Source organism: Schistocerca americana, chromosome X (assembly GCF_021461395.2).
Source record: "Schistocerca americana isolate TAMUIC-IGC-003095 chromosome X, iqSchAmer2.1, whole genome shotgun sequence".
NCBI lineage: Eukaryota > Metazoa > Arthropoda > Insecta > Orthoptera > Acrididae > Schistocerca > Schistocerca americana.
The window spans coordinates 905,827,000-906,403,715 of NC_060130.1; the positions used below are offsets into that span (position 1 = coordinate 905,827,000).

General features: G+C 42.1%; 1 protein-coding gene across 10 annotated transcripts; it reads left to right on the forward strand.

Annotated features, from left to right (window-relative positions):
- Window positions 1-222,222: 222,222 nt before the first annotated feature.
- LOC124556579 (protein tipE) lies at window positions 222,223-445,269 on the forward strand. 10 transcript variants are annotated; one of them, XR_006968624.1, is made up of 4 exons: window positions 222,258-222,336; window positions 231,528-232,570; window positions 441,386-441,526; window positions 441,634-445,269. XR_006968624.1 is itself a non-coding variant. In XM_047130542.1 (3 exons), the coding sequence occupies exons 2-3, from the start codon at window positions 231,594-231,596 to the stop codon at window positions 441,447-441,449; spliced, it is 1,041 nt and encodes a 346-aa protein (XP_046986498.1). In that variant the 5' UTR covers window positions 222,223-222,326; window positions 231,520-231,593; the 3' UTR covers window positions 441,450-445,269. The 10 variants fall into 10 exon arrangements, 9 of the variants coding, with proteins under 9 accessions (XP_046986498.1, XP_046986493.1, XP_046986495.1 ...); XM_047130542.1 differs by having other exon boundaries at window positions 222,223-222,326; window positions 231,520-232,570; window positions 441,386-445,269; XM_047130537.1 differs by having other exon boundaries at window positions 441,386-445,269.
- The last annotated feature ends 131,447 nt before the right edge of the window (window positions 445,270-576,716 follow it).

The following is a 576,716-nucleotide window of genomic DNA, read 5'->3' on the forward strand; positions in this document are numbered from 1 at the left end:
AAAATAAAGGGGACACCCAGCACACTAAACCAAAGAGCGAAGACCATAACAACAAGCAAGTGGTACAATCTCACTTACAACAACAAGGTAGCCCATAGAATATGCAACATTTTTAAAAAGACATGGATTAAAAATAGGTTACAGATCAGACAACTCAGTACAGAGAAAAACTAAGAGCAACCAGCACAAACACAGACAAACACAACACATCCGGTGTGTACCAAATGACATGTCAAGACTGCACATCAGTTTATACAGGACACACAAGCAGACAATTTAATAGCAGATACAAAGAACACAGAAGTGCATCAAAAAGTAATAGCTGTCAAACTACATTTGCTGTACACCTTATGGACATGAAACACAGCCCAACGAACAACACTGACTTAAGAATTCTCAAACACAGCGACAGCCCCCCCCCCCCGCCCCCCACCCCCACAAAAACTGATAACAGAAGAAAATTGGCAAATACAAAAAGCCATAATTGAAGGAAAACAAGTAATAAATGAATAAACAGTTCTGTGCAATGGAACTCTGTTCCCTGTCCTCAAAGAACTATCAGACAACACCAACCCATAAACACTCGAAAAACCCATTCCAAAAACAAACACACAATCTTCCACATAGTATTAGTTAATGGTAGGCATAACCATAACATACCCTGTCCTAAATTTTCGAAGTAAATAACTGTTCCACATTAAGTTCTATTGGTAGGCAAACCATAACATACCCAGTCCTAAATTTTCGAAGTAAATAACTGTTCCACATTAAGTTCTATATGACATACAGAGAATCAAATCAATTGCGTTAAATTACATAAAATCTAGGAAATCCAAGGCATCTGGTAACAATGTATAAGTTCTATATGACAAACAGTGAAACAAAAGAACTGCATTAAATTACATAAAATAGAGGAAATCCAAGGCATCTGGTAACAACGAATATATATAAAATTTGGTCTGTTTCTTCAATATGTAAATATTGTCTTATAAACTCAGATTTATATGTGTAAAAGTGGTAAAAACCATTTTTCCTGTTTTCTAGAAGATAATAAGAAACATACTGAGATTCTGAAACTTCAGTGAAACATGTTTCAGAAATTAAAAGAAAAAGACAAACTGTCTTTTCCTCAGGGCAGGCCCTATCCAAAAACAAATCTATTGTTGGGTCAGTTCTGTAAAATGAAAAGCCAGATCTCAACCAGCCATACCTAAACTCATTGCCCCAATCCATCCCACTTAGGCCTCCTTTCATCCCAACAATGCCCTCTGCTCAACCTCCACAGATGAAGACATCATCCAATTCATTACTATCGTCCTCCAAAACATTCGTCGATTCAATGTCCACATACCCATCAACAAATCTCGTTTGCTGCCCATCTCGTCCTCCAATGCAGCACCCAAACCATGTACTCTAACAACCAAGTCTACTTCCTCTTCACCTGCCCTAACACCTCGTCTAAGCTCTGTAATCCTCGCCCACACACACCAATCTTATTCCTTATAATAGCATAATAGCATTACAAAGTCCTATACCACACCATCCACTCCCTTCACACCAATAAACATTTTTAATACATACTCTGTCCACCCTTCAACCCTATCTCACCATCTGAACCTCCACCTATAGCCTCAAATGCACAAGTAACCGACTCCCCCTGGCAAGAGGCAGTGTTGTGATTGGCCACTTCAAGAATGCACTCTTTCAGACATAGTTCTTCTACAATACTCTCACCGAAAATGTTATTTATACAGTCGTATTCTAAACACTAACCATTACCTCTGCCACCATCTACATCTGATCTAATCACCCCATCCCCTCTGACTTTTTCACTCATGTAGGCAATATCTTTTCTACTTACATTATTGCTGTGATCTATGCCTTCATAGTAGGTACATCACAGAATCCCAGTGGTGGCGTTTGATTACCGTCTCTCTGCAAGGTGACATGGTTCCCATACCACACCACACCTGTCCTGAAACCAAAACCACCCCAAATTTGGTCCTGACATCTGCCAAACATCCAAGAGTCACACAAAATAACTCCCGCACCAACTGGAATGCCTACTGTGATCCATAGAAACTCAGATTGTGAGCCACCGCCTCACCTTAAGAAACCTGAAGATATCCCTCACGTCACATCCTTCCTGTGGCAGACCTTGTCTGATGCTACATCCAACCACATTCCTACCAAGACCATATATCCATTCCACACTCTCCTTATGTACATTACTCCTCCTCCAAGAATACCACTGATTGTACTGCTCCTTCTTGTGAACTTGTGACTGGGATACACTCACATGCCACTGGCAAATACAGACACATTAGTAATTTAAAAACGCTAGGACTGACGACAGACATAAACCAGACTCAACACTACACCCCCCATAAACTCTTCCAATTACAGGAAAGCGTTCCATCGACTCACTGGCAATAGCCCCATTCCTCCACAACAACCATTCCTTACCTGACAACCAGAGCAAAGATGACCACTTATTACCCTATCTCTCTGACACCTTCTTCATTCCTAATGGCCGCATTTTGATTACTTCCTATTCCCTACCATCCATGACCACATGAACATCACTCTCCCACCCCTTGCTCCTAGATTCCAGTACTTGGACAACATACCACGAATCCAATTACATACACCAATCACAGCACATGACATAAAACAAGCACCCCATAAAAAACACAACACTTACCACTGTCACGACTGCATTATCTATCAAACTCCCAAAGAATGCCTGCTCTCCTTTCTGGTCACCCTTCACACAAGTATCCTCTCCACAGGTTACTATCCTCAACCATGGAAGACCTCCAAAATCCCACTTTTCCGCAAATTGCAGATACCCCCTCCTACCAGTCATCGGCCTCAACTCATTGTTTAGCAAGGCCTTCGAATCCATCATCTCCCAATGCATCCAGCAACACCTGAACCAACATCACCTCCTCCCTGCTTACCAGTGGGGTTTCTGTCCCTGAGATGAGCTCCTGTGCCTCACTCATCTCCTGTCCCACCAGCTCAACTAATTTAAATCAGCTACTTTTGTCTCCCTCGACCTCTTGAAAGCATATGACTGTGTCTAGAATTCCAGTTTCCTCTTTAAACTCTCTACTACTCATAAAATGCTCACCCCTCGTCATCCACATCGAACGCCTCCACATCTCGTATACTGTCCACAACCTAGATTCCAATAACTCCATTGTCACCCCTCAGATCACCAGCCCTGGTATACTGCCGTGCGTTTACAAACACATCCCATCGTCCTTACACCTACACACACTCCATATACTATACCAACGAAACCCTCTTCCAAACAATGAGAGCTATTCTAGTATTTATCCCACCTACCAACTTTCATTCTTCCCATCTGTCCCACTCTACAACAGAGGTCCTTTCTCCCATTCCCTCTCCATGCATCCCCATCCGTTTCCTCTTGTTCCCTTACCCTACCTACACACCCTCCTCTCCCTCTGTTTTCTCACCTTCTGTATTCTCATTATTCACCCGAGCACCTATCTTCTTCTCCATAAATTTCCTACCTAACTAACCCCTATATATGCTACCCACACCCCTCAACCCTTTAAAACATATTCTCTTCACCTGAAATACTTCTCATCCAGTGCAGGTATTCAGATTGTAGATGAAAGTGTAGTGGTTCAGTGTTTCTGTCTCTGAATAATTTCATCATTTTACGAAGTGTTTTTAAACTGTATGTATGTCGTTTTTTAGTTGTTCATTTTTGACTTTTAATTTAAAATAGAAAAACAGCCCTAATGTTTTCTCTCATTCTTGTTAAATTTTTTAAAGCCTTGGCTGGAGAACGGAATACTGTACCGCTGAGAACCCAGCCCTGCCCATATGGAGCGATGGGATGAAATAACAATAAAGGAAAAAAGTCCGATCCATATGCACCGCTTCCCTCGCCCACTGCCGTACTCCTCAGAAAATCCAGTGATCCCTCGAAATCTACCCCAAGTAGGTTACTTTCTGGTGTAACGAATGGCTCCTTTAGAATAACCCTTCCAAAACCTAGGCAATAATTATAGCACTCACAACACGCATCTTCCGTCCCCATGATTTTTACCTTGATGCGGAATGTTTCATATCACGCCTATGTAATTTGAACATTAGCAAGCAGATGGCTTCATTCATGAATTATGGTTCTAGCATTACAGATGTACAGACTAAACCAACAGCAATTGTAAGTAGTTTTGGCTGTGGCCAAAAGGAGTTAACATCTTGCAGACTTAAATCACACGCAGTTAAACGGCTATATTTTGGAAACAAAGGTATATCTTTTGTGATTATTACGATGTCTCTTAATTGTTGCTGATTTTGTAAGTTTAATTATTAGTGCGAATGATGGTATGAATGGAAATTGATATAATAAACGAATACTGTTATGTTTCTTAACTGAATCTACGTTAGCGTGAGAACTGTGTACATATAGAGTGTCAATCGTATTCCAAGGGAAATTTGTAAAATGCAACTAGCCGTTTTGTGCTACCGGGAAACAAGAAACATCTTAATCGTTCGGTTATTTAAAGAGGGAGTTATTTCTACGTTTGTGGATTTTCCAATTTTCTTCATTTGATAAATTGCTCATAAATAATCTTAAGTTGTTATTGGTCAACTGTAAAAGGCGCGGGACTGCGCGCTGTAATTCAGATATCAGGTTAGCTATGATGTTCCTCAATCGATCAGAGGACAGTATATTCGCGCCTATTTTGTGGGCGAAAGGATTGCTTTGTTAAGTCTAGACTAAGTTTGGAACTCAGCCTTCACCATGTTTGGACGAGTGTATTTGGGGCTCTGAACGGAAGCGATAATTTTGAGGAATATTATGGTTCAAATGGCTCTGAGCACTATGGGACTTGACTTCTGAGGTCATCAGTCCCCTAGAACTTAGAACGACTTAAACCTAACTAACCTAAGGACATCACACACATCCATGGCCGAGGCAGGATTCGAACCTGCGACCGTAGCGGTCACGCAGTTCCAGACTGTAGCGCCTAGAACCGCTCGGCCACGGAATATTATGTGCTAAGCTTGACGTTAGAGTGCCACCGCGTGAACGCGACCCAATTAAAAGAGAGGGACACAAGAAATTCCGATTTTTACACGTAATCTGTAACTTCTGAACTTACTAAAATCCACGTGGCATGTTACACGAGTCGTGATCACAGACTTAACATTCGTAGTGGTTAATTTGTTTAATATTTGAGCGAACATTCTCTCACAGATAATGTTTTTTGGAAACCTTCCTGATATCAAGTTTCGTTCGATACCATTAGCTGGCTACAACTGATTGTGATAGCATGTGGGCATCGAAACAGTAATTTAAGATTAACACAGAGCTCGTGGCGTTTTGTGTAAAAACAGTAACAATATATCGAAGTTTTCACTCACAAACTATTTTCTTTTAACATCTCAGTTAACCTGGTACTACGAAAACATTTGATGCAACTGGTAGAGATGTGTAGTGCGGCTAGTTTCCATTACAGCTTTCTCTAACTGATCAACATTATTCATTTTCTAACAGGTCAGATTTGTGGAGAGGACTGCAGAAAAAGAAATCACCGCAAAGTGGGTGGACATTTCTGTAGGTAGAACATTTTAACAGTGCCATTCCACATTGTCGCTGTCTTGGGTGTCTCTCCAGAGATAGCTGCTCCATCCAGGGTTGGTCGGAGCTCTGAATGCTTTGGTCCTCTTTCTCCAACTTTCTAAAGGTTGTGGTGTGAAAGACAGTATAGAACAGTGCACGATAAATTGAAAAACGATATCGATTCCAAATAGACTGGACCTTTACGACGGGAAACGGATGGCAGTCGGCATCGAGACAACGAAAGGAGCAGCGTACAATTGGACAAGGCAGTGACAAGTGTTGCAGCTTACAGCTAGCGCAGCAGAGCAGCGCTGACGAACGCAGCGAATGAGGAACCTTAAACTTTTGTAGCTGAAGGCTGAGATTCGACCCACAGAAACGACAGCACGCGACCACAGGAGACAACTAGGAATAAGTGGGGAATATTCTATTTATTGTGTGCTGGTGTCAAAAGACTTGCAAGGATGGGAGAGAGTGACAGTTCTGTAACTATGAGAGGAAGTTATGAGGTTCAGTTTAATGTGAGTTCCAGTTTGACAAGCACTCCTGAACAATAACAGGTACATGATTCACTAAATAATGATGCCTTGGTTGATGCTATAGGTTACTCTCCTCTATACCTCATCAAATTCCCGCACTTCCTCACCCACATCGAATACCGCCACATTCTATACTATCCAGAAACTATATTGCATTAACTCCACTGTCTCCCTGTCAGTCATCACCCCTGGTACGCTGCTGAGCCTACACATGCACATCTCTCTGTCCCTACACACACTCCAAATTCCATCCCAACGCAACTTTGACCAACATCCTCTACCAGACAATGAGGTCCATTCCAATATTTATACCTCCTATCAACTTTAACTCTTCCCCACCTATCCCACACCACATCAGGGTTCTCCTCTCCCTAACGCTCTCCATAAATCCTTATAGCTCCACTCTTGTTACCACTACCCTACCTATACACCTAACCCCTCCCCAGTCCCTATCTTTCCCAACTTCTTTCATCCTTCTCTCCACCTCAACACCTACTCACATCTCCACAGTTTCCCTCCTCCTCAACTCTATGAAACATATTCTCTCCTGCCAAAATACTTTTTCTCCCAGTGCACGTCCATCAGATTTTAAGTGAAAGTGCAGTTCTTAAGCAACTTTTTCTTTTCTTTCTTCCCTCCAAAGATTTCATTATATTGTAAGGTGTTTTTAAAATGTATATATTTTCGTTTTTTTATACGACTGTCCTTGATTTTTGAATTTAAAATACACTCTTATCGAAAATTAAAACAACAAAACACTGTTTCCCCGTCCTGTGTCTAGTTCACGGAATAAGCATACAGACTGTCAACAGATATCTGTAAGATCGCGTTCTGCACGGAATACAGCGTTCCGGTCAACGAACAAATAAGTGAGAGAATCGTAACATCTAACGAAAGTGCAGACATAAATAACACTACATTCCTCTTTGAAGTCTACAAAATACTAAGAGACAAAGACACAAAGGGCAAGAAAATAGTGAATATTGCTAAAGACACTATCACAAAGAGAAGTATAAATAGAATAAAGAATAACGACAACATGTATGGACCAAGAGCAATAATCACTGCCCTTACATTTTTATGTAATTATGTAAAGAACTCGGTAAAGAACTCGGTAAAGATTCCGAAGACGGATTTATTCTGGATGATATCAACGATGCAGCAGAACTTTTGGAAGTTCACATTATGGTTGTTTCAGTGGCGCACTTCAATAAAGTGATGCACTCATGGAATTAAAGAAAACACACTGTATTTGTACTTGCATAACGGTCACTATATTGTCATTAATAACATGAAGGGCTTTCTTGGTAGTTCATATTACTGTGCAAAGTGCGATTTACCCTATGATCACAAAGACATACACACATGCAAAAAAGATGTTTGCCCTATGTGCTTAGAGCAAAACCATGAAGAGAAACAGCCACCTATTTATTCCAAAAAATGCAACAGATATTGTTTTGGCAATGAATGTGCAAAAAATAATCAAAAAGTATGTGGTGCAACTTATAAGTGTAAAAAGTGCAAAAGATATGTAAGAGAAGTAATAAACACGCATGTGGCTTCGTTAAGAGTATGAATTGCCGCCAAATTGTGAATAAAAAAGGGCATAATTGTTTCATGCTTAAGATAAGAATGCGCGGCGGATATTGTACTGAATGTGTCATAGGAGTTTTAATTTCAAATTTTAACGTTAAATATAGTGTACACTGAATAGGACAACTGTAAGTAGATTATTATATTTAAATAATGATACAGCATGTCACATAATTAGTACGAATTGTTAAAATCAGAAATATGAAACAGCTGTGTCCATACCCTTTTACTCAGATATCAGCTACGTGCATTATTTGGAAGAAACTCGAAGTACAAATCAGTCCATATTAGTATGACACAAATTCTCAAAAAATGGTCTGCATTTCTGTATTTTTCACCCAAATATGGTATTACTGATAAAAAATTTTTTTTCTAAGTACTCTTTGCTCTTCAATTCCGTTGAATATTAGACTTACAGTGTCAGAAACTTCCACTCCCTTTTTTGGAATATTTTTTCCAAGTTTATAACTCGCTGAAGCCATATTTAACTTCTGTGACTGTGACTTCTTTCTGGGGGGCCTACCATCATTACCTTTGAGATCTGCAACTTTTTTTGTTGTTACTAAGGAATCGACAGCGGACAGAATATTGACGAAATTTTTTTCACTTAAGTCAAGGACTTCCAGTTTGTTAGCAAATCTATCAGGTCTTACAATATCATGCAGGTCTTCAGGTACAAATTCCTTGCACAGCCTCTTCCTCTTGTCAATCAGCGTGAAGTCCCTAACAAACACTAAGTATCAATCGCCGGATACTAAGAACTTTTGGCGAGTGATGTCAGAAACTCCAAGCGACACAAGATAAATAAAAAATAATATCATCATCCTCTTTTATTGAAATCAGCTATTGGTACTTATCACACATCTTGGCAAACAGGTAAGCAACAATGCAACGGCTCCATCTTGTGATGAAAGTATGAACTAAACTATCCACTATGTCACATAACATGTCTTGTGTGCACTGACAATGTTACATAGATCGGTTGTAATGTAAAACTAATTTTTTTAAAAAAATACTGCATTGCAGGTTTTCCGATTACACTCTTCTTCAACTGAAAACTTTATTCATACTAATATCATAACTGCGAAAGAAACTCTGTTAATTCACGACTAACCCTCTGAACTGATTTCAATGAAATTTGATATAGAGATACCTTGAACCCTGAGGAAGAACAAAGGATACTTTAGAAAGTATTTAGTACAAAATAATTATTAGTTTGAAGAAGGTTACGCGAATTATGCAAAATATTTAGTTTTTGAAAAATCTATTTACTCTTTGAATTTTGATTTTTATCATATGATGAAAATGGTTTAATTTGTTGATACGTAATACCCAAAGTGAGGAATTCAATGCTTACGCAATCTTCAGTGTGTTTAATCCATTATTCCACATTTTGCACTGCGTTCGGGTTGGGACTCTGGAAAAACCAGTTCATTTCAGGAATGATGTCCACAAACGATTGTCTCACATAAGCTGCTTTATGATGGAGTATTGTCATGCTGATAGAAGCAATCATCATCTCCAAACCGCTCCTCTTCTGTATGCAGTACACAATGCTGTAAACTGTGTTCATACACTTCCGCATTTAGCGTTTTCTTAAGCGAAATAAGTGGAACGCACCATAGCCATGGAAACCCATACCGTAACACCACCTCCTCTGTACTTCACTGTTGGCTCTACACATGGTGGCAGGTAACGGTCTCCAGATATTCGCAAAACCCAAACCCATACATCCGAATACCACAGAGTATTGCGTGATTTCTCACTCCAAATCACTCATTTCTCGTCACCAACCATCCAGTGGCATCGCACTTTACATGAAGTCTGCCTGATCTTGGTTTAACTGTGTTTGTTTCTCCCACTTCACAATCAAGTAAGTAAATGTCAAATTGGGAGTAGTTAAAATATTGTTCTGTGCCTTTGGTAACTATGGACGGAACCTCTACAACTAAACAAATGCACTGTTTCAATTTTACAAAATGTTGTTCCAGTCATCTAGCTTTACAATGTGAGACATGTTTCTCTATAATATACAAAAATCGCCACCTAGCAAGCCCTGTGAACATAATTTGGTCTTTCGTAAGTTATGACTCCCTTCGGCCCACCGAATGGGCAGAGAGTACAACGGTGTAGTGAAGAGATTCCGAGCCGCCATTTGCTGCCGTTTTATAGGGCTTAATTCACATCTAACACAGCTGGCAAATTTTTTCAGGAATCCGGCATTTTACTCCATTTTTGGCCTTTCAGGTCGATTCTTTTTTTGTTTAATAGGGAATGTACATCCAGTCGACATGTAATTGAAAAATGTTTTTGTAGAATTCGACTTGAATGATTCAGAGACATCTACATCTACATTCATACTCCGCAAGCCACCTGACGGTATGTGACGGAGCGTACCTTGAGTGCCTCTATCGGTTCTCCCTTCTATTCCAGTCTCGTATTGTTCGTGGAAAGAAGGATTGTCAGTATGCCTCTGTGTGGGCTCTAATCTCTCTGATTTTATCCTCATGGTCTCTTCGCGAGATATACGTAAGAGGGGGCAATATACTGCTTGACTCCTCGGTGAAGGTATGTTCTCGAAACTTCAACAAAAGCCCGTACCGAGCTACTGAGCGTCTCTCCTGCAGAGTTTTCCACTGAAGTTTATCTATCATCTCCGAAACGCTTTTGCGACTACTAAATGATCCTGTAACGAAGCGCGCTGCTCTCCGTTGGATCTTCTCTATCTCTTCTATCAACCCTCGTACTGTAACCTACTTCCTTTGTTTTCGGATTGCATTTCCTTAGGATTCTTCCAATGAATCTCAGTCTCGCATCTGCTTTACCGACGATCAACCTTATATGATCATTCCATTTTATATCACTCTTAATGCCTACCCCCAGATAATTTATGGAATTAACTGCTTCCAGTTGCTAACCTGCTATATTGTAGCTAAATGATAAGGGATCTTTCTTTCTATGTATTCGCAGCACATTACACTTGTCTACATTTAGATTCAATTGCCATTTCCTGCACCATGCGTCAATTCGCTGCAGATGCTCCTGCATTTCAGTACAATTTTCCATTGTTACAACCTCTCGATATACCACAGCATCATCCGCAAAAAGCCTCAGTGAACTTCCGATGTCATCCACAAGGTCATTTATTTATATTGTGAATAGCAACGGTCCTACGACACTCCCCTGCGGCACACCTGAAACTACTCTTACTTCGGAAGAATTCTCTCCATTGAGAATGACATGCTGCGTTCTGTTATCTAGGAACTCTTCAATCCAATCACACAATTGGTCTGATAGTCCATATGCTCTTACTTTGTTCATTTAACGACTGTGGGGAACTGTATCGAACGCCTTGCAGAAGTCAAGAAACACAGCGTCTACCTGGGAACCCGTGTCTTTGGCCCTCTGAGTCTCGTGGACGAATAGCGCGAGCTGGGTTTCACACGATCGTCTTTTTCGAAACCCATGCTGATTCCTACAGAGTAGATTTATAGTCTCCAGAAAAGTCATTATACTCTAACATAATACGTGTTCCAAAATTCTACAACTGATCGACGTTAGAGAGATAGGTCTATAGTTCTGCACATCTGTTCGACGTCCCTTCTTGAAAACGGGGATGACCTGTGCCCTTTTCCAATCCTTTGGAACGCTACGCTCTTCTAGAGACCTACGGTACACCGCTGCAAGAAGGGGGGCAAGTTCCTTCGCGTACTCTGTGTAAAATCGAACTGGTATCCCATCAGGTCCAGCGGCGTTTCCTCTTTTGAGCGATTTTAATTGTTTCTCTATCCCTCTATCGCCTATTTCGATATCTACCATTTTGTCATCTGTGCGACAATCTAGATAAATCACAACATACCTACATCTACATGGACTAATGGTTATTTGAACGTCACTCTTCGAAAGTTTTATTCCAGTGTCTCAAATACTTTGTTATGTCGCTCAGTGCCCTTGTAAGTAGGCTGTTTATGTTTTCTTATTGGCAACGTTACGTAGCGCTCTGTATGAGAATCACTGGCTGTGCTGTGTGCAGTCTGTGGCTAGTTTGCATTGTTGTAATACTCGCCATTGTAGTGTTGGGCAGCTGGCTGTGAACAGCGCGTAGCGTTGCGCAGTTGGAGGTGAGCCGCCAGCAGTGGTGGATATGGGGAAAGAGATGGCGGAGTTTTGAAATTTGTCATGAACTGCTATATATGACTATTAAGGTAAATACATTGTTTGTTCTCTATTAAAATCTTTCATTTTTAACTATGCCTATCAGTAGTTAGTGCCTTCAGTAGTTTGAATCTTTTATTTAGCTGGCAGTAGTGGCGCTCGCTTTATTGCAGTAGCTCGAGTAAGCAAGATTTTTGTGAGGTAAGTGATTTGTGAAACGTATAGGTTAATGTTAGTCAGGGCCATTCTTTTGTAAGGATTTTTGAAAAAAAGATTGCGTTGCGCTAAAAATATTGTGTGTCAAGATAAGCACAGTCTCGTATATAATTCTTCAAAAGGGGACGTTTCACCCTTATATAACATATCTACTTATCTCTTTCAGAGTAGCGATGAAAGAGATTCTAACTCGCTGATGAAATCTTGATGTGACGACTTACTTCAAGAGGGTAATGTGGTTTCTAGAAAAATGTCAGCCCATCGCATCTATATGTTCCTTAATTAACATCGCAAATGATCTTACTGTTAAGGCATGATTACTTATCCTTCTTTCAACAGGCGCTGCTGGGACTTGTGGGGAAACTTTATAGCTTCACCGAGGTACCTGAGTAGGCACTGCTGTTTGACAACGATGTGTAGGTGGCACTAGCCATTTCCGCAACACTTAACCACCCGTTTACACACATCCTCTGTCGCCAGTCCCACGCGCTATTAGGCTGCCACGAAACTCGTGGCCAGACCTACGCTCCATTTAACCACGTTTACGTGAATCTCGCGGTAGGGTAACATCCGCAAGATCTGTTACGCTGCTTTTTCCCATGGTTCTCTGCAGTTTACGAGGGTCACATCTGAAAACTTCCTGTAGGTGCAACATACCTGAAATGAGTTTCTTTACTGTTTTCTTGTATTGAATCATTTGCTGATTTTTCATAGATTATTTAATGTGAAAATAGTATTTGGCTGCGCTATTTAAAATCCGTTTCAACAGCTAGTAATATTTTGGAAATGAACTACAGTCGAAAGGTATGAACACTAATCCCAGAGCTAATCATCAGTTCTAATATCTTCAACTCATTTCGCAATACTAAACAGAAAAATGTAATCACAGTCTCCAAGCCTTCGATAACTAGAACAACAAAACAGAGGGGAGAATATCAACAACGTACCGCTGTGCCGTAATTGTGCCGCGGATGGCAACCAAAGGGATCCTAGTATGAAAAGGAATGCCACTCCAGGTCACTACTCCTGGCTGTCGGGCGGAATGGCTGGTGACAGTCAGGTTGGTATCCCATCGGTCTCTGGGGTGTCTACAGACACGTCTGCCTTCGTCATTGGGGCTCAGCTCGAAGCGGGAATCATCACTGATGACAATTCTACTCCTCTCAATGAGATTCCAGATCGAAAGCGTCTCTGGAGATACAAAGATAAATGTCGCCCACCATACGGGCCGACAGCCAGGAGAGGTGGTCTAGCGTTTCACCTGGGGATTTTGACGATCTATCGCGCCAAATGAACAAAACTTTGCACGATATCCCTCAGGAGAACTTCCAACAACTATGTCAATCAATGCCTAGCCGAATAAAGGCCGGAGGTGGACCGACTTGACGGCTGCGGTGGCCAAGCGTTTCTAGGCGCTTCCGTCCGGAACCGCGCGACTTCTACGGTCGCAGGTTCGAATCCTGCCTCGGGCATTGATGTGTGTGATGTCCTTAGGTTAGTTAGGTTTAAGTAGTTCTAAGATCTAGGGGACTGATGACCTCAGATGTTAAGTCCCATAGTGCTCAGAGCCATTTGAACCATTTTTTTGGACCGACTTATTATTGAGTTGCTCAATTTGTGAAGCTCTTTCTTTTGAATAAATTACCTAATTTTTCTGAAACTGTTGTCATTCATTCTAATTGCCAATTGCTAACAACAGTTGCCAGCAGGTGACATGGCGCATTGTCATTCATAAAAATTCCATCGTCGTTTGGGAACATGAAGTCTATTAATGGCTGCGAAAGGTCTCCAAGGTGCCAAATATAACCATTTCCTGTTAATGATAGGTTCAGTTGGACCAGAGATCCCATTCCACTCCATGTAAACACACTCCATGCCATTATGGAGTGACCACCAGCTTGCACAGAGCCTTGTTGACAATTTGGACCCAAGGCTTAATCGGGTCTGCGCCACACTCGAACCCTACCATCAGCTCTTAATAACTGAAATCTGCACTCAGTTGACCTGGCCACGGTTTTCCAGTCGTCCAGACTCCAACCGATGTGGCCACGAGCCCAGGAGAGGCGCTGCAGGCGAAATCGTGCTGCTGGCAAAGGCACTCGTGTCGCTCGTCTGCTGTCACACCTCATTAACGCCAAATTTCGTCGCATTCTCATAATGCGTAAGTCCCACATTGATTTCTGCGTTTATTTCTCGCAGTGTTGCTTGTCTGTTAGCACTGACAATTCAACGCAAACGTTGCTGCTCTCGGTCATTATGTGAAGGCCGTTGGCCACTGCATTGTCCTTGGTGAGTTGTAATGCCTGAAATTTGGTCTTGTCGGTACACTCTTGCCACTGTGAATTTCGGAATACTGAATTCCCTAACGATTTCCAAAATAGAAAGTCCCATGCGTCTAGCTCCAACTACCATTCCGCATTCAACGTCTGTTAATTCGTGTGGCCATAACCACGTCGGAAAGCTTTTCACATGAATCACAGGAGTACAAGTGATAGTTCCACCAATGCACTTCCCTTTTATACCGTGTGTGCGCGATAGTCCCACCATCAGTATCCGTGCATATCGCTATCCTAAGACATGTCACCTTAGTGCAGCCTGTATCATTCGCTATGGAATATTAGCACGAGTGTATAACATTTGCACAAGTAGTTAAAAGCAGTGTTCGCTTAGCCAAAGTAATTAACTAATTAGTAACGTGTACAGAATGAGATTTTCACTCTGCAGCGGAGAGTGCGCTGATATGAAACTTCCTGGCAGATTAAAACTGTGTGCCCGACCGAGACTCGAACTCGGGACCGGAAGGCAAAGGTCCCGAGTTCGAGTCTCGGTCGGGCACACAGTTTTAATCTGCCAGGAAGTTTCATATCAGCGCACACTCCGCTGCAGAGTGAAAATCTCATTCTGGAAACGTCCCCCAGGCTGTGGCTAAGCCATGTCTCCGCAATATCCTTTCTTTCAGGAGTGCTAGTTCTGCAAGGTTCGCAGGAGAGCTTCTGTAAAGTTTGGAAGGTAGGAGACGAGATACTGGCAGAAGTAAAGCTGTGAGGACCGGGCGTGAGTCGTGCTTCGGTAGCTCAGATAGTAGAGCACTTGCCCGCAAGGCAAATGTCCCGAGTTCGAGTCTCAGTCGGGCATACAGTTTTAATCTGCCAGGAAGTTTCGTTTTAGTAACGTGTAGTTATCGAATATGTAGTTAAATAATACTCCGCGAGTCTTCAGAAACACAGAATGGATTCAACTATTGCTTTAATGCTCATGTTGCTTGTCGTAACCAACAGATGGCTGCACCGATAAAACATTCAGACTTGGATTGCCGTGCCATTGTATTAGGTACAACAGACGGAATGCTTGTCATATGTCACAATATTCCAAAATGTCTATAAATGTGCATCAGAAACACATGGAAAGTGCATTGTTTGCACCGAGTATCACAGTGCTTAGATCAAGTGTCATGACGTTATTTTCCACACATATTCGTCAAGTTGGTTTCCAAAAACTGACTGTGAACTGTGCAGCATACTGTTTCCACGAATAAACAAACGTTGTTTAAGAAAAATAAGAGACAATTGACATTTAAAATTAGACCTAAAAGATATAAACTAACCTGACCAGGCCGGCCGGGGTGGCCGAATGGTTCTAGGCTCTACAGTCTGGAACCGCGCGACCGCTACGGTCGCAGGTTCGAATCCTGCCTCGGACATGGATGTGTGTGATGTCCTTAGGTTAGTTAGGTTTAAGTAGTTCTAAGTTCTAGGGGACTGATGACCTCAGAAGTTAAGTCCCATAGTGCTCAGAGCCATTTGAACCATAACCTGACCAGGATAAAACTACTAAGGCAACTCACGTATATAAATGGGTACTTTGAATGTAATTAACGTTTTCCAACACCAAGGGCAAAGATAATGTCTCACCAAAAAAATACAATCGGTGATAAAGATCAGCAAGTATTACAAATTATTGTAACTAGTCGAGGTTAAACCTGAAGCATACTTTACCAGACGCAGCCTTCAGTACAACTCCCAGGAACTACTTAAACTCCATCTACAACCAGCCAATCATTTTAATTCCGGGACATGGGACTGGATTGATGGTGTTACCTGGGTGACCGCCGATTCTGCATATAAGAAGGCCTCGGGACGTCAGATATCTAAATTCTCTCATCTCTCTGACAAACCATCGCTGGAGGCCCCACGCAAGACGGTCATCAATCTCACGGACATTGAGCTGACTGGGGATGCAGTTTCTGTTCTGGAGAAGGGTCTAATTTTGTTCCCACACCTAGGTTTACGCCGGTAGCGGACATCGTCAGTGCAATTGAACAGGTTGCTGCGCGACTACCACCTGACGCAGCTGAAGAAGTACGCCGGGAAACTGGCCGTGCTCTGACGAGAACTAAATCGATCAAGTCGAATATTACCAGCAGTGAGATGGCAGCCATTCGAGACCAATTGTTGTCTTACCGGCTGACAAACGCAATGCTACGTTTTTTCTTTCCCATAAGAACTACATTGAGAAGATGCAGAGCCTGCTAAATGGCGAATCTTACATGAAGATCAACGCTGACCACACAAAGAAGGTGGGGAATAAGACTACGGCTCTTGTCAAGGACGCTGATTTACCAGAAGTTGTCGCCAAGAAATTGACACCTCAACGACCTGTACCGCCAAGACTTTATGGACTCCTTAAAGTCCACAAAGAAGGGGTGCCGTTACGTCCAATTGTCAGCAACATTAGGGCACCTACATATTTGCTGGCCAAATACCTGGCAGAATTACTAACCCCTTATGTGGGTAAATACGCTCATCACGTTCGTAATTCTGTGGATTCCGTAAAACGTCCCGACAACTTCCAGCTGAAAGACTCTGATGTCCTGGCGAGTTTTGACGCTGTTCCATTATGCACCAGGGTGCCTCTTGCACAGAAATTTGACGAGAAGACGACCGACCTTGTCAGGCACGTTCTGACCTCCACGTATTTTTGCTTTAATGGAGAATACTATGAACAAACAGAAGTAGTCGCAATGGGGAGCCCACTCTCGCTTGTGGTCGCAAATTTCTATATTCGAGGAGGAAGCTTTTGCGCCATCCGAATGGAAACCTACTTTTTTCTCCGTTATGTGGATGACTCGTTCGTGATCTGGCCCCATGGAAGGGATAAGCTCCTAGACTTCCTCACACACCTTAACTCCATACATCTGAACATCAAATTCAGTATGGAGACCGAAGCAGAAGGAAGATTACCATTCCTGGACGTCATAGTCAAAAGAAGAGCGGATGGCACCCTGGGCCACGGGGTATACAGGAAGTAAACGCACACCGACCTGTATTTGCATGCGGATAGCTGCCACCATCCTTCGCAGAGGAATGGGGTGCTAAAAACACTGGTGCACAGGGCGCGCACCATCTCTGAAGCAGAGAATCTGCCCCATGAGTTGGAACATCTGAAGACTGTATTCCGGAAAAACGGGTACTCGGAATGGCAGATCAGACGCGCTCTCCGCCCCACCTCTACAGTACTGCGTGTGGAGTCGGAAGAGGTCACGGAGGTAGAGATAGCCACTGCCTATATACTGTATACTGGCGCACTATCGGGGAAAATAGGAAGAATATTGAGGAAACACCGAGTAGGAACTTTCGCCCACCCAATAAAACACGAGCATTATTGGGAAGTGTCAAAGACGATCTCGGTTTGCGGATGGCCGGCATATACGTGTCAGTATGCGAAGACTTATATTGGAAAGACAGTGCGCACCATCGAAGATCTTGACCGAGAACTTGAGAGGCACACTTGTCGTAGGTACCCCAACAAGTCGGCTGTTGCAGAGCACTGTTTCCCCGGAAATCACGAAATGGACTACCAACATCCCATGGTCTTGGCACAGACACCTAATTATTGGCACAGCGTCGTTAGAGACGCTATCGAAATTCGTACCAGGGACGTACTCATCAACCGAGATTGTGGCTACAGCCTCAGAAAGGCATGGGAACCAGCATTGAGTCTAATTAAAAAGACGCTCAGCAAAGAAAACGAACGGGTGACCAGGGCGGCTGAAGCAATTACACCGACGCCACTACAGACGCCGACGCCAGCGTCTTACTGACCGCGGATGCGCGGCCGCGGGCGCGAACTGCGTAGAGAACTCCTCACAGGGGGAAGGGATTTAAGATGACCGCCCGCTCTCAGGAGCTCAGTTCGCCAGCGCACCTGACGATGGCGACATGTCTGATCGCCGAAATATTGTGCCCGTTGGACATTATGGACCGGCAGTACACTCGTGGACTGTTCGAGCATGAAGCAAACTGCTTCAGTCGAAACTACAGCTCTCTGAAACGCATACAGATTATACTTCCTATGTGACTTTTCAGGACTTCCCGTCGGATGTGTTACAAATACACTTCTCGGGTTTGCCGCCGGATAGTATTTTGTAAATCCCACAATATTTCATCGATGCAGCTGCTCGATATCTTCAGGTGATGGTAGTTGCTGCTGTCACCGTTGGAGCAAAATAAATTTGTATTTTTGCTAAAAATATGTAAGATTTTGCACACTTTACAAGCACAGCGTACTTTCAGATTAAATATTCCACTGTTAAAATGCATGCAGCTTGCATACTGGCTCTACTATAAAAACTATTAGGGTAAGCAGCAATCGTTAACGATGTTGCTGTACCACACTACTCAAGCTCTATGAACCTTCAGATTCAACGCTTCCATAACTTGTGTTTATAATCTATCAAAATACACACAGCTCGGTTTTTGTCAACATGAAGTTCATCTAGAGCATCACTGCAGATCTAACTTACAGCCTTAACAGTTAGCAAAGTAAACAACGACTACAGCACAGTTCGCCATACAGCTTGGATTGCATTTAGCATAGCAGTATATTAGAATGCCTGCCACCGTCACAGTACAAACCGTTGTCACCTCCAAGTTTCACACAGTGGAAACCTGAGGGGGAAAACAGTATCCCGTACCTATATTTGTTGCCTGATTAAAGGCAGTAGGCTTTAGGCATTGGGCGGTAGTTTTTAGGCATTTCGTGTTCAGCGCTGGGTATTAGGCTTTTGGTGTTCTGCACATCCCTCAGTCCCAGGTTCAGCTCTAGAGGAACTGGCTTCATGACCCATTATGGGCATTTTTGCTGTTATATTGTCAGTGACCTGCAGCCCTTGTGGCGTCACATCAAGTCCATGACCTTGAATGCATGACAACTTCAAGATGGTGGATAATTTCGAAATTTAAAGCTGCAGGTGGGCGAAATTGCACTTCAACAAAAGGAAATTATCAGCTAGCTGGCACATCGTTGCACATAAACACTATCAGCTTCTGGTGTTAGATTACTATTTAAGTTTCAGTAGCTGACTTTCATTACTATTCTACAATTCTTTTCTGCTCTACCATTATCTGCCAGTAAGTGAGCTGTGTGTATTTTAATGAGTTATTCAGACAATTTAGATGTGGAAATATTTAATTTTCAAGATCCAAAATGTAGGGAGTTAGATCAAACTATGAACGTTTACGATAGCTGTTTAGCCTAAACGTTTTATCAGTAGTGCCAATATGCAAGCCATGTGTATGTTTTACATCTTGTAGAATAATTAAATTACGATAATAGTGTCATGCGTGTTTTCTGCTCGAAATCTTTCAGAGTTTGAGAGATAATACAATTTTATATTGCTACAGTGTTCAGAGTTTCGAGATCTGTGATCAATTTCGTGTATTATGCTAAGGAACCTGCATGCGTTTTGTACTTGAAGACGTTTATTGTTTTAATAAATACGTTTATTGTTTTAATAAATAATTTTATTTTGATACAGACATTTTATTTTCTAGATGCTGAGCTTCTGTCTCTATCTTGTTCCACTATTATGTTTATCTCTGTTATTTCCGAAACCTTCGTCTATGGTCATGTTTTGATGTACGTGAACAAAGCAGAAGTTTTCCTTTTGTATTACAAAATTATGTAGTTTAAGTGATGTACTCAGAAAATATCATTAAAAAATCTTCTTTCCTCCTTTCTAAAATTGTGTTTCGCCAGTTCATTTGTCATTTGACTATGTTGGCCATGAGCCTGGTGTTTTTAAATCACATATGTTTATTAGTGGTGGTGGTGGTGGTTAGTGTTTAACGTCCCGTCGACAACGAGGTCATTGGAGACGGAGCGCAAGCTCGGGTTAGGGAAGGATTGGGAAGGAAATCGGCCGTGCCCTTTCAAAGGAACCATCCCGGCATTTGCCTGAAACGATTTAGGGAAATCACGGAAAACCTAAATCAGGATGGCTGGAGACGGGATTGAACCGTCGTCCTCCCGAATGCGAGTCCAGTGTGCTAACCACTGCGCCACCTCGCTCGGTATGTTTATTAGATTCTGGTGATATTTAGTAGCTGATTCTGGGAAACTCACTTTTAGACAGGCCTGACACCATAATTATCACTGGGAAATATTATTTCCTTCGTAAAAGTTTGTCTTTGGTCAGGACCTCGATCATGACTCATTAAAATGCAAATAAAAAGCATAATTAGGTTCTTAATAACATGATTATATTTTAGAGTGCAGAACATGATATTTTATCTTTGCCCACCACCCCTCAAAAAAAAAAAAAAAAAAAAAAAAAGATAAAATTTAGCTGACCTGTATTTTCTGCAGTTAGATGCCTCGCCAGATTACTTTCGATCTTTTAGGGCTAAGTTGTAATGTCAACCGTTGGTTTAGTATTTTATTCGTAACTGTTTAGGCATGGAAATAGCACCGGAGATACTTTAGAGTTCACTATTACGTTTTGCACATCAATTTGACGGATTTTTGGGTATATGTAGAAAATAAAATTGTGATACTTGACATAAACATTACGCTTTTTACGTTGCTGGCGTATTTCTGCAAATATTTTAGACTTGAGAAGGACATTGCGACACTTGACAAGCATTATAGATGTGGAAAATATTTAATTTGAGGCTCTGTTCTGACTTAAACCAAGTATGGTACTTAGACTGAACAACGAATGCCGCTACCTATTGACGATGACAAGCAACACGCGCATAAAGGAGCAGATGATTTGATTTCGCGTTTTTGAAGTTTTGAGGAACAGTATTTAAAATAAAATTCATCTTCAAAAACTACATATTACTAATTCATTAATTATACTGCATAAGCAAACATTGGTTTTTAAGTATTTATGGAGTTGCATTCTGCTAGTTAGTGTTTGTATAGCAGCTTCCACTCTTAATTTTGTGACTTTGGTGATTAGTATCGCCTTTAGTGCCGTCTAAAGCACACCAGAGCTGCTTTCTGTTTTCTTGCATATATTTTTGTACGTATCGTAGTTTTAGTAATGTAGATTTACACAGCCTGCAGCGCTACAGTCGAGTGGTTTGAACATTTACAGCAACCAGCTGGTAGCCCCAGTTCGTTGTCTGACAGTGTCCTGTGCAGTTTCGTTCAGTGAGTAAGTGTTTGTACAGCAGCTTGAGATTTTCGTCTCATCAACGTGACAGTAAGTTAACTTTCCCCCTTTTTTTGAGGGGTGGGGGCGGCTATTTGGACTTTTCAGTTACTGCTCACTTCTTGTTCATATTTTTGATATCCTATTTACCTTTTTCCCAGTGCGTTATGTATAGGGACTGTGCTTGTTGTGAGCGGACACAAGGATAATTGGCTGCTGTCCATAAGCAGCTGGAGACAGCGTTTGCAACGCTCGATAGGCTTCTGGCTACTGCTCAAATCTGCGGCGATATCAGGGCGCCGCTGATGAGTCCAGCGACACCCCTGGTGCCGCTGGAATCCTCTGGTGACCTACTTGTCGCTGCGTCTCCTGATTTGCAGCATCTGACCGGTTCGTCTTAACTGGACAGTGAAGCAGACAGTGGTGGGTTCACGTGTCACTGGGCAGAAGGCGAAAGAGATAACAGGCCAAACGGCTGGCTCTTTAGGCTTTAGCAGCAGCTATAAGGTGAGAGCCAGTGTTGATCATACTCCTGAGCCAACACGGGATGCGTCGCTTGATGGACCAGCAGCCGATTCTCCTGTACATTGTGGACAAGTGTAGAGGGCGGGTATGCTAGTCAGTGGAAGCTCCAACGTTAGGAGGGCAATGGAGCCCCTCAAGGAAACAGCATGAAGGGCGGGAAAGAAAACCAGTATGCACTTGGTACGTTTTCTGGGGGAAGGCTCTTCCGGTGGCTATCGAGCGCACTAGGTGCAATCGGTTTCAAACTGGGGTCTGTGTCCGTTGTGTTTTCCTTTGGGCGAATGGCTGATTACGTGGAGGCAACTACCAACCCACATGGGGTGCAGGGGCAAAGATGACTATTTGTAGCATCGTACCCAGGATCGATCACGGTCTTCTGGTTTGTAGCACAGTGGAAGGTATAAACCAGAGGTTCAGACGACTCTGAAACGATGTCGGATGCGAATTTCTCGACCTCCGCGACTGGGAAGAGAATTGTAGGACTACTCTTACAAGTCAGGTGTCCACTACACGCAAGTAGCGGCTACTAAGTTACCGTAGTAAGTGTGGCGTGCACATGGGTGTTGTTTAGGTTACAGAAGCCTTTACCTCCTCTCCCCCTCCTTGGGATCAGAGACGAATCGTCTGCCAAAATCGAAGTTACATCAGCCACAATTTATTTATTTATTTACACGTCAAGTTCCGTAGGACCAAATTGAGGAGCAAATCTCCAAGGTCATGGAACGCGTCAGTACATGAAATTACAACATAAAAGTAATGACAGATAAAATAAAATGTTTATGAACCCGAAAAAAGTCAGCCCATAAGTTTAAATAAACTCAATCAACAATACAATAAGAATCAGCTTAATTTTTCAAGGAACTCGTCGACAGAATAGAAGGAATAACCAATGAGAAAACTCTTCAGTTTCGATTTGAAAGTGCGTGGATTACTGCTAAGATTTTTGAATTCGAGTGGTAGCTTATTGAAAATGGATGCAGCAGTATACTGCACACCCTTTTGCACAAGAGTTAAGGAAGTCCGATCCAAATGCAGGTTTGATTTCTGCCGAGTATTAACCGAGTGAAAGCTGCTTATTCTTGAGAATAAGCTAATATTGTTAACAAGAAATGACAGTAAGGAATATATATATTGACAGGCCAATGTCGAAATACCCAGACTTATGAACAGGAGTCGACAAGAGGTTCGTGAACTTACATCACTTATTGCCCGAGCCGTTCGTTTCTGAGCCAAAAATATTCTTTTAGAATGGGAAGAGTTACCCCAAAATATAATACCATATGACATAAGCGAATGAAAATAAGCAAAGTAGACTAATTTTCGTGTAGAACGATCACTCACTTCTGACACCGTTCTAATCGTAAAAATGGTAGTATTAAGTCTTTGAACAAGGTCCAGGACGTGCGCTTTCCACGACAGCTTACTATCTATCTGAACACCTAGAAAATTGAACTGTTCAGTTTCACTAATCATATGCCCTTTCTGTGAAATTAAAACGTCAGGTTTTGTTGAATTGTGTGTTAGAAACTGTAAAAACTGAGTCTTACTGTGATCCAGCGTTCGTTTATTTTCTACAAGCCATGAACTTAGGTCATGTACTACACTATTTAAATCAGAGTCAATGTTGCACACAGGATCCTTTACTACCAAGCTAGTGTCATCAGCAAACAGAAATATTTTAGAGTTACCTGTAATACTAGAGGGCATATCATTTACATAAATAAGGAACAGGAGTGGCCCCAACACTGATCCCTGGGGCACTCTCCATTTGACAGTACCCCACTCAGACCACACATCACAGCCGTTATCAACATTGTGAATAATGACGTTTTGCTGCCTGTTCTTAAAGTAAGAGGTGAATCAATTGTGGGCTACTCCCCATATTCCGTAATGGTCCAACTTCTGGAGCAATATTTTGTGATCAACACCATCAAATGCCTTAGTTATATCAAAAATATGCCAAGCGTTCGAAACCTTTTGTTTAACCCATCCAGTACCTCACAGAGAAAAGAGAATTAGCATTTTCGGTTGTTAAACGACTTCTAAAGCCGAACTGTACATTTGATAGCAAATCGTGTGATATAAAATGTTCACAGCCTTTTCGATAACTTTTGCAAATACTGATGGAATAGAAATAGGTCTAAAATTATCTACATCATCCCTTTCTCCCTTTTTATAAAGTGGCTTTACTACTGAGTACTTTAATCGCTCAGGAAACTGACCATTCCTAAAGGAAAAATTACAAATATGGCTAAATACAGGGCTAACGTGTGCAGCACTGTACTTTAATATTCTGCTAGACACTCCATCATAACCATGAGAGTCCTTAGTCTTCAGTGTTTTAATTATTGACTCAATCTTCCTTTTGTCTGTATCACAAAGGAATATTTCAGACATCAGTCTCGGAAAGGCATTTGCCAAGAATGTTATATGATTTCCTGTAGAAACTAAATTTTTATTTAATTCACCAGCAATGCTCAGAAAATGATTGTTAAATACTGTACGGTAACAGAAATATTTTTACTGCGAACTGACTTTATGTCGTCGACCTTGTGCTGCTGCCGGCCGAAGTGGCCGTGCGGTTAAAGGCGCTGCAGTCTGGAACCGCAAGACCGCTACGGTCGCAGGTTCGAATCCTGCCTCGGGCATGGATGTTTGTGATGTACTTAGGATAGTTAGGTTTAACTAGTTCTAAGTTCTCGGGGACTAATGACCTCAGCAGTTGAGTCCCATAGTGCTCAGAGCCATTTGAGCCTTGTGCTACTGACCAGACACTCCTTTCACAACTGACCATATGTTTTTAATTTTATCCTGTGAATTAGCTATTCTATTTGCATAGTAAATACTCTTTGCCTTCCTATTAACAGTTTTAAGCACCTTACAATACTGTTTTTAATGAGCTACTGTAACTTGATTGTGACTACTTCTAACATTTTGATATAATTCCCGCTTTGTTCTACAAGATATTCTTATCCCACTAGTCAGCCACCCAGGCTGCCTATTACTGCTAGTACCCCGTTTAGAACGTTCTAATGGGAAGCAACTCTCCAAGAGCATGAGAAATGTGTTATGGAAAGCATTGTATTTATCATCTATGTTATCGGCACTATAAACATCCTGCCACTCTTGTTCCTTGACAGGGTTTAAAAAACTCCCTATTGCTGTTAGATTAACTTTCCTACATAGTTTGTAATTAAATGTGACATTGGCTTGAGTACAAAAAACCTTATAGTGTTAAAATTTGTGCATCATAGTCTGAAAGTCCATTCAAGCTTTTACTAACAGACTGCCCATCTAGTAATGAAGAATGAATAAAAATATTGTCTATGGGTGTGCTACAGTTCCCCTGCACCCTGGCTGGAAAAAAACACTGTCTGGATCAGATCATATGAATTTATGAGATCTGCCAACATCCTTTTTCTTGCACCATCATATACTAAATTTATATTGAAGTCACCACATATAGCTAATTTGTGGTACTTCCTACAAAGTGAATCAAGAATTCTCTCTAACTTGTGCAGAAATGCTCTGAAGTCGGAGTAGGGGATCTATAAACAACAACAATTAGAAGTTTAGTTCCACTGAATTCAACTGCCCCTGCACAACATTCAAATGTCTGTTCAGTGGAGTGTCGTGATACGTCTATGGACTCAAATGGAATACTGTTTTTTACGTACATAGCCACTCCCCCACCCCGCAAGGAACTCCTAGAGAATGATCTCATAGGCTGTTCGTCTTGCAGATCGGATATAAAAAAGTTTAATATGATATTAATAAATTGCAGGAGTATCCCAGAAAAGGTCCCAGAATGAGTATTGCTAATTGAATGCTATAATGCTCAGATAGTATTAGGAACAGAAAGTTGGTTGAAACCAGAAGTGAATAACGATAACTTCAGACTGTACTATTTATCGTAAGGATAGGTTGGTCGCCAATGAAGTCGGCGTATTTATTTCGGTAAAGAATTCGATAACGTCTAGCGACGTTATCATGCTTTCCGAATTTCAACCAACCTGAGTGTCGTCAAGTATCAAAGGTCAGTCAGAAATGGTAATCGGATGCTTTTATAAACGGTCTGGGTCAGGATCCGTACTGATAGAGCGCTTCAGAGAGAACTTGTAGAATATCGTTAGTAGTCTTCCTGGTCATTTCGTTGTAATAGAGGGTGATTTCAACTTCTCAGGTAAAGATTAAGAGTGTCATACTATCAAAAGTGGTGCAAACAGGGATTTGTGTGACATTATTCTGAATGCCTTGTCCACTACTTCGGGCAGATAATTAGAGAACCAAGTCGTGAAGGTAACGTCTTTGACCTCCTGGCAATAAAGAGACCTGAACTTATCGAAACAGTTAATTTATATGAAGGTATCAGTGATAATAAGGCTGTGATAGCGATTATGACCACGAGGTTCACAAGGAATGTTAAGAAAGGTAGGAAAATACTTTTGCTTAGCAGGAGTGACACGATACAAATTGCAGAGTATCTGAGTGGTCAGAGTCAATTAATCTGTACTGAGGACGAAAATGTGGAACATAAATGAATAAAAATTAAAAGCAATATTCAATATGCCTTGCACAAGTATGTTCCGAACAAGGTGTTAAGGGATGGGAAAGAACCACTGCGGTTTAGTAACTGCGTTGTAAAACTACCACGTAAACAAAGAGAGCTTTACCACAATTCAAGAGATGTCAGATCCTACGTGACAAACGAAAGCTGCACGAAGCGAAAATGAGCGTAAGGAGGGCAATGAGAGAAGCATTCAATGACTTTAGAGTGAAATCTCGTCAGCCGATTTGAGTAAAAACCATAAGAGATTTTAGTCTTAAATAAAATCTTCCATTCACTCAGTGAGCATACTGGCACAGAAACTGAAGATAACAGAGAAAAAGTAAAGTACTGCATTCGGTCCTCCGAAAACGTTTCATCATGGTTGATCATCCGAACGTCGAAATGCCAGATATTGACATAACCGATCACGGAGCTGACAAGCAACTACAATTACTTAGTAGCGGAAAGACATCAGGACCTGATGAGATACCTACAAGATTCTACAAAGATTATGCGACACAACACAACTCTCTCCCCTTCTAGCAGCTATAATTACGGGAGTGATGAGAGAACTGGTGCAGTTTTGATATCAAATTGATATGAAGTTATTATGAAAATCATTAATCGATGAATTAATTACCCCCACCCTCTGACGACTTCATGGGTTTTCCCCAGCCTGCATGTGCGTCCTTTCACCCTCCCTTTCCCCTCAAATCCTCTACCCTCCCTCCCCCCACCATGCCCCACAACCTCCCACCCCTGGAAATGGCAGGAAACTCCCTCAGTCTTGGGTTGAGCTGCCTGACTATGAGGACCTCACGACAGTAGGTTAATATAGCATGCATAAGACACTTTTTAAACAATTTTCAGGGATATTGTTTATTTAAAGAATTGGTATGTTTATTTATAAAACCACAATACACCTCTTGTTTGAATCAGTCTGTAGAGACTCCTATGCCCCCCAAAATGGACGTCTTGTGACTCTCTTTCTTTAGGGAACTTCCTATGAATGGAGCATTCTGATTGCTTCTTACTGAATTTACTGGCCAAACTGCTGCTGCCAGTGTGAGAGTTCTTTCCGCCACATTCTGCAGACAGACAAATTACGAGAATTTCAGCGGCAAACTATTTTGTACAGATCGGAAAATATACGGCAGTCATATTGCACTGCAGTTTAACCCTGTAAAAGCGGTCTACAGATCATGAAATATGGAAACTATCGCCAAAGACACTTCGTCAGTTACACTGCTCTGCTAATGTCGAGGAAAATTTGAATTTTTCCATGTGAAACTGACATGCAACAAGGCAATGTTACAACAAAAGATTGTAAGACCATACCATATCATTGTAGTAAACAATCCGTATCCTGGAGCATACAAAATCATCACTTCTGCATCCTGCATATAGCTATCGTCCACCAGACACTCATACATATATTGCGAAGACAGACAGATCCCAAAAAAACATAAGCACATTCACTGTATAGTCGCAGCACTAGATATTCTCCGCGATGTAATCCACCGCGGCCAGCGAACACGAGGCAACTACCCCTCCACACACTGGCTTGGTGTGCGATGAGAGCGCCCTCCGCAGACAGCGGCTACTCTCCGAACTCGTGTACAATGGCTGGGCTGGCACAAAGGCGTCCGTCAACGGTACTGTTTCCAGTCTGGCCTGCTTCCTGCCGTAGTCTCTGCATTGAGTTGCGATCATCTCCAGTCTCTGGGACTACAAGGATATTTACTTTCTAAGCACTGTTGACAAGAAATGCTTCCTCAATCACGAATTAATTTTTCGATCTCGAAACTGATATCGGCTGTAATGTCCAAGTTCACATGCAAAACAGGAGGTTTTCATGACACGTTCATGCTGAAATCATCGAGTAGCATATGAAAATTTGCGGCTTTCATATATTTTCAAATGGTTTACCAGAATATCATGCCATTTATGCGACTGTTCTCGATGTGAACCACTTACCAGTGTGCTTCCGATAGCTTGCACAATATAATTCGCCGCGCGGGGTAGCCGCATGGTCTAGGGCGCCTAGCCATGATTCACGCGGCTCCCCCTGTCGGAGGTTCGAGTCCACCCTCGATCATGTTTGTGTGTGTGTGTGTGTGTGTGTGTGTGTGTGTGTGTGTGTGTGTGCTGTCCTTAGCGTAAGTTAGTTTAAGTCAGAGTAAGTAGTGTGTAAGCCTAGGGCCGGCCGGAGTGGCCGTGCGGTTCTAGGCGCTACAGTCTGGAACCGAGCGACCGCTACGGTCGCAGGTTCGAATCCTGCCTAGGGCATGGATGTATGTGATGTCCTTAGGTTAGTTAGGTTTAATTAGTTCTAAGTTCTAGACGATTGATGACCTGAGAAGTTAAGTCGCATAGTGCTCAGAGCCATTTTAACCATTTGTAAGCCTAGGGACCGATGACCTCAGCAGTTTGGTCCCATAGGAACTTACCACCAAAAGTATAATTCCGAATATAAAGAGTGTAAATTGTATCTCTAGGAAGGACATCATGTTGGATGTGCTGCAAACCATTCAGCAACTAGAAAATTATCTCCTGTGCGAAGATCTTTACGTGAAAACTCGAAAACAGAGGAAAATTTTATGCCACTCGTACTTTTAACAAATACCAATATTAATGATATAACAGATTCCAGACCGCAACACATCATAATCGATGTTCTTTCAACCAAATAAGAACGGGAAATGTGTAGAATGGCAATACAAGCAGTCAACTGGTCGATTTTCATGGATGGGATTAATTGTACAGAGGAAACACTCGCCATAGGGAATATTCTCAAATGTATACATAAAAATCGGAGAATACTTACAACACGCATTGTCACAAAGGCTGCCCAATACATTCTGGGTATTAGAATGCTATTTATCCACCTAGAGAGCGAGACAGTTAGGTCAACTGCATGCTTGTACCCCGCCTGTCCAGTTCGGGCGGTTCAGCAACTGCTCGTACCTTAAGCCAGAAATATCAGTTTGTTCTGGCCACCGGCTACCTCCACCATGGGCCCCACACGCTTAATGGTGTCCTCCAAGGAAACCAACCACATATTTATCACAGTAATTGCAACTAATTATTACGATTGCAGCCCAAATCTGATGACACTTGAGTCGGCCGCTGTGGCCGAGCGGTTCTAGGCGCTTCAGTCTGGAACCGCGCGATCGCTACGGTCGCAGGTTCGAATCCTGCCTCCGGCGTGGATGTGTGTGATGTCCTTAGGTTTAAGTAGTTCTAAGTTCTAGGGGACTGATGACCTCAGTGACACAGGATGACTTTCAAAAAATGGTTCAAATGGCTCTGAGCACTATGGGACTTAACATCTGAGGTCATCAGTCCCCTAGAACTTAGAACTACTTAAACCTAACTAACCTAAGGACATCACACACATCTATGCCCGAGGCAGGATTCGAACCTGCGACGTAGCGGTCGCGCGGTTCCAGACTGAAGCGTCTAGAACCACTCGGCCACTTCGGCCGGTGAAGACTTTTTGTTACTTGATTTTTATTATTGACAACACAGTAAGAATGGTATCAACAAAAATTTGTTTTATCAACCACTCCTGGTTGTACGTAAGTAGAACTTCATAATTACAATTTTTTCTGATCTATACTATTTTCATATACCATACTTAGGAAATACACTGAAGAGCCAGAGAAACTGGTACAGCTACCTAAGTAGTAGGGTAATGGCGTTTGTAGGGCAATTTTTTATATCAAATTGATATGTAAATTAATTAAATTGATCAATTAATCACCCTCGCTCCCGTCCACTCCCGACCACCCGCGCCACCGTCCGCACCGAGATGACATCACATGTTCATTCCAGCTGCACGTGTGTCCCAGCCCCCTCCTCTCCCTCTTCCCTCCCCACGCCCTTCCACCAACCTACCCTATTGGTGGGAATTTCGATTTTTGGTGGGAATTTCTTTGTCCAAGGGCTGTGCTGACCTCTGACCCAACCCCATTCCCCAACACCCTTTCCCCCGGAAATGGCGGGAGATTAAAATTGGCAGTTCCCTTTCTGGGATTCAAACACTGGTCCTCCTGCACAGAAAGCCCAATTACACCGCCTAGCACAATTAAACCTCCAGAGGCACTTGAAACTGACAGGAAATTAAAAATGGCTGTACCCATTCTGGGACTCAAACCCTGATTCTACTGGATGGAAAGCCCAAGTGCACCCCCAACACATGGAAACTGTCCAGATGTGGGAGAGGAAGGTTAGGTTAGTGTACTTTATTTATTTTGGTCAGGAAACTGACACCAAGATCGATCCTAATTACATAATTGATCACAAAGATCGGGCTTAATTTCACAATCACACGCATAGTGCTACACAAGGATGGCAAAAAATCGCAATACAACTCAAAAACTGAAGGTACCATACAACTAGTGTTATTTCGCAATACCACTCGAAACTAACAACAGACATTTTCGAAGTGTACCCTACAGTTACAAGCTGGCGAGAAAAAGGCTGGGGTATTCTTTTTGGTGGGAAAAACGTTCAACTAACGAAATGCTGGTGTAGGACAGAGAGGAGTTAAAAAAAACATCCTGTAGCCCAGATAATCGAAGCCAATACACGCTACCACAACTGAAGGAAAAAAATTGCATCACAGTTCTAATTACACTTTGAAATTGTCATGAAGAAACCAGCACTCGTAATGAACAGGTCACAATGCAGCACACGTACTGGGGAAAATTGTCGTCCTAAAAAGACTGCAGAGGAGGCGGTAGTTGAATGTGCGTTCTCCTCGATAGGCGTCCACAAAAGCAAGGCCCCCCTCCCCCCACCCTCCACCCCTCCCTCTCTCCTTCCACCCCTCCCTCCCTCCTATCACCTACAGGGGGGACACATGCTCCTTCAAAAGGTCAGCTGCTCCGAAGACCGTCTTACAGCGTGGGAAGGCCGCTGTCCGCCCTTTGCTGTCACCCTCAGCGGCAGGTGGCCGCACTCATCTTTCCACCATCTAGCCGCCGCCTTATGGCGACGGTCCTAGACAACACAAAAGGGAAGTTAAGTAGCATGTATTGAATAGGACTGGGGAGAAGAAAAGTTTGTGGCACAACTTGACTAGAAGAAGGGATCGGTTGGTAGGACACGTTCTGATGCATCAAGGGATCACCAATTTAGTACTGGAGGGCAGCGTGGAGGATAAAAATCGTAGAGGGAGACCAGGAGATGAATACATTAAACAGATTCAGGAGGATGTAGGTTGCAGTAGGTTCTGGGAGATGAAGAAGCTTGCACAGGATAGAGTAGCATGGAGAGCTGCATCAAACCAGTCTCAGGACTGAAGACCACAACAACAACAACAACAACAACCTATCCCATCCAGAGGACGCCCCAGATGACTATTTCAAAAGTCGCACCCTTTGCTGTTTTTCTGCCGACCCGCGTACGGCTGCAGACCCCAACGGGCCCTCGCAATATGCGGAATGCCTTTGATATGGTGCCCTTTAGCACAAAAGGGAAATTTACAGGCATAACCTCGCCCATCTGGAGAATGGCCCAGATCAGCACTCGGCTATCCACCATCTGGCCGCCGCTTTAAGGCGACGCTCCTATGCCAACACAGTAGCGTGTGTACTCAACTAAACGATAGGAGATAAAAGAATGGCCGCCTCAAGTTCATCTAAAATATAGCGACAGAGCCCCCACACGCCGACCCCCTGGACAAAGAGCGGCTGTGTCCGGTGACCACCACAGCAGACGCCCCCCCCCCCCCCCCAATCTCGCCTGCAGCAGCCCACCGTTCGGTAATGGAGAACAATTGTATTTGACGTCAATGTATCTATAAACAAGAATCTAGTAAAAAAAGGAAAACACATTTGCGACCATAATAAATGTGCTCCATTGTGTTTTAGTTTTATGAGCTAAAGCGGTATAGTTTTTGCGGTAGACTGCGGTTGCATCTCATTGTATTGTGACGTCCAGCGAAGTGTAGTGCCACCGATCACAAATGATCAGCTGAGACATATCTACCCTGCGTAAAATCAGGAAAAAAAAAATTGACTGTTTTGATGCGAGAACTACCTATCACCGCAGAATGTCCTCGTTCTTTCGAAACCGTCATCAGAGTGAAAAAAAGCGAGAATTTAAACTCTAAAGAAAAAAAATCTATATTAAGAAAATTCTTCCAGCTTGTTGAACAAATTATACGACCTGAGAGCGTCTCCCGCTTTCAATGTCTGTAAATAAACATTTCAGACAATCTTTCACGCCATTGGCACATATGTCGAAAAAAACACTGTTATTTTACGTTTGACAACAAGAAGCTATAATTCAAGAGAACGTAGCTGTTTCGTATACTATGACAGGGCCCCTTTTACCAGTGCGATGTTATATCATACTGACGTTTACGAAACAAATGGTGAGAGCCTTTCTCGCCCTGTGTAGATGGGAGATTGAAATTTCGTTAAAAGATATCGCCAAAACGAAGAAAAAGAAACCCTTGTCAAGAATCATTCCGCGATGCCTTAGTCACCTCTTCCACCCGCCAGACAGCACGTCTACATCTACATCTAAATCCATACTCCGCAAGCCACCTGACCGTGTGTGGCGCAGGGTACCTTGAGTACCTCTATCGGTTCTCCCTTCTATTCCAGTCTCGTATTGTTCGTGGAAACAGAGATTGTCGGTATGCCTGTGTGTGGGCTCTAACCTCTCCGATTTTATCCTCATGGTCCCTTCGCCAGATATACGTAGGAGGGACCAATATTCTACTTGACTCCACGGTGAAGGTATGTTCTCGAAACTTCAACAAAAGCCCGTACCGAGCTACTGAGCGTCTCTCTTGCACAGTCTTCCACTGGAGTTTATCTATCATCTCCGTAACGCTTTCGCGATTACTAAATGATCCTGTAACAAAGCGCGCTGCTCTCCGTTGGATCTTCTCTATCTCTTCTATCAACCCTATCTGGTACTGATCCCACACCGGTAAGCAGTATTCAAGCAGTGGGCGAACATGTGTACTGTAACCTACTTCCTTTGTTTTCGGACTGCATTTCCTTAGGATTCCTCCAATGAATCTTAGGCTGGCATCTGCTTTACCGACGATCAACTTTATATGATTTTAAACCACTCCTAATGCGTACTCCCGGATAATTTATTTAACTAATTGCTTCCAGTTGCTGACCTGCTATATTGTAGCTAAATGATAAGGGCTCTTTCTTTCTATGTATTCGCAGCACATTACACTTGTCTACGTTTAGATTCAATTGCCATTCCCTGCACCATGCGTCAATTCGCTGCAGATCCTCCTGCATTTCAGTACAATTTTCCATTGTTACAACCTCTCGACATACGACAGCATCATCCGCAAAAAGCCTCAGTGAACTTCCGATGCCATCCACAAGGTCATTTATGTATATTGTCAATAGCAACGGTCCTACGACACTCCCCTGCGGCACACCTGAAACTATTCTTACTTCGGAAGAATTCTCTCCATTGAGGATGACATGCTGCGTTCTGTTATCTAGGAACTCTTCAATCCAATCACACAATTGGTCTGATAGTCCATATGCTCTTACTTTGTTCGTTTAACGACTGTGGGGAACTGAATCGAACGCCTTGCGGAAGTCAAGAAACACGGCAACTACCTGGGAACCCGTGTCTATGGCCCTCTGAGTCTAGTGGACGAATAACGCGAGCTGGGTTTCACACGATCGTCTTTTTCGAAGCCCATGCTGATTCCTACAGAGTAGATTTATATTCTCCAGAAAAGTCATTATACTCGAACATAATACGTGTTCCAAAATTCTACAACTGATAGACGTTAGAGATACAGGTCTATAGTTTTGCACATCTGTTCGACGTCTCTTCTTGAAAACGGGGATGACGTGTGCCCTTTTCCAACCCTTTGGAACGCTACGCCCTTCTAGAGACCTACGGTACACCGCTGCAAGAAGGGTGGCAAGTTCCTTCGCGTACTCTGTGTAAAATCGAACTGGTATCCCATCAGGTCCAGCGGCCTTTCCTCTTTTGAGCGATTTTAATTGTTTCTCTATCCCTCTGTCGTCTATTTCGATATCTACCATTTTGTCATCTGTGCGACAATCTAGAGAAGGAACTAGAGTGCAGTCTTCCTCAGTGAAACAGCTCTGGAAAAAGACATTTAGTATTTCAGCCTTTAGTCTGTCATCCTCTGTTTCAGTACCATTTTGGTCACAGAGTGTCTGGACATTTTGTTTTGATCCACCTACCACATTGATATCAGTTTGATAGGCTAATTAATTAAATTTATCATGGGAGTCATTTTGCATGGCGAATAATTTTTTTTCAGCAATCGGATTACACTCACCAGCTAGGACAATTGGGAATCCATTGGGGAACGCGATGTTCCTTTCAAGGAACACTATTGAGAAATGACATTTTTAGCTGCCCACAGACGGATTCTATAGCCCACAACATACATTTCGCATAAGAACTGTGTTATTAAAGCACGATCATAACACCTATGTTACCGTCACCCTGCATAAAAAGCGTTATTGAGTCACCAGACATACACACGAGTCGCTGATAGTGTTATGCTTTCAGGTAGAAATGCTGTCTGCAATTTGGAATCAAGACTATCCATTCTACCATGTATGCAAGTAGTAACTTGTAGAGACGTCTTTTAATGGTTACAGCCACTGGTGAATCATATTTGTGACTCTCTCATATCTCGAAATGAGTCACCCTTTTTTTTTCGAACCTATCTGCGAAGGATCTCATACACCAAGAACTCCAGCACTATTTTTAGACAGTCCTTCTGCATCTTGTAACTGCTCCTAAGTCTCTGCCCCACCCTCCCTTCAGTGTGATCGTCCTGGTCTAAGTCTGACCTATATGGAAGTCGGAGAGCGATATATCTAAGACCTCCTGCAGCCTGTGGGGAAACAGGACGAGCTGAGTTAATGTGACAGGAGCACGTTTTGACCACTAGGTGGAAATGGGAACATGGTGTCATAGCTCCGCCAACCATGTACAGTGTGTAAGGCCCGCTACAAGCGAAGCTAGTAGAAGAGATAGTACGAGCAGTTACGGTGGTGTTTCTTGTTGGAAAAATTAGGAAGACTACACATCATAGATAGCATGGAGGAAGGATGAAGATTTTGCGACACATCTTCAAACTACATGCAGGTAGTCTAAAGGAGATCTGTGTCTCTCAGGGTGCATTCATGTCTGTCACCCAAACGTATGTGGCGAACCTATTAAATATACAGGCACTGGTTCATTGGAGCAGGTGGTTCGTGATCAAAGTTGCTTCCACAGACTGGTGTAAAGTTGTAGGATCACCATATCCCACAGACTATCAATCACACGAAAGGCTTCCTGTACTGCTGCTCCATAAGCAGTTTAACACATTGTTTTTTTCGGTTGTAACACACCCAATCAGTGTACACCGCCATACACTTTGTTCTGTCTACCATGACTTAGAGACCCGTATCTGCTGCTACTAAACCAACATTAACACGTTTCGATCCTCTGGCTCTCACAGAAAACTGAACATCGCATATAAACTGTACAGCTACCACACCACAGGCTGACAGAAATAAAACACAGACACGATGTTTATCATCGACAAAAATGTGAAAGACATCGCAACATATGGAAACTGGAAGAGTTTGCGGTCCTCCGTTTCGAAAAGCACTGTTCCTCCGTTTTGCAGTCATGTACATGATTACTGTTCCAGTGTTGACCATTGCCAAGAGATGATGCTCACGACATGCGTGAGGTAGCACAACTAAAAAGAGGTACTGTTGTCTGATCGGTCAAAAAAATAAAAAAAGACATGTGTAGGGTATCGCAGCATATGGAAATAGGATGAGTCTGTAGCAATGAGGAATGCTTCCAAACAACTGTATTAAGGTGATGAACTCTACACTTAATCCCATGTTCTACAGTGACAAGTAGCAGATATCCAGTGTTCCTTGAAGGTTCGCTCCATCTTAACAGAGTGGTGTCAGTCAATCATTATGTGGTAATCAACAGCATACCAAGAGGAATGTCGGGACTGGAAAGACGCCATTGATATGAAGCGATGTACTGTAATACACACCGTAGTTGATAGGGAGATCAATTTTAGCAATTTTATCCAGAAGTCGAAGAGAGCAATATCCACCACATTCTGCAACCCATGTAGAAAAGAGTGAGCTGCGTTAATGCTACATGAGCGTGTTTTGACCACTCGGTAGAAGTAGGAACATGTCGTTGCTCCGCCACCCATGTACAGTGTGTAAGGTCAGCATCGAATGAAGCCTGCTCCTGCAACACGATGACAGTACGAACAGTTACGGTGGTGTTTCTCGCTTGGAAAATTAGGATGACTCAACATCGAAGCAGATTCACATTCCTCAAGATCCATTCACGTCTATCACCCAAACATGCTATCGTCATTATTCTGTACCATACAGCAGAGAAAAGTTACGAACTATAAAAGCTCTGTTAATTTCATCTCTTTCCTCCAATATATCGAAAACGAATACCCTCTACATGCCGGCATCGAGCATATGCAGCGATCCTATCAAATTACAGGTATTCATCCATTGGAGCAGGTGGCCAGTGATCGACGTCACTTGAACAGACCGCTGTAAAGTTTCATTGCCTGTACTGTACGAGAATCTTCTCCCACAAGCTACCAGTCGCAGGAGAGGGACCCTGTTTCATTGTCTGTACACTGACATACATTCTTTTTTTTTTTTTTTTTCGCCACGGCTTCGACGTCTGCGTCAGATTCTAAACTGACATTAACATGTTTGGTCCACTGACTCCCACAGGAAACTAGACATCGCACGGTGTAAATCACATTATTTGGTAATCAACAGTGTACCTGGACTGTTGGGATGGAAGAGATACCGTCGATGTACTGTAATAATGTGCATCATAGTTGATAGTGCGATCAATTTTAGCAATTCTACAACAATTTCAATACCGACCAATGTTGCGGCAGCATGTTTACCAATTTCTGTATCATCGCTAAACAGCCCTTCCACTACTTTGCGAGTACCATCGCGAATGTAGGTAGATGTCTGTGCAGTATGTTCTTTTATTGTTAATTCTCGAACATATACACCAAAATATACCAGACAGCCATATCTCTAGCAACTCGATCATAGTGCGTAACTTATGATCTTTCTCTATGTGGATGAGAGTCACAGGGCATTGTCGTATTCTGAGGATAAAGTTAGAGGCCGAAAGATCTCCTCGCATTGTCTTTGACCAACGCTCCCTGCAGCTGACTAGAAGTAGACCACTACATTCCACGTTTCGTGTAGGAACAGTGCGAACCGAGGCTTTAACTGCTGTCCCGCGCCCATCCAAGAGCACAAGATTTCTCCAGATGCGCGAATGTCGAGGAGGTTAGCACCCCTTATCGGTCTACAGTAAATATGAAACTGTTGTGGTGATATAACAGACGGTTAAGAACAAGAAATAGGTGGTTTTTATGGATGATGGAACTCCAGATGGACGGAGTTTGCTACATTTTACGTAAATCAACTGCGCTAGCAATTCTAAAGTATTGTTCTAGCGTCTGGGGTCATTACCAAGATTGTATTGGTAAGAGAGACACATAAACACATGCACTCCTAAGGCTAAAATGGTCTGCAATTAAAACACGCTATAACGTTAGATCGTTGCGGTTTCCGAACTATTAGTCTTATGGAATGCAACACTGTTACTATCCCAATGTGAGAAATATATTTCCAGCGCATGACACAAATTCTCCTTGCAGGTTTCTCTACGATAAACTATGGTGATAAACTGTAAAATGAAAAACTACTTCCTTAAAACATTGATTCCTTATGATACACGTACGATGAAGCTTTCCAGAGGTGTTTAGCCCCCACTATTCACATCCGATGACGGTTCAGAAATTATACTATGCTCACATCAGTTATATATGAAACGATCTTTCGTAACGGAGAATGTCTCTTACAAGGAAAGAGACAAACGCATAGCAGCGGTGTTTGACACGTGAAATTACACGTCATATCGCCACTAATTCCATAAACAGGACATCTGTCAAGCAGATGTATACGTGGGGACTGTAGTACCTCACAAACACTTGTCGCTAACTTAGAATCACCGTAGTTACGAAACTGAAGACTCGATTTTATGCCCAAGATGCGGCAGTGCCTCGCATAAATCTTCGTTCGTCTAGAGGAAAATGTCGAAACAGGATGGAAGTCCTCTGATGACCGAGAGGGTTGCTGTTAACGATCTCAAGTAGACAGTTCTCTGAGACATACACAGAACACGCAGTTGTATGCGAGTCGAACTCAGGTTATGTCACACAACTGATGCACCTAGACAAAACAACGGAAAAATGGTCAAATAACCTACAGCGACATGTCCCTCTCTCTCTAGAGTACATCATCAGTCTACCATTAAATCCTACCTCATTACAACTCAGTCTCACCCTGTCACTCCATCCACTCTCTGTCATTCTTTAACGCATATGCAAGTAAGTTTAGGGGCAGATAGTTCTCTCTTCTCCAGGAAAGCATCAAAGACAGCAGTCAACTCTATCATTTCACTATTACCTAATAGACATACAGTAAAATGTTGCCTCGAGAAAAAATAAAAGATTGTATCCCAGGTTCGCACTCATTCCATGTTCCAAAATTGCTTGTAAATGTAGTACGACACCTAGCGCAAATGCACTATTTTTCTGGTCGGGCGGTGTAGTGCAGCACTGTACTCGCATGCAACCAGTTACCTCCAACCGCATATTCTACAGTTGCAGCACGTTTGCTCTGTTTTATCTATGTCTGTGTCTATACATGTGTTGCAGAAGGTTCCCACGGTGTGCTCTTCCCGCCGGTGGATTCAACTTCGAACACAGAACGTATGTAACGCGTGATTGGTCCACCTTTGAGCCCTGTCCCAAATGTGACGTGTTGTGGATCCGAATACCAACATCGCTCCGGTTATAATGATCAGCGGATCCACACTCGACCACTAACTCAGGTGTACTGTGAGACCTGGGAGCCATCCGCGACACAGATTAGATTAGATTAGTTTTTCGTTCCATAGATTCGTGCTGAGGAGATCCTCGTGGATGTGGAACATGTCAATTTTTTTAAGCTGAAATAACAATACTAATAGTATGAATATATACAATACATCATTTGTTTCTATTAAAAAAGTCGTCAATGGAGTAGAATGAGTTGGCCACTAGTAAGTCTTTCAGGCTCCTTTTAAAATGATCTTTATTTGTAACTAAATTTTTTATGTTTGCTGGCAAATGATTGAAGATGAGTATTCCTGAGTAGTGGACCCCTTTCTGAACTAAAGTAAGTGCTTTTAAGTCCTTGTGCAGATCATTTTTTTACTGGTATTGTGTGTATGAACTGATCTGTTTGTTGGAAAAAGAGATATATCATTTAAGACAAATTTCATTAAGGAGTAAATACATTGAGAGGCAGTAGATAGTATACCCAGCTCTTTGAAGAGGTTTCTACAGGAGGCCCGTGAATGTACTCCACAAATAATACGTATTACACGCTTTTGGACTCTGAAAACTTTTGTTTGACTTGAAGAGTTACCCCAAAATATTATACCATATGACATTATGGAATGAAAGTAGGCAAAGTATGCAAGCTTTTTAATTATTATGTCGCCTATGTCTGCTAACACTCGAATTGCAAATACAGATTTGTTAAGGCGTTTCTGCAGTTCTGTGGTGTGCTCCTCCCAACTGAATTTATTATCAAGTTGTAATCCCAGGAATTTAAGACTGTCAACCTCTTCTATCTGCTCTTCTTCATACTTTATGCATATGCTGGGTCGAAACCTCTTACAGGTTCTGAATTGCATATAGTGAGTCTTTTCGAAGTTTAATGTCAGTGAGTTGGCTTTAAACCATTTATTAATATCCATGAAAATGTCATTAGCAGAGCTTTCTAGAACTACACTCGACGTAGTATTTATTGCAATACTTGTGTATGTAATTTCTTCTCATTCTGATGATGACTGATGACTTAATTCACTAGTCCCTTGCACTGACACCCTTTGTTTCCTGTTAGCGAGGTATGACTTGAACCATTTTGCAACACTGCCTGTGACACCATAGAATTTCAATTTATTTAAAAGGATGTTGTGGTTCACACAGTCGAATGCCTTTGACAAATCACAGAAAATACCTGCTGCTTGTAACTTGTTATTTAATGAACTAAGTACATTTTCACTGTAGGTGTATATAGCCTTCTCGATATCAGAACCCTTCAGAAATGCAAACTGTGTTCTTGATAATATGTTATTTGTGGTCAGATGGTTGAGAATCTGCCTGTACATTACTTTTTCTAAAATTTTTGAGAATACTGGCAAAAGTGAAATCGGTCTGTAGTTTGATGGTATCTCTTTATCCCCTTTCTTGAATAGAGGTTTAACATCTGCATATTTTAGCCAGTCAGGAAATGTCCCAGTTATAATTGACTGGTTACACAAGTAACTTAGAATTATACTAAACTCACAAGAACATGCCTTAATTAACTTTGTTGATATTTCATCGTGACCACTAGAATGCATGCACAATAGATGCTAGAAATCGGAAAGAAAAAGAATTCAGAGGACGCGAAATCAGAGAAGGACATAATATGCATTCCGTAGGAAATGAATACTCTTGTTTAACTTCTGATCTCTTCATAGCTTTGTTTATCGCCATCGCAAAGTCATTAAGACGTTGCGCCATGCGCTGAGGAGCTCGCACATTACCACCGTCGCCTTCTGCCGTTCCGCGCGGCAGCCAGCCCCCTTGCATCAACTAGCTGCTTGCCAGCCTGGCGGCATTCGAGACAGATGCGTTGCGCCTCCTGGGACACGCCTACCTGACGCCCCCCGACCAGCTGCAAGCCTTTTATCATGAAAGCTGTCACACCACGCGAGCTCTTAACTCTCAGGCGGCCTAACGACACAACCGCAACACGTGCGCCAGATGGCTACGTGTCCGGCGTTCTACTGGGTTAGCGTCTTCCCCAACAGCTCTGTCCTAAGGGAAAGTCAGACTCTCCACCTGTCTCAGATTGAACAAAGAGTGTTTTTCCAAAGCTGGCAGCTGCATCCAATTTTTCCATCCACTTGCCGGCGAAAACAGGGTGTTTTCGGAAAGGGGCCTCTGCTTGTTTCCCAGAATTTTTTTTGTCTCCCACAGCAACTACCGCCCCGGTAGCTGAGTGGTCAGCGTGACAGACTGTCAATCCTAAGGGCCCAGGTTCGATTCCCGGCTGGGTCGGAAATTTTCTCCGCTCAGGGACTGGGTGTTGTGTTGTCCTAATCATCATCATTTCATCCCCATCGACGGGCAGGTCGCCGAAGTGGCGTCAAATCGAAAGACCTGCACCAGGCGAACGGTCTACCCGACGGGAGGCCCTAGCCACACGACATTTCCTATTTTACCTGCACCAACAAGAAAAAGAACGCAAAGTTAGTGTCTTCCACCACAGCTCTGTCCTAAGGAAAACATCGACATATATTTCGAGGGTTTCAGCTGGCATTGGGCGTGTCAGACAATCCATCTGTCTCAGAATGAACAAAGCTAAGACAGTCAATGATTTTTTTCCTGATTTTACGCAGGGTGGGCATGTCTCTGCTGACCATTTGTGATCGGTGGTGGTACACTTTGCTGGACGTCACAAAATAACGAGATGTGGCGGCAGTCGAACGTAAAAACTATACCGCTTTAGCTCATAAAACTAAAAGAAAACGGACTTCACCTATTTTTGTGGAAAGAGGACATTTATCATGGTCGAAAACGTGTTTTACTTTCTTTAATAGATGCTTGATTATAGACGCATTGACGTCAAATACGATTGTTCTCCATCACCGAACAGCAGGCTGCTGCACGCGAGTGGGTGAGGGGGCGCGTCTGCTGTGGTGGTCGCCAGACACAGCCGCTCTCTGTCCAGGGGGTCGGCGTGTGGAGGCTCTGTCGCTATATTTTAGATGAACAAGTTGCACTTGAGGCGTCCGTCCTTTTATCTCCTTTTGTTTAGTTGACTATACATGCTACTGTGTTTTGATATAGGAGCGTCGCCTTAAGGCGGCGTCCAGATGGTTGAAACCCAAGTGCTGGTCTGGACCGTTCTCCCGATGGGTGGGGCTATGCCTGTAAATTTCGCTTTTATGCTAATGGGCGCCACATCAAAGGCATGCCGCATATCGTGAGGACCCATTGGGGTCTGCAGCCGTACACGGGTCAGCAGAAAAACAGCAAAGGGTGCGACTTTTGAAATAGCTGTCTGGAGGGTCCTCTGGATGGGCTGGGTTATGCTACTTAATTTCCCTTTTGTGTTGTCTACGACCGCCGCCTTAAGGCGGGCAGGTAACGGAAATCCAGGTGTGGCCAGCGACCACAGAGGGTGGCAGCAAAGGGCAAACAGCAGCCTTCCCGTGCCACGAGGCGGTCAGCAGAGCAGGTGGATGGAGGGAAGGAAAGGTGAAGGGAGAGAGGAAGGGGACCTCGATTTTCAGCAGTTTGTGGACGCCTATCTAGGAGAACGCACCTTCAACTACCGCCTCCTCTGCATTCTCTTAGGACGACGATTTTCCCCCGTACATGTGCTGCGTTATGAACCATTCATTACGAGTGATGTTTTTTCATGACAATTTCGAAGAGTAATTACAAGTGTGACGCATTTTTTTTTTCTATCATTTGTGGCAGAGTTATTCGCCTCGATTACCTGGGCTGCAGGATGGTTTTTGAGCAGACATTTGTAGCGAACTCTGACGTCAAACAACGATAGATCTGTATGCTTACAGGTAATGCACTTTTTAAAGTCCTCTCTGTCCAATACCAGAATCTCATCAGTTAAACGTCTTTCCTGCCAAAAAGAATAAAGATAGTGTCTTACACCCCAGCCTTTTTCCCACCAGCATGTAGGTGTAGGGTAGAGTTTGAATGTATCTGTCGCTAGCTTCAAGTGGTGTTGTGAAATAACACCAGTTGTATGGTATCATCAGTTTTTGAGTTGTATTGCGATTTTATGCCATCCTTGTGTAGCACTATGCGTATGGTTGTGTGATTAAATCCGACCAAAATAAATAAAGTACACTAACCTAACCTTCCTCTCCCACATCTGGACAGTTTCCATGTGTTGGGGGTGCACTTGGGCTTTCTATCTTTTAGAATCAGGGTTCAAGCCCCAGAAAGGGCAAAGCCATTTTTAATTTCCTGTCAATTCCAAGTGCCTCTAGTGGTTTAATTGTGTTTGGGGGTGCAGTTGGTCTTTCAGCCCAGGAGGACCAGGGTTCGAGTCTGGGAAAGGGAACTGCCAATTTTAATTTCCCGCCAATTTCTCAGTGAGAGGTGGGGTGGGATGTCAGCACAGTTCCGGGTCAAAGAAATTCCGAGAAAAATTCGAAATTCCCGCCGTTATTCGAAATTCCCTCTAAAATTCGAAATTCTCACCAATAGGGTAGGTTGGCGGGAAGGAGGTGGGAAGGGCAGGAGAGGAGGGGGCTGGGGCACACGTGCAGCTGAGAAAAATACGTGACGTCATCTGGGGGAAGGGGTGGGCGTGGTTGGAGGTGATTGATTGATCAACTTAATTAATTTGCACATCAATTTGATATCAAAATTGCGCTACAAATGCCCTTACTCTACTATTTGCTTAATATAGTGTAGATTTCTCTTATTTTATTACGCTGACATTTCTTCCTATGTAGGTGGGCACCTACAAAATATTTATAGACAGATTAACTGCACCTCTGCTTTGCGCTTCCCAGTGGAGTATCAATGTAGATGTAGACATGCCTCAATTTTATGAACTGTGACTTTTCTTGTCTAACGGAAAAGTAAACGTCATATGATTACATGGTTTATAAGCCACTCTCGTCACAAAATCGTAGACTTCTTGTCACACCAATTCATTGACACTCAGACCTTTCTGCCGTGGTTAAGGACCGGAAGTTCCTACTAACTACGGCCTCTCTGAGGACATGTCTTTACCGCGATACCGAACACATCTGATTGTCGGAAATACGAGGACATTCAGAAAAGTGATGCCTCCAGATTTTATAGGTAAAAACTCTTAAGGCTTTTTATGTAAAAAAAAACATTACCAACATTCTACGTCTTCATTCATGTTTACAGATTTATTTCTCATCATAGTGACCCTAGCGACGAACACATTCCTTCCAACGAGAGACAAGTTTGTTGATACCTTCACTTTAGAATGTTTGACATTTTTAACAGAGCCACAACCTCACCTCTGCTCGCAGCGTTTCATCACTATCAAAGTGAAGTCCTCGAAGGAGCTCTTTAAGTTCTAGAAACACTGAAAATTGGATGGAGCCAAGTTGGGACTGTATGGAGGATGATCGATAATAGTCAAACCAACGTGTCTGATTCTTGCAGATGTCGTAGCGCTCGGGTGTGGTCTGGCATTGCCATGTTGAAGGAGAGGATGCTCCATAACTGGACGAACTCTTCGAATTCGAAACTCGATTACAGCACGCGCTTTCTCAAGCACGGACATAGTTACGTTGCACACCACCGTGTTACACGTTACAATTCGGAACCCTCCAGCGGCAAAGGACTGCAAATATGTAGACATGAAAAATAAAACGTTCATAACATTTATATTACTTAAAAAGCTTGAAGAGTTATCATGTACAAAATTCGAAGGCATTACTTTTCAGCATGCTCTGGTAAGAATGAGCTAAAAGGTAAAGAAACGAATAACCTAAATCTGTTTGACTCTTTTGTGGCTTTCAACAGAATGAAAAAAGTTGGGCTCAAAAATACGATTGTGCCCTACCAGATATTAAGAATAACCGTCCATCATTTTGAAGAGCTAAGAATTCCTTGAATATTAGTTACGCTCTATTTTCAGAATCTTCAGTTTGCTTTGAAAACTGAGTAATTGTCATATACAACGGATACTAAAATCAATGCCTTTGTATTACACTCTCATTAGCAATATGTAACACTGTCATGAGGCTCTTATTGCTTTTCGGGATAAATATATTTCATTAGACCTAGAAGAAGAAGATGATGATAATGATTTTGGTTTGTGGGACGCTCAACGTCGTGGTTATCAGCTCCCGTACAAATTCCCAATCTTATCACTATCTAGTCTCGCCAGATTCCTGAATGATGATGAAATGATGAGGACAACACAAACACCCACTCCCCGGACGGAGAAAACCCCAACACGGCTGGGAATCGAACCCAGGACCCCGTGATCTAGAGGCAGCAACGCTAACCACTAAACCCCCAGCTGCGGACTAGGAGACCTAGAAGAGATGCTTTGCATTGCATTCGTAGTGGCTGCTCCGGAGATTGTCATTGTTTGCTTGTCATTGTAGAATATTCATTCGCTCCGTGACACAGTCAGACGTATCCTTTCCCACGCACTTCACAATGGCTTACAGAGTATAGAAGTAGACATGGATATGTCAGAATTTTATGAATTATGACTTTTCCTGCCTAACGGAAAAGTTTACATGGATTATAAGCCCCTTTCGTCTCAAAATCGTATGCTTCTCATCGCAAAGATTTACTGACACTCTGCTCTTCCTTCTCTTGTTAGGGACTGTGTACCGGTATATTCATAACATAAACTTGTGTAAAAGAAATTGGGATATTTATTACTCACTCCAACTTACGTATGTTCTTGAACTGACGAGAAGTATTGCTTGCATATTCTTAAAGTGTCGCTGTAAGTAAGCGACGTTCTGTTCCCGCGTAGGTGCTGCACAGACACAAGCAGCGCGGGAAGACCACCAAGAAGCCGTAAACTGAATGAAATGACCTGCCGCTTCCGCTAGAGATAAGATAAAGCTTTAGCCGCTCGTGAGAGGTTAATGAAAGGCAACGCTGTTGTGCTTGCAGTTGCGGGAATTTTATTTCTGTGATAGCGTCCTCAAGCGTTAAGAAGAAGCACATTAAATTCTAAGTTTCACGTCTTGTTTTTTTCCTGAATGTACTCCGTTCAAACCGAAAAGTCAAATCTGAAAAATAATAACTGCAGCATATTCATTAAACGAATAAATAAACAACCACTGGAAATGTGTACCACCGGACGAGGTGGAGCAGTGATATCACAAGAAGACATACAGACAACATGCTCTTTTGTCGAAAACTGACATTCTGAGCCCGTGGCTATGTACAAAGTATACGTTGACTGAAAGACGTGCACTTCATTCACCATTCAGTGCTCGCATTTCATATTTCTAATCCACGCGTTCTGGTATTCGGTAAACTAATGTTGTTGTTGTGGTCTTCAGTCCTGAGACTGGTTTGATGCAGCTCTCCGTGCTACCCTATCCTGTGCAAGTTTCTTCATCTCCCAGTACCTACTGCAACCTACATCCTTCTGAATCTGCTTAGTGTATTCATCTCTTGGTCTCCCTCTACGATTTTTACACTCCAATGCTAAATTTATGATCCCTTGATGCCTCAGAACGTGTCCTACCAACCGGTCCCTTCTCCTCGTCAAGTTGTGCCACAAACTCCTCTTCTCCCCAATTCTATTCAGTACGTCTTCATTAGTTATGTGATCTACCCATCTAATCTTCAGCATTCTTCTGTAGCACCACATTTCTAAAGCATCTGTTCTCTTCCTGCCCAAACTATTTATCGTCCATGTTTCACTTCCATACATGGCTACACTCCATACAAATACTTTCAGAAACGACTTCCTGACAGTTAAATCTATACTCGATGTTAACAAATTTCTCTTCTTCAGAAACGCTTTCCTTGCCATTGCCAGTCTACATTTTATATCCTCTCTACTTCGACCATAATCAGTTATTTTGCTCCCCAAATAACAAAACTCCTTTACTACTTTAAGTGTCTCATTTCCTAATCTAATTCCCTCAGCATCACGCGACTTAATTCGACTACATTCCATTATCCTCGTTTTGCGTTTGTTGATGTTCATCTAATATCCTCCTTTCAAGACAATGTCCATTCCATTCAACTGCTCTTCCAAGTCCTTTATCTGTCTCTGACAGAATTACAATGTCATCGGCGAACCTCAAAGTTTTAATTTCTTCTCCATGGATTTTAATACCTACTCCGAATTTTTCTTTTGTTTCCTTTACTGCTTGCTCAATATACAGATTGAATAACATTGGGGAGAGGCTACAACCCTGTCTCACTCCCTTCCCACCACTGCTTCCCTTTCACGTCCCTCGACTCTTATAACGGCCATCTGGTTTCTGTATAAATTGTAAATAGCCTTTCGCTCCCTGTATTTACCCCTGCCACCTTTAGAATTTGGAAGAGAGTATTCCAGTCAACATTGTCAAAAGCTTTCTCTAAGTCTACAAATGCTAGAAACGTAGGTTTGCCTTTCCTTAATTTTTCTTCTAAGATAAGTCGTAAGGTCAGTATTGCCTCACGTGTTCCAATATTTCTACGGAATACAAACTGATCTTCCCCGAGGTCCGCTTCTACCAGTCTTTCCATTCGTCTGTACCGAATACGCGTTAGTATTTTGCAGCTGTGACTTATTAAACTATTGTTCGGTAATTTTCACATCTGTCAACACCTGCTTTCTTTGGGATTGGGATTATTATTTTCTTCTTGAAGTCTGAGGGTACTTCGCCTGTCTCATACACCTTGCTCACCAGATGGTAGAGTTTTGTCAGGACTGGCTCTCCCAAGGCCGTCAGTAGTTCTAATGGAATGTTGTCTACTCCCGGAGCCTTGTTTCGGCTCAGGTCTTTCAATGCTCTGTCAAACTCTTCACGCAGTATCGCATCTCCCATTTCATCTTCATCTACATTCTCTTCCATTTCTATAATATTGTCCTCGAGTACATCGCCCTTGTATAGACCCTCTATATACTCCTTCCATCTTTCTGCTTTCCCTTCTTTGGTTAGAACTGGGTTTTCATCTGAGCTCTTGATATTCATGCAAGTGGTTCTCTTTTCTCCAAAGGTCTCTCTAATTTTCCTGTAGGCAGTATCTATCTTACCCCTAGTGAGATAAGCCTCTACATCCTTACATTTGTCCTCTAGCCATCCATGCTTAGCCATTTTGCACTTCCTGCCGATCTCATTTTTGAGACGTTTGTGACCCTTTTTGCCTGCTTCATTTACTGCATTTTTATATTTTCTCCTTTCATCAATTAAATTCAATATTTCACCTGTTACCCAAGGTTTTCTACTAGCTCTCGTCTTTTTACCTACTTGATCCTCTGCTGCCTTCACTACTTCATCCCTCAGAGCTACCCATTCTTCTTCTACTGTATTTCTTTCCCCCACTGCTGTCAATTGTTCCCTTATGCTCTCCCTGAATCTCTGCACAACCTCTGGTTTAGTCAGCTTGTCCAGGTCCCATCTCCTTAAATTCCCACATTTTTGCAGTTTCTTCAATTTTAATCTGCAGTTCATAACCAATAGATTGTGGTCAGAGTCCACATCCACCCCTGGAAATGTCTTACAATTTAAAACCTTGTTCCTAAATCTCTGTCTTACCATTATATAATCTATCTGATACCTTTTAATGTCTCCGGGATTTTTCCATGTATACAACCTTCTTTTATGATTCTCGAACCAAGTGTTAGCTATGATTAAGTTATGCTCTGTGCATAATTCTACCAGACGGCTTCCTCTTTCATTTCTTAGCCCCAATCCATATTCACCTACTATGTTTCCTTCTCTCCCTTTTCCTACACTCGCATTCCAGTCACCCATGACTATTAAATTTTCGTCTCCCTTCACTATCTGAAAAATTTCTTTTATCTCATCATACATTTCATCAATTTCTTCATCACCTGCAGAGCTGGTTGGCATATAAACTTGTACTACTGTAGTAGGCGTGGGCTTCGTGTCTATCTTGGCCACAATAATGCGTTCAATATGTTGTTTGTAGTAGCTTACCCGCACGCCTATTTTTTATCCATTAGTATACCTACTCCTGCATTACCTCTATTTGATTTTGTATTTATAACCCTGTATTCACCTGACCAAAAGTCTTGTTCCTCCTGCCACCGAACTTCACTAATTGCCACTATATCTAACTTTAACCTATCCATTTCCCTTTTTAAATTTTCTAACCTACCTGCTCGATTAAGGGATCTGACATTCCACGCTTCGATTCGTAGAACGCCAGTTTTCTTTCTCCTGATAACAACGTCCTCTTGAATAGTCCCCGCCCGGAGATCCGAATGGGGGACTATTTTACCTCCGGAATATTTTACCCAAGTGGACGCCATCATCATTTAACCATACAGTAAAGCTGCATGCCCTCGGGAAAAATTACGGCTGTAGTTTCCCCTTGCTTTCAGCCGTTCGCAGTACCAGCACAGCAAGACCGTTTTGGTTATTGTTACAAGGCCAGATCAGCCAATCATCCAGACTGTTGCCCCTGCAACTACTGAAAAGGCTGCTGCCCCTCTTCAGGAACCATACGTTTGTCTGGCCTCTCAACAGATACCCCTCCGTTGTGGTGGCACCTACGGTACGGCCATCTGTATCGCTGAGGCACGCAAGCCTCCCCACCAACGGCAAGGTCCATGGTTCATGGGGGGGGGGGGGGGGGGGGGGGGTGGCAAACTAATAATTCAGATAATATTAATAATTTCTATGGGTTGCCTGATTTATTTGACGATTTCTACAGCTTGTCTCACACTGATCTGTGAGAGGAGCTTGGCGCCAGGAATTTTCTTTATTTATGGGCGAGGGCAGCAGTCTTCCTAGCAGCCATGATGGCTCCTCTTTTCCTATCCTTTTTCCGATCGCCAGGGTAGCACGTGGTGGCGTTTGAAAGTTCAGTAGTGGCTAAAGTTTCTCCTGCTCTCAGTTCCCCAACCTGCCTTACCAACCTTGTAACTGATATTTCTTCTCAACTTTAACGTCGCGAGGTCGCCTCCCTGTGAAATTCCGGTCCTATGATTGGCCAGTTCAGGTGCGCGCCCGTTTTTCGCGGGCGGGCGCCAACCAGGAGATGAAGTTCGGTAAGCATGAGCGCCGACGTGCACTGTAGATTCGCGCCCTGCGGCCCAGAGGGAACCTTATAGGTCATTGTACTGCTGTGCGCTCCTTGAATTACGGTTTATGCAATGTTTTCCGTGTTATAAGACTGTAGGGTTTCCCTTATACAGTCGGGCATAATGTGCGAGACGTGTTGGTTAGTCACTAAAGCTTGCAGTACGGCACTAAAGTGCATACAATCATGCTCACTTTTCCACTTCGTCCGACAGTAGCTCTTTCAGTTCTCCTGTGTAAAATTCGACCCAGAATTTATGTCTTCCTAACTTGAAAACTTGTGCCCTTTGTCCTACGCCACGTGGTGAGTGTCTGGCGCCCCTTCATGCTTCATTAACGTAGTCGGACCGCGAGTCAAAGTTATATGAATAGTTTCGCGTCTTGCTGGTTGTATTCCTTTAGTACAGGAGGCTACCTAGCGATTCACCCACAGTAGCATCCTTCTTAGTCTTTGGATGATTCGTGGTGGTGGTCGTTGCATGCCTGCAACCCCTTCCTTTAGTAAATTGGATCGTCCCTAAAATTCCTTGTCTCCTGCTATCGTGGTTTATTATGAACGAGCGTTGGGGCAAGCTGCTGAACTCAATTCTTTCTTCCCCCACCCCCATTTGATTGTATAATTGTTCAGTATTCAACTGTTAAATAAATGAGTCCTTTAATCTGTACATCCTCCCTTTCATTGCGTGAAACCATCCTTAGTGTCACAGTAGAATAATGAAGAACTATAACGGTTTCTACAAGGTCGTGCTGGTCTCGCGCCATTAATGATAGGATCAAGATTCAATATCGCGCGCCTGGCACGACCATTGCACGCATGGCACCGATAATAGTAATAATAATTTTCAATTATCCCCCATTGATAAACTGGGAAGTGTTCACGGCTCAGTGTGAGTACGTGAGCACTAAATCCACTTGATGTGGTGGAAGTAGTGGCCTCTGTCTTACCTTGCTGGTTAAAAAAAAATATCAAAAATTACAGCCCCTACACAGAGGGATAGTAACCTGTAAAATAAAACGAGCCACCGCTTTTATGACTCTTACAGAGAAGATAACAGCAACCAGCCACTTTTTATAATTCTATTCCTTTATTTAAATAGCGTCGTTTCCGGTTTCGAACCGATAGGTTCATCTTCAGACGGCTCGTTCACGTTAAGATTTGTTTGACATTAGCTTTCACTTTTTGTTGTCCCAAATGATGAAATTTTCTTTGGGGTGGTGGCACCCTACAACCAAAATAAGATGTGAGACAATGTCTGTTTAACACTAATTGTGCCTCGCAACGATTTTAAACGATGCAAACAAATTATTAAACTGAAGATGTTTTCAACATAGGCAAGCACGTCCGACGTTACCTGAATGACACCATTCCAGGACGTTAGACTGGAAGAGGAGGAGCAGAAGATGAACGTCGCCTGTTGCCTTCCAGGTTTCCAGACCTCACAGGTTGTGACTTCTACCTGTGGGGTTACGTAAAAGACCGCGTTTTTATCCCAGCTATGCCTGACACAGCTGAAAGTGTGCGACATCTCATAGTTGAATCTGTGAATTCGATACCGAGAGACCAGCTGCTTCGTGTGTGGCAGGAAATGAGCCGACGTTTTGATATTTTTCGTGGAACTCATGGTGCTCGCATTGAATGCACAAAAATTTTAAATGTTCTCTTTCAAGGAACGTTGGAATTGTGTTTCTATCATTTGTAGTTTGAAAGCAATAAATGTTTGAAATCTGTTCCTTTTCTTGTTCAAAAAATGTCTGTGAAATCCTATGGGATTTAACTGCTAAGGTCATCAGTCCCTAAGCTTACACACTACTTAACCTAAATTATCCTAAGGAGAAACACACACACCCATGCCCGAGGGAGGACTCGACACTCGCCGGGACCAGCCGCACAGTCCGTGACTGCAGCGCCCTAGACCGCTCGGCTAATCCCGCACGGCTCCTTTTCTTGAATATACCTTTTATTCATATGGAGTATGGAGGACGAAACAAAAATAGAGAAAAAAGAAACACATACATGTTCATGGAAAAAACAATGGATCATACCGCCTTTAAAAAACCGTATTGCGTCTACATTTACGACTGCGTCTAAAACATGTCTTGCGTCGCAACAGAAATATGAGAAAGTGTGCGACATGAATACTTTGAAACAAGAAAGCAGACGTCATAAACATTCAGCTCAGCCATAACACACCGTGCAGAGTGTAGCGTTGATGGAATACTGGACTCGTACTCAGGGGGACTGTGGTTCAATTTCCTGTTAAGACCTCCAGAGCTAAGTTTTCCATGATGCTCTTTGAAAGTACATGGGCGCTTACTTCACAACCTTTCCCTACACTGCGCTTGTGTTCCGTCTATAACGACCTCTTAATCGATAGTACATTAAACGCTAACTTATCTTCCGTCCTTGCTTCCTTCCTGCAGGCGCAACACAATTAGATAGGGCATAGAGACTTTATCTTCTGCGGCCCCACTCGAACGAAAAAAAAAACTAGTATCACTTCACAACCCAAATTATTGAAAACCGTATCTCTGGTTATCTACGAGAGTTTGTATGCGGAGTACGACAGACTGACTGCACTTTTTATGTCCAAGTTGATATTTTTCAATTACTGGACTGACACGGGCAATCACATTCACTGGGAACTGAGATCTCGAAATCTCATTCGACATTTTTCTGTGGGGGCCCATCACAATTTTAACGTGCGAATTTTCAGTCACGATCGAAAAAGGTCTCTTTAATAGCTATAATTTCTGGCTACTTGTGCAATAAAGAGTAATTCTGGAAAGCCACAGGCAAAATTTGAAACAGCAGTAAACTGCATGTTGCAAGATTGGTGGCTGCAGTTTTGAACAGTTGCGCTAAGTTGTACACTGTGTGTTTGAAAAAGCACAATACGATATTTATGGTTGATATATAAACTACACACTCAAGACTCGTCAAATGTTCTGAGAAAGTGACTTGTGTGATTTCTGGCTCTGATGAGTTTAAAGCGGACATGAGCTTAAAGGCCATACGTTTTGGCATTTCATTACGGAGATTTCACTAAAAGTTGTGTGTTCACGTGTCTACTGCTGACGATGTCGCTGTAATAGATCTAAAAAATTAATTGATGGCGATGGCGTTGTTCTAAAGAGTACAATGCGAACTGATTTTCGCACTAACTTGCCAGTTACTTTAGAAAGTTTCTATTGCAGCTCAGCTACAGAGGTGAGTTGCAGAACGGTCTGTTGAAAGGCGATGTGATCAGACTTCGTGGGCGTCCAGAAGTCAAGAAATCGTTGATAGCAAGAAGTGCTATGCGACGTCGCTTATAGTAATGGAAACAACGTCGTCGTTCCTCTGTGGAGCAGTGAAAGGAGGTGGTCAAGAATGATGAGTACACTAAGTGGCGTGAGATTCAGTTGGGGGCTCGTTGATGTGCAAAATGTCTTATGATCCAAGTTTTCATTCGCGACGGTGCAGGCAGTATGGTGCTCTGCGCATCTTTAACTCCAGTAAGATGAACATAGATATTACCGGAAACATATTGGCTTGTGGAATACTTTCAACGCTAGGGCGACAGTTTTGGACTGGATCTTGCCGGTATAAGCTTAATAACTCCCTCTTCAACAAAGTCAGTATTACTGCATCGTAACTGTAAGAAAAATCTCGTAAATTTGTTTCACTACCATGCTCAAAGTTACAACCTGGGTGCTATCGAATACATTGTTAGTTATCTAGAATTTCGTTTGCGTGCTAATTAACTTCGCCCATAACGTGGTGTCAGGAACCGTGATAATATCTTCATGGCATCATAACTTATTAAGAAACCATCTTCGTAGGCTAAGTGCAGTAACTGTGCTTGAAACGAAAAGCAATGATACTTCGATCACATATTCGACATATAATGAATCCATGTTATAGTTCTTTAAGTAAATTAAAGTGATTACACCAGGGACAACAACGCTTTTTGTTGTGGAGAATAAAGCCTCTAACGTAACCATATCGGTATATTCGTTTCTGCTACCACCCTTCCCACGGCCAATCATGTTGCGTTTTTGAAAAGATGTTGAAACTAACGACAGTAGTTACAAATGACATGTATATCAGTCGTAAGCAATCTAAATTTTAAGTTCGTAACAGTGACTACACTACTGGCCATTAAAATTGTTACACTAAGAAGAAATGCAGATGATAAACGGGTTTTCATTGGACAAATATATTATACTACAACTGACATTTGATTAGATTTTCACGCAATTTGGGTGCATAGATCCTGAGAAATCAGTACCGAGAACAACTACCTCTGGCCGTAATAACGGCCTTGATACGCCTGGGCATTGAGTCAAACAGAACTTGGATGGCGCGTACAGGTACAGCTGCCCATGCAGCTTCAACACGATACCACAGTTCATCAAGAGTAGTGACTGACGTATTGTGACGAGCCAGTTGCTCGGCCACCATTGACCAGACGTTTTCAGTTGGTGAGATATCTGGAGAATGTGCTGGCCAGGACAGCAGTCGAACATTTTCTGTATCCAGAAAGGCCCGTACAGGACCTGCAACATGCGGTCGTTCATTATCCTGCTGAAATGTAGGGTTTCGCAGGGATCGAATGAAGGGTAATGCCACAGATCGTAACATACCTGAAATGTAACGTTCACTGTTCAAAATACCGTCAGTGCGAACAAGAGGTGACCGAGACATGTAACCAATTGCACCCCATACCATCACGCCGGGTGATACGCCAGTATGGCTATGACGAATACACGCTTCCAATGTGCGTTTACAGCGATGTCGCCAAACACGGATGCGACCAACCTGATGCTGTAAACAGAATCTGGATTCATCCGAAAAAAATGACGTTTTGCCATTCGTTCACCCAGGTTCGTTGTTGAGTACACCATCGCAGGCGCTCCTGTCTGTGAGGCAGCGTCAAGGGTAACCGCAGCCATGGTCTCCAAGCTGATAGTCCATGCTGCTGCAAACGTCGTGGAACTGTTCGTGCAGATGGTTGTTGTCTTGTAAACGTCCCCATCTGTTGACTCAGGGATCGAGACGTGCCTGCTTGATCCGTTACAGCCATGCGGATAAGATGCCTGTCATCTCGACTGCTAGTGATACGAGGCCGTTGGGATCCAGCACGGCGTTCCGTATTACCCTCCTGAACACACCGATTCCATATTCTGCTAACAGTCATTGGATCTCGACCAACGCGAGCAGCAATGTCGCGATACGATAAACCACAATCGCGATAGGCTACAATCCGACCTTTATCAAAGTTGGAAACGTGATGGTACGCATTTCTCCTCCTTACACGCGGCATCACAACAACGTTTCACAGGGCAATGCCGGTCAACTGCTGTTTGTGTATGAGAAATCGGTTGGAAACTTTCCTCATGTCAGCACGTTGTAGGTGTCGCCACCGGCGCCAAACTTGTGTGAATGCTCTGAAAAGCTGATCATTTGCATATCACAGCATCTTCTTCCTGTCTGTTAAATTTCGCGTCTGTAGCACGTCATCTTCGTGGTGTAGCAATTTTAATGGCCATAGTGTATATCTGCATTATCAGTTACGAAAGCAACAACACCAAACGCTTCTGAGGATTTTTTAACTGGAGTTTGTACTACTGTGAATGGTCTCTTACAGAAATAGCCGTAATATCACTCTTGAACTCAAGGGAAGTAATCTGCACAACAGGACGTGTGGACTTAATAGCAATCCGATCCACGGTTGTGACTCTAAGGCGAATCACGTCTGTGGGACGTGGATTATGCGAAACTCGACGATGGGAGTACCCTATCAGAGCTTGAGGAATGCCAGTTAGCTGCAAAGATTCCAATGAGTTCTCTGACACTTAGTCGGAAATGTTATTCGTGCTTTAGCTACAAAGGAGGCGTACAAGGCTACATAAATATGTTACAGTAGCATTCTCACTTTAATGGATATTCAGAGTGGTATGCGTTCTTCATTTGTTGCATTCATTTTTTGTGGACGTAGAATCATTTCAGGTACAAATGTCAATTAGATACTACTGTCAGAAGGGCATAACATACTTCAACCAAACGGTAGTTCCTAATTTACGAAAACGTACATTCATTTGGAGCGCCTACTGGGCAACGCATGATAGGTTATAAAAGCCCAAATTCTGTCCTCCTCTTTCTAATTATCAATACCATATCACTGTAGAGAGCAGTATTTATGTCTTCACCAAACATACAAACTAAATTTTTTCTGTCCTAGGTTCTCTAAAATGAATTAAATTCTAACACATTATGTTTAGTCTTATTACTGTTATTGTTTTTATTTTCTTTCTGGAATTTCTTAGTTTCGTGCTTTTATTCTTCTATTTTCTCTTTTAATAAACTCTGTGTATTGTCTGATGTATTCTATGACACTGTGTAAAATAAATGAAAAAAATAAGGCTTCCCAAATGCGATCATGACGCCTGAATTCATCTTAATGACAGCTGTGACTTCTGCCTAATCCTCCAGTGACGATGAATACTTATAACCGTCGACTACCTGACGCTCGTGACTTAACTTTAACTGCAGCAACTGTATGAATTACCGTCGCCAGTTGCACTTTTATCGTAAGAAATGCTAAATAGAAAGTATTAATTAGCCATATCATTGTGGTTTTCTAGGGGAACTAATACCCAACCATGGAAGGAAATACGACATACTTTAATTTAACTTATTGATTTTACCGCTAGATTGTCCAGTTCCACTTAATCTAATTCCTGTCTTCCTTCATCGAATACTCCAAATAATATTCTACTGGACCGTTATTTTAAAACACATAGCCACATCATACGTCTGTATTAGATCCATATTTTCTACAATTGAAATATTCTGTTATCTCCTCGCAGTTCTAGCGGACTCCATGATATAGGTGTTGCGTAGGAATTCCTTCATAGTTGTAGAAAACGACAGAATTACCTACGTAGGTGTATGATAACTGAAAATGTGAAAAAAACGAGATGTCCGAAACGTCAAAACCGATGAGTTGTCTGTAGCTGGTTTCAAATCTATTGACAAGCAATTGAAGAGAAATCTCGTAAATACTTCTTGCTTTGGATCGAAATCGATAGACTGACAACAATTTTTTGACCATAGACCGTACTTAAAGATACAAATTCTACTAAGTCGATAATTTACCCCGGATACTATAAACGAATACGTTGAAGAAATACCTCTCTTCCGTTTGCGGCGCCTTGCCGCTCAGCTTCCCTGGACCGTCGCCGTCGAATGCCCGCGCAGATCTGCTCTGAATCACAGCCTCCAGATACTCCAGATCTTGCTGGTGTCTAAAGTTCACAGGAGAAAGACTCTTGCTGATTGGTTAGCGGAGTCGTGGAACCAAAGCCCACGTCCTATTGGCCGTTCTTTTCCCATTCCACCCGTCCGCGTAGGCGCACTAGCGCAGCTCAAGGCCAGTGGCAGACCTGGAAGTTATATCCGCTGCAAAATCTGTCGCCTGCGTCCATTTCATGCCTTCTGCTTACCAAGCTTGCGATGCCCACCGTCCACATCTCACCCCAAATCGGTTTATAGGCTGTCATGTTGGTTGTGATTTCTGTAGGGGTTTTCTTACTGCAGCATGCAAAACAATGACCTATCGCAACAACACCTGCCCCATAAATCTTAATGCTCAAAAACAGGAATTGTATGTATGCCACCACTCTGAAAGCAATCACATTTGTTTTCGCACGCTGGTCGCTTTTTAAATTACTTACCGCCCTTTTTTTTAATATTCATAATAAATTTTCTTTTCTAGCCTCTCTTCAGTTGGCGTTAAACAATGACTCCTCCATATAATGAACTGCTACGTCGTAAAGAAAATTTAATTAACTTGACCTTTGACACGGATAGGACAGGTACTGCGTTTAAACTCTCTTTTGATTTTTTGCCTACATACATAGATATTTTAAAATTTTAACCTGTCTAATATAAAAATCTATGAAAAAATTTGCCTGTAGATCAATATATTTTCTTCGTGACTGCTGTAAGGAGAGAATGGGTTAGGTACAGGATGAGCTGGTGGTCGGAGGTTTTCGTTTCTCCACTTCTCAGAGAACGCCAGACAAAGTCGGAGAAAACTGCTACAACTCTGTCTCTCGTGGCAGCTAAAGTACTCACAGTCGCCATAAAATTTCCTGGAAACACTTTCAGAATGAAAAGATTGAACAACAGTGGCAGTATAATATCTTTTGACTAACAAACTGGTCGCCTAGAGAACGTCTTTAACACACAAGCTGACGACAAAATATTGCGCGTCGCTCGGACCGTGATAGCAGATTCGCCCAGTATTGTTAATTTGCGGAGAAATCACTAAGCACTGGATTGCTAAACACACTAATCTTTTTATGAAGATCCGGGGATCCAACGTCGAATAGAAGTTCGTAGACGATATTTACCTTCTTTTTCACAAGATAATTTTTTTTATTCTTGATAATTGCGATTACAAGTTGTATCTCCTCTGCACTTAAAATTGCGTCTATATGCGAACTACGTATCTGAACCTCCAAAAAACACCGTCCAATAGGCATTCCCCATCTCCAAAATTACAAAAGGCATAGATGCTCTTTTTCACAGCAAAGAGCGTTGTTGTCTCAATTACAGTAGCGCTTCTTCGCAGGTAGTCGCAACCGGAATATTACAATAATATTAGTTAAGAGCTCCGCTGCGTTATTAAATGGTTCAAATGGCTCTGAGCACTATGGGACTCAACTGCTGAGGTCATTAGTCCCCTAGAACTTAGAACTAGTTAAACCTAACTAACCTAAGGACATCACACACATCCATGCCCGAGGCAGGATTCGAACCTGCGACCGTAGCGGTCTCGCGGTTCCAGACTGCAGCGCCAGAACCGCGCGGCCACTTCGGCCGGCTGCGTTATTAAGATTTAGTCAGTCTTGCACACGCAAATTCAATAAATAAAGCATCCTTTTCACTTCTCATAACAGATATGACGCAAATAACATAAGCACATTACTGTATACCATAGAACCGTTAGTTCATATTACTGTATTTTAATTATTTTACGTGCTGTTAATATTCAAGTAAATAAGTTAGAAAACGTCCAGCTTCGATGATTCGTTTTACTGGGTAATATTCAGAGCAGGGCCTCTCCGGGATTGCTGTGAGACACACACTCCTCCTCCCACCGACGCAACTGTACCAGTTTAAACGTTCCAGAGATGGCTGAGATTCTAAGAATAGTAACATTGGCTAGTACTCGCATTCAGAATACAGAAATGCTTTGTTAGAAGTTGAATGCAAATTTTCTGTTCCAGACCGGTTCTGTCCCATTGTTGTGTCTTCCATTATTCTCTGCGCGACTGGCGGCAGTAAACCGAATGAAACGACCCGCTGTTTCCGCTGGCCCTGAGATAAGTGTGTGTGTGTGTGTGTGTGTGCGCGCGCGCGTGTGTGTGTGTGTGTGTGTGTGTGAGGACGGGGGGGGGGGGGGGGTGAGAGAGGGGGAGGAACATGTGGTAAGATATGAAAAAAGGTTAACGCTGCATCTTCAGGTCTACAGACAACGACGAAAAGGAACAAACGAAGATGCAAGTATTTCATCGTGATGCTACTGAATAGCTCTGCTTCGACACGATTCCGGGAATCAAACCGGAAGAACAAGAATATGAAAAATGTGCATTTTAAAAAACGAAGAAATCATAATTGAAAATATCTGTATATTAATTTAACCACGTGTCACAAACAATGGTATAATAACTACACTACTGGCCATCAAAATTGCTACACCACGAAGATGGTGACCATGGCTGCGGTTACCCTTGAGGCTGCATCACAGACAGGAGCGCCTGCGATGGTGTACTCAACGACGAACCTGGGTGCACGAATGGTAAAACGTAATTTTTTTGGATGAATCCAGGTTCTGTTTACAGCATCATGATGGTGGCATCCGCATTTGACGACATCGCGGTGAACGCACATTGGAAGCGTGTATTCGTCATCGCCATACTGGTGTTATCACCCGGCGTGATGGTTTGGGATGCCATTGGTTACACATCTCGGTCACCTCTTGTTCGCACTGACGGCACTTTGAACAGTGGACGTTACATTTCAGATGTGTTAAGACCCGTGGCTCTACCCTTTCGATCACTGCGAAACCCTACATTTCAGCAGGATAATGCACGACCGCATGTTGCAGGTCCTGAACGGGCCTTTCTGGATACCGAAAATGTTCGACTGCTGACCTGGCCAGCACATTCTCCAGTCTCTCACCAATTGAAACCGTCTGGTCAATGGGGCCGAGCAACTGGCTCGTCACAATACGCCAGTCACTACTCTTGATGAACTGTGGTATCGTGTTGAAGCTGCATGGACAGCTGTACCTGTGCACGCCATCCAAGTTCTGTTTGACTCAATGCCCAGTCGTATCAAGGCCGTTATTACGGCCAGAGGTGGTTGTTCTGGGCACTGATTTCTCAGGATCTATGCACCCAAATTGGGTGAAAATGTAATCACATGTCAGTTCTAGTATAATATATTTGTCTAATGAATACCCGTTTATCATCTGCATTTCTTCTTGGTGTAGCAATTTTAATGGCCAGTAGTGTATATAGTTTATTACTTTGGCTTAGCAAGGAAGCCACAGTCCCCTTGTTTCATTGGTACTGGTTGTCTGCATGAGCTCTGTGTACTTAATTTTTTATAAGTGTTGTTAGCATAGTAACGCTTTCCTACACTTATGGAAAGAGTTGGAGTAGTCAGCATGAAGCATTATACTCTGTCTCGATTCGAGGATTTTAGAGCGTGTTGAGTTTTAAGGAATGAGTGAAAGAGGGAATAATAAACTGAACAAATATGGTGATGGTACACATACCTTCAAGTATCCACATTTAGGTTACAGGAGCGAAGTTGATACATTTTAAATGTATGTTAGGTCAGATGTATTCTACAAGAGCGCTGAAGCGGACAGTCACACTTGTAATCTGTGGCATTCAAAACAGCTTTTCGTCGCAAAATCTTTCTTTTATTTTACGGCCGGTTTAGCGTGAAAGATCTGTTTTATAAATTCTGAAGTCGCTGACTTGCGCTTTGGCGGCGTTGCCCCTGAAAACGTTTGTTTAGTTCATCGCAGGTCATAGTTATATCTTGTGAATGGTGAGACCGCAGGTTACAGAGGGCTCCACCTTCTCTTTGAAAAGTGGATACAGGGTTCGAAGCCTCTGGGAAACGTTGCTGCGTATTTGTCGTACTTGTTGCTGCCACGTCAGTGTTCTGTCTATCGTCACGCCGAGGTACATCGCGGCCGTGGACTTCTGGATGACTTCTCCGAAGAGGCTGACCCCTGGGACATGTGGCTTATGGCCCTTGATGTGAATTACCGCCTGGCTCTTGTTGACGCTGACTCAAACAATTCGATGCCATTCTTCTGGCATTGGCATGCATCCTGCAGTCGCTGGTTGGGAGCCTGGGGCTATCTACTTTTTATAACTATGGCTGTGTCGTCTGCATAGGCAGCTCTCACGACTATTGGCATCTATTACAGGTCTGTGGTATACAGGGTGGTCCATTAATAGTGACCGGGCCAAATATCTCACAAAATAAGCATCAAACGAAAAAACTACGAAGAACGAAACTCGTCTAGCTTGAAGGAGGAAACCAGATGGTGCTATGGTTGGCCCGATAGATGGCACTGCCATAGGCCAAACGGATATCAACTGCGTTTTTTAAAAATAGGAACCCCCATTTTTATTACATATTCGTGCAGTAAGTAAAGAAATATGAATGTTTAATTGGACCACTTTTTCGCTTTGTGATACACGGCGCTGTAATAGTCACAAACGTATAAGTACGTGGTACCACGTAACATTCTGCTTCGTGATACATTACCCGTATTAAAATGGAGCGTTTACCAATTCCGGGAAAGGTCGATATCGTGTTGATGTATAGCTATTGTGATCAAAATGCCCAACGGGCGTGTGCTATGACGTTATTTAAGGAAACAGGAAGTGTTCAGCCACATGTGAAACGTCACCCACGGCCTTCAACAAATGATGAAGCCCAAGTAGGTGTTTTAGCTGCTGTCGCGGCTAATCCGCACATCAGTAGCAGACAAATTGCGCGAGAATCGGGAATCTCAAAACGTCGGTGTTGAGAATGCTACATCAACATCGATTGCACCCGTACCATATTTCTATGCACCAGGAATTGCATGGCGACGACTTTGAACGTCGTGTACAGTTCTGCCACTGGGCACAAGAGAAATTGCGGGCCGGTGACATATTTTTTGCACGCGTTCTATTTAGCGACGAAGCGTCATTCACCAACAGCGGTAACGTAAACCGGCATAATATGCACTATTGGACAACGGAAAATCCACGATGGCTGCGACAAGTGAAACATCGGCGACCTTGGCGAGTTAATGTACGGCGCGACATTATGGGAGGAAGGATAATTGGCCCCCATTTTATCGATGGCAATCTAAGTGGTGCAATGTATGCTGATTTCCTACGTAATGTTCTACCGATGTTACTACAAGATGTTTCACTGTATGTCAGAATGGTGATGCACTTCCAACATGATGGATGTCCGGCACATAGCTCGCGTGCGGTCGAAACGGTATTGAATAGCATGTTTCATAACAGGTGGATTGGTCGTCGAAGCATCATACAATGGCCCGCACGTTCACCGGATCTGACGTCCCCGGGTTTCTTTCTGTGGGGAAAGTTGAAGGATATTTGCTATCATGATCCAGCGACAACGCCTGACAACATGCGTCAGCGCATTGTCAATGCATCTGCGAACATTACGGAAGGCGAACTACTCGCTGTTGAGAGGAATGTCGTTACACGTATTGCCAGATTCACTGAGGTTGACGGACATCATTTTGAGCATTTATTGCATTAATGTGGTATTTACAGGTAATCACGCTGCAACAGCATGCGTCCTCAGAAATGATAAGTTGACAAAGGTACATGTATCACATTGGAACAACCGAAATAAAATGGTCAAATGTCCCTACGTTCTGTAGTTTAATTTAAAAAATCTACCCGTTACCAACTGTTCGTCTAAAATTGTGAGCCATATGTTTGTGACTTACAGCGGCATCTATCACAAAGCGAAAAAAGTGGTCTAACTAAAACATTCATATTTCTTTACGTACTACACGAATATGTAATATAAAATGGGGGTTCCTATTTTTTAAAAAAAGCAGTTGATATCCGTTTGGCCTATGGCAGCGCCATCTAGCGGGCCAACCATAGCGCCATCTGGTTTCCCCCTTCAAGCTAGACAAGTTTCGTTCTTTGTAATTTTTTCGTTTGACGCTTATTTCGTGAGATATTTGGCCTGGTCACGATCAATGGACCTCCCTGTATACTGAATGAGGGACTGGACCCAGCACAGATCCTTGTGATACTCTGGCTTGATGGCTCGCAGTGCCCATGTGCCTTCACCGACTCTAACGATGAACGTTCGCTGTTGGAGGTAGGCTGCTATGAGTTAGACGTAAGACGAGGAGAATCCTAGCACGTAGAGCTTATAAATAAGCCCTATGTGATAGATGCTATCGGAGACACGAGACGAGTCCAGGAAGACTGCCTACAGAACTATTTGCAGTTGAATGCTAGGATCGCTTCCTCCACAACACGAAGTAATTACTGTTCTTCTATTGGTTGGAAAATTACCGCAAAAACTTTACAAAACGCGTTCACGTTATACTCCGGTGTGTAGATTCCTTCTGGCGTCTGTAACGGTGGGAGACGAGGGCGGTTTTTCTCGGAGCAGTGGACACCATCCCATGTAGAAGCATCAGACTGCATGGTGGCGAGATTGTCTTGCCATCTCTTGTTTCGATGTTCTGTGATTGTAGTCTTAACTTGGTGTCTTAGAGGGTTGGTCCTCCTTTTTTGCAGTGGGTCCTTGGTATGTCGCCAGTCCTTGTTGATCCTATTCGTCTCCAGCATCCAGGAAAGACGTCAAGTGGTAGCGATGGGGCTGCACGTTCGTTGAAGCTTCGTGGCGTCGTGGCGATGTTGAGGAAATCAGGCAGTCAATTATGCAAGCGCTGAGGCTCTCAGCAGCATCTTCTATGTCGGAGAGTTTGTCTTCTTGATGTTCTTATAGACGGCTTGCAATATCCGTTCTGAACTTGCTCCAATCGGTTGTCTTGACGTTGAGATGATTAAATCCTTTGCAGATCGCAATGTCTAGGACACATGGCTGGCCCCCGTTCTGCAGGAAGATCGTCGGTTCTGCCGATCCGCAGACGTTTGCATGCCCCTTTTCAGCTGCTTGGAGAAAGTGGCGTCTATTGATGGGTTGCTGTTCTGGTGTTCCAGACTATACGTTTGGCACTGAAGTCTCCTGCCACAAACAGTTTATCTGGACGTCTGTGCAGTGTCTGTGCGCTTCTAGGTCAGGATAATTTCTTGGCGACCGTATGCTGCCATGGGCGGCATGGTCCCTTGTGTTGTTTCAACCTTCGTAGATGTTGACTCCATAGTGCAGAGAGGTAGTGCGTAATGTCGAAGTGAACCTCAGACGTATGCTGACGTACCACCTCCAGCTGCAGTCCGTAGTTTCTGTGCCCTACGTGATTTCCCACGTTTGCCCGCACGGCAGGCTTCAGGTGGATTCCAGCCGTTGCACTCCAGCAGGTGACGAAAAATGCCATTGGTATTCCACGTCCCTACGGTGATCTCTTCTGAGCGTCTACTTCTGGAGATAAACGGTCGTCATCTGCTTGCAGATTGCAGCTAGACTGCTGCTGAGGGTGCCTTGACGGTGGCGGCGACTGTGTGTGGTTAATTCTCTACGATGGTGTTTATTTCCTTGAAGGTCTGCACTATCACTACCAACGCCATAGCAATGTCAGGCTGTTCCGGAGGTGTCTGCTGGGTTCGATTTCTGTTCTTTTCTGCTGGATAGTTCCATGATTTACCGAATGGGTTACAAATATGTATTTCTACCCCTGCTCACATAGTAGAATAACGGGTATACGGTTAGCAACTTTTAATCAGGTTAAAACAAGATGGTAGCATTCAGATGAAACAAGAAGGAAATTAATCAATAATTAAACGTCTTATAAACGAAAGAAATCATACTTAACTGACTATAACTGGAATCACGAGAATAAATTACAACGGCAAGATCAGCCGCATAGATAGTATCAAAGCAAGTCGCTAGATCGCAGAGTGATCGACAGATCAAGCTGTAACGCACATTGCTTGAGCCCTGTTCAAATGCAGCACTAGTATCACAAAAACGATAAAAAGATATAAAATTCTGACTCTGCACATCGGATCCTTTATGATTATCACAGTGTTATTACGTTTTTACATATTTTAATGGTGCCTATGATGGCTTCAAGTATTTTGTTTACTAGTTTAGAAACACAGGTATGTTAAATTTTAGCTGTTTCTCAGGTCACGTATTTTAACTCAAATATCAACACTGTTGTATACTAGCACTATTGTATACTAGCTATCAATGATAAACTATTCAGTCTTTTTGTCTTTTCTAGATGCATCTGCTCATGATCTCAAGGATGTGAACCAGTCATTAAGCATAGGAATAAATTTCTGATCGGTGACTGTTCTCAATTCACAAATTTTCAAACATTGGGTCGCTGTATACAGCACTCTTCATCTAATCGGTGGTGCATGTTTATATGAAAATTGAGACTGCCGGCAAACGAATGGATTCTTTTACAAGGTTGTAATTCCCAATAACGGTTTAGTTGGAAAACGGTGAGCCATATTTTAGGAATAGCATTCCAGTGTGCGCCATGTACAAACTTTTAAACTATGCTAAAATGTAATTCATGCTATATTTGTTTGAGAATATTGTAGACAAGGAAGACAGAAGCGAGAAGCACACCATTTTTATGATGAGTATTAATACCTGCCTAATACACATAATGAGTCTGTGCGGCACGTTAGCGATGGGCAGTTGTCATTCCTTCGTAGATTTGGAAAATTAGTGAGAATTGGTGGCTACATGTCAGAGCATATTTGTAAAGTCTCCATATCAAAAGTTCGGCATCTAAAGATTTACTGAAAAATGACTAGGTGGCCCATTCCTATTGGACACTGTGATAAATAAACACTGGTTAATGTAATAGAGGAGGAAGAAAATGAGCCCATCACACGCGTAGAAATACAGTCTGGTAGTATGGCAGCCTAGGAAACAGAAAGGGATACTGCTGTTTGATAATCTGAGATGTGGAGAACAGATCTTATGTGGTACTCATAAACGAGTGTCAGTATGTTGAATTCCTTGAGCATCCCACTAAGCAAGTTTCGGCCGGCCGAAGTGGCCGTGCGGTTAAAGGCGCTGCAGTCTGGAACCGCAAGACCGCTACGGTCGCAGGTTCGAATCCTGCCTCGGGCATGGATGTTTGTAATGTTCTTAGGTTAGTTAGGTTTAACTAGTTCTCAGTTCTAGGGGACTAATGACCTCAGCAGTTGAGTCCCATAGTGCTCAGAGCCAAGTTTCGGTACTAACAAGCAACAGCTTCCTTAGTAGGTTATCAAGTGCTTGCCACCCTTTGAGGAGAAGCTTAAGTATACTGGGATCGGTAAGACGAAGTACAGACGTCCATAAACCTGCTCCTTCATTTTTAGTTGCATGCATATTTTATAAATACAGGGTGACAATTATTGAACTATATGAAACAAAACATAAATTAGTTACAAATTATGGCGTGCATACACTTTATTCAACATATAAACGTCACTGCAGATATTCTGATTTAGATTATGACATGTTCGATATGGCTACCATCATTGGCGATGATGTGGCGCAGACGAATAGCGAAATTCTGCAAGACCCGCTGAAGTGGCGAAACATCGATGCTGTCAGTGACCTCCAGATTGGCTGTCTTCCACTCAGCAATGGTTATGGAGTACACCTTGTCTTTAATATAGCCCCACAAAAAGGAGTTGCATGTGTTTAGATCCGGAGAATATGGCGGTCAATCGAGGCCCATGCAAGTGACCTCTGGGTACTCCAGAGTCAGAATGCGGTACCCAAAGTGCTTCTCCAGGACATCAGCACTCTCCTGCTACGATGGGCCCGAGCTCTGTCTTACATGAACTACATCTAGTCGAAATCAGCGTCACTTTCGATAATGGGGATGATATCATCTTTCAAAACGTTCACGTACCGTTCGGTAGTCAAATGATGAATACTACTTGAAAGACACATTCCGAGATACAGAAAAATTTGGTCAGCCATGCACAGAGGGCGACGTGATAGCAAATTACTTGCCTCTCTATGAAACCAAATACTAGATGGACACTGAGTTTTAGGGCGACTAAAATACATTGATAATAAATTCCTATTTGTTTCCATAGTTACGGCAGGCAGCGTTACTATTTTCATAACACTTTACTCCAACTGTACAACGCCATTCCCTCAGATCCAGACAACTGCGTAGCAGACGTCTGAGCCATATATAGAAAGACCTTAATCTTTATGAAGCGACTCGTCGTTTCCGCAGGCGTTAAGATAAGATCCGGTGGCAGCGCGCAGAAGGTTACAGGTCAGCGCTGCTGCAGCTCAACTGCAGGCCTCCAGGTCTGCGACATCTTTCGAAACTGCTTCAGTAAGGACATGCTCCACACAAAGCCTCGCGAAATAGATAAGAAAACGTACAGTTGAAGGCGTTCTTTTCTCCAGAATACGTTATTGCGTTTTCATGAGCTCTTCTGTTATCAGCGGCCTCTTTCTTCATAAACGCAGTGTTAAGATTTTAGAAACTCATGGCTCCACGTGTGTGGCATCACGTTTTTGCGTATATGCTGCAGCATAAAGGAATGTCTGGCGGGAGACAGTTATCTTAATGAAACGACTTGCCGCTTCCGGAGCCATTAAGATAAGGATGCGGCTGCGCGAAGAACGTTAAAACAAGAATAGCGATGCCGCGTCTCCACGTGTGCGGAACATTTTGAAAGAAAAGCAGCACCGCCTCTCGTTATCCTGACGGCTCTGAACATCACTGCTCGGAAACGGCTCAAGGAATGAAACTTCAAGAATAAGTAATTCTAAAAATAAGCATTTTCAAACAATGAAGACTTCACTACTGAAAATATATTTCAGTAGTGTTGTATCGGAACGATACAAACGTCAAAGCAATGCAGTAACATGATTTACATGCACAATGTCTTTCTTCTCTTTATACCGTTACGGGGTATCTGTTACTTACAAGAAGAACTATGATAGACGGAAATAGAAGAACTGTATGTATTTTATTGTATCAAATGTTATTAGCGCAGCTATCTTTTCTAACAGAATGAAAAGAAATAATGGAATCAGAGTGAAGCGTTTTACTCTGCGCCGATCCGAGAATTGTATAGCTTCTTCTATTACCATGAACTACTGAAATGAGGAATAAAACACAATAGAAATGTGATAAAATAGATAATTTTCTGTTTTGGTTTTAGATGACAGGAGTGAAGTGGATCTGTTTTCAATCTCTACTAAATTCGGCAGATTCTAGAAGGGCGTTGATGTAAACAGTAAATACTTGAAACGTATAGTTATCTGAAAAAATACTGCTAGGACAAAAATCAAATTTTCCTCCAAGTCTTAGTGAATCGGTATATTGTGTAAACGGTCAGTTTTTTTAGAGTTATATTTAGGGATAATCTTAAATTTCACCTAAATCTAAAAAGTTTTCTGCAGAGTCTACATCCAAAGTTATCGATTTATTAATTAAATGATTTTTTCTGAATTTCTTACAAAAGATCACATACTACGGAAATAATGCACAATTTATTATAAGAGATGCAACTTCCAAGTGTTCGTACCGGGTTTGTTTTCAGGTTTTTCGGAAGTGGTAGTGATACGGACGTCTATAATTCGTCAACTGTAGACTGTCGCAGGGATATATATGTCTCTGGTAAGATGTAAGATATAATGACCAGTTGAATGTAAATTCTCCGGACATCCCGAGTACTTGCGCCCTGAAACCTCATCCTTCATTTCTAGTTTTGCTATCTCTTCGATAGATTTAAAAGATTTATAGACGAACACGTGTAGAAACTATGATAAAACAGTAAACTATTAGCACGTGATTAAACATATAATTGGTCACAAGCGAAAATGCTTCCTATGGGAAAGAAAGTATTCTTGGGCCAACCGAGAAAATCCAAAATCACGCAACGCCAAGCGACTTAAGTCTCGAGCTGGTAAAGTCATGTCCATAGGACTGTGAAGAGTAAGTAAAACGAGAGTTCAGGAGCAACAAGGTCAGTTGAAGGTCACAAGGAGGTGAACACCCTAGCTGAACACGTAAAATCTCCCCACAGGTTTTTCCAAATTAGCATATTTATCAGTCTTCACCATTTTTCGTTTTACATACTCTGTTACTGATTTTCATAAACGCGCATGTTCCTATCAGATTTTTCATACTTATTCATTATTTTGTGATTTTTAACGTCTCAGCTCTTCTTAATGCATTCATGATTTGCGACCACAGAACAGCTGATTTCGTTTAAGAGTTCTACTTCGTATTTTTTTTTAAGCATTTGCCTCTTCACGAACTTCAAGAACTTTCCCAACACGTGTCTATTTGAGAAGCAAAGGGCACTCGTATGCCCCTATAAAGAGACATGTTAGCAGTTATAACACAGATAAAAGGATAGTTTGTCATAGACTTCATGTTCTATCGCGGCAAAAGACTCACAATGTACTCATGATGTCAGATATCAGGTTGTAGACACTGACACTGACCCAGGAAGACGAATGCATTAAAACAGGGTAGCATAGTGTGTCCTACATTTTTCACACTCAGAACCATTTTCACGCATCGAGAAAAATTATTTATTTATGAGTTAGAATGTATTCATATAACTGAGCGTGCATGACGTACGCTCAACACGACCTCCGCTAGTAAAAGCTTAACGGTCCGTCGATCATTTCTGATTCTGGAGAGTGTATTATGCGGCACTGGCATAAGTAACTCCGCAGCGTGCCGTCTGATAGCTCCGTGACGGAATGTTGAGGAGCCCTGTCCTGTCATTTAATTCGCAGAACATCATTTTAATGCCGTTGATATTGTTTCTCTAAACTTCTTGTTGCTCTAAGACCTTTACATTTTTATGAAGGGCCATATTAAAAAAAAATTAAACGAAGTTAAATCGGAATAACAGTATTATCTTCTGCTGTACAGCCGGCCGGAGTGGCCGTGCGGTTCTAGGCGCTACAGTCTGGAGCCGAGCGACCGCTACGGTCGCAGGTTCGAATCCTGCCTCGGGCATGGATGTGTGTGATGTCCTTAGGTTAGTTAGGTTTAATTAGTTCTAAGTTCTAGGCGACTGATGACCTCAGAAGTTAAGTCGCTTAGTGTTCAGGGCCATTTGAACCATTTTTTTCTGCTGTACAACTGCCAGGATGATAATTATCATTTTGTTGCAGGACCGTCATACAAATATTTTGTCGTAGATTACGCTTGAAAACTTGTCACGTTGCAATTCGAACAAAAGGAAACTTCTGATCTTATTTCATACGATATGTACGCTGCCTTACAAAAAATAAAAAAATAAAAAAGAGGAACTAAATGAAACTTCAAAAGCTGCGAGCGTATGTGGCACTATTCCAGTGATTACAAATTCCAGTAAAATTTACACAGAGCTTAGCAGTATGAGCACACTTATCAGTAAGGTGTTCCATCTCCTCTGCCCCAAATGTATGTACTGATTCGGTTAGTACGAATTTCATAAAGCCATTGTTTCCTCTCCTAAAGCAAGTTAGCCCATAACTGTTGTAACTGAGCCGGCCGGTGTGACCGTGCGGTTCTAGGCGCGACAGTCTGAAACCGCGTGACCGCTACGGTCACAGGTTCGAATCCTGCCTCGGGCATGGATGTGTGTGATGTCCTTAGGTTAGTTAGGTTTAAGTAATTCTAAGTTCTAGGGGACTGATGACCACAGATGTTAAGTCCCATAGTGTTCAAAGCCATTTGAACCATTTTTTGTTGTAATTGATCCTTGATATTCTGGATACTGCCACTGGAACGAAATTGACTTCCGAGCTGGTCCCACACGTGTCCTATCGAGGACTGATCTGGGGATCTTGCTGGTCGCAGGAGTACCTCAGCATTATGCAGACAGTTCATAGAGACACGTTCCATGTGCGGATGGGCACTGTTCTGTTGAGAAATGGCACCACGATACTGAGAGATAACAGCTGAGGAAGCTACCGTGGCGTACCACTGTACCGTCCAAGTTCCCTCAGTGAATAGCATCTGCGACCTGAAGTCATACCCGATGGCTCCCCACACCATGACTCCACGAGCAACATGGCCGTGCCTCTGCACAATACTGTAAGTATTGCCTGACACAACGTCACCACCATATTAGTCGGCGGTAGTCGTACGGTGCAGCGCAAAACCACGATCACCACTGAACACAATTCGACGCCATTTGTCAACACTCCATGCTTCCCAGTCGCGACACCTTCATTGCAGAAACAGCCATTAATGTTGCGGTATTAAGAGCAGTCCATGCGTGGATGCGACGTTAGCTCCCTGGTACGACTGTTGCCAGCCTCCAACTAATGGGGTGGGATGATTATGAATGTTGCAGGGTAGGGAACCCATTACTTCTTCTCGGATCTCATGCTGTTTGCGCTGCTTATATACCCTACCCGGCCTGGTAACAATAATGAAACAAACAAGACTACTGTACTCTGGTGACCGTTCTACCTGTCACAGAGAATTGAGACGCTAACCAGTTACGTACACTATGTGATAAAAAGTATCCGGACACCCCCAAAAACATACGCTTTTCGTATTAGGTGTATTGTGCTGCCACCTACTGTCAGGTACTCCATATCACCGACCTCAGTAGTCATTAGACATCGTGAGAAAGCAGGATGGGGCGCTCCGCAGAACTCACGGACTTCGAACGTGGTCGGGTGACTGGGTGTCACTTGTGTCATACGTCTGTACGCCAGATTTCCACACTCCTAAACATCCCTAGGTCCATTGTTTCCGATATGATAGTGAAGTGGAAACGTGAAGGGACAGGTACAGCACAAAAGCGTGCAGGCTGACCTCGTCTGTTGACTGATAGATGGTTCAAATGGCTCTGAGCACTATGGGACTTAACTTCGGAGGTGATCAGTCCCCTAGAACTTAGAACTACTTAAACCTAACTAACCTAAGGACATCACACACATCCATGCCCGAAGCAGGATTCGAACCTGAGACCGGAGCGGTCGCGCGGTTCCAGACCGTAGCGCCTAGAACCGCACGGCCACCCCGGCCGGCTGACTGACATAGACCGCCGAAATTAGAAGAGGGTTGTAATGTGTAAAAGTCAGGCATCAATCCAGACCATCACAAAGTAATCCCAACCTGCATCAGGATCCACTGCAAGTACTATGACAGTTAGGCGGGAGGTGAGGGAACAGATTTCATGGTCGAGCGGCTGCTCATAAGCCACACATCACGCCGGTAAATGCCAAACGACGCCTCGCTTGCTGTAAGGAGCGTAAACATTAGACGACTGAACAGTGGAAAAACGTTGTGTGGAGTAACGAATCACGGTACACAATGTGGCGATCCGATGCCAGGATGTTGGTATGCCGAACGCACGGTGAACGTCATGTGCGTGTGTAGTGCCAACAGTAAAATTCGGAGGCGGTGGTGTTATGGTGTGGTCGTGTTTTTCATGGAGGGGCTTGTTGTTTTGCGTGGCACTATCACAGTACAAAAAATGGTTCAAATGGCTCTGAGCACTATGGGACTCAACTGCTGAGGTCATTAGTCCCCTAGAACTTAGAACTAGTTAAACCTAACTAACCTAAGGACATCACAAACATCCATGCCCGAGGCGGGATTCGAACCTGCGACCGTAGCTGTCTTGCGGTTCCAGACTGCAGCGCCTTTAACCGCACGGCCACTTCGGCCGGCTATCACAGTACAGGCCTACACTGATGTTTTAAGGACCTTTTTGCTTCCCACTGTTGAAGAGCAGTTCGGGAATGGCGATTGCATCTTTCAATACGATCGAGCACCTGTTCATAATGCGCGGCCTGTGGCGGAGTTGTTACACGCCAATAACATCCCTGTAATGGGCTTGCCTGCACAGAGTCCTGATCTGAATACTTTAGTAGACCTTTGGGATATTTTGGAACGCCCACTTCGTGCCAGGCCTCAGCGACCGACATCAATACCTGTCCTCAGCGCAGCACTCCTTGAAGAGTTTGCCATTTCCCAAGAAACGTGATTGAACGTATGCCTGCGAGAGTGGAATCTGTCATCAAGGCTAAGGGTGCGCCAACACCATATTGAATTCCAGCATTACCGATGGAGGGCGCCACGAACTTGTAAGTCATTTTCATCAAGTGTCCAGGTACTTTTGATTACATAGTGTAGCAGCCCATGGCATGTACGCGTGCGAAGACACACTGACTTCCGACGATGTCTTATGGGTGCTTAACATGTTTTGTCAGGACAGCATGAATACAAACAGCACTGCCAAAATTTTGGAGGGTATTCCAGGATGTTTTCTGAGTATTTTGATGTTACGGAGTAATTACATTTCTTCTGAATCCTTACCCCCATTTATTTTAGTTTCTGTATTGCACTGTAAATATAAGCACAATAACGCAGATGTCGAATGTGCGCCCTGTGTGTCATGTTTCGAAACAAACGTGTTCCATTCTGTCAGCGTACTTGCTGTTGACATCAGTAATGCCCACTTTGATCTTCGCCCTCAAGCTTGCTGTAAGTATTGTTCGATTCTGTCTCGGGTTTGTTTTTTCCGGCAGTGTTAGTTATACGTTCACTGTGATAAACATCAGTAGCGTATGGATAGGTTTAGTGATGAAATTTTGGCCGATACACGCCTCGTGTATGGATTCAGTGGAACACCAGAACAACGGCTCTATGCTGAACTATTCACAAAGTGTAGGCAACCATGTCACAGTACTTTTGCGTCTGAGGGTTGTTGCATTACTCTATCTTTCGTGATGTAAGTTTTGAAAATTCCACGTTACAGGTTATTTAACTTTCATCGAAGTTTTTCACAGAAAAAAGGGTGATTGCGGTAACGAATCGAGTACGTCAGAATTATATCATTACTCTGTAACGAGCCACCGGAGGCCAGGAGCCCTTTATACCAAAATACTCGTTGTTGTTGTTGTTGTCTTCAGTCCTGAGACTGGTTTGATGCAGCTCTCCATGCTACTCTACCTTGTGCAAGCTTCTTCATCTCCCAGTACCTACTGCAACCTACATCCTTCTGAATCTGCTTAGTGTATTCCTCTCTTGGTCTCCCTCTACGATTTTTACCCTCCACGCTGCCCTTCAACGCTAAATTTGTGATCCCTCGATGCCTCAGAAGATGTCCTACCAACCGGTCCCTTCTTCTTGTCAAGTTGTGCGACAAACTACTCTTCTCCCCAATTATATTCAACACCTCGTCATTAGTTATGTGATCTAACCATCTAATCTTCAGCATTCTTCTGTAGCACCACATTTCGAAAGCTTCTATTCTCTTTTTGTCCAAACTATTTATCGTCCATGTTTCAATTCCATACATGGCTACACTTCATACAAATACTTTCAGAAACGACTTCCTGACACTTAAATCTATACTCGATGTTAACAAATTTCTCTTCTTCAGAAACGCTTTCCTTGCCATTGCCAGTCTACATTTTATATCCTCTCTACTTCGACCATCATCAGTTATTTTGCTCCCCAAATAACAAAACTCCTTTACTACTTTAAGTGTCTCATTTCCTAATCTAATTCCCTCAGCATCACCCGACTTAATTCGACTACATTCCATTATCCTCGTCTTGCTTTTGTTGATGTTCATCTTATATCCTCCTTTCAAGACAATGTCCATTCCGTTCAACTGCTCTTCCAAGTCCTTTGCTGTCTCTGACAGAATTACAATGTCATCGGCGAATCTCAAAGTTTTTATTTCTTCTCCATGGACTTTAATACCTACTCCGAATTTTTCTTTTGTTTCCTTTACTGCTTGCTCAATATACAGATTGAATAACATCGGGGACAGGCTACAACCCTGTCTCACTCCCTTCCCAACCACTGCTTCCCTTTCATGCCCCTCGACTCTTTATAACTGCCACCTGGTTTCTGTACAAATTGTAAATAGCCTTTCGCTCCCTGTATTTTACCCCTGCCACCTTTAGAATTTGGAAGAGAGTATTCCAGTCAACGTTGTCAAAAGCTTTCTCTAAGTCTACAAATGCTAGAAATGTAGGTTTACTTTTCCTTAATCTATTTTCTAAGATAAGTCGTAGGGTCAGTATTGCCTCACGTATTCCAACATTTCTGCGGAATCCAAACTGATCCTCGCCAAGGTCGGCTTCTACCAGTTTTTCCATTCGTCTGTAAAGAATTCGCGTTAGTATTTTGCAGCTGTGACTTATTAAACTGATAGTTCGGTAATTTTCCCATCTGTCAACACCTGCTTTCTTTGGGATTGGAACTATTATATTCTTCTTGAAGTCTGAGGGTATTTCACCTGTCTCATACATCTTCCTCACCAGATGGTAGAGTTTTGTTAGTATTGGCTCTCCCAAGGCCGTCAGTAGTTCCAATGGAATGTTGTCTACTCCCGGGGCCTTGTTTCGACTAATGTCTTTCAGTGCTCTGTCAAACTCTTGACGCAGTATTGTATCTCCCATTTCATCTTCATCTACATCCTCTTCCATTTCTATATACTCCTTCCACCTTTCTGCTTTCTCTTCTTTACTTAGAACTAGGTTTCCATCTGAGCTCTTGATACTCATACAAGTGGCTGTCTTTTCTTCAAAGGTCTCTTTAATTTTCCTTTAGGCAGTATCTATCTTACCCCTAGTGAAATAAGCCTCTACATCCTTACATTTGTCCTCTAGCCATCCCTGCTTAGCCATTTTGCACTTCCTGTCGATCTCATTTTTGAGACATTTGTATTCCTTATTGCTTGCTTCATTTACTGCGTTTTTATATTTTCTCCTTTTGTAAGTAGGCTGTTTATGTTTTCTTATTGGCAACGTTACGTAGCGCTCAATATGAAAATCACTGGCTGTGCTGTGTGCAGTCTGTGGCTAGTTTGCATTGTTGTCTGCCATTGTAGTGTTGGGCAGCGGCAGCTGGATGTGAACAGCGCGTAGCGTTGCGCAGTTGGAGGTGAGCCGCCAGCAGTGGTGGATGTGGGGAGAGAGATGGCGGAGTTTTGAAATTTGTCATGAACTGCTATATTTGTATATGATGATATCAAGGTAAATACATTGTTTGTTCTCTATTAATATCTTTCATTTGCTAACTATCCCTATCAGTAGTTAGTGCCTTCCATAGTTTGAATCTTTTACTTAGCTGGCAGTAGTGGCGCTCGCTGTATTGCAGTAGCTTGAGCAGCGAAGATTTTCGTGAGGTAAGTGATTTGTGAAAGGTATAGATTAATGTTAGTCAGGGCCATTCTTTTGCAGGGATCTTTGATAGTCAGATTGCGTTGCGCTAACAAAATATTGTGTGTCAGTTTAAGCACAGTCGTGTATAATTGTTAAAAGGGGACGTTACATATGTCGACCCTTAGCCTAGGATACCTCACTGGAATCTTCTGATTTTTTCTTGTAGTTTGTGTATTTAGTGTAGCTTTTGTTTATTGCTAGCGCGTAGTTGTAGAGAGAATCTCCTTTGTAGTTGTAGCCTTTCATTGTTGTACAGTAAAACACTTGTGGCATGCATATAGATTTGCACCAAGTATTTCGCAGCTGTAATTAACTGGATATTATTTTCAGTGTTATGTTAATGTGTTCTCTTATTTTTGCTCTTCAAATTGTGTTTTTCTGTGTTGTCGTGTGAAATACTGTGGCAATAATGGCGTGTGAAAAACGTAATACTAGGCTCCAAAGTAAACTGAGAAATGACAGTGAAAATGAAAGCAGTGTGTTAGCGCCACCGAGTAATGAATTAACTGATGTTCAAAGTAGTAATTTGGTAATTGTGCATAGGGAAATGGAGCGGGCGGCAAACAATGGCGTGGACAGTGAAACAATTAGTGAAGAGGGAAGCATTATCGATCGATCGGTCGGCAATAGCTCGCCTCAGGAAGCCGAAATGACAGAACACAATATTGCAAATACTGCAGACTCAGGTTTTGGGTTCTCACCGTTTTCTCAAATGAGTCAAGACACATTTTCCGCTTTTCAAAATGTGAATGTTGCCGGTGCAACTTCACTGCCGAAAAGCACTGAGGAACATGTTTCAGACACCAGTGCATTGTTATTACAATTAATGCAACAAATGGGACAAAAGCTTGAAAAGTTAGACACAATGGAACAACACCAGAGACAAACACAGCAACAGTTAGACACAGTGGAACAAAATCTCAAAAAGTTAGACACAATGGAACAAAATCAGAGACAAACACAGCAAAAGCTTCAAAAGTTAGACACAATGGAACAAAATCTTAAAAAGTTAGACTTATTGGAGCAAACTCTTGAACGAACACGTGAGGATTTAACTGCTGAGTTACATCACATTGAATCGAAATGTCAAAAAGTCTGTAATGACGTAAAAACACAAATTTGTGAGCATTTCCAACCTATTTTTTCGCGTCATGAAAATGCACTACAGAATCACGAAGCAGCCATAAAAGAACTGCAAACTATTGTTCATGAAAATCATGAGACCTTGCAAGCAAAATTTGACTCAGTTGCATCTACCGATACGGTTATGCAACTTGCAAAAACTCAGGAAAACTTAAAGGTCACAGTAGACACGATTGCAACACAAATGGACACTCTGAAACTTGGTTCAGAAAAACATAGAGAGGAAATGATTTCACTATCGGATAAAGTAGCCGAACTTTCAGATCAGTTCACTAACTTATCTACAAAGGTAGATGATGATCTGAATGACACAACACCTGTAGCCTTCATGGACACTGAAGAGTATGAACAAATTAGAAAATTCAAACAAAATCAAAATCAAATCAATACACAGTACAAAAGAGAAATCCGGGAAGTGCAAGATCAGTTGGCACAAGTAGTACAAGAATTACGTATTTCAGAGGACACTCGCGCCCCAATACGGGAAGAGGGACATACAAATACGGAACAGACACAAAATAACAACACAGGGCACTTCGGAAATTGTGAAAGAAGTTGGCAAGGTACGCCGAATTTTGAGATGGAACCGCCGAAACGACGTAACAATGACCGACATGCGACTTGCCGACATGATGATTTTGACTATAAGCTGTTCATTACTACACGTAAATTCAAAACATTTAAGAATTCTGGCAACGACATTCATCCACAAGCATGGCTCCATCAATTCTCTCATTGTTTTCCTCCCAACTGGTCGTTAGAACACAGATTAGAATTCATGTGTGGCTATTTAGAGAATGAACCAGCTGTAAGAATGCGATCGGTCATTCACGATTGCCACAGTGAAGGAGAATTTTACCATGCCTTCCTCTCAGCATATTGGTCTCAAGCTACACAAGACCGTGTAAAACATAACATCATAATGATGAAACACTTCGAACAATCTGAATTTTCCAGTCTTGTGAAATATTTTGAAGACATGTTGCACAAGAATCAATACCTGTCAAACCCATACAGCCCCTCAGAACTCATCCGCATTTGCTTAATCAAAATGCCTAAACATTTACGACATATTATTTTAGCAGGACGTTGCAAAGACGACATTGAAGCTTTTCAGGGACTGTTACAAGAATTAGAAATTGACACTGACAATCGCGGAACGCGAAACCAGGAACACAACAATTACAGGTCACATCCGTCGCAAATCCGCGATGAAAGAAATAATAACTGGACGCGACAAGGCTATTCTCACAACACAAATCGTGACCGAAACAGACACCACCCGTATGACAACCGCTGGCAGAAAAATAGTTACAGAGAAAGATCGCATTTCCGTAGAAATGAATATGACAGAGATAACCATAGAAATAGACAATATGGTAACCAGAACTATTATTGTCAAGGGAGGCAGAATAATTTCAGACGCAACAGTTCAGCACGCAGTTACGACTCAGGGAGAAATTCTCCACCACATGACCGACAAACAAGAAATTATGTAAACTACCGACAAAACGACAGACGTGAATTTCATCAGAACTGGCGGGATTCTAACAGAGCTGGGCCCTCTCGGCAAGGCGAATTCGTAGAAGTTAGGTCTCCTAATCCCAATAACAACGCGCGCCAACAAAGAGACAGACAATGACTCGCGCCGCAGGCACCCACGTGCGCCGGCTGGCTCAGAAAAAAATAACAAAGACGCTAGCCTTGAGAAAAGATTTAGCGTTCCTTACCGACGTATAAAACATGACAATTGCTTTTCAGTTGAAAGTCTGCGTACTAGGAAGAGTAAAGGATTACACCACATTTCTCATGTAAAACCATTTATTGACAGATAATCTGCCTTTTAACTTTGTCTTTGCCATAAAACGTTTCACTTCACGTTACTAGTATGCTTTAGAAACTGTTACCATGCAACAATGTTTAAAGTTAAATATCCAGTCAAGAACCAAGACAACTTATTCAAACAGAAATTACGAATGCATTGTTATTGCGAACAGATGACACAGCGGTTAGTTCATGTGACAGCTACACGATTTTATCACGACGCTACTAATGAGTGACAATTTACAATGTTGCTTTTGCGGTGTATCTGTTTTATATCTGCACAGTTTTTCTGAATTCTTCTAGGAAGAAAAACATGTTTTAGTAGTAACTTTTGTGGTATAGCAACAATGAGACAGCCTTTTCCGTAGCACAACAATACGTTACAGCACAGTACTTTCCTCATCACGGCAATAAGCGTAATAACTAAGACATTTATACGCAAAGCATTTCACTTTTGTGTATTATGAGGTAAGTACATGGACTTCTGCAGAACTTAGCTTTCGGAGGACGATAACTACGACACTTCCACAGAGATTATGTTGCAACAAGACGCACATTTAGCGCTACAGGACACGCATTTGAGTGATTAATTTTGTACTTAAAACATTTATTTTTAAAGATATTTGGAGTACAATGATACAAAGGTTTTCTGTGATACATTTCATTCCATTGCTGTAATCTGTAACACCTGAGGGTATAATTGCATAAGTCCTCAGGGGGGTACACGCTTACTTTGTGTACCATGTGTGTGGCAACCACAAGGAACCCTAGCTAATATGGTATTTGCTTATACAACTTTACACATCGGTACCATATTTCTCTAACACACAAATTACACAGCTATTTGATCATGTAACTGAGAGAGACAAACATTTATTTTACTATATCAGTGACAGATGTTTACGTAATTACACAGTTGGATAACTTCACACTTACGAAATTGTATTTTGTCTGTACTTTGAGAAATGCTCACATTTTTCGGAACCATTGTGATACTATGAGAGCTTTGAACGATGTATTTGGTATGGATTCATGATTTTTAAAGTACGTTTGAGGCAGATGACACTTTTGACATGAGCAGAGAATTTTTTTTAATTATTGGAGGAAGTTACGACGATTTTGAGATTTGACTGAAGTGTTATGATGTTATTATTACGACGACGATGTGTATTATGTTGTTGAGGAATGTTTATTATGCTACGTATTTCTCACGATGAAATATTGAAGAAGTGTCGACGAATATGTATATGTATAATGAGGTAAGGAATAATGAGTAGTGTTTAGGGACTCTGATTTATGAAAAGGATGTTGGAAACCAAGAAACGTACTTTAAGATTTATGAAATGTGTGACTGTATCACAATGCTGACCAATATTTTTTTTTGGACACTTATATTTATAGGATTTTGTTTCTACAGATTTGCAACGCTAATTCTTGACCTGTGAAATGTTTTTATATGAGACTGCCACGGTAGCAGAAACTGCTGTCGTAAATATTTCCGTACGAAAGTTAAGTGACCACCTGCACGTAATGCGTCGCGGGCACCCAGCTGTGTCAGACGCCTGGAGAAAAAGCCATTATTGCGAGCCCTTTTCAGCGGCACAGGTAGAACAAAAAAAAAGGGGAGGCCATTATCCTCGGAAATATTCTTACATCTGCAAACCTGATAATGACAAGTGTCTTTCTACGAGAATTGAGAGCTACTGACTTACGAAATGCCACATGACTATTGAATGATATTTTTATGCTTTGCTTTTCGTAGTTGCTTATTTCATTTGACATCTGTTTTCCAGCTGTGTTGCAGCATTGCTTTTATAAAATAAAATGCATTTGCTAATGTGAACACTTTCTGTCAACAGATCTATTAAATAATTATTTTATGACCCACATTCTTCGATAAAGGAGCTCTTGGAAAGGAAAGAACAATAAGAAGGAACTAGTACCAGTAACTGCATCTATAATTTTCTTTTCAAGTACTTGGTAATTTCTTTTGTAGAATAATTTGTGGTGCACCACTTTAATTACTTAGACATTAAGATGTGATTATACATTTCCCTTGTCTGCATTGTTGTTTAGTGTAATATTTTTTCTGCTTGCGCTATGTCATGTTTAGGTATAAGTTGCTGCTGTTTGCCAGGCATAGTGTTATTGAATTTGACTTTTGCTCATTTATGCTGCTAGCTTTGCCAATTTGCATTTTTTGCATTGCTGTTTGTGTTGATTTGTTATGTGATGCTGCATTGCCTCGTCCCTTAGTTTAGCATCTGAGCTCAGTAGATTTAAGTTAGCTTAAGAGGGGGTAGCCTCTAAGAGAATGAGTTGCGATGAATTGGAAGAAATGCATTGAGAAAACAGGTTTAGGTAGGATTTTCTTGGAAATAAATGTTGAGGTAAGAAATGTGTGAACATATAAATACAGAAAGCATGCTTCGATAGAATTTTTTTGGTGGAAACAAAGGATGAAATAAGAGGAAAGATATATGAAGTTTTGGGTTGGACTGCAGTACCAAATGTTACACTGAAAACGAACCCTACCCTTTCCTATTGGTGTTATCCCACTATGTGTTTGTGTGCCCTTGTGTAGTTGTTTTCTTCCTGTCTCTGTGTAGTTTCATAGAATTTTTTCCTCTTTTAATATTAAGCTACATTCACTATGATGAGGAATACTGTTATCCTCCAATATAATTGGCATTAATAATATGTTATTTACTTTGTAAAGATATTTGACATTATTCATTCTGTTTAAATGCTCATGTGTGAAGTTGATGTTTCGCAAGTTATTCTGATCTTCTATGTATGTACTCATGTCATAATTCCTGTAACACTGACGTATATGTCTATTTCTATTGTTTTGTAAAGCCTGTACTGCAAATGTTATCTATATTGTTATGTTTTTAATGATGTATTTTGTACCTTTATTGTATTCTTATGTTATAAAATTGTAATTGTCACCAGTTCATGATATTATTAACTTGTTAGTTACATTTCACTGCACACGTTTCTGTTGGTCATAGTATATGGACAATATGTGAGAAGTTGGGACTGTTAGTGTTTGCATGTGTGTTAATGATTCAGCAAGGGACTGGATAACAGCATTGCTGGTTCTAAGGACAATTCCAGAAACTTTGTGAGTGCACAATTTGTGGTTTATGGATTTGCTATATTCTCCGCAAGACTCTTTGATGGTGAATGTGCACCTGCACAATCGCAACAGATGGTTGCTGGCCATCTCTACAAGGACTACAGTGGGTCTGCACCTCTGGTGGCCCACCAATACCATTATCTCTACAAGGACTGCAGTGGGTCTGCACCTCTGGTGGCCCACCAATACCGTAATCTCTACCAGGACTACAGTGGGTCTGCTCTGTGATGACCTACCTACCAATATTCTTCAAAACTTCGAATGACACTGCTGTGGGTTTGCTCCATTGTGGCCCATTACCTGTCTGCATGTCGAGTCAGCACTGTCTTTGCGTTGGAAGGACAACACTACTTCTTCAAGACTGCATGGAAATCCACTACTTCTGTGTGCAATTTCTTTTACTAATGAGACTTTGTGAAAAAAAACCTGTAATTACTATTATGATGGATGATCTGGACTATCTTTATGGACTGTGAGAAAATTTTAGCTTCTGACCAACATTGTATCAATAAGTGTGTGCATTTGATTTCTTTGTTATTGTAATTATGAAAAATTTTATCAAATCATTATTGGCCACTGCCCAAAAATATTTTGTAAAAATTTTTTTGTGGGGAGCATGGGGGCTATGTAAGTAGGCTGTTTATGTTTTCTTATTGGCAACGTTACGTAGCGCTCAATATGAAAATCACTGGCTGTGCTGTGTGCAGTCTGTGGCTAGTTTGCATTGTTGTCTGCCATTGTAGTGTTGGGCAGCGGCAGCTGGATGTGAACAGCGCGTAGCGTTGCGCAGTTGGAGGTGAGCCGCCAGCAGTGGTGGATGTGGGGAGAGAGATGGCGGAGTTTTGAAATTTGTCATGAACTGCTATATTTGTATATGATGATATCAAGGTAAATACATTGTTTGTTCTCTATTAATATCTTTCATTTGCTAACTATCCCTATCAGTAGTTAGTGCCTTCCATAGTTTGAATCTTTTATTTAGCTGGCAGTAGTGGCGCTCGCTGTATTGCAGTAGCTTGAGCAGCGAAGATTTTTGTGAGATAAGTGATTTGTGAAAGGTATAGATTAATGTTAGTCAGGGCCATTCTTTTGCAGGGATCTTTGATAGTCAGATTGCGTTGCGCTAACAAAATATTGTGTGTCAGTTTAAGCACAGTCACGTAGAATTGTTCAAAGGGGACGTTTCACTTTCATCAATTAAATTCAATATTTCTTCTGTTACCTAAGAATTTCTACTAGCCCTCGTCTTTTTACCTACTTGATCCTCTGCTCCTTTCACTACTTCATCCCTCAGAGCTACCCATTCTTCTTCTACTGTATTTCTTTCCCCCACTGCTGTCAATTGTTCCCTTATGCTCTCCCTGAAACTCTGTACAACCTCTGGTTTAGTCAGTTTATCCAGGTCCCATCTCCTTAAATTCCCACATTTTTGTAGTTTCTTCAGTTTTAATCTACAGGTCATAACCATTAGATTGTGGTCAGAGTCCACATCTGCCCCTGGAAATGTCTTACAATTTAATACTTGGTTCCTAAATGTCTGTCTTACCATCATATAATCTGTCTGATACCTTTTAGTATCTCCAGGATTCTTCCATGTATACAACCTTCTTTTATGATTCTTGAACCAAGTGTTAGCTATGAATAATTGGGCTCTGTACAAAATTCTACCAGGCGGCTTCCTCTTTCATTTCTTCCCCCCAATTCATATTCACCTACTACGTTTCCTTCTCTCCCTTTCCCTACTACCGAATTCCAGTCACCCATGACTATTAAATTTTCTTCTCCCTTCACTATCTGAATAATTTATTTTATTTCATCATACATTTCTTCAATTTCTTCGTCATCTGCGGAGCTAGTTGGCATATAAACTTGTACTACTGTAGTAGGCGTGATCTTCGTGTCTATCTTGGCCACAATAATGCGTTCACTATGTTGTTTGCAGTAGCTTACACCCACTCCTATTTCTTTATTCATTATTAAACCTACTCCTGCATTACCCCTATTTGATTTTGTATTTATAACCCTGTATTCGCCTTACCAAAAGTCTTGTTCCTCCTACCGCCGAACTTCACTAATTCCCACTATATCTAACTTTAACCTATCCATTTCCCTTTTTAAATTTTCTAACCTACCTGCTCGATTAAGGGATCTGACATTCCACGCTCCGATCCGCAGAACGCCAGTTTTCTTTCTCCTGATAACGACGTCCTCCTGAGTAGTCCCCGCCCGGAGATCCGAATGGGGGACTATTTTACCTCCGGAATATTTTACCCAAGAGGACGCCATCATCATTTAACCATACAGTAAAGCTGCATGCCCTCGGGAAAAATTACGGCCGTAGTTTCCCCTTGCTTTCAGCCGTTGGCAGTACCAGCACAGCAAGGCCGTTTTGGTTAGTGTTACAAGGCCAGATCAGTCAATCATCCAGACTGTTGCCCCTGCAACTACTGAAAAGGCTGCTGCCCCTCTTCCGGAACCTTACGTTTGTCTGGCCTCTCAACAGATACCCCTCCGTTGTGGTTGCACCTACGGTACGGCCATCTGTATCGCTGAGGCACGCAACCCTCCCCACCAACGCAAGGTCCATGGTTCATGGTTAACAACTTCCGAAATTTGGTCACACGCTTAAGTGACTGATCTCACGGTATATATTTCTGGCGCCGTCCTATTCGTATAGTGTTGTAGCAGGTTAGTAGTAAAGAATTCTGTTCAGATAAAAATCCATTCGCATGAATTGTCCGTTTAGTAACATCAAAAGTTCTGTAATGAAATGCCCCTCCTATGAAACACTACAAAAGACTTTCGTATTGGAGAAGACAAGCTGTTGCACTCTGCTATACATATGATGAAAGTTGCTCACATGGGACGTGCACCAGTTCTAACGGCTTAAGCAAAATATTTTTTTTAAGATACCAATGCATCTGTTCCAACATCTACCAAGTTAACTTATACGTAAAACTCTACATTTGTGTACAATCGAGGTTTGAATGTTAACGAACCTAATGGCTACAGAAGCAGACAGCTGTGATCAGCAGAAACATAATTGTCATAAATGTAGTATCAGTTGGCAAAAAGCTAAATATTTTCTTGAAACAGTATATATTAACACACGCGTTTCTTAAGGAGTCATAGTTCCCTAAACAAAAGTTGTTATGTAGTCGTATATTCTTAATTCGTTGTCAATCGTAGGACGAATGTGAAGTTTCAGCAAGGTTCTTAAAATACAGAAGAGTCGAAAAGCTGCTGGCAAAGATCTGGATAATGTGTTCGTTGTGGCTCTTGGTACTGGACAACAGCAGTGCGTACTCACCGAAAATGATGTAGCACGCCCACGTGTCGCCTTTGTCCAGTGTGCACGCTGTAGTATTGAGCTGCTTTTTAATCACGTCATTGATACTCCACATCTGCAAAAAGTTCAACAAGTAAACTAGGAGAGTATTTGTGTTTTATCGAACTGATAGAACGTTGGTATGATACAACCTCAGTCACGTACTGTATTTTTTCTTGCGGACTATTGACTTAGATGTCGCGAATAACAGAAAAACCTGACACCACAGCAGCTTTTACAATCAAAAATAAGACTCTTTAAGGCCAGGTTCTCATTGAAATTAGCAAAAAATAGGCGAAGTTTGGAATTTTTTTTTTTTGAGACAATGAAACGACATACAAGTGTTGTGTTTAGGGATTAATGACGGATCATACTTTGAAATTTATTCTAGATTTTCAATACAAAAAGAAGCAAACAGAATGGCGCCCGTAACTGTCGTTTGATCAAGGGCCTGCGAGCTTGAAGTACGCTAACTGCGTCCAGTGTAGTCCTCAGGAGCTACCTGAAATCCGCTCGATACTACATTCAATTTATGGGAGCTCATACGTTATCACAACGGAATAACCTTAAATTTAATGATATGGTGTTAACTCGAACTTTGAGTTCTTTTTTTTTGGTGAGGGGGGGGGGGAGTGGTGGGGGGTGGTTGTTTCACTCTTTATGGATTTACAAAAACGCTAATATTAACAAATTGCTCATAAAAAGTATGATTACTTCTAGAGAGTCAAGGGTAGAAGTTAATAGTTTGAACCATTTTTATTTTATGCTGTAAGCAGTTTTGAAAAATGGTTTCTCGAGAAAAACCTGTTTAAAGTTTGGTGAAAACTTTTATGTGTATTATTACTTCAATTGGCATGAAAACTACGTCATCACATATTTTTTATGTCGCTGAACACAAATCTGAAGTAGACTTTCAGAATTCAAAATATCTAATCCAACACGGCGGACCAAAAATTACGTTTTGATCAATTTTGACCAAAACAAGTGTTTTCTTTACTTACATTTAGTCTGCAGTTCCAGGGCAGTATATCAATACTTTCTCTAACTCGAATTGTTCCTGGAGTCCAATTCCCTCGTTCTTCTTGGCGAGAAAATCCGATATCGCTTAGCTGGATATGCTGCTTTCGGCAGCCCGCACACGTTGTTCGTCAACTATTTCGGCGTATATGTTTGCATGCATACTGAAATATAAACCATTTTGTGAAGTTGCACTACGGCACGACAAGTTTTCTACCTGAACCGGGCTTCTCCGGCTAAGAACGTCCCACGGTGGCCGCTAGACTGCTTCAGACAACGGGCTGTAGAAACTTTTGTCACACACGGACAAAGAAACCTTTTCTTCCCAACATGCCAGACAAATATACCTTTAAAAAACTGCAATAAAAAATCGAATTAATGGCCATTTTGAATGTGAAACTGGCCTTATGTAATGTATGTGATAACATATGCAGCTGGCTGCTAAAACTGTGACACCTGGAAGAACAGCAACTAACGAAATTTTACTTATTATGAGTATTATTTATAATAGAATGAATAAATATTTAAATTTGTAGGTGATTCGGCGGAGCACAGGGTGTGATATTCCGTACAAGAACTACCACCCTTGGCAGAAACGACGGCTCTACGCCGACTGGGCAAACTGTCGAACTGAACTTGGGGGTCTCTCGCCAAGCCATGACTACATGTTTCCAGTGGGCGAGGGATCGAGGAAATATTCTGGCCAGGGCAACAGTCGAATACCCTCTCTATCGTGACCGATCAGGGCAGCACGGCCAACACTCTGCCTTGCATTACCATGTTGAACGATAACGTCACGGAGCTGTGTAAATAGGCCACAACAGACGGTGCTAACAAGTCGGAAATGTAATACTTCTTGTCCAAATTACCGATTAGGCAAACCATAGGTGATTATATTGTAGAATCATTGCCACTCCGTACCATCACGCCATGTGCTGGGTCAGTATGACGTTGACGAATGCAATCTAGCAACGTTCGTTCACGTTGGAAGCTCCACAAGGGAACGCCGCCTATCGTGATGCTGTACGCAAAACCAGGCCTAGTGATTTTGTTAGATGTAGCACTGATTGATTATCGTGTGGCTTGCTTGGATGGGGGACTCCGAAACGTAGTCTCAGCTGCTTAATTGGAAAGGGTTTTCTTTCCTTTGCTCTCAATGGCATATTTCTTCACGTAATGTATGACTTGTGTGTTAATTATATCTGTAGCGTGGAGGTGGCTGTAATACGGTGTGCAGTGAGATGTCATACTTATGAAGTATCGACATGGGAGAAGGGACAGGATCAAATCCATTGCGGTTGCACTGTACTCCTAATGGGTGCGATCGCGTTCAGTGGGGTTGCTGGACCACGATATCGTTACAGAAAGGCTGAATTACCCGGGGGTTAAGCAGTGTCAAAAACTGTGAAGAAAGTAGTCCTCTTGTTCATCGCACTGCTCGTCGCATTGCTGCATCGCACTTTGTGGGAATCGACGCCCCAAGGGAAGCAGTTGTTTCATTGACTCCTTTTATGCAACCGCCGAGGCTTTTTCGTGTCGGGCGGCCCGAAGTGGCCGAGCGGTTCTAGGCGCTACAGTCTGGAACCACGCGCTCGCTACGGTCGCAGGTTCGAATCCTGCCTCGGGCATGGATGTATGTGATGTCCTTAGGTTAGTTAGGTTTAAGTAGTTCTAAGTTCTAGGGGACTGATGATCTCAGCAGTTAAGTCCCATAGTACTCAGAGCCATTTGAATCTTTTTTTTTTTTCGTGTCGGTTCTGAGCGTGTTTGTGTCTAAAATGTTTCCCTCGGCTACTCATACAAAAGCAGCGTCATTTCAACGCTGGTCGTCACGGTTCTGACCCCCATCATGAAGGCGCCAAAAGAAGCGGTGAAAGTGGGTAAGAGGGGATGCGACGACCTTCCCATAGTGAGACACATCCACGGTGGTGTTGGGCAGAATTTTGGTGAAGTTTGGTTCCAATGTGACATCATTAACCCACCTTACTTCTGAACTCTAGCCTTACTGAGAAAGGTTGGAGGCGCCTTTCAGCCAAATTTCGAACTTCGACGTCCCAGTTGGAAACAGTTACCGGGTTTCGAAAAAGTGGTCTTTTGCTTGTATTTCGCAGTGTCCATGTGTACTCGTATCAGTCATAATATATTTAATTTTTTTCTTCTACCTGTTTCATCGTTTTAAACAGCAACCATGATGCGGTTTTATGTGAATTAATACGATGTATGTACTAAGTGTACTAGTTTTGGGGGTAAACTGCGACACTGTATCCAGCGCTCACATGATTCTTTTGTGTCCTATTACTCGGTATACAACATTATGTCACATTTTTTAATGTTTCACGCTGGTAGTTTCCCTCGAAATATATTTTATACAGTTTGTCATCTGCATACAACAAAACGTTTCAGTTACTGGTATTTTCGTCATGTTAATCGATGTACTAGATACACTAAAGTGACAAAAGTCATGGGATACCTCCTAATACCGTGTTGGACGTCCTTTTGCCCGGTGCAGTGCAGCAGTTTGACGTGGCGTGGACTCAACAAGTTTTTGGAATTCCCCTGCAGAAATATTGAGTCTTGCTCCCTCTATAGCCGTCCATAACTGCGAATGTGTTGCCGGTACAGAATTTTGTACGCGAACTGACCTCTCTATTACCTCCCATAAATTTTCTATGAGATTCATATCGGGAGATCTGGATGGCCAAATCGTTCGATAGAATTGTTCAAAATGTTCTTCAGACCAAGCGCTAACAACTGTGGCCAGGTAAAACGGCGTATTGCCAGCCATATAAATTGCTTCATTGTTTGGGAACATGAAGTCCACGAAAGGCTGCAAATGGTGATTAGATTAGATTAGATTAGTTTTTCGTTCCATAGATCCGTGCTGAGGAGATCCTCGTGGGTGTGGAACATATCAATTTTTTTTTTAAAGCTGAAATAACAATACCAATTGTATGAATATATACAATACATCATTTGTTTCTATTAAAAATTTCGTCAATGGAGTAGACGGAGTTGGCCACTAGTAAGTCTTTCAGGCTCCTTTTAAACTGATTTTTATTTGTAACTAAATTTTTTATGTTTGCTGGCAAATTATTGAGATAAGTGTTCCTGAGTAGTGGCCCCTTTCTGAACTAAAGTAAGTGCTTTTAAGTCCTTGTGCAGATCATTTTTGTTCCTGGTATTGTATGTATGAACTGAGCTGTTTGTTGGAAAAAGAGATATATTATTTAAGACAAATTTCATTAAGGAGTAAATATACTGAGAGGCAGTAGTTAGTATACCCAGTTCTTTGAAGAGGTTTCTACAGGATGTCCGTGAATTTACTCCACAAATAATACGTATTACACGCTTTTGGACTCTGAAAACTTTTGTTTGACTTGAAGAGTTACCCCAAAATATTATACCATATGACATTATGGAATGAAAGTAGGCAAAGTATGCAAGCTTTTTCATTTTTATGTTGCCTATGCCTGCTAACACTCGAATTGCAAATACTCATTTGTTAAGGCGTTTCTGCAGTTCTGTGGTGTGCTCGTTCCAACTGAATTTATTATCAAGTTGTAATCCCAGGAATTTAAGACTGTCAACCTCTTCTATCTGCTCTTCTTCATACTTTGTGCATATGCTGGGTGGAAACATCTTTCTAGAACTACACTCGAGATACTATTTATTGCAATACTTGTGTCATCTGCAAACAAAACGAACTCTGCTTCTGGCAGCGTAACTGATGAGAGATCATTAATATACACAAGAAAAAGCAGTGGCCCTAAGATGAATCCTTGTGGGACACCACATGTAATTTCTTCCCATTCTGATGATGACTGATGACTTAATTCACTAGTCCCTTGCACTGACACCCTTTGTTTCCTGTTAGCGAGGTATGACTTGAACCATTTTGCAGCACTGCCCGTGACTCCATAGAATTCTAATTTATTTGAAAGGATGTTGTGGTTCGCACAATCGAATTCCTTTGACAAATCACAGAAAATACCTGCTGCTTGTAACTTGTTATGAATGAATTAAGTACATTTTCACTGTAGGTGTAAATAGCCTTTTCGATATCAGAACCCTTCAGAAATCCAAACTGTGTTCTTGATAATATGTTATTTATGTTTAGATGGTTGAGAAGCTGCCTGTACATTACTTTTTCTAAAATTTTTGAGAATGCTGGCATAAGTGAAATCGGTCTGTAGTTTGATGGTATCCCTTTATCCCCTTTCTTGAATAGAGGTTTAACATCTGCATTTTTTAGCCAGTCAGGAAATGTCCCAGTTATAATTGACTGGTTACACAAGTAGCTTAGAATTGTACTAAACTCACAAGAACATGCCTTAGTTAACTTTGTTGATATTTCATTGTAACCACTAGAATGCTTTCTTTTTAAAGATTTTATTATGGAAGTTATTTCTTTTGGTGAAGTGAGTGACATATTTATGTACCTGAAGCTATTTGTAAAGGCTAGTTTCAGATATTCAAGGGCATTATTTACTGATCCTGACAATCCCATTCTATCAGTAACGGATATAAAGTACTTGTTAAATAGATTTGCCACACTATGTCCATCGGTTACTAATGTGTCATCTACCCTTAGTGCTATTTGCTCCTGTTCCATTCTGGTTCTACCAGTCTCCTCTTTGACTATATCCCATATTGTTTTTATTTTGCTCCCTGACATTGCTATCTTCTTCTCGTAGTTCATTTGTTTAGATGTCTGAATTACTTTTTTTAATATTTTACAGTATTCCTTGTATTTAACTAAATCATCAGCATTGGAGCTATTCTTGGTCGACAGATACATTTCCCTTTTTGTCTTACAGAAAATATTTATTCCTTGTGTAATCCATGGTTTTATTACAGACTTCTGTTTAATTTGAGTAACTTTTAGAGGAAAACAGTTTTCAAACATGGTACTGACATTGTTCATGAATGTGTTATCTTTTTCATTCATGTCATGAGCACTATAAACATCTTTCCAGTTCGTATCTTTGAGCAGTTTTGTAAAACATTCAATTTTTGGTTGACTGAATACTCTCCTGAACTCAGATTTAGCAGTCTTGATAATCTGATTAGAATTTACATCTAAAACAAGGAGCTGCATGTCATGATCTGATAGTCGATTTATAACAGGTTTTATGATATGATTTTGTTTCTTTGATTTGTCTATAAAAATGTTATCAATGGCTGTCCTTGAGGATTTAGTGATCCAAGAAACCCAACATAACCATTTCCACTCAATGATCGGCTCACTTGGGCCAGTGGACCCAGTCCATTCCACTTAAACACAGCTCACACCATTATGGAGCCACCACCACCTTGAACGGTGTCTTGACAACTTGGGTCTGCGCCACACTCCAACACTACCATCAGCTCTTACCAATGAAATCGGGGCTCATATGACAAGGTCACGGTTTTCCAGTCGTCTAGGGTCCAACCGATATGGCCACATCTGCATATGTGCATATAGCTGCCCCATTACTTCTGTCACCTGAGTGTAAGTTAAACAACCTACTTAGTTCACTACCGCTGTTTTAACTATTACACATGCAGTTTTATTTACCACGAATACATGAAGTTTCTCTAGTCATTAGGTATGTTATTGTCCAGTTACAGAGAGTTACGTGAAACCTACAGTGTATTGTCGACAGGAAATGTGTTTTACGAGCTGCTCGTCCAGGCTGTGAAGGCCCAATGGATGTCTACCGGCCGCCGTGTCATGCTCTGCCTTGTGGCCTCATGCGGAGGCAGTATAGTGGTCAGCACATCGCTCTCCCGGCCGTTTGGCAGACATTCCAGTCCGTAGAACCGCTATTGTTCGGTCAAGTAGCTCCTCAGTTGGTATCCCGAGGATGAGTACGACCCATACCAGTCCCTACCAAGGAAAAACTCCTTGGCTCCACCGGGAATCGAACCCTTGTCCTCCGCATGGCAGCCACTCAGTTACGGAGGCGGACAAATGTGTTATATTTCTGCCTAGGCCTGAATGATGCGAATGATCGTAGTCATTATAAAGTTCACGAGGCCTTGCGACAGGAAAACATACAAGTAATAGTACAGATTGGTACAGAGTCGGTACGATTTGCTGTGAATGAATCATTCAGATGGAAATGGATCTTTTGGGTAAGGTGAAACGTACCTTGAATCACTACAGCCAACCGGGGTGCTGAAGAACTAAGTTTTCTCGTTCGCTCGTCATCTGAACGAAGAACGTGACGTTATAAGGTTGGTTGACAGGCTAAACATAGTGCTGGAATTGAAACTGCCATGAAAAACGTCCAAGAGAAATAATATATCATGACTGGTTCACCACATATTCTAATTCGAACCACGATGAAAATCTTTAGGAACAGATCGAACAACGCGCCAAATGTCAGAGGCAGAACCTACAGAGAATGATCCGCTATTGGGGTGGAGGTGACCTTTTTGTGTGTGCTTTAGCGAATCTCTACATAGTGAGGCTCCAAAGATAGGAAACAGCATACCTCTCCAGCCAGTGAGAAATTCTCTTGAGAGCTGAGGTTCGAAACGTTGGAAACGCTAGTAGAAACAAAAGGGGACACAGCATTTCGAAAGAAGGCAGATGCACGAAAGAAATATCTGTCAAATGAAAGATCGATACAGAATGCCATTAAGGTAACATTTTTGACAAGTGTATCTAGCAACACAATGAGGACCTTATCCAAGAGAAACAAATGCTGTAATTACAATTTCATTGTTAGGAGTGTAAACCTCAGATGAAAAGTCGAACATAAGAACAAACCCAGAGGGGTTGTATTAAGTGCCACAGGAGGAAAGAAAGAGGAATATTGTTTACTCCTGTTGTGGAGTGATTGGCTTCTATTCCCGATGTCAGACATTGTGACCCCTACTTTTGCCGAGAGAAACTCCAGTCTGAAAGGTCATGTGCAAAACTTCTGCTATAGGTCACTGAAGTCCTCGGTCGTGAGCATAAGTAATGACTATCAGTGAGGGTTTCTGAAGCTAGAAGTGCTTACCACGTCTTAAGATAGAGTATGCAGGGGCAATTTTTGCATCTCTCAACCTCAGCTCTGTCAGATGCCTATTACAGTGGTTGTGCTTTTTTTTCCTTTATTGGACTTCGATTTCCCCCGAAAGGGGCGGGCGGGCTGACAGCAGCTTAGAATGCTGCTCTTCAGCCTAAAAAATTTTTAAAACATAAGAAGATAAGAAACAATAAAAACAGGCGATAAAACGGTGACGTAAAATGTAAAAAGGCGGAAAGTTGTGGAAAGTTAAAACATAAAGCTAATCGTGGGTGATGATAATAAAATGCATAGGAAGCAGACAGGGAAAAAGCAGACAGACAATTAAAAAACCACAGCGACAGTCTGCACTCTGTTCGTAAGAGATATAAAAAAAAAAAAATCACACCCTGCGACAGCATGATGTCCGTTCACAACACTTCAGAAAAGATGCACAACACTTAACAATCACTAGGATCACTGCACTAAAAGGTCAGCATGAAGATGACACTCCACAGGCAAGGGCAGATCGGAGGGGGGACCTGGACAGAGGAGGGGGAAGAAAAAGGGGGGAGGAGAGGGAAAACCGAAAGGCAGGGAGGGTGGAACGACGAAGGGAGAGGACTCAGAATGGGGGAACAGGGTAGACAATAGAGGGAATGGGGAAAGGCAGAGGAAGGAAAACACAAAAGGACTCAGGGAAGAGAAGGGAGGCAGAGAGGGGGTAAGTGGGGAAAAACAGGATGGAGGGGGGAGAGGGGGAGGGGGAGGGGGAGCCTGGGAAAAGGACAAAGGAAAGGAGGGGGTGAGGATCAGAGTTGATAGGAGGGATAAATGGAGGGAGAGAGGGCATCATCTGCATCATCTGAGAGGGGGAGTTGACGGAAGCCACCTTGGGAAAGGAGATGAAGGATGTAGAGATGGAGGGTAGGGGGGACACAACAGTGAAGGGATGGCAGAGGGCATGGGTTGGAGAGGAGAGGAGCAACCAGGGGATGAGGGGGAGGTGTAGAGTATGCGGATATGTTCGAGGAATAGGTTCAAAATGGTTCAAATGGCTCTGAGCACTATGGGACTTAACTTCTGAGGTCATCAGTCCCCTAGAACTATGAACTACTTAAACCTAACTAACCTAAGGACATGACGCACATCCATGCCTGAGGCAGGATTCGAACCTGCGACCATAGCAGTCGCACAACTCCAGACTGTAGCACCTAGAACCGCTCGGCCACTCCAGCCGGCCGAGGAATAGGAGCTGATGGAGGAAAGCAATGAGGTCGTTGAGAATCTGCGTGGGGGACGGGAGATGTATACAGAAGGTGAGGCGGAGTGCATGGCACTTGAGGATCTGGAGAGACTTATAGAATTGGGGGGGGGGGGGGTGGATATCCAGGCAGGACTGGCATAACAGAGGATGGGAAGGATTAAGGATTTGTAGGTGTGGAGGATGGTAGAGGGGTGCAACCCCCATGTCCGGCGAGAGAGGAGTTTGAGGAGTCAGAGGCGGTTGTGGGCTTTGGATTGGATGGAGCGGAGGTGAGCGATCCAGGTGAGGTGACGGTCAATGGTGACGCCAAGGTAGGTGAGGGTGGGGGAGAGGTGGACAGGAGGGTCGCAGATGGTAAGGGAGAAATCCAGGAGCTGGAAGGAGCGAGTGGTACGACTTACAATGGTTGCCTGGGTCTTGGAAGGACTGATTTTCAGGATCCACTGGTTACACAATGCGGCAGAAAGGTCAAGGTGATTCTGGAGAAGGCGTTGGGACCGTTGGAGGCTAGGAGCGAGGGCATGAATGCAGTGTCATCGGCATACTGCAGGAGGTGTACTGGAGGTGGGGGGGGGGGGGGGTTGGGGCATACCTACCGTGTACAGGAGGTAGAGGAGAGGGGAGAGGACAGAGCCCTGGGCCACACCTGCAAAAGGGTTGAAGGTGTGGGTATCGGCATTATGGATGGTAACGTAGGAGAGGCGGCGGGAGAGGAAGGAGGCCATTAGACGGATGTAGTTGACAGGAAGGGCGTAGGTTTGGAGTTTAAACAGGAGACTTGGATGCCAGACACAGTCGTAGGCCTTTGGTTGGTTGTGCGTTCTGTATGTGGTTTCTTTATATTAGCCTGCAAAACGATTACATACAGTCGCAATGCTTTTCCTATAAGCATTGTAGAAACTGTCCTGTCAATTTAGGTTCTCAGAATGATAATTACAAACGCACCTACTCTTTCAAAAGAATCGTATATGTTTTTCCACTCTGACTGTTCATAGTCCATTGAAAGTCTAATTTCTACACTTCTTAATTAATATGCTGCTTGCTTTCTCGTCATAACACGTTCCACAACGACGCCCTCTATCAATTTTGCGACTGATTCAGTATTAAACCAATCACACTATGTATAAGTCTTTGCGACACAAATTAAATGTAAAATAACTGCTTGAAGAGCTGCTAAATGCCGCCGTACGAGTACAACTCCATTACGGAACCGGCCTAACAAAAGTGGAAAGAACGCTTCATAGGCTCTATAGTCGTAGAAACTGTATTACAGTCATTTGAAGTACCTTCATTATTCAATCAAAAAGTTTGCACAACCTTCTGCTGCAACACTACTCAATAGCGTATAGTATTCCTACGTAAGATACAGATATTCTTTATTAGAACTTCGTAAATTTTCTGTTCTAATTCTTAACCATAGAAACACTTTCCGTCGTGCACTTGCAGTGCTTCGCGGAATGAATAAGTGGGCGTTGCTGTGAAATGCATTTTCTCCAGAGAGGACTGTTCTGTTTTCATCAGCTCGTTAATTTTTAGTAGTCACATAATGTTTGAACTGTGTGTTAGGATTTACGAAACATATGCCTCCCAGTGTATGGCGTCACGTTTTTGCGTACGTGCCACAGTGACAGCGGGAGACACTTAACTAAATGTAATGATGCGCCGTTTCCGTAGACGTTAAGATAACATGGAAGCGGCGAGTGGAAGGTTAAAAAGAGGTCAACGCTACTGCGTCTGTACGTCTGTAGCAAACACTAAAAAGGCATAATGGTAAAAATGACCTACACGTCTCGCGTCCTGATATTTCTGCTCCGAAACGAGTCCCGGGATCAATGCAGAAGAACATGCTATTAAAAGATACATAAAACTTCAAAGAACGACGAAACACTTACTAAAAATAAGTACAGGTAAAATTATATACATGTTACCAGCCATAGTGTTATATTGGAGTGATTTATACGTCATCATAAGGAAGTGCTCTGTATTCGAAAGTAAGTATTATTTTTTTGTTATTACATCGCTCCTCGTTATCTGTGTAAGGGAAGAACCTGGAATGGTTGCAAAACAATCAGGAAAGAGGGTTTTATATATTTCATTTTACGAAATATTGTTACCGTAGCTTTCAGATGTGTTAATGTGAAGCATTCCATTCTGCTTCGGTTCGGAAATTGTAGTGGAGGCTGCATTCTCAAGAGCTACTGAAAGAGGGGCTAAATTAGGTGAAGAAAATAATACATTCACGTTATTCTCTTTTAGACGACAGAAGTGAAGGAATACTTTTTAAATGGCTGTCAAATCAGGCAGATTTTGAAAGTGGGCTCACATGGACAGGCAAGCTTGTATACTCAAAACTGAGACTTCTGGCAGATCAGATAACGTTTCTTTCAAGGTCATTGCCTTGTAAAAACGTAACATATTCGAACACTTCGTATAAAGTGCCATTAGGAATAAGTTTCACAGGCAGTCCAAAAATACATTGCCAGAGACTTAGTCTGCAGTTTTTGTTGTGTGGCTATGTTTTAGTCAGGTAAAATTATATGAGGAAATATAAATGATCTCCGAGGAAAAAACGTGTTTTGAAAATCTACTAAAAAAATATTTTGTTAGCATTTAAATACACACGTGACCCGTTAGGGTGAAAATGGTTCATATTAAAAAGGATCACTCCGTGGTGTAGTCAGTAAGTCGCAGTCACAAGTGTAATGAAATACCTGCACCTCAATGTCTCAGCGTTTCTATCCCTTCTAGCGAGATGATGTTTGTACGTTTTTGAAGAATAAGTGAAGCAAGAGATCATTAACAACCACCTCCGATGAAGATTTTATATACAGGGTGCAACAAAAATGTACAGCACAAATTGCAAGGCACATTTCTCACACGAAGACAAAAAAGTATGTTGTATGAACATGGGTCTGGAGACGCTTTTTTTCCATGTAACAACTCATTTTCTCCAGCTCATTCACCATGGGAAACACACAAGAACAGAACATTAGAATCATGGGGAACAAGAACTCCAGGTGACTTCTTGTAACGTTGTGCACCGTCAGTTTTTTGTTTTACATGTCCCCGTTGCCGTGCGAAGTGCGCCATTGCTTTTTTACAGGTAACATCAACAGTTCCAGCTATCAGATCGACCATGGCAAGCACACAGGTTACTACGTAGAGTTAATCATAGACTTGGCTCGTGCAGTGGTAGTGTACACAAATGCACAGATGGCATATGTCCATTTGATGTACGGAATAGCTGACGCGAATGGCGCACGCGTTCAACGTGTGTACCCGGAAAGGTTTCCAGGACGAAGGTGCCCCGACGAGAAAACGTTTGAAGCCATTGATCGTCGTCTTAGGGAACATGGGCCATTTAAGCCCTGATTCTCACGACCGCGCGCGCGCGGGGGGGAGGGGGAGGGGGAAGGGGGGCTAGGAGCTAGAAAGAGGAGGACACCGCCACGGGAGGCGGAAATTCTTCATGCAGTTGACGACGACCCTAGTATCAATACAAGACATGTAGCTGCAACACTGAATGAATGTTGACCACATGACGCGAGTGTTACACGAGGACCAGCTGTATCCATGTCATCTACAGTGTGTGCAGGCACCTATCAGCAGCTGATTTTCCTGCATGGGTGCTCTTCTGCGAATGGTTTATTCAACAAAGCTTCAGTCCCAATTTTAGTGCAACGGTACTGTTCACAGATGAAGCGTCGTTTCACCGAGATCAGACTGTAAACTTTCACAATCGGCATTTATGGGCAGACGTCAGTCACACGCCACTACTGAAGCAAGTCATCATCAAAGATTTTGTGTCAGTGTTTGGACCGGCATTGTTGGTGATTAGGGCCTCACTTTCTTCCACCCAGACTCAACGGACAAAGCTATCCAAAATTCATAGAGAATGTTCTACCTGATGTGTTGGCAGCTGTGCCATTAGCTGTGCGAAAAAACATGTACTTCATGCATGCTGGAGCATCTCCTCCTTTAAGTGTTAATGCCCATCGGCTTCTAAATAAAAGATTCAGTGACAGATGGACGGGTAATCATGGACTAATGGCATGGCTCTATGAACCTAAGCCAACTGGATTACTATTTGCGATGGAATTTGTAAGATATTCAGTATGGAACCTAAGTAAAAAATGTTCAAAGTCTCCATGCCTGTATTATTGAAGGCTGCAAAACCATAAGCAGCAGTAGAACAAAGTTCTTCTGGCCCATTTTGTTAGTACGGATTGACTACAACAGAGCAGGTATGAACTCAGAGGCAAACCTATTGTTCTCCTTTGATTGACAAGTCGTTAACCTATTGTTCTCCTTTGATTGACAGGTCCTTAACCTATTGTTCTGCTAAAAGGATCCTTCCTTTTGATTGACAGGTACCTAACCTATTGATTTCCTCTGATTGAGAGGGTACTTAACCTATTATTCTGCTAAAAGGATCCTTCCTTTTCATTGACTGGTCCATAATCTATTGTTCCCCCACCCCCTCCCCCTCCCTCTTCCAGCACCACCCCTCCCGCCCCTCAGGAAGCCCACCCCCCTCGCTGCTACAGGTACACTTTCAGGTCTGAGTTAATGGAATACCCCCACTCACTCTTATCAATTTGATTGACTACTTAATTAAGTTGATTAATAAATGTACCTCTCCTACTCTGGTAAACCCCTCCCCTCCCACACTCCCTCCCGAAAATTGGCTGCTTCGTGGTGGAGAGGAAGGATCTCATGACAGTAAATTCAAGGGCATTTGGTTTATTTATAAAAATTCTGTTTGCGGGCATTGGATTTCTGTTGCCTATCATTCTCTGCTGTTTGGAGAGATGTAGGTCTTGTAAAAAGTCATTACACCGATCGCTTTTCTTTTTTTTCTTCCGATGGTGCAAGAAATACCGTCATGATAGATAGTGTCGGAAGTTCCATGCTGCTTTTCGCGGATGATGCTGTAGTATACAGAGAAGTTGCAGCATTAAAAAATTGCAGCGAAATGCAGGAACATCTTCAGCGGATTGGCACTTAATGCATGGAGTGGCAACTGACCCTTAACATAGACAAATGTAATGTACTGCGAATACATAGAAAGAAGGATACTTTATTGTATGATTATATGATAGCGGAACAAACACTGGTAGCAGTTACTTCTGTGAAATATCAGGGAGTATGCGTGCGGAACGATTTGAAGTGGAATGATCATATAAAATTAATTGTTGGTAAGGCGGGTGCCAGGTTGAGAGTCATTGGGAGAGTCCTTAGAAAATGTAGTCCATCAACAAAGCAGGTGGCTTACAAAACAATCGTTCGACCTATACTTGAGTATTGCTCATCAGTGTGGGACCCGTACCAGGTCCGGTTGACAGAGGAGATAGAGAAGATCCAAAGAAGAGCGGCGCGTTTCGTCACAGGGTATTTGGTAAGCGTGATAGCGTTACGGAGATGTTTAGCAAACTCAAGTGGCAGGCTCTGGAAGAGAGGAGCTCTGCATCGCGGTGTAGCTTGCTGTCCAGGTTTCGAGAGGGTGCGTTTCTGGATGAGGTATCGAATATATTGCTTCCCCCTACTTATACCTCCCGAGGAGATCACGAATGCAAAATTAGAGAGATTCGAGCGGGCATGGAGGCTTTCCGGCAGTCGTTCTTCCGACGAACCATACGCGACTGGAACAGGAGTGGGAGGTAATGACAGTGGCACGTAAAGTGCCCTCCTCCACACACCGTTGTGTGGCTTGCGGAGTATAAATGTAGATGTACATGAAGCTCCTATGATACGTAATTACACCGGTAAATCTTTCGATCGCGAAGCACGTACGGACATGCCCGAAAGAACAGAAACCATATCCTTACAAGTATAATGCTTGGAAAGACATCACCGATGCAGGTTGGTGTACTGTAACCAACTTCACTGTCGATAGGACAACAAGGAAAATGCGAGGGTACACTTAAGGGTGCCGATGATAGGACGTATTGTTATCGCCGTAATGCCTGTCCTGTTTGTGCTCTATACCAGGTCCGGTTGAACACTTACGTTGCTTTATTGTGCACCTGTTTGCGAAATTAATCTATCACCACTTACGTTCGGATTTACTCCTCAGTGCATTGACCACATACGATGTTGAACATGGAAACGATGGAAATATAATACCCTCTCGTCCTACTCTTGTGGCATTTTCTGAGATATTTTGGTTTTGGTTCACAAGATAAGCTCCTGACGCTTCATAAACCTGTAGCACCAACCAACTCCACGCTTAAAGTCTGTTAAGTCCCACAGTAGCGCTACCTTACGAGCGTGTATTTGAATCACTTTTTGCACTAATTCCAATCCGATTTTGACGGTGTCCTTGAATCCATTTCAATACGTCGTCTTCTAGTTTTGGCCATTTTGTATTCAGTCCTCTAACTGCACATTTAGACTTCTACTTTTTTTTCAGTTCTTTTTTGCTAGCCCATATATGGCCATTTTTAAGACTGGCGGCAAATTTAAATCAAACACTGGACATTTTTGTATTAACTTCGAGTATAAGACGCACCTGAATTTTGGAGCCAATTTTTCGAAGAAAAAATTGCGCCTTTTAGTCCGTAAAATATGGTATGCTGAGAACTGACATAAACGTATGGCGTCACTGTTTTCACACAGCACTGACATACGACGTTGGCACTAGGCGGGTAGCAGGATCTGGACAGCTCGTTCGGTGGAAAGGGGGCGGGGCCCCTCCTATCAACGGCTGCGTCCGCTGCCTCTCGACGTGAGCGTTGTCACGTCCATCAACCCTCTCAATTTGCATGTTTCCGAGGCGTTGTAGGCCTTTATTGTCCATGTTCTATGCCGCCTCAAGGTTGTCACAGGGACAAGGATGGCAGATTCTCATCCGTTGCACCCAGCTTCATTTGTGAGGTACTGCACGTTTTACACCACCAGGGACCGACAGGGCAGTTGGCTCTATACAGGGGTGTAAATAACTCGGGAAGGGCGTCCAAATCCCCCTCCCCCAGCTCCATGAGGTTTTTTTTTAAAGTGAATCTACATGTTTAAAGTTGCTCACGTTAAAATTTGGCAGTTACACTATGTGATAAAAATTATCCGGATACCCCCAAAAACATTCATTCTTCACATTATCAGCATTGAGATGCCACCTACTGCCAGGTACTCCATATTAGCGACCTCAGTAATCATTAGACATCGTGAGAGAGCAGAATGGGGCGCTCCGCAGAACTCACGGATTTCGAATGTGGTCAAGTGATTGAGTGTCACTTGTGTCATACGTTTGTACGCGAGATTTCCACACTGCTAAGCATCCCTAGGTCCACTGTTTCCTATGTGATAATGAAGTGGAAACGTGAAGGGACACGTACAGCACAAAAGCGTAAAGGCCGACATCGTCTGTTGGCTGACAGAGACCGCCGATAGCTGCAGAGGGTCGTAAAGGTGGACATTTATCCAGAGCATCACACAGGAATTCCAAACTGCATCAGGATCCACTCCAAGAACTATGACAGTTAGGCGGGAGGTGAGAAAACTTGGATGTCATGGTCAAGCGGCTGCTCATGAGCCAGACATCACACCAGTAAATGCCAAACGACGCCTCGCTTGGTGTAAGGAGCGTAAACATTAGACGACTGAACAGTGGAAAAACGGTGTGTGGAGTGGCAAATCATGGTACACAATGTGGCGATCGGATGGCAGGGTGTGGGTATGGAGAATGCCCGGTGAACGTCATCTGCCAGTGTGCGTGTTGCCAACAGTAAAATTCGGCGGCGGTGTTTTTCGTGGAGGGGGCTTGCACCTCTTATTGTTTTGCGTGGCACTATCACAGCACAAGCGTACATTGCTGTTTTAAGCACCTTCTTGCTTCCCACTGTTGAAGAGAAATTCGAGGATGGCGACTGCATCTTTCAACACAATCGAGCACCTGTTCATAATGCACGGCCTGTGGCGGAGTGGTTACACGACAATAACATACCTGTAAAGTACTGGCCTGCACAGAGTCATGACCTGCATCCTATAGAACATCTTTGAGATGTCTTATATTGCCGACTTCATGCCAGGCCTCACCGACCGACATCGATACCTCTCCTCAGTGCAGCACTCCATGAAGAATGGGCTGCCATTTCCCAAGAAACCTTCCAGCACCTGATTGAACGTATGCCTGCGAGAGTTGTAGATGTCATCAAGGCTAAGGGTGGGACAACACCATATTGAATTCCAGCATTCCCAATGGTGGGCCCCACGAACTTGTAAGTCATTTTCAGCGAGGTGTCCTGATGCTTTTGATCACATAGTGTATTAGTTGTAATGAATACAAGATTAAATTATGACTGGTGAACACTTACAGTGACTGCTAAATTGCAAAGTTTGGCAGCAACGAGAAGTGGCGCGATACTAAATTGAGCTCTGCCTCCCTACTTGTTATCACTACATGTCGGTGCACTTGGTGTCGTCTTCTGGTGTTTACGATTGCAACCATCTTCAGTGATCTAACAGCTGTAGCGCTACAGCAGCGCGGAAAACTCGTGTTGTGTTTCAGCTGAAAAATAAGCAACGAGTATGCCTCAACATGGAAAACTCTACTATATGATTTCACATAACCGTGTTACTTCGGTGTGTAATTTATACCTTAGCTGTTCATTATCTACGAGCTGACATGCCTGAAGTTGCACCATTTTATAGGAGACAGACAACATTCCCCCTCTTACGTCCCTCCTTAACGTGTCAACAAAGTTCTCCTCCCTGTTTTTTCTTTACGTCATGCCCCAATGAGGTCGAAGCTTTAATTTTGCCCCGCAGCTAATAACGAATTCTATCGATATCTGTAGAGAGGAACTATTGCGTCTGTGATTACTAAAACTTGAAATAAAAGAAACATAGTCGAAAAAACACAGTGGTTACAGAAAACTTGAGGACTTTTAATGGTTTAGACCTTAGAGTGTCTCTGAGTTTCATTCGTAGTGATGAAACAATGATATACGTAATACATAAGTTAGACCTATTTCCAATGGCGTAACGACACGCTCTGGCTATGTTCTCCGGTCGCTGAGCAATGACTGAATGTGTGTTTCTTTATATGAGGGTTAAACGACGTATAGAGTCTGTGGAAGTTTTAAAACGCTTCGTCACGCTGATAGCAAGAAGAGAGTTGCAATACTTAGCGTGACTGAGAATGTGTTGTTTGTCCAGCTCACCTGAAGTGATATTTCAGGGTGAGTTTTTTCATTTATATTTTGGAAGAATGAAGTGTTATTAAATAATTGTGTTTTTTATTCCCGCTAACCCTACATGAAATACAAGTAACTCTTGTATCATCCATTCAATATTAAGGTTAGGGAGTTACCACTTAAAGACACCATAAATAGTTTGTTTCTAGTGGCCTTTTAAATGCATTAAAAACAAAGGTAATGCTCCCTAAGGCAGACCTGTAAGGGAAAAATGTAAGCTCAGAAATCAACACATTCTTTGAGAGAAGCTATTTAAGCAGATGAAGATACTACAGAAGAATTGGAAATTCTGAGATCTGATGCTATAAAAAATTTCTAGGCTGTTTTTGAGAGGGCAACTGAAATTTTCAATAGCCGGACATTTCAGTCTTGGTTTCCGGATGGTTAAGATACAAAACAACGAACCAAACTACCTGATGCGAGAGCGGTCTTTATTCCATTTTTAGATTGTTTTGTAACACAGTTAAATTTTACAGAACAAAAGAAAGTACTCTCTGGATTTTCTTCACTGTTCTCGATCTCAGCCAGTGAAGTAATCTTAAACAGTGAAGAAAGAAAAGAGTTGAAGGCCTTAATTGAACTCTACATTGAAGATACGACATGTGGTGTCGAAGACGTTCTTGCTAAATTACATTTATGGAGAAAGAAATCTTTGAAAGAATATTCCAGACCTTCGTGAGCTATGGAAACATTGTAATTATACAACAAAGACAGATATCCAAATATCTACAACCAGAAGACATTGGGCACACTTCCTGTGTTTACAGCCACAGCAGAGAGGTCATCTGCACTTTAAAGATAATCAAGACATAACTGCGAAAAAATAGAGGACAGGCAAGTTTTGAAGTATATTGCCTCACATTACATCATATAGCAAATATTAGATTATCATTTATTAATATTTACAAGTTCTAAAAATAAATAATATATGCTACTGTATAGGTTGAATTGAGCTGATAATTATGTTTTATCCTTTCAGAGAAGACTAAATGGATCTCTTGTCCATTCATCGTTCAGTATTTTTTATACCACTGGAGGCGATAGACACACTCTCCAAAGGATACTGTAGAAGAAACTGGATATGTCATTGTATAGAAGAGGGTTGTTATATCCTGGTACCTTTTTTTTACTTTTATCTTTTTAATCCGGAATTTGTTTATTTATTCGTCTGCAGAACAACATACTTTTTATAGATGTCATCAATACTTCGCACAATGCTTCTTATATTTAGTCTTAAAACACTAGACCTCAGGCTGACTAATTATTTGTCCCTGTTTTGAGATGCGTGACTTGTTCAGTAAAGTGCTTTCTTTCCAGATCAACTATGCTCAGCAAGAAAACTTTTGGATTGAATTGTCACATAACATGCAGTTCATAGACGCTAAATACGTACGATTTACGTTAGTATCAGTACGTATCGGTATTTTCCTACTACAGTGTTATCACTTCCATTTATTTTTATCTGTGACTGTTCAATTCCGTCACGGTACCGAGCCGTTTTGAACATCTGCCGAACGGTTGTGGGTACACACGCTTGCCGCAATTACTGAGGGGGCCCTCCGGGGCCGGTGAAATTGAAAGAGAGAGCAGACAGAGCCAGTGGAAGAGAAAGAGAGGGGAGACAGTGAGAGTGAGAGAGAGAAAGTGGTAGTGAAAGAGAAAGAGAGATGGATGAAGACAACAGCAGTGGGAGCCAAAGAATGAGGAGATATTGATGGCCAATGAAAGACAGTGGCAGTGACAGAGAAAGAGCGATGGATGGAGACAGAAGCAACAGGAACAAAAGAAAGGTAAGACAATGTAAATGAAAAACACAGATGAGGGGCCTGGACCCTCTCAGATCGGCAAACTTTAACACGTAGGTATAGGGGAGGGAGTATTTGGAACCGAAATTTTTAACATGTCGTTCTGTAAATATAAGGTGGAAGACAGTGACAGTGAGAAAGAAAGACAGAATGAGACAGCGTAACAGAGAGAGGTGACAATACCAGTGGGATATACTGTAAATAAATGGGACGAAAGGAGACATTGGGAGAGAAACATATATGGACAGTTCAGTGAAGTGAGAGTGCTGAGTATGAAGCCTTAATTACAAAGAGAGATTGGGTGAAAGGATTTACAAAAAATAGAATGTTCTGTGTTAATAGAGCCGAAAGTTTTGGTGAGGAAGGTGGAATGAGGATTGATGTAGCTGGTTCCCCACTTTTCTGTCAGTCATTTAAAGAGGAATATTTTCGCCTCTTTTGTGCTCCGACAGGAGCATATTTCCGCTAGTTGTATTTTTGGCATTGGTTTTTTTTTTCTAATCCCGTCTCTGATTAACTGGTAGCCATCCTTATTCCTAATGTTTTGCATATTAAGTATTTTTGGTGGCTTTATTTCGACTATACTGTGTTTCTTAAAAACGCTGGTGATTACTGTTTGAGGAATTTCCTTTATTTCTTTAAGGGCCTAACTGAATTTGAAATAATAATGTACATTATTTAATTTTTGTAAAAAGACAAATGTAAACGTCGCCATACATCTCAGATTTCCCGGGTATTTTAATTGTGGCATTCGCAACTGGCCACTGTAACAACTCAGTTTGACAAATTTCTGTATAAGTAATAATGTTCTGAGTTTTCTTTTAATGTCCGTGTTTTGAGGTCATTATCAAATGGTTCTGAGCACTATGGGACTTAACATCTGTGGTCATCAGTCCCCTAGAACTTAGGACTACTTAAACCTAACTAACCTAAGGACACCACACACATCCATGCCCGAGGCAGGATTCGAACCTGCGACCGCAGCAGTCGCGCGGTTCCGGACTGAGCACCTAGAACCGCGAGGCCGCCGCGGCCGGCTGGTCATTATCAGCTGTGTATAGTACTGTATAGCTAACTGTGAGAGGAGTCTCTTGATTTTGATTTGTACGTAAGATTTATGCGATTAACAAAAATATTTCCTGTATGCTGCTGCTCTGCTCTAAACCCGGGACTACCATTCACCACCACAGCAACAGAATTTTCAGTAGACGCAACCTGTGTTCCAATTCTAAAAGTTGAAATAGTTTATAACAGTTCAGCTGATATTTTGCGGTACTGATCTGAATAAACATCTTGCGCTCGAACAGAAATGAAGCCTCCCCACCCCTCACCCGTTCAGAACAAGAAACGTATCTATACCTCTGCCTCTGTTAATTGAATGTAGATCAGGCAGCCAAGCAATTTCAAGGTAAAGGAATTAGCGACACCGGAGGGCCGCAACTCGGCGCTTTCCAGCAAAAACAGCGCTATGTGGAAGTGGAGATACCAGGCGTGGTGTTCCGTCTAATGCTTTCGACACCGTTGCTCACAAGCGTCTTCTAACCAAACTGCGTGCCTACGGAATATTGTCTCAGTTGTGCGACTAGATTCGTGATTTCCTGTCAGAAAGGTCACAGTTCGTGGGAATAGACGGAAAGTAATCGAGTAAAATAGAAGTAATATCCGGCATTCCCCAAGGAACTGTCACAGGCCTTCTATTGCTCCTGATATACGTATATTAACGACATAGGAGACAATCTAGTAACCCTCTTAGACTGTTTGCAGATGATGCTGTCATTTACCGTCTTGTAAAGTCACCAGATGACCAAACCCAATTGCAAAATGGTTTAGATAAGATATCTGTATGGTTCGAAAAGTGGCAGTTGACCCTGAATAAAGAAAAGTGTGAAGTTATTCACATGAGTACTAAAAGAAATCCGCTAAATATCGATTACGCGATAAGTCACACAAATCTGAAATTCATCTAAATACTTAGGGATTACAATTACAAATAACCTAAATTGGAACAATCACGTAGATAATGTTGTGGGTAGAGCAAACCAAAGACTGCGATCATTGGCAGACCACTTGGAAGGTGCAATATGCCTACTAAAGAGACTGCTTACACCTCGTCTTTCCGCTCTATGCTGGAGTATTGCTGTGCGGTGTGGGATCCGCATCAGGTGGGACTGACGGATGACATGGAAAAAGTTCAAAGAAGGGCAGCTCGTTTTTTATCACGAAATAGGGGAGACAGTGCCACAGACATGATACGTGAATTGGAGTAGCAATCATTAAAACAGAGGCGTTTTTCGTTGCGACGGGATCTTCTCATGAAATTTCTATCACTAGTTTTCTCCTCCGATTGCGAAAACATTCTATTGGCACCCACCTACATAGAGAGAAATGATCATCACGATAAAATAAGAGAAGTCAGGGCTCGTATAGAAATATTTAGTGCTCGTTTTTCCCGCGCGCCGTTCGAGGGTGGAACGGTAGAGAAACAGCTTGAAAGTGGTTCATTGAACGCTCTGCCAGGCACTTTACTGTGAATAGTAGAGGAATGACGTCGTTGTAGATGTAGATGTAGATATATTAAACCTTTATGTAGTTAATCCGTTGACTCAGGATATTAATGTCGTGGCCAACAACTCAGGTACCTCATGAACATGAGCAAGCTCATATATTAATGTTCACGCTGCGCTAGATTGACTGATGAATAGTTGGCAGGGCGAAGATGCCCGTGTGCTGATTCTTCTGGCTCGTCTGTTTCACTTGGCTTGGCGCGTGACGTAGCGGCAAACAGGTTGTGGACAGCCTCAGTCGGTCGCTGGGGCAAGATAGGCTGTCTCTGTGTTGACAACTGCCGGGACGCGAGACTTCGCACCCTGTAGCGCCACCCCTACGTAGACCGGTTTGGGCCCCAGTGGAGGGGGAGACTCCGTTCACCCTCCCTCCCAGCCACGCGGGTAGCCTATTCATATGGTCGCAGCGCCACGTCTCCACGTATCGCCGCGTGCCGCCTCTGCTTGCCCCTTCAGGTCGCTTGATCGCATACACCACGGCAAATGCGCTATTGCGATCGCGGGCGCCCGTGAGTGCTCGGTTGCTGTCAGGCAGCAGCTCTCCCTGCACCTCTCGCGCGTTTGTTACCGATGAGCGCGCGGCTTGGCGCGCCTGCTTACTTCTTGTCGTTAGCGTTGACGGTGTCGAAGTCTCTTTGTAGTTCCCAGCAGGACAAAATTAGTGAGTGGAAAATGGCTGAGGAGGAGTTATGATCCCCACAACGAAACTTGCTCGAATCCCTACGCATCAATCCATAATGGGACGAGAATCACTTTTATATTGAAATACAAATCGGCACTCAGTTTGTTTGTAATGCTATTTTAACGGCATGGAAGAAGTAGAGTGTTAAGCGACGTTCTGAACTTCTTCATGACAAAATTCGTTATCACTTTGCCTACTGAGGAAGGGAAACACACCAACAGAAGTCAGTAGCCAGGGTAGAGCATACCAAGTTTTTGAATGCACGTATAATGCGATTCTTAATTGAAAAATTCATATTCTGCAGCTCCTAAGGCGACTAGGTTCAGCAACTTTTGTATTCATAATAACTGCTAATTTTGAGGATATAGAAATTAGCAAGCTAACATACTTTGCATACTTTCACTCTCTCATGTCATACGGAATATTTTGGGGTAACTCAACACTTAGGCAAAAAGTATCCACTGCTCAAAAGAAACTGGTTAAAATAATGTATTGGACTCATACTCGCGCATCTTGTAGGCATCTGTTTACAAGGTTAGGAATTATTACAACAGCCTGACACTACATTTACTCAGTAATGAAATTTGTTCTCACCAACATGGACCAGTTTAAAAACAACAGTGACATTAATGATTATAATACCTGAAGAAGGATAGACTTACACTATCCTCTACTTAACCTGCCTTTGACAGAGAAAGGGATAAAATATGCTGCTGCAAAACTTTTCGATAAATTACCAGATGAACTAAAATGTCTGACAGACAGCAGTAATAGTTTCAAAAATAAATTGAAATCATATCTCCTTGACAACTCCTTCTATACCACAGATAAAGTCTTGAATAGGAATAAATAAATGTATAGGTATAATATATGCATTTTGAGCCATTTAAGGTAATGGGGTAGGTAATAAAAACTTTAAGCTTTTTTTAAAAAAAAGTTGATTAATGTGTGCATTTCTTATGCACTTAACATGTTTCACATCATAACGGTTTCCGTAGGACTGAGCAATAGAGACTAACTACCTAATGTGTGCGGTAGCGTTCTCGTTTCCCACGCCCGGGTTCCCGGGTTCGATTCCCGGCGGGGTCAGGGATTTTCTCTGCCTCGTGATGGCTGGGTGTTGTGTGATGTCCTTAGGTTAGTTAGGTTTAAATAGTTCTAAGTTCTAGGGGACTGATGACCATAGCTGTTAAGTCCCGTAGTGCTCAGAGCCATTTGAACCACTTTTTTAAACTAACGTGGTTTTGTCCTCGATTTTGCCTCTTGCTTGTAACGTATCTACAGAAAGGAACCATGTCATCCACAATGATGGTGCAATGAGTGTGAGCTACCACATAGCTCTTGAAATAGCCAGAACAGAGCGTCCCTTCAGAATTGGAGAGCTTGTTAAAGAGTGTTTTGTTGTTGTCGCAACGATTTCGTGTCCAGAGACTCTTCCGGTTTTGGTTCACAGAGAACAGTTTGCAGGCGCATCGAAGAAGTGGCAAAAGACGTGGAAATGCTGCTGAAAGATGAGACAACACTTTGTTTGCCCTCCTTGGCTTTGGATGAAAGCATGGATGTAACAGATGTTACTCAGATTGCTGTATGAGGGAGAGGTGTTGACGCTGTTTCACCTCGATGGAGGAACTCCTTGAAGTGTCAATTTGTTATATAGGCGTAATTACGGCCGACGACATATTTACTTGTTTAGGAAACATTACTGACAAAATGACCTGTGTTGGGAAAAACTTTCGTTGATTGTAACAGATGAAACTGCTGCAATGATTAATCAAGAGCTTGATGTTGTTGTTATGATAAGGAAAATCGTAAGAACAGAACTTAGCACTTCTCAGCAAGATTACATGCATCAATTTAAAAGATGTTTAATAGAAAAGCATGCGTTCTTTGGTTATTACTTTGTCTGTGTTCCTTGTGACCAGGAAATCTGCTATTTTTATTCTCTTTTCTTTGATCCCTGTATAGCCCTCCCTCCTTTACCTCCCACCCCCATTCCACCTCGCCCCATTCTCTGCGAAACTGAACGACAGAATTTGGGACGTTTACTGCTGTTTGCCAATGTTCTCAAACTAAGCAATGTATTGCTTTGCCTCGCTTCATGCTCCTTACGACATTAAGCAATGAAAAGGTTAATCTTTATTTCTTTCTTTGTCGCTGTATTGTGCTTTTATCGAACTGCAGACGGTCAGCCGCTTTTCTGTCGTCTGTTAGTGTCGTATTACCGTATGTACCTGACTTTTAGGTTTTCGAAGGAAGCTGGAACGATATATTTGCACTCAGAAGAAAGTGGAACGTGAAGTGAACCTGGTCGCAAGGAAAAAAATGAAAACTAAATTTCAGTCGCTGACAAATATGGGAAAACAACTCGACCCACGGTGTCTGCGGGCAGCCTCGCGGGCAGTTCACGCCCCCAACCAGGGGCGTCCGCTGGTTTATGTCTCAGTAGGGGCAAAACATTTTCATATATATAGGCAGATTTTATGTTTCTAAACCGTATGCCATCAATAAATTGTTTTATTAACATTAATAATTGTTTAAGCGCTTAAAAACAAATTTTAATATTTATTTTTGATAATGATTACTGCCCCCCAAGAACCATGGACCTTGCCGTTGGTGGGGAGGCTTGCGTGCCTCGGCGATACAGATAGTCGTACCGTAGGTGCAACCACAACGAAGGGGTATCTGTTGAGAGGCCAGACAAACGTGTGGTTCCTGAAGAGGGGCAGCAGCCTTTTCAGTAGTTGCAGGGGCAACAGTCTGGATGATTGACTGATCTGACGTTGTAACACTAACCAAAACGGCCTTCCTGTGCTGGTACTGCCAACGGCTGAAAGCAAGGGGAAACTACAGCCGTAATTTTTCCTGAGGGCATGCAGCTTTCCTGTATGGTTAAATGATGATGGCGTCCTCTTGGGTAAAATATTCTGGAGGTAAAATAGTCCCCCATTCGGATCTCCGGGATGGGACTACACAAGAGGACGTCATTACCAGGAGAAAGAAAACTGGCGTTCTACGGATCGGAGCGTGGAATGTCAGCTCCCTTAATCGAGCAGGTAGGTTGGAAAATTTAAAAAGGGAATATGGATAGGTTAAAGTAAGATATAGTAGGAATTAGTGAAGTTCAGTGGCAGGAGGAACAAGACTTTTGGTCAGGCGAATACAGATTTATAAATACAAAATCAAATATGGGTAATGCAGGAGTCGCTTTAATAATGGCTCAAATGGCTCTGAGCACTATGGGACTCAACTGCTGTGGTCATAAGTCCCCTAGAACTTAGAACTACTTAAACCTAACTAACCTAAGGACAGCACACAACACCCAGCCATCACGAGGCAGAGAAAATCCCTGACCCCGCCGGGAATCGAACCCGGGAACCCGGGCGTGGGAAGCGAGAACGCTACCGCACGACCACGAGATGCGGGCGCTTTAATAATGAATAAAAAAAATAAGATTGCAGATAAGCTACTACAGACAGCATAGTGAACGCCTTATTGTGGCGAAGAGAGACACGAAGCCCACGCCTACTACAGTAGTACAAGTTTATAAGAAAACTAGCTCTGCAGATGACGAAGAAATTGACGAAATGTATGATGAAATAAAAGAAATAATTCAGATAGTGAAGGGAGAAGAAAATTTAATAGTCATGAGGGGCTGGAATTCGGTAGTAGGAAAAGGGAGAGAAGGAAACGTAGTAGGTGAATATGGATTGGGGGTAAGAAATGAAAGAGGAAGCCGCCTGGTAGAACTATGCACAGAGCATAACTTAATCATAGCTAACACTTGGTTCAAGAATCATGAAAGAAGGCTGTATACATGGAAGAAGCCTGGAGATACTGACAGGTGTCAGATAGATTATATAATGGTAAGACAGAGATTTAGGAGCCACATTTTAAATTGTAAGACATTTCCAGGGGTAGATGTGGACTCTGACCACAATCTACTGGTTATGAACTGTAGATTAAAACTGAAGAAACTGCAAAAAGGTGGGAATTTAAAGAGATGGGACCTGGATAAACTGACTAAACCAGAGTTTGTACAGAGTTTCAGGGAGAGCATAAGGGAACAATTGAAAGGAATGGGGGAAAGAGATACCGTAGAAGAAGCATGGGTATCTTTGAGAGATGAAGTAGTGCAGGGAGCAGAGGATCAAGTAGGTAAAAAGACGAGGGCTAGTAATAATCCTTGGGTAACAGAACAAATATTGAATTTAATTGATGAAAGCAGAAAATTTAGAAATGCAGTAAATGAAGCAGGCAAAATTGAATAGAAACGTCTCAAAAATGAGATCGACAGGAAGTGCAAAATGGCTAAGCAGGAATGGCTAGAGGACAAATGCAAGGATGTAGAGGCTTATCTCACTAGGGGTAAGATAGATACTGCCTACAGGAAAATTAAAGAGACCTTTGGAGAAAAGAAAAACACTTGTTTGGATATCAAGAGCTCAGATGGAAACCCAGCACTAAGCAAAGATGGGAAAGCCGAAAGGTAGAAGGAGTATGTAGAGGGTCTATACAAGGGCGATGTACTTGAGGACAATATTATGGAAATGGAAGAGGATGTAGATGAAGGTAAAATGGGAGATACGATACTGCGTGAAGAGTTTGACAGAGTACTGAAAGACATGAGTCGAAACAAGGCCCCGGGAGTAGACAACATTCCATTGGAAATACTGACGGCCATGGGAGAGCCAGTCCTGACAAAACTCTACCATCTGGTGAGCAAGATGTATGAGACAGGCGAAATACCCTCAGACTTCAAGAAGAATATAATAATTCCAATCCCAAAGAAAGCAGATGCTGGCAGATGTGAAAATTACCGAACAATCAGTTTAATAAGTCACGGATGCAAAATACTAACGCGAATTCTTTACAGACGAATGGAAAAACTGGTAGATAGCCAACCTCGGGGAAGATCAGTTTGGATTCCGTAGAAATATTGGAACACGTGAGGCAACACTGACCCTACGACTTATCTTAGAAGCTAGATTCAGGAAAGGCAAACCTGTGTTTCTGGCATTTGTAGACTTAGACAAAGCTTTTGACAATGTTGACTGGAATACTCTCTTTCAAATTCTGAAGGTGGCAGGGGTAAAATAGAGGGAGCGAAAGGCTATTTTCAATTTGTATAGTAACCAGATGGCAGTTATAAGAGTCGAGGGACATGAAAGGGAAGCAATGGTTGGGAAGGGAGTGAGACAGGGTTGTAGCCTCTCCCCGATGTTATTCAATCTACAATTTTAGTAAACATTTTTGGAATACAGTGATCAATAGGTTATTATATTTTGACTAAAGTTCAGTCTTGATCACATCATTTATGTTTCAATGCTACGAAGTCAACTGATCAGCAGCTGATCGTAGCAGCTGAGGAGAGCTCCGCCTACCATCCTAAGGGAGCCATGGGTCTGATGATGGTTATGCAAAAATAACCGAAACCGGTTACCGACGTCATTGAAACATAAATGGTGTGATCAAGACTGAACTTTAGTCAAAATATGTTATTCAATCTGTATACTGAGCAAGCAGTGAAGGAAACAAAAAAAAATTCGGAGTAGGTATTAAAATCCATGGAGAAGAAATAAAAACTTTGAGGTTCGCCGATGACAGAGACAGCAAAGGACTTGGAAGAGTAGTTGAACGGAATGGATAGTGTCTTGAAAGGAGGATATAAGATGAACATCAACAAAAGCAAAACGAGGATAATGGAATGTAGTCGAATTAAGTCGCATGATGCTGAGGGAATTAGATTAGGAAATGAGACACTTAAAGTAGTAAAGGACTTTTGCTATTTGGGGAGCAAAATAAATGATGATAGTCGAAGTAGAAAGGATATAAAATGTAGACTGGCAATGGCAAGGAAAGCGTTTCTGAAGAAGAGAAATTTGTTAACATCGAGTATAGATTTAAGAGTCAGGAAGTCGTTTCTGAAAGTATTTGTATGGAGTGTAGCCATGTATGGAAGTGAAACATGGACGATAACTAGTTTGGACAAGAAGAGAATAGAAGCTTTCGAAATGTGGTGCTACAGAAGAATGCTGAAGATTAGCTGGGTAGATCATATAACTAATGAGGAGGTATTGAACAGAATTGGAGAGAAGAGAAATTTGTGGCACAACTAGACTAGAAGAAGGGATCGGTTGGTAGGACATGTTCTGACGCATCAAGGGATCACCAATTTAGTATTGGAGGGTAGCGTGGAGGGTAAAAATCGTAGAGGGAGACCAAGAGATGAATACACTAAACAGATACAGAAGGATATAGGTTGCACTAGGTACTGGGAGATGAAGAAGCCTGCACAGGATAGAGTAGCATGGAGAGCTGTATCAAACCAATCTCAGGACTGAAGACCACAACAACAACAACAACAACAATGTTTACTGCCCACGCAGTGGACGGCCTTACACACAACTGTGTAATGTTACTCATATTCACTTACATTACAGTCAAAGCTTCTTTAATGCACTTAAAAATAGTGCTGTGCAGCTACGTAGTGTAGTAACTAAGAGCTATTGTTTTTATCTGATACAGCTCTACATTGGAGTAGGCCTGCGCTCTGTAATATGCTTACTGAATTACTATTGTTCACTGAAGGGCATTTATAGCTTCAAAGTAAGCCAGATGTTTTCCCCTTCATGCAATTTAGTAATTCTGATTAATTGTTATCTGCTCATCATTTTCTCCTGTTAGTTTGTGGAATACACTTTTAGTACCACGCCAGAGTTCTAAACATAAAAAACTAACAATGTAACTATAGTAAATTCTTCATTTGTGCGGCCATATTATCAATAGTTACCTTACAATTCCTGAGGCTATTTTCGTTCAGTCGTTACAACTGGAAGAAAATGCGTGTTTTTTTCATCAGACAAGTTTCGCTTTATTAAGATAAAGCATAGTCAGTGGTCTGTAATGAAAGATACTTGCAATTTCATTTGTTTTCAAGATGTAAAAACAGTTTGTTAACAGTATATTGGTTTTTACTTACTGATTTCTGCTTGGTTTCTCGCCTACATCGGAAAATGGCGTCTGCTCGCACATAGCATACACCACATAGCTGACAGCATTCCCCGATTTAGGCGAGAAACCAAACAGAAATCACCGCAAGTAAAAACCAACATATTGTTAACAAAGTGTTTTTCGATCTTAAAAACAAATCAAATTGTAAATATATTTGATTACAGACCACTGATGATGCTTTACATCAATAAAGCGAAACGCGCCTGGTGGAAGAAAACACGCATTTTGTTGTAGTTGTAACGACAGAACGAAAATAGCTTCAGGAACTATAGTAAAACCTGTTTTTACATTCGATGACTGTACATTTTTCCGCCATTTCCGTTATGTTCGGTTGGTCCTGTCGTAGGCTTTTTCTCTTGAACTGTTTTTCTGCTATTAAAAATTTGATATGGATAGCGTTTCTCACATTTTGCGCTTTTGAACCACTCTCAAAAGATTCAACATCGATTTTCATATTGAGTTATATGGAAATTACATAGAGTTCCCACTCACGCAAAACTGTTGAATAACGCAAAACATGAAATTATACAGTTTGTTCCAGATTAATTTCCAGTTGGAGCGCGAGCAGAGGAGGAAGAGGAGGAGCGAGAGGGGGAATGTTGTCTTGTTTGCCTTAGAATGCTGACATCTCAGGCCAGAACACGTTTCGTACGGATCAGCAGCTTTGGTATAAATTACACACGGAAGTTATGAGGATCAGCGAAAGCGTATTGTGGAGACTTTCGCATTAATCTCTTTAGTGCTGAGATACGTGTGTGTACATCAGGTCTTTGCTGTGTAGTCAAGACGGGAGACATTTTTTTCTGAACTGACTTGTGTCGCGATCATTCGTAGGTGTAACGTTACGTTGTACACAATCGTACAATTCAAGTCTCACTTCGGAGTAACGTCTCTTGCAATGACTGCACTGCAAAGACCTCATGTGCACATCTGTGTACCTCGAGACTGAAGACAACTCAAGACATTACGTTGATTATTTCGCAGTTGACACATGTTAACAGACTAAGACTTAGCCTCGGTACTATGGTGTCACAACCGTTACATCGCTGTTCAGAGAGTAAAATCTAAGTTTACTGTTACTATGTCGCCCAATGAAAAGGAGAAGGGTCATCCAATTAATTTAAGAAGAGGGGAGGCTGGAGCTCTCTACACGTTGTTTGAAGAGGATGATGACAAGATATCTTTCAGTTATTTCAAATGTCGATGACTTCCTTGGCAGACTCCTCCTTTTGAGACCACAGTAAAAAAATGGAACAAATAAGTAATTAAGTCAGGAATGGCCTAAAATTTAAAGATCCTGTGCCACTACACAGTGTAAGGACTTTCACACCTAGTACATAAAAGCGAAAAAGGATGTATTGAGTAAAATAACTGTACTCTCTTTCGTTCAGCACATTAAAGTCGGTACGAATTCTCAGGCAAACTTCACCCAAATCTTTCCTGGTAGCGTCTCAGCCCTGAATTCTCCGAGCATTTTACCGCACCAAACAGTCCTTTCTTGAATTAATGAAATCAAATTTCGTTATTTGCATCTAGGTTACTAATGTTTACTGTAGAAAGAAGTAGATAACGGCAGTTACTGTGCACACTCACGGATACTCAACTCACACTAAACAAAATAGCTCTCGGCGGTAGAAAAACCGCCGCGTGTGGGTGTAAGCGTGCATTTGGTCACACGCGCCGCTACTTGGCCTATTCTCTTTTCCGCTGAGTGGAAGCTCTAACTTCAGTGCACAACTGTTGGAACAGCAGCGACGTTCAATTGAGAGCTGGTCAAAAGTCCGCCCTGTGTCCAACGGGCCTACGTGGTTTCGCGTAAAGTGGGACCAATTGCGAAACACCGTTGTTCGGTACGTTCAGTGAAGCTTTCACTGCAATGAATATAAATCATTACCTATGATGGTTCAAATGGCTCTCAGTACTATGGGACTTAACATCTATCATTACCTATGAATAACACGCAAAATAGAAATAAAAATGTCTTCAGATTCAGAAAAATGGTTCAAATGGCTCTGAGCACTATGGGACTTAACATCTCAGGTCATCAGTCCTCTAGAACTTAGAACTACTTAAACCTAACTAACCTAAGGACATCACACACATCCATGCCCGAGGCAGGATTCGAACCTGCGACCGTAGCGGTCGCGCGGTTCCAGACTGTAGCGCTTAGAACCGCTTGGTCACCTCGGCTGGCAGATGCAGAAAAAAAATTAGCGAATGGAAACATTTCACCTGCCGCTGAGTTATGCGTAATTCGTCGATCGCCATTGCTAACCTAGTGGCATCGAAAATGTTGGTTACTGTACCTCTCATTTGATGCCTAACTAGGGTAATCGGTACTTGGTTAGAATGTTTTATGATTTTAAATAAAAAAGTATAATTGCTGTAAGAAAGTGTACCCTTTGCGTTTTATATCACTGAGAACTTTGTCAGATAGTGCACTGAGAAACGAGAAAGTGCAAGTCATAATATCTTACGTCATGTCACATGTAAAATATATGAAAGAGAGGACTACTTGCAAAAGTTATTGTGGATATCGGCTTGTCCATTGGTCTGCAACGGAAAACACGTGGCTTCTAGATCCCTATAGCTTCCCAGAATGATTACACATTTATTTATCTGAATGAACATCAATATGCATATAACAATTTACTATTATAAAAGAAAATATATTTAAGACGATTTGCAATATGCAATTTGCTATACTGGAATCGTGATGGAATTGGAGAATCTTGAATTAAATCTCAACAATTATCATGAACCAACACATGTGGTTTATTCACATTCAAACTGTCACGATATTAAAGACCATAAACACACACCCAAATTAAAACAAGACTGGTTCCCACTAATAACTTATCTTAGAACAACTAGTAAGCGGGAGAGGAATATACTATCATTTAAATAACGGTTTCTGTAGACAAGCAGCGAGAATACTACGAACATTGCTCGATTTCTGGGACAAGTAGCGTATATAAGAATCGTGCATTCAGACACCCATTCATAAAATCATTCAGTATAAACACCATATTGTAGTGCTACGACATGCAGTTCTACAACACGTTGTCAGAAAGGCAGTGCACATCACCAGTAACAAAGGTCTAAATTAGAAAAATTGTCACCTCACAGAAAACCGGGGCTTTGATCATCTGCTACTATTGGATATGATTAAATAACTACTACTAAAGACGGCTTTATTCCATTGTTTATTCACAGGAAATTATTATTCACAGGACAAATGGCTGAACATCAGTGTACTAACACCAGGAAAACCAATTCAAATCCTGATAGAGAAGGTACAGTAACTCGCGTGGAACGATTGATTTGAATAAGCAAAGCCATTTCCAGTGATTTACACGCTATTCGAAGAACTTTGGACCATGCTATACGTTATCCACCAACCGCAAAAAGACACGTGGATTCAGAATTCTTAAATCCAGTAACACAAAAATGGCTATCAATAGCGAACTCGCGTGAAGAGCATTGATTCACGAATATTAGTCTACGAAACTGAGAAATGGTTTCTGACAATACTCATTGCCAAAATATCCACTTACATTGTATAGTCGGTACACGTGGCCCCAATGGACCTTGCACAAAGCAATCATGCGAGTGAACGAAAAATAGTTCTAAATGTCTGACTTGCACGTATCAGAACCTTGAAACATCACTAGAAATATATTCACTAAATGAAAACCGATTAGCAGACTAAAAACGATATACGTTAAGAATTTGAACATGTAAGTAATAGAAAACCTAACGTGGATCATGTCCACGTCTGTCTCACTTGATACCTAGCGCGCAAAGGCCTCTCCAACCGTCTTCGGTTCCACATCCTCTCGTTGCTGTGGAGGGGGAGCTTACTGTGCCCTTACTGACTTCGTGAAAACACAGTTTGCCTACATTCCGAACGAGTTGTGCAGGTAACCTCTCTGTCCAAGCACTAATATTATAGTAACTGCAAACCTGCATTAGTAGACACGCTACCCACCACCCAAAGAAAGGAACTCAAACTGATTTTAGAATACTTCATTTCCCCAGATAAACAGGAGGTTGAAAGTAGGAACGAACGTTTATTCACTCTATGACTCATAGATTCATTCAAATTGACTTACATAAAAGATGGAGAGGAATAGGAGTAACGCTGAAACACATTGACACACTTCTACTTCCTCGAGGTCTGCTGCAGATACCACAACGTAGCGAGCGGTACGAATGACAAAAATGGTTCAAATGGCTCTGAGCACTATGGGACTTAACATCTATGGTCATTAGTCCCCTAGAACTTAGAACTAATTAAACCTAACTAACCTAAGGACATCACACAACACCGAGTCATCACGAGGCAGAGAAAATCCCTGACCCCTCCGGGAATCGAACCCGGGAACCCGGGTGCGGGAAGCGAGAACGCTACCACACGACCACGAGCTGCGGACGGTACGAATGACAGACATATCAGCTACTGTGAAAGGGATCTAATGGAATCCTTTCATAGTCCCCTTCCTCGAGAAAAAAACTGTGCCAGGAATAGCTTTCAAATGGAGAGCTCTTCCTGAGCTTATTTCTCTAAAAATAAATCACGTATTTACATAAAATCGCAAGCTTCTGGGATTTGAGGATTGAAGAACATAGTCGAGGTGCTTTATAACAGTAGAATGTTATTACTAGCCGTGACTATGTGTGCGAAGAACTAGAATTTGTTGACATTTTTAATCACTATTTCAAAGTTAACCTTAAAGTGGCCATAAATAATCTTACACCCTTTTCTTTGAAGGAAGGATATAAATTAATTAACATAATAAATTCACTGACATTAGAGTATGCACAGGCTTCACTGACTGGAAACGCTGTCCTTTTTCAGTTACTTGAGTGAAGTTCATTTAAGAAAAAAATTGTATGTGAAGAAATCAAAGAATTATATAAACTGTCCTTTGAGTGATTAAAATGACATTTAACTTGACTTTATACACACCCAGTAAGAACAGTTAAAGTTCATGAGTATCTCTCATTGAAGTACTCAGGGTAGGAAAGTCAACACGTCATACGTCAACGTCTGCAGCTATGAGGGAACTCCTGATCGCGCCAGAGAATTGAGCATTATGAGAAGGGTGTCTCAACTGTATGAATTAGTAAGTAACTAATAAAGAGCTGTATCTTTACGAGGACCCCCCTCTGCTGTTGTCCACATCCCCCACTTATACAGAGAACCTAGCCACCCTTCAACAGCCTACTGCTTTCGCCTTGACACTACATAAAAATTCAATGTGATGCTGCAAATTATTTTGACTGATTGCCATTGAAAGGTCTCTGTTGGATTCTTTTCATGTTAATTTCTTAAATATGTTGTCATTTACGGCATACATTCCACTTCTAAATTTACTGTAGTGTTCCTGACTCTATCTGGGAGGAGACTGAACAGTGGAACGTGTTACTTTTACACATAAACAAGAACGATCTGTCACACTACTACACTTTAAAACACTGTTTATATGTAATTCATGTCACACAGTCCCATACACAACCTACATCTGCTTTCTTTTATATACTGTATATGATAAGATACTGTCATCCCCCTTCCCTTCTGTGTGAGAGGATGAATGAGCAAATGTATTTCTAGTTGCATGCTTGATGGTAGCAGACAAGCCTGTCTGCTAGAGAACAGTAGGACCAATGTCGGAACAGGTAGCTACGCTTTCTAAAAGCCGAGAGGTTTCTATTCTTAGTATGGTCCTGTCTGTCCCTTGTTATGTTGGTATAGGAAGCTGCCTCTCTGGTCACTTCCGTTTGTGTCTATTAAGCACGCTCGGTTGGGGCCCAGGTCAGTCCGTCCACGGCGAGCGTCTGAAGTGGTAAGATCTCTGGCTAAGCGCGTGTCTGCTAAGCCCGTAGGACAATGGATATCTTAAGATCAGCCTAACTGAAAATTTAATCACCTTTATTTCAGGTTTAGCTCTAAAATATCTAATGTTATCTTACATTGCAACGCAGTGTAATTCGAGTGTGAAGTTCAGAATATCTTCCGGTAGTTGCTTTGTCACTACTTTGTGAGTAAAGTGGAACCACATGTTGATCAGTAACTCTAACGAAGATCATCAATCTTAAATGTGAATGTGCGTGAGATTATAACGTCTCGTCTTGACAATATTTTTCAATATAGCAACTTTTCTTTATGTTCAACCCACGTGGAGTGTACTTTGTGAGACCAGTACCACGTGCTTATACAATTGTTTGACCCATCAGGTTAATAGTAAGACGATAGTAACCAGTTTGAGGTTTTTCTTTTGTAAATTGCGTTTCGATGTAATTTATTTTAACTATCAAAATTATTGTGGAGTTAAACTCTTTGTGTAAACCAAGTTGACCACGTGAAGCATGTGGTATAAGCATCAAAGTAGCCGTCAGCTATTTTTTTGGGAAGATTTCACAGAGAGTTAGTATGAATTTAAATTGTCTTTATATATATATATATATATATGTATATATCACTGGTTATCGTAAGATGAGTACTAAAAGATTATAATTAATGTTAGTCTGGTTGGGAATTTGGTAAGCTAGACTGGACACCTGGTGAAACAGTTGCGCGGTAATGCAAGGTTAACTTCCTCAAATAGCTCACAGCTTTTAACCCACTTTGATGGTCTTGAATATCAGCACCGCTTTCAGAACAAATTAATGCAACAACATTACACCATATATAAATGCTACTATGTTAAATTTGAGGTGAGGGACTTAACGGATAACACATCGTCCATAGTTAGCTCTGCCTCTTCTTCTTTACATACAAATCAACACTTTGTCATACTCATTAGTCCAAGTTACCGACGAAGTTTATCAACAAAATATTTGCAGTTACCTTCCAAAAACGATAACACATGATAAGACAGGTTGAAAACCTTCTACTTATGTTTCAAATCTAGACTTGAATAAAAAAAAGGGGCAGGTATTGTTAATCAGAACGTTCGGCGACTGAAGTCATGGACGGCCGCAATCTGTTATTAATGGCGCGCGCCCGAAAAATGCAAGTACGAAGTCTAGCGTTCGGTTAATTCGGAACGCCGGTACTTTCCTATGAGCCTCTGAAACCCCGGTGGATTCCAGTGTGCAGGTGGACCTATTTGCTGGTCTGCCAAACCAATTTGACTCTGTGCCACGACTATGCGTGACGGAATAAGTCAAATGTTTAGACGTCTGACTCAGGACAAATAAGTACACCCACGCATCACTCATTGTGTGCGCGATGCTAGAAGCAGTACCTCTGATGGTTGAGAAGGTGACTGGCACAGGCTCTAAGTGGCTCTCTAGCAAAGGACACAAGTCTCACCATTTAGGTAGAGACCTGCAGTTCTTTACTAGCGAAGCGCCAGTAAAAGAGTGAGCTCTTCGCTTTCTGTCCACTTCCTCCTCAGCTCGGTAGCAAAGCACATTTTCATCTTAGACTTCCCCCACTTTAACACGAGCCAATCGGAAGGTGGAGCCCGGCATTCGAAGCTGGGAGAGGGGCCTTTGCTCTGCACACACTGATTTTACCAATCAGTGGCTTTAAAGTTAATTTCGAGAAAAGGAAAAGAGATTCAGCTTCGGGGACTCTTTCCCACGCGTTTGCCGTGTCTTTTGCTAACAACATGACCAGGATAGAACCACATCCATCCACAAAAGTTTGTTATCTGCCCTGTTGCGTCCATTTCAAAGTTTCTAAAGAATGGCCATAACCTCGCTAAAAGCCTCATGCTTCCACCAATATGTTTTGTAACAGAGTTTGGACTCCTGGGCACCAGTGCCCCTGTTCCACAGAATTTCGCAGAACGCTCAAAGTTGTTTTGTCGGCATCCTGCCTAACAAGGGCCCATCCACTGCTTTATTGCTGGTCTTCAATGCGCTGGCCGTTGCAGGGGCGACTTCTCGGCGCTAGTCAGTCTACCTGGACGCAGCTGCCTCCCAACTGGCGCCAACCAATGTGCCTGCACAATGAGACTGCAGAACTCAGCCGTCCGGAAATGTCTACCCCAGGTTCTGCAGAACAAACGCGTTTCCCTCGGCCCACCATCGCCGTGTGCTTTTACTGCAGTCGTTTAACTCGGCACCCTGTTCCTTTGAACACAGATAAAGGTTACCGTTATTCCTTCCCTACAGCATGCAAGCAAGAGTATTAACTACTGCTCACCATTTCATTATCATGTATGAAGTCAAAATCGCAATAAAGATCATATTCCCTAAGAACATGAAGCGGCATAACACCGAGTCAGAAATGAGAGTGCCCTGCAATCTCTCACAACCATCCCGTTCCTCTCAAATTTATACATGGGGAGTGTCCCAGTTTAATAGGTTAGTGTGACATGGAACAGAATAAATTGACACTTTAGTTGGGTCATTATCAAAGAATTAAACATGAACCAATCTTTGTACACCATAAATCCCAGCACAGTGTTATACCCTGTCTTTACCACATTCAACCAGGGGCCATCCATTCCCTCTCCATTGCATGCCCACAAAATTAAATGAGAAATAAAATGTGATGGGCGTACCATCAGGTCATATTCTTGAAGATCAAGATGTAAATAACAATTACTAAACGGTTACAGGGCCATGCAGGCATTTACCTACTCATTCATCCTGAAATTGGGCCAGAGAAGGTTATTCCCTAACCTGAATGTAATATTGTGGTCTTGAGAGTTCTCAGCCCCATGGAAAAATTACTACCGCTGCTCAATTATACTCATGGCTGCATTCATTTCATGACAGAACATTGATTACAAATGCTCTCACATTTATCCAAAAAGAAACTATTACTAGGTTTAATTTTGCAAGATATCTGTGCATCTTATTTCTCTAAAATGTGTAAGTCTGTCCCTTAAATGCAAAGATATAAGTGTCAACACAACAAAACAACATATGATTGTCATAAAATAAGTGAATCTTTACACTAAACGAAAAAAATACTACATGAGTCCATAAAGAAAAAATAAAACTTGATTGTAAAAAATAGAGAATACATGTAATCTTGTAAAATGAAAATGGCAAGGCATGTAAAAGAAACATACATAAAGCAATAATCAGAACAAAGCTTCCTACAAATCCCTTCTCAAAGGTCTTTATGGAGTACATTTTTTTAAGTTTATAATTGTCAGACGAAAACACCACACTACACATGTCATGTAACAGTTTGGTTGTGGCAGTTATGTGGGATGAGTTTGCCAAGGTGGGTTACAGCTTTTTCTCGGCATGTACAGTACAGGCAGCACTTCCAGTGTAGCAGGACCTTGTCTCTGGCAGCAATCATTGGCATCTAGTTTACTGACCATCTTGGATGACGTGGTGGTCGGCAATGTGTTGCCGCTGCTAAAGATGTTCAAGGGAAGACCCATGCAGCATATGGTTTGAGGTGAATGACCTCCAGCCATGGCCATCAACCATGTCTCCAGACACATAATACCCCCAGTCAGCGGTCCCCAAGAGCGCCCCGCAGGCCCCAGCCTCGGACTTCCATTCATCGGCAGGTCCCTCAGGACCTTGAAGTGGCAGCAGCAGCGAAAGTGCCCCAGCGTCGGCCACACCAGCCCCTGTTGACAGTTGGAGGCGCGAAGGGGCTTGACCTCTCCTGACCCCCATTCATACAGCCGATGACGTCACGTCGACCAGCTGCCCTGCAGCCAGTAAGTCGGTCACCGCCTGCAGCGTCTCCCCTGCTCACAGGGCTGGCATATGGCCTTGACCGTCTTGTCTGAGTGGCGGCCCAGCTGCTACAGTCGCTCCGGTGTCAGCAATCTCTCCAAAACGCCTGACACGTCGCCATCAACTCATCCGCTAATAGCCTGCACAATCCTTACAAGGAAACCCAGTGCCGTGTTTTTACAAATACCTTTACAGCAAAAAAACAGTGAAATATACTGAATGATTACTCCAAGAATAAAAACAATAAAAGGGTTTACAGTTCTTAAAAAAATATAATCCACTTCTACTACAGAAATAATTTGATATTATTACAGCAATCATTTAAAATGATTAATTTTCTTTATAATTTTAAGTAGTGGTGAGGTTTTGTACTGTATGATAGTGTAGTGTTAATTTCTCACACCCTTACATGCACTTAAAGTACTAAGCTGGCTTAGACTACACATTCACCTCAGTCTTCTCATTCCATCTAAGCATACTACTTATTCCTGCAACGCAACTACTATAAAAGTTATGAGATATGCAGACTACTATACTCCCATTTTGTTGTCGTTATGGTGGCACCAACGCTGGTGTATGACGTGAAACTCGATGAGAACCGGCGTCACCAATCTGCTCGCTGTTCTAAGTGGGATAAAAAAAACGCGAAATTCTCTTTTTGCTGCAACTGACACAAAATTTTCTCAGGTTGGTGTACACATTCTTTTTTCACTCCAGCAACTGAAACAAACATAAAAAGCACAAGGTATTAGCGACATTTGACTGCAAAGCTACATATCTTCCGTTCTTCTCTTTCTCACAAATTGATGGTGTGCCTCGCTCACTTTGCAAAAACATACCAAATTGACTCGCACATTCCGTGCTCACGCCACATAGTACAAACTATCGCCCAAGATCAACCACTCAGGCGCTCGTGAATTACTCACGAAAGCCTACACGAATATCATCGCACAATAGTGCGGAAACCCACATACGGAAACCACAAGCGAATAACCACAGTGAACAACAACCGCATTAGACGCGATAGCTCATCTGTGTAACCACACTCGAATAAAATATCCAATTCGCAAGGAACATCGCAGCAAAGGTGACATCCACAGACAAAAAACACACCACAAATACATCGCGCCACTGGCGATAACAATAATCACCCCGCAACAAATACACATTGCACTTGGCACTAGTCTCAAACCCACAGCGAAACACACAAGAACGTCAACAAGCCTTTTGTGTGGACAATGCACGAACATCCTGTAAAATACCTCCAAGAATCTCGCAAACTAATCTCAACGACGCCCCTCTCACATACAATACTAGGAATTATATACCGGATCGTACAAGGGCGTGTACTGCGATGCACGCACAATAAACAGAAGAAACATGATTGTAGCTGATCTCTGAGATGTTACGAGAAGAATTCCGTCCCCAATATTCGTGTACTTGTTTCGTACTCGAAGATATAAAATTCTATCGTTGTTGTGACACCTGATACTGTCGTTCTGTGCAAACTGCAAAACTGCCAAACTGCCATGAGAACATATTAACTCGCGCGAAATAGGACTCAAATAAACAACGAAATTTCTGTCGTGAAATCGGCACATTTCTACGTCCAACAACTGTAATTTATTCATCTCTGGGATGACCAACTGCACGTCTATACACTTGATACATGTTACGAAGAAATACTTGTACAGTGATATTCTAGCAATGCCAACTCTTACGACTAGCAGTAATGGGAGACGTTCCTATGCTAATTACCATGGTGAATCCAAAAAAGATCTAAAGAAATGATTCTTATTTTTAAAATTATTATAACTAAACAAACTTATGCTACAATCTTATGTTCGGCTGTCACCGACCATTAAACTATCTGTGGCTTGTTCAGAAGGTCAGTGGCGTTCTTTAGCATTTCCTCACTCCCCTCGACCTGGGTTCGGTCCCCGAATCTCAATTTCCTCAATCAGAACTCAATTCCCGTTTCCCCCATTGTTCAACTGCGCCCATCTTCTGTTGTCATTGAAAACAGAGCCATGGTTTCGCCATCCGTTGTTTTGTGGTCCGTAGCCTTCATTCCTCCTTTCATTCCACCCTCTGTTGCGTAGTACATAATTATTGCGGTTCCCATTTCCGTAAGGCGCTCCATTCCGTGCATTTCCGTTCCTTTTATTGTAATGGTTATATTGTGGACGCGACACAGGGCCTGCGACGTATCTGTCAGACTTTCCTCTGTGTCCTCTGAATTTCGAATTTTCGGACTTGTAAGAAGTGTTGAAAATCAAATGGCGTTTCATCGACAACTTCCGCTCTTCGGAAAATATTAGACTTTTGTAGGTCCTCGTTCGACATCCCCTCATTTGTGCTCCCTCCTCGGCTTCGAGAAAATGCGACGTTCATCTCACCACATCCTCTGCTTGCTGCTAACGGTGTAGTTATCCGCACCGACTGAATTTGTTTCAGGTGCTATTGCGTTCGCGCTTGGCCGCATTTGAATTTGTTTCCTTAGCGCCTCCTCCAATTTCTTCTCCATGCACGTGTTGATTGCTTCCTATTGCGCATTGAATGAAAGGAGAGTCCGGACCTCTTCGGTCTCGCTCACTGGAGCTGCAGTTGTTACCTCCGCACCGGTCCCTAATTTGCGCAGCTCACATTCTAATTTGTTCATGGCCGCTGACTCGTCATTGCGCCGCTTTTCGACGCATTCAACCTTCTTGCTCAAACTGATCACCGCCTCTCGTCCTTGCAATCCTATGCGTTTACTCATTTTCGATGCTTCAGCTGCTATTCGTCTGGCGACACTTGCTACTTTCTGGGCGTTCTCACCTGAGCACCGATATTTTTGATGTCCGTACTCGTCTCGTTATCATCTAGTACTAACTCATTAATTTTCTCCTCCATTCCTTCTAGTCTATTAATCTTTTCCTCCGTACCCCTTAGTCTATGAAGCTTCTTGTCTACTCCCATTAAAAATGCCTCTAGATTGAAGTCCTCTTCATTTGCCTCAGAATAGTGGTCATACATGATTTCTGCGGTGTTGTGTCCGCATCATTGGGTTCTGACACCTGCCTGTCTTCTCTGTCCGGATTGCTAATAAACACATACCTCGATATGTTTTGATACGCTCATATCTTCTATGACACGCGATCTGACACTGCCTGTCCCCTCAAGAAAAGCCATATCGATTTCGTCTCCTTGATTTCCTTGTTATGCGACTCCGTTGTTGCTAACACCGTTCAACAGCAACGCCTTCCTACGTTCAAACTGTGCCTCAACCGTTTTGTTGCGCTCTTCCTCCATGGCGTATGCTTTTTTTTCCGCTCCCAGTCTATTTGTCTAGCCCTACTTCTCGGAGCCGGCCGAAGTGGCCGTGCGGTTAAAGGCGCTGCAGTCTGGAACAGCAAGACCGCTACGGTCGCAGGTTCGAATCCTGCCTCGGGCATGGATGTTTGTGATGTCCTTAGGTTAGTTAGGTTTAACTAGTTCTAAGTTCTAGGGGACTAATGACCTCAGCAGTTGAGTCCCATAGTGCTCAGAGCCATTTGAACCTACTTCTCGTTACCATTCAAATTCTCTATCAACAACAACTTTGATTATCCGTGCAACACGTGAAAAACCGTATTATCTAACTCACATGATATACGCAGTACAATACAGTGACAAAAGTACACGCGATTCAGAATCAAAAACAACTAAATACAGAGCAAATATTGAGAGGCACCCGCATGCCTTGCTCATACTGTGGCATCAAGCAGTCAGGCCTGCAAGATGAGTGGTCTGCCAAGCGAGTGGATTCATTTTTTATTTATCAAGTAACATGAACTCTAGTACTCACAATTAAGTTAAAAGTCATTCTCCTGCTTGGATATTGCGTAACGGAAACGCACATCTGACTATTAGTAATTTACACAACTCTGATTGTTCACTACGCACTGGCAATACCACATTTTCGTTCTTATTCAACGGCTTTGATCAACGCGTGGCTATTGCACTGCATATGAATGGCACACACGTTATAAATTCTGGGTATCATGGCCACACACTATTCGAAGGCAAAGGCCACCAATCTTTTTCTTTTCACTATCTTATTTATTCCGATAAATTCTAGAACCTAAACACACAAAGTCTATAACCTACAACAATAACACATGAGAAATTCCGCCCAGTGGGCATGGCTTTACATTGGTGACTCTTATGGTCTCGTAATTATTTAACGCTACAGTGCACTTTCTGGATAGGCTGGTGGATCTTTTGCTATATCTCACACTTCGACTCTCACAACCATCATCACGAAACTTTCCTCCAGACCGAGCGGTACAAAAGGAATATGCATAACCCACTACCTCTGAAACTACACTGCTACTCTCCCATGCAAACCACACATACTTAAATCACATGACATACACCACACTGCAACATGGAATACAACACAAGGAATAGTCACAACATTTTCACTTTCAGCTTTCCCACTTCAATTAGTATTTATCCCAGTTTCACACGACACTGCCCCACTTCGTAATTTTTCTTTCCTACTATGAACTCTGGAGGATATATGCACGTCTTCCTGTGCAATGCAAGTCAAGTGGCGTTGCTGGATAGACGGCTGACTCACCTTGCTTCTCTCTCAGAGTATTATAGTTTGAATCAAGCGTCACACGGAAACATAACACGCAAAGTAATATTAAGAACATATTCATAACACACGCGAGTCCTCAACTGATACCAAGGACGAGTATTTCTCTTTATCCTTTGTCTCATACACAGATTGAGACTCACACAGTACTCACCACGTGGAAGGACTCGTCTCTAATTTCAAGTCCTGCACACGCCATTTCTTAAATATTTCCAACTTATAGTACACACGCTAGTAATTCAGCCAAACTTAAGCGCTCAAAGCTCAGGTAAATTTCATCTCTTTGGTCCCACCAAAGGTGACCCAAGTACCGTCTCAAAGATGATCATATATTCACATTCACTATCTGCGCTTAGCAGACGACCATACATTCATTCATTTCACAGATCTCACCAAACTGGATGTAGGGATTTATTTTGTGGGAGTGCACATGTGATCAATTAAATAAATAAATTGTCATTCTTTCCCACACTGGTATCCGGCTTCGCTGTATTAATTGAAATTGAGTTATTATTAGAAAAAATATGTTGTTCTGACAAGAATAACGAATAATGTTGTACCTATTTTCAATGTCGGGCGGTACTGTACCCTTTCAATATAATAGTAAACACCACAAAATAATACGACAGTGCCGTTAGCAACGATGGGAAATTGGTCAACAAATAACACAGAAGTCGCTGACACAAATGCACTATAAATAAAACAAATAAATACATAAGCAACACAATCAGAGCATTAAATATCTACAGTATACTAATGAACCATATTTTTCTTAAGAGTATGCACCTATTCGGCAAGTACGCAAACTGACAGCATCACAGAAGTGCCAAGGACCAAGATCCTGACAGCGGTTCGCCAATTGAAAGCCTTCTACTAACATTTCTAATCTAGACTTTAATAATAAAATGAGAAGGTACTGTTAATTAGAACTCAGGGAGAAGTTGTGATCTAATGACAATAGATTTATTCATCCTTAACATCAGAAGACAACAAAAAATGACTAAAGAAACGTCATACAAACATTTTTATATGACAAACGTTTTCAATATCATAGGTTCTATGGTGGACAAAGTGATCAGCTAGGGATCGACACACAACACTAACCGGAACACTAATCACTTTATCTGACTTCATACACGTGAATCCGGGTTATGGCACAAAACTACGCCACCATAAAACATCTATATTCTACCAAACTCAGCTCGCCCTTCTATCACTTGATACCCTGCGAACCATGGATGACGGGCAACAGATTCCGTATTGCTAGTTTTCCGAAAAGCATTTGACATTGTGCCCCATTGCAGACTGTTAAAATAGGTACGAGCATATGCAGTACGTTTCGAGATACGTGAGTGGCTCGAAGACTTCTTAAATAACTGAACCCAGTACGATATTCTCGATGGCGTGAGTTCATCAGAGGTAAGGGTATCGTCAGGAGTACCCAGGGAAGTGCCATAGGACCGCTGTTATTGTCTAGATACATAAATGACTTGGCGGATGCGATGAGCAGCAACCTGCAGCTCTTTGCTGATAATGTTGGGATGTATGGGATGGTGTTGTCGTTGAGTGACTGTAGGAGAAATCAAGATGACTTAGAAAAAGAATTTACTAATTGGTGTGATGAATGACAGCTAGCTCTAAATGTAGAAAAATCTAAGTTAACGCAGATGAATAAGAAAAACAAACTGGTGTTGTTCGAATACAGGACGAGTAGTGTGCTACTTGACAGAAAATACGTAAGTGTAACAAAGCAAAGTGATATGAAAGGTAACGAGCATGTAAGAATTGAAGTTGGGGAGCGAATGGTCGACTCCAGTGTATTGGAAGAATTTTAGGAAATTGTGATTCATCTGCAAAGGATTCTGAAGTACAGAGAGACTGTTAGGAATCCGCAAGAGGTCGGATTAATCAGTGGAGTGTTGTCCATGATGCATACTACCTTTAATTCGCCGCGACGAACTCCCACAGTTTGCGAAAAAGGGGCCGCATCGAGTGGCGTCCCTGTCGAATACCTTACTAGAGACTCTGTTGCCCACTGAAGGCCGCACAACACTCGTGTGAAATTTCGGTTACCCGAAAACTATTATTTCAGTTGTCTGACTTGCTTGCCTCTTTCACCCGTTAAGAGGAGTATCAATTAATAAATTGCACACAGAATGAGAGGCGTACAGTCAGGTAGGATATTTATAGGCCACCTAAAATTCTTCTGCGTCGGCTAAGAGAAGTGTATTGGAATCTAGTCTTCACTTCTTCGTGTTTCTTCTTTTTACTATGTTTGTGTTCTTACTCTTCTGTTCTTCATGTCACTTCTTTCGGTTGATATAAATATTGTATTTTGGATAAGGATATCAGTAATTGTGGACAGGTAGGTTATCTGTTTGGTGACATTATACATGGAACTTGAGTCATTGTGTGTGTCTCAGATTCCTCAGAAGTCAGTGCCAGGTGACTGACTGCTACAAATTATGATGTGTATCAGTCTCTGTCTGGCAGAGAACAGCAGAAGAGAAAGCAAATAGAGTTCACAGTTCCGTACAACTATCAGCAGTTGCGCTGTAGGATTAACTGACTGTATCGTGTGTACAATTTGCTTACCTCATCTCCATCGTCTAATACTACAGTGAAGACATTAGTGGCCTTTTAAGCAGCCACCTTGACCTGACCCAGCAGGTCTGCCGCAGATTGCTGCATAACACCTGCTCAATCGCCTTCTGCCACTCGAAGTCTTCTGGTAGCCGCATTTGAATAGGCCTTTGTTTGCCCATGACCGCGAGATGGCTTTGGCTTACTGACGGCATCCCTTGCTTCCGGTTTTCTCTGCAGCTGTGCCGTTAGCCTCCCGTTCCATCTGCCCATCACGTTTTTGCTTCCAGTGTGTCTCGCAAAAGTTTCTTTTTATGAAATCTGTACTCACTATTACATACAATTAGTTTCCGATTTATACAAATACTATACGATACATAACACAAAATCATTGACATGTTTCTGTTATGAAATATAATTTTTTTAAGACGCACTCACCAGTGAGGTCATTTATCTTTACATTTATTATTGTTCTAGTTGTACAATCAGCCAAGACATCCACTTATTTACTCTTATTATTCTGATCAAATTTTCATGTACAAAGTTAATGTTAATTGTAAAAGAACATATTCCTCAACCTATGTAATTTAATTGTTAAATATCTGTTGGAACCTGTATACCTATGAAAAAATACACATGTTGTTGTTGTTGTTGTTGTGGTCTTCAGTCCTGAGACTGGTTTGATGCAGCTCTCCATGTTACTCTATCCTGTGCAAGCTTCTTCATCTCCCAGTACCTACTGCAACCTACATCCTTCTGAATCTGCTTAGTGTATTCATCTCTTGGTCTCCCTCTACGATTTTTACCCTCCACGCTGCCCTCCAATGCTAAATTTGTGATCCCTTGATGCCTCAAAACATGTCCTACCAACCGATCCCTTCTTCTAGTCAAGTTGTGCCACAAACTTCTCTTCTCCCCAATCCTATTCAATACCTCCTCATTAGTTACGTGATCTACCCACCTAATCTTCAGCATTCTTCTGTAGCACCACATTTCGAAAGCTTCTATTCTCTTCTTGTCCAAACTGGTTATCGTCCATGTTTCACTTCCATACATGGCTACACTCCATACAAATACTTTCAGAAACGACTTCCTGACACTTAAATCTATACTAGATGTTAACAAATTTCTCTTCTTCAGAAACGCTTTCCTTGCCATTGCCAGTCTACGTTTTATATCCTCTCTACTTCGACCATCATCAGTTATTTTGCTCCCTAAATAGCAAAACTCCTTTACTACTTTAAGTGTCTCATTTCCTAATCTAATCCCCTCAGCATCACTCGATTTAATTTGACTACATTCCATTATCCTCGTTTTGCTTTTGTTGATGTTCATCTTATATCCTCCTTTCAAGACACTATCCATTCCGTTCAACTGCTCTTCCAAGTCCTTTGCTGTCTCTGACAGAATTACAATGTCATCGGCGAACCTCAAAGTTTTTACTTCTTCTCCATGAATTTTAATACCTACTCCGAATTTTTCTTTTGTTTCCTTTACTGCTTGCTCAATATACAGATTGAATAACATCGGGGAGAGGCTACAACCCTGTCTCACTCCTTTCCCAACCACTGCTTCCCTTTCATGCCCCTCGACTCTTATAACTGCCATCTGGTTTCTGTACAAATTGTAAATAGCCTTTCGCTCCCTGTATTTTACCCCTGCCACCTTCAGAATTTGAAAGAGAGTATTCCAGTTAACGTTGTCAAAGGCTTTCTCTAAATCTACAAATGCTAGAAACGTAGGTTTGCCTTTTCTTAATCTTTCTTCTGAGATAAGTCGTAAGGTTAGTATTGCCTCACGTGTTCCAACATTTCTACGGAATCCAAACTGATCTTCCCCGAGGTCCGCTTCTACCAGTTTTTCCATTCGTCTGTAAAGAATTCGCGTTAGTATTTTGCAGCTGTGACTTATTAAACTGATAGTTCGGTAATTTTCACATCTGTCAACACCTGCTTTCTTTGGGATTGGAATTATTATATTCTTCTTGAAGTCTGTGGGTATTTCGCCTGTCTCATACATCTTGCTCACCAGATGGTAGAGTTTTGTCATGACTGCCTCCGAACTTCACTAATTCCCACTATATCTAACTTTAACCTATCCATTTCCCTTTTTAAATTTTCTAACCTACCTGCCCGATTAAGGGATCTGACATTCCACGCTCCGATCCGTAGAACGCCAGTTTTCTTTCTCCTGATAACGACGTCCTCTTGAGTAGTCCCCGCCCGGAGATCCGAATAACAGTAGGATTATGATCATCATCAGACCCCAATGTTAATAACTGCAAATACTACTTGTTAAACTACTGGCCAGTAGGATGTTTATACTAAACTACAACCCTATTCAGAGTAGTACACTGTAGTTGGGTATCACAACATCGTCCGATCTCATGGCTCTTGGTTTCATCGTGGATGTCGTCATGAACATCTGTGCACAATAAAGTGCACGTCTGCACAAAACATACGCAAATGAATGATTAGACGGGCCCCTTCTTCATTTTATACTTCAGCGTGCTTCCTGTGGCCAATCATAAACTACATAGCAAGTATAGTACGAAATTATTGATACTTTCTTTAATCATACTGTCACGTACCTTCTTTCATGTTTTTACTCAGTAATACCTTCTCTGTCACTGTCTTTTTTCTGGACCTGCTACTACAACGTTTATCTGTCGTTAACTCTTCCTTTTATGTTAATAAAGTTACATTTTATTTTACTAGTGGTACCTGCAAGTGCAAAGATTTTAGTACATAATATAAAATCATTGCTCACCAATTTGACTGCCATGCCCTTATGTATTACCCACGATGTCATGTGCTTTGAACGTATAGCATTTCTTACGTTCCTTTATTAATTTTTACATGTCTATATCCCCTTATTACACTTCCATTTCATGTCGCTATAACACTCAAACAATATTTCGGTGCGCTCATACGGTATTCCGCAGAACGGTCTACCATGTACACAATTACTCCGTGTCTCTGAACGGCATAAATACAACACTTCCATAAACAAATAACAGTGCGCGCTCACGTGGCCACGTACAGCAGGCCACCTTGTGAACTCTCGTTTCTCTGAATGGAGACAAATCATACTTGGACGACACACCTGCGTGTCACTGCAAACCACAACTAGCAAGTCATTCGTTTGTGACCCCATTGCTAAACATGGAAAATAGACACTAATTTCTCGAAGAAATTCTAAAATCTTTTCCAAATGCAGACATTCTCTGCTAATACGTTTCTCATCAACTGGGTAATAAACTTACCTATGCACAAAACTTTACAACACTTTATTTTTATTTACGTATTTATTTATTTATTTTTTTAGTACCACACATTTCTCACTTTTTCTTTATTCCTTCATAGAAAGATAGCACATCTTAGACTCCAGACCCCATTTAAACTGTATGCTCAGCCTGCTGTGCACAAAGTTATAGCATAAAAAAGACATATCCTAATTTTCTCACTCTAGACATCGTGCCCTTTTATGCACTGTAGTACTTCTTGTAACATGATAATAGCACAGAAAATATTGATAAATCTACAGATCCCTTCAGTGCTATAACTTAATTTAATTGCTAACTATATGCAATATACTTTACTTTCGCCATACAAACTCACTTTAATTGTTCCTACTTTTTCTATAAATGGCTTGAGATGGCTCTCATGATGCAGTCCCAAAGATTTTCGTGGTGTCGCAACCAACTATTTGAACCACATTTGCGTGCGCTAGTCTTCTTATACGTACAGGGCCGCTGTATCTCTTGAAGAACTTTTAACATAGCTTCATTTGTTTATTGGACAACCTATAAGACTTAACTAAGACTTTTTGTCCAGCTACGAATTCCCTTACGTTCGCCTTTTGGTCTGCACATACCTTGCGCTTCTCTCCAGTGACACGAATATTGCGCAAAGCCTCCTCCACTATGGCTTTATGTTGTCAGAGCGTCCTTTGAGGAAAATCGATCAGTCCCTGAATTTTATCTGGAGTATCCCTATTCTTCAGAACCATCATAGGTGGCATCAATGTAGTACTGTGGTGGAGTTCGTTTATCACATCGTGAAAATCTTTAAGAAGTACATCCCAGCTAGCATGATTCTTTCCACAGTATAGTCTACATAAATTACCCAAATCTTTCATCGTTCTCTCCGCGGGGTTCAAATTCGGATGAAATCTACGAATAAATGTGGGCTTTATTTTATACATTCTTAGTGTTCTTTTCCATACCTCAGATTTGTATTGAGGTCCATTATCTGAGATAATACAATTTACAGTTCCTACTTGGTTTATGAAGTCTCTGCACAAGGCTCTTTTTAGTGTTGTCAACGTCACAAATATGGATGTCAGCTCTAACACTAATCATATATATTGGTGGCCCCTCGGTGTGTTGGGTAATGGTCCCATTAAATCCGTCTCTGTCATATGCCTTAGTTTCTCAGGAAAAATTGGGTATAATGGAGCCTGGGATCCTACAGTAACGGATTTCGCCTTTTGGCAGTTTTTACAGACAGATTTCTGTACGTTTCTCCGTGTTTTTAAAATAGCAGACACTCTTCATTTTCATAAAACATTTTCGTGCATGAAATTTGCGTAACTTAGATGTGAATACCATATTATCTTATTTATTAACTCATTTGGTATGTACACCACTCACAACGAATCGTTAACGTTTGGGCTATAAAACAGAATCCCTTTTCTCAATAGGTAGTGCTGTGTTATGTGGGCTTGACTAGATCTGGGTCCTAGTTCTCCTTGCCGCAGTGGCAACACTGGTTCCCGTCGGATCACCGAAGTTAAGTGCTGTCGGGCTGGGCTAGCACTTGGATGGGTGACCATCCGGTCTGCCGAGCGCTGTTGGGAAGTGGGGTGCTCTCAGCCCTTGTGACGAAAACTGAGGAGCTGCTTGATTGAGAAGTAGTGGCTCCGATCTCAGAAACTGACGTACGGCCGGGAGAGCGGTGTGCTGACCACATGCCCCTCCATATCCGCATTCAGTGACGCCTGTGGTCTGAGGATGACACGGCGGCCAATCGGTACCTTTGGGCCTTCATGGCCTGTTCGGGAGGAGGAGAGGGTCCTTGTCCTGCTCATTCTGGATATTCCGCATCGTTACAGTGATGAAGTTTTGAAATGCAACCCTTTTGAGGTAGAACAACGAAAAGTGCTCCTGATCTAATGCTCCAGGCGTCTCTTCTGTTATACCAACAGGTGAGCGGGACAGAGCGTAAGCCCATCTGCGGACCCGGGGGCTAGAATAGGCCTGAGGTATTCCTGCGTGTCGTAAGAGGCGACTAAAAGGAGTCTCACACAATTCGGCCTTTATATGATAGTCCCGTGTAGGGTTTGACCTCTATTTTTCAAAATTTTCCCGAAGAGCGAGCCAACTGGGGAAGGGCGCCTTACATGGTGCATCGTGTCCATTGTGCATTGAGATCTTTAGCCCACTTTCTCGTCGTGGCGTTTCAGTCCCGCTCATACGCCGACAAGGACCGTGGAATTCTTTGCACTTCATATCCAGCACGGTAGCCAGACCGTTGTGCTGGGGCCGCAATGTACCCTGTTGGTTGCAGCCCCCTGACCACACAGGGATCGCCTGCGCCGTTAACTCCTCACGTATGCCAAGGAGTAGATGCCGGTCACCATTTGACTTTGTAAGTAATCACTGTACATGAACACACGAAATCTCTAATTTCAACTTTCACATGTCGCTGTTCCCTTACATTCCCCGATGGGGTTGTCACTGGAACAGTAGGACGGTAACTTGATCGAAAATGTGTTTTGGAGGAACATTTGGGAGCTTTTTGTGGTTGCATCTTGGTGTAGACTGACCGCTGATTTGTGATGACAGTGATCAGGTCTGCCTCTTGTGGCGTACCTCCAGTTGTCTCCATGACCCATCTCGCCTCGTTCGCCAACCAGCAAGTCTCTAGAGGAACAGAAGATTCCAAATGATTGGAAAAGAGCACAGGTAGTTCCAGTTTTCAAGAAGGGTCGTCGAGCAGATGCGCAAAACTATAGGCCTATATCTCTGACATCGATCTGTTGTAGAATATTAGAACATGTTTTTTGCTCGCGTATCATGTCATTTCTGGAAACCCAGAATCTACTATGTAGGAATCAACATGGATTCCGGAAACAGCGATCGTGTGAGACCCAACTCGCTTTGTTTGTTCATGAGACCCAGAAACTATTAGATACAGGCTCCCAGGTAGATGCCATTTTCCTTTGCTTCCGGAAGGCGTTCGATTCAGTTCCACACTGTCGCCTGATAAACAAAGTAAGAGCCTACGGAATATCTGACCAGCTGTGTGGCTAGATTGAAGAGTTTTTAGCAAACAGAACACAGCATGTTGTTCTCAATGGAGAGACGTCTACAGACGTTAAAGTAACCTCTGGCGTGCCACAGGGGAGTGTTACGCGACCATCGCTTTTCACAATATATATAAATGACCTAGTAGATAGTGTCGGAAGTTCCATGCGGCTTTTCGCGGATGATGCTGTAGTATACAGAGAAGTTGCAGCATTATAAAATTGCAGCGAAATGCCGGAAGATCTGCAGCGGATAGGAATTTGGTGCAGGGAGTGGCAACTGATCCTTAACATAGACAAAAGCAATGTATTGCGAATACATAGAAAGAATGATCTTTTATTGTATGATTATATGATAGCGGAACAAACACTGGAAGCAGTTACTTCTGTAAAATACCTGGGAGTATGCGTACGGAACGATTTGAAGTGGAATGATCATATAAAATTAATTGTTGGTAAGGTGGGTGCCAGGTTGGGATTCATTGGGAGAGTCCTTAGAAAATGTAGTCCATCAACAAAGGAGGTCGCTTACAAAACACTGGTTCGACCTATACTTATTGCTCATCAGTGTGGGATCCGTACCAGATCGGGTTGACGGAGGAGATAGATAAGATCCAAAGAAGAGCGGCGCGTTTCGTCACAGGGTCATTTGGTAAGCGTGATAGCGTTACGGAGATGATTAGCAAACACAAATGACAGACTCTGCAGGAGAGGCGCTCTGCATCGCGGTGTAACTTGCTGTCCAGGTTTCGCGAGGGTGCGTTTCTGGATGAGGTATCGAATATATTGGTTCCCCCTGCTTATACCTCCCGAGGAAATCACGAATGTAAAATTAGAGTGATTCGAGCGCGCAGGGAGGCTTTCCGGCAGTCGTTCTTCCGGCGAACCATACGCGACTGGAACTGGAAAGGGAGGTAATGACAGTGGTACGTAAAGTGCCCTCTCCCACACACCGTTGGGTGGCTTGCGGAGTATAAATGTAGATGTAGATGTAGGTGTAGATAGTAATAAGTCGGAATGATGCGTAAGACATCGGGAACATGTGGCAATGTCAGCCGCTGTGTTATCTACCCAGTAGTGCACATTAGAGACACACGGAAGTCTACTTCTTCCCTTCGTCAGATAAGAGTTCTCCATTAATGGCGGAATGGCCCATCCTTATACTTAATACTGGCATCATACACTGAGGTGATAAGTCATGCGATAGCCTTATGCATATACACAGATGGCTGTAGTATCGTGTACATGAAGTACAAAACCGCAGTTCATTGGTGGAGCTGTCATTTGTACTCAGGTCATTCATATGAAAAGGATTCATACGTGGTTAAGGCGCACGACGGTAATTAACAAACTTTGAACGCGGAATGGTAGTTGGAACTAGAGGCATGGGACATTCCATTTCGGAAATCGTTAGAGAATTCCACAGTGTCAAGAGTATGCTGGGAATACCCAGTTTCAGGCATTACCTCTCACCACGGACAACGCAGTGTCGGACGGCCTTTACTTAACGACCGCGAGCAGCGACATTTGCGTAGAATTATCATTGCCAACGAACAAGCAACACTGCGTAAAACAGCCGCAGAAATCAATGTGGAACGTACGACGAACATATCCGTTAGGACAGTACCACAAAATTTGGCTTTAATTGCCTATGGCAGCAGACGACCAATGTGAGTGCCTTTACTAACAGCACACCATCGCCTACAGCTCCTCTCCCTGAGCTCGTGACCATGTCCGTTGGACCCTAGACGACTGGAGACCTGTGGTCTGGTGAGATGAGTCCCGATTTCAGTCTGTAAGAACTGATAGTAGAGTTAGAGTGTGGCGCAAACCCACGAAGCCATGGACCAGGTTGTCAACAAGGCACTGCGCTGGCTCCTGAATAGTGTGGTCTATATTTACATGGAATGCACTGGGCCCTCGGTTATGTTCGGCTGCTTGGAGATCATATGCCGCCATTCGTGGACTTCATGTTCCCAAACAACGACCATCCACATCACCAGACATGAAGTCCATCTAAAATTTATGGGACACAAGCGAGAGTTCAGTTCGTGCACAAAATCCTGCACCAGCAACACCTACGCAATTATGAATGGCTATAGAGGCAATATGGCTCAATATTTACGCAGGGGGCTTCCAACGATTTGTTGAGTCCATGTCACGACGAGTTGATGCACTACGTTGGGCAAAAGAAGGTCCGACACGATAGTAAGAGGTATCCCATGACTTTTGTCACCTCAGTGTAATACAGTTACTGCCTCTTCTTATGAGACAGCAAATACCCCTTGAGTCCTGCCTAGAGCTGACTGGTTTTCATCTCTACCTTTCTTGTTTTTATGCAAATGCAAAATGAGGTGCATAGCATCGGCCTGAGTCGTGCACACACAACTATGGGTCTTAATGTGTTCAAAAGTGTGTGAAATTGGGACTTAACTGCTAAGGTCATCAGTCCCTAAGCTTACACACTACTTAAATTATCCCAAGGACAAACACACACACCCATGCCCGAGGGAGGACTCGAACCTCCGCCGGGACCAGCCGGGATCTTAATGAAGTGCTGTTCCAGCTAATAGGTTGTCACCCATCTCAGTGAGTGTCCATAGACAAGCGCTGCAGCCAACGTCTCTAGATCGTCGTGTTCTTGTTACCATCGTCAGTTGTAGAGTTGTAATACTACTGTAGGTTACTGTGGAGTATCATAAGTAAGCGTAGACTACAGTAGCTTTCCTAGTATCCTTGGACAGCTAAGATTTTAACCGCATTACATGTACAGTGCCGGTGTTGCATACCTACCAGGCGCTACATCATTTCGAACGCTTTGGTTGTGTATGCGATCAGTGTCTCAGTAGATTCCCCTAGAAGCCGAATTCAGTGAACAGTCTAGAAACTGAGTGAGGATATATGTACGGCTGCATAGCCTATGGAACATTTTTTCACATAGTTATCCTTCTATCTGATATTAAAAAATAAACGGTATCTGTAGCTAACTGAACTGTCAATGTTTAATTCATGTTTTATTCGAAAATTTTTGAATACTAACTTGAAACATAGGGATGTTGTGTCAAAAATCAAAAAATCCACACAGATTTATCACACAGCGTTATAAAACGCAATTTCCTTAAAAAAATTAAAAGATTTGCAAAACAAAAACATACGAAACATTGCTTCAACATTTCATTGAGCTTGTACGAAATATATTTCTATTACTCATAAACAACTTTCTCACTTATCAATAACAGCAGGTAATTCTTGCATTTGATGATGACGAAGAACGTTCCACTGAGTACAAAATAACAACATACAGATTTATTATGTTTGTTCATGTAAACTGTACTTGCATCAAATGTCACTGCTTTCGTTATATAAAAGCTCAGTCATGCAATCAGCTAATTTTTATCACTGATAAAATATATTTTATATTTTTATGCATATAAAATACACAGTGGACTAACACTGGGCGATGTGCGGTTCTAATTAATAAACAAACAAAACACAAAGAGAAGTCATCAGCTCCCAGTTTCTCTTGCATACATTCATTTAAGTTCCCTCCCCTACCAGTGTTACCAATGTTACCGGTAATTTACTACGTCATTTATGTACTTTACCAAAACTACCAATAACTGGCTTTGTTAGAGTGCAACTCTAATCAGGCGCCACGTTCACGTCAACGGCGCCGCTGTTTGCGAGGGTGAAAGATTTCCATTACGAAAGGAGGCGGAGGCCCGCCTTTCCCCCAGTGAGTGTGACGTCAGCAGAGGAGCGGCTGAGGGCTCGCCTCATTGTGTCACCGGCCTCAGCTGGACTGCCCGTGGAGACCGCCCGCGGCTGTCACAGCTGTCGGCGAGTAACTGTCTGCAGTCCACACAGGCCCGCGTGAGGTTGGGTCGACTCACGCTAACGGCCGCCCCAGGAGAGAGAAAGAGAAAAATGAATTCTCGAGTCGCCCAAATGCTTCCCTCGCATCAACTGGACACTCTCAAGATACCAAAAAACAATCCCAGTAAACACATACATAAACACACAAAAATATATACTTCCCTAAACTGATTCTCCCCAGGGTAGTTTTATATAATAATTGGGGTTTCTGATACAGTTCACGGAAATAATTGCTTATTTACATGGGAAACAAAGGCACAATAATTATGAGAATTCCCTATACATTTGTACAGGAAGTGGGAATCTATACATTATCTACACTGACGAAAAAAATCGCAACACCTAAAATTATTAATGTACAGTAACGAAATTTCGGGAATACGTTTGTCTAGGTAACGTATGTAAGTGATTAACATTGCAAGATCGCAGGTTAACGTAAGCACGTGATACTCCATTGCAAATGTGAAACATTAGTAAACGCTGTAACCACTAGAATATTGAAAGCAAGCATGCAAACGTGTGTATATCGTGTTGTACAAGTGCCGGATGTTAGTTTGTGGGATGGAGTTCCATGCCTGTTGCAGCTGGCGGTCGATACATGGACAGTTAATGCCGGTGGTGGGTAACGCTTGAGTTGTCCTCCGATGATTTTCCATATGTGCTCAAATGGAGACAGAGCTTGTGATCGCCATGTCAAGCCAACATGCCGATGCTCTGTGCAGTATGTTGGGTTACAACAGCGGTATGTGGGCGAGCGTTATCGTGTTAGAAAACACACTCAGGAATGCTGTTCCCGAACGGTAGCACGACAGGTCGAATCACCAGATTCACGTACAATTTTGCAGTAAGGGTGCGCGGAATAACCACGAGAATGCTCCTGCTCTCATATGAAATCGCACCCCCAGTGTAGGTGCAGTGTGTCTAGCACGCAAACAGGTTGGTTTCAGCCGGCCGGAGAGGCCGAGCGGTTCTAGGCGCTACAGTCTGGAACCGCGCGACCGCTACGGTCGCAGGTTCGAATCCTGCCTTGGGCATGGATGTGTGTGATGTCCTTAGGTTAGTTAGGTTTAAGTAGTTCTAAGTTCTAGGGGACTGATGACCTCAGAAGTTAAGTCCCATAGTGCTCAGAGCCAGGTTGGTTTCAGGCCCTGAACGGGCCTCCTCCTAACCAACACTCGGCAATCACTGGCAATGAAGCAGAACCAGCTTTCATCAGAAAACACAACAGATCTGCATCCAGACCACCAGTAAGCTCTCGCGTGACAGTACGGAAGTAGAAAATGTGGTTTGCGGTCAGTGGTATGCATGCTACAGGGCATCTGGCTCGGAGCCATCCGTGAAGTAACCGATTTGTAACAGTTCGTTGTGTCACAGTGATGTCATCTGCAACTCAAATTTCTGCAGTAGATGCAGCATGATGCGCCACACCCAAAGGCCGAACACAGTGGTCTTCCCTCTCGGTACTGCCCTATCGCCTTCCGGAGCCCGGCCTTCTTGCGACCATACAGTCTCATGACCAAAAAAATGGTTTAAATGGCTCTGAGCAATATGGGACTTAACTTCTGAGGTCATCAGTATCCTAGAACTAAGTACTACTTAAACCTAACTAACCTAAGGACATCACACACATCCATGTCCGAGACAGGATTCGAACCTGCGACCGTAGCGGTCGCTCGGCTCCAGACTGTAGCGCCTAGAACCGCACGGCCACGCTGGCCGGCTCTCATGGCCACCATTGCCAGCAATCATGTACAGTGGCTACATTCCTGCCAAATCTTTCTGCAGTATCACAGAAGAAACATTCAGCTTCTCGTAGCCCTATTACACGCCCTCTTTCAAACTCAATGAGGTGCTGATAATGGCGTTTTTGTCGCCGTAAAGGCATCGTTGACTAACATCTACTCACCACGTCCAGTCTCAAAGATAACAGATGCTCACGACATTCATAGTGCGTATTTAAAGCAAAAACATGATTTGCATTCTTATAGTGGTGCTACTAGCGCCACTCTTATGCGACTAGTGCGGAATTTGAATAGATACAATCTTTCAGATGTATAAACAAGCCTATCAACTTTCATTTCTGTCACACAACTCCATTTGGTAATACAATTCTTTTCCGTCAGTGCATTTACATGAGGGACACCAGAAAAAATGCCACAAATCAGCCACTTAAAGTGCATTCATGTCTCACGTGACCCTGTAATTATACTTTTGTTATTCCACAACAGTCTGTACACTATACAGCATGCATGGCTTATCATCACCTTGTCGTATCATTCCCCCAACTACAGATTAAACAGTCGCCTACTTTTAGTTTTATCGAACTTTTATCGTTACTTTTTGCACGAAGAACTCATCTGTGGACAAACAGACCCCGAACAAGAAAATATTATCGTAATAAAAATAAAATAAACTGTATGCAAACTGTTTTCTTCCATTGAAGTTTTACTCCCTCTTCATGCCGTCGTTTCTCTTCGTAGTCATTTTTCATCATTTCCTCGTTTGATGATGTACTATTCTTTTTGCTATCATCTTTTGTTATTCACTTAATTCGTTGTCATTACGTTCCCTTTAGTTTCCTGTAACTTAGAAATCACTTTAGCATATACCCTTAATCTACTAAGCAAGGAAAAACTCTCCGGTACACACCTCATTCTTATACTAACACTTCAAACATAAGACAAATGTATGTACACACATCAAAAAAAGTTTTGCATCACCTCGGTTCCCAGAGCTCCCGAAGATAGACGTTGGATACTGTATCACAGACACAGTCCATTTTACTGATGTCACTAAATCCGCCCAAAGATCTAAGCAACCATGCATGAGCAGTGCCTATTAGACGGAGGGGGTCCGACAGCCGATCAGTTGCAGTCATTCCACCAGGAAAGAGGTACACGGCTCGTATTGTCTGTAGTTCAGACATGCCTAGACGGTCAATACCGCGGTTCGATCGCGTCCGCATTGTTACTTTGTGCCAGGAAGGGATTCCAACAAGGCAAGTGTCCAGGCGTCGCGGAGTGAAGCAAAGCGATGCTGTTCGGACATGGAGGAGTTATATAGAGACAGGAACTGTCGATGACATGCCTCGCTCAGGCCGCCCAAGGGCTACTACTGCAGTGGATGACCGCTACCTACGGATTATGGCTCGGAGGAAACCTGACAGCAACGCCACAATGTTGAATAATGCTTTTCGTACAGCCACAAGACGTCATGTAACGACTCAAACTGTGCGCAATAGGCTGCATGATGCGAAACTTCACTCCAAACGTCCATGCCGAGGTCCATCTTTGCAACCACGACACCATGCAGCGCGATACAGATGGGTCCAACAACTTGCCGAATGGACCGCTCAGGATTGGCATCACGTTATCTTCACCAATGAGTGTCGCATAAGCCTTCAACCAGACAATCGTAGGAGGCGCGTTTGGAGGTAACTCGGTCAGGCTGAACGCCTTAGACACACTGTCCAACGAGTGCAGCAAGGTGCTGCTGTTTTGGGGTGGCATTATGTGGGGCCGACGTACGGCGCTGGTGGTCATGGAAGGCGCCGTAAAGCCGTCGGCACACGGACCGTGCTGTCGAACGTTAACGTCGAGCGTGCCAAGTTCAACGTGCTGCTGAACGCTCAGGAATGCGACTTGTGCATACGGTACTTGGGCCCCAACGTGGTATACGCGATAGCAATGCACTCCAGCGGCAGTTGACGGATGTTTCTAGATCATAAATCACACTGTTTACTCAACAGGTGCGCATGAAATTCACACGTTAGCTCTATTAAAAAGCACATTTCCTCCACTGTTCATATCCTAGTCACGTTGTTCTATATGTAATATACACAAATAGAAACTTCAATATCGATGTACCTGTTTTAAGACAAAAAGGAAAGTACCATGTCCAATCAATAAGGACACAGGTTTATAAAAGTTCCATTACCAACAGTGCGACACAAATTTGCAATAGTTCTCCACATAAGATTAACACTATTTCATCGTTGCTACCTCTTTGTTGGCGTGCGTCGTTACTGGGATTAGGAGACCTAACTTCTACAAATTCACCTTGCCGAGAGGGCCCAGCCCTGTTTGACCCCGCCAGTTCTGATGAAATTCAGGTCTGTCGTTATGATTATATCGTCTGTCGTCATTTCGGTAGTTCTTGTAGTTTCTTTCTTGTCGGTTAAGTGGTGGAGAATTTCTCCCTGAATTATCACTGCATGGTGGGCCGTTGCGTCTGAAGTTATTCTGTCTCCCATGATAATAATAGTTCTGGTTGCCATATTGTCTGTTTCTATAATTGTCTCTGTCATATTCATTACTACGGAAATGCGATCTTTCTCTGTAACTATTACTCTGCCAGTGGTTGTCATATGGGTGCTGTCTGTTTTGTTCACTATTTGCGTGGTAAGAATAGCCTTGTCGTGTCCAGTTATTACTTCTTTCACCGCACAATTGTGACGGATGTGACCTGTAATTGTTGTGTTCCTGTTTTCGCGTTCGGCGATTGTCAGTGTCAATTTCCAATTCTTGTAACAGTCCCTGAAAAGCTTCAATGTCGTCTTTGCAACGTCCTGCCATAATAATATGTCGTAAATGTTCAGGCAATTTGATTAAGCAAATCCGGATGAGTTCTGAGGGGCTGTATGGGTTTGACAGGTGCTGATTCTTGTGCAACATGTCTTCAAAATATTTCACAAGACTGGAAAATTCAGATTGTTTGAAATGTTTCATCATTATGATGCTATGTTTTACTCGGTCTTATGTGGTTTGAGACCAATATGCTGAGAGAAAGGCATGGTAAAATTCTCCTTCACTGTGGCAATCGTGAATGACCGATCGCATTCTTACAGCTGGTTCATTCTGTAATTAGCCACACTTAAATTCTAATCTGTGCTCTAATGACCAGTTGGGAGGAAAACAATTAGAGAATTGATGAAGCCACGCTTGTGGATGAATGTCGTTGCCGGAATTCTTAAATGTTTTGAATTTACGTGTAGTAATAAACAGCTTATACACTCCTGGAAATTGAAATAAGAACACCGTGAATTCATTGTCCCAGGAAGGGGAAACTTTATTGACACATTCCTGGGGTCAGATACATCACATGATGACACTGACAGAACCACAGGCACATAGACACAGGTAACAGAGCATGCACAATGTCGGCACTAGTACAGTGTATATCCACCTTTCGCAGCAATGCGGGCTGCTATTCTCCCATGGAGACGATCGTAGAGATGCTGGATGTAGTCCTGTGGAACGGCTTGCCATGCCATTTCCACCTGGCGCCTCAGTTGGACCAGCGTTCGTGCTGGACGTGCAGACCGCGTGAGACGACGCTTCATCCAGTCCCAAACATGCTCAATGGGGGACAGATCCGGAGATCTTGCTGGCCAGGGTAGTTGACTTACACCTTCTAGAGCACGTTGGGTGGCACGGGATACATGCGGACGTGCATTGTCCTGTTGGAACAGCAAGTTCCCTTGTCGGTCTAGGAATGGTTCGATGACGGTTTGGATGTACCGTGCACTATTCAGTGTCCCCTCGACGATCACCAGTGGTGTACGGCCAGTGTAGGAGATTGCTCCCCACACCATGATGCCGGGTGTTGGCCCTGTGTGCCTCGGTCGTATGCAGTCCTGATTGTGGCGCTCACCTGCACGGCGCCAAACACGCATACGACCATCATTGGCACCAAGGCAGAAGCGACTCTCATCGCTGAAGACGACACGTCTCCATTCGTCCCTCCATTCACGCCTGTCGCGACACCACTGGAGGCAGGCTGCACGATGTTGGGGCGTGAGCGGAAGACGGTCTAACGGTGTGCGGAACCGTAGCCCAGCTTCATGGAGACGGTTGCGAATGGTCCTCGCCGATACCCCAGGAGCAACAGTGTCCCTAATTTGCTGGGAAGTGGCGGTGCGGTCCCCTACGGCACTGCGTAGGATCCTACGATCTTGGCATGCATCCGTGCGTCGCTGCGGTCCGGTCCCAGGTCGACGGGCACGTGCACCTTCCGCCGACCACTGGCGACAACATCGATGTACTGTGGAGACCTCACGCCCCACGTGTTGAGCAATTCGGCGGTACGTCCACCTGGCCTCCCGCATGCCCACTATACGCCCTCGCTCAAAGTCCGTCAGCTGCACATACGGTTCACGTCCACGCTGTCGCGGCATGCTACCAGTGTTAAAGACTGCGATGGAGCTCCGTATGCCACGGCAAACTGGCTGACACTGACGGCGGCGGTGCACAAATGCTGCGCAGCTAGCGCCATTCGACGGCCAACACCGCGGTTCCTGGTGTGTCCGCTGTGCCGTGCGTGTGATCATTGCTTGTACAGCCCTCTCGCAGTGTCCGGAGCAAGTATGGTGGGTCTGACACACCGGTGTCAATGTGTTCTTTTTTCCATTTCCAGGAGTGTAGTCAAAATCATCATGTCGGCGAGTCGAATGTCGGTAATTGTTACGTCGTTTCGGCGGTTCCATCTCAAAATTCGGTGAACCTTGCCTATTTCTTTCATAATTTCCGAAGTGCCCTGTGTTATTATTTTGTGACTGTTCCGTATTTCTATGTCCCTCTTCCCGTATTGGAGCACGAGTGTCCTCTGAAATATGTAATTCTTGTATTACCTGTGTCAACTGACCTTGTACTTCCCGGATTTCTCTTTGGTGTTGCGTATTAATTTGATTCTGATTTTGTTTGAATTTCCTAATTTGTTCATACTCTTCTGTGTCAGTGAAGGCTACAGGTCTTGTGTCATTCAGATCATCATCCACCTTTGTAGATAAGTTAGTGAACTGATCCAAAAGTTCGGCTACTTTCTCCGATAGTGAACTTATTTCCTCAGTGTGTTTTTCTTAACCACGTTTCAGAGTGTCCATTTGTGTTGAAATCGTATCTACTGTGTCCTTTAAGTTTTCCTGAGTTTTTGCAAGTTGCATAACCGAATCGGTAGATGCAACTGAGTCAATCTTAGCTTGCAAGGTCTCATGATTTTCATGAACAATAGTTTGCAGTTCTTTTATGGCTGCTTCGTGATTCTGTAATGCATTTTCATGCCGCGAAAAAATAAGTTGGAAATGCTCACAAATTTGTGTTTTTACGTCATTACAGACTTTTTGACATTTCGATTCGATTTTATGTAACTCAGTAGTTAAATCTTCACGTGTTTGTTCAAGCGTGGTGTCTAACCTTTGAAGATTTTGTTCCATTGTGTCTAACGTTTGAAGATTTTGTTCCATTGTGTCTAACTTTTGAAGCTTTTGCTGTGTTGTCCCATTTGTTGTATTAATTGTAGTAACAATGCACTGGTGTCTGAAACATGTTCCTCAGTGCTTTTCGGCAGTGAATTTGCACCGGCAACATTCACATTTTGACAAGCAGAAAATGTGTCTTGACTTATTTGAGAAAACGGTGAGGACCCAAAACCTGAATCTACAGTATTTGCGAGATTGTGTCCTGTCATTTCGGATTCCTGAGGCGAGCTGTTGCCGACCGATCGATCGATAATGCTTCCCTGTTCAGTAATTGTTTCACTGTCTACGCCATTATTTGCCGCCCGCTCCATTTCCCTATGCAGAATTACCAAATTACCACTCTGAATGTCAGTTAATTCATTACACAGTGGTGCTGATAAGCTACGCTCGTCGTCACTATTATTTCTCAGTTTCCTTTGGAGCCTAGTGTTACGTTTTTCACACTCCATTATTGTCACAATATTTCACACGATAACACAGAAAAGCACAATTTGAAGAGCAAAATAAGAAAACACATTAACATAGCACTGAAAATAATATCTCGTTAATTGCTAGTGCAGCTGCGAAATACTTGGTGCAGATCTACATGTATGCCAGAACTGTTTTACTGTACAACAATGACAAACTACAAAGGAAATTCTCTCTATAATTACGCGCTAGCAATAAACAATAGCTACACTAATTACACAAACTACAAGGAAGAAATCAGAAGATTCCAGTGAGGTATCCTCGGCTAAGGGTCGACATATGAAACGTCCCCTTGGAAAAATTATTGAATTACTGTGCTGATAAATCTCTTACATTATTTGATTTTCAAATAGCTGAGCAAAACTGAACGTACTCAGACATTTCGCTCTTTACCTATTCTGATCAACACTAAACTGACACACAATATTTTTTAGCGCAACGCAATCTGACTTTCAATAATCCCTACAGAAGAATGGCCCTGACTAACATTAACCTATACCTTTCACAAATCACTTACCTCACAAAAATCTTCGTTACTCGAACTACTGCAATACAGCGAGCGCCACAACTCCCAGCTAAATAAAAGATTCAAACTACTGAAGGCACGAACTACTGATAGGCATAGTTAGCAAATGAAAGATTTTGATAGAGAACAAACAATGTATTTACCTTAATAGTGTTCAAAAGTCATAATATATATAGCAGTTCATGACATCCATTCTTACAAATGTACTGTTTCTGATGGACACACGTCCAGATCATCCGCTCTCAAAAATCCGCCATCTCACTTCCCCACATCCACCACTGCTGGCGGCTCACCTCCAACTGCGCAACGCTACGCGCTGTTAACAGCCAACTGCCCAACACTACAATAGCAAAGAACAATGCAAACCAGCCACAGACTGCACACAGCACAGCCAGTGATTTTCATATAGAGCGCTACGTGGCGTTACCAATAAAAATACCTAAACAGCCTACTTACGCATTTTTCTCCAACTGCGGGAGCTGTTGCGCACGCGCACGCGCACACTTGGTCTGACGTAAGGGATACTCGAATTTGTATTTTGAGTTTTACTCCCTTCACATTGAAACTTTCTGTGGCGCGATGGTAACTGCACGTCCACACCTGTAGTCGAGTAATCCGTCATATTTCCGTCTCTATCATGGTCAGCATACTTTGATGCTGGTGACATACTTCACTGTTCATCTCTTTCCTTCAATAAACACATTACAAACTGGCCTTCCTCTGAAAATCAAGACCCATTAATGTCCCTTCATTCCCTAGTGCATAAAACCCAACATATCATCGAAGTCTATGCGAAATAGCGGGTTTGTTCATTCGTCGGTGTTGCACCTTGCTTCCTCATTCCGTCGAACAGTCGGAATACTTCTGCGCTCCCGTTTAACCTATAAAATCCTAAGCATCGGCAACGTTACACTTATTTCGGGCAGGCATTACAAAGCATTCATTACGCACTTCGCTTACTTAAGCATAGTCTTTTGATTTCAGGCGCTAGCAACATCAATTCCATTCACAATAAAATCTTCAGTAACGGCCACGATCCTCTTATTTCAGTCAGGCGAATCAGTCATACTTCCTCACAAATAGTTCCAATGGCTCTAAGCACTATGGGACTTAACATCTGAGGTCATCAGTCCCCTAGACGTAGAACTAGTTAAACCTAACTAACCTAAAGACATCGCACACATCCATGCCCGATGCATGATTCGAACCTGCGACCGTAGCAACAGCGCGGTTCCGGACTGAAGCACCTACAGTCGCTCGTCCACAGCGGCCGGCTACTTCATCACATACAGCAACATGTAGACCAAGTACAGGTCCTATGTAGCCCTTCTGGGTTACTGCTCAACTACATTCATTAACCAGTGATTCGAAAGATAATCTCACAACAACCTCTGCATGAACATTAACAAGCTCGAATAGCTCGATCGTTAGAACATTAACATAGCCATCAGAAACACAATGCCATCCTCACTAAGAGGGAATCAAAAAAACCTGAAATCACCCTGTCATTCTCACCAAGATGTAATCAATAAAAAACAAAAAAACTCACATCGAATAACGGCCTCGTAGAATCATGATTCACTACCTCTACAGTCCACGGAAATACGACATAAAAAAAAACTCAGTGTAAAAGACTACCTCATCAGATATTTCCTGAATTAGCGATGAGCCTTGAAACTAATCATATAACGCATTCTTCAGAAAACAAAACTTCTGAAACATTCTAAACACTCCCATAGACACATTTCTACTTACAGGACGAAAAACTTCACATTTTCATACCAATCATATCGATAATAAAAGATTTCCATTCCCGGCGGGGTCAGGGCTTTTCTCTGCCTCGTGATGACTGGGTGTTGTGTGATGTCCTTAGGTTAGTTAGGTTTAAGTAGTTCTAAGTTCTGGGGGACTGATGACCATAGATGTTAAGTCCCATAGTGCTCAGAGCCTAAAAGATTTCCACTCACACATATAGAACAGAATAAGAATGGGAAACAGTCGATAAATAAGGTACGAAATATATACTGTTTCAGCTAGGATACCCCACGTTTGCCAAGAACGTGACATGTACAGAGGCATATGCCCTTTAAGGTTTCTTTCAGAGATAATTTCATAACAGTTTCGCGTCAAGTATACGAACAATTCAAGAAACCTCACACATCTTGATATCGCTCACAATCTGAATAGGAAAACAGTAAAGAAACATAAATTGAAATGTGCACTGTTTCAGCTAGGGACCCTAGGCTTGCCATGCCCATGATATAAGTGACATGTATAGCCCTTTGAGGGTTTCATTATCGCCACAAAATAAGCGAAAAGAAAATCACACTCTCTCTGCTTGAGAGCAGTTAATACTTAGATCGTCGCACCTACTTGGGCCACACTTGAATAAAAGGAAAAAACAAGCGACAAATGCAGGGACTTCCTGGCTACATTCATAAGTACATCAACACTCTTTCCTAAATAAGAAACACCTAAAAAAAATTTAAGTGCACCTTGTCAGTAATTTTCACTCTCATCTCTGTCAGACCACATCAACATTCCACACACACAACTTATTCGAGCAAAATAATACGCAATATCATCCCTTGCATCTATTCCACTTACAATTACATCTATTGAAGCTTTCACAAATAAAACACTACCTAGAGAATTACTTAACTTAACCGACAAAGCAGGATTGTCACAGAATTATTTACACGATCAATACAGTACCATTTATTTTTTAAAAACGTCATTCATTATTAACCCTAATCGTGAAGTGTGCCGTGTACATAGCCCACTGTATGCATACACTTTAATGCAATCGCAGAAACTAAAACAAACTATGTAAAACATACAAGATATGAGAAAAATATTTACATTTATCGTGGCTTGTTACACGTAGTTATGTTCTCACATTCAGGCTTAATTTCTTTAACAAACAAATGTCCTTAGACTTATTCGTCGTCGTCATCCTCGCACTTACCTGCGCCCCCACTGTTATTAATCACAACCAATTCGTACATGGTTCAAATCCGAATTAACTCGTCAGGTCTGTACGGATTGTACAGAAACTGATTCTTCTGAACCATATATCCAAAGAATCTCGTCGGACTCGTGTATCCTTACCGGTAGTAATTCGGTAACGTTATGTACTTAGCATTAACATTACATGTACTTAGAATTAACATCATGTACTTAGCATTATGTACTTAGCACGTTCTTGCGCAGATTCGGACCAGTACACCGATAAGAACGCCTTGTAAGCTTTCTATTGTAACAAGACTTTAATAAAAATGGGAAGGTACTGTTAATCAGAACTCAGGGAGAAGTTGTGATCTAAATGACAATAGGTTTATTCATCCTTAATATCACAAGACACAAAAATGAATAAAGAAACGTCACACAAACATTTTCATTTGACAAACGCTTTCACTAATATGGGGTCTATGGTGGACAAAGTGGTCAGCTTGGGATTGACACACGACACTGACCAGAGCACTGATTTCGAACACATGAATCCGGGGTATGGCACAAAAACTACCCCACAATCAAGCATCTATACTCTACTATTCCAAAAAGAAAAATATGTTTCGAAGGATCAGGGTGCTGAGAAACATATATTGGAGCCCTACGCCGTAGCAGCGAATACTTTACCCTCCTGGTGGTCAGGGCGGCACACCACCAACCGTTCGGCGACTGACGTCATGGACGGCCACAATCTGTTATTAAGGGCGCGCGCTCGAAAAATGCAAGTACACTGCCTCGCGTTCGGTTAATTCGGAACGCAGGTACTTTCCTATTAGCCCCTGAAACCCCGGTGGATTCCAGTGTGCAGGAGGACCTGTTTGCTGATCTGCCAAACCAATCTGACTCCTTCCCACGACTATGCGTGACGGAATATGTCAAATGTTTAGACGGCCGCCTCAAGACAAGTAAGTACACCCACGCATTAATCATTGTGCGCGTGATGCTCGAAGCAGTACCTTTGACGGTTCAGAAGTTGACTGGCACAGGCTGTAAGTGGCACACTAGCAAAGGACAGAAGTCTCACATTTTAGGTAGAGACCTGCAGTTCTTTACTAGCCAAGTGACAGTACAAGAGTGACCACTTCTCTTTCTTTCCACTTTCCTCGCCAGCACATTTACATCTTAGACTTCTCCCACTTTAGCACAAGCCAATCACGAGCTGGAGCACGGCATTCGAAGCTGGGAGAGCGCCCCTTGCTCTTCATACACCGACTTAACCAATCAGAGACCTTAAAGCTAATTGCGAGAAAAGGAAAAAAGATTCAGCTTCGCAGCCTCTTTCCCACGCGTTTAAGCCGTGTCTTTTGCTAACAACATGACCAGGATGGAACCACAGCCCTCCATAAAATGATCGTTATCTCCCCTGTTGCGTCCATTTCGAAGTTTCCAAAGAATGGCCATAAACTAGCTGAAAGCCTCGTGCCTTCACAAATATGTTTTGTAACAGAGTCTGGACGTCTGGGCGCCAGTGACATGTCCCATGGGAATTCGCAGAACGCTCACAGTTGTCTCGTCGGCTTCCTCTTCCTGCCTGACAAGGGCCCATCCTCTGCTTTATTGCCGGTCCACAATGCACTGCCCATTGCAGCGGCGACTTCTCGGCACTAGTCAATCTATCTGGATGCGACTGGCGACCGAACGGCGCCATCCAAACGTATCTGCACAATGAGACTGCTGAACTCAGCCATCCGCAAATGTTTTCCCCCAAGTTCTGCAGAAAAAACGCGCTTCACTCGGCACACAGCCGCCATACACTTTTACTACAGCCATTTAAATCGGCACGCTATTCCTTTGAACGCAGGGGGATGTTTCCAGAATGAGATTTTCACTCTGCAGCGGAGTGTGCGCTGATATGAATTTAATATGCCAGGATGTTTCATATCAGCGCACACTCCGCTGCAGAGTGAAAATCTCATTCTGGAAACATCCCCTAGGCTGTGGCTAAGCCGTGTCTCCGCAATATCCTTTCTTTCAGGAGTGCTAGTTCTGCAAGGTTCGCAGGAGAGCTTCTGTAAAGTTTGGAAGGTAGGAGACGAGGTACTGGCAGAAGTACAGCTGTGAGTGCCGGGCGTGAGTCGTGCTTCGGTGGCTCAGTTGGTGGAGCACTTGCCCGCGAAAGGCAAGGGTGTCGAGTTCGAGTCTCGGTCGGGCACACAGTTTTAATCTGCCAGATAGTTTCATACTGCTGGTTGCTTTTAGTTTTCACGCATTTGGGTATCAACGAAGTCAGAATTACGTGAATCCTCTGGCATAGCTCCGCTATCCATCGTTGTACAATCGCTAGTTCCCCAACAACTCGCTTTATCTTGTCTACCAGACAAGAAAGCGGCTTCCTGTGCGCTCTTTATATTCTCGAATCTGAAATGTATATTCGCTAAGGCATCTACTTCGTAGTCATACGGGTTGCGCATTTCTGTGTCTCCGATCCTTCCCCCAGATTACCCTTCAGTCGCCTTGAAGTACTCTTCGAATTGTTACGTAACACCATTTCAGACGAACTATTCCTGCGCAAGCAAAAAATTACAGCGCTAATACCCACAAACAAAATTTACTGACACACACCACTCGATTTCACTACAGTTATACCAGCTAAAATCACAGTACACGCAAAATTTCACGAAAAAAAAAAAATCACAAGACATCAAAATTTATCATCAACGGAACACATCAAGCTATCAACCAACGCAATATTCAAGCAACGATAAGAGAAAAGAAAAACCATGTAAACCTGATAAGAGTTTTGTTGTGTATATAGTTCCGCGTAGTCAGCGCGTACACAACTTTCCCACTAGAGCGCGCCCCGCTAAGCACAACAGCGCAGGCGCAGCGCTCGTCCGTATCCGCACTACGAGATGGCGCTGTCTTAGAGACGGACCAAATTCTGCTTCCGCCGATCCGCGTATTAATATGTAACACAGCCAATGAGATTGCTGCTAACGTAGAACCTTTTCTCCTCGCGGATCACAGTCGCGCAGTGATACCTGAACGCTCGAGGTATTATAACGAGTGTACAGACCTCCGATTAGTCAGTCTGCATCAGTCTGCATTAGTCTGTAGTCAAGTTTCAGTCTGCACCTAATAAGATCATCATATTCCTGTACATAGCCATGATGAGAAATGTATAGACACTTTGTCAAGTATCAGAGAGATGTGAGAATAAGATTAACATACTAAGACCAAAGGAACTTCAGATTGTCAATTGTAAACAGCATCCAGAATAAAGTTAAGTAAAGTTTATGATTGTTATTATTTTAATAAATGTGTGTGAAAATTAATCAAGTTCTGTTTAAAGTTGGTCACCGTCAATCTGCTACTCTAAGCGTGCAAGTGGCATTTCTATCGTCTGACCTAACGGCAGAAGATAAACACGCCACAATAAGACCACGAGACATATTGCTGACACTCGCCTACTTCGTTAGAGCGACAAGTCTAATAATCTGATGGTGTGTGTACCGAAGGTCTTACAGTACGCACACCACAAGTTTAAATCATCAGGCACTTTATTCTGAAATAACGCGCTAATTCTCGTGGTGCCACCTGACTAATCGAGGGCTATTCGGAAAGTAAGGCCTGATAGGTCGCGAAATGGTAACAACAGTGAAAATCCGATGAAGCTTTGCGCAGATGAGTTGGGCAGTATCTCTAGTACCCCTCATTTCATCTCTGATCACACAATGAGCAATCAAAGATGGCTAGAACAATAATGACTCCAGCTAAGTATGGGTGCTCGTTGCGAGGTTGCCCCTGATCCATGCAACCCCTCGTAACGTATGTCATGCATTTTCTTCTTCGTGACAATTTTTGGCCGCATACTGTAGGGGCAATGTGGACGCTCATGCAGCGCTTTCGATGGGACGTATTTGATTAGTCACCGTACTGGCCGGACTTGGTTCCCTCTGATGTTCGTCTCTACTCACATGAACCGCTGGCTATGAAGACAACACTTTGGCACAGACAACGAACTGCAGACCAGCGTAGAGAAGTGGCGGAAAGTACAGGCGGCTGCCTTGTATGACGAAGGTATTGGAAAGTTGACATAACTCTATGATAAATGTCTAAGTCGGAGAGGGGACTATGTAGAGAAGCAGTTAGAAAGTGTAGCAAACTGTTGTAAGGAAAACATTTTTGATTTTCACTGTGGTTCCCATTTCGCGGCCGATCGGACCTTAGTTTCCGAATAGCTCTCGTACTTAGTGTGGTGTCACCGCCAGACACCACACTTGCTAGGTGGTAGCCTTTAAATCTGCCGCGATCCGCTAGTATACGTCGGACCCGCGTGTCGCCACTATCAGTGATTGCAGACCGAGCGCCGCCACACGGCAGGTCTAGTCTAGAGAGACTCCCTAGCACTCGCCCCAGTTGTACAGCCGACTTTGCTAGCGATGGTTCACTGTCTACATACGCTTTCATTTTCAGAGACGACAGTTTAGCATAGCCTTCAGCTACGTCATTTGCTACGACCTAGCAAGGCGCCATATTCAGTACTATGAATGTATCCTGAACAAATAATATTGTGACTCGAGTACCGTCAAGAGTGACTTCATCATTAATGGATTAAAGTTAAGTATCAATCTAATTACGTCCGCTTTCTGAATTCTCATTCCTTGTCATGTTCCAGACCTCACGTCAGTATAGTTCTTCCCTCTTCACGCCAACCTGCGTGAGCTAAAACGCGTGCATTTCGGCCTTCTCTAACAACACGGTGTTGGCTCTTCAGCCAACACTACACTTAGCAGAAAATTGGCATTGATACGCAAATCCTGAGACAGGGTTCAACAAATAAAAGGAAACTACTATTATTCTGGGGCACTATATGGGGATGAACCAAGCGAGCTGTTGCTGTTTCACTTTTTTCTTAATTATTCAATGTAAGGATCACCTGATGCGTGAGCATCAACAACAAAAACAGAAAATAAAGCCTAAAATCTGTAGGTTGATCGAAAGCTATCTGCAGTTTTAGAGGAGAAGTTTTGCATCATTTAATCTCCGTAAGAAAAACAATGTGCTCCACGTGTATATATGGCTGATAGCCTTGGGTAATCAGTATTGAACTGACATGGTGTTTATTATGTACTGAAATGATACTCATAGGAATTCAGTTAAAAACACATTTATTTTGTAAACATTTGCACACAACGGACAAACTAAACGTTGCGACGTCTTCGTTAAAAACATCAGTTGAAATACGATGAAGTTCCAAGTTACCTCAATTACAGTTAATACGTATTAATGGTGGGTCCGCAACTTATTGGGAAACATCGTGTAACAGAGGCGTCATTTCCAAAGATCGCAACTGAATATGCTTTACGTGACTTCTCAGAAACAGTTACGTTACTCGTGGACCTAGGGAGGGGTTAGGCAGGTACCAGAATTAATGCATGCACCGGACAAATTAACGAAAAAGTCAATGGTCAGGTGAAATTCACTGTAGCCAAAATGCGAAGAATTTAAGTGCAAATTTAAAACCCATGATTTCGGTTATGAAAGAAGCTCTAACTTGATCTCAAAGATCCTAAATTTCACTCGACCAAAATCCTAGCACAGCAGCAAGAACACTCACCATTTTAGCTGCAGTCTCGGATCCCGAAAGAATGGTCAACAGCTCTCCATCGATCCCTCAAACGGGAAGCCGTTATACCTCTCTCCAGAACAGCCTCAGCCTTCCTCTTCCACTCTCCGAAACCGAAAACAGAAAGCACTTCTTACTCCTCGCTTCTCTAATTCCAGCGTCTCAACAAACCCAATTTCTTCCAAAACTCGTGACAGCCAAGCATGGCTAGAAAAACGGAAAATTTTCCACAAAAGAGTGCCCTCCTCTCGTGTTGCCAGCGCCAGAGCCAAGTACGTCACATATCGGTGAACAACGAAAGCTCTTGTCTTAGCCGTAGCCTATAAGGAATGAGCAAATGCTTGCTTTTTCCCCACCATCCCGAATACTTCTCGAAGGCATCTCAAGTCTTCCCATGGTTTTAGGCAAACACCCAAGCCTTCAGTACGTCTGCAGGGGGTATACCTTCCAGCTTAATCAGCAAACTCGCTACTTTCTCCTGGCACCACTATGTCGTGAGTGGACGTAAAAAGGATATTATTTTGTAGCTGTCTTCTGGGCCTGAAGCCAGGCAGTGTGCGGTGGGCATTTACCCACCGCCGACCAGCGGTGTGTCGTCCGCGATGCATATCGCCTTTACACTGAGGTGACATAATCATGGGACAGCAATAGGCACGTAATTCGCATGGAGGTAGTACCGCTTACACAGGGTGCATAATCGCACTGCATTTGCAGAGCTGTCAAATGGTTCAAATGGCTCTGAGCACTATGGGACTTAATATCTGAGGTCATCAGTCCCCTAGAACTTAAAACTACATAAGCCTAACTAACCTAAGGACATCACACACATCTATTCCCGAGGCAGGATTTGAACCTGCGACCGTAGCGGTCGCGCGGTTCCAGACTGAAGCGCCTAGAAGCTCTCGGCCACACCGGCCGGCCACAGCTTTCATTTGAACTCGGGTAATACATGTGAAAATGTTTCAGAAGTGACCATGGCGGCACGACGGGAATTGACACACTATGAACACGGAATGGTAGTTAGGGCTAGACGCATGGGACATTCCATTTCGTAAATCATTAGGGAATTCAATATTCCAAGATCCCCAATGTCAATGGTCTGCTAAGAATACCAAATTTTAGGCATTAACTCTCAACACGGACAACGTAGTGTCCGACGACCGAGACCAGCGGCGTTTGCGTTGAGTTGTCAGTGCTAACAGACAAGCAACACTGCGTAAAATAGCCGCAGAAATGAATGTGGGACGTACGGCTAACATATCCGTTAGGACAGTGCAGCGAAACCTGGTGTTAATTGGCTATGGCAGCAGACGACCGACGCGAGTACCTTTGCTAACAGCGTGACATCGCCTGCAGTGCCTCTCCTGGGCTCATGACTATATCGGTGGGACCCTAGACGACTGGAAAATCGTGACCTCGTCAGATGAGCCCAGATTTCAGTTGGTAAGAGTTGATCGTAGGTTTCGGGTGTGGTGTAGACACCTCGGAGTCATGGACCCAACTTGTCATCAAGGCATTGTGCAAGATTGTGGTGGCTCAATAATAGTGTGGGCTGTGTTTACCTGGAATGGATTGGATCCTCTGACCCAATGAACGAATCATTGACTGAAAATGGTTATGTTCGGCTACTTGACGACGATTTGCAACCATTCATGGACTTTATGTTCCCAAACAACTTTGGAATTTTTATGGATGACTATGCCAAACGCCACTGGGCCTAGATCGTTCGGGACTGGTTTGAACATTCTCGACAATTCGAGCGAATGATTTGGTCTCCTCTCGAACATATGAGACATAATGGAGAGGTCAGTTCGGGCACAAAATCCTGCACAGGTAACACTTTCGCAATTATGGACAGCTACAGATGCAGCGTGGCAGAATGTTTCTCTAGGAGACTTCCAACAACTTTTTGAGCCCATGCCGCGTAAGATGCTGGTCTACGCCGGCCAAAAGGAGGTCCACACGATATCACGTGATATCCCATGACTTTTGTTCCCTCACTGTAATTCGCCGTGATGAAGTCCCACAGTTTCTGGAAAGGCGGCTGCACCGAGCGTTGTCCCTGTCGAATACTTCACTGGAGGCTCTGCTGCCCACAGAAGACGTAAGGTGTCACCTAGCTGGACGGTCGCGTGACACTCGTGTAAAATTTCGGCCTTCCGAACATTACCGCTTAAGAACGAAAACTATTGTTTCAATTACTACTGACTTGCTTGCCCCCCTTCACCTGTTATTTGTCTATCTAGAAACAATAAAAGGATCTAATTACGGGGTAATCATAATTGTTTCTGCTACATTCACACTGATGTTACTGCTACAAACCAATCGTAACTGATACTTAATCACAGCTGGCGGGTACCTCAGTCAAAGTGCATTTACTAAGACACACGCCAGCATCTTCCCACGTTCTTTTATTTAATTTACCTCTTTGTCGTTTGGCGTCAACATGGTTATCCATATTTGGTGGATTAGGGCAGGAATGAGGAGTGCGGACCCAGATTATCATTGACATGTCAAGCCCAAAGAAAACAATGGCTGGCGATGTCTGCAAACAAATAACAAGTGGCAAAGGCCAATGAGCAATTGAGAAAAAGCAAATGAGTATGAGAGGGATCCTGTAGATTTCTTGAAAATGTCACAAAATGGCGACGCTGCGGTAGTTCTCCCAGGGCATTTTGAATTTGAGGCGATCTGCGGCACGTACTATAACCGGTCCAGTTTGAATCTGGCAAAAAGAAAAGAAGTCTATATGATCTACATAAGTGCAGCTAGTGATCCACGCAGGGGATACATGAAATAATGAGTTTTGTTTGATTGGCGAGTGTTTCAATAAAACTGTCCAGTTTTCATCAAAAAAGGACAGTCGTTTGTTAATAAATATTGTTTAAATTTCTAAGATGCTAATCCAGGCAGGTGTAAAATGAATGTCCGCAACGGAAAACACTGACCCCGAAGATGAAGATTTGGACCTGTCTGACGATCCCTTGAAGCAGATCTTAGGATCTCTTTGTTGTGATATTATCTCCTCATTCTTGCTCTTTAACATATAAATTACAACATGAACATAAATTAATGATTAAGGGAACTAATAACTACAAAATGATAAATGCTGTTTATGCTTATACATTTATTGTAGATTAAAAAACCTTTATATATTAGAGATGTCCAACGGACATAGATACAAATGAATTTCCTAACTAATATGATTCATAAATTGCCCAAATCTGCCCCTTACTATGGCTACGCGATTTAATATAAATAACGCGAGATGACTGACATCATGTACGTACCAAACACTAGGAGACGCTACTTTCAAAGGTGATCTACAGTGGTGTGCAACCTCAGTGGAAACAAAATTTACGTGATCACAGCTGTTTACCTTTATAGCCCTAATAAGGCGAAGCAATTAGCAATATCACCGTACGTACTGCATCCGGTGCGTCTGAGTGATGGTTCTCGTACACATCTGCGACTATGGAACAACTCCAGCCACAAAATATAAAAAACTCATTCAAACACTAGGACGGCAAATGGTTCAAATGGCTCTGAGCACTATGGGACTTAACTTCTGTGGTCATCTGTCCACTAGAACTTAGAAATACTTAAACCTAACTAACCTAAGGTCATCACACACATCCATGCCCGAGGCAGGATTCGAACCTGCGACCGTAGCGATCGCGCGGTTCCAGACTGTAGCGCCTAGAACCGCTCGGCCACTACGGCCGGCACTAGGACGGCAGAAGATGATCCTCTGACTAGTATAATCTAATACTGTCTTCTCCTCTCTGTGTTCTATAGACGAGAAACGCGAACTCACAACCACAAGGACGGAGTCCAGGTAACGTCTCAACGTGAGTATAGGCAGAAGAACTGCTCTCAATCACTGAATGTTGCGAACTCAACGACGACTCCCTACACACAGGCGAAGTCCAAAATCGTATAAGTTCGCAACAGTGCAATGCCTAACCGTTCCATCTATAAAATCTCCTGAGAGCAAAGACAGCAAGTCCGTCTGTACCAGCAGAAGCTCTTTCTCTCCACTGCTGGCTTCCCAGCGAAGGTCAGCTCCCCTCCATCGTAACTGCAAAAGGCGAATCATATTCTCGAAACCACAGAATGTTCTCCCTCTCTACAGAGTCTTCTGAATGCCAACCAACCATATTTTAGTCTTTTGTCGTCCAGTTCAGAAAGTTTGCAAGGAAATACCTATACCCGTTAATTTCTCAGAGTAAAAATCTTCAGAAATAACCCTGTCTGCGTGATGTCAGAGGTAACGCTTTCTTGTTCCTCTCTGCTCTGTCCAAGATTTTCAGAATTTCCCGTTATCCTTCCGGTCTAGCAACAATACTGGCCAGCCGCCACTCTATTGTGCTTCAGTGCTCAGGTGCCTCGACCGTCCGTCTAGGGCAGGGCTTAACAACTGGCCGGTTTTGAGCACGAGTACTCGCGTCTGCTCAGGCACGTGCTCGCGAGCAGGTGCAAGGTGGAGGAGTAGGGAGGGTGGGGAGGGAGGGGAAATGCGCGCGCACGTTTGAATAGGGCCGCAGCGTGCCTATTGAATTCGCGCCGACTGTGTAACGTTTAAAGTATTACGATCAGCTCTTAACAGTCACTTCGCTGGTTAAGAATCATGTGAAGTCGCCGTTGTGTAACCCCAACCATGCTTTCGCAGTTCAACCCCCATTGGGAGGAATTGTATCTGTTTACAGAAAAAGATGGTGTTGCAAAATGTTTAGTATGTCACAAAACGCTGAATTCTTTTACGAAATTTAATTTGCAGCGACATTATATGTCGTACTACGCGAAAGACTACGGACGTGGAAAATGTGATTGACCAAATCGTGCACAGGAAGTTATTAAACTTAAAAGGAAGCTATCCGAAGAAGATCTGGACGACGAAGAAAAATCAACTGAGGCAGCTCTCAGAGTGGGTTACAAAATTGCTTTGCTTTTACCAAAATCCCTGCGCCCCTTAACTGATGGCGATTTAATAAAAGAATGTTTGGTAGTTGCAGCGGAACATTTGTGTCCATCTCAAGTTGAACAGTTTCGTATTGTGCCATTATCTAACATGACCATTATGCGTCGCATACAGGACATGGCAGACGACGTCCAGAGCCAACTTGCAAATATCTGTAAAGATTTTATGGCATATTCTCTAGCTCTGGACGAAAGTGTTGATATCACTGGAACAGCGCAGCTCGCCATATTTATTAGAGGTGTTAATAGAGATCTTCAGGTGAGGGATGAGCTCCTCGATGTAGTAGCCACGAAGAACACTACAACCGGAGTTGATATTTCAAGTAGTGTTGAAGAAAGTGTTGAAAATATAGGACTGTCGTGGAATTCTTTAGTTTCAGTGTCTACAGATGGTTGAGGCATACACTAAGCTAACAAAATTATGTCGCACGTGTACATTCTCCTTTGTTTCATTTGTCGCAGTAATAATTCGTGAGTGATATCCCTGCAGGTGGCCGCGGATTTACATCGACTGGCGGCAGCTGTTATGTACCCCACGTGACTCTCCCCACTCTCCGCTCTGGTCCGGTAGTGGGGGTAGCGTGCTCGCGCTGCTCCGTGCTCGCGCCTTGCTGCTCACAGCTTGCTCCGCGAGCACGTATGTTGCGAAGCCCTGGTCTAGGGCTACTTCTTGTGTTAAGCAGGGCCGACACAGCTGTGCGGGCTTTTCCACCCTACGCCTGAGTTCTGCCTGCCGTTTCATTTACACTGGCGTTCCAACCTCTACTAGTACAAGCAATCATTCATTACGCCATTTTGATTATAAAGACACTCCATCACTTTTCACGCAATAAGCGTTAACAACTACTTACAAGGCGTACGTGACAATGTCAGTCTTCTTTAAATATTCGTATATACTAGTACAACCTATCAAATGATTATCAGTCGTAGAGCGACCCTGACGGAAGCCACCCTGACATGGAACCAGTAGGCCACGTGACTCCAGGACCCAACCTATCAAATGATACCTAATTCCGGTTGTAAACCACGGCAAAGTATGTAGATTAGTGCTTGTGAGGTGCGGAATTATAGCCACCTTGCAAATTAACTTATCAAAAATAACCTACGTGGTTCACTTTGAAATGTCATTTCGAAGTTGTCATTAAATTTTCAAGTAAAATGATTGAATATTGTTGGAGTTCTCTTGTGTGCGATTTTGGAGACTCATATTCCGAGAAAAACGTGTTTGAAGTTTTGAAATGTGTTATCAACACGAATAAGTGTAAATTCTACACTTAGAAAACTCAGCATTAACCTGTTATCCGAGAACGGCCTGTCTAGTGATGCCGTTGCGACCGAAATCGTATCCACTAGTTTGTCATAGAAAGATTGAAATATCGGCCGGGGCAATTCCATGAACGTAAAAGATGGACGTTCATGTAGTCTTTGGAAAGCTGACCACAGATTCTGCTGTTGCGTGCATACACAAACTCTGAGCCTGATATACGAGTATTAGAAATGCGAGTGGTAGCGAGGGAACTGTTTTAGTTGACGGACGCTGTGTTGCATAGGGAGAAGCCACATCAGGAGAGGTCGCAGCCTGTGTGCTAGTAGCGCCAGAGGTGGTTTTGGTATTAAGCGAGGACTTTTGGCAATTTGCCTTTTTGCTGTACATCGTTACTCGCTTGTGCACTGGAGGAATTGTTTCAGATTTGTGTGTGCGTACATTGAAAGTGATATTCACGTCTTTGTTGTGACCAGATACGTGATTATTGATTATGGGCATTGTGGAACACTTGAAGTTTTTGCAAATCAAATTGTACAACGAAAAGAAAGGTGTGAGTGAAGTTTGTCAGTGTATGAATCTTCAGTTTTCAGAATATAGTAAATTAAAAGTTCCTATTGATTCATTTCATTTTTGACACTGCTTAACGCTTCTTGACTAACCTACTCCTGATAACATATTTCTATAAAAATAAAAAAAAATGGTTCAAATGGCTCTGAGCACTATGCGACTTAACATCTATGGTCATCAGTCCCCTAGAACTTAGAACTACTTAAACCTAACTAACCTAAGGACAGCACACAACACCCAGCCATCACGAGGCAGAGAAAATCCCTAACTCCGCCGGGAATCGAACCCGGGAACCCGGGCGTGGGAAGCGAGAACGCTACCGCACGACCACGAGATGCGGGCTATAAAAATAAAACAAAAGAATAGTTGCATCAGTAATTGTGACCATGCAATGCACTCTGAATCGATCGCACTATTTCCTTTGAATAACTAGGGTTGCCCAGAAAGTAATGCACCACTTTTTTTTCCTCAGCCGAAAACAATGCTACTTGAAGTCTTCTGAGTGAGCGCGCTAACTTTCCGTCACTTCCGACAGATAACGTAGCTGCAAGACAGTTACAAAATGGCGTCTGTAGGTGATGTACGTTGCAAGCAATGTGCTGCAATTGAATTTCTCACTGCAGGGAAAGAAACTGTGGGGAATATTCAAAAACGCTTGTGCTAAGTCTATGGAGCATCGGCTGTCGACAAAGTACAGTTGGTCGCTGGGCACGGAGTGTGAGGTCATCAGAAGGTGGTTCGGCGGAGCTCCACCATTTGCAGCGGTCGGGGACACCATCCACGGCTGTCACACCTGACGTATTGCAGCGAGCTGATGTCAATCGCGAGGACAGACGCATTACGACTCGGCATATCGCGCTGCATCTGTCAATCAGCAAAAGAAGTGTGGATGCAATTATCCGCACTCTTGGATATTCAAAAGTGTGTACAAGAGGGGTCCCGCGGTGTCTAACGGTGAATCACAAATCGCACAGAAAAAACATTTGTCTTGGCTTGTTGCAACTTTTGAAGCTGAGGGGGAGGCCTTCTTGTCCCGAATTGTGACAGGAGATGAAACCTGGGTTCAGCATTTTGAGCCCGGAACAAAACGACAGTCGATGGAATGGCGCCATTCTCATTCCCCACAGAAGAAAAAATTCAAAGCAACTGTTTCCGCCGGTAAGGCCATGATCATCGTGTTCTGGAACTGTGAAGGTGTGATTCTCATTGATGTGGTGCCAAGAAGCAGTATTGATAATTCAGAAGCATATGTCAACACATTAACAAAACTGAAGACACACTTCCGACGACTTCGGCGCCACAGCAACCCAGAAGATGGTTTACCGCCACACGATAGTGCTCGGTCCCACTCAAGTCTGAGGACAGCTGAACAAATCGCAAAACAGCGTTGGACTGTGTTACCCCATCCACCCTTCAGCCTTGACCTAGTCCCTTTAGACTTCCACTTGTTTTGGCCGTTAAAGGATGCCATTCGTGGAAGACATTTTGAGGACGATGAGGAAGTGATTCACACAGTGAAGCACGTCACCAGGACAAGGATTGGTACCGACAGGGCATACATGCCCTTGTTTCGCGCTGGAGGAAGGCCATAGAACGGGATGGAGGTTACGTGGAAAACTAGGGTGTGTAGATAAAACACCATTCTTTCGTGTAATTCTCATTATGTTCAATAAATAATTGTTGAAGAAAAAAAAAGCGGTGCATTAGTTTCTGGGCAACCTTCGTACGTTAGCACATTGCTGGATGCAATATATTTATGCAGTTGCAGCAGCAACACGAGGTAAGTTGCCTCTTGCGCACAGGAGCACTGCAGTATAATTGTTAGGAGACGTTAGAGGATATTTTTAAAATCTCAGTCAGATACTAGAGAACTGATTTTCCATGATTTATAGGAAGAGTAATTATTTCTGGTTTTATTCTCTATCAGAATACTGACATGTCCTATAGTAGGAGATTCCAGAACATGTTTGAATACTTACAAGTCGGAATAAGGGTTTTCATAATACAAGTTGTACGGCTTCATATCTGATTTTATGATAACGACGCCAGGCGCTGTGGCCGAGCGGTTCTAGGCACTTCAGTCCGGAACCGCGCTGCTGGTACGGTCGCAGGTTCGAATCCTGCCTCGGGCAAGGACGTGTGTGATGTACTTAGGTTGGTTAGGTTTAAGTAGTTCTAAGTCTAGCGGACTGATGACCTCTGATGTTAAGCCCCATATGATAACGACGATAAAGTTTCACAAGATAGCCTTGCAATTTTTAAATAAAAAGTATAGGTAACGATAATATTGTCAGAGCTAGAGCCTTACACATTTCTGTACGTCTTTCACCAGGCTAATAACAATTACAATTTTTGATAAAATAAAACTATGAAAGGCACAAAATTTTACAATTCCGTTCAGCTCTACTCCAAGTAAGGGCATTGCTAGAACGATTCGACGGTTGATTTCATATGCGTTCCGTATTAACTTGCTACTTGGACAAATAATAAGTCTAGGACTGCTGTCTGCACTGCACGTTTCACGTACTGAGAAATTACAGAGAAAACGGCGAAAATTTACAATCCTATAACCTAACCCGCAATTCACATCAAAATCCTGGTCACTGTGTTTCAGTTTCTTAACAGAGGCACTGACTCCCTCCGAGCTGCTCTGTCTCGTACCTATTCTTTGGACGCTTTGATGACATGCTGCTTCGACGCCGCGTTGGATACGATGTTTTCGTACCTTTTCTGCACGAGTACACTTTCTTACCATTCCTTCTGCCTTGAAAGACAAAACTGTAAACTATAAGACCACAAATAAACTATCAACGGTCAATACTGCACACAAAAATCAAGATTCCAAGAGAAAGAATTGTCTTTTCGTACACGTGCTGACGCCAAGCTAACGCAATATTGCTCGGAATGCTTCGAACTACACCTTGACATTACACGGGGCACCGAGTTGGCGCAGGTGGGTCGTTTCGGTTCACCCGAAGCACTAGAGGAGCAGCTCGGAATTCCATAGAATAATTTAAATTTTTTGCGTTATATTTTAGAAGATTCAAAGCATTTTTAAGACAATACAAATGGTTTCTTGAAAATTCTACAATGGTTTTACCCCTTAGTCGATAAGTTTCCATTTCACATGCACTTGTACTAACTAGGCCCGTGTGGAGTTTGCTGGTCTCCCATCGGGCGCCTCCCCAGGTGGCGGATAGGGGAATGCTCACCAGATATGGTGGGTACCGGGGAAATAAAATACCCGGGGTGGACCAAAACTAGCAACTGCTGCCTTGTAGTATGATATTGGCTTATCAAAGGCTGAAGGAAGAAAACCTTGAGTAAAAATTACCTGGTCCTCCGGGTTGGGGGTTGTGCAGTGGGCCAGCTCCTCACTCACATAAAAACATAAAAATGCTAAAAAACCTAATAATATGCCTCGGAAAAATTGGAACTTTGGACGACGAACTGGCGATGAGAAACGGAAAATTATGTTTGGATGCTGGAATGTGCAAGGTATTTCCACTAAAATAAATTTACTACCTGCAGAACTTGACATATTTAACATGGATGTTGTCGTACTCTCTGAAACAATGAAGAAAGACCAAGGAGAAGAAGAACTGGATAATTATGTACATATCTGGAGTGGGGTATCAAAAGCAGTAAGAGCCAAAGCAGGAGTCTCCATTATGATAAAGAAATCATGGAAAGAAAGAATCACAAATTGGACATTCATCAATCAACGTATTATATAACTGCTGAAATGACATTATTTGCTAGGGAAGTTGTGATTATTGGCGTATATGCACCCACGAACGACACAAAAGATAAGGAGAAAGATACATTTTGGGACACCCTCAGGGACACTATTGAAAAAATCCCAAGAAGAAAGGAACTGATTATCATGGGAGATCTGAATGGAAGGGTAGGAATTAGAGAATCTTGTAGAATAGTAGGAAAACATGGAGAGGACGAATATAATGACAATGGGGAACGATTGATTGCAATTTGTGAACAATTTGCTCTAAAAATTACCAACACATTTTTCAAACATAAGGACATTCATAAATACACTTGGCAACAGAACACCAAAGAAGTTCTTTCTATAATAGATTATATTATCATTAGGCAAACAAGTAGTTTCAAAGCAGTAGACGTCAGATCTTATAGAGGAGCCCAGTGTGGATCAGACCACTATCTAGTTAAAATGAAGTCTTTCTGGGCATGGAAGAATGCAAGGAGTGATACAAGTAACATAAATAAAACAAACCAGACTGAGAAAGATGAAAATTTACCTTTTAATATTGACAGCCTACAAGACGAAAGTATCAGAACACTCTTTGCGGCCAGGATGGAAAGGAAACTGGTTGAATCATTTGAAGGAAGTACAGAGGAAATTTATGACTATATAAAAGCTAATGTGAAAATCATAGCAACGGAGGTGTTGGGTAAAAAAGATAGCTACCACAACCGTGCAGCAGAGTGGTAGTCAGAGGAACTAGAGGTCCTCGTTAGAGAAAAACGAAATGCGTTCCTTCAGTGGTTGAATGATAAATCAGAAGAAACAAGATCAATGTACAAGGAAAAGAAGAATGAAGTGATGAAAAAAATAAGGATGGCAAAAAATGAAGCATGGGAAAGAACATGTGCCCAGGTGAATAGCAAATTAGGATTTGGGAGAGCAGAAGAAGCATGGTCAGTATTGAAAGGGCTTCGACAGGATACAAAAAGCAAAACTAATCTCCAACTGATAACACAAAAGGAATGGGAAGAATATTTCCAAAAATTATTAAATGAGGACAGAGAAGAATATCTAGAAGAAGGAACAGGGGAAGATAAAGGACATGAAGATGATGAGATTCAGATTTTAGAAAGTGAAGTACTTCAGGCGTTGAGAACAGGAAAGAATGGTAAATCACCGGGACCAGGCAATATCAATCTGGAGTGTCTGAAATATGGTGGTGACAAAATTGTGAAACTAATAACACAGTTCTTCAACAAAATGATACATGGAGATTCAATACCCAACGAGATGAAGCTAGGTTACATTAATACAATATTTAAGAAAGGGGATCGCAAAATTTGTTCAAACTATCGAGGAATTTGTGTTACGAACACATTAATGAGAATTTTTGCGAAAGTAATTAAAAACAAACTGGAACAAAATTTTAGAACCCAAGAAGAACAATGTGGATTCACGGCTGGGAGATCATGTGTAGACCATATTTTCACATTACGACAGATTTTGGAGAAACATAGGGAAAAATCAAAAAATATAGGATTAATTTTCATAGATCTAGAAAAAGCGTATGATACTGTTCCAAGAAAATTACTTTGGAGAGCACTACATATGGCAAACATAAACCCTCCCTTGATTAAAATAATACAACAGATGTATAAAGATAACATTTGCTAAGTGAAAGTTGGTGATAAACTTTCACAGAAATTTAGAACAAGCAAAGGCCTTTTACAAGGCTGTCCCATGTCACCACCATTATTTAAAATCTATATAGATATTAGCCTTAGAACATGGTCTCGTAAATGTAATAGTATGGGATTAGAAATAAGAGATGGAGTCTACCTACATCATTTATTATTTGCTGATGATCAAGTAGTCGTAGCACAGGATGGGGAGGATGCTAACTATATGTGCAATCAACTAGCAGTAGCATACAAAACTTGGGGTTTGAAGATTAATTACCAAAAAACAGAATACTTGACTAATTATTCAGATGAGCTATACATTGAAGGAAAGAAAATCAAAAAGATAAACACTTTCTGTTATTTAGGATCCATTTTAGAAATCGAGGGAAAATCAGAGTCAGAAATCAATAAAAGAATTAGTAGCGGACGGAGGGTCATTGGGATGCTTAACTCAGTCTTATGGAGCAGGAATGTAATGAGCAGAACTAAAAAACTAATATACAAATCCATATTAGAGTGTGGTTCTGTATGGAACGGAGACCTGGACAATTAACATGAAGCACATTAAAAAATTACAAACTCTAGAGATGGACTTTTGGAGAAGATCGGCAAGAATCTCCAGGAAGAAAAGATAAGGAACACCGAAGTAATAAGGAGAATGGAAATAAAAGAAAGAATATATGACGTAATGGATAGGAAGAAATTACAGTGGTACGGGCATGTACGACGAATGGAGAAAACCAGAATACCAAAATTGATACTGGAGTGGGAACCGGAGGGGAGAAGAAGAGGACGACCCATGACCACCTGGCTCCAAAATGTACAGCACACAATGAGGAGAATGGGCGCAGAGGAAGAAGACACACAAGATCGAAACACCTGGAGAAATATTTTGAGATTATAGTTTAAGAACGTTTATTGTTTGTATTGTAATTTCCAAGTAAATTATTGTGTTGGAGATAAGCCTCTGTAATGAGGAAAAGCTCAAAATAATAATAAATAATAACTAACTAGGGCAATACTTGATAGGGGACTCAGTGGCGGCTCGTAACCACACATTCGTAAACATGCTGCACACGGCTCGTAACCACACATTCACAAACATCCTCCGCACGGCTCGTTTTCGGGCTCATCTTTACTGGATCGTTTTTTCTTGTGTTACCGTATACTTTCATCCGTAGAAGATGCTAACTGTGGTGCACCCTGTACGTAAATTTTGCACTCAGGTACTTCTAGTGTCCCTCGCGGTTTGGCCTTAAAGCAATCCTGGAAGCCCTGCCACACGTCGTAATGCATTCGCCGCAGCACCGTAGCCACCGCTGGAGATGAAAAAGCACGTTGGCGCAGCCCACTGATAACGCGCAGATGGCCTGCGCCTTTTCGTTTTGGTTCTTCTAGGGGAGAGCGGCGGTACTTTGACACAGGTTTTTCCACTGTTTCTCACAACTCCAGAAATGTAGCTGCGAACAACAAGAAATTAATTACGTAACCTTATTTTTGCGGGGCTGTGATCAAGCATCGTGACCACCCTCGTAGTTCTATGACGTAACGTTGGTCGATCCTACAGAGTCTAAAGAGCTTGTTTGGACTTCGTCTCCATGGATTACGTTAACTAAGAGCGTTATATTCTTTGTGAAATTCAGCTTGTTACAATATTTATCTGGGTACAATTTCTATAACAAGTAGTCGTAATAAAAATTACATTGCAGCAACACCCCACGTGCAGACTTCACAACCCGTGAGGAGGCCGACACAGCGGCGAGCTAAATTTCCTCATGTGTCCGTACGTGACGGAAAATGGGCCCTGTCACAATAAAGTTGGTTAAAGCCACTCTAAATACAAGCCGTTCAGAGCCTAGCGGTATCTTGACTTCGACTACTACCAGCGCTAACAAAGGGACCGCACGATCTTCTCGTCGCGGATTTAATTCGCATTAACACAGTGTGTAGTGTGCCACTAGGACTTCAACTTATCGCACCGCAGCACACACGGCAAAATGACCACTTTAGGCGGCCAAAAATCGATTTTCACACTTACAGATTAGGTCTAAAGGTCCTTATATTCTTCACCTCAGGTAACTGGTCAATCGCACTGCTGTAAAATATCCTTAGTTATGTTGATAATAAATGCGTGTGAGGGTCTGACAGGCAAGTTGCATTCGAAACTCGAAAGTATTATAACGTGAATTTTTTGATCATCTCATACAAAAATCTCAATATTTATCATGGAAGTGGAAGCCACAGGTGTGTTTATTAAATAGACAACGTTACAATTATTTTTTTTACCCTTGTTAATAGTAAATGACGATTTTATAAAAAATATTTTTCCTTAGACTTTCAAAAAAAGTTCCGCTTAGTACCGCTTTCTGTCCTAAATATTTACACTTGTGCATTTGTTGAGTATTAGTATTGTAAATTCTAGGAACTCAAACCAACGCATTGTGACACCAGACTCTTTCCTTTACAGGTAGGCGGAGTGGACCAAGTCACTCGGAATTAAGTATGAGGAAAATAGATCTAGGAGAACTTTTACAAACAATCACAGTCTAAGTGTATAGAACGATTAACGACTCACATATTGGATAAATTTAGTGAATGTCAAAAGACAATGTATGTAAAATTAAGTCAATTTTAAAAGTGTTTGTCTCAAAATTGCTACAAAAGTGGAAAAAATCCAATTAGAATATGGAAAGATTTACCAAATCCAATTCAGAATGGTTAAAAAACGACTTGGTCTTGCCAGCTCTAAGCACTACAACCACAAACGAAGATTTACACGTGAAAAAACTCAGAGGAAGACCTGCAAAATCTTTTGAAGAGAGCTCTCAACGATCAGAAGGGAGAATAGTGCAACTAATTATTCCTGAGTCAACCCCAGAGCTTTTGTGTACTGCTGCTGAAAGCAGCCTTAATAAGAGTGGAAAAAGAACAGCTGCACAAGTAGTAAACTTAGCCCCAATCACAAGCCCTCGCAGATACAAACGTATGAAACACATTCACGAAAAGCCATCATATTCGGTTATGAAGCCTTACTCACCCGAAGAACCCTTAGCGCTCATTATTGACTCTGACATGGGAAAAGAAGATTATATTCATTGACAAAAAGGGGCAAAATCTCGAGGCGCGAACATCTGTCCACCTTATAATGTCATAGCACAAACAAAGAAGCAATGTTACCCGAGTAACATAACAATCACGGAGACCGAAGTGCAAATTGCAGTTCAAGATATTTTTGACCATGTACAGCAGGATGTACTTCTGTTACACCACGATCACACTGCAAACTCAGCGATTGAAGTTATCTACAAGTGGGTCCTTGACGGTAGTGGTGGACATTCCATTTACAAACAATGTGTTGCCAACAACTCACCGTATGGAGATCTCAACATAATTCTATGTACTATAGTTCCATCGCAAATGTCAGAGGTCACAACGAATGGTAAACAGATTTTCTGACAAAACCCGAGTCCTTCTTCGTCGAGATATAATCGCATCATTCGCCTGCAGATTGAAAAGGAGACAAAGGAATCAGTAAAGCTCCATTACGAAGTAACTGAGGAACAAATATCAAGTTTGCAGCCTATTGAGGTGACCCTTGGGGATAAATCTTACACATTTAAACATCGTGCTGTATGTACAATGATGGACGGAAAAACGTGTAATGTGCTCACAGACACTTCGTCAACACAAGCGTGTAATGTGTGCAAGGCAACACCCAAAGATCTCAACAACCTTGACTTACTTTTGCAGAAACAATATTCTACGACTAGTTCATTTAAGTTTGAGATATCTGTTTTACACTCATACCTTAGATGTTACGAGTACTTGTTACATATACCATATAAATTGGAACTGAAGCAGTGGCAAGCAAGAGGCAAAGAAGCCAAAGAAAACATAAAAAGAAGAAATAACCACTAAATTCTATCGTGAAATGGGATTAGTGGTAGATCAGCCTATGCAAGAAGGAGGTAACACCAATGACGGGAATACAGCAAGAAAATGTTTTGCAGAGCCCACGAAATCTGCGACTATAGCAGGTCTAGAACCCGAAATTATACAAAGATTTGCAAACATCCTAAGCGTTTTGTCTTGCGGATTTAATGTTAATTACAGTAATTTTAAAAATTATTGCCTCGAAACAGCAAAAATCTGTTTAGAAACGTACAAGTGGTACAAAATGATTGCATCTGTGCACAAGCTGCTAATAGATGGTGCAGACATAGTAAAGGAACTACTTTTGCCTGTGTGGCTTTTTTCAGAAGATGTCTTGGAATCTAGTCAGAAAGAATATTAAGGTTTAAGACTTTTCCATGCAAGGAAAACTTCAAGAATACATACCAATGCGGATATTGTCCACTGGATGCTGATAGCATCAGATCCTATCATTGCGTCCAAGAGGAGGAGGCTCATTAAAAAAAGAAAACCCTTTCCTAAGGAGGTACTGTTAATGTTAGAAGAACCTGTTGTGAAAATGCTTGAAGATAATGGTGACGAAGAAATAATGGATGATGATGATGATGATGATGATGATGATGACGATGACGACGACGACGACGACGACGACGACGGAACAATGGATGATTATGATGAGAGATACTAACTGTCTTACTGTCTGTAAACTTTAAGTAAAATATACTAATTTGGTTTTCATTCTACTTTTTTCATTTTTACTACCTATAAATCACCTTTTTGGGTTGGTAGGTACTTTCAGAATCTTGGCAAGTCCGAATACACATCAACCCTAAGGCCAGAAGCCTTTCTAAGTATAAAAGCACATATTATTTGACATATTTGAATGTTGGCCGCCTAAAGTGGTCATTTTGCCGTGTGTGCGCCGCAAGAACAGTGACACAATTCAAAAATGCAGCACTTGAGAAAAATCGATTTAAAGAATTCTACAAAATTGAAATAGTAAATTTTAAGTAAGTATTTTTGGCAGTAAATTCGATTATATTGTACAGAACAGTAATATGGGCATGTAGTTCTGTTCTCGTCGAATGTGAGGTCTTATCAGATAATAATTAATTATGTCTCCGGGTTGTCACTTTTCTTCCTTTTCTAAAACTTTCTTGTTTGTGTTATGACCCCTCTTGTGATACTTTTGCCACTTTCCCACCCAAAATAATAGTTTTCTTTTAATTAATGTAATATAATACGACATTCTAAATTAGTACTTAAAATAGAATACAAAATAAAAAACAAATTATAAATGTTTTATTAGAATAACACAAAATTATAATTTATGAAAATTAATACAATTTGATAAGAAACATCAATTCGGTCCAATTTAAAGAACACACTGTACGAAAGCATAGAATCAGGAATGGGCTTATGTAATATAGGAATACCTTTCACCGAGAAAAGGGATTCAATATGAACTTCCTTTATAGCAGAAAGTTTCATTTTTTTTCCTTGTACGCTCCAACGCACGAAATTTCGTAATATTTACAACAGTTTTAATATCCAAAACAACGTCTGCTTCTTCAGACATGCATGCATGGCTGAGGAACATTGTAACGTAAGCTCCAGACACTGTACAAACAGAGAAATTTTAATTATAAATACATACACACATACGCACACAGGTACGTATCCAGTGGTCACAGGCCATGTCGACCACGCGCTGTTTCTCCCAGTACCATCGCTGAAGCGACACTGTTTTTCCGAGGCGAATCGTGAACAGCCTACAACAAAACTGACACAACTGCCCTAAAGTGGACAAACTGCGACATTGAGATCTGACGTTCTTCGTGCACACTGGGGCACATCACACGTATTTTTCAGTGACACAAACTAAAAATTGCCGTTTTTCTATATCTGTCAATTTTCTTGCCGGTGTGCGATACGTGAACAGGAAGACGCAACTCTCGACCGTTTTCGAAAAAATCTAGTTTGAAAATTTGAGGCGCGTTTATATTCTTCTGTGATCGCTAGTATTTAAGGAGTCCATAGCTAAGCGAATAAGCGCTTGGTTTCGTAAGCGTGAGGTCTCTGGATCGAACATTTCTGCTGGTATGCTTCGATCTGTGTGACGACCAAGAACCGTTTATGATTTTAAGCTAAGGCTTTTTATTTTTTTTCAGTACACACATGAGATAATTCGGCGTTCATTATATCTGCTGTATGTCACAATAACTATTGCTTTTCGTGTTTCCACGGTCAGTATTATCCTATTTCGTGCAGTGCCCCGTAGGTTACATACACACATCAAAAAAAGTTTTGCATCACCCCGGTTCCCTGAACTCCTGAAGATAGACGTTAACTGTGGATATTGTATCACAGACACAGTCCCTTTGGACTGTTCAGAGACTTTGACTGTCACAGAGATGAGCAGCGCCTATTAGACGGAGGGATCCGACAGCCAATCAGTTCCAGTCATTCCAACAGGAAGGAGGTACACGGCGCGGGTTGTCTGTAGTTCAACCATGCCTCGACGGTCAATACCGGGGTTCGATCGTATCCGCATTGTTACTTTGTGCCAGGAAGGGCTCTCAACAAGGGAAGTTGTAAGTAGGCTGTTTATGTTTTCTCTATGTAAGTAGGCTGTTTATGTTTTCTTATTGGCAACGTTACGTAGCGCTCAATATGAAAATCACTGGCTGTGCTGTGTGCAGTCTGTGGCTGCTTTGCATTGTTGTAATACTCGCCATTGTAGTGTTAGGCAGCTGGCTGTGAACAGCGCGTAGCGTTGCGCAGTTGGAGGTGAGCCGCCAGCAGTGGCGGATGCGGGGAGAGAGATGGCGGAGTTTTGAAATTTGTCATGAACTGCTATATTTATATATGATGATATCAAGGTAAATACATTGTTTGTTCTCTATTAATATCTTTCATTTGCTAACTATCCCTATCAGTAGTTAGTGCCTTCCATAGTTTGAATCTTTTATTTAGCTGGCAGTAGTGGCGCTCGCTGTATTGCAGTAGCTTGAGCAGCGAAGATTTTTGTGAGGTAAGTGATTTGTAAAAGGTATAGTTTACTGTTAGTCAGGGCCCATTCTTTTGTAGGGATTATTGAAAGTCAGATTGCGTTGCGCTAACAAAATATTGTGTGTCAGTTTGAGCACAGTCACTTGTATAAATTTTTCTAAAGGGGATGTTTCAAAGTGTCCAGGCGTCTCGGAGAGAACCAAAGCGATGTTGTTTGGACATGGAGGAGATACAGAGAGACAGGAACTGTTGATGACATGCCTCGCTCAGGCCGCCCAAGGGCTACTACTGCAGTGGATGAACGCTACCTACGGATTATGGCTTGGAGAAACTCTGACAGCAACGCCACCATATTGAATAATGCTTTTCGTACAGCCACAGGATGTCGTGTTACTACTCAAACTGGGCGCAATACGCTGCATGATGCGCAACGTCACTCCCGACGTCCATGGCGAGGTCCATATTTGCAACCACGACACCATGCAGCGCGGTACAGATGGGTCCAGAAACATGCCGAATGCACTGCTCAGGATTGGCATCACGTTCTCTTCACCGATGAGCGTCGCATATGTCTTCAACCAGACAATCGTCGGAGACGTGTTTGGAGTCAACCTGGTCAGGCTGAACGCCTTAGACACACTGCCCAGCGAGTGCAGCAAGGTGGAGGAGGTTCCCTGTTGCTTTCGGGTGGCATTATGTGGTGCCGACGTACGCCTCTGGTGCTCATGGAAGGCGCCGTAACAGCTGTATGATACGTGAATACAATTCTCCTGCAACGTACGGGTATATAATGAATATGAAACGTCTTGTTTCATTACTGCTACCTGGCCTCAGTTGTGTTTCAGTGCGCGAATATACCCCCAGTATCTTTTGCAAAGAATTAATATGATAATATATTTTATTAATAAACCTCTTATTCTATTAGTAGTTTGTTACCTACAGAAATGATAATACTTTGATTATGGTCTGTTATTGAATCTTACATTTACTCATTAGAAACAGGATGAGCAATATTTCTAACCTAAAACATTACAGTCAAATGAATTCCCTAAACTAACTATCCTACCATTGGCACAATGGAGACTCTATCCCTAATCGCCCCTTTCCACAATTTACGTAGGTTAAAACTGGCCACGCAAGTGGTTTTGCTGAAGTTCCACCTAGACGGACACAGAATCAGAGAGCTCAAGCAAATAGCTAGTGGAACGCGTACGCAATTTCAGTTACAGTGCCTTAATTTGCCAGCTGTTTGCTCTAATACCACCATAATTCAGCACGTAGATTACAACAGTCGTCGCAGGCACCAGCGTGATGTCGCCTTTCCCCTGTAAGAGCTCTTGTGGAGCAGACCCTCTGCGTCCGCCTAGTACCACCGCCGATACCAGAGTCCCGATCTTCTTGCCGCCAAACTGTGCCATTCCTCGCACATGTATACCTACGCTTTTCGGCCAATCAGTATTCTAAAATTTCGCGCGAATCTCCCACCTTTCATGGGCGCGCCGTATTTGCTTCCTATTAGCCGCAACGGCGGGAAACAGTCTCTCTGTCTCGCACATAGCCCTCTCTGTCTTCTTCCACCTGTGAGGTCTCAGGCTCCCCCAATAGCCCCTGTGATCACAAGTGCCACTCAACCGACAAAGCAGCGGCCGTGTGAAGCACCGCCCATCTACCGGCCACCTCGCTTCTTCGACATCACAAACAACTCTTTCCTGTGTCCGTCCAAACCACCTTCCCAATGATAATATGTACGGTTCTGAAATCTTACGTACCAGTATTAACCTTGATATGTTGATACTAGTATCGTTCTGTCAAATGACCATCTCTATCCGCGTGGTATTTGTCATATATTATTTTCTGAATAAATATCATGTAAGGTGCTAAAATCTGCCACCTTACATAACATACCGCTTAGCAAACAAATTTCGACTTGAATCTGGCGAATACTGGTAGTATTGTCTGATCAGGCTCGAAATTACTCTATTTTTATTTTATTTATTTTTACTGACTTCCATTGTGCCAATCTACCACATTCATCCAGATTTGCATGGAGACTACCTCCAAAAGATTCTACATTCAAAAATTTAAACCGTGGTCATCAATTACTTGTCTACTGGTCACCTTTTGATAGAACATCTTGTTCTGTGACTCGTCATGGATACATGTCTATCCAGATGACCCAGAGCAATAAAGTATCAAAAATATTTAAAACATATCAGACTAATAGTAAACAATGTAGCTGTCTGTCTGTACTGCAATGGTAGTCCCCCACCGACATATGTGAGGCATCAGACGTACCTCATACATAACAGCTCCCACACTCATTCACTTAGCTTAATACCTATGACTACTTATTAACTGTCGCCATCCACCCTTAAATTTATTATTTTGATATTGAATGTGACTCAAAACTTAAACTTTACACCCAAACAGTATCACTTCAGTTAAATTAAAACAATGATTCTATGGTGATCTGCATACCTTTTCTGGAGCGGTATTAAATCGTCAAACAAGCAACATCACCAGCTGGTAACAACTTTACATGGCATTTTCTTACGTGATGTGCATTTACGTTTGTTGAATGATTGAAAAGGTGTTACGTGGATTAAAAGAGTATCACCAGCAAACATCCTAAACAGAGCACATTTGCGCTACCAGTATTATCTGCAAGAATATGGGCTTCTACTAGCCAACATTTAAATCTAATATCTGTATCGAAACATAAAATAAAAGTAGTTTACATGAACTGAATGGAACATTAAACAAAAGTATAAGGAAACACCAAAATACAGCCAACATTTTGCACAAGATTTGAAATTATATGAAAATGGTAACATGTAAAACAAAAAAACATCTGTGATGAGACATTAAGAAATTATGTGAAAATGTTCCCATGTAAAACAAAATATGTTTGACAAGACATTACAAATCCCAAATGTAAATCACTCTTGTCCAAAAACATGTGTAAAAACATTATGGAAACACCTTTGGAAATAACCCTACAAAACGTCAGAATTAATAGAAATTATAACATGATAATGGCAACTAGTGCCCAAAACAAGACAAACTTGTGGAAACATATAATTCGTATGGTAAACTAAAAACACAAATATTACCCTAAAACATCAAAATTAATAGTGAACTTCTGCAATGTGCGACATATGCCCAAACTTTATAACAGGGTAATGGCAATTAGTGCCCCAAACATCAATACTAATCGTGAACTTTTGTTATGGCAACATGTGTTACGCTTTATAACAGAGTAATGGTAACGTGCTCAAAACATAAAAATTAAACGTCTCACTGCTTAAGAAAATATATTTAGTAAAAGTACGAAAAGACACAAGGTGAGGACCCTCCATTCCGTCACATTCATACACAGATGTTAATGTGTTAGTGGTATCTACCATGCAAGTCATGCACACAAACTACTAGTTAGTCCTGTTCTAAGAAAAATGTAAACTTCCTTTTACAACACTCTTGCTGTCTAATGTGCAGCTACTCCAATGGTCAGAACAGCTGTCTCCACTGCTTCCTCTGCTTATACGAATTACACTGTTATGTACTTTTTTCCTGTGAAATGAATTTGTTTAAACATTAGTTGTCGAATTGGTGATGGATTACATACATAAAGATATGTCCTCGAAATTTCTAATTATCCCCACGATTAGTGCACCTGACTATACAGTTTTGCCATTCACAAATAATTCTTCCTCTCCCGTCTAATGTCCTGTGACCTTGCATTCTTCTGTCGCTTCCGCGCAATGCGTCAAGCCCTCCTGCACACCTTCTTAGAACATCGTGGTTGTCTTTACCGGGTCTTGGCATTGAGGCAAACCGTAACCTCGCTCCTGCTTCTGCAAAGACCCACCTACTTCCATTGAGCTACCTTATGCCGGGTCTTGGCAGTGAAGGTACCCTTTATGATAATAAATAAATAAACACAAGTCGCTGACTTGCCCAAGGCACACCAAACATCTTTGTTGACTATTCAGTAGCCCGAATTCTTCGTAGTTCTGCAAAACCGTATTTGTCAAGGCGTACCATGCATATAAAAAGAGAGAGGGAGAGAGGGAGAGAGAGAGAGAGAGAGAGAGAGAGAGAGAAAACTACGTAACCCAGTGTGCCCACACAAAACAAAAATATGAATTTACTCTTCAAAAACAAAATTATTCAGTTCATAGTTTACCCTAAACAACAATGATATACACTGAAAATTTTTTGTGATATGTTAACTCAAACAAAATCCTGACTTGCGCATCTGTACACTTACATTTCACATTTACCTAGAATTACATGTATCTTAATACTAAAAGAGAAAATAACTAACTTATTAACTACTACACATTTATTCTACGTAAATCTTTAAGTAGGTGACATGACGTACACCAAGAGATTTTCCGGCCTGCAGGCTTTCTAGCTGAACAGAATCTGCATGGGCGATCCTACATACACGTACTGGTCCATAGTAGGCCGTAAAGAATTTATGACACAGTCTTTTCTGACGGTTAGACAGACGGTGGGATTTCACGAGGACTTTCTAACCTATCTGAAATTCCCTGAGTGTTGCCTTTTTCTCTGCTTGTTCTTTGCGTCTCTGTCCTGTTATTTTTATATTCTGGAGCACCTGGGGAACTGTTTCCTTGTGCCTAAGTCTGGGTCTTGGTGGGAAGTCTACAATGCCACGTATTAATTCCAGAGGGTGCTTGTTGTTCAGCACTGTGACCGGAGGGTAATCTGTCGAGCCATGTGGCAACTCATTGATTACGTCTTGTAAGTCTCACATGTACACATTCCAGGTCGCGTGTTTCTTAGCACAACACACTCTGCAAAGAGCCCCCAGGTCCTTCATACCGCTCTCACTTGGATTGGAACTAGGATGGTATCTGCTGATGTATATCGGTCTGATGTTGTACTGTTGCAATGTGTCCTGCCTCTTCTGGGAACGGTATTGGGGACCATTATCTGACAAGATTCTTTCGACGCGCCCCACTTGCTTCAAGAAGTCCCGACGCAATGCGTTGCTGATGGACGTACCTGTTGCCTTTTTTAGAGGTGTCAGCGTCACAAACTTGGCCGTCAACTCAAGTACAACCACAGTGTATATATACCCTCGTGATGTTCTAGACAGGGGTCCCATGAGATCTGACACTGCTATTTCCCACAATTTGGAGGGAACAACATTGGCGCCTGCATGAGTACCGTTAGTATTTTTGCTCTTTCACAGTGTTTGCAAATGTCCAGTATTTTGCGTATTCTCCTCTCCATGTTTCGAAAATAACACAGGTTCTTCAACTTCAAGAAGCACTTTTTCGGGACAAAGTGAGCACTACTGAGGTGCGTGTAACAGGTTACTTTGTTTACAATGTCATCTGGCACACACACTACTCAGACAGAGCTATTCACGCTATGCCTGTAGAAAAGCACTCATTTCCTGAGAAGGTAATGATGCCTGAGCTGCGACTGTGTCCTATCTCCATATTTTTCTTTCACAAAAAATGGTTTAAATGGCTCTGAGCACTAGGGGACTCAACAACTGTGGTCATCAGTCCCCTAGAACGTAGAACTACTTAAACCTAACTAACCTAAGGACATCACGCACATCCATGCCCTAGGCAGGATTCGAATCTGCGACCGTAGCGGTCACGCGGTTCCAGACTGAATTTCTTTCACACTGAGGAGTTTTGGGTCTTCATTTTGTTCCGCCTGTATATTCCTCATTGATGCTATAATAAAGTTTTCGAATGCCACCTTTTTGATATAATAAATGGAGAAGAGTTCTTCCTCAGCATCTCTACCCTTTCGATTCGTAGCTTCGATGGGAGATCGAGACAGAGCTTCAGCGATGATGTCTGTGGGGCCGGGGACGTAGATCTTTGTGAGGTCATACTCCTGGAGTGTGGAAATCCGCTGTCCCAGTCTCCCTGTCGTCAACTTCGCCATCACTAGAAACTCAAGACCTTATGGACTGTGTACACTCGCGTCTTTCGCCCAAATAAAAAATATCTATATTTCTGGAATGCGCAGACCACTGCCAGAGCTTCTAGTTCTGTTACGGGATAGTTTCGTTCGCACTTCGAGAGCTCTCTGCTTCCGAAGGCGATGGTTTTGTGTGTCATTCTCCCATTCTCCATGTATTCCTGAAAGATGGCAACACCGAGACCTATTTGTGAGCTGTCTGTGGCCATGCAGAAGTCTTCCGACAGGTTCGGGTGTGACAAGATCTGGGCCGCAACCAAAGCTGCCTTTAAACTGAGAAATTCTCGGTCCACTATCTCGTCCCACACAAATGGCGTTTCCTTGTTGGTCATGGAACATAGTTTTGGGGTGGCTAATTGTTCTATAAAAAGGAACTTTTTACAAAAATTGACCATTCCCAAAAATCGGCGGAGCTTTTTTCTAATCTGGGGTATCCCGAATTCCGCTATGGCCGCCAACTTTTCTGGGTCTGGTGATATTCCATCACCTGAAATTATATGCCCCAAGAAAAGTACCTGATTGGCCCTTATACTAGACTTTGTGATATTAACTGTTTCCCCATGTGCTCTCATCTTGTCTAGCAGTGCACCAAGTACTTCGTTGTGCCTACTCCAATTGCGTTCTCCTATCAAAACGTCATCCACATAGCAAGTTATCTGTTCCCGAAGATTATCATCCAAAATCGTTCCCAGACCGCGAATAAACGCTGCAAAAAAATGGCTCTCAGCACTATGGGACTTAACATCTGTGGTCATCAGTCCCCTAGAACTTAGAACTACTTAAACCTAACTAACCAAAGAACATCACACACATCCATGCCCGAAGCAGGATTCGAACCTGCAGTCGCGCGGTTCCGGACTGAGCGCCTAGAACCGCGAGACCACCGCGGCCGGCTAAACGCTGCAGAGGATGCATTTAGGCCGAATGGTAATCGTTTGAATTGGAAACATCGTCCGAACGCAATGAAGGCTGTGTACTTCCGACACTCCGGCGCCAACTCAATTTGCCAGAAAGTGCTCCGAAGGTCGATGGATGTGAGTACTGAAACGCCATGGAAACGCTGCAGTAGCTCCTCCAGTTTATCTGGCCGGTCAGTTTCCTCTACAATGATTGTGTTTATCTGGCGTGAGTCGAGGACTAGGCGGCTACTCCTATCTCGCGCATCTAAGACCCGCATCGGGCTATTATAAGTTGATGTATATTCTGTTGTACCATCCTCTATAATGTTCTGGAATTCCAGCTGTTCTTTTTCTCGGTACGCCAGGGGAATAGCCGAAATGGTTAGTGTTCTTTTACCTGGAACCGGTACTGAAATCCTTTGAGGGACCCAGGTTTCGGTAGAAATACCTCGGCGTTGCGCCTGAGTATTTCCTCTAATTCTGCCCTATCTCTCTCGCCTATTTGAGTTAACTTATGCAATTTTTCATCAATGGCATGATGGACTTCACACACCGGTGTATCAGCCTGGGTATTGATACTTAACCCTCGGTTGTAGCGTGAATGTTGGTCATTTAGTTCATTATCCTGATTCTCTACTCTTAAACAGTGGTTCGGAGCTTGACCTCTGGCGACTCCCTCGTCAAACCGGGTACGGATATCCCCACATTTTCCTAATACAATGGTACCAGGACCCATATCCACTACTGCCTTTTGAGCCGTAAGAAAATCCATTCCTAGGAGGACGCCTGTAGTCAAGTTGGGCACGACAAAAAGATTTGCCACGATAGGGTTACCCTGGCACATGAATTCTAATCTTATCTGACGCGTTATTTTCGTGCTTCTGCCAGAGATCCCCCCCCCTCCCCCCCTCGAATTCTCGTCCTCTGAATTTTTAGCGTTGGTGCATTTGTTCACGCACCACATGACTTATATAGTTGCTCTGAGATAGCGGACAGCTGACTACCACTATCCAGAATCCCATTGACTTTAACATCCCCAATTATTATGTCTACCATGGGGTATAAATCATGGTTTTGTTTGATTTCCGCTTTTTCCATAAGTAGGTCATCTACATCATCATAATCTAGCATTCCAATGTGACTATTACCGATTTGGTATCCGGGAGGAGGTGTAGTCCATCTGTTGTCAGTCTTTGTCAATTATGCGTGCTGTTCGGTTGTTACACTCGCTCAGAGTGTGGCGGGCGGATCTCAATAACCTGTCCGTCCTCTTGTGCTTGGTACGGTAAACAGTTGTACTGGAATTGGTTCCCGTGTCCATGGTTACCGCTCCAATTTCTGTCCTGCACATTTTGGCTATTAAACCTATTATTCCGGTACTGGTTATTGTCTCTACAGTTACCGTTCCAATTGCCGTTTTGCCCGTTTTGTCTGCTGAACATTTGGCCATTATACTTTTGTCGATTATCATTACCGCGCCAGTTATTTGGCCCCCAGTTCCGATTATTTACCGGATTACCGTTACTACTATTCTGCTGATTCTTACCTTGCGAATGCTCGCCGCTGTTCGCTTTTTGCTTAAGCTTGATCTCTGTTTGCTCTTGCGTTATCACGAATTCTGCTTCTCGTAATATCGCTCGAAAACCCTCAATGTCATCTCCGCATTTTCCTACAAGGACATGTTGGTACGCTGGAGGCAGCTTCACAAAACACAGTCGGATTATTTCCCCGTAAGGCATATCTAAATAGTGATTTTTCTTAACCATTTGGTCAAAGAATTTTATTGCGCTATTAAAGCCTGACCCTTCCACGTCTTTTTGCATCATTAGTTCGTGCTTGATCCTGTACTGTGTTACTCTCGACCAGTACCGATTCAAGACTGCATTACGGAATTCATCATACGTTTTGCACGACTGTGCTGTCTTTCTCATCGTTTCTGTGACCGTCCCGTCTAGGTGTGCGCATACGAAATCTATTTTTTATTGTTCCGGTCAATACGGTGGTATTGCTTCTGTGAACTGCACTAGGAAGCGACGAGAATGGAGCGTATTTCCTTCCTCTCTGAATGAAAGAATTTTCGAATTGCAAGATACTGCTCATGATTGATTACCGTCTCCAACTCTATCCGTTCGCGGCTAATCTACATCTACATCTACATCCATACTCTGCAAGCCACCTGACGATGCGTGGCGGAGGGTACCTTGAGTACCTCTGTCGCTTCTCCCCTCTGTTCCAGTCTCGTATTGTTCGTGGAAAGAAAGATTGTCGGTATGCCTCTGTGTGGGCTCTAATCTCTCTGATTTTATCCTCATGGTCTCTTCGCGAGATGTACGTAGGAGGGAGCAATATACTGCTTGACTCATCGGTGAAGGTATGTTCTCGAAACTTCAACAAAAGCCCGTACCGAGCTACTGAGCGTCTCTCCTGAAAAGTCATCCACTGGAGTTTATCTATCATCTCCATAATGCTTTCGCGATTACCAAATGATCCTGTCACGAAGCGCGCTGCTCTCCGTTGGATCTTCTCTATCTCTTTTATCAACCCTATCTGGTACGGATCCCACACTGGTGATCAATATTCAAGCAGCGGGTGAACAAGTGTACTGTAACCTACTTCCTATGTTTTCGGATTGCATTTCCTTAGGATTCTTCCAATGAATCTCAGTCTCGCATCTGCTTTACCGACGATCAACTTTATATGATCATTCCATTTTAAATCACTCCTAATGCCTACTCCCAGATAATTTATGGAATTAACTGTTTCCAGTTGCTGACCTGCTATATTGTAGCTAAATGATAAAGGATCTTTCTTTCTATGTATTCGCAGCGCATTACACTTGTCTACATTGAGATTCAATTGCCATTCCCTGCACCATGCGTCAATTCGTTGCAGATCCTCCTGCATTTCAGTACAATTTTCCATTGTTACAACCTCTAGATATACCACAGCATCATCCGCAAAAAGCCTCAGTGAACTTCCGATGTTATCCACAAGGTCATTTATGTATATTGTGAATAGCAACGGTCTTACGACACTCCCCTGCGGCACACCTGAAATCACTCTTAATTTGGAAGACTTCTCTCTATTGAGAATGACATGCTGCGTTCTGTTATCTAGGAACTCTTCAATCTAATCACACAATTGGTCTGATAGCCCATATGCTCTTACTTTGTTCATTAAACGATTGTGGGGAACTGTATCGAACGCCTTGCGAAAGTCAAGAAACACGGCATCTACCTGTGAACCCGTGTCTATGGCCCTCTGAGTCTGGACGAATAGCGCGAGCTGGGTTTCACACGACCGTCTTTTTCAAAACCCATGCTGATTCCTACAGAGTAGATTTCTAGTCTCCAGAAAAGTCATTATACTCGAACATAATACGTGTTCCAAAATTCTACAAGTGATCGACGTTAGAGATATAGGTCTATAGTTCTGCACATCTGTTCGACGTCCCTTCTTGAAAACGGGGATGACCTGCGCCCTTTTCCAATCCTTCGCTCTTCTAGAGACCTACGGTACACGGCTGCAAGAAGGGACACAAGTTCCTTCGCGTACTCTGTGTAATCGGGTGTGACGAGGTCACACGTGTTAACGTCGGAGTCTGAACGTCGCAGTGGTATGCAGTTGGAAACTGATTGCATCACTGGCTCTATATTTATTTCAGTTGTTTGCCTGCTTCCCGTGCAAGGTAAGGTGTTTTGTGATGTAGATTCTGTCCAATGCGGTACTCACATCTGTCGCGTCATTCCTTCGCACTGCCTACCGTATGTGTGCATGTGTACGGATTCTTGCTACCTGCTTCCGGCCACCTGTACTGACATTTGTCTTGACCTTGTTTCGCCGCCTAGCTCCGTTATTACGCGTGTTGACTGTTGACACCTCTCTCCCTGTTCTGCGACTCAACGTCAGCATTAGTGTCGGGCCTGTCCTCCCCTTGTTCTTGCGCCTCTGCCCTCGAGCCGATAGACGCGTCATTTCTATCTAAGAGAAGGCGCAGCCTACCCTCTAAACTTCTTTTTATTTCTTTATACTTTTCTTGCTGATTTTCGGCAGACATTTCCGAAGAATGTGTCTTTTCCTCTTCTAACTTCCTGATACGTGTATGCATTCTGTTGAGTACTCTTTTGCCTGCTTCGGCAGTCGTGAGTGTCTCCGTCCTAGTTTCTTGTGCAATCTGCTTTGCACTCCGCGCAACTATTTTGGCTTCTTGCGCTCGTTTTGGCACTTTCGCAACCTCCGTTTTCATTTCTTCACGGTAACTTTTCATTTGGCTTTCAATTCTATCTATCTTTTTTTGCAAGTCCGAACGTGTTTTTGCTATCTCATTTCGTGACTGGCTGATTTCCGCTTGTAATCCAGTGCGTGTTTTATCTAATTTGTTGTGAGTTTTAGTTATTTCAGCTTGTAATTCAGTGCGTGTTTTATCTACTTTCTTCCCTAGTTCCGTTTTCATGTCATTTGGACGACTTAAAATGCGCGCTAACACACTATTCTGATCCGTGTTGCGGCCATTTCTCGTCCCATCTAAATTAAGAGGTGAGAAAAGCCCTTCTCTCAGTTCCCGTCGGTCGTTTTCTGATACAGTGCGTCTGTATATGCCCTCAGGACTAGTACATTCCGATAGACTGAAAAGGGCTGTTTATGGACGACGTCAGTCACCAACCACTCTGAGGGTTCTACGCCGAATCGCTGTTGAGGAGTGGGACAATGTGGACCAACAATGCCTTGATGAACTTGTGGATAGTATGCCACGACGAATACAGGCATGCATCACTGCAAGAGAACGTGCTACTGGGTATTAGAGGTACCGGTGTGTACAGCAATCTGGACCACCACCTCTGAAGGTCTCGCTGTATGGTGGTACAACATGCAATGTATGGTTTTCATGAGCAATAAAAAGGGCAAAAACGATGTTTATGTTGATGTATATTCCAATTTTCTGTACAGGTTCCGGAACTTTCGGAAACGATGAGAGCAAAACTTTTTTTGATGTGTATATCATATTTGTAGCAAGTGTAAATAGAATAATATAAACAAAATGACTATACTGATTTAATGGAAAGTTCTGGTGTATTCCTTTTTATTTCCTTTCTTCTCAAGAAATTTTTTTCTTCTTTTTTGAGGATAAAGATTAGAAAAATAACAAATGCCTCATTAAATATTGATGATATGCACAGTCACAATAAGTTTATTGTTAGAATTACGTGGAAATGAGGAAAAAGGTACTGGTAGCAAGATTCAGTCCAAGTACCTGGTGTTTATGAAACTACGTGCTTACTTGTTCTGCCGCGGACATCTTGTATATAAGTACGCCTAAAATTTTCAAAATCGAGTTTTCTCGAAAACGGTTGAGAGTTGCGTCTTTCTGTTTACATACGTTTCAGTTCTAGCCGTTCACTGCACACCATGTCAATATGAATCAAATCTGTGAAGGGAATTTCCTACTATTCCTTTTTAAGGCTTATTCCACGCATGTCACCCGTTCCATGTGGGCCAATTAGCTTTGTCTGCACACACCATCCTGGTTTAGAAACCATCCTGGAAATTAATGGTATCCGCAACCCTAACACTATTAAAGATAGGAACAATTTATCTTTGGAATAATACCACTGATCTCGTTCCAGATACTAGATCCATGACCATGGGATCCTATCAATATAGAATGTTCAAGCACAGCTAAAATTCAAGCGTGCTAGCGCTGTGATATCAAACAGTGGTGGTCGTTCAAGTATAGATATGTTCGCTCTTGACAGAAACGCTCAGCAACAATAGCGTGGGGCAATAGTGCTGCGGAGCGCTGTAATTGTCCACCTGGGAGCAAAATCTTGACTGAATCTAAAAATTATCTTGAGTATCTGATCTAAAGCTCATTTCCACACGAGAACGCAATAATTCTTCTAGCGACACTCTTTTATGGTAATTAAACAAAAGAGAGAGAGAGAGAGAGAGAGAGAGAGAGAGAGAAATATTTCATGTAGAAGAGAGAGAGAGAGAGAGAGAGAGAGAGAGAGAGAGTGGGGAGGGGGGAGGGGGGACGTGAAGGAGGAGTGAAACATCTGTATGTAGACACAAATGGAACAAAGTAAAGTGGTATTCAATCAGAAGGGTTGGTTTGAAAACCATAGTATGTTGATAGATACACATCTCGTCTTTCTCTGATCTACCTACTCAGCCGGTTGTAGCAGACCTATAGCGTATTCACAGAGATAGTGAAATTTCTCTGTCCTCTTGATTTATCCCTGTTCCAGTGATTGTACCTTGTCATCCTATTTGAAGTGGGTTAAGCACTCGTTTCCATTTAGTGAAACTTTAAATCTTCCATTGGCTGTTTACTTACCCAAATAATAGACTTAGATTGTTGCTGGTTGCAGAAAGTCGCCAAATACACCCTACATGTCCCAAAGGATTGTTGCCATAACTTTCTTCGTAGATACCATACTTTTGGGCTTCTTACACTGAGGAGTCCGCCCCCTTACCTATTCAGGTAACTGATCTGAATTACCGTTGTTTCCAGAAAGTCAACCATCAGTACTATATCGTCTGTAGTAGCCCAATAGTCTACTATCCCGGCTTATCTCAATTGGATTTCGATTTAGACATTCAAACTAGCTAGTTTCCTGCACCATTGCCTTACTCTTATTTCAAGGAAATAATTGTACATAAATTGGGAGACCACTCACCTTAAGTGATCCCTGTTTTCGCCTCAAATCCCTTCAGAGAGGTTCCATCAAAATTTTACACCAGTGTATATACTATTCTACATATGACCGTTTTGTTGTCTAGACAAAATTTTTTAGAGATTTTACCAAGATCTCGTAGTCCCTTACTAACCTATTATTATTATTATTATTATTATTACACTAACGGAAAAAAATCGCAACCCATAGAAGAAGTGTGCGACATAAACGAAAGTTGGTTGACGTGTTTCTACATCTGAAAGATGATGCCTATTGAAAATTCGCACCAGCCGCATAACAGAGGCGCTGGTAGGACCATTACGAGAATGCAAATCAGGTTTGCTTTAAATACACTCTGTGACGCTCGTGAATATTTGTTATCTTTGAGACTGGACGTGGTGAGTTGATGTTATTCAAGAATGCCTTCCTTTAAGGCGAAAAAGACGTCATTATCAGCAACTCGCTGCGTTTCGTGTTCGGCGAGTGGTCCTGTTGCATGGTACTGTGTCTGCAGGAGCAATCTGAGCAGCTGCTTGCACGACAGTGACTAACGAACTGTTACAGAACGGTTACTTCCAGGTCAGCTCAGAGCCAGACGCTCTGTAGCGTGCATTCCACAGAACCCAAACCACCACCATTTCAGTGGAGTCAAGCGAGAGCTCGTTGGAGGGCAGGGTGACTGTCTATTATGTTTCCTAATCAAAGCCGGTTCTGCCTCGGTGCCAGTGGTGGTCGTGTGTTGGCTAGAAGGGGACCGGGTGAACCCCTGCAACCAGATTGTCTACAGTCTAGGCACACTGCACCTACGTCTGGTGTTAAGGTCTGGGATACGATTTCGTATTACAGCAGGAGCACCCTCCTCGTTAACCCACGCACCATGACTGCAAATCTGTACGTCAGTCTGATGATGCGACCTGTTGTGCTGCTATTCATGAACAGCATTCCAGGGGGCGTTTTCCAGCAGGATATCTCTCATCCACACCGCGCGGAGTGGCCGCGCGGTTTGAGGCGCCATTTCACGGACTGCGCAGCCCCTCCCGTCGGAGTTTCGAGTTCTCCCTCGGGCATGGGTATGTGTGTTGTTCTTAGCATATGTTAGCTTAAACTAGTGTAAGTAGTGTGTAAGTCTAGGGACCGATGACCTCAGCAGTTTTGTCCCTTAGGAATTCACACACACACACACACACACACATATCTCTCGTCCACATAACAGTCGTTGTAACCCAACATGCATGTTATACAGAGTGTCGACATGTTGCCTTGACCTACTCGATCACTAGATCTGTCTCCAATAGAGCACATATTAGACATCATCGGACGAACAACTCCAGCGTCATCCACAACCAACATTAACCGTCCGTGTATTGACTAACCAAGTGCAACAGGTTCAAAATGGCTCTGAGCACTATGGGACTTAACTTCCGAGGCCATCAGTGCCCTAGAACTTAGAACTACTTAAACCTAACTAACCTAAGGACATCACACACATCCATGCCCGTGTCAGGATTCGAACCTGCGACCGTAGCTGTCGCGCGGTTCCATACTGTAGCGCATAGAACCGCTCGGCCACCACGGCCGGCAGTGCAACAGGCATCGAACTCCATCCCACGAACTGACGTCCGGAGCCTGTACAGCATAATGCATGCACATTTGTATGCTTGCAATCAACATTCTGTCGGCCGAACAGGTTATTAATGTACCAGCATTTCCCATTTTCAATGGCTTATCTGGTTCGTACATTAACCCGCGCAATGTTAATCACTTAAATATGTTACCTATTCAACTGTATTCCTGTAAGTTCATTACTCTACATTAATTATTTTTTGGAGATGCGATTTTCTCCGGCAGTGTATTGTTAGCAGTATTTTCCATTCGAAAAGTAAATATAAGATGAAGTTTCTTTATGTAATTATTGCTTCAGTCACCAAAACGCCGTTATTATTGTTATAACAGTAATACTACTGTTTTGTTGCAGTTCGAACTATTGATGTAAAGATTGCATAATACGTAATTGTAATTTTTAATCATTTCTGAATGGTAATCAACAAAAAGGAGACTCAAGGATTGCTGACGCACTCGTATACCAATGGGGACCATGTACAATAGTACAACAGTAGTTTTGATGGAGATTTGTTTACAGGTTGTGTAGGTATGGGAAACTTCGAGCTTTACGAGCTACTCACTAATCCTTCATTAGGTAAAACTACAGGAGGGAATCTATGGTGAAAGTTATTTAGTTAGTTGTTGTTGTGGTGTCACCGCCAGACACCACACTTGCTAGGTGGTAGCCTTTAAATCGGCCGCGGTCCATTAGTATACGCCGGACCCGCGTGTCGCCACTATCAGTGATAGCAGACCGAGCGCCACCACACGGCAGGTCTAGAGAGACGTCCTGGCACTCGCCCAAGTTGTACAGCCGACGTTCATAGCAATGGTTCACTGACAAATACGCTCTCATTTGCCGAAACGATAGTTAGCATAGCCTTCAGCTACATTTGCTACGACCTAGCAAGGCGCCGTATTCAATTGATATTTATTATGTGAAGCACGTATCATCAAGAGAGATGTTCTACAATTGTGGATTAAAGTTAAGTATTACATCATCTACGTACTTTATTTGCAATTCTCAAGATATTGTCCTGTTCCAGACCTCACGCCAGTCAGCGTGTAATTAAACGCGTGCATTTCGGCCTTCTCTAGAAAAACAGTGTTGGCTCTTCTGCCAACACTACAGTTGTTTTGTTTCTTTAGTTACTGTTGACACACAGATTGCATTGGGAACAAAATTCAGTATTCAAAGAACTGATCCATCATTAAAAATGAGAGAAATTGTTAACGTGAATCAAAAATGGTTAGTTCCCACGGTATGAGTCTGTCAGTCGTAATATCTCCGTTGAATCGTCTACACTGCCACATATAGTCACCTAGTCACTCAATGGTGTATGAACGGAGGTGCTTCGCACCGATGATAGTCACTCACTGCACTATTCTGTTTGCGTACACTTGTTGAATTTCTCAGTTTCGTCTAACATAAGAACGATAAAGGGCATCCGAACAGCCACTTCCCTTGTGCAGTGCACGTGTGATACATTGAAACAGCTGTGGCAACCACCGCCAATCTTATTCCAGTCTCTGGTTTAGATTATTCACTCAGCTGCAGCCCTGACAAGGGAACCTCCCCATCGCACCCCCCTCAGATTTAGTTATAAGTTGGCACAGTGGATAGGCCTTGATAAACTGAACACAGATCAATTGAGAAAACAGGAAGAAGTTGTGTGGAACTGTGAAAAAATAAGCAAAATATACAAACTGAGTAGTCCATGGGCCACATAAGCAACATCATGGAATAGTTGTGATTAGAAGCGCCGTGGTCCCGTGGTAGCGTGAGCAGCTGCTGCACGAGAGATCCTTGGTTCAAGTCTTCCCTCGACTGAAAATTTTACTTTCTTTATTTTTGCATAGTTATTATCCGTCCGTTCGTTGACATCTCTGTTCACTGTAATAAGTTTAGTGTCTGTGTTTTGCGACCGCACAGCAAAACCGTGCGATTAGTAGACGAAAGGACGTGCCTCTCCAATGGGAACAGAAAACATTTGATCGTAAGGTCATAGGTCAACCGATTCCTCCACAGGAAAACACATCTGATATATTCTATACGACACTGGTGACGGCATGTGCGTCACATGACAGGAATATGTTGTCGACCCACCTAACTTGTATACTTGGCGAATGGGTAAAAAGATTCTTCTACCTTGCCCGATTTAGGTTTTCTTGTGGATGTGATAATCACTCCAAAAAAAGTGATGAAAACATAACGGACGGGCGATTAATAATTGTCTGAAAACATAAGAGTTTGTCACATAAACGGAAAATAAAAAATTAAAATTTACACTCGATGGAAGATTTGAACCTAGGACCTTTCGTTCCGCAGCTGCTCACGTTACCACGAGACCACGGCGCTCCTGCGTTCCTCTTGTCCATATTGTTGCTTATCTTTCCTTGAACTACTCAGTTTGTATATTTTGCTTACTTTTTCACAGTTCTATACAACTTCTTCCTGTTTTCTCAATTGATCTGTGTTCAGTTTTTCAAGGCCTATCCACTGTGCCAACTTATAACTAAATCTGAGGGGGGTGTGATGGGGAGGTTCCCTTGTGAGAACCCTATCATTCATAGCGACGATGCTTCAAATTGACAGCTGCCCTGTGACCCCAAGAGTGAGATTATCTGTATTCGACACAACCGCCAGTGTCCAGAAGGAACCAAGCATAGCCCTAGATCAGTGGTCGTCAGGCGGCGCAAGCCAAGTATTAGTGCGGCCCATTTTGCCAATGTTATATTAGAAACGAAAACAAAAAAATGAACTGTGTTTGTAGTGTAATATAAAAAAATTCATTTCCATGTATTCGTGAAGACATCTTTGAAATTATGAAACAGTCGTAAAAGAGCGCAGACTACTTCTATACGTTGGGCGCAGCTGGTTCGCGTGTCTACAACAGCATTTTGTAAAAGTCTCTGTGGCAACGTCTCTTCTTAGCTCTATAGATGGCTATTGTTTTCACCTGCAGCCGTTAACGCTTCGCATTTGAAAGCTGCCAGGTGCCAGGGATTTTCTTAAGTTGACTCCACTGTAGGAGCGGTTTGGTAATAAAGAATAAATGTATTAAAACTTCATGCGTGATGTTGCATTCTTCCACGCTTCTCATTTTTTTTATGACGTCATATCTTCTGAACGATGATAGACAGGTGGTTCTTACCCCCAAAGCGACTGTTGCCTGACAGTACGTGATATATGCACCAGGTTTGGTTGATATTGGTCCAGTGATTTAGGAGGGGATGTGGAACATATTCACATACATCCATTTTTATAATATGTATGGCTATGCATCTAGCGACTAGTAGATGAATACAAAAACATTAAATATCGTGTTCATTAACAAAAATACCTACAGAGACAGCAGTATGTTAAGATGAGCGTAATTGTAATTGACATTGGTGAATTCGACCGTGAACTAAGTAAAGTTGGCCGCTTACCTAAGAGCTAAGGGGTAAGTAACGCGACCACAACTAGGATTAGAGGGGTGTGAGAGGAGGAATGTTTCATTGTTAATCTTCTGACAACTGAAGGTCATGTGCGATTCGTATCGATCACGTGCTGTGGTAATAATTTCCAACGGAAGTAACATGGGCTCGTGAATACAGGTACGGCCATCTTCAAATGAGGTAAATATTTGCAGGCAAGAATATGAAATTAAATTAAGGCTGTCGAAATAAAATGCAATGAGAAGGAAACTCTCATCCAAAACATTTCGTAAAGCTGTGAGATTGTTATTACTATTAATCGCCGGCCGCTGTGGCATAGTGGTTCTAGGCGCTTCAGTCCGGAACCGCTACGGTCGCAGGTTCGAATCCTGCCTCGGGCATGGATGTGTGTGATGTCCTTAGATTAGTTAGGTTTAAGTAGCTCTAAGTTCTAGGGGACTCATGACCTTAGATGTTAAGTCCCATAGTGCTCAGAGTCATGTTATTAATCCATAAATCATCCGCTCACTCAGACAACACAATATTCATCATGCAGTTACAACGTCACAGGTTTGGGGTCATTGAGGGTGGAAGAAATCTGAAAACAGAACAGTCGACACTAAGTGTTCCGATTAGTACAGAATTTGACGATCAGCACTTGGGGCCGGCGACAACTTATCGCGCCCTTGCTCTAGATGGTCGTTTGGGTGCTCGTAACGTGCACATTTATGCAGGTTATCAATTAATAATTAGTTCGGTACATATGTGAGCCGAGTTAACGCTCTTGAACTACAAAGTCTGAAGACCACTGTCCTCGGTGATTAAAGGGAGTCGAGGTAAGTGATTTGCCGCCGGTTGCAACAAGTACTATCATTACATCTACCGTACTCTGAATTCTACGAAGGTCCACAAATCTTCGACTCGGAGAAAAGCAAAGTGATTTTAATTTTGAAGCAGAATTTCGATGATATTTTTAAATAAGGAATTATCTCCCCCAAAATTCAGGATGATTAGGGTCGACGACGAAATCATTAGACACTCAGTAAAAGGTCAGACTGGACAACGACGAGACAAGACGTGTCCTTTTCAAGGGAACCATCCTGGCTTTCATCCTAATCGATTTACAGGAATCACGAAAACCCTGAATCACGATGAGCAGATGAGGATTTAAAACTTGCTACTACCAAACACGAGTCTGGGGCCTTAACATTGCGTCACATCACTCAGTCCCTACCGCTGATATTACCTTTATTTGCGATGCTTCCAGTATAGGATGACACACTTTAATAAATTCTCTTCCAAGACATCCCAGTTTCACAGACAACAGGCTGTGATTGTTATCCTGTTAACTGTAGTACAATTGCTGAAAAATTTAGCTGTCTCATTTTTAGGACATGGGTGTGAGAGCTGACAGTACAGAATGACGTGACGTGATAGTTGATAATTCTATCTCGTGTCCGCCGGCCGAAGTGGCCGTGCGGTTAAAGGCGCTGCAGTCTGGAACCGCAAGACCGCTACGGTCGCAGGTTCGAATCCTGCCTCGGGCATGGATGTTTGTGATGTCCTTAGGTTAGTTAGGTTTAACTAGTTCTAAGTTCTAGGGGACTAATAACCTCAGCAGTTGAGTCCCATAGTGCTCAGAGCCATTTGAACCATTTTTTCTATCTCGTGTTAGCAGCTGAATAATGTTTATGAACGTGTACGACATTTATTACAAAAACCTAAAAGTTTAAATGTAAAAAACCTTTTATTCCATTTTAGGCGTATAAAATAGTGATCTTTTTAAATTGTGCACAATTCGAAGATGACTATTTTATACTGCATGCTGGGTCACTCCTTTGTAACGCAGCCTATGGAACAGCTGACAATTCTTCTACCATTGCATATACTGCGCTCACTATAAAACCTGCTGCACAATTGCAAATGATGGGCATGTAATGCAAGTTTTACTAAGGCACCTGGCAATTTTCCTTGTTGATTACCGTCATCTTGCGATATTTTGGTCTACAACGTGGCTCGCTCATGATGATATTTTCAACTACATACTGTCATAATCTTGTTGGCCCACAATACGAATGTATTTCATTGCATGACTACAGTTAGTGATGCTGTTTGTCAACGCATGTGCACCGCTTTCTTTACGATCGGAACGATCTGAAGAAGATTGTAGAAAGCAACCGAAACTAGTCATTGTGCTGTAAACGTATACTGAAAAAAAAATTTTACATTTCTTCAATTTTTTAAATTAATTACACAGCGTTCCTGGCTTGACAGTTGTCACCAGAAACATTATGAAGAATTTGGGACTGAAAATTCAGGTTAGGTACGATTAATCAACAGGAACGTTTTTCGGCTAGTGCATAGGACTGCTCGGCGGGTGGCCTACACAGTAATTTCAGTTGCGCTTGTGCTTGTCGCAGCATACGCATCACTAATCATTGTCTCACAAGTCTTAAGTGTAGAAAGTATTGTTATGACGAAAAGTGAATAGCATCTTGGGATAATTTTTAGGGGCAAGGACGACATAAATATTTATCCCCTGTGTTTTTGTAGACCAGAATCCACTTACTCTCCAACGTAATCCTTCTTTAGGACATTCACTTTGTCCAACACTTTCAGTGAGTAGTACGTCCCGGTAGTGTGATTGAAGAAAGTCGGTCAAGTATCCATCTTCAGGTGCCACCTCTGTTTTAAGGGGGCAAAACATGTTCCAGGTACAAAAGGTTTAATGGTGCTGAAAATGGTCAGTATGGTTGATGTACCGACAGTTAGTCCCTAAATTTTCCACTTGCCAAACGGCCTTTGTGGGCAGCTGCATTGTACTGCAGATAGACTACATCTTGCATTTTGCAATCATGTAATTATTTATGCAGCCAGTCCGGCACAATAGCGTAATATTCCATAATTACAATTTTACCCTTAGCAGGGAAATAAACCCGTGTCGGATCCGACAAAATATTGACCATAACCTCTGCGGTAGAGTAAATCAGTTTCACTTTCTTATGGTGAAGAGACACCCTCTTGGACCCATTGCTTGAGTACCCTGCAGCGTGGTGAGCAACATCTGAAGAGGGTGTAAGGATGTTGCAGGCTAGGTTGTGCTAAAAAATAATTGTTAAGAAAAAATACGATACGTTGAGCCGTTTGACAGTTAATTACACTGAAGTTAGCCATCAGGCCGTCGAGTGCTCAAGTTCAAGCGGTCGGCCAGGTGCAACTGGTGTCAGTTGTACTGATAGCGTAGGCGATAGCGCACGAGACTGCTCAGTCTTTGGCCCGAGTTCCGTCCTTACTACTGTCCCATCTACAATTTTTGTATCACCCTCTTGTTCAGTTTTAGGAAATCCAACGAAGCACACGTTTGGCGACGCCGTCATCGTGGGGTCGCTTGAATTTGCGCGCACAACGCCCTGATCAGCTAACTTCGATGATAATTAACTCGGAAACGGCACAACGTATCGACTTTTTTCTTAACAATTATTTCTCAGCACAACCTGCCCTGCATCACCTTTACAGGCTTTTCAGACTGTTTATGACCATCTTGTATATCTATATCTGCCTCTACATAGATATTCCGCAAGCCACAATGCTGTGCATAGTGGAGGGCACCTTGTACTATTAATTTTCATTCCCTTTCCCGTTCGACTCGCAAATGGAACGAGGGAAAACGACTATCTATACGGCTCCATACGAATCCTATTTTCCCTTGCATTAAATATATTCGCAGTTGCGAATACGGTCAACCATCAGCTGTATAACGAATGGCGACAACGGACATTTGTGCCAGACTGGGACTCGAACCCGGATTTCAGACTTGGCCCGAGCGGTCGCTTTACCATTTGGCTATCCGAGCACGACTCTTAGCCAGATCAAAAGTTCCACATGTCGTCAACAATGTGTCTTCACCCTGTACTCGTACATCCATTACGTATATTCCCGTGCAGGGGAGACATTTTACTTGAATGTCGCTTGCCCGGTGTCGCCGGATAAATACGATATTGCAGTGCCTGTGTTAGGAGTTGCGGTCCTTACGCGAAATGTTCCGACACTGACAATGTTGAGTGTTTACGGAAAAAGTTCAAGGCAATCGTACAATGCGTTTTAGACAGGCACGTGCCGAGTAAAACTGTGAGGGACGGGAAAAACCCACCGTGGTACAACAACAAAGTTAGGAAACTACTGCGAAAGCAAAGAGAGCTTCACTCTAAGTTTAAACGCAGCCAAAACCTCTCAGACAAACAGAAGCTAAACGATGTCAAAGTTAGCGTAATGAGGGCTATGCGTGAAGCGTTCAGTGAATTCGAAAGTAAAATTCTATGTACCGACTTGACAGAAAATCCTTGGAAGTTCTGGTCTTACGTTAAATCAGTAAGTGGCTCGAAACAGCATATCCAGACACTCCGGGATGATGATGGCATTGAAACAGAGGATGACACGCGTAAAGCTGAAATACTAAACACCTTTTTCCAAAGCTGTTTCACAGAGGAAGACCGCACTGCAGTTCCTTCTCTAAATCCTCGCACAAACGAAAAAATGGCTGACATCGAAATAAGTGTCCAAGGAATAGAAAAGCAACTGAAATCACTCAACTGAGGAAAGTCCACTGGACCTGACGGGATACCAATTCGATTCTACACAGAGTACGCGAAAGAACTTGCCCCCCTTCTAACAGCCGTGTACCGCAAGTCTCTAGAGGAACGGAAGGTTCCAAATGATTGGAAAAGAGCACAGGTAGTCCCAGTCTTCAAGAAGGGTCGTCGAGCAGATGCGCAAAACTATAGACCTATATCTCTGACGTCGATCTGTTGTAGAATTTTAGAACATGGTCTTTGCTCGAGTATCATGTCGATTTTGGAAACCCAGAATCTACTATGTAGGAATCAACATGGATTCCGGAAACAGCGATCGTGTGAGACCCAACTCGCTTTATTTGTTCATGAGACCCAGAAAATATTAGATACAGGCTCCCAGGTAGATGCTATTTTTCTTGACTTCCGGAAGGCGTTCGATACAGTTCCGCACTGTCGCCTGATAAACAAAGTAAGAGCCTACGGAATATCAGACCAGCTGTGTGGCTGGATTGAAGAGTTTTTAGCAAACAGAACACAGCATGTTGTTATCAATGCAGAGACGTCTACAGACGTTAAAGTAACCTCTGGCGTGCCACAGGGGAGTGTTATGGGACCATTGCTTTTCACAATATACACTCCTGGAAATGGAAAAAAGAACACATTGACACCGGTGTGTCAGACCCACCATACTTGCTCCGGACACTGCGAGAGGGCTGTACAAGCAATGATCACACGCACGGCACAGCGGACACACCAGGTGCGGTGTTGGCCGTCGAATGGCGCTAGCTGCGCAGCATTTGTGCACCGCCGCCGTCAGTGTCAGCCAGTTTGCCGTGGCATACGGAGCTCCATCGCAGTCTTTAACACTGGTAGCATGCCGCGACAGCGTGGACGTGAACCGTATGTGCAGTTGACGGACTTTGAGCGAGGGCGTATAGTGGGCATGCGGGAGGCCGGGTGGACGTACCGCCGAATTGCTCAACACGTGGGGCGTGAGGTCTCCACAGTACATCGATGTTGTCGCCAGTGGTCGGCGGAAGGTGCACGTGCCCGTCGACCTGGGACCGGACCGCAGCGACGCACGGATGCACGCCAAGACCGTAGGATCCTACGCAGTGCCGTAGGGGACCGCACCGCCACTTCCCAGCAAATTAGGGACACTGTTGCTCCTGGGGTATCGGCGAGGACCATTCGCAACCGTCTCCATGAAGCTGGGCTACGGTCCCGCACACCGTTAGGCCGTCTTCCGCTCACGCCCCAACATCGTGCAGCCCGCCTCCAGTGGTGTCGCGACAGGCGTGAATGGAGGGACGAATGGAGACGTGTCGTCTTCAGCGATGAGAGTCGCTTCTGCCTTGGTGCCAATGATGGTCGTATGCGTGTTTGGCGCCGTGCAGGTGAGCGCCACAATCAGGACTGCATACGACCGAAGCACACAGGGCCAACACCCGGCATCATGGTGTGGGGAGCGATCTCCTACACTGGCCGTACACCACTGGTGATCGTCGAGGGGACACTGAATAGTGCACGGTACATCCAAACCGTCATCGAACCCATCGTTCTACCATTCCTAGACCGGCAAGGGAACTTGCTGTTCCAACAGGACAATGCACGTCCGCATGTATCCCGTGCCACCCAACGTGCTCTAGAAGGTGTAAGTCAACTACCCTGGCCAGCAAGATCTCCGGATCTGTCCCCCATTGAGCATGTTTGGGACTGGATGAAGCGTCGTCTCACGCGGTCTGCACGTCCAGCACGAACGCTGGTCCAACTGAGGCGCCAGGTGGAAATGGCATGGCAAGCCGTTCCACAGGACTACATCCAGCATCTCTACGATCGTCTCCATGGGAGAATAGCAGCCTGCATTGCTGCGAAAGGTGGATATACACTGTACTAGTGCCGACATTGTGCATGCTCTGTTGCCTGTGTCTATGTGCCTGTGGTTCTGTCAGTGTGATCATGTGATGTATCTGACCCCAGGAATGTGTCAATAAAGTTTCCCCTTCCTGGGACAATGAATTCACGGTGTTCTTATTTCAATTTCCAGGAGTGTATATAAATGACCTAGTAGATAGTGTCGGAAGTTCCATGCGGCTTTTCGCGGATGATGCTGTAGTATACAGAGAAGTTGCAGCATTAGAAAATTGTAGCGAAATGCAGGAAGATCTGCAGCGGATAGGCACTTGGTGCAGGGAGTGGCAACTGACCCTTAACATAGACAAATGTAATGTATTGCGAATACATAGAAAGAAGGATCCTTTATTGTATGATTATATGATAGCGGAACAAACACTGGTAGCAGTTACGTCTGTAAAATATCTGGGAGTATGCGTGCAGAACGATTTGAAGTGGAATGATCATATAAAATTAATTGTTGGTAAGGCGGGTACCAGGTTGAGATTCATTGGGAGAGTCCTTAGAAAATGTAGTCCATCAACAAAGGAGGTGGCTTACAAAACACTCGTTCGACCTGTACTTGAGTATTGCTCATCAGTGTGGGATCCGTACCAGATCGGGTTGACGGAGGAGATAGAGAAGATCCAAAGAAGAGCGGCGCGTTTCGTCACAGGGTTATTTGGTAACCGTGACAGCGTTACGGAGATGTTTAACAAACTCAAGTGGCGGACTCTGCAACAGAGGCGCTCTGCATCGCGGTGTAGCTTGCTCGCCAGGTTTCGAGAGGGTGCGTTTCTGGATGAGGTATCGAATATATTGCTTCCCCCTACTTATACCTCCCGAGGAGATCACGAATGTAAAATTAGAGAGATTAGAGCGCGCACGGAGGCTTTCAGACAGTCGTTCTTCCTGCGAACCATACGCGACTGGAACAGGAAAGGGAGGTAATGACAATGGCACGTAAAGTGCCCTCCGCCACACACCGTTGGGTGGCTTGCGGAGTATAAATGTAGATGTAGATGTAGAAATGCACGTTGGCGACAATTGAATCATTCAGTAGTCATCCGCAAATCCCGCTTCTCTAAAGTTTCTGAACATTATTATTTCGTTTGTGGTGTGAGATAACGAATGGGCGTATAAAATCAGTTGGGTTGATTTTAAAACGGATAGAACATATTATTTGCATTTTTGTGAATATTCAACAAATGTGGCACATATTTTGAAATACGTGTTCTCCTACGTAATTCTTTATGTAGCATTACTTACAATGTAACTAGGGCGTCAGCTATTTCGTATATCTATTTTATCACCGATCATCCAATACCATATTGTGCAATTTGCAAATGTATTTATTTGAAGTTGCAGTTTTGGAACATCTTTCACGTGATCGCCATCAAAAGAGGTAAAGCGGGTTTTATTTCAGTTTCCTATTTATTAGTTGCTGAAAGTGAAAGATGAGACTCTTCATAAATCTCCACAAACTTCATATGATATTCCATTAGCCATAAATTGACGGAAATAAATACTCTTTCTGTGTAACGACATTGTGGTTTATCCGTTAGAACCAAACGTACACACGACGAGTAGTTTAAAGAAATTCTGCAGACCAAGTTGATACGTAGTAGTTACCATATTGCTAGTCTAAAATTACGTGCGGGTCTAGTTATCTCCAGAACTAATGTTACATCATTTACTCACATCTCATCAAGAGTGACAGCAAACATTGCACTAACTGCACAAACTGCACGTCCTTTCGGATGCGACCTAGACCACGATGATACCCCTGCCATGCAGTTACGTTCTTTGTTCGTTCCCAAACGTCTGTCTCAGACACTGAGTCTGCATGTCGCCATAATGAGGAAGAACGTTAATATCGTACTCATCTCTGTGTCAGAGAGAGAAATTTTCATCTTGCCGTCATAGACGCAACAAGGTTCTGTCATCCATTGGTTCATACACAAATTGCAGTTCGATATAATTATATTGAGACAGTTTTACATCTGAGTAAGTGAACTTGGTTTTTTAAGTAAATGGACTCTCCATGCAGAAAGAGCTAAACAATAATTAGAAACGGAGGATAACAAAGCAAAACTCATGGCACAACTTCATATGCGGTCAACATCAGGTTGAACATTGGAAGAATTCAAATTAAAAAGTCGGACAAGTGCTAGTAGGACTCGCGCTCTGAGGATTTCGTACAAACTTGACATATCTTGGCCGATTTGCCCGTTCGTACAAACTTCATATATATATATATATATATATATATATATATATATATATAGGGTGTTTCAAAAATGGACGGTATATTTGAAACGGCAATAAAAACTAAACGAGCAGCGATAGAAATACACCGTTTGTTGCAATATGCTTGGGACAACAGTACATTTTCAGGCAGACAAACCTTCGAAATTACAGTAGTTACAATTTTCAACAACAGATGGCGCTGCGGTCTGGGAAACTCTATAGTACGATATTTTCCACATATCCACCATGTGTAGCAATAATATGGCGTAGTCTCTGAATGAAATTACCCGAAACCTTTGACAACGTGTCTGGCGGAATGGCTTCACATGCAGATGAGATGTACTGCTTCGGCTGTTCAATTGTTTCTGGATTCTGGCAGTACACCTGGTCTTTCAAGTGTCCCCACAGAAAGAAGTCACAGGGGTTCATGTCTGGCGAATAGGGAGGCCAATCCACGCCGCCTCCTGTATGTTTCGGATAGCCCAAAGCAATCACACGATCTTCGAAATATTCATTCAGGAAATTAAAGACGTCGGCCGTGCGATGTGGCCGAGCACCATCTTGCATAAACCACGAGGTGTTCGCAGTGTCGTCTAAGGCAGTTTGTACCGCCACAAATTCACGAAGAATGTCCAGATAGCGTGATGCAGTAATCGTTTCGGATCTGAAAAATGGGCCAATGATTCCTTTGGAAGAAATGGCGGCCCAGACCAGTACTTTTTGAGGATGCAGGGACGATGGGACTACAACATGGGGCTTTTCGGTTCCCCATATGCGCCAGTTCTGTTTATTGACGAAGCCGTCCAGGTAAAAATAAGCTTCGTCAGTAAACCAAATGCTGCCCACATGCATATCGCCGTCATCAATCCTGTGCACTATATCGTTAGCGAATGTCTCTGGTGCAGCAATGGTAGCGGCGCTGAGGGGTTGCCGCGTTTGAATTTTGTATGGATAGAGGTGTAAACTCTGGCGCATGAGACGATACGTGGACGTTGGCGTCATTTGGACCGCAGCTGCAACACGGCGAACGGAAACCCGAGGCAGCTGTTGGATCACCTGCTGCACTAGCTGCGCATTGCCCTCTGTGGTTGCCGTACGCGGTCGCCCTACCTTTCCAGCACGTTCATCCGTCACATTCCCAGTCCGTTGAAATTTTTCAAACAGATCCTTTATTGTATCGCTTTTCGGTCCTTTGGTTACATTAAACCTCCGTTGAAAACTTCGTCTTGTTGCAACAACACTGTGTTCTAGGCGGTGGAATTCCAACACCAGAAAAATCCTCTGTTCTAAGGAATAAACCATGTTGTCTACAGCACACTTGCACGTTGTGAACAGCACACGCTTACAGCAGAAAGACGACGTACAGAATGGCGCACCCACAGACTGCGTTGTCTTCTATATCTTTCACATCACTTGCAGCGCCATCTGTTGTTGAAAATTGTAACTACTGTAATTTCGAAAGTTTGTCCGCCTGAAAATGTACTGTTGTCCCAAGCATATTGCAACAAACGGTGTATTTCTATCGCTGCTCGTTTAGTTTTTATTGCCGTTTCAAATATACCGGTCATTTTTGAAACACCCTGTATATATATATATATATATATATATATATATATATATATATATATATATATATATATTGTTGTTGTGGTCTTCAGTCCTGAGACTGGTTTCATGCAGCTCTCCATGCTACTCTATCCTGTGCAAGCTTCTTCATCTCCCAGTACCTACTGCAACCTACATCCTTTTGTATCTGCTTAGTGTATTCATCTCTTGGTCTCCCTCTACGATTTTTACCCTCCACGCTGCCCTCCAATACTAAATTGGTGATCCCTTGATGCCTCAGAACATGTCCTACCAACCGATCCCATCTTCTGGTCAAGTTGTGCCACAAACTTCTCTTCTCCCCAATCCTATTCAATACTTCCTCATTAGTTATGTGATCTACCCATCTAATCTTCAGCATTCTTCTGTAGCACCACATTTCGAAAGCTTCTATTCTCTTCTTGTCCAAACTATTTACCGTCCATGTTTCACTTCCATACATGGCTACACTCCATACGAATACTTTCAGAAATGACTTCCTGACACTTAAATCAATACTGGATGTTAACAAATTTCTCTTCTTCAGAAATGCTTTCCTTGCCATTGCCAGCCTACATTTTATATCCTCTGTACTTCGACCATCATCAGTTATTTTGCTACCCAAATAGCAAAACTCCTTTACTACTTTAAGTGCCTCATTTCCTAATCTAATTCCCTCAGCATCACCCGACTTAATTAGACTACATTCCATTATCCTTGTTTTGCTTTTGTTGATGTTCATCTTATATCCTCCTTTCAAGACACTGTCCATTCCATTCAACTGCTCTTCCAAGTCCTTTGCTGTCTCTGACAGAATTACAATGTCATCGGCGAACCTCAAAGTTTTTATTTCTTCTCCATGAATTTTAATACCTACTCCGAATTTTTCTTTTGTTTCCTTTACTGCTTGCTCAATATACAGATTGAACAACATCGGGGAGAGGCTACAACCCTGTCTTACTCCCTTCCCAACCACTGCTTCCCTTTCAAGTCCCTCGACTCTTATAACTGCCATCTGGTTTCTGTACAAATTGTAAATAGCCTTTCGCTCCCTGTATTTTACCCCTGCCACCTTTAGAATTTGAAAGAGAGTATTCCAGTCAACATTGTCAAAAGCTTTCTCTAAGTCTACAAATGCTAGAAATGTGGGTTTGCCTTTCCTTAATCTTTCTTCTAAGATAAGTCGTAAGGTCAGTATTGCCTCACGTGTTCCAGTGTTTCTACGGAATCCAAACTGATCTTCCCCGAGGTTGGCTTCTACTAGTTTTTCCATTCGTCTGTAAAGAATTCGTGTTAGTATTTTGCAGCTGTGACTTATTAAGCTGTTAGTTCGGTAATTTTCACATCTGTCAACACCTGCTTTCTTTGGGATTGGAATTATTATATTCTTCTTGAAGTCTGAGGGTATTTCGCCTGTTTCATACATCTTGCTCACCAGATGGTAGAGTTTTGTCAGGACTGGCTCTCCCACGGCCGTCAGTAGTTCCAATGGAATATTGTCTACTCCGGGGGCCTTGTTTCGACTCAGGTCTTTCAGTGCTCTGTCAAACTCTTCACGCAGTATCTTATCTCCCATTTCGTCTTCATCTACATGCTCTTCCATTTCCATAATATTGTCCTCAAGTACATCGCCCTCGTATAAGCCCTCTATATACTCCTTCCACCTTTCTGCCTTCCCTTCTTTGCTTAGAACTGGGTTGCCATCTGAACTCTTGATATTCATACAAGTGGTTCTCTTCTCTCCAAAGGGCTCTTTAATTTTCCTGTAGGCAGTATCTATCTTACCCCTAGAGAGACAAGCCTCTACATCCTTACATTTGTCCTCTAGCCATCCCTGCTTAGCCATTTTGCACTTCCTGTCGAACTCTTCACGCAGTATCATATCTCCCATTTCATCTTCATCTACATCCTCTTCCATTTCCATAATATTGTCCTCAAGTACATCGCCCTTGTATAGACCCTCTATATACTCCTTCCACCTTTCTGCTTTCCCTTCTTTGCTTAGAACTGGGTTTCCATCTGAGCTCTTGATATTCATACAAGTCGTTCTCTTATCTCCAAAGGTCTCTTTAATTTTCCTGTAGGCAGTATCTATCTTACCCCTAGTGAGATAGGCCTCTACATCCTTACATTTGTCCTCTAGCCATCCCTGCTTAGCCATTTTGCACTTCCTGTCGATCTCATTTTTGAGACGTTTGTATTCCTTTTTGCCTGTTTCACTTACTGCATTTTTATATTTTCTCCTTTCATCAACTAAATTCAATATTTCTTCTGTTACCCAAGGATTTCTACTAGCCCTCGTCTTTTTACCTACTTGATCCTCTGCTGCCTTCACTACTTCATCCCTCAAAGCTACCCATTCTTCTTCTACTGTATTTATTTCCCCCATTCCTGTCAATTGCTCCCTTATGCTCTCCCTGAATCTCTGTACAACCTCTGGTTCTTTTAGTTTATCCAGGTCCCATCTCCTTAAATTCCCACCTTTTTGCAGTTTCTTCAGTTTTAATCTACAGGTCATAACCAATAGATTGTGGTCAGAGTCCACATCTGCCCCTGGAAATGTCTTACAATTTAAAACCTGGTTCCTAAATCTCTGTCTTACCATTATATAATCTATCTGATACCTTTTAGTATCTCCAGGGTTCTTCCATGTATACAACCTTCTTTCATGATTCTTAAACCAAGTGTTAGTTATGATTATGTTGTGCTCTGTGCAAAATTCGACCAGGCGGCTTCCTCTTTCATTTCTGTCCCCCAATCCATATTCACCTACTATGTTTCCTTCTCTCCCTTTTCCTACACTCGAATTCCAGTCACCCATGACTATTAAATTTTCGTCCCCCTTCACAATCTGAATAATTTCTTTTATTTCATCATACATTTCTTCAATTTCTTCGTCATCTGCAGAGCTAGTCGGCATATAAACTTATACTACTGTAGTAGGTGTGGGCTTCGTATCTATCTTGGCCACAATAATGCGTTCACTATGCTGTTTGTAGTAGCTTACCCGCATTCCTATTTTCCTATTCATTATTAAACCTACTCCTGCATTACCCCTATTTGATTTTGTGTTTATAACCCTGTAGTCACCTGACCAGAAGTCTTGTTCCTCCTGCCACCGAACTTCACTAATTCCCACTATATCCAACTTCAACCTATCCATTTCCCTTTTTAAATTTTCTAACCTTCCTGCCCGATTAAGGGATCTGACATTCCACGCTCCGATCCGTAGAACGCCAGTTTTCTTTCGCCTGATAACGACATCCTCTTGAGTAGTCCCCGCCCGGAGATCCGAATGGGGGACTATTTTACCTCCGGAATATTTTACCCAAGAGGACGCCATCATCATGTAATCATACAGTAAAGCTGCATGCCCTCGGGAAAAATTACGGCTGTAGTTTCCCCTTGCTTTCAGCCGTTCGCAGTACCAGCACAGCAAGGCCGTTTTGGTTATTGTTACAAGGCCAGATCAGTCAATCATCCAGACTGTTGCCCTTGCAACTACTGAAAAGGCTGCTGCCCCTCTTCAGGAACCACACGTTTGTCTGGCCTCTCAACAGATACCCCTCCGTCGTGGTTGCACCTACGGTACGGCTATCTGTATCGCTGAGGCACGCAAGCCTCCCCACCAACGGCAAGGTCCATGGTTCATGGGGGATATATATATATATATATATATATATATATATATATATATATATATATATATATATATAACGTGTGTTACAAAAAGGTACGACCAAACTTTCAGGAAACATTCCTCACACACTTTTATTTTATTTAAAGATTGGTTTCTAGTATTTCCTAAAATTAATCCACAGGTCTGATGATGGTTATGTAAAAATAACCGAAACCGGTTACCTATGTCATTGAAACATAAATGGTGTGATTAACACTGAACTTTAGTCAAAATATAATAATCTATTGATCACTGTATTCCAAAAATGTTTACCAAAAAAGTCTAATAACAAATGAAAAAAATATTTTTTCGCGTTATAATTACAAATTAACAATTTTCGGTTTTTTCCCCTACTTGTACTGTAAAACCTTGCTTCTTTCCTAATTTCATGATTGTAGGTTTTGATGGGTGAATTTGCAAGTAGCAAAATATGTGACGTAAATGACTGTATCTTTTAACTGTACTGACTAAGAGGGTTAAATTTTTTACACCGCCAAGGGACTATAGAGCTTCGTATGTGACATAAATTTGAACCCAATACGTCTGCCCGTTCCTGATAAATACTGGCCTTAATAAATGGACAGGCCGAAAAAAAAAACAATTACAAGTTAACAATCTTCCTTATTTGTACTGTGAGACCTTGCTGCTTGTCGACTTCCATGATTCTAGGTCAACTGGAAGTACTCTATAGGTTTTGATGAGTTAGTTTGCGAGTACCAAAATATATGACGTAAATGGCCATATCTTTTGACTGAATTGACTTACGCTTAAATTTTTTTACACCGCCACGGGACCGTAGACCGCAATACGTGATACAAATTTTAACTTGATATGTCTACCCCTTCCTGAGAAAAAGCATTCCTAACAGTCGGATAGACAGATAGATGGACAAACATACAGACAACAAAGTGATCTTATAAGGGTTCCGTTTTTACCAGCTGAGGTGCGGAACCATAAAAGTACCGAGTGCATTGTGAGTTTTACCTTCCTAAAAAAATATAAAAATAAAAAAGCCTCTACATCAACATGGACACTCTCCAAAGGATTGTGAAATGCATGACAGAGGGTAATCCCTATTTCACCACCTCATACACCTTCTTCTCGTCCCATTGGCGTATGGAGCGCGAGAAGGATGACTGCTTAAACGTCTCTCTGCACGCTATACATAGTCTTATCTTGTTTTCGCGATCCCAACGGGAGCTATGGGTAAGGAGCTATAATATATCTAAGTAGATTGTCACGGGACAGTTTGCGTCGATCTTCAAGCGTCTTTAAGTTCACGTTAGTCAGTTCTCCCATGGGTCAAATAAACCTGCGAGCGAAACTTCCTGGCAGATTAAAACTGTGTACCGAACCGGAACTCTAACCTGTGACCTCCGCCTTTCACGGGCAAGTGCTCTTCCGACTGAGCTATCCAAACATGACTCACGACCCCTTGTTATAGCTTGACTTCCTGCAGCACCTCTCGCCTGCGAAAGGCAAAGATCCCAGATTCGATTCCCGCCACAGCTCACAATTTTGATTTGCCAGGACGTTCCAAATCAACGACACTACGCTACAGAGTGAAATTTCATTCTGCAAACTGTGACTACCCGCGCTGCTCTACTTAGTACACACTCAATACCTCCATTCAGGCTTGTTTCCTATGGGTCCAACGCATTTGAGCAATTTTCTAGGACAGGTAGCACAATTGTTTTTCAAGCAATCTGATTACATTTTCGTAGTGTCCTGCAAATGAATCGCCGTCTGCTTACTGCATTACCTAGGTCCGAGCTATGTGATCGTTCCATTTTACGAGGGCGTTCAATAAGTAATGCAACAATTTTTTCTTTGCCAGTTTCGCTTGAAGAAATGCGGAATTTGTTGGGGGATATCGTGGAATATTCCCGCTTCAGCGCCTATAGTTTCATGAAGTTCAGACTGGTGGCACCGTTATACACAACCTTCAAAATGGCATCTGTAATGGAGGTGCGTTCCAAGCGGAAAGCTGTGATGGAGTTTCTTATAGCGGAACACCAGAGCATCGTAGATATTCATAGACGCTTTCAGAATGCCTTCGGAGACCTGGCAGTGAACAAAAGCACGGTGAGTTGTTGGGCGAGGCGTCTGCCATCATCGCAACAAGGTCGCGCAAACATGCCCTACCTCCCGCGTGCCTGCAGGACGCATACAGCTGTGACTCTTGCGGTGTTGGAACGTGCGAACACTCTCACTCAAGGTGATCAACGGATCACAGTCAAACACCTCACTGCTTAGCTGGACACCTCTGTTGGTAGTGCTGACACACTCGTCCACCAGTTGGGGTTCTCGAAGATGTGTATCCGCTAGATTTCTCATTGCCGAACAGAAGACCTTAGAGAGCAACGAAGGAAATCTGTGTGGAACTACTGCGCGTTACGGGGCTGATCGTGACATTTTTTGTCGAACACCGTCAGAGGCGATGAAACTATTACTTCGAAAGGGAAAGAAAACGGCAACCTATGGAGTGGCAAGACACCACCTCTCCTCCGAAAAAAAAGTTCAAAGCCGCATCCTCAATTATGGCGCAGGTCGGTGTGCGGACATTTGCCACGCCGGACATTTACTACCATTTTACCTGCTCCGAAGGGTTGGGTCCCTTGTCTCCCCCTCCTCCTCCTCATCGCTGTCGTGCAGTAAAGGTACTTACTGAGCCTTTCCGCTGGTTTACTTAACATAGGACCAGAATCTATTTGGATTTTCCGCCACATTTCTAGAGAGACTGTCGTTGTGGAAACTATTAAATGCATCTCTCATTGAAATCCGCACCAAATTTCGAGCCTCAGTAAAACTTCGCCAATCTTGGAGATTTTGCGTTCGTCTAAACTATACGTGCCTTTTTCGGTGCTCCTGCAGCAGCTTTCTGTCGTGTTTTGTGTACCACGGGGGAGCAGTTCCGTCTCTTATTAATATATTTGGTATGAATCTCTCGAGAGCTGTTGATACTATTTCATTGAACTGAAGCCACATATGGTCTTCACTTAGATAGTTTGGAAGGATTGGAGACTGTCTCTTAGAAAGACGTCAAGCGAATTTTTAGGTGCTTCTATAAGTAGATATATTTCGCTTTTACTTTTGGTGAATTTCTTTGTTATGGGATTGAGCCTCGCTCGACTGTGTGTTCACTAATCCCTGTGTCCGTCGTGATGCTCAGGATTATTTGTGGCTAAGAGGTCAAGTGTGTTTTCGTAACCATTTACAATTTGAATGGCCTCGTGAACTAATTGTTCAAAATAATTTTTAAAAAAAGCATTTAGAACAATTACGGAAGTTGTTTTCTATCTACAATAGGGTCTGAAAATGTATTTTTGTCAACATACGGAAGGTAGATTGAAGTCACTGCCAACTATAATTGTATGAGTAGCGTACCTATTTGTGATGAGACTAAAGTTTTCTTTGAACTGTTCAGCAACTGTTTCATCTGATACCGGGGGTCGGTAAAAGGAGCCAGTTATTAATTTATTCCGGCTGTCGAATATAACCTCTGCCCATACTAAGTCACAGGAACTATCTGCTTCAATGTCGCTTGTGAGCTCAAACACACATTACATTATTTTTCCTTAAGTTGTGCTTCTTCTTTCATTGTGGTGCAAATCATTACAATTACGGCTTTTCCCTCCAAAACCTAGGATGCTTTCTCTGTGACCCTGTAAATACCAGAGCTTCACAATGTAGAACAACAACGTACGTTACAAGCATAGCATTCTGTATTACTTCATTTCCTTATTTCTAACATTATAAAATTGTGCGTCGACTTTAGATGACATGTCAATCATAGATGTTCTTATCTCTATTTAGTGAACCTGCTTTCAGTCATGTTTTGAACATTGTCCCGCTACACTTTATTAACTAATGGTTCGCCGCAAGGGATATCGGATTTTAGAGAGTAAATTAATATGGAGTATGTCGTTCTTCTTTTCAAACATTCACATTCCCACTTCTTCTTTCCTTATTGTCTTTTGGGCATGCAGTTGTATTAATTAAAGCAGGCACAAATGCAGTGATCAAAAAGAAATGATTAGCGTACATTCGCATTCACTTTACAATGTTCCTTTCTTGTAGCTCCCCTACCGATGGACTGTTTCTATCGTGATCTGTAAGCGTGAAAGGAAGCTACCATACAGACAGAGGGATCTATATTTATACTTGGCAGAACTAATTACATACTGACATAATCGTCGGTATTGCTTACGTTTCCCAAAAGTTATAAATATTTCGATTTCGGAAAAGAATCTCTGTATTTCGCCAAGATGTCGAAGAAGAAGGTCCCTTACGTACTGGTTGTATCGAGCAAGATGTGGAGACGGCGGTTTGAAAGCCGGCAGAAGTAGTACGAGGAAGGGCATCTCTTACCTGAGGGATCGCTACCTGGCGAAGGGGCAAGTGTGGCAAATGTCCGGCTTGGCAAATGTCCGGCGTGGCAGATGTCCGGCATTCGCAGGTCTTCTGGGTAGCTGAAGGGGTTATTTTGTTTGATGCCCTCTCTCATGGTGCAACTATCAACTCTGAAGTGTATTGTGCTACCCTCAGGAAATTGAAAAAACGACTTCAACGCGTTCGTCGCCACAGAAATACAAACGAAATTCTCCTTCTCCATGACAACGCACGGCCTCACACAAGTGTGAGCACCCGCGAAGAGCACATAGAATCTCATTGGGCTGTTCTTCCTCATCCAACCTCCAGCCTGGAATTGGCACCTTCCGATTTCCACCTGTCTGGTCCAATAAAGGATGCACTCCGTGGAAAGCAGTACGTGAATGATAGGGAGTTTACTGATCTTGTAAGACTTTGGCTCTGACATCGACCAATAGAGTGGCACCATAAGGGCATACAGGTCCTCCCGGTATGGTGGCGGAGGCCGTCCCATTGAACAGAAGTTCTGATGAAAAACAGGGTTTTGTAGCCAAAACAGCAGGGAATAGTATGGTTCAAAAATGGCTCTGAGCACTATGGGACTCAACTGCTGAGGTCATTAGTCCCCTAGAACTTAGAACTAGTTAAACCTAACTAACCTAAGGACATCACAAACATCCATGCCCGAGGCAGGATTCGAACCTGCGACCGTAGCGGTCTTGCGGTTCCAGACTGCAGCGCCTTTAACCGCACGGCCACTTCGGCCGGCTGGAATAGTATGGTGTATTGGAATCCTGAATAAAACCAACCTCCATCTTGAAAAAGTGTTGCATTACTTATTGAACGCTACTCGTATATCTCTGTTTCATATGCCTAATATTTTCGCAATCCATCCAGGTTGGCACTGAGGAAGCTATTCTGTTCGAGATATCTCATTATGCTTCCGATTTTTCGCAGTCCATCCTGGTTGGCACTAAGGGGGGGCATTCTGTTACAGATATCTCATCCCGTTTCTGATTGTATTTAGTCACCCTTATTATTAGCTATAGCATTACGAATTTGGAGTCAACCTCAGTAGCCGAGCCATCAATATATCTGATTGCCATGCAAAGGACCTACCCTTAATTTCAGTTCCTGTGTGATCTCCGAGGTTCCGGACACTAAGTTTGATGTTACTTACAGCTTTTACGTGTGAGTAGAATGTCTTTGGGGATTGTGAAATGTGTTTTTATGAGATTTTGCTATTGTAGTCTCTGAAGGCTGCAAGCTTAGTACTTCTGACAGCCAAACGTCTTTTAACAGCTCTTTATCTATAGCACTATACACTTCTTTGCAGTACTCGCCGTCCCTGCAGAAGTTTCTTTACAAAGACTATGTGGCATGGAGAGTCCCTCCCGTAACGGACTGTTATGTGCTAAGCAATACCGACGATTATGTCAGTATGTAATTAGTTCTGCCAAGTATAAATATAGATCCCTCTGTCTGTATGGTAGCTTCCTTCCACGCTTACTGATCACGATAGAAACAGTCCATCGGTAGGGGAGCTGCAAGAAAGGAACGTTGTAAAGTGAATGCTGTGCATGGTCAACTTCAGCCACAGTTCCTGTTCAGAGCTGAGTGTTTCAAGTTCCTCACTGAGATATGACATTACTGTCTCTTTAAGTAGCTTCCTGAACGCATAAATCGTTCTACTTGCTTTAGCTGTCCCTTGCACTTTGGTAATCATTGTTGCTATAACTGTCTTACGGTAACTAAAAGTAGTTTAAATGCGGATATCCTCAAAGAGATCAGATATATTTGTTGCCGTTATGTTCAATACGTTTGCGTAATGAATGGGCTTCTGATCTATCTGTTCGAGGTAGTTTTCAGAAAAGGGATTTAGTACTGTTTCGCACCATGTCTTGTCACGTCCACCATTTACAAAGCTTTAATTATCCCATTTGACTGTGAGATGATTAAAATTCTCCAATAATGACAGTATGATTTTGGAGCATGTGTACTAGTGATCTGAAGTTTTCTCTAAGGTTTTCGGTTACACCTTGGGGGTGAGTCTGCTGGTCTATAGAAATATACAATTATACCGTCAGTTTATGCCCACAATTCATTGTCTATCTTGCCGAAACAATCTTGTAAGCGACTTACATTTCTACCCCGACAGATCTGAGTTTCATGTCTAATGCGACAAGTACGCTGAGAAAACCTGGGACATCACACCACATCCACTTCTCATTTGTATAACCTTTTAATAAACATTTAGACTTACCCCAAAAATCTCACAGTTATCACTTTCTGGTTGTAGCCAGTCTTCTCTGCCTAGTATTATGCGAGCTGCACTGCTTTCTAAGAGCGTTTCAAAATCTTATCATTTTGTTGCCAAGTTTCCGACACTTGGTCACTAGGATTTTAATATTCACGCCCGTGTGGAGCATTTCTACGGATCGTATACTAACATTTTGCTATCTCCTAGTTATTATTAAGTCGACTGGATGGAGTGTCTTCTGATCTCAGAAAACCACAGTGCATCTTTCACGTAGCTTGATAACGGCCTCTGATGTTTAGTTTGTAGAGAATCATCCGATAACGTGGTTTGAGTTATATAGAGCACACCATTCAAACCATTGACATGTGCTGCTCAGAATATACCTCGTTCAGTCCAACAGGTCCGCAGTTTCCGGCTGTGTTATATCTCTGATCCATGAAATGTATCATAGAAGCACAGAAATAATATTCTTCAAGCTTCTGGAAAGTAATAATTAGATAAGTGATCGACAGTCGGTTATTAGGATAAATTATCCACCATGACACCAGTTTCCATTCACATAACACGAGAAATCCGCTGAACATGGAGATGTGATTGTGGCATCAGTTACAGTTGTAGTCAGAATAGCCTACTCTGCCGGCCGCTGTGGAAGAGCGCTTCTAAGCGCTTCAGTGCGGAACCACGCTGCTGCTACGGTTGCGGGTTCGAATCCTGCCTCAGACATGGATGTGTGTGATGTCCTTAGGGTAGTTAGGTTTAAGTAGTTCTATTCTAGGGGACTGACGACCTCAGATGTTAAGTCCCATAGTGCTTAGAGCCATTTGAAGCCTACTCTGTAAGCAACATGCTGAGATATTTCTGTGGTGCGGTACTTGAAATGGATAAAAATGCATTTCTGACATTAATCCCATTAAAATTATCTTTAAATTTATGAATACATGGAAATAAATATCTGTAGCACATCTATCTGTTGGTACATCTTAATTAACTATCAAAATTATAGCTAGAAATGTGTGTGTAGGTTTTTACGATTCATTCATATTTTTATCACAAATAATAACATATTACTTCATATTATAACTTTATAAATATTTCTGTTTACAAACAGATACGTTCATTTTTCACTCCTGCATTTTGACTGCTTCCTTTCCTATAAATGATTTATGCTTGTAAATTTATTATTAGACAGATATTAGATCTGATAATTCATTTATATAAGATAAAGTGAGTCCTAAGATAACTGCTTTGTTTGCCACCTTTAAAACACTTATTTGTTTATGTAACAATCATTTTCATATTTATCTGTCCTTTTGACTAATATTAAACCAGTGTAACGTATTACAAATCTATGGGGATTTGGCTATTCAGTTTTCAAACGTACTTCCTTAAGTTGAGATGAGTTTGAAAGTGAATGTTTATTTTTCATAATCTGATGGGAAAGTGAATACAACATATTCCAAATCATAAACTTAGTTTTCAATACTTTCCCTTTGGTAGCAGTCCATATGACCATTTCAGTGAAATAATCATATACAAATGTCACAGTGCATATTTGCATTTCACACTGGTTAAGATAAATTACTTATATTTGTCAGCAGATATTTATGTAGCAGCACTTCCATAGAAATATTTTGTATCTTTGTTGATGTACCATCCTTACTTCATGGTAACCCTACTGGGTATTCTTGACAGTTCCAGGACAGCATTAAATGGAAACCTTAATAATTAAATCCTTCTACTGTCTTTTGGATAGCGCTTTTACTATCTCAGTCTTCATCTAGGAATCACTGCTTCCCCAGGGCTTTAGCTCTTATGTAAAGACATACATTATCATATCAACATCCTGTAAATGTGTAATTGCGAATTTTGTTGGTTTCATTTGTATATGATAACTGAATAAGGTATCTGTCATATATTGATATTACTATGTAAACAAGCACCCTTGCTTTCTGACGTTACTTTAATAAGCCCAAACATGCTGAATATCTACCAATAACCAATTATCCTACTAACTGATATGTGATACATATAGGTTGGTTATTTTGTGGGGGTTGACGGGACCAGACCACAAAGGCCATCAGTCCCTGATACATATAGGACAACTCCTCTTATTTTCACAGTCATGGTTTATGGATGAAACAATAGTCATTTACAAAGTAATGAGTTTCCTTGTTGCTGCCTACATGCAATTTTATCATCATTCAGAACTGACACATTTATCATCAGTTTATAGAGGAACCAATCAAAACTAAGATATGAATTGGTCTGATAGTAAAGTTAGTAATAAGTAGCTCTAATTCTATAGCAATAATTTAACATTATTAGGTGATTAATAAATTTATACATAATTTACTAAAGCGTAATTTGTGTTTGAAACAGTCCGAAAATGCACTACGGGAAAATTGTTGCTTTCTAAATGACTCTGAGCACTATGGGGCTTAACTTCTGAGGTCATCAGTCCCCTAGAACTTAGAACTACTTAAACCTAACCAACCTAAACACAGCACACACATCCATGCCCGAGGCAGGATTCGAACCTGCGACCGTAGCACCCGCGCGGTTCCAGACTGTAGCGCCTAGAACCGCTCGGCCACCTCGGCCGGCTGTGTTGCTTTCTAATTGTACATTCCAGTAAACATAATATCGATTCTTAATATCTGTACAAAGTAATTGGTTAATTCTACGTACTTGTGGAAATACCCTCGTAGCTACCTGCTTCACTTCGCTGCGTGAAAATAAACATTTTACGAGCCACCCTTTGACGAAGTGATCCATCGATCGCATCTGGCGCCTCACTGGCTTTGACGGTCTTCCACCAGCCCATCCGCTACTCCGTATAAGCCCGGGCGCTAGTGTACATAAAAGAAAAGAGGCGGTCCACGAGCAGCCCGAAGAGCCATTTAAGAGTAATAGGCTTAGGAGGAGCAGCGAGTGAAGGATACCTGACATCGCGGCTTTCTTGCAAAAAGAGGTTAAGTGCAGAGGCAGCAGATCGATGGTGTTGTGGGACGATCGGCTGAGCCGTACCGAGCCGGTCGTGAGGGGAGCGGTGGCGGCGAGGCGGTCCGTGCCGTGCCGAGCCGGCGGCGTGGCGCAGCTGTGGCGCTGCCGGCAGCGCCGTGGCGGCGGCGGCGCATTCGCCCCGCAAACCGCCAGCTTGCCGTGGCTCTCAGTCGCGCCTGCTCCCTCTGTAACTACTGGTTTGTTCTCTTCTGTGTTGTGTGCCAGTGTACTCACAACATCTCTGTCCTACACGTAATTACAGTTATCAGTGGTTGAGTATAACAGTCGTACAGGCCTACTACTATTTTCTCTCTCTCTTACGTAGCCTCCGACAGAATGCTTCTTTAAACATTTTACTACAGTATTGCCATAATCTTTTCTTACGTTGTAAATATGTTTCTCCAGTTTATTCAGACAGTTTCGTGATGCAGCTTTACGAGGTAACGGAAGTCGTTGGGTGCAGCCCACAAGCGATGAAGTACTTTAGTCAATATACCTACTACATTCCCTTTGTAGCAACCGCAGTAAAAACTACCACTCGCTCTTTTAAAACCAAGCTATAACTATGCGTGCATGATAGGATTACACCCCCTGCATTGCACCGCTTCATTTGAAATATATTTGCTTGAATGATCATTAGTAATGTACGGCTCCCTGTGTGCTGCAAGCTGCAGTAGATAATACGGAACGAAAATTTGTAACACCAGCAGAGGGACGCACGGAAAGAACTCGTGCAGAATTATAACTTTATGCCAGTAACATTGAAGTAAAAAAGGAAATGAGAAAAATGTATTCGGTTTTTTCGAATAGGCGAGCTATTCTCTACTGAAATGTCGACAGTCTGAGGGATCATTTACTGTTGCTGTCTAGAGTCCAATTTCTGTCCATCGATTTTGGCTAGCAATTCTTGGTTTACCATAAAAGTATAAATAAGGATTTAGCACCACCATTTTTTGAAGACCGAAAAAACATTACCTACATTTGAAAAAGCATGAATATAATTAAGCTTGCTTTGCATCTATTAATATGAGAATGTAAATATAATACAAAACTAATCAGCGCCTGTTTACTATCGTCTGTAGTCAGCTACATTATTTTTCTATATCTGCAATAGCACACTGTACTACTTGGTGACTAGGTAATGCAATTTTCTACAAATAACGCTTTATCGTCAGTGAACAGTTATTGTCACTGATTTTGTTACACAGCACTGTTATACATTAAAGATTTTGCTGTAAGCTTATACTACACTAAATATAATTACATCACACCAAAAAACCTTAGGGAGGCCAGCAGTAGATGTATTTCGTAAAGGCTTACCGTTGAACTTTCTTCTTACTCTTTAATTGGCTGCCCTGTAATCGTCTAGAACAACTATTATGGGAATGCACAAATGATCCCCTTGTGATTTAAATAAATAACTGTTTCTTATCCTCATTAATTGAGTCCCATAGTGCTCAGAGCCATTTGAACCAATATCAATATCACACACAATTTCAGCACCAATAACCTACAGATATGTAGCGTATTAAGATTTCTGACTACTCCATATCTGTATGTTATAACATGCACCTCACCATCAATCAGTTCAGTGTACAGAATGTAAATGCTACTATAATGGATGTTAGTTATATTACGATTAAACACTACACAAATTTCACACTCTGTTAACAAAGTGCTATGCTTGGTTTGGTTTTCTTAAATAAAGATTATATCATTAGTTTTTTGGGCAATTTAGAATACTGCAATTCTCGTATTACTGCAAAATTAACCTTAGGTGCATGTTACTGTAGTCACTATTTTACGAGTAAGTAACCTATAGAAACTAAACCATCAAACTTTCTTTCTTTGTACCTGTGTGTTAGGAAACACACAAAGTTGTGTCCTTGCACTTAACTTAGTTCTTTTTTCTCTTCTTTTATTTCTTTATTGCCTTGCACTCTATTCTATTGCACAGCGTATTATTTTGTTGTTTTCTTATTCGCCTTTCCTACACTTATCATATGCCACTTCTAGATGATATTTTTTTGTTATTTTATAAGTACCGCTACTTATCATTCTGTGGCCCATATATGAAAAAAATTATTTTCATTTGTGACAAAATGTCTAATGGAGATAATTTTTGTGCTGTGCATATGTCTTAGATGTTCATTCTGTTGGCGTTTGTATGTCAAAGACTAGTTCAGGAAGCACATAAAACTGTAATTTTACAGAAATTAGCTTCAAATACGGGTACTTAGGACTTCTTACTTGTGTCCTGCTATAGACGGTGTAATAAACAGAAACGATAAGAGACAAAGGAAGAACGTCGCCTACTATGTACGACACACGTGATGTCATCTCAGTCACAGACATCCGCAGATCATGGTCCAATATATGAGCTTATAGTGTGTTTTTTTAATTGTAGAACTGAAACTGAGTTTCTCAAACTTAATTAGTGGAGACTGTGTGAAATTAAGAGGTTAATTCTAAATTGCGTGGGTCCGACAAAACTTGTGCTAACCCTGAATAAATTTGAAATGTGAGCAACTGCCTTATGACCACTTTCAACATATGGGCTTATCAGTACTTGTGAATCTCAAGTTCCTTGTCTCTAATTTCAATGTCATACTACAGTCTCATCTCCACCAAAACACAATAACTTATCAGTTTTATATGTGTAAGGCTGAATTGAGAGAAGAATTGAGACCTCTCAAAACACAAAACACCATTTTCCCCTTTGGTCGCCGGAATGCGATGTTTATAAGAATCTGTTTTGTTTCTTCCTGTTAAATTCGAACTAAGAAAATTACATGTTATGAATATGTTCCTTAAAATAATGGCTAACTCTACTAAGTGAGCACAAAAAGCCTTTTAATGCTGATAACTAGCAGCAGGAAACGAACACATAAAGATGTCTAAAAATATGTGCAAATGGTCTGATTCGTTTTTTCTTCTCTGTTTCCTGACTGATGAAATGTAATTGTAACGTTTCAGTAAACAAAAACTCTTGTCACATTGTGCTGCAGCTTCTTTGAAGTCAGAGTAATCTTCTACAGTCAATGGAATTATCCTTATTCGCAGCAATCCCTGTTTTCTTTTTTGCACACATGATTATAGTTCTTTCAACTGAGTAGATCTTAGCTACGAGTAATTGGCTGTACTACATCGATGCTAATTTACATCTAAAATGAATTAATTACCTCACTATTTGTTGTGTTGTAAAACACTTTTCATAGTTAAAATATTGTCTCTCGAGGCCTCTGCCATTTTTGATGTGTTCCTTCCATGTCTAACTAACTTTACGTTTTGTGAACTCAATTAATTTATCAAGATACTTTTAAAAAGATACATTCACCAAGCATAAAATTTACTGGTCAGTGCCAAAGTAAGTACATTGTGAAGATAAATATAAACTATTGTTTCCAAAACTTAATTCAATGAATAATTTTATTACAGTTTTTCTAATATTGCTGTGATAGGTTCGGATGAGATTGTAATGTTGTCATCAGCTCGAAGATTGGTTTGAATAGTAGACTGCTTCACTAGGCATGGTCTTGCTGGAGGTGGTATGCGTTGCCTTCCCCCCGACGTTCGAGCTGACTTTTCCACCAATTTATGTCGGACCTATAGTTTAACGTAGGCTCCAAACCACGGCTGAAACCGCAAACCCATCCCGAAAATAAACTTTCAATCTTTATGTTCATTTGATTGCACTTTTCGAAGTATATTTTGGAAAATAAATGACTTTACACGATCAAACCCAGATTATTTTTTCCTCTTCATCTACGGCGTATATCATAATAACAATTAATTTTCTGCATTCTTGGTCACTATGTTTAAAGTGCATTAATATCTGTCTGACTACGTCGTCACTTGTTGGTTAAAGGTAACGGATGAAAATTTGTCTTCTTTTTTCGAAAGGGGAAATTAGTATTAAGTAAGAAAGCATGTTCTAATGAGTATCTGGTGTGAAGTGTCCCCATACTTTTGTCCATGTCGGAAATGACACTTCCTTTTCCACTCCGCCTCATGAATGGAAGATGGATTATACAGTGTGAACGAAACTTACTTCACCTCCATTGTGTTCGTGGAGCAGTCTGCAGAACTTCACATTAGTAAGTGTGAAGCCACTTCCCATCGTCACAGACGCAGGAAGCACGTGCTCTCTACTGGACGTTTCCATTCAGCAAAATGGAAGCTGAATTCGTCACGCTAATAATCACCTATCCACAGTGGCTCTAATTCTTACACCTTAAAGCTGGTAACTCATTTAGTGATCGGTTTTTCCAAAAGGAAAATATTAATTTGTAACGAGTGGCAGGAAGTTAATGAAAACTAGCTATAGCTGTTTACGTAGACTCAAATACGTTCCGTAAGTAGCGAAAAGGTTTATCCAAATTGTTTTCTGTCCTTTACTAAATGGTAAAGTAAATTCCATCTGCAGAGTGCCATTGCGACAGTTTTCTTTCTCGCGCCTTTGTGATCGCATATTCACCTTAAGTAGTGGCTTACAGGCAATCTCTTATGAACTGGAAATTCATAATGCTTTTTAATCGTTTTGTATCGTTTCAATGTCTGTATGTAACTTTTCTCTCAGGCGCGTAAAAAGGAACAGAATTTTAATAAATTTTTTCGGAGAAATTGCTCCTGTGATAAATTAATTTTATACATTAGTTTAACGATCGTTGGATTCAACTATTTAACGGTTTTGCAGAGATGAAATTGGTGGAGTAATTTTAAACATTTTGTTTCAGCCGGCTGGTGTGGCCGAGCGGTTCTAGGCGCTTCAGTCTGGAACCGCACGACCGCTACGGTCGCAGGTTCGAATCCTGCCTCGGGCATGGATGTGTGTGATGTCCTTAGGTTAGTTAGGTTTAAGTAGTTCTAAGTTCTAGGGGACTGATGACCTCAGAAGTGAAGTCCCATAGTGCTCAGAGCCATTTGAACCACTTTGTTTCATGAGGAACTTAATATGTTTAGAGCGCACGTAAATTCTAAGTCTGCGAATGCACCTTGCTGGCAGCTGCATCATGTCAAGCTACGGGTCTCTTTGTTTGATTCCTCTGCGAGCCTCCACGTGTCGTGCGCAATCTCAAGTGATCTCACAGATGTTGTAGGACAAAGTCAAGCTGCCTTCAGTGTTTTAACGCGATGATTGGGAAAGAGCTGTTCGTAGATGCGTTGAACGATCCATAAATTAAGTTTCTGTAGCTGCATTAGTAACTTGTGTGCCTAGACGACTTAAACGTGACTGTAGAACAAGGACATTGGATATGCATGGTATTACAGTTCAAGAACAAAAAAAATATAATTCATACATACAGACATTTACGTACTTACAGGTCTAGTTTGACAAGGATGGAGATGAACCACCCCGACATTTGGCGAAGTAATTTAGAGAAACCACTGAAAACCAAAATCAGAACTGTTGGATTGGACGGACTACTACGCTAGTCTGTTACAAGATGTTAAAAACTTTGTTCTTTTTGTCTTTAGTTTACGATATTGTTTTGTTTACGCAGTCTTGCAAAGAAGCAATGTAAAAAGCTAGTGCTACTTTGCTGAATCATTCATTTGTGGTTAGAGTGGACTTGCGTACCTTAATTACGACACATGAATCATAAATATACATACGTTAAAGTCATTAATTAATTATAAACAGATTAACCGAACATCCATTAAATTATCAGTAAAATATAGTCGCAAAAAGTCTTTTGTATTCATATGTAACAAATTTATAAAATATTTCAGAAGTGTCATGAATCTTCCCAGAGTAGCAGATACAATACATTTACAGTCAGGGCATATACGATCGAATCTCTTTTTAACTACAAATTACTGCAAAGGCATAATGAGGAGTCAATGGATGTATATTTTTATTAACCGTCTTTCGTCTGTGATTCTAATCTCCTTCATCAATCGCTCGAACGTACTGATGTCGAACTAACAGTATGAAATTTTCGTTTAGGGGCATCCAGCCATATGCAATAAATAAATACAAGAATAATGCAACTTTTTTCAACCTGGTTTTGGATTACTATGGTTACAATTCCTCTGTTATAGTCATAGACGTGACCTACAAAAAAGTCGTTAAGCTTGAGTGTATCTCACAAAGTCAAGTTGCGCGAATAAACGACTGAGACACGTAACCGCTAATAGCTATGTCCCACTATTCTCCAGTTCCACAGAACTATCGAAACGACGTATGTAACGGTTCCTTCAAAAAAGTCACAGCTTATTTCTTTCTTCATTTTGAGTTAGAGGAACAAGTGGAGTGGTTATAATTCAACTGCATGTTGACCTAAAGAAAGATGATCATCTATCGAAAAAAGAAAGCAGCCATCAATATCATAATGCTGTAATTGATTTGTCCCTCTTCCTCTCGCATTCTTCTGGCATTTAAGAAGGCTTAATCAGCCAACTATTGAAACACCTACAGTTCAACACAGAAGTAAAATCACGTTAGAACTTATTTATTGGGCCAACCATGTTATACCTGAGCTGTGGAATTTATTCCGATACTGAAATTGCACTGCAATCGATATCGGAATCGTATGATTCTATCTTGAGTCCCCTGTAAAGACAAAGCAAAGCTCTGTGTTCTGACGCAGACGGGCCAGTCAGAACCAACCGACCGCCGTACCATCCTCTGACAATGGCATTATTCGGACGGATGCGGTATGGAGGAGCGTTGTGTCAGCACATATTTCTTCCAGAATTTCTGTGTGTGTGTGTGTGTGTGTGTGTGTGTGTGTGTGTGTGTGTGTGTTTTCCCCTTCGAGTCATACTTCTCATTCAAGTAGCTGCTCAGCTGGCATCAAGAGGCTGCGTGCGTCCTGTTCTCCACTTCTCCCACCGAGGAAAAATCCCTGGCAGAAGCAGGAATTAAACCCGGGTTCTCCGCGTAATAACCAGTCACTCTGACTACTGACCTACGGAATCAGTAAAGGACGCTTTGCGAAATCGGAATACGCAAGATAACACTCTCTCAAGAAATCAGAAAAGATGAAAACATTCACACATTCTGGGACAGAGACCGGCATGTTCTGGAATCATCACCAGGCTCCATAACTTGTGTCCCCCTTGACCCCACTACGATCAGTTCAGCTGGTGGTGATATGGTACATAAAAAATACATACATCCGCAAACAGGCCCAGAGGACCGCTCTAAGCCGACACCGAACGAAATGGACTCGCATTCGGGAGGACAACGGTTCAAAGCCACGTCCGGTCATCCAGATTTAGGTTTTCTGTGGCAAATGCCGGGATACTTCCTTTGATAGGGCGCGGCCTTTTTCCTTCCCCATCCTCAATCCAAGCTTGTGCTCCGTCTCTAATGGCCTCGATGTCGACGGAACGTTCAACCCAATCTTACTTCCTTCCTTCTTCGTACCCGACTGACCGCTGTGTCATCCTCTGCCGTGTGGTGTCATTCAGATGCGGTATGTACGAGCATGGTGTCTGCCTAGTGACTGCACATTGCTCTTCCTAGCGTTGTAGGCTTTACAAACCTTGAAGCCGCTACTTTCCATTCAGGTAGCTTGTCAGCTGACCTCACAAGGCTGATTTGACCCCTTTCCCGTCCTCCTACTAAGGAAAAATCCCTGGCAGTTCCGGGAATTTAGCCCACCTTCTTCGCATAGCAGTCAGACGCGCTGACCGCTTTGCTATGAAAGCGGTCTGATCCTGGTACATGCTGGCGTTTGTTTAATGCTAGATTACTAACCTCCCTCAAGTTTACGACTGCAGTTGTTATCAATTTGTGGTTCCCGCCATTTGTTAGTATAGAGTGCAAAACCGGACATTTTGTACTTATTTTGTATGTGACATACCGTTGGAGATCTTATACCTGAAATTAACTACCGCACGAACTATAAATTATGACTTCCTGCGAATAAAATATGGTGTTGTAAAATACGATAGTTTAGTAACAACGTAACATTTCCCCTCTTCAGTGTTCTAAGGTTAAAGTCATGCACGTATTCCTCTTTACCGGTTTCTTGCGCTAGAACTCACACGCGGATACTTGGTATCACGAAGCGTCCCTTACGAGTGACTCAAGATGGAATCTTACATCTCAGAAATCAATTAGAGTAAAATTTCAATAACAGAATAAATAACATAGCTGAATGTACGTGGCTGGCTCAGTTGTAAAGTGCCAAACTACAGATCCAAACCTCTCGGGTTCTATCCCCAGTCAGTCTTAGGATTTTTATCTGTCAAGTTGCTTCATGGCTCAGAGTCTATATTAAACTGTAAATGACTGGGTATATCAGTTCAAAGGTCAGAGGGAGGCAACAGCAATAGGGCCATGCCTAGGAAAGCAATGTGGATGGCAAATTTACCTTTTGTTTAGCTGAACTGAAAATCTATTTAGCATGGCACAAACTGACAACACCGTGTGATATTCCTTCGTTGATGGAACCAACAAATACTTCACAACTTGTTTTGTACCGTATATAGGTACAACTATTTCCGCAAGGTGAAGTCACAAGTACCACAAAATAACTCAAAATTTATCTGAAAAGAAAACCTGAAATTTTTGTGAAGGCTCCGAAACCCAAGGTCCTCGGCGGTACTTTTGGGGCAGCCACCACAAATCGTATAAAGCGTGGGTAGTGACCAGGATGTAGCTATGTCTGTTGGCCGAAAAATAATTAATGACAAGAATTGCGCCAGCTACAATGAAGAGATAACTTATCTTTATTTCTGACGAAACGTGTACCAGCAATACAAGTCCAAGTAATATCCAAGAGTATCCGTGTACTGAGCCTAGTCGAATACAATAGCAAATATCACACTGCAATGGCTCCGCTATAAACTCCACGAAAGGCTAGCGATAGACAATCGACGATAGACTGTCCGTCTCGGGGCCAGCGCTCCTCGTTATATGCAAAAGGCAGAGGGCGCTGCGGACCCGAGCTCAGCCATGGCGCGACCTCTTCCGTCGGCGGTAACGCCCTGAGACGCCGACGGCCCGACAGGAACTGTGGCCAGCGATGTCACGGTCAGGGCGCGCGTGCCCGAGTTGGTTGGGTCCGTGGATACAACAGAAATCTCTGATCAAGCACATTGATTCCCACTCATCCAGCACCAGATAATCGAGGAAATACTAAAAATGTACAGTTATACTCACGGAAGCATTTCTTAGTCACAAATCTAGAGACGTATGCCTCATATAGTCATTCAAATGGTTCAAATGGCTCTGAGCACTACGGGACTTAACAGCTATGGTCATCAGTCCCCTAGAACGACACAGAATTATGCCTCATTTAAGCATTATCCGATACGGAAGTACATCAGATATCGATTAATGTAAGAGTTACTAATATGCGCAGCACGTCGAATTCGTGTACGGGCCACAGAGTAGTGTGTACGAGATTGTGAATGTGGTGTAGTGTGGCAGGCATGGAGGAGCGGTGATCGCTGAGGGCGCGGCGATGCGGGAGCCGTGACTTCTACTACCACTGCCATGGCGGAGGAACCCGAGGTCATCCCACCGACATTCTTGCAGAAACTGCTGTTTTACACCACTGCGTTCTTCATCCTCCTCGGGACTTTCAGCCTCTTCGCCTTCCTCTTCCTCGTGCCTTTCGTGATCGATCCGGCCTTCACCACAATCTTCATGGAGTTCGACACGAACCCGGCGTGGTGTCAGACGGTCGACACGCTAAAGCAACAAGGTGTGTCCAACTGCACCTGGAGTTCGTGCCGCGAGGGCTGCACCAAGGAGGTGTACGAGTGCACGCAGATCCGGGTAAACTACAAACTGAGACCATCCGAAGAGGAAGAGGGAGGCGAGGAAAGGAAGGCCGAGGAGGACGGAGACGCGCGGGTGGAGCGCGCGCTGCGCGATTACGAGTACTTCGAGCCGCAGAAGGAGGAGGACGACGAGGCCGACTTCTCCGGCGACGAGGACCAGCCGCTCGAGCCGCGCACGGGGCTCATGGGCAACGACTCCGAGTGGTACTTCACCTTCGCCAAGCTGTTCCCCAACGTCAAGGGCTGCGGCTACCCGCCGATGCTCAACTGCACCATCTTCGTCGGACTGTACGAGACGCCCGGGACCAACTTCTCGTGCTACTACAGCAAGGTCGACCCCGGGCTCGTCATCAGCGACCTCGACATGCACCAGGTGTACATGAACCTGGTGTACGCCATGGCAATCCCCATACCTTCCTTCATAATATCCGTCATCTACCTGACGTTCGCTTACTTCGTCATCTACAACGAAGAGCCGGAGGAAGCGCTGGTGGACGGAGGTGGCGACGCGGACGTGGACGGCGAGGGCGGCACGGCGACGCCGCTGCCCCCGGCGCTGACGCCCGCCAGCGACGCCTTCCGGGAAGACCTGGCCAGCTTCGGCCACCAGCTCAAGGTCGCCATGGCCGACGAGCTCAGCCGCGAGAGCGTGCCCGACGTCGTCGCCAACTCCACATCCGTCCCCGGGTGAGTCTACACACTTCTACAACTTTTTGGGGGCCCTACGACGCCGTGTATTTTTCATCACTAATTATAGTATGTAAGGGTTATTAATCTTTTTTTGGTGAACTCAAATTATAAATCGCAGCTAATGACAGTTTTACTTGCACGGTCCAGTCGCATTGATGTGACCACCTGTTAGAAGTCTAAATAACCACCTTTTGCAGTGCGGACGTGCAGGAAGAGGGCTATGGAAGGTACTTAGTGGGATGTGGAGCCACGCCAACTCCAATGCCGTGGCCAGCTGCAGTATGGTTCACTGTTACGGATCCTTAACGCAAACAACCCAACTGAGGTAGTCCGACAGATTCTCACTTCGGTTTTAATCCGGAAAAGAGGCGGGGGGAGGGAGGGAGTGAGGCGTTTAGTGAGCAGGCCAGTAATCATGCTGGTGCTCTTTGAACCATGAACATATACTGTGACACTTTTCATTGTAATACAGTTAGATGCTACCTTGCTGAGGAATAACAAACTGCATACACATCTACATCTACGTGATTACTCTGCTATTCACAATAAAGTGCCTGGCAGAAGGTTCAATGAACTACCTTCATGCTGTCTCTCTACCGTTCCACTCTCGAACAGTACGCGGGGAAAACGAGCACTTAAATTCTTCTTTGCGGGCCCTGATTTCTTTTATTTTGTCGTGATGATCATTTCTCCCTACGTAGGTGGGTGCCAACAGAATGTTTTCGCAATCGGAGGAGAAAAGTGGTGATTGAAGTTTCATGAAAAGATCCCGTCGCAACGAAAAGTACCTTTGTTTTAATGATTGCCACTCCAGTTCACGTATCATGTCTGTGACACTGTTGTTGTTGTTGTTGTTGTTGTTGTGGTCTTCAGTCCTGAGACTCGTTTGATGCAGCTCTCCACGCTACTCTATCCTGTGCAAGCTTCTTCATCTCACAGTACCTACCGTAGCCTACATCCTTCTGAATCTGCTTAGTGTATTCATCTCTTGGTCTCCCTGTACGACTTTTACCCTCCACGCCGCCCTCCAGTACTAAATTGGTGATCCCTTGCTGCCTCAGAACATGTCCTACCAAGCGATCCCTTCTTCTAGTCAAGTTCTGCCACAAACTCCTCTTCTCCCCAGTTCAATACCTCCTCATTAGTTATGTGATCTACCCATCTAATCTTCGGCATTCTTCTGTAGCACCACATTTCGAAAGCTTCTATTCTCTTCTTGTCTAAACTATTTATCGTCCATGTTTCACTTCCGTACATGGCTACACTCCATACAAATACTTTCAGAAAGGACTTCCTGACACTTAAATCTAGACTCGATGTTAACAAATTTCTCTTCTTCAGAAACGCTTTCCTTGCCATTGCCAGTCTACATTTTATATCCTCTCTACTTCGATCATCATCAGTTATTTTGCTCCTCACTACTCCTTTACTACTTTAAGTGTCTCATTTCCTAATCTAATTCCCTCAGCGTCACCCGACTTAATTAGACTACATTCCATTATCCTCGTTTTGTTTTTGTTGATGTTCATCTTATACCCTCCTTTCAAGACACTGTCCATTCCGTTCAACTCGTTCAACTGTTCTTCCAAGTCCTTTGCTGTCTCTGACAGAATTACAATGTCATCGGCGAACCTCAACGTTTTTATTTCTTCTCCATGGATTTTAATACCTACTCCAAACTTTTCTTTTCTTTCCTTTACTGCTTGCCTGATATACAGATTGAATAACATCGGAGAGAGGCTACAACCCTATCTCACTCCCTTCCCAACGACTGCTTCCCTTTCATGTCCCTCGACTCTTATAACTGCCTTCTGGTTTCTGTACAAATTGTAAATAGCTTTTCGCTCCCTGTATTTTGCCCCTGCTACCTTCAGAATTTGAAAGAGAGTATTCCAGTCAACATTGTCAAAAGCTTTCCCTAAGTCTGCAAATGCTAGGAACGTCGGTTTGCCTTTCCTTAGTCTATTTTCTGAGATACGTCGTAGCGTCAGTATTGCCTCACGTGATCCAACATTTCTACGGTATCCAAACTGATTTTCCCCGAGGTCGGCTTCTACCAGTTTTTCTATTCGTCTGTAAAGAAGTCGCGTTAATATTTTGCAGCTGTGACTTATTAAACTGATAGTTTGGTAATTTTCACATCTGTCAACACCTGCTTTCATTGGGATTGGAATTATTATATTCTTCTTGAAGTCTAAGGGAATTTCGCCTGTCTCATACATCTTGCTCACCAGATGGTAGAGTTTTGTCAGGACTGGCTCTCCCAAGGCTGTCAGTAGTTCTAATGGAATGTTGTCTACTCCCTGGGGCTTGTTTCGACTTAGGTCTTTCAGTGCTCTGTCAAACTCCTCACGCAGTATCACATCTCCCATTTCATCTTCATCTACATCCTCTTCCATTTCCATAATATCGTCCTCAAGAACATCACCCCTGTATAGACCCTCTATATACTCCTTCCACCTGTTAGAAGTCGAAATAACCACCTTTTGCAGTGCGGACGTGCAAGAAGAGGGTTATGGAAGGTACTTAGTGGGATGTGGAGCCACGCCAGCCGTGACCAGCTGCAGTAAGGTTCATTGTTAAGAATCCTTAACGCAAACAGCCCAATTGAGGCAGTCTGACAGATTCTCACTTGGGTTTTAATCCGGAAAAGGGGACGGGGGAGGGAGGTGGTGGTGGTGGTTAGTGTTTAACGTCCCGTCGACAACGAGGTCATTAGAGACGGAGCGCAAGCTCGGGTTAGGGAAGGATTGGGAAGGAAATCGGCCGTGCCATTTCAAAGGAACCATCTCGGCATTCGCCTGAGACGATTTAGGGAAATCACGGAAAACCTAAATCAGGATGGCCGGAGACGGGATTGAACCGTCGTCCTCCCGAATGCGAGTCCAGTGTGCTAACCACTGCGCCACCTCGCTCGGTCAGGGGGGAGGGAGGGGGGAGGCATTTGGTGAGCAGGCCAGTAATCATGCTGGTGCTCTTTGAACCATGAACATATACTTTGAGACCGGCCGGTGTGGCCGAGCGGTTCTGGGCGCTTCACTCTGGAACCGCGCGACCGCTACGGTCGCAGGTTCGAATCCTGCATCGGGTATGGATGTGTGTGATGTCCTTAGGTTAGTTAGGTTTAAGTAGTTCTAAGTTCTAGGGGACTTATGACCTCAGAAGTGGAGTCCTATAGTGCTCAGAGCCATTTGAACCAATATACTGTGAGTTGTGTGACAAGTTTCATTGTCCTACAGGTAGATGCCATCTTGCTGAGGAATATCAAACTGCATATACATCTACATCCACGTGATTACTCTGCTACTCACAACAAAGTACCTGGCAGAGGGTTCAATGAACTACCTTCATGCTGTCTCTCTACCGTTCCACTCTCGAACGGTACTCGGGAAAAACCAGCACTTAAATTGTTGTGTGCAAGCCCTGATTTCTCTTATTTTATCGTGATGATCATTTCTCTCTACGTAGGTGGGTGCCAACAGAATATTTTCGCGATTGAAGGAGAAAACTGGTGATTGAAATTTAATGAGAAGATCTCGTTGCAACGAAAATCACCTTTGTTTTAATGATTGCCACTCCAATTCACGTATCATGTCTGTGACACTATCTCCCCTTTTTTGCGATAATACAAAACGAGCTGCCCTTCTTCGTACTTTTCCGATGTCATCCGTCACTCCTACCTAATGCGGATCCCACAAAAATGGCTCTGAGCACTATGGGACTCAATATCTGACGTCATGAGTCCCCTAGAACTTAGATCTACTTAAATCTAACTAACCTAACGACATCACACACATCCATGCCCGAGGCAGGATTCGAACCTGCGGCCGCAGCGGTCACGCTGTTCCAGACTGAAGCGCCTAAAACCCCTCGGCGACACTGGCCGGCGCGGATCCCACACTGCACAGCAGTACTCCAGAATAGGGCGGACAAGTGTGGTGTAAGCAGTCTCTTTGGTAGACCTGTTGCACCTTCTAAGTGTTCAGCCAATGAATCGCAGTCTTTGGTTTGCTCTACCCACAGTATTATCTATGTGCTCGATCGAATTTAGGTTATTTGTAATTGGAATCCATAAGTATTTAGCTGAATTAACAGCCCTCAGATTTGTGTGAGTTATCGCGTAAATAAAATGTAGCTGATTTTTTTTTTTTTTTTTTTGGTACTCATGTGAATAACTTCACACTTTTCTTTATTCAGGGTCAATTGCCACTTTTCGCACCATGCAGATATCTAATCTAAATCATTTTGCAAGTAGTTTTGATCATCTGATGACTTTACAAGACGGTAAATGACAGCATCATCTGGAAACAATCTAACACAGCTACTCAGATAGTCTCCTATGTCGTTAACATAGATCAGGAATAATAGAGGGCCTATAACGCTTCTTTGGGGAACGCCGGATATTACCTGTTTTACTCGATGACTTCCCGTCTATTACTACGAACTGTGACCTTTCGGACAGGGGTGAACATTCTCCTCAAGGATAGATACATACTTGTGTTGATCCATTGCGCCTTCCAGAATGACGAGTTCATCCAGGAAATGCCACGAAAACATTCCCCAGATCATAACGCCCCTTCCGATGACTGTTGCGTGACTGTACATGCCAGAGACCATCTTTTCAATGGAGCATAGAACGTGATTCATCTAAAAAGTCGACCTGGCGTCATTCTGTGGATGTCCTGTTGCGGTATTGGCATGTGTAAATTCCAGTGTTCGCCGCCATAGACTACAGTCAGCAAGGGTGCATCAACCAGGCGGGTAGCATTCGTCTCACGCTAGGTGAGGAGAGCCCTACGTCATAGTGACGTAGGCACGCGTCATCATGAGTTTCACGAGTTGTCCTATCGGCTGTTGTGTGCATTCTGTATATATCGACTGTTGCGTGCGTCTTGAATCTGCATTGTTATTTGTTTATGTGCTTTCATTGTCCTATTGTCCGGTGTTGCTAGCGTGTGCGTCGTTCTGAATATGTTCTCTAACGGTGATGAGAGAACTTTCGAGCAGATCCATGAAGATAGTCTGAAAGATTTCCCTATCTTTCTTAGTTGATTTACAACACGAAGGCAAAATTACATGGAACTAGATGGTTTAATGTTTCTAGCAACATTCGGAATTATCTTCAGAACCACTTAAGTTTCTCAGTTTAACGTTTCCGCCCACATGAGTTATGTACAATTCATTGGATTTTATAAAAATACGAAACACTTTAATTTCTTCCTATTTCACGTTTTTATACACGTGATTTATTCAATATTAATCGGATTGAAAACGTGACTAGACACTTTTTTAACTTTCGTTATGGTTATGATTCCTTCATACAGATATTCGTTACGTTCACGAAACACACAATAACACCCTACATTCTTTGGATTACAGCTTAATAATTAATTACTTCACTTTTCTGTCCAGACGATTTATGCACGATTCATCGGATTTAAAAAGAATGACAAGCTTTTTTCGCTTTCGTTATGGCTCCTTCGCTCAGACATTAATTATGTTCATGAAATACACAATAACGTCGCAGACTGTTGGGATTACATTTAACAATTCATTCAGCTGGGATGAGCATATCACACAACTCCTGCCACTTCGTTTGTACACATGTATTTACATTTAGCTTTGACGTTATCGGTACAACTGCAAAGATCGATATCCGTACTCATTTGGTCGATTTAGGTTATTTACGTCACGATGACGTAGCGTTACGTCATTACGACGTAGGGTCTAAGGGTGCATCAACCAGGCGCCTGCTACTCAGGTCCATATGAAGCAACGTTCTCCGAACAGTCGTTGAGGAAACATTGTTAGTAGCCCCTTCGTTCATCAGGATGGTGAGATCCTTAACAGCTGCTTGTCTATTCGCCTGTGCACATCTCCTAGCCATCGTTGACCCCTGACATATATTGCCCGTGGTGAACCACAGTTGTTCAGTGCCATTTTTCCATGCGCGGCGTACTTTAAACACTACGGCACGCGATCAGTTCACATACTTAGCCGTTTCGGAAATGCTTACACCGTTGGCCCAAAAGCCAATGATCATGCCCTAATGGACATCAGATAAATTGTTCCGTTTACGCATTACGACAACGACTGCGTTTTTTTCCTCGTCCCTCCTACACGTTTTATATTCCCCCAGCTGTTAGTGGCGCTGTCTGCCGTCTGTGACTGGTTATTGCACGTTGACATCGAACTTAGGTGGCGATCATATTAATGTGACTAAACAGTGTAAAAGAGATGCTGTCAAATCTCGTTGTGTACTCTTTCCCGGTACTTTTAAAGTAGTGTGTCTAAAGACGCTTGCTGGTGAAATTCACGCCGGCTGATTTGAGCGAGGAATTAAAATGGCAGAAATGGTTAACTCAGTCACAACATAGTGGGAAATGGGGAAAAGTTAGGATATTCAGAGTGATTGCGTGATGATGTTAAAAACTTTCATGGATGATGCATATGGGTAGATGTATGAACTGTAGGTACCTGACCCTGGTTCGGAAACGACCGAGTGGAAAGATATAAGCGAAAATCGTTCTGATACCTCTGACACTGGAATACAGGGTATGTCGCTTAGATCCGGACAAATGAAACTCTTTTTATAAAACATATTTATTAAAATGAAATATAAATGATAATGAAAATTCTTTTACATATAAGTAGTGGTATCTTTCACGAGTAACATTACTCGGACTGATGACCTCAGATGTTAAGTCCCATAGTGCTCAGAGCCATAACATTACTCGATGCAACGCACTTCAGCCGCAATGACTGCCTCCAATCTTGTCCTGAAGCGATCGCACGCACTCTTCAGAACAGCGCTGTCCATATTCGCGAAGCCGGCCGAAGTGGCCGTGCGGTTAAAGGCGCTGCAGTCTGGAACCGCAAGACAGCTACGGTCGCAGGCTCGGGCATGGATGTTTGTGATGTCCTTAGGTTAGTTAGGTTTAAATAGTTCTAAGTTCTAGGGGACTAATGACCTCAGCAGTTGAGTCCCATAGTGCTCAGAGCCATTTGAACCATATTCGCGAATGCTACTTCGATAGCGGTGCGTAGAAATGTGACATTAGGGTGCCTCGTCTTATTGGTAACGCATTGCACTACGCTGCAAACATAGTCATCGACGGGGTTCAAATCCAGGCAATTCGCGGCCAGAACTCCTTTGACCAGAACATGTCAACGTTATCCGAGAGCCAGTTTTGTACTAAATGGATCGTATGACGTCCTCCTCTACCATCTCACGCACTCTTCGCTCGCTTCCATGCAATACTGACGCCATTTTCCTCAGAGACTGTTCCGGGTTCTCCCAAATCAGCGCTGAGCCTTTCGATGGCTGCCTCAGTTTGTGACACGCGTTTCCTCGAATGAGGTTTCCTCGCCGGGTTAGCGGAACGTTCCCCAGACTTCTCCGAAACATTACACTTGACCACAATATCGTAAACAGTTGATCTCGGGCACCCGAAGACTCGAACTATTTCAGTGGACGAACGACCAGCGCTAGAACTTCCGATAATCGCGGCTCTGCAGCTGTACTCCGCACTTGTCCGTCATTTTCAGGTCTGACTGTTTACTAGATGCCTATGGCTTTCAAGAACACCAGTTGCGACCTCCGGCGGAACTACGATATGGCGGGAAATTGAAATTTGTCCGGATTTAAGCTCCGCACCCTGTACATATAGCAGTACTCTTGTTTCTAAGAGTGAGGGGTACGTAACTTTCGGAATTGGTAGTGTGGATCAAAAGAAGAAAGAAATGTGTGGTAAACATGTTCTCTGAAACACATATCTTAAAAGTTGTTGGCACTTGTTGAGTACAACAGATTAACAGCAGCGAAGGTGAACAAGTGCTCACAGCCCTTAATGTATGCATTTTAGAGTCAATATCTGCTGGACGTTGTAACTTACGGTCAACAACACCTCCTACAAATACGGAAACCAAAGAGCTTGCAGTAGAAGAGATGTGTTTCGCAGAATCGAGGTCGAACAAATGCTCATAGCTCCTAAAGTTTGTATTTTAGAGCCTGTGTCTACTACACATTTTATTTATTGTTTTGGTCCATACAGCCACCTCCGAAAGTTTCCTACTCTACAATCTTAGCAACAACTATACATTTTGACTCGTTCGTTTCTCGACAAGGGTCCCTTACCTCAGAGTGATACATTTACCCTTCTTCATCATCCCTAAAAGCTTGTAATATTATCACGGAATCACTCTGTATATGAAGAGTGAAAATTGAAAACGTTCTACGTGACATTTTTTTCACAAAATGCGTTTTTAGTGGTATTATGATCTCGGTACTCTGTTGCATGTCCCAAGCCTTGATCTAGGTGTCAAATCATGGAGAAACTGTTTAAAACATGCGTTGGTAAATGCCGCATGGTCTTTGTGCCAGGTAGTGCTTCTCTCTGGAAGTCCAAAATTTGAAGATATGAGAAATGGTTTTTGTTGATTACAGTTCTACTAGTTAAAAACCTACTGCTCTATTTCTGTACTCGTATTATTACAAATAAAACATAGTGTCTCAGCTTCACTGGCTCTTTGAACAAAATCTTTCTTATTGCCACTTACACCCGGTCGGTTCCCTGGCATGGCGTTTAGGACGTTCTTAATAAAATATTTATTTTCTAATTCCCCCCATGAACCATGGACCTTGCCGTTGGTAGGGAGGCTTGCGTGTCTCAGCGATACAGATAGCCGTACCGTAGGTGCAACCACAACGGAGGGGTATCTGTTAAGAGGCCAGACAAACGTGTGATTCCTGAAGAGGGGCAGCAGCCTTTTCAGTAGTTGCAGGGGCAACAGTCTGGATGATTGACTGACCTGGCCTTGTAACACTAACCAAAACGGCCTTGCTGTGCTGATACTGCGAACGGCTGAAAGCAAGGGGAATCTACAGCCGTAATTTTTCCCTAGGGCATGCAGCTTTCCTGATGGTTAAATGATGATGGCGTCCTCCTGGGTAAAATATTCCGGAGGTAAAATAGTCCCCCATTCGGATCTCCGGGCGGGGACTACTCAAGAGGATGTCATTATCAGGAGAAAGAAAACTGGCGTTCTACGGATCGGAGAGTGGAATGTCAGATCCCTTAATCGGGCAGGTAGGTTAGAAAATTTAAAAACGGAAATGGATAGGTTAAAGTTAGATATAGTGGGAAGTAGTGAAGTTCGGTGGCAGGAGGAACAAGACTTCTGGTCAGGCGACTACAGGGTTATAAACACAAAATCAAATAGGGGTAATGCAAGAGTAGGTTTAATAATGAATATGAAAATAGGAATGCGGGTAAGCTACTACAAACACCATAGTGAACGCATTATTGTGGCCAAGGTAGATACAAAGCCCACGCCTACGACAGTAGTACAAGTTTATATGCCGACTAGCTCTGCAGATGATGAAGAAATTGAAGAAATGTATGATGAAATAAAAGAAATAATTCAGATGGTGAAGGGAGACGAAAATTTAATAGTCATGGGTGACTGGAATTCGTCAGTAGGAAAAGGGAGAGAAGGAAACGTAGTAGGTGAATATGGATTGGGGCTAAGAAATGGAAGAGGAAGCCGCCTGGTAGAATTATGCACAGAGCATAACTTAATCATAGCTAACAATTGGTTCAAGAATCATGAAAGAAGGCTGTATACATGGAAGAAGCCTGGAGATACTGGAAGGTATCAGATAGATTATATAATGGTAAGACAGAGATTTAGGAACCAGGTTTTAAATTGTAAGACATTTCCAGGGGCAGATGTGGACTCTGACCACAATCTGTTGGTTATGAACTGTAGATTAAAACTGAAGAAACTACAAAAAGGTGGTAATTTAAGGAGATGGGACCTGTATAAACTGACTAAACCAGAGGTTGTACGGAGTTTCAGGGAGAGCATAAGGGAACAATTGACAAAAATGGGGGAAAGAAAGACAGTAGAAGAAGAATGGGTAGCTTTGAGGGATGAAGTAGTGAAGGCAGCAGAGGATCAAGTAGGTAAAAAGACGAGGGCTAGTAGAAATCCTTGGGTAACAGAAGAAATATTGAATTTAATTGATGAAAGGAGAAAATATAAAAATGCAGTAAATGAAGCAGGCAAAAAGGAATACAAACGTCTCAAAAATGAGATCGACAGGAAGTGCAAAATGGCTAAGCAGGGATGGCTTGAGGACAAATGTAAGGATGTTGAGGCTTATCTCACTAGGGATAAGATAGATACTGCCTACAGGAAAATTAAAGAGACCTTTGGAGAAAAGAGAACGACTTGTATGAATATCAAGAGCTCAGATGGAAACCCAGTTGTAAGCAAAGAAGGGAAAGCAGAAAGGTGGAAAGAGTATACAGAGGGTCTATACAAGGGCGATGTACTTGAGGACAATATTATGGAAATGGAAGAGGATGTAGATGAAGATGAAATGGGAGATATGATACTGCGTGTAGAGTTTGACAGAGCACTGAAAGACCTGAGTCGAAACAAGGCCCCGGGAGTAAACAACATTCCATTAGAACTACTGACAGCCTTGGGAGAGCCAGTAGTGACAAAACTCTACCATCTGGTGAGCAAGATGTATGAGACAGGCGAAATTCCCTTAGACTTCAAGAAGAATATAATAATTCCAATCCCAAAGAAAGCAGGTGTTGACAGATGTGAAAATTACCAAACTATCAATTTAATAAGTCACGGCTGCAAAATACTAACGCGAATTCTTTACAGACGAATGGAAAAACTAGTAGAAGCCGACCTCTGGGAAGATCAGTTTGGATTCCGTAGAAATATCAGAATACGTGAGGCAATACTGACCCTACGACTTATCTTAGAAGCTAGATTAAGGAAAGGCAAACCTACGTTTCTAGCATTTGTAGACTTAGAGAAAGCTTTTGACAATGTTGACTGGAATACTCCCTTTCAAATTCTGAAGGTGGCAGGGGTAAAATACAGGGAGCGAAAAGCTATTTACAATTTGTACAGAAACCAGATGGCAGTTATAAGAGTCGAGGGACATCAAAGGGTTCAAATGGTTCAAATGGCTCTGAGCACTATGGGACTTAACATCTGTGGTCATCAGTCCCCTAGAACTTAGAACTACTTAAACCTAACTAACCTAAGGACATAACACAACACCCAGTCATCACGAGGCAGAGAAAATCCCTGACCCCGCGGGAATCGAACCCGGGAACCCGGGCGCGGGAAGCGAGAACGCTACCACACGACCACGAGCTGCGGACGACATCAAAGGGAAGCAGCGGTTGGGAAGTGAGTGAGACAGGGTTGTAGCCTCTCCCCGATGTTATTCAATCTGTATATTGAGCAAGCAGTGAAGGAATCAAAAGAAAAATTCGGAGTAGGTATTAAAATCCATGGAGAAGAAATTAAAACTTTGAGGTTCGCCGATGACATTGTAATTCTGTCAGAGACAGCAAAGGACTTGGAAGAGGAGCTGAACGGAATTGACAGTGTCTTGAAAGGAGGGTATAAGATGAACATCAACAAAAACAAAACGAGGATAATGGAATGTAGTCTAATTAAGTCGGGTGATGCTGAGGGAATTAGATTAGGAAATGAGACACTTAAAGTAGTAAAGGAGTTTTGCTATTTGGGGAGCAAAATAACTGATGATGGTCGAAGTAGAGAGGATATAAAATGTAGACTGGCAATGGCAAGGAAAGCATTTCTGAAGAAGAGAAATTTGTTAACATCGAGTATAGATTTAAATGTCAGGAAGTAGTTCCTGAAAGTATTTGTATGGAGTGTAGCCATGTATGGAAGTGAAACATGGACGATAAATAGTTTGGACAAGAAGAGAATAAAAGCTTTTGAAATGTGGTGCTACAGAATAATGCTGAAGATTAGATGGGTAGATCACATAACTAAAGAGGAAGTACTGAATAGGATTGGGGAGAAGAGAAGGGATCGGTTGGTAGGACATGTTCTGAGGCATCAAGGGATCACCAATTTGGTATTGGAGGGCAGCGTGGAGAGTAAAAATCGTAGAGGGAGACCAAGAGATGAATACACCAAACAGATACAGAAGGATGTAGGTTGCAGTAGGTACTTGGAGATGAAGAAGCTTGCACAGGATAGAGTGGCATAGATAGCTGCATCAAACCTGTCTCAGGACTGAAGACCACAACAACAACATTTTCTAATTTCTCCTATTACATTTTGCGGTGATGCGATGAGAAGCATAAGGCTGTGGCATCAGAATACCTTCTCAATTTTTTAGGTACAAACAGAGGTATATTTGGTTACAATGTGAGTATAAAGAGACAGTTGTTTAGCAGAAGGAAAGTCACAGTTTACCGTCTAGCCAATATTGAGATCATTAGATACACAGTGCGAGCTCAGTTCTACAGGTAGATGGCAAGGCAGCGTACCGAATAAGACGTGCTAACACTTACTTTTAAGTTATTTCCAGAATCCATGGATAACCTAGTTCAGCGTGTAAGTACCGTGCTGCTACCGAATAGGAGTTCAGCACGTTGACACACCGGCAACTTGTTTGGTAGTTGGGTAATGGGATCATTAACACTGTTGATTCGGGTTTACCTGCTGGCCCAAATGTCTCTGTTGCAAAATGTGTACGACATGAAAAATGAGGGCAGTACCTTTTGTTCTCGAATTTTCCATAAAACCCATCTCGTTTAACACTAGTGTTAATACAGTTTGCTTTCTGGTATTCTGTCCATCTTCATAATTTCAATTACCCTTTCGTGCTTTATAGCTTATCGATGGGACGATCTTTCATTCCGGACGACGATTGCTTTAGAACTTCTGCACTGTACGTTTCTTGTTTCGTCAAGTGGCAATTGCTTGTGTTCTGTCTCTCGCAGTCAAGTATAGAATAACGTTTTCATTTGTTTTTCCACCTTCTGTTTCATACAAGATTATAGCGTATGTTGGTTCCGTTGTCAGTCGAGCGATAGTGATTGTACACCTCAATACAAATTCTAATATATTTTTGTCTACGTCATCTTTAAACGGAAGGTAAGACGCCAACTGCAGAATCGTATCACGCAGGATCTATAACAAGGGAACTTTAATATTTATGGAATATTCCGTCGGTACTTGGACAAACATAGACATATTAAAAACTTAAACGCACAGTATTGATATTCCTGAATAATATTTATTTAATAGTTCGTTATCAACCGGCTTTCGGCTTTCTAAGCAATACTCAGATGACTTGATACTAAACAAATACTCTGCACAATATCAGCCAGCGTTCATAGCTGTACAGAAATTGTATTTCGAAGATGTGTGACGTTTTACGACCGTATATAGATACAAAAACACAAGCATAATTATATTCACAAAGAAAGTCTGAAAAAATAATTCTTATATAACTTTTACCCAAGGATTAAAAGTATGGGAATGTATAAGCCACAAACGTTGTACAAGTGAGTAATGCTACACGGAAAAACTGGTGAATTTGATGCAAAAGCCAAAAAACCTGAGGGAAGGGGGGGGGGAGAAAGTAATCAACTTAATGTGGGCAGTGAACAGCTATAACAAGCATATTATGTAATGGTGAGGAAAATATTAAATGGATGCTGCCACTTTAGTAAGAGTGAATAATGAAACTGTATTTGGTCATTAAGTACCAGGTCAAGATACTTTGATTCGTATTCATTAATAGTCAGAATTTTGAGGATGGTAGATTTCTGTCTTCAGTTCCTCCATGAAGAACATCAAATTTAATATCATAAGAATGACATTCATTCAGAGCGTGTTAAATATAGGTGGAATCTTTCTTTCTCAGTCTGCAGTTCCCTCATGCTCAGTAAGTCTAGTAGTTAAGCCCTACTTGATTGATCTACATATAATTTGCCACACAGATTGTAGGAAATCCTTTGAGTTCCACTCTGTTCTGAAGATAGAATCTTGTCTTTAATCTTGAACATAATATGGGCAACACTACTCTTAGTATAAAAAGCTGGTGTACGCAGGCTGAACATTAATAAAACCGACAAACTGCAAGGACGGAAATGGAGGAAAAGGTGTCCTCTGAAGATGTGTCCGGAAATGCATCGTTGCCCCAGTAGATGGCGCTGGCGAACGTGCCTTGTGTTTCTCGTGTGTCGCAGGCTGTGCGCTTAACGAAGCGTACTGTAAGCAGCAGAACGATCCGGTATTCATGTCGGGAACAAGCCGAGGTAGTGTCTGTGTAAGGCCAATTAGATGGAAACGCTCGAGAGGTAGCACGGCTTTACCAAAACCAGTACCCTCACAGACACCAACCAAATCACACAACATTTCCATTCTTGGGCTTTTGCGTGATCATGGGTGCTTTCAGACAGACGAACGAGCAGGGAGACGTACACCAGATACCAGATTTGGCGGACCGGGTTCTACAAGACACTGAGACGAACCCCAGTACAAACTCCAGCTACGTGGCCCGCCACCATGATGTTAGCCAAAGTACGACTATTTGTATCCTGCATGACACCCGCTACTAGCCCTATCACCTACACTCCCATGGAGGACACTCTGAACATCTGTTATGACGTGGATGTGATGCAGCCTGTACTGTGTTCCGGGACGATTTGTTGTCGTTATACACAACTCGATAGCTGGGAACTGGCAGGTATTACTGCGACATTAGAAAGCAACAGCACTTATTTAATACAGGTAGTAAGTAGCTTCTACAGACATATTCTGAACTTGTGCTACGTCTACATACATCCTCCGCAAACCACAGTATGGTGCATGGCGGAGAGAATTTTGTAGCACTACTACTCGTCTCCTTTCTTGTCCCATTGCCAAACGGAACGAGAGAGAAACGTCTGTCAATGTGCCTCTATACGATCCCTTATTTATCTTATCTTTGTGGTCGTGGTGCTGGCGGCAATAAAGTCGTTCTGCAGTCAGCTGAAAAATCCGGTTTTCGAAATTTTCTCAATAGTGTTTCGCTAGAAGAACATCGTCTCCCCCTCAGGGATTCCCATTTGAGTTCACCAAGCATCTTCATAATACTAGCATGTTCATCAGACCTACCGGTAACAAATCTAACAGCACGCGTCTGAACTGCTTCGATGTCTTCCATTAATCCGACCTGGTGGCGATCCCACGCCTCCGAGCAGTTTCAAGAACGGGTCGTCCTAGTGTTCTACTTTCCCAACGCTCTCCTGATAAACCAGTGACGACCATTCGCCTTTCCCAACACAACCTTTGCGTGCTCGTTCCATTTCATATCACTGTGCAATGTTACGCTTCGATATTTAATCGACCTGACGTTTTCAAGTAGCACACTACTAATTCTATACTCGAACATTACGGGATTGTTGATCCTACTCATCTGTATTAAACTACAATTTTCTGCATTCATTACACCAACTAGAAATTTTGTCTTAGTCATCTCCTATCCTCCTAGAGTCACACAAGGAAGACACCTTGCCATACGCCACAGCGTTATCAGCAAACAAACACAGGTTTCTGCTCATCCTGTTCATCAGATAGCTCATGTATACAAAGAATAAGAGCGATTCTGTCACACTTCCCTGGGGCACTCTCGGTGATACCCTTGTGTCCGAAAAACAATCGTCGCCGAGGGCAACTTACAGGATGACAAACTGCCTATTGGCTACTTTCTGTCTCGGGTTCTTCGGCCGACGTTCATCTAATGATTTTACTGACGTTTTGCCAGCACGAGTGGCTGGCATTGTCAAAGCTTCACCCTCCCTTGCCAGTAGAGGGTGAAGCTTTGACAATGCCAGCCACTCGTGCTGGCGAAACGTCAGTAAAATCATTAGATGAACGTCGGCCGAAGAACCCGAGACAGAAGCCAATAGGCAGTTTGTCAAAAAGTGGCCACGAGAGCCTTAACAATTTTGAGCGTACTGGATGCTGTTACTTAAGAAATTTTCGATGTACTCACATTCTGTACAATCTGATCTTCTTTAACATTATGCAGTGGGGCACCGTGACAAACGTTTTCCGGAAATCTAGGAATATGGAATCTGCCTGTTGCCCTTCATCCATCGTCCGCAGGATGTTAAGTGAGAAAAGGGCAAGTTCAGTTTCGCACGAGCGATGCTTTCAAAATCCAAGCTGATATTTGTACAGAAGCTTCGTACATATCTTGGTTGAGATAACACGTTCCCTATGCTGTTCATGGTAGCTTACCAGCATTCCTGTTGTCCTATTCGTTATTAGACCTACTCCTGTAATACCCCTTTTTGATTTTGTATTTTTAACCACACACTCTCCTGTCACCGAACTTAACTAATTCCCAACCAACCACTTTCCCTTTTTAAACCCCCTTAACTACATGCCTGCTTAAGAGATCTAACATTTCAACTTTGTGACCCTTAGAATACCAGTTCTGGTTTTCCTGAGGCCGCTGTCCTCCTCGACAGTCTCGCCACGAAGGTCCAAAGGGTGTCAGTTTACCTGTGCAATATTTTACCGAAGAGCATGACGTCATCGTTTAACCATACAGTAGAGCTTCATACCCTGAGGAAAAATAACAGCTTTAGTTTCGCCTTGCGTTGGGCCGTTCACAGTACCAGCACAGCCCTTCCATGCTGGCTAGCGTTACAATGCCAGATCAGTAAATCATCGAGACTGCTGCCCCTGTAGCTACTGAAAAGCCTCCTGTTCCTCTTTAGAAACGACATGTTTGCGTGGTCACTGCGTAGATACCCCTCCTCTGTGGTTGTACTTGCGATACGGCTGTCTATAACGTTGAGGTACGCAAGCCTCGGCAAGATTCGTATTGCATAGGGGGGCCGGCCCGTTCATTTTACTGAATGAAAATTACCATAATGTGATTAAGTGAACTTAAAGTAGCCTTGCCGAAAGTACAAGGAGTTTTCTAGGAGAAATGTATTAAAACAGTGTTTGAAAAACGTGGTTCTGTATGTGAAATACTCTCCTAAACGCAATTTAATGTCGTGCTCCAAACATAACCGTCCTGAATTATTTCACAATATGAATGCTGATGTTCTTTTTACAGTAGATCATGTTTGCAACTAGAAATCTTGTAAGCGAGTAAATAGACTGGGATGTCAGTGGAGGGCCCACAAGCTCGCTGAAGAGAAATCTGCGCTGTGGAACAGCACCACATATGGACATGGTTCCTCGCTTTTGGAATCAAAAGTATTCTTTGTACCACAACTGATTTGTCCCAGAATATTCTAATTACGTAGTGGTTCCGCGACTTCATCTAAAAGAAAATCTTGAACAAATAGACAAGATGGAAAGAATATTATGGGATAAAATACAGACTGACTGACTTTCATTTTTAGAGTGGAGTGATGGTGGTGTCGGTAAGCACAACGACATTTTTCGTTTCTTATTTCCTCCGGGCGTTTTCCATGTTGACGGGTCACCCGCTGCAAGTGATCAGCTTTTCTGGGGTTTTAGAGGCCTGCTAAGTTTGCGTTTTTTTTTCTTTTTGTATACACTTTTCGCTTCCTAAGACAAATAATAGGCGAGAGCAAATCACAAACTCATACATAGCACACAAACGCACCAACAAGAATGGGGAATATATCAGACATTACTATCAAAATCTTAACTTAAAAATAATATCAACGCAGTTCCAAAAGCCAAGACGAAAACTCACAACGTGGAGAACGGACAAAAACATATGGGAAGAATTCCAAATAGATCACATAATCATAACAAACAAAAATACAAGAGAAATTCCGAACGTGAGAACAAGGAAGGGATTCTTAGTGTCCGACTGTTACTTGCTACAAGTATAGATTAGGCCAATCCCAAGACCAGAAAGACAACACAGAACAAAATTATAAAACCAGACCCAGACGATAAACAAAGACAAACTATTCAAGAAATTAATCAAAATACAACAAAAAATTGGGCAGACCTCGCAAAGGCAATTCACAATGGAATGCGTTGGGATCAATTTCCTGGAAAACGCAAACATGGGTGGTGGAACGTAGCTTGTGACCATGCCACTGAACGTAGAATCCTGGCATGGAAGAAGTTTAGCAGTGACAGAAAAACATAAACACGGAAGGATTTCAACAAAATCCAGAAGCAGTCCTCAAAAGATATTAGAAGATCTAAACAGACATATGGCAAAAGTAAACTAAATAAAATCGAGGACGACTTTAAGAGAAATAATACGAGAAATTTCTGCAGAATATTCAGCGAAAATGTGAAAGGTTATCAGCCCCCAAATACCTGCTCCAAAAGAACAGCCGGATCTCTGGAAGCAAATACTAAGAAGACGACAAAATTCTTAAAAAAAATACGTTGTTGAATTCCTCAACTGCGAGAATCCTAGAGAAAAATTATACTTCACGAAAACAATACCAAACCCAGATTCGAAGCCGCCTAGTATCACGGAGGTAGAGGAGATCATAATACAACTAAAGACCAACAGAACCCCACGTCTGAGGTATGGAAACTAAAGACCAAAATATCACAAAGAAAATTCATAATGTTCTCACAGAAATGTGGAGCACAGATAAAATTGCAAAGGAGTGGAAATGTGCGTTGTTCACCCACTCCACAAAATGAGCGACGAGACAGCCCCTAATAATTACAGACGTATCTCATTATTACTGGTCACCTACAAAATTCTGTCCAAGGCATTACTCAACAGACTACAAACAAAAGCTGATACAAAGGTAGGTGAACACTAAGCAGACTTCAGAAGAGGGAGATCCGGTACTGAACAGATTTGGAACCTGCGAATGCTCCTGCAGGTCAGACAGACAAGTAACATTGTAGTCACATTCGTGGACTTTAAGAAGGCCTGCGACTCAATAGACCAACAGACTCTCTTTGACACACTGGAAGAATACGGAACAGACAGAAAAACTAGGACACTTATAAACAGACACGTACAGACACCACATACAAAACAAAATTTGTGGGAGAAATCTCAGACCCATTCGAGATACATACAGGGCTCAGATAGGTTGATCTGTCACCGCTTTTATTGTTGTTGTTTTTGGGGGAAGAGACCAGATAGCGAGGTCGTCGGTCTCATCGGATTAGGGAAGGAAGAGGAAGGAAGTCGGCCGTGCCCTTTCAAAGGAACCATCCCGGCATTTGCCTGGAGCGATTTAGGGAAATCACGGATAACCTGAATCAGGATGGCCGGACGCGGGATTGAACCGTCGTCCTCCCGAATGCGAGTCACCTCGCTCGATCCCGCTTTTATTCAACATGGTCTTAGACAAAATTATCAAACAATGAGAAGAAAATGTAAAAGGGATTCAGTTAAGAGAAACATATGCAAGCAATAAAATCATAAACAAAGTAATAATAGTGGTGCCACTATGATGATACAAATCAGGTTTACTTTACATGCACGCTGTGACGATCGTGAGCGTTAGTTACCTTTTGAGATTGGGCGTTGTGAGTTGAGGTTAGTCAAGAATGCCTTTAGGGCAACAAAGGCGCCATTACCAGCACTTCACTGAGTTTGTACGAGGCCTCGAGAAGGTGAATGTTCCTTCCGCGATACTGCAGAGAGACTTGGCAGGAGTGTAGTCACCGTATATGACTGCTGACAGAGGGGTTCACGAGAACGTACGGTCGCAAAAAGGCCGGGCTTTGGACTGCCACGTGGCACTACCATCATGTTCGGCGTATGGCTCTGTCGTATCGTGCCACATCTACAGCAGCTATTTGAGCTGCAGCTGACAGCGCAGTGATACAACCAACTGTTGCAAATCGTTTACTTTAAAGACAGCACTGGGCCAGACGCCCCGTAGCGGGCATTCCACTGACCCAAAACCACCGCCATGTGCGACCAGTAGTGTCAAGCGAGAGCTCATTGGAGGGCAGGGTGGAGCGCTGGTGTGTTTTCTGATGCAAACTGGTTCTGTCTCGGTGCCAGTGATGACTGTGTTAGATAGAAGGAGGCCACATGAGGACCTATACCCAGCCTATCTGCGTGCTTGACACACTCGACCTGTACCTGGAGTTATGGTCTGAGGCGAGATTCCATATGGCAGCAGAAGCAGTCTCGTGGTTATTCCACGCATCATGAGTGTAAAATGGTACGTCAGTCTGGTGATTCGACCTGTTGCGCTGCTATTCATGAGGAGCATTCCAGAGGGTCTTTTTCGACAGGATAACTCTCGCCCACATTCCGCTATCGCAACCTAACGTGTTCTACACAGTGTTGACATGTTACCTTGGCCAGCTGTATCACTAGATCTGTCTCCGATCGAACACATGTGGGACATCATCGGACGAAAACTCCAGCGTCATCCACAACCAGTATTGACCGACAATGTGCGACACTCTTGCAATTCCATCTCACAAACTTACATCCGGCACTTTAACAGCACAATGCACGCACGTTTGCATGCTTGCATTGAACGTGTTAGTAGTTACACCGGTTATTAATGTACCAGCATTACACAATTGCAATGGCTTATCTCGCAACCTTTGATCTGGCAATGTTAATCACTTAAATATTTACCTAGACAAAAATATTCCCGAAATTTCGTTACACTACATTACTTATTTCTTGTCTTCGCAATTTTTTCCGTCAGTGTATTTTTTTTTCTTTTTTTTTTTTTTGGTCATCAGTCTACTGACTGGTTTGATGCGGCCCGCCACGGATTCCTTTCCTGTGCTAACCTCTTCATCTCAGAGTAGCACTTGCAACCTACGTCCTCAATTATTTGCTTGACGTATTCCAATCTCTGTCTTTCTCTACAGTTTTTGCCCTCTACAGCTCCCTCTAGTACCATGGAAGTCATTCCCTTATGTCTTAGCAAGTGTCCTATCATCCTGTCCCTTCTCCTTATCAGTGTTTTCCACATATTCCTTTCCTCTCCGATTCTGCGTAGAACCTCCTCATTCCTTACCTTATCAGTCCACCTAATTTTCAACATTCGTCTATAGCACCACATCTCAAATGCTTCGATTCTCTTCTGTTCCGGTTTTCCCACAGTGCATGTTTCACTACCATACAGTGCTGTACTCCAGACGTACATCCTCAGAAATTTCTTCCTCAAATTAAGGCCGGTATTTGATATTAGTAGATTTCTCTTGGCCAGAAGTGCCTTTTTTGCCATAGCGAGTCTGCTTTTGATGTCCTCGTTCCTCCGTCCGTCATTGGTTATTTTACTGCCTAGGTAGCAGAATTCCTTAACTTCATTGACTTCGTGACCATCAATCCCGATCTTAAGTTTCTCGCTGTTCTCATTTCTACTACTTCTCATTACCTTCGTCTTTCTCCGATTTACTCTCAAACCATACTGTGTACTCATTAGACTGTTCATTCCGTTCAGCAGATCATTTAATTCTTCTTCACTTTCACTCAGGATAGCAATGTCATCAGCGAATCGTATCATTGATATCCTTTCACCTTGTATTTTAATTCCACTCCTGAACCTTTCTTTTATTTCCATCATTGCTTCCTCGATGTACAGATTGAAGAGTAGGGGCGAAAGGCTACAGCCTAGTCTTACACCCTTCTTAATACGAGGACTTCGTTCTTGATCGTCCACTCTTATTATTCCCTCTTGGTTGTTGTACATATTGTATATGACCCGTCTCTCCCTATAGCTTACCCCTACTTTTTTCAGAATCTCGAACAGCTTGCACCATTTTATATTGTCGAACGCTTTTTCCAGGTCGACAAATCCTATGAAAGTGTCTTGATTTTTCTTTAGCCTTGCTTCCATTATTAGCCGTAACGTCAGAATTGCCTCTCTCGTCCCTTTACTTTTCCTAAAGCCTAACTGATCGTCACCTAGCGCATTCTCAATTTTCTTTTCCATTCTTCTGTATATTATTCTTGTAAGCAGCTTCGATGCATGAGCTGTTAAGCTGATTGTGCGATAATTCTCGCACTTGTCAGCTCTTGCCGTCTTCGGAATTGTGTGGATGATGCTTTTCCGAAAGTCAGATGGTGTATCGCCAGACTCATATATTCTACACACCAACGTGAATAGTCGTTTTGTTGCCACTTCCCCCAATGATTTTAGATATTCTGATGGAATGTTATCTATCCCTTCTGCCTTATTTGATCGTAAGTCCTCCAAAGCTCTTTTAAATTCCGATTCTAATACTGGAACCCCTTTCTCTTCTAAATCGACTCCTGTTTCTTCTTCTATCACATCAGACAAATATTCACCCTCATAGGGGCTTTCAATGTATTCTTTCCACCTATCTGCTCTCTCCTCTGCATTTAACAGTGGAATTCCCGTTGCACTCTTAATGTTACCACCGTAGCTTTTAATGTCACCAAAGGTTGTTTTGACTTTCCTGTATGCTGAGTCTGTCCTTCCGACAATCATATCTTTTTCGATGTCTTCACATTTTTCCTGCAGCCATTTCGTCTTAGCTTCCCAGCACTTCCTATTTATTTCATTCCTCAGCGACTTGTATTTCTGTATTCCTGATTTTCCCGGAACATGTTTGTACTTCCTCCTTTCATCAATCAACTGAAGTATATCTCCTTCTGTTACCCATGGTTTCTTCGCAGCTATCATCTTTGTACCTATGTTTTCCTTCCCAACTTCTGTGATGTATTAGTCACCCCATAAAAGCGCACACTGGTCGCTTTGGAGGCCTGTAGTTGGTGTACAACTGCTACCAGGCCGTCAAGTGAACCTCCACCGCTGACATAAGTGATGAAAGTCAAGCGGTGCCTGTGTGTCAGTCGGTCAGTCGCACTAAGACGTGAGGACGTGAGAGAAGGGCAGAAGGAAAGTATTGTGTATGGACGTACCCATGATCACACCGTAAATAAATTTACTCGATTTGTTGGTGTGTCATCGCGAACTGTCCAACGTGTCTGCAAGGGATGGTGTGCACTCGCTGACCGACAGGGTCTGGAAACGACTGTCACGCTTTGTCAATTGAAACAGGTTTTTCATCAGACAGGTACTGCAGCCGTCAGTAAATGCAGATCCGTCTCAACCACTTTCCGTGCAGACGTTGAGAAAGGAGCTGCATACGATAGGCATTTGAGTCGGGTACCTTGCTAAAGGTCGTTGCTCACAATGGCACGTACAGCTGCACTCCACCAATGGGCCAAAAAACACAAACTGAACAGTCACTGACTGGAGCGTGTAGTATAATTCTAAGAGTGACGACGACGATTTGCAAGTGATGCAATTCTTGGGGTACATCGACGGCCCAATAAGGAGTTTAACCCGCAGTGGCTCAGGTCGGAGGCGGTTCTGTGACGTTTTGGGGTGTTTCCCGTATCATGATTTGAGCCCAATCAGTCACGTTACCGTGAACGTGAACGAGGATGTTTATTTCAACATTCTCAGTGACCCAGTGTCACATTTTTTGGCATATATTGAGGATGACAATACTGCAGACGATCCTGTCTTCGAAGATGACAACAGCTGTGTTTACAGAGCTTCATGCATACGTTTCTGATTCGTCGAACACTCAGGTACCCTGTAGTATATCAACGGGCGCGCTAAAACAATCGAACTGAATCACATAGCAAATGTCTGGAATAATTTTGAACAGGGGGTGAAACGGAGTACTCACCATCTCCATAAGTTGGTAGCTCTACAGATATAATCTTAAATGAATGCCTTCAGCTGGGTATGGCATACTTGAAAAAGTCGTGGATCCTCTTCATCACAGAGTTTAGGCCATTATCGAAGATTCAGGCAGTGTTACCCGGTAACAACGTGATATCTCCTGTTGCGCTCATGTAGAGATTTTTCATTGCCAGAGTCGCTGAATACGAACACATCACTGGACTTTCAGAAATATCCTGTTACTGGTATATCCTAGTACTTGAAATTCCCACTTGCTGTGTGTGCCAAGACGAACCGGCAATTTATAAGGAAACATCTCAGTTTTACAGTTCTTATTTGAATTTTGAGACGTGCTTGGTTGAAATGTTCGTAGAATAAAAAACTGGATTCGTTATTTCAAAAAATGTGTACTCTTATACCTTGCGTAACACAGTGCTAAAGAGGTTTTAACAAGCTTGCGCATATCGTCCCATTTATGAAATGTCCAACTTGGTTTCCTCTAGATAGTAATCCATAAATTCAACTCAGCTTCTTTGTTTGCTAACTTTTTTCAGTGCATACCAGCTCGAAAGTCAGTGCTTCTGAAGCAGGGTATTGGAGTGCAAATATTCTTTCATGTACTTTTTACAACGACAAGACTTCCAAAAAATAAAAAAATGCGTCTTAGTCATTCTTTTCTGAACAGCTGTCATCAGTAAATTCTGTCTCTGACGACATAATTCCCACCAAACATCCGTACTCTTGCGGGAATACAGTTAAGCTGCGATCAAATGGATTAATGGATAGAGGGCGCTCTTCTGTATCGTGCGGCATATGGTGGTTTAGGTACGACGGTTTACGAGCATGGATAGCTGAGGCGGTTAAACCGACCGTTCGCGTAAAACGGGAAATCTGGATTCGACTCCCAGTCCTGCACAAATTTTCATCTCTCGCCGCTGGATTCGTTCATTGACCCACTGGAGCTAAGTGTCTGATGTTTCTTTCGTTAGGATAATGCGCTAGTACCGGTAAGAGTCAGTAATAACACACTTTAAGGTCTAAGATTCGAAACTGAAGTCTGAATATTGAACCTTATGTTCAACACCATATTTGAAAATGTATCAGAACGTTTCCTCGAGGTAGATACCTATAAAAAAAATTTCCTTTACCTGTAGATCGTTTGCGACACATTACTCAATGCCTTAACGTATGCTTCCGTTAACATTCTGCGTCACTGAAGGCTTCAAAATGTTAAACATCGAACTACTGTGTAATGATATAACTCGTACTTAAACTGCGTTTAGCTGTACTACTTAGAGATTCAGTTTCACACTGTATTCCGAATGAAATTTCGATTTGTGTCTGCGAATTGTCATACTTGTCTAACCTTTTATTCTGAAAGAATTCCCACATTTTGTTCCCGATGACCTAACAAGAGCTGTACAGGGTGTGAAAGCATAGTTATTTTTTATTCCATTACAGCAGAAACATAGGGAGTGGACAAAAATATTAAAAACACCAGAAAACAACACATTTCCATGCCTAATACGATATAGGAAACCCGTTGGCATTCGAAACAGCTCCCAATCGTCTCGGAATGGATAAATACAGGTCGTGTATGGTTTTTAAAAGAATCATGTGCTATTTTTCTTGCAAAATAGTGGATAGTTCAGGCCACGATGGTAGAGGTGGATAGTGATCACGTACCCTCCTCTCCAAAGTAGACCACGAAGGCTCAATAATATTGAGATCTGGTGACTGCAGTGACAAAGGGCGCTGCGACACTGCATCCTCGTGCTCACAAAACCAGTACTGAACGATGCGGGTTGTGTGAACAGAGGCGCTGTCATCTTGGAACACGGCATCACCACTGAGGAACAAACATTAAATCATATGATGGACCAGATCAGCCAAATTGGTCGCATAATCCGTGGCAAGACTGCTACCTTGAAGAGCAACCACGAGAATAATGAGATATGGCTGCCCAAATCGTCACCGAATCCTTCCCACGTTTCACTCTTGGGACGTAAACTCAGCTAGAAGTTGGAAACAGTGAGAAACAAGACTCATCCAACCAAATGATATTCTTCCATTGCTCCGTAGTCCAGGTTTTAATGGCTTCTGCGCCACGTTTCCCTGTTGCGGGCATTTGCATCACTGATGAGTGATTTTCGAATTCCAGCCAGCCCTGCTAATTCCCTGCTTTTGGAGCTCGTTCGTGCTGAATTGGAGCTGACAGAGCTCGCGAGTGTGGCAACCAGTTCTGCAGTGACTTTTGCAGCTGTCTTACTCAAATTTTTTGTCACACTCCTCTTCAGTGACCGTCTGTCAAGATCACTCAATAAACACTTTATTCCGCGTTGTGACTTATTGGATGATATTTTTCCGTTTTCCCTGCATGCGGTATAAATCTTAGATATGGTGCTTCTAGAAACAGCGTACACTTCGGCTACCTTGTTTGCGGTAGCATCAACCGTACGAGCACCAACAATTTCTCTACCTTCGAAGTCTCTTTGCTCCTACACTGTTCTGGCCACGACTGACACTTCCAACGTACTGAGGGCATTACACAGGTGCCGTTCGTGATCAAATACAGCAGTGCAACCTGCATTTTTCGCCGGCATCTGCGTTTGCATCAAGCATGCGTTTCTCGCGGTGTTCCCATATTTTTGTCCAACCCCTGTACCTTTAAAATGTATGAAGTGGTGGAAAAAAATCTGTCTAATAATTCGCATTACTTTAATTTCACACCGCGCTCCTGTTTTCACATGATGTAGAGTTTCTTGATGAGGATTTTCACAACTCCCAAGTCGACTGGTCTGCTAATTCATTGCCGGCCGCTGTGGCCGAGCGGTCCTAGGCGCTTCAGTCCGGAACGGCGCTGCTACTACGGTCGCAGGTTCGAATCCTGCCTCGGGCATGGACGTGAGTGATGTCCTTAGGTTAATAAGGTTTAAGTAGTTCTAAGTCTAGGGGACTGATGACCTCAGATGTTAAGTCCCATAGTGCTTAGAGCCATTTCAACCATTTTTGCTAATTCAATTGCCCTGATAAATGCAGCCGCTCTTCTTCATAAAAACAGAGCATAGCAGAGTCAATCCCTCTCTCTCACGCAAGGACAGCAATAGCCAGTTGCAGTACTGACGTCGAGCAAGAATATCTCAATCGATGAGTCGATGCACTACTGTTTCTTTGTAAGGCTTCAGTTTTGCTTTGTGCTCAGTCCTGTGAGTGGACGCTGCTGCTAAATGGCACAACGATTTTCTTGGATTTCCTTTCAGATCCACACATAACTCACCTAGTTGGGCTACAACGGACAATCAGTCTCCCAGAGTCTAAGGAACGGGTCGGGCTGCAACGGCAGTGGGGGCCTAGTTCTCCCGTGTTAGTAATCGCGCTACACCGACACATCTCTTGCGTCGTACGTGAAACTTCCTGTACAAAGGTATGCAGGTGAACTGTAACGTATCTTCTTCTTCTCGAAACACTGTAAGAGATGCTGGATTTGTTGCATAGAAAACTATCCTGATGGAAAGCGCCATGTCCGTTGTGGATGACATCCACCGTGAGAAACGTTTCATATGGTATTATGGAACAACCAAATGCACAACGGTGGTCCCGACATCCACTGGAGCAACATGGAGCGAGGGACTTTGAAACCTAAACCACGTGTGCCTTTGTCGGTTAGTCAACAGATTTGCACGTTTTCTGGTTAGAGCACGGACTGAGTCGCGTGGTGAATGATTTTTTCTGCTTCCCCCCCTTTCATGGTACCTTCTGAGAATTATTAAGTCCAAAATAAATACATCCCTCTGCAGCGGAATTGTATTTGGAATGAAACGTTTTGATAGATCAAAACTAGGAACAGTGGCGGTAACTGAACTGTGACCCTGAGATAAAACCAAAAAACGATTCCGACACATAGCACGAACATGTCCCCATTGCAGTTGTTTTTTCTGACACAGACGAGCTGGCCGAGTGACCATCACGCTGATTATGACACCAGACTCGCATCTGGGGCAAGTGGCGTTCAAATCCTAGTCCGGCGACTCAGACTTCTTTAGACAGGTTAAGAGAAATGGCGTTATATTTTCTGTGAAAAAGATATCGTACATATCCTTTCCCATCCTAGTTCTATCCTGGTATTTGACCACTAATTTTCCATATTTATTCCTTCTACAGTACGAGCAAATCGTCAAAGCGCACTTTCTACCATGAGTGGTCTAACACTATATTGTCTGCTAGAGTCTTCGTCGTCATTCTTCGGGTTTCCCCATTTTGCTGATTACTGAAAGCTGTGAACCGTGATGGCTGCTCTCGATAACTACGTCATTGCAAGCTATTCTTTGCCAAAAACTTCTGAATCAGAAGCTTTGTTATTTCTCCAAGGAAGAGGAGCACCAATGTAGTAGCTGAGTAGTGTGCAACATTATGCAGAATATTACCACAATCTGTACTTCCTTCTTTTCCCATTTTTGTCTTCTCGGATAGCCCAACTAAAGACCGCGTGCCAGTTTCAATTCCTTATTCGTTGTTATTTTCTTCCAGTACTCTTTCACCTTCCTCATTTTATATTTTGTAAATTATGCTGTCATTTCATGCGATTAAAATTTTGTTGTAATAACACATTAATTCTTTCACAAGAATTGTCTGTCTTCCTTGACTTCAATTACATCATTAAGTTTGTATTCAGTATGGGAATGCAGTTAACAAAATGCAGTCCTTTTTTATTTAATTATAATGGTTGAGAAAGGCAGAATTAAAGGAAAAACGTAAGGCGCGTGACCTAAGAAGACCCATGGTCTACTCTAGGAATCTGTTCTTCGCGGGTTGATAAGTAAGATCAGGAGAAGCTGCTCACATGTGGCAAGAAAAATTCATAGGCCTCAGAAGAATCCTCGGTGAACGGTAGAGATAAATATCAGCATTATGCCTGTTCCACTGTATAAAAATGTAGTTTATTTCTAATTAATGGTTATCTTCAGGAAAGGCACGGTCTTAATCATTAATTAAAATTTATGATGGCTTTTCTCTCTACTGATTAGCGATTTAATCAGAGCTTCCTACAGTGCTGATGAGGATGGATAAGATTTAACGCCCCATTGACGACGAGATCATAAGAGACAGGGTACAAACTCAAACCGGAGAAGTATTGGGAACGAATTCAGTCGAGGCCGTTTCAAAGGAACCGTTCAGGTATTTGCCTTAATCGACGCAAACTGTATCCGGCCTTTAAGCGAGCATGAGCACATATATTCGGTACACTGTGTATGATATTTTATACAATTATTGTTTTACTTTTGATATCTGCATCTACATACATACTCCCCCAAGCCACCGAACGGGTGCGTGGCGGAGGGTACAGTGTACCACTACTAGCCATTTCTTTTCCTGTTCCACTCGCAAATAGACTGAGGGAAAAACGACTGTCTATATGCCTCCGTATGAAACCTAGTTTCTCGTATCTTATCTTTATCGCCCTTACGTGCACTGTATGTTGGCAGCAGTAGAATCATTCGGCAATCAGCATCAAATGCCGGTTCTCTAAATTTTCTCAATAATGTTCCCTGAAAAGAATGTCGCCTTCCCTCCAGGGATTCCCATTTCAGTTCCCGAAACATCTCTGTAACAATTAACGTGTTGTTCGAACCTACCGGTATCAAATCTAGCAACCCGGCTCTGAATTGCTTCGATGTCCTCCTTCAATCCGGCCTGGTACGGATCCAAAACACTCCAGTAGTATTCAAGAATAGGCAGCACCGGTGTCCTATGTGCGGTCTCCTTTACAGATGACCCACACTTTTCTAAAATTCTACCAATTAACCAAAGTCGACCATTCACCTTTCCTATCACAGTACTCACATGCTCGTTTCATTTCATACCCCATTGCAATGTTACGCCCAGATATTTAAACGACTTGACTGTGTCAAGCAGGACATCACTAACGCTGTAACTGAACATTACAGGTTTGTTTCTCCCACTCATTCGCATTAACTTACATTTTCCCGCATTTAGAGCTAACTGCCATTCATTACAACAACTAGAAATTTTGTCTATGTCATCTTGTATTTTCCTACAGTCACTCAACTTCGACACCTCACCGTATACCTAGGCATCGTCAGGAAACAACCAAAGATTGCTGTCCATTCCGTCCGCCAAATCATTTATGTATATAGAGAACAATAGCGCTCCTATCATACTTGCCTGGGGCATTCCTGACGATACCCTTGTCTCTGTTGAACACTCGCCGTCGAGGACAACTTACTGGGTTATATTACTTAAGAAATCTTCAAGCGACTCACATATCTGTGAACATATTCCATATATTCATAGCTTCGTTAACAGCCTGCAGTGGGACACCGTGTCAAATGATTTCGGGAAATCTAGGATTGTGAAATCTGCCTGTTGTGTTCATCCATAGTTCGCAGTGTATCATGTGAGAAAAGGGCAAGCTGTGTTTCGCACGAGCGATGCATTCTAAAACCATGCTGATTCGTGAACATAAACTTCTTAGCCCCAAGAAAATTTATTATATTAGAACTGAAAACATGTTCAAGGATTCTGCAGCAAATCGAAGTTTGGGGATATTGGTCTGTAATTTTGCAGGTCCGTTCTTTTACACTTCTTATACACAAGAGTCACCTGCGTTTTTTTCCCGTCGTTTGGGACTTTGTACTGGGCGAGAGGTTCGTAATAAATGCAAGCTAGGTAAGGGACCACTGCCGTAGAGTACTCTTTGTAAAATCGAATTGGGATTTCATCCGGACCTGGTGACTTACTTGCTTTCAAATCTTTCTGTTGTTTCTCTACGCCAGGTATGTTTGTTACTATGTCGTCCATACGGGAGTCTATTCGGTGGTCAAATGACGGTATATCTAGATGATTCTCCAGTTTGAATGATTTCTTGAACCTGAAATTTAAAACTTCGGCTTTCGTTCTGCTATCTTCAACTGCCACAACTGACTGCTCAACAAGGAACTGAATTGAAGCCTTAGACCCGCTTAGCGATGTTATATAGGACCGGAATTTTCTCGCGTTCTCTGCCAGATCTTTCGTTAAGGTATAATGGTGGTAGTAGCTGTATGCGTCGCGCATAGATCTTTTCACAGACGCACGAATGTCTATCAGGCTTTTCTTGTCGTCATTTGTGTGTTCTCTTTTCAACCGAGAGTGGAACAGCCTGTCCTTCCTAGGCATCTTCCGAATTTCGTTATTAAACCATGGTGGGTCTTTTCCATCTACTTACTGGGCACAACTCTCCAGACCACGATTTACAATCTGCTTTAACTTTGCCCATAATCTCTTCATGCCCATCTACTGGAACTAAGTGGCGTCAGTTCACTCTTTAAATGAGACGCTAACAACTGTGTATCTGCTGTATCTAGCGGAATCGCCCTCTTAGCCTTCTTGACTGACTTATTAACTTCCGTAACCATAATTGCTATAATGACAACACGATCGCTAATCCCCGTTTCTATACTAACATTGTCTAGAAGATCCGGTCTTTTTGTAGATATAAGGTATAAGAGATTTCCATTGTGTGTGGGCTGCCGAGCTAGCTGCTCAAGACAATTTTCAGACAATGAATCCATAGACATCGCAGTCTATACTTGGTAGGTTAAAGGTTAAAGTCCCTCCAACTAGTACTGCATGATCTGGGTATTTACGCGGTACTGTCTGTATACTTTCTCTGAATGACTGTAGAACTGTCACAGTGGAATCGGGCGCCCGGTAAAAACATCCAACAATTAACTTGGTTTCATCTGGACCTGTTATGCGCGACCAGATTACTACATGTCACACTCAAATTCAAAAATGTTCAAATGTGTGTGAAATCTTATGGGACTTAACTGCTAAGGTCATCAGTCCCTAAGCTTACACACTACTTAACCTAAATTATCCTAAGGACAAACACACACACCCATGCCCGAGGGAGGACTCGAACCTCCGCCGGGACCAGTCGCGCACACTGAACTTCAAATGGATCAAATGGCTCTGATCACTATGGGACCTAACATCTGAGGTCATCAGTCCCCTAGAACGTAGAACTACTTAAACCTAACTAACCTAAGGACATCACACACATCCATACCCGAGGCAGGATTCGGACCTGCGACCGTAGCAGTCGCGCGGTTCCGGGCTGAGCGCCTAGAACCGCTCGGCTCACTAAACTTCGACCTCAATAGAGCCAACCCTTTTATGAACTGCAATGAACACTCTCTCGCCCCCTCCCCCCGAGGCCACTAATCTGTCTTTCCGTGCCGGCCGTTGTGGCCGAGCGGTTCTAGGCGCTACAGTCTGGAAGCGCACGACCGCTACGGTCGCAGGTTCAAATCCTGCCTCGGGCATGGATGTGTGTGATGTCCTTAGGTTAGTTAGGTTTAAGTAGTTCTAAGTTATAGGGGACTGATGACCTCAGAAGTTAAGTCAAATAGTGCTCAGAGCCATTTGAACCATTTTTTGTCTTTCCGTTATACGTTCCTCGACGTGCTAAATATTTCAGAACTTTCCACTTCGAGTTTCAACCAGCTATCGGTTCCACGAGTAGTTCGAACGCGAGAGCTTTCCTGCAGGGCAGTAAATTCGGGAAATTTGTTACGAATACTTCGACAGTTCGCTGATAAAATTTTGACAGTTGAAGTGTCTTTACTCTGAAAGCGGTCTGACTTCCCTTGCTGCGTATGGACCGGCGGATGTTCATCAGAGTACCTCAAACTACCGTCTAACCTATAAAACCCTCCTGTGCACTCCGCAAGTACTCCGATACCCGAGTAGCTGCTTCCTTCGTGTAGTGCACCACTATCAATGGGAGTCCTACAAATCCCCACCCGATAACGCAGGTCTAGAAATCTGTAGCTAAGACCGTCACAGAGTCGACGAAACCGTTAGTTGAACCCCTAAACTCTGTTCCAAACCAAAGGACCCCGATCAACTCTAGCAGTTTTCACCACCTCCGCCAGACCCCTACATAAACAGTTTATGGCCTCAGAACCCATGCGACAGACTTCGTTGGTGCCGCTGTGAGCCACAACTTACAGACGACTGCACCCTTCACTTCGATAGCCGCAGGCAAGGCCGGCTCTACATCTTGGATGAGTTCCCCTGGCAGACACCCGAGGCGCACATGGGGCTCTCTTTCCAGCCCTGAACGCTATTTGTCTAAGGAGCTCCATACCACGTCTAACACTGGAGCTCCCGATAACTAGTAAACCCCTCGTCTTGTGTGCCTGCCGATACACTATGCCATGCATAGTCTTGGAATGTTTTTTTGTTGTTGTTGTGGTCTTCAGTCCTGAGACTGGTTTGATGCAGCTCTCCATGCTACTCTATTCTGTGCAAGCTTCTTCATCTCCCAGTACTTACTGCAACCTACATCCTTCTGAATCTGCTTAGTGTATTCATCTCTTGGTCTCCCTCTACGATTTTTACCCTCCACGCTGCCACCCAATGCTAAATTTGTGATCCCTTGATGCCTCAGATCATGTCCTACCAACCGGTCCCTTCTTCTTGTCGAGTTGTGACACAAATTCCTCTTCTCCCCGATTCTATTCAATACCTCCTCATTAGTTACGTGATCTACCCATCTAATCTTCAGCATTCTTCTGTAGCACCACATTTCGAAAGCTTATATTCTCTTCTTGTCCAAACTATTTATCGTCCATGTTTCACTTCCATACATGGCTACACTCCATACAAATACTTTCAGAAACGACTTCCTGACACTTAAATCAATACTCGATGTTAACAAATTTCTCTTCTTCAGAAACGCTGTCCTTGCCATTGCCAGTCTACATTTTATATCCTCTCTACTTCGACCATCATCAGTTATTTTGCTCCCCAAATAGCAAAACTCCTTTATTACTGTAAGTGTCTCATTTCCTAATCTAATTCCCTCAGCATCACCCGACTTAATTCGACTACATTCCATTTCCTCGTTTTTCTTTTGTTGGTGTTCACCTTATATCCTCCTTTCAAGACACTGCCCATTCCGTTCAACTGTTCTTCCAAGTCCTTTGCTGTCTCTGACAGAATTACAATGTCATCGGCGAACCTCAAAGTTTTAATTTCTTCTCCATGGATTTTAATAGCTACTACTGTACACGTGAACAAGACATCTTGAAGTGTAGAGCATAAGATCCAAAGATGGCAACATAGTTTGCCGGAAACGCTTATCTGAATAAATGGTCTACAAGAGCGATCCCGTGACATTTTGAAGTTTTTTACCTCTGTTTCCATTAACCTTTTCTGTTTCCGATCTGTAGCGGCGAGCACTCTGTGAGAATTATATGACAGGTGTATTTTCGATTCCGGCAGGCAAGTCATCTTTGATCCCAATGGAGGATTCCTTTAGCCTAAAAAAAACCCCACGTGCACGCCACATATACTCCGCTACCCTAGTAGCCGCTTCCTGCGTGTAGTGCACACCTGACCTATTAAGGGGAACCCCATAAGAATATGTTAAAGAACTCTGCAGCAAACTGATGTCCAGAATACAGTGTGTAATTTTGTGGGACCGTTCTTATAACTTTCTTATCAACAGAAATTACCTTTCTTCTTGTGGCCTGGGACTTTTCACGGGCTGAGATAATAGCGATAAATTCAAGTAAGTGAGGTGGTGTATGTAAGTAGCAGTAAAGACATCAGCAGAATTTAGGCAGCTGAGATGAAGTTTATCCATAGCATTGTCGGAAAAATACGGTGGGATAGAATCCGAAATGTGGAAAACAGACTCAAGTTGTACGACTTCAGGACAAAATAACCTCGCATCAGCTGGTGTGGTATGTGTATATGTGACACATGGTTATTAACAGGCTACCATTAGTAGTGTATGATTTAAAACTCAGAGATAAAAGACCAAGAGGTAGACCCACACTCAGGTACAGTGATATGGGGAAGTTGGTTCAAATGGCTCTGAGCACTATGGGACTCAACATCTTAGGTCATAAGTCCCCTAGAACTTAGAACTACTTAAACCTAACTAACCTAAGGACATCACACACACCCATGCCCGAGGCAGGATTCGAACCTGCGACCGGAGCAGTCCCGCGGTTCCGGACTGCAGCGCCAGGACCGCATGGGGAAGTCAGACACCGAGCAGAGAGGACATACCTCTAATATCATTCATGAGGTAGAGAAGTTTAACGACCCAGGTTGATGGAGAAGATATGTATGTCGATACATCGAAAAAGTTCCGACGACACGGGATCATAATGTTGAGTACCTGCCATAATCGGAAAGTGGTTGTTAAATACTGTACACTTATCTGACTTCTCAGTAACAAAACGTAGTAAGCATTTTTACTACGTACTGACTTTATATAATCGAAAATGGTTCAAACGGCTCTAAGCACTATGGGACTTAACATCTGAGGTCATCAGTCCCCGAGAACTTAGAACTACTTAAACCTAAAAAACCTAAGGACATCACACACATCCATGCCCGAGGCAGGATTCGAACCTGCGACCGTAGCAGGAGCGTGGTTCCGGACTGAAGCGCCTAGAACCACTTGGCCACAGCTTATACCATCGACCTTGTACTGTTTCCCAGATACTGTATTCACGACTGTCGATATGGTTTTAATATTATCCTGAGATTTAGCTATTCTATTTGCATACGACATGCTTTTATCTTCCTAAAAACATTTTTAAGCAGCTTACTGTTCTTCGTTTTTGTAATGGGCTACTGTAGCTCGATTGTCTAACGCTTTGATGTAATTTCCATTTTTTTCTACATTGTAACCGCATCGCATTCCTCAACCACCCTGGTTGCTTCGTAGTGACAGTACCGTGTTTCAAACGTTCTAATGGAAAGCAACTTTCAAAGAACGCTAGAAATACGTTGAGAAAAGCATTATAAGTACCGTCAATGTTGTCAATATTATAAGCATCCTGCGGCCCTTGTTCTTTAATGAGGTAAAAAAAGTATCTGTTGCCACTGAATTAACATTTATAAGCACACTGTCCAGTCAAAAGCCTGAATAACCACCTTTTTCAGCCCGGATCGCTGCAAGAAGTGCAGTTGGAGGGTTAGTGAGGTTCTGGAAGGTACCGCCAGAGAAGCGTAGCCACGCCGACTCTAGTGCCATGGCTCGTGCGCTACGTTTCTGGCTTGAAGATCCATAGCGTGAACAGCCCGATCGAGATGGCCCACAGATTCCCTATTGGCTTTAAATCCAGGGAGTTTGGTGGCCGGGAGTGTACGATACACTCATCCTGGTGCTTCTCCAACCACGCACGTACAGTACGAGTGGTGTGACGTGTTGAACTGTCCTGTTGAAGATGTCATCGTGCTGTGGAAACACAAACGGCATATGTGGACATGGTCCCCGAGGATAATGCATACATCTGTTGATCCACTGTGGCTTCCAGAATGACGAGCTCACCCAGGAAATGCGACGAAACATTTATCAGATCATAACGCTCCCTTCTCCGGCCGGGAACCTTCCGATGGCTGTTGCAGTAAGTTTGCTTTCAGACTTTCACGCCGTAGGTTTACATGCCAACGCCCCTCCGCCTGATGTAGCATAAAACGTGATTCATCTGAAAATGCCACCTGTGTCCTCTCAGTGGGCGTCCGATGAATAGCAGTGAGCATGAGTGCATGAACTAAGCGATTGCTTCGGCGGCCCATACGCAGCAACGTTCGCTGAACGGTCGTTGATGAGACACTGTTGGTAGCCCCGCGCACATTTATACAGCCGTCGTTCGCCCCTCTCATCTATGACTCGTGGTGCAACACAACTGTCTCGTCGCTGGTTTTGGGCAGCGCCATTTTGCCATGCACGGTATGCTTTAAAGACGGCGGCACGCGAACAGTTTACAAACTTAACCGTTTGGGAAATGCTACCACTCTTGGCCCGAAAGCCAATAATCAGGCCCTTTTGGACGTCACATAAATTGGTCCGTTTCCACATTACGACGACTGCACTGTTTTCCACGTCCCCCCCCCCCCCCCTCCCCGACACGCTTTATATAGTGACTGGTTGCTGCACGTCGACGGCGAACATAGCCGGTGGTCACGTTAATGTGACTGGGCGGTGTACTTTACAATTATATTTTACATGTGTAAGAGCACAAATTCCTTTCTAGTTTTAAAATTTGTTTATCGTGATCTGAAAGGCCATTAACAGTTTTACTAACGAAATGCCCTTCTATTAATGAAGAGTGAACGAAGTTGTTGTCTATAGTTGTGCTACTGTTCTGCACTCTGGCTGGAAAGAATACACTCTGCTTCGGATTATATCAACTTAGGAGATCCCTCAACAGTCCTTTCCTTGCACAGTCATCTATAAAATTAATTTTGAAGCCACCACATACAACTAATTGTTTGTACTTTCTATAAAGTAATCAAGAACTGCCTCTTTGCTTGAACAGAAACGTCATGAAGTAAGAGTTAGGTGACCAATAGATAACTATAACTAAAATGAAATTGACGACTTCTGTTCAGGTGTGAGATACCTGTAGGAACACTCTTCTTTCCTATGTCGCGTTTTACGTCATATAGAACTGATCGCTGATACATTCTACGGGCGGATTTCAACCGCTTACGTTTAAAATACGGAATAGTGTCACAAGGTAACTGACATTACCGTTCTGGGGGTGGGAGGTAGCTAGACGTCCCTCCAATTTTCCTTCTGTACACCTATTAGAGGGTGAAACAACTGTCGCTCGGCAGCTCAGTGAGCATTTGAATGACGGTATCACGGAATTTAGTTTAGTTTAGCGTTACTGTTTCCTCAGGACTTGTACAAAGTTATGTGTACACTGTGGTGATGCTTCTCACTTTTAAAAGCCTTGCTGGCAATACGTTTTTCAGAAACACGTGGAATGTGACTCCAGAGTTATACAAGTACAGTGTGTGTCTACGTTCTTAATACTTCATGTAGATGTTAGCGTGATTCACGTATAAACTATCCTGTCCTGGTACTGTCCTTACTAATCTAAATAACTATCATTTGTACACCCATAGAGCCCCAAGATTCTACTGATCTTACTCTGTCACAAATGAACCCCTGACTTTGAGCTAATGTTCTGGACGAAATTCCAAACCTTTCCGCAGTGCCTCATTAAGTGAGGACATGTGACACTGTTGGTGGTGATTTGTTCGTCGGATGGGGATTTTAATCTCGAAGGGCCCCTTAGTGCTATCCGAGAGGCGTAGGCTATGTGTCGGTACCGGATTTTACCCTCTTTCTTAATTATCCAACACAAACATGGTACCACTTCACACAGTGACCTCCCCTTATTAGATAAACTTAAACACACAAGCCTCACATTCCGCAAAAGAAAAATACCATTGTGCCCGAAAGACAGAAAATTTTTTCCAGTTAGGCTGCTTAACCTGCCCTTCTGGGTCTTCCAGCCATCCCATTCAACAATGCAAAAAGACTTTCTTTTTTACAAGTGAACTCACTGTCCCCGCGCAACAATATATCATATGAATGCTACGTGTCGTGCGGAACCATCACTCTACTACAAACTCTCAAAGAAACCAATGTCTGTGTTTTGTAAATAAAAACGGCCTTTTCTTGCTGCAAAGTGGTTTATTTATCCCAGACGCGTTTCGCCTTTTACTTTAAAGCATCTTCAGTCGGATCTAGAACGATACAGTTTTGTTTTGATATTTGTAGATTATCAAACAGTTCATGCCTCGTTTCTTACGTAAATAAGTGATTACTTATAGTTTTTCGCGTTTTTGGTTGGCATCTGCATTTCCTCTCATCTACGATAAGAAGAACTGTAAGTAATCACTTATTTACATAAAAGCCAGACTTGAACTGTTTTATAATCTACAAATATCACACATCAAAATAAAACTGTATCATTCTAGATCCCTCTGAAGATGCATTAAATTGAAAGGTGAAACGCGTCTAGGACAAATAAAATACAATGCCGCAGGAAAAGGTGGTTTTTATTTACAAAACAAATATTTCAGCGCTTACTGCGGATGATAGCCACACAAACAAACTTGAAAGCATTATCACTTGGAATATGTTTTCAGTATACCATTTCTGTGGCACCTGATTTTTTTTAACGTAACCCGTCTCTTAATGCGTTCATTCTATCTTCTGTGTCATTACGTCTGAAGCACACATGAACACATTCCGGAACTGTTTTTCTTAATTGAGATATTTCAATCTTGGCAAAGGCAGTGTACTAGTAGCACATTCCAAATAATAAATTATTACCGCGGCACCTATACCTTCAGCATGACAAAACAATGAAGTCGTTGTCATTAATGGTCATAGGGCACTTAAAAAGGAGAGGATAGGACGAGGTGAATCAGTAACTACGGAAAGTGTAATACAATTTTAACAATATTTGTTTTGTTTTTATTCTCATTTTCTTTTCTTCGCCAATGTCCTCTAAGATGACGAAAAAGAATATGCACAAATGCAGGACGAATTCCGATAGCGTTCTACGCTGCAGATCTCTGGATTTAGATGGTGCCCAGCCAGGCGGCAGTTACGTAATTACAAGTAATGGCCCTCCCGCTCCAACTGCGTCTTCGATCCAGACAGGAAGCGAGAGCTGACTCCTCATTCACCTAATGGAGGACGAGTTCCAAGTTCTCCGCTGGCATAGCACAGCGCTTTGTTTTTAGGTTTTTGTGTAACAGACAGTGAATACTCGATGTCTACTGGTTACAGGGATACAATCGTTGGTAGATTTCCGACACTAACAATAAAATAATTGATTCCAGACAGTTCATTGTTTCAGTACGATTAAGGCTATCATGCTGCACCTATGTGGGGGTCCTCAGAGGCATAATGTTGCGCTCCTTTGCAGCTATCTTCCCACACACGGGTACAGCGCCTTTTTCTTCCTCGGTGTTTGTGCCGCAAAGTAGCGGGGTCCGCTCACTTGGCTCTCTGTCTCCACGTGATACGATCATGCGCTTGGTCAGGGCGGAGACCCGCTGTGTTGGGGTCTGTATGGAGGGTATCTAGTCACCGTTGCCTCGCTGTCCCAACAGATGTTTTGCATTGAATTTCAACGAAAACTCGCGTTTTGCTATTGTAGTTAAGTGTCCATACCACCGTAGACGACTTACCCTCATCTTCTCAACGATAGGATGACGATGATGTTTGGTTTGTGGGGCGCTCAACAGCGCTGTCATCTGTGCTCGTACAAAGTCCCAATTTTTACACGGCCCTATTTTTGACAATCCAATCTAGCCACTGTCACAAATGATGATGATGAAATGATGAGGACAACACAAACACCCAGTCCCCGGGCAGCGAAAAATCCCCAACCCGGTCAACGATAGGAGTGACTCCATATCGCCTGCGACTTTTATCACTGATCACATGAAAAGGAAGTGTCAGGCGAGATGTCCACAGAAGCATTTTGGTTTCCATTACAGCAAGTGATTACTCTGCTTCTTTTGTTGTGGGCCAACATCCTGCACTATACAAGCTGACTGGGCGGGTTGCAGTGCGGTAGATTTTCGACTTGTGTCGGTCCGGGATCTTCTCATTACACAACAGTCGTTGCTCGCCATTTAAGCCATGCATTGCTCAAACGGTATGGATTTCAGGAACGAGTTAGCCATCGGTAGCGAAATACTTGGAGAGGTTTGCCTTTGTCAAGTCTATACCGTCGATCTCGATTGTGTCCGTATTATTGGCATCTGTTGACAACTGTTTTGTTTTCTTTACATAGCGAACAATTGCGTAATGTTCAAGGCGGATCTTCCATATTGGGCTTTTCGCTGAAAGTCTTTCTTGTCTTCGGTAGCCAGTACAACATCGTCAGCACTCAACAAGGACCAAGGTGGTAATTTCTGAAGATCTCTGGTAACCGTGTCTATTATTAACAGAAACAGGAAAGTCATTTGATACTCCAGCAGCAGAATTTACTCAACGTTTATGGTTGTGGTAGAGCAGTCGGACCCGTTCAATTAATTCTTCAGGTATTTTATGCTCTTGGAGAGCAAACCATGTTAGATTCCGTGGTACTCGATCAAAAGATTCTTCCATATTCAGTAAAGCGAAGTTTAGATGCGTAGACTTCTTACAGTGTTTCTCAATAAACGAGTGAGTTGCCTGCAGTAGCGTCAGTGGTCCCACAGTCTTCTACAAAGCCACACTGGGAACTTTCAACCGGACTCCCCTTCTGCTTCCAAACTGGGCATGTAGTGCTCACTCTCCATTCCTTTGGTATCTTCTTGAGCGAATCTGTCAGCCATTCAGCAATATTCCAGTGCCTTTATCTCCACAGTTCTGCTAGCAGATCATCTCGCTACCTCGCCTTCCCAAGTTCTGTATCCCCTATGACTTCTAGAACTTCAGGCTTGATGATCGACGTGATGAGTTCTTGAAAGAGTGCCAACTATGTACAGGAGAGAATGTGGGAACTTTTCATTGGATATTCCTCCAGAGTATCGTCGCCAGTGTTCAGCTGCCTTCTTCAGTCAACGATAAGTTTAGTTTCTTCGTAACTGATGCCAAAGAATTTCTCTATGTCTGCCATAGCCCTATACCACTCCTTCGCTTGTGATAGATATCATGCTCACCATTTAGTGTGTCAAGCCTTGCATAGATCTTACTGTAATTGGCTGATTTAGTTGCTGCAACAGCCTTCTTTGCATCACGTCAAGCATCATAGTAAGCGTTCAGCTTTCGATGTTAAAAGTGAGTTTTGGGTTTTATACCGAAGTTCACTTCGTCTTGCAACAAGGAATTTTGGTAGCTGAGTGCTAACTGTCCACATAAAACGTGCTTAACATCATTTATTCAGCCCTGAGTGCCAAACCGTCTGAAATTCCATGAATTTTAATTGATTATTAGTTCTAGTCTCTATCCTAAAGTGAAAACTGTGTAACGGTATTTTAATTAGTGAACTCCAGAACTACCAATCAAGGTCCATACTTTGTTAAACATATTAAATAATTTCCCTCACATGATACAGGAAGTTAAGGATTTCGGGGTATGGGAAGACATGCTGGCGCGCACTTTGGGGCGAAGTTTAACTAACTACGTAGCTGCATTATTAACATTTGTTGCACAGAACGAGCGTACTCTTTCCATTTACATGGAACACACATCAAAATACTAAACCTGTGGTTCAACTAACGCACCGATTATTTGTCAGCAAAGGGTTGGGTGAATAACGAAAACGCAACGTGGACGCGCAATTACTCACACACAAAGCCAGCTCGTGGCTTATAGTGAAAATAATCATGACAATCAGCGGGGCGTACGTTATATGATGTGCTTCATGACAGATCAGACGATGAATCTGGTTCCATCGGAGAGTACTGAAATAATTTCTCGCGAGAATTCCGTGGTGCTCCTAAAGATGGAGTTGCATCGTCACGGTGACACCTAAGTCGAAATCTATCCAATTCCCATCCATAGAGTAGCAACTGCTAGCTGCAACTGGTCTCTTCCTCGTCCCGGTAAGTTTTCTCTACAACTTGGATCGCCTCGTCTCTGCGCCCAGACAGCGTCAAAATTTGGTGTGGGAATATTGACCAATCCCCAAACTGCTTCTGTTCGAAAAAGCAGGCGTTTTTCTTCCAATCAAACGACAGGAAAAATAACGTCCGCTTTTCTCGGCCTAATTTTTTTTTTCATTCCGTTCAACGACTGGAATTTTGAAAACCGCGTCCCAAGCCTCAGATTCGAAAATAGCCAAGAAATTCATCGCCTGGAGACGCGCGGCCGTGTCTGGCGGCACAGTGCCGCGCCTAAATGACGTCCTCGGCAAGGGAAATATGTGCGTGTAAAATACGAGCAAATGCAAGCAGAGAAAAGATACTCTGTCGAACTTGATAAGGCAAAACCATCAAAATTGTAAGAGACGCGGACTGATTGACGCGGTTCAATGTTTTCGAAGCAAGGAACTTTTGATAGTACTCCTCGTTCACTCTCTCTTTGATGCTAAGACCTCCTGTCCACAACCACGTCTGGCGATCTATTTTACGGCTCCCCAGAGCTAACTTTTATTCCGGTTCCTAAATGTTGACATGTAGCCAGGCTGACGTGACAAGGGTTTTAATCAGCCCACCTCTCACACATGTACGTCACATTTTCAACCTACGGGCCTAGTCCTTGCTGATCCACCATCTAACTACAGGATGTAGCTCGCCTGTTGTATAGCGAGAGGTATTTCATTTTCCTCCAGCCACCCATATCTGAGAGGCAACTTCTATCGACAACATAGGGACGTGCCCTCTAGGGGTTACAGGCTCCTCCAGGGGACATTACATTTCGCAATAACTTAATTAGAGACACTTACCTGGTAGCAATTAACCCACATCCTTAAAAGAGATCACTAACTAAAGCTAGAATGTTAGTGCTCGACACAAAGATAGCCAGTTTGAATATTGGTGGTCGAAGAAATTTTCATCATTGATATAATTGGCAAGAGGAAAAGAGGTGGTGACTTCACGTTCGTGATCAGCTGGCCACGTTCCACAGTGCTGGGTTACACCTCAAACCTATTCGCAGCGTCTTACAGAGTAAACGTTTTTAAGCTTAGTGCCCGCCTAAGTGTTATGTGGGAGAAGCATATTACGCAGCAGTTTTCATTCTTTTCCTTGCGTCTCATAGTGATAAACAGCAGAAACACTGAGCTACGCTTCCCTCTTTACTCGTTAATTCCAGCTTCAGTGAACAGTTACACTTAACATACAACAAAACTACGCGAAGGAAAGGTCTTAATGTGCTCAAAGAAAAAAAATTGTCCCCAGGCTGCTGAAATTAACCTCGGGGCGTCCCGGCCAACATTTCTATACGACTTGTTCATTTTTATAGCATATAGCGCCTACTTCCGTCGTTTTAATAAGACTACTGATCCTATACTTCGTTTCCAATGTATACGGGACGCGTTGACGACCAATACCTGTGAAGATGTCATCGCCATCGGGAAAGGCATTGAGCGTGAAGAAGTCCAGGTGATTCCCAATAATGTTCACCTAATCACAGCTGTCACGGTGCATTCGAATACTACCGCAGGTTGCATGAAAACCCTGGTGAATGTCCCCCACAGCGTAATATTGTACTATTTCCTCCAGCCTGCTTCCGTGGTGCATTGCATGTTACAGACAACCGTTTGCCTATACGGCGGCATATCTGGGCACGACTACCGACGTGAGATTCGTCCTTAATTATAAGGTTTATAATTTAAACAGCAACCGACCACTTGTCCATTTTCGATGATCCCGTGTCCCTATAATCGTAATTCACCATGTCATTGGGACAACATCTACATCTGCATGGATACCCTGCAAATCACATTAAATGCCTGGCAGAGAGTTCATCGAATCACCTTCACAATTCTCTATTATTCCAATCTCGTATAACGCGCGGAAAAAATGAAAACCTATATCTTTCCGTACGAGGTCTGATTTCCCTTATTTTACCGTGGTGATCGTACCTTCCTGTGTAGGTCGGAGACAAAAAAATATTTTCGCATTCGGAGGAGAAAGTTGGTGACTGGAATTTCGTGAGAGGATTCCGTCGCAACGAAAAACGCCCAAATCGTGTATCATTTCTGTAACATTCTCTCCCATATTTTGCGATAATACAAACCGTGCTGCCTTTCTTTGAACTTTTTCGATGCACTCCGTCAGTCCTATGTGGTAAGGATCCCACGCCGCACAGCAGTACTCTAAAAGAAGACGGACAAGCGTAGTGTAGGCAGTCTCCTTAGTAGGTCTGTTACATTTTCTAAGTGTCCTGCCAATAAAACGCAGTCTTTGGTTAGCCTTCCCCACAACATTTTCTATGTGTTCGTTCCAATTTAAGTTATTTATAATTGTAATACCTAGGTATTTAGTTGAATTTATGGCTTTTAGATCAGACTGATTTATCGTGTAACCGAAGTTTAACGAGTTCCTTTTAGCACTCATGTGGATGACCTCACACTTTTCGTTATTTAGGGTCAACTGCCACTTTCCGCACCATTCAGATATCTTTTCTAAATCGTTTTGCAATTTGTTTTGATCATGTGATGACTTTATTTGTCGATAAACGACAGCGTCATCTGCAAACAACCGAATACGGCTGCTCAGATTGTCTCCCAAATCGTTTATATAGATAAGAAACAGCAAAGGGCCTATAACACTACCTTGGGGAAAACCAGAAATCACTTCTGTTTTAGTCGATGACTTTCCGTCAATTACTACATGGTAACACCTTGGAGACGTCTGTTGTGTAGCCACATATTCTACAACGTCCGCTGAACGCTGTGATCCGAAACACTTGTACTGCACTGTACTCTGTCGTCAGATCCGTCACAAATCGCCGACAGTCCAGGTTTACAAACTGCACGGTCCTCCAACCTATTCGTTGTTTGATGAAGCGTAGACTTCCAACACCTTGCCACCCTCTTGTAGTTTCACCGTCGTTCAGTCGCTTTCCATAGACGCTCACGATAGTAGCACGGGAACAGCCAGCCAGCTCTGCCGTTTCCGAGATGCTCGTTCCCAGACAATGGTCATAACAATCTGCCCTTTGTCAAAGTCGCTTTTGCCACTGTGGCCCGTATCGCCCCCATTAGTCTCTGCTCCGCTTATATACACGCGTCAACAAAAGTTTTGCATCACACTTTTATTTCGAAATTCGTGGCACTAAAAACAAAAACTGTCTCTGAGGCATGCGTATACATTCATTTTCAAATTATCCAGATCACCAGATAGAAAAAAAAACATTGTGTAACGACAGAATCGTCTGTTTCCCATGGGTAGTTTTTCACAACACACCCGAGCAACGCCAGTACGTGGTGGAACGTCCCACACCTTCAATGAAGTCTTGAATCAATCATGGTACACCATAGATGAGATCGTTAGCGAAACCTCGTCCGGATTGTCCCACCCTTTAATGGCGATTCTGCGAAAGCTGCGTAGAGTACGTAGTAGCTGTCGAAGTTCAAGAACAGCTCTATCCTGTCGATCCCACACTTGTTCGGTTGGGTTAATGTCCAGGGAACAGGCATAATGGTGATCCTAGAATCATGAAGGAACGTGTTCACGAGAACAGAACGATGAGCACGTAAGTATTCAGCCATCAAGATGAAATTGTCACCAAAATCTAGGCTACAGGGACTTACTATTGGTTGATGTATCTCGTCTCTGTACCGTAGAGTAGTGAGATTGCCCTGAGCGACCAAGAGAGGTGTATGGTAACCATGTAATGCGACCCCAACACATGACCACACCACCACCTTGATGCGCATGTTAGACACAATGTTGAAGGCGTTCGATAGAACCGGGTTGTCTCCAAATACGTTGTCTGCGATTATCAGTGCACAAACAGAGCCGAGTTTCCCTCGTAAACATCACACGACGCCAATCCTGATGCGACCATTTTGCAAGATTTCTTACCTTTCTGTAACCGTGTCCACAGCGCTGTGGTATACGGTGTGGTGCTCGCCATGGTCGTCGGGAATGGAGATCCTCAGCGCGCAGTCGTCTCCTAACAGTTTGATACGACACAAGACGTCCTGTAGCCTCTTCGAACGCCAAATTCAAGTTCTCATGCACGCAACTTACAGTTTCCTTGACTCAGAACTGGTAGATATCGATCATCCTGTGCACTTTTCGCACTCGGACGACCTGTGCGGTGTAAGTCATCGGCACTATCTGAAAATTCAGCCCGATTCCACGTCCATACCACATCATTTTGACTCCAGCGCACTTGTCGAGTAGCCGGCCGGTGTGGCCGAGCGGTTCTAGGTGCTTCAGTCTGGAACCGCGCGACCGCTACGGTCGCGGGTTCGAATCCTGCCTCGGGCATGGATGTGTGTGATGTCCTTAGGTTAGTTAGGTTTAAGTAGTTCTAGGGGACTGATGACCTCAGATGTTAAGTCCCATAGTGCTCAGAGCCATTTGAACCATTTTTGAACTTGTTGAGTAACTTCCTAATTGACATGCCTTATGCCTGCAACGAAATGATGTGCGCATGATCGCTGGTTGTGATTGTTCATGTTGGCGTGATGTTTCGAGTGTGGCGTTCTAGCCATAGAGAGCGCTTAATGGTAACTGTGTCTATGTTTATAAACAACGTAAGGTGTGATCTTCCGATCGGTACAGCAACTGTCACAATATAAATGCATGTACACAGCATATCAGGGTGACGCGAAAGCTTTGTTGATATGTGTGTTTTCCTTACCGCGTCATGTGGCCAAAACCTTCAACCGCTTAGGATTCTCTTTCTTTTTTACTTTCTTCATTGGCACGTGAGTGTTGTCTTAAATACACAGTGGACTTCGATATGAGACACTACACAACATACTTCGTTTTCAGGTGAACAAGAAAAGCGTCATGTCTCGCAAAAAAATTGTTTTTTATTATTCATTGGGCACTTTCTAACTGTAGTATTCCCGCCAGAGGATATCGATATGGTCGCAGATGAGCTGGCGTGAGTCTCGCGGGAGAGAGGTGCGGCAAGTCAATGCCTGTCACTTGTTACCAAGGACCCCGTAAGTGGTCTACGGTGAACAACGGACAAATTGAATAGCGGCTGTTTTGGTGGTAAACTCTCGCGTGAAATCTCCTGTTGCTTGCGTCTTAGGATCTTTAACGTTCTATAAAATACGTCAATTCCAGTGGTTCACAGAAGATAGATCAAACAGTACCATCTTTCAGACTTCTGCAATTTACATAGCCCGCAAAGAAACATCTTCCCTGAAAGGTTCCAAATATAGAAAATGATTTTCAGTCGGTCCGAAACATTCCTTCCGACAGCATTTAACCATTTTTCTAAAACCTGTGGTTTGGAAACAGGAAACCTAGAAAAAAAATGCATGTTCACTATGTTGATATCACGTTGTAGATACTTTTATCAGACAAGAGCATTAAGATAGAAAACACCTAAAAATTTCCGCGTAGCTATGGAAGGTAATATTGCCTCCTTTCTCGAATTTATTTGTGCAGTTAAACGCTGCGTCACTCTTCTTCTTTTTCCTTCACGTATACTGGAATCTGTGTCCAGTACAACTGAGACTAATAAATACTATATATGCTCCGATAAATATATAATATTTGTCCTTACAAGCCACGATACACTTCTACTCACGCAGTCCGGAACCTCGCGACTGCTACGGTCGCAGGTTCGAATCCTGCCTCGGGCATGGATGTGTGTGATGTCCTTAGGTTAGTTAGGTTTAAGTAGTTCTAAGTTCTAGGGGACTGATGACCACAGATGTTAAGTCCCATAGTGCTCAGAGCCATTTGAATCATTTTGAACTTCTACTCAACAAACTCCTACCACTACAACGGCATCAAGCCGAAGCTTCAAAATGTCCCCCCGTCCAACCGCCCCCCGTCAGACTGACTCCCATGTCGAAATTCTTTACTTCCAGGGTTCATCTCCCCGGTTTTGGTATCGACCCAACGTCAACTAGTATAGTTAGTTAACATTCGTGCCGTCTGTGACGGTTTCGCACAGTTCTCACGCCCTGTGCAGGTATAGCGCCAACGATGACTTTAAATATTCATTACATTCTCTTTCGTACGCACAACGCAATTAGAACAAGTACCGTGATAAACAATAACATTTTGATCGAATTCAGTCCTTGACTGGAAGAAAATTGGTGTCAGTCGATACCCTGCCGCAAACGGTATTCAAAAGATCGGCGATCCTAGGGTTATCAACACCGGAAAATGCACAAATTAAATATAATTAAATGAACAACTCTTCCGTACACTTAACATCTGCCGCACACAAAAATTACAAAGCACAGTGGAATGTAGCGACAACACAAAATACTTCAAAACGCTTTAAAGAAAGGAAGTACTGTCAATGAAGACACAACATAAATTAAGGGTGAAGCTTTAAATTCCAAGTTACACTATTAAGTTAACGCCCAGCAATTCCTGCCTTCGTATCTTCATTCAAGTAGTTTCTAAAACATTACCAAGTCTCAGTAACACACTTAGTAACTCATTGCTTTGCCTGTAAAATAATAACAGTAACAAAGAACTACAGATAAGGCAGTCCTTTACCGAGCACAGATTTTTACTCCCATTTGTATACTAACTACAAAGAATTTCCCTCATCATTGCAGCTTGAGTTACTCAGACGGCGCGTCTTCGCTCTCCGCCACTCCAGATATTACTCCCAGCCCCTTCCTTCGCACAACGCACTATCTCTCGTCGCACTCCACAATCGCCAGTCCATCCTCGGGTAGCCAACGTCAAAACTGACTGACTTTGCTCCCTTCCACCTCCGGTCCACGATACTCATTTTCGGCCTCTTCACTGTTTTGATTAGTTGTCTCATAAACAGCCATAGATACGTGCTCAAGTTGATCACTCGGCTTCCTTCTACACCGCCGCCTTGCTTGCGCCTCCTAAGTGAATTTCCCGGTACAGCTGTCGCCTGAAAAACACAAATACTACCTTTAAGAGGCAAGTAACACTTTGCAGTTTCTGATACACAGCCGTTCGCTGTTTGCAAATAACCTCGGAACAATTCTTGCGGTCAAGTTAGCAGGTTCGCCGCATTCCTCCTTAAATCGAAGAATGATCGATATGGAGTATACCGATCTGCTCAGGTTAAAGCCTCACTAATTCTCCCGTCACAATATCATCTTCTAAAGCCTCTTTTTACACGATCGACTTCTTTTCTCAGTTGACTACTCGAGAAAAGTGCGTCTATGCAGCAACCCCGGCGTTTTATTCCTATACTGAGTCTTGTCTGTTTTGTGAGGTCAATTTCGTTTACACGTCAGTGCCAAAATAGCGAGTGTGTTTGAAAGCTGTCTGTTGCGCAGTTTGGCATCTGAGCGATGAAAGTGAGGTTATGAAGGACTATCCTTTTTACGGAAAAATAGTATATAGTAATAAACTGTAGGAACAATCAATGAATAATAGGGTTTATTGATGACCAAAGCAGAATTCACAGTGAAAGGTCTTGTCAGAGGGTGTGTGGTAATTAACTTCTCTACACTCCTGAGACCCAAAGAATAGGAACAATGTCATCCAAACAAGGAAAAAAAGGTAAATTAGTTGCAAACTATGGCGTGCACAAACTTTATTCACCATGCAAATGTCACTACAGATATTCGGATTTAGGTTATGACATGCTCGACGTACCTGCCATCATTGACGATGATGTGGCGCAGACGAATAGCGAAATTCTGCCTGACCAGCTGAAGTATCGGAACATCGAGGCTGTCGATGACCTCCTGAATGGCTGTTTTCAGCTCAACAATGGTTTTGGGATTATTGCTGTACACCTTGTCTTTAATATAGCCCCACAAAAAGGAGTCGCATGTGTTCAGATACGGAGAATATGGCGGCCAATCGAGGCCCATGCCAGTGGCCTCTGGGTACCTCAGAGCCAGAATACGGTCCCTAGTGCTCCTCCAGGACATCAAACGCTGTCCTGCTGCGATGTGGTCGAGCTCCGTCTTGTAAGAACCACATCTTGTCGAAATCAGGGTCACTTTGGATAATAATGGGGATGAAATCATCTTCCAAAACCTTCATGTACTGTTCAGTAGTCACCATGCCATTCCGTGACTGGGCACTGCACGCCACGCAGTCACCCGTTGAGGGCGAAGAGACTTCTCGATCGTGAAATGCGTATTTTCAGTCCCTCAGATGCGCCAGTTTTGCTTATTGACGAAACCATCCAGATGGAAGTGGGCTTCGTCGCTAAACCAAACATGCATGCACATAGTAATTCTCATCACACCCCGCAGCCAACCGTGCTGTTTGAACGTCCTAACGCAAACCGTTCAGAAGCTATGACGATTTTATTTCATATAGTTCAATAAATGTCACTCTGTACTTCGTCTCTCTTGTAGAACACTGGTATTAAAAAAAACTTTTCAAGTTGCCACGAAAGCAAAGCATGCAGCATAATAAAGTTTATGAAGACACGAACGCACAAAAACTATTTCTAAAATAGGAGTGAGCTCGACCAGAATAGGTTACAACTTCCGATGTAAGCAGACGGCGCCATAGTCCCTTGTCCCTGCGCATGTGTAGCATATAGCATATTCGGAAATTTACAACTTCACACTCGACACAATCTGTAAATCACTGACGTCATAGACATGGTTAGTTGCTGATTTACACGCAGGTACGAAAGGCGCACGCATTTCGAGTAGTCGCTCGTGTAAAACGGACTTAAGACCAGCAAATGTGTGCTGAGTGTTTATCAACGTTTTAAGCTGCGTAACCTATGACCTCAGAAACTGTTGTAATGAAGCGTTACGGAAAAAAGTGTTCGTATACTCTGTCAGATGATTGCAAGTTATTAGCATGGATAAATATGAGCAACTGACCCGAAAGAAATTAAGAGGTTCGCTTCAACAAACGCAAACATGCAGTAGTCTTTGACTACACGAGTGACGATCAAACGTTGAGTCGAGTAACCACACAACGGAAATTGAAGCAACCGTAATAATTACGTGATAAAAATATCCAGAGCGCTTCGTTAACAGTAATTTGCTTGGTAATTAAGAAATTACTTAGCTTCCCTTGGCCGAAAATGGAAATTACCATAAAAATCACGTTTAAACTTGCTGGTTTGCCAGCGTAAGAGTCGACAAAGTTGTATCAGAATTTTGAAAGTGATAGTTGCTGAATAAAACTAGTTATCAGGACTCACTATTCTCTTAATTAAACTTATTGTGTTAGTTTCACTCAGTAAAGCAGTTATGCCCTAACTGCAATAATCGAAGGGGGCTGTGACACGCACTAAAAGGCATGCACGTTACCATATATCAAACGGAAATGACCACATTCTCAAATGAGTTATATTTATCGGAACATAAAGTAATGCTGCAGCTGCAGCGACACAGTTTTCCTTTACCAGAGAAATAATGAACTGACGGGTCGAGAGATTGATCACATGAAGTTGATTGATTAACCCTTGTTACGAAAATGTATTTTGATTAATGGACTGGAGTGTCATAGTTGATGTTTCCTCTCTGCGATGCGAGCGCAATGTTATTACCTGGAGCCTACACTTTTGTGGCTGTTCACCGTCCTATATGTCTATAGAATATAATTCGTCCCTTGCCAATACAATACTATCTCTGTATAACATGACACTATAGGAATGAACGTCATTTCACTAGTAACAGTTCTACATCTACATGACAATTCTATAATTCACACTTAACTGCCAGAAAGAGGGTTCATCGAACCATTTTCACACCTTGTCTTAACCATCCCACTCTCGAACAGGGCGTGGGAAAACTGAACATCTTTTGCGCGAGCTCCGTTTTCTCTTACTTTAATGCGATGATAATTTCTTCCTATGTAGATTGGCGTCAATAAAATATTTTCACATTCAGAGGAGACAGTTGGTGAATCAAATTTCGTGAAAAGATCTCGCTGCAACGATATATAACTTCGTATTAATTATTCCCACCCCAACCCGCTTATCATATCCGCAACACTCTTTCCCTTATTTCGCGGTAATGCAAAAAGAAAGCCCTCCTTTGAACGTTTTCGATGTCAATCCTGTGCGGTAAGGAGGAGCAGAAGACGGTCAGACGTAGTGTAGGCAGTATCTATAGTAGGCCTGTTGCATCTTCTAAGTGTATTGCCATTAAAACGCAGGCTTTGGTTTTCCTTCCCCACAACATTATCTATATGACCGTTGCTATCTAAGTTATTTGTAACTAATAACAAAAGGAGGGTCAGCATAGGTCGCTGAAGTATAAATCTTATTTCTGTTGCAAATCGATTTCAATCACTGCGTGACCATAATCAGTGCTAGTATTAAAGCCATACAGACTCATAAATACAAAAATGGTTCAAATGGCTCTGAGCACTATGGGACTTAAAATCTGAGGTCATCAGTCCCCTAGAACTTAGAACTACTTAAACCTAACTAACCTAACGACATCACACACATCCATGCGCGAGGCAGGATTCTAACCTGCACCGTAGCGGTCGCGCGGTTCCAGACTGAAGCGCCTAGAACCGCCCGCTCGGCCACAACGGCCGGCTCATAAATTCAAGCTGTAAAATTGCAATATCTGCACATAGCAATGAAGAATGCTTGTCAGACCGCAGGTGCAAATGCATTTATATTGGAACTAATGATGTCAAAAATTCAAATGGCTCCAAGCACTATGAGACTTAACATCTGAGGTCATCAGTCCCCTAGACTTAGAACTGCGTAAACCTAACTAACCTAAGGACATCACACACATCCATGCCCGAGTCAGGATTCGAACCTGCGCCGTAGCAGAAGCGCGGTTCCGGACTGAAGCGCCTAGAACAGCTCGGCCACAGCGTCCGGCCCAGTGATGTCAATTCACTGTCTAAGTGGGACACTTACATCTGTCCATCTGCTCTTTCTAGCGTAAATACTCTCCTAGCCTTCTTGATTGATTTATTAATTTTTGTGACCAAAGTGGCTATGGTGATATCATGGTCGCTAACCCCTGTCTCCATACTGACCCCGTCCATTAGGTCATGCCTGTTTGTAGCTACAAGGTCTAAAATAGTTTCGTTGCATGCTTTCTGTTAAAGTAGCTGCTCAAGACAGTTTTCAGTACACGTGTTCAAAAGAACTTCGCAGTACTGTTTGTCTGTAGCTCCCGCAATGTTTCCATAGACGTCTCAGTCTATACTCGGTAAATTAAACTCATCTCTAACTGATATTCTATGAGCTGGGTATTTACACACTACTGTCATTATGCGAATGCATCTAAAACCGCCAGAGCGGGATCAAGTGGCCGGAAAAAATGTCCAGTAATTAATTTGATTACACCTAAACCTGTTATACGCGAGCAAATAACTTCACTGTAGCACTTGAATTCGGCCTCAGTACAGACAATATTTTAACTGTACTGAACACTCCTCCTCCCATAGCGTCTAATCTGCCTTCCCGATACACGTTCCGTGACTATTTACATTTCTCAGAGCTTTCTATTTCGGGTTACAGCCAGCTCTCGGCCCCAGGAATAATAGGAGTGCGAGAACTTTCCTGAAGGGCAGTAAATTCGTGCACTTTGTTACCAATACTTCGAGAATATACTGATAAAATTTTGATAGTCGAAGTGTCTTTACTCTGAAAATGGTCTGATTTCGCTATCTGCGAGTCGTGTGGCGAGGACCAACGATAGTAAAAGAAACATGTAATGACAATGAAATACAAGTAAGAACAATAGACAAACAAGAGCAACATGATACTTCCGGATTATCTAAGAGAGAAAATATAGTCTGCTGTACATGAAAACAAAACGAGAAAATCTGAGAAACAAATGCCACTTTATGAGAACTAGTCATGAACAAGCTCCGCTCTTGGATTCATAAAGGCTGAACCTTACGGCGTCCTCTTCCACCAGCAGCACACGAGAAATGTATTGAACAAAGCTCTTCACACAAGTTCAAAAATGGTTCAAATGGCTCTGAGCACTTTGCGACTTAACTTCTGAGGTCATCAGTCGCCTAGAACTTAGAACTAATTAAACCTAATTAACCTAAGGACATCACACACATCCATGCCCGAGGCAGGATTCGAACCTGCGACCGTAGCGGTAGCCCGGTTCCAGACTGTAGCGCCTAGAGCCGCACGGCCACTCCGGCCGGCTCACACAAGTACCACACGGATTATCGTAGTGGTGAAACGCCCAATCCAGTGTTTGTGGAACGTCGCGAGAGGTGGGGAACATTTGGTGGAATACATTTCAAAAATTGTTCAAATGTGTGTGAAATCTTAAGGGACTTAACTGCTAAGGTCATCAGTCCCTAAGCCTACACACTACTTAAACTAAATTATCCTAAGGACAAACACACACACACACACCCATGCCCGAGGGAGGACTCGAACCTCCGCCGGGACCAGCCGCACAGCCCATGACTGCAGCCCCCCCGACCGCTCGGCTAACCCCTCGCGGCTGGAATACATTTGGTAAGGCAGTATTACAGCAGGGAACTTGAGGCGTCACATCCACGAGTGTTGTGGCTTGCTAGACTATGGAGAGGGGTTGTTGTCGTATTGCCTTGGACTGACCGACGTTGATCCAAGCGCAGTATTGCTTGAGTTTCTGCTGTCGGCTGTACGTCTGGATAAGGCTGGCCGTTGGTGAGTGAGGTTACACCGGCCGCTCTGAGGGTCCATGGTCTGACCCATCATCGACCGGCGCCAGACGCGCCACCGCCAAAACAAAGCGCCCAGGTGGTGGCGACCGCATACGGTCCTATGTTTGGCCACGTGCAGCTGCCCTTTTGCTCAGGATGCTTGGCCCCAATGGTAATGTGTCCGGCTGTGTTGACACCTGGAGGTGCATGACCCTACTCTGCTGTTTCGCCATCTCGTTGCCGCGTCAGATGACCCGCACTGTGCCATAGTCGAAGCCGCTTGCGCGTGTGCCATCATCGTGTCAACATCCCTCCGTACATGTTTACAAATACCAAATTTCAACTTACGCTACGAAGTCTAACGAGTAATACAGGAAACCTAAAAATGTTCCCAAAAACTCAGAAAAAGAAAGATCTTACGCCAATTGGCAGTGATTTCTCTTACTACTTTACATGAAACTGTAACTGATATTCTGAAGTTCAAAAGTTAAGGAGCAAAAATTAACTAAAAGTGGAGCACCATGGTTCTTACTTGTGCACTTAAATGGGAAATCAAAGGTTGACACTGATGTTTTCATTGTGTTACTTATTTAAAATGAATGCTGTACAGCATTAATAATGAGAAAATAATCGTACAAATTTTGAAAGCATATTTAAGTATTAGCTAGTAGATTTGTACAAAAGGACATCATACGACAAAATCTTGACAAGAACGTACAGAGACAGGTGAATCCTCATTCATCCCTCATCAGTGTAAGTCAGGTTAACTCCTGGTTAGCGTTTATTTCATGCTTCAAGCAGCCCACGGAGCATCCCACGCTACACAAATTACTGACTAGACATGCAAATACACCAGCAATGTACGCTGCTGATCGTGTGCATTATCAGTACCATGCCATTCCCTGCCGACATCGATGGGGCGATACTTATACTCCCTGGCTAAATATTATTTCGAGCGCTCTCTGCTTGCATGCCATCAAAACAAACTAACGTCTTCTACGTGCTCATCCTGATTCTCAAGGTGTCATCGCCTATTACATCTGCATTATGGTGCCTCTGTAACACAACTTTTTACAAATGCGCAGAGCGCACGAGCACATGACAATTTAATACCAAATTCAAGTGGAAAAACATACAAGCACATGATAAGCTATACATGGTCCCCATGAAACGAAGATATGGAGATAGAGAGAAGAAAAATAAAAAAAAACTTCACTAGTCTCTAAAAAGACGGGAGAGAACGTCCGTACAGCTAAACAACGTACATCCTATGTGTGCGCACTCTAAAGAGGGAGCAAGAGTGTGTGTGTGTGTGTGTGTGTGTGTGTGTGTGTGTGTGTGTGTGTGAGAATGAGAGAGAGAGAGAGAGAGAGAGAGAGAGAGAGAGAGCGAGAGAGGAAAAGGGGAAAAGGGAAGCTTGTGCATTAGACAAGGAAAGAAACCTGAAACAGAAGATAACGTTCCGTAGATGTACCTCCTGTCATTTGTGTTTTTTTTCGGTTATGTCATCCATCTTCCTGGTCTTGCTGGTGTTATTCCTAGGCTTCTGCATGGTTTAATTAAGAGGCTGTCATTCTTACCTCCTGAAACTTCATGGCCATTTCTACTCGAATGCTTTCTTCAAGCAGACATCAGTGGAACAGAAATTTTCCTTGGAACAGACGTCGTTGGAACAGAACTTTATTCGGTGGGAATAAAATGCTTACCGTACACTGTCAGCACGACAGTGATTATCACAACAAAACACACGTACCAAGACCTTACGCTTAATCAAGCAAGGGGAAAAAGCAGTGGTAGCCGCCCATCTCATACACTGTACAGTGAGATCATTCCGCCTTGGAACGAGCACAGCCGTTTATCCCGTAAACGGATCCCTAAATCTTCACCCAAAAACTTGACAGATCAGACGCTTCTCTAGAGTGAACATTTCTAGTCGAATGCTTCCTTCGAGCAGACGTCGGTGGATCAGAATCTTTGCTTGGAGCAGACATCTCTGGAACAGAAGTTCATTCGGTGGGAATAAAATGCTTCCCGTGCACTGTCAGTACGACAGTGATTATCACAACAAAACACATGTAGCAAGACCTTAAGCTTAATCAAGGGGAAAAAGCAGTAGTAGCCGCCCATCTCATAACCAGTACAGTGAGATCATTCCGCCCTGGAACGCGCACAGCCGTTTATCCCGTAAACGGATCCCTAAATCTTCACCCAAAAACTTGACAGTTCACTTCTCTAGAGTGAACAGCACTTCGTTACATAACAAAGCACAGCGTATTGTGACGCAGACCTACCTAGATTATCTTCCGTCAATGCAGTCGTACTGCATAAGGTTGTGGACATAGAAATTAATTCAGAAAACGCTGCATCATAATATCCATATCCATCCTTGTCAGCGTTTCATCCACATTTGATGGAGTCGCGAAAAGAATCCAACCATCTTCATTCCCTCTTTGCAGAACTTCTACGCTCATATACAATATTTTGCTGCGTTATTGATTGCTCTGCAGGGGGAAGTATCTTCGCGTTGATCCACTATAAAAACCAAAATTATGAGGCCTTTCTCCCGCAGGACTACCGTAAAAATAGGCCATAGAATGTAACGCACGGGAGACTCCCATTATCACTCACGTACATTTCGTTGCCAGAATATTAAGTGAAGCCTCCTAGTACATACCTCATACTGCGAGGTACACACCATTACAGTAAAAACTGAAGGCCCAACGGTACCGACCGACTGCCGTGTCATCCTCAGCCTATAGACGTCACTGGATGCTGATACGGAGGGGCATTTGGTCAGCACACTGCTCTCCCAGCCCTTGTCAGTTTTCGTGACTGGAGCTACTACTTCTCAATCAAGTAGCTGCTCAACTGGCCTCACAAAGGTTCAGTACACCCTGCGTGCCCAACAGCACTCGGCAGACCCAGACGGTCACCCATCCAAATTCTAGCCAAGTCCCACAGCGCTTAATTTCGGTGATCTAACGGGAACTGGTGGTACCTCACAGGGACAAGATACCAGAAAAAAGATCAGTTATGCGAGGAAATAGCCCTTGAGAACAATTTACAAAAGTGTCTAGCAAGACAAAATCATTGTAGGAACCCCAAGAGACAGAACAACAATAAATATATGGACAGTCCAAAGACAGATCAAATGAATTATTGCGACAAGATCCCATAAGCATTTCCCCTCACAAAAAAACAACTAATTACAAGCAGAGACATTTGTCTGTGCTTTGTCACTGCCCTGTATCCTAGCCCAAAAAGGTTACCCCTGTCTACCACGTCTTCATGGTCACGAACATCTTCGCAGTTGAATTCCATGGATTCGTCTGTAGAGACCAGTCCCGTGGCCGACTCTTGTAATTGTAAGTTATTTCATGTTTGTGACTGATTACGTCGTAGGTCGGGTGATCGTTCTTCCACTATTTGAGCGAATGTCTTTGGTTGTGGTTGTCCTGAATCCTGTCTCTCCAATTTTTCTGGTTGTTCCATTTCTCCAATTGTGCCTGTCGGGCTGGTTAGCGTGATAGGGCTGCCTTGCCCATGACCGCCCTCTCTCGTCCCTGATTTCGACGAAATGTCGTTGTCTAACAATGGGTTGTTTGTTGTTCCGCAGTGGGTTGTCATTGCCGAAATTAGAGTTGGTATGCTTAAGGTCTTGGAGCGCGTTTTGAACGTTTCTTTGTTATCCCTAAAGCGCTCAAATAGTGCTTGTTGGTACGTCTGTGGAAGTTTGCTTCAACAAATCCAGTTAAGATCTTTTGGTGTAAATGGACAGTCCAATAATTGTCTTTTCTGAGACTTTTCTTAAAGTGTTTTATGGGACTGTGCATTCCGGAGTTAAGGAAATTTCATCCTTGCCTGCCTCCCTTGAGACTAGTAGATCACAAGGGACTTTGTACTGAGTTCGCCATATGTCTGGCAGTTTTGTGCGACCGACCGCATTCTCGTTGCTGCATCGCTTTCAAAACAACTGCAGCCAAAATGGATTTGAACACGTACTGGCCATGATAGGGGTAGAGAATGAGCAAACTGTTCGTCCCAGGCTTTCAGGTGAAGGTTCAAGTTATTCTCTCTGCATACCTGAAATTTCCTCAGCTTGAGAAGGTAGGTGTGATCAAAGGATTGTTCTTCCATTGGATGTGTTACTTCCGCGAACGCTGCTGAAAGTGTGCGCCACACATAATGCGTGCTGGCTCACTTTCTACACTGGGTAATGCCCTGTTTTGAACACTGCTGATCGTAGCGTTTAAACAAGCTCGAGTGTTACCGTTAGGCGCGGTTGCGCTATTCTCGGCACAGAGCGCTTGCGACAAATTGCGTTACAGATTTGCATGTTCCGGCATGAGCGCCTCCTCAGTTCGTTTGTGTACCATGTTAACGCTCTACTGTGTTCCTATAAATAATTTAACAGATCGTGCACTTCTTGTGACTTTGTGATTGGGTCAGGAGACGTCCTATCGGAACCCGTTTACATGTTTCGTGCAGCTCTGGACACTTGGCACTGTATTTCCGTTGGAATTTCTTTTCATGCTGCCTCGACCGTTTCTATTTCCTTGATAGCGTCCGGTATTTCTTTTATTTCATCGGACATTTGCGTGATACGCTGTTTATGGCTGGAAAGAGTATCTGCAGCTACTTTGTTCTGCAGTTTTGGTTATTCAGTAGCGGCTTCGGTGATCCTCTTGTGTTCCTTAATCTCCGCTGTATTCTTATTTAAATGCTGTTTCTGCACAGCTACACTTGTTTCAATTTCGTCATCTATCGCCCTTGCGTTTTCCTTAATTTTGGCCTCTGTTTTCTTCGTGTGTTCCTTGAGTAGGGCGACATACGCTTTTTCACGTCCTTTGTTTATATCCTACTGTTTTTGTTCTCGTTCGCCACTTTCTCTACGATCCGCTTCAATGTTTGCTTTTTGTCTGAGAGCAGCTGAAATAGCTTACCGAAATCAAACTCCCCAATGTGTGGACTAAAATCTTGAGTGGCCGAATCTTTGGGGTGAGCTCAATTGATATTCTACGTCTTCAGTACCGTGTACTCTATTGTTTTCACCCACTTTACCGTATGCGTGCGATCTTCCATCGTCAACCACTCTATCACGTTGTTCCCTGTTGGCATTATCTGTGGCACACTGGGACTGCTCTTGATCCACAAGGTAATTGACTGTCTCAGCGCGGCTTTCCCCCTGAGACTGCAAGTTGATCGATTTCACTGTCACAGCACCGACCTCCTGTTCCGCATCGACATGATGTAGCGCCGTTGTCTGCTCCATCGCGGCTAGATTGCCCGCCTGGCTCCTAGCTCTCATGCGGTATTACATTTGGAATTTTGTGGTGACTTCCTACGGGACGAAATAGCTGAGGTCATCGGTCCCTAGGCTTACACACTACTTAATCTAACCTAAACTATCTTACACTGACAACACACACACACACACACACACACACACACACACACACACAAACACACACATGCCAGAGGGAGGACTCGAACCTCCGACGGAGGGAGCTTTGCGAACCGTGACAAGGCGCCTAAGACATCGCCGCTACCCCGCGTGGCTCGGTATTGTAGCACCTGCCTGGGCCTACGACGGACGTTGTCAAGGAGAATACCTGCACCTTGTTCCTAATGAAGCCGAAAGAATGTCGCAACCCTATGGGCGGCAACACATGCTGTCAGGGAACACACAATCTTAAAATCGCTCTGCGCTTAACTCTAATAAGAAATCATGAAAAGAAGAGGAAGAAAAATTTTGACTCGAACTAGTAGTGGTGTGCTCTGTTGTACCCAAATTGAGTATGTTTCACATAAGCAATGAGAGAGAGAGAGAGAGAGAGAGAGAGAGAGAGAGAGAGAGAAGAAAATTAGAGGTCTGACTACATCACAGAGAAGCATGTCCGTTATCGTATCCTCTCACTAAGAACTGACAAGGGGCGGCAATTATGCCAGAAGTCGGTGTTGATAGAGTCGAAGTATCTCTTGCAAGAATTCTCAAACGGTATGCAAATGGTCAAGGCTTGCAGTTTTCCGACCACAGAGCATGAATAATGACAAAATTACCCCACGAAACAAGAGCACATACGAGAAGGTTCAACTGTGAAACGCCAACTAAGTATCTTGCATTTTGCAGTCGCCTTGTCAACCTGTTTATGATTCGAGAATTCGGGCATTCAGTTATCGGTAATCTTATTCATTACGAAATAAAAGGGGTTTGATCTAATAAATAGTTGAATTTTATTCACGAATTTCAAACAGAAGGAAAACTCATGAACAGCAGTGAATTTAAATGACTACAAATGTGATTTCCATAGACAAATTTATGTATGATTAATTATAACAAAAGGACCGTCACCAGTATCTTACTGGAAAGTTTGATTGAAATACTGACCAAAAATAATTTCTAGGCACACAATTCCTGATCTCGACCGTGATGTAAAATAGGGTAGAGACTGCATTAATACCAACAATGCAATAAACTGAGGTGACAATGTCGTAGGATACCTCCTAATATCTTGTCGTACCTCCTTTTTCCCCGTGAAGTGCATCAGCGGGACGTGGCATGGACTAAACAAGTTGCTGCAAGCCTCTGCACAAATATTTAGCCGTGCTGCCTCTACAACCATCCATAATTGTGAAAGTGTTGTCAGGGTAGGATTTTGTGCACGAACGGGCCTCTCGATTATGTCCCATAAATGATCGATGGGGTTCATATCGGGCGAACTGGGTGGCTAAATCGTTCGTTCGAATGAGGACCCAGTCCATTGCATGTAAACACAGCCCACACCAGTAGGTAACCACCACCAGCTTGCAGAATGCCTTGCTGACAACCTGGGTCCATGGTTTCGTGGGGTCTGCGCCGCCCTCGAACCCTACCATCAGCTCTTACCAACTGAAATCGAGACTCATCTGACCAGGCCAAGTTTTGCCAGTCGTCTAGGGTCCAACCGACATGGTCAAGAATGCAAGAGAGGCGCTGCAGGCGATGTCGTCCTGTTAGCAAAGGCACTCGCGTCGGTCGTCTGCTGCCATAGCCCATTAGCGCTGAATTTCGACGCTCTGTCCTAACGGATACGTTTGTCCTACGTCCCACATTCACTTCTGCAGTTATTTCACGCAGTGTTGCTTGTCTGTTAACACTAACAACTCTACGCAAGCTCCGCTGCTCTCGGTCGTTAACTGGAGGCCGTTGGCCACTACGTTGTCCGCGGTGAGAGGTAACGCCTGAAATATGGTATCGTCGACACACTTTTAACACTGTGGATTTCGGAATATTGAATTTCCTAAAAATTACCGAAATGTAATGTCCCACGCGGTTAGCTCCAGTTACCATTCCGCTTCAAAGTCTTAATTCCCGTCGTGCAGCCATAATCCCGTCTGAAACATTTTCAAATGATTCACCTGAATACAAATGACAATTCCACCAATGAACTGCCGTTTTGTACATTCTGTACGTGATTCTACCGCCATCTGTAAATGTGCGTATCGCTTTCCCATGATAACCTAAATGTGAACAGGAAACGATTTGAAATAGAAAGTGCACATGGAAATTACTGTCGTGCCGTAAGTTTACAACTGATAGTGTGACGCGATAATTAAGACATGAATGGTTAAGTTGCGGACAAGAAGAATTATGAACAAAGTTGAACTGATTTAGTAGGAAGCAGCTGCGCGACATCTCGACCACCACAACTTTAAACTGTATTTAAAGTTGTGGTCAGAGGTTAAACCTCCCTTTCTTTTGCATGGCACATGCCCTGAAAGGTCATAACTACAACGCAAGTGCTGCCCTACCGTATCTGTTGTGATCGAAGCGACTGCATGGGCATCTCATCGCTGTCTTTCCCAGAAAACCGGTGCGAATGAGAAATCACAGTCGCAGCAGAAATAAATCCAACACTGTCAGTGACTAGGCATAAGGCCTAAGTCCAAAAACTAACGTCGAACACGAGCGAAAATACTCCCGGTACTGCTACAAAAATTCCTCTAATGGTTCTAATGGCTCTGAGCACTATGGGACTTAACATCTGTGGTCATCAGTCCCCTAGAACTTACAACTAGTTAAACCTAACTAACCTAAGGACAGCACACACATCCATCCCCGAGGCAGGATTCGAACCTGCGACCGTAGCAGTCGCGCGGTTCCGGACTGAGCGCCTAGAACCGCTAGACCACCGCGGCCGGCAAAAAAATTCCTCCTCGTTTCCTCTACACATCTGAACCACACGTCTCGTTCAGGAAACAGCCAGTGAGCAAAAAGGGCTTAACTGAACAGCCAGTCGGAAGCATGGAAATTTGTTAGGACACCACCAAGTCGAGCTGCGTATCACCGCCAGTGAAAGTGGTTGAACATCTTCTGTGAGAAACCCCCGCTCGGCTCGTTTCTAAGAAGAATGTTTGTAATGGTTCCCCACATCGTTCTCACGCACTATGGCTGGGAGAGTTCTAGAGCTCACAAGAAGCAAAATATCCAGAGCAGCAAGACAGCACTCGAGGCGGACAAAGGGAAACCCCTGCGTGGAAACATCCAGAGTCGGTAGTCCAAGAGATGTTATCGTGTCCAGGGCCCAACAGAGTGGCACAGGCGAATGGGTCGCCGGCCGAGGTCTATTGGGTTGCTCATTGATCGCCAGCAACTAGTGCTCTCCGGTCCCATTCTCGGGACGACCCGGTTCGCTGTTTCTATGCTGTGCAGCTCCGCTCCAAGAGGAACTTTCTCCTCTGGACTAACATGCACTCAGCAGTAGACACTGACGGAAAAAAAAAATCGCAAAACCAAAAAACAGGCCGAGCGGTTCTAGGCGCTTCAGTATGGAACCGCGCGACCACTCCGGTCGCAGGTTCGAATCCTGCCTCGGGCATGGATGTGTGTGATGTCCTTAGGTTAGTTAGGTTTAAGTAGTTCTAAGTTCTAGGGGACAAATGACCTCAGATGTTAAGTCCCATAGTGCTCAGAGCCATTTGAACTATTTTGAGCCAAAAAACAATTAACCTACAGTAATGAAATTTTGGGAATACATTTGTCTCGGTGAGATATTTAAGTGATTAACATTGCGAGATAAACCATTGCAAATGTGAAATGCTGATACAGTAATAACTGGTGTAACCGCCATACTGTTGAAAGCAAGCATGCAAACCAGCACACTTGTGTTGTACAGGTGCCGAATGTCAGTTTGTGGGATGGAGTTCCATGCCTGTTGCACTTGGTCGGTCAACACAGGTACAGTTAATGTTGTTTGTAAATGACGCTGGAGTTGTCATCCAATGATGTCCCATATGTGCTAGAATGGAGACATATCTGGTTATCGAGCAGCTCGAGGCAACATGTCGATACTCTGTGGAGCATGTTGGATTACAACATCGGTATCTAGGCGGGCGTTATCCTGCTGGAAAACACCCCCTGGAATGCTGTTCATGAATGCCAGGATAACAGGTTCGAATCACCAGACTGACGTACAGATTTGCAATCCTGGTGCGTGGGATAACCACGTAAATGCTCCTGCTGTCATATGAAATCGCACTCCAGACAATAAACTCCCCGCAGGTCCAGTGTATCTAGCTCGCAGACAGGCTGGCTGCAGGCCCTCAACTGGCCTTCTTCTAACCGCCACAAGCGGCCACCACTGGCACCGATGCAGAACCAGATTTCATCAGAAAGCACAACAGATCTCCACCCTACCCTACAAAGAGCTCTCGATTGACACCACTGAAGCCGCAAATAGCGGTTTGGGGTCGGTGGAATGCACGTTACAGGACGTCTGACTCGTAACTGTTCTTGAACTAACCGATTGCTCACAGTTCGTTGTGTCACTGAAGCTGCAGATGCAGAATGATGCACCAGAGCCATACGCCGAACACGACGGTCTTCTGCCCTCTCGGTATTTCCACGTGACCGCGTCCGATGCCTGGTCTTCTTGCGCCCGTACATACTCGTGACCACCGTTGCCAGCAATCATGTACAGTAGCTACATTCCTGCCCAGTTCAAATGGTTCAAATGGCTCTGAGCACTATGGGACTAAACATCTGAGGTCTTCAGTCCCGCCGGCTGGTGTGGCCGAGCAGTTCTAGGCGCTACAGTCTGGAACCACGCGACCGCTACGGTCGCAGGTTCGAATCCTGCCTCGGGTATGGATGTGTGTGATGTCCTTAGGTTAGTTAGGTTTAAGTAGTTCTAAGTTCTAGGGGACTGATGACCTCAGCAGTTAAGTCCCATAGTGCTCAGAGCCATTTGAACCATTTTTTTTCTTCAGTCCCCTAGACTTAAACCCACTTAAACCTAACTAACCTAAGGACATCACACACATCCATGCCCGAGGCAGGACTCGAACCTGCGACCGTAGCAGCAGCGCCACCGGCCGGCGGCTGCCAAGTCTTTCTGCAATACAGCAGAAGGAACAAACAGCTTCACGTAGCCGTATTATTACACTACCTCGTTCAAACTCAGTGAGGTGTTGATAATGCCGTCTTTATCGACTTAAGGGAATTCTTCACTAACATCTGTTCACCACGTCAAATCGCAGACGTAAGTAACTCTCACGGCTGTCACAACGTGTATTTAACTCTTATGCGACTGATGCGAAATTTAAATAGACATCATCCTACCAACTTCTGTTTATGTCGCACATCTTGTCAAAAAAATGGTTCAAATGGCTCTGAGCACTATGGGACTTAACTTCTCAGGTCATCAGTCCCCTAGAACTTAGAACTACTTAAACTTACCTAACTAACCTAAGGACATCACACACATCCATGCCCGAGGCAGGATTCGAACCTGCGACCGTAGCGGTCGCGCGGTTCCAGACTGTAGCGCCTAGAACCGCTTGACCACTCCGGCCGGCCCACAACTTCTCCTTGGCGTTGCGATTTCTCTGTCCGTCAGTGTATAAGATCATATTATGTATGCTTAATAAGATACCGATTGATTATCCCTCACATTCCACCCATTGCACTTGCGCTCCAACCAGTCTCGTCACCGATTCACAAATTATCTGAGAGAATAAGTTGTGGGAAATATGCAAAGTGTAAATTACTTAATCGCATGTGCAAAACAAGGGATATATGTGAAGACAAGTTTCAAACAGGCCGCCGCTTCACACTAAATTAAATATCTCATTTCCTAATCTAATTCCCCAAGCATCAGCTGATCTTATAAACTCTTTTATAGACGCTGTCCATTCAGTTTATCTGCTTTTCAAGTCCTTTACGGCTTCTGACAGCATTAAAATGTCACCTGCAGACATCAGAATTTTATTCTTCTTTGGGTTCCCTTACCTCGACTTGAAAGGTAAAGTGTGTGGTGCACAGCTGATGACTGGGCTGTGACTGTAGGTGGAATACAACCTTTCCTCGCTGCGGCACTAGGATGAGGAGGGCGGCGGCTCTATCGCCCCGGCCACCTTTTAACCCAGGGAAGGATCCTCGTACTCATATGATAGCATGGTGAGTGGACCTGGGGCGTACTGGAAGGACTTGCGAGGATTAATCCCCGCCACTGTTAGGGACTCAACCAGAAACATCTAGGACCAGAGTCTTGCGTCCTTTTCACTAGACCACGTACACCCACTTGGGTTAACAAAAACTACAACTCAATATGTGTGTCTTTTTTCCTTTTTTATTGTCAAAGAACATAGCTTACAGCAGTGACATGACGCAGTTGTACGACTACCATCATTCTCATAGACACTAGTTCCGGTATCGCACAATTATAATAACAACAATAGTAACTGCAATTTGACTGGGAAGTAACAGAAAGAAAGCTGTTCAGTAGATATATGAAAGTGTGGTCGTGTAGTGGCGCTCTCCGGTTTCCAGCGGGCGGCGGCCAGTGACTGTGTGATATCGCAAGTAGCCATTCAGGCTGTCGGCCAGACGTCTGAGTGGAGTGGGACTCGAGTGCTGTCAAGGCGCGCCAGAGTGTCATCGATTCAGGCGACGAGAGTGGAACTCGACGCTCTTGTCTACTCCGCTGTTCAACTGCTACAGTGGAAATGAACTTTGGCCTGCCTAAAGAGTTCCTCGCGTTGCGGTGATTTCTCAGAGGCGTCTATCCTTACAGTGAGCATTACGTTCCTCACATTATACAGGGTGGTCGGAAATTCCCGTTACAGACTTCTAGGACTTGTAGAGGGGAGTGAGTACATCGTATTTTAAACAGGAAGCCATGTCCGGAAACGTCATCCAACTAGACTACAGAGCGTCAAAGTTATAAGCGCAGGTGTCTGTAAATTTACGTATACACGGGGTGATTCCCTGATGATGTTATAGTCTTTCCAGGATGATGGAGAACGATGAATTTATTAATTTGAAGTAAGGATCCCTGTACCGGAAACGAACGAGTCGAAAGTTATAAACGAAATCCGTTCTGATACCTCTGACAGTTGAATACATGTACCGGTTTTTGTGTTGCGAAGAGTGTAGGGTTGGTAACTTTCAATGGTGGTAGTGTGGACAAAAACGAGAAAAAATGTCCAATAAACGTGGGCTCTAAAGTGCGTACCTTAGCAGCTATGAACACTTGCTCAGTAGAGGAGATGTGTTTCACATTAGCGAAGATGAACGAATGGTCATAGCTCCTCAGGTATGCAATTTAGAGCCCACGTTTATTGGGCATTTTTTCTCGTTTTTGTCCACACTACCACCACTGAAAGTTACTAGCCCTACACTCTTCGCAACACAAGAATCGCTACATGTATTCAGTTGTCAGAGGTATCAGAACGGTTTTTGCTGATAACTTTCGACTCGCTCGTTTCCGGTACGGGGATCCTTACTTCAAATTAATACAAGTATCGTTCTCCTTCATCCTAGAAATTCTATAACATCATCAGGGAATCACCCCGTGTATACGTACATTTACTGACGTCTGCGCCTATAACTCTGACGCTCTGTAGTCTCGTTGGATGACGTTTCCGGACATGGGTTCTTATTCAAAATACGATGTACTCACTCCCCTCTACAAGTCCTAGAACTCTGTGATGGGAATTTCCGACCACACTGTACACTGCATGCCAAAAAAAGTGAAGCATCCAAGTACATGGTCGGGTGTCAGTATAACTTCTTACACGTACACACTATCGGCGGGTATATAAATGAGTAGACTTGCAGTTCTCTGTAAGTGGTAGAATGGCCATCAGAGTGCATTAGTGTTGTTCGTGTCCATTGTTGTTACCAGACCTGGTAGGGTATATAAGGGGACGCGAACTGCGTCAGATGTTGAGTGATCACTGTCAAGAACATGGAGATGCCTCTTAGTCACGTGACAGCGTTATTAGCACTTGACAGAGTTTGATAGGGATCTCAATGTGAGTCTCTATTTGGCCGGCTGTTCGAATCGTGAAATATCCACATTTGTGAGGAATTCAGGTGTGATAGTGATCCGATGTTTCGCTGCATGGGAATATGAGGGCAGGCACATTAGTCGTCAAGGTTCTGTTCGACCACGTCTGACCACCACAGCGGTGGATCGCCGCATTGTGCACCAAGCACATCGCAACCCTTTAATACGAGGGTTGTCCAGAAAGTAAGGTCCGATCGGTCGCGAAATGGAAACCACGGTGAAAACCAGACACGTTTTATTTGCAACAGTTAGGTACACCTTCCACCTACTTCTCTACATAGTCGCCGCTTCAACTTCGAGTTTTTTTCGTAGTATTGTATCAACTTCCCAATATCCTCGTCATGGAAAGCAGCCGCCTGTAGTTTCGGCCAGTTATCTGCACTGGTCTGCAGCTCGTTTTCTGTGGAAAAAATTTGTCTTCATAGCCAGCGGTTCTTGTGAGCAGAGATGAGACTCAGGGGGAGCCAATTACGGACTGTACTGTGGGTGATCAAACACTTCTCATCGGAAACGCTGCAGGAGCGTCTTCATTGCCCCTGCAGCGTGCGGCCGAGAATTGGCATGAAGAAGGAACTGCTCGACAGTTGTGTTATGTAGGCTGCATGCCACAGGAGAAATCTCTAACCAGGCACTCATACTTGGCGGGGGGCGCTATTCCCTACGCATCTTTACGTGCTCACTGTTCACTCAAAACTGAAAAGAACAAGTAATGGTCGCCCTGATACACTTTGTGTCATCCCCGCACAATTTGTCCGAGAGTAGCATAGCCGGACTAGGGAATTACCGTCCCATGTTTAGGCTGCTCTTAACACCACAACACTACCGGCTTCGTTTGAAGTGGTACCATGACCGGGAACCATAGACTGTTGATGAATAGCGTCGCTTTGTGTTGAGTGATGAATCACGGTTCTGCATTGCCCCAGATGACCATCGTTGGCGAATATGTTGGTTACCTGGGGAGAGGTCCCATGCTTCCAATGTTTTGGGGAGGCATATCCGAAGTGCCACCATCGAAGCGGATTAAAGAAGAAGAGAAAGACAATGTAGAAAAACTGTTAAGCCTCAGATTTGGAGAAATTTGGAGAGAAAATAATGTACGTATGTTCTTCACCGAGATTATCAGCCTTCCATGCAACGAACGTATTGCACGAGACATTATTTGTCATTGTTTAGAAGATAATCCTATTGTTGGAAAAATGTTGTGAACGCTATTGTTGGAAATGAAGCACATTTATGTTTTTGTCTCTATTTCTGACATTGAAACGCTTTATTGATAATTAGAAAGTAAACTTTCGAAAATCAAAATGTATCTACCAGTTCTACGTTACTGAAAACTGATCAGAGTGCATTATGCCCAGAATAGCTTACATCAAAAGGCTTATTGTCCAACGGAACACATCAAACTGTATTTTTTACATCACAAAAGTCCTCATCTTTTGAAAGTAAAACAAAAATTTATTTTGCAATGAACATATTTTTATAACAAGCCCTACTTGAGTATCATATATAAAATTCGAAAAAATTAATAAAATACTTTTTGTGGTACAAGTTTTTCGCTTCTCCTGAAAATTGTACTTTCTGCGACATTACGCGTTTTTAAAAGTTTCTCCTCTGTCGTGATGACGGATAGTGAGTCATGGCTGGGTAGCAGCGTCCTATCGCGCGTTTCCCGAGTAGGACAAGATTCCAGGATCGAATCCAACCCCGATACATTGCTTTAATCTGTCAGCACGTTCCCAGTTGTAACGATGTTAGTATCACAGAACTGGGACTACACCATTGATCCCTGAAGTAAGTTGCGGGAAGGTACGACACATAGCTGATGAATACACTACGTACTTTGGGTTAGAGCGTCTTTAAGTCTCCAAATTAGGGGTAACAGCCTAGCAAGGAGTGCTCTGTAGGGTTTGGAAAGTTGGACACAAATACCGGAAAACTGAAGCTATATGGCAGGACGCAAGATGCCCATACCGAACATCTGAAGCCGCATAACAATCTCGAAACTACCAAATACTACATACAAGGCGTAAACACAACTCTCATAGTGGTGAAGCATTGTAAGATATACTACCAATGAATAAAGTAGACGAACGTGTTCAGATGAGTCATCATTCAAGTGATTCATACTGAGATAATTTCCAACAATTTCGGGAAGTAGTAACAGATCTTCAGGAAACACACGTCAAGAATTAAATCATACAGTATGAAATACACTGAAGTGCCGAACAAACTGGTATGGGAATGCGTATTCAAATACAGAGATATGTAACAAGCAGAATGGGACGCAGCATCTCAGAGGTAGCGATGAAGTAGGGATTTCCCCGTACGACCGTTTCAAGAGTGCACCGTGTGTCAGGAATCGGGTGAAACATCAAATCGCAGACATCGTGCGGCCGGAAAAAGAGCCTGCAAGAACGGGACAAAACGACGACTGAAGAGAGTCGTTCAGCGTGACAGAAGTGCAAGCCTTCCGCAAATTGCTGCAGATTTCAGTGTTGTGACATCAACAAGTGTCAGCATGCGAACCATTCAACGAAACATCATCGATATGGGCTTTCAGAGCGAAGGCCCACTCGTGCACCCTTGATGACTGCACAAAACTTTACGCCTCGCTTGGGCCCGTTAACACCGACACTGGATTGCTGATAACTGGAAACATGTTGCCTGGTCGGACGAGTCTCGTTTCAGAGTATATCGAGCGGATGGACGTGTACAGGTATGGAGACAAACTCATGAATCCATGAACCCTGCATGTCATCAGGGGACTGGTCAAATTGGTGGAAGCTCTGTAATGGTGTGGGGAGTGTGCATTTGGACTAAATAGGGTACCCCTAATGCGTCTAGATACGACTCTGACAGGTGACACGTACGTAAGCATCCTGTCTGGTTACCTGAATCCATTCATGTCCACTGTGCATTCCGACGAACTTGGGCAATTCCAGCAGGACAATGCGACACCCCAAATGTCCAGAATTGCTGCAGAGTGGCTCCAGGAGCACTCGTCTGAGTTTCAACACTCCTACTAGCCACCAAACTCTCCAGACATGAGCATTATTGAGCATATCTGGAATGCTTTGCTTCATGCTGTTCAGAAGATGTCTCCACCTCCTCGTACTCTTACTGATTTATGGACAGCCCTGCGGGATTCGTGGTATAAGTTCCCTCCAGCACTACTTCAGACATTAATCAAGTCCATGCCACGTCGTGTTGCAGCACTTCTGCGTGCTCGCTGGGGCCCTACACGATATTAGGCACGTGTAACAATTTCTTTTGCTCTTTAGTGTTCATTCAGACTCTAATTTCCAATCATCGATATGCAGGAGAACCAAGGACTAGATCTGATAAAATCTGGGACAAACAACGTAGTAGCTGCTTCAGCAAGAACATAAAGGCCTTCTGGGGGAATGAGAAATGACTCATGTCAACTAAATAAGTTCATTTGGTCACCGCACTTAGAAAAATTGACGTAAGAAAGTGGTACTTACTGAAGTATACATTCACGGCTATGAAGATCGCAACACCTACAAAAATTGAACCAATGAACTGAATATTTGTGTACACATTGTTTCCAAGTAGTTTACCTGTCAGTCTTCCAATTTTCTTTCAGTGAAGCAAAATGTTGACTTCCTAATGGTAATCATGTGGTTCTGTGGCTACCCTTCATGGAGGAATTCTGGTCAAAGGTTTGTGCGTACTTTAGATTTCCATCTTTTCATATGGCTAACAAAGGGTTTCGAACTAATGCGTTTTCTCTCCAAGATTAAAACATTATTTCGCATAAACTCGGATGGCTTAACACTTCCTCTTTTGCGTCCAGTTACCTAATGCTAAAATTATCAAGCAAGTTTAAGAGAAGAACTGTGGAAATTTCCTTCCCCATCATTCCTGACAGAAGAATGGGTGACGGCGGATTCAGGATTCCAGTGGAAGAAAATCACAACTTCTTTCTAAGACAGATGCCAGCTATGCCACAAGCGCAGGATTCTTAAGCATCAGATTAGTCGTGATCTGGAAGGCGTACCAGCACGTCAGTAGACGGAATTACACCAGACTTTACGAATATTGCAACACCAAGTCGAATATACACTGATGAGCTGAAACATAATGACCACTGCCCACCGCGAGACTGAATGACTCCTGGTGGTGTTACAGGCACGTGAAGCGCTAAGAAGAGGACAATAGCGGGACAGTGACGAATGGGCATTGTTCTAGTGAAGATACGGGCCGCAAATGGGGAAATCCACTGATATAAGTACACTACTGGCCTTTAAAGTTGCTACACCACGAAGATGACGTGATACAGACGCGAAATTTAACCGACAGGAAAAAGATGCTGTGAGATGCAAATGATTAGCTTTTCATAGCATTCACACAAGGTTGGTGGCGGTGGTGACACCTACAACGTGCTGACATGAGGAAAGTTTCCAACCGATTTCTCATACACAAACAGCAGTTGACCGGCGTTGCCTGGTGAAACGTGGTTGTGATGCCTCGTGTACGGAGGAGAAATGCGTACCATCACGTTTCCGATTGCGTTATACCGTATCATGACACTGCTGCTCGCGTTGGTGGAGATCCAATGACTGTTAGCAGAATATGGAATCGGTGGGTTCACGAGGGTAAGACGGAACGCCGTGCTGGATCCCAACGGCCTCGTATCACTAGCAGTCGAGATGACAGGCATCTTATCCGCATGGCTGTAACGGATCGTGCAGCCATGCTTCGATACCTGAGTCAACAGATGGGGACGTCTGCAAGACAACAACCATCTGCACGAACAGTTCGACGGCGTTTGCAGCAGCGTGGACTATCAACTCGGAGACCATGGCTGCGGTTACCCTTGACGCTGCATCACAGTCGGGAGAGCCTGCGATGGTGTACTCAACGACGAACCTGGGTGCACGAATGGCAAAACGTCATTTTTTCGGATGAATCCAGATTCTATTTATAGCATCATGATGGTCGCATCCGTGTTTGGCGACATCGCGGTGAACGCACATTGGAAACGTGTATTCGTCATCGCATACTGCAGTATCACCCGGCGTGATGGTATGGGGTGACATTGGTTACACGTCTCGGTCACCTCTTGTGTTCGCATTGACGGCACTTTGAACAGTGGACGTTGCATTTCAGGTGTGTTACGACCCGTGGCTCTACCCTTCAGTCGATCCCTGCGAAACCCTGTATTTCAGCTGGACAATGCACGACCGTATGTTGCAGGTATGGGTCTTTCTGAATACAGAAAATGTTCGACTGCTGCCCTGGCCAGCACATTCTCCAGATCTCTCACCAACTGAAAACGTCTGGTCAATGGTGGCCGAGCAACTGGCTCATCACAATACGCCAGTCAGTACTTTTGATGAACTGTGGTATCGTGTTGAAGCAGCATGGGCAGCTGTACCTGTACACGCCTTCCAAGCTTTGTTTGACTCAATGTCCAGGCGTATCAAGGCCGTTATTACGGCCAGAGGTGTTTGTTCTGGGTACTGATTTCTCAGGATCTATGCACCCAAATTGCGTGAAAATGTAATCACATGTCAGTTGTAGTATAATACATTTGTCCAATGAATACCCGTTTGTCAACTGCATTTCTTCTTGGTGTGGCAATTTTAATGGCTAGTAGTGTAGCTTTAACAAAGAACGGATTGTTATTGCTTCGTGTCTGGGAAGGAGCATATCAGAAACGGTGAAGATGGTCGGCTGTTCCCGTGATACTGTCGTGACAATCTGTGGAAATTGACTGAAGGCTGGTTTTACCACGACTAGGCGACAAGATGTTGGACGTCCATGCATCATCACAAACTGTCGAGGTCGAAGGCTTTCCCGCTATGTTAAGCAGGATAGGCAGCTATCTATGGCAGATCTGACAGAATACAATGCTGGCGCACATTGTGGTCACTGGGCACCGCGGCAGACGCCGCCTACGTGTTTCCATGTTGATCCAGCAATATCGTCAGTTACGATTGTAGTCGGCAGGGGATATCGATACTGGACCACGTACCAATGGAGATGTGTAATTTGGTGTGATGAATCGCGTTTCTTGTTACACCAGGTCGATGGTCGTGTCCGGATACGCCGTCATCCAGGTGAACGGCTACTCGGAACATTCACCTCGTCATGGAATCACGCGATTGGGGGACAGAGTTATGTTGTGGTAGATATTTACCTGGGCTCCCATGGGACCTATGGTAGTAATCGGAGGCACCATGACAGCTGTGGAGTACGTGAACATTATTTGGACCACCTGCATGCCTTCATGCTTGATGTCTCTCCCGACAGCGATGGCACCTTCCAGCTGGATAACTGTCCTTGTCACAAGGCCAAAATCGTGCAAAAATGTTTTAAGGAGCATTATAATGAACTCTTGTTGTCTCGGCCACCAAATACTCCATCTGAACCAGATGGAACACATGTGACAGCTGTCGGACGCCAACTTCGAGCCCACATACCACCGACCCGTAATTTTCGGGGAATGCCTGACCTCGCCTAGACATCCGGTGCCACACATCTCAGGAATACTACCGAGGACTTTTAGAATCCACGACACGCAGAATAGCTGCTGTATTGCTTTCCAAAGTTGGTCCCACATGCTGGTAAACAGGTGCTAATGTGTTTTTTTTTTTTCATGTAAGTATGGGCACAGACCTATGTATGATCTGTTAGTTTGAGAATATGGTATGGTGTGAAGAAATATGAGCTGCACACGTAGCTCCTCAACGTCGAAGCACAGAAATGAATGGTACCAGGATCCTGCGTATCCCCTAAGCCATAATGGTTTAAAAGCACCTTGGATGTTTTTTGGAAATAACAGTGAGGAGGAAAATTCCAATAAGCCACATTATTTCTCATGAATGATTTATCTCTCTGTAAACAGTTTCGGCCGTAAATCCATCATCAGACGGCAGCGAGATCTTCGTGTACATGTTTTGGGCTTTATGTCTGATGGGCGATATCGAGGTTGAACGTGCGGGCGAGGGAAGCAGTGGTACTTGTCGTTCTTTGAAAAAAAGTCTCCCATGTACCTCGCCACATACGGTTAGGCAATGTCCTACTGAAATACGGCTAGTATAGTTGCCTGAAGGAGAGACAACACTTGCAATTGAGATCGCACATTATATCCAGTGGTAAACCAATCCGTAACACATTTCTTTTGTCAGCGAAACCAATGAGCAGTATCATACTTCGATGACCATACTTCGATCAACAGCACATATGTAGCACGACTGTGTCATAGTTTTAAACGAGACTCGTCTGAAAACACCATACATCGTAACTAAGAAAGTGATTGACAACATTCAAGTGCTCTTATTGTGCGACACATCTGCGTTTCCTGCACCAGTATAGGGCACGTGCCTCTAGCCCTCCTCAAAGCAGACGGCCACGTAGCCAGGTCCACGCCTGCTGCAGTCCTGCAGCGTCAAGCTGACGCTGTGGACATTGTTGCACGTTCTGTTTACAATCACGTGGTTGCATTGCGTATTCCTGTAACAGTTCCTTCCTGCGTGCGACCCCAGACTTGAATCGCTGTTGTAGCAGCATGCACTGCAAGAGCCACAAAGTCACTGTACGACAAGCGCACTTATTGGAAACTGATCACCTTCCTCTCGTTTAGTGTATCTGTCTTGAGACCGGTTTCAACTGGAGGCTCTCCATCGTGTCCTGTTCAGAGTATCTTCCTTCATCGGTTTGTATGTTCGTCCTCTTCTAATGTCATCTGTCATTCCAATTCTCTTCCTATCTCTTCCTCTCATTCTTTTCACTTTTTCCTCTCTCATTCTTTGATGCGAACAATTTCTACACAGTACATATCCCAGCCAATTTTTTTTCCTGTTTTGGCCACCTAATTATTTACATTACTTCTTCATTCTTCAGCCTGTCAGTCCACTTCACGGTAAGCATTGCTCTACATTGCCAAATTTCAAAACTTTCTAAATATCTTTCTTCTTTTTTAGCTAATTAATTCTTTATTATTTTCTGCAAGCACGGGAACAGAGCTTCAAATTCCATTATGATAATTTTCTGACGATGCTTCCAAGAATCATTTCCTTTCTGAGACAGTGTCTATAAAATTCGAGCGAAATGTTTGGAAGAAAACTTAGATTCTTCACACTGTACTTAAGGCAAATTGTGTCTAAATAAAGAATTATCTGATTTATGTATCTCATCTTGAGCATTCTTGTGTAAGAACCTCATTCTCTCCTTGACTGTACGCTTTATCGTACATATTTCACTTGCGTATAAGGGTATACTCAATACAAATACATTCAGATACATTTTACTAATAATTAAATTTAAATTAGATGCTAACACATTACTCTTATTCAGAAATATTTTTCTTGCTATTACAAGTATACTTTATATATCCTCTCTCCTTTGGCCATCACCACTTATTTTGCTTCTCAAATAGCACACCTCGCCTACTACTTTTAGTGTCTAGTTTACTAATTTCATTCCGTCAGCATTATTTGATCTTTTTACTACATTCCATTACCCTTGTTCATCTTATAAGCTCTTTTTAAGATGCTATCCATTCCGTTTAAATGATCTTCCAAGCTCTTTGCAATCTCTGACAGCATTACGTCTTCGGCAAACCTCAAAGCTTTTGTTTCCTGTCTATTAAGTATGTAAGATCTCCGCCCCCCCCCCCCTGACCTCTCCGTTATTTTAATAATTTCCTCTAGTTCTTCCAAGCTGTCTGTTTTATGTTACACAAGCGGACTAAAGTTCAGTTCGACAGCTGAAAGGGGGATAATTTTTAGCTGATTCCAAATAATTATCAGTAACGAGAACGGGCGGCCAACATAAAGACTGGATATTGAAACACCGTCTTTTTATTATTCGAGAAACTAATATCGTACTTATATTCCCTGTCTGCTTTAGATCTTTCATACTAACAAGCACTTTCACACGAGCTTTTTATTTATTTCACAGAGGTAACCATTGCCGCTATAATCCGAGTAATTAGGCATTCGCTCCACCGTTCTGTTCTGTCTTATTACGTCGCTCGCTACTGCCAAACTGCCTTCCCGCGCCCTATATACCGGCGGGCGCCTAAACTGTGCTTCTGTAATCATGAAGGTTCCCCGAATCAGCAGCTCTACGTCTACGAGGGAGTGGTGTGTAAAGGGTAAGTCGATACTGAAACAGCATCGTCTGTACCGTTACAAGAGTAATTCCCTTTCCGAATTTCTCATGGTTTCCTTTACTGCTTGCTAAGTGTACAGATTAAATATAATCGGGGATAGACTAAAACTTTATCACACGCCCTTCTCAATTCCTGCCTCGCTTTCATGTCTTTTCAATGTTATAACTGCAGTCTGGTTTCTGTACAAGCTGTATATGATCTTCCTACCCTTGCATTTCATCCTTGCTACCTACAGAATTTCAAAGAGCTCATTTCTAGCAGTATTGATGCTCTCAGCATCCTCTCCCTCTTCAACAAATCCAGTCTTATCATCTTAATTTCCTACCTCTTTTTGCAATTTATTTAGCTTCAAACTGCATTTCACAACTAATAAATTGTGGTTAGAGTCCACATCTGCTATGGAAAAACTTTGCAGTTTAAAATCAGGTTGCTATCTCTGGCTTTCCGTTACATAATCGGCCCCAAACCTTCTGGTATATCCAGGTCTTTTCCACATATACACATTTCTTTCATGCTCAAAATGAGGCCGACTGACGTCGTCAACAACCGTCGCTATTTTAATAGGCAACCACCCTGTCATTTTCAAGGCGAAACCTGCAGCAAGTAAGCCCTGTGGAACTGAATTTAAAACCTCGGTTTGGAGAGCGATTCCAGAAAGATAACACACACACACACACACACACACACACACACACACACACACACACACACACACGCACTAGCACCAACATCGTCAGTGAAAATTATTAGACAACAGGTGAGGTAGGATCAACTCTGTCCCTCTGTTTTTTGACAAGGGAGGGAGCAGGATTCCATGCAGAATTTACGCAAAAACCTCCCTCTCTATTTGCAACTTTACTTGCTAATTTAATCTCAATCACCTCCTTAAAAACACTATCCCAATAGCTGGAAGTGCTTGCCAGAATCTATGTGTAAGATGACCTGTGTCAAGACAATGTTCTGCAATAGCCAATTTGCTCGGCTGTTATAAGCGTATGTCGCTTATGCTCAGTGCACCGGTCTTCCAGTTACAGTTGCACTTGTGCATTTCATATATTGGTCAGACTATCAGGACCGCAAAGAACCGGCGTACTGAGCAGAAACGTCATACTCGATTGCAACAGCCGAGCAAATCGGTTATTGCAGAGCAATGCCTTGGCAGTGCCCATCCTATGGAATACAAAAACACGGAGATTCTAGTACGCACGTCCAGCTATTGGCATAGTGTTATTATGGAAGCAGTTGAGATTAAATTGACAAGTAAGCCTGCAAATGGAGATGGAGGTTTTTACATATACTACTGGCCATTAAAATTGCTACACCAAGAAGAAATGCAGATGATAAACGGGTATTCATTGCACAAATATATTATACTACAACTGACATGTGATTACATTTTCACGCAATTTGGGTGCATAGATCCTGAGAAATCAGTACCCAGAACAACCACCTCCGGCCGTAATAACAGCCTTGATACACCTCGACATTGAGTCAGAGTTTGGATGGCGTGTACAGGTACAGCTGCCCATGCAGCTTCAACACGATGCCACAGTTCATCAAGAGTAGTGACTGGCGTATTGTGACGAGCCAGTTGCTCGGCCACCATTCACCAGACTTTTTCAGTTGGGGAGAGATCTGGAGAATGTGCTGGCCAGGGCAGCAGCCTTCCCGTTACATTTCATTCCCCCAGTCCACATTCTCCAATCATTTTTCGTTCTTTCTTTTTCCTACCATCGAATTTCAGTCCCCCATTACAGTTAATTTTTCATCTCCCTGAACATAGTGAATAATTATTTTATTTCAAATTACATTTATTCAAGCTTCCTCATCAATTGCGGAGCTAGTACGCATTTTCTGTATCCAGAAAGGCCCGTACAGGACCTGCAACATGCGATCGTGCATTATACTGCTGAAATGTAGGGTTTCAATGTCACCCCATACCATCACACCGGGTGATACGCCAGTATGGCGATGACGAATACACGTTTCCAATGTGCGTTCACCACGATGTCGCCAAACACGGATGCGACCATCATGATGCTGTAAATAGAACCTGGATTCATCAGAAAAAATTACGTTTTGCCATTCCTGCACCCAGGTTCGTCGTTGAGTACACCATCGCAGGCTCTCCCGCCTGTGATGCAGCGTCAAGGGTAACTGCAGCCATGGTCTCCGAGCTGATAGTCCATGCTGGTGCAAACGTCGTCGAACTGTTCGTGCAGATGGTTGTTGTCTTGCAAACGTCCCCATCTGTTGACTCAGGGATCGAGACGTGACTGCACGATCCGTTACAGCCATGCGGATAAGATGCCTGTCATCTCGACTGCTAGCGATACGAGGCCGTTGGGATCCAGCACGGCTTTCCATATTACCCTCCTGAACCCACCGATTCCATATTCTGCTAACAGTAATTGGATCTCGACCAACGCGAGCAGCAACGTCGCGATACGATAAACCGCAATCGCGATAGGCTGCAATCGGACCTTTATCAAAGTCGGAAACGTAATGGTACGCATTTCCCCTCCTTACACGAGGCATCACAGCAACGTTTCACCAGGTAACGCCGGTCAACTGCTGTTTGTGTATGAGAAATCGGTTGGAAACTTTCCTAATGTCAGCACGTTGTAGGTGTCGCTTCCGGCACCAACCTTGTGTGAATGCTCTGAAAAGCTAATCATTTGCATATCACAGCATCTTCTTCCTGTGGGTTAAAGTTCGGGTCTGTAACGCGTCATCTTCATGGTGTAGCAATTTTAATGGCCAGTAGTGTATATTACACGTGGAATTCTGTTCTCTCCTCACTCGTTGTTTAGTAATTTTCGCTGTCGATAACTTCTGGTGTCGGTCATCTTTAGTTTTGTCCTGGCGGTAGTGTTTTACAGGATTTGTGTGTGTGTGTGTGTTTGCTCTGCAAACCGAGATTTTAAATTCAGTTGCACAGTGCTTACTTGTTGCAGTTTTTTTGAAATGGCAGGTGGGTTGGCGGTCGACGACGTCACGCGGCTGCGTTCCCGTAAGTTATTTGAACACTGTCGGGATAGACTCAGGTCTCACATTCTTTCATGATAGTTACCAAGTGTTAGGAATAATAAAATTATATTATGCGCAAGTTCTACCAGGAGCCTTCCCGTTACATTTCTTTCCCCCAGTCCATATTCTCCAATCATTTTTCGTTCTTTCTTTTTCCTACCATCGAATTTCAGTCCCCCATTACAGCTAATTTTTCATCTCCCTGAACATACTGAATAATTATTTTATTTCAACATTCATTTCTTCAAGCTTCCTCATCATCTGCGGAGCTAGTAGGCATATATACACTCCTGGAAATTGAAATAAGAACACCGTGAATTCATTGTCCCAGGAAGGGGAAACTTTATTGACACATTCCTGGGGTCAGATACATCACATGATCACACTGACAGAACCACAGGCACATAGACACAGGCAACAGAGCATGCACAATGTCGGCACTAGTACAGTGTATATCCACCTTTCGCAGCAATGCAGGCTGCTATTCTCCCATGGAGACGATCGTAGAGATGCTGGATGTAGTCCTGTGGAACGGCTTGCCATGCCATTTCCACCTGGCGCCTCAGTTGGACCAGCGTTCGTGCTGGACGTGCAGACCGCGTGAGACGACGCTTCATCCAGTCCCAAACATGCTCAATGGGGGACAGATCCGGAGATCTTGCTGGCCAGGGTAGTTGACTTACATCTTCTAGAGCACGTTGGGTGGCACGGGATACATGCGGACGTGCATTGTCCTGTTGGAACAGCAAGTTCCCTTGCCGGTCTAGGAATGGTAGAACGATGGGTTCGATGACGGTTTGGATGTACCGTGCACTATTCAGTGTCCCCTCGACGATCACCAGTGGTGTACGGCCAGTGTAGATCGCTCCCCACACCATGATGCCGGGTATTGGCCCTGTGTGCCTCGGTCGTATGCAGTCCTGATTGTGGCGCTCACCTGCACGGCGCCAAACACGCATACGACCATCATTGGCACCAAGGCAGAAGCGACTCTCATCGCTGAGGACGACACGTCTCCATTCGTTCATCCATTCACGCCTGTCGCGACACGACTGGAGGCGGGCTGCACGATGTTGGGGCGTGAGCGGAAGACGGCCTAACGGTGTGCGGGACCGTAGCCCAGGTTCATGGAGACGGTTGCGAATGGTCCTCGCCGATACCCCAGGAGCAACAGTGTCCCTAATTTGCTGGGAAGTGGCGGTGCGGTCCCCTACGGCACTGCGTAGGATCCTACGGTCTTGGCGTGCATCCGTGCGTCGCTGCGGTCCGGTCCCTGGTCGACGGGCACGTGCACCTTCCGCCGACCACTGGCGACAACATCGATGTACTGTGGAGACCTCACGCCCCACGTGTTGAGCAATTCGGCGGTACGTCCTCCCGACCTCCCGCATGCCCACTATACGCCCTCGCTCAAAGTCCGTCAACTGCACATACGGTTCACGTCCACGCTGTCGCGGCATACTACCAGTGTTAAAGACTGCGATGGAGCTCCGTATGCCACGGCAAACTGGCTGACACTGACGGCGGCGGTGCACAAATGCTGCGCAGCTAGCGCCGTTCGACGGCCAACACCGCGGTTCCTGGTGTGTCCGCTGTGCCGTGCGTGTGATCATTGCTTGTACAGCCCTCTCGCAGTGTCCGGAGCAAGTATGGTGAGTCTGACACACCGGTTTCAATGTGTTCTTTTTTCCATTTCCAGGAGTGTACTTGTAATACTGAGGTGGGGTGTGCCTCTTGTAGCCTCTTTGGCTAGCCTGTCGGCAAGTTCATTTCCTGGGATTCCGACGTGTCCTGGGCTCTATACGAAGACCACTGACCGTCCATGTTGTTCGAGGATGTAAACGGACTCTTGGATGGCCATTACCAAACGATGTCGAGGATAGTATTGGGGTCCCGGCTGAGGTTCGAGTCCTCCCTCGGGCATGTGTGTCTGTCCTTAGGATAATTTAGGGTAAGTAGAGCGTAAGCTAAGGGACTGATGACCTTAGCAGTTGAGTCCCATAAGATTCACACACATTTGAACCTTTTTTTTTTTAAGTATTGGTCGAGAACTTGTAGGGCGCTCAACAAGTCGTTGTAAATGAGAGAACTTGTAAGGCGCTCAGTGAGTCGCTACAAATGTGGAAGGACTCCCTGCAGTGAAAACTCTGCAGCCATTTGGCAATGAGCGCTGTTCAATGTGTCCTACATGAGCATAAGCGAACCAAACATGACCACCAACCATCGACCCATCCATGTAAACAACCTCTGAACCCTGGGACGCGTCAAGAATAGGGAGAAACATTTTCTTGGAAATTTGTGGTAAGGACTATGGAACCAACTTGCCGATGTCATCGGTCCCTAGGCTTGAGCACTACTTAATCTAACTTAAACTAACTTACGCTGAGGACAACACACACCCATGCCCGAGGGAGGACTCGAACCTCCGAAGCCGCGCGAATCGTGACAAGACGCCCAAGACCGGACGGCTATCCCGCGCGGCAGAGAGAAACAGGCGGAGGAGGGCCACAGGATGAACTGAGTCTTTTGGGGCTTGTGATAGGTCCAGACAAAACTGTGGTCGAGGTATACGTCATGGAGGTGTACGTGAGTAGACCCGTAGGAGAGGTGTTAGAGGGAAAGACTCGAGTTCAGTGCGAAGGGACTGGAGAAGAAGTCCAATTGTAATCCCCGATCTGGGCCACCGTTACGGGAGATGGATCGCCGTGTTAGGGAAAATGAGAAGGTAATTCGGATGTTTAGGCGAGCTGCCAGTCATATAAAAGAAAATATATCTGTTTCACTGTCGCTGATTAACTTTCAAACTGTAATTTTCAATAAACATATTAGTTTCTTTTCCGAGATTTGGGATCCAGACTATGTTCTCAAAGAAAGGCACGTGGTAGGTCAGGCACATGCGAATTTACCTTTATTTCATTGAAAAAGAACGGTATAGTTTGTGGTCATCACCCAATACCGCACAGGTGTCAGTGAGTGCCGAATATTTTGCTCATTTGTACCGAATCAGACTTTGACTTCTCCTTGTGAATAGATATCCGCCATGCATACACTTGACATGCTACAGTATTGATGATGTGCTAGTTTTTAATTTTGTAGAGATCTTCTCTCTCTTTCTTATGACCTTGTCGCTTCCTTACGGACATTATGCAAATTGCTACGAGGCATTATCTAAACCTTTGGCAGATTACTTTTAGGCTAGTAGATTGATTTAGGACAATATGGTTACAGAAGTTGAGAAACACCTTAAAATTTCTGTGGAAGGGTGGTGCTAATAATCTGCTTACAGGTCCTGTGAGTTCAGCTGCTTGTTACAGACATACGTTATTCTAATGGATCCAAGTATATTGTTGGTTAATCTAAGTGTTTCCAAAACACCATCGTGATTTCAAATTTCTTGAACAGGCAGTTGGAGAACAAGGTACGTAGCATGCTGTTGTTCACACTCCTTGTACACCCCGCCAGGCCTGGTAACAACGCTAAACACGAACAACAGTAATGCACTCTGGCGTCCGTTCTACCCGTCAACTGAGAACTGCAATTCTAATCATTTACATACCCGCTGATAGTGTGTATTGCACGAAGTTACATTAACATCCGACCTCGTCTTCCAGCTGCTTCACTTTTTTGTCAGGCAGTGTAAATCACTTCACACAGCTCGAAACTTAAACGTTATAATTGTTACTATTTAAAAAAGTATTTTAAGGTAACTGACTCGATTTGGCCTCGAAACAATAAGTGCCATTTTTTCTTACTTTCCAAACTTTGTAGATCTTTGTGTCTTACATTAAATTAATGATGTCTCTGTGCAATATAATGTTACGAATAGCTCCAAAAGGTAAACTGTAATAATTTATATGTGCGCTAATTTACTATGTGCGTAATGCTACTCACTTAACATAAGGAAAAACATACTGAACGAGTCAACTTCGTTTCATTTTGGTGTCAGTGAGAGCCAAATCGTTTGCTCATTTGCATCGACACAGACTTTGACATCTTCAAAATTTTCCGGGGCTGCCGACATTGCAGACACTGCATTAAACAATGCGCGCATGTGTCCACTTGCATCTCCACTTGCAGTATTGGTAGCGATGTGTCGAAATTAGTTGCGCTTACTTCCCTAAGTTCACTTATCTTCCTACACGACGTGCATGTTTATAGCAAGTAACAAGATAAAAGAACCCATCGATAACGCATGAAGTGTGATTAATATTTTCTGTCATGCTTCACAGAGTAGAATCGAATAAATTTGCTTGTAATTTCGGGTTTGCACTAACGTTTTACAGTAAATGGGCTCTGTAGTTTCCCGGCCTTTATAATATAATCCAAACAAAAAATGAACTGCAGCTTGTTTTTTAGTGAATCCTCCACTTTATCTCTGACGCAGCACTGATAAAGGATCTAGATATTCTCCTTAGTGAACGTCGTATAAGACTCCTAGTTCGTCATTCTTTTTTACCAATTAAGAGTTATAGCCAAAAAATGTCCTCTGGGGCAATTCAGTTATTAAAGGATAAACGGTGTGTCTACATGCATTACTTCTAATATGATTGTACGGAACTTCCTCCCTGCCATGTGATACCTCCAGAAAGCAGTGATCGATCCGAGAAGCACCTAGCAAGTATTTATATTTAATTATTCCAGTGTACCAAATATTTATTGATGGTGACGCAGCGTAACTTAAAATATAATCAGCAGGTTTCTGGACAAAACTGTATGTTATGGAAAGATTTGTTGAACTTCAGGCAAATTTTTCCTTTGCCTGTAGATGGAAACCCATTTCTTGGGCCACTGTTTGCCGCGTTCGTCATTGTGAAATCACCATCCATCCAAAAATTTTGGTCTTTCATTAATATAATTTCCCGACTCGACAGAATTTTCATTTTATAAGCTATCCGACTTTAAGCGTTTCGGCTTAAGCTACTGTCAGGATTCATCAGATAGAAAATAACTAAGCAGGAGTACATTCTTTATTTGTGTGGTCATAGTATTCGTAGTTGCCTTGCATTGTTGAAACATTCTGAAATATGTGTTTGCAACTAATAAAAATGGCAAAATAAATACACAATTTTCGTTGTTTCAGAGACGAATTTTAAATACGTTTAATAAATTAGAAGAAATTTAATATTATCCGACTGATTTTGTGGTGGCTTATGCCGACAAGAGTAATGTTGTATAGTAAGATGTTTCATTTTGTGAGACAAAAAATAAAACGTAAAATTTTTGCAGACTCTGCTTACGCCCCGAGTCTCAGTGATGTAAAAAATGTATACGCCAAATTTCAATAAGATTGGATAATGTTTAGAGGTCTTTTATCAGTTTTGTAAACGTAGGCAAAGAATACGATTTCTCAGTGTTAATTACTTTTATTGGGAACATAGAAATCATAAACTTAAAATAATATTGAAAGTAGACACCAAGACAAGTAGGTATAATGATAAGCAAAACATGTGTTATGTTAACTAACTTTGAGCAATGCAATCCCTTCTTTTGCTCGCTTGCTGACGACTTTCCTATGATGCTCGGCTACCCTCAACGAGAATAAATTGTTGTTATTGTTCATCCCTGACCTACTCATTAAACTTTTTTATCAGAGAAATTCCTCTTTCTGCGTTATCATTTGCCACCCTAGGAGCGTTCACATGGCTTCTCAGAGAATCACTGTAGTATTCTGTCGGTTCAAAGACCGCCTTTGTTTTACTCGTAAAAAATGGCTCATTTCAGTTTCTTTTGATTTACATGTTTGGTTTCTAAATATTTAGTCATATTTTCATTAACAGCCTGAATATGTTTCAAAGAAGCCAATCCCACGTTTGTTTTTGACAGATACCAAAGGTGTGTCTTAGCAACTGTGAGAACTTTTTTTGACGCCTGCGTCTGGGTAAATGCTCGGGAGCTGTAGTATATCCACATTATTCTTTGGAGCCCATGAATTTACAGTTACTTCATGCCAAACCCGAACATTATGTGGCGGAAAAAATATGCAACTAAAAGTACTTGTTCCTTTGAAGAGAGCCGAGCTTCTAAAAACTAATCACTAGCCACCTTTTCTAGGAGCGAAATTGCTCTTTTGGTTCCCATTTTAAAGTTCCATTACCAGAAAAATATGAAGGAAATACATGAGAAACCCATTAGTGCAAAACACTTCAATCTTTGAAATTTCATTACTTTAAGATAAAATTGATCAATGACTGCAACCTCTAAATATTATGCAAATTTCTTGAAATTTGGCATATATATCTTTTACATCACTGACGAGGGATCATTCACAAGTGTCAATAAACGATATCGATAAACTTGGCGGGTGTGTAGAGGGGCAAAGTAATACATTAAGCACCGAGCGAGGTGGCGCAGTGGTTAGCACACTGGACTCGCATTCGGGAGGGCGACGGTTCAATCCCGCGTCCGGCCATACTGATTTAGGTTTTCCATGATTTCCCTAAGTCGTTCCAGACAAATGCCGGGATGGTTCCTCCAAAAGGGCACGGCCGACGTTCTTTCTCATCCTTCCCTAATCCGGTGAGACCGATGACCTCGCTGTCTGGTCTCCTCCCCCAACCAATCCAACCACCCCCAATCCAATTCATTAAGTATTTTTTTTGCATCCAGTTTCAATTTTAAGGGGTAAAACACACCCCAAAAGATAGTTTGGCATATTAGCTTCGGAAGGAATCTCTTCTAAACGGTGATATACAAAAAATGTTTCTCTTATAAAAGTTTATATGTAATTAACGTTCTTGAAAACTGAATAATCGAATTTTGTAATAACCTGAAATTTTGCAAAATGCCCGTCCACTGTTAATTAATTTTGAAAAATGAAAACTCTTTTTTAAAACTTAAATTAAAGAAACTTTCAAGCCACATACATCCATGTGTAATAAGGCTGGTTTCTGACATAGCAGTTGTGGAAAATAAGCTGTACACAATGTCCATTTCAACATACCTAATTACAATATCTAAACAGTCATTATTAATCCAATTATTTATTTTACTTATATTCGCTTTTAATTCTCTTTGAGGAATATTCAACCATTTAGTGAAGAGGAAAATTTTAAGTGCATATATTGCCTTTGCCATCCACACGGGGTATTTTGCAAAATTTCAAATAATTACAAAATTAGGGTATACAGTTTTCAAGAATGCTAATTATGTGTCAATTGTTATATGAGAAACATTTTTATAGATAATGATTTCGAAGATATTCCTTCCAAACCAGATATGCCAAATTACTTTTCAGGGTATATTTTACACCTTAAATGGGAAACTTTGCAGAAACAAGAAAATACGTATGGCATTATTTTGCTCACTCTGCACACCCGCCAAGTTTAATCGAGATCGTTTATTGGCACCTGGGAATGTTTCCTTGTGAGACTCGGTGCTTAAGCAAACTGCTGTGTTCGGATGAGGGCTGAGTTGGCATCCCTTCGCTCACAGCTGCAGGCGGCGCTGACTTCAGTTGCGCAGCTTGAGGCTGTTGCCAATGGGCACCACTGTGGGGAGCCGGACTTGGGTATCACAGGGATATCAACCTCGTCCCGTCTGTCCCCAGATCGGTCTGCCGCTGTGGTTGCCCCAGTTGCTGCCCGCAGTGGGGCTGATCCCTCGCCTGTGGTTGATTGGGAGGTCGTTCCAAGGTGTGGCAGGCAGCGAAAGACGTCCCCGGAGGCTGATCAGAAAGCCTCCCTGGTGCGTCTGACAAACAGGTTTCAGGTACTGTCTCTGGCTCAGACAGATGCAGCTGCCTGCCCTGTTTCAGAGGATGATTCTCAGCCTTCAAGGTCTGGGAAATCACAGCGGGTGGGCTTATTGGTAGTTGGGAGCTCCAATGTTAGGCATGTAATAGGGCCCCTTAGGGATATGCCTGCTAAGGAGGGGAAGAAATCCAGTGTGCACTCAGTGTTCATTCTGTGTGGAGTCATTCCTCGCTTTGGATCTGAGAAATTCTCTCTGGATTCCAGCGGCTATCTGATTTGGTGAAGGCTGCCGGTCTTGCTTACGAGATGAAGGCAGAGCTCACCATCTGCAGCACCGTTGACAGAACCGACTGCGGGCATTTGGTGCAGAGCCGGGTGGAGGGTCTGAATCAGAAGCTCAGACGGTTTTGCGACTAGGTTGGCTGCAGATTCCTTGACTTGCGCCATAGGGTGGTGGGGTTTCGGGTTCCGCTGAATAGGTCAGGAGTTCACTACACTCAGCTGGCGGCTACACGGGTAGCGGAGGCTGTGTGGCGTGGACTGGGCGGTTTTTTAGGTTAGAAGGCCTCGGGAAAGTACGGGGTGGGCTGCAATCTCAAAGGGTGCATGGCAAATACAAGACGTGCTTGGATCAAGGAACAGTCGGAATTGTAGTTGTAAATCGTTGTAGTTGTGCTGGGGAAGTCCCTGAGCTTCAAGCGCTAATAGAAAACACAGAAGCTGAAATCGTTATAGGTACAGAAAGCTGGCTAAAGCCTGAAATAAGTTCTGCAGAAATTTTTACGAAGTCTCAGGTGGTGTTCAGGAAAGATAGATTAGGCAGAATTGGTGGTGGAGTGTTTGCGTCTGTCAGTAGTGGTTTATCTCGCAGTGAAGTCGAAGTAGATACTCCGTGCGAATTGGTATGGGTGGAGGTTATACTTAACAGCCGAACTAAGTTAATAATTGGCTCCTTCTACCGACACCCAGACTCCGAGGATATAGCTGCTGAACAGTTCAGAGAAAATTTGAGTCTCGTAAGAAATAAATACCCCACTCATACGGTCATAGTTGGTGGGGACTTCAACCTTCCCTCGATATGTTGGCAAAAATACTTGTTCAAAACCGGTGGTAGGAAGAAAACATCTTCCGAGATTCTCCTAAATGCTTTCTCCGTACATTATTTCGAGCAGTTAGTCCATGAACCCACGCGAATTGTAAATGGTTGCGAAAACACACTTGACCTCTTAACCACAAACAATCCAGAGCTAATAGAGAGCATCATGACTTATACAGGGATTAGTGATCACAAGGTCGTTGTAGCTAGGCTCAATACCGTTTCTTTCAAATCCCCCAGAAACAAACGCAAAATAATTTTATTTAAAAAAGCAGATAAAGTGTCACTAGAAGCCTCCCTAAGAGACAACCTCCATTCCTCCCGAACTTCCTATGCAAATGTAGACGAGATCTGGCTCAAATTCAAAGATATAGTAGCAACAGCAATTGAGAGATTCATACCTCATAAATTGGTAAGAGATGGAACTGATCCCCCATGGTACACAAAACAGGTCCGAGCGCTGTTGCAGAGGCAACGGAAAAAGCATGCGAAGTTCAGAAGAACGCGAAATCCCGAAGATTGGCTAAAATTTACAGACGCGCGAAATTTGGCACGGACTTCAATGCGAGATGCCTTTAATAGGTTCCACAACGAAACATTGTCTCGAAATTTGGTACAAAATCCGAAGAAATTCTGGTCGTATGTAAAGTACACAAGCGGCAAGGCACAGTCAATACCTTCGCTGCGCTGTGCCTATTGTACTGTTACCGACGACTGTGCCGCTAAAGCGGAGTTATTGAACGCAGTTTTCCGAAATTCCTTCACCAGGGAAGACGAATGGAATATTCCAGAATTTGAAACACGAACAGCTGCTAGCATGAGTTTCTTAGAAGTAGATACCTTAGGGGTTGCGAAGCAACTCAAATCGCTTGATACGGGCAAGTCTTTAGGTCCAGATTGTATACCGATAAGGTTCCTTTCAGATTACGCTGATACAATAGCTCCCTACTTAGCAATCATATACAACCGCTCGCTCACCGATAGATCTGTACCTACAGATTGGAAAATTGCACAGGTCGCACCAGTGTTTAAGAAGGGTAGTAGGAGTAATCCATCGAACTACAGACCTATATCATTGGCGTCGGTTTGCAGTAGGGTTTTGGAGCATATACTGTATTCAAACATTATAAATCACCTCGAAGGGAACGATCTATTGATACGTAATCAGCGTGGTTTCAGAAAACATCGTTTTTGTGCAACGCAGCTAGCTCTTTATTCGCACGAAGTAATGGCCGCTATCGACAGGGGATCTCGAGTTGATTCCGTATTTCTAGATTTCCGGAAATCTTTTGACACCGTTCCTCACAAGCGACTTCTAATCAATCTGCGGGCTTATGGGGTATCGTCTCAGTTGTGCGACTGGATTCGTGATTTCCTGTCAGGAAGGTCGCAGTTCATAGTAATAGACGGCAAATCATCGAGTAAAACTGAAGTGATATCAGGTGTTCCCCAGGGAAGCGTCCTGGGACCTCTGCTGTTCGTGATCTATGTAAATGACCTGGGTGACAATCTGAGCAGTTCTCTTAGGTTGTTCGCAGATGATGCTGTAATTTACCGTCTAGTAAGGTCATCCGAAGACCAGTATCAGTTGCAAAGCGATTTAGAAAAGATTGCTGTATGGTGTGGCAGGTGGCAGTTGACGCTAAATAACGAAAAGTGTGAGGTGATCCACATGAGTTCCAAAAGAAATCCGTTGGAATTCGATTACTCGATAAATAGTACAATTCTCAAGGCTGTCAATTCAACTAAGTACCTGGGTGTAAAAATTACGAACAACTTGAGTTGGAAAGACCACATATACAATATTGTGGGGAAGGCGAGCGAAAGGTTGCGTTTCATTGGCAGGACACTTAGAAGATGCAACAAGTCCATTAAAGAGACAGCTTACACTACACTCGTTCGTCCTCTGTTAGAATATTGCTGCGCGGTGTGGGATCCTTACCAGGTGGGGTTGACGGAGGACATCGAAAGGGTGCAAAAAAGGGCAGCTCGTTTTGTATTATCACGTAATAGGGGAGAGAGTGTGGCAGATATGATACGCGAGTTGGGATGGAAGTCATTAAAGCAAAGACGTTTTTCGTCGCGGCGAGGTCTATTTACGAAATTTCAGTCACCAACTTTCTCTTCCGAATGCGAAAATATTTTGTTGAGACCCACCTAATAGGTAGGAATGATCATCAAAATAAAATAAGATAAATCAGAGCTCGAACAGAAAGGTTTAGGTGTTCGTTTTTCCCGCGCTCTGTTCGGGAGTGGAATGGTAGGGAGATAGTATGATTGTGGTTCGATGAACCCTCTGCCAAGCACTTAAATGTGAATTGCAGAGTAATCATGTAGATATGAAAATCTTTGGGAAAATGAAACATGCTATTGCATAGTTCAATAAAATAAAAAATGCGATCAACACGGAAAATTCTGTTAATTAGTGCTATTATGATCATGGACTCATGTACTAATTTTACCCCATTTATTGACAAATTTTGTTCGTTAGATTTTCAGATACATGCCAGTTGCATAGCCTTATACATTACACATAGTGAAAGACGGCAGCAAGGCTAGGTCCAGCAGCTCCCAAAACAGCAACTCTGCACACAGAAAATTATTGAACACGACAGGACAGCGGCGTCAGACTGAACAGCAGTCTGAACTATTGAACACGGCTCTCCAGTGGCGTCAGACTGTTAAATCGAGCTATTTCTGGCGGATGTCTGGCACACTGGTTAATTATAAATGTTTTATCGAACGAATGCCACCTCCGGCGACAGCGCTGATGCACGGTAGTGCAGTACGCTCAATCTGCCAGGCGGTCTCTTCGATTCCCTGTGGTGCCACAAGTTTCCAGCATATTTATTTGGTCGGCAAGGGAAGGGAGGTAGTAGTGTAAAAGATTATTCCATAATGCCTTTAAATCCCAAATATTTTCATAGAGTCTCATGAAGTGAAGGCTTGTCTTTTTATCGAGATCATTCATCGGATAAGGACGCTAAGCAGGGTGACCACGTTGATGATACTATAGCGGAATATGCTGTGTACTACACCATGCATTTCACATCCTTGCGTTGGATAATCCGTAATACAAGGTTTATCAAATTAATAGGAAAGTCTGACGTGGCTGAAAAGTATGATAATAGAAGCAAGAACGTTCTAGTAAACATGAGTCCACCAACAAACCTATATTAACAGGAATATCTTTTGCATCTTCTATAGTATACTTCCACCCGCGACGTTTTCGTTGTTCATTATGATACATCCTGTATAAACATAACGCTTCGTACAGAAGCACTTCCCATCATTCTATTCTAATCCACAACAAGTTAATAATACAGCTTTCCTGCGTTAGCTGTCATGACACTCATCCACACGGTACAGATACGCACTTGGCACTTTGCAAGAGGTTGGAGGCAGGAAACATCAAATGACCGCGACCAGGACTGTGCGCAGGATAGCACATTGTCCTCAAAGCTCGTTGAGAAGTATGAGAGTCACTGTGACTTTTGATTTACAGCGTAGGGGTGCTGCGTAAAAATTGGGTTGCAATATGGTGGAACAATGCTCTTTACGTGTGCGTGTGACTTTTCTACGCTCTTTGAAACGAGTGACGGGGAGATTTTCCTGGGAAAAGCCAAAAAATTTACTTTCCGGGTCAGGGCAAAAACCCTAGTTCTAACATATTTCGTTTGCCGACTTCTCGAACTTTCAACAATGGCAAGAAGGATACGTGTGGACAACTTACGCAGCTTCCAGAGACGAAGCAGTCACAATAAGAAGAAGTCGACAGAACCTTCTGAGGAGAAAAACAGTCCTTTCGTCTTACAAAAGCGGATAGGCTTACTTGTTACTAGAGTATGAATGTACACATCAGCTTCTGTATAACAAATAGTATACTCCGATGTTTCCTCTGTTTTATCTCAAGCACTTCTTTTTATTGTTACAATATTCCTTAATGTACTCTTCCATCTTTCTAGGCGGAATAACAGTTTATTTAAAAGTGGAATTTGTAGTAGGGCACTGACAGTAATGTATTCCAGTCTGTAACATTATTGATTTTAGAGCAACGAGGTACATGAGTTTGGCACAAATAGTTTACACTAAATGGGCAGCACTCTCTAAACATACACTTCTACTTGTCGTAATAAATAACACGTGAAACCATATTTTGATACTATTGATCTGGCTTGCACTCTTCGTTCCAGTTCATCCCTATGATGTTAGATGTGCATTGAACAAATCAGTCCACTAAATCCATATGCGCTTCATATTTCTTTGAGGTTTTAATCATTATCATGCCGATATAAAATGTGCGATTAAAAACTTTTGGTACGATGTGGGATGGGCACTATTGTCACGAAAGGTTTCAAAAACACCTGCAGTCATTAAATCATTGGGCAAAAGTAATGGTCCGAGCCCATACCAAGGAAAAAAAAGTCCCACACTGTAATATTAGTCCATATAATTTCACACTTACCACAACACACTGACCATTCACCACGGCCATACACGCTCATTACAGATCATATACTGCGACTCATCACTGCTGAACTCAGCAGTGACGACGAATAAAACGTTTTTATACCTGAATCAAAAATGGCGACGTTGTTTGCTTCACTTCAAATAATACTGAACAATCATTCGTGTTGCTAATTTCGTGCAGCAGCATAGTCATGGAAATTGAGAACTGCCGCATCTCAGCCGATCATTCTACCACTGACTTCCCTACTGCCAACTTAACTCTTCTGTAATATACTGGAGTACAAAACTTAGGGACTAAAGTAACTTTCGCATGATGTGTTACTGCCAAGTAACAAACCTCAGTAAAATTTGGAGCGTCCGTAGAAACAACTGTCACAGCATAGTACACAACGTAACTGAAAGAAATATGCAGTGAAATGGAAAGATGGTTCAAATGGCTCTAAGCACTATGGGACTTAACATCTGAGGTCATCAGTCCTCTAGACTTAGAACAACTTAAACCTAACTAACCTAAGGACACCACACACAACCATGCCCGAGGCAGGATTCGAACCCGCGACCGTAGCAGCAGCGCGGTTCCGGACTAAAGCACGTAGAACCGCTCGGCCACAGGGACCGGTGAGATGGAAAGAAATGACACTTTTATTCAAACACAATAATTACACTGAAATCACCGCGCAACGTACTTCCATGCTGCTCTTGAGGTTGGTAAGAAGTTCTTATGCTGGGGAGTTCCATTCCTTCACTCGCGAAATTGGCAACTGCTGGATGGTCGTTGGTGCATGTGGACGTGCTGCAATACAGTACATCTCCCCAACGCATTCCGTACATTCTTAATGGGATAGGCAAGCCAGTCCATTCGCTGAATATCCTCTCTTTCCAAGAGTTCTTCCATATGCGCAGTTCAATGTTGTCGCGCATTGTCATCCATAAAAATGTAATCAGGGCCGAATCCTCCCCTGTAAAGACGCGGTTAGAGAAGGAGTACAGTGTCACAATGACACTGACCGCTGAATGTGCCGTGGTCGAAGGTTTAGAGGGCAGTAAGTCCATGCAACATTACGCTTCCTCACACCATAACACCTGCACCACCAAAACGATTATTTTCAAGAATGATCCTAGATGTATTACGTGTCCCCATCTCTCGTCACATAAGGGTACGTCCAGCATTGTCAAACATAATCGTTTTGTTGAGCCAGATGTTACGGTACGAAGAGTCATCATGTTGTGTGGATGTACTGACCTCCAAATCTTCCTGTACACTCACCAGTGAACATTACTGTGACATTATGTTCCTTCCCAAGGGCATCGAGTGGGGCATTCGCCACTGACTTCACTTCAATTGGTGACAGTGTGTGCGACCGCATCGAACAGCACAGGTGGAGGAGGAAGAGGAGGAGGAGGAGGACAAAGAAGAGGAGAAGCAGCTCTTGGAGAGAGAGAGAGGACATTCGGCCAGTGGCTTGGCCTGCACGTGTTGGATGTGTTCGGGAGGTCTGCAGAACGTCCACATCCACCGAAGACCATCCAGAAATAGGCAATCTCGCAGGTGGAGAAAAGGATCGCCCTAGCACAAGAACTCCTTACCAACCTTGAGAGCAGCATGGAAGCACGTTGCAGAGCGTGGATTCCGTCCGTGGTGATCACGCACCATATTGAAGACCACGTCCCTCCATTTTTAATGTCCAGTGGACAATTCTAGAAAAATGTCAACGAGGTATGTTACTTGGCATGCGAAAGTTATTTTCGTCCTTACATTTTACACACCAGCGTAACTAATAAGGCTGTCTCAATTGTTTTCCACATTCTTGCAAAAAATGGCTCTGAGTACTACGGGACTTAACAAAATGGTTCAAATGGCACTGAGCACATCTGAGGTCATCAGTCCCCTAGAACTTAGAACGCCTTAAACCTAACTAACCTAAGGACATCACACACATCCATGCCCCAGGCAGGATTCGAACCTGCAACCGTAGCAGTCTCGTGGTTCAGGACTGAAGCGCCTAGAACCGCTCGGCCACCGCGGCCGGCTGGGACTTAACATCTGAGGTCATCAGTCCCCTAGAACTTGGAACTACTTAAACCTAACTAACCTAAGGACATCACAAACACACATGCCCGAGGCAGGATTCGAACCTGCGACCGAAACAGTCGCGCGGTTCCAGACTGAAACGCCTAGAACCGCTCGGCCACCACGGCCGGCCACAGTCTTGCAGCAAAATAGAAAAACACCTCACTCGACATACAAAATCATAGTCTGTCTTCCAGGATGAATTTTTCTCTCTGCAGCCGAGTGTGCACTGATATGAAACTTCATGACAGATTAAAACTGTGTGCTGGACCTGGTCTCGAACCCAGCACCTTCGCGTTCAGCGGGCAAGTGCTCTACGAACTCAGTAGTGCAGTTGGTACAGCACTTGCCTGCGAAAGGCAAAAGTCTTGGGTTCGAGTACCGGTCCCGCATACAGTTTTAATCCGCCACGAAGTTTCATACTCCAGCCGTTTTTATAAGGCGCTTAGCTACAGGATTTGATCGAAAATGAAATTCCTTCTCTGTTAAATAGCCAGGTTTGTAACCTGGAGTTAGTGTGGACAGTTAAGAACCTTTGCTGTCCACAAATTTAATTTAGCTCATTTAATACGTATGTTTTCCTATTTTAACTTATTACGCCCGACTTATGAGTGATTTTTATTACCGGCTGGAGAACAACAGTCATTTCTCCGGCATAACTGACAATTCATGTAAAGGCGCATGGGAAACGAAGGCATGTTGTGAAATAACGGGCGCTTAATGTTGGCGAGTACTACTGTACAACAGGGGCAAGTGAATTGGACATATATTACGTGCCGTAAGGAAGAATTGTTTCAAACTCAATGACGCCGTATAAGGCACGCTCATTACCTGCGAAACTCTCGCAGTGAATGGTATACTGTCTCGCGTGCCATCAGGAGTTAATGAAGTTGCCTCTCTTGAAGGCGTCAAAGCTGTCCCGTAATAGAACTGAGCCCAAGTTATTTGTCTAAGCGCTGCTACGAAGGCGTTAAGTATGGTAGACATCGTGTTACACTATTTCACCGTCTTCATATCTGTCATGGCATGAGTTACTTACATGTAAACAATGCAGTAAGTCGTAATTACTATTTATAAAATCGGACTATAATGACAATCGGATGATTTCTGAGACATTTTAACTTCAACCTGTTCTGCTTTGTGACAATATAATTAATTAAACAATAAGAGATTGTGATGGCGCCTCTGTGAGAGTAGTGTAAGTCATGAAGGGCATCTCAAAGTCTCCCCATTTTACTGGAATAACTGAATCTAACAAGGGGAGGCCGCCAATTGCGAAATTCAGATTCGATTCATACTGCGCATAATAAAAGCTCACGGCCAGAGGTGTAATGTGGCAAAGCACCAAGATGCACTTCTCAGCCGTTGTCGAGAAAATCGACAGTTAAAATAAGCCGTTGAGGTGAAATGCCCTCTACGGTTAATAATTTTACACAGCGTCGTGGCGCAGCGGTAAGCGCTCGTGTTTGTAATCGGAAGGTCGCCGGATCGAATCTCGCGCCATGCAACATTTTTTTTATTATTAGTTTTTCGTAATTCACACACACACACACATATATATATATATATATATATATATATATATATATATATATATATATAAACTATTATTGAATTGCTTATGCATTTTGGTGAAGGCGGATCGCTCTCCAATTGTACCGCCTCCATTTTTCCGTTTGTTTAACAGGGTGTACCAAAGCTCTCACGTCCGCACTGATTTTCGACGATGATATAAGTCGTGCTAGGGACCGCATCTACCTTCTTTCGAAGTTAGCAGCCAACTACGCTTTCATGCGGCGGCTCGTTTCGGCCCATTCAACATCTGTCCTTCAAGTGTAACGAGCGAGAAACGGAGGTTATATTTCATACCTGCCACAGCAAATTTGTGTTCGTGCGGTTTCTATTCTAATTCGAACGTTTGACTTACGCTATACGTATTCGTTTCGGAATATCGTTTCTACGTCTTCCGTTAACTATACGTGGTTAACATTATGAAGACAACTAATAACATTTGTGAAATACAACTTTGTTTGCGGAAAACATAATGATGTTCGAAGTCGCCAGTTTTTCCACGACAAACGACCTTCAACAACTTATTATATGCATAATTGTTGCAACTGATTGCCGCGAATTATATATATATATATATATATATATATATATATATATATATATATATATATGTGTGTGTGTGTGTGTGTGTGTGTGTGTGTGTGTGTGTGTGTGTGTAGACACATTTGAATAACAAAAAACAAATACTAAAAAAAAAAAATTGCATGGCGCGAGATTCGATCCGGCGACCTTCGGATTACGAACCCGAGCGCTTACCGCTGCGCCACGACGCTGTCGATAGTCATTAATCGTTGAGAGTATTTCATCACAACGGTTTATTTTAACTGTCGATTTTCTCGACAACGGCTGAGAAGTGCATCTTGGTGCTTTGCCACATTACACCTCTGGCCATGAGCTTTTATCATGCGCAGTATGAATTGAATCTGAATTTCACAATTGGCGGCCTCCCCTTGTAAGGCAGGTAGCAGTTGTGATGATGCATCTGTTGTCCTGTTTATTGATTCTTCGTTACTTCTTGGCAGAGCAATTTCATATACAAGGTTGAAAAACAAAACAAATAGTGTTTTTGTTCTGCTAATATTTATTTACTTTGAACTGGTTTTCGGCTTATTGGGCCACCGTCAAGAAACAACAGACTAGCATCCACAAGAGACATTAGTGTGTAGTAAACCAAACATTAGATACAACACCGTACGGTCGTTTGCGGAAAACACATGTATATGAATGAATGGAAGATTTTGTTCGACAGATAGACCGCAACTATGTTTCAGAAAGATTCTGGTCGATTGTTCGTATGGATAAAGGGTAGTAACAGGTACTGTCACAGAAACATAATGGAAAGAGAGCGGTCTGGTCATGGAGAAGATCGGTTACGAGGACCGGTCATGTTGGATGACGGTTACGTTAACACCCACAGGTTTAGAGATGAAATATCGGAATCATATGGGAAATTTGACAGTTGTGAAGTTCACCCAGACTTCCTTGTTACGGACCATAATGCCCGTCTGTATCGAGCTGTTCCAGTTGATGAATCCCTCGCACGTTACCATATTCCTAGCAATGGGTGTCAAACGGAGGCTCTGAACCTGTGTAGGCAACTGTCAAGAGCCATGCTGTTCGCCATAGCATGTCTGTTGCCAGCAATGACTCTTGCACAGCTCCATACAGCCCTGTATCGTGAATGGGGTTGCCATTTCTGTAAAACTCATCATAGATTCTGCTAAAATAGATTTTGTGATACACAATTTGTTCTGTTCGCACATGAGCTACAGAATGCTGTAGACAACTGCACATAGGTTGATGCCGTCCTCGTCGCCTTATGGAACGCGTTCCATTCAGTCCCTCACTCTCGATTAGTCAACATAATACGACTATCCGCCCACATTTGTGACTGGGTTCAGGACTTCTTAGCAGACAGATCTCAGCATGTTGTTCTGAGCGCGACAATATCGACTGATGTAAAAGTAATTTTGGGAATATCCCAGGGAACTACTAAAGGACCGTTACTGTTTACAATATAAAAGAGCTAGTGGACAACGTCGGAAGGTCTGCGAGGCGTTTGGTCGGCGATGCTGTTGTCTATAGGAAGGTTGTAACTCCAGAAAACTGAAGCGAAATGCAGGAGGACTTGCAGCGTATCGACAAAATGTGAAGACGCTGGTAGTTGACCCGGAGCATGAGTAAATGTAAGGTGCGGCGCATAAATTGACGGAGAGATACATTACTGTGAGATTATGCTATTGTCCATAAATCGCTGGAAGAGGTAACAACTATGAAATATACAGCAGTTAACTTTCCATGGTGTGACCTAAATTGGAATGACAATTGTTCTACGAAAATTATTTTATCCATTGTGGTTAGAGAACACTGCAGCTGTTTTCGTAAATTACACTGTAGGAAATATTACAACCACCACAAGGTTTTTTGTTATATTTTAGGACTCAAATGTAAAACTTGCAAAGAAATCAACGCTACCATTTGACGGTAGGCCCAGAGCCGAAACTAGTAATGGTACAACAAAATCATTTTAAAAAAAAGTTCTTGCTACCTGCAGTGTTTCCTACAGTGTAAGTTCTAAGAGAAGCAGATACCAGGCTGAGATTCGTTGAAAAGATGTTAAAGACATGAAAATGTGGCGTACAGACCACGCTTTCGCCGGATTCTTGACTATTGTTCATCACTCTGCGACCCTTATCACTTAATATACGAGATAATGAAGATCCAGCGATGGACGACACGTTTCTTCTAGGATCATTTAAAAGCGTGCTAATGTAACGGAGATGTTCAACGAGCTCAAGTGGTAAACTTCACAACAGAGAGCTGTGAACCACGGAGAGGTTTAATATTGAAATTCCCTGAGCATACGTTCCAAGAAGAGACGGACGATATATTAAGTTTCTCATGTAATGACTACATAGATAAAATCAAAAAATTAGACTACATACGATGGCCTCCAAACTGTCGTTGTTCCCAAACACCACTCTCGAGAGGAAAACGTAACGAGAGAAATAATAATGAAACCATAATCATCCTTCGTCGTATACTGTTATATCAACTGCTTTCTTCCTATGGAAGATGTTTTCGGTTTTGTTACTTTTTTAAATTTATATTTTCAATTTCAGAAAGTTCCTAATTATGTCTTCAGACACATTATGTCGAAAGCCATGTAAATTTAGATTGTTTTGTAGCTCTTGTAGTATTCGTTCCAGGCAAACGCTGTTACTTGATTATATCTACACGATATATTTACACACGAGTTTTTTCTTATTTTTTTTGAGAAACATGCAGATAGCTTACGTTTATGTAGTCTACGTGTGTGCAGCATATACAGGGAGTTTCGACTAAGCACTTCACCTCAAATATTTCAGAAACGATTTAAGATATCGAGATGCTGTTTCCACCGAAATGAACTGCAAGAAAGTCTTCACTCAACAACACATAGTCTCGTGTCACAGGTATTTAATTACAGAGATACCGGTATTAACACTGCCTTATAAAACTGAAGGATGGTTATTTCTGCTACTAGCATCTCATATCGCAAAGAGAGGAATTCAACAGAGTTTCTCGTTTTGAATTCTGATAAGTAGTTTCACAGAAATTGCAAACGTTTAGGACTTACAAATACATAATTCTGTAGTGTAGTGTGTACTGTTTGAAACTACACTGCCGGACAAAAAAAGTGAAGCACCCAGAATCCATGTGCGGATGTCAACGTTGCTTCTTACACGGACACGTCATCGGCGGGTACGTAAATGATTACGGTTCCAATCCTCTGTGACAGATAGAACGGACACGAGACTCTATTTGTGTTGTCCGTGTTTACTATTTTTACCAGGCCTGGTTGGGTATATAAGGGGCGTGAACAGCTTCAGATGTTGAGTGATCACTGAAAATACGCAGATGGCGCGTACTCGTCTGAGACAGCGTCATCAGCACCTGATAGAGTTTGAAAGATACCTCATTGTGGATCTATTTGGGCGGCTGGTCGAATCGTGCAATATCCAGGTTTGTGTGGCATTCCGCTGTGACAGTGACCCAGTGTTGTACTGTAACGGAACGTTGGGGCAGGCATACTCATTGTCGAGGTTTCGAACGACCACATCTGACTACCACAACGGAGGATCGCAGTATTGTGCATCTTCGCCAACCATCCGACAACAAATAATGGACTGCCTGCAATATTCTGTCATGCCGCACCGTTGGTCGGAGACTAATAGCAGCACGCCTGCGGAGTTATCGTCCCATGCGTAGATTTCTGGTAACAGCACAACACAAACTGCTTCGCTTGGAATAGTGTCGCGGTAAGGAAACTGCTGATGCAGGACGTCGTAATATGTTGAGCGATGAATCGCGGTCCGCACTACATCTACATCTACATCTACATTGATACTCCGCAAGCCACCCAACGGTGTGTGGCGGAGGGCACTTTACGTGCCACTGTCATTACCCCCTTTCCTGTTCCAGTCGCGTATGGTTCGCGGGAAGAACGACTGTCTGAAAGCCTCCGTGCGCGCTCTAATCTCTCTAATTTTACATTCGTGATCTCCTCGGGAAGTATAAGTGGGGGGAAGCAATATATTCGATACCTCATCCAGAAACGCACCCTCTCGAAACCTGGCGAGCAAGCTACACCGCGATGCAGAGCGCCTCTCTTGCAGAGTCTGCCACTTGAGTTTATTAAACATCTCCGTAACGCTATCACGGTTACCAAATAACCCAGTGACGAAACGCGCCGCTCTTCTTTGGATCTTCTCTATCTCCTCCGTCAACCCGACCTGGTACGGATCCCACACTGATGAGCAATACTCAAGTATAGGTCGAACGAGTGTTTTGTAAGCCACCTCCTTTGTTGATGGACTACATTTTCTAAGCACTCTCCCAATGAATCTCAACCTGGTACCCGCCTTACCAACAATTAGTTTTATATGATCATTCCACTTCAAATCGTTCCGTACGCATACTCCCAGATATTTTACAGAAGTAACTGCTACCAGTGTTTGTTCCGCTGTCATATAATCATACAGTAAAGGATCCTTCTTTCTATGTATTCGCAATACATTACATTTGTCTATGTTAAGGGTCAGTTGCCACTCCCTGCACCAAGTGCCTATCCGCTGCAGATCTTCCTGTATTTCGCTACAATTTTCTAATGCAGCAACTTCTCTGTATACTACAGCATCATCCGCGAAAAGCCGCATGGAACTTCCGACACTATCTACTAAGTCATTTATATATATTGTGAAAAGCAATGGTCCCATAACACTCCCCTGTGGCACGCCAGAGGTTACTTTAACGTCTGTAGACGTCTCTCCATTGATAACAACATGCTGTGTTCTGTTTGCTAAAAACTCTTCAATCCAGCCACACAGCTGGTCTGATATTCCGTAGGCTCTTACTTTGTTTATCAGGCGACAGTGCGGAACTGTATCGAACGCCTTCCGGAAGTCAAGAAAAATAGCATCTACCTGGGAGCCTGTATCTAATATTTTCTGGGTCTCATGAACAAATAAGGCGAGTTGGGTCTCACACGATCGCTGTTTCCGGAATCCATGTTGATTCCTACATAGTAGATTCTGGGTTTCCAGAAATGACATGATACGCGAGCAAAAAACATGTTCTAAAATTCTACAAGAGATCGACGTAAGAGATATAGGTCTATAGTTTTGCGCATCTGCTCGACGACCCTTCTTGAAGACTGGGACTATCTGTGCTCTTTTCCAATCATTTGGAACCCTCCGTTCCTCTAGAGACTTGCGGTACACGGCTGTTAGAAGGGGGGCAAGTTCTTTCGCGTACTCTGTGTAGAATCGAATTGGTATCCCGTCAGGTCCAGTGGACTTTCCTCTATTGAGTGATTCCAGTTGCTTTTCTATTCCTTGGACACTTATTTCGATGTCAGCCATTTTTTCGTTTGTGCGAGGATTTAGAGAAGGAACTGCAGTGCGGTCTTCCTCTGTGAAACAGCTTTGGAAAAAGGTGTTTAGTATTTCAGCTTTACGCGTGTCATCCTCTGTTTCAATGCCATCATCATCCCGTAGTGTCTGGATATGCTGTTTCGAGCCACTTACTGATTTAACGTAAGACCAGAACTTCCTAGGATTTTCTGTCAAGTCGGTACATAGAATTTTACTTTCGAATTCAATGAACGCTTCACGCATAGCCCTCCTTACGCTAACTTTGACATCGTTTAGCTTCAGTTTGTCTGAGAAGTTTTGGCTGCGTTTAAACTTGGAGTGGAGCTCTCTTTGCTTTCGCAGTAGTTTCCTAACTTTGTTGTTGTACCACGGTGGGTTTTTCCCGTCCCTCACAGTTTTACTCGGCACGTACCTGTCTAAAACGCATTTTACGATTGTCTTGAACTTTTTCCATAAACACTCAACATTGTCAGTGTCGGAACAGAAATTTTCGTTTTGATCTGTTAGGTAGTCTGAAATCTGCCTTCTATTACTCTTGCTAAACAGATAAACCTTCCTCCCTTTTTTTATATTCCTATTAACTTCCATATTCAGGGATGCTGCAACGGCCTTATGATCACTGATTCCCTGTTCTGTACATACAGATTCGAAAAGTTCGGGTCTGTTTGTTATCAGTAGGTCCAAGATGTTATCTCCACGAGTCGGTTCTCTGTTTAATTGCTCGAGGTAATTTTCGGATAGTGCACTCAGTATAATGTCACTCGATGCTCTGTCCCTACCACCCGTCCTAAACATCTGAGTGTCCCAGTCTATATCTGGTAAATTGAAATCACCACCTAAGACTATAACATGCTGAGAAAATTTATGTGAAATGTATTCCAAATTTTCTCTCAGTTGTTCTGCCACTAATGCTGCTGAGTCGGGAGGTCGGTAAAAGGAGCCAATTATTAACCTAGTTCGGTTGTTTAGTGTAACCTCCACCCATAATAATTCACGGGAACTATCCACTTCTACTTCACTACAGGATAAACTACTACTAACAGCGATGAACAGTCCACCACCGGTTGCATGCAATCTATCCTTTCTAAACACTCTGTGTACCTTTGTAAAAATTTCGGCAGAATTTATCTCTGGCTTAAGCCAGCTTTCTGTACCTATAACGATTTCAGCTTCGGTGCTTTCTATCAGCGCTTGAAGTTCCGGTACTTTACCAACGCAGCTTCGACAGTTGACAATTACAATACCGATTGCTGCTTGGTCCCCGCATGTCCTGACTTTGCCCCGCACCCGTTGAGGCTGTTGCCCTTTCTGTACTTGCCCAAGGCCATCTAACCTAAAAAACCGCCCAGCCCACGCCACACAACCCCTGCTACCCGTGTAGCCGCTTGTTGCGTGTAGTGGACTCCTGACCTATCCAGCGGAACCCGAAACCCCACCACCCTATGGCGCAAGTCGAGGAATCTGCAGCCCACACGGTCGCAGAACCGTCTCAGCCTCTGATTCAGACCCTCCACTCGGCTCTGTACCAAAGGTCCGCAGTCAGTCCTGTCGACGATGCTGCAGATGGTGAGCTCTGCTTTCATCCCGCTAGCGAGACTGGCAGTCTTCACCAAATCAGATAGCCGCCGGAAGCCAGAGAGGATTTCCTCCGATCCATAGCGACACACATCATTGGTGCCGACATGAGCGACCTCCTGCAGATGGGTGCACCCTGTACCCTTCATGGCATCCGGAAGGACCCTTTCCACATCTGGAATGACTCCCCCCGGTATGCACACGGAGTGCACATTGGTTTTCTTCCCCTCTCTTGCTGCCATTTCCCTAAGGGGCCCCATTACGCGCCTGACGTTGGAGCTCCCAACTACCAGTAAGCCCACCCTCTGCGACTGCCCGGATCTTGCAGACTGAGGGGCAACCTCTGGAACAGGACAAGCAGCCATGTCAGGCCGAAGATCAGTATCAGCCTGAGACAGAGCCTGAAACCGGTTCGTCAGACAAACTGGAGAGGCTTTCCGTTCAGCCCTCCGGAATGTCTTTCGCCCCCTGCCACACCTTGAAACGACCTCCCACTCTACCACAGGTGAGGGATCAGCCTCAATGCGGGCAGTATCCCGGGCAACCACAGTCGTAGTCCGATCAGGGGATGCGTGGGACGAGCTGGCCGTCCCCGACAAACCCCCATCCCGACCCCCACAGTGATGCCCATTGGCAACAGCCTCAAGCTGTGTGACCGAAGCCAACACTGCCTGAAGCTGGGAGCGAAGGGATGCCAACTCAGCCTGCATCCGAACACAGCAGTTGCAGTCCCTATCCATGCTAAAAACTGTTTTGCTAAGAACGTCTGAACTAATCTACAGAGAGCGCAAACAAATCGACAAAATTTAAACGGTTATTAAAATACAAGATTGCCTAGTAAATGCAGTAATGCTGCTACTTGCGCACTGCTGACACTGCTCGGCGGCGGAAGGAGACAACCAGTAGAAACTGTCGCCGCTTGCGGGCGTACATTATCTGTGAAAGCCCAGGATGGCTTGCCATGGAGGGCAACAAAATGGGGCGTAGAATATCGTCGACATACCTCTGCGCTGTAAGATTGCCTCGGATGACAACCAAAGTGGTCCCGCTATGCAATGGAATTGCACCCGAGACCATCACTCTTGGTTATCGGGCCGTATAGCGGGCGACATTCAGATTGGTGCCTCATCACTGACCGGGGCGTGTCCAGAGACGTCTTCGTTGGTCATCGGGGCTTTCGAAGTGGCTCTCATCACTGAAGGCAATTCCACTCCAGTCATGGAGATTCCAGACCTAATGTGCCCGTCGCCCCTGCAAATGGACTTTTTGCTGTACAGACCGCTTCCTTCTTGACGCTGTTTTCGTCCATTCTTCACCAATTCTTGCCACCTACCAACATCGTCGAATAGTGGCATCGCTCCTATTCAAACGTCGAGCGATGTGCCAATTGCGCTTCTTGCTCCTTTGAGCTCAACTACCCTGCAAAACATAGTTAGTGTTCAACTGAGTATACGGAATGAAACCCGTGAAGACTTGGTGTTCTGGTACAGACATGTTACCTGTTTACTATCCTTGCCATCTATGCGACGAACCTGCGCCATATACTTATCCATCAACCACCAAAGTTTACAGTTTTGCATTTTCCCTCGATAGCTGCACGAATATCAATTTTTTACAAGTTTTCACAAATACTTCTTGGTGCGCCGCGTTTTCTCTCTACCTCTCTCTCTCTCTCTCTGTCTCTTTTCTCACAGCGTGTTTAATAATACCTTTCCTTTAGATAAAGAAGCTAATCTTCCGAGAAGATTGTAGATTGCAAAAAGGCATTAACCTCGAAGGCGATTTAATTTCACTTTCCCAGAGGATTTTTAGTTTAAAGTAAATATCTGACTTCTAAAAACATTTTAATTGGTCAAGACATTTTGTTTCTGAGAAACTTAAGTTTTGAAAAAAATAAATGTTATTTTCCTAAGAGAATTTCAATTAATTATGATTTTCAACATTGTTTTCCAGAATACACAAGCTTTTAAAATACACTACTGGCCATTAAAAGTGCTACACCATGAAGATGACGTGCTACAAGACGCGAAATTTAGCCGTCAGGAAGAAGATGCTGTGATATGCAAATGATTAGCTTTTCAGAGCATTCACACAAGGTTCGCGGCGGTGGAAACACCTACAACGTGCTGACATGAGGAAAGTTTCCAACCGATTTCTCATACACAAACAGCAGTTGACCGGCGTTGCCCGGTGAAACGTTGTTGTGATGCCTCGTGTAAGGAGGAGAAATGCGTACCATCACGTTTCCGACTTTGATAAAGGTCGGATTGCAGCCTATCACGATTGCGGTTTATCGTATCGCGACATTGCTGCTCGCGTTGGTCGAGATCCAATGACTGTTAGCGGAATACGGAATCGATGGATTCAGGAGGGTAATACGGGAGACCGTGCTGGATCCCAACGGCCTCGTATCACTAGCAGTCGAGATGACAGGCATATTATCCGCATGGCTGTAACGGATCGTGCAGCCACGTCTCGATCCCTGAGTCAACAGATGGGGGACATTTGCAAGACAACAGCCATCTGCACGAACAGTTCGACGACGTTTGCAGCAGCATGGACTATCAGCTCAGAGACCATGGCTGCGGTTACAGGAGCGCCTGCGATGGTGTACTCAACGACGAACCTGGCTACACGATTGGCAATTCGTCATTTTTTCTGATGAATCCAGGTTCTGTTTACAGCATCATGATGGTCGCATCCGTGTGTGGCGACATCGCGGTGAACGCACATTGGAAGCTTGTATTCGTCATCGCCATACTGGCGTATCACCCGGCTTGATGGTATGAGGTGTCAGTGGTTACACGTGTCGGTCACCTCTTGTTCGCATTGACGGCACTTTGAACAGTGGACGTTACATTTCAGATGTGTTACGACCCGTGGCTCTACCCTTCATTCGATCCCTGCCAAACCCTGCATTTCAGCAGGATAATGCGCGACCGCGTGTTGCAGGTCCTGTAGGGCCTTTCTGGATACAGAAAATGTTCGACTGTTGCGCTGACCAGCACATTCTCCAGATCTCTCATCAATTGAAAAAGTCTGGTCAATGATGGCCGAGCAACTGGCTCGTCACAATACGCCAATCATTACTCTTGATGAACTGTGGTATACTTTTGAAGCTGCTTGGGCAGCTGTACCTGCACACGACATCCAAGTTCTGTTTTACTCAATGCCCAGGCGTATCAAGGCCGTTATTACGGCCAGAGGTGGTTGTTCTGGGTACTAATTTCTCAGGATCTATGCACCCAAATTGCCTGAAAATGTAATCACGTGTCAGTTCTAGTGTAATATATTTGTAGAATGAATACCCGTTTATCATCTCCATTTCTTCTTGGTGTAGCAATTTTAATGGCCAACAGTCTATGTCATTGAAAATCCGTAGTAAACAATTTGTTCACCCACGTGCTAATGCCAAGGATCATGGTTTGAATCCAGGGTGGGCACATAGTTTGAATCTATTAAGATTTATCTGCATCAATCATTCAACCGATTTCAGCATTGTGCGGAAATTCACTTTATCATACAGGTCTATCGCGCCAGGCTGATGACGTACTCCAGCTCAACGCAGTTGAGTGAGTCTAACTACAAATTCTGAATTATAGAGAAAAGTTTACTTTGAAGCTGATGAAGGTTGACCGATACACGAACTGGAAGGCAAAGGACTTGGCATCTAATGATGATTCACCAGTTAACTGCAGAAACAGCTGTCTTGGTATTTCTGCCAGAACCTTGAAAGGAAGGCCAAGGTCAGAAATTGTATGGATTTGTACTATAGGAAACTGGGGTATAGAAATAATTAAATAATAACTTGACACGAACAAAAATTTACGTTAATTTAAGTATGAGATACGCGCTTGTATCGTTATGTAAATAAATTAATAAATGATTCATCGACGTACTAAAATCAGGTTGTCTATTTCTTTTACTTCGGAATCTGTAATACATAACTGCAAGTAAGTTTTCTCTGTTTCCCACATTCTACGCATGACTCTCTCAGAATTTGTAATTTCCTCATCCCTTCGATCGTTTCCGGTAACTTCTGTTGAAAATCGTTAAGGAGGTTTCAACGATTTATTCAACTGTTCTGAAAACTTATAGGTCTACGCTATGGGTAATGCATTTCTGTTAGCAGCTGGACTTTTTTCATTCAGGCGATGATGGAAGTTTTTGAAAGACCGTTCTTTTGATCGATACAGATTCTCATTATGTCTATTCAGATGAAATGGTTTGCCGTTTGAGTGACTAGTAGGAAGGGGCCACCACACTCCGTCAAATGGCTTCCGGAGTACGGATTTAGAAGTAGATATAATGAAATGGATTTATGGAATCTATAAAAATAGCTCATATTATAATTCATACTTTCCGCGTGACTATTCCATGTTCTGAAATTATCTTCCACGAATTACGTAATGGACTGTGGGGAAATGCATGTATCGAGGCTTCCGTGAGCAGGACAGGAAAGCACCCACAGGGGATTCCCCTGCCCTCTAACCTACCCTCTGGGTCGTTCGGACAACCGAAGCAGCCAATCCTTTTACTTAACAAAATGGAGACACGATAAGTTCACGAGTATAATCTTCCCATTTGAAAAGTAAATTTATCAAATGGCCTGAATTCACCAGAAAGAAGCAAGCTTTGTACCATGCTTTGAAACTACGGAGACAAACAACCCGTGTAATTTTCGAACTAATTTATCAGCTTCGCCAAACGTTCCAACGCTATTTGTGTCACTCGAAATATTGAATCCATAAATGGAATTGGTTATACAAAATGCTACGACTAAGGTGACAAATTTTTTAAAAAGAAAATATGAGAGATACTTATATTCTTGACAAAAAATAAGGGAGATTTAGAGGACGGCGAAATTTCACCAAAAATCAAAGCAGTATTTGTAAAAGATAACTATTTAATTACATATCGCAAATACTTACATAATTTTGCAACAGATTTTGCCTCAGTCAGTTTTTTATATCATTTTTAACAAATTAAAATAATTCACTACATGAATAAGTAAAATTCGTGTCAACTTGCATTTCTGATTTGATTAGGTTTGTACTACTTCTATTCCTTACATCTGCCCACTTATTATTCATAAGAGACTGGCTTTGAGGATTTTTCCATTCTCATCACTTAATAGTTTCATGACTGAATGGGGCTTCACCTAATTTATATTGGCACCATCAGCACAGTATAATGATATATTACTGACATTACAATTATTTCACGTCAGTGAGGGTTTTATTTTTTATTTTTTTCTTACAACATAATGGACATCCATTGCAGTTTCACCTGCCTATTCTACGAAATCCGACAATTTGTTTTGGATTCCACTAAAGGGATCAAAATGTCGTATTACAATTGGAAAGACTGTCGCTGTGGCCGAGCGGTTCTAGGCACTTCAGTCTGGAACCGCGCGACCGCTGTGGTCGCAGGTTCGAATCCTGCCTTGGGCATGGATGTATGTGATGTCCTTAGGTTAGTTAGGTTTAAGTAGTTCTAAGTTCTAGGGGACTGATGACCTCAGATGTTAAGTCCCATAGTACTCACAGCCATTTGAACCATTTGAACAACTGGAAACATTTTTCTGGTTAGGTGATTGGAGGCATCTGTGTCTTAAGAAAAGAACATGCTACCCTTTCTGGAGTAATTTGAAACTACCAACAAATCGTTCACACTTCTTGGGGCCAATACGTTCATTATGATCATTTCAGCTTTCGTTCGTCCGCAACATATATCTATTGACACATTAAACTCACTGAATACGTTTTTTGGAAGTTTGACCGCACCGTCCTGTGTTGTACTGAGTGGTACACTTATGAACATTCACCAGCAATGGTTTTCGCGTCGTCGTTTGTTCGGCCTTTGCTCATGTGAAGAGAGCTGAAGAAAGTAGTTATCTTGGATGAAGTAGTGACATCATTTGCTTTGCTTGTGTGACCTACAAGCAAATACAAGAAGCTAACTCAGAAAATTGCCAATTGCTAATTACTACGACCAGTAAGGAATATATTTTTTTAGAATACATAGTAATTTACTACCTACAGAATTCATGTGCTGTACACAATTGTTCTACCGTGCGATGCTAAACTAACGTTGCAGATTGAGCAGTTTGGTTTATAAGAATTTGAGCGTGCTGGTCTAATCCAGGAATGTAAAGTTTCCCACTTCGAAGACATGTACACATATACATTGTTTTCCGTTTTGGTGGAGTTTTAGCTTCGTCCTCGCTGCCCACCGTAAAATCTTGAACAATGATTCACAGATATGTACAAATACGGGAGACCTCGGGAAATACGGTTGGTCACCTTAGCTACGACATAGACTCTAAGTCAGATAAAATTTTGAGTTGTGCTATATGAACACCTCAGTTGCCTACGGCAATAGTTTATGCAAGGTTAAATGTATGTACAGTTTTCTTATTATCTTGAGGCAAACTACAAACATAGTGCAAGAACTTTATTATTTTTGTATGTTCTAGGTTTCGGGTTGTGAACCCATTTTCCAGTAAAAAACTAATTCCAGAGATGATAAAACACATGTCAACTTCTTCATCCATTATTTCTCGACTTGAACTATAAAACTTACCTCTATTGACTATTGTCACACAGTTAGATTTCTGTTGTATAACCTTATGACGTCCTTGGGGGCAGCACATATTCTGAATATGAATAAACATGCACTGCAGTAGAGCTGTGTGCATAACAATGGATTTTGTGCGATTGCTTATTTGTGACTGAATGCACTAAGGTTCCCCACCTATGTAGCAGTTGCAACATAATGTAAAAGTGCCGAATAATTTAATTGTGTGTGTTTTTTAATTTCTAATATTTCTAACTGAGTGTGCTTCGCACCCTTTTCGTCTATGTATCGGACTTCTACATCTGTTCCCGCAATATTCGTACATAGGCGTCGGCACATAACAATCTCCCCTTTGCCCTTTGTCAAAATCAGTGGATTTCCTCATGTGCGGCCCGTATCGTCGCTGGAATGATTCCCCATTCGTCCCTGCTCCGATTATGCAGGGTGTCCCAAAAAAACAAAAACAAAAAATGCCAATAGACTTTGGGGACGTGTTCCTTACACGAAAAGAAGCCTAGTAAGCAAGGGCTCTAGAAGAGTATACCTTAAGAGTTATGAGCAACTGTTCACCTTCGATACTACGAAACGCCGGCCGAAGTGGCCGTGCGGTTAAAGGCGCTGCAGTCTGGAACCGCAGGACCGCTACGGTCGCAGGTTCGAATCCTGCCTCGGGCATGGATGTTTGTGATGTCCTTAGGTTAGTTAGGTTTAACTAGTTCTAAGTTCTAGGGGACTAATGACCTCAGCAGTTGAGTCCCATAGTGCTCAGAGCCATTTGAACCATTTGATACTACGAAACACATCTCGTCTATTGCAAGCTTTTTGCTTTTCATATTGTGGGAGGAGGAAATATGGACGAAAATAAGAAAAAAATGTCTAGCATACATGGCCTCTAAAATGTATGAGCACTTGTTCAATAGAAGAGATGTGTTTCACACTTGCGAAGATGAACAAGTTCTCATAGCTCTTGAAGTACGCATTTTAGACCACATGTTTATTAGACATTTTTCTCTTGATTTAGTCAATACATCGTCCCCCCAAAATATGGAAAGCAAAGGCCTTGCAGTAGAAGAGATCTGCTTCATAGCATCGAAGATGAACAAGTGCTCGTACCTTTTTAAGGTATGCGTTTTACAGCCCATGTTTACTAGGTATTTTTTACTTATTTCTGTATAAGGAACCTGTCGGTGTTTTTTTGGGGAACCCTGTGTGTTTCCCTTGCCGCGCCTCGTGCTCGTAACGTCGCCAGGCGGTATGCAGTCGCGAGGTGGGCATTGGCCATAGTGTTGTCGCTCATTTGTGTATACGGCTCACAATGTTAATAAAAAATTTCATCAAAATGGTGGATAATTAGAATGCTGTCAACATTTTCCTCAGTTAAAGATAACATTTGCCACAAGTGATTCGTACGACAGCACTCTCTTCGTGAAGTGTTATAAACCAAGAAACTCTATGTATATTTCTCAATCGTAAATATCATAATTAAATATGCATACGTATTGTTGTAATGATTCAGGGGCCGCTAGTAACAAATTAGACTTGCAAATCATACATTGTTTTAATATCGATTTCGTCACAAAAGCCGAGATGTCACAGTAATTATGACACTGGCTTCATTCTATGGAAGAGATTTTTTCAGATCTTCGGTGAAGCTACCTGGTGAAGTAATTTCATAAAAGTTCTTCAGCAGAATACTGGAACGATTCCTTCAACGGAACCACATCTAAGTACTTCCCCTGTTCTTCGCCAAATGAGCTAGTGCACCGTTTGAAATAACTTCGATGTCGACGGAAGATTAACCGTTCTTCCTTCGATGAGTAATACATGAGCACTCCAGAAATCACTGCACTGATTGTAGCTGAGGCTACCAATTCAGGAAAACTACACGAGACGAACGACTGTAGTTACTTCTCAGTATAGTCAAATTCTGTAAAAGATATAACATCGACGTACTTACGAGAGAGGTAAATGAGAGCAAGTAATATATTTCTTGCATCATCTTGGAATATAGGTTCTCGGAATTTTAGGCGTAATCCTTTTCGTGCCACATAACACCTTTCTATCCGCATAAGCCTGGAGAGTTTATGAATATTTACCATGATCTACAGACAAGAAATATTGGTCGAATTTGGGTTTTCGTTTGCTTCCGGGTAGTGTCGTATTAAATCTCTTGCGTTTTAAGCAACCGCAGTTAAATTAAATCTAGTAACTGTCCAAAGAAGTTACTGCAGTGCGTAGAACGTAAAAAAAAAATACTTAGAAACTCTAACTACAACTTGGAGACCTCTTTATTGTAATGACAAAACTGAATGCCCGCATTTGCGTGATAGGAAAAAAAGGCTGTTGCGACACGAAGCAGCCAAGTCAGGGAGTCATGGCATATCGCGTGTCTTCCGCTCGTTGCCCACTCTAAAATATCAGGGAATACTGGCCGCAAGTTACCTGTGCAATGATGCCACACTTAGACTTGCAGCACGAGAATCTTTTTTACCTCTGCAGCCAAAAATTCGTCTGCGACGAATATTCCACAGCACCGAGAAACAGTAAGTGATCTTCACTGTTGTCTTGCACTGCAGGATGTGACCGGAATCCTTCATCACGTACTCCTTTCGTTAATTACACAACAGAGAATTACACTAGTAAGCAAAACTACTGGAATACCATGAAGAAATCATCAGGAGAACACGTAATTGTTCCCATGCTCGATACGTGGTTGAAAGCCTCCAGGTAAACCCATTAATATTCTTGTTGTATGATGTCAGGCTGTCTAACTGCAGCTAAAATGCATCGACATTCATCTAAATCTTCGTGGATTGTCTGCAGTTTACCCTTAAGCCCCTGGCAAAGGGTTCTTCGAACCATTTCAGACTATTCCTCTACCTTTCTACTCTTTAACAGAGCATGGGACGAAGGAACACTTAAATCTTTCCTGTACGAACTCTGATTTCTCTCGTTCTATTATGATGATAATTTCTCCATATACAGGTTGGCAACAACAAAATATTTACACTAGTTTGTTTGTGTGGCCATCATTCTCAGCAAGCATAGAAATACTCGTTTCTTGAATAAAAACCTCCTTTTCTTGCTGCAATGTATTTTATTCCTTCCAGACGCATTTCGCCTTTCACTTTAAGGCATCGTCAGTGGAATAATTCTTCGCATTTTTGTTTGGCGTCTGTGTCACATGGTGGAAGTCGCACTATAACTTCACTTGCGACACAGAAGCACGTTTTCATGTTATGAACTTTTTTATTCACAATTACGTGTCGTAAGTGAAGTTATAGTGCGATCTTCACCATGTGACTACATGAGAGGAAACGTAGATGCCAACCAAAAACGCGAAGAACTATACCACTGACGATGCCTTGAAGTAAAAGACGAAACTCGTCTGGGAGAAATAAAACACATTGCAGCAAGAAAAGGTGGTTTTTATTTGCAAAACAAATATTTTCACATTCAGTGGAGAAAGTTGATGATTGAAATTTCGCGGAAAGAGCTCGTCGAAACGAAAAAATCCTTTGTTTTAATGATTTTCATCCCAACTCGCTTATCAAACCCGGGACACTCTCTCCCGTTTCGCGATAATACAAAAAGAGCTGTCCTTCTTTGAATCTGAACAGTTAAGTTGTTCGTAATTATAATTCTTAGGTATTTAGTCGAATTGAGAGCCTCCAAATTTGTGTGATTTACCGTGAAATTTAACGGATGATTTTTTGTACTCGTTTGGATGACGTCACACTTTTCCTAACTGAGTGAAAATTGCCACTTTTCGCACCATTGAGATATCGTGTCTAAGACATTTTGCAATTGGTTTTCATCTCTTGATGACTTTAGTAGACGGTACGTGACGACAGTATCTGCAAACAATCTATGAGTGCTGCTCAGATTATCTACTAAATCGTTTATGTAGATTTGGAACAGCAGTGGGCCTATAACATTTGCCTGGGGAACGCAGGATATCACTTCTGTTTTACTCGATGTTTTTCCGCCGATTACGGACTGTGACCTTTCTGAGACATGGATCCAGTCGGACAAGTGAAGCGATGCTCCATGGGCACGCAATTTGATTAGAAATCCCTGTCGATAACACTCAGTATTTCGTACGAATAAAGAACTAGTGTTGTTTCATAAGAACGATATTTTATGAATCCATGCTGAATCGTGATCATAAAGCGATTACTGCATCGACGATTTCAGCCGTAAATAGAAATATTAAAAACGGTAGGAAGATTTTTCTGTTTAGCAAAAGTGACAAAAAGCAGATTACAGAGTACCTGACGGCTCAACACAAAAGTTTTGTCTCAAGTACAGATAGTGTTGAGGATCAGTGGACAAAGTTCAAAACCATCGTACAATATGCGTTAGATGAGTATGTGCCAAGTAAGATCGTAAGAGATGGAAAAGAGCCACCGTGGTACAACAGCCGAGTTAGAAAACTGCTGCGGAAGCAAAGGGAACTTCACAGCAAACATAAACATAGCCAAAGCCTTGCAGACAAACAAAAATTACGCGAAGCGAAATGTAGTGTGATGAGGCTTATGCGAGAGGCGTTCAATGAATTCGAAAGTAAAGTCCTATGTACTGACTTGGCAGAAAATCCTAAGAAATTTTGGTCTTATGTCAAAGCGGTAGGTGGATCAAAACAAAATGTCCAGACACTCTGTGACCAAAATGGTACTGAAACAGAGGATGACAGACTAAAGGCCGAAATACTAAATGTCTTTTTCCAAAGCTGTTTCACAGAGGAAGACTGCACTGTAGTTCCTTCTCTAGATTGTCGTACAGATGGCAAAATAGTAGATATCGAAATAGACGACAGAGGGATAGAGAAACAATTAAAATCGTTCAAAAAAGGAAAGGCCGCTGGACCTGATGGGATACCAGTTCGATTTTACACAGAGTTCGTGAAGGAACTTGCCCCCTCCTTGCAGCGGTGTACCGTAGGTCTCTAGAAGAGCGTAGCGTTCCAAAGGATTGGAAAAGGGCACAGGTCATCCCCGTTTTCAAGAAGGGACGTCGAACAGATGTGAAGAACTATAGACCTATACCTCTAACGTCTATCAATTGTGGAATTTTGGAACACGTATTATGTTCGAGTATAATGACTTTTCTGAAGACTAGAAATCTACTCTGTAGGAATCAGCATGGGTTTCGAAAAAGACGGTCGTGTGAAACCCAGCTCGCGCTATTCGTCCAGGCTCAGAGGGCCATAGACACGGGTTCACAGGTAGATGCCGTGTTTCTTGACTTCCGCAAGGCGTTCGATACAGTTCCCCACAGTCGTTTAATGAACGAAGTAAGAGCATATGGACTATCAGACCAATTGTGTGATTGGATTGAAGAGTTCCTAGGTAACAGAACGCAGCATGTCATTCTCAATGGAGATAAGTCTTCCGAAGTAAGAGTGATTTCAGGTGTGCCGCAGGGGAGTGTCATAGGACAGTTGCTATTCACAATATACATAAATGACCTTATGGATGACATCGGAAGTTCACTGAGGATTTTTGCAGATAATGCTGTGGTGTATCGAGAGGTTGTAACAATGGAAAATTGTACTGAAATGCAGGAGGATCTGCAGCGAATTGACGCATGGTGCAGGGAATGGCAATTGAATCTCAATGTAGACAAGTGTAATGTGCTGCGAATACATAGAAAGACAGATCCCTTATCATTTAGCTACAAAATAGCAGGTCAGCAACTGGAAGCAGCTAATTCCATAAATTATCTGGGAGTACGCATTAGGAGTGATTTAAAGTGGAATGATCATATAAAGTTGATCGTTGGTAAAGCAGATGCCACACTGAGATTCACTGGAAGAATCCTAAGGAAATGCAATCCGAAAACAAAGGAAGTAGGTTACAGTACGCTTGTTCGCCCACTGCTTGAATACTGCTCAGCAGTGTGGGATCCGTACCAGATAGGGTTGATAGAAGAGATAGAGAAGATCCAACGGAGAGCAGCGCGCTTTGTTACAGGATCATTTAGTAATCGCGAAAGCGTTACGGAGATGATAGATAAACTCCGGTGGAGGACTCTGCAGGAGAGACGCTCAGTAGCTCGCTACGGGCTTTTGTTAAAGTTTCGAGAACATACCTTCACCGAAGAGTCAAGCAGTATATTGCTCCCTCCTACGTATATCTCGCGAAGAGACCACGAGGATAAAATCAGAGAGATTAGAGCCCACACAGAAGCATACCGACAATCTTTCTTTCCACGAACAATACGAGACTGTAATAGAAAGGAGAACCGATAGAGGTACTCAAGGTACCCTTCGCCACGCACCGTCAGGTGGCTCGCGGAGTATGGATGTAGATGTAGATGTAGATGTAGACTGTGTCAATAGGCCGTTACCATCGAGGTAATTCATAATTTTCGAGCACAGTATATGTTCCAAAATTCTATTGGAAATCGGCGTCAGTAATTCAGTGGATTAATCCTATTTGCTTACTTCAATATTAGCGTGACCTGTGAAACTTTCCAGTCTTTTGGTACGGATTTTTTGTCGACCGAGCGGTTGTATATGATCGCTAAGTGTGGGGCTATTGTACCGGCATACTCTGAAAGGAACCTTATTTGTATGTTATCCGGACTGGGAGACTTGCCTTTACTATGTGCTTTAAACTGCTTCGATACACTAAGGATATCTAATTCTAAGTTATTCGTGTTGACAGTTGTTCCCGATTGGAATTCTGAAATATTTACTTCGTCTCCTCTGATGAATGAATTTCGAAAAACTCTTATACTCGCCGGTTCTAGGCGCGTTAGTCCGGAACCGCGCGACCGCTACGGCCGCAGGTTCGAATCCTGCCTCGGGCATGGATGTGTGTGACTTCCTTAGGTTAGTTAGGTTTAAGTAGTTCTAAGTTCTAGGCGGCTGATAACCTCAGATGTTAAGTCCCATAGTGCTCAGAGCCATTTGAACCATTTGTTATACTCGTAGCAGCGATGATGTTTTAATTATCATGTTGAAAACCTCAAGCTGCGACCTTCAAAACTAGTGATGGTGCTAGCCCTCCTCTACATATTCACCGTTCAAAAGAGACATTTTTCCCCAAGATGAATGTATAGCGGATACCTTCGTTGTAGAAGTCAGCATTTTGGTTGTTCAGGAAGTGTTTCACTTAAAAAAAAAAAAAAAACACCTCTAGGTCATTCTCCAAATGTCTGCCACACGATGGTCTTCATCCAAGGTAAGAGGAGGAGGTCACTGGTTGCCATCTTAGGAGAATACGGATGTGAGACAAAATTTTATACATAGTCGTCCGTAGGGGGAGTGGAGAGAGTGGAGAGTTGGAGGGTGGGCGGGGGGGGGGGGGGGGGGAGGGTGGCTAGGGGGGGTGCATTTGCCCCCTTACGAAATCTAGATACAGGCTTTTTATTTATTACAATATCTTCAACAATTTCCAGCAGTTATTGTTAGCCACTCTGCTAAACCGTTGACTGCAGAACCGCTATTTTCTCTCCACGAATTGAGACCTTTTCGATCTCCTGTGGGTGGAACCTAGCGCCACGTGCAGTCCGACGACTGCTGCAATCCAGTTGGCATGGCTGCACAATAATGTGACAAACGTCAGACAAGGACTCAATTGGTTCAGTTCTTGAAGGTATGTTCTACCGGCCAATCTGAGGGTGATTCTGAGAGATCTCCCATCATCATCTGATCTTATAATTACCCTAGGCTAGACTTTACGAGACTAACAAACAAAAAATAACTTTCAAAAGACATTTTGCTCAACATAAGCTACGCTAGCTAACATTAAAAGATAGGCAGCATGAAAATAATGGAATAAATCCACTAACGTGATCAAACGTAAAGTTATGTCTGCCAAGAAAGTATTGTGGATATCATCAAAGTTAAATAGCCCTGTTACGAAGCTTATTACCAATTTCTCCACTTCGAGGATAATTAATTTCCAATTTTTGTTTGTTATTCTTGTTGATATCCAACAGGATTTGCACAGCCGTTCTGACTTAGCATATTTTTAATTCTCAGTTTCCGCATTAATAAGGTTTTTGCTAATATACTCCAATTTTGTTTCATAACTCGTTGGATACCCTGGTTGCAATCGTATGAGGAGGTCATTTGAAGTAATAAAATTGTGTGCTTCTTGTCAAATTTAGTTATTGGGGCACGTACCTTTTCAGAGACTGGGAATTTTAGAGCTTTTCTCTCCCAAAGAAGGAGCATGTGTGACTGTGTCCTGCCCAGAATGAGCGAGACATTGTCTTGGAACCAAAACGCACACCCTTAGACAGCTTCCCGCGACACTTTGCTTCACAGGCTCCCGAAACATCGTCAGCAAACTCTGGTTGTCTGCTCTTGTGACGCGTTGCACTTACGAGCATAATCTGTTAGCTCTGAACCACAGCAGTCCCACACTAAGCATCCCATCGCCAGACGATGACTTGGACTGCACCCTTTTAGGTGGTGGTGAATCCACATGTTCCCACTGCTTGCTGTGTTTCTTCGTCTCGCGGTCGTAGTGTTATACCCAGCATTCGTCCATGGTGATTAGGTGGCCAAAGACGTCAGCTGGATTCGCCTGACACAATTGCGACATTTTAGCTGCTGACACGGTTTGGCGAGGTTTTTCAGTGGGTGTGAGCAGCCCGACGGTTGGCTTCCTTTGACACGTACAAAATGTCACGCAAGGTGTTGAAAACTTATCCATGAGTGGTGTTCAATTTTTTCAATATCGTCTTGATTGTGATACACCAGTCTTCGAACACCAGCACCTCCACCTCTTGCGATTACCGCTTCTGAATTGACAGATCGTCTGCCACTTCGCCCTTCGTCATTCAGACTTGTTTGGCCGCACTTTATAAAAGTCTGCGCCTCTGTGCGTGTGGTTGCTTCACACTTTCGTTTTTTCCCCTTCAAGCGAGGAAAGCGTATATTGTTGTGGTCTTCAGTCCAGCGACTGATTTGATGCAGCTCTCCATGCTACTCTAGCCTGCGCAAGCTCCTTCTTCTCCAAGTAACTACTTCAACCTACATCCTTCTGAATCTGTTTAGTGTATTCCTCTCTTCGCCTCCCTCTACGATTTTTACCCTCCACGCTGCCCTCCAATATTAAATTGGTGACCCCTTAATGCCTCAGAACATGTCCTACCAACCGATCCCTTCTTCTAGGGAAGTTGTGCCAGAAATTCCTCTTCTCCCCAGTTCTATTCAGTACTTCCTCATTCGTTACTACCCATCTACCCATCTAATCTTCAGTATTCATTTGTAGCATCACATTTCGAAAGCCTCTATTCTCTTCTTGTCTAAACTATTTGCCGTCCATGTTTCATTTCCGTACATGCTTACATTCCATACAAATACTTTCAAAAAAGTCTTCCTGACACTTAAATCTATACTCGATGTTAACAAATTTCTCTTCTTCAGAAACGCTTTCCTTTCCATTGCCAGTCTACGTTTTATATTCTCTCTACTTCGATCATCATCAGTTATTTTGCTCCCCAAATAGCAAAACTCATCTACTACTTTAAGTGTCTCATTTCCTAGTCTAATTCCCTCAGCATCACCTGTTTTAATTCGACTATATTCCATTATCCTCGTTTTGCTTTTGTTGATGTTCATCTTATATTCTCCTATCAAAACACTGTCCATTCCGTTCAACTGCTCTTCCAGGTCCTTTGCTGTCTCTGACAGAATTGCATGTCATCGGCAAACCTCAAAGTTTTTATTTCTTCTCCGTGGATTTTAATTCCTACTCCAAATTTTTCTTGTGTTTCCTTCACTGCTTGCTCAATATACAGGTTGAATAACATCGGGGATAAGCTACAACCCTGTCTCACTCTCTTCCCAACCACTGCTTCCCTTCCATGCCCCTCAACGCTTCTAACTGCCATCTGGTTCAAAAATGGTTCAAATGGCTGGGAGCACTATGGGACTTAACATCTGTGGTCATCAGTCCCCTAGAACTTAGGACTACTTAAACCTAACTAACCTAAGGACATCACACACATCCATTCCCGAGGCAGGATTCGAGCCTGCGACCGTAGCAGTCGCGCGGTTCCGGACTGAGCGCCTAGAAGCGCTCGGCCACCGCATCGGCTGCCATCTAGTTTCTGTACAAATTGTAAATAGCCTTTCGCTCCCTGTATTTTGCCCCTGCCACCTTCAGAATTTGAAAGAGAGTATCCCAGTCAACATTGTCAAAAGCTTTCTCTAAGTTTACAAGCACCAGACTTTTGTTGTCTTATAGAGGCGTTGCCGACCGCAGAGCCGTATTCTACCTGTTTACATTTCTTTGTATCTGAATTCGGATGCCTATACCAGTTTCTTTGGCGCTTCAGTATATGAAGCTGCAAGTAAACAAAAAATCATTACGTAAATTTTTTGAGGTGATATTGAAAACCTTGTAACTAGCCCTTTTAAACATGTTTTCTATCAGAACGAATGAAACAGAGACAGCTGAATGGTTTAGAAGTCGGCGTGAGTCTACAAACCAGGCATCTAAATCTACATCATACTGAGCAAGCCACGTAAAGGTGTGTGGTGGAGGGTATTTTATGTCCCGGAAAGTGCTCTCTCGAAATTTCAATAGTAAATCTGTCCGTGTTGCACTACGTCTCTCTTGTAACGTCTGCCAGTGGAGTTTATTGAGCAGTTTCGTAACTCTCTCGTGCCGACTAAACGATCCCGTGACGAAACGCACCGCTCTCCGTTTGATCTTCTCTATCTCTTCGATCAGTCCTATTTGGTAAGGATCCCAGATATGTGAACAATACTCAAGAATTGGCCGAACAAGCGCCTTATAAGACACTTCATTCGTGGATGAGTTACATTTCCTTAATATTCTTCTTATGAATCTGAGTCTGGCATCACCTTTTCCCACTACTTGTTTTGTATGGTCATTCCACTTAAGATTGCTTTAAACGGTTATCCCTAGATATTTTACGGCAGTTACTGTTTCCAGCGGTTTGTCACCAATAGTTTAGTTATACAGTAATGGATTTCTTTTCCTATGTATGCGCAATATGTTACATTTATTTACGTCCACGGTCAACTGCCAGAGCCTGCACCATTCATTAATTCTCTGGAGCTCATATTGCAAATAGTTATTATCTTGTGGCCTTCCTACTTTGTCATAGACCCGCTAACAGGGAGGGTCAGTGTAACACAGAACACAATAATCATCACTGCAATAGATGTAAGAAAGTTAATGACAGTTAATTTCTGCCGAAATCTAAAGCGTTATACACGAAGCAACCGCCACATATCCTTATCAGCAAATGCAAAGGACTCCCGTTTCAACATACGTAGAGAGTTCAGTATAAGAACTACCCGTCTAGACGGAGTTGGACTCGGTTTTGACGTTAGCGATGCTACCAACAGGCCACTAACTACAAGAATGATAGCACGACGCCTCTAAGAGTGGTGCGAACAGTGTCTCAAGTGGATAGTGTCGACGTGGAAGAAGGCTGTATGAGTGCTGAATGACTGCAAGCAATGAGGTGTTCACATTGATTTGTGTTGATGTGGAAGACACCAAGCGAATGCTGTTTGTCATACTATGTTGGGGCGAACGTGGAACTCGTTAAATGTGGTCGTTGGTCTGGGGCTGTTCTCCCTGCTTACAGACGGCATTATTAGGTTTGAGAAAGAGCAAACTGAGAAAACGAGTTTATGGAAAAGTTTTCGAACTGACTCTGATAATAACTACCAGGATTCTCACCGGAACCACTCATGCTAAACGAAGCTTTATGAGATTGCTATGAAAACTGCTTTCCAAATGTCCAAGGATACTCTGGCAATGGGAGAGGGACTCATAGGCGCTGTGCAAAAAAACTGCACCAAGTCTGTACAATCATCTGGAACATCTATAACAAGAAATGCCGTTCTACAAAGAAACACTTCGCACTATCAGACACACGTTATTCCGTAAGAACCCTAAAATGCCCATCAGTGGCAGTTCCATCAACAAAATAGAAGGACTGGTATTGAGGAAAATGTTCACGCTCTTTGTCCAACGCTAAAAGGAACTGTAGTCTCTGACTGACCGGTTTTTTTTCCTTACGTGGGAAGGAGATCTAAAACTTACGGAGATTCAAAACGAAATAACAACTCACAATTAACCACGAAAATTTTCACGTCATAAAAGGGACCAGGAATACCAACGTACGGTGGCTGGCTGGCACCCACAATGATCTCATGGACGTCGTTGTTAACTTAATGACAACTACGCGGACTACATACAGGTAGAAGAAGATTGACTCTCCTGAGTTTGCGTCCAAACAACTGGCAGAAGAAAATATGAACCCAAAAACGAATGAACAAGTGAAAGGCGACATACTAGTAGTGAGAGAACGAAGAAGTATTGGAAGGATAGCAAGAAACAAGGATATTAATTAATATATTAATTAATATAATACTAACGGGCGAAACGAAATAATAGTTATAAAAATAATAATAATATAACGCTTTGACCAATAGCATATATTACTGAAGCGCGCCGGCCGCGGTGGTCTAGCGGTTCTAGGCGCTCAGTCCGGAACCGCGCGACTGCTACGGTCGCAGGTTTGAATCCTGCCTCGGGCATGGATGTGTGTGATGTCCTTAGGTTAATTAGGTTTAAGTAGTTCTAAGTTCTAGGGGACTGATGACCACAGATGTTAAGTCCCATAGTGCTCAGAGCCATTTGAACCATTTTTGAACTGAAGCGCAGCAACAACAGTTCACAGTGGTTCAAGATTGAAACGCATCAGAATTTAGAAGTACACCTTCCGCACAAGTTAAAAGCTACACATCTCGTAGCCGCAGTTCACAGTCACGTAAAATTTTTTAATGACGTCATGGTCGCCTTTGACTGTAAAATTATTTATTTATAACACAGTCTCAGGACTGAAGACCACAACAACAACAACACCCACTGGTGTACTTTGCGTCGTGTGGCCATTATCATGTGGCATACTTCAAAACTATGCTTCAGCACAGGTGAGAACCTTAAAAAAATGTCTAATATTAATACTGTAAATGACGTAGTGACATCCATATGCTACGAATTTATTGTTACCGTTGTTATCATTTTTTACGTTACTCATTTGAAACCGCAATTCGTGTACGCTGTCTAAATGACAATTACACAGTGTACATGAGGCGTGGTTTGATGTTATTTGTGTAAAAGATTATAACAATGGTAACATTAGATACCCAACGTATAAATGTGACGCCAACATGTATACATGTCAGATATTTTTTTAAATAAATAAATAAATAATTTTCAATTTAAAGGCGACCATGATGTCATCTAAAAGATAGTGTAGTAACAAAAAGCGTGGGTAGCGTCTTTTGTACAAAAAAAAAGTTATATTTGGTAGCATAGTGAATGACCAATTGTGATAGAAACAAATGATTAACGAAATTCAATACTGCAACAAAAATCAATAGTTTGTGGAGGTACCTGAAAGAAAGTACTGCAGGCGGGTCTATGAGGCGTTTGGTGTGTGTGTTCAAATGGCTCTGAGCACTATGGGACTTAACTGCTGAGGTCATCAGTCCCCTAGAACTTAGAACTACTTAAACCTACCTAACCTAAGGACATAACACACATCCATGCCCGAGGCAGGATTCGAACCTGCGACCGTAGCGGTCGCGCGGTTCCAGACTGCAGCGCCTAGAACCGTTCGGTCACTCCGTGTGTGTGTGTGTGTGTGTGTGTGTGTGTGTGTGTGTGTGTGTGTGTGTGTGTCAGATTTAATTTTGCCACGTGGATTCTAATCAGTTAAGTATTCCAGAGATACTTACTAAAGACGATATTAACAATTCAGTTGTCATGTGATAATAAGTGGTCAGATTCAGTCTGCGACATGTCTGGTAAACAGGCGGATAGAAGAAGTTACTATATGCAAAGAAGACGTGGATAATCTAACCTATGATGCAAGTTGAAGTCTTCGTGAATGAAATACGAAGACTGAAGCAACAAAATTATGCAATACTATATTATATTACAGTGTTGGTTGAGACGTTGCCTACCGCTTAAGTCGGCAATGGCTGGACGTGTTTCTTTATTCACATTAACTATGTGTGGTGTGCATACTGTAAGACCTTCAGTACACACACCATCAGATTATTTGACTTGTCGCTCTAACGAAGTAGGCGAGTGTCAGCAATATGTCTCGTGGTCTTATCCTGGCGTGTTTATCTTCTGCCGTTAGGTCAGACATAGAAATGCCACTTGCACACTTAGAGTAGCAGATTGACGGTGACCAACTTTAAACAGAACTTGATTAATTTTCACACACATTTATTAAAATAATAAAAAGCATACATTACGTAACTTGATTCTGGATGCTGTTTACAATTGACAATCTGAAGTTCCTTTCGTCTTGGTACGTTAATCTTATTCTCACATATCTCTAATACTTGACAAAGTGTCTATACATTTATCTTCATGGCTATGTACAGGAATATGATAATCTTCTTAGGTGCAGACTGAAACTTGACTATAGACTGGTACAGACTAATGCAGACTGGTACAGACAAATGCAGACTAATGCAGACTGACTAATCGGAGGTCTGTACACTCGTTATAATACCTCGCGCGTTCGGATATCACTGCGCGAGTGTGATCCACGAGGAGAAAAGGTTCTACGTTAGCAGCAATCTCAGTGGCTGCGTTACATATTCATACGCGTATCGGCGGAAGCAGAATTTGGTCCGTCTCTAAGGCAGCACCATCTCGTATTGCGGAGACGGACGAGCGCTGCGCCTGCACTGTTGTGCTTAGCGGGGCCCGCTCTAGTGGGAAAATTGTGCACACGCTGACTACGCGGATATATGTACACAACACTATGAAGAGTTGGCTTCATTACGCATCATTGTACCGTTTAGATGCCTGTGATGCGTGCGTGTGGAGAAAAGTGTCATGTTTGAGTTTCTGATGACAATGAGAGAAAATGAAGAAAGTAAAACTCAGTACCAGCTCTGCCCAAGGCAGTGATTTCCCACTAATCGAGGTACTCGCAACATACCGACCTCGGCGAAGCAGTCTCTCATTCGACAAGTACCTACGATCCGACCGCTATCAAATGCACTCATTTAGGGCGCCTTGTCGAGCTGACAGCCAGAACAAGGCTTGAAGACATTACAGTCACGTGACAAGCCCAACTATTCCATTCCCGCGGTGACAAGAAATGGACATTCGGGCACCCGATGCACAAGCGAGCGGATCGGAGATTGCGCGCGGCCGAGGCAGCCGCCTCGGACTCCCAGGGGTCGGTTTATGGCCGTCTGGCGGCGCCTGCCTCACCAGCGGCCCCATCGACGTCCGTCAACGACGTCCTTGGCCATGGAGGAAGGAAATTCGGCGACGACGACCCAGGCAACAGACAAGGCATGTTCTGGAATGGCGCGAACGCACAACAACGGAGAGCCTAGGCTCCGGCAGCGGCCTCCATATCAGCGATCGATGTCTGGAACCCGCCACAGCTCTACGGAAAGGACAGTCACTCTAGGAACACACACTCCACTATCTATCAACATTACACCGACTGAAGACCACCGAGAACTGCCATAACAAACGACGATCGAAGAAGGCAAGACCAACTGCTGCGTGATAATGCCGCTAGACGCGACGAAAGCATGCCAAGACACTACGAAAATGGTTCAAATGGCTCTAAGCACTATGGGACTTAACATCTGAGGTTATCAGTCCCCTAGACTTAAAACTACTTAAACCTAACTAACCTAAGGACATCACACACATCAATGCCCGAGGCAGGATTCGAACCTGCGACTGCAGCAGCCGCGTGGTTCCGGACTGAAGCGCCTAGAACAGCTCGATCACAGCGGACGGCCAAGACACCACGCCAGTGACTGTTCTGACTCTGACCACTCAGCAATACCAACCACCGAATCTGATTCGGAACTTCTTCATCCATCGGGCAATGCCGAAGACGAAGGATCTAAAACTGTCCGAAACAAACGAACCGGTCGAAAGACGAACTCGCAAGACATCTATCATGCCACCAAGCGGCAAATTCCACTGCCAGTCTCCAACCAATTCGCCCCCTTGCAAGTACAGGGTGAACTTATGGAAGTGACGCCTCAACCAGGAACGGAAGATGCACGACAGCCTTCAACCTCTGCCGCAATATAGCCTCCTAATCTTCCATCGACGAAAATTCCTCTAGTAACCATACAGCACATGGGCAAATATCTTCCACTAAACTCCGATCTGTGGAGACGTGTGGCTGTACCAATTAAGGCCATCCATAAATGGGATCCGATTAAGTACCCCTTCGAAAAGATGGTGAACCAACGAACAGCACTGCAGTTCTTCCAGAACGCAAGAATTCCGTTCTACACACCATCCTCTAAGTGAGAAGATGCTCAAAGTCGCCGGCCGCGGAGGCCGAGTGGTTCTAGGAGCTTCAGTCCGGAACCGCGCGAGTGCTACGGTCGCAGGTTCGAATCCTGCCTCGTGCATGGATGTGTGTGATGTCCTTAGGTTAGTTAGGTTTAAGTAGTTCTAAGTTCTACGGGACTGATGACCTCAGATGTTAAGTCGCATAGTACTCAGAGCCATTTTTTTGCTCAAGGTCGTCATCGGCCGAAATTACGCTAGACCAAGATGAGACTGGTTTGCATGCCATTGGTTTTACACAAGCTGTGATGCAACAATAGAAGACAAGGGACGCAAAGACAAATAGATTAACGCCAACCAGTCTACTGTGCATCACTCCCTTCTGTCCCAACGAATGACTTGATTTACGACATCCGTCATGTCGTTCACACTAAAGTGAAAGCGGAAACATACAAATCTAAGGAGGGTCCTCCACAATGTAAACGTTGCCAGCGCTATTCCCGTACTGCAAATTACTGTTCACTTCTTATCAAGTGTGTCGCATGTGGAGGTCACCACCAAGTACAGAATTGTACGAAATTTCCAACTCAAAAACCAACATGCGCAAATTGCGGCGAAGAAGACGCAGCCACTAGGAGAGTCTGTAGCACGTTTCATTAAGCTTTGCGCACCTACACGACCCAAGGCCAAACCGCACAGGTACGAGAACAGCAACTGGCGAAAACAACTCCACCACCTTCATGAACGGTACAATGGACTTCCCAGGACTTCCCAACCGCCAGGCTCCGTCAGCCTCCTCAACGAGACAGTCGGTGTGGCAACGAGGACGACGACCACCAACGGTAGCTTCACAAGAACAGTCCTCCTTCCACTATAGCGAACTTTTGAAGACTTTCTCAAGCATTTCTGACTTTCTCTCTAATTTACAACAACGGAGCATCTTTGCCACAATTACGACTACTTTGAAATAAAAGCACCAGGCATTATCTCCAAACTGATGGCGCTCTTCGAAAGAGCCATGGCACCGTTTGCACCGACCCATAGACTCACCATGTTAAGGGACCTTTCACTTTGTATATTTAATGCCAATGGAGTTTCAGATAAGAAGACTGAGTTGGAAGAATGTATCCTATTTCATCGTATAGACACTATGTTTGTTACTGAAACACACCTCCGTTCCACATAAAGTTACGTTGCGTGACATGGCCTGTTATAGGACAGACGATGCAACGGTACAGCCGTATTTATCAAGAATTCCATCACGCATTCACCGATTAATCTCCCAGCACTGGAAATCCTTGAAGCCACCTCCAACACCATTTCTACTACCTATGGCCACATCACGCTCATCTCCATGTACCTCATCCTTAACAGGCAATTCGTTGAAGAGGACTTCCTGGCGATATATGAACGATTTGATAAAATCTTGGTGTGTGGTGATCTCAATGCAAAGCATTTCACATGACACTCTCGATGCAACAACCCACTGGGTGAGAGACTATTCTTTGGAGGTATGAATTAAACAACGCCTTCAGTCACAACTTTTTCGTGTATTATTAACTACACGATGCATCGTCAGGTGTAATTTGCACTTAATACATGTTTTATTTCTTCTCCTGAATGAGGTGAAACGCATTTTGCTGTCACGAAAAGGTTTAATGTTACGTTATGAATTTCGTAAGTCGAACGCTGAAAATATGTGCAAAATAGTGGAAAATGAAAAGTGTAAACTTACCACATAATCCAAGGAAAGAATTTTTAACGTTTTAGTACCGGTAAACATTCTTTTCTCTGTCGTTTTAGTACATGTCACTTTATTCAAGATGTACATTTGCACAAGCATGTTTATAAACGGTTCACAGATGTTTTTTGCATGGTGTTGTCAAAGATGAATTTATTCGTAGTACTAAGGATATAACTATTAAATAGTTATATCTGCTAAGTTCTACAACAGTCATGTAATACTTCTTCGAATATTCTTTAGGTTGGTCAGCCTTAATGGATCCCGTCGTAACAGAAAGCACTCTACTATTTTTTCGGAAGCGCTTATTCACTGTCACTCTTCAAGTCTCGACGTATTCGCTTAATACTTTGCCAAATAACAAAGATAGGTATGGTTTTTGCTGAAGTTAACCTACGCAGATTCCTTCTTACTTGTGAATAGTCTCTCTGTCTTCGCCCGCGATTTGCGTAAGATTTTTTTTTTTTTCACTTAGTTCGTTCGTGCTTCTCGACCTCCTGGAAATCTTGTGCCATTCTGCTTTCCGAATGTTCCAAATATCATGCTGAGGGAGAGGATGTTACATATGTGGACGAACTCTTCGAATTCGATACTCGATTACAGTACGCTGTTTCTCATGCACCGATGTAGTTACGTTAACACTGCCATGTTACACACTACAATTCAGAATCATTTGCAGTACAGAGCTGCAACTGTCTAGACATGAAGAGAAAAGCACGTGGAATGTTAATAACGTCTGTTTTATTTAAAAATCTTTAAGAATTTTCAAATAAAAGAGTTATAGGTGTTACTTTTTGCACGTTCTCGAAGATATTCAAATGGTTCAAATGGCTCTGAGCACTATGGGACTTAACATCTGTGGTCATCAGTCCCCTAGAACTTAGAACTACTTAAAACTAAATAACCTAAGGACATCACACACATCCATGCCCGAGGCAGGATTCGAACCTGCGACCGTAGCAGTCGCGCGGTTCCGGACTGCGCGCCTCGAAGATATTGAATCATTCAAGCCATCTATATTAGTTTGGAATCCCTGAAGCCTGTCGGACTGTGTTGCTTGCAGATTGCTTCTTATTGCAACTGCACGGTCACTTTTCGGCAGTACAAGTCTTTGTACATATTATCTTGTGCTGAATGTTATCATTCCCTGTGCAGTTCTCTTTTGCGTCGCTATCTTCTCTTTCCGACACTTGTGTGCTCGTTCTCTCTTCAAATGGTAGAGGTGTGCTACCATTCACATATTCGTGATACCAGACATTATGTCTGGTGAAGCTGTTAATTTACAATGGACATCATTGTGCCTTTCATTTTGGTGTACTATACGGATGTATCGAAGAAGTAGATGTTCTCGGCCAAAGAAACACCGTGTTGGGGGTATTGCTCAGCCGCGCGGGATTAGCCGAGCGGTCTCAGGCGCTGCAGTCATGGACTGTGCGGCTGATCCCGGCGGAGGTTCGAGTCCTCCCTCGGGCATGGGTGTGTGTGTTTGTCCTTAGGATAATTTAGGTTAAGTGGTGTGTAAGCTTAGGGATTGCTGACCTTAGCAGTTAAGTCCCATAAGATTTCACACACATTTGGACATTTTGGTATTGCCAAGTTCCCATTGAGGTTATCAGTATATATTGAGGGAGATCAATTTAGAGATGGGTTGCTGATATGTCATGCCTTTTAACACCATGCATAATGAAATTTTTGTCTTTCGTAGATTCTCTCTAAAATTGGACTGCTGATCTTCTGAGCAGTGAACCCAAGTAGACGCAGACGCTTTGTTCCATATTCGTTAGTGCCGTACAGTGAGAATGGCTGGATCAAAAATTGGAACTGTAGACTCATATATTCTCCTTTTAAACACACGCTCCATCGTGATGACGTGTGTTAGCGTTCTACCTGAAAATCTACATCTACATCTACATTTATACTCCGCAAGCCACCCAACGGTGTGTGGCGGAGGGCACTTTACGTGCCACTGTCATTAGCTCCCTTTCCTGTTCCAGTCGCGTATGGTTCGCGGGAAGAACGACTGTCTGAAAGCCTCCGTGCGCGCTCTAATCTCTCTAATTTTACATTCGTGATCTCCTCGGGAGGTATAAGTAGGGGGAAGGAATATATTCGATACCTCATCCAGAAACGCACCCTCTCGAAACCTGGCGAGCAAGCTACACCGCGATGCAGAGCGCCTCTCTTGCAGAGTCTGCCACTTGAGTTTGTTAAACATCTCCGTAACGCTATCACGGTTACCAAATAACCCTGTGACGAAACGCGCCGGTCTTCTTTGGATCTTCTCTATCTCCTCCGTCAACCCGATCTGGTAGGGATCCCACACTGATGAGCAATACTCAAGTATAGGTCGAACGAGTGTTTTGTAAGCCACCTGCTTTGTTGATGGACTACATTTTCTAAGGACTCTCCCAATGAATCTCAACCTGGTACCCGCCTTACCAACAATTAATTTTATATGATCATTCCACTTCAAATCGTTCCGCACGCATACTCCCAGATATTTTACAGAAGTAACTGCTACCAGTGTTTGTTCCGCTATCATATAATCATACAATAAAGGATCCTTCTTTCTATGTATTCGCAATACATTACATTTGTCTATGTTAAGGGACAGTTGCCACTCCCTGCACCAAGTGCCTGTCCGCTGCAGATCTTCCTGCATTTCGCTACAATTTTCTAATGCTGCAACTTCTCTGTATACTACAGCATCATCCGCGAAAAGCCGCATGGAACTTCCGACACTATCTACTAGGTCATTTATATATATTGTGAAAAGCAATGGTCCCATAACACTCCCCTGTGGCACGCCAGAGGTTACTTTAACGTCTGTTAACAACATGCTGTGTTCTGTTTGCTAAAAACTCTTCAATCCAGCCACACAGCTGGTCTGATATTCCGTAGGCTCTTACTTTGTTTATCAGGCGACAGTGCGGAACTGTATCGAACGCCTTCCGGAAGTCAAGAAAAATAGCATCTACCTGGGAGCCTGTATCTAATATTTTCTGGGTCTCATGAACAAATAAAGCGAGTTGGGTCTCACACGATCGCTGTTTCCGGAATCCATGTTGATTCCTACATAGTAGATTCTGGGTTTCCAAAAACGACATGATACTCGAGCAAAAATCCCGGTGGCTCTGGTATAACAGTAGCAGAATACTAAAAGCACCAAATTTTTAATACATAAGAAGTAAGCGGTCAGATCTCTGCATGTTATATGATTAACTGAAACATCCAAGTGTTTTCTTAGGCCTGATACTATCGGAAGCTGGTTCAAATGTCTCTGAGCACTATGGGACTTAACTTCTAAGGTCATCAGTCCCGTAGAACTTAGAACTACTTAAACGTTACTAACCTAAGGCCGTCACACACATCCATGCCCGAGGCAGGATTCGAACCTGCGACCGTAGCGGTCGCGCGGTTCAAGACTGTAGCGCCTAGAACCGCTCGGCCACCTCGGCCGGCGCTATCGGAAGCCTGTGGACCAATTTATCTATCCAATTACAGTGAAAACAATAGTCAAACATGTAAACCCAACTACAGCATATTGTAACATTTTTATGTACATAGTTGTTTGACACTGTAAAACTGTCATTAAGAGGAAAGAAGAGGTATATGATAGAGCTGTATTCGAACTCAGAAAATTTGGATTTGTAACCCGACACTTTTCTGAGGAGATACTAAGCTACCAGTTCTGCACGCATACATCATTCGTTCATTCCTCACTCAAAGAGCTGTGGCTTCGTCTTTTGCAAAATGATTACAACCATTCCTAGACAAGGAGAAAACTATTCTTCGGTATTTACGGTAAAGTACTACGTGAACGTGATTGCAGGCTTTCTCGGCGTATTTCATTGATAAAATCTTCTCGGGTGATGAACTCAGTGGCGTCTTGTAGCAACTTTTCTATGAGTTTATTACCCATCATCTTCATGTCAAAGCCGGCCGGGGTGGCCGAGCGGTTCTGGGCGTTACAGTCTGGAACCGCGCGACAGCTATGGTCGCAGGTTCGAGTCCTGCCTCGAGCATGGATGTGTGTGATGTCCTTAGGTTAGTTAGGTTTAAGTAGTTCTAAGTTCTAGGGGACTGATGACCTCAGAAGTTAAGTCCCATAGTGCTCAGAGCCATTTGAACCATTTCATGTCAAAGATGGATACGAAACTCATCGAAACGTTGTGACAATACTACACCACCACTCAGCTGATCATGCAAGAAGATTTTATGAAATACCACGTGTATTATGGGACACAAGATATGTGTAGGGTTTATTTTAAGGGGCCAGTGGTTGCACTAAGAAGTGTTCTGAATGCGTTAGGAAGTGTAAATTTTACGTTCAGTGTCTTTGTTTAGGTAAAAGTGAAGTTGGCTGGTTTGTCTTCAAAAAAGTCAGTGCATCACACAAGATTCATATTACATCGACGTCAAAAACTAATTAGGACGGTGACCTAGCTCCAAGCTCTCACGAAATAAATTAAAACAAAAACGAGGCAAACGCTTTCACAAGGCTTGGAGTCAAGCAATGTTGGGTGAGTGCCGTCGAGTTCACGAGGGCGCCACGATGTGTTGGCTCGCACGCCCCCGCGTCTCGCTGACGATCAATAGACAGTCCCACACAGCTCTGGCGTCCCCTCTGCAGTGAACACTTACTCATTAGTTCAACAGCTGTTAGTCATGAATGGGAAAAGCGTTTGGGGTTGCTGCATGAAAGCGTATTTTTTGAGACAGCTGTGGTTTACTACTCTTTAGGTAACATGTGGCTGTAGACTTACAGCAAAAGAGAAACAAACAATCAGCTATTGGAGTGGATTGTGTGTGGAGACATGAGTGAGAATATCAAATGGAGGAAATTATAACTGCAGCAAGTGAAGCGCAAGATTAGTGATAAAGTTCCAGAACTAAAGTCAGTAAGACGTAACTTGACAGAAGAAAATAATACAAATATTCCAGAAGTTCACGGCCCCCACTGAGTGCTGGAAATCACAACAGACAAGCCAAGTAGCCTCTAGCATAGAAACTTAAACTGCTCCTGACAAATCAGTGTCTAATAACCTTATAGAGGTCTCAACGGTTACACTGTCTTCTTCATGGTGTTCAACACAACACTGTGACTGTACCATAAATTTTGCTAAGAAGCGTTAATACAGTAATGAGTTAAGAAGTGTGAGCTATAGACTTTTTTAGGCCCTCTGACTACTTCAGTCGTGAAAATCTGCGGCTCTTTCGTTGGATCGCATAAATGCAGGGAAATTATCGAGTTGACAATAAAACATACAAAAAAGCTTAAGGGAATCGAAGACAGTAGACTAACTACAGAGAACGAAACACATGAACAGAAATAGCACTACAAAATAACTTTTATCTTCTTTAACACAAATAAAATCCGTATCCATTTAGTAAAATATAATCCAGTTTTCGCCACGCTTACGAACGCTACCCCAGTACAGGAAACGTAGTAAAGCTGTGGTGCGTTTCTCTCCAGTGTGCGATCGAAAGCTCTGCTGTTCACTTCTCTTTTACTACGGTCCTCTCTACTCTAGAATGCCTCAGCACTTTCCAGCCAATCACATTCGTCTAACAAACATGGAGCTGTTCCAAGTTTTATCTTTGTGTCTGTCGGATGGCAGCTCTCTGCCCATCCCTGCTCTCGTTCGCCCATTTTACAGCACCTTCAATCTCACGTTGGCCGCACACACTCGGCAACCGCCACTTTCCTGTCTGACCAGTCTCTCTTTCCTCCCCCAGTGCTCTTCCCTCCTCATTCAGCAATCACCTTTTTCCCACTCCCTATCGGAAAACAACCTGACTGGTTGTTTCTAAACTTCTAAACTGTTAATACAATGTTGTAGGATTTATGGACACGTTCTCCTTCTCTGTAAAACTTTGAAGATCAACAGCCTTCGCCTACCCCCCTGCAATTCCCTTGTCTACGTTCGCTCGTCTGCGGGATTTTCACAGTGGCGATAAAATTCACATGCTATAGTACCCATGGCGCCTATTATCGTGTTAGAGTTGCCAGGAAGAGCTAAGCAACTAAACTAATATTACTTTAATATCCGTAACTCTCAGCTTATCTGAGAGTTCCTGTGAATATTCCTAAAACAGCAGCCAATGCATGAAACGTGCGTACCAACTCGTTTCCGCTTCTCGTCAAGTGTGTACTTCTGAATTCCTGAGGTAGAAGTTGCTTCGTCTCACATAATTATATCACAACTAAAGTATTACATGTGATCGGTGTTTAATGACTTCGACATTGACGGCACGTTTAACTCTAAACATCCTTTTTTCTTTCCCTTTTTCCGGTCACACAGGAAGGACGGCTGCTAGATCTATGTGTACGCCATCTCGCTGTAACCGTAATCTGTTACTGCTATTATGCTGTTGCACGCATGCTCTGAGATTGCAATTTGGTCGTGCCCCCTAAGTATCGTTATTTTCAAAAAATATTAATGCAGTCACAAGTTGTTACCCGTCAGAGTCATCAGATGCACTTTTTTTCGGATTTTCTCGACATTCAGTTTTGTTTTTGTCGTCCACTGAAAGACTGTTTATTGAGTCTCTACGTACAGTATCCAGTGGTAACGAAATTCTCATTATAAACAAAATTTTGGGATTGCATTGTTTCCAGGTGCGACGGGATAGGTTACTGTGCGGCGATTCACTGTCTTCTCAACCTCTTCACAGTGCGTGGTAATGCAGCGATACTAAACTGCTGTTTGTAATACTATCTTTGGTATGCGTTTTCGCATGATAACCGATAAATATTCTTAAACTGGATATCGCTCCAGAGTAATTTGATACCGCTCTGTCAACTGATCACAAAAATGTACAATTTAGACAACATTTCGTTTAGTATGAGAACCGAAACGACGCTTCCCATTGACACCTAAGCATATTTTTTTAGGTTGACTCTCCCTCCTCCCACTTCCCAAACGAAAACAGAAGTCCATTACTTGGTGGAGAAATACATCCTTGGTAGAGGCAGGCGACCATTCACATTTGGCGCTATTTTGAAATACAAAAAGGTCTTGATCGCATGATTCTTTATTAATCGTTACGTGTTTCAAAATTTCATTATCAGACTGAAGATTTAAACTAAACTTTAGTAAAAATCTCACGAAAATAAGCACATAGACTGAATATCATAGAGATCTAATTTCATATAGGTATATCTGACAGTGCCGATGTCTATTCGAAGAGAACTAGCGCATAACTCTTCGAATAGACAATGGCACTGTCAAATATGCCTATATGAGATGAGATCTGTATTACGTTCAGTCGATGTGCTCACTTTCGTCAGCTTTGTACTTAAGTTTGATTTAAATCTTGAATCTGATGACGAAATTTTGAAGCATGTAACGCTTAATAAAGAACTGTGCAATCAGGACCTTTCCATATTTCAATGTTGTGCGAAACCAAAACTGAAAATACCTTTAGAGAATCTGAAAACCGGCACTGGACGATTCTTTCGGTACATACAGGGCATTACCAGTTCCTATTACACGCTTCTAGAGGTTATCGAGGGGACCTGTATACAGGGTGTTACAAAAAGGTACGGCCAAACTTTCAGGAAACATTCCTCACACACACAAAGAAAGAAAATATGTTATGTGGACATGTGTCCGGAAACGCTTACTTCCCATTTTAGAGCTCATTTTATTACTTCTCTTCAAATCACATTAATCATGGAATGGAAACACACAGCAACAGAACGTACCTGCGTGACATCAAACACTTTGTTACAGGAAATGTTCAAAATGTCCTCCGTTAGCGAGGATACAGGCATCCACCCTATGTCGCACGGAATCCCTGATGCGCTGATGCAGCCCTGGAGAATGGCCTATTGTATCACAGCCGTCCACAATACGAGCACGAAGAGTCTCTACATTTGGTACAGCGGTTGCGTAGACAAGAGCTTTCAAATGCCCCCATAAATGAAAGTCAAGAGGGTTGAGGTCAGGAGAGCGTGGAGGCCATGGAATTGATCCGCCTCTACCAATCCATCGGTCACCGAATCTGTTGTTGAGAAGCGTACGAACACTTCGACTGAAATGTGCAGGAGCTCCATCGTGCATAAACCACATGTTGTGTCGTACTTGTAAAGGCACATGTTCTAGCAGCACAGGTAGAGTATCCCGTATGAAATCGTGATAACGTGCTTCATTGAGCGTAGGTGGAAGAACATGGGGCCCAATCGAGACATCACCGACAATGCCTGCCAAAATGTTCACAGAAAGTCTGTGTTGATGACGTGATTGCACAATTGCGTGCGGATTCTCGTCAGTCCACACATGTTGATTGTGAAAATTTACAATTTGATCACGTCGGAATGAAGCCTCATCCGTAATGAGAACATTTGCACTGAAATGAGGATTGACACATTGTCGGATGAACCATTCGCAGAAGTGTACCCGTGGAGGCCAATCAGCTGCTGATAGTGCCTGCACACGCTGTACATGGTACGGAAACAACTGGTTCTCCCGTAGCACTGTCCATACAGTGACGTGGTCAACGTTACCTTGTACAGCAGCAACTTCTCTGACGCTGACATTAAGGTTATCGTCAACTGCACGAAGAATTGCCTCGTCCATTGCAGGTGTCCTCGTCGTTCTAGGTCTTCCCCAGTCGCGAGTCATAGGCTGGAATGTTCCGTGCTCCCTAAGAAGCCGATCAATTGCGTAGAACGTCTTCCTGTCGGGACACCTTCGTTCTGGAAATCTGTCTCGATACAAACGTACCGCGCCACGGCTATTGCCCCGTGCTAATCCATACATCAAATGGGCATCTGCGAACTCCGCATTTGTAAACATTGCACTGACTGCAAAACCACGTTCGTGATGAACACTAACCTGTAGATGTTACGTACTGATGTGCTTGATGCTAGTACTGTAGAGCAATGAGTCGCATGTCAACACAAGCACCGAAGTCAACATTACCTTCCTTCAATTCGGCCAACTGGAGGTGAATCGAGGAAGTACAGTACATACTGGCGAAACTAAAATGAGCTCTAACATGGAAATTAAGCGTTTCCGGACACATGTCCACATAACATATTTTCTTTATTTGTGTGTGAGGAATGTTTCCTGAAAGTTTGGCCGTACCTTTTTGTAACACCCTGTATAATGCTTTACATGGGAATAAACGGTCGATAACGGTCCGTTTCTGTTGTGTAAGGAAAAGAAAATCATCTCCCTTTTCTACTGCGTCGGAATTAATGACATTGCTGTACGTCATATGATCACGATCTAACCATGGTGCACTAACATATTTTTTAGACCCCATCCGAGACAAACTCGACACAGCTTTTAGGAAAAGGGTAGGTCGAGGCAGAAAATTTGCTTGGTCCTCAAGAGATCTGTATTTACATTTGTTTCTTGTTGGAGAAAACTAGCAGTCTTGTTTACGAAACCTATGTTCAAATGGCCACGGAGGCGGCAGAAAACAAGTACCTTGAGAACGTTGCCCGAATTACCTCAGAGAAAGGATTACTTTTCGTATTATGAATTACAGTCACGTTTCTGGGGTCATGAACAAAAGTAATCAGGTTTGACTTGCATTTTATTGAATTCAGCTAACATCAGTAAGTTCGAATCATTTGACAATACGCAAGATGATATTCTGATATAAATCCGCATATAAAGTGAAAAAATCCGGTGGAAACCTGAAAGAACTATGCTTGTACTTCCGTCAGTGTTTGGTTACATTATGTAACATGGTACCGTACACCAGTAGCATGTTTTGTAGATCATCACGTCAAAATGCCTATATTAGCGCGAGAGGTGAAAAGTGAGTTTATTTAATTATGTTCTTATATATGTTGCTATGCAGAACTTTATTGAAAATGTTCCATCTAGAATTTCTAGAAGTATTTAATATGAGTTGTAGAATACCCTATATATTATTTTTATAGGGACATGAAAAATCTCATGGAAAGTGCAACAATGGTGTTGAAAAATTTCCAATTTCAAAGTTACAATTCGTATGAGAAAAGATTCATTCAGCATAAAATCCGAAATTATCTTCAGTAAGATGATTTTGAGTTACTGATAATTTTCAGCGAAATAATGAAAGCAGCTTGTTGACATACTGCAATCCACTGTCAATCACATTTTCAATACTATCAGCACAGTTATTAATATCAGTTGATACATCGTACTTTGTCTCTTTTACGAGCTTAGATTAACGTACTTCGAAATAATTTTGCCTAAAATTGCTAAAAAACTACATTAAACAATTTCAATCTGCACATTTAATCCCGAATCTATTTGAAGGATATTCATAGTTACTCGTATGTGTGCCAAAATTCATTAATTCGTTTGATACAAATAAATGCTATGTTATGTTGGAGAACAAGTTCTAATCGTTTTGTCCTTATGAGGTAGCACTTCGCGAAGTACGCAACAAAAATCGTATCGCTACAGCAAAACTGGATTCAAAATTTCAGTTACACCTTCGTACCGTGCCGACTAGAGGGTGAACAGAAAAGTGTGGGACACGTGGGCTGAGAGAGGGAATCGAATTAACCAATTTATTATAGGAGATTTAATTTTTGACGTCTAACTACAGTGCAGCGTTATCTTCTATGGAGAGAAATGGTTCAAATGGCTCTGAGCACTATGGGACTTAACATCTGAGGTCATCAGTTCCCTAGAACTTAGAACTACTTAAACCTAACTAACCTACGGACATCACACACGTCCATGCCCGAGGCAGAATTCGAACCTGCAACCGTAGCGGTCGCGCGGTTCCAGACTGAAGCGCCTAGAACCGCCCGGCCACAGCGGTCGGTTTCTATGGAGAGAGTCGAGGATGTGTTACTGCAGTCGTAAAATGTCTTTCGATTTCGGGATAGTATTACAATTACAATCTGTGTGTACTAAATGAACCGACGACGAGCAATACTCAAGAAACGGACGCATAAGGGTTTTTTTATCCGCTAAGCCACTTGTTCCGTGGATTAATTGCATTTTCTTAAGGGCTTTCCAAGGAAATTCAGCCTGGCATCAGCTTTTCCTGCAAGTACAAGGGTTTGTCGAAAAGTAATGCCTCCAAAATGTGTATGTTGTTTTCATTATCGGTTGCGGTATCACATGTCATGCGTATTACTCGGTCGTCTTTCCCGATTCGCGACGAATGTTGGCGTGTAACACGACGGTGCGTAACGAATCTATGTCGGTGACTGAGAAACAGCGTGCTGCAATCGAGTTTCTAACTGTAGAAAACGTACCTCCAATTGAAACCCATAGAATAATGAAAGCTGTGTACTTTGAGACTGTTTCGACATCAGTAATGTCCAACATTGGGTTGTTCGTGCTCCTAATGACGGAAATGGTGGTGTTAACCTCAACGTATGTGACAGAGCTCGTAGTATGTCAACCAGCGAGACCTGTTGTAATCGGATTGATGAACTCATCAGAGACAATCGAGGCATCCACCCTGCGCGCAGTTTTCTATCACAATTCTGCAATGATAGTATGTACGCTCTCTCGTGATATGCCACACTTACCCAATAGCTGTGTCTGTGTCAACCAACGACTGTCTCAGAGGAGTTCATCAACTCAATTCCGATGATTCTTGTCGCTTGCGGTAGTCTAACAACCCTACCACAACAAAGGCCAAAAATTAATTATGATTGTAGTGTTGCTCACGCTGCTAAATATTGCATTTTCGGGCAACAGCAAAGTTATATTATGTGGCAGGTGTCATTAGAGCACAGTTAATAAAGTCATTTCTTGAAATAACGGATAAACTAGGCACTCATCTTTTCGTGTTTCGCCGGCCGAAGTGGCCGTGCGGTTAAAGGTGCTACAGTCTGGAACCGCAAGACCGCTACGGTCGCAGGTTCGAATCCTGCCTCGGGCATGGATGTATGTGATGTCCTTAGATTAGTTAGGTTTAACTAGTTCTAAGTTCTAGGGGACTAATGACCTCAGCAGTTGAGTCCCATAGTGCTCAGAGCCATTTTTTTTCGTGTTTCCCACGCTGGTCTCGTTGTGAATTCATGGCTCAATCGTGGAAAATCTAGGTAGTGATGATTCCAAGCTCGGATGCAAAGAGGCCTAGGTGTTATTCTGCGATATTCAAAAGTTTTATAGATGTGTTTCATAAACCATTCTTGAAGATTAAACTTTTGCAAGTTAGGACAATGGTGATGTAAAAAAGTAATCAGCACTCCGAATGTAAGTTACACTTCTTTTTTTAATTACTTTTGTTGCAGTTTCACGTAACTTGTTCCAAAACATCACTTCACAATATAAAACATACTTGAAAATATCTTCCTCACTGTTTAAGTTCACATTTGATAAATTGACTACAATTTGCGTCTTTTTAACATGACGACCAAAGCCTGACTCCCTAATAACCGCTCACGTGCCCAAAAATCAGAGTTACAAGTACGTCAAAGATCATAGTGACAAAAGAAAGAATACACATAAGAATAATATCATTGCAATATATACATATCGATGTATCGAAGTACCTTTACACTAATGAAACCAAATCTGAATGTTGTCACAGAAATATGCTAACTATTTTACAGAAACACAGTAGAATATTGCTGGTATCGAGAGGTTGAGATGAGGTGCCGTAATGGTTACGTAACTGAAGTAGCATTACAGTAGGCACCTGTCCACTTCGAGCTTTGCCACACACGTTGAGCTCAGCACCATCGTTTCCTTCATTACGAACACGCACCAATCAAAGTCGCACATTACTCATGTCGATACTATCATCATCGTACCCAGCTTACATTCTTCTATAGATTTCAATTGGAGGCACGTTTTCTGCTATTAGAAACTCGATTACAGTATGCTGTTTCTCACGCACCGACGTAGTTTCTATGACGTCTAGGAAGCCTGCATACTCGGGTAACCAGATAAACATTCAAACAAATCGTATAAATGAGTTTTATTACAAAAAGAAAATTACAACACTTAACTTAGCAATTACACACATGTGTCGCAAGCAAAGGGCGACATACAAAATAATATATCTTCTTCAGTAGAAACAATACCAAGTCTGTGCTACATAGAGTGTACAAGCGAAGTGACGCTGCTATTGAACTTGCTAATCTTGAAGCTGCTGTTCAGCTGGGCCGTCACCAGTCGGTCGCGGCGCTTATGTCCTCTTGACATAGGGGCCGCTGCTGTCGCGTTGTTGTCCTGAAGGGAGGTTCTCTCAATGTGTGACTGGCTGACTCTTTCTCACAACCTTCTCTTCTCTGTCGTTCCCGACTGGCGTGATGGCGCTTGACTTCACGCCGTAAAAGTTTCGTTACACACCCATACGTTACACGCTACAATTCGGAGCCCTTTAGCAGGAGAGGGTTGCCACTTGCGTCAAAGAAGCGGAAAAATAGACTGAGTAATAAACATGACATGTAATACCTCAACCGATATTGAGAACAGAATAAAAAAATTCGGAGGCATTACTTTTCAGCACGCCATCGTAGTTTTATGTGATCATTCCACTTTAAGTTGCTCCTGATGGTTACTCCTCTGTGTTTTGCGGTTATTATAGTTTCCAGTCATGTATCGAAAATAACGTAATCGAACAGTGATGGGACTCCATTGGGGTGAACTGCCAGTCCTTATCCAATCGACCATTCGCTGCAGCTCTTCCTGCATTTTGCTTCAGTCTTTTGGCGTTGCAACCATGCTAGGTACAACAGCACAGGTCGTGAACAGCCTGCAGATTCTGACGACATCCTCTAGATCAGGGGTAGTAAACTTTCTTATAACTACCGCCCACTTTTGTAGCTCTGACAGCAATAAAATTTATTAACAACCCACTCACTGGTTTCACAGTAATGCTGGTTTATAAAGAAGGGAAGTAACTTTACTTTATAAAATTTATAAAGTAGAGTAACAACAAGTTAAAGCATATAATAATAATTACTTATAAAATACTTGTTTGGAAGAATACATGGAACCATTAAGTCCGGTGATGATACATTTATGTAAGCAAATTATTAATGAGTGCCCTGCCAAACAAAATATTGGATATCTGCTTCAAACTTTTGTTAGGGACACACATACATCTCTTTCGCAAATATTCAGGTGGTCTCTTTCTTTGGCCATAGTATGACTAACACTAAAGCCTGACTCCACGAGATGTGATCTAGGGAAAGGTATCAATAAACTGGGTATCATTGTCCACATATTTGGACAATAGACTTATTTCTTTAAATTTTTCTATAGTTTATCATATCCACCACTATCGAATTTATCTTTACTTTCTCCATCATGTCTCATTTCTAACAGCTTTTCTTGGCAAGTTGTATTTGCCTATTCAGTATTTGCGGTAAAAGGGTTTTTCATCCGTTCATAGATCTTCAAGTTATTTTTCCATTTCCGGTTTAAGTTTACTGAGGTGGTTACTTAATCTGTCAATATCCTCTGGCACTACATCATCCTTTATGTATGATAATTCACAGAAGTTATAAAATTCTCTTTTTAGTAAATTATAACGAAGTAGTTCAAGTATGTCAATAAAAAATGACACAATACTTTCACAACCTATAAGACTCTATTAACTGCTTGAAACTGCAAACTGACATCATTAAATCTCTTGGAAATATCTGACAAATAAAAGACATCATTCTTTACTGTTTTTAACTGTTGACACAGATTGGTCTCACTTTCCAAAACTTGTATGACAGTAGCATACAATCCTCCAGGGCTGCGCGCTTTGACAGTCACCGAACTTCTGTATGTAAAACTAACCTAATAAAAAGCAATGTATTGTTTTCAAAAAAATTAGGTTCATATGCCATCAATAACGCAATGTTATCTGCAATGGCTGAACTCGTCCATTTGCGTGGAAAATGAAGATTTTTTAATCTTACAGTTTTTTCGACATTAACTGCCATTTCTTCAATTCGTCTCTTTAATATGTTGTTGCTTACAGGTAATGTTTTTAAAATTTCATGTATATTATGATGCATTACTGTTCAGACGAATTCTTTTACAGAGGACATTATTACAGTTTCTCCAATTTCTAATTAACTGTGAAATGCGGTAAGAGGCAATTAATCCATCTTCATTCACTGCATGTTGTTCCTTAAATGGTGCAACGATTGTTGAAGGATTTTGAACCTTTTTGTGTTTTTCCTGAAAACATTCACTCGGATTATCCTTATCATATGTTCTTACAATTGACTTGGCTTCATTGTCTCATTGGCTAATGTCTTATGACACAATAAACACGCTAGATGGTGTTGTTTACAAAAGATTCTATGAAACCCATCTTCAGACACTCTGGCAAATCGCCACGAACATATTTCTTTTTTTTTTTTTTTTTTTTTTTTTTTAAACATTGGCTCACAATATTTCACAATATTTTCTTTGAAGCTTAGGCCTATGCTCACTCTCATAAATCTTCAAAAAAAATGGCTCTGAGCGCTATGGGACTTAACATCTGCGGTCATCAGTCCCCTAGAACTTAGAACTACTTAAAGCTAACTAACCTAAGGACAACACACACATACATGCCCGAGGCAGGATTCGAACCTGCGACCGTAGCGGTCGCGCGGTTCTGGACTGAAGCGCCTAGAACCGCTCGGTCACAGCGGCCGGCCATAAATCTTCGTAGCGATCAGTGCAACAGCAAACAAAAGAGATTGAACCGTGCATCGTCGTGTGTGCTTACCTCTCGCGCGTCGTGGATTGTGTTGGGGATGGGATTGACGCCAGCTACCAGTTCTACTTGTCTATTACAGCTGCTGGGTGATGTGGGGGGAGATGGGAGATGCACGAGTTGTTCTGAGTCGAGGCTCTTTTGTTTGCGTTCGTATTATAGCCCCATTTAGTTTCACTTACGTAAGATGAACCAAATTTATGCGTGAGAAATACAAATAACATATTTTTTGAAGCTTAAATTGTCACAGGGAATTTTGTGAAAACCCAAAGAAAATATTTTTAAAGCCCCTACTGTCCATCGTGAAAGTTGAAACGCCCACTAGCGGTCAGTAGCGACGAGGTTGGCTGCTACTGTTCTTCATCTTTCCTATGCAGAGTGTCCAGTTTATTTTGACCACTTCAAATAACGTTTTGCCCAGAAGCACAATAACATGCATTATTGGTTCAGCAAAAATGAACGATGGCTTAGAGAGATGACACATCAGCGGCAATGGAGAGTTAGTATCTGCTGTGGGACACTTGGTATTATAATTATTGAGCCTTATTTCGGAAATGGTAAAATAAACGGCAGGACGTATGCCAGATTTCTCACACGACTTCTTCCTCGTCTTCTGGTAAAGTGCCACTAAGAAGCAGAATGCTTATTTGGTACCAACGCAATGAATGTCCTGCAAATAATTCCTTGCGTGCACGCCGTGTTCTGATTCGAAGGTATCCTACCAGATAGATTGGTCATGGATTGGTCTACTTGGTCTCTAAACTTAACTTCCCTGGAATTCTTTCTTTGGGGGTGCATAAAAGGTGTTGTCCATCGAGATATTGCAAGAGACTCTTGTGACATTATCCTGACTGCCTTGTCCGAGAATTACTTCGAGCAGATAGTTAGAGAACCAACTCGTGAAGCTAACGTTTTAGACCTCATAGCAACAAATAGACCGGAACTTTTCGACTCCGTGAATGTAGAAGAGGGTATCAGTGATCATAAGTCAGTGGTTGCATCAATGACTACAAGTGTAATAAGAAATGCCAAGAAAGGAAGGAAAATATATTTGCTTAACAAGAGTGATAGGGCACAAATCGCAGAATATCTGAGTGACCACCATCAAACGTTCATTTCTGAGGAAGAGGATGTGGAACAAAAATGGAAAAAATTCAGAAACATCGTCCAGTACGCCTTAGATAAGTTCGTACCGACTAAGGTCCAAAGCGAGGGGAAAGATCCACCGTGGTATAACAATCATGTACGAAAGGTACTACGGAAACAAAGAAAGCTTCATCATAGGTTTAAGAGTAGTCGAATCATAGCTGATAAGGAAAAGCTGAACGAAGCGAAAAAGAGCGTAAAGAGAGCAATGAGAGAAGCATTCAACGAATTCGAACATAAAACATTGGCAAACAATCTAAACAAGAACCCTAAAAAGTTTTGGTCATATGTAAAATCGGTAAGCGGATCTAAATCCCCTATTCAGTCACTCGTTGACCACGATGGCACCGAAACAGAGGACGACCGAAGAAAGGCAGAAATACTGAATTCAGTGTTCCGAAACTGTTTCACTGCGGAAAATCGTAACACGGTCCCTGACTTCAGCCGTCGCACGGACGCCAAAATGGAAAATATTGAAATAAACGATATCGGAATTGAAAAACAACTGCTATCACTTAGTAGCGGAAAAGCATCCGGACCAGACGAGATACCCTTAAGATTCTACAGTGATTATGCTAAAGAACTTGCCCCCTTTCTATCAGCAATTTATCGTAGATCGCTGGAAGAACGTAAAGTACCTAGCGACTGGAAGAAAGCGCAGGTCGTTCCCATTTTCAAGAAGGGTCATAAATCAGATGCGAATAATTATAGGCCTATTTCGCTTACGTCAATCTGCTGTAGAATAATGGAACATGTTTTGTGTTCTCGTATTATGACGTTCTTAGATAATACAAATCTCCTTCATCATAACCAACATGGATTCCGCAAACAGAGATCATGTGAAACTCAGCTCGCCCTATTTGCCCAAGAAATTCACAGTGCCGTAGACACTGGCGAGCAGATTGATGCCGTATTCCTGGACTTCAGGAAGGCATTTGATACGGTTCCGCACTTACGTTTAGTGAAAAAAATACGAGCTTACGGAATATCGGACCAGGTTTGTGATTGGATTCAGGATTTCCTAGAAGAAAGAACGCAACATGTCATTCTTAACGGTTCAAAATCTGCAGATGTAGAGGTAATTTCGGGAGTACCGCAGGGAAGCGTGATAGGACCTTTATTGTTTACAATATACATAAATGACTTAGTTGACAACATCGGTAGCTCCGTGAGGCTATTTGCAGATGACACGGTTGTCTACAAGAAAGTAGCAACATCAGAAGACTCGTACGTACTCCAGGAGGACCTGCAGAGGATTAATGCATGGTGCGACAGCTGGCAGCTTTCCCTAAACGTAGATAAATGTAATATAATGCGCATACATAGGGGCAGAAATCCATTCCAGTACGATTATGCCATAGGTGGAAAATCATTGGAAGCGGTAACGACCGTAAAATACTTAGGAGTTACTATCCGGAGCGATCTGAAGTGGAATGATCACATAAAACAAATAGTGGGAAAAGCAGGCGCCAGGTTGAGATTCATAGGAAGAATTCTAAGAAAATGTGACTCATCGACGAAAGAAGTAGCTTACAAAACGCTTGTTCGTCCAATTCTTGAGTATTGCTCATCAGTATGGGACCCTTACCAGGTTGGATTAATAGAAGAGATAGACATGATCCAGCGAAAAGCAGCGCGATTCGTCATGGGGACATTTAGTCAGCGCGAGAGCGTTACGGAGATGCTGAACAAGCTCCAGTGGCGGACACTTCAAGAAAGGCGTTACGCAATACGGAGAGGTTTATTATCGAAATTACGAGAGAGCACATTCCGGGAAGAGATGGGCAACATATTACTACCGCCCACATATATCTCGCGTAATGATCACAACGAAAAGATCCGAGAAATTAGAGCAAATACGGAGACTTACAAGCAGTCGTTCTTCCCACGCACAATTCGTGAATGGAACAGGGAAGGGGGGATCAGATAGTGGTACAATAAGTACCCTCCGCCACACACCGTAAGGTGGCTCGCGGAGTATAGATGTAGATGTAGATATTGCAACAATTCGATAGAACGGGCAGGACCGTATCGTGCTTACTTGTAATTCATTCCAGCAGGCAAGGCTGGAAGCAACTCTGAATTCTTTCATCCAATTCGTGGACCAATGTATCGCTGTCGATGGTCACCACTTTAAATAGTTTCGAATGTTATATTCCTTACTGCACCCACAGTACTAGCCCCATTTCTGTTTATTATTTAGAGGAATTTGTGATTACATGAAAACGTGATACGTTTTTGAACTTTTTTTGAGGAGAGGAAGTTTGCTAGCGAATAAAGATTATATGATGATATTTAAAAAAGGCGTATTGCTGTAACGAACAAAGTTACAAGAAAGTTAATCATACTAGTTACAGTCCTGTAGCTGACTAACATATGCTTGAGAGATTTTTTTATTTTACTTCCGATCAACAAGGACAAAAAGTTATTTGATATGATCAACATAAATGGAACACCGTATATATTGTAGGCAATAAGATCCTTATAATATTCTCTTGGAGTACTCGTGGAATTACTGTTACATCTGTTCATTTCATCCTTTTCAGAGCGACGTGATGAGTTACATCTGCTAGGCGAGTCCTAATCCAGTGACAATTCACAGCACGGAACTTTGCGTAAGTGAAGGAACCAGAGCGTCGTCGATAACGGCGTTCTGAATCTCGTGAACGAACAGAGCCAGCTGAGTTTTGTAAGATTCTGTTTGCAGAATCCATAATGACTTTTATGAAAATTTTCGTTTACCAAGAAGGTCATAATACAAGAGTATAAAACGTTTTCCATAATTCTACAACATGTTGACGTCAGTGATATATGCCTTTAATTGTGTCCATCTGTCTGACAATCCTTTTCGAGAAAGGGGAGTAATCTGCGCTTTTTTTCCCCAAACGCTTGGTGCTCTTCGTTGCTCCAGAAAACTACGACAAGCTGCTGTTAGGAGGAAACAAGTTCTCTTCGCATAATCTGTGTACAATCTACATCTACATCTACATCTACATTGATACTCCGCAAGCCACCGAACGGTGTGTGGCGGAGGGCACTTTACGTGCCACTGTCATTACCTCCCTTTCCTGTTCCAGTCGCGTATGGTTCGCGGGAAGAACGACTGTCTGAAAGCCTCCGTGCGCGCTCTAATCTCTCTAATTTTACATTCGTGATCTCCTCGGGAAGTATAAGAAGGGGGAAGCAATATATTCGATACCTCATCCAGAAACGCACCCTCTCGAAACCTGGCGAGCAAGCTACACCGCGATGCAGAGCGCCTCTCTTGCAGAGTCTGCCACTTGAGTTTATTAAACATCTCCGTAACGCTATCACGGTTACCAAATAACCCAGTGACGAAACGCGCCGCTCTTCTTTGGATCTTCTCTATCTCCTCCGTCAACCCGACCTGGTACGGATCCCACACTGATGAGCAATACTCAAGTATAGGTCGAACGAGTGTTTTGTAAGCCACCTCCTTTGTTGATGGACTACATTTTCTAAGCACTCTCCCAATGAATCTCAACCTGGTACCCGCCTTACCAACAATTAGTTTTATATGATCATTCCACTTCAAATCGTTCCGTACGCATACTCCCAGATATTTTACAGAAGTAACTGCTACCAGTGTTTGTTCCGCTATCATATAATCATACAATAAAGGATCCTTCTTTCTATGTATTCGCAATACATTACATTTGTCTATGTTAAGGGTCAGTTGCCACTCCCTGCACCAAGTGCCTATCCGCTGCAGATCTTCCTGTATTTCGCTACAATTTTCTAATGCAGCAACATCTCTGTATACTACAGCATCATCCGCGAAAAGCCGCATGGAACTTCCGACACTATCTACTAAGTCATTTATATATATTGTGAAAAGCAATGGTCCCATAACACTCCCCTGTGGCACGCCAGAGGTTACTTTAACGTCTGTAGACGTCTCTCCATTGATAACAACATGCTGTGTTCTCAATGGAGAGACGTCTACAGACGTTAAAGTAACCTCTGGCGTGCCACAGGGGAGTGTTATGGGACCATTGCTTTTCACAATATATATAAATGACTTAGTAGATAGTGTCGGAAGTTCCATGCGGCTTTTCGCGGATGATGCTGTAGTATACAGCGGGTATCGTCACAGATCCAGTTGCCTTTCTCCTGTTGAACGATTTTAGTTGATTTCTTATTCCGCCATCACTTATCTCCGTATCTGCCGTTCGTACGATGATTGAACGCAGGACTAATACGACGCAGTATTACGTCATACTCACTGTAATCTTCCATTTCACTGCCATTATGGTCACTGAGCGACTGAGTAAATAACTTCTGACCACTTACCAATTTTTACGTAAGAGAAAACTACTTGGTTGAAATGAATGGCTCTGAGCACTATGGGACTTAACATCTGAGGTCATCAGTCCCCTAGAACTTAGAACTACTTAAACCTATCTAACCTAAGGACATCACACACGTCCATGCCCGAGGCAGGATTCGAACCTGCGACCGTAGAGGTCTCGCGGTTCCAGACTGAAGCGCCTAGAACCGCTCGGCCACTTCGGCCGACAGAAAACTACTTTGGATTTTTGGTCAGCTCGGTTGCCAGAATTTTGCTTTCACATTCACTGAACGCTTCTCGCACTGCTCTCCTGACGCTCATTTTGGCTTATTTCAGCTTTTGTTTCTTAACATGGTTGTTATTCCGCTTGAATATGTGACTTACTATTTCTTACTCGTTCGGTATTTACATAGGCAATCATCACATTAAATGCTTAGCGCCATGTATTAACTAGAATATTCTTATAGCTTTGTCCTGAATTACAATAATCTTTACAAATGTTCTTATAATTCTGCACTACGTTACAAATATTCTTTAGTCACTCTATGGCAGAGTCGGAGAGTCTGTGTATGTTCTTCAGTTCAGCATCGCAGCCATGCACTTCACACTCACTAAACTGGCTCATTGATTGGATTTCAGCGCACTCACATTCAGGACTATATGATAGGCCCTGTTCGTTCAAAAGGTATAGATTGAAGTCTGTTTGTAGGTGCGAGGTCTTGATGTATAGCGAGTTCTGGTGTTCCTACGATTTTTCAGTATGCTTTTGTAGCTAACTGTAATCGCCCAATTTCGGGAGACACCGTGTTTACTAGGACCAGGATCCAGACACATGGACAGGCCCTGAGTGTTCCAGAAATCTTCCGCATTGTCTCCTTCAGTTGGACGTCGACTTTAGTTTACACCTTTCATCCAGACTGGTGTACAATATTCTGCTACGCTACAGACAGGGGCTAGCGCTGAAGTCCTCAATTCCCTCGCTCAACAACCCTCCGTCTTTCCAGCCAGTTTCGACAGGATAGCATTGCGGGACACAAGTTTCTAAATTATGATAAGGATTGAGTCCAGAATATTGGTAAAGTTACTGGAGGTTGTTATTCCGCTTAGGCTGTAAAAAAAGAATCTGTGTTGTTTATATATCACGATTGCAATTCAGACATTTTGTCATCATCAGGTGGTCTGGAAGCAATCATCCCCCACAAAAAGTTTTCAAATTAGACCATGAAATGGAAATGAGCGTTTGGCGTCATTGGCCGGGAGGCCCCTTGTGGGGCAGGTCCGGCCGCCTTGGTGCAGGTCTTATTACATTTGACGCCACATTGGGCGACGTGCGCGCCGGTTGGGGATGAAATGATGATGAAGACAACACAACACCCAGTCCCTGAGCGGAGAAAATCCTCGACCCAAACGGAAATCGAACCCGGGCCCGTAGGACGGCAATCCGTCACGCTGACCACGCAGCTATCGCGGCGGACAAATTAGACCATTAAGAAAACCAAGAATGTAGTATTGCTTACGTGGCGCAATGATACCCGCTTAACAACGTAGAGCTTCATGTTGTTAAGTGGATACCATTGCCCCATGTAAGTAATTGTACATTCTTATTTTTCTTCGTGGTCTACTTTGTAAACTTCGTGTGATTTTTTTCGTGGAGACTGATTGCTTCCGGACCACATGATGAGGACAAAATGTTGAAATTGCAATCGTGATTTATAAAGAATAAAGATTTTTGGAACAGTCTAAACGGAATGACAGATTTCAGTAACTTTAGTTTCCGTTTTGTATCTTCTAAATGTGAACTATACGTCGGAGTGCGATCGAATTACAATCCCTAGTATTGTGGCCTGATGCCTTGGCCATCCATAGGGAGCAGCAGTTTCATATTTGTATCTCTGTTGTTAAGGTCCATTATGGTGCCGTTTGTTTTCTTACGGTTTAAATGTAGATTACACTTGGAGTAGTAGGTGTTCAATACTTTCGGCATTTTGTCGAATTTTTGCTTTGATATGCGATGAGCAGGTCGTCCGCGTTCGCAAATTTACGTGAATTGGAGTCTGGCATGTCAGCATTCAGAATGTGCTCCTGCTGACGAGTCTGATGAATTATTTTCGGGAAATAAGCAGAGGAATATGTTCGTTTCGGAGCTATGTTTTGACAAGTTCTTGTCTCACGCTCACGTACCGAGTCGCTCCTCTCATTCCCTGGAGTCAGTCGAGGCTGGCCAATCGCTGCGCACGGGAGTTCCAGATGGTGGGGGTAGAGGCTGTGGGTGAGTGACCGCGCGTCGGGCTTCCAGGCCGCCCATCTGTTGCTCTACACATGGAACGCTCCTGGCGAATTGTTGATATTAGTTTGTCCAAAGTGGAGCTGAGATGGAAACTGGTTTCTATTTTCTAGATGTCTATAGCTTCCTCAATTACGGAATCTAAGAAATCCCTGGACCGACTTAACACCATTGTTTCTTCAAAGTTGAGCGTATGTCTCCCCATTTGTGATGCTCTGCTCTGCGAGCGTTGACTTCTCTGTGTGACCGAGGCGGTCTTCCCTGGAGTGTTCTGCACATCTGCACGAGGTGCAGCGTTGCGTTTGGCCTGTGTATTGGTGGCCACACTGACACATTAAGACATAAGCACCAGGTGTTTCTATTCTAGTCTTAAGGGATCTTTTTTGGGCACAGTATGATCTTAAGTTCGCATCCTAGGCGGCGAACCACCTTCAAGCTAGCTTGTCCAGGACGTCTTTTCCTTTTTCTTCCAGCTATTTGTCCTGAGAGCGAGTTTTATTTGCGCCTCCGAGTAGCCGTTCCTGCGAGAAGTTCCACGTTCATGTAAAGGAGTGTAAAAGTTGTATGGCATTGTTGGATGGGGCATCCCTCGGGATGTCGCATACCATTATCACAGACAGCACAGTGTAATGCATTTTGTAAGATTCGTACACGCTGTTGACCAGCGCCTAAACAAGATGTTCAGTTTAATTTCTATCTCGGTGGGTCTCAGTTTCTGGTCTACTGCGTCGAACAAGCCATCACCATTTCCACTTAGTCTATCCTTTCAACAAATATTTCGTTTTACCCCAATTTACCACTGCTGTCAATGTCGGGTTTTTGTCACATTTCTGTATCTAGTATTATGTGAGCTCCACAACGTTTTTAACTGTGCATCGCACTCTGGGAATTTGTTGCAAGTGGTTTGGTAGTTCATTGCTAGGATTTTAATAGTCTCATATCTAAGAGGAATTCGTTAATCACACACAAATACTTTGGGGTCTCCAGCAGCTATCATTATCTGGACTAGATTGCCAGTCGTCTAATCTGAAAAGGACATCATTTAAATGGTCATTAATTTCTCAACACTGTGGCGCATGTCTTCAAAGTTGCAGAATAGCTTGTCGCAGACATTTCGAAGTCTCTGATTCCAATTTTCCACTGTACTCGGAATCTGTGGGCCACGAACAGTATTGGGAAAATGCTACCAGTTGCTGGAATGATACATGTTTGACTCAGAGCCCAAATGACAGGCATCGTTCCTTCCAACGTGCGCCACCGTTTGTAGCTGGTTGCAGTCTCTTCTCTCAATAGCTTCACCGATAGCCTCTACATCTACATCTACATCTACATCTACATGACAACACTGCAACTCACACTGAAGTACCTGGCAGAGATTCAATCAACCACTTTCACACTATTTCTCTACCGTTCCACTCTCTAGCAGCTCGCCGGAAGAACGAACACTTAAATCTCTGCGTGCAAGCCATGATTTCTCTTATTTTATTATGATGATCATTCCTCCCTATGTAGGATGGCGCCAACAAAATATTTTCGCATTCAGAGGGGAAAGTTAGACATTGAAATTTCGTGAAAATATCTTCAACATGTTCACAGGAGGCCTACAGGCTAACACAAAGAGTCTTCAGGGTGATCACTCGTATCTCACTTGCGTTTGTTTCCCTGTGACACTGGACACAGCAGGTTTCCCTGTTGGCGAAATGTGTCACACTGGCTCAATTTAAGTTTCAATAGGACGCAACACATCTGAGTTGTTGTAAGGGGATGAATGTAGTACCTTGATATCTCCCAGGTTTCTGCTTCCTTGTACAGGACCTCTAGACCTACAAGTGACTTACCACTCGGAGTCAAATAGACGAGTAGTGATAGGTCCTTCAGTATACTTCAGTTACAGTGCTTTTTCCTATTCATTTGCGATTTAATTAAATACCGAATTGAAACGGATCTGTATGGGATCATCACCTCATTGGATTCCTGTTTTAATTTTCATCGTTTCGTCCGCCTGCTTAGGTGGGTGGTAAAGTGCACGCCTTCCATGCAAGCGGGCCTAGGTTCGATTCCCAGTCGGGTTGGAGATTTTCTCTGCTCGGGGACTGGGTGTTGTGTTATCATCATTTCATCCTCATCACCAGCGCGCAAGTCGCCCAATGTGATGGCGATTGAAAGAAGACTTGGAGGCCGACCATCCCCGGATGGGCCTCCCGGCCAACGATGCCATACGCTCATTTCATTTTTTTCATCGTTTCGTAATTTCGTTTAAAAACTTGTTTCTTGATGTACTAACTGAGAGTATTTGTTCAACAAATGTTCTGTTTTTTCTTCTATCTCTAACATTTTTAATGTGAGGAATATCTTATTTCTGTCTACAGCATCGTAATGATTTTTAATAACGGAAGATAACGCTTATGTTTAGGTTATACGCTGTTCTAATAATAAGATATGTTTGTTAGTTGAATGTCTCTCCCATACAAAATCTGCCTTACCTGAACTCGGCTTGTTTTCCATGGATTGTGTGTTCTTCCTGTTTTCCTGTCACGTTCAAAAGTGCTTCTGAAAGAATTTTTTAGTTCAGGAAGCTGCCATTATACCTGCCGGCCTTCTTTTGTATAGGTGGGATGATGGGCTGGTAATTTTGTGTAAGCTCTTACCTGTCATCTTCTACATCTTGCCTAGTATCCTATCACACTGTTCTTCAGGAGCAAAATATTTTACTAATTGCAGTGTTGTTTTTGCTTCTGAAAATGGGTCCTCCTTTTTTATTGTATGAAGTGTATTCGTGTATCGTTTTATTTCTGGATGTTTTTCTTTCTAATCTCCACAAATATATTTGTTCCGAAGTTTTCGTGTGTTCCACACTCTAAGTATATATTTCACTGCTACTTCACGTGCAACGGTCTGCAATATGCATATTCTTCTTCTTTGGCCATCTTACCGATTCTTTCACGTTATCTGAAAAATGTTTTATCAATTACAGGAACATTTTTATATTTTGACTTCGATCGATTGAGGTAAAACTTGGTTTTACTCTCTGATACAGAGTGGTCTCATTCTATGTTGATCCATTTCTTACTCTTCTGTTTATGATATATCTACAGCTTTGTCTGGTGTCGAACGATGCATCTAATCTGACCATAAATTTGCATTTAGGCAGCGTTGGGTTTACATTCGCGTTAGATTTACGTCCCCTTTGGAAATTTTCGGCAAAAATGTTACAGTAGTTTCAAACAAAATTGTCTGCGAAGTTTATAAGCCTTTCACCATTTTTGTTTGTGTGCTGGGAAACCACCTACGAAAGCTTTGGGTTTCACTGCTCTGCCAGTTTGTGTATTTAAGTCTGCTGCAAGTAATTTCAAACATCGCTTGTGTGTGTGTTATGCCTTATGTTCCAAGATTTCTCGGAATTACTTAACTTTTTCTAGCTTTCCTTATGACGCTGATGATGGCTGCATGTGCTCTGATGATAGCTTAATCTGTATTTTTTATTTGTCTGAGAGAAATAATATCCATTGTGTTGGAGTCGCAATATTTACAGGTGTTCGTGGGGGTATGTGTGTGTGTGTGTGTGTGTGTGTGTGTGTGTGTGTGTGTGTGTGTGTGTGTCACTGCAGGCCGCATAGAGCATTGTAGCGTTTTGTTTAACTTAGTTTTCAGGTTTTCTTTGATAAATCATAGCGTGCATTCCTGTCCATGTTTCTGGCTCCCTGTGTTGAAATCTTACTGATATGTTCGTTAACTGTTTTAATCTGGAAATTTTCAAGAGAGCATTGGTGTTTAGAAGTCACTGCAGATTTAAGAAACTCCAGTTCTTCCTTACATAATGGTCTGAGCGCTCCAGACTCCGATGATGCAGTTCTACCACTGCTTGCAGTAAACAAAGACTGAATATTCCCTGGAATATACCGTAGTTTGCCTACCACCACTCGTTAGGTTGAACTTTTTTGGATAGCGACTTTAACACCCTTGGTGGGATGTTACATTTGTGATACTGTCCATAGATGGTTCTTAACCGACCACCTAATATGTGAACAGACACAATTTGTAGTATGTTCTACAGTAATAGTAACTACAGATCTTCCCTTTACGAAATGTTTGTTGCCCTGTCCTCCACCTGCGAAGTTAGGGTATGATAAAGGTTGCGTCAGATGGATCCAGACTTTTTAACGAACTTTTTACTGCTCATCCGATTCCATCATTCGCGAGTGGGACAAACACTTATGATGGTTGGAGCAGAGTTTTTTCGTAACCTTATTAATGCGCATTTTCTGCTCTACAACTTCTCTTACCAGCTGAAATAACAAGTCACTTTTATTAATCTTCACACCATGCCTTTTTGAGGGTTTTATCGATATTTTCAGATTGATTTATTTAAATTAAAAGACATAAACGATTTGTTCATACGAAATACGACCTTACTGGGAAACGTAAGGGAAGATTTTTCGGCGAAATAAATAAAAAATATTTTCATACACGGCCCAAAGTTGTGTGGATGCTTTCATTGCATACGTAAGCAGAAAAAATGAATCATATTTTTGGTTTCAGGTTGGACATGTAGAATATTGACGTCTGTGTTATCAACATTATATTTTGTTACTTTATTCATGGCCGTAAATTTCAGCAACTGTAGTACAATTTTTTTCAGTGTAAATTTCGGTCGTGAGTTGCAAATAAATTTTATTATGCTTTTCCGGTTTTGACAAATTAATTGACATCTGCCAAACCTATGCTAAGCTACTGAAGATGACAAATTAATTTACCGGAACCGGTAAGGCATAATAAAATTTATTTGCAACTGATGACTGAAATTTACCCTGAAAAAAATTATATTTTGTTTCAAGCAAGTGAGTAACTTCTTCAAATGTGTGCTTTTTTTCTCAGTCCTATCTCATGTTCTTTAAACCTAATATGAAATTATCCACCTCTTTGTATTTTAAACACACTTACATGGTTTCACGACCAGACTTGTGTGCAAGAGGAAGGATATCCTGTTACCTTTGCGTTTTAGATCATTTTCAGTCTAGTGTGAAGTATTTCAAAGAAAATTAATTGTGGAGAAGATTTTATACGTAATATGTGTGCGTTCTTTGTGCTATATTAGTCTGGACAAGGTTGAGTTTTTCAGTGTGTTTACTGTGGAACTGTTGTAGCCATTTTCAGTCAATGTCTGTTTCATTATTTCCAGCTCCTTACTAAAATTCTCTTCACATAATGGTGACTGGGCTGTTCTGTATACCTTCTATCACATTCTCACAGTTTGTGTGCTGTGATGTAATAAGAAGAGTTGTGGATGACTGTGTCTGTAATAGGGGGTTTCTGATAAAGTTCAAATCAATGTACATTATCCTTTATCATGGTAAACATTATATAGCTGGCTAGCCCACAATATAAAAATGAAAGGGAATATAACCTTCATAAGCCATTTTTTCATAAATATTTCATACCAGATCGTAAGTATCATACAACACAAAGGCATTCACACATCTTTCACTACAGAACACAAACTTGCTTAGACGTTTCATCAGGTCAGCATCACAACAGCCGTACTGAACCACGCAGGTTCATGCAAAATTGAATGTTTAAAATTGGACTGCTTCTACATTCATCAGACAGGCAGATCATTTAATATTACATTCAAAGAATGTATGTCAACACTGAGAAAGAGTAGCTATTCATTGGATATCGAAGCTCTCTGACTGGGAAACCTGATTGCATGTTAAATGACAAAATATCGGTATGTATTAAACCAAATAAAAAGGAACTGATTCCACGTTAAATGATAGAAATATGAATATGTACGACAGTATTATTTTTGTTTTAGATGCTGTTTAAATTATTAATGGACAAAAAGACACAAACACGCCACTTTCCTCCTTCATACTAAGCTGATGTATTTCCAAACATACATCTTTCAAGTTCTACTTACGGTAAAAACACAAGAGATACACCTGTACATCACCATTTTGTATCGCCTGTCAGCTTATTTGTAAAGTCTTGTGCGTATATTATTTATAGAAAAAAATTATAGAAGAAATTTCTTAATATACATCGTCTAATAATTTGTTATAATATGGCCACTTCTCCACTATAATTAAGTATGTTCACCCATTAGAATCCTCACAACCAGTATCCAACATTTGGAATCACAGCTTTGCAATATGTTAGCATTTATGAAACTTCGTTTCCAGTCTAACACACAACAGCCCATCTAAGCTCTCTCAGTCTCTGCGCGCAAGCACACACACACACACACACACACACACACACACACACACATACGCAGAGAGGGGGGGAGAGAGAGAGAGATGATGACAAAATAGATTGATATTTGTCGCTATTATATGAAACGCTCATTGTAATCGTTAGATCTTATCACACAGTCACCCCTTTTTTCAGTTCATATGAAGTGTGTGTAATGTAAATATGATTCAGGAAAGCAGCCTGTGACCATTGAAAGTTATTTTGATTTCCATTGTTACTTACCTATGCAATCAAGGCATCCACATAACCTTGAGCCATGTACTGTGATATTTTTCTGCCTCCACAGCCAGACACTGCCACAAGTTACCTAAAAAGATTGTCTGTCAAATCGCGTCTCTCTTATCAATGTAAATTAATCCACTTGATATTGGAGGTATAGTCTTCTGAAACTCGTTGTGGAAATATGGTTCAAAATGGCTCTGAGCACTATGGGACTTAACATCTGTGGTCATCAGTCCCCTAAAACTTAGAACTACTTAAACCTAACTAACCTAAGGACATCACACACATCCACGCCCGAGGCAGGATTCGAACCTGCGACCGTAGCGGTCACGCGGTTCCAGACTGAAGCGCCTAGAACCGCATGGCCACACCGGCCGGCCTGTGGAAATATGGATAAAACCGAATGGCCACTGTTATCTGTGTATATACATAAAAGTCACCGTCAGATGTAATTTAGAATGTTCGCGGTTAAAAGGTTTCGTACATTACTAGTCATCTCCAAATTTGCTTTTGCGCTCATATGATGTCATGAAATTCTTCGACGTTTTTCTTTTCTTTCGGCCTAATTTCTCGTCGACAGCTAATACAATGGATGAAATGATGTTCTGGTCGACCTACCTCCTCCAAAGAGCATATGATCTGCAACCACCTCCATAATCACGCGGACTTTTCTAGGAATAAAAGAACAGAGTGACGGACATAAGTCACCGGGGCCTAATGGAGCTATGCGAGCCTCCACAGCACAAGTCACCTGCTTAACATTAATCATACTTCACTGTGATAGCCCCACACGTAGAGCACATGGCAGCATGTAGTGAAAAGACACAGTGCGAAATAATCATTCCTCGTCAGTTTACCAAGCGGCATTTTAGTGTACGCCGTGGTTAGGAACATTCTATATTCGCTCATTTCTCACACATAGTGTAGTATTTAATAAATTTAGTCATGTTACATCATTGAGACAGGCACAAATAAAACCGATAAAACCGATGAATGAAATTTCCTGGCAGATTAAAACTGCGTGCCACACCGGGACTCGAACCTGGTCACATATTCATTCTAGAAAATCTATGAATGCTGTAAATCCATTTGAGTGTGTATGCCGATTTCATATTTGTGAAGTACATTCGACACGAAAGAAGGAAACTACCTCACAGTTCGTCTAGATATAGGTCAGTTTTGTAAAGGTCAACATAACTGAAAGGAACACCATATAGACAATACTCTACTGTACCAAACATTTTGAGATATAAAATGTGTCTGATAAATCAGCTTAAATACGATGCACTCAAATTTTTTCGCCAGTACATTGTGCATTTCACTGCATTAAGTAACCCATTCGGTTTATTAGTTTTCTTAACTTCCAGTAATGTCTCTACGCACCTCAGCGTACACTGAGGTGACAAAAGTCATGGGATATCCCCTAATACCGTGTCAGATCTCCTTTTGCCCCACGTAGTGCAGCAACTTGAGGCGGTATGGACTCAACAAATCGTCGGAAGTCTCCTGCAGAATTACTGAGCCATGTTGCCTCTATAGCCGTTCATAATTGCGAAAGTGTTGCCGGTGCAGCATTGTGTGCATGAACTGACCTCTCGATTATGTCTCATAAATTTTCGATGGGATCCATGTCGGACGATCTACGTGGCCAAATGAATCGCCCGAACTGTCCAGAATGTTCTTCCAACCGGTTGCGAACAACCGTGGTCCGTTGTCATGGCGCATTGTGATCCATAAAAGTTCCACCGCTGTCTGGGAACATGAAGTCCATCAATGGCTGCAAATGTTCGCAAAGTAGCCGAACATAGCCATTTCGAGTCAATGATCGGTTCAGTTGGAACAGAGGACCCAGTCCATTCCACGTAAACACAGCCCACGCCATTGTTGAGCCACCACCAGCTTGCACAGTGTCTTGTTGACAACTTGGGTCCGTTGCTTCGCGGGATCTACGCCACACTATAACCCTACAGTCAGCTCTTACTAGTTGAAACTGGGAGTCGTCTGACCAGATCACAGTTTTCCAGTCGCGCCGGCCTGGGTGGCCGAGCGGTTCTAGGCGCTACAGTCTGGAACCGCGCGACCGCTACGGTCGCAGGTTCGACTCCTGCCTCGGGCATGGGTGTGTGTGATGTCCTTAGGTTAGTTAGGTTTAAGTAGTTCTAAGTTCTAGGGGACTGATGATCTCAGAAGTTAAGTCCCATGGTGCTCAGAGCCATTTTTTCCAGTCGTCTAGGGTCCAACCGATGTGGTGGCTAGTCAAGGAGAGGCACTGGAGCCGACATCGTGTTTTTAGCAAAGGCATTCGCGTCATAGCTCATTAACGCACAATTTCGCCGTCCTGTCCTAACGGAGACGTTCTTCGGACGTCCTACATTGATTTCTGCGATTATTTCACGCAGTGTTGCTTGTCTGTTAGCTCTGACAACTTTACGAAAACACCGCTGGCCTTGGTCGCTGAGTGAAGGCCGTTGGCCAGTGCGTTGTCAATGGTGAGAGATAATGCCTGAAATGTGGTATTCTCGGCACACTCTTGACGCTGTAGATCTCGGAATATTGAATTCCCTAACGATTTCCGGAAAGGAATATCCCATGCGTATAGCTCCATCTACCATTCCGCATTCAAAGTCTGTTAATTCCCCTGGTGCTTCCGTAATCACGTCGGAAACCTTTTCACATGAATCACTTGAGCATAAATGACATGTCTGCCAGTGTACTGCCCTTTCATACCTTGTGTACGCAATACTACCGCTATCTGTATATGCGCATATTACTATCACTACAATTTACATCAACTGTGGCTGTACATGCCTCCGTAGCCGGGTGATATGTCCGTCGTATTGGGACGTTAAGCTTAGGTGGTCCCCTTGGTGCTATTTTAGAGGGGTAGGCAACATGCCCGTAACACTACATTGTACATGCAGCCATTTACGTACAAGCTTGTTTATGTTGTGTAAATTGGGGCTAGTGCGAGTCAATAAGAGTGGTTGCAGACTGTCAGTATACCACTTCACGAGAGGGTGTACGCAACCATTTCAGAGCTACATTACTTGGATGCACGATTAGAGGAAAAGGCTTTATTCCACCTCCCACTGTGTTAGACGGCCTAAGTCCTAGCCTATCTTTCTTACTCAGTGCTCTCAAAACATCACGGTGAATATATATATATATATATATATATATATAACAGCATCACATGGGGCCGGAGCGAGAGTCTAAATGCAACAACGATTCGAATAAAATCGTATTAGCGTGTAATTATGCGTCACACTGTAAAATAGAACAATGTATGGAAAATAGAGCCGACGTTTCGACCCATTCGCAGTGGCTTTCTTTGGGCTTACAAGTCTACCAGTCATAGAATTGGCTTACTTGATCGTAATGTGATAATAATGTATTTGACGTCATTGGCCAGTCATCCAGTTCTCTTTTGCGGTCTGTTTATTCGCCTGCACTTGTTTCTTGAAAAGCTATAGCCTAGTGAGCATGCGGACAATTTTAACTGTTCTTGATAAATGAGAGCAGGAAAACAGACTGCTGATCCGCTATTGTCTCGTTTTATAATGATTTGACATTTCAGTCGCGTGGTGTTATGTCCTGTATGGTTTTAGTCAACCTGACATTGGCACCGAAAATCGGGAATTTATACAGCAGGAATTCCAGAAATAAGAAGACAAAATCTCGTGCACCGATCTTCTGCTTGCCTTTGAGGTTTCTGGTTTTGGTTTGGAGATACTGTTGCATGGTACGGAATGATATGTTCTATTCTCGAAGTTGAGAAAGCCATTGGACTAGTTTACCCCGATTCTGTGCAACTTGTTTATTTTTTGCACTCTTTTATAGAATCCCCCAACATATACAACGTGTTTTACTGCTGCAGATACAAATTAAATGGGCCAATACAAGACAGTGAAACAAGCAAATAATCCTACTAAACAAGGTTCGGAAATGAATGATTTTCCCCATGGACGTATTATGCCTTAGTACGTACATACATGAGTACATCCCTGAGGATACACATTGCAGATATGCATTTAAGGACAAATATATTATAACAAGTGTTCCACATGTCCAGTAAGGCGTGTCTAGCGCCATTGTTAAATACAGATTCTAGCTTTTTCTCTGCCTCTCTCTCTCTGTCTTTCTCTCTCTCACTCTCCCTCTCTCTCTCTCTCTCTCTCTCTCTCTCTCTCTCTCTCTCTCTCACACACACACACACACACACACACAGAGAGAGAGAGAGAGAGAGAGAGAGAGAGAGAGAGAGAGAGAGAGAGAGAGAGAGGGAGAGAGAGTTGGTGGGTGGATCTGTTTCGTATGCGCAACTGTGTAGCTGTTGTTGTCATCTTGCTATCTTGTCACCGCCAAACCTGCTGCTAGGAAATTATTAAACAAATAATACAATAAAAGTTGATTCTAAGCACATCCTGGCCCACTTACTTCGACACTCTAGTGAGTGTAAAATGACCCTCGTCAACTGGTATGATAAAGGTAGCCACAAATTTTACAACGCGTGCTCTCTTGTCATGTAAGTTATGTCTTCTAATCGATTATCGTACATGTTAAAAGTCCCTTGCGTGTTCCGAAATCATTGACAATGATCCGCAGTTCGTTCCCGGAGTTCGTCGACACTGTCAGCCGGTCTGGAATGCAACAAAGTTTTTAAATGTCCCCAAATAAAAACATCCAACGGCTTCAAACGGGGTGACCTGTGGGGCCTTGGTATTGGCGTGTCACGACCGATACAATTATTGTCGAGGCGCTATTTAACAGTACTTAGCTATCCGGATTGATAATTGAATCAAACGAGAGAAGTTTATCGCTTTTGTATAGTAATGTAATTTACGCCTCACTTGCGGTGTTTCGAAATAAACGTAGTCTTAAAAGACATTGTCGTTGTAACATTGGAGTGAGTGCACTTGTGCATACGTCGTACAGGGGGAACCGTTGGTTTCCGGACCTACATTTATAGGGTTGTGTGCTTCTGTCATTGCCCGCTACTCGCCTCTTTCGTTTGCACACACCGTGTAAGAAAACACAGGAAAAGTCACATTCTGACATACCTTTGTGCCAAAGTTCTTATCATGCAATACTATTTTTACACCTGATTCTAACCACATCCTGGCCCACTTACTTCGACATCCTAGTGAGTGTAAAATGGCCCTCGTCAACTGACATGCTCGCCTCTTTCGTTTGTTCACACCGTGTAGGAAAACACAGGAAAAGTCACTTTCAGACATACCTTTGTGCCAAAGTTCTTATCATGCAATACTATTTTTACACCTGATTCTAAGCACATCCTGGCCCACTTACTTCGACATCCTAGTGAGTGTAAAATGGCCCTCGTCAACTGACATGATGAAGGTAGCCATAAATTTTACAATTCGTGCTCTCTCGTCATGTAAGTTATGTAATCGAACTCGCAGAGAAATTCTAATTAATGTTCCATTAATTTCTCATTAAAAAATTCGATTCTTGAAACTAGTGGGCAAAGTCTAAGAAAGCCGCCAGAACTTTTGTGGGGAAAAAGTCGAGAGGAAATCGCTTCGGCAACACTTAGCTCGGTCACGTGCTTCATGTGAGATGATAATACTACCCTTAGCTGTTACGTGGTTTCTACTCGTTATTCATGCTCGGCGCGTGAACCACATTTCACATCTCACATTTACTCAACATCAAGACAAATTTTTCCACAGCAGATATCACTATTCGGTGACACTGTTGCGTTCCATCGGGTTAATTTACTGTAATGCGAATACATGGCTAGCACCTTTATTAAATCCAGATGATAGCTTTTTCTCTGCTTTAATGTCTGTAGCTGAGAGTGTCATTTTTTCGCAGCAGATAAAACAATGTAGCTGGCATGACATCTGTGCCACTTTGTTCTGTGGTTAACAGTGCATACGTTGTCACCTGCATTAGTCTCATGTTAGACACCTCTCGGTTAAGGCATACCCGCAACGATGAGTGGAGTAGTGTTGCAGCCCTGAAGAAGGCCTTTGCGTGTAAGTCCAAACATCGACTACTGTTTCGAATGTTTTGTTTTCTTTTATAGTGTGATGAATTGTACTAGCGTTAACTGTTTCACATACATCAAAAAACGTTTTGCATCACCCCGGTTCCCTGAACTCCTGAAGATAGACGTTGACTGTGGACATTGTATGACAGATACAGTCCCTTTGACTGTTCACAGATGTCACTAACCCCCCCCCCCCCCCCCCCAAGATGTAAAAAAACCATGAATGAGCAGCACCTATCAGATGGACAGGGTCCGACAGCCGATCAGTTCCAGCCATTCCACCAGGAAGGAGGTACACGCCTCGTGTTGTCTGTAATTCAATCATGCCTAGACGGTCAATACCGTGGTTCGATCGCGTCAGCATTGTTTCTTTGTGCCAGCAAGGGCTCTCACCAGGCGTCTCGGAGTGAACCAAAGCGATGTTGTTCGGATATGGAGGAGATACAGAGAGACAACTTGAGGCGGTATGGACTCAACAAATCGTCGGAAGTCTCCTGCAGAATTACTGAGCCATGTTGCCTCTATAGCCGTCCATAATTGCGAAAGTGTTGATGACATGCCTCGCTCAGGCCGCCCAAGGGCTACTACTGCAGTTGATGACCGCTACATACGGATTATGACTCAGGGGAACCCTGACAGGAACGCCACCATGTTGAACAACGCTTTTCGTGCAGCCACAGAACGTCGTGGTATGACACAAACTGTGCGCAATAGGCTGCATGATGCGCAACTTCACTCCCGACGTCCATGGCGAGGTCCATCTTTGCAACCACGACACCATGCAACGCGGTACAGATGGGCCCAACAACATACCGAATGGACCGCTCAGGATTGGCATCACGTCCTCTTCACCGATGTGTGTCGCATGTGCCTTCAACCAGACAATCGTCGGAGACGTGTTTGGAGGCAACCCGGTCAGGCTGAACGCCTTAGACACACTGACCAGCGAGTGCAGCAAGGTGGAGGTTCCCTGCTGTTTCAGGGTGGCATTATGTGGGACCGAAGTACACCGTTGGTGGTCATGGAAGGCACCGTAACGGCTGTACAATACGTGAATGCCATCCTCCGACCGGTAATGCAACCATATCGGCAGCATATTGGCGACGCATTCGTCTTCATGGACAATTCGCGCCCCCACTGTGCCCATGTTGTGAATGACTTCCTTCAGGGTAACGACATCGCTCGACTAGAGTGGCCAGGATGTTGTCCAGACATGAACCCTATCGACAATGCCTGGGACAGATTGAAAAGGGCTGTTTATGGACGACGTGACCCACCAACCACTCGGAGGGATCTACGCCGAATCGTCGTTGAGGAGTGGGACAATCTGGACCAACACTGCCTTGAGGATAGTATGCCACGACGACTACAGGAATGCATCAATGCAAGAGGATGTGCTACTGGGTATTAGCAATCTTGACCACCACCACTGAAGGTCTCGCTGTATGGTGGTACAACATGCAATGTGTGGTTTTCATGAGCGACAAAAAGGGCGGAAATGATGTTTATGTTAATCTCTATTCCAGTTTTCTGTACAGATTCCGGAACTCTCGGAACCGAGATGATGCTAAATTTTTTTTGATGTGTGTATTCTTCAGATCACTGACATCCTCTTAGCGGTAACACTTGAACAGAACTAGGCTCAATGTCTGCATTACTAGAATATACTTCACGTATCTGTATCATAAAGTATTCGATTAATAATCACGTGAGATCTTCCAAGTAGGAATCCGTGGTTGTCTTTCTTATGTAGGTCTAGCGCTCTTAGCTGTTCCTTTATACGTTCTCATAAATCCAAAACTAGTAGCCTTTCTTCCGATGATCTTTTATGACGTCAATCGGAAATAAACGAAAAAAGTTACAATGCTGTGCTGGACGATTCGTGTTAGGATGTATCGTTGTTCAAATCAGCATCCGGCTGATTTAGATGCCCCTTGGTATCTCTAAAGCACTTTATGTAGAAAATCAGCTGGTAATTCTGTCTGCTTCTACTGAGTCTGCCCTCTGCCCCTAATGAACTCACCGAGCGAAGCGGCGCAGTGGTAAGAACCTGGTCTGGCACACGGGAGGATAGTGCTTCGAATCTTAGTCTGGCCATCCAGATTTAGGCTTTCTGTGGTTTCTCTCAACCACTGAAGGAAAATATTGCGAAGATTCCTTTGGAAATGAAATGACTGATTTCCTGACCCCTGCTTCCTCAACCCGAGCTTACGCCCCGTCTCTAGTGACCTCGTTGTCGACTGTACGTTCCCTTCATTTTCCACTTTTCCTTTAGAGAACTCGACATGAAAGTGACGTCAAGCACTTTGCTCAGGAAAGCGTACTACGTTATCTCTTGATGAATACGAGTAGCCTGCAATTCCAGATGCAATTCGATGTCAGTTAGGGGAGAGCCAGCCAAAGCGACCATGGTGGGAAAAGTGGCTGGCTGTTGGGGCCCCGGGGACTATGAGGGGCTGGCATCGCGGGGAAAATGCCTTAACTTACTCTCTCTGGAGGGCCCAGTCACAACATGACGTCTAACCTGTTTGCTGTGTCGCACCTCAGAGTTATAATAAATTTTGTGGCTTTTAGTTATTCTGATGCCTGTTTGTGTATTTATTATGGAGAGGGACTGTGACTGACGTCTTTTTAATGAAATTATGTTGAAAGTGTATTTTCTTGACTCCGTAATCCTACTTTAGTTATTGAAAGTTCGGTCATGTTATCAGAGGGTATACAGCTTTCGTTTAAAAAGCGTCAATGCGACAAAGTGGCATCTGGCCGCTTTGTGTAAAAGAGGGGGGGGGGGGGGAGGGGGGGGAGTAAAAGCAGCGCCCGAAAGAAGGGCTCAGAAGTGAAGAAGCGGAAAATAACGAAAGACAAGAAAAAGAAAATAAAAGAGGAACGACGGAAATCGACAAAGAGGAAGGCAGTAAAAAGAAGAGTGCGAAAAGCAGGAATCCGAAACCTAGAAGAGCTCTTTTTGAGGACAAGATGGAGACACAGAGTGCATGTACTGTGAATAAAAATTTTCGTATTCAAAGCCAGAAGATCAGTGGATTAAAATACAAATATGTGCTTCCTCGGCCGGCCGAAGTGGCCGTGCGGTTAAAGGCGCTGCAGTCTGGAACCGCAAGACCGCTACGGTCGCAGGTTCGAATCCTGCCTCGGGCATGGATGTTTGTGATGTCCTTAGGTTAGTTAGGTTTAACTAGTTCTAAGTTCTAGGGGACTAATGACCTCAGCAGTTGAGTCCCATAGTGCTCAGAGCCATTTGAACCATTTTTGTGCTTCCTCTGAGCTCACTAACTCTGTACAGGAGTTGAGGAACTCAGTTTGACCTTTGTTTGTGAAACGTGAAAAAAATTTAATTCGAATCATGTTTCACAACAAAAATATGCAAAACAGTTTTTTATCCCTCATTTATTAGTTTAAAATTAAGTGGTCGTTTAGCTCACTCATTTAAGGCAAAGTGGCCATGTTGCCACTTTGTGAAAATTGAATTGTTTCAAGCACTTTATTTGACCCTAAGGTGATTAAATTGCTCCATATCATACCTCGATAGCTGTAGATTATAAACGCTCATTTCCATCTATTGCCACTCAGCTTAGAAAATAGAAATACCTTAGCTGGCCACTTTGTCCGACTCTCTCCTATGTACCTACAGAACCATACGAATTTACGTAAATACTGGTCCGTTTATTTATCCCTGCCTCTCGTCCACAGGCAAAGACTGTACATTAACACAGAACACTTACAAACAGTGACACATTTAACTGCGAGATACGATCAAATAGAATTCCGCATGAGATCAGTCAAATTCAACATTACCCGAGTTTGCGACCAGAACTCTGGAAGATACACCCTTATGAACACTGCTTTCCGTTGTTTTTGTATGGTGCCGGAAAATGTCCCTTTCTGTCCCATACACACGCTGCACACAGAAAATTTAAGCGTTTACTTCAAAGTTACACGATGAAATGAGCTATTACACACGTGTATTTTAGGGTAAAGACGATGTAATCTTTGCTTGTCGTCGACAGAAAACACACAATAAACCTCTCAACAATTTAGTTGTAGTTAATAATTAACGAGTTACAGTGATTCAAAAAAGAGCTACAATGTTTTTCTCCTCCCGATTGTGGCCTAGTGGAAAGGTCTTGAGTCTAAGGGTAGTGTGGTGGACTAAATACAAGAAACTAAAAACTTGTATGCGCGCAGCATAAGCAACCGTGTCCGCGTAGCATAAATAATTAATTTTTTGAAGTTTGCTATTATGTACAACAACTCCCCTCTTACAGACGGGGAGCTACTAATGAACTACACTCATGCACTCGCACTTCTCGCACACAATGTTGTAAGGCATTGGATAGACGTAACCAGGACGATTCGGTTTCTTCAAACTTCCTGAGGGCTTTTAATGATACTGAAGTCTAATTAAGTGAAAAGTGTTAGCATGGGATATCTAATTAGAACTGCGAGTGAATTGAAAATATCTTGAAGACAAAGCACGTAATCTAGGATGAAGATACATCTAAAGACACTGCAGTAATACGTGGAGTACCCGAAGGAAGATAACTGGCCCATAACTGTTCTTATTATACGGCAATGATGATGTGAATAGTATTAGTTGAAATCTCGAACTTTCCTCGTATGATGCATTTATCTGCCGGCCGCAGTGGCCGAACGGTTCTAGGCGCTTCAGTCTGGAACCGCGCGATCGCTACGGTCGCAGGTTCGAATCCTCCCTCGGGCATGGATATGTGTGATGTCCTTAGGTTAGTTAGGTTTAAGTAGTTCTAAGTTCTAGGGGGCTGATGACCTCAGATGTTCAGTACCATAGTGCTCAGAGCCATTTGAACCATTTGCATTTATCTATAAGAAAACTCGGTCGGAGTGAAATTGCAGCAACATATCTAGGCTAAATATTAGGCTTTTATAAACGTTGGCAACTAAATGGCTATGAAGTAGCCTTAGTCTACACAATTAATGAGACACGAAACATGTGTGTAACGCAGTCTGGAATACTGCTCAAGTGAGCGGAGATAACAGAAGACATCAAGCTTGTACAAAGGCTGACGATACGAATGGTGACAGGTATTTTTGATCTGCGGTAAACATTAACATAAATGACGATATATTTAACTGGCAAACACTGAAGAAAGATGTTTTGTGCGTTATAAAAATTTATTTAAAAATTTCAAGAACCGTCTTTAAGGACGGGAACTGCAAGTATTCCTCGGCACTCTACATTTCGATTCCGCACAGCTGTGAAGGTAAAGTTAGACTTATAAGGCACATAGGCAGTCACTCTTCCTATGTTTCACCAGAGATGGAACAGCAGGAAACGTAGCAACTGACACAGCAAAAGGTACCCCGTTCCACACATTCGCAGAGCATATCTAACGATATAAATGTGTCGAATATTTACTTACTTAAACTAATAACTTACAAGATTAATTTATTCGTTACTGATCAATTCGTTTCTCTTATGTTTAGTAAAAATAGCTCTGTGAGAATAGTTTATGCTTGGCTCCTCCAAATTACTTGCTGTTTATTTTTGAACGAAGGAATATTAGAAGCTAACATATCGTCGATGATAATGTCATAAGCTCGGAGTAGGGAAGGTTAGGAAAGAAATCGGCGATATTGTTTTCAAAGAACCTACCCAGGAGCTCCCTTAAGCGATTTAAAATTTAAATCTGGTTTGCCAGGCGGGGATTGGAACCTTGTTCCTCCAGATCTGGCGTCCTTACCGTCGCTCTATTTACTTTTGACGCGTGGTTCTATTGCAATCCCATCGTGGTAGCTCGGACCCTTAATTTGTAGGTAGCAGTCATCTGCTGTTGTTGATCGTGGGCAGTCATTAAGAGGCAGATCTTCACTGTTTTGTGCCTTACGGTTGTAGTTAAATGTTCGAATCACGTTGTAGTTGTGTGCACCGGTCTGGCCAGTAACATCGCGTGCTGACATTCCTTCCTGCCGACAAGAGACAACAGGCGCGCTGTCTAAGCTTGAAATGACCCTTTGAGATACGCTGCAGACTGAACAGTTTAGACAGACCACATCGTCCCGTTCATGATGCATTCCACTGAACTGCGCTGACAGTCAGGTTTTACTTTTATCTCGGTTACGCAGGTGTGTATGTAGTGTTCAAAAGAGTATTGAAGCCGGTTTATCAGATTTTTAAAAACGCTATCCACGTCGTGAGGATGGACAAAATATTTTTTTCAGTTTATTTATTGTCCCCTGATGCAATTAGTATTTTGCTCTACTGAATTAATCCACTCCTGAAATAAGAACAGACGTTCAGAAGGATTTTCTTGAGCTATGTCGTTTAAACAAAGCTAAACTTAGTTGATTTATTGCTGAAGTTGAGCGTATTAAGACACAATGACATAAATAAGCATACAAGAATGTAACATCGTAAATAATTTGCACAGTTTTCTTCACTTTTGGACGTGTTTATTTTCTCCGTCTCAAAAGCGCTGCGTGCAGTTTCCATACGATTGCTTTCTTTTATTACTACACAGACACTGTAAATTCCAACTATAACATACACATGTACCAGAGTACTCAAAAAATGTCAAGAATAACGTAAGAGAGAAATAATCAGCAACAGCAGTAAAATCAACATTTATTAATTCGGCGAATGATGGACTGTGGGGAAAGTAGAAAATAAGAGAATCGAAGAGTTTGGGATATGGTGATATACCTTATGTGATAAACAGTACCTGTATACCTATTAATGGATATAAATATGAGGTTGTGTAACCTTCGCGTTTAAGATGGAGCGAACTCTGCTGGGATCGCTTTCACTGAGCTGTCTGAATGTCTGTAGAAAAGTGGTAGCCCATTCTTCCTCAACAACCGAAACCAGATAAGGCAGTGACGTTGGCCGCTGGAATCTGGAGCGAGTCTTGACATTATAACTCATCTCAAAGGCGTTCCATTAGTTCAGGTCGAAACTCTGGGTAGGCCAGACCATTTCAGGAACATTGTTGTCTACAAACCATTGCCTCATAGACGACAATGTGCACTGCAAGCTGTTACAAACAACCATCGTCCCCAAACTGTTTCTCTACTTCGCGCACTACACAATGCCGTATAGTGTGATCATATCCTTTCACATTTAATGTTTTCTTAAGCGCAACCGACTCGGTTGTGAGCTCTGCAAGATCCGTGAGCTATTTTACATTAACGTGACAAACCCTAATTCCAGGGCTATATTTTATTTTTGACACATGGATCTATGCCGACAATTGTAAAAACGGCGATGGTACATTAGTCCCTACTAATGTAAAATTGTTACCCTCTGAAGAAGACAAATTTATATTTGTCGAAACCTAGGTAAAGAATTTCTTTATCCATTGCAACTGGTCGGCTGTTTATAATTTTATTATTGTGTAAAACTCTGAAGTAAATCATGCCAGAACTTTTCGAGCATTTTGGTAACTACGTTTCCTGTTTGCATATTACATCTGTATTTATGTATCATATATACTTAAAAGTATATATAATCTATGTCTGTCCGAATGCTCATTAGAGTATCACGTATAGTTTTGGAATAAATCGTAGAACTGTTCCAGATTTTTATAACACATTTCCCTTTTATATATTACATAGGAGTATATACACTACTGGCCATTAAAATTGCTACACCACAATGATGACGTGCTACAGACGCGAAATTTAACCGACAGGAAGAAGATGCTGTGATATGCAAATGATTAGCACCGAACGAGGTGGCGCAGTGGTTAGCACACTGGACTCGCATTCGGGAGGACGACGGTTCAATCCCACGTCCGGCCAGCCTGATTTACGTTTTCCGTGATTTCCCTAAATCGCTCCAGGCAAATGCCGGGATAGTTCCTTTGAAAGGGCACGGCCGACTTCCTTCCCCATCCTTCCCTAATCCGATGAGACCAATGACCTCGCTGTTTGGTCTCTTCCCCCAAACAACCAAACCCCCAAATGATTAACTTTTCAGGGCATTCACACAAGGTTGGCGCCGGTGGCGATACCTACAACGTGCTGACATGAGGAAAGTTTCCAATCGATTTCTCATACACAAACAGCAGTTCACCGGCGTTGCCTGGTGAAACGTTGTTGTGATGCCTCGTGCAAGGAGGAGAAATGCGTACCATCACGTATCCGACTTTGATAAAGGTCGGATTGTAGCCTATCGCGATAGCAGTTTATCGTATCGCGACACTACTGCTCGCGTTGGTCCAGATCCAATGACTGTTAGCAGATTATGGAATCGGTGTGTTCAGGATGGTAATACGGAACGCCGTGCTGGATCCCAACGGCCTCGTATCACTAGCAGGCATTTTGTCCGCATGGCTGTAACGGATCGTGCAGCCACGTCTCGATCCCTGCGACAACAGATGGGGCCGTTTGCAACACAACAACCATCTGCCGAACAGTTCGACGACGTTTGCAGCAGCATGGACTATCAGCTCGGAGACCATGGCTGTGGTTACCCTTGACGCTGCATCACAGACAGGAGCGCCAGCGATGGTGTGCTCAACGACGAACCTGGGTGCACGAATGGCAAAACGTCATTTTTTCGGATGGATCCAGGTTCTTTTTACAGCATCATGATGGTCGCATCCGTGTTTGGCGACATCGTGGTGAGGTCACATTGGAAGCGTGTATTCGTCATCGCCATACTGGCGTATGACCTGGCGTGAAGGTATGGGGTGCCATTGGTTACACGTCTTGTTCGCATTGACGGCATTTTGAACAGTGGTCGTTACATTTCAGATGTGTTACGACCCGTGGCTCTATCCTTCATTCGATCCCTGCGAAACCCTACATTTCAGCACGATAATGCACTACCGCATGTTGCAAATCCTGTACGAGCCTTACTGGATACAGAAAATGTTCGACTGCTGCCCTGGCCAGCACATTCTCCAGATCTCTCACCAACTGAAAACGTCTGGTTAATGGAGGCCGAGCAATTGGCTCGTCACAATACGCCAGTCACTACTCTTGATGAACTGTCGTACTGTGTTAAAGCTGCATGGGCAACTGTACCTGTACACGCCATCCAAGCTCTGTTTGACTCAATGTCCAGTGGTATCAAGGCCGTTATTACGGCCAGAGGTGGTTGTTCTGGGTACTGATTTCTCAGGATCTATGCACCCAAATTTCGTAAAAATGTAATGACATGACAGTTCTAGTATAATATATTTGTCCAATGAATACCCGTTTATCATCTGCATTTCTTCCTGGTGTAGCAATTTTAATCGCCAGTCGTGTACTTGTATACCAAGTATATTAAAGTGGTTCAAGTGGCTCTGAGCACTATGGGCCTTAACATCTGTGGTCATCAGTCCCCTAGAACTTAGAACTACTTAAACCTAACTAACCTAAGGACATCACACACATCCATGCCCGAGGCAGGATTCGAACCTGCGACCGTAGCAGTCGCGCGGCTCCTGACTGAGCGCCTAGAACCGCTAGACCACCGCGGCCGGCACCAAGTATATTAAAAATATATTTAGCCTATGTCTTTCCGAACGTTTGTTAGAGTATCGTGCAAAAATATAAAGTTAATTGGTCAACTGCTTTTCGATTTTTGTGGCAAGAACAACAAACAACGACTTGTCTATATACAAGGTGAGTGACGAACTATTGCCACCTAGAATAACTCGGAAAGTATGATAGTAGCTGAAACGTTTGTGGGACAAAAATCCAACGTCATATTATGTCCCCCGTTGTCCCATGCAACTTTTGTCCCACAAACTTTTCAGCTCCTATCATACTTTCAGAGTTATTCTTGGTGACAATAGTTAGTGACTAACCCTGTATATTAGTACAGATACAGACTGGACACTACATTCACATCTCCGAACATACTTGCGTTGTATTGCAGTGGAATCGGAGCGGGGCTGATTATTGTGGACGGCTGTCATTTTACAACAATGACGGAATATTCTGTACTACCGATGCAATAGATGCGACTGTAGAGTAATTGAGGTTTGAGCGTCATTTTCATCCACGAATCACATGGGTCTGTGTTCCCATCTACTTCCGTCTATCAGTGCTACTTTGATCAGCTCAAAGGACCATTGAGAGAAAAAAATGAAAACATATACCACATCTCACATGAGTTTATTTATTTCTTTTCAGACTAAGAAAATATCCTTCTTTCCTCCGCAGGAATTCGTGAACTTAATAAGACGTCGTAGTTTGGCATTATATACAACGTTGAAATACAATAATGTTTTAGGTCAATTTAACTAATAAAATAAATCGTGTCTCAGACTTCCATTTAACATACCCACGCACTTTTTTTAATACAGTGACAGCTTTTCCGCATTTTTCTTCGCGCTAACTTTTGATCAAGTTTCCACACTGCTTCATTCGCTTGCTGTTGACGTTCGCTTGCATTCTTTCATCACGAAAGTATCAAGAACTATATGTTTCATAAATTGGTGGTTTTATGTACAAATAAATATCCATTGTGGATTCTGTTGTTAAAATATCGCACTGGGACTTTGTTGCCTGTGTTATTTTCTGTACGTCTGCGCCTGTTAAATTATGTATAGTGTCTTGGCCTTCTCAATGCGTTCTACATCTTCGACTACTTCTATCAGCCTGTTAATTCGTCTACTGCTTCTCAAATTTCACTCTTCACTGCTTTGGTTGTTATAGAATCTTCAAACTATTTTTTTATTTGTAATGTTTCTACTTTTGCATTTGTCAGTGGTTACAAATAACAAATATTCTTCTCTTGTGTCGAATATCTTCCCCCTCTAAAATGAGTCATGGCCTTCGTCATAAAAAGATCCAACAAACTTATGTGGACGGGTATTGATCCTTTCGCGTGTTAGGTCGTCGTCGTGGCAACAAAAAACGTCCTTGCTGACATGCGACACGCTATACCCACGTCCCGAACATGTGAATACGTTACTAACATATCTGATGGGTTGTAAAATGATTAGATTTTTATTTCCGTTCTGTTCCAGTTTGACAGAATTTTATTGATCTATTGTCACTACTTTTACGCCGGTAGAGCATTTTTTTTATTATTTCTTCCGCCTGATGATACATTCTCACAGCCACATATAGTCCGACTTCGTATTCAAATGACTTCATCTTCTTTATACATAAAACTTCAGCCCGTGTGTGTTTGTGCTCGCGAGACTCGAAAAGAGGTCGGTCGACTGACTTGAAATTTTGAAACAACGTTCCACTCGAATATGCACATGTTTTATATACTTCCTTTTAAATAAATGTAATATATAAATAAATAAATAATATTGTTATCAATCAATCTCAAAAAGTACTTGAGCCATTTACTGCAAATTTTTTCACGTCACTCTAATAAATGTTTGGACGAATGTAAGATATGTGTTTTTAATTTACATAATACGCAAATATATACATAAAATATATAACAGTGAAATTGTGAGCAAAAATCTCAATGAATTCTTGACCGATTTATTTCAACTTTTAAAGGTTACTGATTTAAGCATTCAGATTGCCACAAACTGCATTTTTTTAAAACGATAATGTTCACTTTTTATGTTAACACTGACTGCGAGAAAGAAAATGCTCTGCTGTGAAAATGTGCGATTTTGTTTCCTCTGTTGCAGACAGTTTTAGCTACGATAGTGGAGCATTTAAACCATTAAACAGATTGTTTCTCCGATATACACTGAAGAGCCAAAGAAACTAGTACACCTGCCTAATATTGTATAGGGCCCCCGCGAGCACGAAGAAGTGCCGCAACACGACGTGGCATGGACTCGAATAATGTCTGAAGTACTGCTGGAGGGAACTGACACCATGCATCCTGCAGGGCTGTACATAGATCCATAAGACTACGAGTGGCTGAAGATCTCTTCTGAACAGTACGTTGCAAAGTATCCGGTATACGCTCAATAATGTTCATGTCTGGGGAGTTTGGTGAGTGGCGGAAGTGTTTAAATCCAGAAGAGTGTTCCTCGACCCACTCTGTCCAATTCTGGACGTGTGGGGCGTCGCATTGTGTTCCTCGAATTTCCCAAGTCTGTCGGAAGGCACAATGAACATGATTGGATGCAGGTCATCAGACAGGGTGCTTACGCACGTGTCACCTGCCAGAATCATGTATAGACGTATCAGGACCTAACATCACTCCAACTTCACACGCCCCACGCCATTACAGCGCCTCCACCAGCTTCAACAGTCCGCTACTGACATGCGGGGTCCATGGATTCATGAGGTTATCTCCATACCCGACACGTCCATCCACTCGATACTATTTGAAACGAGACTCATCGGACCAGGCAATATGTTTCCAGTTATCAGCTGTCCAACGTCGGTTCAAAAATGGTTCTAATGGCTCTGAGCACTATGGGACTTAACTTGTAAGGTCATCAGTGCCCTAGAACTTAGAACTACTTAAACCAAACTAACCTAAGGACATCACACACATCCATGCCCGAGGCAGGATTCGAACCTGCGACCGTAGCGGTCGCAGGGTTCCAGACTGAAGCGCCTAGAACCGCTCGGTCACTCCGGCCGGCTGTCAACGTCGATGTTGACGGGCCAAAGCGAGGCGTAAAGCTTTGTGTCGTGTAATCATCAAGGCTACATGTGTGGGCCTTCGGCTCCAAAAGCCCATATCGATTATGTTTGATTGAATGGTTCGCACGCTGACACTTCTTGATGCCCCAGGACTGAATTCTGCAGCAATTTGCGGAAAGGTTGCACTTCTGTCACGTTGATCGATTCTCTTCAGTCGTCGTTGGTCCCGCTCTTGCAGGATCTTTTATCGGTCGCAGCGATGTCGGAGATTTGATGTTTTACCGGATTCCTGATATTCACAGTACACCCGTGAAATGGTCGTACGGGAAAATCCGCACTTCATCGCTACTTCGACGATGCTCGTGTGCCCAGTATAATAGGACGTTCAGACTCACTTAAATCCATCGTAGCAGCAGTAACCGCTCTACAAACTCTGCCAGCCACTTGTTGTTTTATATAGGCGTTGCCGACGACAGCGCCGTATTCTGCCTGTTTACATATCTCTGTAGTTGAATACGCATGCATATACCAGTTTCTTTGGCTCATCAGTGTATGTTCTATCTCATTACATATATTTTTAAACCCAAGCTGTACAGCCAACGCTGTGCTGCTTTGTTTTCTTCCTCACAGACGGTTCTAACAGAAAAGAGGAAAACTGCATTTGTGGCTTATCGGCTTATCATTGCAAAACTGCTGTAAAATCTGAATATGCAATAGCAATAAACGAGACTCAAGGTGAAAGGGGGGTGGAAGAGGAAAGGGACAGAGGGGTGGGAGGAAATGAATTAGAGTGGAAAGGGAGAGGTGGACAGAGAGAGGGAGCACAAGTGGATGGTGACAGAGAGGAGGAGAAGGAGATGGACAGAGAGAGGGGGAGGAAATGAGGGACAGAGAGAGGGGGGAGATGAGGAACAGAGAGAGAGGAGGAAGGAGGAGAAGATGAAAAGATGGACAGAGAGAAGGGCAGGAGATGAGGGACAGAGAGAGAAGAGGAAGGAGGAGAAGATGAAAAGAGGCAGGGTGAAGGAGATGAGCGACAGAGAGACGAGGAAGGAGAAGAAGATGGACTGAGAGAGGGTGGGGGAGATGAGGGACAGAGAGAGGAGGAAGGAGGAGGAGATGTGCAGAGAGAGGGGGGGAGGAGACGAGGGACAGAGAGAGGAGCAAGGAGGATAAGATGGACACAGAGAGGGGGGGAGGAGATGATGGGCGGGGAGAGGGGGGAGGAGGAGGAAATGGACAGCGATAAGGGGGAGAAGGGGATTAGGACCTATATCCAATTCCCAAACGCATTAGAAATGTGTGCTTTCTCTTTATCTTATTTCCCATTTAATCAGACTGAGACAGAGCAACGCGTGGCCAGGTACAGCTAGTACATAATAATAAATTCACTTATGAACGTTACTTTAACAAATTGCTATCATTACAGGAAACAAACGTTAGACAAGTCAGCCGGCCGCTGTGGCCGAGCGGTTGTAGGCGCTTCAGTGTGAAACCGTGCGACCGCTACCGTCGCAGGTTCGAATCTTGCCTCGAGCATGGATGTGTGTGATGTTCTTAGGTTAGTTAGGTTTAAGTAGTTCTAAGTTCTAGGGGCCTGATGACCTCAAATGCTAAGTCCCATAGTGTTCAGAGCCATTTGAACCATTAGACAAGTCACTTGTTTTTAGGTAAATGATACTAAAGCCAGTTACAGTCATACTTGTATGTCTTCATCTACATTCCTACCCTACAAGTCACTGTGAAGATCATGGCAGAAGTTGCTTCCCTTGTACCAGTTCTTAAGGCTTCTTCCCGTTTCATTCGCGTTTGGTGTGCGGAAAGAATGGCTGTTTAAGTGGCTCTGTATCCGCTATATTTAACATAATCTTGTTCTCATGATCCCAACGGGAGCGATATTTAGGGAATTGTACTATATTCCTACAGTCGACATATAAATCCGGTTCTTGAAACTTTGTAAGTAGGTTCTCTCGGGATAGTTTGCATTTATCTTCAAGTATCTGCCAATTTCTTCAGCATCTCTGTGAGCATCTCCCACTGGTCAAACAAACCTGTCACCGTTCGTGCTATCCTTCACTGTAAACGTTGAATATTCCGTATTAATCCTATTTCCTGCGGTTCCCACCCACGTGAGCAATGTTGTGGGGTGTTTCGGACGAATGACTTGTAAGCAGTCTCCTCTGTAGACTGATTTTATCAATGAAAAGAATTCCGCCACTTGTTTTATCTACGACTGAGCCTATGTGATAGTCCCATTTCATATCCCGACAAATTGTTATACTCTGGCATCTGTATGGGTTCATAGTTTTCAGTTATGCTTTGCTGACTCTGTAGTCATGTGCTCCCATAAAAACAAGTTGTCAAGCTTAGTACCACTCTGTTATCGATATACGATTGAATATTTGTGCAGCTTTTCTCATACAGTACTTCATTATAGATAAATGTACCAATTGCGGAAAGTCTGAGGTTACTATTAATATTGTCTGTAATATCGTTAATACACAACGTGAACAGGAAGGGTCCGAACACCCATCCGAGGGGCATACCTGAAGCTAAATTTAAGTTTACCATATTATACGGAATGTTATGAGGGCTGAGACTGTATTGTAAATTTATGAAATAAGTTCTACTGTTTCAGCCACTTTTTACGAATATTTGATTAGCACGACGCGTTTCGGCAGCATGCTGCCATCATCAGATGCATTCCAGTTACAAGTACTTTACATTAATCTGAAGTGTGATTAGGTTCACTTTCTGTGTGTTCCAATGAGGTTATGTGTCTAAATACAACCATTTTTGTTGGAAATTTAGTTGCCTGGCACACAGAGGACAGTAACCAACACATCGCTGCTCAACAGTTTCGCCACATAATGTCACAGGCACACACGGCTAATGAACCTAATCAAACTTCAGACTAATTTAATGAACATGCAACAGGAATGCACCAGATAATGGCAGAATGCTGCCGAAACGCGTCGTACCAATTAAATATTAATTAAAAGTTCCTGAAACACAAGAAATTATTTCATAAACAATCGAAGCTACTTCTACGCCGGCACCGACTCTCCATAGAAAATAACATGCTACGTCCTCTTCAATCTAATTACAAATTTCGTTTGATACACCACACGATCGTACTTTTGATTATAAGGGTAAATGTAGTACTGAGTCAAATTCTTTTTGGAAATCAAGAAATACTGCATCTACCTGACTACCTTCATCCATAACTTTCAGAATGTCATGTGAGAGTTTGAACTGTAGTTTCGTGGATCATTTTTGCAACCATTTTAATAGATAAGTGTGACCTGCGCTTTCTTCCAACTGTTGGGCACTGTTCTTCGTTGGGACGAAGAACAGCGGTTAAAAGAGCGGTTAACTTAGCCCCAAATTTGGTATAGAATCTGATGGGGATACCATATGGTCCTGTAGTTTTGTGCAGGTTTAGTGGTTTCATTTGTTTCTCAACGCCACTAACAGTAATATCTATATTGTTCATCTTTACAGAAGTGCGAGAATTGAATTAGACGATACCTCTGGATTTTAATTTTTAAGGGAACATTTGAAAACGAAATTCAACGTTTCTACTTTTGCTTTGCTACCCTCGATTCAGTCCCTGTCTCGTAAATGACAGTCTGGATACTAACTTTCGCTGCTAACAGCCTTTATTTGTGACCAAGATTTTTTTCGTTTTGTGAGAGACCTTTCGATGAAATTCTGCTACGGTAGTTGTTAAGGGCTTCAGGCATTGCCCTTTTCAGAGCCAAACGTGTTCATTCAGCATCTCCATATCTATGGCCCTATGCTTTGTCTTATATCTGTTATACAGTAGTCTCTGTTTCTTTAGAAGTTTCTTTACAGTGGATGTACACCACGGAGGTCCCTCCCATTACGAACTGTTCTACTAGGTACATACCTATCAAGCGCTTGGTCAACTATTGTTCTAAATCTGAGCCACAGTTCTTCTACATGTTCCTCTTCAGAGCTAAATATTTCGTGTTCCTTATTGAGAAACGATACTACTACCTCTATATCTACTTTGCTGAACGTGTAAATCCTTCTACTTGTTTTAATTGCCCTTCCTAATCTGTTAATCATTGTTGCTACAACTGTCTCATGGTTACTCATCCCAGTTTATATGTGGATATCCTCAAAGAGGTCATGTCCATGTGTTGCCATTAGATCTAAATATATTTCCATTGCTCATAGGCTTCCGAAAAATCTGTTTTATGTAGTTCTCATGTAAAGCATTTAGTAATGTTTCGCAGTACCACTTGTCACGCCCTCCACTTACGTAATTGTAATTTTCTCGGTTGATTGTTGAATGACTAAAGTCTCTTCCAATGCTGACAGTATGACTAAGGAACTTACCGACTAGAGCGAACTTAGGTTTTCTCTAAAGTTTTCGGTTACATCTGGAGGTGAGTCTGGTGGTCGATAGGAGGTTCCTACTGTAAGTTCCACCAAACCTTATGGGGAGCCTTGCCTAGACAATCTCGCATGAACTTTCAATCCCCGTCTCGCTGAATTTGCGTTTATATGACAAATACATCACTCCTGTTTAACATTAACACACTTAAAATGTCCCAAAAATCTCACAGCTATCAGTTTCGTGTTTTACCCAGCTTTCAGTATCTAGTATTATGTGAGTTCCACTGGTTTTTAGGAGGGCTTCAACTATGGTACTTTGGTATGAATGCTTTGGTAGTTAATCACTATAATTTTAATTCCCTCGTCTGTAGTGGGCATTTGTTTTGATCTAATGCTTATAATTCGGTGTTCCCTACAGCTGTTGTTATCTCGTGTGGATGGAGAATCACCTAATCTAAAAAAGGAGCCATGTGTGCACCCCACACACCGTCAGCTACCTGGGTAACAGCCCCTAATGTGTAATGCACATTTGACCTACTTAGGGAGACCCTACAGTTCTGTCATTCACTACAGGCATCGGTTGTTCCGACATGGGCCACAATCTGTAGTTGGTTGCACCCTGCTTCCTCAGTGGCTGCAGGAATAGCATCTTCAACAAGTTTAATGACGCCCCCAAAGATACACAATGAGTGTACTTGGTGTTTCTTCCTATCCTTTAGTCCGTTATTGGACAGTATTGGTCTCAAGCAACGTTAAAATTGCACGTTGTTTTTTCGACATGTTTCAAGTTCGTTCTTGGATGGACGATGATGCTTCCAAGCAACGTTTAAGATCTCTGATCTAGATATATTCTTTCCTCTCTGGCACGAGGTTTCTGGATAACTTACATCTTTGGCAGGCACCGTGCCAGGTCAGCATCAGTTACTGGTGTAGCAATATCTTTCGACTTTGCGGAGATGTTTTATACTGTGCACCAAAATTTCTTTGATAAACGTAAAGATGAAATCTTGGAGGTGAATTACTACACGACTGTTAACTAATTCTTACCTGTGACGTTGCAAATTGACTGATGTTTTCTGGGAAGAGAAGGCGGACAACAAATCCAGAAGAAGAAGAAAATAGTAGCTTCTGTGCCAGTGAATGGTGTTCGATATGACCGTTTTGGCCACTGGCCAGAGTATGGGTCAAAGGGAATGTGGAAGTTTCGCTCTCAGAGCAATTAGACTGTTAAATGTGCTTCGTGCCAAAAGGGACTGTTTTAGAGCATTTCACTTGAAAAAACCAATCATTTTTCTCTCACACGAACAACATTGTAGTATTTTATATTGCAACGCCCATGCGTCAACTATGGGCAATGATGCTTACCTGCAACATACTGTATATTGAAAAGAATGCATGTAACATTGTTTAAATTACCATATAAATCTAATTTAAGTAATTCAACATTATTAGCCGTACGTTTCAACTGACGGAGATTAATAGGTCCTACACTTTTATGTTTGCCTCCTCTGGACACAAGAACCACAGGTTTTCTGATAGGTGACGTGAGTCTCACTGGTCCAGTTTCAGTTTCAGTGGAAGTCAGCCCCTCGAGCTTGTTTGTTAGGGTGACGTGTATAACACACTGAGTAACGTCTGGTTACAGTCTCCAGCGTAATGGCACATGGCCCTGTGCTAACACACCACTTACAGTCAAGTGGAAAATTAGTGATACATCACCAATTCCTGTAGGGGAGGCAGGGCCCACAGGAGAGGATAGTACTTGGGTACCTTTGGTATCTCTGGTACTCCACTCTCGGGGGTCCTCCAGACAAAACCCTTTCGCAGCAGCTTCCAATCGTGTGACAGTAGTCAGGGGGATTTGCAGCTCCTCACGAACGTCAACTAACTCATCACGAATTCGAGAACAGCATTCACAATGGGACTCTGTTGTGGCTGGTGCAATGTTTTACAGAACATTAAAATCAGGACAATAAAACCAGAACAGTAAAAGCAGTAAAAATGTAAGTTTACGCAGATGAATAGGACACAGTGAATCCTTTAAGACTGGAATACAGTATTAGTGGTGTGCTGTTTGACACAGCCACCCCCTCCCCCACACTACCGCAAACACACATCCCTCCATTAACTGACGAATCTTCGACGCTTCAGGATGAGCACCAGATCTCTTCTTTTAGTCTGCATCTACATATACTTCAGAATCCGCAAATTACTGTGAAGTGCATGGCAGAGGGTACGTCCCACTGTACCATTAATTAGAGCTTCTTTTCGTTCTATTGACGTATGGAGCGCGGGAAGAACGACTGTTTAACTTGTGCGTGCTGTAATTAATCTAATCTTCTTCGTACGGTCCCTGGAGGAGCGTTACATAGGGGGCTGCAGATCATTCCTAGAGTCATCATTTAAAGATGGTTCTTTAAAACTAAGTATGCTTTCTCTGGATAGTTTGGGTCGCGCCTCAACACTCTGCCAGTTCACTTTCTTATCTCTGTGACACTCTTCCATAAGTCAAACAAACCTGTCACCATTTGTGCTGCCCTTCTCTGTGTATGTTCAATATCCTCTGTTAGTACTATTTGATACAGGTTACACACACTCATGCAGTATTCTAGGATGGCGCTAAGTCGTCTAAAGTAGGTATTCTGAGAACCGTTAGTGCAGTACAATTAAAGGTTTATCATTTATGACAACAATCAACCACAAGCATGATTTAAGACGTTTATTTAAGGTAAATCACTACAGGTTTCGCATTTATTACAAATTCACTCAGAATTGCTTGAACACACACCATTCTATTTACCAGTACTCAAATAGTGCATGTACAAAAATGTGTTAGCTTTACGATGTATAACACAAATACACAACAAATTTGTCGTACAAAAATATACGCCATTGCACAAAACTAACAACAACTACAAAACGGGGACCCCGCAGGAAAGTAAGGAAACCTGTAAAAGCCATCTGAAGATGGATCTGTAATAAAACCTGAAATGGTAATGGTTTGATTTAAGTAAATTTTTTAAACCTTAGTTGTTGCTGATTACTGTCTTCAGTTATAAACATTGTTGTCCTAGGATGGGTCGCACGAGTGTTGGTAAGCAATCACCTTTGTAGATTGATCGCATTTCCCTAATATTCTGCCAGTAAGCTGAAGTGTGGCGCCTGCTTTACTTAGACTGAATATACATAATCGTATCATTTGATATAGCTACAAAATACTACACCCAGCTACTTGTATGAGTTCATCAATTCCAACTGTGACTCAGTGATTTTGTAATCGTAGGATACTACGTTTTTTTTTCTTTTTTGAAGTGCACAGTTTTACATTTCTGAATATTTAAAGCAAGTTGCCTATTTTTCACCACTTTAGAAAGTTATCGATATATGATTGCCTACTTGTGCAACTTTTTTCAGACTATACTTCATTATGAATAAATGCACCATCTGTGGAAAATCTGACGTTACTATTAGTATTTTCCTCAAGGTAATTGATACACAAAATGAACAGCTAGTGTCCAAACCACATTTCCCTGGGGCAAACCCGAAGTTACTTCTACTTCTGTCGATGATTCTCCATTAAAAATAACATATTGCGTCCTCTCTACCAATGAATCCTCAATCCCGACACAAATTTCACATGATACCCCATTTGATCGTAAGATTGATAGTAAGCGTAGGTGTGGTACTGAGAGAAATGATTTTCTGAAACTGAGAAATGACCTCATTACCTTGATGTATGCTTTCAAGATGTCATGTGAGAGAATTGTGAGTTAGGATTCATGAGATAAATGTTTTCAGAATCCATTCTGGTTGGCATGGAGAAAGGCATTACATTTGAGTTCAGAATACGACCTAAGATTCTGCAGCAAGTGATTGTCAAGGATATTGGTCAGTAGCTCTGTGCGTCACTTCTTTTACTCTTCTTGTAGTCTGGTGTAGCCTGCGCTCTCTTCAAACAACTGGGAACAGATTTTAATTCGTGGGATCTGCGGTAGATTTTAGTTAAAAGAGGGGTAGCCCATGCGCAAATTCGATATAGAATCTCATAGGGGTTCCATTGATCCCTGGAGTTTTGACCAAATTTAGCTATTTCAACTGTTTATCACTCCTCTTTGCACTAGTACGAGAAATAAATCGGCGCAATACTCCTGGATTTTCGCTTGTACGGGAATACCTGAAGACCAACAACTTCAGCGTTTTTGCTTTTGGTTTGCTACACCTAATTTGGGTTCCTGTCTCTTCCATGAGTGTATGGACACTAACCTTGGTACCACTAGCAGACTTTACAGGTAATCAGAATTTCTTTGGGTTTCGTGTAAGATGCTTCGATAATATTCTGTTACGGTATTCGTTGAAGGCTTAATGCATTTCCACCTTGACAGCCAAACGTGCTCACCTCGCTATACCTAGCCGTATGTTATGTTTTACACCTGTTATGCAATAATCTCTCTTTCTTTAGAAGTTTCTTTAGAGTGACTAAGTTTTGCTACAAGTTGATTTTCTCAATAATTCAGACCTCTTTATTAGTTATTCGAATTAACCATCTAATTTACAGCATTTTTTGGAGCACCATATTCCAGAAGCTTCCTTTCTCTTCGTGTCCGAGCTCTGTATTTTGCATTTTTTCCTTCCTACAAGGCTACAGTCAAGACGGTACCTTCATAAAAGACTCCTAACACTTAAATTGAAATTCTTTATTTCTATGGCAATAGCGTTTGCGCTGGGTGCATAATTAATTACTGAAGGTATTTTAAAATCCGTCTGTACAGCTTCATGGCAGTATGTATTTTTGTCACCAAACGCACTTCGTTTTTAAATTATCCTCTGCAGGTGGTAAATAAATTAAGGTTCAGTTATACAATGAACACAAATTTTTTTGAAATTTTTTTGAGATAAGAGAACACAGTCTTCCCTCTCGAAAATCAATTTTAAAATAGTCGTGAACAAAGTAAAAACTTCTGATTTGGACACAAAACAGTGCTTCAGATAGAAGTCCTTTTACTGGTGAAAAACAAAGAGTTCTGAATTGAAGTCTTTGCAGACTTAGTGCCGAATCAAAGTCGAGATGGGATTAGTCAACGTCAAAGTTTAGAACGATAAATTTGTAACGTCAAGCGAAGCCGATTTTAAAGACAGAGACAGAAATTCTAAAAGTCCGTTGCCCTGTCACCAGAATGGGGCTACGTTTTTTTAAGGAAGGCCAAGTGGAGGTTCCAGGAAACGAAGGCTGGCATTCATGGCGGTGCCAACGTGGTGATGGCTCTGGAGTCATGTCCTGATTATTGAAATGCAGCAGCATTCGGCGCCTGGCCCACGGGACTCACTCTGAGTGATCTAGCCTCTCAGGTCCCTTGCGCCACTGAAAGTACAGCCCTCGGCGGCGAGATACAATCTGTCTTGCTTCTTGTCATATGGTCGGCGTAAGAAAGAGGCCCAAGGGGCAAGCGTCCTCTGGTGGCGATTCGGTTGCCATCTGGTGGCCGAGTGCTCCATGGCAGCCCTCGAGTATCGTCTGCTAGGAAGCCGGCTGACCGCATAACTTGGATGTCATGTGTGTTGCTGACTAAATAGGCGTAAACCAATGATACAGCAATTTTATTGACAGAAAATATCATCAGTGATCTCTAATGAAGTACATTTACAATTTGCTTGTTTTCTAGATCTAAAAACAGTTTGTTACAAAAGCTGTTGATTTCACTTACGGTATTTTACGTCCGATTTTCGCTCGCATCAGGAAGTGTCATTTGCTTGCACATTTCTCAAGTATCCCTTTCCCCTACTTTCCATATCTTCTACCCTGCCACTACTCCTTCATTCCACTTAGATATTAAATAAATATATGATAACATAATTAAACGACATACTATAAAAATTACAAATGGCAGATGAAGAAAATATTTTTAGATCAAGTGGAAGCCAAAACTAGTTGTTATGTGAGCAACATGTACCCACACAAAGCACGCAAAGGAGCTTTTAGCCACAAGTACGTAAACAGATGATAGTGATGCGACATTGTGTGGAGTTTCACATAAAGAAATGTGGGATTAGGCAATAATGCAGCAGTGCCAAACGAGGGAATACCTGCAAAATGCGCAGTCGGACGACACTTCCTGATATGAACGAAAATTGGACATAAAATACCGGAAGTAAAATCAACATGTTTTGTAACGAACTGCTTTTCGATCTGGAAAGCAAACCAAACTGTAAATACGTTTCATTGCAGACTGTCGATGCTGTCTGATATCAATAAAACGGAACACGTTTGGCGACAAAATACGCACTTTCTTGTTGTTGCATAGACGTATTTAAAATACCTTCAACAATTATATTCGGTGTCAGCAAATTTCTCTTTTTCGGGAACACTCTTTTTGCTCTTTTTTTTTTTTTTTTTTGCTTTTGCCAGTCTCTATTTTATACGCTTTCTACTTTGGCCATCGTCGGTTATTTTGCGGATTAAGCTTATAATAAATTTTAATACCGTAAGAACCCGTGACTGCGTATTCTGTCTCAATACATATAACTGTAACCAGTCACTTTTTTAAAATACTTGTTTATTCCACAAACCGGTTTTCGGACCTTTTTCAGGTTCATCTTCATATAGTCCACAGCAAGTTACGTTAACATTTGATAGCATAATGCTGGGTGCTGGCTCTCGGACAAGAACATGGAACGTGTTTTAATGTACCACCATTAGTAGAGTTTATATGGCATTTTTGATCCAAAAATGAATTCTTTACTTATTGCAACACTGTGGGCGGCTTTATTATTAGTATCCATCTATCAGCTTACATTGTGATTGACAGTTGGTAACAAGTCACTCGCTTTTTACGGGATATGCATATAAATCCCAATAGTTACGAAACCTAGGCGGCATCCGGCACTGGCGCTTCCTTCAAAGATCTTCATACGAAGACATAACGTACTTTGCTCAGGGACATTATTAGTTTTTGTTTGCATATAATACAGTCTATGTATGGGCAAAAATTTTAGTCAAAATTCTTGTACATATAAATTGCTGCAATTCTCTGCAAATATATAAAACTTTATTTTATTTTATTTTTGGGCATTCACCTCAACACTAACTTCGATTAAAAACCATATACATCGACTGCATTATATGCAAACAAAAACTAATAATGTCTCTGAGCAAAGTACAGTATATCTTCGTATGAAGAACTTTGTAACAAGCACCAGTTGTACAGCACATGCTGGATTCTTGCTAAGTTTCGTAGCTATGGGTATTTGTATACATACACTGTGAAAAGCGAGTGATGTGTTACCAACTGTCAATCACAATGGAAGCTAATAGCTGGATGCTAATGGAAAAAGTCGTCCGTACCGTCACAGTAAGTACAGAATGCCCGCCGGTTAGCCGTTCGGTCTAACGCACGGCCTTCCGGGTTGGGAAGGAACACCTGGTCCCCGGCACGAATCCGCCTGGCGGACTTGTGTCGAGGTCCGGTGAGCCGACCAGTCTGTGGATGGATGGTTTTTAGGCGGTTTTCCATCTGCCTCGGCGAATACGGGCTGGTTCCCCTTATTCCACCTCAGCTACACTATGTCGGCGATTGCTGCGCAAACAAGTTTTCCACGTCCGCGTACACCACCATTACTCTACCACGCAAACGTAAGGGTTACACTCGTCTGGTGTGAGACGTTCCCTGGGAGGGTCCACCGGGGGCCGAACAGCACAATAACCCTGAAAGAGTGGTTCGGTGTGGGGCGACGGAGGGGTGAAGTGGACTGCGGTAGTTGTCGTGGGGTTGTGGTCCACCGGGGCTGCGGCGGGGACGGAGCCTCTCCGTCGTTTCTAGGCCCCCGGTTAACATACAATACAATAGAAGTACAGAATTCATTTTTGGACCCGAAAATGCCACATAAAGAATACTCGTGGCGATATATAAAAACATGGTCCATCTTCTTGTCACAGAGCCAGCACCTAGCGTTACGCTATGAAATAGTCATGTAATCTCCTGTGCACCATCCGAAGATGAGCCTGAAAAGGTTCTAAAACCCGTTTATGGAATAAACATATATTTCAAAAAAGTGGCTGGTTGCAGTTTTCTGTATTTATATTAATTATTTTGCAATCCTTTTATCTAAACTGATAGACTACTTTTAATGCCCCATTTCCTAATCTAATCCCGTCCGCATCAGCTGATTAATTCGGCCACATTCCATTATCCTAGTTTTATCTTTGTTGATGTTAAATTTATAGCCCCGTTTCAAGACTTTGTCCATTCCAAGTAGCACTAAACTTGTCTAGTCATCACAGTCACCAAGGTAATATATATACACAGCGTGTCCCTCCTATCGTCAGGCTCATTTTCTCTTGTGTTTCGACAGATTTTTGCAATTCAGTTTTTGTAATGTGTAACTGGAGTCACACCAAACAAATACTGCTTATCACTTCTTTGGTGCGTTGCCCAGTGTCGACAGAAAGCGCAGGGTTGTGCCCGTTATGAATAAAATGATACTTTAAGCGGAATTTGGTCCAGAATTAGTCTAGTCCGATATTCGTTTTATCGATGTATATTAACAGTGATATTAGAACACGAAGAATAACCAGATCACCAGCAGCGACTGAACGCGCTGCTGCGTGGTGGTAGTAGTCAGCGCGGGCCAGGGCGCTACCCAGCCGCTGTTGGAGTACTGGTTATTCTTCCAGTTTTACTGTCCCTGTTAATACGCACCGACAAAACGAATGGACCGGTCCATGGAATGGGTTCGTAAAATCCCGCATTAAAAATTATTTTGAGCGTAACGACAAGTAGACCGACGCTTTCCGTCGACACTAGGCGTCGCATGAAAGACATGATGACCAGTATTTGTTTGGGGTTTTCCAAATACACACCACAAATGCGAAATTGTAAATATGCGCCAAAATACTAGAGAAAATGAGCCTGATGATTCGTAGGAGGGACACCCAGTATATTCGTCGAGCTACACTGAGCGAACAAGGGAGACCCTATGTTGATCTTTTTGTATATACATAAATACCTAAGAAAATGGGTCAAATATTTGGAGCAGAAAGAATGACTAGGTAGGGGCAATAGAAAAGAAGTATACTGAAATATTTTACAGAAGATACTAAAATTTCATCGGAGATAATTATGCAGCAATGTGAGACTAGGAGACCATACATCCATACTCTGTCGATGCATCCTGACACATCCTTCAGCCCATCTTCACAGTAAATCGTGTACTCTTTCAACTGCACCTGTCTCTGGAATTACAACAATACCTTTAAATGTCTCCATAGCCAGAAATCCAAGCGATTCAGGTCCGGTGAACGGGGAGGCCAAGCTACCGGTCGTCCTCGTCCAGTCCATCGCCCATGAAATGTTGCGGTGGGTTCTGTCTTACGATCCGTATAAAATGGCTGGGTAACCCATCGCGCATAAACTGCGTGCGTTGTTTTTTCGCAAGGGTAACTTTCTCCAATGCGGCTGGTAGTTCATCTTTCAAAAACAGGTGATACATCTGTTAAACTGCTTGGTAAAGTGTATGACCTTATGAGTCTGTCACCTACAATTTCTGCCCATACACTGAAGCTGAAGCAATCCTGATGTCTTGACTCCACGATTGCTCGAGGATTTGCACTTGCCCACACGTATATATTGTGGTAATTTACTATGCCAGTGCGCAATGAACTACGACACTAAGACGGCCTACAGCATCGACCATCGAATATTACACATTACTCGTCAAAAGTGAAATGGCCCATAACTCAAGAGTTAGTTCTAGTTTTGACCAATACTGCCTTCTGTAGGAATATGTGACACCCTGTACAGTCTTCTCTATAAATCGTTTCTTGATGTTTACAAGTAAATTTCTGCGAAATATATTTCTTCTTTCTTCGAGTGTTTGCTGTTCAAGGTTTGTCAGTCTATCCGACAAGGGAAGTACTTAGCTCGAACGGCTAAAACCAAACAAAAATGATTTTAAAACACAGAGTTGTTTCTGTTCTGCCACCCATCAAGATCGTTTATGTGTATATCTCGGAATTTGTATGAAATCTATGTCTGAAGATTAACCATTTTAAAGACTGCAGAAGCACAAGTAGAATGTCATGTAACAGACAGTTATCACCGGCAGGTAACTTCTGACTGATAAATGAGCTAGTATTTCCTAAAAGGCTAAACATCTTGAGACATGCAGTGCGGCCGCGGTTTAAGGCGCAATGTCACGGATTACGCGGCCCTCCCGCCAGAGATTCGAGTCATCCCTCGGGCATGGGTGGGTGTGTTGTTCTTAGCATCAGTTGGTTTAAGTAGTGTGTAAGTCTAGGGACCGGTGACCTCAGCAATTTGGTCCCTTAGGAATTCACACACATTTGAACATGCATTGCTTACGGACTCATATTTCCCAAAGAAGAAGTTGCTGTGTTGTGGTACTTGCTTCCCTTATTCGTCATCGAAGTGCAAATTTAGAGTTTCAATTAAATAATTTAAAGCAGTGAAATGAAACAATATGCAAACTTGTGAAGGACTACATGTAAATATACCACATCATTTCTGATACGTCCACACTGCAGTAACTCTATAGCAAAAGCCACATTAATCACCTTATCCAGACATTTACCGCGAGTTGCTCCAGTCCACATTTTCATCTCTTTATTGAAACTTCTCATTTGCAAGTTGATGATGTGTAAGGGAAGAACACATGTCAGGTCAACAACTTCTTCATTGGCAAATATGACTCTGCAAGTACCGTGTGTATTAAGATATAATTCAGACAAACGATTAGCTTTATGCCAAATACTGCCTCATGTATGGGTCTTGTGGATTTGTTGGTCATACATGTTACGTGGTATTGAGTCGCCAGCCATTTGTTCTTCTGACGTAGTTAGGTTCGTTAAGGGGAGGTTCTGGTCGAGAGGCATGAAAAATGGGTGATGTTTAGAATTTTTTCATACGAGAATTGTTTATATTAAAATGGGAGCTTTACCAATTTACTATAGATATATATGTGTGTGAAAAGGAAATTTGTTATATTGTAAAAGGTTAAAAATGGTGGCTGCAGCCTTTGTGAAAGTATGCGACTGGTTTGCGCGAAGCGTTGTACATACTCATGGCTATATCTGAAACCCATAAAAACAGAAAATTCTTAAAATAAAATGAATCTGTGGGGATAGTGCATCACGATGTAGTTTTTAAAACTACCTCGATAAAGTAAAATTGCAACTATTTAAAAATCATGATAACTTCTTGGCATTTTTTTCTAAGTTCAAATGTCATTAATGGCGACAGTGCTTATGCAGCAATGCATGCATGCATGCCTGTATGACACTGTACTGCAATAAATGCAGTTATTCCGTAAACAAGACACTTTCGCCATTAATTATATACTCACACTTGGCGGGGCTAAAATGACGATACAAAATAGTAGCCGGCCGCGGTGGCCGTGCGGTTCTAGGCGCTGCAGTCCGGAACCGCGGGACTGCTACGGTCGCAGGTTCGAATCCTGCCTCGGGCATGGACGTGTGTGATGTCCTTAGGTTAGTTAGGTTTAATTAGTTCTAAGTTCTAGGGGACTGATGACCTAAGATGTTAAGTCCCATAGTGCTCAGAGCCATTTGAACCATTTTTTTGAACAAAATAGTATTGGTCTTCCTATGCTTAGTTTCACGAATGGGCAAGCATTTGGATTGTAACTGCGTGACGTATGGAGGCTTGGACTGGCACTGGGGGCGTGCTCGGATAGCCAAAGTGGTTGAGTCAACGGCTCATGGCAAGTAGGAAATCGGTCTTCGAATTCCGGTCTGGCAGAAATTTTCATTTTTCACAAGTAGCTGATGCTAATATACATTCACAATATGTGAACACATTTCATAAGTTCAAATGTTTAAAAAAATACACTCCTGGAAATTGAAATAAGAACACCGTGAATTCATTGTCCCAGGAAGGGGAAACTTTATTGACACATTCCTGGGGTCAGATACATCACATGATCACACTGACAGAACCACAGGCACATAGACACAGGCAACAGAGCATGCACAATGTCGGCACTAGTACAGTGTATATCCACCTTTCGCAGCAATGCAGGCTGCTGTTCTCCCATGGAGACGATCGTAGAGATGCTGGATGTAGTCCTGTGGAACGGGTTGCCATGCCATTTCCACCTGGCGCCTCAGTTGGACCAGCGTTCGTGCTGGACGTGCAGACCGCGTGAGACGACGCTTCATCCAGTCTCAAACATGCTCAGTGGGGGACAGACCGGAGATCTTGCTGGCCAGGGTAGTTGACTTACACCTTCTAGAGCACGTTGGGTGGCACGGGATACATGCGGACGTGCATTGTCCTGTTGGAACAGCAAGTTCCCTTGCCGGTCTAGGAATGGTAGAACGATGGGTTCGATGACGGTTTGGATGTACCGTGCACTATTCAGTGTCCCCTCGACGATCACCAGTGGTGTACGGCCAGTGTAGGAGATCGCTCCCCACACCATGATGCCGGGTGTTGGCCCTGTGTGCCTCGGTCGTATGCAGTCCTGATTGTGGCGCTCACCTGCACGGCGCCAAACACGCATACGACCATCATTGGCACCAAGGCAGAAGCGACTCTCATCGCTGAAGACGACACGTCTCCATTCGTCCCTCCATTCACGCCTGTCGCGACACCACTGGAGGCGGGCTGCACGATATTGGGGCGTGAGCGGAAGACGGCCTAACGGTGTGCGGGACCGTAGCCCAGCTTGATGGAAACGGTTGCGAATGGTCCTCGCCGATACCCCAGGAGCAACAGTGTCCCTAATTTGCTGGGAAGTGGCGGTGCGGTCCCCTACGGCACTGCGTAGGATCCTACGGTCTTGGCGTGCATCCGTGCGTCGCTGCGGTCCGGTCCCAGGTCGACGGGCACCTGCACCTTCCGCCGACCACTGGCGACAACATCGATGTACTGTGGAGACCTCACGCTCCACGTGTTGAGCAATTCGGCGGTACGTCCACCCGGCCTCCCGCATGCCCACTATACGCCCTCGCTCAAAGTCCGTCAACTGCACATACGGTTCACGTCCACGCTGTCGCGGCATGCTACCAGTGTTAAAGACTGCGATGGAGCTCCGTATGCCACGGCAAACTGGCTGACACTGACGGCGGCGGTGCACAAATGCTGCGCAGCTAGCGCCATTCGTCGGCCAACACCGCGGTTCCTGGTGTGTCCGCTGTGCCGTGCGTGTGATCATTGCTTGTACAGCCCTCTCGCAGTGTCCGGAGCAAGTATGGTGGGTCTGACACACCGGTGTCGATGTGTTCTTTTTTCCATTTCCAGGAGTGTATATCTAAAGTTCGAATACAAAAAGCTCCCGGGAAGATCTCCTGTGTTTAATTATCTTTCATTTAAAAAGTAATGAAATGAATCGGTTAATCTGTCGAGGCTTTGAAAAATGTTGTTTCAAGAAAAACGCTTTTAAAGTTTGGAGTAACAAAATACGTTGTTTTAAAACTTACAGTTAATCTGCTGCTGCTGGACCATATAGGCATCCTTCCTGTTCTTCAAACCTGCTCTTGTTTTGAATTTGATTCTGTATTTTTTCATGCGGGCTCTTTTAACAAAGAGACGTTTCTTGCTCCTCGGCGGCCACACGTTTCGTGTCAGAAATGTAATGTGCATGTAACTAGGGCTTCCGTCGGATAGACCAGTCGCCTGATGCAAGTCCTATTACATGAGGCCACTTCGGTGCCCAGCATGTCGATGAGGATGAAATGATTATGAAGGCAACACAACACTCAGTCCCGAATGGAGAAAATCTCCGACCCGGCCTGTAATCGAACCCGGGCCCCTTGCATTGCATTCTGCCGTGCTGAACACTCAGGTCTGGAGGCAGACTTCTTGTCAAATAACTCCGCTGAGGTATTGCTGTTCGTCCCCATGACGATTCCTAACACATTCATGATCTTCAGAATAGATGAATAACTTTCGTTAATACATCTGCAGTTATGTATGCTGCTATTTCAACAGTCTTTGCCCCACAATGAAGATGTTTCAGTACCAGTTTGGAAATTCACGCGTTGAAACTCTCGTGATTTAGCGTATTGGCACTGGTGCATCTTTTAAGCATATCTTCATTGGACAAAAATATATATACTGGTCGAATCTTTTCTTGAGCTAATTCATCGAGCGCCTACAGCTGCTCATATTTCTGTCGGTGCACGGTTCCATTCAACACACTGTAACTTCCAAAGCGTTTTCACAATAAAAAAATCATACGGCAAGCATATACACTCCTGGAAATGGAAAAAAGAACACATTGACACCGGTGTGTCAGACCCACCATACTTGCTCCGGACACTGCGAGAGGGCTGTACAAGCAATGATCACACGCACGGCACAGCGGACACACCAGGAACCGCGGTGTTGGCCGTCGAATGGCGCTAGCTGCGCAGCATTTGTGCACCGCCGCCGTCAGTGTCAGCCAGTTTGCCGTGGCATAAGGAGCTCCATCGCAGTCTTTAACACTGGTAGCATGCCGCGACAGCGTGGACGTGAACCGTATGTGCAGTTGACGGACTTTGAGCGAGGGCGTATAGTGGGCATGCGGGAGGCCGGGTGGACATACCGCCGAATTGCTCAACACGTGGAGTGTGAGGTCTCCACAGTACATCGATGTTGTCGCCAGTGGTCGGCGGAAGGTGCAGGTGCCCGTCGACCTGGGACCGGACCGCAGCGACGCACGGGTGCACGCCAAGACCGTAGGATCCTACGCAGTGCCGTAGGGGACCGCACCGCCACTTCCCAGCAAATTAGGGACACTGTTGCTCCTGGGGTATCGGCGAGGACCATTCGCAACCGTCTCCATCAAGCTGGGCTACGGTCCCGCACACCGTTAGGCCGTCTTCCGCTCACGCCCCAACATCGTGCAGCCCGCCTCCAGTGGTGTCGCGACAGGCGTGAATGGAGGGACGAATGGAGACGTGTCGTCTTCAGCGATGAGAGTCGCTTCTGCCTTGGTGCCAATGATGGTCGTATGCGTGTTTGGCGCCGTGCAGGTGAGCGCCACAATCAGGACTGCATACGACCGAGGCACACAGGGCCAACACCCGGCATCATGGTGTGGGGAGCGATCTCCTACACTGGCCGTACACCACTGGTGATCGTCGAGGGGACACTGAATAGTGCACGGTACATCCAAACCGTCATCGAACCCATCGTTCTACCATTCCTAGACCGGCAAGGGAACTTGCTGTTCCAACAGGACAATGCACGTCCGCATGTATCCCGTGCCACCCAACGTGCTCTAGAAGGTGTAAGTCAACTACCCTGGCCAGCAAGATCTCCGGTCTGTCCCCCACTGAGCATGTTTGAGACTGGATGAAGCGTCGTCTCACGCGGTCTGCACGTCCAGCACGAACGCTGGTCCAATTGAGGCGCCAGGTGGAAATGGCATGGCAACCCGTTCCACAGGACTACATCCAGCATCTCTACGATCGTCTCCATGGGAGAACAGCAGCCTGCATTGCTGCGAATGGTGGATATACACTGTACTAGTGCCGACATTGTGCATGCTCTGTTGCCTGTGTCTATGTGCCTGTGGTTCTGTCAGTGTGATCATGTGATGTATCTGACCCCAGGAATGTGTCAATAAAGTTTCCCCTTCCTGGGACAATGAATTCACGGTGTTCTTATTTCAATTTCCAGGAGTGTACTTCAGGGATGCAAATTATGTGAAACAATTCCATTTTTTGATCTGCCTCGATCGCAACTTCCCCTTAATCTTGAAACATCGATTTTAGACAAATGCAGACTTTCATAGATAATCGAACTTGATGAGTAATAGAACAGCCACATATCCGTATTTTAAAATTATATTTATTCGGTTTTAGTTGGATAGTTCCATGCGAAACGAACAACGAAACATGTTCCCAAAAGATACTAAAATAAACTGAAATTAACGCTGAATGTTTTAGAAAATTTGGTATGATCTGCAGTAACTTAATACTGGACCACCTAAAATGTATTTACTGTTGTCAATTTATTTCAAAGTGTTGATGATTTATTGAGAGTTGTAAATTTCACCCGGTAAATAAATAATAACCAGTACACAAAACTAAATGACAAAATAAAGCCATGTAACAAAACTTAATATTTAGAAACTTTTAATGTTCCTGTCATCTCCGTCCCTGCTGAAACATGTTGTAGCTATGACATATAAAAGATTACTCAGCAGTGTATGTTGACACCAAAACACAGTTAAAACAGACTACTTGACTGCAAACGCTAAGAGATTAATGTCTCTGTCATATGTGAAGTTATAAAAAATGAAATGTTCGTATACGTGCACATAAAGGTGCTGGAAACCGCCATAAATATAAACAGATTCTATACAGCGTTCAATCTCTCGTTGTCTTTTTGCTTATTGGCGCCGGTGCATCTTTTGAGCAAATCTTCGTTGAATAAAAATACGTATAATCAGTATAACTGAAATTAGAAAAACTTGAAAAAGTTCAAAAGTTATTTACAACAAAAAACCGAAGCAAACGCCGAAAACCCAATCTAAATACTATGTCAAAAAATCTGTAACTTAATAAGTTTGTTTGTGTGGCCATCATCCGCAGCAAGCACACAAATATTCGGTTCGTAAATTCGTTTTGTTTCATAATCTACAAATCTCGCATATTAGAATAAAATTGTATCATTCTAAAGTCCACAGAAGAGACCTTAAAGTAAAAGGCGAAACACAGCTGAAAGAAATAAAATACACTGCAGCAAGAAAATGTGGTTTTTATTTACAAAACGAATATTTAATTTTTCTGTTCAGTGTATTCATTCTAATGGTGTATTACCTAATACACTGCCGCGCGGAGTCGCCGCGAGGTTTGAGGTGCCATGTCACAGATTGCGCGGCCCCTCCCGCCGGATGTTCGAATCCTCCCTCGGGCATGTGTTTGTGCGTTGTCCTTAGCGTAAGTTAGTCTAACTAGTGTGTAAGTCTAGGAACCGATGACCTCAGCAGCTTGGTCCCTTAGGAATTCACATACACACACACACACATACACACACACACACACACACACACACACACACACACACACACACACACACACCTAAGACAGAGGTTACTTCAACAATAAATGAGCCGAAACACTTCTGGCCAATATTTAAAAGAATTGTATTCAGTAGTAAAGGTGGATGTTGCAGATAAATAACGCTGAGCGTTAGACCAGTGTACAGACTGTAGTTATTTCTGTTTGTCATGCTCACACAGTAGGTCGTGATCGCAAGTGTACGAAAGACAGCATCTTTCCACGTCGGACTTCGTAGCTGATCTTTAGTTAATTCGTAATTCCAGTTGTTACTACATTTTCTGTTGTGACTTCCAGTCGGCTGTCACTTCTAACCTATATCTTTCTTTTCTTCTATTAAGAATTGTAACGTGTTTGCAAGCTTGATGTCGTAGCTTGATTTTTATGCTTTTTGTGTGGTTTCAGTGTATTAGATAGTTACCTGTTATCTCTTTCTCTGCTGTGTCATCTTAAGTATGTCAGAAATTATGTAAACACTTTTGTAGATTTATTTTTTATTTTTGAGTCTTTATAAGTAATGTCGCTTTTTTATTATTACAGATAACCTCGTAAGTACAAAATTTATTCTTTTTAGCTACTAGTGTTTAAATGTATCACTCACACACTAAACGAAGTCAGAACCTCAAAGATAAACGCAACTATGTTATTTTAAGATGTTCAGCTACTGTTCCCAGTATTTTTTTGTATTATCGTTTTCGTTATAGTATAGTGTACGTTCTTCTGTTCTGTGTCCCGCAAGAGCTGTTCTTAACTAACCTATGAAGCACGTTAGGAGAGCTATGTGTTAAATGTGCGCATGATTGTACATTTTGTATTGTTTGTGTCTGTCGTTGTGCCAGATACAACTTTTGCAGCGTGATAAACGATCGCTGAGCAACAATGCTGTAAACGTGAGCTCAGTCGCATCCCCGTACTGTAAGTAACTGTAGTTGCTCAGTTCTAGCGCTTTGCTGAGATTTGTCGTAGGCAGCTTAAAGTTAATGTATATGTCGCTTCTTTCTTTCTCTTTTTTCTCTCTCACTGTCTGTCTCTTTGTCTCTAAAGCACACACATTCACACACACCACCCACGCACACACACACACACACAAACACACACACACAAACACACACACACACACACACACACACACACACACACACAATTCACCATTAGAAAAACAGACATTTATTTTTATTAATAATGTACTGGGTCGCCTGTGCTGTTATTACAACTTAATTTTTTTCGTAATTGTTTGGTATAAATCTTTGACAGTACGACGTCATGTACCTTTTTTGATGAACAGCAGTGAACAGCAATGTTACAGAACATGTTATTGTTGCTATTTCTTATACAAAAGCCAGACTACTACACAGTTATTTAAGTAAAGTGTATAAGTTTATTACGGGTTGTGATCACTTTAAAATACAGTAAATTCCTAGATGTGGAATGCGTATTCATATGTTATCATACTGAAACACTGCAGTCCACAAGGCACCACATTTAGCACAGGAGCCACGGAGTTACAAGCAGTACACCCTGTGATGAAAATAACATGAGCAAAACAATAACACATATATATTTATCACTCAGTTACCTCCACGTCTGATATCACAATTCGGAGGAGATTAGGATTAGTGTCCCGTCGACAACGAGGTCATTTGAGACGTATCACAAGCTCAGATTAGGGAAAGATGGGGAAGGAAACCGGCCGCGCCCTTTCAAAGGAAACATCCCAGCGTCTGCCTGAAGCAATTTGGGGAAATCACGGAAAACCTAAAGGTCCGCCCCCGGTAGCTGAATGGTCAACGCGACAGAATGTCAATTCTGCGGGCCCGGGTTCGATTCCCGGCTAGGTCAGAGATTTTCTCCGCCCAGGGACTGGGTCCTAATCTTCATCTTTTCATCCCCATCGACGCGTAAGTCGACGAAGTGGCGTCAAATCGAAAGACTTGCACCCGGCGAACGGTCTGCCTGTCGGTAGGCCCTAGTCACACGACATTTACGGAAAACCTAAATCAGGATGGACGGACACAGGTCTGAACCGTCCTTCTCCCGTATGTGAGTCCAGTGTGCTAACAACTGCGCCACACCACTCGGTCACAATTCAGAGATCAACAATAAATGAATCTCAGTCTCAGGAGAGATTCTATGAGTACAAACCTCGCGTGTTGTCGAAAAAAGGTATTTTAGCGGAAAATACAATTTTTACGTCTATTTTCACCGTAATACGAAAAAGGAAGGAAAATTGGAGTGTTAAAGTAACGTTGGCGATAAAGTATGTCGAGATGGATCATAACCTCTGGTTGGAGTAGGGATGAGGCAGGACGCTCGATGCGCACTTTTGAACGAAACAATTCAGTCGCAAAAATTTAGGAAAACCACGGAAAACCTGAATTAATATGGCCGGACGAGTATTTGGACACCAAGTCCTTTCTCGTGTTAGCCAGGTTTCTTAACAGTCCCCTAGAACTTAGAACTAATTAAACCTAACTAACCTAAGGACATCACACACATCCATGCCCGAGGCAGGATTCGAACCTGCGACCGTAGCAGTCCCGCGGTTCCGGACTGCAGTGCCTAGAACCGCACGGCCACCGCGCCGGCTACTATTTTGTATCGTCACCTCGTTCGGTAAGATTATTCGATTTCAATTTTCTCCTTAAAGTGTACCCAGAAATTCAGGAATGACATTCCTACAGTTATGAGAATTAACAAAATCTCCGTGGGGTCTATTCATGCAGATATGAGATATTATTGTTGCTGGGCTCTAATGTTAAGTAACTACACAATACATATCCTTATCTAGCAGGCCGCGTGGAATAGCCGCGCGGTCTGGGGCGCGTTGTCATGGTCCATGCGGCTCCCCCCGTAGGAGGTTCGAGTCCTCCCACGGGCATGGGTGGGTGTGTTGTCCATAGGGTACGTTACTTTAAGTAGTGTGTAGGCCTAGGGACCGATGACCTAAACAGTTTGGTCTCATAAGATCTTACCACAAATTTTCCTCTCTAGCACATTTCGATTAAGCTTCGTAGCTGTCGCACAGTGAAGATCTGTTTTCGTCTTTTACACTCCTTAGCTGATAACAGAAATAGATGCTTATGATCTTCACTTCATAAACTGTTGTCTTAATATGCCACTAAAAAGATGTGACTTTTCGATTAGGTGATTCTACTTGAGAAATACCACGCTCTTCCCTCTTTGAAAAGCAAATAGTTTCTAAATGTTAAATACTACAGTAAATAAACGTGATTTGAGAATGCATACCGAAGGTGAAACTCGCTTAAAAGATATGTGACTGCCCTTCGTAGACGAAATCATCTCTCGCTAATCCCAACAAGAAGTCAGATTTTGTCTGGGGAAAGAGCAAAGAAGTTAAGTTCCCGGACTGATCCGCGCTCATATTCCTAGCCTTCACTTTTAGCACACATGGGCTTAAACGTAGTTTCTCCAATGCCGTGTTCGATATCAAGCAACTAATTTCCTCTAGCGAACCCAATCAGTTGCCTGGTTTTCAGTTTCCTCTCAGTTTATATCCATATACTGAAGATTCCTGCAGAGAGAACGTTTCCAGGTATTAAAAGGTCTTCTTATACGTCTGTATCCACCCGTTCGTTTGCACAACAGTGCTGATTTGGGGATATTTCCACCTGCTTGCATCTTTTTGTGAAAGGTTGCATTGGAAACAGTAACAAGCGTAATATTGCTGTAGTACTCTTTCCTCGAATCCCGTAAAAAATAAGTGCATAATTCCAATTAAAAAGCCGTAATTGCCTAATACCTGATACATAAGGAAGGTTCAAGTACTCACCATGCAGCATACCTCACCTAGTAATATGCTGTAACTTATCGAGAAATTCTATAGATATAACAACGATTTAGTTGACATCTGTATTGTATTGTATTGTATTGAACTGAGGACCTAGAAACGACGGAGAGGCTTCATCCCCGCCGTAGCCCTCAGGGGTACACAGCCCCACAACAGGCGACAGCAGTCCACTCACCCCACCGCCGCCACACACCGAACTCAGGGTTATTGTGCGGTTCAGTCCCCAGTGGATCCCCCCGGGGAATGTCTCACACCAGACGAGTGTAACCCCAAATGTTTGCGTGGTAGAGTGATTATGGTGTACGCGTACGTGGAGACAGTTTTGGGCAGCAATCGCCGACATAGTGTAACTGAGGCGGAATAAGGGGAACCAGCCGGCATTCGTCGAGGTAGATGGAAAACCCCCTTGAAAACTATCGACAGACTGGGCGGCACACCGGACCACGACACTAATCCGCCGGGCGGATTCGTGCCGGGGACCGGCACACCTTCCCGCCCGGAAAGCAGTGCGTTAGACCGCACGGCTAACCGGGCGGGCTAGTTGACATCTGAGTATACCATACACACATACACAGCCGCGGTTCGCGCGGCTCCCCCCGTCGTATGTTCGCGTCCTGCCTCGGGCATGGGTGTGTGTGTGTTGTCCTTAGCGTAGGCTAGTTTAAGTTCTTTTAAGTAGTGTGTAAGCCTAGGGACCGATGACCACAACAGTTTGATCCCATAGGAATTTACCACAAATTTCCAAATTTTCCACACATACATACACACATATTCAGCAGTCACAGGTTCTGAAGACTACGCGCTGCTTCCCCAGACTGCCTCTGTTCCTTTCTGTTTTGTGTTCGGTTCCTCCAGGTGTCTTCAGTCCCCAGAGTTGGCAGGTCCTTGGCCAGGTCGTACATCCAGCGCTACTTTGGTCGTCCTATGGGACATCTGTTGTTTGGTTTCGCCTCAAGTGCTTTCTTCACTTGTCTTCCTTCTGGCATACGGGCTACATGGCCCGCCCCCTGCATTCTGTAGGATTGTTCGTTGTATCAAGAGGTAGATTTCCTTACTCTTTCTACCCCTCCATTCGCCTTCATGTAAGATCGGCCTCATATCTCCCTCATTACTCTTCTTTCAAATGTTAACAGTTTTCCCTTTTCTCGTTTACTCATGCTCCAGGTTTCTGAACCATACATAACTGCTGAGCGTATCACTGTATCACTGTGTTATCTCGATGGGATGCATCCAGAATGGCTGTTACCAGTTGTCCTAAATGAGGTGTGATTAGTTTGTTCAGCTTACATTACCTCTGTTCACATTGTTCCTATCCGTACAATGTATCGATCAGTTGTTGTAAGAATAAAAATTATTACCGAAGAAAATACTAGTTGCGTTCCATCGTCTCTAAAACTAACGAAAGATTTCATCAGGTTACCTTCCATTCAGAAAGCTGTTGCACTCAGCGACTGTTATATTGTCTTGCAAATTATAGATTGCAGCGATCAGTCGTCCTTTTTAAATGTTGTTATTATTTTCGCTCAATGCATGTAATTCCCTGTTGGTCGGGCTTCATCCACAGTTGAACTGTGGATGAAGCCCGACCAACAGGGAATTACATGCATTGAGCGAAAATAATATCATTGAGAATGGCTAACTTCTAGCCAAAATCTAGATCTGCACAATAAAATTTAAAAAGTACGACTGATCGCTGCAATCTATAATTTACAAGTACAAAACGAAAGATTTCTTCTCATGCTGTGAACTAGACTATTAGTTTTCTTATTTGCATCGATTTTCTGTAACCTCCATTTCCTTCACATACGTTTAGGACAGTCGCTTTCATGGACCTTCTCTTCCAAAACTTTTAGCAGGATTGTTTCAATAGATCCACGTTTTTAAGTTTCAGTCTTTAAAAAAATTTCGTCTTCTAAGTGTAATGTTTCTATATCGTTCAACAGAATTTGCGTTTTAGTGTGTTTATTATCAACCAGTTATTAATTCTGAAAAACTGTTTAATTTCTACGACTGTAGCACGAAACGCACGATTTATTCATGTTCCTATATATCTGTGCCACTGTATCCCCCCAACAGCAACGTTTTTCTTCTCTTAGCGATGCCCTTGAGTTCTGTTATTAGTATTGATTTTGTTTTTTTTAAATTTATCTTCAATCTGTATTGTTGGCTAGCAGAACTCACTTTTAGCAGTAATCTCTGGAGATATGTCATAACATCTGCAGTAGGAGAGTGTCGTTCGCATATTGTACTTTGATTGAAACCACCAAGACTTTAAAAACTTCCGCTAGCTCTTCAGTTGTGCAATTCCATTAATCAGCATTTTATTTTCTTGTTTCCCCACAAGACACTGCCTGAGAACCTTGGTCCAAAACATGTTCGCCTAAAAAAATGATAACTGTACATTCTACATCAGACGTCATCTCTTAAGTAATGTGGTATTGTTGGTCAGACCTATCTAACTCTTTGGACTACGCACCCACGATTTCACTGATGTTTTTCTGCTCCGTGTTCACTGAATTATGCCGCTCGGCCTATATCGTGGAAACCATGGACGATACAACGCTTATACAATGCCACAGGCGCCATACACTCTAATCCCATTCACAGAATGAGGTCCAGTCCGTGAATTGTCAGTCTATCGGACATTTCTAGAGTCTTTAGCCATGCAACTGAAATAATACCAAGTGGTTATAATTCAAGTGCAACTAATCACGGAGGTCCAGTGTGGTCTGTAATTATCTTATGGCAGCCAAACTTGGTAGATACGCTAATGCGTCGGTGAGGAACAGATTTACGCTGGAAAGAAGTTAGTTCCAATTTTGGCCACCAACTGCAAGTCTGGTGCTGTACGGCATCTCGTCCACGTCCCCGGTGCTCGTATTGAACAAAACTGTGCAAACGTTGGCTAATAACAAAATTAACATTATGCGTTTCTCACTTGTTTGACCTTCTTGCCCATGTCCCATCCCTAGTCCATTACATATGGAAACAGTCCTACGCGTCTTCCTTGCATTCACAGCGCCAGATTTGCGCGTGGTGGCCAAAACTGGAACTAATTGTTTTCCAGCGCAAATTGTTTCAGCATTAACGCATTAGAATACCTACCACGTTTCGCTGCCATACGATAATTACATCCCACACTGGACGTCTGTGAGTAGCTGAACTTCGATTATAAACACCCGGTACTTACACCAAGCGGGTCGTTTCCACGCATGAAGTTGCAAAGGACGTCGGAGACGCAGTACGTGCATGCTGTTTGGTGAATCGTCACGAATATACGGAGCGGGATGTAATGGTTAACACGTTGACTCCCGTGAGACCGCCGGCAGACACGCTGAGGTTCACGCCTACGCCGTGTGCCCACCGGTAGCCACACGCTACGCACTGTTCAACACGAGATATAGTGCAGCACTGTGCATTAATTTGTACTTCTTGCCGGGGTCTACAGGAAACCAGGTACATACCTTGTTCAACGTTTTGAACTTACTGTTTCGCAACTCTACACAATATCGAACGATATGCTGTACTCCCAGAGTAGAGCATGCGGACGGCGGTGGCCTCGCAGCGATCGACGTGTTAAGACAATGAGCTTATATTCGCGTGGAGGGGCCATAAATATCTGTCCGATCACCCTGCTCTAGGTTTTCTGCAGGTTCCCTACAGCATTTGTAGCGTATTTTTCATTCAATAAAGCTATGGACTATTAGCCGTTCTTGACATTTTAGAGCTAAGGTTCCTTTTCTAACGACATAAACGTCATAAGACAGTAAATAGCCAAGACGACAGACGACTATTCGTATCAAACATGACCTCATATGCGAAATCTTCTTACTGAAATTCTGTCCAAACCTCCATTGTAAAATTTTGTAGCCCTCGTACTGTTCCTAAAACCCTGTCCACATTATAGTAGCCGGCCGCGGTGGACGAGCGGTTCTAGGCGCTTCAGTCCGGAACCGCGCGGCTGCTACGGTCGCAAGTTCGAATCCTGCCTCGGGCATGGATGTGTGTGATGTCCTTAGGTCAAAAAATGGTTCAAATGGCTCTGAGTACTATGGGACTTAACATCTGTGGTCATCAGTCCCCTAGAACTTAGAACTACTTAAACCTAACTAACCTAAGGACATCACACACATCCATGCCCGAGGCAGGATTCGAACCTGCCACCGTAGCAGTCGCGCGGCTCCGGACCGAGCGCCTAGAACCGCTAGACCACCGCGGCCGGCTTCTTAGGTTAGTTAGGTTTAAGTAGTTCTAAGTTCTAAGGGACTGATGACCGCAGATGTTAAGTCCCATAGTGCTCAGAGCCATTTGAACATTATAGTAAACACATCTGATGTGCACCTTCTTCATCATTCGTCACCTTACAAGCAGACATCTGCAATTTAAAAGTTCACACATCCGCTGCCATCTTATCCTATCTAACAACTGAGGCATCGACATATGAATAGTCGTAGCTGACAAAAATTCCAATATTCAGGTTTTGTATCGAGAAGATAGTGCGTGGGCCTGCCAGTGGCACGGAGAAGGTAGTATGTCTAGATATAATCAAACTTAGCTGAAAACGTAATTGATAGATAGGGTAAGTAGTTATGTGCAGAGCTGTTGGCGCAGACAAGGTAGTAAGTCTCGGCAACAGAGCACGTCTAGACGTGTTGGTAACAAGTAGTTGTGATACAGATCTGTTTTGCTACATCAGTATGCCCCCAAAACCTCCCCCATTTACAATGGTAAATTGAAATTACTAACTCTTTGCTCTTAATTTACTGTGTAGTGTGTGTTTAAGCAACTTCGTTTATACTAAAAATTCTTTACTAGGCACTACACAGTATAAGTGCCAGTACAAGTGTCGTGAATTAACTTGAGAGAGTATAAGAAAATTCGTACAGAATTTTGGAAAGAGACAGTTGATGTACAGAGAAGGAATGAGTCTCATTCATATCGTGAATATTCAGAGAAGGAAAATACGATGATCGAACCTTAAGTAGGAGGCAAGTTTTTGTCACATACTGCTTACCCTCCGACAGTGGCCATGAGCAAGTTTGCAGTAGATCTTTTAAAAATATGTTGGGGCTATCAGACGAATGTCTGTACATTGTGACAGAGAAGAAGAAAAAGGGAGCGCAAATATCTGAAGATCACCGGGGTAAAAACCCTTATTATCTGCGTTGAACTTCCTTGATGAGAAGTGTCACGCATTTTACCAGAAAATTTGTCCATAAAATTCAAATAACCTTAATTCTGACTTTGGATAAGGAGTGGCTCTGAATGTTTAATATACAGAAAGCGGATTTCATAGACAAAAACACGCCAAATTTTCCAGATGTTATTTATAGCACGGAGCATGAGTCTATGCCTCCCATTCCAAGCAGTCTGTAATAATGTTAGTGGAAACGAAACCATAAATTTGTTGTTTGGAGCCGGCCGTAGTGGCCGAGCGGTTCTAGGCTCTTCAGTCTGGAACCGCGCGACCGCTACGGTCGCAGGTTCGAATCCTGCCTCAGGCATGGGTGTGTGTGATGTCCTTAGGTTAGTTAGGTTTAAGTAGTTCTGAGTTCTAGGGGACTGATGACCTCAGATGTTAAGTCCCATAGTGCTCAGAGCCATTTGAACCATTTGTTGTTTGGTTTCCCTGAAAAGTTTTCTTTAAGGCTGTTACTACCTTTGCCATGTCAGTGCCTCAATTGACCTTACCCACAACACCAGAGAAAATGCTGATTATAGAAGGTCTCGCACGATTTATAACGTCCTTCATCACAACATTGCCAACCTTAATGGTAAACCATCAGAGAATTGCACCTAGCCTACATAGACACACTGTAATTAATACGTCGCAGTATTACTGCTTTCCTCTGTGCCACCCAAACTGACCGTTTATTTTCCTGATTAATACCTATACATATACGTATGTGTTTCGTGTGTACATGCGGGTGCTACTTGCAACAGAAGCACTTTCGACTTTTGGAGGTTGACCTGTCAAAACTCAAGGTATTGGCAGGAACCCAGTGGGTTTTGTCCTCAACTATCGGATATGTTGTATGCTTACTAACGCCAAGGGAGAGTGTCAGCTCATTAAATCTATGGATTACTTACCTTATTCTGTAAGTGCTATCTCTGTTCCATGAAGATGGAGGTCTTGATGTGATATGATGAGAATAATAGATAGTATGTGCTAAGCAATTGAGACACTGTATTTTGGCGACTTCATCCAGTACAAAAAATTATAATTTTTTGTGTATACTACACAATCATGACCTTGTTCTCTGAGTTAAGACCTTTTTATTGATTTACTACTGTTTTGGTTACAGGAGCCTTGGAAAGACGATGGCGACTAGTATTCCAACTCCAGGCGGCCCCATCGCAGATGTATAGGACAAGCACTCCAAAATGAGTGAGACACCACAGAAGAGACTAAACGATTGAGAAGGAAGGTTCTTGCTGAGAGCACAGTAATTTTCTTTCATTGACACGTCTTTCATACCTATTTCATTCGATTAATTTTAAGGAGTTCTAATACACAATTTTTGACACACTTTTGCATGTTTCTATTTTTTAGGGGGGGAAGTGGTTTTGAAGACCGTATTCTCCGTTACTGACCATAAGTAATCAGTTTATCTTTCCAAATACAATAATTTTTCTCGGCACAGTAAGGAATGTAATGTGAATCATGTTTGGTCACTTTGTCGGATGATACTGCTATAGGTGCTATCTTGCTAAATAATGGACATATTGTTATATTTTCAAAATGTCTTTCATGCTAAAGTTAGCAATTGTATTTGTAATATTTGTGTGGAAACAAACAAGTTGAGTGGTTTCTGAAGCAATGTTTTTCAAAGAAACATCTGTTACAATGTTGTTGAACATATTCTGTCGTAAGAGTGGAGAGAAAAACCCACAACGTTCATTATTTATAGTGAAATATTTTATCCATAAACACATATTCTAATGAGTGATGTATTATGTTGCTGTCGTTCAGAATCTTTAACTTTGGTACTTTATAAGAAGAGTGCTGGTTTGTTAATTGTTGAAACTGTTCCATAAATGGTAAATATCACAAATGTTTTAAAATCAACAACTGAAACAATAATTTTATGCGATGAGTTTGTAGCTTTTTAGTATTGATGCAACCAACGAACTCTTGCAATACTGCATATATATCAAGCAACATGAAAGTGCTTTGACATAAAACTAATTACAAGTCGAATGATGAAACTGAGTGATGCTGTTGTAATAAGTGTAATGTAACAGTTAGTGCTTTTTGATGCCATGTATGATTTAGTAACAAATATTTACAGTTTTCCTATAGTAACATAAAACAAAGCCTGCCCAACAACAAATTTTTTATATGAATCTGTTGTTTATCATTTTCATTAAGTGAAATGAAGTTATCTCTGACAATCTCGATGGAACGTTTAGATAAGTAGCTCTTGTTCAGTGTAAACTTAAGCACCAAATAAGATTAAACTACTCATCACTGAATCGAGTAAGGACAAAAAAGTCTGTGATCTAGAAACAGTTTAAAATACTCTGTGTGACTATTAGAAAAATGGTAAGCAAATAATGGTAAACTAGTATATTATGCAGATTTCCAACTAGCAGCTAGAAATTATTATGTGACTGACACCGCCCACTGGTAACATTCTCCAATGATAAATGTTTTGCATAAATAAAATCTAATTCACTGTGTAAAGCAATCTTAGAAGTAGAAATTTTAGCTTATGATAGAGGTTTAATCGTTCTATAATTCCTGTTGAATTGCAATGAAGGCTTCATTTCAAAGCATTTAATTAAATACAAATTTAATTCCGTCCAGAGCTGCATCCTACAAATCTCTTCAAAACAGTGGCAAGAATTTGTTGCTGTACAAAGTAAGAAATGTGACAGAATAGTTGGATGAATATAAACAGTTAACTGAATCTCATCTAGTTGTGCTGCTAATAGAAGCAATAGGCTTTTGCAAACGTTGTTCTATAGTTATATAAGTAATAGACATTAAAAATATACCGGAAATCCGTTTTAGAACAGCTCTCATTAATTAAATGTAAATAGGTAGTGTCACATCTCACTCATTTTTGTGCACTCAATAGTAACAGGCAAATCAATTTGAAATTCATTTCTCATGTAATTATCTCAACTAGCTATGCTGTTTCTAAATTAAGAAACGTACTTGTGTTGAGAAAGCCTTAAACTGTGTGGCATTGTTGCATGATATATTTTTGTAAACGTTTTCATTTTTAATAACTTTTAACCATTCCGAAAAAATAATTTATCACAAATATGGGAGCGTATCTTTGTTTCTATGGAAGCGTTCTTAAACTGGGAATGGATTCAAAAATTTTTTGTAACTATCTCTACCTTATTATAGCTGTAAAAATTGTGCATCGAAACACACCCAGCTGGCTGTGAAATAAGCTAAGTACCCTAGAATTTTAGAACTTCATAGAGCATATATGACCCAGAAAACAGTAATAATAGTAGAACAAAAGTGAGTCATGTGTCAGAAAACACTATTTATACCTGTCAGGAGTGACATTTAAAGAAGTTTGGAAAATGATTACAGGTCATTATTATCTCTGGATTCAAGCCATAGAATTTGCGGGTGAAATATATTATATTAGCTTTTTATAACTCATATTATATAAATTAATGAACAATATTCAACGTACGTGGAGCTTTCGACAAAAAATGTTTATACCACACAAGAGAAGGCTGAAAAATGTATTCTATGAACTAAATAAACATGTGGTCCAGTTTGTGGTATTAGTGTTGTGACTACCGCTTCTTCAATGCCAACGTGACAGATTCAGTGCAATAAATCTTGTCTATTTAAACTCACAGAATGCAAATAATACTCACTATTTCAATAGAAGAACGTTAAATTTTCACTGAATTTTGCGAATGGTAGTAGCTATGCACATGTAAGGATGACGACGTGGAAGTGATGTGGCTAATGCAATACATTATTATACTTCTGATGAAGTTGTTGACGCTTGCATTGTTGGTTGAATTTTGCTACCTTTATTTTTAATATATCTTTTGATATTTGGAACTGAAGTGGAGTCTTTTGTATGATATAATCTCTTCTGCTAATGCATTCCACACACCACTACAGCTGAGTCATTTTTGCTGTTGAGGTCAATTTCCAGCTTCAGTCAATTTCGGAACTGGAGCTTAACATACATTACAGAATTGTTAACTATGTAGCTACGTTCAGTACCTCACTGAAATATTTTTAATGAGAATGTATACTTCTGTAACGACTTCTGGTGTATCTGCAGTTATGCGTTCATGTCATGATTTAACTTTTGGTTTCTTGAGAAAATGGAATGTACTTAATAATCAGTTTGATAAACTGCAACTCCAGACTAGTCCACAATGTATCTGGATCTCTTTGCATGTGATTCTTAACACCAGAAGATTGTATGGTATCATTTATGTATTTAACACCAGAATGCTGCAGAAAGGTACAATATCTCCGATTAATCTTGAATTTCTTTTTTGAATTGTTTTCGATAGAAAACTATGTAACTGCAACTTAGCTTTTATTTTCATTCATTATATGTGAGAACGTATTCTAATTTGGAAGTGACTACTTTATCATGAAAATTAATTTTGTTTCCTTGCAACTTCAGAGGCTGCTCATTTAAACATATGAAACAAACTAGTGTAAAGCCCAGTTTTATTTTGTTCAAGAATGTGTATTTCTTTCTATATTGTACACATCTATATTTCCAATCTCAGGTCGTGATGTAATTCCTTCCGCAATATAATATAACAATCACAAATTTTTTGATGTACTTTTATACAACAGAAGTATGAGTTCGCAATTAACTGGAAATTCACCAGAAATCGAAGCTGTTATGGATGATGGTACAAGCTTCCCCAACCAGTTATTCAGTGTGTGTGTGAACTGTAAAAAAAGAGATGCTTTTTTATCATTCTATAGAGTTTAGGGGATGCCACTGAGTGGTCTTCATTACTAAAGCAATATCGTGCATAATGCATTTGTAAATGGGATGCCTGCTATCCTGAGGAGACATAATATGTACCTTTATGCCCATCATCAAGTCCAAATGTTTTTTATTGTTCTGGCACATGGTTATACTATGAAAATTTTGTTACTTGTAAGTTCGCTTTTGTAAGGAATCATATTCTGCATATTGTTATTAATAAATTAATTGCCATTCTTTCAGACTGAGTTATGAATTTTTATAAATATTAACGACTGCTGTCTCTCAAATGCATGATGTTTTCATCGTTATAACGGAAGTTGTTTGGCCTTCAAGCAATGACAATATTTAAAAATTGAAAAACTGAAATAAATGTGATCACTGTCTTCAAAGGTATGTTCTGAGCCTAAAGTGAAAGTGTCACAAGACACACACGACAAACACGAAATTTTCAATTCCTAACACCAGTATCATTTCCTTTTAGTTGTCAGCCTTGTATCTATACTTTACAGTTTACCGTTTCCATTAACTTACGCCTTCCTGTCTCAACCCTATATCCAAAACAGTTTCCTCCACTCATTTTTATGTTTGCTACCTTAAGGCAATTTCACATCCACTCCTCTCACCCATTCCTGGATGACTCAGATTATGCCTCATCAGAGCATCCAATTTTAAACTTTGTTCTGTGAGATCACGCCTCAGATGCTTTCAGCGTTCTTGTTCTTACACGTTTACATTCAACTTCATTGGGGAAATGGGATTCAAAATTTACTCTGAAAAGTAAAATACAAAGTAAATCCTGGTACTTGAATTTAAACATTTAGTGTGATTTTACTTCTTAAATAATATAATTCTCTTTTATTTTCTCATTTTGTTTACTCTGATGTTAATTGATTAATAATTAATCTATTTTTCCATTCAAAAACTGCTATATACCTTCCTTGAACCCAACTAAAACGCCAATGTTATCTACATTTCCTTTACATACTACTGTAAAGTGCATGACAGAGGGTACCTTGACCTTTTACTTCGAACTTTTTTGGACTAAAAGTTACTAGTGACTTGAAGGCGTTACTTCTTCAGCAAAGTAAAATTTCTGCGTAATGCGAACACCCAAACATCTTTCACATACACAAGCGAATTCGAGCTACACTATAGGAACAACACAGTCGCTGAGATTTCCAAGCTCGATGAACCAGCGTCCCGCCAAACACACCTATGTTCTTGTGGGTAAGTATTTGCATAACTAGTATGGTCATGAAAAATTCACAGTGGTCTCGAGGATAATTTGTTGTTACAGTAAACCTATTACCACAATTACTACACATTTATGTTGAAAATTATTTTATCTGTACAGTACCGTGAAGTGGCAATATGCCCAGTAGCCTTCGAAATCATTCTCATAAGAAATTGATAAGGTTATTTGTTGACTATGGTATATCTTCAATTATTTTCCAGTTTTAGTGCGTATTTTTCCATTAACCAGTTATTCAGTTCCTTGTAGGTAGCTGCATGGATACTGCCAATGGAATCATATATTTTCTACGCTGTAACAAAATTACAAATCGCCTTAGATCATGTTTCCTTCTGGTATTGTATTTGCAAATATCACTCCTAGTTTTAAACTCGAATGGATTGTTGAGGATAAATTTAAAGACAAAGTAAATGTACTGGGAGCTGGTAATTTTCATCCCCAACTGTTCTAACAGTGAAGTACAAGACGTCAACTCCACACATAATTTAAGGTTGAAAGTTCAAGTTGCCACTTTTCCATGTTTGCGTATTTAATTTGGGAAAGAGAAAACATTGTGTTTCGCTGAAGGCGAAGTTTTAAAACTCAGATTATACTTACTTTTTCGTGCGAAGGTACAATCTGCCTAATGTACTATCTATTAGACCCACCCCTGAATACGTTAGCTTATTGACCTTTCATCTTCATTTTTTGGGTATTAGCTATAGTTTCCCAGTTTAAATTTTTTGCATCATGTACCTCTAAGATATTTGTACTTCATGTCCCGTCCCCAGTTTTCCACTGACTTACTACATTTTGCGTTAGCATCATTTGTTTCCAAAATGAATAAGCAATGTGACAAATATCAAATCAAGAGAAAAAATAATTAATTCCTCAGCTAAGATTCTCAACATATGATACGTTATTTAGTCTCCGAATGCTATTTGAGCTGTTTTCAGCTAGTTTATGCTCGACTACTGGGCTCATTACCTAATTTTGGCTTTATTGTTCTATTTGCAGATAGCCTGTTTCAGCCTACGTTTCAGAAAATGCTAGACGCTCTGCTTCGGAGATGGATCGTAGTATTTACGCACGTCTACAAAAGTTTTGCATCATCCCTATATGCCTTGCAGGTGTATTGCTATTGCAACTGTTCCTGTACCGGTCGGAAAGACACACATGACGTTGTTTATAAACTTACACACTGTTACTATGAGCGCAATCTACGAGTAGAACAGTACACTCGAACGGATTGCAGCATTACAGTGGAAAGTAAAGATTCACAGGGCCGCATTAGAGACGTCTGTGGAACAGTAGAGCGAACATCCGTCATGCCACGAAGGACAATCGCTACCAGTGATCGGATCCCCATCATCACGTTGCGTGCAGAAGACTTGGCAACCAGAAAAGTTGCTCAACGTGTGTATCGGAGTCAACATGACGTGATGCGGACATGCAATCGCTTCCAATTCACAGGTAGTGCTGAGGACTTAGATGGTACAGACTGTCCACGTCCGACAGGTGCTCAGAATGATCTATATCTACAACTTTTGATTCAAAGGAACCGTAGGGTGAGTGCTCCAGAACTGAATTCGGCGTTCGAAGAGGTCACAAGACGTCATATATACCACCAAACTGCATGATGCGAACCTCCATTCTCGACGACCATGGTGAGCACCTCGACACAATGGGCTCCATTATAGATGGGTAAGAAATCATGCCGAATGGATTAGCGTCGGGTGTTGTTTACGAATGAAATTCGCAGCTATTTACACCCTGATAATCGTAGACAATGCGTTCGGAGACAACCCGGTAATATCTAAGACCTCAAACACGGTGTCCTGCGTGTGCAACATGGTGGTCGTGGAGCAGAGCTGCGGTGGCATTACGTGGGTTCACTGTCATCTCTCGTGGTTGTTGAGGGCAGTCTCACTGCTCTACAATACCGGGAACTGTACCGCCAACATTTTGGTAACAATTTCATCTTGATAGATGATAACTCGGGTACTCAGCGTGTTGTTCCTGTGAACAATTTTCTTTAGCATGCTAGAATCTCCAGAATGGAGTGGCCTGCCTGTTCCCTGCACCTGAACCCAATCGAACATGTGTGGGACTATTGAAACAAGCTATTTTTGGTCATCGTCAACGACCACGAACTCTGGGCGGCTTACGCAGATTCTTCTTTGAAGAGTGGGACAGTTTGGACCTCTGCTAGCTTCATGATTTTATTGATGGTATGCCATGAGAGATTTAAACCTGCATCGGAGCAAAGGGACGTTATGCCAAGCACTGATGTTACTCACGAGTGCTGTGAAAAAATCCCATGGGAAACAGACGATTTTGTCACTACACAAATGTTTGTACTTTTAATTTGGTGACCTGGACTCATTGTATATTAATATATACACACGTCTCAGACCCAATTTTGTAGGAGGGGGGGGGGGGCGGTTCAATTCCGCGTCCGGCCATCCTGATTTAGGTTTCCCGTGATTTCCCTAAATCGCTCCAGGCAAATGCCGGGATGGTTCCTTTGAAAGGGCACGGCCGACTTCCTTCCCTAATCCGATGAGACCGATGACCTCGCTGTTTGGTCTCTTCCCCCAAACAGTCCAATCCAATCCCAATTTTTGTTTCCTGTGCTTTGAATTTCGAAGTAAAACGGTGATGCGGAACTTTTGTTGATGTGTTTATGTCAGAAATCAGTTCCACTACAAAAGCGAAACCTACATGATTAGTTGCACTATGCAGTCACATTAATGTGACCACCTGTCAAAAACCTGAATAACCACCTTTTGCAGCACGGAACGCTGTGAGATGTATAGGGAGAGAGTCAGCAAAGTGCTGGAAGGTACCGGCAGGGATGTGGAGCCATGCTGATTCCAGTGCCGTGGCCAGCTGCGCCACGTTTCTCAGCTGAGGATTCGTGGCGCGATCAGCCCAATCGGGGTGGTCCTATACATTATGAGTTGGGTTTAAATGGCCGGCCGCGGTGGCCAAGATGTTCTAGGCGCTACAGTCCGGAACCGCGCGACTGCTACGGTCGCAGGTTCGAATCCTGCCTCGGGCGTGGATGTGTGTGATGTACTTAGGTTAGTTAGGTTTAAGTAGTTCTGAGTTCTAGGGGATTGATGACCTCAGATATTAAGTCCCATAGTGCTCAGAGCCATTTTTTGGGTTTAAATGCGGGAAGTCTGGTGGCCTGGGGGGTACGGTAAACTCATCTTGGTGCCCTTTCAACCATGTAAGGACACGGCGAGTTGTGTGACACATTACATTGTCCTGCTGAAAGATGCCATCGGCCGAGGAAAAACGTACTGCATGTACGGCTGAACATGGTCCCCAAGGACAGAAGCATACCTGTGTTGACCGATTGTGCCTTCCAGAATGGCAATACCACCCAGGGAATGCCACGAAAACATTTCTCAGACTATAGCGGTCCAACCTTGTGTGCTTTCAGACGTCTTACGCCGAAAACAGCAACGGCCATCTGTCCGATGGAGCACAAAACGTGATCCGTCTGAAAAGGCAACCTGTCGCCACTCAGTGCGCGTCCATTTGCAATACTGGAATGCAAATTCCAGCTATTGTCGTCGACGAACAGCAGTCAGCATGGATGCATGAACCAGACGGATACTGTGGAAACCCATCCGCAACAACGTTTGCTGGACGGTCGTGGAGATGACACTATTGGTAGTTCCTTGTTTAATTTGGGCGGTCAGGTCCTCAACAGTTGCAAGTGTATTCGGCTGTACACATCTTCGCAGCCATCTTTCAACCCTGTCATCTATGACCACAATTCCCTCGGCGCCGCTTTCCTGTAGCGCTGTTTTTTCATGCAAGGTATAATTTACATTAACCACAGCAGCAAGCAGACAGTTTACAAACTTAGCCACGTCGGAAATGCTTCTGTCCTTGGCCCGAAAGCCAATGATCATGCCCTTCTTGACGTCAGATAAATGGCTCTGACAACGACAGCCACTGCTAGTGCTGCACCTGCTGTCTGTGAGTGGTTCTTGCACGTTGACGTCGAACATAGGTGGTGGTCATATTAATGTGACTTGATCATGTACCTCGATTCACAGGATCATAACGATACAATTTTTGCATGTCAAAGAAAAGACAATAGGAAACTACTTTCTACAGGATACTGGGGGCCACAACATCATGCAAACGGTAAGTGTAAGAACGAATTAACGTTCAGGAATTGCGCAGGACACTCTTAAGTCAATATGTGACATTGAGGTGTCCATACAATGGCAATGAACAACTGAAGGTATGGTGCAACACCGACCTCTGAACTTTACCATCTCGGATATAAAGTGTGACTCTTCGGGTTAGCTACAAGCAGCGGAATAGATCTACATCTACATCTATATTGTGCAAACCACTGTAAAGAGCATGGAAGAGGGTGCTTCTCGTTGTTCCACATTGGCAATTACTATTGCTACGCCAAGAAGAAATGCAGATGATAAACGGGTATTCATTGGGCAAATATATTATACTAGAACTGACATGTGATTACATTTTCACACAATTTGGGTGCATAGATCCTGAGACATCAGTACCCGAAACAACCACTTCTGTCCGTAATAACGGCCTTGATACGCCTGGGCATTGAGTCAAACAGAGCTTGGATGGCGTGTACAGGTACAGCTGCCCATGCAGCTTCAACACGATACCACAGTTCATCAACAGTAGTGACTGGCGTATTGTGACGAGCCAGTTGCTCGGCCACCATTGACCAGACGTTTTCAATGGATGAGAGATCTGGAGAATGTGCTGGTCAGGGCAGCAGCCGAACATTTTCTGTATCCAGAAAGGCTCGTACAGGACCTGCAACATGCGGTAGTGCATTATCCTTCTGAAATGTAGGGTTTCGCAGGGATCGAATGAAGGGTAGAGCCACGGGTCGTAACACATCTGAAATGTAACGTCCACTGTTCAAAGTGTGGTGTCACCGCCAGACACCACACTTGCTAGGTGGTAGCCTTTAAATCGGCCGCGGTCCGTTAGTATACGTCGGACCCGCGTGTCGCCACTATCAGTGATTGCAGACCGAGCGCCGCCACACGGCAGGTCTAGAGAGACTTCATAGCACTCGCCCCAGTTGTACAGCCGACTTTGCTAGCGATGGTTCACTGACAAAATACGCTCTCATTTGCCGAGACGATAGTTAGCATAGCCTTCAGCTACGTCGTTTGCTACGACCTAGCAAGGCGCCATTACCAGTTACTAATGATGCTGTAAAACATGTACCGTCAAGAGCGATGTTCACCATTTATGGATTAAAGTTAAGTATTCCACAGCTACGTCCTTTTTTGCTAGTCTCATTTCCTTGACCTGTTACAGACCTCACGCCAGCCTACGTGAGCTAAAACGCGTGCCTTTCGGCTTCCTCTCATAGTGGGTTGGCTCTCTTGCCAATCCACAACACAAAGTGCCGTCAGTGCGAACAAGAGGTGACCGAGACGTGTAACCAATGGCACCCCATACCATCACGCCGAGTAATACGCCAGTATGGCGATGACGAATACACGCTTCCAGTGTGCGTTCACCGCGATGTCGCCAAACACGGATGCGACCATCATGATGCTGTAAACAGAACCTGGATTCATCCGAAAAAATGACGTTTTGCCATTCCTGCACCCAGGTTCGTCGCTGAGTACACCATCACAGGCGCTCCTGTCTGTGATGCAGCGTCAAGGGTAACCGCGGCCATGGTCTGCGAGCTGATAATCCATGCTGCTGCAAACGTCGTCGAACTGTTCGTGCAGATGGCTGTTGTCTTGCAAACGTCCCCATCTGATGACTCAGGGATCGAAACGTGGCTGCACGATCCATTACAGCCATGCGGATAAGATGCCTGTCATCTCGACTGCTAGTGATACGAGGCCGTTGGGATCCAGCACGGCGTTCCGTATTACCATCCTGAACCCAACGATTCCATATTTTGCTAACAGTCATTGGATCTCGACCAGCGCGAGCAGCAACGTCGCGATACGATAAACCGCAATCGCGATAGGCTACAATCCGACCTTTATCAAAGGTTTTTTGAAATATATTTTTATTCCATAAACGGGTTTTAGAACTTTTTAGGCTCATCTTCGGATGGGGCACAGGAGATTACATGACTATTTCATAGCGTAATGCTAGGTACTGTCTATGTGACAAGAAGATGGACCACAATTCCATATATATGTGTATATATATCCGTACCAGATCGATCTGACGGAGGAGATAGAGAAGATCCAAAGAAGAGCGGCGCGTTTCGTCACAGGGTTATTTGGTAACCGTGATAGCATTGCGGAGATGTTTAATATACTCAAGTGGCAGACTCTGCAAGAGAGGCGCTCTGCATCGCGGTGTAGCTTGCTCGCCAGGTTTCGAGAGGGTGCGTTTTTGGATGAGGTATCGAATATATTGCTTCCCCCTACTTATACCTCCCGAGGAGATCACGAATGTAAAATTAGAGTGATTAGAGCGCGCACGGAGGCTTTCAGACAGTCGTTCTTCCCGCGAACCATACGCGACTGCAACAGGAAAGGGAGGTAATGACAATGGCACGTGAAGTGCCCTCCGCCACACACCGTTGGGTGGCTTGCGGAGTATAAATGTAGATGTAGATGTAGATGTATTGTTTATGTGGATTTTTTGGGGATAAAAATGAATTCTGTCCTTACTGTGACAGTATGGGCGACTTTTTCCATTGTTATCCATCTATCAGCTTCCATTTTGATTGACAGTTGGTAACAAAAAAATGGGTCAAGTGACTCTGAGCACTAGGGACTTAACTTCTAAGGTCATCAGTCCCCTAGAACTTAGAACTACTTAAACGTAACTAACCTAAGGACATCACACACATCTATGCCCGAGGCAGGATTCGAACCTGCGACCGCAGCGGTCGCGCGGTTCCGTACTGTAGTGCCTAGAACCGCTCGGCCACCCTGGCCGGCAGTTGGTAGCACATCACTCGCTTTTCACAGCGTATGTATACAAATACCGATAGCTACGAAACTTAGCATGCATCCAGCACTTTCTGTACACCTGGTACTTCCTACAAAGATATTCATACGAAGATATAATGTACTTTGCTAAGCGACATTATTAGTTTTTGTTCGCGTGTAATACAGTCGATCTATGGGGTTTTTAATCGAAGCTGGGGTTGAGGTGAATGCCCAAAAACAAAATAAAATAAAATTTTATATATTTGCAGAGAATTGCAGCTATTGATATGTACATGAATTTTGACTAACATTTTGCCCATACATAGACTGTATTATACGCAAACAAATACTAATAATGTCCCTGAGCAAAGTACGTTATGTCTTCGTATGAAGATCTTTGTAGGAAGCACCAGGTGTACAGCAAGTGCTGGATTCTGGCTAGGTTTCGTAACTATTGGGATTTAAATGCATATCCTGTAAAAAGCGAGTGATGTGTTACATAAACACTACTAATGCTTGTACATTAAAACATGTTCCATCTTCTTGTCACAGCACTCAGCATTATGCTATCAAATGGTAACGTAATTTCCTGTGGACTAATTGAAGATGAGCCCGAAAAGGTTTGAAAACCGGTTTATAGAATAAACAAGTATGTTAAAAAAGTGACTGGTTACAGTTTTCTGTATTTAGACAGAACAACCAGTCACGGGTTCTTAAACATGGATAAGCTTAATCTTCAAAATAATCGACGATGACCAAAGTAGAGAAGGTACAAAATAGAGACTGGCAAAAGCAAAAAAATAAAAGAGCGAAAAGAGTGTTCCCGAAAATGAGAAATTTGCTAAGACCGAATATAATTGTAGAAGGTATTTTAAATACGTCTGTGCAACAACAAGAAAGCGCGTATTTTGTCACCAAACGCGTTTCGATTTATTGATATCAAACAGCATCAGCGGTCTGCAATGAAACGTGTTCACAGTTTGTTTACTTTCTATATAGAAAAGCAGTTCGTTACAAAACATGTTGATTTTACTTCCGGTATTTTGTGTCCAATTTTCGTTCATATCAGGAAGCGTCGTCCGACTGCGCTTTTGCAGGTGTTGCCTCGTTTGGCACTGCTCCATTATTACCAAATCCCACATTTCTTTATGTGAAACTCCACGCAATGTCTAATGACTGCCGTCTGTTTACATACTTGTGGCTAAAAGCGCCTTTGTGTGCTTTTGTGTGGGTACATGATGCCCACGTAACAGCTAGTTTTGGCATCCACTTGATCTAAAAATATTCGCATCATCTGCCATTTGTCATTTTTATAGTATGTCGTTTAATTATGTTCTCATATATTTATTTAATATCTAAGTGGAATGAAGGAGTAGTGGCAGAGTTGAAGATATAGAAAGTAGGGGAAAGAGATACTTGAGAAATATGCAAGCAACTGACAGTTCCTGATACGAGCGAAAATCGGACATAAAATACCGTAAATGAATCAACAACTTTTGTAACAAAGTGTTTTTAGGTCTAGAAAGTAAGCAAATTGTAAATGTACTTTACTAGAGACCATGGATGATACACTACTGGCCATTAAAATTGCTGCACCAAGAAGAAATGCAGATGATAAACGGGTATTCATTGGACAAATACATATATTATACTAGAACTGACATGTGATTACATTTTCACGCAATTTGGGTGCATAGATCCTGAGACATCAGTACCCGGAACAACCACCTCTGGCCGTAATAACGGCCTTGATACGCCTGGGCAGTGAGTCAAACAGAGCTTGGACGGCGTGTACAGATACAGCTGCCCATGCAGCTTCAACACGATACCACAGTTCATCAACAGTAGTGACTGGCGTATTGTGACGAGCCAGTTAGTAGACCACCATTGACCAGACGTTTTCAAATGATGAGAGATCTGGAGAATGTGCTGGCCAGGGCAGCAGCCGAACATTTTCTGTATCCAGAAAGGCTCGTACAGGACCTGCAACATGCGGTCGTGCATTATCGTGCTGAAATGTAGGGTTTCGGAGGGATCGAATGAAGGGTTCATTCAGTCTGGAACCATGTGACCGATACGGTCGCAGGTTCGAATCCTGCCTCGGGCATGGATGTGTGTGCTGTCCTTACGTTAGTTAGGTTTAAGTAGTTCTAAGTTCTAGGGCACTGATGACCACAGATGTTAAGTCCCATATTGCTCAGAGCCATTTGATCAATTTTTTTAAGGGTAGAGCCAAGGGGTAACACATCTGAAATGTAACGTCCACTGTTCAAAGTGCCGCCAATGCGAACAAGAGGTGACCGAGACGTGTAACCAATGGCACCATATACCAACACGCCGGGTGATACGCCAGTATGGAGATGACGCATACACGCTTCCAATGTGCGTTCACTGCGATGTCGCCAAACACAAATGCGACCATCATGATGCTGTAAACAGAACCTGGATTCATCAGAAAAAATGACATTTTGCCATTCGTGCGCCCAGGTTCGTCGTTGAGTACACCATCGCAGGCGATCCTGTCTGTGATGCAGCGTCAAGAGTAACCACAGCCATGGTCTCCGAGCTGATAATCCATGCTGCTGCGAACGTCGTCGAACTGTTCGTGCAGATGGTTGTTGTCTTGCAAACGTCCCCATCTATTGACTCAGGGATCGAGACGTGACTGCACGATCCGTTACAGCCATGCTGATAAGATGCCTGTCATCTCGACTGCAAGTAATACGAGGCCGTTGGGGTCCAGCACGATGTTCCTTATTAGGCATACCCTCCTGAACCCACCGATTCCATATTGTGGATTGTGATTGGACCTCGACCAACGCGTGCAGTAATGTCGCGATACGATAAACCGCAATCGCGATAAGCTACAATCCGACCTTTATCAAAGTCGGAAACGTGATGGTACGCATTTCTCCCCCTTACACGAGGCATCACAACAACGTTTCACCAGGCAACGCAGGTCAACTGCTGTTTGCGTATGAGAAATCGGTTGGAAACTTTCCTCATGTCAGCACGTTGTAGGTGTCGCCACCGGCGCGAACCTTGTGTGAATGCTCTGAAAAGCTAATCATTTGCATATCACAGCATCTTCTTCCTATAGGTTAAATTTCGCGTCTGTAGCACGTCATATTCGTGGTGTAGCAATTTTAATGGCCAGTAGTGTATTAAGGCTTCATCCCGTTCCATTCGTGTATGGTGATCGGGAATAGTATTTGCTTGGATGTCTGTGGGCACTGTAATTGTCTTTGCAGTCTCCACAATAGCGATATGTGTGGGGAGTGGGGGAGGCGGGGGGGGGGGGTTGTAGTTTATGTCTAGATTCTTCTTCTTCTTCTTTTGCTTGTGCCTTTGGCCCGCAGGTTTTGCAGGGTCGGCATGGTTACGATCGGGTTTGGCATGGTTAATTGATGAGGCGGCCAGATACGCTTCCTGTCACGACCCTGTACCCCCAGGGACGGAATCGGTGTACTCCAGCTGTCTGTGTTTAGTGTAAACATGAAATAGTGCGAACGAGTTCAAATGTCTGCGAGTCGTGTAAGTGAGGTGGGTCGTGGGGTCTAGCCGAGTATTCACCTAGGGGGATATGGAAAACCACCTAAAAACCACATCCACGCTGGCCAGCACAGCGGCCCTCGTCGTTAATCCGCTGGGCGGATTCGATGCGAGGCCGTGGCGCCTACCCAAGTCCACGAAACAGCGCATTAGTGCTCTCGGCTCACCTGAGTTTATGCCTAGATTCCTCCCATAATACTAGTTCCTGAAACTTTATAAGTAGGTATCGCGGTACAGCTGGCGTCTATCTTCAAGCGTTTGCCAGATAAGGTTTTCCAGCTTCTCAGAGACGATTTCCTGTATGTCAACCATTCGTGCTGCACTTCCTAGCATACTTTTAATATATTCTGTTAGTCCTATTTGGTACGGGTCCTGCACATGTGAGCAATATTTTAAGATTTATTTATTTATAGTTTGGCATAAACATTTGACATTTATTGTGCACTGGTCATTTAAATTAGTCCAGATGAGGAGCTAAGAAAACATGTACACCAAGTTCAAGTGGATTAGTTGTAAAATAGATATAAAATATGCAGAAAAATGAACAGCACATTGTGTGATGGAATGGGCCGTAGAATGATCAGTAAAAATGGCCTGTGATAAGAGCCATTAAAAGGAGCAATAGCACATTAAGACGACCATTTGTATGGATATTAAAGTAAAAAATAAAAAGAATAATACAATGAACAATAAAATAAGAAATGAGAACAGTGAATTGAACAATAAATTTAGCCAACCAGTTGACTGGATTAAGACATGTGGAAAATATATTAAGATGAGAAAGTTTTTTGTAAGTAGTCTCATTTGTAAGTTGACTTCAGTTTCCCGGTATCCTGCCAATGAAGCGAAGTCTGCATCTGGTTTCCTACGACTGAGTCTACACTACCGGTGAAAAGTTTTCGATCATCTATCGCAGTTACAGATTTGTAGTTAAAACAGGGACTTCGCTTTGAATATTCCATCAAATCCACGTTTTGATAATGAAAGAAGAATAAACACGTAAAGACTAAGCGACTCCTTTGTGTATCTGTCAAGTTGTTCGCATAGAGGGCACTGATGAGTATCCACAACAACATTGACGTGCCTTTACCTAAGACGGTTCAATTCGAATAGGCCTCATTTCTCCAGCTGTCTATTCGCATTAGTTTACACTACATTGCGTGCATCTAGCAGTGCGTTTGCATACCTGATCAGGTTCGTACCTCATTACCTCGTGAGGGGACGGAAGCAGGAGATTGAAACTGAATAACGAGCTGAATTGTAGCTGTGCATCAGAGCGGCTATTCTAGCAGGACAATAGCAACAGACGTTAGCGTAACCCAGTCTATAGTGGAGTATACATTGCATTGGTTCAAAAAACTGATGGCGACACAAGTGTTTCACTGTCTGGAGGCCGGCCGCGGTGGTCTAGCGGTTCTAGGCGCTCAGTCCGGAACCGCGCGACCGCTACGGTCGCAGGTTCGAATCCTGCCTCGGACATGGATGTGTGTGATGTCCTTAGGTTAGTTAGGTTTAAGTAGTTCTAAGTTCTAGGGGACTGATGACCACAGATGTTAAGTCCCAAAGCGCTCAGAGCCATTTGAACCATTTGAGCCACTGTCTGGAAGACACCGAGTAACATCATACACGGAAGATCAAATGTGTACAGAGTAAACATCAGAGGCTCATACCGCACAGGAAATTCGCGAGGAAGTAAACAGTATGCGAGCAGCTCCAATCTCTGTCTTAGCAGTATAACGCCGTCTTCGTTCAAAAGGTTTAAGGAGGTGCATAGTGGCCAAAAAACTACATTATGAGCACAGAATAAGGTAATAAAACTGCAGTAGGCACAGCAACATAAAAAATAGAGGGTGCATCTATGGTCCAAGGCGTTATTCACGGACGAATCTAACTTTGAAGTATTTCGAAATCATTGTCGAATGTTGGTTCGTCGACTTCATCTAGAAGGTATGAACAGGCAGTGTATGACACCAACTGTGAAGCATGGTGGAAAGGTCAGTCATGGTGTGGGAGTGTTTTGTAGGTGATAAGGTCTGTGGTCTAGAGGGAACTGATGGAACACTGAAGAAGGAAGGATATCGCAGGATAATGATCAATATTGCAGTTCCATCTGCAGCAGGACAATGATCTCAAACAAGCTTCTGAATTGTGCAGATGCTATGTCAGTAGAAAAAGAAAATGTTGGGAAAATGATTTGGCCAAGCCAGTCGCCTGACTTAAATCCCATTAAACCCTTATGAGATGAACTTGACAGGGAGGTCGGAAAACTGGGGTTATCTAATGTTGACGATCTATGCAATAATCTACAGACGTGTTGGACAACAGTATCTCCGAAAACACTAGAAAATCTTATCTCCAGAATGGCAAAATGCATCTGCAGCTGTTGTAAGGGCAAAAGGTGGATACTTTGAAGAGGCTAAAATCTAAACCGTATTGTATTGTACTTAATGATAGAGACAGAAAATATTTACCTTGTTGGCAATTTAGTTTGTACGATGTGCTTGTACATTAAAATAAAGTATAAAGTTTTCATCATGAGTGATCGAAAACACACTGATAAGCAAACATACTGGTGTTGGGCTTGTATCTGTTCTGAAGCGCGTCACTTAAACTCTTTTGTTAGGAGAGTTAGTTCACAGGTGGAACAGCTGCTTGGATCAGGTACGGGGTCTCATATCAGTGTGATTCCTGTTGACTCTGAGTGATAAGGTCTGTGGTCTAGAGGGAACTGATGGAACACTGAAGAAGGAAGGATATCGCAGGATAATGATCAATATTGCAGTTCCATCTGCAGCAGGACAATGATCTCAAACAAGCTTCTGAATTGTGTATGACCTCAACAGGAAGGGGAAGGAATAACTGACTGGGCAAATAGCAAATAACATAAGGGGGAGGAGGAGACACTATCACGAGTGGTAAACTATCAGTGGTTACAAATGCCAGAACAGCAGTTCTTTTAGGGTAGGGAGGGCAGAAACAAAAAATGTTCAGAGACAGACTGAAAATGACATTCACATTGATAAAACAGGCAGCCAGAAAGCAAATTTTAATGTACACAATCCATGCAGGCAGCCTCTGATTGAAACTGAAAATATTCAAAAACTGACAAAAAATTAGGTTCATCCAGTTGTAATTCATCCAGTGCATAAAATCAGTAAGTTATCTTTATTGCTTCAGAATATTCGAGGACTAAGGGGTAAGCTTAATGATTTGCTTATTTGTGCTGAAGAATTATTGTTGAGCAAACCACCTGGTTCAAAAAAATGGCTCTGAGCACTATGGGACTTAACATCTGAGGTCATCAGTCCCCTAGAACTTAGAACTACTTAAATCTAACTAACCTAAGGACATCACACGCATCCATGCCCGAGGCAGGATTCGAACCTGCGACCGTAGCGGTCGCGCGGTTCCAGACTGTAGCGCCTAGAACCGCTCGACCACTTTGGCCGGCCAAATCACCTGGTATAAACTGCCTTTCTGAACATCATGTGACAACTGGTATAGATACGTTAAATGTTACAGCATTCAACTTAGCCTCTTACTTCCGTAGAGAAAATATGGAGAAAGGAGGAGTTGCCACGTTTGTCAGTAATTGTTTTGATTTCAAGAACAATGATATTAATGAATTTTGCTCAGAGCAGCACTTAGAAGCTTGTGCAGCAGAAGTAGTATTTCACAATAAGTCCTTTAGAATAGTAAGTATATACAGAGCACCTTCAGAAAAATTTAGCCTTTTCATAGAAAATCTGAATGCTCTGTTGTCCCATCTCACAGTACGCAATGGAACTTGCACCCCTTCTAACAACGGTGTACCGCAAGTCTCTAGAGGAACGGAAGGTTCCAAATGATTGGAAAAGAGCACAGGTAGTTCCAGGTTTCAAGAAGGGTCGTCGAGCAGATACGCAAAACTATAGGCCTATATCTCTGACATCGATCTGTTGTAGAATTTTAGAACATGTTTTTTGCTCTCGTATCATGTCATTTCTGGAAACCCAATATCTACTCTGTAGGAATTAACATGGACTCCGGAAACAGCGATCACTTGAGACCCAACTCGCTTTATTTGTTGATGAGACCCAGAAAATATTAGATACAGGGTCCCAGGTAGATGCCATTCTCCTTGACTTCCGGAAGGCGTTCGATACAGTTGCGCACTGTCGCCTGATAAACAAAGTAAGACCCTACGGAATATCAGACCAGCTGTGTGGCTGGATTGAAGAGTTTTTAGCAAACAGAACACAGCATGTTGTTCTCAATGGAGAGACGTCTACAGACGTTAAAGTAACCTCTGGCGTGCAACAGAGGAGTGTTATGGGACCATTGCTTTTCACAATATATATATAAATGACCTAGTAGATAGTGCCGGAAGTTCCATGCGGCTTTTCGCGGATGATGCTGTAGTATACAGAGAAGTTGCAGCATTAGAAAATTGCAGCGAAATGCAGGAAGATCTGCAGCGGATAGGCACTTGGTGCGGGGAGTGGCAACTGACCCTTAACATAAACAAATGTAATGTATTGCGAATACATAGGGAGAAGGATCCTTTATTGTATGATTATATGATAGCGGAACAAACACTGGTAGTAGTTACTTCTGTAAAATATCTGGGAGTATGCGTGCGGAACGATTTGAAGTGGAATGATCATATAAAATTAATTGTTGGTAAGGCGGGTGCCAGGTTGAGATTCATTGGGAGAGTCCTTAGAAAATGTAGTCCATCAACAAAGGAAGTGGCTTACAAAACACTCGTTCGGCCTATACTTGAGTATTGCTCATCAGTGTGGGATCCGTACCAGGTCGGGTTGACACAGGAGATAGAGAAGATCCAAAAAAGAGCGGCGCGTTTCGTCACAGGGTTATTTGGTAAGCGTGATAGCTTTACGGAGATGTTTAGCAAACTGAAGTGGCAGACTCTGCAAGAGAGGCGCCGTGCATCACGGTGTAGCTTGTTGGCCAGGTTTCGAGAGGGTGCGTTTCTGGATGAGGTATTGAACATATTCCTTCCCCCTACTTATACCTCCCGAGGAGATCACGAATGTAAAATTAGAGAGATTCGAGAGCGTACGGAGGCTTTCCGGCAGTCTTTTTAAAGGTTGGGGCCCCTCCACACCCACACCAACGTGGTGACCAAACCAAAAGTTCTACTGTCACATCCGTATAACATGTTAGTTTTTGAATCAGGAGTCACAGGATGCGGGCTGTAATGTTATCCATGCGTCAGGGTAAGCTAACTCATTAACATGGTCCATCAGGAGATAGAAAGTGGACGAAAGCGATCGAAGGTTAGCGGTTGTAAGGGAAGTGGAAAAAAAAGTGCCAAGGCAAGCGCCAAGGGAAAAAAACCTCTGCGACAGTAGGACGGGTAGTAAGGGCAGTAGCGGCTTGCTATCTGCGACAGTGCATGCAAGGTGTGGTTATGTTAGTGCGAGGTATCGTGCATCGTTACCTTTGTCGTTGCTGGAGCTCGTTGCGGTGCTTGCTGCAGTTGCTGCGTCCCTGCAACAGTTCAAGGTCGTTGTACATTAGTGGGCGATCGGTCATAGATCGGCTCACGGACGGTGTAGGGGGTGTGTGTGGTTGGTTTTCGTGCTGTGTACAGTACAGTGTAAGTAGGCTGTTTAGGTTTTCTTATTGGTAACGCCACGTAGCACTCTGTGTGAGAATCACTGGCTGTGCTGTGTGCAATCTGTGGCTGGTTTGCGTTGTTGTCTGCCATTGTAGTGTTGGGCAGCTGGGCTGTCAACAGCGCGTAGCGTTGCGCAGTTGGAGGTGAGCCGCCAGCAGTGGTGGATGTGGGGAGAGAGATGGCGGAGTTTTGAAATTTTTAAAACTGGATGTCATGAACTGATATGTATATTATGAGTTTTCAACATTATTAAGGTAAATACATTGTTTGTTCTCTATTAAAATCTTTCATTTGCTAACTATGCCTATCAGTAGTTAGTGCCTTCAGTAGTTTGAATCTTTTATTTAGCTGGCAGTAGTGGCGCTCGCTGTATTGCAGTAGTTCGAGTAACGAAGATTTTTGTGAGGTAAGTGATTTAGTGATTTGTGAAAGGTATAGTTTAATGTTAGTCAGGGCCATTCTTTTGTAGGGAATTCTGAAAGTCAGATTGCGTTGCGCTAAAAAATATTGTGTGTCAGTATAAGCACAGTCATGTATAATTTTTCAAAGGGGACGTTTCATATGTCGACCCTTAGCCTAGGATACCTCACTGGAATCTTCTGATTTTTTTCTTGTAGTTTGTGTAATTAGTGTAGCTTTTGTTTATTGCTAGCGCGTAATTGTAGAGAAAATCTCCTTTGTAGTTGCAGTCTTTCATTGTTGTACAGTAAACAGTTGTGGCATGCATGTAGATTTGCACCAAGTATTTCGCAGCTGCAATTAACTAGATATTATTTTCAGTACTATGTTAATGTGTTCTCTTATTTTTGCTCTTCAAATTGTGCTTTTCTGTGTTATCGTGTGAAATATTGTGACAATAATGGCGTGTGAAAAACGTAACACTAGGCTCCAAAGTAAACAGAGAAATAATAGTGACGACGAGCGTAGCTTACCAGCACCACTGTGTAATGAATTAACAGACATTCAAAGTAGTTATTTGGTAACTGTGCATAGGGAAATGGAGCGGGCGTCAAATAATGGTGTAGACAGTGAAACAAGTAGTGAACAGGGAAGCATTATCGATCGATCGGTCGGCAACAGCCCGCCTCAGGAATACGAAATGACAGGACACAATCTTGCAAATACTGCAGATTCAGGTTTTGGGTCCTCACCGTTCTCTCAAATAAGTCAAGACACATTTTCTGCTCGTCAAAATGTAAATGTTGCCGGTGCAAATGCACTGCCGAAAAGCATAGAGGAACCGATTCCAGACACTAACACATTATTATTGCAATTAATGCAGCAAATGAAACAAAATCAGAGACAAACACAGCAACAGTTAGACACAATGGAACAAAATCTTCAAAAGTTAGACACAATGGAACAAAATCAGAGACAAACACAAGAAAGGCTTCAAAAGTTAGACACAATGGAACAACACCAGAGACACACACAGCAACAGTTAGACACAATGGAACAAAATCTTCAAAAGTTAGACACAATGGAACAACACCAGAGACAAACACAGCAACAGCTTCAAAAGTTAGACTCATTGGAACGAACTCTTGAACAAACACGTGAAAATTTAACTACTGAGTTACATAACATCGAATCGAAATATCAAAAAGTCTGTAATGACGTAAAAACACAAATTTGTGAGCATTTCCAACCTATTTTTTCGCGTCATGAAAATGCATTACAGAATCATTACTACACGTAAATTCAAAACATTTAAGAATTCTGTCAACGACATTCATCCACAAGCATGGCTCCATCAATTCTCTCATTGTTTTCCTCCCAACTGGTCGTTAGAACACAGATTAGAATTTATGTGTGGCTACTTAGAGAATCAGCCATAAAAGAACTGCAAACTATTGTTCATGAAAATCACGACACCTTGCAAGCTAAAATTGACTCAGTTGCATCTACCGATTCGGTTACGCAACTTGCAAAAACTCAAGAAATCTTAAAGGACACAGTAGATACGATTTCAACACAAAAGGACACTCTGAAACTTGGTTCAGAAAAACACACTGAGGAAATAAGTACACTATCGGAGAAAGTAGCCGAACTTTCGGATCAGTTCACTAACTTATCTACAAAGGTAGATGATGATCTGAATGACACAAGACCTGCAGCCATCACTGACACAGAAGAGTATGAACAAATGAAGAAATTCAAACAAAATCAGAATCAAATTAATACGCAATACAAAAGAGAAATCCTGGAAGTACAAGATCAGTTGGCACAAGTAATACAAAAATTTCATATTTCAGAGGACACTCGCGCTCCAACACGGGAAGAGGAACTTAGAAATACGGAAAAGCCACAAAATAAAAACACAGGGCATTTCGGAAATTATGAAAGAAATTGGCAAGGTGCACCGAATTTTGAGATGGAACCGCCGACACGACGTAACAGTGACCGATATGCTACTCGCCGACACGATGATTTTGACTATATGCTGTTCATTACTACACGTAAATTCAAAACATTTAAGAATTCTGTCAACGACATTCATCCACAAGCATGGCTCCATCAATTCTCTCATTGTTTTCCTCCCAACTGGTCGTTAGAACACAGATTAGAATTTATGTGTGGCTACTTAGAGAATGAACCAGCTGTAAGAATGCGGTCGGTCATTCACGATTGTCACAGTGAAGGAGAATTTTACCATGCCTTCCTCTCAGCATATTGGTCTCAAGCTACACAAGACCGAGTAAAACATAGCATCATGATGATGAAACACTTTGAACAATCTGAATTTTCCAGTCTTGTCAAATATTTTGAAGACATGTTGCATAAGAATCAGTATCTTTCAAACCCATACAGCCCTTCAGAACTCATCCGCATTTGCTCACTCAAATTGCCTGAACATTTACGACATATTATTTTAGCAGGACGTTGCAAAGACGACATTGAAGCTTTTCAGGGACTGTTACAAGAACTGGAAATTGACACTGACAATCGCGGAACGCGAAAACAGGAACACAACAATTACAGGTCACATCCGTCACAATTCCGCGACGAAAGAAATAAAAACTGGACACGACAAGGCTATTCTCACAACACAAATCGTGACCAAAAAAGACACCATCCATATGACAACCGTTGGCAGAATAATAGGTACAGAGAAAGATCGCACTTCCATAGTAATGAATATTACAGAGACAATCATAGAAACAGACAATATGGCAACCAGAACTATTATTATCACGGGAGACAGTATAACTTCAGACGCAACAGTCCACCATGCAGTGATAATTCAGGGAGAAATTCTCCACCACTTAACCGACAAGAAAGAAACTACAGGAACTACCGACATGACGACAGACGATATGATTGTAACGACAGACCTGAATTGCATCTGAACTGGCGGGATTCAAACAGAGCAGGGCCCTCTCGAGGAAGTGAATTTGTAGAAGTTAGGTCTTCTAATCCCAATAACGGCGCGCGCCAACAAAGAGACAGACAATGACTCGCACAGCAGGCAGCCGCTTGCGCCACCTGGCTCAGAGAAAAATAACATAGATGCTAACCTTGAGAAAAATTCCAGTATTCTTTACTGACATATACCACACGATGATTTCGTTGAAGCTGAAGCTCTGCGCACTAGAAAGGGTAAAAGATTGCAATACATTTCACATGTAAAACCGTGTATTGAAAGAAAATCTGCTTTTTAACTTAGTCTTTGTCATAAAAAATTTTCACTTTACATTACTAGTATGCTTTGTCAGACTTAAGAAACTGTTAACATGCAACAATGTTTGAAGTTAAATATCCAGTCAAGAACCTAGGGAACATTTTTAAACAGAAATTACGAATGCATTTTTATTGTGAACAGACGACACAGTGTTATTGTGTGGGTACATTCTTGCTTGTTAGTTGCTCGATTACGTAACGACTATAAGACTTACATACTTAGAACATATACTGCTAATGAGATTTTAATGCAACATTTTGGTTTACTTGAAAATACATTCTGGATTTAAAGTACTTTCTGTGAGATACCAGATGAGACAGTGGTTAGTTTATGTGACAGCTACACGGTTTTATCACGACGCTACTAATGAGTGACAATTTACAATGTTGCTTTTGCGGTGTTTCTGTTTTATATCTGCACAGTTTTTCTGCATTATTCTGGAAAGTAAAACATGTTTTAGTAGTAACTTTTGTGGTATAGCAATAATGAGACAGCCTTTTCCGTAGCACAACAATACGTTACAGCACAGTACTTTCTTCATCACGGAAATAAGCATAATAACTAAGATATCTATACTCAAAGCATTTCACTTTTGTTTATCATGAGGTAAGTACATTGACTTCTGCAGAACTTAGCTTTTGGAGGACGATAACTACGACACTTCCCCAGAGATTATCTTACAACAAGACGCACAGTTTAGCGCTACAGTGCACGTATTTGAGTGATTAATTTTGTACTTAAAACATTTATTTTTAAAAATATTTGAAGTACAATGATACAAAGTTTTTCCGTGATACATTTCATTCCATTGCAATAATCTGTAACACCTGGGGGTATAATTACATTAATCCTCAGGGGGGTACATGCTTACTTTGTGTACTATGTGTTTGGCAAGCACAAGGGGCCCTAGCTAATATGGTATTTGCTTATACAACTTTACACATCGGTACCATATTTCTCTAACACAGAATTACACAGCTTTCTGATTATTTGACAGAGAAACAAACATTCTTTTTACTACGTCAGTGACAGATGTTTACACAATTACACAGTTGGATAACTGCACACTTATGAAACTGTATTTTGTCTGTACTTTGTAAACTGTTCATATTTTTTCGGAACCATTGTGATACTATGAGAGCTTTGAATGATGTATTTGGTATGGGATCATGATTTTTAAAGTGCGTTTGAGGCAGATGACACTTTTGACATGAGCAGAGAATTTATTTAGGTTTTGAAATTATTGCAGAAAGCTACGACGTTTTAGAGATTTGACTGAGGTGTTATGATGTTATTATTACGATGACTATATGTATTATGCTGTTGCGGTATGTTTACGATCAGTAAGCTGATGCTATATGAGTTATTTGATTATGCTACGTATCTGTAATGATGAAATATTGAAGAAGTGTCGACAAATAAGGTAAGGAATAATGAGTAGTGGTAAGGGACTGGTTTGTGAAAAAGGTTGTTGGAAACCAAGAATCGTACTTTAAGAGTTATGAAATGTGTGTATATGCGTGAATGTATCACAATGCTGGCGAAAATTTTTTGGACGCTGTTATATTTACAGGATTTTGTTTCTACAGTTGTGTAACCCAAATTCTTGACCTGTGAAATATTTTTATATGAGACTGTCACTGTGGCGGAAACTGCCATCGTAAATATTTCAGCCAGAAAGGTAAGTGACCTTGGTGTAATGCGTTTTGGGCGCCCAGCTGAGAGGTAGACGTCTGACAAAAGAAAGCCATTAGGTGCAAAAAAAAAAAAAAAAAAAAAAAAGGGAGGCCATTATCCTCGTTATTGACATTCCTTTGTAGAAAGCATCACAAATACGACACGCTCGAACTTGAAAACATATGATTGCACTGTGGAGCTCTTAATTTATGATATTTACTAAAATGCCTAATGAAATGATGAGAAACATTTTACATCCATTGTCTTTCTAGTTGAGAGATTGCTCATTTTGTTTAATATCTAGATTCTAGCGGCACTGCAGCATTGGTTAAAATAAAATTTTATAGATGTACTAATATAAATATTTTGTGTCTACAGATCGAGTAAATAATAATTTTTTCAAAAAAATGAGGGAGCACAAAAAGACATTTACCTTCACAGGAACTGCATTCATAATTTTCTTTTCAAGTACTTGGTAACTTTTTTGGTAGAATAACTTCTTGTGGTGCACCACTTTCATTACTTAGACATTAAGATGTGATTATACATTTCCCTTATCTGCATTGTTATCTTTAGTGTACTATTTTTTCTGCTTGAGCTATGTCATGTTTAGGTATAAGTTATTTCATTTTCTGCTGCTGTTTGCCAGGCATAGTGCTACTGAATTTTAATTTGTGTTACTCTGCTAAGCCAGATTTATTTCTCTTGTTTGCTGCTCATTGCCTTATATTAGTTGTAATTTATGCTGCTTGCTTTGCCTTTTGTATTTTTTATCATTGCTGTTTGTGTTAATTGTTTTGTGCTGCTGCAGTGCCTCGTCCCTTAGTTTAGCATCTGAGCTCAGTAGATTTAAGTTAGCTTAAGAGGGGGTAGACTATATAAGAAACTAACTATGATGAATTGGAAGAAATGCATTGAGAAGATATAAGAAAATGGTTTGGCCCAAAAAAAAAGTAGTGTACAGTGGAGAAAAACTATTTTGAAAGAGGATGTGAACAGAATACAGAAAGCAGGCTTAGATAGTACTTTTGGGAATAATGATGAACAAAGGGAGATCTCCATGCAAAATACTGCAGTAAAACAAACCCTGTCCTTTCCTTTTGTGTCATCCCTCTATATGTTTGTGTACCCTTGTGTATTTGTGTTTTTCCTGTCTTTATGTGTTTAGCTGATGAGAGCTACATTGTAGAATTTTTCTAATACTATGTTATTTACTTTGTAAAGATGTTGAGACATTATTTATTCTGTTTTGTTGCTCATATGTGAAGGTGATGTTTCAAAAGTTATTCTGATCTTTATGTATGTACTTATGTCATTATTTTTGTAACACTGATGTATATGTTTATTTCTATTCTTTTGTAAAGCCTGTGTTACTACAAATGTTATCTGTATTGTTATGTTCTTTAATGATGTATTTTGTACCTTTGTAATTGTATTCTTATGCTATATAATTGTAATTGACACCAGTTCATCATATTATTAACTTGTAAGTTCCATTTCACTGCACACGTTTCTGTTGGTCATAGTATATGGACAATATGTGAGAAGTAGGGACTGTTAGTGTTTGCACGTGTGTTAATAATTCAGCAAGGGACTGGATAACAGCATTGCTGGTTCTAAGGACAATTTAAAAAAAAAAATTTTTTTGTGAGTGTACAAGTGGTGGTTTATGGACTTGCTATATTCTCCGCAAGACTCTTCAATGGTGATTGTGCACCTGCACAGTCACAACAGATGGCTGCTGGCCATCTCTACAAGGACTACAGTGGGTCTGCATCTTTGATGACCCACCAATACCATTATTTCTACAAGGACTACAGTGGGTCTGCACCTCTGGTGGCCCACCAATATCGTAATCTCTACCAGGACTACAATGGGTATGCTCTGTGATGACCTACCCACCAATATTCCTCAAAACTTCGACTGACTCTGCTGTGGGTTTGCTCTGTTGTGGTCCATTACCTGTCAGCATGTCAAGAGTCAGCACTGTCTTTCCGTTGGAAGGACGACACTACTTCTTCAAGACTGCATGGAAATCCACTACTTCCATGTGCATTTTCTTTTACTGCTCAGACTTTGAGAAAAACACTGCAATTTTACTGTGATGAATGATCAGGACTGTCTTTATGGACGGTGAGAAAATTTTAGCTGTTGACCAACATTGTATCAATAAGTGTGTGCATTTGATATCTTTGTTATTGTAATTATGAAAAATTTTATCAAATCATTATTGGCTACTGCCCAAAGCAATTAGTAAAATTTTTTGTGGGGAGCTTGGGGGCTATGTAAGTAGGCTGTTTAGGTTTTCTTATTGGTAACGCCACGTAGCACTCTGTGTGAGAATCACTGGCTGTGCTGTGTGCGATCTGTGGCTGGTTTGCATTGTTGTCTGCCATTGTAGTGTTGGGCAGCTGGGCTGTCAACAGCGCGTAGCGTTGCGCAGTTGGAGGTGAGCCGCCAGCAGTGGTGGATGTGGGGAGAGAGATGGCGGAGTTTTGAAATTTTTAAAACTGGATGTCATGAACTGATATGTATATTATGAGTTTTCAACATTATTAAGGTAAATACATTGTTTGTTCTCTATTAAAATCTTTCATTTGCTAACTATGCCTATCAGTAGTTAGTGCCTTCAGTAGTTTGAATCTTTTATTTAGCTGGCAGTAGTGGCGCTCGCTGTATTGCAGTAGTTCGAGTAACGAAGATTTTTGTGAGGTAAGTGATTTAGTGATTTGTGAAAGGTATAGTTTAATGTTAGTCAGGGCCATTCTTTTGTAGGGAATTCTGAAAGTCAGATTGCGTTGCGCTAAAAAATATTGTGTGTCAGTATAAGCACAGTCATGTATAATTTTTCTAAGGGGATGTTTCAACAGTTTCCCTGTGGTTGCCTGTTTTTCGGCTGGTCGAACATCTGGGGTTGCCAGTAATAGCTGTGTTGCAGGGGCTCGTCAGTACTGTCGTGTTAGCGTTCTATGGACCACAGATGTTTAGTTCCTAGCCAGTAGTGTCTTTGGTCTGTTATGCTTCCATCTATGCTTGTGGTCGTAGTTACCCAGAGAAAGGATAAACGGGTTGCGCGAGTGTCTCGTGTTATTGTACAGTCGTGTGGAGAGTTTTTGGAATGCCTGCAAGATAGTATCTACCCGGTATTCCCTGTGAAGGTCCGCGATGCGTGTGTAGCGCGGAGCGTTGCTTATGATTTTGAGTACTTTGTTCTGTATGAGCTGCAGACGGCGTAGGCGAGTTGGCGCAGCGTATCCCCAGACAGGGGCTGCGTATGTCATCATGGGTCGAATAAGTGTCATGTACATGGACCTAGACACCCTCCTGTTCAGTGTGCTACGCCTGTTAAGCATAGGGTAGAGTTGTTTGAGCCTCGCGTTAGCTTTGTTGGTCACGTGTTGAATGTGGTCCCCCCAGAGTAGTTTCCTGTCCAGCCAGACACCGAGGTATTGGACCTTCTCGCGGAAACGTATTGGGCGTGTGTGTAGTGTTATTGGGTTGCAGTGCTGATGTTTGCGCAGTTGCTTCGGTCTTCTAGTGAACAGAACGGCCTCGCACTTGCCGACGTTTACTCTAACACGCCATTTCACCAGCCAAGACTCCGCCGTTCTGAGTGCAGTCTGTAGTCGTGAATTAATGTTAGACGGCTTCCAATCTTGTGCAAGGATGGCTGTGTCATCCGCGTAGATTGCTACCGTCGTGTTGTGTGTAGCTGGGAGGTCGTTAATGTAGAGGTTAAACAGTAAGGGCCCTAGGATGCTTCCTTGGGGTACTCCTGCCTGGGTACCATGTCGTGTCGATTGTTTGCCCTGCATGTCGATGTTGAAACTCCTGTCCGTGAGATATGAGTGTATGAGACGTACGAGCCCGTCGGGGAACCCTGCGTCGTTAAGTTTGCGTATTAGGCCGTTGTGCCATAGACGATCGAAAGCCTTTTCGATGTCCAGGAACACCGCCCCAGTTGCTTTGTTTGTGTTGTATCCGTGTGTTATATATTCAATGACGCGGAGAAGTTGTTGTGTTGTTGAGTGGTGATTCCTGAAACCGAATTGCCCGGTCTCAGGGTGTCGTTTGTGATACAGTGCCTGGTGAGTCGTTTTAATATTGCCTTCTCAACGATCTTGCTGAGCGCACACAGCAGACTGATGGGTCGGTAATTTTGTGGGAGGGAGTGGTCTTTCCCCGGCTTCCTGAACATCAGGGCCTTGGCCGTCTTCCAAAAGGCGGGGAAGTGTTGGTGCTTGAGTATGGCATTCGTGATCTGTGTTAGGTAGTCTACAGCCTTGTCCGTGACTCCTGGAGGACACGGTTTTGAATGCCATCGTGACCAGGGGCCTTCCTAGCGGTGGTATGCATGATGGACCATTTGACTCAGCTGTACTAGTTTGTCGGATGATGTTGCGCGCTGGTTGGGCCAAGAGGCGTGTGACCTCCTGGTCCGTAGCAAGTGTGAACGCTAGGTCTGAGGGATCCAGGTTCGGTGTGAATGACGCTGCGAGTGTGAGGGCCATCAGTTCCGCTTTTTCTTCCGCAGAATATCCTGGTTCGTCGGGCCCTTGTAACGTCGGGGTGTACAGTTTCTCCCTGGTGAAGTGTCGGGACAGCTGCCACACGCCAGGTCGCGTGGTGTCCAGCCCTTCGAGTTTCTGGTCCCACTGTTGTGTCTTAAAGGTTTGTATTTTTTCCCGGATTATACCCTGGAGCCTGTTAATGTTCTGTTTGAAGTGCTGGCGCCTGGTACGCTGCCAGTGTCTCCTGAGGCGGCTTCTCATCGAGATTAGGCCCAGGATCTCCTGGGGAAGGGCAGCACTGTGTTGTTGTGGTGTGCGGATTGGTATGGTGTCGGCTATTGCGTCCTGGACGGCGCCAGTGAGGGTTTCAACTGCCTCATCAATTTGGGCTGTCTCGTTAATCGCGTGGGTGGGTGGGATGAGACTGCCAAGCGTTTCCTTGAACTGGGTCCAATTCGCGCGCCTGTAGTCTAACATCCTGCGTTGTTCCATGCGCTGCAGTGTTTCTTCAATGTACAGTATAACAGGTTGGTGATTTGAGGGCAGATCGTTTTCAACGGCAACGTTGAGTGTCGTTGTTATGCCCTTGATGAGGGCCATGCCTAACACGTCTGGCCTGTGTCCCCTATGGTAGGGAATGTGCGTTGGTTCGGTCGGCGCTAGTGTGATGTAGTTTCGTCCTACTGCAGTCGTTCTTCCCGCGAACCATGCGCGACTGGAACAGGAAATGGAGGTAATGACAGTGGCACGTAAAGTGCCCTCCTCCACACACCGTTGGGTGCCATGCGGAGTATAAATGTAGATGTAGATGTAAAAAACAAGGAAACAGTGGTTGCTGGTGATTTTATGTGGACTTATTATAAAGTTCAGTCCGTGAACAATTATTGAAGTCAGTAACACTATCATTCAATTTAATTCCTACCGTGAACTTTGCAACTAGGGTAAATAAATGCTCTGAGACAGCTATTAATAATGTCTTTGCAGACAAATCTAAGGAGAAAAGTCATAACACATTATTAAAATTAAATGGATTGTCTGACCATCTCGAGGCAGGAAAAATCCTTGGCCTCACGGGGAATCGAACCCGGGACCGTGTACGTTGGAAGCGAGAACGCTACCGCCAGACCACAAACAAATACATGTCGTACAAAAAGAAGATGGTATCTACCATCTAGGAACAGCTCTGATGTTAGCATTATAATGCACTGAAAAGGATACTGCAAAATATTGAAGCAAATAATCCCGAAATCAAAGCAGATTCATTATGAGAAAAAGATAAGTACATCAGGCAACAAAATAAAAAATGTATGGGATATAGTGAAGACAGAGATAGGTGGGGCCAAAAAGGAACAGATAGCTCAAAAAATAGATGACACATTGGTAACAAGTGCATGTAGTGTTGAAAACCTCTTGAAAACACGTTGTTTCTGTTCCTGACAATTTGGGGTGTCAGGTGTGGTAAAAAGTGCAATGAAGTATCTGAGACCAGTCTCTACAAATAACTTCATTAAAATGGAAATGACGCTCACATCTCCCAAAGAAGCAACATTCATCATAAAATCCTTAAAATCTAAGTATTCTAGTGGCTATGATAACAAATCAATGAAGTTAATCAAAGGGAGCTCATGTGAGTTGAGTTCTATGTTAAGTTATTTGTATACTCAATCTCTTATCAGTGGAATGTTTCCGGACTGCCTAAAATAAGCTGGAGTTAAGCATCTGTAAAAGAAGGGGGGAAAAAGAGATACGATCAAGCTATTGACTCGGACCCATGACCTCACTGCTTGGTTCCTTCCCGAAATCAACCAACAAACAAACTATCAAGCAATTTCAGTTCTGTTGGCTTTTTCAAAAACGTTTGAAACGGTTGTGTTCAAGCATCTCCTTAAGCATCTGACTGTAAGTACGAGGTGCATTCAAGTTCTAAGGCCTCCAATTTTTTTTCTCCGGACTGGAAAGAGATAGAAACGTGCGCATTGTTTTAAAATGAGGCCGCGTTCATTGTCAATATGTCCCGGAGATGGCAGCACCGTACGGCAGATGGAATTTTACCGCCAGCGGCAAGAATGAGAACTGTTTTAAATACTTAAAATGGCGACGTTTTCCTTACTTGAACAGCGTGCAATCATTCGTTTTCTGAATTTGCGTGGTGTGAAACCAATTTAAATTCATCGACAGTTGGAGGAGACATGTGGTGATGAAGTTATGGATGTGTCGAAAGTGCATTCGTGGGTGCGACGACAGTTTAATGAAGGCAGAACATCGTGTGACAACAAACCGGAACAACCTCGGGCTCGCACAAGCCGGTCTGACGACATGATCGAGAAAGTCGAGAGAATTGTTTTGGGGGATCGCCGAATGACTGTTGAACAGATCGCCTCCAGAGTTGGCATTTCTGTGTGTTCTGTGCACACAATCCTGCATGACCACCTGAAAATGCGAAAAGTGTCATCCAGGTGGGTGCCACGAAAGCTGACAGACGACCACATGGCTGCCTGTGTGGCATGTTGCCGAGCAATGTTGACATGCAATGACAGCATGAATGGGACTTTCTTTTCGTTGGTTGTGACAATGGATGAGACGTGGATGCCATTTTTCAATCCAGAAACAAAGCGCCAGTCAGCTCAATGGAAGCACACAGATTCACCGCCACCAAAAAAAATTCGGGTAATCGCCAGTGCTGAAAAAATGATGGTGTCCATGTTCTGGGACAGCGAGGGCGTAATCCTTACCCATTGCGTTCCAAAGGGCACTACGGTAACAGGTGCATCCTACGAAAATGTTTTGAAGAACAAATTCCTTCCTGCACTGCAATAAAAACGTCCAGGAAGGGCTGCGCGTGTGCTGTTTCACGAAGACAACGCACCCGCACATCGAGCTAACGTTACGCAACAGTTTCTTCGTGATAACAAATTTGAAGTGATTCCTCATGCCCCCTACTCACCTGACCTGGCTCCTAGTGACTTTTGGCTTTTTCCAACAATGGAAGACACTCTCCGTGGCCGCACATTCACCAGCCGTGCTGCTATTGCCTCAGCGATTTTCCAGTGGTCAAAACAGACTCCTAAAGAAGCCTTGGCCGCTGCCATGGAATCATGAAGTCAGCGTTGTGAAAAATGTGTACGTCTGCAGGGCGATTACGTCGAGAAGTAACGCCAGTTTCATCGATTTCGGGTGAGTAGTTAATTAGAAAAAAAATCAGAGGCCTTAGAACTTGAATGGACCTCGTAACATATTGTCGAAGACACAGTTTGGGTTTCTTAATGGCTCTGATACAGAGAAAGCTATTTACATGTATAGTGAAAATGTATTTAATTCATTAGATAACAAATCAGGGTCTACTGGCATTTTCCATGACCTGTCAAAAGCCTTCGACTTTGTGAATCGTAGCATTCTCTTCAGTAAATTAGAATATTATGGTGTCACTGGCAGTGCTGCAAAATGAATTGAGTCTTATCTAACTAACAGGAAGCAAAGGGTGTTGTTGCAAAATATGTGTGCAGTAATCATCTGATTGGGAACCATTTACATGTGGTGTTCCTCACAACGTTCCGTCTTGGGTTTGTCGCTTTTTCTTGTGTACATTAATGACCTCTCATCTGTTACATTGCTAGACGCTAAGTTCGTTTTCTTTTTTTTTTTTTTTTTTTTTTTTTTTTTGCGGATGACACAAACTTGAGTAGCAATTCAAGTACAGATTTAGAAATGACTGCTAATCAGATTTTCACTGATATTAATAAATGGTTTAAAGCTAATTCACTTTCATTAAACTTTGAAAAGACCCACTACATGCAGTTCAGAATCTGTAAGAGATTTCCTTCCAGCATGTGTATAAAACACTAAGACATGCAGATTAGAGAGGTTGACAGTATTAAAATTTTGGAATTATAACTCGATAATAAATTCATTTGGGTAGGGCATACCACAGAATTGCTGAAGCGCGTAAGCAAGGCTGTATTTGCAGACAGAATGATGTCGTATGTAGGAGATATAAATATGAAAACACTTGCATGCTTTGCTTACATTCATTCTATTACCGTATGTCATACGGAATCATATTTTGGGGTAACTCATCAAACCAAGCAAAAGTTTTTAGTGTGTAATAAGAATCATTTCTGATGTAAATTCAAGAACATCATGTAGAAACCTGTTCAAGGAACTTTGTATTCTAACCACTGCTTCTCAGTAGATCTGTTCCTTAATAAAATTTGTTGCAAGTAATATATCAGTATTTCTAACCAATAGCTCAATACATGGTATCAATATTAAGGATAAGAACAATTTACATAAAGACCTGTAACACTTGCTTTGGTCCAAAAAGGGGTCCAATATTCCGGAACACACATTTTCAGTAAATTGACAACAACAATCAAAAACTTGGTTTCACAGTTTAAACAGCGTTTGAAATACTTTTTGATAGGCAATTCCTTCTACTCTGCGGATTAACATCTTAACAGGGACTGTTAGACCAGCTTAAGTAAGAATGTCTGTTAGATATCAGTTTTGACAGCACTTGGTCACAACAGTCAAGGTTAGGTATTTTGCGTATGATAAATTTATTAAAAGTGCATAGCCATGTTTCATTTGTACAGTGTATTAATTCTGAAAATATTAGCAGTTCCAGTTTATTGTATTGTATTCACCTATTTTGACAATCCCCTGACAAGTGATGGAGGTGGTGAGTACTATATTGAAATGTTTTATATATTTGAAATCTTTTTAAAATCTCACTGAATTGAAGATGATATGTCTTCATGCAAGAAACCTTCTTTTCTTTGTTTAATCCCCATATTTTTTTCAGAACAGTCATGGCATCTTCTATGATCTTTCTTTCTTTTCTTGTTTCTCAAACATACACATAAAATTTTGTGTAGATTAGGAATATGTTGACATTAGATTTTATTGTTGGTTGGAACTGCACACATATTTTACCTGTTTTTGCATTATGTGTCCCCTTTGGCTGCCAATAGATATCAGTAACAAAATTAGTAAAGCATGTCATCTGCAACATAGGGCTGTTATAACAACGTCTGAATTGAGTTTTCGTTTACAATATAACTTTCAAGTTCATATTCTGCTAAAATAGTGGCACATGCCCTTGAAACTGAACATATTCAACACTCTAAGTGAACTATCAAAGAACACATAGAAAATCTCTCTCTCTCTCTCTCTCTCTCTCTCTCTCTCACTCACACACACACACACACACACACACACACGCACAAATGAAAGCAAATTTGACAAATTCAAAGATCGACGCCGCCAATCGAAAACAAAACTGTGAAACAAAAGACTGTCAACAGCGTATCTGAAACGTAAATGTGCTGTGAAAAGTGTATCTATGCCAAAGCAACATATTAACACATATTAAACCACACCAAATAATTTTCCAAATCAAAACCTCTAGAAATTTTATAGATAGCCACACGTCACTTTAAACATAAAAACAATAACAACAACACATTTATAAAGCAAAAAAGAAACAATTACAGCTCAGTACAGGTTAGCGACAGCAATTGTAAACGTCAAAAAAAGGTGTATATGCCACTATTTTAGCGGAATGTGTGGCTTGAAGCATATCTTCTAAACACAAATTCACTGAAGATGTTGCTCCTAGCATTCCTGGGATGCGCATGGCATGCTGTATTAATTTAGGCATGTGCCTGATTTCTGTAGGCAGCCACAAGGCATACATGATGTAAAAATGGTAAAGCACCCGTTGGTGGTAATTAAACTTCCGCTGTTTGAGAGGGCCCCATGCAAAACTAATGATCATAAGACAATTAAACTTTGTGGAAACTTTTGAAAGGACTTTCAGAAGAGAAATAAAATATAAACCATTTAAAGAAACATATTTTAATTTCCACATGAGAGGGTAACACTTTTTATTACGTACTATGTTTACGTTCCAGGTTACAAACGTTGTTCAGTGTGGCGACCATCTGCATCCAGCCTGGAACCGTATTAGAGATACTATTTCACAACTGTTCAAAAATGGTTCAAATGGCTCTGAGCACTATGGGACTTAACTGCTTAGGTCATCAGTACCCTAGAACTTAGAACTACTTAAACCTAACTAACCTAAGGACATCACATACATCCATGCCCGAGGCAGGATTCAAACCTGCGACCGTAGCGGCCGCGCGCTTCCAGACTGTAGCGCCTAGAACCGCTCGGCCATTCCGGCCGGCCACAACTGTTCACAGCGCTTTTCGAACGTAAGACCATGGAACGTTCAACTTCATAACGCATCCCGTGTGCACTGTTTGAAGATCGCACATTGTGCCTACCATTCTTTGCCGTGGTAACAGTAACTTCTTGAACCATTTGCTGCGCAATTGGTCATCGGCCTCTCCCAGGAGCAATTCCCACATTATCAGATAATTCGAGCTTCCTTAACATGCTCTCCAACCCCTTTAATGCGTCGGTACTCGTGAATAGGTACAGCACAATTGTTGTTGTTTTGAGAAAACAGCTTTATGAGTGAGCCCTGCTCACCTTGTCCAGACCCATGCTGACGGTCTGCAACTGCAATTCACACTGATGCTTGGGTTTCAACCGTACGTCGCAGTACCAGTGCCGGCACCTAACGGCAAGTCACGTCACTAACACTTCTGTCAACGCAAATCCTGCAGCACACAATCCGAACATCATTCCTATAAAGTTAGATGCCAACACGGTAAATAGTTTTCCGTTTACACTGGGTAAAGTAGGGAAAGCTTAGTTGTAACCATCCTGTAGATATGTAATCTATCAATAACATAATATTCCTGATCTATATTCTGAAACATATATTTGTATGTATATATTTCACAAATAATAAAAGAAAAAACATGTAACGTCTTAGTATAACAGGCCAACTGCAGTGGTAACAGGCGGATTAACATGAGCGCGCGATATGGACTTACCAGGGATCTACCAGCTGCATTCTTACACTCGGTGCTGATCAACGCCCCTGCAACATATTAAATCCTACCTGTCTTACCTGGTCTGCAGTCCTTCTGGCGCTGCGCTCCAACTGGTAACTCGTATAAAATATTTGACTGAATGGAGAGACCTAGGAAAAAAGATTGTTTCGGCAGAAAAATAAGTACCCAACACGTCTGGTTAAATAAAGACTTTATTGTCGAGGCCCTGCCTCTCCCAAGAAAGTTGGGATACATGAATAACAGATTGCAAATCAAAGATCAACATGCAATGCACCAGACTTCAGGAGCCTTCACGGATGCCACTAATTCCAAGAACTCGTCTTCTACATCTGATCTACAAACGTACTCCGTAAGCCACCGTACGGCACTTGGCAGAGGGTATTCTGTACCACCACTAGTCATTTCCTCTCCTGCTCCTCTTGCAAATAGAGAGAGGGAAAAACGACTGTCTATCTGCCTCCAAACGAACCCTAATTTCTCTTACCTATTCTCCGTGGTCCTTACGCGAAATGTACGTTGGCGGCAGCAGAATCGATCTGCAGTCAGCTGCAAATACTGGTTCTCTAAATTTTCTTGATAGTGTTCCTCGAAGAGAACGTCGCTCTCCCTCCAGGGATTTCCATTTGAGTTCCCAAAGCATCTCCGTAACACTTGCTTGTTGTTCGAACCTACCGCCAAATCTAGCAGCCAGCCTCTGAATTACTTCTATGTCTTCCTTTAATCCGACCTGATACTAGCGTCATATATGCGGTCTCCTTTACAGATGAACCACACATTCCTAAAATTCTCCCAATGAACCGAAGTCGACCATTCGCCTTTCCTACTACAATCCTTATATGCACGTTCCATTTCATACCGCTTTGTAACGTTACGACTACAGATTTAATCGATGTGACTCCGTCAAGCAGCACACTACTAACGTCAGATTAGAACATTATGGGTTTGTATTTCCTACTAATCTAAATTAATTTGCATTTTTCTACGTCCAGAGCTAGTTGCCACTCACCACACCAACCATAAATTTTGTATAAGATATATTATATCCTCCTACAGTCACTCAACGACGACACCTTCCTATACATTACATCGTCATCAGCAAACAGCTGCCGGTTGCTGCTCACCCCGTCCGCCAGATCATTTATGTATATAGAAATTAACAGCGGTCTTATCACAATCCCATGGGGCACTCATGACGAACACTTCCCTGTGGCGCTCCTGACGACACCATTGTCTCTGATGAACACTCGCTGTAGAGGTTCTATTACTTAAAAAATCTTCGAGCCACTCACATATCTGGGAGCCTATTCCGTATGTACATACCTTCGTCGACAGACTGCGGTGGTGCATGGTGTCAGATGCTTTTCGGAAATCTATAAGGGGCGTTAAAAGAAACGAGCCGGAGGGGAAATTACGGAAACCAGTACCTGCATGTTAGAAGTATTGACCCTGGCTGTTGGAACACTTCTTCTACTGTGAAACAAGGCGGTGAATGGCTGTCTCATAAAATTCCCGGGGCTGCAATGTTAAGCAGTTCCGCACGTACAGCTAGAAGTCGTGCGAGGTGAACAGTTTGCCCCTCAGAGCCTTTTTAAGGGCGACCCTTCTGATTTACTTCCTGCAGCACGGGACAACAGTGAATGCCCAGCGTTACTCGCAAACTTTGACCACCCTTCGCCAAGCGATCAAATCAAAAAGACCAGGCAATCTGACTCGTGGGGTCACTCTGCTCCACGGCGGTGCAAAGCCTCATACGACCAACGCAGAAATTCAAATGGGAGGTTCTCGGCCGCCCTACATACAGTCCGGACCGGTCTCCCTGTGGTCGCGTAATTCTTGGTCCCCTTGAAAAGGCTCTGAGGTGCAAACGATTCACCTCGGACGACGACGCCCAGCTGTACGTGCGGAACTGGTTAACATCACAGCCCCAGGAAATTTATGAGACAGCCATTCACCGCCTGGTGTCACAGTGGGACAAGTGTCTCAACAGCCAGGTTCAATACTTCCAACATACAGGAACTGGTTTCTGTAATTATGCCTCCGGCTCGTTTCTTTTTGAACGACCCTTATAGAAATATGGAATCTATAGGCTGTCCGTCATCCATAGTTCGCAGTATACTATGTGAGAAAGGGGAAGCTGAGTTTCGCACGAGTGAAAACAGTGCTCGTATCTGGGCAGAAGTTTTTCGTCTCAAGGAGCTTTATTATATTCGAACTGAGAATATGTTCAAGAATTCTACAGAAAAAGATATTGGAATGTAATTTTGAGCGTCCTTTCATTTACACTTTTTACAGTGAAGAGCCAAAGAAACTGGTACAGCTGCCTAATATCGTGTAGGGCCCCCGCGAGCACGCAGAAGTGCCGCAACACGACATCTCATGGACTCGACTAACGTCTCAAGTAGTGTTGGAAGGAACTGACGCCATGAATCCTGCAGCGCTGTCCATAAATCCGTAAGAGTAGGAGGGGGTAGAGAGCTCTTCTGAACAGCACGTTGTAAGGCATCCCAGGGAAGCTCAAGAATGTTCATGTCTGGGGAGTTTGGTCACCAACGGAAGTATTTAAACTCAGAAGAGTGTTCCTGGAGCCACTCTGTAACAATTCTGGACGTGTGTGGTGTCGCATTGTCCTGCTGCAAATGCTCAGGTCCGTCAGACTGCGCAATGGACATGAGTGGATGCAAGAGATCAGACAGGATGCTTACGTACGTGTCACCTGTCAAAGTCGTATCAAGACGTATCAGGGGTCCCATATGACTGCTACCGCACGCACCCCACACCATAACATAGCCTCCACCAGCTTGAACAGTCCCCTGCTGACATGCAGGGTCCATGGATTCATGTGGTTGTCGCCATACCCGTACACAGCCATCCGCTCGATACAATTTGAAACGGGAGTCGTCCGACCAGGAAACATGTTTCCAGTCATCAAGAGTCCAACGTCAGTGTTGACAGGCCCAGACGAGACGTAAAGCTTTGTGTCATGCAGTCATCAAGGGTACACGAGTGGGACCTCGGCTCCGAAAGCCCATATCGATGATGTTTCGTTGAATGGTTCGCATGCTGACACTTGTTAATGGCCCAGCATTGAAATCTGAAGCAATTTGCGGAACGGTTGCACTTCCGTCACATTGAATAATTCTCTTCAGTCGTCGTTAGTCCCGTTCTTGCAGCATCTTTTTCCGGCCACAGGGATGTCGGAGATTTGATGTTTTACCGGATTGCTGATATTCACGGTACACTCGTGAAATGGTCGTACGGGAAAATCTCCACTTCATCGTTACCTGGGAGATGCTGTGTCCCATCGCTCGTTCAAACTCACTTAAATCTTGATAACCTGCCATTGTACAGCAGTAACCGACCTAACAACTACACCAGACACTTGTTTTCTTATACAGGCGTTGCCGACCCTATTGCCATATTCTGCCTGTTTACATATCTCTGTATTTGAATACGCATGTCTACACTAGTTTCTTTGGCGCTTTAGCGTATATACAAGAGTCACCTACGCTTTTTTTTTTTCAATCAATTGGGACTTTGCGCTGGGTGAGAGACTCGTGAAAAATGCAAGTTAAATAAGGTGTCAATGCGGTAGAGCACTCCTTATAAAACCAAATTGGGATTCCACATGGACCTGGCGACTTATTTGTTTTCATTACTTTCGTTTGTTTCTCTACGCCAGGGATGCTATTACTACGTCCTCCATACGGGAGATTGTGCGATGGTCAAACACCGGTATGTTTGTACGATTCTATCGCGTCAACGATTTCTTAAATTAAATTTAAAACTTCGGCTTTCCTTTACCTCTCTTCTGTTGCCACATCAGACTGATGAACACGCGACTGGATAGAAACCTTAGACCCGCGTAGCAGTTTTACGTTGGTCTTCACGGAGTAGCATTGATGAACTAGCGACCCAAGTTGGATATGAAATAAAATATGCTGATGGCATAAGGAACTTTATAAGCGAAACGGCAGGATAATTCTGACAGTGATTAATGTCGAAAACAGCCACTATTCTTCACTCCTATGAAAATATCACAAGCAATCGTCGCCAGAATGTAATCTGTGATTATTTACTACAACACTGAGTGTACACGCAGTAAGGCAATGCGTGTAAGTCTACTTACCAATACCAATTTTAGAGATGACTTAATATTACGATATATGCATGGGTACTCTGATCTAACCACATATATATGTTTAGTAATTGTCGCAGTCAAAGCATAACTTGTAAGCACTCATAAAAGTCACACCCTACGTGACTGTTCATAATCTGTCAATGAGGTCGAGCTGCCATCCGATGCAAAGAAAGAAACATGGAGAACAATGGAAGCATCTTGTCACATACGAATGGTTATATTTACTGAAAGATTTCATATCTGTGTAGTGCCTTCTGAATTGCAGCCTTACCCATGTCAGCAGCAGCTCTTCACTTGTAGATAACCCCATCCTCTCGGATAAGTCTCCACTAGTAGAACCGAACCATTCACATTCTGTGGAGAGGGTCCTGAAGAATTATTTTAGTTCTCCTAAAAAAGAATTATTTTGGTTCCCTTAATCAATTCAAGCAAACACAGTCTTAGTTTCCTCAACAAGCCCGTCGACGTTTTCCATCCCCATGCTTGTCTAGTTGGTTCCAAATGGCTCTGAGCACTATGCGACTTAACTGCTGAGGTCATCAGTCGCCTAGAACTTAGAACTAATTAAACCTAACTAACCTAAGGACATCACACACATCCATGCCCGAGGCAGGATTCGAACCTGCAACCGTAGCGGTCACGCGGTTCCAGACTGAAGCGCCTTTAACCGCACGGTCACACCGGCCGGCCGCTTGTCTAGTTGAGGTAGAGTTTTGTCCCGAAAGACCTCATGTCGACGAGACGTTAAACTTTGTCATGAAGGGGAGCAAAAGTTAAAGATCCTTTGGTGCCTTTTTCAGCCAGCATGGGTGTCATGGAAGCCCACCATAGCTCTCATCAGAAGCCTGTATACTCCTGTTGTGCTCATGTCAAAATAGGCACTCTCTCATACGCTGCCTACCCTGACATCGAGACGAAGCAACGGAAAGTGTGACTCATTTGAACAGGAAACTCAGTTCCACCGTTCAGTTTCCAGTCACAGTTTGGGCGTGGTCGTTTTACTTGTAACTGACGATATCACTAGGTCAACAGCGACACCGATACGATTAATCCGCTGCGGTCCTCCGTTTGCAATAACTTGCTTCGAAACATTTATGCCAAAGTCAGTATTGTTTTTCGCTGTTAGTTATATCACAGAATACTCCTTGCACTGCTTTACAGAATGGAAGCCACCGATGTCCACCCTCTGGGATGAGGCCTGGATGCCAAACGCCTAATCTATACGATGGTGGTTTCGCAAACATTCGTCGGTTTATCATAAATAGTAATGATGGCAATACTTGAAATTTTGGAAAATAGGCTGTCCCAGTATTTTCCATGGCACCAGAACGTCGCTGTCTTTCGGTTTACCGTTGTCAGTTGACCAATAAACTGTTCTCTTTATCTACACTCGCATACGACTGGATTATTTCTCCGTATTCTTACATCTACTATATAGCTTCCGTTCTACAACACGTGCCATTTCGCAGGACCTAGACTGGTTCGTTTCCACTGTAAGGGACGAATCATAATTTCCCAGCTGATCAGTGCGCGGGAGATGGTCCTCCATGTGAAAGTACAGCTACAGGTAAGAGAAGTGTCTGTTGGGCTAAAATTTCCTGGAACATGGTAACAGAACTGCTAGAATAATGGTTCACGAAAGGAACTGCCAGTGTCAGTACAGGGACGTTATGCATCGCACGACCGAGAGAGACTTATCAGTGCGTATCCAGCTGTACTGTGTATTTGTTGGCATCCAAAGAGTCTCAAACAGTTGCACTAAAATTTGGGCTCGTATAATCCCGTTGAGTTAACACCTTTTTCGGGAAATAAATGGCAAGTAATTGTTTCATTCTATGGATGTGGGCCTGTCCGGCAAGATTTACTAAGGGATTGGCTCGCTGCCAGTTTCTTTCAGCTCCCAACAAGCCGTTTCTATGAGCTAAGAATCATAACAAGACATACTTTTAGCGCCCTACCAGACTTCCTCAACGTCTGCTCAGGCCGTTAGCTTTCTAAAGTCTCGCTCAAGATATGCAAAAAATAGGTGAGAGTGTAACTTGTCCTCTCTCACTGCCCCCTACCTCCTGTTGATTTCCTCATGAGTAGTGTCTCACTTCAATATTGTTTATTGTGACACGGAGCAGAGGACATCATTGAAAATAATAGGAGAATCTCATCGTGATAATCAATATATATATGAAAAAGGTAACTTTGCTAATCAGGATTGCCCGTGTCTAAAACACATGCTAGCTTGACCTCATTCATTTCAGGGTTGGGTCAAATGGCTCTGAGCAGTATGGGACTCAACTGCTGAGGTCATTAGTCCCCTAGAACTTAGAACTAGTTAAACCTAACTAACCTAAGGACATCACAAACATCCATGCCCGAGGCAGGATTCGAACCTGCGACCGTAGCGGTCTTGCGGTTCCAGACTGCAGCGCCTTTAACCGCACGGCTCATTTCAGGGGTCATTCACCCACATGAAGCAGCAAGCCAACAAGAGTACGTGTAATCGATGCTGTGAGTGGTATGATTTACGTTAGACCCAGGGGTCATTTCTACATCACAGACTTCCGTTAAAAAATTGATATGCGGTTAAAAGGTCTTGCAGCAAAGAAATGTACCCATCCACTCCGTATCTTGAGGTCAGAGATGTCTAATGTCCCTAATCGTCTACAATGTCCTGGAGTATGAACTGTTCTCTGTTCATTGATTTAACCCTGTTGTGTCACTCATTTGGTCTCATTCATCAAACACATACATTATCAAATTCTCAATGAACAAGGAAATTACATGTGTAATCTGTTTGTCTTATTACCTAAGTTGTGTAAATTTGTGTATTATTTTGTACGACATGAAAACAAATACAGGCACATAATGCCTGTCGAGAGCAGAAAAAACATAGACCTCACAATCAAGACAGTTCAATTGATACATACAAAAACACAAAAGGATATTACATAATGATATTACAGAAAGTTATCCTATCGCTCCCTCCACAAGGGTCTCTGGGAAGATAAATTTTACAGCTGAAAATGTCACACGGATTGAGAACTTGGCACTTATGCACACGCACAAACCGTGGATGGTAGGACTGAAGAACAACAATTTGCGCCAGAGTGGAATGGCCACTCACTCCGCGCATGACGTGGCAGAAGTGGCGGCAGACATCTCTGGCGTTCCCTCTCGTCTCGGAGCATCTCGTGTCTTGGCAGCAACCAGCATTTTTGGCATCTTCCGGACCGCAGATGGACGCTTGGCCTCTCATCCTGGTCAGGCCACAGTCAGCCGCCAGGGACTGATGGGACAGCGTTGCATCTGACGTGAAACCCACCCCCTGGCGTAGAAATCCATTCAGTGTTAGCAGGACATTGGACAGCCCTACCCTTCCAGTTCGCCTCTGCGTCAGAACGCGCGCCTGCCGGCGCGGGACATCGGATTAGCTCGCCTTTTGTCGACAGTACACGTCACTCTCGGCATCCCAATGAGTCGGTTGGGCTTGGCGCGCACGTCGACTGTGGTGCCACGCGACTCGCTTGTCCCTTGATTAGTGGCATGGCGGGACGTTGCCCACTAGGGGGTGTTGCCGGCGCGTGGTGGCGTCCCACTGTCTTGAGACATGCCGCCTGCACTGGGGCTGCGTGACGCAGGTGTGTCAGCTGGCAGTGGCCGGTTCTGTCGCGGCGCGTCGTCCGGTCCCCTCACCTGGGCTGCTACAGCGGACTCATTATGGCTGCCCGCTCCGCTCGCCATTCGCTGGCTGGCGTGGCCCATGACGTTCAGTCTGCTGTGTTGGTTCCATAGTCTGCACAATTCTCAAGTGTGGTCAAGTGCCACAGTCTCTCACAAAAGTCATTACATCGATGTAATCAATTTACAGAAAAGAAAATAATGATGAGTAAAAAAAATTTTAATATATATAGGGTGTTACAAAATGGTACGGCCAAACTTTCAGGAAACATTCCTTACACACAAAGAAAGAAAATATGTTCTGTGGACATGTGTCCGGAAACACTTACTTTCCATGTTAGAGCTCATTTTATTACTTCTCTTCAAATCACATTAATCATGGAATGGAAACACACAGCAACAGAACGTACCAGCGTGACTTCAAACACTTTGTTACAGGAAATGTTCAAAATGTCCTCCGTTAGCGAGGATACATGCATCCACCCTCCGTCGCATGGAATCCCTGATGCGCTGATGCAGCCCTGGAGAATGGCGTATTGTATCACAGCCGTTCTCAATACGAGCACGAAGAGTCTCTACATTTGGTACCGGGGTTGCGTACACAAGAGCTTTCAAATGCCCCCATATATGAAAGTCAAGAGGGTTGAGGTCAGGAGAGCGTGGAGGCCATGGAATTGGTCCGCCTCTACCAATCCATCGGTCATCGAATCTGTTGTTGAGAAGCGTACGAACACTTCGACTGAAATGTGCAGGAGATCCATCGTGCATGAACCACATGTTGTGTCGTACTTGTCTAGGCACATGTTCTAGCAGCACAGGTAGAGTATCCCGTATGAAATCATGATAACGTGCTCCATTGAGCGTAGGTGGAAGAACATGGGGCCCAATCAAGGCATCACCAACAATGCCTGCCCAAACGTTCACAGAAAATCTGTGTTGATGACGTGATTGCACAATTGCGTGCGGATTCTCGTCAGCCCACACATGTTGATTGTGAAAATTTACAGTTTGATCACGTTGGAATGAAGCCTCATCCGTAAAGAGAACATTTGCACAGAAATGAGGAGTGACACATTGCTGGATGAACCATTCGCGGAAGTGTACCCGTGGAGGCCAATCAGCTACTGATAGTGCCTGCACACGCTGTACATGGTACGGAAACAACTGGTTCTCCCGTAGCACTCTCCATACAGTGACGTGGTCAACGTTACCTTGTACAGCAGCAACTTCGCTGACGCTGACATTAAGGTAGTCGTCAACTGCACGAAGAATTGCCTCGTCCATTGCAGGTGTCCTCGTCGTTCTAGGTCTTCCCCAGTCGCGAGTCATAGGCTGGAATGTTCCGTGATCCCTAAGACGCCGATCAATTGCGTAGAACGTCTTCCCGTCGGGACACCTTCGTTCTGGAAATCTGTCTTAATACAAACGTACCGCGCCACGGCTATTGCCCCGTGCTAATCCATACATCAAATGGGCATCTGCGAACTCCGCATTTGTAAACATTGCACTGACTGCAAAACCACGTTCGTGATGAACACTAACCTGTTGATGCTACGTACTGATGTGCTTGATGCTAGTACTGTAGAGCAATGAGTCGCATGTCAACGCAAGCACCGAAGTCAACATTACCTTCCTTCAATTGGGCCAACTGGCGGTGAATGGAGGAAGTACAGTACATACCGACGAAAGTAAAATGAGCTCTAACACGGAAATTAAGCGTTTCCGGACACATGTCCACATAACATCTTTTCTTAATTTGTGTGCGAGAAATGCTTCCTGAAAGTTTCTTTTTGTAACACCATATATATATACACTCCTGGAAATTGAAATAAGAACACCGTGAATTCATTGTCCCAGGAAGGGGAAACTTTATTGACATATTCCTGGGGTCAGATACATCACATGATCACACTGACAGAACCACAGGCACATAGACACAGGCAACAGAGCATGCACAATGTCGGCATTAGTACAGTGTATATCCACCTTTCGCAGCAATGCAGGCTGCTATTCTCCCATGGAAACGATCGTAGAGATGCTGGATGTAGTCCTGTGGAACGGCTTGCCATGCCATTTCCACCTGGCCCCTCAGTTGGACCAGCGTTCGTGCTGGACGTGCAGACCGCGTGAGACGACGCTTCATCCAGTTCCAAACATGCTCAATGGGGGGCAGATCCGGAGATCTTGCTGGCCAGCGTAGAGCACTTTGGGTGGCACGGGATACGTGCGGACGTGCATTGTCCTGTTGGAACAGCAAGTTCCCTTGCCGGTCTAGGAATGGTAGAACGATGGGTTCGATGACGGTTTGGATGTACCGTGCACTATTCAGTGTCCCCTCGACGATCACCAGTGGTGTACGGCCAGTTTAGGAGATCGCTCCCCACACCATGATGCTGGGTGTTGGCCCTGTGTGCCTCGGCCGTATGCGGTCCTGATTGTGGCGCTCACCTGCACGGCGCCAAACACGCATAAGACCATCATTGGCACCAAGGCAGAAGCGACTCTCATCGCTGAAGACGACACGTCTCCATTCGTCCCTCCATTCACGCCTGTCGCGACACCACTGGAGGCGGGCTGCACGATGTTGGGGCGTGAGCGGAAGACGGCCTAACGGTGTGCGGGACTGTAGCCCAGCTTCATGGAGGCGGTTGCGAATGGTCCTCGCCGATACCCCAGGAGCAACAGTGTCCCTAATTTGCTGGGAAGTGGCGGTGCGGTCCCCTACGGCACTGCGTAGGATCCTACGGTCTTGGCGTGCATCCGTGCGTCGCTGCGGTCCGGTCCCAGGTCGACGGGCACGTGCACCTTCCGCCGACCACTGGCGACAACATCGATGTACTGTGGAGACCTCACGCCCCACGTGTTGAGCAATTCGGCGGTACGTCCACCCGGCCTCCCGCATGCCCACTATACGCCCTCGCTCAAAGTCCGTCAACTGCACATACGGTTCACGTCCACGCTGTCGCGGCATGCTACCAGTGTTAAAGACTGCGATGGAGCTCCGTATGCCACGGCAAACTGGCTGACACTGACGGCGGCGGTGCACAAATGCTGCGCAGCTAGCGCCATTCGACGGCCAACACCGCGGTTCCTGGTGTGTCCGCTGTGCCGTGCGTGTGATCATTGCTTGTACAGCCCTCTCGCAGTGTCCGGAGCAAGTATGGTGTGTCTGACACACCGGTGTCAATGTGCTCTTTTTTCCATTTCCAGGAGTATATATATATATATATATATATATATATATATATATATATATATATATATATATATATAACCGACAAACTCTGGGAGGTTGTAGCGGACATCAAAACAAATATTTTTCCCGAATGTCATTTTTTCCTATGAAGATTATTTAATCCGGTGGAGGCCGTATTAGCTCTTCAGTTGTTAGAGGCCGTATTACGATCTTCAGTTGTTAGAAGGAGTATTCCAATCTTCAGTTGTAGGCATCTGCTGCCCACCAGTGTAGTAGTGCATTGTCTCTGTTTACTAATGGGGCGATGCACCTGGAGTGAGTACGCTGATATGGTTCGTGCGTACTACCGTTATGATGCGGGATACGGCGGTATCCCGCATCATCCGAACCATGCTGCTGTGTATCAACGTCTGCGTGAGAGCGGGTCATTTAGCAGATTACCTGGACAGGGATCCGTCACACGGTAAGAACGCTGCAATTTGAGGAAGCTGTCTTGCAGCATCTGGAGCTGGATCCTTCAATCAGCACTCGTGCATTTGTACGTAACATGGGGACGAATCAGACGAATGTAAGAACAGTCCTTCGAGAGCAATTGCTATGTCCATTTCTCTTACAGCGTGTCCACAACCTGGAACCAGTTGATTATCCACCCAGAGCACAATTTTCGCAGTGGTACCTGGAACAGTGTGAAATGCATCCTACATTTCCACCCTCTGTATTGTTTACCGATGAAGCAACGTTTGGGCGTGATTCGCATGTTTGGAGTGAGGATAACCCACATGCCACAGTTACTAGCGCTCATCAAGCGCGGTTCTTCCTTATTGTGTTGGTCGGTGTTGTTGGGGACTGTTTATTTGGGCCGTATCTGCTACCTAGGCCATTAAATGGCAAGCACTATTACAATTTTCTCGCCAGAGCATTGCCAGAATTGCTGGAACACGTCCAGTTCCCTACAAGACAGCGTATGTGGTTCCAACATGACCGGGCGCCGGCACATTTCAGTCGTCGTGTGCGTCGATTCCTGGACCTACGGTTCCCAGGAACGTGGATTGGCAGAGGTGGTTCTGTACCATGGCCTGCTCGATCCCCAGATATGTCCCCTCTGGACTTTTTTGTGTGGGGAGAGATGCGCAACCTTGTTTACGCTACTCCTGTTGCATCAGGAAGAGGATCTGGTTGCCCGGATAGTAGCAGCAGCAGGAACAATTCAGAATACTCCTAGGGTTTTTGCCCGTGTCAGACAGAACATGATCCGACGGTGTAACTTTTGTTTGCATGTCAATGGAGGTATCTTTGAAAATCTACTGTAATTGAAGTTGGGTTGGGTTATTATGTTGTCTTTTGGTCATAAAAAATGGAAAAGTGTTTGTTGGTTTAATTAATTTGCCGCCATAGAAATCTTCCTCTACCGGTTTAAATTCTCCTCATAGGAAAAAATGACATTAGGGAAAAATATTTGTTTTGATGTCCCCTACAGCCTCCCTGAGTTTGTCTGTTTAAATACTTTTCACCCTGTATATATGTTGTAATATTACTAAGGACGCAATATCCAAAAATAAATTTAATGACAGCAGGGCCCTGTTAACGTTGTATGGACGTATATTATGTGGTGTGATGTGTCTGAGTTTGTGTGTGCACGTGTTTTTGTTAGTTTTCGGTTAGTTCTACTCATGTCATGCACGCTAATCTTACACTGGTGCTACCTCTATACCTCCACCAAACGTGCCGACTTCTCCCAATACTAAATACTAACTTATTGTACAACCGTATGCCTTCGCTAATACCACCGAAGCGAAACTTAATGCAATTTATTCCTTGTACATTCCTCTTTCTTTTTTCAATGTCCGGCGGTGTTGTCTGCTGACACTGAAGTGGTCAGGAAGTGCGTCTTCTCACTTAGGTGCTGTTGGTTTGCCTGAAATCTTTGTAGTGGTATTTTATAATTTTGTTCACGTAATTTTACACGGTACAAGGATGCCTTCTGTCTCCCCTGTTAGGATCGCTGCTGCTGAAATGAAACGTTGTACCGATGTCATACATATTGCATTTTCAAGAGAAACTCTGAAAGGTTTTTTTTTTTTTTTTTTTTTTTTTTTTTACAAACATTCGATATGCGAACCATGAGTGACCCGGCAGACATCAATACGGTAACAGAATTCTTGCCACATCCGTCCCAGCATGGCATCGTCGACTGTGGCAGTCACTTTGCGTATTCTCTCCCAGAGCTCTGCTACATCGCGTGGTAGAAGCGGTACATACACCAGGTCTATAATGTGTCCCCACAGAAGAAGGTCACACAGAGTGAGGTCAGGTGATCGAAAGCAGAAACACACAAAAATCTCGCTCCACACTTGAACTCGCCATGTTTGCGACTAGTGCTGACTACCGGCAAATTACCAAACTACGCTGTGGCGGTATACATGAATATAAACTTTCTAAGTTTCTCTTGAAAATGACATATGTATGATATTTGCTCAATGTTTGGTTCTTGTGCAATAAATAATTGAAAGTGTTCCCAGACTTTATGTACAGCCTGTATATATTGTAATACAAGTCTCATCCATTGGGGGTTTGGGGTTCCCCACTCTACCGTGACTTGATCTTGTCCGTGCTAATTACCCATACACAATATTTCGTCGACGGCGCTCACACGGCGCTGGCAAAATTCCACCACGAGACAGGCTACACCGCACGACAGGCGATGGCTCATAAGACTGCGAGTCTTAGCGTCGACACGTGCCCAAAGCGTGGACCGCTAGCACCATAGGAAACACATCGGAAGATAGAGACGCACATGCTCATAATACACTGATTCTTAGCGTCGACACGCGTCCAAAGCGTGGACCGCTAAAACCATACGAAACACATTCGAAAATCGAGACGCACATGCTCTATGGCACGATTTACCGTCTTGACACCACGAAAAACATGAAGTGACGTACATCCGTCTCTTGGGCAGTGTACAAGAAACCACGGAAAGTAAACAGAAACGATTTCATTGGCCATGGTGATACTAGTGAAGGCTCTTCTACGAGAGTGCTACGACACAGTACGATGCTCCGACGCTCAATTGCGGTCAAATTACGACAGATCTCCTTGCTCTCCTGGGAGTGGAAATTGGACAACAATTGCGAGGTCCAAAGAAATAATAGCAGTACTCAGTTGTTTGGAGCACTCAGAACTGCAACGTGCCTAGTGTGGCATGCCACAAAAATAAAAAGGTTGAAATGGCTATGAGCACTATGGGATTCAACATCTGAGGTCATCAGTCCCCTAGAACTTAGAAGTACTTAAACCTAACTAACCTAAGGACATCACACACATCCATGCCCGAGGCAGGATTCGAACCTGCGACCGTAGCGGCCGCGGTTCCCGACTGAAGCGCCTAGAACACACCGGCCACACCGGCCGGCGGCATGCCACAAAAAAATGACAATGGTTGATGACATATTACTTGCAACGGAATTTTAATTCAATCTGTTACGTGTTAGAGAATGTTGGCGTGAAGATGTCACAAATATGCTACTCATTTGACCACGTTCAACAAGGATTGCTGAAAACTAATGGAAATATCAAACAAACAAAATAACACCGAAATACAACAAATGGAAAATTACGCTAAGCAACACAATATCAACATCACGTTAAACAGTTCATTCATGTAGACTATTTACATACTGCGCCTTCTCTGAACTATAAATCTACTATGTACACTTATTCTATGAATGGCTTGACATGACAGACATGGTGGATGCCGAGAGATTTCCTGATTTCAAGGTCTCTAGCTCCAGAGAGTTCAAGTGAGCGATTCTCCAGACACCGTGTGGCAACTCTTTCATCACGTTCTGGAAGTCACGTAGGAAAACATCCCAGGTGGCGTGTCGTTTCGCGCAGTAGATATAGCAGAGGTTCCCCAGACTGTTTATCACTCTCTCAGCTGGCGACGATTGTGGATGTCGTATGGAAGCGAATATGGGTTTGATTCTGTATTTCCGCAACATCTCTTTCCACTTCCCTGACCGGAACTGAGGTTGAGAGGTGGCAGGAGCCCCCTCTCATATTTCTATGTTACTCTGAGTAATTCGATTTTCCTCTCTAATTGCATGCGGTGAAATGTTGCTATTCCTTCACACATGGACTTCCCACACAGCGTCTCTCGACACCTGGGTGGGCCGGTGACAGGCGAGTTCTGCTGAGCTTGAAAGGGTTAAGCCGACGGGTGTGAGGGAGTCGAGTGGATTCTTTCCAGACTCCGACATTGTCATAAGAGCGGGAGCGACACGCCCAGAGGGGCCAGAAGGGGCGGCTGGGCTAGAGATTCCGTTACTTCGCAGAAACTTAGTGAAAACACTTTCTGGCGGGCTACCAGCGAGGCGTGGGAATGACTTGTGTTCCCAGGCAGTCTTGGTGGGCAAATTCCAGCGTTTTCTGCAAAATCATAACTGTGATTGGCTTGCTCAGGGAATAGCTCCGTGACGTAGCAAAATCGGCGCAGAAATTGGCGCCAAGAATCTCCATTGGTGGAATAGTACTGCGTCGGCAATAGAGGGGAATTTTCCGACGGTTTTCGAGTTGCTGATTGGTTTTTAACCACGACCACTGTCGTGGGGGCGGCAATGTTCTGTGTTCGGCTTGTACGGGTGTTCTTGAGGGGGTCGGCTCTCGCCTTTTGGTCGGAGTAGGTTACAAGACTGAGCTCTCGCTGCTCTAGACAGCCTGCCTTCCGTTGGCTGTCTAATATACTTTTATTTAATTGTAACTGTTTGTCGAAGTTGCTGAAGTTTCGATTTCAACGTAACTTTCCGAGTACAATTGGCAATTGAGCGTTTTGCGTACAAGCGGCCTGTGTTGTCTGTCTTGAGCAGTTTTGGCTAAAGTTGACTGTATCGGAGTTACTGTGAGACTTCGCTTGTTAAAATCAATCATTGTACCGTCAGTGAATGTGTGGCGGGTCTTCTTCGTCTCCCTCAGAGGCGCATTTGTATTGATAGGAAGTCTTTAGTCTGGAACAACCAGACCAGGATAATTTGTTTCGGGCTATACTCGCGACATTAACATCACCACGACGGGACGTCGAAGCAACCAGCCATCGCTTCGGGTACGCCAGATCGCGTCCTTGCAGTTAAGAAGACAGCTTGGTAATGTATGTCCGCAGCATCGGCAGATTAGGGAATTTGCTCTATGATAATCAGAGCTCAGCAGAGCGCGCCTGTTCCCGTCTTTTCTTATGTGGTTCTGTCTTGGATGTTCATTGTCTGAGTTCTCACTGCTGTAGCAGCAATTAATGTTGGGTTGGCTGGGTGTTTCTCTTAAGATTTGAGTTGCAAGGAATTGGCTCCACATATCACTTCGTCGTAAATGTCACAATCTAGTTTATGGACAACTTCACCTTCACAGCATTTATTTGAGTATCCAATTTAATCCAATTTGATGTATTGTAAATGTTTCATGTGTTTTGTTTATGATTTTGAGTTTAGACATAATAAATCAAACTGTTATTTTGGACAGAACTTTCATTCTGCTAATCGGTAGAGCAACCCTTTCATTTCTCACTACGTTAATGAAACTTTCCTTTATTTAATTAATTTCAGTCAAATTAAAATATTGCAGTTGCCAAACTCTTTTCTACTCCACTTGCAGGGTCGATTACAGTCAGTTCACGTTTCTTCTTAATCCATGTGCAACAGCAAAAGTCAGAGTTAGAATAGGGGGGGGGGGGCTTACAGCATCATTTACATATGAAGATTCTAGAAGAATTTAGTGTTAAATACACTGCTGGCCCCGGCACCTCGCAAGGTCAATTGGGGATGATTCTGTCGACATGGCCGACTTGCGTGAGCAATCCTTGCAGAATGCTCTAAATAGTGACTGCGCAGTTGCTTTCTTGAGTGGGGTTAAAGTGACATACTTGGATGTCAGCTCTGCTACCACAAGGATGTAGCAGTATCCTCTATTTGTTCGCACTAGTGGGCCTATTAAATCTGTTGCTTGAAATGGCCGTGAGCACTATGGAACTTAATATCTGAGGTCATCAGTCCCCTAGAACTTAGAACTACTTAAACATAACTAACCTAAGGACATCACAAACATCCATGCCCGAGGCAGGATTCGAACCTGCGACTGTAGCAGTCACGCGGTTCCGGACTGAAGCGCCAATAATCGCTCGGCCACCACGGCCGGCAAAATTGTTGCTGCAAGGTGCTTCAACTTTGATGTAATGATGGGATACAGAGGTGCTTGCGTTGCCACAGTGACGTGCTTTGGCTTCTGACACGCTTTGCAGACAGCCAAAACTCTCCGGATACTTCTGTCCATATTCTTGAAATGGCACACTGTACGTAATTTTAAGTAGCACTTCCTGGGTCCAAAATATGCGTAACTCAGGTGTGTGTGCCAGATGATCTTGTTCACCAGTTCATCCGGAATGCAAACGCGGCAGGGCGCTCCTTCTCCTTCACTTCGAAAGAGCAGAATGCCTTTTCGTACCAAGTAAAACTGCCTCACTTCTGTTTTAGAGCAAATAGACCTGGATTCTTGTCCTGCTCCTTGCTAATGTCCTTTAGGCTCGAGGATACGTAATTCTCAAATGCAACCTTCTTCATATAGAACAAGCTGTAGTGTTCGTCTTCCAGTTGGTTGGCCTCACTTGTTTCTCGCCCCACAGGTGAACGTGACAGCACATCCGCAATGATGTTCTCCTTCCCTGGTATGTGTGTAATCTAAAAGTCATACTCCTGGAGCAAGAGTGCCCATCTCGTTAGACGTTTGTTTCGGAGTTTCGCTGTGAGTAGGAATTCCAGGGCTTTGTGGTCGATGTATACTCTTGTTTTTCTCCCATACAAGAAAAAACGAAATTTCTCGAAGCCGAAAACAACCGTAAAAGCTTCTAATTCAGTAACCGAATAATTTCTTTCACACTTGCTGAGCAATGGTTTTGTGCTTCATGTTTCTCCCTTACTGATATCGTTGGAAAATCACTACAGCAATCCCAGAGTAGGAGCTGTCTGACGCAATGTAAAAGCCCTCCTCCAGCCTAGGGTGCGAAAGCATTGCCTCATAAATCAGAGCGGTTTTGAGGCCTTGAAATTCATTTTCCCTCACATCGTCCCATTCCCATGGCGTCCTTTTTCCTGTGAGCTGGCATAGCCGCGGTGTCGCTAATTTCTTCACATGGAAGAATCGTTTATAGAAATTTGCGATGCCAAGGAAGCCACTTGGTTGTTTCTTGGTTGTTGGCGTGGCAAATTTCGTAATTGCCTCTGTTTTTTCCGGGTATGGTGTGATTCCTTCCGCGGTAATGATGTGTCCGAGGAATCTTACTCGCGAGGTTCCTATGCATGACTTTGTGATGTTAGCGGTTACGCCGCATTCTTTGAAGGTCTGTAGGATTTCTCTGAGGATCGCATTGTGTCCTCTACACGTCGGTTCCGCTGTCAAGATGTTGTCCACGTAGGTGGTGACCCTTTGCTTAATGGAATCCTTTAAGATGCTATAGAGTCTTCTAACGAAGGCAGATGAAGACACGTTTAGCGCGAATGGTAGATGTTTAAATCGATAGCATTCCCCGAATGCAAGGAACGCCGTGTATTTGCTGCAGTATGGGTGGAGCATAATTTTACAGAAACTGGACCGCAAGTCAAGAGATAAAAAAACGGTAACACCATGGAAATTTTACAGGAGTTCCTCCAGCTTTTCCGGACGATCTGTCTCTGGCGTAACGATTGTATTGCTTTGGCGCGAATCCAGCACCAAACAGATCGAGCCGTCAACCATCTCTACCACTGTGAGCGGGTTGCAGTACTTGAAGCTTGTCTTCGTTAAGCATCCTCTTGTTCTCGAGAAAAACGTTCTGTCTGTAGGCGCGTGGGATTTGGTAGGGAGGTACAAAGAATCTAGTGTGTTCCCGCACCCGAAACACATACATGAAATTTCGGATTGCTCCGGTTTTCGGTAGAAAGACATCCGCGTTTTCCTTTAATATTCCCACAAGTTCTTCTTTTTCCTGCATCGAGATGTTTACTAAATTCCCTAGCATGTGATCAATAGCATCGCGCATCTCTCCCCGAATTTGCTCAACATCTTGAGTGTTGCGGCTACACTCATGGAGCAACGATTGATTTTTTTCTCCCCCTCTTTCTTCTGTGTAGTTTGAGATTGAGGCATTCGGTAGGGATTTTGTGCACGTATTGCGTGGTCGGCAAAGGAAATCTTCATGGCGCCGTCTTTAAGTCAGTTCTCCTCGCCCTACGTCCAATAGGGCCTGTTGTTGATTTGGGAAATCCATGCCACATATTAGCTGAATTACCAAAGAAGGGACGACCAGAAAGTTCGCTTCTAAAGGAATGCCCTCGGCGGCTGAACGTCAACCTGGTTTGTAACTGCACTTCTGTATGCTTCCCTCTTAGAGCGCCGGTGATAGTGGTTCTCTTCAGAGTGAGTGCCGGCCAAGAACGATTCGCACTGAATTTCTTGTATGCCGAATCCGATATCGCCGTCACTTGGCTTCCACTCTCCACAATACCGGTTAGATTGACCTTGCCGACTGTGATGTGAATGATGGGGTGTAAATCCGGTTGTGTCATGATCTCCTTCTCTTCCCGTACCAGTTCTCTTGTATCTTCGTACACTAACAGGTTAATATCGCTCGTCCCGATAGTTTCTGCGGCATTGTTTTGAGCTGAGTCCGCAGCTGCTGTGTTTGAATTTTCTCTGCGTGACCACTGCCATGGGTCAGGTGGCCTCAATTCCACATATTCGCTACTTTGGTCATTCCATTGATCTCCACCGTTGTATGTCCTGCTATTGCTTTGCTGTTGGGTCCTAGAATCGTATTGATCCTGGTTCGAGTTCTGTTGCTCTCTCCAGTTTCCGTTTCGTCGGTAGTTGTTGCTATGATTATAATTTCCTCGTCTTCTTCTATTTTCCCATGATGGCTGGTTATTCCCATTGAAGTTTGAATTTTGATTTCGATTTGATCGATGTTTTCCCCCATTTCGTCCATCGTCATTCCTCTCTGGTGAATTCGGCCAGTTACGCTCATTATTTCTACTTCTTTCCCCCGAGTTGTGAATTTCATTCACGTACTCAAGTTCGCACAGCACGCTCTTGAAAGCTTCGATTGAGTTGCTGCATCTACCAATGAGCAGTTGCTGGTAACGTAAAGGTAATTTAATGTAGCAGTGCCTTGTAATTTCCCTGGGACTGTGCGGTTGATCCAAGAATCGGTTCTTCTTCACCAGGGATTCGAAGAATTCGCCAGGACTGTGGAATCCTGACGTTTCTAAGTCCTTTCCTAACATGATCTCCTGTTTTATCCTTTCCTGTGTGTCCTGCGACCGGTATGTACGGAATGCGTCCTTAAATTCTTGGTAGGAGCGACAACTCTCCGCAACTCCGCGCATGTGTTCTGTAACCTACCGTTCTAAGAAACCACAGATAAACGGGAGGTTGTACTTCAGTGGCCAAGATTCTAGTAGCACGTGATCGTACTGTGCCATCCAGGTCTCTGGATAGAATGCGTTGTTTGCCTCCTTGAAGACATCTACATCTACATCAAGACTTGAAAATACTGGATGATCAAGAAAAGTTTGTGGTCGAAAGGTTCGACGTATCCGCCGTACGAATTTTCCCTCTCGTCTGTAGCGCGTTATTCCATGTATCCGTGCCCAAACGATCCTCGTGCACTGTTATGGTGTCCCCTCGTGTTGTCAGATTCATGTAATAACGTTTCTGACCTCCGTAGACGTGTGCAATTGTTTTCCGGATCGGTCTCAGACATGCTGCGTGTTACCGACGGAGCATTTTCCATTACGCGTTTCACCGCGGCGGGTGCATATTTCTGCTGCATTCACCCATGTGCAGGGGGTGTGTCCTCATATAGCGGTTCGGAGAGTCGCAAAACATTTTCTTCACTTCTGCGATCCACTCGATGGTGCTCTATCGGACGAGATTGTGTTTGCAATTACGCGACCCGCTCATGCGCCTGCCGAACGTCCTTAGCCAACTCGCTTTGTTGCGCGGCGACTCGGGTCTGCTGATCTTTAACTATAGAGATTTCGGTCTGTTTGATTTCTATTTGTTCGATTCGCTTCGGAGCCTCACTCATTCTTTCCTGCATTTCTTGAATTTTTTTTTTTTTTTTTTTGCCTTGCTTTTGGAGAGTTGCAAGTGCTGGTTCAAAAATGGTTCAAATGGCTCTGAGCACTATGGGACTCAACTGCTGAGGTCATTAGTCCCCTAGAACTTAGAACTAGTTAAACCTGACTAACCTAAGGACATCACAAACATCCATGCCCGAGGCAGGATTCGAACCTGCTACCGTAGCGGTCTTGCGGTTCCAGACTGCAGCGCCTTTAACCCCACGGCCACTTCGGCCGGCAGTTGCAAGTGCCTTTTTTGTCTTACACAGCTCAGTTCTTGCCAGTCTGACTTGTTCTTTGGCCACTGATACGTCCTTTCCTGCTACTTGCGCTACCGAACGCGCTGTTTTGGCATCGCGCTTCGCCTGGTCCGCGACCTCACCCGTTTCTGCTGTCGTTTCTTGACACTGTCTAGTTCTTCTTGCGTTCCTGCGATATCTTTCTTGACTCCATCTATACCGTCTGTGACCGTTCTTATGACTAGTTTGTATCTTTCCTCCTCTTCCTCTCGTCTATTTTTCTCTGCCTCTTGTCTCTTGCTTTCTGCCTCTTCCTTTCTGCCTCTTGCATGAATTGCATGAGAGCCTCAAATTGAGATCCACCGCTAACACCTCCCGGACTAGATGAACGAGATTCCCTCATTCTGTGACGTTTCTTTCGTGATTCTGGTCTGCCAATCTCACTGACGGTGCGTCTCGTACCAACAGTGCCTACATTTCGTTCTGCTGCGGTCTCCCGTTCACTTTCGTCACCTGACTGGGACATGCCGTCATACTCTGCAGGTTGTACGTTCGACATTTCTGCCCGGTCTGCAGCTGTATTTATCTGAAAATCCCATGTAATATCTGCCTGGTCACTGCTAATAATCTGACGTGAATCCATGGTAAATAAAACACAATTGCTTCTGCTACTGTGCTACTCTGATACTTCTTGTAAGCACGCACACGAACTCTGATCCAAACGAATTTAAACACTACACATTGCTATGCCACACAGATTCTGCTCTAAATTAACGCTCCAGTGAACTACTGATTCCTAGTTCCTGACAGCGAATTCAAATAACAGCACGCTTATCCATACTCACAAACGAAAATCTCATTTCAGTATTACGTGCAATTCTGTCGACACGGTGGTTTTGAATGTTCTTTTCCACTTACTGGTACTGGTTCAATCACTTTCTTCACGGAAGGAGCTTGAAATTACTTTTTAAGCACCAGTTGTTCGATGTTTTTACTTGCTGCAATTTTTTTGTCTTCAAACTTTTGTTATTATATGGTATTTTAGTCCACTCGTTTGAATTTTTAAGTGGAAAAGAAGTGGACCTTTGTTTGCCTAATGGTTCACTCATTTCTTTCCAACGTTCAGAGATATCACTTCTCAGTGAGCCTAATGATTAACTGAAGGCTAGAAATGCGCTCATTTATCTTCACGGTTTCGCTCCTACAATTCGCACACACTTAACTTTTACCGTTATGTGTTTTTCGATTTTCACAGGAACACTATTCACCTGCACACACAACGTCGCCACACTGAACTTCTGTTTTGTGGATAAGATACAAGACAAAAGAAATGGCTTTGAGGACTATAGGACTTAACATCTGAGGTCATCAGTCCCCCAGAACTTAGAACTACTTAAACCTAACTAACCTAAGGACATCACACACATCCATGCCCGAGGCAGGATTCGAACCTGCGACCGTAGCAGTCTCGCGGTTCCAGACTGAAGCGCCTAGAACCGCTCGGTCACTTCGGCCGGCTAAGACACAAGACAGTAGCACTATTTAGCAAGTAATGTACCAGTGATTTGACTTGAACTACACGGGAGGAGTATTAATGCGTTTAGGCAACAACTGGCTCTTAATAACACTTATTATCTGTACATTACAGTAAGAAGATAATGATAATTGTAGGTAAAATTCTTACTAATGGTGGAGCACTACTGACTTCGACAAGAAGTTCTACTGTTAGTTTAGTTATAGGAAATTACTACTATTGAAATAGTTGTGAAGTAAAGGTATCTTTTGTACTGTTTATTATTTGAATTCTCAAGGAACACTCGCTTTCTCATATTGTTTAAGCCAAATGGAAAATGTGATATCTGGATCTAGTATAGTTTGAATATTTGTAGCCAGCTGCTAATTATTAATTGTTGTTATTGTGATATGACATTTAAGTCTGGCTCAACTATTAGCATAGGGACCCAGAAACTAATTTGTTTACATTCAGATCGTAGCTGAAGACTCTCATCACAACACAATATTGGAACACTGTTTACTACATAGCACATGCAATTGTAAACTCTATTATTTCAGTGATAAAAAAAATGTTCAAAACTTAATGCTCAGTAAATAATTATGTAGTTTACAGCTCCACAGAGTTTATTAATTTTTGTTAAGGAAGGCAACTCCTTTTCAATTCAGTAAAATAGGATACTCGGATTCATCGTATCGCTTAGGATAGGACCCTTTCTAGGTAAACCCCTAGAAATGAAATACGGTAACTCAACACAAAATTTACAGAACACAAACTTATCATTGAAAATGAAACCACATAACTGATTCATGCAATTATACGGTACTCAACTGATAATTTGAAATGAAGGTGGTGGCAGTGTCTGTCTCCTGTGCTATTCAAAAAAGGCGGCAAAAGTATCCATGGCTCTTTCTGTATAACAAGCTGTGAAAATTCTCTTCTGACAAAGGAACCTCCCCATCGCAGCCCCCTCAGATTTAGTTATAAGTTGGCACAGTGGATAGGCCTTGAAAAACGGAACACAGATCAATCGAGAAGACAGGAAGAAGTTGTGTGGAACCATGAAAAAAAATAAGCAAAATATACAAACTGAGTAGTCCATGCGTCAGATAGGCAACATCAAGGATCATCGGAGCTCAGGAGCGCCGTGGTCCCGTGGTTAGCGCCAGCAGCTGCGGAACGCGAGGTCCTTGGTTCAAGTCTTCCCTCGACTGAAAAGTTTAATTTTTTATTTTCAGACAATTATTATCTGTCCGTCCGTTATGTTTTCATCACTTTTTTGGGAGTGATTAGCACATCCACAAGAAAACCTAAATCGGGTAAGGTAGAAGAATCTTTTTACCAATTAGCCAAGTGTATAAGTTAGGTGGGTCGACAACATACACTCCTGGAAATTGAAATAAGAACACCGTGAATTCATTGTCCCAGGAAGGGGAAACTTTATTGACACATTCCTGGGGTCAGATACATCACATGATCACACTGACAGAACCACAGGCACATAGACACAGGCAACAGAGCATGCACAATGTCGACACTAGTACAGTGTATATCCACCTTTCGCAGCAATGCAGGCTGCTATTCTCCCATGGAGACGATCGTAGAGATGCTGGATGTAGTCCTGTGGAACGGCTTGCCATGCCATTTCCACCTGGCGCCTCAGTTGGACCAGCGTTCGTGCTGGACGTGCAGACCGCGTGAGACGACGCTTCATCCAGTCCCAAACATGCTCAATGGGGGACAGATCCGGTGATCTTGCTGGCCAGGGTAGTTGACTTACACCTTCTAGAGCACGTTGGGTGGCACGGGATACATGCGGACGTGCATTGTCCTGTCGGAACAGCAAGTTCCCTTGCCGGTCTAGGAATGGTAGAACAATGGGTTCGATGACGGTTTGGATGTACCGTGCACTATTCAGTGTCCCCTCGACGATCACCAGTGGTGTACGGCCAGTGTAGGAGATCGCTCCCCACACCATGATGCCGGGTGTTGGCCCTGTGTGCCTCGGTCGTATGCAGTCCTGATTGTGGCGCTCACCTGCACGGCGCCAAACACGCATACGACCATCATTGGCACCAAGGCAGAAGCGACTCTCATCGCTGAAGACGACACGTCTCCATTCGTCCCTCCATTCACGCCTGTCGCGACACCACTGGAGGCGGGCTGCACGATGTTGGGGCGTGAGCGGAAGACGGCCTAACGGTGTGCGGGACCGTAGCCCAGCTTCATGGAGACGGTTGCGAATGGTCCTCGCCGATACCCCAGCAGCAACAGTGTCCCTAATTTGCTGGGAAGTGGCGGTGCGGTCCCCTACGGCACTGCGTAGGATCCTACGGTCTTGGCGTGCATCCGTGCGTCGCTGCGGTCCGGTCCCAGGTCGACGGGCACGTGCACCTTCCGCCGACCACTGGCGACAACATCGATGTACTGTGGAGACCTCACGCCCCACGTGTTGAGCAATTCGGCGGTACGTCCACCCGGCCTCCCGCATGCCAACTATACGCCCTCGCTCAAAGTCCGTCAACTGCACATACGGTTCACGTCCACGCTGTCGCGGCATGCTACCAGTGTTAAAGACTGCGATGGAGCTCCGTATGCCACGGCAAACTGGCTGACACTGACGGCGGCGGTGCACAAATGCTGCGCAGCTAGCGCCATTCGACGGCCAACACCGCGGTTCCTGGTGTGTCCGCTGTGCCGTGCGTGTGATCATTGCTTGTACAGCCCTCTCTCAGTGTCCGGAGCAAGTATGGTGGGTCTGACACACCGGTGTCAATGTGTTCTTTTTTCCATTTCCAGGAGTGTATTCCTGTCATGTGACGCACATGCCATCACCAGTGTCGTATTGAATATATCAGACATGTTTTCCTGTGGAGGAATCGGTTGACCTATCACCCTGCGATCAAATGTTTTCAGTTCCCATTGGAGAGGCACGGCCTTTCGTCTATTAATCGCACGGTTTTGCGGTGCGGTCGCAAAACACAGACACTAAACTTATTACAGTGAACAGATACGTCAATGAATGAACTGACAGATCATAACTTTGCGAAAATAAAAAAAGTAAACTTCTCAATCGACGAATGCGTGAACCAAGGACCTCTTGTTCCACAGCTGCTCACGCTAACCACGGGACCACGGCGCTCCTGAGCTTATAATCTCCTTGATGTGGCTGATGTTGCACATGGACTACTCAGTTTGTATATTTTGCTTATTTTTTTCATAGTTCCACACAACTTCTTCCTGTTTCCTCGATTGATCTGTGTTTCGTTTTTCAAGCCCTATCCACTGTGCCAACTTATAACCAAATCTGAGGGGGTGTGATGGGGAGGTTCCCTTGTTAGTGTCGGATTTTCACAGTACACAGCTAACCAAATGTCATAAATAACAAGACCAATTACATCCATATCCAGGGCTATATTATACAGGGTGAAAAGTATTTAAACCGACAAACTCTGGGAGGTTGTAGTGGACATCAAAACAAATATTTTTCCCGAATGTCATTTTTTCCTATGATGATTATTTAAACCGGTGGAGGCCGCATTATGCTCTTCAGTTGTTAGAGGCCGTATTATGATCTTCAGTCCTTAGAGGGCGTATCACGCTCTTCAGTTGTAGGCAACTGCTGTCCACCAGTGTAGAAGTGCATTGTCTCTGTTTACTACTGGAGTGAGTACGCTGATATGGTATGTGAATACACTGATATGGTTGGTGCGTACTACGTAGCGCACCACAACGGATGAGCTGCACAGCGAGTTTATCAACAACAATATCCAAATCGCCGTATCCGGCATCATACGACCTTTGCTGCTGTGTACCAACGTCTGCGTGAGACAGGGTCATTTAGCAGATTACCTGGACAGGGACGCTGTCGCACGGTAAGAAAGCTACAATTTGAGGAAGCTGTCTTGCAGCATCTGGAGCTGGATCCTTCAATCAGCATTCGTGCAATTGCACGTAACATGGGGATGAATCAGGAGAATGTAAGAACAGTCCTTCGAAAGCAGTTGTTACGTCCATTTCACTTACAGTGTGTCCACAACCTGAAACCAGTTGATTATCCACCCAGAGCACAGTTCTCGTAGTGGTACATGGAACAGTGTGAAATGCATCCTACATTTCCATCCTCTGTGTTGTTTACCGATGAAGCAACGTTCGGAGTGATCGAGTCTTCAACATGCATAATTCGCATGTTTGGAGTGAGGATAACCCACATGCCACAGTTACTAGCGCTCATCAAGTGCGGTTCTTCGTTAATGTGTAGGTCAGTGTTGTTGGGGACGGTTTAATTGGACCGTATCAGCTAGCTAGGCCATTAAATGGCAGGCACTATTACAATTTTCTCGCCAGAGCATTTTCCATTATTGCTGGAAGATGTCCTGCTCCCTACAAGACAAGGCATGTGGTTCCAACATGACGTGATGCCGGCACATATCAGTCGTTGTGTGCGTCGATTCCTGAACCGATGGTTCCCAGAATCGTGGATTGGCAGAGGTGGTCCTGTACCATGGCCTGCTCGATCCCCAGACATGTCCCCTCTGGACGTTTTTGTGTGGGGAGAGATGCGCAACCTTGTTTACGCAACTCATGTTGCATCAGAAGAGGATCTGGCTGCCCAGATAGTAGCAGCAGCAGGAACAATTCAGGATACTCCTGGGGTTTTTGCCCGTGTCAGACAGAACATGATCCGACGGTGTAACCTTTGTTTACGTGCCAACGGAGGCGTTTTTGAAAATCTACTGTAATTGAAATTGGATTGTGTTAATGTGTTGTCTCTTGGTCATAAAAAAATGGAAAAGTGTTTGTTGGTTTAATTAATTTGCCAGCAGAGAAATCTTCCTCTACAGGTTTAAATGCTTCTCATAGGAAACAAAATGACATTAGGGAAAATATTTGTTTTGCTGTCCCCTACAACCTCCCAGAGTTTGTCGGTTTAATTACTTTTCACCCTGCATAAGCTTGCAGTTCTTCTCGCGTCTACCAATACACAAGATGTGCACCCTTTGCATGCTAGCCACCAACCGACTTATGCCACAAAGGAGCTTTGCTGTTCGACAGCCAGATCCACGTTTTCTATTCCCACCTATCTAGTGCTGTTGCGGAGGAATTTCCCTCCAAGTTTTACATGATTACAAACTTATTTTCCCTATGCATGAACCAGTATTACAATAAACGTTTTGATTATTACATTCTTCTAAAACCCATTGCTTTTGAAATTACATCCACAAATTAATTTGAGTTACGTGTATTATCACAGTTAATGAATAAAATAATAACATAGATGTTACATCAAAGAGCATGGTTATACGGAAGTCACAATAAGTGAAAGAAGTTAGATAAGACCATTATAGGTAATATCAATAATAGCGTTACAAGGAGCGCTGCGAGAGGTGCAGGAAGAGAGTCACTGAAGTTCTGGAAGGTACCGACGGGGGTTTGGAACCATGCCGACTCCAGTGCCCTGGCTAGCTGCGCTAGGTTTCTCTGTTGAGAATCCATGGCGCGAACAGCAGGATCGAGGTAGTTCCACACACTCTCAATTGGGCCTAAATCCGGAGAGTTTGGATGCCAGGGATGTAAGGTAAACTCATCGTGCTGCTCTTCGAACTATGCACGTATGCTGTGAGCTGTGTGGAACATAGTGTTGTCCTGCTGGTAGATATGTACTGCGTGTAAGGGTGGACATGGTTTCCAAGGATAGATGCATGCTGTTTGTTCATGATAATTTGACAATTGGCGCCGTGCTCCTGCATTATGGCTGCGAAGGGAGAGGAACAGTGAGGGGAAGGCAGCGCTGGCTGCTTGCTGCAGTGCTGGCACCACTACCCGCGTTTTGCGCTTAACACGAAGTCGAGGGCGGCACTCGCGGAAATACTGCCCGTTTAAATGACACTTCCGTCGGATCGGAAATCATCTAATTTGTTAACGTATTTGTGCTCAAGAGTTTGCCTGTTACTTGTATATTATTTATGTATGGAAAACAATGAAAAATGAAAGTAGATGAATGTACAACTTACGACACTATGAATCGAAAGTAAAAAACTGATGTTTTTAATCTGTTTGCACATTGCATTTATTAAACGAAGCACAGTAGTAATGTTCATAAAGTGTCATTAATTGTGCCTGAAATAAATGTCAAATTGAGCTTCATTAAGGATCACTGTCATTTGTGTTTGATTTAAGAACATCATCAATACTTGAGGGCGTGGTACTGATGATAACTTCATCGATGTCCTTTTTTAATACTTCACATCTAGGGGCAGCTCGACGCTGGCATCTCTCGGAGACAAATGGATATCTTTGAAGCAATGCCGATTTTCTCCACTTCTAGCAACACTAATGAAATCGTCAAGTTATCGTAGCCAAACAGTAACTGTGTTGAACCAGTGTGCCTTCTAGAATGACGACATCACCCAGCACAATACTGACGCACGTACAAGTGTTTCAGAGAACATTGTTCATCGTACATTGTTGAGCACGGTGTTCCACTGCAGACCGTCTCTACGTGTTCACTTGTTGACCCAACTATATCGTCAATTACGATTGAAGTGGGCATGAGATTATCGGGATTCGACTGTCGATCAATGGAAATGTGTCGGCTCTTCTGGTGAATCACATTTTTGTTTCACTAAGTCGATGTTCGTCTCCACAAATACCGTCATCGAGGTGAACGGCGGCTCGAAACGCGGGCTGCTGGGAGCAATATTATGCTAGGGGAGACATTCTCCTGTGCTTGCATGGAACCTGTGGTAGTAATCGAAGACACGTCGATAGCTTCAAGCTACCTACATCTCTTCATGCTTGATGTCTTCCACGACGATGACACTATCTTTCAGCAGTATACTTGTCCATGTCTCAGAACCAGGACTGTGCTATAGTGGTTGGGGCAGCGTTATAGTGAGTCGATCCATATAGTAGGTTCTACCTCAGTTCTAGCTCACTAACTAACTCGTACTTCGTGAGCTAGCTCACTGGAACTTACGTAGAACCTACCAAATGAATCTACTATAATTCATTTTCCTGCTCTAACTCACATAATTTCATTTAAAAAACTATATTTCGTATTAAATCACTTAGAAAAGTTAATAAAAGTAATTTTTTTTCATATCACAATCGCATATTATCAAAATAATTGTTTTTTTCATGCAGGAGGTGAATGTAAAAAAAAATTTTTTTTAATGTGAACATAAAATAAAATTTAATTTTTTTTAAAAAAGGTGAATGTAAGAAAATAAATAAAATGAACTGTGGTGAATCTAAAAAAGGAAATAATAAATAAATAAAGTCACTATCAAGAAGTCCAAAATTTTCACATTGTGAATTAAGTATCTGAAATTCATTGTTTCTACTTTTAAGTTTCTTCATTTATTTATATTTCATTTTATTCTGTTCATTTTCAATTAATTGAAAATCTCAATCAGTAATTAATTTAGAATATCTACCTGGTAAAAAAACTCCTTATTAAGCTGAACACACAGTTTTGCTCCATATCTAGTATATAAATATTCACATCCAGAAAAAATTATATAAAACATTTATCTCTAACTCAGTTAGGATTCTAATGCTTTCGACATTCTTATGTTGCTGAGCTTCTTGATTAGCGTCTCTGTTTACATGGAAAAAATTTTTTAGTTTTTTTCATAATTTGTAATGACCAAATGGTAATGTTTCTATTTTTTTTCCAAAACTAACTTTTTGTCATTATGAAGACTCAATGCTTTCGTGTTTATTTCAACTGTGTATGTTTAGTGTTATTAACTTCATCTATACCGTTCTCTGTTGCTATACAAACAATTTTTATAAGCTTCTAAGCTTATTCTATTTTTGACAGTAAGTTTCCTAACCCATTTAGATTTTTCTCTATATTACTAGCAACTTTATAAGCAACCATTTTTGCTATAAAACCACAAAATTATTCCATTATTTTTCCATTGTATTCATCTTTCATTTTTCCCATGACTTTTTTGTTAACTTGTGGAATATCACAAACATTGTTTTCAGGATAAACACTAGTATCAAATTTATCAATCATGGATTTCATATATTCATAAAATCATCAGTTGGTGTTTTACAGATACAACTCAATATTTTCTCCAGATTTCGGTTTCATTATCCTATAGTGAAAACCACACATCAGCTCTTTAGATAAATCGAGTACACTCACACCAACAGAGATGGCTTTATTAAATGTGTTTTTTGTCCTATTCATATGAATAGCAGCAACATTTTCAATAAATATCATTCTTCCATTAAAGTTTGGCATTGTTATTAATTTATCTCATTTCCCTCCATCTCACACTAATTATGTATCCACTCTATTTCTAATACTTTCCACTTTCTTGCGAAAGACTGAATTATTCATAAATTTATAGAAGTCTTTTTCAAAATGATTTTTGGCTTTAGTTTTTATTTCTGTGTTTAAATGTATATCCCTTCCTGGACCAATCCAATTGCTTTAATTTTAAAACTTCGTGTATTTTTGTTAATTTCATTCCTAATGATAAATACAGTGAAAGATTTCTGTAATGAAGTACATAATTATTTTTACCTTCAGGGTAGTCAACAATTTACGTTCTTAAGTTCCAGGCACAATTTTATTTTTAGGTACGGCAGTAAATCGATATGAAAACCATGTAAATCTTTTGAATATTCTAAACCTACTTCAAAAATATATCCAATTATATGTATCTGATATTTCAGTTACTTTTCTTCAATCAAAATTAGGTGTTACTTTCCTTTCAAATCCACCATATGTTAAATATTGACTCACAGCATAACCATACAAATTATTCACATCTAAATATGCTAGATAATTGTATATCTCTTTGCTATCAAAATCCTTCATATATTCATTGTTTGCTTTGAAATATCCTTTACAACACGATGATATTCATACTCTTATTCCTTTTTCAACCATTAAATCATGTAATAAATGAAGTGGCTCGATACTCATTTTTAACATTGCATCCCAAGAAAATCCTGGTGCAGTAAGAGACTAAAATAGATCAAGATCATATGCTTTTCTAGAACTTCTTCTAAAATTTTCAAATTCATCAGTCAATAACAATACATCAGTTTTGAGATATAGATCATTATATTAAGCTAGATTTTAAATATTAATTTAATCTGAATTATTTTTGTTTATAATCATCATCACTTATTTCACAGTCATTCATTTTATAATAGAATTATTCTTTTGCTGGTAATTGCATCTCTTCATATTTTTTCAGAAAATCCATGTAATAATATGGATACACACCTTTTCTGATCACTAAGGCAGTTGGCAGTTGTCCATCTGTAATAGTAATCTTTCAGAATCAGCAGAAATAACCAATGGAAGATTTTGCAATGTTGGCTATTTTTAAAACTGATATAGGATTATTTCACTGGCATTTCTACTTTTATTTATTTTTAACTAAACAACTTGATGAGTGATTATCTAATTCTTCTTTACTCATGAAATGGAATAAACACATTTCACAAATGAATTTTGCTTCTTCATGCTTATTAATTTGACTCAAAACCAGCATAGATAAATTTTTATATGAAAACAGTGTGAATTATTTCCTTCCTTGAAACAGAGGAGATTTACGTGTTTCTCTTTCTTAATTTTAGTAATTTTAATGGATACACTTGATATTTTTCATCAAACAAATAAATGTTGATAGATGCATTAATTTTATTTTGAACTTTCGGAATATGATCAACAGGAAACTCAGAATTTTCAAGCTTCTGATCAAGTGCAAGACCAACATTTTTATATATCGTGACTCTTTCTGAATTTTTATTTACAGGATATAATGCAAATTTTATAGCCCATAAAACATTTTTGATCTTTATTTTTCACAGTAATACATACTTTTTTATTTTTTTTTATCTGATAATTCGACATAAGATCCTCTCAATGAACCATATCAGTTAATTCCTAGTTGTAACCCAGTGATTCTATTTCATGTTTATCCTCATCAGTGTTCTTGAAAATCATCCATTCATGATAAAATATTTTGTTTCCCAAATTTTAATTTTTTAATTATCTATGTTTCACTGGTGATCTTTTAGTTTTCTGTCCAGAACTGAAATTCCATAATATTTCTGCTTGTCTGCATTTGTACTCACAGAAAAATCTTGAAGTTATTTTCAATCCAGGATGTATTGTCAGATTGTCTTCTACAACTTTCATAATTTGTGTTTCAATGTCGTCAAAAACCTATTCAGTTCAGTCGAATTTACATTATTTTCAAAATTTGTAGTTTTCAATCTGTTTTTAAATGCAGTATGAACTAGATAATCTCTAACTGTTCTTCTGTCTCTTGGTTCCCCAAATTAGTAAAAAAGGGAAATAATATTTCATTATTAGTTCCAGTTTTTTGTTTCACAAACACTTTGGTAGGAAATGTAAATACTTTTTCAATGGTTTATCCTCATTTATTCTAATTTTTTTGTTTTCCAAACACATTGGTAGAAAATGGAAATTTTTTCAGTGTTTTATCTCCAGTAGTTCTAGTTTTTTCTTCCATATCCACATCGGTACAAAATAGAAATATTTCTTTCAATAGTTCATCTTCATTATTAGTTCTAGTTTTTTGTTTCACTAATATATCATTAAAAATGGAAGTAGTGTTTCACTGCTTTATCTTCTTTAGTTTCAAAAACGTCATCATCATTTCTGATTTTACGATAAAGTAATCGTTACCAAAGACTTTCTCTTTACAGATTTAACTTTATGACTTTATGTCTTTTAATAAATCTAATTAGATCAGCTTTGTTTTAGTTATTATATCCTCTTAAATTATTTCTTTTACAAGAATCATGTAGTTGTATAACTGCAAATCGCTCATTTGGCCTTCATATTTATACAAAATACAATTTATTATATTTGTAAAAATAAAATTCCACATTTTTAATCCTTAAAAGATTCCTTATTTAATAGATGTTTAAGTACTAAGTAGAAGATGACTTTACTTTCTTATTTCTCATACATTATAAACTACACTTTTTACATTTATTATTATGTTAATCTTTATGTGATGGATTAACATAGAAACAATTTAAATTTTTCGTCTCTTGACTAGCATTATATTTCTTTGCCACTATATCAGTCTCTTGTTTTTCTTCATTATCAATTGACTATAATATTTTGGATGTTCTTCACTTGGAATTTGTTGTAAATGATTTTATAACAATATTTAGACATATTTTTCCACATACATAAGGAATTCGATTATTGTTGTAATTTTTTACATGACACTTACTTACACATTGCCTACACATCTTTATATATACATCTTTTGTATATTTTGTTAAGCAAAATTATCAGTTGACTTCTCAGTATTACAATACATACAGAATTTTATTTGACCTGCTCTATTTATATAGAATTACTCTATTCCCAAGCATCATCACGAATTAATAAATCATCATCAATTTGCAATAAACTATTCATTATATATTTTAATATCACTTCTACATTTTGGGCATTTAATTCGTTCTTTTAATCATTCATCAATATGATTACATTTGTTTTTACAAATTGATGATTTTCATTAATTAAGCATATAGGACATCAATAATCTTTAGATTGTTCCATCACTATTTCATAACGTTTAAATATATTTTGTAGAAAATATTCAGATATATCTTGATGTTTAAAAATTATTTCCCAAGTAACTTTATCTTTATATTCCATCATAATATATTCATATAATCATTGTTCACCTGATATACCTTCCCAATTTAATTTATGCCGAAATTCTACATTAAAACCTTCAGACAGTACTTCTCTATGTAATATATCATCCCAATTCAATTTATCTTGATATTCTCTCATAAAATCTTCAGATAATTTTTGATATATTAGTGTATTATTGCAATCAAAATTATCTTGAAATTCTCTTATAAAACTTTCAGATCTTTGATGACTTCTTAGTACATATCTCTAATTTATCACAAAATACACCCATAAATTTGTTGGGTATATTAAAAACTCTCGAAATTAATTGTTTTTATAAAAATTCATTAAGTGGATTTTCCTTGTTAATATAATCAACACCTACTTCACTGTATGTTTCAATTGTTAAATACAATTTGTCTAATTGTTGAAAAGTAAATTTCTACACATGTTAAATTGTATTGAACTGGGGACCTAGAAACGACAGAGAGGCTTCATCCCCACTGTAGCCACAGTGGTACACAACCCCACAACAGGCCACACCAGTCCACTCACGTCACCACCGCCCCTCACCGAACACAGGATTATTGTTCTGTTTGGCTCCCAGTGAATTCCGGGAAAGTCTCACTCCAGACGAGTGTAGCCCCAACGATTGTGTGTTAGAGTAACTATGGTATACACATATGTGGGGAAAGTGTTTGTGCAGCAATTGCCAACATAGTGTAAGTGTGGCGGAATAAGGGGAACCAGCCTGCATTCACTGAGGCAGATGGAAAAGCGCCTTAAAAACCATCCACAGACTGGCCGCACACCAGATCTCGACAATTATCCAGCCGAGCGGATTCATGCCAGGGACCGGCACACCTTCCCACCTGGAAAGCAGTGTGTTGGACTGCACATCTAACTGGGGCTTTTACACATAAGATGAATCCTCTCATAAGTTGATCTTCTCTACCTTTTAGTTCATTCAACTCATTCCACTGGCAAGATCACCCGTTTGGGTTGTTAATATTTTTATTAATAATTTCAATAAGTTGTTTTGTCAGTTTTGAATAACCCTTAAGTCCTAACTGCTTTGCTCTCTATTTCAATTCGTTTACTTTCAAATTATTTAGGTTTGACATTTATTAGAATTGTAACTTTTAGTCATCTACAGTGATACAGATTTATAATATTACAGCTGTGGAAAAATCTAACACCTATAATTTCAATATAAAATTTTAAATTTTCAGTGTTCAAATTATTGACCTGTGGAATGTTGTAAAAATATGTTGATTACAAATGATATTTTAACTTTTCTATGTGTAATTCCGATCACTAAATATTTAGCCGCTGTAAACCTTAAACAAATCAAAAAGATTATATAAAATACAAAGGATATTGTATATTTGCTGCATTGTTGTCACTAATTTTTAAATCCAAAAAATTAAAAAACAAATAAAATTTTTTCTCTTAAATTGAGTCGATTGTGGATCGAATCACCAACATGCTTACATATGATAATAAGCAAGAGTTAATGATTATTCATGAAAAGAATAATCCATGGTTTATGCTAATCATATTGTCAATCTCTTAGGATATGCTCATCCTTGAGATGCTATAAAACTCTATGTTACAGAAAAGTATTCTAAAACACATGCAAATTTCAGTAGTGATGCAAACATGCTACCTAAATATATACAACATTCAACATAATTTATTCATGAACAAGGTTTATATTCTTTAGTTATTAGATACTAAATGCCTTTGCAGAAGGTTTTCAAAATTGTGTTTATGAAGTAGTTTTACCTCCAATTCGAAAACATGGAGAATATAAAATTAGAAAAGAATAATACCTTATATAAAGATCATATAAATCATAAGTATTGTTGTGTAGACCTATTGGAAAAAGTACAAAAAATGAGGAAATCATTAAAATAGAGGAGCGAATAGAAAATTCAAGAGAAAAGTTAATATTGCTTCTGAAATAATAAACGAAAGAAATGAAGAAATAAATATATTATTACCTCATGTTGTATCTCGAAAAGTTAATGAAAATTTAAGACCAACTTTTGACTTTTGAAATTATTTGATGACAAATGGGAACACAGTTATTATATTATTAGAACTCAGATAAAAAGTTACAAAAACCGCTATATACAATCGAAGGTAGACATCCAAACTGTGAAGAAATGTTAAAACATAATTACTATCCTAACTCCTTAAATTCATATCAATGAATGAAAGAAACTTTAAGAATTATTTGTTGACACAATTATTGAAATATTTTAAATGACTTAATTCAAGAAGTATTAATTAATGATATAATAAATTTAGATATAGCAAACTGAGTTTACATTACTATATGGAATTCCAGACGAGCAAAAATTTCACGCCTGCACGTCTTAAGCAAAAGAAGCTTAATTATGTTCAGTATCTGGGAATAAGGAAACAAGAGAAATGTACTATATATATTTTGCTTTACTCATTATGGAGTACCAGGCGGGTTGCGCATACTTCCTGAAAATCATATTAATATTCCAGGAATCAAAGCTTTGGCACCTGAAATTTCATAATGAATAAGAATCAGAAAAACCATAATTTTTATTGAAAAGTAAATAATGTAATGTAATAAAATTATTTTTAACAAATGGCAGCTATTCCATCTAAAGCAGCTGTGACTTGTTCAGAATAATCTATATTGTATATTTTTGATTAAATGAATAAAAATAATTTAACACTACTGGCAATCAAATATTTTTACAATTACAGTTATCTCTGAGCGTAAGAAAGAGATATTAATTACACTATATTAAATTATTTAAGCTATTTCTTACCAAAAGTCAATGATGAATATTACAAGTGCTGAAATAAGAATGTGAATATCCCAGTTTCTTTGATTCTTAAAAGAAAATGATGTAGATTATGAACAAATAGATTATCTACCCATATATGCAAGGTGATAGAAATCAACATTTCCAAATAACTTATGTAGAAAAATATGGTTACTTAAGACAATAGATAACTTTTAATGTGTAGTTATGTTGTTAAATAGCTCTAAGGGAAAGGAATTTAAACAATATCATCATAAACTAGGAAAAATCTTACTCTTCTATACTGACTACGTGAAAGAATATAAACTCATTCAATCTCAACACCACGCAATAGAATTTGAAAGTAAATTACATATACAAGAAAAAGAACTAGCAGAAAAAGAGAAAGAATGTTTACATTTAAAAGACTTAGTAAATAGCGCCAGCGAAATAAATGAGAGGAAATAATTTTTATTGCAACTACTATACTTTATTCTAGAAAAAATTATTTTAAAATTGGTGGAGTTCAATTGAAATTACATTTTATAGGCCGCTTTACAACTTATAATAGTGATTATTTAGATGATGACAAATTATTTTTTATGTACACGCTATGTTATAATTACAAACTAGTTGGAAACATACTTGAAAAATGTCTAGGTGTACATAAACATAATAAAGAGAAATAAATAAATCAAATTAATTTCGTTGATATAAACATTATATGAATTTACTCTGCATGGATACTAACAAATATGTTGACTTCATCAGTTCAAATAGTGAGACAACTTATTCAAATACTCAAAATACAGAACTGATACAATTTGGTTTAACGATTATTCAGCAAGAAGTACCGGACAGTTGCTGCCTGGAAACAAAATATGTAAAATAAAAGGTATTCTGCTAGATAATTTACCCAAAGAATAATTGACTTCAGTTGTTTCTGAAATCCTTGAAGAATAACCTACTAAAGATAAAGCATTTAAAGAAACAGTCAAGGAACTTATAGAATCAGAGGTATAAAATTAAGAGAAAGATAAAGGTATGGAATGAGATAGCAGATATTTCAAGAATAAAGTTTTACACAGTATATTGCTTTTTAAAGTATTCATAAAAAATACTAATTTCTTTGTGATTGTGTAAATAATTCACTTTTTCGTCAGTTAATTAATCAATTAATTTAGAGTCTTTATCTTCATAAGGGTAATGTACACACAGAAAAAATGAATGTACTAAATTTCTCTTTCGTGCTATCTGATACATTTATACATAAACATTTTACAACATATTTTTAAATTTAGATAGTTGATTTAGATGATGAAAATAGAAAGAACAATGGTCTTCAAAGATGAATATTAATTATCTCTCAATAAAAGTAAATTTACAGATACTGTTTTCATAATTAAACTTCTTATAACGTTCATAACTATTTTTATATACATTTAATAAGCAAAACACACTACATCCATCATTTGATGCTGTCAACTAAAATTTCAAGTCCTCAAATAATTCTGACATTAACTCCTTTCTGTCAACATCCATTTGAATATCAAAATATTGTCTATCTTCTTTATAAAACAATTAGTGCAATAAATAGCATACTCACTATCAAACTGATTTTAGTTTTCATTTAAATACAAAAATTTTATAAGCTAAAATTATTTGCAACATAAGTCCGAAGACTGTGATTTTATTTACCCAATTTTACCATGAATTATCAAAACCAACCATTTAACATATACTTTATTATCTTTCTTTTTTAAAACCTTTTCAACTAGATACACATTGGGATATTTTGTTTTCTGTGATTCATACTCATAAAAATTACCTTTTACTACTTTTAGTTTGTATGTTACTGGATTAGAATTAATAACATTTTCAAATTCAAATATTTCTGTTGAGCACTTGGCTGTATATCCTCTTTCAAAGATTCTTTTTGGTTAATTAGTTCAAATTTTTTCCCATTTTTAAAATTTATTTTTATCCTTAGCTAAAAAAACAGTTGGTTTACAATTAATTTTTCATTAACTACTACCCGTTTTATTTTTATAGTTGATCGTTTTGTATTGTATTCGTCAACTAATTTCGTATCTAGTTCAACCAATTTATGATTTCCCTGAAGAGAAGATTTTTTCCATATATTTTCTTTAAGTGTTGTGTTAAATCTTTCCATAACGATGCTTTTAATTCTGTAAAAGTTGAATAAAGAATAATATTATATTTTGTCATCAGTTCTTGAAATACTTTATAATAAAATTCTATACCATTAAATGTTTGTAAATTTTTTGGATGCAGGCCTTCTCTAAATATTTTTTCAGAAGGATCAACTACATTCCTACCTGTTTTCTCTCTTACATGGAAAAGCCCCAGCAAATCTGGAAAAAACCTATAACAGTTAATAAATATTTATATCCTTTATTTAATTTTCAAAATACTTTGAAGCTATCTGAATCGATTTGTACTACATCTGTTTGCCATACATCTTCTATAAAGAGACAAATTACATTTCACTCCTAAAATTTTTCTCATTGGTTTACATAACTCATTAATAATTTCTTCATGAATATTTGAATGAGGTATGTCAGACATAACACGTTCACCAACAAAATTTTTTTAACTAATTTATACTTCTTAGTTTTCCATACTGTACAAAGATCTTCAATACAGTAAAAACTCGATTAACCGTCACTCTTTAAACCATTAGTTTCTGTTAACCGTCACTGCTGTAACAACATAATAATACTGTAATAACAGAATGCTCTAAGGAGCAGCGACGCGTTCGCTTTGTTTATTTACTCTATTTTAGTGGGAAGTGGATGTACCCGCCCACCGTAGAATGGTACATAAAATATGACCTTCAGTTGACGTGCTACCACATCTCCCCCTTTGCTTGTCCTTGTCTGCCTTATGAGTTAACAATCACCACTGGAACGGTTTCCAGTTGTAGCGAGAAGACTGTAATTGACGCAGTGTATGTAGCGGGCTGTGCCATGTTACGTGTTTTCCAATTGAATGAGCTTTATTGACTAATATTTTACGCTACCATATTTAGTGCAGGTGTGTTTGATACAGTGACTTGATAAAATGTCTGAAAAAATTAAACGTGTTGTTTTAGGACTTAATCAAAAACTTGAAATTATAAAATGCTTAAGAAAGGGCGAAACTGTAACAAGTGTAGCGCTGATTTAAGGTATTGGAAGAACAACAGTTAAAGATATAAAACGTGATGCTGATAAAATAGAGCAACATGTGTCAACAATGCAGAGCATGGATGGAGATGTGCGAACAAGAAAGACAATGAAACCTGCAAAATATGATGAATTGGACACTGCATTGTACTGATGGTTTATACAAGCAAGTAGTCAGGGGATTCCACTTTCAGGGCCTATAATAATGGCCACGGCTGTTGAGATGAACAACAAACTTGATGGTGACTCGTCCTTTAAAGCAAGTATCGGGTGGCTCGACAAGTTTAAATTTCGTCATGGCATTCGCAAACTTGATATCAGCGGAGAAAAACGCAGCGCTGATAGCTCTGTAATTGCTGAGTTCTGGGAACAATTTAAAGAAAAAGTGGCAGAATTGAATCTTGTTAGGGAGCAAGTTTACAATTGTGATGAAACTGGGCTTCATTGGAAGGCTTTACCACAAAAGACATAGCATCACTCTCTTAAAAAGCTGCTCCAGGTTTCAAAGTACAAAAAGATCGCATCACTTCTATGGTTTGTGCAAATGCGACTGGCAATCATAGGCTATGCCTACTTGTGATTGGGAAACCAAGAAAACCTCGTGCATTCAAGAATTTGAATTTGAATCCTCTCCCTGCACAATACTACGCCCAGAAGAGTGCTTGGATGGATCAATCATTGTTTTTCTGATTGGTTTCACAAACAATTTGTATCTCAAGTTAGAGCACATTTGGCTGAAAAAAAAGTTGCCACAGCAAGCGCTATTACTATTAGAAAATGCCCCAACGCACCCTACTTGTGAAATGAAGAGTGATGTCGGCAACATAACATGTCTCTTCCTTCCAGCAAGCACAACTTCACTTATACAGCCCATGGATCAGAGAAAATCGAAAACATGAAACGTCATTATAGAAAAATATTTATCGAAAGTTTGCTCTCATCTGATGAATCAACATCTGTAAAACAGTTTTGGAGGTCTTACAGTATTAAAGATGCCATTTTCCATGTTGCCAGTGCATGGAGTGATTTGTCAGTGTCAAATCTCAAGAACGGCTGTAATAAACTTTGGCCTCAAAGAACTTGCCCTCCTTCTAACAGCCGTGTACCGCAAGTCTTTAGAGGAACGGAAGGTTCCAAATGATTGGAAAAGGGCACAGGTAGCCCCAGTCTTCAAGAAGGGTCGTTGAGCAGATGCGCAAAACTATAAACCTATATCTCTGACATCGATCTGTTGTAGAATTTTAGAACATGTTTTTTGCTCGAGTATCATGTCGTTTTTGGAAACCCAGAATCTACTATATAGGAATCAACATGGATTCCGGAAACAGCGATCGTGTGAGACCCAACTCGCTTTATTTGTTCATGAGACCCAGAAAATATTAGATACAGGCTACCAGGTAGTTGCTATTTTCCTTGACTTCCGGAAGGCATTCGATACAGTTCCGTACTGTCGCCTGATAAACAAAGTAAGGGCCTACGGAATATCAGACCAGCTGTGTGGCTGGATTGAAGAGATTTTAGCAAACAGAACACAGCATGTTGTTATCAATGGAGAGACATCTACAGAAGTTACAGTAACCCCTGGCGTGCCACAGGGGAGTGTTATGGGACCATTGCTTTTCACAATATATATAAATGACCTAGTAGATAGTGTTGGAAGTTCCATGCGGCTTTTTGCGGATGATGCTGTAGTATACAGAGAAGTTGCAGCATTAGAAAATTGTAGCGAAATGCAGGAAGATCTGCAGCGGACAGGGACTTGGTGCAGGGAGTGGCAACTGACCCTTAACATAGACAAATGTAATGTATTGCAAATACATAGAAAGAAGGATCCTTTATTGTATGATTACATGATAGCAGAACAAACACTGGTAGCAGTTACTTCTGTAAAATATCTGGGAGTATGCGTGCAGAACGATTTGAAGTGGAATGATCATATAAAATTAATTGTTGGTAAAGTGGGTACCAGGTTGAGATTCATTGGGAGAGTGCTTAGAAAATGTAGTCCATCAACAAAGGAGGTGGCTTACAAAACACTCGTTCGACCTATACTTGAGTATTGCTCATCAGTGTGGGATCCGTACCAGATCGGTTTGACGGAGGAGATAGAGAAGATCCAAAGAAGAGCGGCGCGTTTCGTCACAGGGTTATTTGGTAACCGCGATAGCGTTACGGAGATGTTTAATAAACTCAAGTGGCAGACTCTACAAGAGAGGCGCTCTGCATCGCGGTGTAGCTTGCTCGCCAGGTTTCGAGAGGGTGCGTTTCTGGATGAGGTATCGAATATATTGCTTCCCCCTACTTATACCTCGTGAGGAGATCACGAATGTAAAATTAGAGAGATTAGAGCGCGCACGGAGGATTTCAGACAGTCGTCCTAGTGCAGTCGTTCTTCCCGCGAACCATACGCGACTGGAACGGGAAAGGGAGGTAATGACAGTGGCACGTAAAGTGCTCTTCGCCACACACCGTTGCGTGGCTTGCGGAGTATAAATGTAGATGTAGAGGTGAAGAATCGGAGGAACCAGAGTGTGTGTCAGTTGACGAGATGGTCAATTTGTGCAATAATTTACAAATCAGCACAAATTTGACGTCAGAAGAAGTATCAGAGTAGTTAGACTGCGACAAAGTGGACGGGGACGGGGGTTTTCAAATTTTGAGTGATAACGAAATTGTTGCCAGCGTAAGTGCCACCAAAGAAGAAGAAGGGGCTGATAATGATGAGTGTTCAAACCATGAAGAAAAAACAAACTATTAGCCATTCAGAGGCCGAAACAATGCTGTCCAAGTGTATAGAATGGGTTGAAAGTCAAGAAGAGGCTAAAGCAACACAGGCACTACTGCTCCGAAAAATACGAAATATTGCCGCGGTGAAAGCTCTAACATCAAAAAGGCAGAAGAAATTGACTGACTATTTCCAAGCTAGATAAACTATTTCACCTGTAAGTTTATAGTACAGTACTATACACTATGTATTTTGCAACTTTTGTAGCTACTGTACGGATGTTTTTATCATGTAATAAATAGTTTTATTTGCTATTACAATCGTGTTTAATTTGTTTTCGCTATGAAATATTATTATATTACTGTGAGGGTGATATGTGTCTATACATAAAATGATTGATTGAGGTTATGTTTTGGAGGAATACAGTGTTTCTGTTATCCGTCTATTCACTCAACGCTCCTGAAGATGACGGTTAATTGAGTTTCCACTGTACTTTGCCTTCCATTCCAGTTGTTTCTCTGTGAGTATTGTGCATTTTAGTAAACTTTTTACATTTCAAAGACTACATATAGTTTTCCATTTATGTAGAATAAAAATTTAATAAGATTTAAATTTTTTCACCAAATATAACTAACTTTACATCAGTTGGAACGGTTTTCACATAATCTTTTAATCTTACATTTAGAAAATTTGATTTGTGCACTACTTTGATTGACTGCATGTCCACTCTTGGAAACATCAAAATCAGTAACTGTTAAATCTTTGTTTATGTGTTCACGAAAAAAAACAACTTTCTAAAGAATAAAATCAAATTCACTGAAATTGTGCATTTTTGTTTGCCTCCAGTCACAAAAGTAAATTTGGTAATTTATTTATCATGTACTTTGTACTCAAGATTCTTTAAATTTTTTATATATTGAGTTAAAACTGTTTTAGGGAAACAAGCTGCAAAACCTTATCCTATTTCCTTTTTTTATAAATTAATATGTAAGATAATTTTTATTAAGTTGTAGACCATTAATTGTGTGACCCTTATGCTATGCTTTATTTCCAAAAGCGTCCATTTACTATAGTCGAAATATCGTTAAACTTATAATTCATGTACAATAGTTTTAAAACAAACAGACACAGATGTCCACATATTACTTCATCAAAATTCTGAACTCATTGTCCATTATAGTACAACTCACTTGAACTGAGATATTTAAGTAATTATTTCAGAATATTTCCACCAAATGAATTAAATACAAATTTTTCATAAATAAATAAATATCACGTGACTAGGCCTCCCGTTTGGTAGACCATTTGCCAGGTGCAATTCTTTCGATTTGACATCACTTCGGCAACTTTCACATCAATGGGGATGAAATGCTGATTATTACAACATCACAACACCCACAATATCCACATTCTAAATTTTTTATTCCATTACGTGATTCATCTGTCGTAAAAATGCCATGAAAATATTTAATTTTTAATTGTTTAACTAAATCTTCTATGTCAAAATTTGATAATGGTTTATTATACATTCTAATTACTTTTTACTCCTTTTCCTTTTTTCTCCATTGCTTGCTTACGCCTTTTCTGCATTAAGTCTTTTCTGAATGGGCTTTTACTTGTTAATTACTGCATTTGAGATTACTGCAGAAGCACCAGCAACTGAACCAACAGTTCCTAGATATGTTAATGTAGCTAATAGTAATGGAATAAATCCATCTTTGTGTTGTGTTAGACCTTTTCCATCTTTCTTTTGTGTTAGACATTCGACAATCTTTTTTGCAACAGGAATACCTAATGTAACAAGTAAACTTCCGCCAGTTTTTTCTCTACCTTTCTTTTTTGTACATCAGTTACAAATGGTTCAATATTATGTAATTGTTCATTATTTAATTTTAATTGCTCTTCGTTTAGTTTTGCCATTTGGTAGCAAAGTATAATCAATCGAAGAGTTATTCATTATATAGATAGAAAATTTATAAGGATTAATAACAATTTTCAAGAACATCATCATCAATGCCCATACCTAATTTTCGTTTTATATACATTATTCCTCTAACTGCAGTTGCAGCATTTTTCTCTCAATGAAGCATCACTGGAATGCATCAACTAACTGAAGCTCTTTTGTGTGTTTTTTCCTGAATCTTTATTATCTCTATAATCAATATTGTATTTTTTACAAGCTTTGCCTAATGGATTAATTTCTGGTTTCCCACGTGCTAGTCTTTCTTCCAATTTGGTCCCAGGCCCACAGTATGAATAGCCTGAAAGATGCATCTCAAATGGTAGGGTTTACTAATCTTTTACCACATTTTTTCACTTTTCCAAAATATGGTTGTCGACGTTGCACCGGCAGAATGACAATCGGTTACTCTTAATCGAGAATGATGACGTCTTCCAAAGATAGGCATACCATCAGCATCATATGTCGAATGGTGGTGCTGTCTATGTGCTCTATAAATGCGAGAGTACCTGTGCCTCAGTGGCAGTAGCTGGATGACCTCAGAAGATGTCTCCCACAGATGGAGACGAAACGTTAGGTGGAAATTTTTGACATCGACTATGGTCTCTGAGCCTGGAAGTTTTAACTGAAGACAACACTGGCCATGAAAGCCTACATTGTATGAACTTTCTTATTGTATTTAGCAAACATTTATTAAACAAAAAATAATTAAACGTTTTTCAAGGCTTAACATTTATGTTTCATGTTCTCATTTAATGATTACACTTATAAAATTTGATTATATGACGTATGTTATATATACATCTTACAAATCTTCACAACCACATGTATCCAGTCGAGATTTAGCTTTGTTACTAGACCATGAACAATTACTCTAATGTTCACCAAACGTTGATTCAATTTTTTTCTAATTTTTCATATGGTTTTAAATAATCAAGAGCTCCTTTAAATTCATTTATGTGTTCAGGTAAATCACCATCATTGTGGTCACATATATACTCGATATCATCTTTTAAAGCACTCATTCCTCCAGCATAAAAAACATTATTGCTTAATGAAATTCTGCATTTCATTTCGGAATTTTCCTTAATTTGGTTTTCCAGTCATGACTATCGTAAAAATGCCAAATTGATCATTCCAGCATTTACTACACATTTCTTTAAAATCATCAAATGTTAAATCACCACCAACAAATATGGTTTACATTTATGTCGTATAGTCTGAAAATATTTCAGAGGCTAAGTTTATCTTAGACTAATTATTTTGCTATCTTCGACTATATCTGAATAAAATGAATTACATTCTATTCCTATTTGTCTTCCTTGAGTAAAATATTATCTAATGGTATCCAGATTTTCAAGACTGAAGTCATCAAATGCTACTGCTGAATTATCTAGACATTGATCTAATGAAGTAGTTTGTTCATTATTTTCAGTAAAAGTAGTAATTTTTTTACTGCATTTGTCTTCAATTTTTTCTCATCTTTGTATAAATGTTGATATTTTGGTTGATCTAAGCTTCTTGAATAAACATATAAATCATTAATTTTATTCCAATTTAACCATACTGGACCTAGAATATAACTGTTGATCAATAATGTATTTTTTCCACAACCACTTGGATCTATTATTGCACATCGAATAGAATTTAGTAAAAGCTTACAGTGTTTATTTTTTATTTCTTTTCTGGAATTCTGATTATTGGTTCCCACTGTGTCGTTTATGTGATTAAATTTATATTAATATAAATGGAATGCATATTTCAATTCAGTGTTAAATTATCTATACTTCAAAAAAGATTAACTATTTCAATAAAATAAACTTATAAAGTGTTTCACTAATTGGCTTTTATTCAACTGCTTTAACTCTAAATATTATATCGAAAACTTATAAATTATATTGCAATTGAGAAACAATAGAAATTCCAGTAAGTCAATATACTTTAAAAAATTCATAAAAATTTATTCATTCAAAAAATACAAATATTCACATTTCAGCTGAAGAAATTTTATACAGAGTTACTTTTGAGAGTGATGTTAAGTTGCATAAAGTTATGAAAGAAGATAATATTGCAAATGTGCTAGGATTTAAATATCAAAATATTGAAGCTAATAAAAAGACTGTTGTTAAAGATGTTCCTAAAATTATTCCTTTTGAATTAATAAATTTGAATTTAATTTGGCTGATGGAATGTTTGTTAAACATACTGATCATTTTCATAGAGAAACTAATATTATTGCTTCATTTAAACCAAATGCTGAATTTGGAAGACCATTAATTTATGAACCATATTAGCCTGTAGATATTCCTATTTTTGATGTTTTTCAAGATCTAGGGAAATTACTTTAACTGATAAAAAGACAATCTGATTGACTTAGTGGAGCTTGCATAACAGTTGTTTTAAAAATGTATTAATAAACTTTCCTGGCAGATTAAAACTGTGTGCTGGACCGAGACTCAAACTTGGGACCCAGTTTGAGTCTCGGTCCGGCACACAGTTTTAAACTGCCAGGAAAGTTTCATATCAGCACACACTCTGCTGCAGAGTGAATGTTTCATCCTGTATTAACAAATTTTAACTTAAAAAATATGAACAAAATCTAGAGTTATCAGTTTTACTCATTCCCTGTGAATGGGATGACAAAAAATAATTTAATTGCTGCCAACAAGGATACAGAGTTTGAAATGAATATGAATGGCTTCATCCAAATCATGCAGAATTATACTTGTACTTTAGAATTGTTATAACTAATCTAGATAAATCAGAATCAGATTATCCAACATATAACAGAAAATCAAATAAAAATTAATCGATAATTATGTGGCAAAAACTGTTTGACTTTGTGACCATAAGAAAAGAAATAATATTTTATCTAGATTCGAACATCTTTTTATTTCATCAAAAGCTATATTGGTCTTCGCCTTTTACTGATGAAATATACTTGGAAGGACATATTCTTAATAATGGAAAAATAAAGAGTGAGAAAAATGAAGAATTCTATTCATTGTCAATACTTGGTGGATTTTTAAAGTTTGTAAAGAAATTATGTGGGATGGAGATTTAACAGTAATTTTTACTAGGTCTTCTAGTTATGGAGATGCAATTCTTCGATGGCCTAATTATAATGAGGCTGGAGTTGAAATTAAAGACACAATTCCTAAGGAAGAAAATATTGTAGTAGAATAGATGGAAATTCGTGTACCGATTGTTAAATATGAACCAACTTATGAGTTAGAATAACGAGAAAATATTGTCACAAATCTAAATATACTGATATATTTCTATGAAATCCAAACTCTAGAAGTTTCAGGATTTAGTGGCAAGAAAAGTTTTCGAACTTGATATCACAAACTACTATAATTCTGCAGAATTTGATATGCTACATTTCGCATTTGTTACATTTCAGACAAGTCATAAAAATAATCTTTTAGAAGACTCTTTATTAGTCGTTCACGTTAATCTACAGAATATATACTTGAAAAATCGAAGAAACGAAATTTTTCGACAGGATATATGGGATATTAAACTTCCAAATAATTTTCTCAAAGCATACAATGCACTTCTCGATTTTAAATGAGTTACACTCCTCTAGTCAGACACTGATATCACTCCATTTCATTTCATAACGAACTATCCTGTCTACGTCACTAATATGACTCGTAGAAAGAATGTTATAAGTTCACAGAAAACGACTATGAAACTTCAGGCAACTTTTAATGAAAAAATTTCTACACATACTTGAACGTTTGTAGCAACATATGGTAAGAAAATTTAACTTACGATGCACAGCACAGAATACTTGCTGAAAATTTTTAAATATATAATTGCATAAAAAATTAGAAAAAGTTAAAGAAATCTTTATAGCATGTTTGTATTTCATTGTAAAATATTTTCAGGAAGACAGACAAAAGCTGAAAATTTCAGTATGTCAGTTACAAAAGATATCCTATTCTAACTTCACTGAATAGGTCTTTTTCTGTAGATTATGTTCGCATTTTGAATTATCAAAATCAGTCAATATTTGGATGAGATCGATGGACAGCACTGAGAGCTTACAACTCGTATTTATTTAACAGTGTGTGGCCTCTAGATAAAGATAATACTGACCTAGCACAACACTTTCTGTCAACACAAGCAAGGTTGTGAGCTGAGTGAACTTACATAAACGCTGTTCGGGGCATGACTTACATTAAACATTCTCTTGTGCCAAACTAAGCACTTTATAATTGAGATGGCGCTGATGTACGATCCACTGAAAATAATAGGGGACAATGTTTCACTTTAAACACAAATTAATTATTTTTTAAACTTGTTTTCAGTATTCATACTGTCATTTACATGCTATTTACATCTCATCACTTCAAATAAAATACGAAATGTGAAGGAAATAAACCGATGAAAGTGTCAGTGGTTGGAGGAGAGCTAGCCATTTGACAAAACAACCAATACCATCGCCTACGTAATTAATAACAGCCCGAATAAATGAAACTTCAAGTAGCACTGTGTACATAGGGCCAGAGGAGTACAAAAAGGACAATGTGGTGGTTGTTTTGCAGTTTTTGAGAATTAATTTTATTTTTTCCTGTAAAATTTTATGATCTTTAAATTGACAACAGCAGAAGCAGTGTAGTAACTCTCTAGAGAAAAAGAATATTAATGAATTTTATAAAGATAAGTATCAAGCAGATGGATTTTGTTGGATCTGTAAAGTATGTAAAAAATATTACCCAAAACCTAAACTACTTTCGAATGGGTTATACCTATAAATAAGCCTTCTCCCAAAAAAGTTTACAGTTGGCGGTTCATAAAAATCTTATGGCTGCTCAAGAAGAAAGAATTAGAATAATTTCTGGTACAGAATGGATTTGTTACATTCATCATAATCCATTTTATTTATTTTTTTACATTTGCCTTTTACAAAAAATATTAAATTTTGTTTTCTGATGTTCGCCTTTTATAAAAAAACTATTAAATTTGATTGTCTTACATACACCTTTTATATGAAAAAATAATCATCTTGATAATTGGTGAATGTGATACAAAAAATATTCATTTTTATGATTTTTTCTATGTAATTTAATAAAAAATATACTTTCTCAAACGAAATTATGTGATTGAGACCTCAAAAGTGGATTACAGTAAATATATTAAGTATGTTCTAGGTAATTTCTAGTGAGCTAAAATAAATGTTGTATGAATAGGGCCTCCAGTTGGGTAGACCGTTCGCCGGGTGCAAGTCTTTTGATTTGACGCCACTTCGGCGACTTGCTAGTGAACTAGTGTGCTACAATTGAGCTAGAACCTACTAAATGGATCTGCTATAGTGAACTCACATTGATATCCCGAAGACCAAATTTGCCTAATGTAAAGCCTATGGAATCTGTCTGAGTCTCTAATGGGCACCACCACCTCATGCGGAAATGAGCGGCCTGTTATTTATGCGAATCACATGACCTATGTGTAGACACCCAAAGCCACATACCTCCACAAACCTACCAACAAAATGTCAAACACGCGGTATAAGTGATATATTTCCTTGCAAATATAGACAAACAAGCTGTTAAGCAGGTGGTCATAATGCTTTGGCTCATCAGTATATGTGTTAAGCTTGTCTCGTGTTTCTATAATTCCTTGCCGGTTTCAGGGTATTTAATTTTCATACAATCTTTGCACATATTTTTCAGATTTCCATATATAGTAGTGAAGAAATTTTTTAAATATACGAGGTGGTTATAATTAAGTTTTTGCTATTTGGGAGGACCCCTACAAAGAACAAGTGATGGTGGAATAATGAAACTTTGTGGAAACATTTGTAAGGACATGCGCAAGAGAATCACAGTAACATGTGCCATTAAAGCTGCATGTCCCTGATCCTTGGGCTTCCTTAAAGAAAAATGGACCAATTATTAACTTTGATGTGGAGCTACACCACAGGGTCACGCGTTTGCTATGCAGGGGAACACGATGGTGATGATCCCCAAACACAACATGTGTATGTGTTCACTGCCTCAGTAAGCGTCAAGTGTACTTCATCACCCCGTAAAATATTTCAAAACCTCATTTTGCCAACTTGATCCCCATGAAACACGAGAGCAAAGTGTACTTGAATGTCTGCTACACATGGCAAAAGTTGGTGAGTAATATGAAGTTTATGCAGATACCATCTCACAATTATTTGCAGACTTTTAGACGTGTGGGCCATGGAAATTTCAACTGTCGTGACACAACTAATGCAATGCCTGAAAATCGCACATTGCGTCCATCATTCTCACCCATGACAACAGTAAATTTTTCAACAATTGGTTGTGCAGTTGGCTGTAAGCTTCCCCCAGGAGCAAACCGAATTATTGGCGAATCATTTCAAACTGTGTATCCACCCGTATCACCAGACTTGAACCCTATCTTGTGGAAATTGCAGTATGTTTCAGCTAATGGTTTATTCGTTATTACTCTTTCGTATGTCCTTACAAATGTTTCCACATAATTCATTGTCCTGTGATCACTAATGTTTCATGAGGGCCCCTAACAAATAGCCAAAGTTTAGTTGTAAGTACCCCATACATTAGCTCATTTATTATGCCACAGAACGTAGTATTTGAAAATCCTATTCTTGCATTTGTGGTCATTATTTCTAGGCCACCTAGGTTTGATAGGTGCCCTCTCAATTGGTATACACGACATTATATATTTTGCATCTGCGATTTCAAATTTACTGAAGTCACAAACAGTCTCTACATTGTGCTTCGCCTTTTACCGCAGAGATACAAATTTTTTTTTGCATCTGAAAATATTTAAGAAATAAAACTGGGATCTTTTAATTTGATTAGAAATTTTTTTGTTTGCGTTCGCACAAGTGTAATCTAGCTTTTGTTAATTTCTTTGACAGTAAAAAACTAGCTTGTTACCCTGCTCGCTACTACACTAACTACAGATCGCTATAAAATTGTTAACTTCTTAATTTAACATTGAAGAAATGAAGTGTAATGTCCCCCCTTACCAACAAAATTCCCCAATTTATATTGTTGTAATTTTTTCATCTCTCCAATTTTTGTGTTTCATTCCTTATACTTTTGTCTTTATTTTTCTGTATTCTTGCATTGTTCTTACCCCCTTTACTGCAGTATTACATACCCTATGAGCAACATGATTGCTGCAATATCTGACAAAGAGGAGTGTGATTGTTGACTTTAAAAAGTAGAAGTAGTTTTAGAAAAACGAAATGAAATGAATAGCACATACATGATTCAGATTTGTCCTATCAAACATTCATTGCAGAAAGCCCTTGAGTCGAGGTCTCATGACTTTTCTACAAGAACTGGAAAGTCATAAACCATAAATCTCTGTCTATCAGTTCTTTTGTGTACCCGTTGATCTATCTTTAAACTATAGTTTGCAATGAAAATAGATTTCCATAGAAAATTCTAATTCATGTTCTTTCTGCAACTACTAACTCAACTAATTCTTAATTTATATTTCACAGTAAATCAATTTTTTTTATTTCATGTTTCTTACTCTTTCATTCCATATTCCCCTTTTCTGCAGATATGCACACTGTTTATAACTTTTTTTGAATAGTTTAAAAACATGGAAAATGCGATTGGCCATAGGTATATTTAGTGCAGTAACTGCAGAGTAAGTAGCTTAAGGTAAGTGTAATTATTATAAAGTTTTGTGTAATATTATTAGTAGATGTATATTGTACATTCTACACCAATATCCCAAATGAGTCCTTTTCAATAGGTTTTAGTTCATATTTAGTGATTTACCATCGAAATATATCGATACCCATGCTTTACAATACAAATCCACCTGACAAAAATAACAACTTTAGGTTTAACCTAATTATGATCTACTGGCATCAATGATTAAAATGATTGGATGGATAATAATAATTAGGCACCCAGATAATCAACATATTGAATAAATATTACATATCTAACATATTGATGATTATTTCTATTGATGATGATGACATACTGATGATGGCAGTAAAATAATTTAACATATTAATGATCATGTTTAGATGTTGAAGATGTTACCTATAATATATACACTGATGATGATTACATATTGGTGATTATGTTAAAATAATTTATTCTTACAAGCAGTCGTTCTTCCCACGCACAATTCGTGAATGGAACAGGGAAGGGGGGATCAGATAGTGGTACAATAAGTACCCTCCGCCACACACCGTAAGGTGGCTCGCGGAGTATAGATGTAGATGTAGATGTAAGTATCACTATATGTTAATAAAATGATTTTATAGAAATGCAGAATCTTTAGCGTCATCTGAAGGAAATTTCAAAGTGGTTTTGCCTTTTTCTCTCATGCTTTTCTCATTTTTCCTCCCTCTGTGACTTTTTCTCCTCCAACTGAAAGTTCAGGTCCATTGCTGCCTTTGATGCCTCTGTCACCCATCATCTTGAATTGAGGCAGCAGACAGTGGCAACATGATGGAATGGTGAAGGAAGGAAAGAAGATTGGATTTACTGTCCCATCAACATTGAGGCCACTAGAGATGGAGCACAAACTCGGACTGTGTCAAGGAGGGGGAAGGAACTCAGCTGTGCCCTTTCAATGGAATCATTTTTGCATTTGCCTGGAGCAGTTTAGGGAAATCATGAAAAACCTCAATCTGGATGGTCAAACGCGGGTTTGAACTGTTGTCCTCCTGAATGAGAGGCCAGTCTGCCAGCCACTGCGTCATCTTCCTCAATCGCTCAATATGGAATGGTGAACCTCAGTTTCTTTGTTTGCCAGCCATTTCACTGGCGCTCAGAGACAGCCAGGAGCAAAAGTAACCATCTGCAGACTGCTTATGTAATGCATAAGTGAAAACTAAGCATGTTTGCAAATGAACTCAGGGTGAAACTATAACACTTCCTTCAGTTAAATGCCACTGCACTAGCACCGCTTCTGCAGTCTGTCACTGTAGTGCAGTATCGCCTTACTGGTTACATTGCATCAGCTGTGACTGAGTTACCACTGGCATCAGTGGTGGTTGAATTGCCACCCACATCCTGCTGGTATGCTCCCAACAGCTGACTAAGGTTAGTTGCAGGAGGACCTATTTTAATGTGCTTCATATTAGATGGACACTGCATAAATAAAATATTATACTTTAAATGGTGAATCTGATTTGATTCATTATAAATGGTTTTTGAAAGCCTGCGACTGTAGATACAATAGGTTTGTTTATAAATAAATAAATCTTCTGCTACCAGTCACGATTTTTCTTTATTTTACTATTTGCACGACGCGTTTCGAGAAATAATTCCCATTTTCAAGTGCGTTTTTTAGATGTGTGTTAAGCCATTTCTTTTGATGTTGTCAGTGTGTGTGAGTTTGCTTCATTTTGTTGACTTTTACTGTAATACATAAGAAACACGATTTTTAGTTGGGTACCAATTCTTTCTGTGAGGTTAGTGGATAAAGTTTGAGAACAATTTGTACTTACAGTTTTCTAATGGTCCATTTGTGTAGAGTCTCACACACACTTAACATCACACACAACTTGTACACTTTACACCTCGAAAATATCTTATATAAACAAAACAGTTACAAGGATCTTCTTACAGGTAGTTCACAGAGATAACATTATAGGTCTTCCGCAGATTATGATATGCTTTTGTACAGAGGTTATTTATCTTAACAAGATAAATAACCTCTGTACAAGATAAATAACCTCTCTACAAAAGCATATCACAATCTGTGGAAGACCTATAATGTTATCTCTGTGAACTACTTGTAGGAAGATCCTTGTAACTGTTTTGTTTATATAAGATATTTTCGAGGTGTAAAGTGTACAAATTGTGTGTGATGTAAAGTGTGTGTGAGACTCTACACAAATGGACTATTAGAAAACTGTAAGTACAAATTGTTCTCAAACTTTAGCCATTAACCTCACAGAAAGAATTGATACCCAACTAAAAATCGTGTTTCTTATGTATTACAGTAAAAGTCAACAAAATGAAGCAGACTCACATACACTGACAACATCAAAAGAAATTGCTTAATACACATAAAAAAAACGCACTTGAAAATGGGAATTATTTCTCGAAACGCGTCGTGCGAATAGTAAAATAAAGAAAAATCGTGATTGGTAGCAGAATATTTATTTATTTATAAACAAATCGATTATTAAATGGTGAAGTTTAAGAAAACGATTGTGATTGTTCTATCTGGATATAATTCACCTGAATTTTGTCAGGACTGTGCACAGTGGTGTAGCAATGGTAACTGATGTTATTACTGTTTTTTTAATCCAGGCACATATAACAACCAAAACCATAGAGTAGAATGTTTTCGTAACTATTTTAATGAACTTGTACAAAACAATCACTGATGGGGTACACACACTTATGTTAAAGTCTGATGAAATGGATCCTACTGAAAAGCTGTTTAACAAGCGTTACAGAGATTGAAAAATTATTGTACAAGTATTTGATCACAAAGATATCTGAGCTGTTGAATATTAGGCACCAAAGGGAAGTACTTGACACAAACACTAATTTATGACAACATCTTTTACATGTGAATCGTTTTGATGTAATTCAAAAGCGAAACGAGTTTTATGAATGCATGGAAGCTCATCTTAGAGCTTGTGTAGTAACAGATATGTAAGATGACGTTACACTAACTAATCTGGATGAATTACATATTTACAAACGCTGTCATTTCTTCCGAATATGTCAAATCATGCAGTAAGTGCACCAACCAATTCTCCTATTTCTCATTAATTATTTATACTGACTTAAAAACTCTCAATGAGTGTTCTATACTGTGTGTCATATGTGAGATTTTTTTTCCATGTATGATTTCATAGGCAAGTGTGTCAGCTGGTATGTTAGCGCTAAATGTAGTACATTGCTTCATTGTTGTTTTTGTGTAGCTGCTGCATTTTTTTCCATGTCTATGATGTAGATGGGATAGTCTGATGTGACATAACAAGGCCTTATATCAACATCTTCTTTAAGTTGCCTAACTCCTTCAAAATCATCATATGTTTCATAAGCTTTGAGATAGTTATGTTGTAGCTCCTTATCCAACATCTCTTGTGGAAGTAATTCATTTTGTCCATTATACAAATGTAGAGATCATAGTTTAACGAGATCATATAATGATAAACTGAGCCGATGGTTATTCTTGTGTTTAGTCTGAAATATAACATATATAAAATAAGGCATATCAATCACCATTTATTTACATTAATTTGTGATACTTAGCATAAAACTTTTCTTTTGCTTTAATCCAGCTGCCTCTTGAGTATGTAATACATAGAAATACATCGGTGTTTTAGGACTTTTAAACATAATTTCTAGTTATTCAACCTCATCATTAAGTTCATATTTGAGATCTGGAACTTGAATTTCCATTTGGAAGAATATATTTAATCTCCATTCCCATATCACTATAATCAACCCACCTAAGCTGAGAATCTCCTGCTATTTGTACCCCAAGTGAAGTATAGAGTAAGATCACCCTCTCACATCACTTCCTTATAAACTTTTGAAAACTCCCAAAGCCATTTTCAATGAATAAAATATTTCATTTTTCTTTCTCTTTATTTTATTATTGTTAATGGTACAACCTTCCATGCACATTTTATTAGTAAGAGGTGAAGTCAACTGCAACAGAACAGATGACAAAATAAATGGATTTTCCTTTCTGTATAAAATATTATTACATTTCTTTATGGTTGCAAAGTCAAATAGCTTTGCAGCATAATTATCAGCTTGTTTTTTCTTGGAATTTCCATAGTATGCTTGAGAGTCTATTCCATTGCCTTGGACAATCCTAAAGAATATGTGCAACTGAGCGTGATTAGGATGAAATCACTCATCATCAGTATGAATGAATGTAATCTCTGTATCCTTGTTAGGAATATTCAGATTACTTTTAGTCTTTTCATTCACAGTAAAAGATTAAAATGAATAGTCCCAATTTTGTTCATTTATTAATAATGTAATCACCATTTCATCTAAATAATTAATTACAATGACCCCATCAAAATTAATCAGTTATTATTTTATCAGTTACAGTTACAGATAACTCTTGAATTTCAGCATGAACATGAACAGACAAAGGATGACATGGTTCATTAATCAGCACGATGCTAAATGAAATATTGACACATGTTCCAGTTACATTAATGTGACCAACGTCATGATCATCATCATTGTGAAATAACCACTCACAGACGCAAGTAGCAGCACAAGCAGTGGAGGATATACAAAGCATGTTGAGGGATGCTGAAAACAGTAGACTCATTGTCATGATGCAGAAATGAAGTTATTTATCTGCTGTCCCAAAATGTTCAAATTTTCAAATGTGTGTGAAATCTTATGGGACTTAACTGCTAAGGTCATCAGTCCTTAAGCTTACACACTACTTAACCTAAATTATCCTAAGGACAAACACACACACACCCATGCCTGAGGGAGGACTCAAACCTCTGCCGGGACCAGCTGTCCAAAATGGCAAGATTATTAGTTTTCGGGTCAAGGATAGAAGCATTTCTGGAACGACTAAGTTCGTAAACTGTTCATGTACTGCCATGGTTAAATCACACTATGGATGGCAAAATGGTAATCTCCAAAACCGGTGCTGAGGCAGCTGTGGTGCACCATGGGGCATTGGGCATGGGGGACATAGATGACAGGGGTGAATGACTGCTGAGAAGATGTGTACGGGCGAATAGATCTGCAACTGTTGAGCAACTGGACACCCAGATGAAACAAGGGGCTACCGACAGTGTCTCCTCAATTACTGTTCAGTGAATGTTGCTGTGTATGGAACTCCACAGCAGACGCCTATTTCAGACACCCACGCTGACTGCTGTTCATCGGCGATGAAGGCTGGAATTTTCATGCCAATATGGCAACTCGACGTGTACTGAGAGGCCTCTTCAGATGGATCACGTTTTGTGCTGTATGCAGCCATGCAATAATCGTCAAAAGAGCTCAGGCCAGAAGAGGGAGCGTTATGTTCTGTGGAATGTTTTCGTCACATTTCCTAGATGATTTCGTCATTCTGGAAGGCACACTGGATCAACACATGTATGCATCTACCCTTTGGAACTATGTGCACCCCTACATACAGTTTGTTTTTCCTCTGTACTGTTGTATCTAACAACAGTACAATGCAATATGTCACACAGTTTACATATATGTGTATGTTTCAAAGAGTAGCACAATGAGTTTACTATACTCCTCTGGCAACCAAATTTCCCGGATATATAACCAATAGATAGTCTGTGTAACCATCTCATTCAGACTGCTTGCACCATGGAACCTCTACCAAGAAAACTATCTAACATTACCATACATCTTGCGATTTTTTTAATGTGTCATTCCTAGTTGAAAATGTTGTGTAAAATCCACCAATCCTCCTCAGTTATAGCTAGCTCATATAGGTACACTTAACCTTTACTTGAGCACTGATGAGTTGCCACTCAATTGAAATACTCATTTATTACAAATTAAATTAAGGTAGAATTCAATCTGAAAATAAGAATTCCAAATAAGAAATCGAAATACCTGCGTGTAGAGCTTCTATGTAACTGTTCAACGTTTAATAATAGGACCAAGTGGGCATGGAAAAACAATATTAATGATTGACAACTATTTCTTAGGCACTCGTTGGTTGAATTAGAGTAAAATAAACCACGCACACGTTTACTCCAAAAGATTAGAGTAATAAACGTACCAGGAGCTTATAAAGATACGTGAAAAGATTGAGGAGGCAACAGATGACTCATTAACATCATTTACTAGCAACACAGATGATATTATACTATTGGATAAATGTCAAAATACTTTACTTCTGGTATTTCATGACCTTATATTGGAAAATCGAGATGCTGTAAGAAAGGAGTTTACTAGTGGTAGATGTCCAGGAATAGACTGCTTTCATTTAGCTCAAATATATTCATAGATTATCACAACTTGACAAATATGGTTAGACAAGATGACACAAATCTACATCACACTTATCATGAATTTGTTGGTGGTGGCATGAATTCTGATGTGATCTTTGAAGTTTTGCTGGCGTATGAATATGCTATGAGGTTTCGGGATTGCAGCCAGATCACATTGATTACTTTCCACAATATTTCGACTGGCAACCGTCCAGCCATCTTCAGGTGAGTATCCGCCACTTGAAACTGCTACGTGTTTTTTTTTTCCTGTACTGTAATTTCAGCTCCCCATCAGGGGCCAGCTGGTAGAAGCATAGGCGCTGCTCTTCAGCCTAGAGATTTTACAAATGGACAGGAGGACATTTAAAACAATAAAAGGGAGAAACATGGGTGAACATATAAACAATGGGGAACATAATGGGAGACAAGTTTTTACACAAAACCACACACTGTGAGAATTAAAAGACAGAGCCAGACATATGTCCAAGTATGGCAGGAACAAGAAAAGTCTTATCGATTAAAAACCGGCACGTGATAGACTGCACAGCACTGAAGAACAACTGACGTCAAAATTACACACATCAAAAAAAGTTTTGCATCACCTCGGTTCGAGACTTCCGGAACCTGTACAGAAAATTGGAACAGAGATCACCTTAAACATCATTTCCGCCCTTTTTATTGCTCATGAAAGCCACACATTGCATGTTGTACCACCATAAAGGGCGAACTTCAGAGATGGTGGTGCAGATTGCTGTACACATCGGTACCTCTAATACCCAGTAGCACGTCCTCTTGCATTGATTCATGCCTGTATTCGTCGTGGCATACTATCCACAAGTTCATCAAGGCACTGTTGGTCCAGATTGACCCACTGCTCAACGACGATTCAGCATAGATCCCTCAGAGTGGTTGGTGGGCCACGTCGTCCAGAAACCACCCTTTTCAATCCATCCCAGGCATGTTCGATAGCGTTCATGTCTCGAGAACATGCTGGACACTCTAGTCGAGGGATTTCGTTATCCTGAAGGACCTCATTCACAAGATGTGCACAATGGGGGCGCGAAGTGTCGTCCATGTAGACGAATGCCTCGCCAATATGCTGACGATATGATTGAACTATTGGTCGGAGGATGGCACTCACATATCGTACAGTCGTTACATTTACATCTACATCTACATCTACATCCATACTCAGGGAAGCCACCTAACGGTGTGTCGCGGAGGGTACTTTGAGTACCTCTATCGGTTCTCCCTTCTATTCCAGTCTCGTATTGTTCGTGGAAAGAAAGATTGTCGGCATGCCTCTGTGTGGGCTCTAATCTCTCTGATTTTATCCTCATGGCGTCTTTGCGAGACATACGTAGGAGGGAGCAATATACTGCTTGACTCCTCGGTGAAGGTATGTTCTCGAAACTTCAACAAAAGCCCGTACCGAGCGACTGAGCGTCACTCTTGCAGGGTGTTCCACTGGAGTTTATCTATCATCTACGTAACGCATTCGCGATTACTAAATGATCCTGTAACGAAGCGCGCTGTTCTCCGTTGGCTCTTCTCCATCTCTTCTATCAACCCTATCTGGTACGGGTCCCACACCGGTGAGCAGTATCCAAGCAGTGGGCGAACAAGCGTACTGTAACCTACTTCCTTCGTTTTCGGACTGCATTTCCTTAGGATTCTTCCAATGAATCTCAGTCTGGCATCTGCTTTACCGACGATCAACTTTATATGATCATTCCATTTTAAATCACTCCTAATGCCTATGCCCAGATAATTTATGGAATTAACTGCTTCCAGTTGCTGACCTGCTATATTGTAGCTAAATGATAAAGGATCTTTCTTTCTATGTATTCGCAGCGCATTACACTTGTCTACATTGAGATTCAATTGCCATTCCCTGCACCATGCGTCAATTCGTTGCAGATCCTCCTGCATTTCAGTACAATTTTCCATTGTTACAACCTCTAGATATACCACAGCATCATCCGCAAAAAGCCTCAGTGAACTTCCGATGTTATCCACAAGGTCATTTATGTATATTGTGAATAGCAACGGTCTTACGACACTCCCCTGCGGCACACCTGAAATCATTCTTACTTCGGAAGACTTCTCTCCATTGAGAATGACGTGCTGCGTTCTGTTGTCTAGGAACTTTTCAATCCAATCACACAATTGGTCTGATAGTCTATATGCTCTTACTTTGTTCATTAAACGACTGTGGGGAACTGTATCAAACGCCTTGCGGAAGTCAAGAAACACGGCATCTACCTGGGAACCCGTATCTATGGCCCTCTGAGTCTCGTGGGCGAATAGCGCGAGCTGGGTTTCACACGATCGTCTTTTTCGAAACCCATGCTGATTCCTACAGAGTAGATTTCTAGTCTCCAGAAAAATCATTATACTCGAACATAATATGTGTTTCAAAATTCTACAACTGATAGACGTTATAGATATAGGTCTATAGTTCCGCACATCTGTTCGACGTCCCTTCTTGAAAACGTGGATGACTTGTGCCCTTTTCCAATCCTTTGGAACGCTACGCTCTTTTAGAGACCTACGGTACACCGCTGCAAGAAGGGGGACAAGTTCCTTCGCTTACTCTGTGTAAAATCGGACTGGTATCGCTTCAGGTCCAGCGGTCTTTCCTCTTTTGAGCGATTTTAATTGTTTTTCTATCCCTCTGTTATCTATTTCGATATCTACCATTTTGTCATCTGTGCGACAATCTAGAGAAGGAACTACAGCGTAGTCGTCCTCTGTGAAACAGCTTTGGAAAAAGAAATTTAGTATTTCAGCCTTTAGTCTGTATCCTCTGTTTCAGTACCATTTTGGTCATAGTGTGTCTGGACATTTTGTTTTGAGCCACCTACCACTTTGACATAAGACCAAATTTTCTTAGGATTTTCTGCAAAGTCAGTACACAGAACTTTACTTTCGAATTCATTGAACGCCTCTCGCATAGCCCCCTCATACTACATTTCGCTTCGTGTAATTTTTGTTTGTCTGCAAGGCTTTGGCTATGTTTGTGTTTGCCGTGAAGTTCCCTTTGCTTCCGCAGCAGATTTCTAACTCGGTTGTTGCACCACGGTGGCTCTTTTCCATCTCTTACGATCTTGCTTGGCACATACTCATCTAATGCATATTGTACGAAAGTTTTGAACATTGTCCACTAATCCTCAACACTATCTGTACTTGAGACAAAACTTTGGTGTTGAGGTGTCAAATGGTTCAAATGGCTCTGAGCACTATGGGACTTAACATCTGAGGTCATCAGTCCCCTAGAACTTAGAACTACTAAAACTAACTAACCTAAGGACATCACACACATCCACGCCCGAGGCAGGATTCGAACCTGCGACCGTAGCAGTCACGCGGTTCCGGACTCAAGCGCCTAGAACCGCTCGGCCACCGCGGCCGGCTGTTGAGCTGTCAAGTATTCTGAAATCTACTTTTTGTCACTTTTGCTAAACAGAAAAATCTTCTTACCTATTTCTATATTTCTATTTATGGCTGAAATCATCGATTCCAGTAACCGCATTATGATCACTGATTCCCTGTTCTGCGATAACTGTTTCAAATAGTTCGGGTCTGTTTGTCACCCAAATGGTCTAATATGTTATCGCCATGAGTTGGTTCTCTGTTTAAAAGCTCAAGGTAATTTTCAGACAATGAACTTAAAATAATTTCACTGGATTCTTTGTCCTTGCCACCCGTTATAAACGTTTGAGTCTCCCAGTCTATATCTGGCAAATTAAAATCTCCACCCAGAACTATCGCTAGTACCTTTCGCCGCGGAAGTCGAACACGCGGCAGAACAAATGGACGCGCAGCGAGGGCGCCACCGCTAAGCCACGTGCAGACAGCGGCCAATAGCCGCTCCCAACGGTTTCGTATATAGGGACCCGCTCTGACCTAGTCCAGTCAGTCTGGTACTCGCTCTGGATTTCGTTTCTATCTCGGTAGTACTGCGTTCTGGTCGTTGCTCGTTGTTGACCTTTGCCTGGCTCTGGTTCCGAGTGGATTTGCGTTTGGTGTTTGATGTTGTGGTTTCCACAAGCCTCCATTGTTTATCTCTTCCTTGTTGTGTCGCTCATAGTCGGTCGTGGTCGGTTGTTGTCAGTTGCCGTTGGTCTGTCGTCCGACTCTTCCTGTGTTTACCCGGTGGTGCGTGCTCCACCGCCGGCGGCTCCCCGCCTGGCGGCTCCGATTCGCAGCCCAAGGCGTTCCCGCTGTTGGTTGTGGTTACTACACTATCAACTCGAAATATTATCCAAATTTTCTTTGAGGTGCTCTGCCACAACAGCTGCTGAGCCAGCGGGCCTATAGAGACATCCAATTACCATGTTTGAGCCTGCTTTAACTGTCACCTTCCCCCAAATTATTTCACATTTAGAATCTCCGTCAGTTTCCTTCGATACTATAGCACTTTTTATCGCTATAAACACGACTCCCCCTTCACTGTCCAGCCTGTCTCTGTGGTATATATTCCAACCTGTGTTTAGAATTTCATTACAGCGCCTTCCATGACCACCAGCGGCGTCCGTCGGTCCCACATAATGCCACCCCAAAACAGCAAGAAACCTCCACCTCGCTGTCGAAGGCGTCCAGCCTGACCAGGCTGCCTCCAAACAAGTCTCCGAGTATTGTCTGGTTAAAGGCATATACGGCACACATTGGTGAAGAGCACGTGACGCCAATCCTGAGCGGTCCATTCGGCATGTTGTTGGGCCCATTTGTATCGCGCTGAATGGTGTCGTGGTTGGCAAAAGGGATCTCGCCATGGATGTCGGGAGTGTAGTTGCGTATCATGCAGTCTATTGTGCACAGTTTTAATCGTAACACGACTACCACATCTACATCTACATCCATACTCCGCAAGCCATCTGACGCTGTGTGGAGGAGGGTACTTTGAGTACCTCTATCAGTTCCCCCTTCTATTCCAGTCTCGTATTGTCCGTGGGATGAAAGATTGTCGGTATGCCTCTGTATCGGCTCTTATCTCTCTGATTCTATCCTCATGGTCTCCTCGCGAGATATACGTAGGAGGGAGCAATTTACTGCTTGACTCCTTGGTGAAGGTATGTTCTCGAAACTTCAACAAAAGCCCGTACCGAGCTACTGAGCGTCTCTCTTGCAGGGTCTTCCACTGGAGTTTATCTATCATCTACGTAACGCTTTCGCGATTACTAAATGATCCTGTAACGAAGCGCGCTGCTCTCCTTTGGATCTTCTCTATCTCTTCTATCAACCCTATCTCGTACAGATCCCACACTGGTGAGCATTATTCAAGCAGTGGGCGAACAGGTGTACTGTAACCTACTTCCTTCGTTTTTGGAATGCATTTCCTTAGAATTCTTCGAATGAATCTCAGTCTGACATCTGCTTTACCGAAGATCGCATCCACTGGCTGCACGAAAAGCATTATTCAACATGGTGGCGTTGCTGTCAGGGTTCCTCCGAGACATAATCCTTAGGTAGCGGTCATCCACTGCAATAGTAGCACTTGGGCGGCCTGACCCAGGCATGTCAACGACAGTTCCTGTCTATCTGTATCTCCTCCATGTCCGAACAACATCGCTTTGGTTCACTCCGAGACGTCTGCAAACTTCCCTTGTTGAGAGGTATTCCTGCACAAAGGAACAATGCGGACCCGGTCGTACCGCGGTATTGACCGTCTAGGCATGTTTGAACTACAGACAACACGAGCCGTGTACCTCCTTCCTGGTGGAATGACGGGAACTGATCGGCCGTCGGACTCCCTCCGTCTAACAGGCGCTGCTCATGCATGGTTGTTTACATTTTTGTGCAGGTTTAGTGGCTCAGTGACATCTCTGAACCGTTAAAGGGACTGTGCCTGTGATACTATATCCACATTCAACGTCTATCTTCAGGAGTTCTAGGAACTGGGGTGATGCAAAACTGTTTTTGATGTGTGAATATACAAGTCGAACACTGTTATACAGTTATTAAATTTAATGGTTTTCAGCCGTGTTTCGTGCTGTTTGTGGCGAAATAACGATTTAATAAGCTTTTGGAAACGTTCGCTCGCTGTGTTTTTTAGAGTTTGCTGTGCGTTGAAGTCGTTTAGTAAATTTCATAATTCAATTTTCAGCTGACGTTTCTTATTGTTCCTAGTGAAGTAGTTCAGTAAAATTTTCATTCAGTGTTCTAACTTCGTTGAGAGTTACAGTGGTCGCTTGAATTTTTTGTTTTAGTTAATAATTTTAGCGTAGGATCTGTGCCTTTCGGGTGCATTTACAGCATGCAAAGGAGGAACTAGATAGGCTGAGGAGGATGAAGGGTGCTGGGGAATGGGAACTGGCAGTTGGCAAAAAGGCAGCTAGGAGGAGGAGGTATTCAGATAGTTATATCTTGCGTATATGTAATAGATTTGATCAGCTGTCAGAGATGAGGAGAGAAGCCTCTTCTAGCTGTAGGTGTAGGGAACATGTAGCAGTCCCCAGCGGTTAGGAGGCCTAGGTCAGTTGCGACGTCTAACAGACAGAAGAAGGTTCAGCTGCTAGGTAGTTCGCACGGTAGAGGCAGTTGCAGGAAGTGTTGGGGAGTGAGTACCAGGTCATCAGCATTGTGAAGCCTAGTGCAGGGTTGACTCAGGTGACTAGCTGCGTAGGGGAGTTTTGCAGGAATTTTACGAAGGAGGACCAGGTAGTGATAGTGGGTCGGGCAGGGAACAGTCTTGATAGGGATGGAGAATACGATGTAGGTGGTGACCTGGTAAAGATAGCTACTCAAACTGGTGGAAATAATTTGCATTTCGTGCAATTGTTTCAGCGTCATGATCGGCCTCATCTTAATGCGGCCGTTAGGTCCGTTAACGTGGGGCTGGAGAAGGTTCAAAATGGTTCAAATGGCTCTGAGCACTCTGGGACTTAACTTCTGAGGTCATCAGTTGCCTAGAACTGAGAACTAATTAAACCTAACTAACCTAAGTACACCACACATATCCATGCCCGAGGCAGGATTCGAAGCTGCGACCGTAGCGGTCGCTCGGTTCCAGACTGTAGCGTCTAGAACCACACGGCCACTCCGACCGGCGCTGGAGAAGGCATGGGTCACATGTCAGTGGTGCCAGTTGAGTCTCTCAGTGGATTAGGTTCCACTAGACATGGCTTGCACCTCAATGGGTATGGGAACGGGAGGCTGGCAAAGCTTATACGTGACAGTGAAGTGGGTGGCGGTAGGATCACTCATGGAAAAACTCCTGTAGTAGTTGGTGTTAGTGCTGCACCTTTTTTAGATTGAAGTCAGCTGATAGGTATACCTGCTTAAAGGAAGTCCCTCTAACTAAGGGCTCACCTTCAGAGGACTCATGTTTGCGAGCAGAGAAGGAATTAGCAAATTTCATCAAAATATAAGTGGTATCAGAGATAAAATTAGTGTACTGCTTATAGATGTTGACTGATATCATTGGTATATCGGAGCACCACTTAAATAATTTGACAATCCAAAGGCTTCCTTGACCAGGATACAAAAAAAATGGCTCTGAGCACTATGGGACTCAACTGCTGAGGTCATTAGTCCCCTAGAACTTAGAACTAGTTAAACCTAACTAACCTAACGACATCACAAACATCCATGCCCAAGGCAGGATACAAACCTGCGACCGTACCGGTCTTGCGGTTCCAGACTGCAGCCCCTTTAACCGCACGGCCACTTCGGCCGGCTGACCAGGATACAGATTAGCTGGCTGTTTTTCAAGGAGTTCCTTGTGGGGTGGGGCAGTGGCCATGTACACAAAGCCGGCCATGTTGGCCAAGCGGTTCTAGGCGCTTAATTCTGGAACCGCGCGACTGCTACGGTCGCAGGTTCGAATCCTGCCTCGGGCATGGATGTGTGTGATGTCCTTCGGTTAGTTAGGTTTAAGTAGTTCTAAGTTCTAGGGGACTGATGACCTCAGATGTTAAGTCCCATACTCCTCAGAACCATTTGAACCATGTACATAAAAACAGTATTCCATTTGAACCATAGACGTATCACAGCACTGCACTGAACAGATTTTTGAATGTTGTGCAGGGGCAGTAGAATTTAGTGAAACTAAACTTTTCATTGTTATTGCTTACAGGTCCTCTAACTCTGACTTCAGAGCATTTTTGTTCAAGCTAGAGAGGGCTCATGATTCGTTTTATATAAAGTACCAGAAATTAGTTATACATCGTGACTTCAAAATAAATTTTGAATATGATGGTGTAAGAAAAAGAATGTTGGTAGATCTCCAAAATTCATATGATCTTATGCAGACTGTGTTTTTTCCAACAAGGGTGCAGGGGAGCATCAGCACAGCCATAGCCAATATTTTTACTCATTCTTCATTGCTAGATGGGCAATCTGTTAATAAAAGTGTGAATGGCCTTTCAGACCATGATGTACTAATTTTAACGCTAAAAGGCTTTTGTACTCAATCAAATGTCACATATAATTACAAACTACGTAGAAAAGTTAATCCAACAACAATAGAAAGTTCTTTAAACCTCGTCAAGGAACAAGAGTGGGGGAATGTTCATAGTGCTAATAATACAGATGACAAACATAATGATTTCCTTGACACATTCGTCATGTTCTTTGAGAGTTGCTTTCCATTAGAACGTTCGATATGGGAAACTAGCAGTAAAAGGGAGTTCAGGTGACTGACTTGTGGGATAAGGATACTACGTAGAATAAAGTGGCAATTACATCAAATTGTTAGAAGTCACAATCAAGCTACAGTAGCCCATTAAAATTGTTTAACAATAATATTCTGAGCATTGCTGGTGAATTAAATAAAACTTTAGTTACTACAGGGAATCATATACATCTTTTGGCAAATGCTTTTCCTAGATTGATATCTGAAATACTCCTCCGTGATACAGACAAGGGGAGATTTAGTCGATAATTAAATCACTGAAGACTAAAACTCTCATGGATGTGATGGAGTGCCTAGCAGAATATTAAATTACTGTGCTGTCTATGTTAGCCCTGTACTTAGCCATATTTGTCATTTTTCCTTTAGGAATGGTCATTTTCCTGAAAGATTAAAGTACTCAATAGTAAAGCCGCTTTATAAATAGGGAGAAAGGGATACGATAGGCAATTTTAGACCTATTTCTATGCCATCAGTGTTTGCTAATGTTATTGAGAGGCTATGTGTGTAAGGGCAATTGATCATTTTATATCACACGATTTGCTATCGAATGTACAGTTTGGCTTTAGAAGTCATTTAACTAGATGGCATAAAGAAAAGGTTTCGAATACCAGGCATATTTTTTTATTTAACTAAGGCGTTTGATTGTGTTTATCACAAAATATTGCTCCAGAAGGTGGACCATTACAGAGTATGGGGAGTAGCTCACAATTGGTTCATCTCTTACTTTAGCAAACAGACAGCAAAAGGTCGTTGTTCACAGTGTTGAGAATGGCTGTGGTGTGGCATCTGAGTGGGGCATGGTCCAGTGGGGGTTGCCCCAGGTGTCAGTGTTGGGGCCACTACTGTTCCTTATTTATAAAAATGATATGCTCTCCAATATTACGGGTGACTCTAATATATTTCTGTTTGCTGATGACACTAGCTTGGTAGTAAAGGATGTTGAGTGGAACACTGGCTCAGTTTCAAGCAGTGCAGTCCATGACATAAGTTCATGTCTTGTATGAAATAAACTAATGCCAAATCACAGCAAGACTCAGTTTTTACAGTTTCTGACACCCAACTCAACAAAACGTGATGTTTCAGTTTCACAGAATGGGCATATGATTAGTGAAACTGAACAGTTCAAATTTCTAGATGTTCAGATAGATAATAAACTGTCGTGGAAAGCCCACGTTCAGGATCTTGGACTTAATGCTGCCATTTTTACTACTCGAACGATATCTGAAGCGAGTGATCGTTCGACACGAGAATTAGTCTTCTTTGCTTATTTTCATTAGCTTATGCCATGTAGTATTATATTTTGGAGTAACTCTTCCCATTCTAAATGGATATTTTGGCTAAGAAACGAGCGGTTAGGGCAATAAGTCGTTTAAGTTCACAAACCTGTTGTCGACCCCTGTTCACTAATCTGGGTATTTTGACATTCGCCTCTCAACATATATATACACTCCTGGAAATTGAAATAAGAACACTGTGAATTCATTGTCCCAAGAAGGGGAAACTTTAGTGACACATTCCTGGGGTCAGATACATCACATGATCACACTGACAGAACCACAGGCACATAGACACAGGCAACAGAGCATGCACAATGTCGGCACTAGTACAGTGTATATCCACCTTTCACAGCAATGCAGACTGCTATTCTCCCACGGAGACGATCGTAGAGATGCTGGATGTAGTCCTGTGGAACGGCTTGCCATGCCATTTCCACCTGGCGCCTCAGTTGGACCAGCGTTCGTGCTGGACGTGCAGACCGCGTGAGACGACGCTTCATCCAGTCCCAAACATGCTCAATGGGGGACAGATCCGGAGATCTTGCTGGCCAGGGTAGTTGACTTACACCTTCTAGAGCACGTTGGGTGGCACGGGATACATGCGGACGTGCATTGTCCTGTTGGAACAGCTAGTTCCCTTGCCGGTCTAGGAATGGTAGAACGATGGGTTCGATGACGGTTTGGATGTACCGTGCACTATTCAGTGTCCCCTCGACGATCACCAGTGGTGTACGGCCAGTGTAGGAGATCACTCCCCACACCATGATGCCGGGTGTTGGCCCTGTGTGCCTCGGTCGTATGCAGTCCTGATTGTGGCGCTCACCTGCACGGCGCCAAACACGCATACGACCATCATTGGCACCAAGGCAGAAGCGACTCTCATCGCTGAAGACGACACGTCTCCATTCGTCCCTCCGTTCACGCCTGTCGCGACACCACTGGAGGCGGGCTGCACGATGTTGGGGCGTGAGCGGAAGACGGCCTAACGGTGTGCGGGACCGTAGCCCAGCTTCATGGAGACGGTTGCGAATGGTCCTCGCCGATACCCCAGGAGCAACAGTGTCCCTAATTTGCTGGGAAGTGGCGGTGCGGTCCCCTACGGCACTGCGTAGGATCCTATGGTCTTGGCGTGCATCCGTGCGTCGCTGCGGTCCGGTCCCAGGTCGACGGGCACGTGCACCTTCCGCCGACCACTGGCGACAACATCGATGTACTGTGGAGACCTCACGCCCCACGTGTTGAGCAATTCGGCGGTACGTCCGCCCGGCCTCCCGCATGCCCACTATACGCCCTCGCTCAAAGTCCGTCAGCTGCACATACGGTTCACGTCCACGCTGTCACGGCATGCTACCAGTGTTAAAGACTGCGATGGAGCTCCGTATGCCACAGCAAACTGGCTGACACTAACGGCGGCGGTGCAGAAATGCTGCGCAGCTAGCGCCATTCGACGGCCAACACCGCGGTTCCTGGTGTGTCCGCTGTGCCGTGCGTGTGATCATTGCTTGTACAGCCCTCTCGCAGTGTCCGGAGCAAGTATGGTGGGTCTGGCACACCAGTGTCAATGTGTTCTTTTTTCCATTTCCAGGAGTGTATATTCCTTACTGTCATTTCTTGTTACCAATATTAGCTTATTACCAAGAATAGGCAGTTTTCACTCAGTTTAATACTGGGCAGAAATCAAACCTGCATTTGGATCGGACTTCCTTAACTCTTGTGCGGAAAGATGTGCAGTATACTGTTGCATCCAGTTTCAATAAGCTACCACTCGAATTCAAAAATTTTAACAGTAATCCAAACGCTTTAAAATCGAAACTGAAGAGTTTCCTCATGGGTCACTCCTTCTATTCTATCGAGGAGTTCCTTGAAAAATTAAGCCTATTCTTGTTGTATTGTTGATTGTGTTTAGTTGAACTTACGGCTTGACTTTTTTTTGGGTTCATAAACATTTTATTTTTCTGTTATTACTTTTATGTTGTAATTTCGTGTAATGACACGTTCCATGGCCTTGGAGATTTGCTCCTCAATTTGGTCCTATGGAATTTGACGTATAAATAGAATACGATTAAAAGCAACACCACATGACGACACTTTAGAGCTTCACAGAACAGAACACTGACACAGCACACATGACGATGAATAAAATCTGGGAGATCTTCCAGCGTTGAGGATACGAGAGACAGGGGATAGGGGGGATGGGGCGTTGCTAGAAGGGGGGAGAAGGGGGATGGAGTATGGAGTGCACCGAAGGGACTGGGGAGGGAAAGGACGAGAGGGGAAAACAGCTGACAAGGGAACCTCCCCATCGCACCCCCCTCAGATTTAGTTATAAGTTGGCACAGTGGATAGGCCTTTAAAAACGGAACACAGATCAATCGATAAAACAGGAAGAAATTGTGTGGAACTATGAAAAAAATAACCAAAATATACAAACTGAGTAGTCCATGCGCAAGATAGGCAACATCAACAACAAAATGAGCTCAGGAGCGCCGCGGTCCCGCGGTTAGCGTGAGCAACTGCAAAACGAGAGGTCCTTGGTTTAAGTCTTCCCTCGAGTGAAAAGTTTAATTTTTTATTTTCAGATAAGTATTATCTGTCCGCCGGTCCGTCCGATGCAACGTAACTGCGCCGTAGTATGGGGACGCTACACCTAAACAAACATCGAAACACACGACGTCAGTCGACTACAGCGCACGGAAGAGAGAGTTTTCCTGTCGAGGAATCGGTTGACCTATGACCTTGCGATCAAATGTTTTCAGTTCCCATTGGAGAGGCACGTCCTTTCGTCTACTAATCGCATGGTTTTGCGGTGCGGTCGCAAAACACAGACACTAAACTTATTACAGTGAACAGAGACATCTATGAACGAACGGACAGATCATAAATTTGCGAAAATAAAGAAAGTAGACTTTTTACTCGAGGGAAGACTTGAACCCAGAACCTCTCGTTCCGCAGCTGCTCACGCTAACCACGGGACCACGGCGCTCCTGAGTTCACACTCTCCATGATGTTGTGTATCTTGCGCATGGACTACTCAGTTTGTATATTTTGCTTATTTTTTTTCATAGTTCCACACAACTTCTTCCTGTTTTCTCGATTGATCTGTGTTCCGTTTTTCAAGGCCTATCCACTGTGCCGACTCATAACTAAACCTGAGGGGGGTGCGATGGGAGGTTCCCTTGTGAGGAGGACGTGCAGAGACTCAGAGGGGGAAGGCGGGAAAACCGCTCAGGGGGAAGGAGGGGATGAGTAATGGGGCCCCTAGAGGGAGGGGGGGGGACAAGGCCAAGCTAAGTGGTAAGAAGGGTAGAGGTCATGGCGAATTTCATCATTGGGGAGGAGAAGGTGCTGGAAATTGCCCTGATGAAGGATATGGAGAGTGTGTAGGTGGAGAGAGTGTGGGATACAGTTATAGAGGTGCAGCAGTGGGTTTGGGATGAAGAAGAAGGGGGGACACCAGGAGGTAGGGGGATCAAGTTTCCGGAGAGTGTAAGGGGTTCAGATATCTTGGAGGAAAAGGAGGATTTAGGGGAAGGGGATGAGTTCATACAGGATTCATATGGGGGGGCAGAGATCCAGGCAGCACTGGCATATCAAAGGATAGGGCATATTAGGGATTTCTAGGTATGGTGTGGAAGATGGTGGAAGGATTCAATCCCCATGTCTGGCCGAACAGGAGTTTCAGAAGGTGGAGGTAGGTATGGGCTTTCTGCTGGATGGTCAGAAGACGAGGGGTCCAGGTGAGGTGATGGTCAAGGGTGTGGCCAAGGTATCTCAGGGTAGGCGTGAGCTAGATGGACGACCATAAATGGTGAGGTAGACGTCATGGAGACAGAAAGAGGGGTTGGTGTGGCCTACGAAGATTGCCTGGGTCTTGGAGAGGATGATACGAAGGAATCACTAGTTGCACCGACTGGTGAACTAGTCAAGGTGGATTTTAAGGTTTCATTGGGACAGTGGAGGGGTACAAGGGTAGGATGGAGAGCCAGGATGGCGGTGTCGTCAGCATATTGGAGAAGATGTACAGGAGGGGGGGTGGCTTGTACATATCGGCAGTGTACAGGAGATAGAGGAGAGGGGAGAGGACGGAGCATTTGGGTACACTGGCAGTGGGTTGAAAGATACGGGAGTTGGTATTGTGGAGGGTGTGAGAGGAAGGAAGTGACCAAGTGGACAAAACTAATAGGCAGGATGTAGGTTTGGAGTTTAAAGAGGATGCCATGCAGGATCTTTAGCATTTTGGAGGTCGACAAGGTGGATGAGGTTAAGGAGTCGGTCTTCAGTGGAGAAGGAGGGTCAGAAGCCACACTTGGTAAGGGAGGGGGTGGTGTTGATTTAGGTGGTGATGGATATCATGGGAGAGGATGGATTCGAAGACCTTACTGAAGACAAAGGTGAGGCAGATGGGATGATGGGAAGAGGTGGCAGAAGGGGGTTTATTGGGTTTGAGGAACAAGAGGACGTGGAAGGTTTCCTACAGTTTGGGGTAAAAACTGATGGAGAGGATGATGTTGTATAAAGTGGCAAGGACAGTCAGGAAGGAGAAGGGGCATTCTTTGAGGTGGCGGTAGGCGACACAGTCTTGACCAGGGTATGTGTTGCATTTTGACCAGAGGATAAGTTTAATGCCTTGCGCTGTGATGGGAGTTTTGATGTTAGAGGGGGTAACTGTCCCAAGTACTAGAGACTGGGAGAGAGTGAAGCAACCAAGGTATCAGTGCCTTCCATAATGTTGGGTAAAAGGGAATAATCAAAGTGGGGATCATCAGCAATGGAGAAAACCTCAGGTTGACCTTACTGAGGTTGTCGGGAAAGGGGTGGTCATTATGGAGAAGGGGGTAATGGTGTGCAGAAAGGGAACGAGTAAGGTGGAGGAAGGTAGACCAGTACTTGGAGGAGTTTATAGGTATGGTGGTGTTGAGACATGTCCAGGTCTGGCGCCAGTCCCGGCTTTGCTTTGCTTTGCTGTAATGAGGTTCCAAACGTGGCGGTGGAGTGTATCCCTGTCACAAGTGCGAAGGAAAGAGCAAAAGAGGCGGTGGGGTTCACAGAGGAGGAGAACGGCCTGTGGCAGGAAAGTGAGGTGGTGTGAGTGGATGCTTTTAGTAGGGACATGGGCCTCCCTGGCATCGGTAGTGGTCTTCTGGAGGAAGGACAATGTGTGAGTGATGTTGTCGGGATGCTGATAAGTAAGAGGGTGGCTTTCGACCTGAATGGCGGTGTATTCCCTGTAGACATCAGAGTTGCCATGACGTTAATCATGGACTACCTTGGACGGTCGTACAGCGCATGGAGCAGGAGGATGACGGTGGGCAGTGGTTATGGTTAGAAGGACACGAAGGTGCTCACTAAAGCGATACGCCCAAGGAGGTTGCCAGAAGCAGTGACATCATCGAGAGTGGTGTTGCTTTCACGATGGGTGTGCTGAGGAAGAGGAACAAGGTCACCTTGGGTCATGGGGAGGAACTGATCCCACTGCTGAAGGGCAGCAGGGGAACGACTGTGGATGTTGATGTCAGTGGCAATCACATAGGTGGAGAAGGTGCAGTCAAAGTGTGAAGTGAATTCATAGGACGTAGGTGCAGTGGAGCAGACATAGATGGTGGCACATGTGGCCGTGAGGGAGGGGAAACAGACACTGAGGATGAGGTGTTCAGTGAGGTCATTGAGAAGGGCTTGTGGCCGGATGGGGATGTGCTTAAGGTGGCCAATGGTGACTTCACCTTGCAGTAGGGGCCAGGATCATCTGTGCAGTGTAGGGTATAAGGAGAAGTGCGGACAGTATGGTGAAGCTGGGGAATGGTTTCATTCAGGATGAAGGTGTGGAACTGGTGTTGGGAGAGGGTGTTCATGAAAAGGTATTTGTTGGTGTTGAAGGATCGGATGTTCTGGGAGAAGATGCAACACTTGTTCTGCTTCATGACTGGAAGAGAAAAGGTGTGAAGGAAGAGGAGACGAGAGGCTCAAACTAGGGTGTCTAGGTGGGTGAAGGTGAAGTGGGCTTAGTTGTGGGAGTAGGTGGCGAAGGTGTTGAGTTGGGAGATGGAGTGAGCGGCGAGGGAGATTTGGTGGAGGGTGTGGGGGCATTGGAAATGGTGGATGTATTGGAGGATTCTGGTCAAGAAACAGATGATGTCTTCTGCCATGGGGGGCAGATGGACGGAATTGTTGGGATAGATGGAGGAGGGGTCGATGGGACAGAGGGGGACAGTAGCTTGGTGGTGGCAAGAGGGCCTTAGTCTTAAATTTGTAGGAGTAGGTGGGATGTGGTCCATTTCAGGTGTTAAAGGAAGTGGGAAGCCTTGCCATGGGGACAGGTGGGGGGGGGGGGGAAGATTTACAGCTATAGGTCAGGTGGTCATTACATATTAAACAGCGCTGGCAGCAGTAGGATTGGGGAGGGGATTCAACATGGTGGTGGCGGTGAAAAATCAGGGTGCCCTGGGTGAGGAGCTAGTAAATGGAGGGGGTGGACTCCGAAAAGATCTGCATGAGGAAAGTAGAACTGGAGGCATTATGGATACGGTGGGCACAGCGGATTTCAAGGTCAGGGCGACAGTTGAGTTCAGCCAGCACCTCATCCTCCGTGATCGCCGGGCTGCGAGGAAACTGCTAGTTCACGGTCTCGACTTTATAGCAAAAATTGGCGCGGAAACGCATGCGCATTAGCGGCTATCTCAGAAACGTCCTCTATCGAAATCTGCGCCCTCTGCAAATACTTTTCCATCTGTGGCATGCAGCCGCATGCGTAAAGGTGAAATTACATGTCCGCTGTCTGTCAGAATGCACGCTCGCATCGCTAAAAACAAATGTCAAACTTCATCAGACGTGTCAAAATGAATGAAATGTTTTCTCTCAGAAGAAATTAATGAGATCACCGTGTCCTGAGCCTTCTCCAGTTGAAAGCTACCGTCAAGATTTATAAGATTTTGTGCTAGACGTTTTCCACAGATCTTTAATTACTGAATCCCAAAAAGATATCGCCGGGGCCAAGAGTTTTGTGGCAGAATAATCCATAGTGTCCTGTGGTATCACAACATTCAACTACAGCCGACTTACTGGGTTGCGTCGCTCATGTTTAACACACCTTTCTTGTACTGCACATGTGGTCTGACCTATGTAAGCTATGCCATACTGGCACGGAAATTTGTAATTTCCCGGCCTTCCGCATATCCAGATCGTCCTTTACCGAACCGAGAAGGGCACTAATCTTCGGTGGTGGCCGGAAGATTACTTTAACATCAGTTTTCTTAGGATCCTGCCTACTTTAGATTAAAAAGGTTGCCGAAGTATAGAAGGAATGCGCTGGTCTTGAACAGCTCCTTATCTTCTTGATTTTGTGGGTGGTCACGTTTCTTCCTCCTTAGCGCTGTACTAAACTGATGTGGAGAGTAACCATTGTCTTTACGAGGTGCGACAACAATGGAATGAGACTGATTTTCTTTGCAATATGTGGCAACCCTGCAGGCTTGCATAGGCACAATGTCTTTGACCTTGGTCTATAAGCTGCTTCTAATCCAAGTGGCACATGAGTGCAACTGCTCAGTCGTGAGTTGTGCTGTAATAAATTAACAGGTGTTTGTGACTCCCGTCATGGAAATGGAACCGCATAATATTGCACAACGGTACGCCATTTCTTTTTGTGTTAAATTGGGTGAAAACGCGACGACAACTTACAGAAAGCTTCAGAAGGCTTTTGGAGAGGAGGTTATGTCAAGAGCTCAAGTTTTTCATTGGCATAAAATGTTTAGTGAAGGCAGAACAAATGTTGAAGATGAGGATTGCAGTGGACGACCATGCATGCTTGTGTGCTTCTTTGATTCCAAGGGAATTGTTCATAAAGTGCAGGTACCTCCTGGACAAACAGTTAACCAATATTACTACAAACAAATTTTAGAAAGTCTTCGTAAAAGAGTTCTTTGGGTCGGTGCCAACATTGCTGATAATTGGATTCTGCATCACGATAATGCGCCATACCACACTGCTCTGTCAGTACAGCAATTTTTAACCTCAAAACAAATTTCAGCACTACCACAGCCACCTTATTCACCAGATGTCGCTCTGTGCTACTTTTTTCTATTTCCAAGAGTCAAAACGGCGGTCAAGGGACACCATTTTCAAACAACACAAGATGTCCAAAAAGCTGTGACGAGGGTCTTGGAGGATATTACAGAAGATGAGTTCCAGAAATGTTATCATCAATAGCAGAAGCCCTGGAAAAAACGTGTACAACCAGAAGGGAACTAATTTGAAGGAGACAACACTAAACTTGACTAAAACAGTAAGCAACATTTTTTTTCACGTCAGACTCATTACTTTATTGTTGCACCTCATATACACTGACTGTAGCTCCTTTGTAAGGCTGTCTCCATCAGAATAAACGTGAGGCCCGTGCACCAACGTTCTAAGGACGCCGGTAGTTTGTGACGAGTGGTGGCAGCTCGACACTTGCAGGTAAAGGTCCGTATATGTGGGCTTAGGCGAGAGAGAATGTCCTTATGACCTATCCACTCCCCTAGTAACCAAGATGTCCAAAAAGGGTAAACAAACCATCCTTCTCTATTTCCATCGTAAACTGCATGTTCTTGTGTACTGAATTCGGATGTTTCAAGAAGCATGACAGCTCTTCTTCACCATGGGCCTGCACTACAAAAGTATCATCTACATATCGCCTGAAGACTCTCGCTTTAAGTTCTGCCGAATCAAGTGCCCTTCCCTTACAGTCTTTCATAAAAAGTTTGCTACCAGAGGCGAGACAGGACTACACATGGCGACACCGTCAGTCTGTTCAAAATATTCATTGTTAAATAAAAAGTCAGCTGATGGAAGGACATGATGAAAAAGTGCTGTTATATCGGTTGTGACCTTATGACTGATGAATAACGAAGTATCCAAATGAGGAACCTTAGCGAAAAGTGAGACGACATCGAAGCTCACTAGTAAGTCAGTTTCACCGAGTTGAAGTTACTTCAGTCTATTGTTAAAGTCAGCGGAGAGTTACCATACATGTGGTTACAGTGTTGCCAGATTGCCACTCTTTAACGTCCTTTTTCTGCCAGATGTACTTGCCAAACGAAATTTTGTGAGAGAAATTTTTTTTATCGCTGGCGTGTGAGGAGTCGCGCTGCAAGGCCCGAGTGCGCGAATTTCGCTTCACCCTGTACAGTGTAAGAGACCTGTAAGGCAACCATGTTTTGATAGTGCGTCACAGTGTGTCAACCATTGTTTTTAACATATTAATAATGGAAGGACAAGTTCATTACAGTGAAACATTCCTACATAAATAGACATGGTACATAGCAAGAGTGTATTACTTTAAATAATACACTGTGCTAACTGTTAAACATGAACTCATGTGATATCAGTGTAATTTGTTCGTAGCAAAAGTAAATAATGTACTGTGCTAATTGTTAAACCAGTATGCCCTGGTTCCATGTTTAATTACTAGCTAATAGGAATTTATTTGCTTAAATAAGGCACTGTCGTAATTCTTAAGCATTAATAGATAATCTACAGAGTTCTTTGATGACAGTCTTGAAAAGTCGTTAAAAGTGAATACTTGGAATACTGGGAAAAGATTGGCAAGGTTTCAGCAAAAATTGTACAAATTGCCCCAAACTGTAACAGTTTGCCCCAAAATTGTAAATAAAAATTGGAGGTGATTATACATTGGAATGCACGCAGAAAATGCCAGTGGACACAATACTCTGCTGCATATTGTCAGTGAACTGCCCTAAAGTGTGCGAGTGGCAGAGTCAGCCATTTATAGGCAGTAATATATGTCCATTCACTTTAGGCTTAAAGCATAAATTAGGCTTACATAAACATAAAATAAGATCAGAAGTATTTGCTTACATAAGGCTAGAAGTGTGTGGTGGCCACTTTGTTTACAGAGCTTAAGAGCACAAGTGAGAGGTTTGTTTACATAAGAATAAGGGTACAAGTGGGCTACTGGGAGAGGAGAGGTTTGGGGATGACCTTGAAAGTGACAGGCAGATGGTGTTTTTGTTACATAAGGAAATCTGAGTGGCATAACTTAATCAGCCCTCTACTAACATTTGTATTCTTTAATGACTTTTTTCTATTCGGACTTGGATGAATGTAATTTTAAATATAATTTATGTATTGTTATAGACAGAATTTTCAGGGTTGCCTGTAGGAATAAATTCTGTATTTAGGTACATTACTGAGATTTTTATTTTTTCAGATAGAGTACTTTCTGTAGCGCCATCACTGTTTTTTGAGCATGTCTCTACATCATAGAGCAACAGATTCATGTGGTGGCTAGAGGCAGTAAAGTGGCACAACAAATGAGCTTCTAATCAGCAGAAATAACAAATTGTAGTAGAGGCATTCACAGCCTGGCAGCACTTACTATGATGAGAGGATTACAGTTGGATCTGAAGCGCTATAGGTTAGCAACCGGCCATCACAAGTTTGGACTTCTGCCAAAACAGGACAAACTTCTAACACCAAGTCCTCCCCCCTGGACTTGGCGCCGTTTCTACTGATGGGTCACCTCTAGACTAACGTCTTCATCAGTCTAAGTACAGCCCAGAGGAGGAGGGGGGTGGGAGGCAGCAAATAATGATCTGGACAGGGTAGCCACTGCCCTCCTTCATCTTTCGAGGTGATCTGGCGCCTTATACCTTTGCTCACATGTACAAGTTCCATCCTACACGTGGTCATCCACTAAGTGTATTCCAACAATCTTCAGCACTGTTGGTGACTTCCGCAAGCAGCCACACCATGCCTAACTGGGACGCATACTGCTTAGTGGGTTTCTGGACGTAAGCATCCCTGGGTGTAGATATCATGGCCCTTATCTTGGTTGAAAGCTGGCCACCACAGTGCACCACAAGTCAACCATGCCACCCTCTAAAGTTGGTGTAGCCTGTGCCCCACAGTGTATTGAGTGTAGTAGTAATAACCACAATAAGGTACTTTCTGTAATCTTCATGGACAATTTGGAAAAACCGTTTTTGGGAAGTAATCCACTCTCTTCCAAAATTGGATACTGGTTAGGTATGTTGATGTGTTTTATAGACAGGTACTACCAAACAACTTTAGAAATTCCTCAACTAAATTTTGCACACAACAGTACAAAATTCACTATAAAGTTTGATGGAAACTCCATAAATTATTTAGATCTAACCATAGACATCAGTAACTATGTTCATACTTTCAAGATTTGTAGGGAACCTACTACTACAGATATTGTAACACCTGTAAAGTCTCAACACCCAGTAACTCATAAACATGCTGCTTTTCATTCAATGATATGTCTCCTACTATCCATCCCATGAGTGAATACAACTTCCAAATGGAATTAAATACAATAAAAAAAGCTTCAAACAATGAATACCGTCCTATTAAGGTACTTATTTTCCTTGTTCTCCGCTCACCACCTCATAAATGCAATAAATGGTACACAATTACATATTTAGAAAAAGTCTCACTGCATGTAGCCAGAAAGGTTGAATCCAGAAATGTAAAAGCATTATTTTATGTATACAACACTGATGGACACTTTACCCAATGGTAAAGACAGCACTCCAACTCTGGAAAAGAGTGGACTATATAAAATCTCTTGTAATTGTGCCAAATATTATGTAGGTCAGTTTGGCAGGGCAGTATGCACCCACCAGAATGAACACCACAAAAGCTGAAAACTTAGGAGGTTCTAATCTTGCAGACCACCTGCTTAAAGAAGGCCATAGTGACAAGGTGAAAGATGGAGTATTACATTAATTTCATAAGGGAAGGAAGATGAACTATCTTGAAATAATGGAAATTAATAAACATGTGTGGATCAGCCTAAGCTTAGTACTGTGTGACTAGACACAGTTCCCTAGTATGCCTCTTCTAACTGGACATACTACTCATAATCCCATTCAGGCCATGTTGCAAATTATCCCTCTTACTCACATGTCCCATTTTCCTTTGTTTCAGTTACTACAATTTGTCTTGTAATGTGAAAAAAAATTTACTTTACTCACATGCTTAATCTCATTAGTATAGCTTATCTGCTTGCAATTTAGGACACATTAAAGACAAAACTATTTTTTCAGTGACATCTTTGGAACATGTCACCTAAGTTTATTGCTCAATTTATTTTCTTCTATGAACAACTGTGCTTTGTATATAGTCCATTAGTTAATGTGACGCATATTTTATCTTTGTTAAAAAATCGCATTTGCTCTGCAATAATCCCTTTTATTTTATTTCTAAATCCAATATTAACCTTTTTCACTTCCGTAAATGGAGATACACTGTAGATACGCTAGTTTAAAATCTTTGATCCAACAAAATTCCACTGAGGCATATACTCACTATTGTACCTGATAATAGCGTTGAAATGCCGCAGGTTACAGAACCAGAAGGACACTAGGTAAGTGTGAAAGGGCTGGGCGCCGATTATATATCATCCATTCCTTCAACAGCAATAACTGCATTTATTATCAATTACTAGAATGTTTATCTGACACAACTTATTCACACATATCTGTCAACTTGCTTGAAGGCAAAGATTCAAGCTTTAAGTAACCAATAAACACAATGAATAAAACTTGTTACAAGGCAATATAGTTACACATGTAGAACTTCCAGAGGATAAGAATAGCAAACAAATTTAAGGAAAGTTCTAGTTTAACTGCAGTAAAGTGCTCAATGGTTATACCAAGTGGCGAGTAAAACGCCCTTAAAAAATATCGTTAATAAATGGATAAGTCCCCAGAACAAAAACAGTAATTATTCAAACCCAATTTAATGGCGAAGGAGAAATTACTGGAACTTTCAAGAACTCGAGTCAGTAAATCAGTTTATCCTGACAATGAAGTATCTGACAAGGAAGCACAATCAATTACGATAAGGTACCAGGCTATCCTAGGTGACAATAGAAATACAATTACAATGTACGTAAAATGAGAACTTTTAAAAACATAAGCATAAAACATTCTCACTCAAAACACAAGCTCGCTCTGATGGCAGTTACAAAATTGCTCAGAGAAGAAGAGACACTGCCCGCCCCCAAATTAACTGAAATAAGGATCACTCCCCAAAACAATTTCATGACCACCAATTTAGGCTGGAATAAGGCAAGAAACTCAGTTCTCCGCCTAGGCATCTAGCCTAGGCAGAGAACTGGCCAAGACACAGATGAAGGGAGGCTCGAGTCAAATCGCCACTCTGGCGACTATAATACCCACCAGAGTCATATCGCAAGCCATATCAACAAGCTGCAGTTCCCCATTCTCACACTCGGTGCCTGGCTCACACAAGTACACAACAGCCAGCAGTGCCACAAGAGACAGGAAGCCACAATGAGTTCTGTATGAAATATAAATAAAAATGTTAAAGATACATAAGTGAAATCACTTGAGCCAAAAATATCGACATTCAGTAACAGGAGTGTAAGACCAAAATAATCTAGTAAAAGGCCCCAGAATATTTCTCTCCAGCCCTTAGTAGCGTCAAATTACCAGAGCTTTTATAAGGAAGTAAAAACAATACAACAAACAGCCCAAATGAAATTAGTGAATTTGTGGAATGTTCCTAAGGGGCCAAACTGTTGAGATCATCGATCCCTGTGCTTACACACTACTTAATCTAACTTACACTAACCTACGCTAAGGACAACACACACACACAAACACACACCCGAGGGAGGACTCGAACCTCTGACAAGGGGAGCCACACGGACTGTGCCAAGGCGCCCTAGACTGCGCGGACACCCGGTAAGGCTAACCGAAATGACCATATTAAATTTACACGAAGCTGTCCCTGAATGTACTGACCTCTAATAAGAACACTTAAACAGAAAATTGGAAGTACAGTGGGGTGGACAGGAAGTCCGCACCGTCGAGCTTACATTAAATAATACAAGTACAGGGCTCTTATTGACTCCTCAACAAATGTGCATTGCTGCTGTGCACCAGGACTGTTAAAACATGGTGTAATAACATACTTCATTAAAAACAGGTAATGACCATAATAAATAAAGATTTTGAAAAAGGTATCCTTTTAAATGTATATGTAAGATACGCTGCTGATTAAGCCACCAACTACCCCAAACAGGAAATATAAAGCATGCCAAGACACAGAAAGCAACATGTGCTGAAAGCCGGTCATGCACAGCCACGCTCCGCCTCCGGACCGAAAGGCTGCCCAACTACAACTCCATTTTCTCCCTGCGTCTACGGGTGCTCGCCAAGAGCCAAAGCGCCACCTCCCGGAGCACAAGCGCGAAAGGTCGCCCCAGTAGGTAGAAAGAGGAATCGAGGCGAGCCAGCATGACTCAGGTGTAACAGCCGAAAACCAGTTTTTGAAATAAATCATAAATACTGTAGAATATTACACCAGTACTGCGTGTGTTTTTATTCATAATGTATAAAACACTCTACCAACAACCAGCTTATGGGGCACATTGCTCCATGTGGGTAGTGAACGACGATAGTGTGTTCTACTTATTGATTTGGCCACGTGGCTGGGCAAGTCACTGAGTTGAAATGCTCATGATAAGATGTAGAGTATAAATTCATGTACTATAATTGTGAATGTGTGACCTATTGTTGACTGATACTATGTTATACTTGGCTGTGTCAGCAGTGACAGTGTCCAGGAAGCAGCGTTTTTCCCAGCAAGAGGGGATTTAATTTTTATTTAATGAGCTAGCGCAGTTAAGAGTGTAGAATTACTTTGGCAGCATTCAGATGAGGACGAGAAGTTAGTATTAACCCAACAGCCTAGTTCTCAGACCGATCTAGCCATTGCAAATGTTGTCACTCCCCTGTCTGCTGAGAAGGTACTGTCTTTTGTGGATGACCTGGAATTTTCAGCAAAAATTGGAGGGTGGTCGGATGACCAGTTATTGCACGTAGCAAAATCATGGTTGGTAGAGGAGGCGAAAACTGTTGTCAGATTTATAGAGAGTTTAGAAACGCAGAGACGTTTGATCGGTTGAAACAACGCCTCCTGCAACAAATATACGAGGGTTGACTGAAAAGTAATGCCTCCACCTTCGCAACTCCTCAACAGTTGGCAGTATTGGTATTCGGAAGCTACTGGCTTGTTCCATAGCCCCTTCTCGTTTAAAGATGTTAAGGTAGCAACATCTGACCTGTGTGACAAACAAAGAGTTGAACGTCCTGTGACAGCAACCACCGAGTTTCACAAGCAAAATGTTGACAGATTGATTTAGGACGATCGTCGTATCACTCAGAGAGAAACTGCAAGCACAATCTGTATTTCACAAAAACGAGTGGATCACATTATTGCTTTGCTTGGCTATTGGAAGATCTGTGCACGATGGGTACCTCAGATGCTGACTCCTGAAATGAAAGCGTACAGACTTGAAATTTGCCAGGAGCTCCTCTGACGTTACGAGAATGAAGACGCACAGAACTCACATCAACACAATCACCATAAACTGCTTTCATTCTCTGATTAATCTCCTTTGGAGTGACACCGTCTGCTGTCAAGAATCCAATGACTCCACGTTGCTTAAATCGCATTGACCGACCGTCTGCGCAGGGTTCAATACTTTACACTGTAACAACACAACCATTGAATGGTAAGGCTTCCCGCCAATTGGAGCTGTAGAGAAGAGGCTACAGAACAAGCCAGTACCTGCTGCATACCAAAGTTGCCAACTGTTGAAGAGTTACGAAGGTGGAGGCATTACTTTTCAGTCACCCTCGTAAAAAACAAAATAGCGCGAGGTTTTTCTGTTAACAAGTGACGTTACAAAGAAAGAGTGTAACAGTGGAATGTTTTGAGCATATTATATGGAAAATTAATGTGCAAATGCACGATTTAGGGGGTCCGTGACGGGGCGAATAGAATTATACTCCAAGCAGCGAATAATAAGGCACTAGACGCCGTCCAGAGGGACCTGTCACATGAAATGTCGAAAAGGGTTCAGACAGGTACCCCAGTAGACCCGTATACTTCTGTCAGGTTGCCTATGGAATTTGATGAGACTGACACATCAAAAGGGATGCATGATAAGCAAGTGGTATTTTCCGCTAATGTATGGCATTACTGGTGTGGCTGGTTAGTGTTTGTCTGGAGACAGTGATGGCAGCCTCAGCTGAGTAAGAGTGGTGTGGCTGGATACTAACAATGAGACCATAGAAGTAATGGGAGAAACAGACAACGGGAGAGTGGACAGGTGTTGAACACAAGAGGAAACCCCAAGTCTGCCAACAGTGATTTGATGTTATTTGGTTCAGCAATATTAAAGTGAGATTGTGGTCGTTCAGTTTCAGCTATTTGTGTAAGTAGTATCTTGTGTAAACGTAGGTTACTATACAATACTAGTTTTAGACTTTCTTTTAGAACATCATGGCAAAACTGACTTCCAGCAGAGTACTGTGGAACTCAGAAACATACGGTGGGTCTTAGAAGGACAACATTCCAGCCAAGGGAAACTACCGTTAGTGAAGTACTGTCGCAAGGTTCGTCTTTCTTACAGGACAAACAAGTCAAAGTGTGAACAAAATCTCTAAGGCTTCATTGGCATCATATTGAATCAGAAGGCACAAAAAAGTTACTTTGGTTGTATATAGAACAGGAGCTGCCTGTTAATGTACTGTGTATAATAGAGCCAACGGAGGAGAGCAATATATGGCCTATGTCATGTTGTTTTGTGGGAAAAAAGTATTGCACAAGTACAAGAGAGAGATAATGGGAAAGTGACACCCACGAATTTGGATGATTATGACACAAATGAGGTAAAGCTAACAAAGGGACTGGTGGTAGATAATTTTAGCATCCTAGAGGAGAATGACTGGGACATATCAAATGTTAACAATGATCAGATGCAGGCTGCTGCTAAAACTGCATTATGTAAAAAGGTAGAGCATCTCAGAGGAACTGAAACAGTCGAGATGGAAAAACTGCAATTAGTATTAGAGGACTTACAATCTAAGACTGCAAAAATGACAACACCATGAAGGAATTATTCAAATGGGACAGAAATCAGTAGATGTGATGTACATGTACAGACAAACAAATGATTACAATGTCAGAAATAAATGGGTGATTTATTCAAAAGGAAGAGCTTCACAAATTGAGCAAGTCAATAATATGTTGGTCCACCTCTTGCCTGTATACAAACAGTTATTCGGCTTGAGTTGATTGATAAAGTTATTGAATGTCCTCCTGGGGAATACCATGCCAACTTGTGTCAAGGTGGCGTGTTAGATCGTGAAAAACATGAGCTGGTTGGAAACCACTGCCCTATTGTTCCAAACGTTGTCAACTGGGGAGAGATCTGACTACCTTGCTGGCCAAGGTACGCTTTGGCAAGCACAAAGACAAGCAGTGGAATCTCTCGCTGTGTGCTGGCCCGCATTATCTTACTGAAATGTAAATCCAAGGTGGATTGCCATAAAGATGAACAAAACGGGGTGTAGAATACCGTCAACTTACCGCTGTGCTGCAAGAGTGTAGCAGATGACAGCCAAAGAGGCCCTGCTATGAAAATAAATTGCCCCCAGATCATCACTTGTGGTTGCTGGGCCATATAGTGGGCGACAGTCAGGTTGGTATCCCGCCACTGTCCAGCGCGTCTCCAGATATGTCTTCAGCGTGGAATCTCATTGACTGGAGTAAAATTATCCTAATTTTAATTTTAATAATCAACAGCCTCAGTTGCACCGTTTACCTAGAATTTACCTAGGTTTCAGTCAGGATAACCCAACAGTAACTACTGTTTCTCCATAGTGGACGATGTCCACTATATCCACTGTGGGCAAATGGTAGTTACTGTTTCCAGAATGAGATTTTCACTCTGCAGTGGAGTGTGCGCTGATATGAAACTTCCTGGCAGGTTAAAACTGTGTGCCCGATCGAGACTCGAACTCGGGACCTTTGCCCTTCGCAGGCAAGTGTTCCACCATCTCAGCTACCGAAGCACGACTCACGCCCAGTCCTCACAGCTTTACTTCTGCAAGTATCTCGTCTCCTACCTTCCAAACTTTACAGAAGCTCTCCTGTGAGCTGTGAGGACCGGGCGTGAGTCGTGCTTCGGTAGCTCAGATGGTAGAGCACTTGCCCGCGAAAGGCAAAGGTCCTGAGTTCGAGTCTTGGTCGGGCACACAGTTTTAATCTGCCAGGAAGTTTGGTAGTTACTGTTGGTCTGAAGAAGGTTGGGTTATCCCAACCTAAACCTAGGTAAATTCTAGGTAAACGGTGAGACTGAGCTTGCTGATTATTAAAATTAAAATTAATGTTTATACGATCGCTGACAGTGCAGCAAAATGTTAAAGATATTTTAAATTGTCGTCATTGATGTGTCCTGCATCATCCTGAGCCCCATTTTAAAAACAAAGAAGAGAAGCAGGAAGATTTTCTAGGTTCTGGCTCACTAGATCAATTTTATAAAAACTAAAAAATTGCTTCTTAACACTCACAATTTTGTTATTTCATACAAAATTTACCTAATTATCCAGTACCTACAAAATCATCCTACTATCCCTTTACCTAATAATTAATAATTATAATATAATTATATAATATATAATAATATAGTAATAACTATAATAAAAATCACTTATTTTACACACACTTTCCATAGGTGAATGTAATAAATATATATAATATATAATAAACTAAGTATATATAAATTGTTTACTTTCTACATTATCAGCCATAAGAAAACTATGATTTGATGTTATAAATGTTTTTAAGAATATTCTGGTTTATAGTTCTACCGCATACACAAGTAACTTTAATTTTATTACGTTCCTTACAGCATTCCTCACATACATATTTATGTCCACCTGTTCGATATTTATCTTCGTAAAATTCCTCAATACTTTTTTTAATCAAACATTCACTACATTGTCTAAATTGTAGGCTAGTGTTGTCCCTTTAAATAAAATAAAATTAATGAGAAAAATATATTTTTGTTTTGATTTTACATTGTGAACATGAGAAAATAATCAAAATGTATTAACTAACAAAAGAACATTATTTTATATGTTTTACATTGTAATCTCTATATAATGTAATCCATCATTTCTATTCTTAAGTTTCTTCATTCCTTTATATTTTAATTTCATCTGTCCTTTTGTAATTACTTCAAAATCAAAATCATCAATTAATTTAGAAAATCTATTTGGGCAAATTACTTTAAAACCATTATTGAGTTCTTGACAAAGGTGTCCTCCAACTCTAGTATTTAAATATTGACAGTTTGTAATATTATACAAAACATTTATCTCTAGCTCATATACTTTTCTGATTTCTTTAGAAATACCTAAATTATTTATCTTCTTGATTAAAAAAGATTCCACTTATTTAGAAAATATTTTTATTAGTTTTACAAAAATAAATTTATAGTTTGTATTAAATATATTTTTAAAAAATTGTACTTTTGAACTTATAGCTAAATGATTCATTCAGAATTATTACTTTTTTTATAAATCTGATAAAAATTATTTCTTATAAATGGAGAACAAAAGAGGAATGCAACATAAAGAAAAAGATGCTTATGAAATAATTGAGGTATGTGAAAAAGACATTGATTTTCCCATTTGTTTAAGTGATGAAAATAATAATCAATTTGTTAAAACAAATTGTAATCATATTTTTCATTAAGAGTGTATTGATAAATCGTTAAAGAAAAAAGAAAATTGTTCACTTTGTAGAAGTTTTATTGAAAATAAAGAACCAAAATTAGAAGATATATTAACTGCACTTGATTCTTTACCAAATATATTGGATCTATTCAACATATAAATTTTAGAAATCAGCATTATGAATCTGATGATGATTCTGGTGATTATTGGCGATGATTATTTATAAAATATCTTATATCCATAATTTAAAAGTAAAATTTAAAAAATAAAAAAAAATAAAAATTTACTTTATCACAAATCTAAAATATTTTTCTACATAAATGGAGCAAGCTCGAGCTGAAGTATGGTTTGAAATATGTCAAGCACCAGCTGAAGCATGCTAAGAACTGTTTCAAGTTCAACAAGATTAATTGGTGAAAAATAATTTTTTAAAATATTGTAATAAAGAGAAATCAACTGATGATTTCACTTTACGAAAAAAGACAAAAGATTATTATAGAAATACATGTAGGCCAATTATAAAAAAAATATCATATACAAAATTACAATAAAAATCGAATTCCTTGTGTATGTGGAGAAAGTGATGCTACATATTATTTCAAAGATCATTTACGACGAAATCCAAGTGAAGAACATACAAAAATATTACTATCAACGAATAATGAAGGAAATTTACATCTACAACTAATAATGAAGTTGTAACTGAAGAAACATCTACATCTACAAAGAAATGTAAAAGTTGTCAAGAAATAAAAGATTTTAATTGTTTTTAAATAAATCCTTCATATAAAGATAAACACAATAATAATTGTAAGACGTGTACTTAAGAATATGATAAGAATAAGAAAGCTTCAACTTTTTGATCTATTATTCATTAAAAATAATCCTTTATGATTAATAAAATAAATTATTTAAACTAATTGTTTAAAAGCTAATTAATTGTTGAACTATATTATAAACTAATTCTCCATTTGATTAATTATTTATCAAATAATAATCTTTACCCATCTATTCAATAAGTATCATTTTATCAATAAAGGTAACATTTTCAAATCTAATGTGTTTTTTGTAATTAATAGAAGAGCAAACTAATTGATTTGTAACAAAATAGTAAAGTAATTCTTTTCAAAACTAATTGTTAAAAACGAATTGTTTAAATACTAAGTAATAAACTAATAGTTTAGAAAACAATTGGCTGTAAAACTAAATAGTAAAGTACGGGGTTATTACAAATGATTGAAGCGATTTCACAGCTCTACAATAACTTTATTATTTGAGATATTTTCACAATGCCTTGCACACACATACAAAAACTCAAAAACTTTTTTAGGCATTCACAAATGTTCGATATTGTGATTCGGCAGACATCAAGTTGATAATCCAGTTCCTCCCACACTCGGCGCAGCATGTCCCCATCAATGAGTTCGAAAGCATCGTTGATGCGAGCTCGCAGTTCTGGCACGTTTCTTGGTAGAGGAGGTTTAAACACTGAATCTTTCACATAACCCCACAGAAAGAAATCGCATGGGGTTAAGTCGGGAGAGCGTGGAGGCCATGACATGAATTGCTGATCATGATCTCCACCACCACGACCGATCCATCGGTTTTCCAACCTCCTGTTTAAGAAATGCCGAACATCATGATGGAAGTGCGGTGGAGCACCATCCTTTTGAAAGATGAAGCCGGCGCTGTCGGTCTCCAGTTGTGGCATGAGCCAATTTTCCAGCATGTCCAGATAACGTGTCCTGTAACGTTTTTTTCGCAGAAGAAAAAGGGGCCGTAAACTTTAAACCGTGAGATTGCACAAAACATGTTAACTTTTGGTGAATTGCGAATTTGCTGCACGAATGCGTGAGGATTCTCTACCGCCCAGATTCGCACATTGTGTCTGTTCACTTCACCATTAAGAAAAAATGTTGCTTCATCACTGCAAACAAGTTTCGCACTGAACGCATCCTCTTCCATGAGCTGTTGCAACCGCGCCGAAAATTCAAAGCGTTTGACTTTGTCATCGGGTGTCAGGGCTTGTAGCAATTATAAACGGTAAGGCTTCTGATTTAGCCTTTTCAGTAAGATTTTCCAAACCATCGGCTGTGGTACGTTTAGCTCCCTGCTTGATTTATTCGTCGTCTTCCGCGGGCTACGCGTGAAACTTCCCGCACGTGTTCAACCGTTTCTTCGCTCACTGCACGCCGACCCGTTGATTTCCCGTTACACAGGCATCCAGAAGCTTTAAACAGCGCATACCATCGCCGAATGGAGTTAGCAGTTGGTGGATCTTTGTTGAACTTCGTCCTGAAGTGTCGTTGCACTGTTACGACTGGCTGATGTAAGTGCATTTCAAGCACGACATACGCTTTCTCAGCTCCTGTCGCCATTTTGTCTCACTGCGCTCTCGAGTGATCTGGCGGCAGAAACCTGAAGTGCGGCTTCAGCCGAACAAAACTATATGAGTTTTTCTACGTATCTCTAGTGTGTTGTCACCATATGTCAATGAATGGAGCTACAGTGAATTTATGAAATTGCTTCAATCATTTGTAATAGCCCTGTAATTTATGGTTAAACTTACTTATTATTAAACTAAATAATAAACGAATCCTAATTTGGTTATTATTTATTAAATAATAATTCTTATCCATCTAATAAACAATCACCTTTTTTTAAAAAAGTATTTTTAAAATCTAATAATTTTTTGTGTTAAATGGAAAGTAACATTACTGCTTGAGTACAACAATTCAATGTTACAAAACTTTATTAGTTTCGTTATTAAATAATTTACAATGATATTCAAATTTACATAAAGGCAATTTAACTAGATTTATTATTTGTAATCGTTCAATTATTAATAATCATCCAAATATTGTTAGAAATAATACAACTGAAGTGAGTGAAAATAATACAATTATTGTTAAAAATAATACATCTGAAATAAGTGAAACTAATATAAATTGGATTCACAATAATGTTGCTGAAGTAAGTGCAAATGATAAAAATTATATAACTGAAGTAAGTAAAAATTTTAAAAATATTTTTAATATTTATACACCTGAAAGCAGTTCTAATACTGCTACAGCTCTCACTTAAGATCAAACCAATATTGTTAAAAATAATAAAGCTGATCGCCGATCTGAGACTGCTTCAGCTGTCGCTGAACATAGTGAAAATCTTTGGAAAAGTTATCATTTTTTGATGTTTATGATGTTTTTCTAACTAAAGTTAAAAAAGCATTTGATAATAGATTACAAACTATAAATGGTGAAAATAGTATAGATATACTTGATCCTAAACATTTCTTAAATGCAGAAAAAACAAATTTTTTTAGATTGTTAAAGAATATTTGAAAGTACATTATTGTGTAAAGATAAATTTAAATTTAAATTGTGAATATATACTGAAAATGATGAAACAAATGAAAAAGATCAAGATTTTGGACAATAAACACCAAACTATACTATTTCAATAGACAAAGATTTTAATAAAAAATTTAAAAATGGTAAAATACATATTTTAGAAAAAATTTCTAATTTTCAAGAACAAAAATTAGGATTGGCATTAAACAGAATTAATGATTTACAAATAGCAATTAATAAGTATGTTCAATTAAAAAGATCATCTTATATTGATTTACCTGAAGTACTAAAAACCAGAAAATTCTGTATTAATGTAAAACCTTATGATAAAAATATTTTCTATGGCCTATAAAATCAGCTAGGTTTCCTGGAGATAAAATGTAGAAAGAATAATAAAATATAAAGATGTTGGTCTTGATCAACATAAAAAAATTAAAAATATTGGATTTCCTGTATTAATTGATCGTACTCTGAAAACATAAAGTATAATTAATGTATCTATAATGTTTATTCATTTGAAAATGAAGATGAAAAATATTAAGTGTCTCCATTAAAAATAAGAAAATGTAGCTCTACTTTATTTTAAGAAAGATGTTATTCCCTACTATATTACATAAATAATTTAATTAGACTTGTAACAAGTCAAATTACCAAACATGAACCAGTAACATTTATTTGTGATTTAAGTTTACTACATTGCAATTGTAAAGAAAAATTAGATAATCATACACCAAATTGTTTAACTAAAAAACCAGTCATAGTATAAATGCCAAGTGAAGTAGAATCAGTATATTTTAAAAATTATCAATACACACAAAAGTTCCATTGGTTGTTTATGCTGATTCTGAAAATTTACTTTTAAAAATAGATAATTGTGAAACAAACCCCGAAAAACCATATACAATGAAATATCAAAAACATGTACCAAGTAGATTTTGTTATTTTATTAAATATATATATGGAAATTATAAAGATCGTGTTGTTTATAGAGGACCAAATCGGCATTAAAAATTTATACAATGTATAAAACAGGAAGTTGAAGAAATTAGAAGAATATATCCAGAAATTAAAGGAAGAGAAAACACTTACAAAGAAGAAAATAGAATACATAATAATTCCTAATATTGTGCATTATGTAAATGATATTATAAAACCAATAAAAATGTTCATTATCAGGATCATTTAACTGGAACATATATTGCTCCATTATTTAATAAATGTAACTTAAAACGAAAACAACCTGATTTTGTACCTATTTATTTACATAATTTTTCTAGTTATGAGTCACATCTTTTTGTAAAAGAACTTGGTTATGATAATAAGGAAATCGAAATAATACCAAATAATTAAATTAAAAATATTAGTTTTGGTAAACATACAAAGGCTTTAAAAATGAGATTTATTGATACATTTAAGTTTATGGCTTCTTCACTAGATAAACTTTCTTCAAATTAAAAGAAAGATATAAATTAAATCTTGGTGAATATCATGGTTTATATCTTAAAACTGATCTATTATAAAATAGGTGAAATGTCAAACAATTGTGAAAATCGTTTTATATGATGTATATTTAGAATATCCAAAAGACTTACATGATTTACATAAAGATTGACAAGTAACTCCTGAATCAAAGTTTGTTCCAGGTGCAATTGAAAGTAAATTAATAACTACTTTAAACAAAAAGCATAATTATCTAGTACACTACCGAAATCTTATAGAATATTTTTCTTTATGAATGCAACTAAAATATATGATAAACATCTAGCTAAACCTAACTTTAAACATAGAACTATATTTAATGAATATCTTGCTGTTATTCGTATGAATAAATCTAAAATAAAATTTTATAAATCTATCTATGTTGGATTAAGTATACTTGATATATCTAAAGATTTAATGTATGATTTTCACTATAAAGTTATGAAAACTAAATAAGGAGAAAATATTGAATTATGTTATCAAGATACACATAGTTAAATTTATAATATTAAAACTGAGGGTACTATAAAGCTATGAAACCAATATTTGATTACTATGATACAAATAATTATCCAACAGATAATATTTATTATATTCCACAAGTAAAGAAAAAAGTTGGTTGAAAAATGAAAGATGAATGTAATGGAAAAGAATTGGTAATTTTTTGTGGTTTAAGTGCAAATATATATGCTTATAAATATGGTGACAAAATACAAAAAAGATCTAAAGGAAATAAAAAATGTGTTTTAAAAACAAAATAAGTTTATAAGATTACAAAGATGGTTTGTCTCATTAAATTAAAAATGAAACATATGAAATACATACAATTCAAGAAAACGAAAAAGCACCTAGTATTTATGATAATAAAAGATGGGTATTGGAAAATAAAATAGATTCATTACCATATGGTAATTGAAATTTATTAAATTAAATGTTTCTGTTTAAAATTAATAAAGTGTATTTATATATAAAGTTTCTCTATATAAATGGAAACATCTTACAAAGATAAATGGTAATTTTACAATAATAAAATATAACAAAAAGATTATTATATACAAAAAACTACGAAGATTAGATAAATTAATTAATAAAATACATAAAATAGAAGATGATAGAATTGATTAAAGGATGAAAGAATTAAAGTTAAAGATGAACTAATTAAATCAAAATATATTCAAATTCAAAATTTAATGGAAATATTAGATTCTTATTTATTATTAAACTAAACAGTAAACTAATTCTTTTATAAACTAATTTCGTAAAAATTAATTGATTGTTAAATTAATAGCTTGTTAAACTAAATAGTAAACTTATTCTTGTTGATAGTAAGGATAAAGTAAAATATGAAGACAAAATTAGAGATGGTAAATTGCTGTTTATAACTTATAATGAAAAAAAAGAACTATATTTATTAATTAATATGTATTTTGAAGAAGCTAAAAAATTTTGAATTAATGTGTAACGAACAAAACCAAAAAAGAAATATAATACATAAAGTTATTTTCACTTATTATTTTCATTTACAATTTAATTTAATCATTATCAATATGAAATACAAACTACAAATTTCAACTTCTGTTTATTTTTTGCAAAACTAATAAAGAAATTCTATTAAATGGAACTCATTCTAGATGTAATCAACAAAAAGCTTACTTACAAGAATAAACAAGTTTTTATGATTATTGATGAAGCAACTAATCCATAGTTAGCAAAAGATGTTGTACAGATATAAGAGATTATAGTTAATGACAATACAGATAGAAACATGTTATTGTGGGTGATATAGTAAAATATGAAAATTTATATAACCCAGTAAATTATATGGGTTTAAAGCTAATGAAAAATCTTCAATATTTATATGAAACTGGATCATATTCTTTAATTTTATCTTTTAAAAAAGAAGAAGCTAAACAATTTAAAAATGGATTACACATGAAGTTTTACCATATATTACAAAACATGGAGAATATAAAATTAAAAATTTTTACAAAGATCGAACAAAACATAAAGATATTTGAATACAACAACAACAAACATTAAATAAATTAAACACAGAAATAATTCAATTAAAAGATAGTCAAATTCATTTTTTATAGAAACAGTTCATAATACTTCTGAATGAAAATCGTTACGGGAACGCAGAAATAAATAGTTAATTACCACATGTAGTTCCTAAAACAACTGATAACATTCTTTTAAATTTATTTGATGACAAATGTAAAGCTAACTATTGTGTCATTAGAACACAATGAATAACTTTACAGAAACAACTATATAAAATCGAAGATAGACATCCAAATTGTGAAGAAATTTTAAGATTGCACTATAATTCTAATTCAATAAATATGTATCAAAGAATTAAAGAAAATTTAAGTATTGTCTGTAATCTGAACTATTTCAATATTTTTGATTTCTATAACAAGAACAATTGATTAATAACTTTTTCAACTAAGTATACATTGGGATATTTAGTATTTGTAAATCTTGCTTATAAAAATTTCCTTTTTATATCTTTTAATTTATATGTAATGGGCTTAGAATAAATAACATTTTCAGTTTCAAATATTTCTGTTGACCAATTAGCTGTATCTCCCTTGTCAAAAAGACCTTTAAGTTTACTAATTTTAACTTTATCACCTTTTTTTAAATTTAGGTCCTTCATTAGATATCATGATACTTATTTTTAAATTTTATTCATTATCATCTACTTATATCTTTTGTATTGTAGAACGATTGGAGTTATTATATTCATCAATTCAATCTTTAACTAAATATAACCGTTTATAATTTCCTTGTAAAGAAAATTTCTTCCACATTTCTTATTTAAGTGTTCTGTTAAACCGTTTAACAGATGCTTTTAATTCTGTAAAGTTGATTAATGATTATTGTTAGATTTCTTTATTAATTCTTTAAATACTTTTTATTTGATTCTTTACCATTATTTGTTTGTAAATTATTTGGCTTTCTAACTATAAATTTTTTTTTAAATGCATCAACTATATTTTAGCTCTTTTATCTTTAATAGGAACAACTAATGGATATTTTGAAATAACGTCAATATTATTAATAATTGTTTATAAGCTTTGTTTATTTTAGAAATTGGTTTCAAATTACGTGAATCAAATTCAACTAAATCAGCTTGCCACAAGTCCTCTATTATTAAAAGAAACATTTCCTCTTTTAAAAATTGTCTAGTTGGTATATATAATTCGTTAATTGTATTTTCATGAATATTATTACCATCTACACCTACAAAATTTACAAATTTTCTAAAAATTCACTCTTTTTAGATTTACAAATTGTACAAATACCTTCAACTGTTTGTCTTCCAATTTTAGTTGTTACTCTATGTGGATTATGTGTTTCTGCATTTTTTTTTATGTTTCAACCAAGAAATGTTATAGTCATGTGAACAATGATTTTCCATTTGTATATATAAAAATTATTATAGATGTATAAAAACTAATAATCTAATGATTTCAATACTTCTAGAACTACATTTACTTTCTTATCTAATCTTTTATTAATTTGTGATTCTAATGAATTATCATTACTTTCTACAGAATCAATTTTAACTAATACATTAAGAAGACCATTTGATGTATTGTTTATTTCTTTACTATAATGTCACATAATACTATCCATAATACCATTTCGTTGCTTTAAGTCTGAAATAATATTGTTATCATATTCTTTATTAACATAGTTATTACATTGGGTTCAAATGCTTGTGTATTCTGGCTTTGTAACATATTCTTTTTCTAAGAATTGTTTGTCAACTACATCTTTTAATTCAACTGGATCATTTTCATTATCAAGTCTTCTATTCTTAAAACCAATATAACCTTTAGTTATTTTAAAAATAACATTAAATTCTTTAATTGCACTAGTAAGCATTGGATCTACTGCTGATTGTATTTGTTTAAAACTAATTTCAATATTTTGTAAATTTAATGAAGATGTATTAACTACTTGTTCAATTTGTTTAAAGAAATCTAATCTACTTCAAAAAATGGCCATTTACTAAATCTAAAATATCATTAAAATAATAGTCCTCACATACCA

Excerpts from the sequence above, each read along its gene's own strand:
- LOC124556579 (XM_047130542.1), top strand. The coding sequence starts at position 231,594 with ATGGCGGAGGAACCCGAGGTCATCCCACCGACATTCTTGCAGAAACTG. Across the intron at positions 232,571-441,385 it reads AACTCCACATCCGTCCCCGG|GAGCCTTGGAAAGACGATGG; the intron begins GTGAGTCTACAC and ends TTTTGGTTACAG.